We start from the raw sequence: 475,320 nt of genomic DNA on the forward strand, positions 1-475,320 counted from the left end.
CAGCCCAGTTCTGCACTCACACCTACCGGGAAGCCGAGGGCACCAGAACTGCCTCTGTCAGCACTGCGTCTCTCACCTGTCTTAACATTTTTTTATGAAAATGGGACAAAAGTGGCAATTGCCTGAGGCACCCCCTTCCCACGACGTTTTCCGAAGGGGCGAGAGGAAGGGCTTCCATGGCCCACAGTTCAGGGGAGCCGAGGGAGGAGGAGGAGGAATGTCATAACAGCCCAGCAGCAGATGCAGCTCGGTACGGGCCCAGTGGGAGAACACGAGGTCGAAGTACCCCCGGCAAGGGCTTGTACCAGTTGTAAGCACATCGTAAAGAGGTGGCACCGCAGTAAATGGCACTGAAAGCTGCTGCTTACCATAGTTTGGAAGATGAGAAGAACAACAAAAAATTTTAAAAAAATAAATCTTTGTTTTCATAATCTTAAAACCATTTTGCAGTCAATATTAATTGCATTGCTTGCGCTGGCAACAGCCTCCCACGGGAGGGACCCCGCTCCGGGCAGCCCCAGGGAGCCACCCATTGGGGCTCCTGGCCTGATTCTTCTGCGGGTCATCCCTTACTTACATCGATTGTCTTATTAAAGGAAGCAATTAGAGGACAGGTGAAGGAAATCCAGTTTCCCACGATATAAAGCGACGGTTCAATAAGCTGAAGATGGGAACAAGACAGGCATTTGAAGGGTGCAATGTTGCATCTAGAAATGGATATCAACTTTGAGGGAAAAAACATAAGTTAAGTTTTGCACTGGCCTGCTTACACTGCATTCATACGCTCCAGGCAAGACAGAATTTTGCCCCAAAGCACCCATTAAATCCTCAAGCCCTTGCTCAAACAGCTCACAATTAGCTTATGAAACCCCGCTGCAGGGTATCAAAATGACCACGGGGGTGGGGGGGGGGGATAAAGAAAATGAGAAAGCGCTATTTATAGAGAGAAAATCCAGTATGATAATATGATGTTTCAATCTTTTTTCAAAAGTCATAAATCCTTACATTTCAGGCTGCAGCCAGCCTCTACAGCTATTTCAGTTAGACCAAACTGTCCCCGCTGGCGCGCTGTGTCACAGCTCCTCGTGTCAGTATTTCTGTGAGAATTCATGGCATTGGGTATATATTACACCCGTTATGCAGTCGATACACAGTACACTTACAGGCTCATCTCCTGGATTGGTACATTATATATTTCTTTTTTCTCTTGTGGTTATCCTGGTCCAGAAATGGTGGGGGATTTGGTGTAGATGTCACACATGGAAGGTTCACCAAGCCAGCGCCAGCCGAGGCACGGCTGCTTTAAGGCAATGAGTGTTTTATGCAGAGTTTTATCCATTCTGTGGGCTCAGGGGATGTGGTGAGGTATGATGAGAGTAGCTTCATAAATACAGCACTTTTTTAGTGTGCCAACTCTTCAGTAATTTTAAGAATCACTTTCAAAACTGTTTTTAGAAATCCAGTCGACTAATACAAAGATAGAAGCATTTTAACAGTATTTGCGCTAGAAGCAATTAGCTAAAACAGAGCTGAAAATGTTTTTATGTCCCTCCCCTTGCAGACCTCTCTTGTCTACATCCTTCTACCATTTGCCTAGGAAAACACTTCTGTGGTAAATACTCAAGATTAATTAAAAAGAGAAAGCTTAAATAAATTGCGGAAATTTTCTATATCACATTGAAGGATCTAAATCACGATGAAGGAAATCCCGATCTGCATGTCTGAAGTCCCCTTTTGTTGTACACATTGATTAGAAACGGGTGATTTGACAAGCGTAATCCTTCAGAGATATACTACTATAATTTATTGATTGCTTTTCCAGGTTCATTGGGAAATCAGTCAGAGAAGGTCGATACTTACTTCCTTGGTCTGACCTTACCAGAAGCTGCCTGACATTGCTCAGGACTGGGGCAGACGGCCCACCTCTGAGCCATGAGCTCTTTCACATCAGGGGGCAGATTTTTGTCTTCTTCCAGCAAATTATAGAATCATGGAATATCTCAAGTTGGAAGGGACCCAAATGGGTCATCAAGTCCAACTCTGCTCCTCACAGGACTACCTAAAACTAAACCATGAACCACGTGGTTTATGACTAAAGAAAGACACTCCTTGACTCTGACAGGCCTGGTGCCATGACCACTTCACTGGGGAGGTGTTCCAGTGACCAACCACCCTCTCGGTGAAGAACCTTTTCATAATGTCCAATTTGAACTTCCCCTGATGCAGCTTCATATCATTTCCTTGTGTCCTATCACTGGTCACCAGGAGAGGAGATCAGCACCTCCTCCTCTGCTTCTCCCCTTGAGGAAGTTGCAGACCCTTCAGCCTTCGCTTCTCCAAGCTGGACAAACCAAGTGACCAGCTGCTCCTCATAAGTCTTGTCCTCAAGACCTTTCACCATCTTGGTCACCCTCCTCTGGACACACTCGAATAGTTTGATGTCTTTCTTGCGTTGAGGCACCCAAAGAAATCGGTGCTTGCAAAGGAAGGCCAACTTCCAGAGTTCATTCTCTTGCCAGTTAACATTCTGTGGAATTTTATTACACTGAAAATTCAGGCCAATTCTTTTTTAACTGAGCAGTAACAGTTCTACCCTATGTTGCAATGTGTCTTCATGACTTGCCAAACATCACAGGCATATTCTGTATGACTATCTGAACCACAGTTGCCGAAAAATGAAGCCTGAAAAACATATGCCAATATTTCAAAGGATCAGGAGAAAGAAAGTGAGGAAAAAATGTGATTTATAAGTAGGTATTCAGCTTTTGATTTACCATAGGCGTTCCGAAGATTATTTTTGAACCATAATTAATTACCAGGCATAATTTAACACTTAAATTTAACATCTAAATGTTACTTTTCTCCTTTCCACAGAAAATAAGACACATGGACAGAATAGCCCCATTGACACTGTACTTCTAATTTATTTGGGATCTTCTTGAAAACTCCCTCCCAGTTGTACAACCGAAGCTTTGCTGTAATCACTACGGTAAGTAGTAATGACTGCAATCATGATTTACGGTTTTAAACTCTAAAGCTCTGAATTAATTAGCCTACTTTAAAATGCTGAAAGAGTTTTTGAACACATTTTTAAATGCTAAGAAAACTACAGGAATTGCTTTGTATTTTTATAATTTTGATAAAATCTAAATTTTCTGCTTTGAGGAATACACAATGGAGCCTTGTGTATGCACAGACACGATGGAAAAATAACACCGACTCCCATTATGGAACATTACAGCGACTTAATACTATGGAAAGTATAACTTTTCTCCCCACACAGAGCAACTTTTGTTTTCTCAAATATAATAGATTGTAACTGAAATCTAGGGCACTTTTTTAACAAACACATTCACGGTGGTCAATATTCAGTCATGATTTATTAAGTCTGTAAAAAACGTATTAAGACTTTTTCCCAATAAATGGCAGATTATGATATTTTGTAGTTGTCTCTATTCATCTGGCCACCTATGACCATCAGCGTACTGCCCTAAACGTTTCCATGTGAAAAAAGCACATTTACATTCTGAATGCATGGTAATTACGTTTCCTTGTATCAGTAGCAGTTACGTGTCCGATTACAGACAACTGTGCGCTTTGCCTGCACGATTGTGCATTCAGAGCAGTGACTTTTTGACTGATGTATATAAAAACATTTGGCTTTGCAGGTTGTTGAGTCCAGAGCACAAATATTACCTCGAAACTGGAAGCACGTGCAACTGTAATCTAAACACAGAGCACATCACGCAGAATCCGTTTTGACGTTAAACGGGTGGCACAGCCTGATCTGGAGCGCTGCAGCGGCCATTCCCAGCGAGGACATTGCAAAGTTCAGAGAAAGACAGTGACAGAAACCAGAAAGATCAGGATCATTCAGGATGGCGACGAACAGACAGGAACGAAATAAAGTGACACGCACATGGGGTGTGAATAAGAGGACATTCCATTGAAAACCTAGTAAATTTAAAGCTGATAAGAAGGAATATGCTTTCATTCAACAAGTAATTAGACTGCTGAATGCTTTACTTAGGCTGCTGATGAAATCTCTCAAAATTTTCGGTGTTAAGAGGGACAGGATGCTCTCGTGGACTGAGAGAACATCCAGATCTGCAGTGACAAAGAGCCAGTTTTGGACAAAAGTTCATCAGCTTTGCCCATTTTTTTTTATTCCAAATAGGATTTTTTTTTGTTGGAAATTTTACCCCACATCATTGCACAGGATCCTTTTTGCACTTGCCATTACCGCTGCTCGCCACTCTCGTAGTTAGGACATTGCGCTGGCTACCTATATATCTGGAATCATAGAATGACCTTAACGATCATCTAGTTCCAACCCCCTGCCATGGGCAGGGACACCTCCCACTAGACCAGGCTGCTCAAAGCCCCGTCCAGCCTGGCCTTGAACAGCTCCAGAGATCCACGACTTCTCTGGGCAACCTGTTCCAGTGTCCCACCACCCTCCTAGTGAAAAATTTCTTCCTGATACCTATCCTAAACATGATTTAGTCTTGGCAGTTGCTCAGAAAATCTGGTGACATAAAGCAAGCTAAGGTTTTTATTTATCAAATAATAAAAAACCCCACATTTGGCTCAGCGGCAAGTGGTTTAGAAGGCAGGGCACCAGTAAAGTGGAAAGCATTCCGAGATCTCATGCATGTTTTACAACATACAAAACTTGCATTCATTTAGGAGCTTCCACATTAGATCTTCTGTAGTAACCCTTAAAACGTGTCAGGGAAGTTATTTGTTAAAAGTTATCCTCAGAAACAAGCAAAATAGCTACTGAGCTACCCAGCCTGAATGCAGGATCCAGAAGGAGATTCACGCATCTTTCTGTGGCCAGAAGACTCTTTCCTTTGCCAAGGGCCATGAACCTTCTGAGGCTCCATTCCCTGACCTTGTACCTGAAAGATGAAGCCCGTGTGACATCTGCTGGTGCGCCTGCACCTGAAATGTCTGAGACCCACATCCCAATTCCTACTCCACCTGGTGGTTTGAACCACAGAAGTGACTACCATCATTCGGCAAATTGACTTCCACTGCGCGGCTCCCAACCTCTGTTCCACTGGAGTACCATGTTGCGAAACCGTTCTAAAGGTCACAGAGAAAGCTTGTTTTTTGAAGCCCAGCTAGGTACTGAAAGAATATTGGAGACAGTGAGATCCCCCCTCAGCTCAAAAAAAAAATGATAAAAAAATTGTATTGAATCTGATAGTCACCTGAATCTACAGCTGCTTTATCCCAAATGAAACTGGACTCCAGGCAAACACGCGCTTTGCATCCCAAGTCTTTTTATGGTGCTATGCCTGGGATGCTCAGCATTTATTTTGGATAGCTGCATTCTCTGAAGCAAATAAACTGTTGAATATCAGAAGCCAGACACTAACGTTTAGAGAATGCATGGTAAAAACCCCAAAATATTCATATCACCTTCAGAGATGTTAATCTGGTTAAGAAACTCAGTTCACCGTTATGTTCACTTTGCTAAAGGTATCAGTGGTGACATTATTATTGGTTGGTATCGCCAGTGGTATTTACTTTTACTCACGCTGGCATTTGATAGCGTAAACAATCTCCTTACATAGTCCAGAGGACTAGTTATGCTAAGAAATAAATTTTGGCATTCAATTTCTAGTCTGCCTACGCATATTCTGTGTAAATAAGCTGTACAATTGCTCTGGATTGATTGGCTGCTAAAATTTCCCCTCATTTGTCTTCAAGAGGGAGGATTTGATGCATATAGAGGTTAAAGCTAACCTTAAATGGCAGTAAGCACTTGAAAGAAAATAGCTTATTTTTCAGAAAAAATATTTTCATGAGATGAAACACAAGTTTCTCTAACCACCACAAAAAGGAAGCAACAACTAGTACATTAACAATTGTTTTTTTGAATAGTATACAAAAAACCCCACCATACCAGCTTCGCAAATTCACAGAAATCCAATCAATCAAAAAATTAAGTGCAGTAGAAGAAATTAGTGTACCTATGAAGAGAGTTGAAATTGTAATTCTATAATATGCAATTATCACAAAGATGTACTTACAGACAAAATACACTTCTAATGCTAAACCTTTATTCTAGTGACCACAGAGGTACTTGTGGTAGCATTTGTCTGAAGTGTTTGGCATTTCTCAGAATTGCTGCCACGTATTTTGAAAATACTCATTCTCTTCTCTGGGAGGAAGTCGGAGATGCACAAATGTTCTAATAACTAGCCCTTCCACATCTAATTATTTTTTTAAATAGTAATATCATTCCTCTTAAGTGTTTGTAAATAATTTTAAAAAGAAGCTTGAAAGATAATAAATCCATGAAAATTACACCCAATGTGCTGAATAAACCTTGTTTAGAAATAGTTAATAGGCTTACTGTGGCTATCTGAACATACTACATACAAACGGGACTCTTGGCACGCGCTAATGTCAGCAATCACCTCTACACCAATAAAAGTACTTTTTGCAACCAGTAGCAGTGACTCTGTCTTGTTCTACACTACTAGTAGTCTTCATGTTTTAATGACAAGCCTCTGAATTTTTTTCCCCCTTAAGATTCTAAAGCCAGATTCCAACGTTTAAATCTCTCTGCAGTGCCCGTTCGAGCTAACGTGTTCCAATATTGCATCCAATCATAAAATATGCAAGACATACACGTAGGTTATCTGATGAGTAGGTTTACTAATGTTGACTACCTCTCCCCATAACATTCAACTATTGCAATAATCTTTATATATATAAATAACCATGCAGGCACATTCCAGTCGGACGGAGGCCACCACGCTGACTGAGAATATGCGTCTTGGGGACGTGAGGATGGAGACATCCACAGGAGATACCTACTGACAGATTGTTGCAATGTGTTAGGGGGAAAATGCAAGTTTTTCTTAGACTTCACTTCAGTACCGAACCAAAAGCTAAAGGAAACAACATAAAAAAAACCCCAAAACACAACAAAAAAAATTTCTCAAGAAAAACGGACACTTGTTCCTAAAATAGATTGCGTTCATCGAATCACAGAACAATCCTTTTATCATTTAAGCGTCACTCAAAATGAAGAACAAAGTAATTGCTTCAATATTCTACTTCAAAACTCAATTCCTAAAATGCTATGTATCAGTAAATTACATGCAAAATATATATGGGCATACGTAGTCAACTCCTTTTAAAAAGATGTTAATTTTGCTCATTTCTGTAATGGCTTTCCATACAATTTTCTTGATGTGAATCCAGACCAGAAGAAACTATAAATCACGCAAGTGACCAGTAAGATGAAGAGAACCAACAGCAGTTCGTACCAGACTGTACGGGCAATTACATGTATAGTGGAACAAGGAATGTCACCTTTAAGGTGACAGCAATGCCCTAAGCAGCTACTTGCATCATTAAGCTTCCAATTCACATGCTCTTTAAAGGAAAGTAATTTTATGTCATTTTCCTCACCCATTCCTGCACATCAAGACGCTTTACCTGCCCCTCATAGAAAATATCCTAGAAAGAACAAACAATACTATGCAACAACTGAAAGCACTTTAACCATAAGAACACTGACAGAGTAGGTTTGAGAATATTAAATGGGCAAAAGATAAAAATGCAAACAAGTAATTTTGGCAAAAAATTAATGAGAGCAATTTCTGCTGGTTTAGATCTCTTATATGACCTTAAGGCACTTACATTTATTAATAAAGCTTTGCAATTACCCCCACTGTAATTCTATACTTGTGCACCTGCACTGATCGACAGATATGACAATTTGGAAAGAGATCGGCTCTGATAAAGATTCAAAGCATTAGAAAGTCTTCCCAATTTTCACTTGTGTCTTTCACTCTGCCTCTGAGTAAGCTCGTCAGACAGGCTGGCTACTCTGAAAGAGAAACCAAACAAATTGCCTGAGTCAATCGGAAACCTATTGGCTGTTTTGTTGTGTTTGGGATTTTTTTTAAAGAAAAATTACAAGTATACATCTACTGCTCTCCTATTGGCCGAAATATACAATGCAGCTAGTTTTAGTCTAAAAATAAATTATGATGGAGCAGACAAAAAATATAATATATGCTTTCCTAATCCTATTTCTTTGTGATTACACAGGTTCCCCGAGACAATTTCAGCAGAAGAAATTTTAGGAAAGCGTGCATTTTTTGCATTCTCTAATAAAGCAACAGCAGAAGGAATAGGAAGGGAGGCAACCAAAGCTCCACAAAACATCAGTAGTCTGTAAGTAATGCACTGCCTTATTTACAACGGAACATCCAGTTAATTTATAATGTGGTTATTTAGAACATACCGTAATCAATGATTTTAGAAGATTATTCTATCCAAATGCAGCTACATCATGCTTATTGGTTGCCTAGCAATTAATTCAACCCCAAATCTGGGGTCAGAGTCTTTTACTAGCTGTGATAAAGCCGTACTTTTAGAAAAAAACAAACGCCACCTTAGTTTTATTTTTTATATTTACACATACAGAAGTTTTTGCATTAAAAAACTTGAAAACCCTCTGTACATATAATACAGCAATTAAAGTTTCCATGAATAAAATCTTAAATTTGCAAGTTTATTTGAAAATCATTACATTAAATAAAGCAGCATTAAAATCCAACAAATGGGGATGAGGATGAGGAGGAAAATAATGACCACATAACATTTGTGTTCTGCCCTTCCCATGTATCTTTTATGCTAGTCGAACCTTTGGTCTCAGTGTAACCTGAAAAACCTCCAAATTCTGAGTTTATTTCACTTGTCTGAAATAATTCCAGTAGGGCCTGCACTGGTGAGCTACAAGAACTTCTCTTCTCTTCGGGCACAGACAGTCCATCTGTACACTTTACGCATAACTCCATATTCTGTTTCCGGGTTTCTCTCTTATTTCTTCCCAAGTAAAGCTTCACTTTTCTGCGCAGCTTTCCAGATGGTGAACTATGTGCAGGGCTGGCAGCCGATTCATTAAGTTCTTTGTTTATAGCACTATCAGATACCTCAGCCTCCAGAACTACATTGTGCTGCATCTGTTGATGATTATCACATAAATCACCCTGTTTCTTGACAAATGTAGGATTGGCATCTGTTTTTTTCAAGCATTTCGCTGGTAGAACTACTGCATTATTTAATTTTCGTTTTGTCTGTGATAGGTGTTTGTCTTTTTCACTGAAATCTGTGACTTGTGTATGAGAATATAAAGTACACGTACCTTCCTGAAAACACTGTATGTTCTTTTTATTTACTTCTGGTTCCAGTATTTCTTTACTGAATGGCTCATAAGCTGGAGACAAGTTCTCCGTATATGCTTTGTCATCTTTCTGAGGGGGTGGTTGTACGAAATTTGATGATACAACAGTCTCTCTTAAGTTTGCAGCACAGGAGCAATCCGTTTTAGTATTTTCATCATTATTTCTGAATTTACTTTTTAGTTCTGAAGGTTGTGACTGGTGACAATAAAGAACTGAACAGACAGATCCAGGAACAGGGGTAGGTATTGGCACAGAATTTGGTTGTACTTCTGCAGGCTGGCGATCCAGTTTGAGTGCCCGCATTGCCGCATCCTTCCACGAATAACTTTTCAGTGAAACGCGTTGCTTTTTCAGTCTTTCTTTCAGCTCATCTGCTCTGGTTATCTTTCCAATCATAGGAGAAAAATATCCTGTACTACATTTTGTCCTACAATGAAATTGTTTAAAATTATTAACAAACACTTGAAAGAAACATGGGTAACATAACTCCATATGCAACTGTTTTAAAAATGCAATTGTTTTAAAAATACATGAAGTAATCAGTCTACTATTTCAGTACATGTCAGTTAACAGTGGTATTAAGAACAAAAGAAGCTAATGAATATAACCTAATGACTATAAATACTTCTAAATATTCTATGATATATACACACAAAATTAGCGTAATTATATATGCTTTTCTTGACATAGTATTTCAAGCCTAACCACTCAGTATTTTTAAACCACAAAAGGAATAGAGGCTTGCCTTCATTAGGATATCAGTTGTTTGACTATGCATTTCCTTTGATTTCACCAAGAATATCTATTTATTCAATACTTTTTTTTTTCTTTTAAAAGAAATAAGAAAGTTATTCCTTATCTCCTGACTCATTCGCAAACAAACCAGAACAACCTTGAACTGAATTACTGTTCAAGTAATGAAAACACTGGTGCCTACAGTCCAAGGCATGAAACAAGTCCTTCTCTCCCATTTAAGCTTTTGAGCTATGAAGAAGAAAGGAAAATCTGCTTTCTTTGTCACAGGCAGGACAGAAGCTAAAAGGTTTAGAGTATAGATAGGAAGATCTAGATCAGACTGGGAAAAGTTTTTCCACTGGTAAGGAGATTAGATTAACCAAGGAGGATATCATTTGCTGTTCTTAGGCTACTAAGAACATCAGAAAGCTTTTAGAGCAAGATGTCCAGAATTTCAAAACTAAGTATGTTTGATGTCTTAGCTCACAGAGACTTTAAAATTTAGGTAAAAAGGTTAACTTACCTTTTTATTTTTTTTGCATCATCTTTGTATTCAACAAACTCATAAACAAACTTTGAGATTATATCATCAACAATTTGATACTGTGTGCTTTGTGCAAAATTTCGGTGCTGTTCACTTTCGAGATGCTGGAATTAAAGAAAAAACATGAAACAAATTTAATGCTGCAGCCATGAATACATGAGTCAACAGTATGATATGGAGCAGTAAGTAAATATCATTAATTTATTACCAATGTCTCTCAGGCATGAGCTATTAGTGTCTTCAGCTACCACACAGAGGCAGAAATCAAGAATTAAAACCTTTAAGGGAAAAAAATAGCCACTTGCTGCTTTTTAGGAGATATATTCAGAAATCTTTTAAGGCAAAAAAATACATTACACTAGCAAGTAGAAACCATTGTTGATACCACACTTAAGACATATGACTGTATCAAAGCATATACTTGACATTTCACATACTGTTTGCAGATCTTCATATTTCTTCCCACAACATTCACAATATCCTCTCTTTTTTTTGTCCTTCTGAGGGAGCTGAACGGGAATTCCACAGTCCTTGTCACTATTTATTTTGTTTCTGTTAACATAAAAGATGTATTAATGAGTCTCAAATATGGAGCTGAGCTCTGTACTTTCCTCTCACAGCATGTTCGTTCTTATTCCCCTAACTGAAACAAAAAACAATCACCTCTGTATTTCCCCTCAAACTACTTACATTACATCAGTCAAGAGAAAAATTACACATTAATTAAAAAAAGATTTACTGCAACAAGACAGGCAGACCCAGTGGAACTACATATATGCATAAAGCATCCAGGTTAGTACAGATGTACTACTATCACTGACTCAGAATAAACAATGAAAAAAAAGAAATAAATCACTAAAAAAACCCAACCTCACTTCACAAATCGAAGGACATATTGCAATTCTCTGTACATAGCCAATAAAAGAAAAGTAGGCTTGATAAAATCAAAAATAGAAAAAAAAAAAAGTCTTTAACATCTCATCAACTGCCAGTATTTTTGATGCCAAGGAAACACGCAGCAAAAACACTTGGTCTAACAGATGAACTCTCACTCTTTGGTAAAAGTAAAGAACAGTCGTATTTGTTGGTTCTATGTATATTTTGACTATGCTGACCAAATGCCATTTTGTCCTGTTTTTCTATGTACAGTGGAAACAGTTTTTCTAGGTTTCTAGTGGAAACTTGAGGGAATGAACCCTAAGTTCTTCCTGGAGATTAAAATAAGCGGTTTTCAATAGCTGCTCCATGACCTTCAGAGTCCTCGTCTGGGGAGAGCTAGTTTGCTGCAATTCACTATTAAGCGACCCAAGGATGATATGCTAGCGGTAAAGCAAAACCATCGATCTCTACTTCCCTTTTACTTCAGAGTAAATAGTGCCATCTCCCTGTCTAGCCAAAAATCATTCTGACAGACTTTACCAAGTATCTGCACAGATGTACTCTCAGGACTTTACATCAAAAAATCTCTCCTGAAAAAATCTCTAACTTACAAAGCATAGCAATGTATTGCTCAGCGTAGTAAGTATACACAAGTCTAAATTGGTAGCACCTGCATTTGCTGAGTTCCACAGGATAGACTCCACCTAACTGTCTAGTTTTACTATTACACTCCTCTTTTCACCTTCCATCCTCAGAACTGTAAAAATCACAGAGAATCAGTAAAGCAGGATATTAGCAACAGCATTTATCATCTGAAAATTGAATAATGCCTCAGGTTTTGCCTGACACAGAAGCAAGTAGAATTGGCAACTTAGTTGCAACAAGTTTTTTCATAAATAAAGACAAAACAAGTGAACGCTCCCTTTTCTCTTTCCTGAAACTGACATTCTACACGTTTACCTGCTGAATATGAAATAATCTCCCACCTAAGTATCTCTTTGGCATGTGCCAACCTGAAACATTAAATAGGAATATTCAAACATAACTCCTGAAATTTTTAATATATCATCTTCTTTAATACCTATAAATTAAAGGAAAACTGTCGCCCTCTCTTTTTTTTTTTTTTTTAAGGCTTTAAAAAGAACGGGCCTTTCTAACCCGCTCTGAACAGACAGCATTAGAAATTGTCTTATTGTTTTAAGAGTTGCTGCTCTAGTATAGTTGCTTTGCTTTTTCTGCCACTACATTCATTGCAATTAAAAAATAAAAGAATAAAATTCATCACGGCAACCTCAGCTGAAAACCTCCAGTAATATAATAATGGTGAAGACTGGACAGAACCTGAAGAGGTGGACGCAGACCCTGGTGGAGAAGCTATTTTATAAAGAAAACAAGTATCAAACCTAAATAAGTCTTAGACCATGAGGACTGAAAAGCAGCAAAAGTTACTAGATACAGCAAGTTCCACATATAGCAAAGCTAGCTTTCACCTAATATCTTTCGTCTCCCAGGTGAATCAATTTTAGAAGTCAATGAAAGAATCATTAATACTCCAGATATGCTAGGTAGAAGAAATTCAAAACAATAGTTTGATTCATCAAAAAGACCCACAGATAATTAAGACTCCTAAGTAGCTTCAAATCACAAAATTGATTTACAAAAAGTCCTAACTACATCTGGAATGCTCGAACAGAGGCTAAATGCCAAAACGTATCATATAAACGCTTGCTGCAAGACCAATTTCAATTCTACTGGGCAGTGGCATCCACTGTTCATCTCTGAAGAGTTGAAGCAGTATTTGGAGAGTCTAATTTCTATAAATCAGACTTTATCAACAATGTGCGCTCTTTATTAACAAAGATTTTGCACTGTGACTGAATATCACTTTTAAAAATTTTTTAACTGCCTACTTTGGCATTATACTGACAAATATCAAAAGAAGTCTTAAGAAATCCATTTCCTGTAAAATACTTACTGGATGGCATCCAAGATGAGGACAAAGAAGAAACCAGTGGCAGAAAGGAAAAAAAAAAAAAAAAATCTTATGCTGAGCCACAGTGATAGGAGAAGGCTGCATTTTTTGAAGTATGCATCTGTATGTCCAAAAAAAGGACTAAAGACAGGAGAAAGAGGGTACAGAAAGACAGACAGACACCAACAGTTACAGTGCAGCAAATACATCAGCTAAGACATGGATATTAGTATTAAATATCATACAAAATTAGAAGCAGAGCAATTATTTTCGAAAACAATTACTTTAGAATTATTTTAGAGAACCACCCTCTCCTCTATCCACACATCAATAACAAGTTTTCAACAAACCTTTGCTTATACTGAGTTTGCTTTTGACCAGGAGGATGCTTCTTATCCACCTCAAACGGGCTATACGGTTTCGGAACACAGTAGTTCAGAACAGGAAAACTAGGTAACTGCAGATAAAACGGTCGGTAGTGGCTGTATTAGACAAAACAAGTGCATTAGAACCCTCAGAATGGAAAAAGGAGTTTATAGCACAAACTACAATCAGGTCAAAAATCTTGAAAAAGTGTTTTTCTTTTACATATAACGTACACAGAATGCTAAGTAGATAAACATCCTAGAGTAAGTCATTTCTTCCGTCATATAAACTTGATACTTTCTCAAAATAAGATTTGCCTTGAATTGCCACAGCTGTCTTACACATTCCCTGGAATATGGCTTTCATGCCTATTTATTGTTGAGAGTTGGGTAACCAATAAAACTAAGAAAAATCTGGATGATTGTGCATGTGTGTTCCTGAGAAGTAGTAACAGCAGTTCCTAACATACAATGCATTACATTTTTTTTTTCCATGTTACCATTTTCTTCCTTTTTGACAAGTTTTAAACAATTCACCATTCAAAATATAAAACCTGACCTTTTCATCTGCCAGAAAGACAGCTTTCCCATACAGCATTGAACTTAGAAAGATATCTGAACTAGTAACTGTACCATTGCTCTAATATATTAAAAATGTTTAAAATAGGGCATGCCAAAAGTTCACATACTGAATCATTTGACTGAAATGCCGATGCTAGAGTTCAGTCTCATTTTTTTTTTCCCCACATTGCTATTACAAGCTACACAGGCAGAAGAAAAAGAGCACATCTGGAAAACATAATAGGGACAGCTAAGCATCTTGTTCTGCTTCTGAACTGTTACTTATGTTGCATAAACATTTAAACATTAAAAAACACATGGTTTATGTTACATAAACATTTTAAAGTGTTTCGGGTGTTTGGTACACAGCTACATTCAGAAGTCAAATTCACACATATTTATATACAAATTTCTTGTACTTACAACTGTGTTTGTCCAAATTGTCCCACTACCCTCATGTCCCTCGTACCTATTACACCAACTCACAACGTAAGACCAGGTTTAAAGCTGTTTTCTTAATTCAGGAAAGTGTCAAAGAAATCAGGTCAAAGAATTTGGAGCTTATAAACATCATCATAAAGCAGAAGTTAAGAATATAAGGTGCAAAACATGCTGTGCAGAACTGCACTTTTTTATAATTCATTGTTCTCTCAACTTCTGGCAAACTGGTATTTCCTTACACAACCAGGTCAGATCAATTACAGGACCAGAAAGATGTGAAAATTTTAAAGCCTGAAAATAACAGATTTCATGTGACTGTGGATGTTGAAATCAGATTAATAGCTTTTTTTTTTTGTTCCTTTAAAAAGAAATGATTGAACAGGAAATTAAAACCTAATTTCAATGTATGATTTTAACTGTAACAAATTCCCTTTCCTTACATCTAAACAGTCTCTGCAGGAGATTAATATCATTGAGTTAGGACTACAGGACTGGAATTTAGTTACGAAGTTTTACTGGCCTTTGGGCTATAGAATTTGGATCAATGAAAAGATGTTCAAAGCTTCCAGATTTCCTTTTCATTCATACGGCCCTTATAACGTAACCCAAAGAACCCAATACAAACTGGAGCTATGCATTAACTTTCCACTTCCATAATCTATTACAAATATTCCCTTCTATACTACTACCTGCTCAGTCTCCTTCAGTGGCTAAACATAGATACCTACCCAGAGCATGCAGAGATGAAAATTTTGTCTCTTACTATAAGAGGTCAGTATGTCTGGCACCTAAAGTCAGGAAGTCGAAGGAAACTGACATCTCAAGGCTACTTCCTCAAGCCATACTAAATATTTCTGAATTATTCTGAGACCCACATTATTGAACGCATGAAGAGAACACTTACCGACTTCTATCTTCCACCTTGACAAATGGATTTTTCAGTCTACCTGCTCAAGGGGCAGAAAAGGAAATTACGAGAAATACTTTTCTTCATTCAGAAAGTTACTCCAGTAGCTGAATAAATAAGCAGACACTACTTTAGAACTCATTATGTACATGTTTGTGTCAAACTCTTGGTTTCCATTAAGTTTTTTTACATACAAGTTAGAATACAGCAGCTCACTTGACCAGATGAGAACTGTAGTACATTTTTAACCATTCAGAACATAAGGCAAAATAAAAAAATTTAAATACTTATTGAAAACAAATATTGAAATACTTACTTCTTGACTTTGAAGCAGTACCTTGTTTTCCCTGTTGAAAAAAGAGAGAAGGTATAAAATTCCTGTGAATATTATTCTGCATTTTAATAAAGATTTAGCTGTAGCTAATTTCAAGTTATGAGGGTCTCCCTGTGCTAATCATGACTTCGTACACAGTCACAATAAATTCTGCAGGAAAATAAGCTCATTAGTACTTCAGAAATACAGTGACATGTTTCACAAAGAAATATTTATTTCTACGCTACAAAAGTGTTCTCCTCGAGATGTTTCAATTTATTTTTCCTAAAACCAAAACTAAACAAAACCCCACACAGGTAAATTTATTCACTTACTCTCTTTTGCTCCCCCAAAATACCTTGCCCTGGTTGAAAGCTGATTCTTAAATACGGACAACATTTTTACAACACTTTATAAATGCTAATTAACTACAAGCTGTAAAAAGCCACCAAAACCTGCAGATAGCAACATTCTCCAATTAAAACAATTCTTCTCATTTGAATGGGTTTACACAGGTTGCCTTTATTATTTTTTTTTTTAGCAATGAAGATTAAAAGGAGTATTTTGTCTTCAGAAAAAAAGTAAGGTTTACATTCAAGCATTAACTGTTAGCTGTAATTGGCTCTGGTAAAGGTAGAAACTCCTATTTTATACTACTTGCAAAAAAAACCCGACCTTGCTATCCATGAACACTGATGACGTAGCAGAGGATTTCATGTGGCCTCAATAATTACGCAATACTGCATTCAAAACCAACATAACATACACTAGATGGTATGTTTCCGTTTACTTATCACAGCCCCCTGCCTAGACTAGACAATTGTACAACTTCACGTTTAATTTCAATTACAGAGCAACTGCAGAAGGAGCATACAAGCAGCTAAAATAGTTTCAGTGACTCGCTAGATCATACACTAAAATCTGGAGAAATCGTGATTTTCACATGCCAACTGCACATTATCAGCAGAACAGCTCAAAGATGCATTATACTAGTTCTTTAAAAGACTCGTAAGGAAAAGATGCAGAGTCAAGCAACTGACACAGATTCCTCAGAGATATTTCTTCAGGAAATTTAACTGTGATTCTTCAAAATAGTCCATCAAAAGAAAAGGGTTTCTAATCACTGTGTCATAGGGAAAAATTATACAAGGCAGCTTAACCACAGTCTACACTATATTAAAACCAAGCTACAATTTTCTTATTATTTATTATTTTTGAGGCAGGCAGAATGGAAATTTCAGATCGTTCAGTACTTCTGATTCTTAGATATCCTTTGCAAGAGCAAAGGTCAACACATTATTTAATCAATGCTACTGTGGAATTTATTTTTGAATAATGCTGAAATGTATAGCTAATACTTTCTATTTTCCAAAGATCATTTTTAAATCAATTCTAAAATATACTAGTCTGTGAAAAACTGAACATGAGCAAGACTTTATAAAAATAAAATCTGTAAGTTTCACGGTAGGTAGTATTTAGTACACCTGTGTTTTTTCAGTTAATGAAACATTTTCACAGTTAATGAAGCATTTTCACATATTGCAAAGAATCACTTACCACATCTTTAAAAGAACTCCCTGCTCTTTTGATTAGGTAAAGCTCCTTTTTCTTTTGTTCAATGTAGTTCTTAACATCTGGCAAAAAGAGAGAGAATTGCACTCAGCTGAGTTCATTTTTGTATGTGTGAAGCAATTTGTCATTTTTAATATTTTGAATTCATTAAACGAATAAGCAAATGTTATAAATGCAAGTTAGGCTTCATCAAACAAAAATACTTACCATCGATATGAAGTATCTTCACTCCCCAACTCAAAGCGTTGGATAGTATACTACCAGAGGGGATTAAGTCCTGCAAACAATAAATTATATTAATAATTTTAAGCAATATATGGTAGATTATGTAAAATACAAAGATATTACAACATGTAATATGAAAGCTGAGATTAAAGCACAGATACTTTGCTTCTTGCCAAAAGACTATCGCTCTCCTCAGCTTTTTCCATCTCCACATCACAGCACTTCACCACCAAAAGATTATATTTAACCTTTCATAAAGTCCAAACTGTTTTCTATTGTCACATTTTAGTTTACATATAGTACTACATATATAAAGAGAAAGTACTATATTGTACTATATATACTACATATAGTAACTAAGATTTGAAGACAGTGAATTTATACATTAACTTCATGAGTACCTCTCAAATGCTAGCTGTATCAGCAATCCTGATAAATTATAACACTGGCCACAAGACTCCAGACTTTCAATTTTTCAGGCAGAGAGCATGACCTGACAGTTTTACTTAGGAAAATCCCTCCACTTCTGCCTGAACGTTCCATGAGGGAATTCTCTTTTAGATCACTAAGACCACTCTTACTACTGCTTGTTTTCTAGAAGAGGAAAACCAGAGTTTCTCAAGCACAAATTCATTGATTACTTGGTTTACCTGCTCTTTGATTGCTTTTTCAACTAAGGATTTTCCTCTGCTCATACGTACCTACATTAAAACAGAAACACATTTGTAGCAAGTTAGAACTCACTTCAAAAAAACAGAACGTAAAACAATTTACACTGTTGGTAACAAATACGTATTTTAGCTATGACAGTCTTTTGTTTACTGTACTGCTATTTTTCATTAATTCAGATGTTCCCAACAAGGTTAGTGTTGATACGACTGGAGGGGGGCACAAAACAAACCGAAAAAAAACCCCAAACAACAAGTAGTCATTTTCAGCCAAAGTAGGTCACTGCGTGGCTGAAGTAATGTTGGTGCTGGAACAAAAAAACATGGTGGGAATAATTAGCCAGTGGCACACACCAAAAAATGAGGTTCCGTTAGCTGGACTTGTGCCAAATTAAGCTAACAGTCATCAATATAATAATAGCCGCCATCTTATCCCCATCTTTTCTATCACCAGTGCATCTCCTTTGCACTGCATGCTGTTTGTTGAGCAAGCCTTTACCTGTCCAGGTTATTTGCAAAATGAGGTGATCTCACCTATGCAACTCAAAGACCAGTCCACAGACCGGCCTATAGTCATGTTTTTAGGTAAGCACTCTGTATATAGTACAGCTAATTGTTTCCAGCTGTATTCTGAAAGAACGCAAGACTTGCCCATGTAAGAAACTTCACATAAACCTGCACAAATTCAGATACTAACTGTTCCAATTAATGTGATCTTCTAAAAAAGAGCTCAGAAAAACTTAATATTCATAATGTTTGTTTTTAATTATTTCCTTGAACTACTATCAAAGAGCGCTTCCGTAGATATCTACATTAACAATGTCACAGCAGCCAGATATTAATAGGCTGTGCTGCTAAAGAGACAAGAACCACTGGATGCCATCGCAAGCCTATCCATGTTGATCCAGCTGTCAAACATAACAATGTAAATGTTTAATTATAAATCAGGCATACAGTATTAGAACGGATTTTAGTATAGTCTGCTTATTTGCAGAAAAGGTTCCTTTTTTAATTGGTTTTTGAAACTTTGCTTCATTAGTTGAGTTAGTTAAGTTTAACAAGTTAGCCTGAACTAGTTTAAAAGTTTGACTTATTAAAAAATAAAATAAAATAAAAAAACCCCAAAACCTTATTCACACAAGGAACTGTTGCCATCTTTAGAAAACAAAATAGGAGAAAAATTGTAACAGCGTATCCCATGGGTTGTATCTGATATGCAGTATTATTACTAAGAAACTTACTGTATCTACTATCTTAAATGAACTTCCATCATGTCGATCTTTTCGGTTACTAGGATGAGGTGAACTATTTCCTCCATTACGTGCAGATTCTGGGCTCGGAACAGGAGAAATCTGACCAAGAGCTGGTGCAAATTTTGCCTCCTTTTTATTAGACACCAGATAGCTGATATCTTTACTAAGAAAACTCTCCACTCTCTAAATATAAAGATATAAAGCAAATATTTATTTCAGGACAATAAATCAGTACTCAATTTTACATTGCATACTTCAAAGAAAAGTGAGAAAAATTCTAGAATAATTAAGTTCAAAAACATCGAATTAACAAGAAGCTATTTTTTAAAGATATGGATGACAATTACAGTTGAGCTGTAGTAGCCTCTTACAAGTCACAAATTCTTATTCCAATTTCTTAATTTCATAATCTCTATCAAAAGAGCTTTGCTTTGTTTTGATTATTATAATTCTTGCAACTATCTAGCTGTAATACTTTCCAAATAGAAGAATTCAAATGCTGCATTGAGAATTAACAGAATAATTAAAGGAAAAATCACAGTTTAGATAATTTTATGTAACAAAAATTACATAGAAGTGTTCAGATAAACTGAAAGGCATGTGTACACTTTGCAAGAAGCTATACGTTCACTGAGTTTAGTGATGTATATCACTCAAAATATAGAAAAATTAAAAATTCAGGATAGTTACCATGTTTCACACCTACAGTGTGAACACTTCTCATAAACGTAGAAAACGTCATACAAATATTTTCATACTCAGCAAGACAAAATATATGGTTATCCTATACTTATTCTCTTCCATTTTCCTCCATTCGTTACCAACAGTTGTATGATTATCACCTCTATTTGCCTTGTTACTTATTGCCAGTTTATGTAGCTTAAAATGTTTTCCTCTCCTCCACTACTCAGTATGGGAAGCACAAATGGCACAAGCTTGAAACCATGCCTTCCAATTCTGCTCCAAGTACCATTTTCAGAAATGGCACACACAGAGACAGGCACTTTTGAGTGCACTCCATACAAGTAACAACGAAACACATACAGTAGTTGATCTTGAGGGTGCTGGGCACCTCAGATTTAGGCATTTCATCAGAATAAACCAGTAAAACTTCTTTTCAGTCTTTGATTTGCAACCTTATCTTTCACATATGAATTCCTAAAATTGTGTTATAGATAGAAAGACAAAAGATTGCACGTACTCATTTAATGCCAAATGTAAAGAGATGCATTTAACTTGAAACCTTGTTATTGCTATTCCTTGCCTCTACGATAATTTCAGAGAGCATCTTGATTTATGAGCATCAATTTCGTAAAACTGCTCAGTGCTTCTCTGAAGTCACAGAAGTTTTGCCAAAGCAACACTGAGAATAGCTAACAATTTAAGCTGATCCCCCTTGCTTCTGTGGTTAAAGGGGGTTTAATACTTTAACTGCCAAGATTCCCCTACACTAATTCAAAATATTCAACTTTAAAGTGGATTGAGCAATTGCATTGCTTGTGTGTTACTACGTTATCCTCTGCTTGCTTGTATCAAAGTGTTTCTTCCATACAGAATAGTGAATTAGGAAAAAAAAAACCCAAACTATTAAGATGCTTACAAAACTTATGATTTAAATAAGAGTATTTAAAAATAATACTCATTAACATACTCTGTGCAGAAAGTACTTAATGAAGCTACTGACGTTTAGGAAGCATATACAAAACACTTCCTCTAATCTCTTCCAGGTTCAGATGAACAACTTTAGTTGTAACACATAAATCTGTCAACATAGTCAGAAGCAGCAGAAAAAAACCCAAACACCTCTAACAATGAAACTTACTAAATTTGGATAAAATTTTAAGAAAATGAATAATCAACTGAAAACAAACCTTTATAATAAAACACTTTTGTTACAATTAGTAAAGCAGCTTCTAGCAAAACCACACAAAATAGTTTGTTGATAAGCTAATTGTACTAAACATTAAGACAAAAGTAAAAAAAATAAAATCCCATCGTACAAAATACAAACAACATTAAAACGCAGTCACAAAGAACATGGGAACGGCATTGCACATGCGCAGATTTTCTTCTAGTTTCATAAAGGTCTCTGTTCATTAACTTACCCCTCCCAGTTCTTTAAGGTCCTTTCCTATTTTTTCAGAGACCACATTTGATGGAATATCAAGGTAAAACACCTTCCCAGTGAGTGGCTTATATTTAAGTTTCTCTGGTTTTCCTGTATCTCTTTTCACATTCTTCAGAGAAGATCTTATCTTTTCTGTTTTTGCTCGCATTCCATCTGCTGCAAAAAGAAAAGAGAATTTAAATAGGACTGTGTTTTATGAACTGTGTTTATTTTTTTCTTTTCAAAAAGGAAAATTCCAAAATTACAGAAACGGACGAGGCAAGCTTCTATGCAATATAGGACTTTTAAAAAATAGCTGTATGTTAAACATGTCAAAACCAAGACATTAATAGTAATACCACATATAGCCCTTAACAGTTTCTTCTTAAAATTGTATCCTAAAATGGATTATTTATTTCAGTTGCTGTGCAATGCCACCAGTTTTCTCACCCAGTTTGGCAAGTATTTGCTATTTCTGTACCACTACTTGTACCGTCACAAGAACACCATTTTACAACAGAATCTGCCTCTCTCCCTTATTCATCTGAAACAAAAAGGATTCATATAGACTCATTAGAACAAGAAACCTTCAAAAGTAACTGAAACGACAAAAAATACAAGACCTAATCTGAATTTTGAGCACCCACCTGAGATGCAGGAAAACTAAGCTTAAAGTTCAGAACTATTCTAGTTACGGCTACTCTTTCTGTCCCAGTGAATTTTTACTCTAAAACTAAGAAACCGCATACAACTAAACTCTGCTGATGAACTTTCCTGATGCTCAACACAGAGCTATCTGCACAGGCCTAACTCTTAGACTAGATATCTAAATAAGCAAATACAAAAAGTTCAGTCTGGCTGAGAAATAAGCCTCATTTCTCAAGGGAAATCTTGGAGCGTGTCAGAGCTAAAAGAACATCAGCTCAATACTGGGTAGCAATCAAAAAGGAAAATAATTGCTAAAAACCAGAAAAGAAAATGGGTAATTTTATTATGCCGCTTCATAAATCCAGGACTCAGTTACATCTTAAATACAGCCTGCAAAAGAGTAACAAGGATGAAGAACGACCTTGTAGATTAAGACTTTGTCAGTCTGTAAAATAAATGATTTAGGGGGAAAAAGAATACAGATATACAAAATCAAGAAGAACATAAGAGAGAATGGGTAAACAGCCTGTTCTAGCAGAAGAGCTATGGGGCACCAAACAAAACCAGGAATCAAGTACAAAATGAAAAACAGGAACTGACTCTCTATGCAACAGGGCAGCCCCATGTAGCTTACCCCTAAGAATGCTGTCAATACTAAGATGTGATTTCTAGGGGAGGCTGTACAAGTACGAGGAAGAGGAATATTTTGAGGGGTCCTGAATGCACAGAAGTGCAACCCATGAAGTCCCTGTAGCTAAACATAGCTGGCAACTAGAATAATATTATTAGATGAAAGTAATTATACCTTCTCTGCTCTTAGATACTTCCACAGGAATCCATTTACAACCAATGACAGAGACAGAATCATCCAAGAATCACACATCATTAGTTTTACATTGTCTTTCCTTCCTCAGTGACTGACATGCTACTCCTGGTTGCTTCTCTTCTGGAGAAGCTCAAAACAGACAATGGGGGCTGCTGCAGGAAGTGAGCAGGCCTCTTCTGGAGACAAAAAGCCAACAGGCAAACCAGTCCCTCTGTTATGTATTCTCTGGAAGACCCTGAACCAGTCTTAGATGGGAGAGGGAGCAGAACCACCACTCACACTGCAAGCTTCTGTAAGCAATGGTTATGAACACACATAAACGAAGCAGGAAGAGCAATCAGCTTTGTAGAATCTAGGAGACCAAAAGAGAGAAATAAGAAAGCGAGGAGGCTTAGGACAGTGAAACTGATCCAGAATCTAAACAAAAAAATGGGGATGATACACAGGTGTGCATGTGAAATTCCGTAGCTGACCAGGGATCAAATATGGTGTTATACCCAGCACACACACGTGATGGTCAGGGCAGCTCAAAAATTGATATGCTAAATAGAGGAATTAATATTGGAAAATACACATTAAGCTTCTTAGGGATAATCAAAAGTTTGGAGTGAGTTAGCAGTACTGCAACAGCAGTAAAGGCTCTCTCTCTCTCCCTTGTAAAGAGACCGCATTTTAATACCCTGGGCCTAACGTGCCCGGGAGTTCCCTCTCCCAGCGCACCACCCTGGTTCCCGGTACCAGCACAGCCCGGCTGGGGCAGTTCACACGGCAGCGGCCTACCGAATTTCGGCGTCCCTACTGCCTCCTTTGCACCGCAAGCACCTTGTAAAACAGAACAAGTCAGCCAGCTACCTTGTTTTAGTTACGCACTTTTACGTTTGGCTCCCCAAACCCCGCAAAGGTTGTGCCGTCGGGTGCACAAAGCCAGCCCGAGCCGTGCTTACCCGCCGGCCTGAGAGAGGCAGGAGGCCCCGACCCGGCACCGGGCTGACGGCGGTGGCTCCCAACGAGAGCCACGGAGGCGGCACCGGCACGAGGCCGCGACTGGAAGCCACCCCACTGAAAGCACGGAACCCCCCCTACGCCGAGCCGGGACGCGGCAGCTCCCCCCCGGGCCGTCCCAGCCACCCGCCGCTTACGGGGACGAGCTCCTTTGTCGCCGGCCTCCGCAGCGCTCGGTTTCATCTTCCCGCGGAGTCACATCCTCCTCTCCACCCGCCGGCCGACCTGCGCCCGGGGTTCGGCAGGGCCGCTCAGCTCCCCTCCACCGGCGGCTCCAAGCCCTCCCTTCCCGCCGGGCTCCCGGCCCTCTCCGCCGCCGGGGCCGGCGCGGAGCTCCGAGCGGTGCCGCGCCTGACCTCCCCTCACCGGGCTTTCCCGCCTCCGCCGGCCCCGGCCCCGGCCCGCCGCGCGGGGCCTCACTCCTCCTTCTCCTCCTCCCGCAGCGCGGCGCCCGCCGCCGACAGCGTTCCACCAACGGCCAGGCCGAGGGGCGGTAGGGCGCGGGCAGGCGGGGGCCGAGCGCTGGGGGCGGAGGGAGGAGCGCGGCGGCGTGAGGGGCGCGGAGCTGCGAAGGGAAGGGGACGAGGGGGCGGAAGGAAAAGGGGTCCCTCGGTGTGGGGGGCCGTTGCTGTGGGAGGCGGGGAGAGGGGCGCCGCCTCCCTCCCTCACCTCAGGGGCCGGGCGGGCCGGTGGGTGCCCTCCTCAGCAGGAATCTAGGGGAAGAGCCTCTCCGCTCGGCTCCGGCAAGGTGGGGAAGGGCCTTCCGAGGAGCAACTACCCGGTTCGGCGAGCTGCCGGTCCGCAGGCTCCCTCCTCCCCGCCCCGGGCGATCCCCGGCTCAAGGGCAGGGCAGATGGCGGGCCCGGCTTCACCCCCCGCGGCCGCGCCGGGGCTGGGGGGGGGCCTGCCTGAGGAAGCTCCGCGCTGCCATTGCTTTGCCTCTGGAGATCACAGCCCGGTTGCTGCATATAAACGGATGATATATGCTGTTCTGGAAAGTGGTTTTGTTATAAAATAACTTAAAAATTATATTAAAAAATACTTCCCCCCCCCAAATCAGAAGTTGTTAGTATCTGAGAGGCGGATCTTGTTTGATGAAGCACAATCTTCCTTATCTTTTTTTTTGTAACTTAGTAAAAATAGCAAAACATGTTCCTGTAGATCAAATAAAAAGCTTAGATCAATGTAAACTAACAAAAATTACGACTGCACTTATGCACAATGTGCATTTTGAAAGATACACCTTTACTGAGGATTTTATGTCCTGGAATGTTTTTTTTTTTTTATTCTGTCCTGGCTAGTTGCAAATACTGGGAATATATCAGCTCCTTATTTTTAGATACTGTGAGTACATTCCTATGGTTTTGCAAGTTTGCCTGTGCAGCCATGCAGCAGGATTTGTTCAAGGCATTAATACTTAATAGTAGCATTAAAACTAGTCAGTTGCTGTTCATTGCGTGAAGAGCTTGCCAGGGGATATAGTCATCACTAGTTGGCCGTGACTGTTGGATCAAGCAGGAGACCTCTCTGGATTTTCTCACAGGAATGACAGAAGCGAGAGGAGGACTAGATGAATTATTCTGCTGTGCTACAGTTTATGGGCCGCAGGCTGGGAATTCATCTTTGTACGGATTATTTACATGCTCCTAAACCCTTTGTTTCAGAAAGAGGTAATACATGTTAAATATTTAATGTGGTTTACAAAAAAATATAAACATTGTAATTCATGTAAGAACAATTTGAATGATTTATTGTCATTTCAAAAACTTAGATTATTTACAAAACATGGCACAAATATTCTAATTTCAAAAAATTACAGAGATGCTTGTATGCCAATAGAAAACTAATATTTACATTTTTGCTCCTTATACATAACGTATTAATGAAAATTAAAGATATTTTTTCCTTTGATTTTTCTGCAAGTTTTGAGCATAGTCTTGAAAAATGTTTTTCTGTTCCCTAACAGGTTTTTCTTCTCCAGAGATAAAGCCATGGCTGAAATGAGTGACAGCAATTTAGATAAACCAACCATTATTCAGCAAGCAATAGCCTCTTGTTGTGGAGCTATAATTACATCATTATTTGGTAAGGCAAACTATCAAGCTTGCCACAGAGAGAATCTTTGCAAAGTCATTACTCTTCAGTTTGACTCAGCATGATGTCTGCATATATATGGGCTATAAATTTCCACTAATACGTTAAACAAGGATCTTTTTGGATAGTTTTCTCTTTTTTTTTTTTGTATTTTAACACTGTGGTTAGTTGAAATCTTTTCTGTCCCTGATAATCTTTAATCATTTTTGAAAATAAGAATAATTTTATTAACTTTTAATTTCTATGTCTTTTTTTCTCTTGGTGTAGTAATTCATTGCTTGCTTTCTGCAAGAAACAAAATTAATAACAAAAATTAATTTCCATACTTCCCGCTGCTTAAAAAATAGATTTTATATTAAAGTCTACTTTACAGTACAAGACACAAATCCCGAAAGGCTGGCCCCTGTGAGATATCCCCTTCATGTTACCACTTCAGTAGTAATATTAATTTATTCTGCTGTGATGTCTTACACTGTCAAAGCCATTTATTGTTTGGGTTTTTTTTCTCCCTGAACATTGCTTTTAAGGATAGCTTTTTGTTAGTCTTTTAAACTTCTGGATAGTCTGTGGAATTCATCTTCTGCTTCATATTCAGTCATCTCACTCAGGACCTCCTCCCCCATGCGTATCTAAGGAGGCATTGGTTGGTTAGATTCAGCACTTCATGTCCCTTGGAGTTCTCCAAGCTCATTAGCTTATACATCACATTTCAGTTGCTTTTTGGCTTAGCTAGCCGTTCTGACCTTTAACACAGATTATGCTGCACAATAATATGCAGTTTTCTAAACATTATTTTGCCCCCACAAAATTTCGAAATTTTTACAAAACAGGATCTTACCAGGAACCTGTCAAATTCATAGTCTTTTCGTTCTGCCTTTTTACCATGTGTTCTGTGATGTTAGATAAAGTAGCAAGCAAAGCTACATCAGACCTGTGGAATTACCAACATGGATTTCAACTGTGTGTACACAGGATTCTAGAACAGTGTAAGGTGTTGGTATTTGAGACCTCATGAGGTACAGGAGACTGGCACCTTTCTGAAGTGACAGCTGGGAGACGATGCAGAATATGTGCAAGTGGCTAAAATGCTGCTGGATGCCAAACTTTAAGCCACTGAATTGAGCTGCAGGAATCACAATTAGATCCCTGCATTTAGATATGGAAATGTGAGCTGAGTATTCAACCTCCTATTAGTCAGCTGAGAGGCACCAGTAGAGAGCTAAGGTGCAAGTCTGTTGCCTGTGCATAGGAATGTGTTCAGTGAGACGACGTAGATATTTGACTTAGCCTCTAGCTGCTGCTTAGTAAGTAAGGCTGTAGAGCCTGTATCATTTCTGTCAACTGTGTAGGTATTTTGGATACCTTAGAGATTCAGATGGCACTAGCTGCTTGTATGTAGGCAACTGAGTTGAGCCCTCAGTCAGTATAATCAGTAGAGGCTGGTCCAGCTGACCAGCCACTGCAGTGTTCAGCATGTCTAGGCCCGTAATAATTTTAAGGGCTGGAGGGGAAGCACTGAAATGTTCACTAAACCTTCACTTAACTTTTCAACAACTCTGAAGTTTTAGATCTTGTCTACATACAGCACAGAAGGAAAGTACGTCATGAGTTTAACATTTTTCTTTTGAACATCAGTATTGCGATCAGTTTATTGGAAAAGAATAAACACATGAAAAATGCTGTATATTTTATGTGCTTGAGACCAAAATCTGATATCGTATGCCTTGTGGTATACCATTTATAAAAGATTAGCAGCACAGCAAAACAGTACAAGTTTTAGCACTTTCAGAGAAGATGACACAATGGTTTTTGGATGAGCTTTGTGTATCTCTAATACTTGTTGTCTGTGCAACTGTTAGTAAATTAGAAAAGATACCTATGGTCACTTGCAAACCATATGGGATTTGTAATTCTCCTTTTTTACCTCTGTCTGATAACATTGTGAAACAGGTCTCTTTTTTTTCCTTCTGGAAAAAAAAAAGTCATAGAAATTCATGGTAAGGCATCTGTACACTTGTACCTTTTCGAGGCATGCAGGGTGCTTCTAAATGACTTCTGTTTCATTTTAGTAACTCCTCTTGATGTTATCAAAACTCGACTGCAAGCCCAAACCAATCCATTCTCCAAAGGTAAATAAATGTGTATTGTAATGGAGGATACAGTTTGCTTTTTGCTGTTGTACTTAGCTAATAGTTGTCATAATGCTGAGCTACAGAATGTTTTTTTTTTGTTTTGCAATAGTTATATTTGTTTCTTCAGCGTAAGTGGGGGGGAAAGAGCAACACAGCAGTATATATTGAAATTGCTAAAGACAGAATGTGCTAGTGAACAGACACAGGTGGAAAAAATAATCCCATAAATACATACTATTTTAAACAGGGTTTTTTTCTGTCTGTCTTAGTATTTTCATTGTGTCAGAAGGTACAACTATTACTGAGTTGAGTTTTTAAAAAAAGCTATTATAAATAACTGAATATTTCATCAGAGGGCTTATGGGATCAGGATGCTATATCAAAGTTCATCTCCTCCATAACCCAGAGACTTTTGAAAAAGAGTGGTAAGTCTTACCTAAGCCACTTGCCACTTGGGTTCTAAATAGATGAAGACATTGTGCACTCAAAGATATGCAAATGATTCCTACTATTAGTTGTAATTAATAAATGAGATTCAAAAGGAAAGGAGATGACTGGTGCTCTATGTCGTATGTGGAGATGAATATTTGCAGTCACGCTTGCTGTAAATCAGGAAACATACTTGTGCCTTCTATCCTTTTTTTTATAGTAAATTCTAAACCCTTCAGAAATCTGAAAATGTAAAGCTCAAAGTATGTTTTTGTAATGGCAATAATATTTTATCAAACAGGTTAAAAGTACATGATGTAGAAGAAATGAAAAACAAGTAGAGAGGATGATCTGGTATGAATACAGTCTGACCTAAGACATAATGCCTCCACTTGTAATGTGGATGCTGAGGATACTTAATAAAAGATTTAAAAGTCTGAAAGATGTTCACATATTTACATACAATAGTGACATTCAGGTCTTGTGTTCTTTTTAGCCTTGAGCAGATAGTAGTATAACATAAACATGTTCCCTGGAGCCTGTGAGGGCAGTTTCATTTAGTTTGGCACTCTGAGGAGTACATTTGTTCCCTTTTTCCTTTTACCTAATTTGTCATCATTGACTTTCCAAAATTATTTTGCCCCTCAGTGTCTCACCAGAAATAAATCTGTGTTGCCATTATATCCAATTTGAAACTGCTGCTGAGTAAAAACAATTTTACGCATTAACTATATTCTTATACACCATTTTATTAGGAAAGTGTTTTGTATACTCCAATGGCCTTATGGATCATATATGTGTTTGTGAGAATGGGGACAGCAAAGCATGGTATAAAAAACCTGGGCATTTCAAAGGGACGTTGGTAAGAACATTTTACATTTATATAAAACTGTATGTTAAAAACATTTTTAAGTGGCATACTGGAAATTTATTGTTTGTTTTCAAGTTTTGGTAGAATCTGTTACCATTTCAGAGGGTGTTTGTGTGGTTACACTGTAATTTATATGGTGATTAATGATACCTTCTACTTTTACTCATTGAGAGTTAATTGCTACATGCCTAGAACTTTTGTTATGTATTAAAAAAATATTTTAGTGGATTATTTTAAGAAAGTTTCCACAAGTCGCTGCTATGTTGTATTAGTTCTGAAAATAACTTATTCACAGGGCTGTCAGTTACTGATAAAAACTTGCTACTTTGGTCTTTTAAAGATGGAAGGAAATTCTTAATTTCAGTCATACAAATATTTCTCTTCAGGTCAGTGGAACTATTGGTGTCATTAAATATGATAGCTAGAGTTAGCAGTTTAAAAACTGGGATGTTGCAATGATAAGCCATTTTAGAAACATACGTTTTAATACATTAATTTTATGTTCTGACAGCTAAAATATATTACTGAGTACAAAAGTTTGTAGCTAATTATTGCTCTTTGCCTGGTTGTATTTTTAGGATGCATTTGTGAAAATTATTCAAATAGAGGGAATTAAGTCACTGTGGAGTGGACTTCCCCCAACACTGTAAGTTGAATATTTTTTTTTTTGGTAACATGTTACAAGTTATCATTAAAAGAAAAATTACTTCATTATTTAGACAAATTAGTGTGTTTATTTCTAAGTGATTTTAAAAATTTGGTAAATTCTGAAGTTACAGATAATGATGTAATCAGTTCAGTCAGAAACATCTAGTGACAGTGTAATTTTTGCTACATCTTGAGATTTCTCCTTGCAAGTTCTTTGATATATTCTCAGGAGTTAAGCAGAAAGACTTTTCATTCTGCCTTTTAGAGATGGCATCCTTACTGTACCTGTCCCCTTGATAGCATCATCGAATCATAGGATCGAACTTGATTGTTAGAGAGTGCTAGTGTTTGATAGATAAGTGCTATCTATTAGCTTGTTACTAATGACTTGCAATAAGCAACACAGCTGTTTCCACAGACACTCTAGCGTTACACCTCATTACCTTTACTTAATTTTTTTAAAATATCTAACTAGAATCTTCTTTATTCCAGAGAACTTTTTTGGTTTTTATCCTATCCAACATTGTCACGGGAAACAGATCATTCATTTTGTCTCTACAAGAACAATTTATGTATTTAAACACTGTCATCAGATCTCTTCCTGCTCTTCTCTTTAGGCTAAACACCACCCAAGTGTTTTATCTTTTTATTTATATTAACCTGATACAGGTAGTAATTAATACCTCTATCATTATGTCCTCCTCCATAAACAGTCCAAGAAAGTGATCAAATCTAACATGTATATTGAAGTTGTATTCTTGTAAGACACAAAGTATTGCCCAGTGGGACAGCACTGGTACATTTTTGATTTGCAGTGCTCAGTATATAGGCACAAAAAAAGGAAAGCATGGTGGAGCTCAGGCCTTGTTATTTATCCTGCAGCATGTGGCAATTTCAGTATGTAAATCTTTAGGCCTAACTGAACTAAGAGGTCTGTATTTCAGCCATGACAGAGAGGTTTTTCCTTCAACTCGTGTTCTGTACTCCAGCAGAGAAGAACCAGCTTCTTGACTGGAGAGAGGTATACAGTTTTTAAAAGAAAATCTATATTATGGCATGTTGGTTTTCCAAGCATGGGAGTCTTCACTGTTTTTTGGTAATGATGGTACATGCTGTATTGGCACAGACATAACGCAGAAATGTAATTGCCATTTTATAGTAAGGTGTGGTGTGTTACCCCTACGCTGAATGATTATAAGATCTAGCTGCTGTTAATTATAGTCTGTACTATGCTGGAATGGAAAAAGCTTATATTTACTCATCCCACATTGTCTTTCAAGTAGTGAGAATTTTAAGTGTTGATTAAGATAGAGAAAATACTCTCCAATTGTTAAATGAATAAAACATTAAGGTTAGTAGCTACTTCCATAATGCTTTGTTTGGTTGCATCATATTCAGATCTTTCAATTCCATTCCTTTATCAAAATAGTTCTGAAGCTGACATAAAATAGATTTTGACTGAGATAATCCACCAGCATTGCACTTATATTTTTTCCTAATGAAATGAAAAACTAGAAAACTGGGAAATCCATGAATTTGAAACTCTGAACTAGAGGCAGTGCTTTTTCTTCATCCGTAACACATAGCTGGAGATTTAACTTTTCCTTATTTAAGCAAAATATCCCTACAGGATGGTTGACTTTATGCTCCTGCTTTCCTCGTATTAATTTAGATTCCCTCTCTTATATTTTAGAATAATGGCACTTCCTACCACAGTAATCTATTTTACCTGCTATGACCAACTGAGTGAAGCTCTGAAATCTAGACTAGGAAAGGATGATGAACACATTCCAGTTCTTGCAGGTTCCTTAAGCAGATGTAAGTTGTCATCTGTTAAAGAGAAAACTGAAATAAAATACCTGAATACCTGTATGCTGTTTTCTTGTTTTGTTTTGTTTTTAAAGTAAATTTGCTGTGGCTTTAAATGGGGGATAATATTACGTGGAGCTGAGCATAGGAAGGAATACTGTAATTACGCAGTATTTCTTGGGCAACATAACCTTCTGACCCGGAATAATGTGCTGTTACACTTTCACTATGTTTGTAATTTGTTCAAAATTTTATATTTCTAGACTTCTACCAAGGACAGTTTAATTTAAGTCTGTTCTGTCGTGAATCTAATAATAAACATAATTCTTTTTATAATGGAAGCTACATAGGTAATTACAAGGAAAATGAAATTGAGCTTGTACTGGTTTTACTGCTGTATGATGTAAAGGGGACTGAATTTGGTTTTTTATTTTCTTACTTTTGTTTATCCTTTTCCTCATCTGTTTTTGTAGAAGTAGCTCAGGTCATATATTTCTGGGCTTTCTTAGAGGACTCAGAGGGTGTAGTTCCATATTCCACTTGTGACAACTAAGAGGGGGACTGAAAGACTAGCGGAAAAAGAATTGTTATTCTGTAGTGATGTGGCAAATCGTTCTTATTAGGCTGCTCCAGATTTTAAATTCACATGTCAAAGAAACCTTATCCCAGCAACAGGAGATAAGTTCTTGGATATAGTAAAATCGTTAAAGTCTGTTACATGTGTGATGGGAGCTCATTAGTGGTGGTGACTCACTGATCTTTCCACAAGGTGCAAGGGAGTTGCTTTATCAGATACAGATTGCCTGCTAAATATTCTTGAGAGATTAAAATAAGAATAGCAAAGAAATCAATAGAAATCAATAAAAGCTTAATCTGCAACCATCGTTTCTGTCCTTAATAAAAAAAACCCCAAGCTGATGTTCTTCAAGTTACACTTAAAAACTGCAATTATTGAAAATTAATCTTTATAAGTACTTGAAATTTTCAGCCTATTTATATAATAAATCTGGAAATGAGGATTCCTAACATGTTACATGGATTACAATGTGCCAGTATTGAAAAACAGCAGGTAGCTTGAGTGCCCAGAAAGTTTAGGTACTGTGAATAGATACGGTATTCTTATCTGTAAAGGAAACTTACTTTGGGAATTATTTCAAGGAAAATGGGAATGTTGAAAGGAATCAAGTATATAAAGCAAAGTGAGACCTGACTTTAATGTTCCGAAAATATTAATAGTAAATGTTGATTTTAAAAAAAGCCCATATTTTTCTCATTTGTAGTTGGTTCAGTTACTGTAGTGAGCCCCCTGGAGCTGATTAGAACTAGAATGCAGTATCGCAGTTTGTCCTACAATCAACTGTACACGTGCATCACCAGTAAAGTGGCTACAGACGGATGGTTTTCCCTGTGGAGGGGCTGGAGTTCTACTGTTCTGAGAGATGTTCCTTTCTCAGGTAGGATTTATTTTCCGTGCAAATTTGTGTTATATCAGAAGATCTGTTTATGCATAACTCTTTTAGACTTTTTCTCTGCTTTTAGGTAATTTTAATAGTTAGCTTTAAGAATAACTGAGTTTTACTTGTTCTTTTTTGAGTGCTTTTATTTATAAATTCTTTGAGGACCTGATTTCCCCCTTCCCCCGCATTTTGTTTGTGGATACCAGCTAGGATTCATTGTTGTGTTCCCTTTCTCTGTACTTAGGCTGTTTCTTCTCATCTTTAGCTTATGCAATGACTGTTTTTGAAGAGTTTGAGTAGGAAAATTTCTCTGTGATATGTATAATGGCTATTTCCTTATAGAGAAACATGCTGTATCTAAGTGTTCTGATACTTAATTTTGAAAATATGTATAGAGAGTGACACAGTAGTGCCTTCAGGAATTTTTGTTAGTAAGATGAATTAGTTTGTATAATTGCTCCAAAAACCATGAAGCTAGAGCACCATAGACTACCACTTGTTAGTGAAGCTCCAAAGCTGAAAGTCTAGAAGAAGAAAAGTCTGATACAGAGCATGGCTAGGGCTGTTCCTTAAGATAACTAGGACAGAGAAGATCATGTGTTTTCCCTTTTTGTCACAACTCTGCTATGTCGTGAGCTAGAGAGGAGACTGCTGAAGGACTTGTTAATGCCAGCGGTGAAAGCCCCTGCCTCTTTGAGGCCCATTTTTGTCAGGACGCTTGTGGATCATCAGGCATCAATTGTACTTGAAGCAGTTTCTGTCCTTTGGATAGTACCAGGAATAACACTTTTGAACACCTTGTGGTGGCTTAGAAGAATGCTTCAAACCCATTTTTGGAGGCAGAGAACCCTTGAAATATTTGATCTGCTACCTTTGTTCTCCTACTTCATTCTTAAAATAATCTGACATCTAATTTAATCTGTGGTTCCAAACAGTCTAGTGAACCAATCATTGGGTTGGACTCCTATGGGATTTGAGCACATTCTGGTGTGCACCTGGAGTACATTTTAAATTGGCTGTGAACCAAACCAATGCATGGCAGGTGGAGGTGATTAGGATATTTAGTTAAAAATTGCACTTAGCAGTTAAGTGAGTTAACAGAACTAAGTTATTTCAGCCATTTTCAGAATAAATAATACTCTGTTTTCTTTCACTTTGATACTGGTAGGTGTTTGAAGATTGTGGTTGGACTGTATTTCCTGCTTAAGGATCCTGTTACTTGAAGGAACTTAATTTAGCCTTCTGTGATAGGGAAGGCTTCTGAACCAATGGAAACATGCCTTCTCTAAGGCTAAAGATAACTGTCGGAATTCATCTGAACCTTTTTCTCCAAGTGCTTCCTGTTCAATATTTATTTTTTAATGTACTTATTTTTCTTCTCTGCCAAATGGCATCTTTCTCTTAGCCTGCTCTGCTAAGCTTTGTAAGGGAACTCTGAAGTTCTTCATCTAATTTCGGTTGTTTGACTTCAAGTAGAAACTCTTGTTCTCTTACTGCTTTTTGTCTGTTGCAACGTGGCAGAAGCTAGTCATCTTCCTCCCCTCCACTGGTTTTAACAGAGTGGGAAGATCAGAGGACTGTGAGAGAGTGTATAAGGCAGGGCACTGTGGTGATGAGTGTGTTCTTCTCAGCCCTTTTCAGATTCTTGCGGCCATGCCTGTGGTTCCTCTACCAGTCCAAAACATCCTCGCTTTTAAGTCCGTCTCCACACTGCTCTGACATCCACCTCACAGCCAGCGGGCACTTGTCTGTGCCCAGTACTTTGTAGACATCATGAGGTGCTGGAAAGGTAGAGACACGGGTTAACAGGCAGCTACTGCCTTGTAGGGTAAGGACTAAAGGACTATTGATAAAGAGCCAGAAGTGAGCAGGCAATTTGACGCCTGAGTAAAGGAAAATGTATTTAAAAATCCCACAAAATTAAATGCCACAAAACTGTGATAATATAAAGTTAAGGGTGTCTAATGCTGCCTAATGCCTTTTCCAAATGTGTTTTCTGATTATTTTTTCCTTATAAATACTTTATGCATTAAGATATGCTCCCTTATTACCTTCAATCTTAGCTCTTCTGTTTGAATGCCCAAGAGCATTGTGGTTTCTGGTATTCTTACAGCACAGTCTGCGCCTTTGCTGCAGTTAGCTCAAGTTCACTCTTTCAAGGAGAATTACAATTATTGTAACAATTTGTATTGAGAAAGCAGCTCTTCTGTGAAAACAGCACAGCGTGACTCAAGCAGCACAGCGTGATTAGAATCCTGCTGCGTTACTAGCCCAAGTATGAATGATAAGCTTCAAGCCGTGTACCTTGGGAGGCTAGCTAGACTGAATAAAAATTAAACTGAGCGTTTATAAGCATAAGAACTGGGTTAACAATAATACTCGAGTCATTCTTTAAGCAGAGTTGCAGAGAATATAAACGTAAAAGGAAAGGAAAGGAGTCCTGCAGGTGCTTAAGCAAAGTTTTGGATTTAGATAATATATATTAAATTAGGGTTATGTACATTTCAACAGCAGGTTTTCCTCAAACCCTGAGAATGCCTCTGAGATACTGCCTACATTTACTTTTGCAAAATGTCGGATGCCAGGCATATGTGCTGGCAGCCTTCATGCAAGAAAATACTTTGATATTTCTCTGCTGGCACAACTGGCAGAACTCAGTGCTGAATGAGGCACAGTTATCTTTCAGGATATGCAGCCGTCATTTGCAGTGTTTATTTGACCAACTGCCACAAGGAATCACTCTATAATTCATCCCTGTAGCACATAGTTTAAAGAGTTTTAGTTAGAATACAGAAAGAGTGCAGTTTAGTGCAGAAGGCAAAACCAGAAACAGATGTTTTTCCTAATAGTTGTTTGTCAGACTTGCCTTTGACAGTCCTCACAGAGGCATTCCCCCCTTGGTAATTTCAGAGAGGAAAATTGTATTTCTTGATTCTCTCAGAATTAAATTTGACACTCTGTCCCCCTGAAGAGTATGAGGCAATCTGGAGCAACCTTTCTTTTTGTGTGAAACACGTTTTTGTAGAATTAGTGAGATCTATGAAATGTGTGAAATATGCCTGAAAACATAGCAAATAATTAGAAGCCTACGTTTTGATTTATGTTAAATTGAATTTTAAAAAAATCAGTGTGTGAGTTTTGTAGTGCTTGGGTTAGGTTGTATTATCATAGGGGTTACTTCATGGGAATGACAAAATGGTTAGGCTAACTTGTATCATATGAAGAAATTTGGAATATGGGGATGAGGGGAACAATGCAGTCTGTCCATGGATCATCACAGAGAATACTTTTACTTTACTTTCAGCTCTTGTTTCTTGTGTTGCCGCAGTAGAATTCTTACATCTGTACTTGATAAAAGAATTTCTGTATTTGACATACAAATGTGTTGTAAAGCAAGTTTATTTTTTTTATAACCCTAGCAATATACTGGTATAATTATGAACGTTTCAAGAAGAAGATGTGTAAGGAAGTTGGTGCACATGAACCAACATTTCTTATTGCTTTTACTTCAGGAGCAGCATCTGGCTCTGTAAGTATATATTTTTGTTTCTAGTACTACTCCTTATTGCCACTACTGAACTATTTAAAAGAGGAATGATTTTATATTAATTTCTCAGAAATGGTGTATGTATTCGGGTGCACCTACTTCAAATATACATGGCCTGGCATTCAAGCTGATTAGGTATATCTCAATAAATTACAGTGTTCTGAAATACAAGACTTTTAATAATATCAGGTGCATGGAATATCAAATCTAGTTTTAAATTGAATGCACTTTAATTTAAAAATGTTAATTAAATTTTAATTGTTTGTGCTCTAACTTTAAAACTGATTTCTTTTCTTGATAGATTGCAGCTGTCATAACTCTGCCATTTGATGTAGTGAAAACGCATAGGCAGACTCAACTTTGGGAGAGTGAGACCTTAAAAAGTAAGTTGCTGGTAAGGAGGAAAAAAGCGTATAACATTTGGAAAAATAAAACCTAGTGTTTGAATATATAGACTTTTGGTAAGAATTTTAAATATTTGTCTTGTCTTTTAAAGTTTATCTAAAAATTCTATCACTGAGGCCTTTTTTCTTCTCCAAGTTGTAATATCTCGTAGGATGTTTTTTATCTCCTGGGATAAATACAATATTTTTCATTAATGGCATGGAGGAGGGAAAAGGTGGGAGTTCAGTACCATTTAGGTTAATAAGATTGTTTAAAATATAAACTGCAAAATCCATAGCTATTACATTTAGGCAGACCAACTGCAAATTTGTATACATTTAAGCAAGCTATATTTAAATAGGAAAAATTTAATTTCTTAGAAAATATTCAGGTGAACAGTGATCTATTGAAAAAGACTTTTGAGTTGATAAAAATAACATGATAAAATGTTTGCACATTCACTACCACTTGGTCCTTCATAACGATACTCTTTTGTTAAATATTAGGTTAGAGGAGAAAGGACTGTGCTCAGGTTGTGTATTTTTACCTCCTTTTTGTGTGATTTCAAATAAATTATTTTTGAGAGCATATTAGTGAATATCCTAACAGCTTTAAAGGATGAAAGAGCAATGAAGTGTCTTTTTTGTTCTGTGTTCAGTAGAGCACCACTGTGTTTTATGCAAATTCAAGTTGTATCTAAAAACTTTTTCTTCCGTTGCTTGGGGCCTGGACCAGTGAGGGGCTTTCATTAATGTTAGATCATGGCTTTAAGATTACAGACGAGTAAAACGGCTGAGTACCCAAACAGTTTCTGCTTAGAAACTAATTTGAAGGCCCTAGTTCACAAAGATGTTATGAAAACTTAGTGCTCAGTTTTTGGCATGAGCTTTCATTCTCTCAGGTAAATGATTTTTTTCTGGTATAGTTCTTGAAAAAACTTATTTATATTTCATTGCAGAACAGACAAAGATCAAAAAAGCTTTAAATAGAAATAGTTACTGTGTTTCAGTTCTTTCCTTGTGCTGATGAACGTAAGAATTCATTGCTAATACCACTTTGAATCACAAGCTGCCCTATATTTATTAGGCTGATATTAACTAGATTAATATATATTTAAAATTTCATTATGGTTATCTATAACTTGTACTAGTTTAATTCTTTCCAAACCCAGTTACTGTTAGAGTTGGACACTGACTATGCATCTACATATTGTCTCTCTGTGGCTGCAAAAATATTTTGCAGCTTCCAGATGCTGTGGGATGTTCCTGCTGAGTGGATCCTATGAAACTGTTTTAAATTTCATCTAGGAAAAAATTTCTTAACCACTTTCATGTTATGGATCAATGAAAACAGTACGTGCAGAGTGAAGTAGCACAAAAAAATTCCTCCATTTACAACAGTTGTGTACGTCTGCAATGCAGATTGCTTCTTGATGCTGCTGCATTTAGGTTGCTTATAGTATCTGATTTAGCTCTACAAGGGACTGTGATCCACACCTCATACTTTCTTAAACTAATTTATAAATTTAGGGGGGATTTGATTTTTGTAAACTCAGGCATAAGGTGCAGTGTCCTAGCTTAATTATTATATTCATTCTTATGATTTATTCTTATGATATCAATTCTCAAAACCTACCTTTAGATTTACCTTTAGTTTACCATAAAGGCAAGTTCTTGATTAAAAATCTGAATTTTGATGGTCTTCCAGCTGCATGTGTAAAGTGACATAGAGAGGGACCGGCTCATTTGAAAGCTAGGTGACTTTTTTCAACTCTATCAGTTACTCTAGTAAGGAATATTTTCTCTGTTCATACCTCTTACTCCAGACGTTACTACAGGTTCTTCCATGTCATGCTGTTTTAACTTGAGTCTTGTATGAATTTGCATACTGTATGAATTTAACATCCTGTATGAATAGTATGGATAAGATTAACATAAAATTAATTAAACCTAATAATTACATCTGAAGTGACTGTCTCTGATTTTTAAAAATATTTTTCTGTGGCATTGTATATATTGCTTAATTCACTGTTTTCTTGTACTGTATTGAGTTCCACAGAGGGACTGTACATCAACCTGGGCAGCTATGAGGAAAATTGTCGCTAAAAATGGGATTACTGGATTATTTGCTGGTAAATCTTTTTATATCTTTCTAAAAAAACTCTGACTAGAGAGAAAGTTTTTTAATCGCTAACAAGTGATTATAGATGTTAACATGCATAAATTATGTAGTATTTCCATCTCTGTGAACACTCTTAGTTACGGACTAGTTTGTATATATAAAGCAACAGACATGCATACATACAGAGAGAATTTTGGTAATCTCTTCACAAATTACTAAAATACAGCTGTCAAAGATGGACATGATATCTTAAAAAATAGAGGTATTGGGCTTGACAAATATGGCTGTATTGGCAATTAAAAATGGTAGGAAAAGGTTCAGGAAATAGGTCTTTTCAAATTGAAATAATTTGTTGATTTCATAAACTATAACACTTGGGTTTTTCAGAAAGAATTTGTACAAAGGAAGTTTAATGGATTGTAGGTTTGGAAGCTACAGTATGGACGTGTTTCTAGGCTGAGAAAGCTTCTTAGATGCAGTTTTTAGTCCAGTGCTAAAAATTTCCAAACGGTCACTATTGTTGCAGCACCTATATTTAGGAATAGCCATGCCAATTTTTGTTCTTCATCTCATACTAGTTTCTACGCTCAATGTTTTTGGTTCTTTCTGTCTTAGAAACAGAGTTTAAGCTTCAGTGGTATTTTTCTGTCTCCCCTTCCTAGTCTTCAAAGAAGATGCATTATTGAGAAACCAAGAAATCTGAGTACGGAATAGATATTTTGAAGTAGAATTCACATAATAAAATACTATAATTGGCCTGTGAATACTAGGCCCAGGATAGATCCCATCTATCCTATGATGCACTCATTTTAAGTTGGACTTCGATGCAGTTTTTTACAGAGGACTCTAAGATATGGCAGTTACATTAGTATTTGTTTGCTAGGTGGGAGTAATTATGTCAAATAAACATCACAGCAGATATCCTGAGTTCTTGAGACACAAAGAACTCTACATCATATAATTTATCCCTTTTCGATCTCTCAGTTTTTTCTTTCTGAGAGTCTACTTCAAGTGGAAATGCTTGTGTTCTGAATGGAGGGCATTTTTACAGTAGATTTGTCTATGCCTTGTTATTTCATAGAGGAATGGGGGTGTTGAGGCCTAATTTGAATGGGGGAGGCTGAAAGTTTTCATCCCTGGCTTCAAGAGTAGTAGTATGGTGACTACGGAGCCATTCGAGAAAAGCTGATATGGTCCTCTGGCTCTTCTAGATGGTTTTTTTGTACCTTACAGAAAGTCATATTTTGTATCATACCTTCCAAAATACTTGTGCTTCACTGTCGTTCATCACCATTATCAAATTTGTCTTAATAAACATCAGAGTGTTTAGCAAGAGGTCTGCAGTCATTTCAGCCCATATCAAATGAAATAGAGTATTTTTTCCTGGATGACGGCTTGATACGAGGTTCCAAGTTCCTCCAACCTACCTATTCCTAAACATTCTTCCACCATTCAAAGAAATGCATTTCATGGTGAATGCTTATAAGTTTTGCTCCATACTGCTCAGTCCACGATTCATATCCAAGTAAATATGAATATGGAGGTTACTGTGTTCCAGTTTGGGAGTGTGCAGGTATGCTGTGCTGTGATTATCAGTTAACGGAGGTCTTTGAGACCTGCCCTCCACAAGTGCCCTCGCTATCTACCTTCTCTCCCGTTCCTGTATTGTGACTGAGCGAGAATTAAGAGGAAACGCAGGTGGTGCTCGGCATTTCCCACTCTGTGCACCTGAGTATGCACAAAGGCAGTCTGGGATTACCACAACGTTTGACAGGGACTGAGAGAATAAGAGTTTCCAGCCTCCTGTCACAGTGCAAAGGGATATTCACAGCGTGAATGTTCAAGCTGATTACACATCCTCAGGAATTCTAGTTACTGGTTCGTATCTTTTTGTGAAGAACTACTATCATTCATCAAACAAAAGCAAATCATTACCTGGGTGTGAAACTTTGCCTTGTTGAATATGTACATTCAGGTAGTTCTGTCAATAATTTACTAGTACAAGTATCACCAGACTAAAACCGTATCACTTCATAACTAAACTGTTTTTGAAGTGTTTTGCTTTCGAATAACCTCCTTTCTATGTATAGCAACCAGAGATTGAAAATTGAACATTGAATGTATGTAAAATGCTCATAGTCACAAAATGCTCTTGGCTTTCTGTGTGCCCACTTCAGGATGCTCAGCTCCCTAAGGTTCCTTATTTCCCAGTACCGCTCGTTCAGCTCCCCGCACACCCTTCTCCCAGGCTGTCAGGGAAGACATTCCCATACGTTTCTATCTTCAGCAAGTTCTACCTGATGGCCGAGGCTGCTGTTGTCCTGGTCTGTGGAATGGCTGAGGCAATACTCTGCTGTTGCCATGCACAGAAGTCCTCAGTGATGCACAGGTGTTGTCCTGTGTGCCTGGCAGCCTAAGGAGGAAATGACAAGATATTGAGATTAAAATGGTACTGAGATAAAAGCCTATAGCAGTTCATACTTAAACAACTGCAAGAGACGTTCCAAGCCCAAGACACTTACCAGTGTTGACAGCACTGCATTGCTTCATTGGGGTTCCTCGTGTGAATGGCCACATAGTTGAAGACTTGCAAGACTTGTTTATGTTTGCTGAAAGAGAATAAACGGCTTTACTTGCTGTACAGCGATGACATAGATGGGTAACAGGATTAGCGTGTTTCAGAGCACTGCTGCCAGCAGAATGCACGACATTACAAAATATCAATATTACTAGATATTTTGGGTGGAATGTAGTTCATAGATTTTTCGGATACCTACCTTTAGGTCTTGACATGTGAGTAACGGAGTGTAGAGACATTCTCTTGATCAGCCACCCCCTCAGTTCAGTCACCCACGTGTAGGTGAGATGACTTGAGGGTATTCTGCCCGCTTCCTTCCGAAGGGACACAAGTTTTCCGTAGGTTACGTGTCATCTGCACTAGCGCCATGCAAACGTCTTTGCATTTCAAATGGGAGTAGATGGCTGTGTGCAGACAAGTGGATTCAACCTGATTTTCCTACCTCTAAGTAAGCTGAATCACTTCCTACACTTTGCTGACAAGATCACAGACGATTGTAACGGGAGACATTTAACACTGAAATCCTGTTGTTTATACGCATGACCAGGATCCATCTATTTCAGTAAAGGTGCTGTAGGTCTCAGGAGCCGGTGGCAGGGGAATCCCTCTTTTTACTTAACAGTTGGCTTGAAGGGCTGGGGCACATACCTATGGCAGAGGGCCCAGCTCAGCATGGTACTTGAGCCCTTTTCTCCCTAACTTTAGCCATTTCAGGATTCGGGGCTTCCTGAACCTCTTGTCCCACCGAGAGGTCACATGCTCGTCCCACGTGAGACAAGTGCCACAAATCCCACAGTGCCCCCGCTGACAGGGCACACGGTCTGCGTCCAGGGCCACCTCTTCTGTGCTGGAGCAAAGGAACCCTGCAGGTCAAGGTGCTCCACCTCCGTGGAGAGGCAGAAGGGACAGAGGCACAATGGGCTTTAGCCAGGCAGGTCACGCAGCACGGCAGAGGTGAGCACGTAAGGTTATTACAGTGGTAATACCTACAGCCAGTCATTTCAGCATTTTACGGAGCGGTAGAATCCCAGTTCTACCCTGATCCACTATGGTATCAATATATCACGACCACTAAACAGTACTGCAGCACTTCAGTCTGAAAACAAATGACAGTGAAATGACAGTGAATGCTTTCCTTTCTCTTCTGGGCAGGTATTATTCCACGGCTGTTTAAAGTTGCTCCTGCTTGCGCCATAATGATCAGCACATATGAATATGGAAAGTCTTTCTTTTCTCATTTAAATGAAAAAATGAACCAACGTCCTTAATTCTCCTTCATCCGATTGTGTGAAGTCAAAATCTATGGTGAAACGTATTGTGCCAAATTTGAATCCGTCAAGGCATTTTCTAGAATTAACAGTAAATTTCTGCCATTACCATTTGGTAACTAAATACAACTTCATTTTTAACTGTTTCACAAAGGATAAATTTACTTTTTTCTTGAGACAAAGAAAATACACATGACCTTTAAACTATCTTCAAAGATTTGTAACTTCTCTTGCAGCTAGAGAGAAAAAAGAAAAAAAAAAAGAGAAAGAAAAATAATAAAAAAGGTGCTCTGACTGTTCTTCAGTGATGATTAACAGGTGAAAAAATTCAGGCTGGACACAGCAATGAAGAATAACTTCCACTGTATTAATTTTCAGTCTGACAAAAGATTTTTTCTTGGGTTTTTAAAATGATGTCTAGAAATGTTTTGGGCTTCCAATTATAGATGATTATTCCTCTGTAAGGAGGTTGATACACAATGAATTCAATAAATGCTTATTTATTCTTGCTTAATACATATTTAGTTCTGTGCACGTTTGTTATTTTCAGCTCTATGTTTTGTGTAAATGCATATTATAAAATAGGCTTTGGCATCTTCTCAGGTTTATTTAAAATGAAAAATGCTTTAAGGTCAAACTGGAAAAAATACATTGTGCTCATTAGAAACCCAGAGAGCCTGGTGAATACATTGATAGATGCTGCCGTGGCTTCTTCGTTTAAGGTAACACTCTAAGAAATTAAAGCACAGCCAGGCGCTGAGGACAAGTGCCTGTGCAGGTGTTCTGGAGAAACGCCACCTCGCACATTTTTGGGCAGCACAAGCTGTCGCTGCCACAAAGCTCCGAGGCAGGGCCAGGCTCCCTGCTGGGGAGCATCCCCATACACGGTTTGTGTGGGAGCACCTGGTTCTGAAGGCCAGGTCTGGTGGCATAAGCACAGGTGGTTCCAAGTGGTTGCATTTTATGTTTTGCATATTTTAACAAGGGGTGTGCTGATAGAAAAGCAACTCAGTAGTCAGGTCATTAAGACACCAACGTTTGGTTGTGCTTTACCCAAGAAATGGACTTTGGTCCTATTCTACTATGAAGAAGGCATCCCAGCCTGTGTCCAGCCTCGGTGAAGATTCATCACGTGCTGAAAAAAGCTCTAGTTGGAAAGATGTTCGGTACAAAGTTACAGCATAAGGTGCAGGACAGAAGTACTGCCACAGGAGATACTTGACACTGTTCCCCCATTGTGACTTTCAAAGTAATTTTACACTACGACTTCAAAATAAGGCCTAAGAGAAAGAAAGTAGTAACAGCAGATTTTTGGACCTCATTGAATGAAATGCAGCAATAAAACCAAAGTCTCCCTGTTTTGCATGAAAAGAATTTGCTATAAGCTCAGTAATACTGTAATTTGACGAATAGTCTTGTTTTATCCTGTATGATTAAAACAGAGACAAAAACTAGAAATTAGTGATGATACAAAACGTTTAATTTACATGCAACATTTATGGAACGTCAAGGCAACAAAACATACAGTTTTGGCATTTTTTCAATTTATTTTTGAAAAATGACTAATGTTTAAAACTGAGAAAGACACACACAACTGATTTCCCATGCACAAAATGACACCCCAAAACTCACAGTGGTGTCAGACCACATAAAAGACTTCAGTTAAATGACACATGAATTTCACACCAGTAGCTCCAAGAAAAGAGCCATCAGCGAACATGACTGAAGATCATGATTATACCCCCTCCAAAACTGATGTAGTGGGAGAAGTGTCCAACAGCAAACAAGACCTATTAAATCACTGTACCTTGATGTAGAATATTAAGTTGTGGAATCCATATTCCCTCATTGTATTTGTAGTAAAAATGCATCTCTATTTTACAAATTAGCATTTAATAATGTTCCTCAACTGCCAGGAGAGAACAGGTGCTTAATGTGATAACAAAAAACCCCAGTTACATGCAGTAATGGACATGCTGACAGTGTATGAAAGGATTTAATGGTCAGAGTTTATTACAGAGAAATTAACTGGGTGGGTACACGAGGGCTTGAAAGACAAGGTCTGGTGGATTTTGGTAAGCTGCTTTAAAAAATCTGCATTAAAATGGCATCAGGAGTTGTTTACCCTGCCATGGATGCAGTCACCTCCAGCACCGTGGACTGGAGAGTTGAGGAGATGCACCTTGAACCTCCTCCAGCTAAATCCAACAGTGCGTTGCGTTCCAGAGATGCGGAGCCTCATACTTACAAAGGCTGAACGTTTCCTGTAGTTGTCAGTAAAGGTAAGAATGAATCCTCTCTTTCTTTCAAGCCCACCCAAAGATGGCCAGATCATAGTAGTAGTGCCAAGGTACCATTGCAAGAGGCAAATCAACTAAAACCGTACAGAGCGTAGTGACATACTGTAAACATCTAAGAGTAAGCAAGAATTAAAAATCTGTCTTGTATTGCAGCTACTCATGTAAACAATTTATGAAACTTCTTTGGCACAAAAAAGCATTTTCCCTAGCACTTATAAATACAACGTACTTACATGCATTTAAGTTTTGTTTAAAAAGTTACTAATCATACTGATAAGCATTGCCTTGATTAGCAAAATTCATAGATAAAGGATCCATCGTATCTTACAAAGAATTAAGAATATAGTTTGCAATTCAAAAATTAATTTGCAAACTTTGAAACTGTAGGGTATTTTGGAAAGTTATTTCCATTTTAAAAAAGTCTCCTTTTATTTTTTGTATCAGTAATTTAAATCAATGGCAAGTAATTTGAGAAAACTGACTTAAATAAGTTCTGCCATATTACCTAATCAAGAAAAATACCTATTGCACTACTACAGGAATGAGAAAAATCTTTAACATGAGAATACTGTCATTACATTGTCTTTGTTTCCCCTTTTTCCTTGGGATCTTGCCACTAAACCCACAGTCCAAGCTTCCCAAGGCACTAACCCCACCATCCTTAGTCCCCATCTTTTCAGCAAGGCCAACAAACCAAGAAATTTCTCGTATAATGTTTGTTGTTGTTTTTATGATCTCGTATATCTGTAACTCAGGTGACTCAAAAGCATTCAGTGAGTTTCCTCAACATTTACAAATTGCTAAATATGCTCGATTGAGATGATCGACTTACATTTGTTATTCACATGCAACTTCAAGGATTAGTAAGAGTGTTTCAGTGTGACTCTTCAGTGCGATTCAGACATCTCCTAAGTGCCATGATGCTAACAGGAATGCAAAAATCTAACATTGAGTCAACTTGAGAAGAGCTGTTGATAGGTTAAATACGCTATTTGAGGTCCTACGCAACCTACACAGATGAAAAGCTGGATTTTTAGGTAAAATATTTGCCTACAAAGACTGGCGCTAAGGATTCCCTGCCTGTTCTGCAAGAGTTGACAGATATTGAAAGCACTGCAGAGAAGCACTGTGGCTAGAGTAGGGCCAGGCCATTGCAAGGAGAAACAAAGGTCATGGGCAGTTAAGTAGGGGACTGATTTCCAACTGTTTCATTTTAAAAATCAGTCACAGGCATCAGATTATATGTCCTGTACCTGACCAAGAGCTTTAAATAATTCAAGACTGAAATAGAAAATTTGAAGAGTCCTCTCGGGGAGAAAAAAAGTTTGAATGAAAACTGACAGAATTTGTGAATTAAACAGGTAACCATGAAAAGAAAAAAATAAACCAGCTTATTTTTAAACTCAGAACTAGCAGTCTTCATTGCAAGTCATTTTATGGAACATAAACCAAATGCATACAACACAAAGCTCTTCTTGCGTGTATCTCAAGATGGTGTTAAGCCTGGACTCGTCATCTCTGTTGTGGGACTTGCAAGATATTCACTTGATTTCAGACTTGTGAGAGATTTGTAGCTTGCTACAGATGTAAGTGAGCCACAAAGACCAAGCAACGATGGAGTGTCTTCCTTCCCTGTTAAGAAAGACAATAATTAAGCTAATAATTCTTACAGCACAAGATGACCTGACCACAAAAATAAAAAAGAGGGAATAGAAAAAACCGTTGCATCTATGCTATTATGAATTACGTATTACTGTGTTAGCACCTGCATACTTCATAAATGCAATTAGGAAGACATAATTTATGCCATACCTTCCCTGTCCAGGTGGTAAGGAGATCCCTACCCTGCATTAGAGGCTGGGCTGGAGTCAGTCTCCTGCAGAGGGAGACCCGGAGGTTCCACCGACTGCACGGTGGACTGAAGTTATTAATTCAAGCACTGGTTTTATGCCTGGACGCGTTCCTGTGCAACCTGCTCTAGGTGACCGTGCTCTGGCAGGTGGGTTGGACGGGACGATCTCCAGAGGTCCCTTCCAGCCCCGACCATTCTGTGATTCTGAGAGTGCATTATATATAAAGGGAAGTGACGTTCCTAATGCAACATTAGTACCCGAGATCTAATTTTACATCTCTCGGAAAGGAGTAGAATTAACTGGAATCAGGATATATTTCTTTAAAAATAAGCATGTTTTGTTTTTTAAACCTTGCTAATTTGAAATGCATTAGGCTCCGACCACTGGAAATAAGCCCTGCGTATCTGCCCTGGCATCCAAAGACACTTCACAGTTAATAGGAAACATACGTACAGGTACCAGACTGCATTGGACAATTTCTCTACTTATTTTATGTCTTCCCTTCTCAGAATACCTGTTCAAATCACTTTGTGCGAACTCCGCTAATAAATTACATTATAAAGAACCTGCTCTACCAGCATGTCCCTATTTCATCCTCCTGGCTCACCTGCAGAATAGAAAAGATGCCTTAAACTAGAGATTAAAATGAACTTAAAAAGGTCACACAGGCACAAGATTTTATCGATAAGCCAGTCTACCAGATTTTTTTTAAATCACATCTATAAAGTAGCATTTCTTAAAATTGTGTCTCCTGTTCCTGACAGAAAAGTTTTATTCTCATGAAAAGGATGTAATAAAAAAAACCCCAACCCCAAACTGCACCATGCACGACAATAATTATGGAAAAAAAAAAAAAGTGACACGTAGTTCTCTTGCGTCACTTATGGTTCTTATTAGCAGTTTCCAGTAGATTTTAGGTCTTACCTCTGTTGAGCTTTTTTTAAGTGACTGAATGGCCTTCCCTAAAGAACGAACTAGATTAGCTCTTCTAGAAAGTCCTCACTTTCAGAAAAGTCGTGATTCCCATAAAAAATACCCTTTAAAGCCTACATTCAATTTGAGGACACGAAGAGCAGTGTAACACCATTTAGGCACAGCCCTCGATTTCAACAAGTGTGAACTAAAAATCCGACCACATCAGATGAGCGGGCTTAATAGTAACGTGAAAGTTTACTACTTCCAATCTTTTAATTAAAACTGCCATGCTGAGAGTTAGACCAGAGGTATTTTAACAGCAGAATCACATGCCGTGTCTTACAAAATTATGTTATAGCTTAGGTACTGATGAACCTCACTAATTTAGAAGTGAAATGTTGTGTCACCTTTAAAGACAGAGTGTTGAAATCAAAACCTAAACTATTATTGTCAGCGGTTTTCCCACACTTTAATTTACAAAAGATAAAACAAAGCATAAATTCAAACGATTAATATTGCAAAAAAACAGTTGAAAGCACAAGAACTCTTGATAATATCCATGCTCATTCTATTTCACTTGCTCTAAGCTAACTTGACATAATTTAGATTTTAAGACTGGTTACAGTTTTAGAAGTTCTGAATTTTACCTCCTTAATATTTTAAAAACAAGAAATTTTACAGTTATAAACTACTAAGGCTCTGTATTGTCAAGTCTATTTAAAGTTAACATTTCATGAGATACAAAAAGGATTTTTTTAATAGCAATTTATGTTCTGTACCCCAAATACTTCTATTTCAGAAGTCTTCCAGCATTTTTCCGCTTTTCACACTTGCCCACAAGATGGAGCAGCTAAACTTTGCTAGGCGTACAGATTTTGAAAGGGGGGGGTGTCTATTACATGTCTATATTAGCACAGTTCATATCATCTTGCTCTCTCTCTCTAGTAATAGAAACACTGTCAGGCTGCATCTCCACACATAAACGTTGAACGCAAGATGTAAGAATGACAGTGGTCGTTGCAAATCCAGTCCCTTTAATCCTTCTTTTAAGAAACAAAAAAGGAAACTTAAGGAACTCAAAAGATTTCAGTTAATTATATCAGAAAGATGACAGAAGATCCTCCTTGTAGCTGAGCTGTCTCTGGTTCTATGATGGAGAAGGAAGATAAGCAACAAATTTTAAGCTTAGCTTTAAATACAGCACGAAGTCTTATAATTATTGGGGGGTGGGGTGGGCATCTTCATAAATCCAAACTTATTTGAAGTATAGTCCTTAGGGAAACTGAAACAATTTGCGTAACAATGAAAAAATATACTCTTCAACGCGTATTTTGTTCACACTGAAATTTCATCTCACACGGACTGAAGATCAGAGCTAGGAAGAATAAAATAAAATGAAGTCACTAGACTGGCTCTGTACCTTCGTTTAACAAGTTCATTCCATCCTGCTTCCCATCCTGCGAGTGACCTGGGTCCAGAGAGGACTGGGAAAGACTAACTTCTGCTGAAAGCTGGTCCAGACTTTGAAAACTTTTCCTGCAAAGCAAGCAACCCATTTAAAGATTTAACTCGATGCTTCAATTATCCTTAAAAAGTTTCTAAAAAAACTCCCAAATCTAGGCAGTTAATCTTTCTTCTCTTAAACGCTCTCTTTTTTTGTTTCTTTGTTTCCTAAAACAGTTTTTTCCTAAAGCAATGATTTCCTCCCCCCCCCTCACAAATTAATCCAAAGGAAGGAAACTTTTATGGTAAACGAAAGAAATTGATCTTTTTTCTGCCAGCTGATCCTTGTACATTGTAATAGGCAATTCCAATAGGACACATTTGAGAGTATGTTAAGGGAAATGTATAATTTTTAGTTTTACTGTTCCTCTAAAGGTGAAGAAAAATAAATATTCAACTTACTCATCCCATTGTTGATTGTGCTTTCTATAGAGCAGAGTGTCCAAGGCAACAGCATTGACATCCAGAGCTCCTGGGGAAGGCCACTGATTGGTGAGGTGAGTAGTTAATTCTTGTCTTGATCTCAAGTCATTATTCTTTAGCACAGTCCTGTGAATACAAAACGCAGTAAATCTCAGTCTATTAAATGCAATTCCTTAAGGTACAGAAAGAAAAACAGGACAAATAGTCCTGACCAAGTTGATACTTCGAGTGGTCAAGAGGTTGGAATTTTCATAAAACTGTTCATCGTAAACTGTTCATTTTTCCCCAGGGGAAGCAACTTAGAAACCTGTTGAGGTGTATTTAGGAACAGAAAAAAGTTGAAGTTAGAATCTTTCTGCAAAAGCAATAAAAAAGCAGCTGCACGCTAATGATTTTTTCTGCCAACATGATGGTAATTTACAGGCCGACTATGGGAATGTGATGTCCTTCCCTCACCAATTTTTTTTTTCCCAGTTTGAACACACCGCCCTTTCCTCAATACTTCTGCAGAATGAATTAAAAACCAGACATGTTAATTCCATTAACATGGAATAAAAATACAACACATAGTTATTCTGTTTTCTACCCCCTTACAGTTTCTACTAATTTATGTTTTTAAATTACAGAAAACGTGTTAACATGTTCAAAGTAGTTTTGCCTCATATTCCCATGAAACAGACCGGTTTTCTAAAATTCTGGAAACGAGGAAGCTAATATGCCGATATTGGAAATCATCTGCCAAAAGTCCTACAGAAATAAGGAAAGTACGTGGTTCTTCAGGCTCCAAGACAAGATCAGCCTTTTTCCAATGGTACAAGGCAACCTCCAACCGACCCTCATACTGCTGTAGAGTAACTCTAGAAACAGAAGCAATATTGCTTGCTAACCCCTAAATCCTCCAATCCACTAAATACTAGGCAATAGTAAAATGCTGCTTTACAACAAGTCTGACTACCTCTGGCTTGAAGCGAATAGCTAATGTCACGTATCTCCACGCTGAATGTACTCAGGAGTTCAAAGCCAAATGCCATGTTGTTAGCTGAAATGCCAAACTGCACAGCAAATTCAATACCTATTCATGGTACACATACATTTATGTGAATTCACAAATAACATTGTCAACGGGTCTATTTTTACAGTGCGGTTTTTATTCTGGTGGTAACTGAACTGTTTAGTCAAGTACCTCAGTACGGGCACATAACACCACCCAAAGGGCCCAAATTTCCCATAAAACAAGGTAAGACAATAGTGAGTTCAGTAAGGAATTTTTAGTAGCCGAGTTTCAGAGAGGAGACAGATGTACAGCAATTCTGCAAGAGAAGGTGATGAAGCACCACAGTGAACAAAACTTTTTGTTCAAGAAACTTTTCTCAAGATGACAAATTTCCCCAGTGTTCATGCAAGTAAAAAAAAAAAATCAAAAAAAAAATCAACTTTTCGCCCCCCTCACCCTCCTCAATAAGGGGTCTGTAAGAATAACCACTTTGATAACCCAAAGCTCTCAAGAATTTCAAATATCTTGTATGGCTTTCACTCCTCCATGCAATTCCCCTAATCCCAGGGGGTACGCGGGGCATTAAACAGGTCTGTGAAAGGCTTGTTGATTTGAGGAAACTGAAACACTGACCTGGCAAATTCTTGTGAGGTTTGCCAGCTACACTACATCACTGCCTTATTCAGAAGGACAAGTTTTGTAACTTCTACTAAGAAGTATTAACAACTACTAAGAAGTATCTAGCAACTACTTTCTACTAAGTAGTATTAGCAACTATGCACACGGTAACTAAGTGCAAATTCATACCCATCTGACCCGTACGTGTAAATGCCCATGTGGACAACTCCTGTACGTTATCGCCACACGACTCAGCAGCAGTGCTAAATAAACACGCTGAGCAAAGACGACAAAACCACACAGCTACAGGCAAGTTGCTAATAGTGGAATTTTGGCATTTTACGTAGGTTTCGATACTGAGGTTTTTCCCACAAATCTTTACACTATAGTAACCTGAAATTTCACCCTTTGTATGGATAAAGTAATTCTGAAACAAAGCCTAACCAAACTGCTGCAAGGATTTTAGCATAACAACATTTAAAGACAGTTCCAGTAGATCAGTACTTTAACCACTTCAGCATGCTCAGGAAGAAAAAAACAGGCATCAAGTAGGATACAAAAGTAACTATTCCCCTCTTAAAACTCTTCCGCTTTTATTTTGAATCTTTAAAAATATATAAAAATAATTTTGAATGTATGAAATCGGTCCAAACACAGTATTCAGTATATATAAAATAGTAGTATAGAGAACAGGAAATTAGACAAAATATTTATAGCAGGTACTGGTAGCTACCACCTGTTTTTTGACTTTGTAGATTATTTGGCTGTTTGCTCTCTTGCCGCCATTTCTGAAGTATCATGAGATTCCACTGCAGCAAAGACTTATTAAAAGCACTGCTTGCAAACAGCAATTCTTTCAAGGTATAAAAAAAGGCAGTATCAAATTATGCATATTTACCAGACTTATCTTAAGAGTCAAAGTATTAAACTTTTAAACTAAGAATCATGGAATCATTTAGGATGGAGAAGACCCTTAAAATCATTGAGTCCAACTGTGAACCTAACACTGCCAAGTCCACCGCTAAACCATGTGCCTAAGAGCCATGTCTACACACCATCCATCATCCCGAAACTCTTAATCACCATGGGGCAAAAGTGATCCTCATACAAATATTTAAAAACAGTGAGAGGAAAAGAAATGGAGACAAAAGCCTTTACTATAGAAAAGAGTTAAAAGGGAAGGAAACAGGATCAAGTTTTAATGACAAAAGCATACAAATTTCAAAACGCTCAATGTGAAAAAATACTGCACAAGATTATTGAATGCTGTCCTACTCTTGATAGACAAGAGGAGCTCTTTCTAGAAGTTAAGAGCTCTCAAAAGACAACAATTTATTTTATCCAAGGCAAACTGAATTTCTACAGTAGCACTTTTGTTCCTCAGAATGCAAACACTGTCACCAGTGCTGGCCAAATCCAGGCTGCGATACTGCACGGTCTGAAGTAGGACTTTTCTTAATGATCACAATGAGTGCAATGAAGATTATGAGCTTTCCTCTATACCTTTACTGTCAGGCTGTTTAACCAAAAGAAGAATATTGCTATTAAAACTTATTTATCTGCTGGTATAGCAAAATAAGTTTGGCATATAAAAGCTTTCATAGGAAAAATTAGAATAAAGTCTTCATAGAGCAAAAATAAGAAATGAAGAATTGGTAGATAGGTACAAATGGCAAATAGGGGTGTTTGTGACATTTACAAGTTTCACAAAATATTCAAGAATAAAATGTAAAATTAGTATTTTCTGTTATTTACACACACATAGAAAAAAGGAACTACTGAAGTCTTTGGGCCTTGACTAGGAAATATTTCAAAAGTGTTACCAAAAGTTCACATAAAAATAATGTAATGTCATATATAAGCTTCTGTATAAAATGCTGGTCTGTAGTAAAACATACTGAACTGGAATAGCCTACGTACAAACAGATTCTATTCTATTGCTTCCGTGCCCGAGAACAAAGTGCTGGTGAGAAAAACCAGTTAAAAACCAGAATGACCTGAATGCCTGCAGACCAAGACTCAAAGCCTAGACTTTATGAAGGATATGACCACACGACTTCTAAGCATAATACATCATAACACTGAAGATCACAAGTATGCAGTTCTATTTTTAATTAAAATTCAATAAAATATTGTTCTATTGGTTTTGTAGCGGTGAGGATTTAAGGATGATGCAAGATAAGGTTTGTAGACAACATGTTAAGTCACTTAATACAGGAGTAAAAGCAAGGACATTTCAAAAAGGGAAGAGAGAGACAAAAGGGTTTACTATAGAGAGAAGTTAAGAAAGAAGGGAATATGATCAAGTTTGAGTGAAAACAAGCAAACCAGTATATACAACAAGCTGTTAACTACTTTTCTTCACACTGGAAATATAAAACTTGAAAGCCAAAAAGAAGATAAAACCAATGGCTTCCAAAGGTAACAATCTCAGGAAGATAGTTGGTACACAGAGAATACAGTGGATCTTATTAAGAGATTGTATGATTATTTTTTGAATGAAAGAAAGGCAGCGTGTGAGATCTGGCTGAAGAGGGTATCCTGGACTAACACAGTGAGACTGCGGGGTGCAGGAAGTTTTGTGTAGAGTAGGGAGAATATGTAAGAATTTATTATGTGAGCAGAGGGGTTACACTGATTTATGGTACATCACTTAATCTAGGCACGAAAAAATTCTTCGTTGTCTGAAAGCCTGTGAACTTCTTCTGCCCATCCACAAACTGGTATGTTCTCTACGTACAATCATTTAAAGTTCTGAAAAACATTACAAAAAGCCAGAAATACTGAAGAGATGGCAGGCAGAGAGAGACTATTTCTAATTCCTTTGGAAGTAATTGTTGAATTGCTATTTCCATACTGATAAATGAGGCAAACCCAGCAAAACGCTTGTTGGGATTTATTACAGGAGATAGGCGTTTGTAATGCTGGAGACAGGATATATTTAAAAAAAAAAAAAACGCTTTTAAAATTATCGAATATATTTTGCATTACTTCACGGCATAGATTTTTCCATACACACATATGTAAGAGAAGTCTCATTATGTTGGCCCAGGATACCCTGTTTAAGTTATGACATTTAAATTGTGGTGCATTTTTTTTAACATCTAATGAAAGAAAAACTACGTACAGATTCAAAATACTACTGCAACTAGTAACTTGCTAGGGACAACAAGCAGCAAAGGAGAAGAGAACGTAATCTTAATACTAGAGCACCTCATTCTCATTAAAGCTAACAAATACTTGGCTTACATTTATATTTTTTTGTTCTCTACGTCAGAAACTGCTATTTAAATTAAGCTCCTCTTAGAACACGAAGAAAAGTATTCAGTAAAAACATCCTGCTAATGAATTCCTGCCCACTACAAAAAAATACTGATGATTCATTAACTAATCAATACTAACATACTCCCAAGACAGGAATAAGTGTCTGCCTGAAGTGCAGATACGCATATGCTCCCGCCAGGCCTGTAAATTTACTTACTTTTATTCAAGAATAACAGCAACAGAGTATTAACATCAGGTTTATACAGCTATTCCCAGAAACGCCTCTGCATGCTTTTGACTTTCAGTCCTTTAATTGTGTATTTAGAAAGTAGGGAAAAGTGAGATCAGTGAAGTCTTCCCATGAACATCCTTCTCCACTAGTGTTTACTGGCCCTGTCTTTGTCAGGTACTCTCAAGAATATTTACTTGCTGATTTCCTCAGCTTTTATTGTTTTATTTGAGATGTTTATTTCCTGATTTATTATTTTGAGATTATTTACTACGCACAAGCAGACTATCATAATGTATGGATCACATATAATAATAAAATGCAATTGACAAATTGCTGCTCATTCCCATCCCTGCTCCAGAGCACGCTGCCCTTTCAGTTGTTCTGGTACAATCACGTGAGAGCCCCTCAGAAAATGGATCATCGAAGTGGTCAATTTTTTATTTTTTTAAAGAAGCTTTCTTTAAAAATAAATAAATTAATTAATTCATAACTTAACCTGACAAACCTGTTTGGACTAGCATCACTTTTGGCAGCGCAGCTACCTCTCAAAAGGATAAGAAATTAGTCCTTTGAATTAACACATCTAAGAATTCTGCATCTTGAAACTGTGACCTGCCTCGATTCGCTCATTCATAGGGCAGAGGGGCACAAAAGACAGCACATATGTGAGGCTGCTGCACGCAAAATGGAAATTATATAGAAAGTTTAGTCCAAAGTAACATAGAAAAGCCTTATCTTTGTAACCACATAAAATTCCTGGTCTCACTTCAGCTAGACTGGATTTCCACTTTCCCCTGGATCAAATCCATATTCACGCCATTGGAAGCCTATTCTGAAAGACCCATTTACACAGATTTGTTTGTTTAATAGACAAAGAGTTAGTTTTGTTTCCAATTATACCTATGAAAAACCAGTAATTTCTTACCTGCAAGTTTAATTTCTCCAAATCCAGAAAATGCCAGTCCAGTTGGCAATTTGCCCTCCTACCAGCAGATGAAGACAGGAAATAAACCAAACAGACTAATTCCCTAAGAAAGGGAATTATATCAGATGAGTGCTCCAGTTCAAGAACTACCTGAGTAGTGAAAAGTAAAAGTGAAAATAAAAGCTTAAAAAAAAAATAAAAACATTTGAATAAGAAAGAACAAGCTTTAGAAACCTTTATTTAGGACAAGAAATATGGAATGCAAACTGAAATTGACAGCATACATGAATATAACTAAAATCTGTAAGAGCAACTCTAAAATAAAAGGGAACTCTCAAATTGTCAGTACTGTAGCAAGAGTGAGCTGTCTGGACTGGTATGTTATTGGACTTTGAGAAATTAGATCAGCAGGTACGAAAATGAGTTACTTACCAGTAGGTTTTGATGCTGCAATATATCACCTCTCTCAGGGTTGTGCACTGTGCACAGACACAGTATTCCCCAAATTAGATGCCAGAGCAGTTAGATCCCAGCAGACTTTCTAATGGCAGTGGCTGTAGCGAAAAAAAGCAGGCATGTCCTACCACACCACGTTTTCTTACTCTTTGTGGGCAACAGATCTTCATGTGTAACAGCAATGGTACTAGTGCCACAGAACAGATCCCCTTGAAGCTTCTTCAGCAAGCAATCTTTTCAGTCGTCCTTTATTATCTCCTGAAGATCTTGAAATGTATCCTCCAGTAATAAAATTACTGTCATCGATTTTATACAGCCTTTGATCTCCTTGACCTTTGGAGTAACTTGGAAAGCTTATATCGGCAGAAATACCGGCAGCTTGACTCTTGAGTTCTAGCCTAATTACAGTGGAGATTTTATTTCACAATACAGACATCCAGACTGCATCAAAACACACCACAATATGTTAACTTTGCGTGTGCTCATTAAAATGTTACTGCAGCACATGATGGACACTCCTCATGTCCTTGGACAAACAACCAGGCCCTGATTCCTTTGGAGGAAGACAGCAGGCAGAACACAACCAGTTTCCCCAGCTAGTGGGTCTTGACTGAAAATATGAAACATACTGAACTTGACTAGCAACCAAACTATTCTAAAAGTAAAGAGCAGCTTTTAATTCTGTTCTTCAAGTATCAGATCCTTTCTGCTGCAAAATGGAGAACTCTTAGCAAACAGCTTTTTTTGACACATTATCAAATTTGCCTTTAGTAAGTACGTTCTCAAACACAGCTTGTCATTCAAGGCATTTTTTTTCGATGTCAGTCATGTAAATACAAATTATCTGTCTACAGCTGAACTCCTTTTAAAAGAACATTTCTATGGGGGAGAGATGGGGGGGAAGATAAATCAAGATCTTCCTTCAGAACAGATCAGGAAAACTTCACCGAAACCAGTGGTCTTCTCCATAATTTTTTGCCATTTTACTATGCTTCCCTTGGATTCAGTAAAAACAGCAGTATGAACTGCAAAGTGGTTGGGTAAACTTTGGGTTGACAGAACAACCACTTTTTTAAACCTCCACTCACATATTAAACCAGCAAGAGTTTCAGCAGAGATATCCGACGTTATAACTGTAAGGTAACTGTAAGAGGGATCTTCTATATATGCTAGTTTTGGCAAATACTTGTCTATAAGCCTCCTTCAGAATGCCATGTTTCTAACTACAAAATAGCAAATATACGAATGTTGACTTACTTTGAAGGATAGCAGACCATGTTCATTAAAAAAAAAAAGGCAAGAAAGTAAAAAAAAAAAAAAAAAAAGCAGCAAGCCATGAGTAATGTAAGTTCTTCCTGGTAGTTGAATCAGAATTAATACAAGTACCAAACTATGCAAACAGTAAGACAGAGCTTCAAAGCCTAAGGCAATTGCAGAACAAAAAAAAAATGCAGGATGAAAATCTGATCCAAGGGGAGAGGTGGGGGAAAAGGGGGGGACGGGGGATAACACGACCCAAAAAACCCTCCACACACAGAAAAAAGAAGAGCAGAAATGGAGAACTGGGGAGGAAAAACAGGCAGCAAATAAAAATCTTTGCCAAGTGTAATTTGTAATAAGAAAATACTGAAAATTTTATCACGTTAAGTGGTTGCATAAGAATATCTCAATGACAAACAGAAAAAGCATCAATTCAAATCTCAACCACTTGCTATCCAAATAGAAAGGCAGCTAATAAAAGCTTCTTGCTCAAGAAATCAGGTAACACACTACACTGTATTTTCTTGGTTATAATTTCAGACATTTCACTTTTTCTATTTTAAGCCTTTCCAGAAATTATTTAAATTGTGTTTTATTTTAACAAAATATTGCAAAAACCCAAGACACAAAGTTCTAACCTTAAAAATGAATTTCAAAGAATGAAAAAATAAGCTGTATCATAAATTTACAAATGCCATCTTTTTTTTTTTTTTTTTAAATAAAACCATTTATGTGACTCTGCGTATGCACACTGACTTGCAACTCATCTTTCTTTTGGTCAAACTATTTGCATTTCAGAGAAACTTTTACTTTTGTTTTGAAAATATAAAGTGGATTTTTCTGTTCCTTTTTACTAGATGAAACTTAATTCTCTATCTGATTTACTTAAATCAATAAATATAGCCAAATGAAACTGAAATTTAGGATAATTTAAATATCAATTTCTTTTGTCTAAAGAATCTTAGAGATCACTACAATAGATCAACGATAACGCAATATCTCTGCAAATACAGAACTAGCCTCTCCTCACCATTCTAACCTGGCACTATTCTTCCACCCTCACAAAAATTGGTTCTATTTCCACTATTTGTCATTTAAATTCCATTTGGTTTGGTATTGAACTTCATGTAACTTGCATTAAATATATTAGAAGAATGTAAAAGTAACTTTTGTTCAACTCTTCTCATTTACGTATAAGCACTATCAAATACCAGCTTTTGCCATGAGTATCTTCCAGAACATAGAAGCAAATCTACAGTAAATGAATGTGAGGGTTAAGAAATGAAGCAAGAAAAACTGGGACTCTCAGAAGTAAATGGTAATGGAAGTTTGTTTATCTAAATGGGTAAAGAACAAAAAGATCAAATTCAGCCTCTATTATTGTACTCCAGGAGTTAATGATTATGCACCGTGATTGACTTACCCTGTTTTTTAGCTGATGTTCTCTATCCCCTCCATCGCAGTCAGTATGAAGTTATTCAAATTGTTTTATGAAAAATCAAAGCCTCAGGTTCACCTGTTCTAGACATGAGATAATTCTCTTTGTGGAATTGAAAGAGGAAAATATTGATGTTTGTTGCATAGGTCCTTTAGCATTACTATGTCAAAGCAAGTATACTTTTTCTGTCAGTTCAGGTAAGTTCAGGTAATATTAACAGATGAAGAAACTCCATGATCAGTACGATATGCTTTTCTACTGGGAACGCACATCATTTGCAACTGTGTTGCGTTGAGGCCTTCAAACATACAATACTTCTCATTATTATTTTGAAAGACCCCATATCCCCCTGCTCCCAACCTTCTAATTCTATGCTGGATAAAGATTCTGGAATTTGGAATGCGTGGACTGCTAATGTCCAAGTAACTTAAAGCCTTCTTGCGTGCTACTTGTATGCAATGCCTTTATCCATAGAAGTGTAGCTATGGGAGAAAAGAGAAAGGATGCCACTATAAAAACAGATTTTAGTATTACACATTAGAGACTCAGAGAAGGGGACACATTGCCATGCTAATGTCACTAAATATGCAAAATGGTCAAAAGGAAAGTCCCCGTGATTCTCTAACCCACTAAGGAAAAAAAAAACACCAACCCCCCCCCCCCCCAATAAAATGAAAAAAGAAAAATAAAAGAGAAAGTAAAGAGGAGATTCCTTACAAAACTGAGTATTTTTCACTTTGGAGTCAGCCAGCATTTTGCTGTAAACATACTAACACATCTTGTCCTTGAAGACCATCAATAATTCAAAAGCTGTTAAATTTTGAGGTTTATTTTAATATATATGTCCTTTTAAACCCCTTTTTTTAAAAGTTCAGAACAAGTTATTAGAATATGAGGGTTTAAAATAAATCCCTCCCTATCTAATGCATCTTGCAGAATAAGTCCTGTTCTTCAGGCTGCTATCAATACAGAAACTTTTGGCTTCCTGCTGCATAATAAACCCATGCAATCCCTCTGGATTCTAAGAATAGCGGGTCCTCCATCATGTTGGAGGCTTGTCTGCAATTTTGTTTAATTCTGCATATTTCTTTGCTGTGCCTCATTCTGTACATTCTGCTCTGAATTGCGGGAGTCCGGCTGTCCATGTGCTACGCCCAGCTGAACTTTTTCTAGACATACTTTCAAGCAAAAAGGAAACTCCCGTGTCTTCAGAGGCTTCCACCTCACTAAAAACAGAACTTTCCCTCTTGCTGTCTATCCACACCTTTGTAAAACAGAACAGGTGTACAATATTGCAGCAAACTTAAAATGAAAGAATTCCACAAAACAAAAATCCAAACCACTGCATAAACAAAACAGTTTTAACATCTGTCGATGTGTAATGTTTCTTCTACACTGTTTAAAAAAAAAAAAAAAAGAAAAAAGAAAAAAAGTACAGACAAGTTGAGCAAAGGAGCTGAAAGCAGACCAGACTCCAATACTAAGGATTTAAAACTCCTGCTGCAAACTTGAGGGAGACAGAGGACATACAGGAAGCATTACAAATAAAAGCACGGCTAATGTGAATTATGGTTTGATAGCAAGGATCCATGAAAGCTTTAAAAGGAAAGGATTATCGTTCTCAGTTTTGACATTCTAGGAAAGAAATTTGCCGAGATCAAACATTAAATTTTAATCTCCCGGTTCTTTTCAGTGAGAAAATAAAGCAGCTACAACAAATTGGATTTACTGTACTTATGCAGTTGAGGAATTCAGCTTCTTAAAGGAAAAAAAAAAATAAAAAAGGTCTTACAAGAGGACTATCTGAAAATGAAGGTAAGAGTGCCAAAGAAGTGATCCAGCCCATTGCTGCAGATTTAGTTTTTGAGGGAGGATTACACAGCCAGGCAAACCACATTTTAAGTTTTACTCACAAGGAGACACAAAACACGGGCTAAATTTCAAAGCCTTTGCTCAGACCCTTCTGCTTCTGTTTCTTTGGACAAGCTTTTCTCTGCTTTGTCTCTGACAGCACAGTTACAGCCTGCATCCTCCACAACTTTGTGCCACCTTCTGTGACCCTTGCCTGCCTGCTCTCAGGCAGAATATTTGTGGCAACACTCTGAAGGCTCCAGAGCATTTACAAACAGAATCTTGACAAAGCAAGGAAAAGCACAGATACTGTTTTCATAAGCAAGTTTTCTAACCAAATGTGTCATGATCAATCTTTGGAAAGGAATCATCTCTGCTACAGAGAATATAGTAAATCTTCCTTTAAGTACTTCATAATAAAAGTGATACGACACGGTTTATTTGAAACAGAGAAGCTCATTTTGCCTGGACTTAAAAATTGAATTTACTCTGGCATGCTGCTCTCACAGAACTATTGTGGCTATGTTCAGGGGCTGCTGAGAATGAGCTGATGGACTCCTCTGAAAGGCAGGATGCATTAACCTGAGCTCAATGCAGCGCTAGCATAGGGAAAAACAAGTGTGTGGACAGCCTACTCCAACAGTCAGTGCCTGGAAAATAGTGACGCATAAGTGACAGGCTGTGTACAACTCAGGAGTGGAAACAGACACAGAACATTTACTGTAATTAAAGAGTGTCACTGATGCAAACAGTCTCTCAGGGTTGCAACTAAACTGTCATTTCCTGTCTTTACAAAGACATTTGTATTATCCAGGTAGGAACTGCGGTATTGCTGGATTAAAATATTAAGAATGGAGTACAAACAGTGTTTGGGCCTTGAAAAGACCAACCAATTCTGAAGTAACAGCCAGACAAATTAAATAAATCTATCTTTAAGATTTCTTAAAACATACAAAAAAATTCTTAATTATACAGACAAGCTTAATACAATGTAAGACGTGAGCGTCCTTACAATTTAATTTGAGCCTTATTTGTGCCATAAGCAAAGACAGAATTTCAAACACAGAAGAGTTTTCTTGACTTCTCTTCCCTCCACAAAACACCAGAACGGGTGTTTTGGGACAAGGATATAGGAAGAAACAGCAGAGGGGGATAAAAAACAGAGCAGTATAAAATAAAGCATAGCTACTGAATCTAAGAAATATATTTTCAATACATGTGATAAATAAACAAAAATAAAAATTAAAATATTGCACCAGCTGGGACAATGGGGCTGTACCATCTTACACCAGGCACATCAGTCTGAACACCTGAGAAATACCTTATTGGTATACGGAAACCCGTATTGGTAAACATTATGCAAATCACTATTGTAATTTCAACAAAAATCACAGCAGAACAAAAAAAAAAATTTAAAACATTTTGAGGTTATCTCTGTAGACAATGCTTTCCTTTTTCCTTATAACTTTACTTAAAAATATATTTTTGTTAAAGTGATTAACTTTTATAATATCAGTGAGTCACTATGCAGGAGCTGAGTCACTATTCGGGAAATTGATGGAATCTCTCTTGTAATCATACATCAATACTTAACATACATAAATATCAATTTCAAATGCAGAATCTGAACTTTAAAGTGACAAAGGTCAGCAGTTTGCCTTAAGCACAGGTACAGTGTAAGCCAAAAGAAAGACTACAAATCACCCTAAGGTGGAAAAAAAGCCTGTTTAAGCTGAGAGTTTTAATGCACAGATGCTGTGGACAAACAGTTCCAGATTTTGCCCAGCCACTTCTTTGACTGAGCTAACTAGTCCTTCAAGGTGGTGGTCTCCAAAGTGGGGTGTGTAAGACAATCCTTTGGGGTATGGGAAAAAACACTTTTTGTACTGTTAATAAATGAAAAAAAAAGATAGTGTTTATTTCATTTTTATCTCATCCTTTTTAATTTATATTTTTGTGTATGTTTTATAATGTACATATTAGTAAAGTAGTACATGTATATAATTTGTAAATAATAAATAAATATACCTATATTAGGGTGGTGTGCTCATAATTTTTTTACTGATGGGACGCGCAATCAAATGTGTCTCTGCTCCAAAAGACATTCAACACTTCTTTGCAGGATCTTAGAGCAGGAAGAAATGGCTGCCTCTCAGTTTTGAATACTCCAGGATACAGTTCCTTGATGATTTGGGATCCCTCTCCCATCACATATTGAATGTTGTGGAATTCAAACTGTTTTCTTCAGTTACACACGTCATGGATTACAGGCTTCTCTTGGCTGTCCTCTTGTGAGCTGTTATTTTTAAGCACTTAAGAGCTGTTAATTTTAAGCACTTTAAGAACTGTCCCACCCTCACTGTAAAAATACACTATAGAAGAGTGGAGCCAAAAGCACTATTCTCTAATATTCAACTACAACACGTTCCAGGCAAAAATACATCCCAGTGACAGCAAACACTTCTGAAGAAAGCAAATGAAAGCCAGAATATGTCTCATCATTATTACAATTGACACATATCACTAGGCAACCCTTCATCTAGAGATGCTGAAAGTGCGGTAAAAGAGCAAGCTGTTCTTAGAAGAGAACAGAATAGTTCCAGTTGGAAGGAACTTGAAATGATCATCTAGTCCAACTGCCCGATCACTTCAGGGCTAATTAAAAGTTAAAGCGTAGTATTAAGGGCATTGTCCAAATGTCTCTTGAACACTGACAGGCTTGGGGCATCAGCCACCCCTCTAGAAAGCCTGTTCCAGTGTTTGACCACCCTCTTGGTACATAAGTGTTTCCTAATATCTAGTCTGAACCTTTTTCTTGATCAGCCGTGCATTAGTTTAAATGCATCTGACTGATGATCAGGTGGTGTATTGCAGTTTCCCTTTTCTAACTTGATTTGCCATCAGACACCTGCCAGCAGAGCAAGATGTCCAACCCCAAGATGGATGGGCATATTACTACAAAATCCAATTAAGCTGAGACACAAAAAAAATGTTACTCTTTTGTGAGTAACTAATTTGATGAATTTTCAGCTTCATTATTTTCCAGATATTGGTATTCATGAGATCCTTGAAATGGCTTTTAACTAAATAGGAAACTGTTTTGTTCATTGTAGTTTGGAGACTCAAGTGTGTGAGACAAAGTTAAGAATACTGAAAATTGTAGATCACTAAGTTTTGCATAGCAGCTGTAAAACAAATATTACTTCCAAGCTTCTCCAATCTCCTATCTCCATATTTATTTCATGCTTTATAGCAAACTGCCTTATAAAATATGAATATGGAAAAGTTTTTCTGTAGGTAATCAAATTTATAACCTGAAGGTCTTGTTGATCCCTAGTGTTGCCCGGTTTGCAGGTCAGCAGCAATAACACATCTCTATTCCCCACTCCCACTATTTTTTTTTTTTTTTGGGGGGGGGGGGGGGGGGGGGAGGCGGGGAAGAGGGAAGGGGTAGGAGGGAAGAATCTGTGTGTGTATATGTGTGTGGACAGGCCTAAACATAGGCTCAGATTCTGCCCAAATCTGAGAATTGAGAATATACATAAAACATTTTGACTTGCAGCCTGTGAAAGACCATTCTGGAAACAAGAACAAATACTTACTCAACAGAAATTTGAAGCAGTAGAACTTGCTACCTTAACAACAACCACCAGTGGAATAGAAAAGCATCATTAAAAAGAAAATATAGAATATTTATTTATAATAGTTTCCATTACACAGCAAATGATCCTAAATCAGATCTCAAAGTGTTTTATAAACAATAATGTAATATGCCTCAGGCAGAATTACAATCCCAAACTTGCTCTTAGCTGCTGGTAAAGAATTAAAAAAAGATTACAGTATACATTCACTACGTCAAATACTACTAATGGTAGGGGAGCAAAACACTAAGATCTGTAATTACAGGAACACCATTCTAAAACAGCTGGACTATAAAAAGCAATTGGCTAAAACTCATGCCTCATTACAGACACTTTAGTAATACAACATATTGTCCTGCCACATCAGCCTTGGTCAGAATAAAAAGGCGGGGGGGGGGGGGGAGAAAGAAAAAAAAAGGGAAAAAAAAGTATGGAGGAATGATTACAAGATGTTAATTATGATCGGTGTTCACCATCAGAGACCTGATAGGAATATTTCTTCCCTTCCCTCTCCCTAAAAAGGAACTCTAAGTTCCTAATACACTTTAAGAAGAGTTCATCTGAGAGGCACAGTACACCCACAGCAATAACAATGCAAAATTATACCTCTCTCCCCAGATATCTAGTGTAGTCCAGGCTCCTAAACGCAGTGTCTCATAAACAGCTATACAAGAAACACACTGTCAAGATACAACAGAAACTGCTCCACAACTTGAGCCTTACATAAGAACGCCAGCAAACAAAATCAAACCCCGAAGACCGAGATATTTAGAACAGTCTGATTGCATATATCTCAACTGAAAATTAACAGCAGGTCCGAACATTTAAAACTTGCAAGTATCAGAGTGGGTTTCAATGAGCTCACACCTCTCCCACCACCCCCCTGCTAAATAATCAGGGAGGCCAAAGAAGTATAACATGAATCATTAGCTATACTGGTAAATTCAGTAAAGAACTAAAGAACGGTTATCTCTCAGAAGCTTACAGGCAATCAGAAAAAGAAAAAGAAAGAAAAAAAAAGACTCAGAAAAACATCTTTTTTCTTCCTCAGCTCTGAAATTGGCATAAATAAAATGCAAATGCTGTATTCCTCAGGACTTTCATAAAATCCATTTCAAGCACTGTCAATAAAATGATCTACCACAAAACAGAGAGAGGAAGGAAAATAAAAAACAGCCACCAAAAGACAACCCAGTTCCCCTCCCTTCCCCAACCAAGCTTTGTTCACAAGCTAGAAGCACTTTTTAGTGCATAGAAAAGACCCTTCTGGATGGTGTCTCTGTGAGACATTAGGGAGAGGGAACCGAAGTACCCCAAAGCCATCTTTATATTAATTTCGTCCTGGATTGTTTCAAAGGCCATAGATGACTTCCATTTTATCTCGGGGTTCAGGCACATACAGATTACTCCAGATACAGGGTAAAATAATTTATCTTGTATTTGTTATGAACAGAAAGGAACACGCAATTACTTCACATGCATACTATAGCAGTCCTGTGGCAGTTTATCAGCACACAGCGAGTCTTCTATCTATCTGGGTCTTTAAACTGCAAAAGGACAGTACCTCTCTACCCAACAGACAGGGCTGGGAGGATAAACTACCTAAGGATCATAAGATACTTGAATATTTATCATATTAGGAGTCACATATTACATTAAAAAATTAAGTCTTTTCTGTGTTTTAGCGTTTTGCCTTGCATTGAAGAAAGGGCGAGTAGCAAACTATTTCATTGGTTTGAATATTTTTACGATTAACAGATGAAATTCTACTGTGTCTGAGCCCCACACAGATAAAACAGAATCTATGCAAAGAAAAGAAATATTTATTTATACTCTCTTGCCTAACATTTTAAAAACAGTGTTGAAAAGGAAGCTGCTTCCAATACACTTTTTTTTTTTAAAGGGTAGCCTTAAAGCTGGAAGTCATAAAATATAAAGAACATTTTATAAAAATGTGTTAAAAATTTAAGCAAGTTTACTGTAAGCCATTTCAGATCTAAAAAAAAAATTAATCTCAGAATTATTCTGTTGTACACTACTCCAGTTTTCGGGGGAGCCATTTCTGAATATAAGACTTGTCAGGGGGGAAAAAAAAAAGCTAACAATACATCTTTCTTTAAGAAGTTTGACCCATTTCCACAGGACCAGAAGTTCTTCATATTGTATAGTTAAATAAGTTAAATAAATTGATACTGCTCTGAAAACATTTTCCATTGTACTAACTTACAACTGGTCTTGCAGTTCCACAATGATATATTCCAGCTGTTCCTTCTCCATTTTATGGGCTAGATGCATATCTTCAATTTTTTGTAACAGCAGTTTATTCTGTGAGACAGATTCAGATAGCTGGTTTTCTCTGAGTCGTACCAATTCTTCAAGGTAACCCTGGAAATATAAGCGTTAGAAAGCCTTAAAGAACAAACTACCAAAAAAAATTTCATTATGTATGTTCACATTTTTCTGGTTTAAGATGTATACAGTTCTACTTTGGTTGTTGTAGGGATTTTTTTATTTTCTTTTTAAACAGACCGGTAAATTGACTTAAGATTAGTGTGATGTTTCCTAATAACTACCAAGAAAATGATGTACTTGTTTATATTCCTGTGGGGGAATAGAATAATGGATAAAACAATGAGACAGGAATGCCACCAGCATGAAACACTAATTCATTTTTCGAAAACAACATAGAACACTCACTAGTATAAGAAAAATATCTGAACTCTACAACTTGACTGATGCAGGATGTTAGATATTGCCTAAGAAGGACAAGAGTAGAATGAGTCTATATAGATCTGTATAGTAAATGAAAGGGATCCAGAATTATTACTAAAAAATATCCAACATTATTTTAAAGTTTCTTTGAAAACTGCAATACCACATCACACATTAAAATGACAAAGAAGAAAGTTATGGAAATAAATATTCATCTACAGTAAAGCATAAGGTAGAACAACTGTTGAAGGTCACTTATTTTCGTAACATTGGATGTGTACAGCTGGAACATGCACATGTATTTATGTCATTGTTTTCCAGCTGATACTATAAAACACATGGGACAGTCCTAATCACACTTCAACTACTTAGTCATTTACAAAAATCCACAATGTGAGTATTTAACAGCAGCTGTGACAGCAGGCTGGTCGTGAAGTATGTTCACAAATTACACATCTGGTTACAATACAAGGAGCTATTTCTTTTTCTTATTCAAGCAGAGCCCCGCATGTCAGATGCTAGTAACTTCTTATCAATTCTTAGTTAAAGCTGTATACAATAAGTCTATACTGCATAAAACTTCCTTAAAGCCTGTGGAATAATGTGTAACTCTTTCATAGGTGCCCATTCAAAAATAAATAAATTAAAAAGGTAGCTTTCATAGACACAGAACAGGCATAGTCCTGTTGAGTAAGAAAACAGGTTTCAAGTCAACGGGTGGAGGGAGGTGATTCCACCCCTCTACTCCACTCTGGTGAGACGCCACCTGGAGTACTGTGTCCAGCTCTGAAGCCCTCAGCACAGGAAAGACATGGACCTGTTGGAGTGGGTTCAGAGGAGGGCCACGAAGATGATCAGAGGGCTGGAGCACCTCCTGTGAAGACAGGCTGAGAGAGTTGGGGTTGTTCAACCTGGCGAAGAGAAGGCTCTGGAGAGACCTTATAGCAGCCTTCTTCTTTTCTCCCCACAGTGTCCTGCTGAGGAGGGGAGTGATAGGGTGGATTGGTGGACACCTGGCGTCCAGCCAAGGTCAACCCACCAGGTTTTGGGTTTTTTAATTATTTTTTTTTTTAAATTTTTAAATGGACACTAGACCAGGTTGTCCAGACAGGCTGAGGAGTCTGCATCCTTGAGATATTCACAGCCCAATTGAACAAGGCCCTGAGCAACCTGCTATCTAGTCTACCTTTTTTTGAGCAGGGGGAGTGGAACCAGACAATCTCCAGAGGTGCCATCCACACACAACTATTCTGTGATTCTATGATTACATACAGTTCTGTCCCATGAATATATTTATATTTGATAGGAATTTATTTTAGTCTCAGTACAAGTTCCAAGGAATTTTGAGAGCTTTTCAGTATGCCTAGTTCTGCCCCGTCAAATATTACTGTTATCTTGAATGTTAAGGTACTCCTTGGAGCTCTAAGTAGTGCTTTGAAAGTACTAAATGATGCATTAGGACATACACAAATTTTCTGCCTCCCAGAAACGTCAAACATTTTACAAAAAGATTTTCAATGTGAAACATCAGTATCAGAAACAGAATACTACAAACAGTAAATACCTCTACATTAATCACATGGAGATGCATCATCTCACGAGTGAAAGCATATAAAACTCCAGTATAAACAGTACACAAAGAATTTAGGAGGTTACTACACAAAAGTGAACAGTTTACACCATTCCAAAATAGGGAAGAGATAACTTCCACATAAGTAAAAAAAAAATGTGTAAACTATGACTCATTAATCTGGACAAGAGACAACTTGGAAAAGACAAATTCATCGTATTTCCAGAGAGGCCTGGAGAAGGCAGGAAGTAAGTGACTGTTCATCGTTTTTTTAAAACACAGGAGCTAGGCACCATGAAATGAAGCTGGTAGGAGCCAGATTCAAAAGACAGAAAAGGAGGTGGCTTTTCACACAACAGATGGTAGATATGCAGAATGCTTTGCCAAAAAAATGATTTGGATGCTAAAAATTTACATGGGGTCAACGGGATATTTGACAAGTATTTGGAAGAGAGATCAATCACAGGTTTATTAAACAGACAAACCTTATCAGCCTCAAGGAAGTCCTTGAGCTGATATGCGTTGGCCAAGAAAGTATTAGAAGAAAAACAGCGCATATACATTTGCTTTGGTTTTATTCTTCCTTCCACATCTGCTTCAGGCAAGTATCCAAGATAGGATAGGAGGATAACCAAGGATTCTTGGTCTAAACCAGCATAGCATTGTTGATCCAATAAAGCAACGCTATGATTTACCTTACTAAAATAATACCTGACCCTATCCTACCATTCAAACAACTCAGAAGATGCAGATACCTTTATCTTAGTTGAAATCCAATCACTTGTCATATTGTGACCCTGGTAAACTTCTTTCAGCTGTGCTATTAATGACTGCACATACTTACTTAGGAGGCACAAAAGGAATTTATCATTGTTTGCGCAAAGTGAATGACAACAGAGGAAAAGAAGGATCTGTCAGACTCACTCTATCAGTTACTAAAAAAACATTATTTTCCACTTGGTCTTCTTGTCACAAACATCCAGTTTTCCAGCACACAGAATGTCAGAAAGCCCCTTTGTTTGAAAGAAAACACTGTCTCTTATTAACTGGTACCTACTGCACTGTGTGCAACTTGATTGTTGCTGCAACTTACTGCCATGAAAAAGGTTCCAAAAAGGGAAGGAAAGACACAGTCAGGAAAGAAGCTCTAGTCCATAGTCGATCTAACCTCTTAATGGTCATTCATTCAAGTCATGTAGATGTACAGATGTGCAGAGTACAGAACAGATGTAGCGTAGTTGAAGTGAATTAAATAAAATTTTGGAAGGCACATGCCAAATGGAAATTTGACAATGGAAAATTTTCAGTCTGTGGGGAAAAAAAGTTATTCTGCTGCTGCAATTGTCAATTGGCATTTTAAAGGAGGACAACTAGGAAAGTGTCAAGGGCTGTCAGAGTAGCTATAATTTTGAAAATTGTATTAAATGCACCAAATTTTTCCAAAAGTTATCATAAAACTGTCTTGAATTCACCCCTACATTAGCTGACTATAGAAGTTGGCAGTTCATTAAAAGAATGCGAGAAGGAATAATGTGACTCACTAAAACAGTAATGCTCAAAAATTGGAAATACTCAGATCAGCGAATAACTTCCCATGGAACAGAAATGTTTCTGGATCATAGACTCGTGAATCAATGAAAGGCCTATTTTGTTGTGGATGGCAGAAGATCCATTCTAGATCCCACCCAACCCTCTTTTTTCTTTCCTTTTTTTTTTTTTTTAAAGTTTAAAAAAATATTTTTTCTTCTCAGTACAGTAAAAACTAGAAAGACACAGACATAATCTTGTGATTCCAATGCCCTAATCTAAGGGAAGTAATTACACCTCCAAGCACCCTTATGTAGTTCCAGCCCTTCATATGGTTTACTGTGTTCAGAGGTTCATCAAAATCAAATTCTGACATTAGGAAAAAAGAACAGTAAAATTACTAATAAGGCTCTTTAAAAATATTAACCATTTGTCTTTCATTTTTCTTCTCTTTTATTTTTGCAGACCCCTCCTTTCTTTTGCTATGCACTATTTCTTCAGTGTCTGTGAACAGTCTTCCCCTTCTCTCTGCCACTAGCTCATACACATTGTTGTCTCCATAGTCGTAATATGCCGTTATGAAAAACTGACAAACGCTTTGCTTTTAAAAATACTAAAAAGTTTGGACATATACTTCACTTCACCTTTAACTTACAGTATTTTGGGTTGAAGAGGGAGAACCTACCTTTGGTTTCTATAATAACATTCAATATGCCACCTAAATTATTAAAATCAATTACCCACACTCTTTTTTTTTTTCCCTTTCCCATTCTAGCTTGAAAGAGGTCTTAAAACTATGTATTTTCTAAAAACCTACCTCAGTATCACCAAGAAGGCAGTACTGCTTTTCATTCCTAGAGGGATTACTTTGCTGATCGTTTTTGTTTACTGTAAGACTACATGTCAAATATAAGATCACTATCAATATAAAAACCTTCAACTGTCAGTCTACCTACATCAATAAAATTATATGGCTTCTAAGAAAGAGGAAAACCATGGACAGTCGCGTTCACTTCAAGCTCACAAGCTAACAGCTTCAGAGATACACTGCCTGTAACTCTGAGATTGGAAAAAGGAGCCAAAGCTTCTACATTAGATTGTGAAATCTGATCTCTGAATTATTATTCTCTTCCCCCTCTCCCCAAACCTATTTTCCCACAAATCAATGCGCAAAGATACTTAAATGCTCCAAGGATCGTAACATTTAAGACCATTTACATGAAGTTAAATAACATTTAATATGTTTTTCTGCCTTTCCTTAAATGGATATGTCACTAGTTGGCTGGTGATCGGCTTTGGCTCCATCCACCCGCCCCCCCCTCCCCCAAACTAATCATTTACCTTCTGTTCCAATGCAAGCCGGTACTTCTGTTCTACCCTTTTGCATTTGTTGTACCAACTGTTTTCATCCGTGATGAAAGGAGGACCAATGTTCTCTGGAGTGCTGCCTTCACTGTTACTACTGCCCAGCGTTCTTAGCTCTTCTTCATCACTGCTGATGCTGTCAGAACTGGAGGATCATATTTATTAACCAAGTGAAAAGCTGTGTTTATTAAAATGCAAATTCCCCTTGAAATTAAAGCACCACAGTTCTTAAAGATATCTAAAGCTCTGTAAACCAAAAAGAATCAAAATGTTGGGATAGCTCACCAAATACAAGTTAGTTTTCAAGCTTCTATTTGTATAGCCACCTAAAGAATGGGCAAAGATTTGCTAGTGATCTTAGTCAAGTTGTCCTACGTAAGTCAGACAACTGCATATGGGATACTCTCCTGGAATACAAAGTGACAATTTATTACAATATACTATTTAAAGAAGTGGTGACTTAATCTTTCCTTCACAAATTCAGGGCAAAGAGTAGTATCTGAAAATAAATTATGTTTGTTTCCAGAAATGCAGAAAAATAAAAAAGTGATTCTTATTATATTAAATCATGATAAATTTAAGTAAGAATGTATCATTACGGTTATAGTGAAGACCACGTGCCTGTTATTTCGCAGAACGTAAGTATCTCCCTACACAGTATAGAGATTTATTTTTAAAATATCTCCATATCATCCAGAATCAATGTATGCCAAAGAATTCAGACCTAACGGGGGCCTACAGGAAAGATGGGGAGCGACTTTTTATCAGGGAGTGCAGTGATAGGACAAGGGGTAACAGCTTTAAACTGAAAGAGGGGAAATTTAGATTAGATATTACGAAGAAATTCTTTACTGTGGGGGTGGTGAGACACTGGAAAAGCTGTGGATGCCCCATCCCTGGAGGTGTTCAAGACCAGGTTGGATGGGGCTTTCAGCAATCTGGTCTAGTGGACAGTGTCCCTGCCTATGGCAGGGGGTTGGAGCTAGGTGATCTTTAAGGTTCCATACAACTCCAACCATTCTATGATTGTATGATTGGTCTCAAAGACAAGAATTTTCATTTATCCCAATACCCATTTGAAATCCTCCCTTACAACTATGCTTTGCACTATGTTAATAGCATTTCCTAGTTTTTTAAGTAGTGATTCCTGCGACCCCATGATCCTGCTGTGATACAAATTCTGCTTTAACTGAACTATGCAATTTGTCCTTAACTTGTAAGCTAGTAAGAACCTCAAGAGAATAACGAGGATGTTTCACATTCGGTTGTACATCTTCAAGACTACTCCTGACTTTCAACTACTTTCTTCATTTTGGCAAACCTAACAATAGAACACATCCCATTAATTTCCATGCTTTTTTGGAGATTCCAAATTGCTATCTGATCTGTTTGATAGTGATCATTCTTTTTATTATTAATCATATGGCTGATAAGAAGACCAAAATGTATCTGGAAGGTCAGATTATATACGCAGCTGGCCATGATTTTCTATTATGTGCTAATTGCTTGTACTGTATACTGTTTTTCTGTCATATCTCACCATTTACCAGGGCATATTTAATTTTTATTTACAAAATAACTATTTTTAAATTTATGGCCACACAGAAAAGGCCCGAGAGAGAGGACAACTTGGTCTGGTGATCTTCAAAGGATATAAAATATTTGTTTACCACTGAACCGTAGTTCTAATCCAAGTAAACAAAGTTAGCATGACTCACTCTGATGAGTCACGTAATAATTCCACCAGTCTGAAAGAGCAAGGCAGATGAGTGTACAGGTTTGTATTTAGCAATGGAGATTATTTTGAATATGAAATGAAAAGTAAGAGGCCCAGTATGAAATAAACTTTTGCCAATGAAATAAAAAAAGCAATGTAAAGATAAAAGTACCTTTCGGTGAACTTCAAGTACGGTGTATAATCTATGACAGCTGGAAAGCTGCCATCCAGTCCCTCACCCTTCAGACAAAAACTGATAAAAAAGAAAAACAGTAAGATTATAGCAAGAAAATTAAATGACAGTGACAGTTTAATTTTACCAATGTGAAATTTGATTTTTCTTCATTTTTTGGTAATAAGAAAGGCCTAAACACTGAAATAAAGTATTAAACACTGAAATCCTACTCAGCTGAGCTAGACTGTTTAATATTAAATGAGAGTCACTGAGGATATTATAGGATAATGAAAACCACAACAAATAAATTCCACATAATCAGGGAATAGATTAGGGCGAGTGGTACAAACCCTAATTTTTAAATATTCACTTTTATTCTGAAAATACAGATGGATTGCAAGGGAATAACAGGAAAAGGAAAGTAAGCTGAAGCAAGAGAAACAGAAGAGCTATGGACGAGCTTGGAATCTTCAGTATTTAAGCTCATTTAAAGTGTTTGCAGAGTGCTTATGTAACCATCCTACTAACTGTAAGTCAAAAATCAGTTCTCAAAAATATTTCAGAGTCTTTCTCCTTTCAGATACTTTCTGGCATTGGGCTGCAGGAAGATGAGGAACATTAATGAAACTAATTTTCAGAAAATGTTCTTAAATGGATTAGCTCTCATCTACACTGTATTCCTTTTGTACTAGGTATAAAAGACTGTATGTGAATAATGTTTAATTATCACAGAAGTGACAAAATTAAAGTCTTGCCTCCAACAAGGCTCATATTCCTTACTCCTTCTACCACTGTCGGCAAAAAAACAGATTCTATAAGACACAGCTTTTGCTACCTTAATTGCAAAGTGCCATTTTTGACAATGCAGTCACTTAAGTGGTATTTGGAAAGTACATCTGAAAGGTTTTTTTTTCCTGCTAAGAAAAGAAAAACAAAGAAAACAAAAAACCCACCCCTGCAAAACCACAATTATTTTAAGTAGATACACAATTCCACATTGCTGCAAGAGGGGAAAAAATATTTAGATTCTGTTTTCACCTGGGTTCCCTGTCTCCACCCCGAAGTCTTATTTACAGTTCCACATATATAAGTCAGTGAACATTCATAAGAGACTCCTTGAACTGAAAAAAAATATCTCAAATATAACACGCAAAGAATGGCTACAGCTTCTCAGCCATTAAAACCACAATACTATGAATTGTATGTGGCACAATAAAAGTGCTTTGGTAGCACTATGTTCCTATTTTGGCCAGAAAATTTCTAGGCTCTTAAAAGGTACATTAACAAAACCTTAAATGTCTCCAATGAGAATCAATCATTACTCTGAATACTATTAACAGATATCTATAAATATGGTTATATTAGAAATCAGAGGAGAAAGGAAGAACAAGCACGCTCATACAACTAAGCTCTCATACCGGTAGTATATATCACTGATGCTTATGCAAGACAAACACAGTAAATTGATGATTATTTATGGAAGGATTTACATACTGCAGACCTACTCTTGCTATGCTTCTTATTCATGTATAGCTATAGTCCTTCCAAGTATAATGCTAAACTGCTTCTGTATTAATTTCACATAGTGTAAAGCTTAAACTAATAAAATCTGGTAAGGTTTTAATTTGCTATACACAAGGCTAGCTCTCTTATCATCCTGCAGCACACTTACGTCCCCCCAGAACATATGTTGAGGATGCAGTTAAGCCAATCTAATGACTAAATGCTGGCAAAAGAAGGCATCCTGCATTTTCAACATCTCCCTCCCTGGTGTTTTTTTGTTTTTTGTTTTTTTTTTTTTTTTTTTTTTTTTTTTTTTTAAACCCCAACCAGACATTTCCTTTCCCCTCCTTGGCACTTATCTGACTCCATGATCTAGTTTAGGCATCGAGACATGAATTTTTAGGGCTTTTTCCCCTTTAGCATCCAAATGCAGTTCCACAGGCAGGGAGCTGAACTAAATGCTCACTGCCACCAGAAAGGGAAGACATTACTCAATCCTTTTTATTCTTTCTCTTCTATAAGCCTTATGGTCCCATCATCTCTGCCACTAATAGGATGCTTCCGTGAACCAAACTAGGTAACAACAAAAGAACTATCCTGTCTTCTTATTGAGTATGCTTTTTAACTCTAACAAGTTAAGCTGGTTCACAGAAGGGTCCAACAGGCCTCAAAACTGGTATAAGGGTACATAAGCAGGAGTAAATCTCCAAAGGCCTTTTGGCAACAGTCAATCAGTCAGTGCATCCAGTGAGACTTGGGTGCTGTTTTCTGCCAGTTTATCTCCTAAAATGGTTTGTGACAAGCATTAATGCTGCTGCAGGGTAAATTTAAACAGTGTACTGCCAGGAGACTAGAGAAAGGCATTATCGCTCTTCTTTTCCCCGTGCTGTGTAACAAACCCTTTCCCCAGTGGCTCTGCATGAGGCTAAGTGGGCCCAGCCAGGCATATGAACAGGGTCTTGCACCAGCCAGGTTTGATCTTTTCATAGACACTCTACTCTTTATACCTTGCTGATGTTTATACATCGTCAAGATGTTTTTCATGTTATTGAGGGCATGCTTGCACCTTCATTACCCCAAAACACAGAATTAATCACATAACAAAGTGCACAATAGAGATTGCAAAGGTAAATTCATGTAATCTGATGACACTTTGCAGTTTGGCTGCAGTTAATTATAACACTAATTTAAACGGTCATTTGTAGGTTAAGCTTTTAAAATCTAGAAGTGATAAAGTTAAAAATACCTACACCTTCTACACATGCAGTTACAATGCTGTCATTGAGACCAGGGCATAACCACGAGTGTAAGTCACACAGTTTTCCTTACAGTTTAAAAATAACTTTAAAAGATTCCGTTGTCTGTAAGCTTCACTTCATAGGTTTGATATACCTTCTGCAATTATACTTCTGATTGCTTTCAGGATTTTGATACTTGAAAGAAAGATAGTGTAATCATGCAACTACATAAACTATGGCATAACTTTGCTCTTATCTAGAAAAGCCATTCAAGATATCTCTCTCTCCATCCCCCTTTTCCCCCCACCCTCCTCCAAGTTTTGTCTCTCAAACTACCAGGGGAATCTAACAATGTTTTCCATAATGCATCAATTTATAAGTACTTTCCTTGAGCATTTTGTTATGAAGCATGCAAATATAATACCTGAAATCAATTGCATTCAGTCCCAACAGCATACCAGCAAGCATATTTGCTTCTTCACCAAGAACAATTGCTCCATCCTCATAAAATCTCCTTCAATAGAAAAGAAATTTGTTCAGTTAATATCGTTTTCTCTCAAATAATAATAATGTTTTTCATAGTTAACAGAAAACTGAAGAAGTCTAGTTTAAATGAAAATATCTCATTTGAACCCCAAGGCATTCATATTTCTTTTCAAATAAAGGAAACCAATAGACTGCACAGCACAAAACCCCCACAATCTTAGAGCACATAAAAGTTTAGACAGAAGCAAAAAGAATTCACAATATTAGCCCTAAGAAATAGTAGAACAGGATGGACAAAATGCAAAGGAAATGAAGATTCTTATGCTTTACTGCTGAAAAGAAGAATTTGTGTCAGGTACATACAAAAATAATTATTCCACAGTATGGAAAAAAAAAAAGTTCTCTCTCACAATTGTACTTGCAGGCTCTTTTAAAGTTCAACATTCAGTCTTCATTCTTAGTAGGCGATTATGTTAAAAAAAATATTTTCACAAATCAGCTATCTAGCAGGTAGCATAATTTTTCTTAAAATAATGAGATTATTTATTATTTATTCTAAGATTTAAGATTTTCATTATCTGAAGGAGTGTTTTCTTAACACCATTTTTAATTGTAAAACAACTATTGGCCAAAGTTTTAGAACTCCATAGCTTGATCTCAAAATACACTTCACATACCCTGGTATATGCAGACTTGTGAAGGCTGCTTGAGAACGGTGACCAATAAAGGAACAATTTTTAAATCTGTATTCCCTCACCACTTCCCCATTCTCTCCCATTTATTCTAATTTTCTCCTCCTAGCTACCACAGAAGTTACTTCCAGACAGAAATATTCCATGCACAGGGCAGGTGAATAAGACCCACAGTTGCTACGCATGGCCTTGTGTAAAAGGCATTTGCTCTGTTTAGCAAAGTAGCACATAACTTCAATTCCTGTGTAAAAGGAGTCTTGGTGGCAGCAGAGGCAGAAAGGTCCCTAGAATTCACCTGAGCATTATACGTGGAAAGAGGGAAACAAGAGCTGTTCAGTACCAAAGACAAGGTTGAAAGGTCGTTCACCAGAAACCGGGACGCACAGTCCACCTATCCATTCTAGCAATGTATGATTGCAAGAAGTTGCCAGGTTACTGAATGTAACCTCTCTCTCAGACAAATACCAGCAACACTGCCCTACAAAAGCTCCATCTGCTTTAAGAACTGCTCGAAATCATTGGGATGGCTCAGTGAGAGCTCAAGTTGGCTGCATGGCCAACATCCAGAAAAGACACATTTTGGGACACAGCTCCAAAGATTGAACTGTGTTATAATGCACACTGTCAGACGTCCCACTTCTGCAGTTTCATAACAGACGTCCATTTGCTGTGAGGAAACAAGTTGTCCAAGACCTTGCATGTTCTCAGTGGAAGCAAGAAATCTGGAAGACTTCCTCTGAGAAGACAGAGATTATATTTCTAACACTGAGGCTATGATGTACATACTCAGCTCTCTACCCTGGGATTTCAAGAAGGGCACCAGTAGGCGATACGGGCCACTGGTTGAGACAGAATACTGAGCTAGATGGACAGTCTGATTTACAGTCTAATTCAGTACAGTTACTCTTATTTGTGAACTAACAGCAATGCTCCCAGTACAAGCCAATTACAAACCATTTCTACTGGTTTGTAAATCACTGCTAGGTTCCAACCTGTACTGTGTTCAGTTTATCTTGTAAAATGATGCCTAGGAAGTAACCACACAAAAAAGACAGGGCGTACTTGTAATAGTGAGACACAGATATTAGTCTGACGGTGGCATTGTTTCTTACACCAGCTACGGTAATCCAGACAAAACACAGTCCCCTTGGAAAACTCACACATCTTCTTTCAGTGTTACACAGTTGATATCTCACAACAGAACAGTCTACTTTAACTTAACAGTCTGTGCTGACCAACTTGTCAGAAGAATAATTGTGTCCTCATGCTTTATCCAAACTCCTTCCAAATGTAATATGCAGATCCGATAATAATAATGTGCTGCTTCATTAAAAAACTAGCCCTAAGATCAGCACCTAAACACAACAGTGAGGTTTAAAAAGAGCTAGCAGTATGATAGATGAATCTTATATTCTACATACACACGTGTAACATATGATATTTGTAGTTTATAGAAATAATTATTAAATATACATATAGCACAATACATAATTTGAAGTGCTAAATAAAGGGTGCAAAGCATCACCAAAAAAATCAGGCCACTTATTAGGTATACAAAATCCCACACAGGAAAAGAGAGCGTGCCCATTATTGCCAGTGGATTTGAAATCCACACTACCAAGATCTGAAACATTACTTCAAAAAACACTTTGCACTTACTATGTTTGGAATGCAAGACAGGTTGTTTCCAAAAGCTATACCACTGAAAGAACATTCAAATATATGAAACATTAACATGTTCAAATAAATTAACTTGAAACTGCTAATAAAACAATACCACTGTTATCCACTAGCAAACAGACTGCACTACCAGACAGGGACAAGGAATGTACTACTTAACTACATAGTTTGTGAGCCTCCTCTTCCTTCTCATTTCCCCCTCAAAAAACCCAAGTGACTTTTCAGTTTGAGGCCAACACTAGTAAATGTTTTCCAGAAATCTTTGTTTTATAAGCTTCTTGTCTACTGTAAATGCAAGCAAATCTGGGTAAAATAAAGACAGTTTTTATTGGAGACCAATGAAATGGGACGTTAATTGTTGTGTTTCAAAGTCCCTTTAATATTGGCAAAATATATGGAGGTCTATGGACAAATAGAATTACAGAAGTCCAGAAGTCCTTACAGAGAAAATTCTTATTGTTTAAATAGTCCATTCAGTATGTCTAAAACTTTTAGAGTTCAACAGAAGGCACCACAATGTGTTACAGACTCACTCATATTTAAGATGACTTCATCATAAATCTACAAGATCCACTTGTTACAGGATAAAGCATCGTATAACAATCACATTATCTAGAACCAGTCTAAAATGGCCAGAGTATTTTTTATCACAAAGCATATTGTTGTCCATAACACCTCTTATCATTAGAGGATACATTTTTCATATTACATCAAGAATCCTAGCTATGCCTGATCACTAATTCTGTTCTTCTATATTTCTCAAAAGTTTCCTGGAATTCTTTTCCTTTCTTCTTCAAGAAAAGTTCCAATAAAAATTATTTTTTACGGAGTCTCTAGGGCTTTCTGTCAACCATAGCCAATTTTGAAAGGAACACTACATCTTCTGCCCTTATCATGCCACAGTTTCAGAATTATTTCCTTCTTTAGAGAGGTTTTCTTCTCTTTTGACCTTTTGAGAATTCCAGACTTATTTCTACATTTTTAAAATCAAAAAGGGCTTTTCAATTTTGCAGTTTTACCCATAAACTCCAGATACCCTTACCAACTCCAGATATCTTTTACTAGGTTACAACTCTTATTAGGGACATCCCCTCCTATACAAATCAAGTGGAACATTTCAAACCTAAGTCCCTCACTTAAGCAAAATTTGCTAAAATATTGCAAAAATAAAAATCTTAGAGACCTGGTTGTTTTGAAGTCTCTCAGAGCTGTGGAAATATATTCAGACAAATGCTTTTCCATAAGTGCTACTCTGATCCAGGCTCGACCCTGCAAGAAGAAACAGACATCAATTGTTTAAGTATTATAAAATGAAACATTTAATTTTACATCTGAAAATGAATACACTTGATTTACCTGGGTGAAATGAACTGATTAACAGAATTACCTCTAAACAGAAATTGTTGCTAGGATGTATTTCATTGTAATAATAATAATAAAAACAGAAAATGCATTCTTACAAATGTTCTTCAAAATTTGAAGGGAAAAAAAGGATTTGGCTTTAATTATATGCTCCAGCCTTTTGAAAATTTCATGTGCATAAGTGGCACCAGATCAGGGCAGAAAGCTTTTCATTTTAAAGATAATGGTGTTGGAAGCATACAATCAGTTTCACTGTAAAGCAGCAGTAACCTACTCTCAAGGTCATTTAAGTAAAAAACTAATTCTCTGCATTCATTCAAATATTTGTGGGATCAATAAGAAAAATTATAACTCAGTGACGTATTTTTATTTTGTAATTTGCATAAATTATTTCCACTCCTCAGTAAGGACATCATAATAGAAGGTGCACATAACATACTGATGAAATCAAATCTAAGAGGCCTAAAACTTATAGTCCAAAAGCAAAACTTCATTCAAACAGTTCTATAAACAATAGCAATAGCTTCAAAAATAACCTTTAGGTATGTATGTTGCACTATGTTTATAGATCTAGTTAGTGCACAGGATTGTAGTTCACACGAAAGAGACATTTCAAATGGCTGCATAGTTATGACTGTCGGTTTGAGAACACCAGGAACATTTCTTGTAACCCACATAAACTTACAAAAAAGTTATATAAGTAATAAGATGAATTCTTGCTTAATATATTTGGTGTTTATTGACATCTAGCTGAATATCACTACAGACATTCTACCAAAATCACCTGTCCTAGATTATAATTCTACTTTTAATTTATATAGACCAAGATCAAATTAAAATTATAAGACAGGCAGATGCTAAATAACAAAAAAAAATTTGTTTTCACAAATACCAACAACACAGCAAAAACTTCAACACAGAGTTCACTAAAATTAAAAAGATGTTTATCTGGATAGCTGCCTTTATGTTGCAGTTATTTACAACATGAGCAAAACAGTCAAACCCTGACGCTGCTGCTTAGGTAACAACTAAAGCCAATGCAGCTCCAGTGAAAGCAGGGGTAACCAGCACTGGCAAATCCTTACTAACAGCTACTGGGCTGAAGCAGACACCCATTTGGACCACCAGTAAAACTGATGAATACCACTAGTATTCGTGTCAACGTGCCTCCGACCTTCTCAGATATGGACATCCATAATATTCACACACACCCCTTTAAAAATTCAGCACTGCTCTCCACACTTGTTGCACAAATGAGTGTATTTTTTTATTATTTGGCATGGAGTTTTCCACAGAGTAAAAGAAAATTTTAATTTATTTACAAGAGTATTTCAGAAAACAGCTTTGCTTTTTACTATCTACTGAATTCAAACATTCATATCTATTAAAATCTTGGCATTCAGAAATACCTTTAAAATAAATCTTGAATATAAGCAATACAATCATCAGATTCAAGAACATGAGTCTCTCCAGAAAGTATTTGGAAGTATGTTCTCTGAATTATCTGAATTTCCGGATCTCAACATAAGCAAGCAGAAAAGCTGCATGACTTAAATTATCAGTTTGCCACTCCAGTACACCAAGAGCTAGGAAGAGCTATTCTGGATAGGAAAACCAATCGATAGCTTTTTGCCATAGCATCTCAAGTATTTCGAAGCTTTCACACAAATTACAGGTATGTTTATTATATAAAATTTAAAACTGAGTCCATAGAAAAGAAGAAAGGGGCAACAGCAGACATAGCAAATAAGCTGTTCTGCAATACGGTGGATCATGAGAATGGCTACTCAAAAATCTACTAGATCCATGGTGCTGCTTGATCTAAGCATCATCTTTTATTGAAGAAAACTGGTTGTGTAAATACCTATAATTTAAATTGTACTAACCACACAGTCATGCCCCTGAAAAAACCTAAGAAGTTTTTGTATATAATGAGCTAAATATTTGCACCTGACCAATGACACCAACTGTGAATAATCCAGAGTATAGTAAAAATCTGGAACTACAGGATTTTTAGAATAGCCATGGAACACACTTTGGATACTAGTTCAAACAAATTATTCCAGTTTGTTTAGGAATAAAAAGGATTAAGACTGTTATTTGAGTATCCTTTTATACTACTTATACTTTCAAGTCAGAATGTTCTCAGTTATCAATCAAGGCTGCTTTACACAGAAATACAAACTATTGAAAAGCATTCTAATCTAGTAAAAAGAATTCGTAAACTCTGTCCAACAGCATTTTTTATTTTTTTTCTTTTTAAGATGTTGGTCTATACTATCTCACATTATTAAGATTTAATGATAGGTCAGTTTAAAGCTTATTCTTATTCAATTCATAGGCATATAAACATATTAAATTGTTACTTCCTTAACATTTCCATCATACCTACAATCAGAAATTATGTTATTTCTATATAGATCCTTTAAAACTATGGATCTTTGTTAGCAAATAAATCTATTCAAGGCTTTCTGCACAATCACACCAACAAACTCAAGAGCTGATCACACCTTTTCTATTAGTGCATTAATTATTTACAAAATAAAATGAAACTTAGGTTAGGGAAAAAAAAAATAAATCACATTTCTACAATTTTAAAGTAGTATTTGTTAGGCATGCCCACGTGAACCTAATTTACAAAAATGTGAAGGCAATAATTTTATAATACAACATGCTCACCAAATAGAGAATTTGAGATTTATTTTACTGAATAACATAAATTTAAAAGGAAACATATTCAGATTTAAGAGTGGGGTTTTTTAAAGTAAATATTTACTAGGTACCTATAAAAAAAATAATTATTCAAACAATGAAAAATTTTGCGGGGCAAGCTTAGTAATACGTTTTTCTTCTGGGTACAGAAATGTCATCTATATTTTACACAGAACAATATAATAAAAAAAGTCAATTTAACCTTTCTCTTCCCTACCTTAGCTCTAGAAGAGCTGACATTCTCCATGTTCTCAATACTGCAGATGCAATTGTGAGAGACTTTTCGGCAAGCTACTCGGATGTAGTCCCAGAAACTACGAGGACTTTCATAGCCAAACCAGGTGATCTGACCTTAAATCAAAATACAAGATATGTAAAGATTTATGAACCTCCCTCTGTGCTTATTTGAGATAAACGTAACTAAAATACTCCCCTATAGGTTGCCTGCACTGACAGGATTTTACACTAGCAAGACCATAAATTCCTACTGAAAACTGGCTCACAAGTGTAAAAAAGTTTGCATTATGCAGCTCACCGGTGCACAAAGAAAAGTTTGGGGCTTTTGTGTACTTTGCCATTTTTTTTCCTTGTTAGTATGGTATAATAATACTCAAGAGTTCTTCACGGGACTCTTAAATCACAATAGAGCACACGCTGTTGTGACTAAAAAATATGATGCAAGAAGTATTTGTATTATTTGTTTTAGGTAGTACCATGTGTTTCACCAACACAGTCAAGTAAAGAGACTTTTGTTCTTTAAAAAAAATACTTTTTAAAAAAATACACACACACACATATATATATAAAAATAATAAGACCACTGTTTGCTATGGTAGTGTTGTCTTTATTTTAGGAGCAGATTGGAATTTTTCAAAATGGGCTTTCGTTGAAGGAGAAATTGATGCATGACCAAAATGTTTTGCAGTCACAATTTATTTTGAGTAGACACAGAACATTCCTTAGGATGCTGACCAAAATGAATTGAGCAAATCAATATCTCTTCTGGCACTTTAACCAAAATCTTTCAATTTTTTTTCCAGCTTGCAATGTATTGAAGTTAGAAAATGAAAGGCAAAATTACATACTACTTGCAACTGGTCCATACAAAATAAATTTCATCACAGACGGAACAGTTCAGCCCCATTTTTCAGACTGAACAGTTTACAACTGCAAACAGGTATGTAAAAAGTAAGATTAACATTGCCCTCTGGCGACTGCCATATTATGTATATGCAAAACCTTTTCTTCATATAACATGAGATCTTATTTTTAAGCTAATTTTATTTTATTTTGAGTCCTGAGTTGTAGTTCTGAAGCTTTACTAATTTATCAGAAAGACTTTAATTCTTTTCCTGTTAGAAAGCTCAGATTCCAAGAAAGAATATATTAGACCGATACTGCAAATCATAGAATTGTTTGAGTTGGCAGGGACCTTAAAGATCATCTAGTGTCCCTCATGGGCAGGGACACCTTTGACTAGACCAGGCTGATGAAAGCCCCATCCAGCCTGGTCTTGAACACTTCCAGGGAAGGGGCAGCCACAGCTTCTCTGGGCAACCTGTTCCAGTGCCTCACCACCCTCACAATAAAGAATTTCTTCCTGATATCTAATCTAAATCTATCCTCTTTCAGTTTAAAACTGTTACCCCTTGTCCTATCACTACACTCCTTGATAAAGAGTCCCTCCCCACTTTTCCTGTGGGCCCCCTTTAGGTACTGGAAGGCTGCTATAAGGTCTCCCTGGGGCCTTCTCTTCTCCAGGCTGAACAATCCCAGCTCTCTCAGCCTGTCCTCCAGCCTTCTGATCATCTTCATGGCCCTCCTCTGGACTCACTCCAACAGGTCCATGTCCTTCTTATGTTGGGGCTTCCAAAGCTGGATGCAGTACTCCAGGTGGAGTCTCACCAGAGCAGAGTAGAGGGGCAGAATCACTTCCCTCAACCTGCTGGCCACGCTTCTTTTGATGCGGACCAGGATGTGGTTGGCTTTCTGGGCTGCAAGTGCACATTGCCGGTTAAGTTAAGCTTCTCATCCACCAGCACCCCCAAGTCCTTCTCCTCAGGGCTGTTCTCAATCCATTCTCTGTCCAGCTTGTATTTGTGCTTGGGATTGCCACAATCCAGGTGCACTTGGCCTGGTTGAACTTAATGAGGGTTGCACAGGCACACCCCTCAAGCCTGTCATCCCTTCCCTTCAGCATGTCGACCGTACCACACAGCTCGGTGTCATCGGCAAACTTGCAGAGGGTGCACTCAATCCCACTGTCCATATCACCAACAAAGATGTTAAACAGCACCGGTCCCAATACCAACCCCTGAGGAATGCCACTCATCACTGGTTGCCACTTGGACATCAAGCCATTGACTGCAACTTTTTGAGTGTGACCATCCAAAGGAGAAAGGGGACCATATATACTGAAAATCATACATACTGAACATAAAATGCCAAAGTATGATGACAAGGATATTTTTATCTAGCATGACTTATCTTAGCTCCAAGCATACTTTGAGTAGTGTCAAAGATCTGTCTCCTCTGATCTTAAGAAATTGAAACGGTGGGGTTTATTCCCTAGCGGGTGCATGTAACTTCACTTTGTGGTCCATCTGCTTACTTTGCTACATGGATTTATTCATTAAATTCAAAGCTTGACAAAAGACTTGTAAAAAAAAAAAAAAAAAAAGGCAAGCAGGAAGAATTAATATATACTACTCAATATGCCAAAGGAAAAACAAAATCCCAAGGTGCTTCAGTTACTGCAGATTCAGATCTTCACAGCTCTAAGGACTAAAATAAAAGAATTTCCATGAGGTAAGCACTCTTACGAACTTACTATTTTTGTTGAAATACCAAGTGTAGCGGACAGCAAGAAAAATTCAACAGCGTTTTAACAACATGAGAAGCTATAGATATTTTTCATATGGTTTACCATTTCAGAAACATTTTTGCCCTGGGGATTATACCTGAAAAATTAAACGCAACTTAAGTGTGAAGATAACTTCATGTCACCAATTCCACTGCCAACTAATAAAGGCAAGCATATCACACAATAACTTTTGCAGCTTTTTCAAACTATCTTAAGGACAGAATTTATTCTGCAAAAAACAGATGGTTTCACTCTATAGTTTTCTGAAATCACCAATTCAAAGCAATTCCTTTTACTAATGAACACCTGAAAAATACACACCATTTAAAAATAAAAATACCTTTATAACAGAAATACATACCAGCGCATAGCGCTTATTTGGCTTACACTGATCAACACAGCAAGCTGTCCATAATTACAATATACTCTGACATAACAGCAGACTCATCTCGCAGCCAGCTCTGCGACAGGGTATGATGGGTTTCAGACTTCAGTAGGAATTGTCTTCACTTGAAAGTAACAGCCGGCTTAGGACCTTTTGTAAACCAAGAACTTCTATAGTTCACTATTTGCTCCCTACAACTTTAAACCTTGCCCACACTCTAGAAATTAATGCCATCCGAAGAAAAACTTCCTTAATCATACTACACACAGAAAAATGTTGGAAAAAACTGACCTAGAATAGTATGAATGTATTTTAATAACTACTAAATAAGATATTAAGCTGGATATTCCCTACAATTTTAAAAGCTTTCAGTGTATGAAAGTCTATTTGACCCTCAATGCACTCAATGTACCGAGCCAAAGGAACTCTCAAGAACGAGGAATGAAACAGCTCCCGCTACTCAGCACTCCTCCTGGAGTACTGGTCCCCACAATTCAAGAATGACATGGACAGATTGGAGAGGGTCCAAAGGAGGGCCATGAAGATGTTCAAAGGGCTGGAGAACCTGCCCCATGAGGAGAGACTGAAGGCGTCAGGTCTTCTCTCCCTATGGAAGAGAAGGCTCAGAGGGGAACTCATCACAGTATTCCGGTATTTAAAGAGCGCCTACAAAGACAATGGAGGCCCTCTCTTTACAAGAAGCCACACGGAGAAGACAAAGGGCAACAGGTAAAAATTGCACTGGGAGAGGCTTCATCTCAACTTAAGAAAGAAATTTTTTACAGTAAGAACAATCATTCACTGTAACAACCTCCCCAGGGATGTGGTAGAGTACCCATCGCTGGAGGTTTTCAAGATGCAATTGGACAGGGTGCTAGATAATCTCATCTAGGCTCCCTTTCCCGCAAATGATTGGAACAGATGATCTTTCGAGGTCCTGCCAACCTGGGCTGTTCTATGATTCTAAAATCATATCTAAATTTTAAAGGGTCCTAATAAACTTGAAAGCTAATTCTAGTGTACACACTGTCAACTCCTTATACTTATGGAAAGAGTAAGTTTCCTGGGAAGTCCAAAGGACAAAGAGTATGTCGTCTTTGCTGTGAAGTTTATATGTCATCAGAAGATACAAAACTGACAGCTATTCCAACAGGAATGGTATTATTGTTTTTGTCAGCCAAACAAAATTATTAGGTAACCATGAAAGCTGCAAGTTTAATATTAAACATTGTCAAATTATTTCAACTCCTGTCTATGGAACTGCAAAGCAAATAGAAATAATATTGTGAAAATTTTTTATTTCACCACATTTTTGAATACTGCCACACACCTATTTGTATCAACTCATTTCTGCTCCAGTCTGACAACTAGATAGGAACATCTGCAACACTAGTTGCTGCAGATCTTTTTTCACACCCAAGAAATTATTCACAAATAAGACATTAAACAGTTTGATGCCTACTCAATCACAGTCCAATTTCATATCTACAAAGTTCTACAGTTACAAAGTAATAACGATGAGGATGCTCTAAGGTATAGGCAGGTTTTCTCCAGACTTCCCTGTATTATTTAGTTCGCAGCAAAGTTTTCTATCCTGCTAAAAATAAGTCTTAATACAACTTGCTGGTAATAAACTGGCATGCTAGTCCTTTGAGGAATTTCTGTGATACCCAGTCTTTTATTTTGGGCCTACAGAAAGGGTCATTAAAAATTAAAAATTTAGAGTAGTTCATAAAGCCAGTCCTCCAAGACAATTATAAATTCATTTAAGATTCTTCTCCATACAGGAGAACAGAGAATGGGCTAAACCACAAATTACACAAGAGCCCTACTACTTCTTTTTAGCCAAAACCAGTAATAGGGTCACTATGCGTGTATAAATGTTTAATTTAGTAACAAAAGCTATTCTGCTAATAGCATTATTGCACCAAATGAAGGGCCACAGAAGCTATATGCTTAGACTTTCTTTTTCATGACAGCAGTGCCTTCAGCTCTTATTTCCTTAACCTACCTTTTTCACCCCCATTATATCTCCATTACCTTAACTATTTTATCCAGCAGACTTGTGTCTCTCAGGATGAGCAGCATTACAAGCTGCATCTTACTCACTCCAAGAACCAAGAACCCTGCTTCCTCACCTGTGACCTAGACCTACAAGTGCAAGTTGTCTTTTGCAGACATAATTCATACCCTTTCCCTTTGTAACCTGAATTATTAGAACTCAGGGAATTTTGATTAATAAAAATTATATTCATTGCTTAAAAAGAAAGAGACTACATGAAATAACAGGTAGTAATAAGTGCTCTTTTTTATTTTCTCCTTCCTAAAAATAAATAAGTAAAATAAAAACCATAAGGGAAGGGATAAATTGTGCACTGCAGATGAAGAAAAGTCAGTTCAAAAATGAATTATTTAATAATTTACGATACTGGTAAATGCAGCGACAGAGGTAAATGCAACTAAGTGTATAGATGATAAGTACGCTCACAGTAACCATGCAAAAATTAAAGAAGTCACAAGCAAGATGCACTATATACATTGTCGGTGACAGAACTTATTTTATATACCAAAACTATTTCTAAGCATGCATACTGGCTAGCAGTTTGGATATAAACACATTTTGCTGTAAGGGATATTATAATGAAAACATAGTAAGTCAACAAATACATACACATTACAATAGTTTTCAGAAATACATTTGAGATGATGGCCAGAAAAAAAATCTACAATAGTTATTAATGTTCTTCAGTACTAACTCAAAACCAATTTAAAGTGATAGAAAAAGACAGAAAACTATACACCACTGATCTAGTACAAACAATATATACATCACTTTGAATTGACTTCAGGTTTTAAATCAGCTAGGATATATCTGTGATCAAATCCCAAGTTCTGTTGCTGAACACTTTTTGATGCCCCTACCATTTCTGCACTAACTATACTTAGCTGATCTCATAAAAAGGACACTCACAGGAAATACACCTGAAAGATCCGTGGCCAGCAGTGAAAACATGAAACCACCAAGACAACTACAAGATACATCTTAATCTCCACAGTACAGAATGGTTAAGAAAGGAACAAATTCCAAACAACTCTCTGGGGGAAAAAATGCCTCCTGAAATTACCCAGCTTGCTTTAAATATTATCACACATGCATGTATTTGTATACAAATTTGTAAAATCCCTTTCAGGACTATAGATCTTATTTGGTTCAGAGACCTTCAAATACATTGTCTCTGCATCCACTCAGAATACCTCTTACTCTCTGCTGTATTATAGAATCATGCAAATTCTTATTCCTGAGAAGGAAGAAGAGAGTAATTAGTCACTCATATTTTTTCCTGTTACTCCTTCTCTCCTACCTTTTCAAGATCTTCAGTTGTCCTGTCCAATAGTATCAGATCTGGTCAGCAGGCATGCCGCAAAGCTTATTTTAATGACAGGAAGAGGACATGCTTTATATCCTCCTCATTACCATATTTGGTCTACTCTGCATTCATGATAAATCCAACACTTCTAGGAAGTACCAGGTATGCTACACATACAGTATTAGACAGTACCGGCATAAGTATCTCTCCACTTTCTAGAGCAGAAGGCAGTCAATGGCTTGCAATCCCTGGAAAGACAGTTAATACAGCTTACTCTCTCTTCTTTAGGGCAATTCAAAAATAGGCTGAGCGCCAGATTGCTTTTTCTAACACCACCAGCCTATTCCTGACTGCTACTTACTGGCATCGATGTTCATGTAACTGTAAGGTAGTACAGATATAGCCTTTTGGCCATGACATATTATGTTACCTTTTTTGGAACTATTTTGGTGCCGTATGCGCTAAGTCTTCTGTATCACATGGACAGATACCTGTGTTCAAGCAGCATTCGCAGATCTCTGTTGTGTGAACTGACATATTTATGCTGACCTCATTTTATTATTAAGCAAACACCCACTTCTAAATCACTCTTAAGAAAATGAGCAGCTGGGTTGAAGAAGTGCATCTATGGGGAAAGTCATTAGTTTTCTGCCTGTTTGACTTCATGGTCTGGCTCACCACAGGATCCAGTGAGGACCGTGGCCAGTATCAGGGAAAGGTAAGCACGAAGTGTGTGTGTGTGTGGGGGAAATAAGTCTGTAGGAAACTGCACTGAGTTTAAGAAATGTCATGGAAATTTTCAGCACTCAACTGGAAAATGCTGTGAGCAATCTGAGACAGCCGTGCTTTGAGCAACAGGTTGGACTAGATGACTTCCTAAGGTACTTTCCAAACTAAATTCTTCAATGATTCTGAAAAGAAAAAAAAAAAAAAAGAAAAAAAAAATCAAACTAACAAGACCACCCAAACTACTATAAATGTTGTTTCATGACCCTTTTGCTATTCGGAGCTGGCAACATCAGATCAGTTACCTACCAAAAATCAATTTAAAAATGGTGTTCATAATGCTATAACTGACATTTTTAGCAGAACAGCTAGGGGGATGAGGAATGGAAAACTATTATTTCAGAATTATTAATTGCAATGGTTTCAGGAAAAAGCATAAAATTCTAATTCTGGAGTTCAATGTTTTTTCCCCTTAAAACGCCTATCCTTCTTCCTTGCCTTTTCTTTTGTCTGGATCCTATCTGAACACAAAACCAATAAGCAGCAACAGTCAATGTATTCCATCAAGACTATGCTTTGCTCCTTAAAAACATTACATTTAGTGTCAGAAAAGACAGTTGCCACTAAAAGCATTCTAATAAAAGTAAACTTAGTCCTTTACAATGCAAATTAAATACTTTTTTTTTTTTTAATTCTTCCTTCCTCACCCAGTACTTCTGAAGGAAGTTAAAGATTAAGAAATGTTATTTGCCATGGCATTAAGAAAGTAAAGGTCTATATACTCAAACTTTCAAATCTGTACCATCCATTTAACTACACTGCCATGGGATTACCCTGACAACTTTAATACAATGAAGCCATTTATCTTACCATAGACAAGCAGATCATGTATGTTCTGCCTGCTTTAAAACATTTTATACAACCCGCTGCAATCACCAGTCTGCTTCTAGTGTGTCTGTACTGACACGAAGTATGCATTCAGAATATATTAGTCATTTCCATCAATAAAATGCAATTTCTTTCAAGCCCTGTGTTGTATAATATGTACCCTTTTAAAATTTGAATTGTCACGGTACATTTATTATCTCAATTTCCCTTTCAAGTTTTAAAGAATAGATAGTGATCTAGCTTATTACCAAAGTGTTCCCGTTTGCAATACAACGCACAAGTTGCTGTGTTTTCTGTATTTTTATTTAACTCTGCAAACTTAGAAAATCATACTGGAAATTACAAGAGGAAGATTGAAACAACAATTTAGCTTTTTGATTTTTGCTATTTCTTATTTGAAATGATTTTTTACTTGCAAATTCCATTTGCCTGCAACCCATTTGCCAACCTATCAAGGCTTCTCTGTACTGCCTGTCCTCAATAATAGACTGTGAAGCGAAAGAATGTTGGGGGGGAATAAAAAAATTTGATAATGATTTTTGCTCAAATATCACTGAAGCTGGGTGAGATGAAAACAGAGCAATTTCTCTGCAGTGTCAAGTTGCTAAATACCCATAATCACTTCAATAATCTTTGTCACAATGTGACAAACACTATGTTCCTAACCCCACTGCGTGATTTTTCCCCCCACCCTTCTCTGACAGAACGACAGCAGGTAGTAATTGTGCTACTCAAACGTCAGCCTACACACAATATTGTTCACAAAGCTTATTTACGAATATTAAAAAGCAAAAGTATGAAAAGGAGTAGGTTGTCATTTTACACATCTATATTAGATGATTATGATGTCCTTCATATTCCTCAATTTCAGAAACCGTACACAGAACTGGGAAACGAGGAGAAGCCCATAGTCCTTTTCTAGCGACTGTTACTGCTAAGGAACAGTTTGTTCTTTTAGCAAGGAAGCTTCCTCTAGAACAATCAGAAAAAGCAAACAGACATTTTCTTGAATTAGAACAACATCTGACTGATACAAGAGGAAAATCAACAACTGACCTTTCTCAAAAGCAACTTAATCCAGATCCATTACATTCCAGTAGCAAAAACCAGCTTCACTAAGGGGGTGGGGGGATGGTCATGAAAGGACCTAAACACAGTTATCTGGAAAAGAAGGCAATGAAAGCAGGGAAGGGAGAAAGAAAAGGGAGCAGCACCACACATACGCTCTCTATAGCTTCTGTTAAAGCAGAAAACACTACAATTGTCTTTCAGACTCATAAGACAAAGCCTTATCATAAAGCAGAAAAGCAGACAGAGCTCAGCACCATGGCAACATCCACTTGCTTAATTACCAGCCAAGAAGGCTTCCAACAGGAACATTGGAAACATTTCACAAAAACTGTTTCTTTGACTTTTCCACAGTAATACAAACAATAGAAAGGCAACAGCAAAGGGACAGACACACAAAGCAAGCCAAACCTTTATTCAGCACCAAGGAGTTTCTACAGATGTACACTGGTTTCATATAAACAAATTCTTATGGCAAAAACATCACCAGTAAGGAAGCTAATTAACATACCTTTCAGTCGATGACTTAGAATCTGTTCCAGAATGGCTGCGAAATTATTAAATTCAGGGGAAGTATCATCTATAGTCTCAAAACAGGAACGGTCGATCAGAGTCTTGACTGAAAACCTAGAGCAAAAGTACAGGACAATCATAAATTATATGGATAGCTATGGGTCCTCTATAGCAGGACAGTAGTTTGTATAAAACAAACAAGCAAAGAACCAGAAAAGCACCTTGATGATTTCAAGTTCAGTCAGAGCAATGCAAACACATACCACATTGAGAAATGGCCTGGAAATGCAATCATCATTGTTGGTCTTAAGCACAAAGTCTTAAAAACAAAACCAAAGCAAAAATCCCCATGCTTTCTATGTAGAAGTGAGCTAGTTATTTTCTAATTATTTTCCTTTTCTCTAAATTATTGTTATAAAGCTGTAGAAAAACAAGCATTCAAAAGCATCCAACATTAGTTTCTCTTTGTAATCCTAAAGATCATGATTTTCGCTTGACACTTCACTCAATGCTCCTTTTATTCTCAAAATCCATGCCCACGAATCAGAAGTATAAACTCTATCCTATTACGAGAACACTGTAACTTCATCCTAATGCAAGAATAATCCAAATGTATTACAAAACAGTGAATTTTTATGCACTGTTAACTCTGTGCATTAACTTGGACAGGCTGATTTCCCTGTGAATGGGGGTAATCCCTATTCAGCATCATATTATTTCATTATTATGCCAGAAAAGCTATCAATTTAAATGATCTAACATTTGAAATTGGAAAGGCTGAATCAAGCCACTGTAAAAAGCAGACAAGATGTCAATTAGACAATGTTAACTGTGTTTAGTTACACCTGAACTTACACAATTTCATTCTCATTCAGAAGAAGAATTTAAATCTCAAGAAACATGACAAAAATTGATTTTTCTCTTGCCTTCTCATTTTAATCACAATCCATTTTTATTTTACTTTCTTCTCCTTGTTCTTCAGTTTTCAGATTCAAGGCAAGTTTCATATGTCCTCAACTTTGAAAATAATGTTTATTTTATTTATTGTGTTTTTTGCAACAATCCTTACTTGTATTAATGGAGCCATACTAGAGCCTGAGGCGATGGTTTTCACAACACCCAAACTTCAACAGTACCAGTTTAGGAAGTTGTCACTCTGCCGGCTCATCCCAGGCTTTATACCTGGGCACACTGTCCCCTCAGTTGTGCCAGTCCTATTTTAATGGGGCTCACTATGAACTGATCTAGATTTTTAGTACTCAACACAAACAGTTCTATGGCACAGCTGCAGAAGCAGCACACTATGTAGGCATGGGCAGAAATGAGACTCCTTAAACCAACAGTACTATTTTCAAATGTTTGTATTTTAAAAGTAACTAAACCACATCCTTAGTGGAGTCAGCACAGCCTCCTGATGCTCATTTACTAAATGAAACTAATTATGCTCCAACTAAATTGTCATGTAAATTTCAAGAGTTTCAATTCAATTATGCTATACTAAGTAAACTTCTGAATAAAGACTCCCTGTCCTACCTTTCCTGCAGCTTCTGTTGATGTAGTGGTTTTGGCAGGACAGGAATTAGGAGTGAGAAGGGTGGGGGAGGAAGCTGCTTCTGCAGTGCCAAGTTATGACTCAGTTTTGAACTCCTCCACATTTTTAACCAATTTTGAGTAAGTGAGAGACATGCATGCCCACCAGTAAATTTCTACCTGCTCAGTATTATTGTTATTGTCTACTCTAATGGCAGTAATGACTGCTGCCTCAATGCTATACGAGAGCAGTGAAATTATCTATAAAAAAACTTCTTAATTAAAAAAAAAAAGCATATAGCAAGGCTATACAGTATTAACTGTAACAAGAAGACTCCTCCCACATCGTGCAGATCTGAAAAAGAGAAGGTGCAGCATATCACTCACTCACTGGTGATATACACAAGAGAGACAAGTGAGTTAGCAGTGTAATGTACTGGACTATATATAGGAATATCATCTTAAAACTCAAGAGACACGATCATCCATAAACTGCAAAACAAAGTAGTGTATAATATGTAGTATGCCTATTTTTTCTCTATTCAGTGCCCTACTTACAAGTTCAGAGGTTAATACTGTATGGGACACATATTCATAAATGGAGATATATTCAAGAAAAAACAAGTAATTCACATACATTTCTAAAAATCACATATAAGTAATTTCTTTTTTTTTTTTTTTTTTTAGTTTTAAAGCATTCTGCAATTCTATTGAAGATAAAGATACCTAGTTTTTAAGGATACAATTGTTAAATACGTAGGGTCTTATTAGAAAAGCCAGTCTAACAGCTCATCATCATTAATGGTAGTCTTTTAAGTGCTCATGTTACTGCCACCACGCCCTCCATAGAAAGATTTATTTCCATCTCTCTACTCTACACTTTCACCAAAAAACTGAACAACTTTTATAGCTATGTCAAGTTTGGGTGAAATTGGCTTTTAAGAAAACAGACAGGGAGTGCAAGTATGTACACTTAATTTCCATAGACCAGGAAGATAACAGTGCTACCATACAAAATTTGATTTACAGGAAATATTTTTGGGGATATTTAAAAAAATTCTTAGGCAAATACTCCTGTGGTTTTCTTTTTTTCTCCAGTACTACAGAGAGACAAACATATCTATAAGTCTAAATTAAAAGTCACAAACACATTTTGCATAATAGTCACGCTTCACCGTGCTTACCACACAGATTGGAAGAAGGATTTAAGGTATGTAGAAGCGATGCCTTTGAAAAAAGGTTACACAGTAAGCACTGGGTAAGCCATTTTACTCAGTCATGAAAGATGCCTCTTATGTTCTTTCCAGTGTATGGCCCCCCAGAAAAGAAGACCTATGCTTTTACACAGTTATGTGGAATGACATGGGAACTGAAAGTCAAGAGAGAAAAGGTCAGGTCTAAAGAACACAAGGGCTACAAAGAAAAGATGTCCAAGTAGAGTTAGAGCAGCTTTCTTGTTTCCCTTTGTTGCTGCCACCTTCATCTTCTCTCCACCGGGCTGCTACAGCAGCACCGCCCTCCAGAGCGACAGTATACCTACACACCAGAGGTTAACAGAGAAATGGTAACAAAAAGGCATGAGAAAATGAAGCGGCTCAAAAACAAACTTAAAATTTTCTAAGATGAACTTTCTGGTGGACTGTAGGAGCAGAGGAGTAATATAGCTCCAATACCTGTTGCTTCAAGACTCTTTAAAAAATGTCTTTTATCCAATCATTTCCCATTGTGTCATGGCAACAACAGGGTTGTTTTTTGGTTTTTGGGTTTTTTTTTCCATATGGTAACAGCCGTTGAAGAGATTCCAATATCATCTAAACAACCTTTGTGAACGCTGATATTTTCAGTTTTTTAAATATTCTTCTGTCATGAATCTAGTCTTCCTTGAGACAAAAAAAAAAAAAAAAAAATGAAGAAACAGTAGCATTTTCCAACCTTAAAAAGACCACCTGAATTATGTAAGAGGAAAACACTCTTGAATAAGAAAGACTTATAGCAATCTTTTTGGGGTAGGTTCTTCCACTGTGTTGCAAAATGCACAAGAAGATCTCCCAAATTTCTTGAATAACTCCAAACCAAAGCCAAGCCTTTTGTGGATATATTCCAGGTCCATAGGCTTATTTTCAAAACAACAACAAGCCTCTATAATCAAAAAGCAAATAGGTAGAAAATTTGACTGTTATATGAATTTGTCACTTTTCATTGTCAGGTTCTGCTCCTCTCAGTTTTCAAATGAATGGAAGGATTCTGTCAAATTTATTTAGCTTTCAATTTGGGAAATGTCATAAAATGCCATTTTAAAGAACATAAACTATTAATATAGAATAATCCCCAAGATTATAAACTAATATCTCTTATGCTGGAAGACATGGCTTGGACATGAAATCAGACAGTTTAGATAAGGGTCAATGTCACTGCAACAGCTCTTCTGCATATTAGCAAAATCACTATTTTAAAAATATATTTCCTGACAATTGTTCAATTCTGCGTTCACATTCTGTATTTGAGCTATGACCCTCACTTCCAAGGCCTGTCTCTATTTTTTTGGTGGTTCTGTAGCTATATGGATCTTTGATCTATGAATCTTAGGGAAGACTAGATTAAAACAAGGTGAACAACCTAGTACAACCTCAAAATCCCAGCACTTACTAGAAAATGGCATCAAACTTTAGGGAAAAAAGGTAGGGAGAGAGACAGAGCTTAGGACATCTATTACTTATTCAAACAAAAAAATCCTAAGAATTACTGCAATTTAAATCACAGCTGTGCAGTAACACAAACATAACCGTGTATTTTCACATGCAATTGGTTTATGGAATTTAAGTTAACTACGTTACTTCCCATGGCTACAGTGCCACTCAGAATTTTAGTGGAAACAACCTGTTCCTTCCAAAGCTGTGAAAATAAGAAACTATCCACATCCACATGAGGAGTTAGATATCATCACTGTAAGAAAATTAATATATTTATTTATCTATTTATAATAACTTAATATATTAAGTTAAAATCTGCTAAATCGAAGCTTTGACAAAAATAGTTCATTATTTGACACTGTAAACAGATGGTAATTCAGAAGAATATCTTCCTTGTGATCTCACCTTCACTGGGTAGCAAGCCATACCATCCAAATTTAATTGAATCAATTAATTGGAGAAATTTTTACCAGAAATACTGCACCTTCTCATAGGATTTTGATTGGAAAGGTCTATTATCTTACTGGTTTTTATACTAATTTGGCTATTCCTAACAAATAACACTTTTCAATAATAGAAAATGTGTGATAACTACAGTAAAGAACAGAAATATTTTAAACATTTACTCTTATACTGGCAGAATAAGAATACAAACACATGTATGGAAAGTATAATAACACAAATCTTCTTTCTTCATCATCCCTTCCAAATTTTAAGGTGTATCCACACACTAGGAACTTCAGGTTTTGTGAAGACACAGAAAAATGAAATTGTTTTACCGAAAATAATTAAAATATGACAATTTCAAGTAGTTTCTGCAGTAGCTCTTTGTTTCATATGTGTTTGACTGAATTCCCTCAGATTTCTAAGCATCTTTGAATATGTTACAACATCATTTCAACTGCAGGACAAGGACATGAAATAAAGAAACTAAAAAATAAAATGTAACAGCACAGACTACAGAAGAGTTCTTCTCAAATGAGGAGGCAGAAAAAAATAGCCAGCTCTGCAGAATACAACATACTCCTTTTAAAAGAACTGTTTATATCCTGTACAATGATGTCATTACATGATAAAGCTGGTATGTTCAAAAGCCTGTACATTAGCAATATCTATATCTCTGTAACAACAGTGAAACTGAAAACTTTTGTTTCTTCTATTTGTTCTGCTTCAGCAAGTTTGATAAAAGCCTTCTTTTTCTATGTTTTTATTGCATGCATTTTCCACAATTAAAAGTAGAGGTATGTATAAAAGCCTGGGAAAAGACAGAACAGTATCGATGCTACTCTGAAACCCAGATACTAGGACTTGAAGCAGTATTGATGCAAATTTCTTTCAGTAGCCAGAGAGACAGTCACACTTCTAAAAACCCATTAACAATAGAAGAAAAAAAAAAAAAAGAAGAATATGGGGTCCCAAACTGTTTTTTAAAATACTGCTACAGCATGAAGTGGTGAGGGTACAAAATTATCTAACAGTTGTCCTGGTATATTACTAAAACTTTTGAGACCAAAAATTATATCATAGCTCCTATGAAGCTGTTGAAGACCTTCTCCAGATAATAGTCTAGTTTGATAACTTAAGAATTTAGTAGTTGAAACACATGAACTAACAAAGTCATTGCTACCAGCATATTCATGTATTTAAAAGTTTGCCATGATGTAATGGGTCAGTACTGCACGCTTGGAAATGCTACATGAATTCAACAATGACAGGAGTGGAAATGCTTAGAAGTACAGCCACAGGAAGTATTATTATTATGCTTCTATAAGCTCAGCGCTAAGATGCTAAAAAAAATTTGAATTCACTAGCTCCAGCCTGTACTGCAGATCTCCTGAACTAGATTTTGGAGATAAAAATATCCCCTGAACGCAGCCTCCTTGGGACCGCTCTTGCGGCACCAGTGCGATAACAAGAGCAGAGGGTGAGACACTTCCACAGCTGCCTGGAAGAACAGTTTTAGGTTTCGCTTCACGTCCAATACGTGCCAGCTCTAAATTTTAAAAGCGTCCGTACCGCATCGATTTAAGAGAAATCGACGAAACCCCAAATTCTATTTGCGCGAAGATGAAAAACCTCAGCCCAACGCTGCCGAGAGTTCAGTCTGCCATGCCTTGCCCGCCACACGCCTTTGGCCCAGAAATGCCATCGAGGTGCCGAAACCACACACACACACCACCACCCTCCACCCCCCAAAAAACCATTTAAGGCCCCGATGCCAGGTGTGCTCCGGCACCGCGGCAACACCCCTCAGGCAAACACTCCCCAAGAAGCTGAGTCAGGACGGAGGAGACTGTCCTCTCCCGCCCCTACGTGCCCCCAGAGGCCGGCAACAACCTCCCCGGAGGCCGGCGCCCCGCTGACAGGGCGGCCGCGGGCTGCGGCGGGGCTGCCGCCCGCGCTCCCGCCCCCGAGCGGCCGCCACGAGAAGGGGCCGCCCGTCACCTGCACGGGGAGGAGGCGGAACGGCCCCCTCAGGCGGGGCTGCCAGCGCCCAGAGCGGGGAGAGCGAGAGGAATGGTCCCCTCAGGCAGGGCAGGGCCGGGCCGGGCCCGGCGGCTCACCTGCAGACTGTCATCAAGTTCCGCCTCTCCACCGCGGCGTTGCGAGCCGGGACGCTCTTCCTGCGGGCGGAGACGTTGAGCCCCCCTAAGCCGAGGGATGCCATCTCCGCCGGGGGCAGGTGGAGCCGCCGGGGCTGGCGCCGAGCCTTTGTTCCCGGCCTCCCGCTCTCGGGGATGCTGCGCCCGCCGCCGCACGCAGAGGAGGAGACCCCCGTGTTTTCCCCGCTCCTCCTCCTTCCCCCCGTCCGATCCGAGGCAGTCGGCCGAGGAGGCGCCAAGGTCCCCACGGCGGGGGCGGCTCGGCCACCCCCCTCCCCGCTCCGCTCCGCTGCCGGCAGCCGGGCGGCCAGAGCGCCTCGGAATCACAGCGCCGCAGAGCGCCGGCGCCGCCAGCCAATCAGCGCGCGGGAGGGGCGCGGCGCGGCGCCGCCGACGGCCGACGCTCCGGAGGGGCGCGCGCCGCTAACGGACGCGGGCGGGAGGGTAGCGCGCTGGCGGCACCTGAGGCGATGGCGATGGCGATGGCGGGGTCGCCTTCCCGGCTGAGGAAGGGGAAGCGCTCCGCCAGGTGCAGAGGAGGGGCGTCTGTGGGAGGCTTCTTGCCCTCCCCTTCTGCCAAACGTCCCGGTCCCCTCACTCGCTACCTGTCAGCGGAGTTCAGGACCACCCGAGTGAGTCTTGTAGCCCACTAAGCGTCTGTGAAGTTGTGGGCTTCTTTTAATTGTTATCAGTTATCTCTCTTCTTAGCAAGTTGCTGGCTAGGATGTGAGAACTTACCTGGTTGTAGCCTGTGGTGGTGTTAGGCTTAGATTTAAAACTGCTCTGAAACACTAGACACTGCTTTATGGCATATGTAACCTTTTGAGGCCATACTTGTGGGAATATGTGAATCATGGAATTGTCTAGGTTGGAAGGGACCTTTAAGATCATTGAGTCCAATCGTTAACTGAGCACTGCCAAGTCTGCCACTGAACCACGTCCCTAAGTGCCACATCTACACATCTTTTAAACGCCTCCAGGAATGGCAATTCCACCACTTCCCTGGGCAGCCTGTTCCGATGCTTGATAGCTCTTTTGGTGATGAAATTTCTCCTAATATCGAATCTAAACCTCCTCTGGCACAACTTGAGGCTGTTTCCTCTCATCCTGTCACCTGTTATTTGGGAAAAGAGACTGACCCCCACCTCACTACAACCTCCTTTCAGGTAGTTGTAGAGAGCCATAAGGTCTCCCCTCAGCCTCCTTTTCTCCAGGCTAAACAACCCCAGCTCCCTCAGCCGCTCCTCATAAGACTTGTGCTCCAGACCCCTCACCAGCCTTACTGCCCTTTTCTGGACTCACTCCAGAATCTCACTGTCTTTCTTGTAGCGAGGGGCCCAAAACTGAATGAAATGGAAATCCACCCTGCAAACAAAGTACAGGTGTCTGTCCTCTCTCTGAACAAAGATGTGATTTCTGGGTGTGCTTTGAACAGCTCTGCGTGTGGGGCTTGGCCTTGGTGTCAAGTTGTGCAAGAGGCAGAATGAAATGAAGGACAAGTCACTGGAAGGTGGGATGATTCAGCACTTCTGAAGAAAACCTAGCAGTAAATTAATTGTGTTTTGTAGGGTCTGAAGGAGTAGATTTGTCCGGATAGTGGGGGAGATGTGAAGTTGTATGGATTGTTTTCCTGTCTGGGAGGAAGTTCCCTTTCTGCTTAAGAAAATAGCTATTTGTGTGCAACAAGGATGAATGGTGACATAAATTGTGGCATGACTCTTTATTCTACTGAGTTCTGCATATGATATTCCTAATGGTGTCTGTTAAAGTCTAAGCTATGCATTCCTATTCTCTAAGCTATGCATTCCTATTCATGAAATACAAAAATTTCTACTTATTGACATGCAAGTCCCCATTGGACTGTGGTTTCCTCAGCGAATATTACCTGTAGATATGAAGCTATTTCTTCGAGATGCTATCAAACAGGAAACTATGTCCAGTTATTGACTGCCAATTACATTTCTCAAAGAGGAATTGTGTTGATGGAGGAGCTTTAAAAAGTAGTTTTCCATATAGATGGCCATGTTTTTATATGTAGTAATATACAAATGTCTCTCTTTTTTCATCACAAGATCTTTCATAAGTTGTTTCAAGTGTTGTTGCCACTTACCAAAACTGCCAAGATTATCATATATTACTTGATATGCTGTATTCTCACCCCACTCAGCATGTAGCTAAATAAGTTTGAATTAATCTTTATCTTCATTGAACTTTATATCAAATGGTAGGTAAAATGTTCTGCCTTCGCTAAGGTAAAGCTTCATCTTTCTTGGGTGGTTTTTTTCCCAAAGGCATTTTAATTCAAATTCACTATGTGGTAGTTCACCATTCTGCCTCTTCCTCCCCTCTCCAGAAACAGCATAAAAGAAGTGGGGGCACAGGTAAACCTGGAGGAGGGTATACTTTCTACTCTGAAAGCAAGAGTAACAATTTTTTTTGGATGAAATGGCTCTACTAGAACAGGATTGAAACAAGCTAATGTTCTTTACTCGTTCTTTCAGATGATCAAAGGAAAATGCTGACCGTGTTACTTGGTGACTTTCAGAAATGAAGAGCCTACCTTCAGGTTTCTTTCTGCTTCTCAGAGTCCTTGTTGAGACCCATTGTCTCTATGGCTTCTATTAAGAAATTCGTGCAGCTTGAGTAATCTTTCGATTAAATTCAAGCTGAGACTGACGTAGATTTAATCTCTGCAGATGAGTGATTTCAGCTGCAAGGTCTATTGTTCTTGAACTTAGGATAAACGTACTGGATAATTAACAATACCTTACAAAAACCAATCAACCAACCAAAAAAAACCCAACCAAACAGGAGAACTTTTCTACGTATATCAAAAGCAAAAGTATCTTCTCTGTTCATCTCCTCCGCCTTGTTTCCAGAAACTGCAACTTTTTATTTTTATACTTGAAAGAGATTTAAGATGAAATCAGACTTATCTGTTGGATGAAGCTTTAGGTTCAATATTGATAGGTTTTAGTCCTCAAGTAAATGAATTTCCTCAGAGATCGTTGCTTTCTTTTAGATATAATTTACTGTCTTATCAGAGAAAGAACTGTAAAACGTTCCAGAAGACTTCAAAGGATTTTAAAAAATCATAAATTTGAATATCATCAGCTGCCTGAGACTTAAGAAAGTTCAATAAATTTATCAGGAAATTTACTGTGGTAACTCTTGCATTTTTAATGCCTCTTTGTAAGAAAATAGGCTGAGCAAAAATCTTACTGTCTTCAACTATCTAATGGGAGGATTGAGGGAACAGTCAGCTCTTCTGAGGAACTGCATATCAAATGGACAAGGGGCAACTGTCATAAACTGCAACAAGGGATCAATATTAGGAAAAAATCTTGACAGCAAACACTGGAACAGATTGCTCAGAGCAGCTGTAGAATGTTTGTCCCAGAGACATTAAAAACTTAACTGGATGAAGAATCAGAATGCCCTGATCTAACTTCAAAGTTGGCCCTGCTTTGAGCAGGTAGAAAAATTACTTCTCTCTGTCACTTCCAGCCTAAACTGTTTTGATTCACAGCTGACAGTTGTATAATAGAATTATTCCCAGAATTAATTTAATAAGAAAAAGTACGTTCTGCTCTAAAGTTTCTGAATACAGAATGTATAATATAGGTGCACCGTATTAATGACAACACTGCATCTGTTTGAGTTGATGCATGGACTTCAAGTGGTTCCCTTCAACAATGTTGTTAGCTTTAAAACATTAATAAGATACCAGCAGCTGTGTGTGTCAGAGTATATAGCTTCACTTAGAAGTCAGTATCTATAAAGCATGGGCATGAGTAATGAGCAATTCTAAAAAAAAGTGTACAAAAAAACCCACCCAATCAAAACCAAACCTACTGGGAAGTCACTCCTGTTTGATTTCAACCATGTGAAGCTGGAATGCATTACGTACAGTATTCAGAAACAGTATTACTGAAGTAGGAATTTGAAGTGTCACTGTATGAATAAGTACAGCAGCTATGACTGTTATAGCAGCAATGAGGAATATTAATTGGTTAAAATTAGTTTGGATTTATGGATAGCAATGTATTTATGAAAATCACTACATCTCAAAGGAAAAAAGACTCAGAAGTGTTTCTCCAGATTCACTGGCTTTCAGTCAATAAGAACATGCCTTTTAAACAGATTGTTTGCCTAACTGAAGTGGCAAAAACTCCATTAAGGATATTCTTAATTAAAAAAGCTGTGACATGCTCCTCTTTCAAATTTGACCGAAAAGTGTCAAAGCTTCTCTCTGTTTCTCATACCACCCTGCCAGCAAGTACGCTAAGGGTGTACGAGAAGTTGGGAGGGGTCAGAGCCGGGACATCTGATCTGAACTGACCAAAGGGATATTCCACACAATATGATGTCATGCTCAGTGGTAAAAGCTCAGGGAGAGCAGGAAGCAGAGACTTCTGAGGTTACAGCGTTTGTCTTCCAAAGTAACTGTTACGAATGATGAAGCTCTGCTTCCCTGGAACTGGCTAAACATCTGCCTGTCGATGTGAAGTAGTGATTCCTTATTCCTTATCTTGCTTTGTTTGCATGCGCTACTTTGCTTCACTTATTAAACTGTCTTTAACTAAATCCACAATTGGTCTCACTTTTACCCTTCCAATTCTCTCTCCCATCCAATTGGAAGAAGTGAGTGAGTGGTAGTGTGGGGGTTAACCCAGAACAAGTTGACACTGTGTTGTGATTTGCAGTAGGAGAAAATGAACTTGATTTCAAGACTTCACGTAAGACTTCCTCAGTCAGGAGCAAACCACAAAGCAGTTATGTCATGTTTGGTATTAGGTGTGATATATTTTACTATTGCACTTTTGGATAGTTTTTAGTGTATTAATAGTTTGGAGCACATCTCATGGATTTCAGTCAGCTGCTTAGCTTTGTGTTTATGTAGGAGGCATACATGCTTGCTGTTTTAAAAGTTTGTGGTTTTAAGCATTTTCATTTTGTTGTGCCTTTTGGGGTTTTCTGCGTGTTGTTTTGGTTTGGTTTGGTTTTGTCAGCATTATCTGCATATCTGTGTATATTTGATTTACCAATATCTTTGTACTGTAACCTGCTAGGTACCATTTGGAGTTCAAGTTGCACTTTTGCAAATCACTGCTTCCTACATGAATTCTCAGAATCAGTAAATTTTTCAGATTATTTGCAGATCTTGCACTTTGGTGTTATTGCTTATGCTTACATTTTACAAGAAATGTGTACAGAATCCTTTAAAATAAAGGTTTGAGGATGTTTGAGAAGATGCAATTCCACCCACCTTCTTTTTTGACATCCTGATTATACTTAATTCTGTGGAAGGAGTGAAAGGAATTGAGAAAAGCATAGTACCATATGCCTTTTTAGAGCATACTTGGGTGACAGTCATGAACAGAAGGAGAATAAGAACAAGACCTGAATTCTACAAAATGACATCATCATAGTAGAATTGTCCAAGAAGAAGTAGACACTGAAATATGAAGCATGTTTGTGATTTAGGACAGGAAGGATGTAAAATTCAGTCTATGAATTTTAAAACGTGTTGCAAGCCATTTTAAGGTTGCTTGCCTGAAATGAGTAGGAAAGTAATATTTGAAGGCATTGTGACTTAAACGATGGAAGACAGCTTTTGAAAGATATGTTTGCGAACCATAAATGAGATTAGTGCTTTATGTCAAGGCGCATAAAATAAAGTTTAATCTGTGTTCATTTCTCTTGATTATTCTTTTTGCATATTGTTATGTTATTAAAAGGTATTACACTTTTCCTTTGTGACTAAATATTTACATTGCCACTTGGTGGCCTCATTTGATCAGGTAATAGATGATAAAAATATAAGTTAAGATCATTTTTCTTTGCAGGTGTGCGATTCAAACCTTGATATATAATCTTCCTATACATTCAGGAACAATATATCCCGTTTTGCAATTGAGTTTGTGTATGCTGTGTTGATTGCTGTGGGCCTCAATTGCTGATGTTGAGATGGTCAGACTGGAGAGCTCTTCAGTAAGGATAGAAATGAAATGGATGACTTTTCTCCCCATTCTTCCTTGCTCATCCTTGATGTTTTAGTGTTCCTTGCCATTTCCCAATCAAAACAAGCAGAGAATCTCATCTGCTACCAACATAGTTTAACTTTTTTTTAGGACTAGAACTTGTTTTGATTTTACCAGGCTTCTTTCTTGCTTATTCTCCATATTTTATTACTTGCAGATGGTTTTCTGTATCCCTTTTGTGAAACTATATCCCATGTCTATTTCCCTTTGTGGTTCCATATTATTAGTATAATTAGCTGTGTTACAAAACACTTGTGTGTTATTGCTGGGTTTGCTGTTTTAGTGTGTTTATGGCTGGGTTCAAGGCAAGCAAATATTGATTATATCGTGCTTAGCATACTTCTGCTTGTAAAAGTGTTCTGCCTTGGTATGCTTCCTGTCAATGATGGAATGCAAACTCAGTTCCCTATGCCTTGATTCTGAACCCACAGTGTCAAGCTCTGCTGGCTCAAGGCTAGCTACTGCCTCAGAGCAAGAAGCTGGAGTGCCACCCTGCTCCAGTCTTGTCTCATGGTTTTCTTGCAAAATCCATGTAGGTCTTTTGCAGTCGTATAGCTCCAGATAGCTCCAGGATCTTCTGTCACACACTAGAAGACATACTGCAAGCTGTAACAAAGACCACTAGTTAATACACAGGTTATTGATGGTTAAAATAACACATAATTCTTGTACAGTACTTGACTGTCCTCTAAGAATATCATGGTAGAATCAGAGTTTCTGCATCCATTCCTGATCTTAGTGGCTGTTTATTTTCTAAAGTGATATGTCCTTTCGCTGGTGCCTATTCATTATTTTTTTAGCTACTTGCTCTATTTGCTGTTATTCCTTAACGTTTTTTTAATAAAGATTCCAAATTAGCCCTAGGTTGGTGGTGTTCTAGGTACTGTAATTCTGGTGATGTGGGTGAACATTGCAAATAATTACCCTAAATTAGATAGATGAGAAAAGTTGCACACTTATTTCTCTACACAGAGCACAATTTTCTGGCAATTCCTACTGAAATAGATGCAGAGAAACAATAACATGTTTCCATGTCTGGTGTTGTAGATCCTAAAATCATTAACTGCTAATTAGCTCCACATGCAAGTAGTTACTGCTATTCTAGGAGAAATATTCTGTTTACATCGTGGGGCTTCTTCAGACTCCATTGCAGTAGGACAGGCTCCAGTGTCTATAACCTCATTTCTTAAAGTGCCTTTCCAAACCTGTTAATGCACCATCAGCAATGCTACTTAGCTTCTGTGCAGTGACTAATAGGCCTCTTCAGGAAATAGCAATGCAGGTTGTGCATGTGCCATTTTACAGTCATCTCCATGCCTCCTAGGTAATATCTTGGCCGTTATTTCTCCTAAAATCACAGTTCTGCCCCATTTCAATGGTTGGAACTTAGGCCATCCTACACAATGACTGATCACAGAATCTGCTATGCTATTAGTAGTTTAACAATGTTAATACCACTTTCCAGTTCCAGTACTTTTCTTTCTATAAAACTGATATTTTTGCTACTTCTATCCACATTTTGATTCCCATATGAAATTGTTAAATCTTAGGTAAATAACATTCAAAGGTGTATTTTTATATATATTTACTTCATGGCTTTTGAATGTTACATATAATCTGCCCCAATTTTGATAATTTACTAGTCAAAGTTTCTACATCAGTGGCGTCCAAAATTCCAGTTGCAACTTCTGCTCCCTCTAAAATGGTATCCCCAGACTATCTTGGTATGTTGTACTCAATCATATAGAATCCATTTCTGGGTCAATGCTACAAATGTCTCTTTAGTAAAAGCAGTATATCTGTTCTGTCTTGGAAAAGCCAAAGTAAATACTTTGTTCACAGTAATATGCACTCTATTAATTTGCTGCCACTGAGCAGTATCTTATATTCCCAAAATTATGAATTATCTCTGAACTGGAATCTTTGGTTTAAAAAGCAGCAACAACAAAACTCTGTGAACTAAACATGTTTGACCTTTTATTTGTTTGTTTCAGTTTCTACTTCGCTTCTGGCTTTCATACTTGGTTTAACCACTTCTGGTGTTTTCCGCTCGTATCTCAGTTGGTGTGGTTGTTCAGGTTCCATCACAATTGTAGGTTATTTCGATTTTTAGCCAAGTAAGTAGAAATAAAATATCGGCGTTAAATTCGTATGCTGCTTCAAGGCCCCATGATACATTCCCTTATAAATCAGAGACATTTGTTAAAATCATAAGATTATTTTTGACATCCTGGAACATAGATGTCAAAAATACACTTTACACTTGTCTCCCATAATTTTAAAGTAGTGGAGACATGTATCCAATGTTCTCATGATCTTTGGTACAAAAGAGCTTTCCATTGCCACTACAGGTAGGGTCTATTATCAACAAAAAGCAGGGAGTTTGCTAGTCCCTTTTAACATAAACAAATATTCACAATTTTGAACCTAACATAATTATTAATATACAATTATTAATAAAAATAAAAACATGTGAACTTCACACAGGCAAAGCCTAACAATTCATGCTTCTTCTTTTTATAGCCTTCCCACTAGTGACGATTCTGGTGAGACTTCCCATATGCCTTACTGTTAAATTTTAATAGCAACATTAATAACATAACATCCTTGCTTTTTGCTAACTTATTTACCTTCCCATAATCAAAAATGAAACTGGAACTACTTGAGCATTTTTCCATTCTAGAGTTTTCCTTGATATGTGTAAGGTCATGCTTTGTTTATAATTGGAGCTAGTCCATCCCATTTACAGTTTAGACTGTATATTTGCATGGAAAATATGGAACGTTACTTTCCATCCTCTTTGCCATTCTGCAGAGTAGTGGTTTGTTTTCGTTTGTTTATCCTTACATTGAGCATTCCTTCCCAGTTGAATTGCTAAAACAACATTAATCTCTTTCCAGTGTTTAGATAGATTCTGTATCCATTCTTCAGTTAAAACATTAGTCAGTCTTTTTTCTCCCAGGCATAGCTCTAAATCATGTGAACTTGTGAGAAGCTGTTGTGGCTCATAGGTCATTAAAATGATAAGATGATGCGATATCCCAAACTTCTTTGTAATTTTTCACTGTTTTGCCTAGTGTTATTTTTATAGCCCCATTGAACTAGTTCAGTTGACCTAGAACTAAGTGTGAGTTCCCAGCAATGTGGAACCTTTCTTTTCTTCCCAGGGCTCCACATAATTCCTTGATGATTTGCTCTGAAAATATGTTCCTTGCTCCAAATCCTTGACCTGCTACACTGCTTGGATGCACACAAGTCTATGGGACCGGATGGGTTACATCCAAGAGTGCTGAAAGAGTTGGCAGACATGCTTGCCAAGCCACTTTGTGTTATTTACCTGAAGTCATGGCTAACTGGGGAGGTCCCAATGGACTGGAAGGTAGCAAATGTAGCACCCATCTACAAGAAAGGCAGAAAGGAGGATCCGGGAAACTATAGACCTGTCAGTCTGACCTCGGTACCAGGGAAGGTCATGGAGCAGATCATCTTGAGTGCCATTACAGGTCATATAATGGACAACCAGGGGATCAGGCCTAGTCAGCATGGGTTTATGAAAGGCAGGTCCTGCCTGATGAACCTGATCCCCTTATATGACAAGATGACCCAATTACTGGACGAGGGAAAGGCTGTGGGTATTATCTACCTAGACTTTCGAAAAGCATTTGACACTGTTGCCCACAGAATTCTCATGGAAAAACTGGCTGCTCATGGCCTGGATGAGCATACGATCTGCTGGATCAAGCACTGGCTGGATGAATGGTCCCAAAGAGTGGTGGTCAACGGAGTTAAATCCAGCTGGCGGCCGGTCACAAGTGGTGTTCCTCAGGGCTCAGTGTTGGGACCATTTCTGTTTAATGTCTTTATTGATGATCTTGATAAGGACATAGAGTGTATCATCAGCAAGTTTGCAGCTGACACCAAGTTAAGCGGGAGCGTTGATGTGCATGAGGATAGGGAGGCACTACAGAGAGACTTGGATAGATTGGATCGATGGGCCAACGCTAATGGAATGAGCTTCAACAAGGCCAAGTGCCAGGTCGTCCTGCACTTAGGCCACAACAACCCCATGCATCGCTACAGGCTTGGGGAAGTGTGGCTGGAGAGCTGCCTGGCAGAAAAGGACCTGGGGGTTCTAATTGACAAGCGGCTGAATATGAGCCAGCAGTGTGCCCAGGTGGCCAAGAAAGCCAATGGCATCCTGGCTTGTATTAGAAATAGTGTGACCAGCAGAAGGAGGGAGGTGATTGTCCCCCTGTACTCAGCACTGGTGAGGCCACACCTTGAGTATTGTGTCCAGTTCTGGGCACCTCAATACGAGAGAGATATCGAGGTGCTGGAGCAAGTGCAGAGGAGGGCCACGAAGCTGGCGAAGGGCCTGGAGAATAAATCTTCTGAGGAGAGATTGAAGGAGCTGTGACTGTTTAGTTTGAGGAAGAGAAGGCTGAGGGGAGACCTCATCACTCTCTACAACTACTTGAAAGGACATTATAGAGAGGTTGGTGCTGGTCTCTTCTCACAGGTAATTAGCGACAGAACAAGAGGGAATGGGTTCAAGCTGCAGCAGGGTAGGTTTAGGCTGGACATTAGGAAAAAATTCTTCACAGAAAGAGTGGTCAGACACTGGAATAGGCTGCCCAGGGAGGTGGTGGAGTCACCATCCCTGAATGTGCTTAAGACTCGTTTAGATGTGGTGTTAGGGGATATGGTGTAGGGGAGACCTTTGCAGAGTGGGGTTGATGGTTGGACTCGATGATCCCAAGGGTCTTTTCCAACCTAAATGATTCTGTTCTATTCTATTCTATTCTATTCTATTCTATTCTATAAATCAATTTATTGGTTTAAATCCCATCTGGAAAACACAACATTAAATGCCTTCACTGTGGTAGACTTGGCTGTAGCTTTCTTTACTGTAATTACCTCAACCCATTTTGTCAGTGGGTCTAGTATTAGCAAACAATCCCACTTTGTATGGTAGGCGGGATTAAGGTGAAAGTACAGGTCACCTAGTGTAGTCTGTTTGTATCCTAGCCTGTGGTTTGTGAACTCTCTAATGTTTTGTTATTTCTCTCTTAGTGGGGATATTCACCACAGCATAAGTTAAGCAATTGTGTACCCATCTGTCTTCACATTTGGCCAACCAGCTATCTTCTAATACTCCCTTTTGCATTCAAGCAACCCCTACATGGTCTTGTTTGTGTAGCTATTGAAACAACTCTACTTGAAGGGTATATAGTACTCTCCATCTGCAAGTGTTTGTTATCTGGCCACATCACATTCTCTATGCTTCATCTGTCTACTAGCTTCTATAGCAATCACCCCTCAATTTTCTCATTTCCATGTTGTAAAGTGGCTAGGTCTTTAATACCTTCTTTGTATGATTTTCTTTGTTTTGTTTTCAAAATGGGTGCTTCTTCAAATGTTAAGTCTACTGAGACCACCACAACCTTGGCAAGGGCATCTGCTTGACTATTCCGATACTGCTACTTCTGTATTTTTCCTTTTTGTATGCTTTTACATGACCTGCGTATTTTTTCCCGCTCCGCTTTTTTTAAACTATGTTCAGGATTTCCTTTCTGTGATTGATAGGCTACCAGATTTCCATTCTGTGTTTTTAGGTCATCTTTATTCTGTGTTGGTTGCCAAATAGTTAAAAGCCAGATACATCCGGTCTGAAACTATGTACAAAGCCAGATCATTTCCTACAGGTTCCTCTTTTAACATTGTTAGCAGATCTTGTAGCTCTGCTGCTTGTGCAGAGTGAAAGCAGGCAGCTCTCTAATTTTCACAGGGGTTACAGCATATCTAATAGAGGACTTTCCATCCTTTTGGTGAAAAGTGGACCCATCTGTGAACCACACTGAAAATCCTGTGGCACAAAGTCAGCAACGGAGCTTTCATCTGGTAAGAGACACATAAACAGGTAAAGGGCACTTACGTTCTGTTCCAGTGGTTAAAAGCCATATAGGGCTGGTGATAAAATCTTGTCATCTTCTACAGAAAGCTCTTAGTTTATAAAAGCCAATGTCTGTCCAGCTAACCTAGGGTTTGATACGTATCCAGTTTGTACTTTTCCACTGATTAGGTACTTCAGTGGAGTACGTGTGGTATGTACTACTGCAAAACAGCCTCTAGTGATGTATTCCCAAAGCTCGTTGCCTATGTCAATGCTAAACCTGGTTTTTAATATGGAATACAGTTCTTTCCCAATGATCTTAAGACTCTCAAAACAAAGGCTGTAACTTGCATCTTGTTTCTGTGTTCTTGAAATAGCACAGTCCCAAGGTCTAGATTGGTTGTGGCCAGCTGAACATGAAACAGCTTACAAGAATCTAATCTAATGGCCGGGGTTTGAACTAGTGCAGTTTTGCTTCTTTCTGGTCTTTTTGTTCTTGTTTGTGAGATTTCTTCACTAATTTGATTAGAGGCTTACTGATTTCTGCAAATGTAAGGATATTCTTAGAAAAAATATAAGCAATTCCAAAAGCAAATCTAATACAATTATTACTGTGAGGTCACAGGCTCTCATTGTCAGTTCTACCCTTTGATGATCCCAGCATCCCTCTCCCTTCCTGACCTCAAACTATTTCTGAATATTTAGCTTCAGATTGTACCAACTGAGTTTCATCATGATTAGCTTTAGAGCCTGTGTTTTGAGTAATGCTGATTATTTCTTGGGTATATTCCTGGACTTTCAGTTCCATTTTTCCGTGTACCAACACATCATCCACATATGATATGACATAACCCATTTCATGTAATTTCATCCACATTTGATACATTTGATCTAAAAGTCTTGAGGTACATGGATAAAACTATTACTTTCCCTCACAGGTAAATGCTGTTTTTACCATCTTTGCTCTCCTAGTGGAATCTCAAAGAAAGCATTACCTAAGTCAATAACAAAAGATCAGTGAGATATTCTTAGTGCTAAAAGAATTTCAGGCATCCTTCCACCACAAACAACCTGAGACGTGGCTACCTTATTTAAGTGTAAAAAATCCACTTTTAGGCATCTTTCTTTGCTTTTAACCCTGGACAAAATGGGATGTTAAAATTATAGGTCTCTGTAGTAGGATCTTGCTTTCCAGTAAACTTGTTGATGGTGGGTTGACGTCCATCCTCTGCTTCTTGTGGGTGTTGATACTGGTTTTTTGGGAAGGAAGATCTGGACCTTCAATTAATACACAACTTCTATTTTTTCACATTGTAACTTACAGACACAAAAAATTTGAGGAAATTCTGTTACCCAAATATCCACTGTTTTGCTTCCTCCGGATTCTTAGTAACAAAGCATCAATGACTTGCAGGAATCACTCCACCCTCACCTCCTACTGGTTAGCCCCAATTCCACAAACATCCGTAGCAAAATCTGCAGCTAATCCATTTTGTTTCAGCAAGGCTGTGCCAATAATTCCCTGGTGTTTATAAGAGGGATCCTCCCATTCCTACATTTAGAAGGAACTCCTGAACTTGGCAGCTATTAAACTGCAGGCAGAGATCTTAGTACAGGCGCTTGAACATCCTTTCATACATATAATACAAGTTTTATAATTTTTCCACTTTCTTGACTTCCAACTGTAGCAAATACTCATTGAAGAGTATTTATTGACTCTGTGTTATCAATTAACATCATAGCACTCGTGGTAGTTAATGTTCTTTCCCTGACCACCCAGCAATAATACTGTTACTGGCCATTTGCATTGGTTATATTGTAATTTTGCCACTAGATCAGGGGCAGGTAGACAGCAGAGTGTCCCTAGTCTTAGTTATTGAGAGGGAGGGATGATGCCTGAGGACTTCACTGAGAGGCACCTGGTAGGTTCTCTAGTTTTCGTTCCTCCTCATCATCTTTTTTCATTAACTTAACAAAAGAAGCCAGTAGGGAACGTATGGATTCTATTCTATTTTCTCATGTCTTTGCCTCTTTTTCTCAAATTTTACCATGTTGCTTTCCTGCAGTCCCACTGGTGTTCCCTAAAGGGAGTTTTTATCACGTTCTCCAAGGATCTTTTGCAGTTACTGTTACCACCTCTTTTTACACAATGAGATAAACCCACACTAGGGACTGTTTTCCTTTTTCTGTTCCTTTTGATCTTTATTTTTAAATGAAGGCTGTGGGTCCTTTATGACCATATTTCTGAAAATTACAGTGTGTACAGACCTTCTCTCAGATCCACAGGACTGAAATTTCCCTGCGTTCCTTCTTACCATCATAACCTTGACCATTGGTTGAAGTTGAATTTGTAGTTCCTCACATTGTATTTCTGCTTGATTCATAGGTTCCAAAAATTACTCTTGCTAACTTAACCTTTGTACCACTGCTACTTTAAAGGCACTCTGGTCTATTAACTCAAGCAGATACTTCTTTGGATGTCAATCCCAACAATTTTTCCAAGATGCATATGATCTCACATTTTTCTCATAGCGTTGTTCTGGTGGAGTAACCTGCTAGCCAAATCTCCTTTCAGTGCTCAGATAACTGTTCTGAGACATCTATCTACTAAATTTCTAAGAGGACATTCTTTCTGCAATGTAGCTGATAGTCATACTCCACTCTAAAGCTGTGTTTAAGGGCTGTGCAATCTTTACTGGTTGAGGAAAGATAATCCTCAGTGCCTGCAAGCCCCATTTTACAAATTTCTGAATTCAGTGGCCTCAGGGTTTAAGGAATTATTCTTGCTTGCTCTGCAGTCAGGTCAGTTCCTTTTCTTATAATTTCCCAAGTTTTAGGAGCAACACAACAAAGCAGGAGTAGCCAGAGCTGTGAGTTCTGTTTTTACCACTGTTTTGGTTGTAACTGTGTAACTGGATCATAGAAGCCTATTTTGCTCTCACATTAATGTGAATTTTCAGGATAATTGAGGACTGAGTTTCTCATATATCCCTGTTTTATTCTGGATAGAGAAATGTTAACAAATTCATTGTGTATAGTTGACAGTTGTGTGCTGGGTGACTACTATTGAAGTAAAAGGGCTCTATGAGTGTGCAAAAATCCATCTACAGAATAGTTTTCAGGATCAGTCTTCAAGTTAGTAAACAGTTCACTGCAAAAATTATAAGGTAGACCTATCAACAAGAAAATGAGGACCTACTCTTAAACACCATTAGACTAGTATTGTATACCCAGATCAAGAGAGAGACAAAATTCTGACTTTTTATCATCATCTAGATCAAAGTTGATGCATAACAGAGGGTTTTGATAACATTTGACATTATTTCTATTCATATTTTACTGGTATTGAAGATATATATATACACACACATATATATACATATTTCTTTTTTCTGTTGTTCATCCCTTTCTTTTTCCAGATATATTCATATAAATACACATGAAAAAGAAAGGTGATTTTTATAGGTGAACAATGTCATTATTGTTTTCCTCTATTTCATATCATGGTTTAACACTAATATAAAACTCATCTGATATGGCATGACAATCAAATCCTTATCTGTATCCATGTGATCTGTTGGGAGGGGATCAGTTTACTCAGTTTACTATTAACAGAATAAGCCACTACTATGCCAAGATGAATAACCTAGGCAGATATGTTCTCTTCCCTCATGGGCGCTATACTGTGGAATCAGTTTTGGGTTTAGAACTTGGCCTTGTTCTGGTAACACCTGCTTGTAACTGCCGACTCAATGGACCTCTTCATGAACTGATTGGCAGCCATAAGTGATCACTGGAGAAATCATCTGTCTTCTTTAGGATGTAGGATAACCCAGCAATGTATCTGTCCCCGGTCACCATGGAAAATGCTATAACGTTTTCTGCAAATGGCCTATGACATGGAATCACTACCAGGTCATTTCCTCTAGTAGTTAGATAAAAAGCTTTTCTTGCATGCCACCAACTCCCAAGATACTCACCAGAGGTAGTTTAAAACAGATGCATTTTCTAAATTCAGGTCTGCGTCGTAGTATTGACTACAGAAGGAACCACAGAGGTTGCTCTCATTGAGGAATCCCTGTAGTATTTAGTAAGCATACCTTGCCCACAGGGGCAGCCTGTGGATCCTTAGGATCTCTAGTTTCTACTGGAACAACATTCCTAGTGTGCCAGGTGCAGACACTGAATACAAGGGATAGAAGCCTTTTCTTACAGTAGTGGGTATCTCAGTTTGACTAAGTCCTCAAATGAGCTTATGGGAGTTGCTTCCTTGAACGTTGTTCCATGCTGACAAATTCACGTGCTGTCAGTGAACATGGACTGCTCTGAATACTTTGTTCAGTCAGGATGGCTGTTAATCATTTATTATTTGTTGCTGACTGTAAGATGAAATTAAGGAACTACATTTAGTGTCATGACCTTCACACAAGTTCATGTGTTGTGTGCAAGCAGAATGTAAACTGGGCAGAGGTAGTGACTCAGGGTTGAGTCAGAAAGGTGGAAATTCAGAGTGCAAAGGGTGAGGAAATTGGAATATGAGCAGAGATCACTGTGTTTCTTCAATTAGCTCTGATGGTGCTGGAGCACTTGTGGTTCAGGGGTCCCTTTGAACATCAACTTTTTGTGGAGCCACCCCCTAGTCCTTCTGGCTCTGACTTACAGCTTTTAACTCCATTCTGTCTGGGAAGTAGACAAGAAATCATGTTGCGATTTCACAGTCCACACAGGGAAGGGGAGAAAGCATTGGGGAAGACCCCTGAGGCTTGGTGATTAGTTAAATACTTTTTATTGGTTCTTTCTGCTGTTTATTGGGCAGGAAGGGCTTTGTTTACTAACATTACTCCATGAGTTTGGCTGTTCTTAGCACTTCTTAAATTTCATTGATCATGTTGCTGTTTAATATGGTATGTCACTTTTATACAAAGTTTATGCTTAGAAATGAGTAAGAAATAATCAAGAAAAAAAAGGGCATTTGGATTTGCAAGGCAGAAGTCTAATAAGTTCAAGTTTCAGTGGGAAATGTATGGGAAAAGGTTGTTTTGCCCTTGATACAAATAATATGTGGAAGTACAGCAATTAACCTTGTTTGAATCAGAATACATTTTAATGATCTTATGATGTGCTAGCCTGTCAGAACTGGAGTGAGTTTCGACTGAAAAGAAAGAACAGAGAAAAATGGTATTTTGAATAGGTGAAAAATTATTTTTAGTCTAGAATACTGGTATAAGTTTAAGTAAAATAATAATATTATTTTAGTATACATATTAATGAAGTTTTATCAAACACTATAATACAGTACCCTATGGTGGCTGCTTAATAAATATATGAGGTAGTTGCTGTGAAGATAAAACAGTTAAGAAATGTATTTTAGGAGTTTTTATAGAACTGGCACTCATTTAGATTTTTACATAGCAGAGTTGTGAATGAGAGAGAATGTTTCACTGATTTGGGAAGACAACTTTTCTATCCTTTAAAGAGCCTGAAACGTATAGGATAAAGCAGATCAGCTATCAAAAGTTGACAACTAAAGGCTATGCAGCTGTCCCCCTTTGAGTGATGTTTGGCCAATGATGAGGCAACTTGAGTTGTGCTCACTAGTGACTTGAGAGCCTGTGGCTTGTAAAAGACTCAATCTGTTTGGTAGTGTGAGAACAGATTTATGATAATTCCTGGAGACTAGAAACCAGAATAAGTTACGCGTCTTGGGCATTTCTGTGTCTCTGTAAAGAAAACTTTTTTCTGTATCAAATATAAGCCACACTTTTTTTTTTTTCCCCTAAAAGAAATCAAACAAATTATTCTAACAGAGGGAAAATCTTGATATTGTAACTGGAATCTTCCTGGTGGATCTACCTGGATTGTTGTCAGTGATGCGTTGGCATTGTGGCATGTAAAGCAGACAGAGCTGTGGCACGTGGCAGTATGTTTGTGGAAGCAGAAGTGGTTGGTAAGAGGAAACATTATGTCTAGTGTCTATCGATATGGCTATTTAAAAGGTTTGGAGCTTCTGAACAAGTGTATCTGCACTGAATCAAATTGCCTGTGGAACCACATTTACCTTACAGTACACAAACATTTGTTTTACAGTAAACCTCAAAAAGAAACAAAGCAATGTGACGCTGGTCAAAGACTTACATGCAGAAGAACACGGTCATAGTGCCATAACCAATCTCTTATGAGATGAACTGAATGAAGTCATTATTTTTAGTCATTTCACTACAGTGACAAAATCCAATACACAAGATTAAGTAAAAAAGTAACTATACTTCCATCCTGCTACAGCACAAAGAAGTCAAGTTAGTTAAAGAAATTAAAAATATTTGCCCATTTTTGAAATAAACCCCAGTTTCGGGCTACTTTCCTCAAAAAAAACCCCAAAAGAACCAAAAACCCCGTTGAAACAGTTTGAGCCCAGAGGACAGCAATGTCAAAGATCAGTAGCACAAACTCTGTCCAGAGGGGTTATAGGAAGTGGGTTTTTTTTGTTTAGAGAGGACAGACAACACTTGTGAAAGCAGTATTAAAATTTCAAAAGTACTGCAAAGGGGAATGGAAGAAGTCGTTCTTCATATTTGCTCTGTATAGGAAAGGGGTAACAGGTCTAACTTGTATCAAGGGCAATTCAGGTTAGACATCAGAAAAACTTCCTAACAGTTCAGATAATCTGAAAATCTCCATCTTTGATTTTGGAAACTACCCATGGAGTAACAGAACTCAAACATCTGTCAAGAACAGACAGATGGAATAGCCTATCTGATCTGGAGGAAGGAAAATGGATGGGATGATCTTCTGAGGTCTCTTCCACTCCTCATTTTTGTGATTTGTAAGGGATATGATGAACTGTAACTGTAGAATAGAGAAATAAATAAAACTTTGACATTTAGTATTAGTAGGCAGAAGCTGAATAACATGTTTTTATTCTCAGAATTTCCTGGATAATCTAGACATTTCACAAATTGTATGGAACAGAATGCAAGTATTTATAAAATACATTTTTGAATAGTACTGTAGAAGGGAAAAAGTCTATATGAATCGCTTTGCTTTCTATATAGGATATAATAGTAATACTTTTCTATATTTAGTATGTAGTTACTTGAGTTTGTAAATTCCTTCCCTTCCTCCTCAGGAGTTCAGCTGCCTCTGATCTAAGGCACAACTGCATAACTCTCTCTGAGACTTGTGAGGAAATTGCTAAATTCTGAGCAAGAATTCCAAAAAAGTTGATAGAGTGGAGTTAAGAGAGTTAAAATTGGAAGGAAAGAGAGTTAAAATTGCAGACAGAGGTAAGGGCCTTGAGATGGAGCTAGGCAGCAATTCAAGGGTTCAAGAGGAAAAACTTCATCATGAAAAGGAATAAAATCCTAAGGAAAAAGCAGGGATTTGGAAGATGGCAATTCAGTCACACCGAGGATCCATTCCAGGGACATTACAAACCAGCCCTATCCCACCTCACTGAGAACTTCCTGGCCAGCAAAGACTTTTTCTGTTTCTTATTTAGGGCACTGAGCGTACTCAAGCTCAGTTTAGTATTTCATTAATTCAAGTTATCTTTTTTCTGTAGTAACTAATCAGTAACTGCTGAATACTTTTAAGTTGTGTATATTCAGCTTACAAAGGCTCTTTGTGCATGGCAAAAGCTGTCCAATCAAAGTGAGGGAAGGATTAAAATTCATTTAAGTTCCTTGGTTACTTGTATTGTTGCAATGTTACAAGGTGTATCACTGGCTAAAAAAATTATCAGGGAAAAAAAATTGGATGTGTCTGGAATAATACATGCTTTATTCAACTTCAATAGAGAAAAATGTTTTCCACCTGCACAAAAAATTACTTGATTGTTTTTCCATCATTTTTCATATAGCATATTAAATGCAGTAAACTGTGAAGTAAAGTCCTGACCACTTTTAAATCCCTAATGTTCTATACTATATTTATTTGAATTAATATATCTTATTTTTCCAGATTCAAAAGGCATCTGTTTTTCTAGATGTGCTGAGGGTGAAAACATCTGCTCATGCTCTAGAAAGATGGAACTTTTTAATCCTGCTTTAAATAGTTCAAGAAATCTTACTAAATCTAAGACAACTGTAAATACCACTCCGATTAAATACATTTTTCTGTTATAACTGTAGTAAGAATCCCATTTAAAATGCAACTATACTACAAGCAGCGATTATGAAAAATATTATCTCCCCACACATCATCAAGTCACTTCAGTGATAAATAAACACCAAGAAGGCCGTTTTCCATATAGAAGAAATATCTCCCAAAGTGAGCTGTAGGTTTGTCTGAATTTTCTGTTGTTGGTTAATTATAATCCAAAAAAATTTGAATCTTTCAGAAATAAGACTAAGTTTGTGAAGCTGAAAACTGACACTAATAGGAAGATAGTGACATTTCTTCAGTTTGTGACGGTCCTCCTTACTAGAATAAATAAATTAACTCCAAATCAAATCACCGGACAATAAAAGTGGACCTTTATAATACCATTAAAACATTCTTTTCAGAGTAGACTTTCTTTTTAAACACAAACAGAAGCTTGATGCTTGTAATAACTTGGCCTCATGCTTAGTTCAGCTCAAATAAGTTGTCTAGCAATTCCTGTAGATAGTATCATGAGGCTGAGCATACAGCACAGTTCAAGGAACACAAAACTGTCATTTTCTGACTGTATGATAATTCTTTTCATATAGGACAATTCTTGTTGATAGAATGGTGGCCAAGTTGGCAAATTTCCTGCACAAAGTAGTATTCTTTTCCAGCACTGATTAACAGGAAAGAGGCTGCTAAAATGGAGCAGGAGTTCCCAGACTACCACAAATCAGACCTTGTTCACAGTTGTTCTAACTTATGTTAGGGCTTAATGTAATTGAGGAATCACTACAGGGTTCCTGGGACCCTCTCCACCATTTTGCCTACCTGGAGTTTACTGGAAGATTCAACTGTCCATCTTCAAACTAAATAAAAGAAAAAAACAGTTTGTGTCCTTTTCTCTGGTTATAATATATAAAGTCTTTGAAGTATTTGCATGAGTTTCTTGTCTTATTTGCTATTTTCATTGATAAGCTTAAAAAAAAAGGTTGTTTTTTATTGATATTGTTAAAAAATTTTTGAAGGTATCATGCCATCATTTCACAATGTTTTGAGTCTGATGTCAAAGTTATATTAAACTTTCCGTGTAGCTGTTTATCCTCAAACCAGGACAGATATCATGTGTCAATTGGTCATCCGCTTTGCTGGCCTGTATCAGATAAAAAAAAATAATACATGGAACCAGCGTGTGATTTAGGGGTGAGATTGTCTCAACATGAGTTGGTTAAATCAGTATCTTACCCCCAGCTTTAACCAATCTTTATCTGATGTCATCATTTCTTTTTAATTCTATAGGCTGAAGCCCTGAGGCATGAAGTTTCATCTAGACATTGTGTGTATCAAATGGATGTTGACTTAATGCAAAGTAAAGATATTCTGAACATCTTGAAAGTGGAGTGTCCTCTGCTCAAAAGTCCAATAAGAAATAAAACCTTTCTTTTCCTCCTTCTACTTGTCACAAAATTTCCCACAGCAGATGGATTTATACAGAGATGACCAGTCTATGACCTTTGAGTTATTTAAGGCTCATAAACTATTCAAAATTCTCTCCCAAACCAGTTTGTTATCTTATGATCAGAAGCAGGAGGGATCTGCTGATACGGGAGCGGCTGGACAATTCAAATCCCTTGTTGTACAAGCAAGTAAAAAATGGCTGATAAGGTTCATAGGTTCATAGAATCATGGAATCATAGAATCATGTACCTGAATTGTCCAAAAATCTGCTGCACATCCATCTCAGCCCTATCCCACAGTGGATCTGGGGGACTCTATGAACACAATGATAAATAGCTACCTCTATTGAGTTGTATGTTTTAAGAGATTTTAGCCAGTTGAAAATTCTGGAAAGTGGCTCATAGGATCAGGAGAGTTGACCTTGTCTAAATTAAAGCCTATACATGAGGAAAACATCTAGTTTCACTTAAAAAATTGCAATTGCTCACAAGTTCATTGCACCTGTTGGCTATCTGCTTCTATGGTCCATTTCCCTTCATGGAAATTGTTTAATTCAAGACAGAAAATACCTCCTGGATATCATTACTTCTATGAGGACGTTTGTTGTCAGATATCTTTTCTATGTGAAAATATAAATATTCATAAGGCTTACTCAGCCCTCTCTTTATTAAGGTAGTAGCCAGTTGCCTTTTACCTGACATTGTTTCACAGCTACTGGATTATATTCACACATCTTTTTTTACAATTTTGAGCGTAAGAACTCCCTGCATTTTTGAAGGATGACCATTAGGTCCCTTGAAATATTCTGGAGAGACAGTAATGCTGTAGACTAAGGCACAATTAATTCCTTTCTCCTACTTGATGCATGGTCTGAATCCTCTCTCTTGGGTGCTCTGCTGCAATGAGAGATTGTACTGTAACAATCTATGACAAATCTTAAATTGTTCTCTAAGACATTGCTCTTAAAGACCATTCACTCATCAGTATAGCTCTGTTCTTCACAGAAGTGTTTAAGTTGTATTTTGCATGATTATAACATAATTTTTGGACTGCAGTTAAGTTAGGTAACACAGATCATTCTGTATTGTAACTCACTATTAATTATCCCAGACTGCTTCCATGCATTTATTTCTCTAAATTTACCCTCTCCTATATGTGCAAATATCTTAATATTTTATGAACTAACTGATCATAGCTCAGCTTCTGGAATGGCAGAAAAAGGCATTTGAAAAATAGGGCGCTCATCTTTTGTGGTGAAGTTTCAACTAGTTATGCTTCTAAAGCTGGGGAGAAGCTGTTGATATAACCAAATAACTGATCTAAGGGAAGACAGAAAGTATTTTTTAAACCCTGAGTTTATGACTTTTGTAGCTTACTAAGTAGATGTAAAATTCTGTACTGTCTCAATTTTCCCACTTTTTTAATATCAGTTTAGTTGGTTCAGCTGTAGTATGATAAGACCGGCTATAAAACAGCCTCGTTTTCTTTGCACTACTCTATGCAGGCAATAGAAACTCTAGTATAAATTGATATTCTGATTTATTTCTATTTCACTTTATTATCATGATTGTGCTGCAATAGCATTGAGACATTGCAGTGAACTAACAGAACATTGTGACAGATCTTGTAGTTTCATCCATTTTCCCTTTAAGGTGAAACAGTTACGAACAGTCTCATTCAGCTTTATTCATTTCCCACTGAAGTAAATTGATGAACAGACTTTACCTGAAATTATAGCAGTCCATTAAGATCTAGTCCAGCAAAACACTTAGGCACACAAGCTAAAACCCAGAAGTATTCCCATTAACTGCTGTGGATGGAAGTCTCTACAAACATCTCAGGATGACTTCTCATAAACAGATAATACTTATACTACTAATCCTTCTTATTTTGCTTGACTGAAAATGGTAAACTACCCTTTCTAAAGTAATCCTCACTCTGATAAGACTTCTTGTATTCTGAAACATCGTAAATGTACTCAGTTTTATCAAAATTTTGAGAATACAGGTAAGCATGACTAAAAGGAACAAAAATTATCTCTTCTGGTTAATTATCAGGTTAAGACATTTTTGTTTAAGTAAAGTGATAGAAGACCTACAGAGGAATTCATGTAAATCTACTTATCTTCTAGGACAAGGATTTTTATTTAACTTTTCATAAATTTTACCTCTGTAAAGGTGTTGAACTTATCTAGTTTATACATTGAAATGATAGTTAAGAAGTACAAATAATTTATTTTAAATGGTTTAAATATTTGTTATTATTTTCATTGAATTAATGCCTACAGATAATGATAAAACCAATACATTTCACAATAAAATAAATTCAAACAATTTAGAATCTGAACATACATTGGAAAAATCAGAAGGATACTAACTGAGCAGAGTTCTGCTGACTATAGCTATTTCCAAACCATTTCTGAAATGAGTCTGAAACTAATCTTGCTGTTCTGCAGTTACTCAAATGAGAAACGATATGCACTGTAGTAAAGTCCTGTTTTCTTTCAGGCTAGATGGGTCGTGTTTTTCTGGATTAGACTTAGAAGAAGGGAGAAGCAAAAGAGTAAAACACTCCTTTTGTGTTACTTGGTTTCATTCTCACTGTGTATTCAAGAATGGACTCATCCCTACGTGTAACAGTTACTACGAGCATTCAGCACGAGCTCTAATAAGGTAAAGAGGAATTACAGGGAGTTTTAAGGGGCGTAATTAAGCCAACAGTAGATAAAGGCAACTTTTCCTGGTGGAAAAATAGTCTATTCAGGCTTGGTTTCCCAAGTGACAATGAAATAAACATTTATTTTAGGACTTTTTTTGGTATATATTCCCTTTAGGAAAAGGGAGGCAGAGTCCAAAGTGCACACGCTTTACTCTCCAAAGTAGGCGAGGCAACGGGAGTGGGAAAAAAAAAACAAAACAAAGAGAAAGCTGCTCATCATCTCTGTTTTACATAAGAACAAAGTCCAATCATGCTGCCTGTCCTTAACCATATTAATTCTGCCGATTTTTGAATAACCTTTCAGAGAACTAGACGTAAACCAAGAACAACCTTCACGGTAAGTCAATACATTTTTTTAAAAATAGATATTTTATAAAATTCACTGATAACTAAAATCAGGAAAATTCAAAATAACTTCTTTTAAACAAACATCTGCTTTCTCATTTATTTTGTATATCTGTGCTGAATTAGAGAAAACATAGTGCGTGTATCATTCAAATGAAATTAAATGAAGGACCCACACTTATCAAACAGGTACAAATACAAAATGTAGGTGTTTGTAAGCAAACATCTGGACTTGTTTTAACATGATTATACTTGCCCATTATGAGGATTCACTTGCAGTATATGACACTAATAATGTTATCTATTTTAATACGTATCTATATTTTTCTTTCAAACAAATGGTCATTGAGATTACTGTCCTTGGCTTAATGGTTGTATATTTCTCAGTCAAATATTATTTTACAGGGAGCTATCTTAAATAAATTTAAAATGCGTTCTGAGGATGAAAACAAGCAAAAGCATGCTGCAGATGGAAATAGTCATGAGATCACTGCATCCAGCCAGGGTCATGAATCCAAAGAAAATCAGTAAGTGTTCTTAAATGTTGTCAACATGTTCTGTATTGAAGCCTAGAAGATTACATTATCTTATTTTAGATGTAATTTTATATTTTGTTTAATTTCATTTTTTATTTTACTTTATTTTATCAGGAAAGCCTAATAACCAAAAGTGTTGTATCAACTTGAATGTAGCATTGATTGACACATTTGTTTGGTGCAGAAGGACCTTTTATCTTTTTCTTTTAAGGACTAAGTGTCCACAGTATTGACTGCAGCTTATTGAAAACCAGTTCTAAAATACGATAGACGTGATGTTGGAATAGACATTTTGGATACAATTATGTCATCAGCTAAAAATTATCTTAAAATATTTAGTATGGCAAGGAATCAATATTTTACATACGTTGAACATTTTATTTATTCCCCATCCCCCATGTGCAAAAATTTGATTTTATAAGTTATCTTCCTCTTTGCCCTTTTGAAAGCTATATACTGCTTCAGTTCACAGCTTCCCTGATCAGATAGTGGAACCATCACCCCTTGCTGGTGTTGTTGCACCCTTGAGGGGGATGAACTGGGAAGAGCTTGACTTAAATTTCTAGCAATCAGGACCTGATGCTATTTATATACCTGAAGTTTTAAAGAAAAACATCCTAAGAAAGCTCAATAAATAATATTCATTTTACACAAAATTGTTTCCTGTAAAAATTATTTCATAATTATATTATAATTGAACTTCATTAATACATTGCATTACTATTTCTGTGAAATGTTGTCACTTTTTAAATGCATTAAAACTATCATACCTTTTAAGCAAGGAAAAGAAGAAGAAAGCAGAAAAGGCTAAGATGGTCAGCCCATTTACATTGGTAAGATTTATTCTCTATATATGTGTAAATATATATTCAGACACGCACATTTCAAAGCATATGCAAAAAATGGTTGAAATTATGTTACAGTACTGCATATATGGTCTTGTCTCTACCAAATAGTTTGATACTACAGAATATTGGATATAGTATAGCAATCAAGCAGTTCTTTTTGTGGATGTACTTTTATTAAAGAAGCTGTCTTATTACTGGATTCTTAGAAGTCTTCCTTTAGTAAATTACCATGCTAAAACCACCTATACTAGATTTTTGTTTGTGAAAGGTAGGGATTTCCATGTTCTGTCATTTCTTTTGTCACAATGAAAAGGGCATCCATATATCTAAGATTATATGTGGTCTTGTACTCTAATTTACCTGAGTCAGGTACTAATCACACTAGTTAGCCCCATTAATCATTATTCAGTTACCTGAGTCAGCAGTACAGGGCAATGCCATGGCACTGATGAAACTTATAATTAAAAAATGTGTACTAAAACATACTTTAAATTCCAGAAATTTTTAATTTACTGGGAATTTTAAAACAACACAATCTGTTAATATTTAATCAAAGTAAATCCTAGGTCCTCCTTTAGTAATACTGAAATGTTTTATATTTTGTAGGTTTAGTGTGCATAAAGTACAGCAATGATATGGCAAATAGCAGAAATAAAACTATACCCCATGATGCTGGCCAATGCCCAATTTTTCTGATTTGCTATATCAGCTTGCACTTTTATTGTTACCTCATACCACTACAATTTACAACAGTAAACTTGGTATTTTACAGTACAGAATAAAACCAATGATTTCGTAACAGATGAGCTCAAACTTTATTAAGTTCAATGGCAAGAGGTATTTAGAATTTCAGTACGTTTTGATAATTTCTATGGTACATTAGGAACAGATTTCTGATTGCATAATAGTGAATTTACAGTAAAAGTAACTATTGCTCTATTTATCACAATGTCATTAAAATTTTCATAATTTGAACTTTAAATAGAAAACTTTAAGAGGGAAAATTCCTTATGCCTTCTTTTCACATAGCCTGTCTTACACATGCGCAGATATTGATTCATTAAAATAGTACACTTCTCTGGTTTTGAGAGTTTATAGTATAGATGTGCTTATATTAGAATGATTTATTCATTATATGATTATACATTTAAATTGTTTCGTAAACGGAATTTCTAATCAAATAAAGTTGTAGTTTTGTGACACAAGTTGTACAGTTGATGATAGCTTTTTCTTGACTTTCTCTTTGTAGACATAGCGTGTTAGCATTCTAATATCACAGTTAGAATCAATTTCTCTTCTCACTCACAGTTTCGTTACTCCAATTGGTCGGATAAATTACTAATGATACTAGGCACTCTCCTGGCAATAGCCCATGGAAGCAGTCTACCAGTTGCGATGATAATTTTTGGTGATATGACTGATAGCTTTGTTAATTTTGGAGACAAAAATCATACAGGTAAGAATATATCTGCTATGAAGAGAACAATGGCTTGTATTTGCAAAACAGACAGAGAGATTCAAGAATCTTGACATGAGATATTGATGTCAGAAACCCCAACTACCTACTATACTGTTATGCAAATTAGCAGCTCTTGTGTTTGCTGTAATACAGATACACTATGGAATTTTTTTTGCTCCTAATTCTTAGTGTCTGCATGAGTAGACTTCTAATTTTTTCAAATTATCTGCTACAATGCACATTCAACAAGTCATGTTTAAATATGATAAATAGGGAAAGGCATCTCCCATCTCCTCAGCATGAGTTCCTGTTGATTCCCTTGCATCAAGTCTGGCAATTACAGTCCACAAGATGAATCAGATCAGTAGTAGATCAAACAGAAAATTTGCTACCGAAAATAAAAGTAATTATTTTCTCTTGGGTCAATTTGTTGAATAGCCTCATTTGCTAAATCAGAAGTATGAAATCAAACACAAAGGAGGGCAGGCATGCACTGCTGGATACAAGAGGGAGGAGTGATACTGTCACTTTGGTATCAACTCACAGTTAGACCATATTACATTGTCCTCTGGATTCATACATTCGATGTTAAACTTGTGAACAGGTTTTTTTGCCTGAAATATTATCTAATAAAATTTTATTAAACATTTTAATAAGTGTCTATAGTGATACAGAAAAAATAACAAATGTGACTGTGTTCTGTCCTGTATCCATTTTTTCTCTTATTATGCTGCTATAAGGCAGGATCATGGGCATGCTGCCTTTATGAGAACAAATAATTTATTATTTACTCCTTCGCAAGTACAATATATTGGTCAGATTTTTATGGTGCAAATGCAAAAAGCTGCAGCTGTAGTCTCAAAACATTTATCACTATGTTCGCATGTGGGGGAATAAAATTTTAAGTCCAATACCAACATTATAACCAATGTTTTCATAATATATTAAGCTATCTACAGTACTGATTTGATGTTAATGTCTAGGCCTGTACTATTTATAGGTTTTGACATTATACAAATGCCCTATGTTTTCAGAAAGAAAAAAACCAAACTGAGCATTTAATGAATGCTCAGGAAGACCTTTTAATCTCAAGTTACACTGATGTAGTTTTGTAGTTGGTGGAGTTATGACTACCCTTATATTAGTATAATAGTTGTTTTTGAATAGGTAGAAGCCTGAAATCATCACACTCCTCCTTTCATTAAAATCAACTTGATTCAAAAAGAGTTGTAGCAACTCAAAATTTGCTTAACAGCATGCAGGAAAACAAATTTGTTAAAACTTGCTCTGTTAAAAGTATTTACTCTTTTGTTCCTTTCTGCAGCAAATTTCACTTTTGATCTTGTCAAGCTGGAAGAAGATATGACAAGGTAATTAGAAACTGATATTTCTTCTTCTTTTATAATGTAGACACACATTTCTAGTCAAGCCATTTTTCTCCCACAGGTGTTTTGCGTACTTTAAACAACATAAAAGCAGTGGTTGTTTGAATAATGTATGTAACTAAAGATCTGCTTATGAGATTTTTGGAGGCATTGGGAGGATTCTTGAACATCCCCAGCCATTCCCAACAATTTCCCTGTAATCTCTTGCTCTCACAGATCCCACTCCCTTTTCAGGGGTGCTCTGTATCCAAATGCCATCTGCACTCCCTTCCTTCTTCCTCCTCTTCCTCTGAGTTTATAAAAAGTAGTTGTTATGTAAAAAATTATGTTAATTATTATCCATTGATTCCTTGAGCTATGATGATTCACTGATAAAAAGCAGAATTAAAATTGACGGATAGTACCTACTTTCCTGCCAAAGCATCAAGTTCAATCATATTATCTGGACTACAGAAAATACAGAGATAGATTTTATGCAACCTTAAATATAGCATTCTAGAGCTGGCAACAGCAGAAGATGATAGTCAGCAGGTGCTTCTGCTACAAAGCTTCATAAAGAAAAGGGCAAATTAGCTGTCAATAGATGTGTTTTGTTAAAGGGCTTTATTAACCACTGTCCATGGACTCAGCTTATGCAGGATTTCTAAAGTTCATGTGCATTTTCTTGTACCACTTCAGCTTCTTTTCTTCAGGTTGAAGTCTGTTCCCCGTTAGGTATTGAAAAACATATGAAATCTCAGGAATGCTGATGTGGTCTTCAAGGCAATTGTCTTTTCTGAAGAGAAGGAGGAAATCATAGAATCATAGAATGGTTTGGGTTGGAAGGGACCTTAAAGATCACCTAGTTCCAACTCTCCTGCCATGGGCAGGGACACCTTCCACTAGACCAGGTTGCTCAAAGCCCCATCCAACTGCACAGGCCCATCTCTCAAGCCTGTCCAGGTCCCTCTGGATGGCATCCCTTCCCTCCAGAGATAAGGCATTTGCTGTAGTAACTCTTGCTGTTTTATGCTGAAGTGCATTATGATTTCTGGTAACAGTGGACTTCAAACTTATAGATCATTTAGATTAAGTAGTTAAGTTTCTAATTAAAAAAATATCTGTTTACACCCAAAAAAAGTTCTTTACCCTAAAATAAATGAGCAAAGCTAGGTAGGAAAATGCTGTTACTTAGAAATTAAGAACTCATACGTAATGAGAATGAACTGGCAGGGAGTTGGCAATGATGTTTTGTAAGATATTATGGACGCACAGAGTGTCTTTCTTCTGCAGCGTTTCTGTCAGTTAGTCTCTGACACGAATGAAAGTAATGCATACACACCTTCAGTAGAATTTACTTGTGCCCAGTGATTTGAAAACAAAATTGAAGGCAAAATTGCAGAACAAAATAGTTTGTGCATGGGTGAAGTTACACAGCTTTTAAATCAACATATTTTCTTTTTTTTTCCCCTACTCAAGCATATCTAGCCTGTATTTTAAGAGCAGGACGTACTAGAATTACACAAGGTATTACTGACGCTTATAGCATGAGTAGTGTGTAAATCAGTGTGTCATTTATAAGTCTTTTAGAGCAACACCCAACCAGAACTACTTTTAATTAATGGTTTGGGATTCTTTTAATCTCTAAACTCATATCATATCATCTCAACTAAAAACAATAGGAATCCTCCCATTGTCCTCAGTGGGCTATTGTCTAGAAGTCACTGCTGCTTACAGTGTACAGGAAAACAGACAAACTGACACAAAGCAAGTGTAAATGTGAATATAGATCTACATCAACATCTGAATGTTGAGAACTGCCTGTTCTCCAGACCCTAAGAGACAGTCTGTTTGAGGGAGATCTTTTATTAACATCATGTATGCTACCTTGTCTTTTAGACATTAACTCTGAAAGTACGAGTATGAGTAAAAAGCAGCCTGAGTTTCTCTTCAGAAACAAATTGCTGAATGAGGAATATAGTACTTATTAGCAGCACAGGAATAGATTCTCTTTTCCCACACCCTGTTTCTCTAAGAACATCTGCCAGCAGGTCACATAATAATAAAAACTGTTTACAAGGGCAAAGTTCTCACACAGGTATGTTCAAATACTGAACTATACATGTGAACTTGGTTGTGTTTGTTACTCAGACAACAGTTTGCCTAAAAACCAACTGTTTCTCAAGACAAAAAGAGTCGTTATTTTGCAGTGCAATGAGCATTCACTCTGTTAAGTTTCAGCAGTGTATTTACAGAATATATTTCATCAGCATGGAATCGGGCAGAGAGACCAATCCGTTTTGATACAATTAGTCATGAAACAAAGTCTAAGCATAAAATATTCTTTGAAGTGATGTAACATCATAAAGTAAATGTCTAAAGTAATTACTGCTGAGTTTTGAAGCAGTGCCCTTGGTTTTAGTTTGGTAGTTTCTCTGTAGAGTTTTAATGGAGCTGAAGATGGTCAATGTCAATATTCAACTAACCAGCGATAAAAACCATCGTTTTTATTAAACAGTTTAGATAAAGTTAATTTCATAACGAGTATAGTTCCAAAGTCTACCATACTAAACTGTATGGTATCTTAGCCACAAAAAAAGACTGGATTAAAATTTGAAAAGTTTCATCTATAAAGCCATTCTCTTCTTTTTTTGAGCGGAGCATTTGCACACAGATTTCTGCAATTTGCTCTTGACAAGTTTCATGCTACAGTTCTAAAGAATCAGTATGTATAACTTACTGCATGTGAGTGAAAGTCCTAAGAGGTTTAAAGCTTTTTTCTAATTATTTACTTTTATATAGATGAAGTAGTCTTACAATTACATGAAATATACACTACAAATATTTAGCCACTATTTTTGGTCATGTTCATGGTCACGAATGGAATCAGTTCAGTAACATTTTTCTGGTTTAGTTCTGGTTTAAGCTCACCTGTAACTGGTTCTCATGTCAATTCTCAATCAAATCAAATCTGATTTGATTCTGTTTGAATAGTTTAAAACTGTGACTCTAATTCTGTTCCAGTTTGAGAAATATACTGGTTCACACACTTATTGGTTTTGATTTGACACCCTGCTTGTGGCACAAAGCTGAATTAATTTAAAAGTAAAATATCAGTTATGAGTAAAAGAGAGAGCAGAAGAATTTTTGATCTAATGGCATTTATATATTTATATATTTATATAGACAAGCGTGTTGTGTGATGTGTTTGTGAATATAGGTGTATATGGTTAGGTCTGTCTATATGTGTTAAAACAAAAATGTTGTAAAGTTTTTCGAAATTACACATTTAAGTGAAAATCTAAAATATAGTTCTAAAATATTCTTATGAGAAAATATATACTATATTGACAAAAAGAAAAAGTAATTCCTGTCTAACAATAGCTCTGTTTAATTTATCGCATATCTTAAAACTGATAATAAATAGTACTTATAGGAAACTTGGCAAGTTGTACAGAGAAGTATAAACTGTAGTATAAACATATAAACTCTGTTTTAGTTCTGAAACTGAAGAAGTAGACATCAAGCTAAATACAGGCTAGTGAGGCAATTAAAACTAATGTCAGAGATTCCTGCTTTTTTTTCTTTCAGATATGCATACTACTATTCTGGAATAGCAGCTGGTGTTCTTCTTGCTGCTTATATCCAAACTTCATTTTGGACGCTAGCAGCAGGCCGTCAAATAAAAAAAATTAGAGAAAAATTTTTTCATGCAATTATGAGACAGGAAATTGGATGGTTTGATGTAAATGATGTGGGAGAACTAAACACTCGTCTTCTAGAGTAAGTATACCATGCCTTTCCCAATGTTATTTTATCTTATTAAACAAGTATGACTTCCAAATTTCTTTTTTTTATTTTTAAATATAATTATTTCATTGTGAAATGAAATTTCACTGTGAAATGAAATTGAATTATTTCATTGTGAAATGAAGTTTTCAGGTTTTCTAATGGAGAGTCTCAGAGACTGAACTTCTGATACTTCTGATACTGGACTGTCCCAAGGATATGAGAAAAGCATTTCGATAAGTTCCCTTGAACTCTGAAGATGACTAAAGCCCAGCCTATGAGATTACCCCCATGAAGAGAAAACAGTTCATTTCTGTGCACACTGGGGATTGAACAAAAGTGCCAACTGACCCTAGCGGTGTGAACAGCTTTAACTGCGTGACAAGCTATTCCTTTCGCTTTGCCTACGTGAAAGGCTTTAGCTTTTCTTTCCAGATATCCCATAGTTTCCAAACAGATCAAAAATTTGGAATTAAGAAAATGAGAGTAACTTTGCACTGTAAGCAGAATTTCAATCTTTTCAGACAAAAACGGGTTTATAGCATTACATTTTCACAAGAAATACAAAAATTTCCTTGACCGCACTATATAGCACTCTATCCTGAAGCAAACTGTTGTTTGGAAGTAATTGAATGGCAAAGATTGTCTTCTACACAGATGCATATGTAATGAACCTGAAAAGTTTTCTTGTGTTTTTTACATTTTCCTACCTGTCTGTATATAATTTGTTTTTCAGTGATGTCTCCAAGATTAATGAAGGAATAGGTGACAAAATTGGATTGCTCGTTCAAGCAGTAACAACATTTGTAACAGGATTTATTGTTGGTCTCATAAGAGGATGGAAATTAACCCTTGTAATACTAGCAGTCAGTCCTGTACTGGGACTTTCAGCAGCCATCTGGGCAAAGGTAGGTTAACATACAGTCAGTGTCAGATTTTATATTAATGAGAGATAATGAAATAAATCTATATATCTGAAATTCTTACTGTTAGAATGTATTGCTTAGAATTGCTTTAGACAACATCTATGTATATGAGCTCTTAGATGAACTGTAAGTATCCTCATGTAATTTGAATACTGTAATTCCCATAAATTGGACAGGATCGTTTGATGTGAAGCTATTTCTGCCAATATAACATATTTTTATATAGAAAAAGAAACAAGATATGTGAGTAGAATCCACGTCTGTAACTTTTAAACTTCATCCGAGTACTTGCTCTGTTGAAAGAAATGATTGCACCTCCTGAAAAACAAGTGAACAAATTAGACCAAGCCTTGGTCTCAAACACAGAGTTTCTTTTCGGAGTTGTTAACAGGTTTGATAAGACATTTTAGACAGACATAGGTGAGAGAAGTACTCTATTACCATGGGACTGGAGTCACTCACATTTGTAGTTTGGAAGCCTTCAGACTTTTATAGTATTTTACCTCCCTTACATTTCAAATATTATGTAAGCCTTCTCTTTCTTCAATGAGTATGTTGCAGAAGAAGTAGTAGTAGAGAAGCATGTGCTACATATGTCTAGTGGTTAAGAGTCTTCATGGACTGTGGCCAGTTAATGTAAGCTATAGAGCCTTCTGGCTAAGGTAGCTAGAGATGAGAATAAGCTGAGGAGATCTGCCTGAGGAGAACCACACCAGCCCAGTATAAGTAGTCATCTCCTGCACTGGGTGAAAGCAGAGTGGAAAACCCAGCCCTTAGTTGTTGAGAATGGGTAATGTTGAATTATTTGATTGAATTGATGATGTACTTAAGGATTTTGATATTGAACAGTCTGCACTCACACATAATATAATCAAAAGGAAGAAAGTAACTGATAAAAGCCATTATGTAGCGCTTGAGCTCATTCTGGTTTTTTTCAAGTCAAAATATTTAATCCTGTATTAGGTTCTCTCTGCTTTCACTGACAAAGAACAAGCTGCATATGCAAAAGCAGGTGCTGTTGCAGAGGAAGTTCTGGCAGCAGTCCGTACTGTAATAGCTTTTGGAGGACAGGAAAAAGAAATTAAAAGGTAAGAAAAATGTTTGCTTCTGTCAGCTGATTTTAAAGTACTCGCTTCAGATGGCTTGAAATTTTCTTGCATCTTTGCTGTTGAAAGTCTGTCAAAACAAGTAAGTTTTGTGCTTCCTGTGTTTTTAGGTAATGGGAAATTGTCTGTTACAGGCTATTATGTTTCACTACATGTTGAAAAACAATTAGTTATTCTTCTAGAAAATGACAAAATAAGTTAATATATTGTCAAGACAATATATCAACTCTAGAAAGTGTACAAACTACTTTAAACATCACATGGTGAGAGCTTCAGACAAAAAAAAGGCCCTAGCGTGAGAAGAGATGATGGTATCCTTGGTAATCTGATTACTCAGTAGTTGTTGTGGAGGTACTAATAAACAATATCTCTATTTCCACTATACTGTACAACATCATTCTTGTGACATATTTTAACCTAACCTTTTATCTTAAACTAACAATTATAATCTCAAAACTTGTCATGAATGGTTCACGATCAAAGTTCACTGGCCTGTGGGTTATTTAAAGGACCTTGAATACCAGTCCCTGACCTGCAATGCCCTTTTTTTTCTATATACCGGGTTGACTAATGTTGACCTTTTTAGAGTTACCTTGAAATCTCCATGCGTGACTGCCAGGCTTACCTTTGTACAGTCTTAGGATTATATATTTTATATATCTTGTACTTTGTGAGTGTTCTTTTTCTGATTAATTCACTGAGGTTTTGGTGCTGTAGGCCATGGTACAAGTCTGAGTCTGCTTTAAACTTCTATCTTTCTTCCAGATACTATAAAAATTTAGAAGATGCTAAAAAGATTGGAATAAAAAAGGCTATTACATCTAATATTTCTATGGGTGCTGCTTTCTTACTGATCTATGCATCATATGCACTGGCCTTCTGGTATGGAACAACCTTGGTCATCGCTGATGATTACACTATTGGCAATGTTCTTACGGTAAGTATTAATGAGTAAATTCCCATCAATAGAGAGAAATACTAAAGGAAATACATCAAAGTGTATATTGGGAACTTATTTGAGTTTAGTAAGAATTATGTGCCAAAATTGGCAAAATAGCATCCCTTCTTCTTAACCAAAAGATTCTCACCACAAAAGTCTACACATTGTTTCTATATTATCTCAAAGTCTACATCAAGCCAAATAAAACATATATTATTTTCAACTGTTTCTACATCTTTTCTGACTTCCATAAGATCAGACTGATATAAAAACAGTTCAATCAAAAACTGAAGTACAGTATCCTTCCTAGTTGATATTTGTTTTCAGATTTGTGGGGCTGAATATATTTTCAGGATGCGGAGGCAAATGCTTTTTTTTTAGCTGTTGTGTGGTCTAAGTAGATCATATTATTGATACTTTTCTTATATTTTGCTCCATGAGAGCTTGGAATCACTTCTCAGTATTTTTAGAAATCAAGGGGGAGAAAAATGTACTTGTGACTAGGAAATATGTCACCAACTAACCAAAGAAAGAAAACCATAACTCATAAATCATAATTTAAATACTTATCTCGATGTGGCAACCATTCTAATTTCATATGAGATATCAAACACATATGGTAAGAAGAATAACTTTGTTAACTGTGATGAAACCCAGACAGGAAACCCTATATATATATTTATATCTTTTTTAAACTATGTTTTATTTATGAATCACTGAAGTTTGCGAAAAATGCCTCTGATGTGTGTTATTGGCTCCTTTGAACCTACCTAATTTTTTTTAAAGGCAGGCTGGCAGATAGAACATCTCAGTGAGGTTCGTGCCCTTGTGTGTAATTTTTTCAGTTCAAAGTATTTGCAGTTTCTGTTGTCTATGTTGTAGTTCATTTGAATGGTCTTTTTGTAACATGAATGGGAGGGTGTTGCCTTATTAGGTATCATGTCTGTGAATAGCCACTGTTGGAGAAAAGGTGATGGACCTTTGCTCTGATGTACTATGGCTCTTATTATGATCTCTGAACAGTGTGTTTTTATTACTTTTGTTTTGATACTAGCTGAAAGCAACAAACTATGCCTCCCTGAGAAAATAATATATTTTGTCTTTTTCTGTTTTTTTCTTGCTTGCTTGCACTCACTCTCTTTCATTCCAGCAGAGGGACCCTTTATTACTTTGTGAGGGAGAAGTTGGATTTGTATACTTTTATTTCATTGTCACTTTGAAAGCAGAATGATAGTGCTTTGCGTATCTGTCTTTGTTCTACTGGAAGACATGCAATATACTTTCTGGTCTTGGGAACATCTTTTGCCAAACAATGAATTAGTACAATAAATCCTCAGACATCAAGTCTAACTATATATTTTCTGGCATAGATTTCGCAGGTCTTGATCACTTTTTCACTTCTTAACAATATGTTTGCAACATTCACATTGTGCAGGAACTCAGTTCTCAGCTGAACCTTAAAAAGCCCTTTTCTTAATGTTATTCTCTGTTTAAGAGAGACTCTTTCATTTTTTCTTTAATTCCAGATTCCTTAAACGTCTGTTAACAGGCGTGGAGACTCCTGACCCGAAGATATCTAACGTAAACAAATAAATGTAATTCTCTGCTTATATAAGAATTTATATAAGTCACCACAAACATTTCTTTCAGGTCTTTTTCTCTGTATTGATTGGAGCTTTCAGCATTGGACAGACTGCTCCAAGCATAGAGGCATTTGCTAGTGCAAGAGGAGCTGCCTACACAGTCTTTAATATCATAGACAACGTGAGTATCTTTGCCCTCACGCTCATTTCAAAATTGAGAGACCCTTCTTTTTAAAGTACAGGCACTATTTATGCATATGAAATTAGTAAGAGTAAATAATGGTGTAAAATAAGCAGAATTATAAACATAAAAGCTGGTAGAGTGTGTAATTATTGGTCAGTTCCTCTTTGTCTTCTAGAGTTATCAGTTCTTTCTTCAAGGGTGTAAGTACTGGATCTCTAAATCACTTGGTGTTGGAGGTATCCTCTAATGTTTGTATCATGAAGGGCACATCTATAGTGCTATATAGATATGTGATTACAGCCGATGTAGGTATATGAGCATAGGTTTCAAGGTATCAGTGGCACCCCCAGTAGCGTGAGTGTTGGCAAATCAATAAAACACAACCTGGTAATCTGGATATGTACTTCAATTGCCAAGAGAGTCTGAAATTAGGGAAGCTGGGATTTTACTCACTAATGAAGCTCTATGAAATACAATTTCATGGTTTGGATTATGGTTAAGACATGCTTCAAGTTCTTGACTGGATAGAAACAAAACCAGTGATAATTAAGAACTCTGTTTCTGCTTAATGGTCACTGGATTAGTTCTTTCTTACACAAATTGTTTCAGCAGAAAGGGCAAAGCTATAAATGAACAAAGTATGAACAGCTTATTGGAGATGATCTGCTCAGGTTAATCAGCAGGCAGTGAAATTGATCTTGAATTATGTCTAGCTGTGGGTACAGTTTTAAAGTCAATGTAATAAATTCACACAAAAGCTTAAATGGAGAAATTATTACAGTATTCTTGCATGAGCAGATCATCAGTGTAGTAATGAAACTGCAAAGCATCATGCAATTTACATGTTTCAGAAATCTCACCTAAATTACTTTAAAATTACATTTAATATCTCCGCAGAATAATGGTGTACTTTAGGACTTCTTTGTGAAAAAAATAATTAGGAAATAAGTTGTGGGGGGTTATTTATTTATTTATTTATTTTATTTGCACAGGAGCCTCAAATTGATAGTTATTCAGACACAGGTTATAAACCAGACCACATTAAAGGGAACTTGGAATTCCAAAATGTTTACTTCAATTATCCATCCAGACCAGATGTTGAGGTACTGTAAATGAAGCTTTATGCATATTACAGTTAAACATGTGGATCATTTGTTAGGAAAAAAAAGTCAAAAGTTGAAAAGTGCGAATATAACAATTCTAAGTTGTTTGTCTAATTTATATGAATCTACCTTCCCATCACGGTGATTTTAGCTAGAATTATTTACACGTTAGCTAAGCATGTTAAATTTTCTGAATATTTTATGGTCTAAAGCTATAGTCAGTGTGGCTATGCAATAAAACTTAAAGATTTATTGCTATCAGAATCTTAATTTATGCATCTAACCCATGTTTGTGTATAGTAATAATAACTAGATAGTAGGTTTCAAAAGTACCTAATTTATTTGCTGTCCTTACTCTCTCTTCTCTGTTTGATTTAAGTTGTTAGAAGCAGCCTAAATGGATTTAATTATGGATTTTATTTTGGTATAGGAAAAAGGTTCTGATCAACAGTCCACTGAAATCAGTGGTAATCCACAAGTTTTCGATCAACTTCCATTTTCTCCTTTATTTACATTAGATTTGTTTATTATATATAAGGTCGATAGACTAAATGATCTATATAGCATTATGACCAGAAGATTAAATAAGGCTGCTTCATAATTTTTCAATTGTTATTACTTACATTGGTCTTCTTGCTTTGATCTAAAAATATTATAGCAAAATAAGACATACTAAAAGTTATGATTTTTCTGTGCCTCTTGTTCCTAAACAGTTAGATATATTTCACTTGTAAAGCACACAAATACTGGTACTAAGGGTGAAGAGGCAGCAGTCGTGCTGAGGGTAGAAATTTAGGAAGAAAGAGACAGTGACAAGGACACAGGGCTACAAGGTATTGGGAAGTACATTGGGAGAGTATTGGAACATACCAGTGCAACGCTGTACATTTAAAATGGAAAAATGCACTTAGCCATGATACAGGTGCTGGCATTCAGGTATGCATAGTTCATTGTAGTCTAGTCCTTCTAGAAGACTAATTAGCAAAAAATATGCTTTTCTCATTTCAATATACATTTCCAACCACAGAAGTTTTACAGAGTAGCGAAAGCTGTACAGACTCCTGTACACCTTTTGTCAGTGTAAAGCAGAAACAAAACCACTTTATTCCTTTTTTCCTGTATCTTTTTACTAGGTGGGCTAAATTAAGTATACATGGCATGGACACGATAACTGTGCATCTGTTCTCAAGCCTTACTACACAGTCTAATACAGGTTATATTCTTAAAAATAAAATGAAAGAGCAATTACATGGCACCAAAGAGCTACATTTACCCTTTATAAGAGTCACAAGAAAGGCAAAACTTTGTATCTTCAATGGCTATGAAATGTTGTATTTTATGGTAACTAGTACAAAAAGGTCATATATTGTGCAATGAAATGTCACTGTTGTAAAGAAGTCCCACCAGCAATTCCAATCAAAAGGGGAAAAATTAAGGGTACTTCAAGGTTACTGAAATGGCATTTCCTCCAAAACAATGTAGAGTATATTCTGTCACTTTTAACTGTGACTTTTACTGCACAATAGTTTTTCTGTAGTTAGCATGGTGCATTAAAGAAAAAAAGTGAGGCAACATAATACAGAAATATTGCATCATATTTTTTCTATACTATATTTTTGTTATGGGTAGTAATCATGTTATTGTTATTTTGTCATATGAATTGGTTCATGATATGGGTAATTGTGAAGTATGTTGTATAGTACATTGATATTGGATCAATTGTGATGTAAATATTAAGAAAATTAAGGTGAAGTAATTAGTTAGCCAAAATTTAATCTCACATGTTTATAAATTTTATTTTTTACCAGATTCTGCTGTAAATACAAAGGACATTTTATTGTAGTCTTTAGGGTGTCTTCAAATCTACACTGACATTTTTACATACTGTTACGTTTTTCACCACCTTTCTTACATGCACAGATACTGAAGGGCTTGAATCTCAAGATTAGCTGTGGCCAGACAGTGGCCCTGGTTGGTGGCAGTGGCTGTGGGAAAAGTACGACTGTTCAGCTCATCCAGAGATTTTATGATCCCAAGGAAGGCACGGTAAGATACCTCAAGCGAGAGGACTGCTCAGTGCGTCACAGTTGTTGCAAGTCTAGTTCCGGTCTCACTGCCCTTGTTCCAATGACATGGTAAAGTCTCCCCTCAAAAGGCTTGGAGAAACCTGGGGAGAGAGGTTCCTTGACCAGAACACTTAACAAACAGTTTTTGTCTGCTTCCTTTTGTTTAGGTGACCATTGACGGGCAGGATATTAAGACCTTAAATGTAAGATATCTGCGGGAGATTATTGGTGTGGTGAATCAGGAGCCTGTGCTCTTTGCTACTACCATTGCAGAAAACATTCGTTATGGCCGTGAGGATGTGACCATGGAAGAGATTGAAAAAGCTACCAAGGAAGCGAACGCTTATGACTTCATCATGAAGCTACCCAAAGTAAGCAAACCAGTCATCCTGCTGAAATAATTTCTCCTAAAGCTGCTTGTGCCAAATAGTTCCTTAAAAGGGATTCTTGTAAACAGAGGAAGCTGTTTTCCAGAGCTATGAATATGCAGAACTTCCTCATAACTTTTGAGAATAATGTTAATTTTAAGTCTTTAGTTCATGGCTTGATGAGCATTTGAAGAACTATTAGAATTCCAGGGCCACAAACAATTAGGTAGGTATATCCAAGTGGGTGTTTATCCCGTAGTGTTTTAGAAGAAGAAGATGCTGTCAGGGTTCCTAACATTGATGTGCATTTTCTTTACACTGCCTTTCTTTGGTGAAAGGACTGTGCCACAGAACGTTTTGGAAACATGTGTGTTTGTCTTGCAGAAGTTTGAAACCGTGGTTGGAGAAAGAGGGGCACAGCTGAGTGGAGGCCAGAAGCAAAGAATAGCAATTGCCCGAGCTCTGGTTCGCAATCCTAAAATTCTTCTTCTTGATGAGGCAACATCAGCTTTGGATACTGAGAGTGAATCAGTTGTGCAGGCAGCACTGGACAAGGTCAGTAGTATTTTGAAATGCAGCAGGTAAGCAGGAGCCTAACATTTACCTTTTTTTCAGACATTTGTTGAAAGACCTCCAAGAAATAGACACCCTTAAAACACAAAAGGTAAACTTGGATTTGCCAAGTGTTCTCTGTGCAGAGGATTTTTGAGATCCTGCAGGAATCTTGTTTCAAGTGAGAAGATCAAATTATATTTTCTGCATTATTAAGCTTCAATCAACATTTTCTTGGTGTAAATACCATCCCCTGAAATTATCTGTCTTACAGATATGCATATTGTTGTCAGGCACCTACTTAGTTAACTTGTGTTGAAGCCTGACAGACAAGGTGAGTGCTATCAGCATGTCATAAGTGATTGTTGCAGTAATTTGGCAGGAAACACTCCAAGGAAGCATTTGCTTCAGTTAACATGAATACCTCTAGGTGCTTGCTTTGTTCTTAGTGTAGAGCTGCATCACTAAGGGACAGCTGATCGCTGGTGCAACTCAGGAGTCTGTAAATTCGTGGTGGGGCTCTACCCACAAATGGTATTCTGAATTTACTCAGTTGGATTCTGCTGGAGTACTGTAATGCTGCCTGCTGCTGTTGGATAGAGAAAGGCAGTTTGAGGACAATTATTAATGGAAACACATTTAATAGAGGAGTTGTTTGTCTAGCTTTTCTTGGTCACGTTACCTTATAAATTTGGATCCCCATAAACTTTTGGAGAAGAACTAGGGAATCATAGTATCATAGAGTGGTTTGGGTTGGAAGAGACCTTTAAAGATCATCTGGCCAAACCCCTTTGCCATGGACAGGGACATCTTTCACAAGATCAGGTTGCTCAAAGCCCTGTCCAACCTAATTTTGAACACTTCCTATGATGGAGACCCACAACTTCTCTGGGCAACCTGTTCCAATGTCTCACCACCTTCATTGTAAAAAATATCTTCCTTGTATCCAATGGAAATCTACTCTCTTTCAGTTTAAAACCATCATCCATTCTCCTGTCTCTACAGGCCCTGGTAAAAAGTCTCCCTCCACCCATCTTATAAGCCCCCTTCATATACTGAAAGGCCACAATAAGGTCTCCTCAGAGCTTTCACTATTCCAGACTGAACAACCCCAATTCTCTCAGCCTGTCTTCATAGGAGAGGTCTTTTAGCCCTCTGATCATTTTTGTGGCCCTCCTCTGGACGCACTCTAGCAAGTTCATGTCTTTCTTGTACTGGGGACTCCACAGCTGGAGGCAGTACTCCAGGTGGGGTGTCACCAGAGCAAAGCAGAGGGGCGGAATCACCTCCCTCAACTTGCTAGCCATGCTTCTTTTGATGCAGCCCAGGATACGATTGGCTTTCTGGGCTGCAAGTGGAAATAGTTGGCTAACATCCAATTTTTCTTCCACCAGTAGTCCCAAATCCTTCTCTGGAGGGCAGCTCTCAATCCCTTCATGCGTCAGTCTGTATTGATATTGAGGATTACCCTGGCTGAGAGGCACGGCCTTGCACTTGACCTTGTTGAACTTTGTGAGGCTCACATGTGCCCACTCCTCAAGCCTGTCAAGGTCCCTCTGGATGCCATCCCTTCCCTCAAGCGAATCAACTGCACCACTCAGCTTGGTGTCATCTGCAGACATGCTGAGTGTGCACTCAATCCCATTTATCTATATCAATGATGAAGATATTAAATAGAATAGATCCCAGTATGGACCCTTGAAGCACATCACTGACGATGAAGTCCATCCAGGTTCCAACAAAATTCCAGTACTTGGGATCATTACTTTGATTACTTAAACTAAAAGTTGTTTGATCATTTTAATACAGCCTGGTAATTACAACAGCAAGCTGTGACATTTGATATATTATGTGGGATAGGCTTGTAAGAATCCAAAGATAGATAGTTAGTTGACATGTATTTCACATGAAATTATAGACAATTTTCTTTTCACTGAAGCTACTTGAGTCAGCAATGACTTAAAGCTTAAAACACTGAAATTTTTGAAACATCGGTGTGAAATATTTTCTTACAAATATAAGCTTCCAAATATAAGCTATCCTTCACAGATTTTAAGGCTTAAATGAACAAATATGGACTTAAATATAAAAACTTTTAGCATTGTTAAAATTTTAAGGTTTGTAATATCATTACATTCTAAAATTTTGAATATTGACAATTTTTTTAAATGTCTGTGATCAAAATTTGATGTTTTTATGTGCCACAGTAAAAGATTGTCTCTAATGTTAATTTTCATGCTAAAGATTATATTTCTGCTTTAAGGTACCCATTGAAATATCTTTTTTAATTTTTTTTTTGAAAGTTATATTTTTCTGTGAACAATGTTAATGTTTCCCTTAGGTCTTACTCAACTCTAAGATGAAAATGAACAATTTTTGAATATACTTAGAAATACTCATATTAAATATTGTTTTTTCTAGGCAAGGGAAGGACGCACCACGGTTGTAGTAGCTCACCGACTGTCAACAGTCAGAAATGCAGACCATATAGCTGTATTTGAAGGTGGAGTGATAACAGAACAAGGGAATCATTTTAAATTGCTCGAGAGAAAGGGAATCTACTACAAACTCGTAAACATGCAGGTACTTTTTTCTTGCTAGCTTTTGCCTAGTTTTCTTTTTTGTATTCCATGTCCAAGGTTATTGTATACTCTCAGAAGTATGGGGAATTCTACGGCCTATTTTGTCAACACCAAAAAAACTGAAATGTATTTTGAAAGCAGAGCAGTAATTTGAGAGAGACCACTAGTTTTGACGCCAGACCTATTTAAACTCAGGACAGTACATTTTTAATCCTCTAGGGATTTAAGCTTAAAAGATTATTCTATATTTTCCTTTCATGCAGTTAATGTAGAGCAGCTGACTACAGTAGTTTGCTATTCCATTGCTTGTTCTTAGCCTATGATAAAAGGTAAAACACAGTAGCTGGTATAGGAGGAATACAGCATGCATATTTTAAACTGTTTAATTATAGTCCTTCATACTGAACTTCTTTCTAAATAAAAAAATATGGAAGAATAGGAGAAAAAGTAAAATACTCCAGCTATACTGAGTGCAAAAATATGTACACTTTTAAAGTTATGTAGCCAGAAACAAAGTGATTAGAAATTAATATAAATATCAGAAATCTATTAATTACAAAGTGAAGAACAGAATACTTTGGTACAGTCCCATGTTCTGTGCAATAGTTAGGTTAGAGCTTCACTTCACTGTAGAATTCTGTGTCACTAGTGTTCTACTGCATAACCACTACGCCCATTAAAGGAAGTGAAACTGCTATGTCAGTATGTCAGACTGAAAAGAGTAAACTAGGCTGATTAAAACATTTCTTCAGAAAATAACTATGAGGATTCGTTTGGTCACCTTAGATTCAAAGTAACTTTGTATTCAAGCAAACGTGATAATGGGAAAAATTAGGAAATGGAAAGAAAATTTAAAAAAATGGAAAATAACAAGAAAATGAAAAGAAAGCGAAAAGAAAGCAAAAAGAAGTTCTTTTTATTAGAGGTACAAAAAGCAGTAAGAAATAAAAACTTTCTGGGAAAATAAAAAGAAATACAAGTCGAAGGCAACTTGGAATCTGTTGGTATTAAATATCTTAGTGGTGGGTAGACATTTATTTATTCTGTCAAAGAGACTGGCAAAACTACCCCCAAAAGTAGGGCTCTTTTCCAGAGCATTCAAATTTTTCAGTTAAAATCTCTTTTTGACCTGTTCTATCCTGAACTTCCTTATTACTTTTTAAGTCGTTTTTAAACTGTTTTGTAGTAAGGAAGGGTAATTTTTTCTCACTTCGTGAATAAACAGTGTATCCACTGAGAACTCATTCAAAAAGATCACAAGATGGTTGCAAATGGTTTACGTTCAATTTAAAAGTCTGTTAGGAGTTAATTCATAAAAAAAAGAGCAGCTACTTCCACTCCCCTGCCTGCCACTTTAAGTATTTTCTTGTGAGTGGGATGCTCTTATATATTAATCAAGCTGTGAAGATAGAGATCTACTCAAATATAATACAGATTTCATATCCGCTTTATAGCATTATATATTGTTTCCCCCATATCTCTTTCCACTGAAACAATACAAAGTTAGTTTTACTTTGATTACCTCACAATTTTGAAAGTTCAAAGTAATATATGTGTAATTAATTTTAGCATCATGTTCTTTCCTCTATTAGGCAATAGAAGCTGAAGCTCCATCATCAGGAGTATATGAGAATGTACTTAGTGTCAAAAAAAGTGAATCTGAAACAGAATTTGAAGAATCCTTTACAAAGGGATTGAGAAGACGATCAACACGGAGAAGCATGAAAAAGCCAGGAGCAGAAAATGATGATTCTGATGAGAAAACTACTTCACCTGTAAGTGTCTTTGCAAAGGCGTTAGTGAACTTTTATTCCTTTCAATAAACTATGTTAAAATTAAATTCATTATCCTGCTCTACAAAGGTACAAGAAGAAGGAGGCATTTGGTAGGGGTGAATAAAATATGAGAATTTTCTAATTCTAAATAGCCTTTTACTGGTAATATTCATAACTTGGTTTGTTATTCTCACCATGAATGATTATACAAATAAAAACTCTATAACAGGAAGGAGTTTATTCTTGAAAACCAATTTGCTATAAAAGAAATATACTTACATTTATTTGCATAATACAGACATAGTCTATACAGATTAAACATTCATTTTTGGATCAGAAACAGAACATTTGGCCCAACAAAAAGCTCTTAGAGGGAACCTTACCAAAAAAATCATACAACGAATATAATTGCATTCAAATTTGCAGCAAATACTTTGCCATTATAAATTGCTTAACAAACAATTACTTTAATTAATCTAGTCATGGATTACACACATCAATATGCCCAGAATCAATAATTCGGTCACCATTGACCAATACCAAGAGTATTAATCAATGAAAATGATATAGATAAACTAAAATATGATTACAAGATCTGTAGATATATTCTAACAGCTCTTTTTTCTTTGTATTAAAATAATAAAAAGACATGTAGAATCAGTTAATTATTGGTGTTATTAAAAAGTATACATTTTTTAATTCCCCTGAGTAGATTCTGGGAGTAGGAAATTGACTATTAATCTCTCTTTTTCTCCGTATTTCTCCAAATACATGCATGTTTGTCCTAACAGAATTCTTATTTTTTAGGGTGAAGAATTACCTCCAGCTTCATTTCTGAAAATTATGAAGTTGAACAAAACTGAATGGCCATACTTTGTAGCTGGAACTTTGTGTGCAATTATCAATGGAGCTTTACAACCTGCATTTGCAATCATATTTTCAGAAATTATAGGGGTAAGTTTGAATAAAATATGCAAAAAACTATAAAGCCCACAAAATGCATCTTTAATTAAACCAATTCTTAAAAAATCATGGCATAATGAAGCTGAGGAGTGGATGAAGCACTATTACAAAAAATCTGAAGAATTATATGAGATTTACAAAATCCTAGAAATCTTGGTACAACCTGAAATTTACTTGTTATACCTATAATCACATGTAACATATGCTCAATTTTATGTGAATACAAATGACTACCAGACATAGTTATTGAGAAATAAGGGAGTATTTTAGATTATTAGTTGATTTTAAAAAATGTTGGTTTAAATATTACTTTATAGATTTTTTCAGAAACCGATGACAACATTTTAAGAGAAAAGAGCAACTTATATTCCCTGCTGTTTTTAGTACTTGGGATCATTTCCTTTTTTACTTTCTTTTTTCAGGTATGTTTTGTTATTTTAGCTTTATTATAATTGTTCATCACGTTTTACAAACCAGATCTGAAATTTACTAAAAATTTGTATCTTCTTAATACATTTCTCCAACTTAAACCAGAACCTGCATTTATGGTTCTAGATGTGCCTTGTGCTAAACTGAATCTTTTTTGGCCTAGAGTTTCTCATGTCTTAGAGACCTTCCGACCTATTCTGACTTCTTAACTTCAGAATTTCCCTTCTTCTTCAGCAGTCAAACACATCTCAGCATGAAACTCTGGATTCTCTCACTCTTTTTTCTGTCGCCACCTAACAGCCAACCCCTCCAGCCTTTACATTATACCTTTTCACCCTCAAGCCCTCCTATTTAAATCTGTTAATAATGGCAAATTTACCAATCCCCTGCCTTTTCTCTCCAATTTCTCACTCCCCTAACCCCTTCCCATTCAAGTCCTATCTTATGTGAACCCCTCCAAAGATTCTCAGGCCCCATTCCTCAAGTAACATCTATCATGCTGATACTCAGCTCCTCCTGCTTAAATACTAATGGTTGAACAGTATACCCCATCCCCTGCTCTCACTGATCTCTATAGCCATCTCAACTTATACAAAAAAAGTATTTCAACTTTACCCTAATTCTTATATGTATCTGGCTGCTACAACAGTGCCACAGTAAAGAAAAAAGGTAGTAATCATACAGGTGCAAACTTTGGCATTTAAATATTTTCATGTGTAGACTGATTTATAATTTCTGGATATGTTTATATATTTTTATCCATTAAATGAGCCTACACAGTGAAATAATAAAGTCCACTTGGGACAGCAGCATAAACAATCTCAAACAAAAACTTTCTGGTTTATTTACGGATTTGTCTTGTTGCACATGCATGCAAGAAATCCTTGAGTATAGAAGACTGAGTTGTAGATGGCTATGACAGGTTTGCTCAATTTATCAATGTTTACATAACATTTTAAATATGAGTGGGAAGAGTTTGTTGAGATATAACACCACCAAATTTGTGAAAATGAAAAAAAATTAAAATATTCCTATAGTCTCTTTATATAGTGCCCATTCCCTGGTGTTCTTTTCTGATTTTTTCTGTCACATATTTGTGCAAATTTACTGACAGTATAGGAGTACAGCAAAGATAATGATCCAAGTTAACTGAGAAATATTTGCTGATTGGAATATGCCATAATCATTTTTCTTAGTATCACATAGTCCAGTTGCATCTGTGGCTTGTATTTTAAGAGTATTCAATTTCACAAATGTAAATTCCAAACAATTAATATTTTTAATTACATAAAGGTGGTAGTGAGCTAAACAAAGCTAATTATGAACACTGAAGTCATACTAAATTGTAGGAAGAGTGTATCTTCCCAAAATTTTAACCAGCTTTTTGTATCTTGTTAAATTGATTCATATATCTGGCTAAAAATATGTTCAATTCATTATAAAATGTCACTTATGTGTTACTGCTGATAGCTGTTTCAGTTCATGTTAGGATGCCAGGAAAGAAATCTTAATTCTGTCGAAGTCAATGGGGAATTAGCATTTGGCTTCCATGAACCCAGATTGCCTTATGAAGTCTTTAACCTAAAACAAGTGGCCTAAAAAACACTTGTTTAAATCTGACTTATGTCAACTCAGATAAAAATGAAGTCAAATGGTTGATTAGTGATCTTTTCCTTGAAGCATGCAAGTGAAACAATGTTAGGAAATATTTTATGCTCTACATAATTTTTTAAAGAAATAATATTTGAATGTCTGTACTGTGAACCTGCTATAATTTATGATTATTAAACCTGGTTTTATATTTGCTTTGTGCAATCAGGACTGCAATATTTTGTACTTTGACATTGTAGAGACAATGTATCTAAAATATTTATTGAATAACCACAAAAAATGTCATAGTATTCTAAGCATTGTACCTTTTCTCAAATAGGGTTTCACATTTGGCAAAGCTGGAGAAATTCTTACAATGAGGCTTCGATTCATGGCATTTAAAGCAATGCTTAGACAGGTAAAGATAACAAATATTTTGATTTCCAGGGTTTTAAAAATAATTAATTGTATAGATATCATAAAATAACTATATTCTACATTATATATTCTTATGACTTGTCTACAGAGGAGATTCTTTAAATCAGTCTAGAAACCAATTTGGTTAGTTACATGTGGTTAAGCAAAGTACCTTAGAGGGAGAGTCTTAAATCAATGCAAATACAATTGCTTTCTATGTACCCCTTGCAAGGACTCAGATTTACAGCCAAGTTACTATGGCCTGACAAGTTGATGTGCACCAGCAGAATCCTAATATTTGTTCATTTGTCTGCTTTGCTTTCTTGGTGCCCTTTCTCCTCTCAAGAAATGCAATGCAATTCAGCTTACATTGTAACTCTTACTTCACATACCTGATTTAAATTGTAATATGTACAGATACATTTTTATTTATTTATTGAAGGTCTCTCAAAGAGTTCCCAAATCTATAATTGTTGCCAGTTAATACAATAGTGAAATTGTATACTTAAATCTAAAGCTACTTTCAGCGAATTAAAATATGAATATTTCATAGTGTTTCTAAGTAATTCATGTAGTTTTCTAAATTGGCCTTAATCTTGCATGATTTCAGGATCAATATTTTTAGATTTTCAAACATACAGTATAATATTTCTGGGGTTTTATGTCTTGCACATAAAGCTACAAGTAGACACAGAATTTGCTTCATGTGAACATGCCTATTTGTGATGCGGACAGAAAGCTGTTGTGGTCTGAAAAACTATGATTTATAGATCAGCCTCACTGAAAACCTAATGAAAGAGCAATCTTACAATCGAATCTTGAGGTCACAAATGCCTGTACTACATCACCAGTTCTTCATTCAATGCATGTTACACATGAAAGTTTAAATCACATATTTGGTCACATGGTGAATAAATTATAAACTATGCACCTGACCTCAACAATTGAATTTGATCAGGTAGACCAGTTTGTTTTGGTTTTTTTTTTGTCTCATAGCTTCCAAATAACCCTCTTCAATATGGGGAGAAACAAAGCAATGAATTGGGAGTATTTACCTTGAAAATGCTTTACACTTAATTCATCCCCAAACAGCTTCGCAATTGTGAGAGTGTGACTAAAGAGTCAACTTCTCCAAGGAGATGCAGATTCACCAGCAGTGGGGGAGGGGAGATTTTAGTTTTGGGAAGCCCCCAGGTTGCTCTCCTTCCTTCTCAGCAGTGACAGCATATGCATCATATCATCCACAAGCACACGCTTTTTTTTCTAAAAATATTCCTTGTGCAATGAAGGAATTACACTTAATTAAATATGCAGAACTGATTCACTGCCACAAACACAGTCTTCTGACACTGAACTCAGTTATTTTAGGTAGACATCGGTTTTACTTTGTGATTTATATGAAATGTCCAAAAACTGGTCCTAAGAAAAATGTTTCCTATTGTAGGACATGGGCTGGTTTGATAATCCTAAAAATAGCACTGGAGCATTAACTACAAGACTTGCTAATGATGCCTCACAAGTGAAAGGAGTAAGTAAAATTTTGTTTTGGAATTTTTCATATTTGGTTTAGTATGTAATAAAGTTGCAGCTTGGGTTTGACTGGTTGTATAAGTCTTGGCTTTGACAACTAATACTTACTATAAAATGATAGCTGGTATAGAATGGACTGATGTGTTTTATAACAATTATGGTAATATACGTTAAATTAATTTCCAAACAAACCTTTTTTTTTACATTTACTACTGTGCTGTATTGTGATCTTCATTATTAAACAAATTCATTGGGAATTTCTTTATCTAAGTAGTCTGTTTAGAACTATCTTATTTACCTAAAAATATGCATCTAAATTTGTTCAGTTTATGACCTCTTATTTTGTTTTTGATTGTAGAGATTCCTTATATGAAAAAAAAAAGACATATAGCAATAGACTTCCTTTTCCTTGTTACTTTCAGGAGATTCTTTATGAGTAATTTGTGGACTTTCAGGGGTCTAACATTAGGCTAAAGAGCACTTAATGTAATTATTCGTGTATGCTTAAGTAAATTTTTACTGCCACATAAAGTTATGTGCTTTTTTTCTGAAATGAGGAAATTCGTAGTATCTTTGGCTTTATAAGTTAAACATTTAATTTTCTTCTCATTGGGCTGCAAGTGACAACTTATAAAGCTAGCTGCATAGAATCATAGAATCATTTAGGTTGGAAAAGACCCTTGGGATCATCGAGTCCAACCATCAACCCCACTCTACAAAGGTCTCCCCTACACCATATCCCCTAACACCACATCTAAACGAGTCTTAAACACATTCAGGGATGGTGACTCCACCACCTCCCTGGGCAGCCTATTCCAGTGTCTGACCACTCTTTCTGTGAATAATTTTTCCCTAATGTCCAGCCTACACCTACCCTGCTGCAGCTTGAACCCATTCCCTCTTGTTCTGTCGCTAATTACCTGTGAGAAGAGACCAGCACCAACCTCTCTATAATGTCCTTTCAAGTAGTTGTAGAGAGTGATGAGGTCTCCCCTCAGCCTTCTCTTCCTCAAACTAAAGAGTTGCAGCTCCTTTAATCTCTCCTCATAAGATTTATTCTCCAGGCCCTTCGCCAGCTTCGTTGCCCTCCTCTGCACTTGCTCCAGCACCTCGATATCTCTCTCGTATTGAGGTGCCCAGAACTGGACACAATACTCCAGGTGTGGCCTCACCAGTGCTGAGTACAGGGGGACAATCACCTCCCTCCTTCTGCTGGTCACACTATTTCTAATACAAGCCAGGATGCCATTGGCTTTCTTGGCCACCTGGGCACACTGCTGGCTCATATTCAGCCGCTTGTCAATTAGAACCCCCAGGTCCTTTTCTGCCAGGCAGCTCTCCAGCCACACTTCCCCAAGCCTGTAGCAATGCATGGGGTTGTTGTGGCCTAAGTGCAGGACGACCTGGCACTTGGCCTTGTTGAAGCTCATTCCATTAGCATTGGCCCATCGATCAAATCTATCCAAGTCTCTCTGTAGTGCCTCCCTATCCTCATGCACATCAACGCTCCCGCTTAACTTGGTGTCAGCTGCAAACTTGCTGATGATACACTCTATGTCCTTATCAAGATCATCAATAAAGACATTAAACAGAAATGGTCCCAACACTGAGCCCTGAGGAACACCACTTGTGACCGGCCGCCAGCTGGATTTAACTCCGTTGACCACCACTCTTTGGGACCATCCAGCCAGCCAGTGCTTGATCCAGCAGATTGTATGCTCATCCAGGCCATGAGCAGCCAGTTTTTCCATGAGAATTCTGTGGGCAACGGTGTCAAATGCTTTTCGAAAGTCTAGGTAGATAATACCCACAGCCTTTCCCTCGTCCAGTAATTGGGTCATCTTGTCATAGAAGGGGATCAGGTTCATCAGGCAGGACCTGCCTTTCATAAACCCATGCTGACTAGGCCTGATCCCCTGGTTGTCCATTATATGACCTGTAATGGCACTCAAGATGATCTGCTCCATGACCTTCCCTGGTACCGAGGTCAGACTGACAGGTCTATAGTTTCCCGGATCCTCCTTTCTGCCTTTCTTGTAGATGGGTGCTACATTTGCTACCTTCCAGTCCATTGGGACCTCCCCAGTTAGCCATGACTTCAGGTAAATAACACAAAGTGGCTTGGCGAGCATGTCTGCCAACTCTTTCAGCACTCTTGGTCCCATCCGGTCCCATAGACCTGTGTGCATCCAAGCGGTGTACCAGGTCACTGATCACTTCCTCTTTAATTGTGATGATCTCGTCCAGCTTCCCCTCCCTGTCTCCTAGCTCATGAGGCTGGGTGCCCAGGGAACAGCTCGCTCCACTGTTAAAGACTGAGGCACGATCTACAAAATGTGACAGATGTTAATGTTTAGCTGTAAATGTAAATATGTGATATGCTTGAAGTCTGTTCATCTTCAAGAGCAGAATTTAGAAATTGCAGTGCAAATTTAAGGAATCAGAATATGGGGAGAGAAGAATTAAATGTGATCTAGATAATGTTTTACAAAATCGTTTAAGAAACTCACATTTTGAAAAATAGCAAAACTGAGTTTAGACTTTCTAAATAGCGCTTTGAGAATCAGGAATATTATAGGTGAAAATGCTTGCCATATTGAGGATGCAGTTACTTCAGCAAGAAATGTCTTTTTTCTTCCTCCAGGCAACTGGTGTCAGACTGGCATTAACTGCCCAAAATATAGCTAACCTGGGGACTGGAATTATTATATCATTAATTTATGGCTGGCAGCTGACCCTGCTACTTTTAGCTGTTGTGCCAATCATTGCAGTGGCAGGAATGATTGAAATGAAGATGTTGGCTGGGCATGCTAAAAAAGATAAAAAAGAGCTGGAAGCTGCAGGAAAGGTGAGTCTAGAGAAGTGTATCTATTTCTGTTTAATGCATAAAGTCACGTTTACCAACACATTGTTGATGGATGTATTACTTCCAAACACAGAACATATCATACTTAAGTTCCAGAGACAGCCAGACTCTATGTAGTTACACTAGTGGACCTGCAGAGCATAACTGAAGACTTACGTTATTCACCGATATTTTATAATCGATAAACCGCAGAATGTGCTAAGCACTATTCAGGCACATTCTTTTCTCCTTCCTGTTCTGATCTTCTCTGTTTTCCTTATTTTGCAGCCCTCTTCATTTTGGCATTCTCCTTTTTCTTTTGTCATCCCTTTTTGGCATGTCATCTATCTTATATGTATTATACTGCTTTTTTTTTTCTCTCTTTCATCTTATTAATGTTTGCAGGGGTAATATGTATATATCTACTGGTTTCTGTTTGCCATTCCTTTATTTCTTGAGTGGAAGAGAAAGATGAGAACTGAAAAGCGAGAAGGCTAGACTCTTGTTTAAGAAATTAAATGAAGGCATTTAATGTCACTTCATTCCAAAAATCCTTTTGGAACAGAACAGCTATTCCATCACTTCCCAGATATTGCTTTCTTCAAGGGAAAACTTTTCTAAAATCCCTTCATATGTCCTACTGTTTTTAAAAGTTATTGAGAAGAGAATCGTTTACCTAAGGCCATGCATATAAGGAATGGTATTAATCTTCAGATTTGATGTTCAAATGTATGGGTCTGTGTATGTGCTAGCAGTCTAATGTCCCCTTATAGTTACTGGAGATGCCATAGTGTCTGGGTGGCCTCCAGCTGACATTTCAGAAGGGTATGGGTCTACTTTATGTTCTATGTTGTATCTGCCATGCCTTACCCAAATGTTTTGAGTATCCTAGAGCATCTCCAATGGCACAAGCCACCTGCATGTGGGCATCTGAGTTAGAGTCCTTCCCATGTCAGTTGACAATCATGGAGAAAGAGACTAGGTAGGCACATAGTGCCTAGGCAGCTGAATTGCTTTCTAAGTTCTGTTGAATAGGTATTCATTGACTACACTGGTAGTTGAGACACCTAAATTCGGGTGTCTTAGCCTGAATCTGAACCCCCAACCGGTAACTCCTATTTACTAGATGGGTTTTATTTCCTTTATTTCCTTAAAGAACCTTTATTTTCTGGTTTCCTTATTTCCTTTATTTCCTTTCCTTATTTCCTTTATTCCTTCCTTATTTCCTTCCTATTATGGGTCTGTAGATAAAGTTGCTGAAAAATGTTTTTGTCCCTCCAAGTCCACAATGAATTCTGTGTAATGATCTTTCCATGAGTTTTTTCATAAAAGCCAAAGGATACATTTCCTTTCCTTTTAACTGACTACCTTTCTTCTGCTTCTTCTTTCTGATGGTTACACATTTATTTCATATTGTTTTGTTGTAAGATGTGACAGAAAAAAGTTGACAATTCTTGGAATAGGCACTAGAGACTTTCTTAACGCAGCAGATTGTGAAGAATTCCCAAAAATGTTACAAAAATTCATCATTTTTTTGCAAAGCTTGAGAAAAACCTTTTCTTTTCTTAGCAATGTGTGAGTTTCCCCTGAGGCCACCTGAGCAAGCGCTACAGTGCGGGCATTTTATTCAATTACCAAGTTTTTTAAAATCAATTTTCTTCAATGAAAAGGGGGTTCTACCTGGAAAATTTGCTTTCTGCAAAGGGTTGCTGAACTTACGTTACTAACGAAAAAGAAAGACTATTCCTTTGAGTATTGGTGAGATAATATAACTAAGAATAAAATCTATTTAATTTCTTTGTTATCATTAACATTGTGTATTACATTCAAGTCAATAAGTTAGTCAATTATGTGCAAATTTTCAAACAGTGGCACAAGCATTACTGAGGCTATGAGATAAATATATCCCTATATTTTAGAACAAAGATAACAGTACCACAGTGGTACATTATGGACTTGTCTAGCTGTATGCTAGACATTTCGTCCAGAAAGATAGCGTGAGGGACAGTATCAAAAGCTTTGCTAAAATTAAAAAACCCCACATCTACTCACTTCCCTTGGTCAACTAGATGGGTTACCTTGTCATAAAAGGAAATTAAGTCAGTTGAACAGGACTTTCACCTTGTGAACCTATGTTAGCTATGACCAATGACCAGACTTATTACTGTACATTTGTACAGTATCTATGCTCATAAGTGAGCTTTCCTGCTAAATACCTATCCTTAGAAACGAGACTGGTTGGCAACTGAATAGAGCCTAGATATACGTGTTTAATCTATCTGAGATAGATACACTAGGAAATTGAAAACATCCATCCCTATGGGACTGTCAGGTATAATACAGTGCATGTGGGAATCCCTGCCCTCCCAGAGGAGCAGCTGAGGCCAACTGGAATAGCCAATATATCACATATTGAACCAGAGGCAATTTGTAGGTCACAAACTCAAGCCCAGTGTTTCAGCCAGAGGTGAACAGAGGGATGTGGCACTAGTTCTGGTGTCTAAAGTGATGTGATTGTTCCAGGTGTTTTCTGTTGGCCATTTCTAAGCCTCATCCTCTTCTACATGCATATGGTCTGAATTGACCATACAGCCTCCTAGCCTCACTGTGTGGTCATTGAGGAAGACTTTATGAGCACTTACATAGACTTAACAGTCTATGTAAAAGCCTTGAATCAGTTGCTCTCACGTAGGAATGCATCTACTGCCTTCAAATGTTACTAGATACCTTTCTGCATGCAAATGACTCAAGTCTAAAGAATCTGCAAGCTTAAAGAAGGTATTATTGATCAGATCAAATATTTGCTGCTGAGATCTAAGTTAGGGTCTCGGCACAAAAGTAACCTGGACATACTGATTATAGTCCAAACTCAGTGGGCTGGAAGCTAAATTGCTCTTTTTCTTATAGAGTATCTTCGCCATAATTGTTATTGCTGTCTAATGTTTTTTCACTACTTATTTGGAGGACGTTAAAGAGGCCTTATCAGAAAACTCTGAGCATCGTCAGAAAATCTCGCTGTCATAAAAAGAAAAATGTAAAATGCTTCATTTTCATATCAATCAATATTAATAGCAATTATAAAAAATATAAAATTATATTCCAGCAGACTATTTTTATTAGTTTAGAATAAGAAATTGCAACATAACCTTAACTTTTGGTTAAAACATTTGTGTTTCTATTGCAGATTGCCACAGAAGCCATAGAAAATATTAGAACTGTTGTTGGTTTGACCCGAGAAGCAAAATTTGAGTCCATGTATGGAGAACATTTGCACGTACCATACAGGTATAATAAAAATAACTAAGCCAAAAAAAATCTGTATTTAAACTATAGAATAAATTAAAAACATTTACTTGGACTAACATTGATTTTTTTTGGTGAGTGTGTATGATTTAACATATAGTTTAATTACCTCAGAATTAATGTAAACATTTTGCATATTTTTTTATTAACAAATGCAACAACCAGTCAACATTTTTGTCCTTTGATTTAATTAATTTTCTGTGATAATATTGGTATCTTCTATTGCAATGTCACTTGATTTGGAAAAATGTTAGTTTTAAGTGAGCTTTGGAAGTCACCTAATCTAACCTCCCACCTGAAGTGTTTCAGATATTTAATTTAAAACTTTTTAATGTAAATTGAATATTGCATTAAGCCATTTTTGAAAGTATGAATAGGATTGAAAACATTTCAATAATTACTTATTGGCTTGTGACTGAAAAAAAAAAGGAACATAAATCTGCCTGGACTAAATCAAAATTAAAAAGTCTTAAAATAAAAACCTGAAAAGATACCGTCAATTAAAGTTTTATTTGTTCTAGAATGAAATGTTTAATTTTCAGACATCCATGAGAAAAGTAAAGGAAACAACAGCATACGTACACAGATGATTGGAGGCAAGTAGGGGTGCTGCTAATACATCCACCATAATAATTGAGGGGTGAGAGCACAATGCAGGATGTAAAAGATACTACGTTAGCTTTTTTCTCAGGCTGTTAGGTTTTGAGTGCATATCTAACTTGTAGAACAGTGCCTAACCATTCTCAGGATTGACACTGATGGGATTGCTCCAAGGCTTTAATCTGAATATTGTTCTAGTATAAATAAGAATTTATTGCCCTGCGGGTCAGTTTGTCTGGAAGAGAAACAACATGCATTTTTCAGTTAATGTTTCAGTGCATGTTAAACCATTGATTAGACAAAGACTTTCTATTTTATAAAAATTGAGTTTAGTCAGTCTGTTATACTGGATTATATATACTGGATATACTTCTTATACACTGGATTAGTACACAAATCAGCTATGTAAAAAAGAAGTCACAACAGCTTCTTAATCAAAAAAAAAGCACACTTGTGAATCTGGCTCTCTTTGTTTTGGTTTGGGATTTTTTTCCAGAATGAACCATACAGTTGTGACTTAGTAATAGCATCGGTAACATTAAAATATTTTCTGTCTTTTTTTCTTGTAGAATTCATAGTTACAGAAATTTTTTTCTCGCCTTGCTTTTAGTTATAGGTATAGTTTTACCATCCAAAATGTAGTTTCTGCATCATACATGCGGCTTAATTTTATTTGAAAGAGGATTTTTCACTGATAAAATTGAAAAGAAACAGATCATCAAGTGTATAATATTGAACTGTTTAATATCTTTGTTATTTGGTTAACACGAAATTGCAAGTAAAGAAAAAATGACAGAAAAAATTGGCTTTGGCTGAAGGTGAGCTAACAGTTCTGCTCTTTTTTTTTCTCCTCCTATGTGATGCAGTAGTAAAATTTACATCTTCAAAGTGGTACTCATGGACTGAACTGTAAAGCGTTTTAACGCTCAAACTATGAGATGGTAAGACAATAATTATATATAGCAGCTAAGGTGTCACCCATTTCTGCACCCATATTCCAAGCTGTTCCTGGAAGTAAATGAAATTCTGGAAACAAAACTAACTTTTCTCTTGGACACAGTCTAATAGGAGACAAGGGATTGTGTTGTTTAGGCATGACTACACTTCCCATTCATAACAGTAACATCTGAAGTCAATTTATTGGTTTTTGCATACTAGGACTTAAGTATGATTGCATATTTTCATGAAAATGTGCATTCTTTCTTACAGAAATTCTGTGAAGAAGGCACATATATTTGGATTTTGTTTTGCCCTTTCACAAGCAATGATGTTCTTTACCTATGCTGGCTGTTTCCGATTTGGTGCCTATCTAGTGGTAAATGGACACATGAAGTATAAAAGTGTGTTTTTGTAAGTATTTCTTTTGCAATCTTTTTATATGACTGTCCAGAGAAAGCTCTTTGTCTACTGCTAGAGATACCATGAATCCATTGGCTAAGCTATGAGAAAACAGGCAAGTCCTCCTGTACTTAAATATAACGAAAGCATATTACAAAGTGGATTCTCTAGGTGACTACAGAGTCTGAGCTGTTCAAGTGGGTCTGATTTTGGATTTCCTTTTCTCTATTTCTCTGTTTTCCAGAGGTTGACACAGTATCCCACTTACATCATTTTGTTTATTCTCACCAATCTTTTTGTTCATGTAGCTGTGAGGTCCTCTGCACATTCTACAAAAACCATAGTTGTACCTGTTTATTGACACATAATAATATTGTAAAAATCTTTTTAAGAATAGGTCATCGTTGTCTTTGTTTTTTCTGTGTCAGGTTTATTCATTGAAATTTGAAATCTTCTCTGAAATACACATTAATTAATTGGAGAACAGGATTCCATAGGGTAGATGCTGTTCACTCTAAGAGAAGGATGACTAAATTATTTCAGATTACATTATGATAAGAAGCTTGTTTACTTCAATGAACCAATTTTGTGTGTGAAATGAAAGCATGAACCCTGAATGTAAGAACAGCGTGTAGAGTACTGTACATACCCATAGTCAGGTGGAGCATTTTATTTTTGATTTAGACAGGTACTGCAAATAAAATATGATTCTAATTTGCAGTATTCTTAGAAGGTGTATCCATTGCAATCTGAAATTATACAAGGAATAGTACAATTATGTACTATTATGCCCTCTAAGGGCAGTTTGTAGGCTTTTAAGGACAGAAACTCTACAAAATTTAAAGTAGCTTATGCTTAGCTTTTTACCCTTATATTTTGGGGTTATAATCACTGTTTATCCAATCATTTGCCATAATACCTAAGACCCCCTATCATAACCAAAGTCCTATTCTTCTAGGTCATATATAAACTCGGAAGAAACACAATTTCTAATTTAAGAGGCAATAGCCCAATAAAGGTCTATGGAAACAAGTATGAAAAGAATGAGATTCTACCGGTATGGATATCACTGACCTCAATGCCTCAATCATATCATTTTTTTGTTGGCAACCTGATTAAAGTTAGTTAACACAGCAACACAGCTCTTCTTGACTGGAAGATGTTGGAAAGTGTCTGCATCCCATCTGCTAGCTGAACATCTCTAGCCAGCTGGGGGAGTGAACTTTCAGTGGTTCAGTTAGATTTGGAAGGGTTTGTCTGACCTAAAACTGTGTCAGCCCTTCTAGGCTGTTCAAATGCAGAATAAAACAGATTAGTTTATATAGCTCTGAAGACAAAAGATAAAAAAATCATATAAATTAATTAATTTTACTTTGCCTTAAAACAGGCTAAGAGGTCTCATATGTCAATTACCAATTCTCAGTAAATAATAACTCTACGTTGTGCGGCAGTAATTAATAGCTGAGGACAGCAGGCATTCTAATGTAGCCTGTAAAGATATATCTACATTCACCATAAAACAATAATAACACAATTTTAAACCTTTTGTTGGTGTTGTGAACCTTTCAAATTTTTCCAGCAGAATTGTGATACCAAATTAAATCTGTATTGTTACCTTGTTATAGGCTTGATTTCTTATTTTCATTGATGCCTTAAAACTGAGTCACCAACTCCCAGAGGTCATTGAACCGTAGAGACGAAACCACAGCAACAGTAGAACAGGATTAGAGTAATGATTTTACCATCCATTGACCACTTTCCTCCTAGCCCCAGTTGAGACTTCATCTAGTTAACCAGTATTAATAATTAAAGAAATTAGTGCTGATGATTAACAAAAACATTGTATTTGGGATGGAGGCTTGTTTATCTCACTTCATTAAAAGAAGATAAAAGCAAATTTCTGAAGTTAAATGAGTAATTAAAGCAATAATAGTTGGTTACTGCTTTATTCTTTTTAAATTGTCCCCTTTTTTCTCCAAGTAAAAGAAAAAGCTGACTGCAGCCCCATTTCCATTTTCCTTGTCTTCATTGTCTATTTATTGATCTATATTTTTTCGTGATTTCTTTTATAGGGTGTTTTCAGCTGTTGTATTTGGTGCAATGGCATTAGGACAAAGCAGTTCTTTTGCTCCAGACTATGCCAAAGCCAAGATATCAGCTGCCCACTTGTTCATGCTGTTTGAAAGAGTACCCTCCATAGATAGCTACAGCGAGGAAGGAGAGAAGCCTGTAAGTAAGCCATGTGTAATGGGTGGTATTATTGATTGACAATATGGGCAGTATTCTTCTCACTTCCTTCAAACTGATTTTTCCTCTACTACTGATTACGTTCTTGTCTCAATGTATCCTTGAAACTTTATCCAAACACAACATGGACCAAGCTTTCGCCCACACTATCTAAAGGTTATTTGTTTTGAAAATCTGGTTAAGGTACAACTTGTGTAGAATTCAACCAGCAGAATTATGAGCATTTTCAAAACAGTTCAGTGCTGTACTTTGATTTTATAGCATCACAAAGATTCAGACCACGGAGTTAAAGTCAGCTTTCCAGCAAATGCAAAACTGTTGATTTCAGTGGGGAAGAAAAAGAAAGACTTCTGCAATTCTATTTGAATCATCTGTCAAATTGTCTTAAAGATGTAACAGTGATACTATTTCAATTACAGAAAACATTTGGGGGAAACGTAATGATCAAAGATGTGGCGTTTAACTACCCAAACCGACCAGAGGTCAAAATCCTCCAAGGTTTGAATCTGAAAGTAGAAAAGGGACAAACTTTGGCTCTTGTTGGTAGCAGTGGCTGTGGAAAGAGCACCGTTGTTCAGCTGCTTGAGAGATTTTATGATCCACTTGATGGAGAAATGGTAAGTATTTTCATAAAAACATGTCAACATGTTAAGTCAGATGGTGCTCATTTGGTTTTATGTGATGTGATAAAGTATAATATATATTTCTAGTTTAATTTTTTTAACATTTTTAATGTTAATGACAAGCAGTGTCTCATCAGAGTTCCTTATTTAAATGCAATTAAACAATATAATGGAAAAAGCCCTGGTTTCCCACATTATAATGAATTAGTGAAACAACATCTTTGTAGTAAAAATATACCTGATCTACAGCCTAGTGATGGCTTTGAATTCAGAGCAAATTTCCTGAGGTTTTTATGTTAAGAACACTTTAAAAGTCATTAAATATACGTATCTACCTCTGTAAAATGTAGTAAGAGAATTTGCCATCTATGTTCTTTCCTAGAACAGTGAACATTGACAAAAATAATTTTTATCATGATTTTTGCTTGTCAGAAACATTTTCCAGAGTATGCCCACTTACCAAGCGATAGATTGTAAATAATTTTACTAATTTTGGTTTAAAATACATCTAGGGTTTCCCACACTACTTATTCAGCAACTTTACATATTTTTTTTTCACATAATGATATCGTTTATTGCCATTTTCTCTTTGATGTGAATGTGCTCAGAGATTTTGTTTGGAAAGGAACCCACACATTTTGCGTTGGATGAGGTGAGAATAAGAAGGATTTCAGAACTTGTCTGTGTAGAGATACTCATAAAAGATGAAACAATACTTAAATAAGGCCTAGACGCAATGGGCAAGATTTTTTTGACGTTGGAAATGCCCATACAGTGTAGCAAACTGATGTGTAGAAAGAAACAGCATAGGTTCCCCAAAAGTATGCGTAACCAAGTGCAACTTCATCACCCATGTTTTTGACCTTGTGTCCATAAATAACCAACAATGCTTTACTGAAGGGAAAAGCACAGACCTCTATGAAAAGACTTGGGGGAAAAGCACATAGAAACCACAAAAACAGTCGACTACTTTACAAGCTCCATTGCACTGTGAACTAAGTGAAAGGAGTGTATGCTTAAAAGCACTGTCAGAAGAACAGCTGTTCACAGCAGTGAGTCCTACGTTAGTCTGGTAAAGAGAGAAACTGTGCCTAAAAGTTGTGCTATTTGGTATGGTGGATCCAAAATGTGTAATGCTAGATTCTCTAGCTTCATGAGTGATTTTTCACATCAAATAAGGAACAGGAAGCAGACTTTAGCAGCCTGCAAATCCATTGGAATTCTAAGGAAAAAAGATGGCAAATACCTATGTAGTTGAAAGTAATTTCTCCTTTCATGCTTTTTTTTTTTTTCCCTTTACACCTGCTGGAGGAGCATAGAAGAGAAGGAGGGGAAGGGATTATGTGAGCTTTCAATATGGTATCTCTAAGGAAAGAGCTGCAATTGCACAACTTCTGTCTATGTATTTACAGTAAGTCTCAAATACATATATAGCCATGTGACTGACATTTAAAATGTTTGGTTTCTCAGCTTTTTGATGGCAAAAGTTCAAAGACACTAAATATCCAGTGGCTGAGAGCTCAGATTGGTATTGTCTCACAAGAACCAATGCTGTTTGACTGCACTATTGCTGAAAACATCGCATATGGGGATAACACTCGGCAGGTGTCACATGAGGAAATTGTTAAGGCAGCAAAAGAAGCCAACATTCATTCCTTCATTGACTCTCTGCCAGATGTAAGTTATTTCTTTTTTCTCCTTCTCAGAACTGGAGATGACCTACTGTGGCAGGAGAAAATTGTGTCCATTTCTGATTCCCTGGGGTACAATAACTCCCTGAGATGGAAATAGATCTGAAACTGATTTTTAAATCTTATCCATTCTTAATAATGTTTACTATACTTATTTTCACTCTGGGAGACTCTATTGTCAGGTGGGGAGCTGAAAATTTAAGATACCAGGGAAGAAAATCCACAATTCTATCTAGAGAGCTGTAAGTGTGGGGTGTGTGTTTTTAAATGAGTTAAACATTTCTTTTTAAGGACCTGTTTATCTCAAGCATACATAAAAGACTCTGCTAGACTGACAAGTTTCTTCTTCGAGTTATACTTAATCAGAATTTAAATTTCTAGTATTCCTACAAATTGCTAAGGAAGTCTTTTGTGTATATATATATATGACCAACACATAATAATGTAAGAATCAACATCTTGAGTGAGATGAAAGCCCTGTGATGCATGAAATCATGCAAGACGTATTTACAATTAGGTATTCAAAAAGGCTAAACATCTAATCACATTTCCCTTGAATTCTTGTTTAACTTCACGTAATTTGTGACTCGGGAACTTCCTAAGGTAGAAATCATGTTTTATTATTTAATAGTTCTGGATGGATTTTTCTTCTGTGGGTTTTACAAATCAAAACTTCCTGAAGCAAGGAGATTGCCAGCTTAGTTGTATGTTGTATATATTCAGCTTAATTTCAGGCTATTAAGCTGCCTTATGCAGTTCTTGAAAAAATACGAAGGCCAAAGCCCATGATTTTTGCAGATCATGTTCAGTTTCTAATGACTTCTCGAGATCTGCTCTTTCCAAAACTCTGTAGAGAAATCTTGTGATATATAATGATGTCTCATAAAACTTTGGTACTTTTTGCAACCGAATATATAATAACTCAAAGACTATTGTGACCTACACATGAGTTTGTCCGGAGACCTGACCGGTCTGCCTTAACTGACATATAACTAAATTAAAAGCAAAACTGTCCAAAACTGTAGTACAGCTATAGATAAATATATGTATATATGTCTATGTCTAGATATAGTATACAATTTGGCCTGAAACTGATACATCTTATACACGGCTATTTTTTTCTTCAGGATGAATAAATGTGGGTTAGAATAACTGCTTGGTTAGAATGCTAGCTTGGAGTGCTTAAGGTCAGGGTTTGATCCCCAGTATTGTCATAGACTCTCACTGAGCTTTGGTTTTCTGTCTCCTGATTAAGAATAATATTTCCTTCCAATCTTAGAGGGGTTGTTGCTTTGAATTTCTGAAATGCTTCGTGCTACAAAGAAGTCTCCTAGTTGAAATCTATAGATCTAAGGCAGATAGCAATTCTGGTCATCTGTTTTCAGAGAGCTATTGGCATGGAATGTGCAGTTTACGGATGGCTGGTGTCACGGTCAATATGCTTAAATATACTTCAGAATCGATTTGCATTCATAATCTGAACATAATATATTGTTTCTAGAAATACAATACCCGTGTAGGAGACAAGGGAACTCAGCTTTCTGGTGGTCAGAAACAACGTATTGCTATTGCCCGAGCTCTTGTACGTCAGCCCCAAATTCTGCTACTGGATGAAGCTACGTCTGCCTTAGATACAGAAAGTGAAAAGGTAACTTGATTGTGAGCCAGAAGTCCAGAATCTATATCCATGTTTCTTTGTATAATGATTATTGTTTTCACTTCCACAGATTAAAGCACAAAGATGGAAATATGGTGTTTTATGCAAATTACATATTTACGATAGTAATAAATACTAAGGTCTTACTCTTCCTTACCAAAAAAAAATAATTTTTTTGCACCTTTATGGCAGTAGGCAGATTGAAGTAGCAATGAAGAAGGCATTTTTTTGCCTGGAATTGTTTATGCTTCCATTGGAAAAGTGCTATCAAATTTGAATCATGAGGCACAAACTTCAGAACCTGAAAAGTTTGAGGATGCTGCCAGAGAACATTTTTTCTGGGACATGACCAAATCTTGTTTTCTTGCTTCTCCCATTGCTCTGCATTCCTTGATGTATGTTCATGGCTAACGTGCAAACTTCCGGTGAACAAATTGCTAGAACACTTACTTCTTTTTTAAGTCCAAAGCTGCAGTCTTGCTATAACAGAAGTACAAACTAGTTGTAGAAAATCAACACAGATTCTACAAAAGTACTTAGTCAAATAGGCAAATACTATAAAAAAGTACTATAATCTGAAAAGCTCAAACCCTATGGACCAAGTTTTGATCAATTCTAGGCATACATAAGGTTTGACAGGAAAATGCCATTAAATAATTCCAGGATTCTTTGTTTTCTTAATTATGTGCCAGTTAGGTACAGAAATTTAATCTCTTATTTTATTCTGTATTAATAAGAATACATCACAAAGAAAAGAAAGCAGAGATTCATATTAGTATTCTTCTGCCAGTGCTAGCTTTAAAAAAAACATGATTCATGAGACTTCCTGCGAAATCATGAGAACTAGTATGATAGTAATTGACCCAAGATTACTGACTTAACTCCCGTATATAATTAATCACTCATGGAAGGGACCACTGGAGGTCTATAATGAAACCTCCTCTTCAAACAAGGGCCAATACTGAATTCAAACTAGGTTGCTTAGTGCTGTGTAGGGTCCTTGAAGTAGAGTCCTTGAAAATCTCCAAGGAGATTCAACAAGCTCTCTTTTGTCCCTATTCCAGTGATTAATTACCTTTGCAGTAAATATTTCTTATATCCAGTCAGAACTCCCCTGTTACAATTTATGAACATTTTCTCTTGTTCTCCTGCCATGCATCTCAGTAATGAGCCTGGTTCCATCTCATCCTTTTAGCTATCATGGCATCATCTGCTCTGACAGTTTTGACTCCTTGCCAACACAAGCTAATTCTAAAACAGGAAGCTAAAGCCACAGATATTCCCTTTCCCTCACTGTCATATTACAGTTTACCTCACAGATGGCAATTGAGGTATATCTCACAACAGCTGCCAGAATAGTTCACCTTTTGGTTTGTTCATTGCACAGATTGTCCAGGAAGCTCTGGATAAAGCCAGAGAAGGTCGCACCTGCATCGTGATAGCTCACCGCCTCTCCACCATCCAAAATGCTGACAAGATTGCCGTGATCCAGAATGGAAAGGTCGTAGAGCAAGGGACCCATCAGCAGCTCCTGGCTGAAAAAGGCATCTACTATTCTCTGGTCAATGTTCAAAGTGGGTCATGCAACATGTAAATTAAAGGCCATACTTATCTCTGAACTGTCACTGTAATTATTTCAATACTGCTATTTTTGTCACTGTAATTATTTCAATATCAATAGCCAGTTTTGTTACTTTTGGTTTTCCTCCTTCCTTTCATAAGTCCTACAAAATCAAAAAATACTAAGCAAATATGTACCGGTTTCTCACTACTAGTTTTCATTATTTGAACCACTCTACTATGTGGTCAAAGCACGTGCACTCATAAAAGTAGAAGCATACAAAGCCAAATGTAATTAATATTAGCTTGCTTTGAATTCTGTCAAAATCACACTCATCAAGCATGTTTGGTAAACAACCTGTGAATGTTTTCATGCTCAGTAAAAATATTTTTTATTTTGCTATTGCCAGAAACAAACTTCAAGCCTGATCCTTACCGTGCCTGTGTCAGGCACAGTCAGTCCTGGCCTATTAGGCTTGTTGTCAACTTGTTATGAAAACTTGCAGGCTATCTGGAGCTTGATGCTAGATGTCTCTTGTTATGGTGTGGAGTTTTAGCCTGGAATGACAGCAAAGGTCTTGGAAATATGGGAGCAGGCTGAAAATAAAGGTCCCAGAACTGTAAGTACCTCACTGGTGGTCAGTTACTGATCACTGAAGAGGTGCAACCTTGAGACCTGTGAAAAGATAGCTTTAAGTATAATGCAGAAAAGAAGCAGCAAATAAGAAAAACTCCACAATTGATGGGCAAGGCAAGGCAAGGCACCTGCTGCAGCCTGGGAAAGTAGTATCTGCATGTCTCCCAAACTCCTAGGAGTCAGAGGCTAAGAACTCTCTAAAGACTGCAATATTTTATAAAAGGTGAAAATCTTGAATTTGGGCTTGGAGGAGGGGGAAGGAAGGACACCTTTTTTAGTGTTAGCTTCCTTCATTTAAGAGCTTTTGAACCTGGTCACCCTGATGACTGAGACTCTCAAGGACTGTAACCAACAGTGCTAATTACATGGCATTGGCTCTGTGATATTGTATATTAGTTGCTAATTTAGGGTGACTGTTAAGGACTAACTGCTGTAAGAGTGATTAATAATTATTAAGAACTAACCATTAGCAATGTATATTGTTGATGAATGCAGTAAAGTTTATTTTTAAGTTTAAAACTGGCCTCATTAATCAGTCTTCCACACTTCCATGACAGCAATTTCTGATTCCCTGAGATTTATACATATGATCTGTCATATCTACATCTAGATATTTATACACACACAACCTAACTGATAGGCAATTAGGCTCATCGATGTAATAATAACACTCTCCAGATTGTTGATTGATGCAGTCTTCCTTTTGAATCACTTACCTGTTTTCTTCTGTTCCTGTTTTCAATGGAAAACCAATTTGACTAGCAAATTTGTTTGTTTCTTATTTATGTATTACTTGATGCAATAAGGTTTTTGTCCGTAAGTAAGGCTATTAGTCTGCATCATAATATAAATAAGTTATACTTGCAGTTGCAAGAACTGAATTGATATTATTTCACATTATAGTCTGAAGATTCAAGTGAGAACCTATTTATGTTGATTTTTAAAGTAAATTCTGGATTTTAGTCTTTTATTTTTAAAACTAGGTTTTTTAATTTTTGATGATACAATTTCTAATGATTGGATTAGTAATGATTGGATTGTTTCCCCAGCTTTTATCATTTCAAAGATGCTTGATTTACCAGACAAATTTAGCTCTTTCTGAAAATCAGGCAAGCACTGTAAATGTTTTGCCAAAGACATCTGAAAATCAATTTTGAAATTTTTGACCATGTAGTTTAAAATTTGTTTCAGAAGTTCATGTCAAACGTAGAAACTTTCCAAAACAATCTATTTTTCTCTTTACTTTTCTTCCACATTTCTAAAGAAGTATTTCCCCTTTGTTGAGATTTATGCAAAATTTTGCATAATAATTGCCGAACACTTCACGTTTGGTTGAAAGGCCCTATAAGGAAAGTAAGGACTTTCCTTGAAGGATAGTGGATCTGTGTTTCAAAATCCACCATAAATGCTTAAATAACTGTCCTGCTGCTCACAATTGCTTTCCTTTCAGAATTTCCTTTTGGAAGACCACAACAACCATATTACTGCTATTGTGCTACCACCAGGTGCCTCATCATGTAATTTTTAGTCACAAAGACAAAAGGACAGACAGAGACACCTCCAAAAATGTGTACTTGTCCATATTCTATTCATACACTTTTACATTATAATGCTTGACCCAAAGGAAGGGTTGACTGACCTAGGACAATTCTGCTTTAAGGACTATTATTTTACTGCGTCTTTCTACAGCACATAAGAGATCTTACTTCCTAGCTCTGCTTTTTCAGTTAGGCTCTGAGACATTTTGGTTCACCTTGATATCATAAGATACTTATCTGAGCTCTGAGTCCTCCTTGTTGGAATAGTCAGCAATCATCTTTGACCACGAGCACTCTAAGCGCTTGATGATATATAAGTGGTGTTATTCTGAAGTAATAGGCCTTTTTTCCTCTGTCTTGTTCTTGTTATGAGAATAGAATCATAGAATCATAGAATTGCTGAGGTTGGAAGGGACCTTTAAGATCATCGAGTCCAACCTTTAACCTACCCTGACAAAAGCCACTTCTAAACCATGTCCCTAAGTGCCCCATCTACCCTTTTTTTAAACACCTCCAGGGATGGTGAATCCACCACCTCCCTGGGCAGCCTATACCAATGTTTAATAACCCTTTCAGTGAAAAAATGTTTCCTAATATCCAATCTAAACCTCCCCTGACATAACTTGAACCCGTTTTCTCTCGTCCTATCACTTGTCACCAGGGAGAAGAGGTCAGCCCCCATCTCTCTACAGCCTCCTTTCAGGTAGTTGTAGAGGGTGATAAGGTCTCCCCTCAGCCTCCTCTTCTCCAGGCTAAACAACCCCAGCTCCGTCAGTCGATCTTCATAAGGTTTGTCCTCCAGACCCCTCACCAGCTTTGTAGCCCTTCTCTGGACACGCTCCAACACCTCAATGTCTCTCTTGTAGCGAGGGGCCCAAAACTGAACGCAGTACTGCGAAAGCCTGCACCAGTTTCAAGCTGAGTTTACCGTTCTGGAAGAAGGTAATACAGCAGTGTTTTTCACACATTTCTTGTGCCTCTTGCTTCATTACCTTTGGAACAAGTCTTTAGAGGGATGTCAGCATCGACATGACCTTGTCAATCCGAACCACTTTCCAAGCATAGGCCACCAACCGTGGGAATAAGGAAACAAGAAGCACTTAAGCTCAACAGTCTGATAGCGCTCCTGCTGAAACAACTAATCAAAACAGAAGTCTCAGAAGAAAATCAGGGTTTAAGTCTAGAAAGCCTTTCTTACTGCAGATTCTTTTCAGGGTGTTGAATACGACAGTGTCCTATAGCCCAACATTCTCCAACATACTTACCCCTACAAGGGCGTTTTGCTGTTCCTTATGCAACAAATACCTCACTACTATGCCCTTCTATAATTTCTGACATAGAGGAAGAGCATAAATAAACTCCAGCATTCTCCCTCCCCTCAAAAGATTCTGAAGGACTATTTCTCACCAATACCATAGACCATGTGCCATCTCCAAATGAAGACTGTAAATCAGTTCTGGATCTCCACTAGTCTTTTCTTCAGGCATTCCCTCAAAGTTCTTCCGGAACTACCCCATATGTCGGGAGATGTTCAACAATATTCTACCCTGACATTGACTCCCCATCAATCTAGCTTTAATGGAACCAGTTCTCCTTCCTTATGAGTAAGTCAGTCCTTTGAACCTGCTTTCTTGCTGCTGTACTTGTGTAGGAAAATGACCTTCCTGGTAGCATTCATTTCTGCAATAGACTAAAGATCTCCTTGAAATATTTGTTAATGAGTAATTCCTGTAATCATAGTACGAATAGAGATACAGTTAATCTCTTCCTCAAGATGTATTGTTTATTTGTACATTTATAACTCTTTCTCCTATTCGTCTCCCTCAAAATTCAATCTACTTTGTAGGCCTGGTCATTGAAAGGGAAGAAGATGACAACTTGGAGGAGAGGAAAAACATGGCACGTGGCCTATGAATACAGGGTAAAAACACTCAACTAGCAATTTTTATGCAGAAAGTGCCACATTATAAATGTATCTATAAACAGTCTCAATAACTGTTACTGTCAAGTACCCAGTCTTGTAGATAGATTATTTCGAACAATGTAGTTTAGCCATACATTCAGTCTGTATTTCTAAGACAGGATGGTATCTTTTTTCTAGTTATTTTAATGCAGTAAACTGAAAACAGAAAGTAAGAAACAGGACCAGCGGCCACTTCAAATCCTTTACTGTGAATTGCATGGAGTGTAGAGATGTAGAGATTCTCAAAAGTAGAGAACAGGAAGGAAAAGAGCAGAACACACAAGGACAACTATCTTTAGCAATCCCTGTTATTGTGAGTACATTTGCTTTTGTCTTTGTATGCCTATTCCTGCGTACATTTCATTACAGCTGTACTCTGTTAACTAAGGAGATCAGTATACTAACGCTGTTGCTGTAGAGGTCTAGGACAGGACTGCAACTAACAGAAAGTGAACATTCATGCCTAAGCTCATTTCCCTAAGCAAGCCCATCTCCTGCAGGGTTAACAAAGGTCTGGCCAATGAAGTCTAGGGCACAGTTCATCCCATTCTAGAGTTGCTGTCACTAGCTGACCCCATTAACAACAACCTCGTATTGTATCTCTTCACAAAAGGATATGAGCATGATTATCATAAATACCTACATTGTCAATGCCTTAGTGTAGTGAAAATGAGTCTTAGAACCAGCGCTACAAAATGTTTCAAAAAAGTAGATGTATAAACACTAGCTGCAGCTTTGTATTCACCAAGACAGAGACATTTTTTATGGAAATACTACAAATTGTATGGGGATGTTTTAAAATGCCCAAATATTTAAATTTATCGATAGTCTAGATAACCTAAAAGACTGTGTCTGCATATATAATGTCTGTATAATCTGTGTTTTAATAGATTCACTTGAAGTGTCCGTGGGTAGAAATGATACCATTCATTTGCTTAGTAAAGTAGACAAACATGTTAACAATTTTTTTGAATACAACAGTTGTTCTAATATAAAATAGCATGGTCCTTACATCATCTACCAAACAGGAATAGTTTTATGTCCATGTTACTTCTGATTTGGTTCTCAAATCACATGAAAATAGAGTAAGTGAATAATGTGATTAATGTGGAATCTAAGAAAAAAATTAAGTTCAGGATATGTAAGATGTTAAAATGATGTTGAGGGAGAAGGAATGCATACCTATCTGACATAGTAACTCCTAGTTCCTACCTATTTTTCAAGTGTCCTTAATTAGGTCAGCTTTGTTTACAGCAATATATACAGAGTCAGGGCAGAACGCAGAAAGAATTAAGTTACTGTGGGTGTAAGGTGACTAGCAAGTCAGAATTATCTATTCTCCATTTACCACTGAGGCTCTGACAAGCTGTTTGGTTAACATTGGCCTCACACTTTTTTCTTCCTAGGCATTCTTGACTTTCCCCAATATTAATTTATTCTTACCTTCACTTGTATGTATACCACATTTTGTACAGCTTTTGTTTGGGATTAATCAATGTGTTTGTTGTACAAACTCTTCAGTCATTCCTTGACATGCACATAGTTCATAGTGATATAAATGAGGTTGATGGAATATGGCATTTCCATGTTGTTCAAAAGATAAACAAACAAAATTTATGCACACATTCCAAGGGATGGGTTGAAGAAGTCACTATGGAATTATGATGTTTCCCATCCACAAAGTGAATTCAGCATAGAAACTCCTAATTTAATTTAAGGTTTCCTAAGATTTTCTGTTGGGTAGCTCTATAGAAGATTTATCTCCATGTACCTGTCTATTCTTCAGTGTAAAAGAAGATGAGAAATTAAAGATGGGAGTTATTTACATATCTGCTAAACCAGAAACAACTCAGACATTACTCTTCTTGCATGCTACAGTTGAGAATTACAGTTCAACATGCTAATGTTTCAAGGTTCAGCTCGTTAACAGTACATTCAATGAAGCATACATCAATCTAGTTTTGCAGATCTTTATAATTTAATTTCCTGCAGTTTCCTGAGGAGCTCAATAAATCATCACAAACTTAGTTGCTCATTTGGCTCTCATTTGAAATTTTTCTTTTGAAGACGTGGTTATTCCTTCTAACTCCCATTCTCTCATTATTACCTATGAGACTTTAAAGATAGAAAACATGTATGTGCTTTCCACCTAAGAATCTTTCATTGATAAAGTATTTCTAAACTATCCTTCAGAATTTCTCTAGAATTCCTCATGAAAAAATGAAAAGCTAGGAGAAATTTCTGTGTCTGAACTTTCACACCGGTTTTCTCTGCGTTCATGATGGAAGGTGTATATTTTCTTCATTATCACCAAAAGCTATTAATGGATCATTTTTTTTTCTGTGGCCATGTCTTTAATTTGCCACATGATGGCCTCATTTGTTCAGACAATAGTAAAGTTAATGTGCATTTTCTTTGAGAAATTTCTTTTTCTTTTCTTCTTCATGTATATCTTGTTCAGCTCGATATATACAGTGTTCTGTCTAATCCAAAAAGCAATATTCTTATGAGCTTTTGGTCACTGTCCAGGGTCCCCACTCTCTTTTGTGCCCAAGGGAATAGTATTAATGCACAGTCCTGACAGCATTGCTACCGTGTCTTCTGAAGTCAGAGGTCTTAAGACCTAGAAAAGGGCAGTAGACATTAACTGCTCTTCCCAGCTTGCACTACATTAAGCAGTCCTACTGGAGGCAATCAGTGATGGTAGATAATGTTTATCTTAGCATTTAAATCAAAGGCCTTTCATTTATTTCTTCCTAATTCAACCTTATTTGTCACAAAATATATTAAGATAAAGGCGAAAGTTAAAGAAAAGTCTTCCCATGTATTAAAAATATTTCTGTGTATTACAGGAGCGAAGAGGTTTTCATTTAGTCTGGATAATTTGATTCCAGATAGAGAGTTTGAAGGCCATTTTCCTGAGTGAATTACTTCTTTAAGAGATATTACATTCAACACCACTATCATTCTACATTGAATTTCAGGTGTCCTATAATTTTTAAAGAACACATATAGAAATTTACAAAATAGGGTATTAAAATGCTACAGTTATGTTAAAGTGAAACTTTTCACTTGCAAGTCGACAAGCGTTTTACCACCAACATCAGTATTTTTTACTAGGTGAATTTAGTATTTCCTGCTAATAGAAGATAAAAGCATTCCATAATTGCTTGATTTTGCAGCTGTGGACAGGAAATTCGATGTTTGGTTCAATTTAATACACCACAGACTTTAAAACAGATGTACAATGCACTTTTATGTCACCTAAATTAAAATATTAATCTTAAAATAAGTTAATTATATAATTGGAAAAACTGGCTGCCATGGGGATACAGAGATGATTTATCACTCTACACTGAGGAAAAATCTTTTTCTAGGATGAGATTGCTTCACAAGAAGAGATGTCTGGTGAGTATATTCACGAGTATCATAAAGGAAAACTGTTCTGAGAATGTGATCTCTACACAGTTTAAAACTTTCAGCTCCCAGCTGTAGAGGGAACGTACATCCATCCAATCAGATGTTAAGAGTTCAGTGCTTGAGACACAAAACCAATGTTGACATTTCTGAGAAGCCTCATGGAACGTTAACCCAACCTTCTCTGGCTGCTGCTGCTCATCCAGCTTTAGGAGTTTATGTGTGTGCAGCTGTTAGTGCAGTTGAGCAATGGCCAGGACTACAATTTTTGTGCTATCACCTCAAGTACTGCCATGGTTGTCTCTCTCCTCTCCTGCCTCTCCTGATGAGGGAGGGGGCTGCAGCAGCTCTCCCCTTCCCCTCTGCCACCTCTGCCTGCCACTGCATTGCTGTATGGCCCTCGAAGGCCACCCTGAGAACTCATAATGAAAGGAAAACACTTGAGTTCCTCTCACATCACCAAACCTCATTCTGACTGTCCAAACATTTTTTGATTTTATTTTGTTTTTTCAAATGGTTCCTTCTCAACCAACACTACCAAGCTATCAAAAGACAGCACTGGTTTTCCAGATATAAACACAACTATCCATAAAACTTTGAGGTGAGTTAATTCAAGAGATAAAATATGGCATAGTTTAAATCCTATTATAAAACTTTGAGGTGAGTTAATTCAAGAGATAAAATATGGCGTAGTTTAAATCCTATTATAAAACTTATGTGTGTTATCTGTTACCTATTATAAGAGTAGGGCTAAAGAATCTTTATGATCATTTGTCATTAAGTATATGATTTTCTGCAAATGACCTCCATCTTCTGGGCACAAGATGTACAAAAGGGACCACACTGACTCCCATTCAGCTTGATCATGGATGGCCGAACAGTGATAACAAGAGCACTTTCCCTTGAACAGTTTGTGGTGGGTTCACAGGCCAGTGTAAAGGTCTGCTCCAGGAAATGGTGCTTTTTCAGTCATCCTGATTACTTGTGAACCTGTTCACTGTTTTCCATATTATGCAGTAAAAGATACCTAATCCCCATGTACCTTTACGGGAGAGGGTTTAGGATGGTTTGAATGGGATTTCCAGGCACCAAAAACTGCCCCATGTGCATAGTAGAAGTGGAAACAGTGACTCATCCCAGTTAGGATTAATTAAGAGTTTATGAAGCTGTTGACTGGCGCAGTGCTTTGTGTCCTTTAAAATGACTTGCGCTGGTGACAGCAGGAGAAATACTAGTATTTAATCTGACACTGAACTTCTTAGAGCTGAGAGAAGCTCCATTGCAAAACCATGGAAAGAGTTTGACATTTTACCTACATCTTTAAAATGTGCTAGATGTGTTTAATTTTAACTGGAGAGCACGGGCTGGTCAGAGGGAGAGCTCAGTTTATTCAGATAACAGCCTTCTCATGCCTCCTTTCTGATGGTTTATAGGTCAAGGGACCTTGTTAAAGCTCATGTTTCCTCCTTTTTCATGCCAAAAAGGAGATATTGAATTCTGATTTAGACAAAAAGTTTTAGAACATTAACAAATTATCCTGAATTTGTCCATGGAGGGAAGTATAGTAATTTATCGGTTTAGTGTTCGTCAACTTACAGTCTCTGGCATGTCAGAATAAAGCTTACTGTTACCACTGCTAGTTATACCATACCAAAAAGCTGTGAAAATGTCAGGTAAAAATAAAACATCTCATGTTTTCTCTTTGAGTTCGTTAAAAAAAAAACACCTACAACCAAAACCTTTATTTCTCTCTGCAAACAAGACAGACTTTAACAACATTCTCAGAGCCTGGCATATTTCAGAAGAAGGCAAATGAATACAAAACTGTGTCATATTTTAGAGTGAACAGTGAAAGTCTGGTGCAGTACTAATTGAATAAGATGCCTATTTTCATTGAAGATTGCACTGCTCATTTTACTGAGCGTGTTGCCTTCCAGTCATTGCTGGGAGTACCCAAGCTAGAGAAATACAGTTAAATCCCAAAGTGGCAACTATGAATAGAACAGTTTATTTTATCTCTGTGTAGGCAAAGACTGACTATTGTCACTTTTTAATCTAAACCCAGTACTGCTTATAATGGCAATGCGATGAATAGCACCAAAAAACCCCAATCCCCAAACCCCCAGCTTTTCCCTACAATAGAGTCAGATAAAGAGCAGTGGTTTAACTAACCTTTTTTCAAGAGGAAACCTTCAGTATGAACCTTCAAATTTCCCAAGCAGAAGCAAAACTCCTAAATCATTTTAGCACTGTCTGTTTGACATAGATCATCTTCCAGCCCCTTAAGCCACGTTAATAACTCACAGGGTATCGCGTGACAGGACAGGACACTGCCCTGCAAACTCACAGTAATTTTTCTGAAATTCCACCTGTTCATTTTTTCTTTCTAGTACAAGCCTTCTGACCATCACAAAGCATTGCATTCTTTCTGCCACCACATCCACCTTCTCCAAGTTTGTTTCATTTTCCCCTCTTTGCAGTCCACTTCTCATTTTAATAGCCTAGTTTCTTCCAAGTTCAGTTCTGTAGGTTGAATCTTATGATTAAGAGGGACCAGCCTGCCCGACTGCAGTCTAATCATCCAAAATCAAAGTACTCAGCTATGAGAGGTCTTTGACAGACAATTGGCAGTAATGTCAGATTAGCCCACCCACCTAATTTTCCAAAGCTACTTATAAATTTGGTCAACAGCTACCACTAGGCAAAGTTTGCAAGACGACTTCTGCTGCATTATTAAAATCCCACAGTAGATTTAGCTATAGCCATTCTTAATACTTTTTCATAGGAGCTGCAATTTTAAATAAGTCTTACATAGGTAGCTTGTAACCTACAGCAAGACTGTACGGTTGGTTTTTTTCTAAATAGGCTCTGAATTAACACAATACCAAACCAGAAGGCTTCTTGGAAGTATTTTTGACAGTGTTCAGAGAAATGCACTCAGATTACATTAAAAGTTCTTATTTTACATTCCTGTATCTCCTTCTTGCATTTGAACACAATTAAGAGACAGTAGGTGTATTCATAATGCATTAAGCTTGCTTTGATGTTTTAAGTGCTCTTCCTACTTTAAATACAATCATAATTTTTTATCAGTAGGGACGAGAAGAAACCTGAGAAACTGAATATGCTCAGCCTGTTTACAGTGGTATGTTTCATGCTATTTGTGTGTTTAGCAATCACAGTCTATCATAATGTTTAAAATCTATTATTTTTATATATGTATCTCTACTCACGTTGCAAAGCTATACGAGAGGCACTTGGCTGTTTACGGTATAGAGTACTCAGAGATCTGCAATGGGAAGGGAAAATGGAGGGGAAAGGAAAGAAAAGGCAGACACAGGAGATAGAGTAAGGTAGCTTAAAACGTTGGAGGTTTTTACTGCACCAACTATGTCCAACAGATGCTGACATAGATCTATTAACAGATGGGTGGAAAGGGGGATATAACATGGACCTGAAATGTATTTGCAGACACAGAAAGAAAGAAAAGGGAAAGAAAATCCCCAGCGTAAGGGTAGCGTAGGGCAGAAAATTTATCTCCTACACTAGCTATACTTTCATAAGCACCTGGCATCACTGCCTAATGGAATACTCTTTAAAAGGCATTGTCAGAAACAAGGGAATCTTAGCTTCCATTTTCAAGTTATTCGTTTGCAATTGATTCTATCTTATCAGTATTATACTAATTGCTAACTAGTCTCTTCTCAGCCACTCTCCCACTCAAATCCATATCCAGGAAACAATAGGGAAGAGTCACAACAGATTTTACAATACAATTGCATTCATTTTTCAACAGGTGATTTGGAAGCACACAGTTTTAATTTTCTTCTTTCATGTGTAGGCCACAATATTTTTACCTTTTACATAGAGCAATCATCAATAACGGGGACCTCAGGAGGTCATCTGGCCCAATGTCCTTCTCAAAGTCAGGCTAAACAACAAAGTTAGAGCAGGTTGCCCAGGCAAGTTTGGAAAATCTGCAGCAGCTGCAGTTCTACAGCCTCTCTAGGCACCTGCTTGACCACAACCATCTGAAGAAGTTTTCATAACATACCATAAGAATTTCTCTCTTTACATCTTTAGTTACCTGCCCCTCTTGAGGACTTCAAATGAAACTGCATATGAGATATTTGAGTTATCCTGGAAAGGAAATGACACGGCAACTTCTGTACTATTTCACTCCCATTGCTAAATGTATGACGATTTAACAGATTAATTCAATTTCATGCTCAACTAGTAGCAGACTTGGGATTTATTCAGGTTTAAGTCTTCATCTAACAGAATCTGAGGTAGCTTTAGGAAAAAAGTTTTCTTTTGTAAATGAAAAGATTTTCCAAGTCTCCCAAATACCTACAGAAAACTAATGCCCATTTACCTCCTGACAGATAATTCCAGCATTTAAAACAAACCTTCTTCCTGCAGAAGATGGAAACGAAAACCACTGCTGCACAATATAGGAGTGATGACAGCAAACATCACACTCTCCACATTCCCAGTGCTTGCACTGCATTCAGCAGAGCTCCCATCTTTCTTCCCATTTTCTGAAAACCTGCAGGAAACTAGTGGCAAGAATTCACACATAGGAGAAAACAACAATGCACATAGGTCCTGGGCTGCATAGGGAAGAGTGTGGCCAGTAGGTCGAGGGAGGTCATTCTCCCCCTCTACTCTGCACTGGTGAGGCCACAACTGGAATACCGCGTCCAGTTTTGGGCTCCCCAATTCAAGAGGGACAGGGAACTACTGGAGCAGGTCCAGCGTACGACAACTAAGATGATTGAGGGACTGGAGCATCTCCCTTATGAGGAAAGGCTGAGAGAGCTGGGACTCTTTAGCCTGGAGAAGAGAAGGTTGAGGGGGGACCTTATTATGGCATACAAGTATCTAAAGGGTGGGTTGAAGGAGGATGGTGCCAGACTCTTTTCATTGGTTCCCAGTGACAGGACGAGGGGCAAAGGGCACAAGTTAGAACATAGGAAGTTCCATTCAAGTACACGGAAAAACTTCTTTACGGTGAGGGTGACAGAGCACTGGCACAGGCTGCCCAGGGAGGGTGTGGAGTCCCCTTCTCTGGAGGTTTTCAAGACCCGCCTGGATGCAGTCCTGAGTAATGTACTCTAAGCAATCCTGCTTTAGCAGGGGAGTTGGACTAGATGATCTCTAGAGGACCCTTCCAACTCAGAAGTTTCTGTGATTCTGTGATTCTGTAATTGCTGCTTCCCCGCACAGAGGACAAGAAACACTAACTGCTTTGATTCACCAGAAAGACCAGGGCAACTCCATTCAGTTAACAGCCACAGAAAGACCCAAAGGTGCCGAAGGTGTACCCTGTGGCCCCTACCTACGTGCCAAAAAAGCCAGCTTCCTTCACTGAAGGGATTATTTCACAGCCATGGGTTTCAGACCATCACTACGGACTAGGGGAGGAAAACCTGCTGATCTTTTATCCTTGGTTTGAGTGCCTCTGGAAATCACGTCCCCAGACTGGTTTGAGCACTCACACCTATTTTCTGGCAGTGGGGCCAGACATGTCACGCTCAGACTGGTGTCTCCAAGGAGTACCCCAGGCTGGCACAGTGACACGGGTGCCTTGTAAGAGCCAGAGGATGCTGAACGCAATCACTCCATTACACATCCACAGATACAATTTTAATCAAGGATTCATACTTGTTATTATGGAACAAGAAAGAGGTTTTTGCCCACTTTTCTCTTTCTGTTCTTCCTCATTTGGAGCATAGGTAGAGGGTCAAGCTGCTCCGAGCTAACCGTTCCTCGGCACTACCCTTCCAGGGCCTGAGAGGTGATTTAGCACCCCCGTACAAGGAGGATAAGGTATCCCACAGTTAGTATGAACTGAGAGCCTGTTTAGAGGTCACTGTGGTGATGTGGCAGCACATGGCACCTGCCTCCATGCATGTCCAGTAACTGAATTTAAGAATTTTTTTGGCTTCAGCAAGATGATGAAACCCCAGGGTGATTATTTTCCCTGTATTTGTATACTTGTGTACAATAAAATGTATGACGAAACTCTTACTCCCCTTAGTACGTAATCATATTTCATTTCTTTATGACCATTGTTTCATGAGAAGTATTAATAAAGTAAAGCTAGAAAGAGTAGACATCATTTTTATACAGCTTTAAATACATTGGTCTTGAAACTGCTTACTGTGGTAAAGACCCACCAGCCCCAAGTGTAGACCTATCTAAGATACTGTAAAAGTAAAGGAATTGTTTAGATATTCTTAGATTTTATTTTTTAAATTTCAGTTATAAATTTAAATTCCAATTGCACACAGTTAAATTAAATGCAAAATTTGTTTTAAAATATTTTTTTAACATTTAATATTTCTACATATTTTATGAAAACCATTATTTTATTCTTAAAACAATTATTAAGAAGTTACTGGTTTATGTTGCGATTTTACAATTTTATGTATTAAAATTGTCTTGATTTACTTTTTACTGCCTCCTCCTGCACTGTTAACACTATGTTGCCACTCAAATGCATTCGCTGTAATTAGAGAAGTTTTCAGCACAGTTCTGTTTCCACTTTCAGTTTCGAGACTCCAACTGGCAGGATAAAATTCTGATGGTGGTGGGCACTGCCATGGCAATACTCCATGGAGCACGTCTCCCCCTTGTGATGATCATCTTTGGTGTCATGACAGATAGCTTTATTACTTCAGAAAGCATGACTTACCCAGGTAAGAACTGTTGTAGCTCCTAGTTGATGTCATTGACATATGGCTTTCATGCAATAAAAAATTATTATTATTTGGAAAAAATAAAGAGCAAAATAGCAGCTCACTTCAAGCTATTTATTCCCAGGGAAGTAGTTTGCTCCTATGCTGTGGGCCAGATGTGTCACTGGTCCACTCACTACCATAAGAAGCGACAGGGTTTTAATTTGACCATTTCTGTATTTACTCCAACCAGTCTCCTGTGCTGTTACAAGTAGTTCTCTAATTAACTGAAATGCTAGTCTTGAAGGAAACTCTTTAAGGAATTATAAGTGGGATTAAGGAATTAGATAAACGGATGAATGAGAAATGGTAGAAGAAACAGACAAAGGTAAAATGTGTCATGCTATGCCTTGAAATCGGAAGCTGTTTTTAAACAAAACTATATAGGTAATAAAGTTCGAGTTATAAAAAAAATAAAGTAAAAAATCAGGTGCAATAAATATATAACCCAGCACAAAAGTTATTAGATATTTCAATATATCAATATCTAGATTTCAATAATAAAGAGGCTCCTAGTACAAACCTACTTCTGCCATTTGAACAACAAATCTTATCATTTAAACATGAGTTTTCTTTCCTTAAACAAAGCTTTCTCTTCTTCCCCCTAGATTTGAGAAAGTTCTTCCAAGTTTATTCCACTTGTGCGACTTAAATGTAAAATTCTAACCTCAAATTATAAAAAAAGAGTTGGTTTTAGAGTTCAGGGTTTCTACAGAGATTCCCCTTTTCCTGCTCTTTGGCTTTCTCATTTTCATCGAAATCAGAAACATTTTGACTGATGCCTAACAAATTTCCTAAAGTGTTAGAACTGATCACACGCAAAGCCCCAAAACTACTTTTTGTTCTCCATAATTAAATGGCACCAAATCATTTAGCAAAGTCAACTAATTACTTACAATCTCTGAACCACATTTTTTTCTATTAGTTTACAAACTTTTTAACGGACAGTACCTAGGAGACCCTAGTAGCTGTACGAAAACTATGGAAACAGATTTTACATAACTCCATCCGCTAGTGAAGTTTGGATCCAGTGTTATGAATGTGAAATGAAGTTTCTTGTAACTCAGACCATCTACTGCCTTTCTTCTCCCCTATGCAAAACCCTCAACATCAAAAGCTCATGATAACTTCTTAGGCAAGCCATTTATTCACTCCATGTTCTTACTGCACAGGATCACACGTTAAAAATTTGTGGATAATAAGTGAAATTCTGAAAGACATCCCTTAAAGACAAACACCTTGTACTCTACCAGAAATAAAAGAAAATGAGATGATTATTAAGTCATGCATGATGGAGTTTCCATTAGATTTCCAGGTTTTCAGTTTTCATTTAGTCTTTGCCACTACAAACACAGAGGATCAACAACCTAAAGGTCGCCCAATTAGTAATTGCCATTGGGAAGGTAAATCAAGTACACTTTAGTATCCTTCTCTTCTGTAAGAACAGACAGTGAAGCTGAGAGACACCAAATTTAAAGCTAATAAAAGAAATACTTCTTGTATGCCCAACAAATCTGCAGGGGTCATAATTAAAAATATATAAATTAGGCCAAGAATTTACTATAGTCGTATATTTTTAACATTTTCTGACTGGACAAAATTGAAATAGGGACTGAGATGCAACAATTGGTCTGATTACACTGTATCTCTGATAAGCTGTTTCACATTCGTTTAATAATGTTTTTTCACAGACTTCTAAAGTGTTAAGCACCAGTAATTTCCAGAGACAGGCTGTGGGGACATGTGGTGTCATTGTCTGAGCAGTTTGCAGGTTTACGGCTGGAGGGGGGTTGTTCCTTTTTCTCTCTCTGTCTGCCTATACCCTACCTCTTCTTTTGTCATCCTTTGCCTTTGTCAGGTTTTCTTTCTGTTTCCACTTTTTTTTTTTTTTAAGTCCAAGCTCCTCTTTCTTCATGCCCCTTTCTAAAATGGAAAGAAAACCCTAGTCTTTTTGTTCAACCTCAGAGAAGGGCATTTGTTTTGTAAGCAAGCAGGGATGGCCTGCTCCTTGGAGGGAGTATGAAATCACAGATGGCAAATTCTACACTTGTTGCACAAAACCCGCGGCATAAGATAAAAATTAAGAATTATTGATATACAAATTATATGTCTCAATTTTGGAACTGGAATCTAAACATAAACTTTGGGTATATTTTTCATGCAAAAAATCTGGCAAAATCAGAGCTATACTTTTCTTAACAGTTGTCATCGAACAAATATTCACTTTGTCATATATTTTTATTTTCCAATTAATTTTTACTAATCATATTATAAAATAGCTATAATTAGTAGGGATTTTGAACCAAAATTAAATTTGTTCCACTGTGTTTTAGCATAAACTATATGTTTGTAAAATGCATAAATTCTGTTTTTTCCCAGGTTTTGGTGCTTTTTATAGATTTTCTATTATGCAGACAATGATTAAGAACACATTCAGCTACTCATTTAATTTTAAATTATTCATTAATGTACTAATATTTTTTTCAATTTAAATATGATATATTTTGTTTATGACATGAGTAAGACATCTTTGGCATTCATTTGTAACAAAAGTACTTAGAATAACTTTCCTTATTGCTTTTTCTTTTTTTTGTATGTGTTGAGCTTTGTTTTGTTGCAATTATACGAACAGTACCTAAACATTATTTTTTTTATTTTTCCCTAGGAAAATTTTTAAAAATAAAACTAACATTTCTCAAAGACAGCTATACAAAACAATTAGTATGATAGCATGAGAACAACTAAAATTCAATGTCTCTATCTTTATTAAACTAAAGTGAATATCCTGAAATATAACTTAGTTTTGTTTTTACATCATTTAGGTATTTTTAAAATTCCTGTCTTAAATTTTGTTCACCGTATAAAGTATTTCTAAGAGTAAATGTGTCATTATAAGCCTGTCTTTTTTGATCTCTGTCTTCATGGATTTTGAGCCATTACTTTCTAAATTAAAAATGTTGTATTACTTTGTGGAACTTTTATAGTAAATTAGCAAAAGACAACAACTGAAATTTGACTCTGGAAGAACTTTAAAAATATTCATTGGACACTGAAGAAAGAGAAATGGCAGCTAGCCCTGTTTGGAGTAGAATTAATTCAGTTTCCAATTGTTTTGTTTCCTTCAAGAATATATTATTACACTGGAATAGGAGCTGGTGTTCTTTTTGCTGCCTACATTCAAGTTTCATTTTGAACACTGGCTTCTTGTTGGCAAATAAAAAGAATCAGACAATAATTTTTTTCATGCCGTAATGAGACAGGAGATTAGGCGATTTGATGTAAATGCTGTGGGCGAAGTCCACACTAGGCTGGTGGAGTAAGCATTAAATATTAGTTAATTGCCAACTGAGTATTAATTCTAATGATTGAAAATAAGTTGTAATACTTCCCTCAGAGCAATGTTATTTTATGTTATTAAACCCCTCTGTAAGTTATGCTGTTGTTTATCCGGATCCTGAGATGTGTGTGCATCACTGAAATGGAGCCTGAGGAACAGAGATGTGGGGGAATGTAGCCCCCACATGGCTGCAAACTTGTAGCTGTGTTGAATTGCAGGTGTTAGAAACATGATGGAGCACTGACAAAGTGTACTGTATCCAAAGAGTTAATTTCTGTCTTTTCCATACTTTCTTATTTGTTTGGATACAACTTGGGGTTTTTTTTCAGTGATATCTCCAAGATTAATGAAGGAATAGGTGAAAAAATGGCAATGTTCTTTCAGGCAGTGGCTGCCTTTTTCACTGGATTTATAGTTGATTTTACAAAAGGTTGGAACTTAACACTTGCGATCCTGGCACTCAATCCTGTTCTGGGATTCTCATCAGCTCTCCAGGCAAAGGTAGGCAAAAAGCACGAGTTTTCAGTATCCTGGTAATCCATATCTTCTTCTAATCCCGTTTACTGTTTGTAAAACTTGAAAATTCAACCTGGCTATTAGTGAATTTAGACCTCGCTCGCTTGCAGACAGGTGAGAATAGGTGCATGATGACACTGGTACAGCTGACGAAGTGCAGTGCCCCCCCTCCATACCCAGCTATCCTGCTGCAAAGTTTATGTAAGTAGAACATGCCGTCAAACGAAAGGGTAAATAAGTGGTACCTTTGTCTTCTTTGCTGGACTCCATGACAAATACACCAAAATTAGGGAGTACTGTCAATAAAAATAAATAAATACAGAAATGAAGTAAAATGGCACAGCTGAGCTCGTGGCAGTAGCTGGCAGTAAGTTCTGGCATGAACCTGCAGTGAATCTGGTTTCCTGTGATAACGCCCGTCTGTGTGCCCTGACCCCAAGGGCAGGGGGCCATTACCCCCGGGGACAGCACAAGGACACGGACAGCCGCAGCCAGCACACCATGAACTCTGCTCCAGATCCTCCCTTTGCCATTTGATCAGCTCCCAATAACTTACTGAAAACAGCACGTGAGAAGTGGATTGCAGACCTCTCTGAGAGAGAAGAAGACTTCATCTGTAGAAATATAATCTCTTTTGTCTAGGACTTGCAAAGGGGCATCAGGGTGTCAAGTACCAACTGGCTACTGAATTTCAGAGACACCGGCCAGCCTTGCCCTTTCGGCGAAGATGAAAATCCCAGCCCTATTTAACACATGCAGTCCCTAATACTTCACAGCACGAGTGCTCTGCTATAGCTTCATCTGCAGTGTGTCGGGAGCATGAACGTTCCCGTGCTTCTTGGGCAATGGATTGTCCTGACACAAACCAGAACTGTCTGACGGTGGTGGTACAAGTATTTCTAAGTGTAAGGGATCTTAGTCAGCTCCTCCAACTTTCTGTAATGATGAAAGTATAGAAGAACTGAAAATCCGACCTCATTTTTTGGCAGCAGATAACATGCATGTTTCTAGTTTTATCATTTTACGTGATCCAGGCATTGTCATGATGCCCTTCATCTAATTTCTGCCTTGTCAGTTAAATGTGGAGTCTTTTATAAGACTTTTTAAATAAAACAAAGCAGATAGATGGGAAATTCAGTACAATAAATTAAGAATTCGTAGGCATCAGAACAAAGCTCATTCAGGTATTGATTGAATGGTAGTGTTAAAACATTTTTCTTCTACACAGATAATTTCTGCATTCACTAACAAAGAGTTACTGCATATCCAAGAGCAGGAGCTGTTGCAGAGGAAGTTCCAGCAGCAGTTTGAACTGTGGTAGCATTTGGAGGACAGAGAAATGGAAAGGTGAGAATAAAGCTTCCATATGCTGGCTGTTTTTATAGTAGTGACTAAAGAGGTTTTAAGTTTTTTTATGTCTTTGCTACTGATTTTTTTCTTTTCTCTTCTTTTTTATTCATGTCAAAAAGCATCACAAAACATGCAGCGATGCAGCCCCTTTTGAAAAGAGTATATGGTTTTACAGGCCTCGTAAATCCAGTGAGAGCTGTAAGCAAAAAAAGCAGGCACATGAAAAAAAAAGACAAGTATAGCATTAAGGTCACAAACCAAGGTCATGCACATGTATTTATTTGTATTCTGCTATGGAACATCATTCTTGCTATCTTTTTGATCTTTTGTCTGAAGATAACCAGCATGACACAGTTTATTTACCCATAGTCTTTATCTACGCTGATAGCAGGTTGAACATTTTGTTGGAGAGCTTGGAGTATGACAGTGTGATTGAAGGTTTGATTCCCTTGTTAGCCTGTCTGCTTATGAGTTCACACCTGTGATAGGTCAGCAGCTCCTGAAGCCATCCCCTCCGTTACTCTCAGGTGCCGGGGTCTCAAGCTAATACCTAAGGGTCTTTGAGGAGCAGGCCATTCAATCGGTCCCACTTGTGACGAAGTGTGTAAATCCATTTTATCCGCTCCAGGGCAAAGCCAGGCAGGTGAGTTTATATTACCAACACACTGCAGAAAGCAGCTGAGAAGGAGCTTTGCTCTCATCTGCTCAGTGAAAGCAACTGGTGGAGCAGGGACAGCAGGAGCACCTGCAGCCAGGCTTCTGCAGCACATGAGTGCAGAGCAAGGGTTATCGCTGGTCCCTGCAGCAGTCCACATTCACTGTCACAGCCTCTGGGACACTAGCAATTTACACTGTAATGTAAGCTTGGTTTAATACTTAAGTATGATTAGGATAAAATGCAAACAAGCCTTCATTTCCAACACCTGAAATGAGTGGCAGAGTTGCATATGTTCAGAAAAAACACCCCCACACACAAATAGTCAGACCCAAGGCTGAAAAAATCAATCAGGAATTAGAGTCTTCTTCTGGTGTGACAAATTTAGTTTCACACAAAAAAATTTCCTGTTTCCTTAAACATTTCGTTCTGTTCTACTATCCAATCTAAACCTCCCCTGGTGCAACTTGAGGCCATTTTCTCTTGTCCTAAAGGAAGGGGCGTAATCATGAACACAAATTTCTGTTAGTATGCAGTAGCTGGATGTGAATGTGTAGGTTACTCCTTCCTTTTGCGGATGTTTTAGATTATTTCCTCTATTCCTTAATGTACGCCAGTGAAGACTTAAGGCCCTGAGCATTTGCATTGGTTACCCACCCCTAACAGCAGGTCTCCCACTGGCCTGGACTGGCATCTTCATGCATCTATGAGTAGTTGCAGCTACTTTGCAATGAGACCTGTTATGCCTCTTTATATGGTAACATTAATGTCTAAGATTTCTTAGCCCTGTATCATGTTAAAATTTCATTAGAAATCTAAACAATGCGATTTTTCCCCTTTTCTTGACATGTTGTTCTGCACAGGAACCTCAAATTGACAGTGCGTCCAATGCTGGCTATAAACCAAACCATGTTAAGGGTAATTTGGAATTCCAAAATGTTTAATTCAGTAATACTGCTAGGCCAGATATGGAGGTGATACAAATTCCTTTTAAGATAACTTGATTGCCTTAGAGAAAAACAGTTGCTATAATTAAAAAAAAAAAAAAGTAGTCCTAGAAATAATGGAAACCTTTGCTTTTATCTAGAACTGATAACATGTTTTAGCCAGAACTGGTTATTTAACTAAATTAAGAGTCTGCCTTCGAAAATAAAATGTAACTATAAGAAATCTTCACTGAAAGCTAAAAGATTGGAGGTCCTTATAAGTGAATCTCTAATTGTCGTAATATTCATTTTAACCCAGTAAAATGTTATAGCAGTATACTGAGCTCCCAAACTGTCCACACTGTAAATCTGGTAAAGTATTTCTCTGAGAAACTGGCAGCAGATCCAACATCCACTTTATTGCATTTACAATGGAAAACTTGCCCTTCGAAGGAAGAGATTGTTTTGTTGGAGGGCTCTCACTAAGGTAAGTCTAACTGGGGAAGAAGTCTCAATGCTTTCTGAAAAGACGTTTATTAAGAATGTCTTGCAAAATCTTCTTTTCCAGTGTGAAGGAAGTCTGCTTTCACTTACCTATAAAAGGGGATCAGTTCCCATTTTGTTCAGGTAGAATATGAAGACAGAGAAGGGCAGGGCTTTCTTAAGCAACTTTTAAAGAAATAGACAAAGAACATATTCCAGTTTACCAGTTTCTAAAGAGATCAGTTGAAATCATTTGGCACTTATTATCAGTAGCCACTGGAATCAATACAAAGACTACGAAGACTACTATTCTCAGTGAATTCAGCATCAGGTTTCTAAAATGTTTATCAGATTATCTAGTATTAGAGAAGAGTTTTGGTTTTTACTTCTTCCTCTAGCTATTACAGGAGTTGCCTTTTTGGCACTTAATCCAGTTGAGTGGAGGCCAGAAGCAAAGAATAGCAATTGCCCAAGCTCTGGTTTGCAATCCTAAAATTCTTCTGCTTGATGAGGCAACGTCAGCTTTGGATACCAAGAGTGAATCAGTTGTGCAGGCAGCACTGGACAAAGTCAGTATTGATCAATGGTGAAGCGTTTTTGTAAGTGCCTCTGAAATTAATTTAGTGGCATTATGGATAGGACTGAATTGTAGCAGGCTTTCCTAAACCAGTTTTAGTCCTCAGAGCAGTGGAGAGCTCAACATGGGCTAAGAGCTAAATATTCCCAAGCAGTTTTGGGATATGTTCTTATTAACACCCAGCAAATTAATTCAAAACCAAGTTGTGGGTGTCTTCAAGAGCAGCTGCTACATGTTGACTGCTGTCTAGGCCTAACTTATAAACCACATAGACAATTGAAAAAAAAACAGCCAATCCTGTATTTCTTGTTGTGTGCCCTAAGCAAGTGTATGAACCTTTCACAAAATAGTTACACCTGTTCCTCAGGCTGAATCAATCACATTCGTTGGTTATTTCCCTCCCTCTGTTTCTCTCTCCCACTGTGCATTATGCTTATGCTCTGGGCGAACACAAATTCCCACCATTGCATAAACATTTTCAGCAATGATCACAGTTTATCTATGGACAATATCTTTAGAAAACATTTTTCCACCATACGCTATTCTGCCTCAGGAGAAGTACCTTACTCTACCCACTGTGCTGCAAGACTCAGACAACAGAATCTACTTTCTCATCCTCAAAGATATTTTAGTCCCTAATGCTTAATTGGACACCTAATTGCTGCTAATTTCAGCAAGAGTTAGACTCTTAATTCCTGATAATTTACACTACTCTCTGAAACTACTGAGCCGGCACTCAGGGATCTTTCTCCCAACCCATGCCCTGTAAAGTGAATCCCAGGGACAGGAGGGCAGGGAACTGCTGACTGAGACGTATTTGGTGAGATGCCAACTCACTGCTGCAATATAAAACTTATACAGCTAGTTTAAACAAGTTACTTAGCCTCTCACCTCCCCCACCTATCTTTGAAATATGTCGTATGGTGAGATGAATCTCCCTGTTGATGTTTCTGGCAGAGCGCGCCAGAACGACTTGCTCAGACTGGACTAGCTCTGTTGATCTTAAGCAAGACAAAGCTAAGCTGTTGTGTGCCAGGCATTCATTTGTCCTCCTCTTGCCTACTTTTTCTCTTCCTCACTGTGCTGAGCGTGTACCTCTATAGAAGGTTTACATCAGATGTAGAGTAGACCCCTTTTCCCTGCAGGCTTTACCAAACCTCTGCTGAATCTCTGTTTGCTCTTTCTGTGGATGGGGCGTTAAGAAAACGCATGCCCTTTTTTATAGGATGGCTTGAATGGCTGTTAAAATTCTTAAAATCTTAAAGTTCTTAAAATCACGTGACAATATTAGGCTATCAGATTTAGCTGGAAATTCATTGAGAATATCCCACATGTTACAGCTTTGTCTTTTATTTTTTAATTGTAAAACACTTATTAAGCCATTATTCTAGCAGTTCAAAATGTTAAGATTTTTAAACTGAATTATATAAAGCTTGGATTCACTTTTTGGGTCATTGGATATTAATACCGATTTATCCCAGTGCACACTCACAACGTGCCTGTAAAAATAACTTTGTCATGTCAGACTACATACTTCTAGGATTTATTTTATTATTCACAAGTAATTAAAAAGATGGAAAAACAATGTAACAGAAGTATGACATTAAATACAATTTCAGATAAATATTTTCAGCTAAGTTAAATGAGTTATTTAGAGCAAGTAAAATTGCTAAGTGATTAATTTTTAATATTTGTGAAATCCTCTGAAATAGAATTGTCACTGACATGCTTAATGGTAGATAGTATTTTTTCAGTGGAAACTGGATACATAAACTGGGAAGATATTGAAGGGGCATTTTCAAAAAAAGAACCTTTAGATTTTTGTGTTTAGAAAGTACTAGTCTGACATGAAAAAAACAGAGTACCTTAATTTATATTTTCAAATAAAGTATGTTTTGCAGTATTAGATTTAAGCTACATTTTTGCTTTAGTTTACCTCGGAGGAACTGAGAAATATTGTCAAATTCAAAATTTCTTGGTTGAGAATTCTGATCTTTACTAGAACATCATTTACAAAGAAAATTTTTCAGTTAAAATATTTTGTTCAACTCTAATATGAAGACGGGAAATATTATCTCTACCTGACAATACTAATGTGAAGTCATTGTTACTCTGTTTCCAGGTCAGGAAAGGCTGCACTACGCTTGTTATCGCTCATCGTTTCTCAATGGTTCAAAATGCGGATCTTATAGCTGCACTTGAAAATGGTGTTATCACATAACGAGGGACTCATAATGAATTAATAGAACAGAATGGAATTTACTACAAGTTTGTTAATATGTAGGTAGCTTTTTCACAAAAAGTTTTTCATAACTTTTATCATATTGTGTGCTATTGACCTAACTGGATTGAGTTGCTCCCAAAGGTACCTCCAGTTCTGCAGTGTATTCTCAGTAGAGAAACTCTGGGGGAAAAAAAATCTTCCCTGAAGAGTGCTAAACTTCATATTAAGAAAACTTCAAATTAAGTAAAATATGCAAGTTTAATTTAAAGTTGTGACTTACAGGAATTCTAAGCAAGAAAGTTTCTTTATAAGTACGACATTAAAAACAAAGTGTGTGAGAAGGTAAAAATTAAGATTGTGGGGAAAAAATCAAGTTCTGGAGCTGATTGCTTCTCAGACTACTTTTCCAAATCATAGAATTATAAAACAGCTGAGGTTGGAGGGGGCCTCGGTGGCTCATCTAGTCCAACCCCCGCTGAACATGGGGCAGACTCTGAGGTCCGAGTGGGTTGCTTAAGGCCATGTCCTGTTAGGTTTGGAATACCTCCAAGGATGGAGACTCCACACCCTCCTCAAGTCATCTGCTCCAGTGCCTCCCACCTCATTGTGAAAACTCAAACTCTTTTATGCAAGTACTTTTGCAAATCACCAGCACCTTATTGACTCAGGCTCCTGAAGTTTTGTCATTCAGACATAGTCTATCTTGAATATTTTTATTATCTCTTGAGCTGTCTCCTGAACTTCTCAAGCAGTTTCTCTCAGGCCTTAACTTTGAAGCGACTGGAAGTCTTGTTTCTATTCTTCAAGGCTCCCTCATGTTGAAAGTCCCTTTTACTGACTTTCTGATTCATTTTACAGAGGGTTTCTGGTGGATCTCTTCAGTTACCTTAGTTAACTCCCATGTATGTTTTCAGAACAGTTTAATGTGACAAAAAATTAGAAAAAAAATCTCTGTGTCTAAAAGGGTGTCATCCCTTCCCTTCTAAGTATTACGTATTGGCAAGTTTTTCACTGAGTATAGAGTGGACTTAATGAAACTTCAATACTTGATCGGGCTTTGTAAAATTACTCAATATTTATCAATCTTTCATATACTTAACAAGAATTGTTGTTGTTTTTCTTTTTAAGTCATCATCATTTGAAAATACAGGACAATATGGAATCATAGAATTGCTTGGGTTGGAAGGGACCTTAAAGGTAATCTAGTTCCAACCCCCCTGCCATGGGCAGGGACACCTCCCACTAGACCACGTTGCTCAAAGCCCCATCCAGCCTGGCCTTGAACACTTCCAGGGATGGGGCATCCACAACGTCCCTGGGCAACCTGTTCCAGTGCCTCACCACCCTCACAGTAAAGAATTTCTTCCTAATATCTCATCTAAATTCACCCTCTTTCAGTTTAAAACCATTACCCCTCGTCCCATCACTGCAGTCCCTGATAAAGAGTCCCTCCCAATCTCTCCTCTAGGCCCCCTTTAGGTACTGGAAGGCCGCAATAAGGTCTCCCTGGAGACTTCTCTTCTTCAGGCTGAACAGCCCCAGCTCTCTCGGCCTGTCGTCACAGGGGAGGTGCTCCAGCCCCCTGATCATCTTTGTGGCCCTCCTTTTGTCCTGCTCAAGCAGGTCCATGTCTTTCTTGTGCTGGGGGCCCCAGAGCTGGACACAGTACTCCAGGTGGGGTCTCATGAGGGTGGAGTAGAGGGGCAGAATCACCTTCCTTGATCTGCTGGCCATGCTTCTTTTGATGCAGCCCAGGATCCAATGTCTCCCTCATGTCATTTCTGTGTAGTCTGACCCTACATGGCCCTGGCCCAGGACTGACAGATTCACTAGTACATCTTTGCGCACACTGAATTGTGTTGTAGTCAGTGAGCATCTGTGCAGGTTCAGAGGCCTCCTCTAGAAAATAACCATTAGCACTACAGCTTTTTGATTGAAAGCTCTTAGAGAAAGAGGGAAATCCCTGGTATTTCTACAATGCCTAAAACGAGCATAGGATCTTACTTGTGAGTACTTGAGGCACCCAGCGTCTTACTTTGAAGTGACTGGTTTCCGTTTGAGATCAGATGTGATTAAAGATGTGATTAAAAAAATAAAAATCCCACAATTAAAATGTTGTTTGGTGGACCCTAAAGACTAGATCTGCTGGCCATGCTTCTTTTGATGCAGCATGGTATACACTTGTTTCTTAAAAAACAATATCTCATTCTTTGCTCTACCCTTACACGTGCTGAATTTAGCTTTTAAAAACTTATATTACCTCAGTTACAGCTAGAATATTTTTTATTTAGTAATTTGCTTTTTAATATTATATGCAGACAGTCACTTAAGTATTTATCTGAAAAAGACAAAAACTGTGATTAGGTAATAAAAAAGATATTTATTTTTTTTTCTCAAACAGGGTTTCACATTTGTCAAAGCTGGAGAAATCCTTACAATGAGGCTTCAATCCATGGATTTTAGAGCAATTCTGAGTCAGGTAAAAGCATTATATATTTAGCTTTCTGGAGCTTTAGAAATGCTTGCTTGTTTACATGCCATAAATTGTCTTTGTATTTATTTAAGTGCTCATGCTGGGATCATATCCATAAAGATACCATACTGATTTCATTAGCTCAGTTTAGAAACTGACTGGACTAAATCTTCATAACAGGTTCAGATAGATATTTTAAATGGTTTTAAAACCTTTTTATTGATATAACTGTAGGTCAAGTGTAAGAAAGCTCAAAGGTAATGGTAGTGTTTATTTAGCTTATTTAATAAAATCAAAGCACCTTTGGACTGAGGACCAGAGAAAGTAGGCTGTACTCTAAGAGACAATATCTGAAATTCAGGTCTGCCTTCATGGTCAGGTAACTGCATGTACAGGCAATGATCCACAAATATTTACTGATGAAGGTTATAGGACCTGGCTATCTGACCAGCTGCACTCACTGAACAGGAGGCTGCTCTTACATAGCAGGCACAGAGCCAAAGGCAGCCACAGGAGGGGCCAGCAGTAGGAGAGCATTGAGCAGCAGAGTGAAAACCTGCTGAAATAATCAGTCTGGGATCCAAGCACAGCAGTCTCCAGTTGCTAAGCAGTGCGTAGGACGGCAAGGATCCTAGCTGCATGTGTAACCAGCCTTATCGCCATCGTTTGATGGTTGGCATTAGCTGCTTCCTGGAGCTGGGGCAGTGGCGAGCTGCTCAGCATCCCTACTGCGCTGCACTGTGTGTAATGTACCAGTGCAAACTGGTAAGCCCTACCTGGGTGGCACAGCCTGTGCTGGTACCTGCCCTGCAGGCTTGCCAGCACTTCCAGTTCATATTTCAGCACAGCTAGAACTAAGGTATTTTTGCCCCTCTTTTGCTGCCATTCCTACCAGTTGATTTCCTACCCAGTATTTTTTTTTCAATTCATCAAGGATTTCAAGGAAGTGTTAGTATTCAGCATTTTATTATCAATCCACAGCCTAAATGCATTCCTTCCCTGAATTTCTATCAAATTTTACTCCCAGCTGACCCAGCTGTAGCTATGTGCGTGATCCCTGAGGTAGTAGAAAGCAGCGCGGTGTGAGACTAGACACATCGCTCCCTTGCCTTTCACTCACTACAGACAGTGGTCAATCCCAACCATTCTAGTCTGATACATCAGCAAGTCTGGGACCAAAGAGGAGGTTTCCAAGCAGGCAGAAGCCCACCACTTCTTCAGCCCATACAACTGAGTGAAGTTTACCCGGTGTCCACAGAGGGGTCTTCCATCCTAGACAAGTTCCCAAAACCAACCTGACTTGCATCAGCTTCCCTTCTGCTAACCCCTTTCACTGGGCACCCAGATGCCCCTTCTTTCTGGTTTATTATGGGGATGGATTATAGGTCACCTCCTTGGAAGTTATGTCCCATGAGACTTTTTTGACTAGCCCAGGAGGAAAGTGAAGTCTCTGGCGTGAAAAGAGTGCCCACCTGGCATCATGTTCAAGTATCAGGCACTACAGCAGTGGGACTTGGGAGGGTTTTGTGTATTAGCACTGACACATGTAGTGTGTTCTCCATATCATGGAAGGCCAAAGCAGCCATCTGGCTATGTAAGCCTACAGCCAGATTGAAACTCTTTGTTTTCCATCTTTTTTTCTTACTGTATTTATAAATACAATACTTTACTGCACTTTAAAATAATCCCTCACCCTCAGTAAACTCCCAAGAAATCAAACTATAACATGTTTGTTGATTTATACACTAATGGTAGGAAATATAAAAGCTCTTACAGTAATCTTATGAACAGTTATTACACAAAAATACCATACTGCTGCTAATAATTATGTATTCATAAAGTAATACAAATACTTAGATTGTTTCATGGTAATGACCTTTTGGGTTTGATATTTGGCAAATCTGGAGGAAAGATAGAGTGAAAAATTTATTTTTATTTCCTGGGTTTGAATAATACAAATATTTTGCGTTGCATTTGGATGTATTTTTTTTCAAATAAGGGCTTCAGAGTCACTGATCCCTCTGACCAATTTATCTGAATTGATAATGAGATACAAAAGTATATGACTGACAAGATTTTCTTCCCTGATAATAGTGTCTTCCAGATGAGGAAGAGGTAGTCTTGAGTAACGTCCCAGCACTACATATCATTTTACATATGTCTTCTCAGAAATTTTGCAGCAACACTCAGACTTTTGGAACACTTCACAGCAGACTTACAGATTTCACAGTACTTGTAACTGACAGAGAACGAAGATGTATTTTTAGTTTTATAACAGGAGAAAGTATATTGTTTAGTTAGTAGTCTTTGCAGATGCATGTTATACGTCCAAGTAATTGTCCCTAAATGGGAGATTTCTTGATGTTGTTATTTAGTGAGTGTCCGATCATCAAAACCACATCAAATTCACAAGCAAAATTTCTTGTAAAGCTACACAGGATAAGAAATAATGTGGTGGTGTCTGTGCTTTTGCGAAAAGGATATACAGATTGTTAACACAACTTAGGTTTGAGGTTTGTTTTCCCATATCTTCATTAAACTTCTAGGTCTATTGTATTTATGGTTACATGTAAAGATCACCATATCGTGTGTGTCATCCCATTGTGATCTGAAGTGATTAAGTTCTCTTATGTACGTAGCCTAACTAGGTGAAGTGCAAATTAAAGTTTTTAAGATTGCAATAACTCTATTTCATGTTGTAGGAGATCAGCTGGTTTGATGATCCTAAAATTAGCACTGGAGCATTAATTACAAGATTTGCTAATGATGCCTCACAAGTGAAAGGAGTGAGTAATAAGCACTGGCATTTTTCACATCTGGTTTAGCATGGAGTAAGTTACAGACTGGATTTAATAGGTAGAAATCCTGTACACAGTCATCTGGAAGCTGTTATTTATTGAATACTATAATATAAAATTATTTATTAAATAACTATTTATTAAGTAATATTTATTTTGGTGTCACACAAAATTTTAATGCCATAATAGTAGGTAAGATATGTATTTACATATATATATATATATGTTTGCTTTTAGTTCATTCTAATATTCAGTCCTCTTACACTAGTATAAATGAGTCATCCAAGGAGTCCATTTATTTATTTATCCAACTTGCTTAGATGTCTAAATAGCATTGTGTTTCTATGCTAAACATTACAAATATTAACAAACTGTGAGGCGTGTGCCTCAAAATGAGGATTGCTCTCATTGCAGCACTGTGTTTGTTCACATTCTTAAAGTTAAAAGTGGTCAGAGAGAAAAAATAGTTATCTCAGATTCCAAGTTAGGAAATGTCATGTTTCAGGAGACCTGGCAAGTTTGAAGTCACAGTTCTATGTATAAAAAATACGAGATTTATGAAATGTCATTGTGTTTTCTTGTGCAAAACCTGAAAACAAGGACTGTAAGTCCTTGGACTTACACAGAATCACAAAATTACAGTTCGGGTTGGAAGGGACCTTAAAGATCATCTAGTTCCAAGCCCCCTGCCCTGGGCAGGGACACCTCCCACTAGGCCAGGCTGCTCAAAGCCTCACTTTTAAGGACTATTAGCACTTTCAGATATCCTCTGGTGAATAAATCTCAATTGTCTAGGTAACAAGTATTTCCCGTCTACTTGTGAAATAAAACAGTCATTTGCATTAGTTTCATTCTTTTCCAGGCTGCAGGTTCCAGACTGGCACTAATCGCCCAAAACGTAGCTAATCTTGGGACTGTGATTGTTTTGTCATTGCTCTGTGGCTGGCAGCTGACTCCTCTGTTTTTAACTGTTGTGACAATTATTGCTGCAACGGGAATGATTCTAATGAAGATTCTAATGAAGATTATGAAGATACATAATGACATGCAAAAAAAAGATAAGAAGGAACTGGAAATCGCAGGAAAGGTGGGTTCAGTGACATTTTTGTTGTACTACATCTAATGTTGTACTACACAGTGTTGCTTAATAGACAGGGACATTGGTGATGTATAAATAATATACTCCTCAAAGAAGTAAAAGTCTGCCTTACTGTATTGTTCTGGCAAAATGATGATATAGTAAATATGAAGCTGAAAATTAAAAAGGTGAGTTGTTAATTTATATTCTCAAATAGTTTGTAGCATTCAGAGCATACGCCTGTTCTGAGTCTGCATTTGTGGTCCCTATCCTTTCCCAGCACTCTGCCTTTTTGCCTTTTCTTCATTTCTTTCCAGCTCTTTCCTTTCAGAGCCCCTCTCTTCTACCTCTCACCTACCGTCTCTTTCTCTCACTTTGCAGTTTTCTGAGGGTTTAGTATAAAAAGGCACAGTCTAGAAACCAGCAGTAACAAAGATGCATGAAAAAATCACGGTGACAGTGTAGCTGACCATGCCCTACAATCTCTTGCTCTGATTTTCATTCCCTCCCCTCTCAGCATGGAAGGAAAGCAGGAGCCTGGGAATCTGTGTCAAAGGAAAATGTGAGTGTGGGAGCAAAGAGGGAGGGTGTTACTTCATTTCATAACTCTGAGAACTGTTTCCCCACCTGCCAAGACGTCCTGTCTCAGGACAGACTGACGTTTGTGGGGACTGGGTTTTGACACACTCCGAGCAACACAGCACCTGTGTGATCTTCTCTTCTGCCCTTTCCTTCCCTCCCATTGCACCGCAGTCAGTTGTGCAGAGGAGTCTGGGCACAGCAAATCTTATTCTCTCTTTCCATGATCTGTATTAGGAAAGTTTGTCGGAGGCATTTCTATACCTCCAGACTGATTAGAAAATAGTTTGGAGTGTTTGCTCCTAGTCCTTTTCATACTAAAACAAAACTTTACTTATTGTGCAGAAGTAATGATGTAGAAGGAAAGGTCTGCTAAGTACATGCATACAGTTAAGTTTTTGGAGGTTAGCTCTCATGTTCCGAGCTGCTAGGCTTTTCCTTTTTCTTACTGACTTGAAGGCTGAAAGTGAAGTTTGCTTCCAAGTACCATTCCAGTACAGGCTGATGTTTCACAAGCTTAGAGCTGTTTTGTTATACCTTAATACACATTAATATAAGAACCTAAAAGAGGTTTATTTTTAAATAAAGAGCTAAAGCTAAAAGAGGTTTATTTTTAAAAGAATATATGCATTGAGAAAAAGAAACCTGTTTGTCTTTACATAGAATCATAGAATCATTTAGGTTGGAAAAGACCCTTGGGATCATCGAGTCCAACCATCAACCCCACTCTACAAAGTTCTCCCCTACACCATATCCCCTAACACCACACCTAAACAAGTCTTAAACACATTCAGGGATGGTGACTCCACCACCTCCCTGGGCAGCCTATTCCAGTGTCTGACCACTCTTTCTGTGAATAATTTTTCCCTAATGTCCAGCCTACACCTACCCTGCTGCAGCTTGAACCCATTCCCTCTTGTTCTGTCGCTAATTACCTGTGAGAAGAGACCAGCACCAACCTCTCTACAATGTCCTTTCAAGTAGTTGTAGAGAGTGATGAGGTCTCCCCTCAGCCTCCTCTTCCTCAAACTAAACAGTCCCAGCTCCTTCAATCTCTCCTCATAAGATTTATTCTGCAGGCCCTTCACCAGCTTCGTGGCCCTCCTCTGCACTTGCTCCAGCACCTCGATATCTCTCTCGTATTGAGGTGCCCAGAACTGGACACAATACTCAAGGTGTGGCCTCACCAGTGCTGAGTACAGGGGGACAATCACCTCCCTCCTTCTGCTGGTCACACTATTTCTAATACAAGCCAGGATGCCATTGGCTTTCTTGGCCACCTGGGCACACTGCTGGCTCATGTTCAGCCGCTTGTCAATTAGAACCCCCAGTAATCAAGAAAAAATTCAAAATACTGTCACTGATTATTCATAAAGTTTTGCCAAAAAAGTAACCTTGTTGAGTGCATTCTTATGCACTGAACTAGTTTAAAGTTATCTCATAGTTAAGTTGTTTACAGCTGATTATCATTATCTCATGCCAACTTCCTTGGAGACTATTTGTAAGAACAGTTACATGATTGTTAGGCGATGACCTGAATGTCTGTTTTTGGCAGACTATATTAATCAAAACAATTTTTTGCAGATCCCCCAGTTTTTGGCAAAATTTAAAACATATTTATTTCCATAGCAATTCAGCAAAATGTTTCATTATCAACATATAAAGTAAACCTGAAGGAAAACAAGTCCCAACCATCTGTTTTAGCTCTATGTAAAAAATCTACAGTTCTCTTTAAAAGAGGGGTTCTTCCTGGAAAACCACCTATGGAGAAATGCCATCTTCACACACCAAAGATAAAAATAAACTATTCTCAGTGAAAGGTAGTACAGAAACAACATAGCTAAAAGAGAGTAAGTGTATTTCTCGCCTTCCTTACGAGCAGCAGAATCGGTCATACACTTATCTAATGGAGTCAATTGGCTCCTGGTACAATCTACAAGCATATGATTTGGAGTGGTACAGACACTACGGGGGGCTTCAGTGAAAGTAGTGGGATTCCACTGTGTATGCATCTTACATGAGTGACAATATGTGGGAAAGAATTGGGCTTCAGTCTCAGGTCCTAGGTGACTTTCTAGACAGTGGATAATTTTTAGTTATCTTTTCACATAAAATCATAGAATTATAGAATTGCCTAGCTTGGACAGGACCTTTCAGAGCATCTAGTCCAACCATCAACTGAGAAAAAAAACATCACTAAACCATATCTTTAAGCACTATGTCTACCTGTCTTTTAAATACGTCCAGGGATGGTGCCTCAATCACTTCCCTGGGCAGCCTGTTCCAATGCTTAATAACCCTTTCAGTGTAAAATTTTTTCCTAATATCCAATCCTTCCCTGGCACATCTTGAGGCTGTTTCCTCTTGTCCTATCACTTGTTACCTGGGAGAAGAGACCAACCCCCACGTTGCTACAACCTCCTTTCAGGTAGTTGTAGAGAGCGATAAGGTCTCCCCTCATCCTCCTTTTCTCCAGGCTAAACAATCCCAGCTCCCTCAGCCGCTCCTCATAAGACTTGTGCTCCAGACCCCTCACCAGCTTTGTTGCCCTTCTCTGGACCCACTCCAGCACCCCAGTGTCTTTCTTGTAGTGAGGGGCCCAAAACTGGACACAGTACTCAAGGTGGGGCCTTACCAGTGTTGAGTACAGCTCTCCAGCCACTCTTCCCCAAGCCTGTAGCTGCATGGGGTTGTTGTGACCCAAGTGCAGGACCCGGCACTTGGCCTTGTTGAACCTCATGCTGTTGGCCTTGACCCATTGATGCAGCCTGTCCAGATCCCTCTGTAGAGCCTTCCTACCCTCAGGCAGATCAACACTCCTGCCCAACTTGGTGTCATCTGCAAACTTACTGAGGTTGCTCTCAATCCCCTCGTCCAGATCAATGAGTACATTGAACTAAATTATGAGCTAGAATGAGTATAGTGCTCCATGGATATAATTTACAAAATCACTTTCCAAGATGCTTTACAGTTTGAGTTTTGATTTGCTGCTTTCTTGACCAAGGCGAAATCAATTGTTGTTATTAGAAGATTTGCTGATTATATTAATTAACTACAAACAAATCCCCTTAATATTTGGGGAGCATTAAGAAAATTAAGGCGTGAGCTTCGATCATTAATCATTTTTGGAAACTACTTCCTGCTGTTTCTTCTGTGGCAAAACAGGAAGATTTTCAAAGGCATAAAATTAATAGGAATTAGATGAGAAGCTGCCATATGGGCCAGGAAAACCTGTCTCCACATTTTTAAGAATGGCCAGTAGTTTCGAGTTTCTCCTTGAGTTTCTCTGGACTTCCGAAAGACTCCTGATTTTCCAAAAATGCTGAGAATGCACCCTGGGAAAGATCGTTCCTTTAAGGGTGAGCTCAAAATCACTAGTTGCTTTTGAAAATGTGGACATATGTTTACCCTGCAGTCCCAAATGCGTTTGCAGGTGATGTAGGCTTGTTCAGTTTATCCTGACTGGGCTCCCGCAGCGATGACAGCTGCATGGCATCATCCTTGTGACAGGTTTCACAAGCCCGCTGGAAAATAAACTCCTATTGCTAGCCTGTGCTAAAATGTATGCTGCCTCAACTTCACTGCTATAATCCACGCTAATTGGATAAATTTAACAGCAGCATAACTACAAATGTTGCAATCACTCTTTCAACACTATTGTAGGTACACTTCTATTGCAGTTATTCTATTTATCGGATTATGTTAAAAAATGTCCATATAATCTTGTTCTTCTGATGATGACTATCTGTTCTGTGATACCGATTGCTTCTAAAGCCATAGAAAATACTCAAACTGTTGTTACTTCGACTCAGGAAAGAAATTTTGAGCTTATGTATGGACAAAGTTTGCAATCATCAAACAGGTAAAAAAATGCTTCTCAAAAAAACCTTATTGAAATATTCCTTTTTAAAATGAACATAAATTAACACCAATAAGCTGAATCAAAATTTATCTGTCAGTGAATAATAAAATCTTTCATTCCAAACTCAGCTTTGATATAAAAAATATAGATTATCTTTTCCTTCAAGCTGATATTCTTGACATTTTAGGTAATGTTCTAAATGTAGTGTTCTAAAAGACTTTTTTTTTTTCCAAAGTGTCCATGATATTGTTATTGGCTGTTGTAATTCTGCAAATGGAAGCCTTTATTAATTCTTAAATCATGAGTCCTTTCTTCTGAGGGAACCTATTGTTTAACAAACCAAAAGTCAGTCTTTACCTGTATGTTTAGGTAAGATTCCTATCAAAATCAGTGGGATTTTCCTGAGGAAGGAACCAGAAGGGTGGACCTGCACAGCAGCTTCTTTATTTGTTGACTCTGCTATTCCATCAAAGTGCTATTGCAGGTCATGTGAAACTTCATGAATTGTCACTTGCTTTGGTTCAATGTAAGACAAAGCACAAAGATTTGTTCCGTTGAAGTTATTTCTGCTTTATACAAATTCTGAAGGTCTCAATGATTTTCCTCATGTGTCAGTTGAAAGTTTGAATTGCAAGCGTGTTATAATTTTTAAAATAGTTTTAATGAATGTATGAGGTAAAGACAGTGCAAATTGTATGTGCTCAAAATATTTAGCGTTAGAGCAATTTCTTCTTCTGTCCCAACAGTTTCATCAGTTTTTGCAGACAGAGGAACCTGAAGCATACAGGAATGAAGATATTTTAGTTAGGATCTTACAAAGAGCTTTAAAATACTAAGGACTTGTGGATTCTTTTGAATTACAGGATACTTTTCACATTCTTGATTGCTACAAGTGAATGTACAATATGATCGTGATTATATGTTTTTTCTGTTACAGAAATTCTGTAAAGAAGGCACATATCTTTGGATTTACTTTTGCCTTTACACAAGCTATTATGTACTTACGCTGGCTGTTTAAGGTTTGGTGCCTATCTAGTGAGAAAAGGACATGGTTTTGTAAGTATCTCTTAGGTTCTTCTTTGTTTATGTTGCAGAGTATGTTTGATTTTTCTATAGGTATTATGAAATCGTGGCATATAGAACTGAAAAAAATCAATAAATACTTCTGTCTTCCACTCTTCACCCTTATATTCCCCTTCCTTCCACTATTACAAATCCAAAATAAATGATGTTTTTAGCTACCTGCATACAATTTCCCTTGTTGTCAGGTTGCCCAGGGTAAAAGGAAGGCAACGTGAAAACAGGCAAAGCCAAGCCATTCCTTGCTTTCATGGCCTACAAGGTTTCTTTAACAACAGCAGAATCACATGGCTTAGCTGTAGGGAGCGTAGGTGGACAGGATTAAAAGGTAGGCAGAGCAAGTAACAAGTGAAACTGAGGTGAGGAAATTATAAACCCTGGGACAAGAGAGGTGGAGAGCAGGAGAAAGGCTCAGCAAACACCCGATCTGGAAAATGCCCAGCCAGAGCTGAAAAAGCTTCTCCGAGTGTTTCCAGTGAGTTGTTGCCATTGTCCCCACCAACTGGCACCTTTTCAACCTTCTCTTTCCTCCCTCCCTGTCTCTAGCATCTAACCAAGTCTTCTGCATGTCTCCCTGCAGCTGGAATCCCTGTCCATATTTGTCGATAGACACCTTGTCTCCCATGCACATCCCATGCTTGCTTTCAGCACTTGCCGCACTCTTGTCTGGCAAAAAAAATGATGCTGAAGCTATAACGGCTTCTTATCCTGATTACACCAACCCCATCTCAAAAAAATAACATTACTCTCCCTTTCCCTACGCATTCAAGTGAATCCCTTCTCCTCGTATGTCTCCTCTCCTACTGCCCCCGGATTTCATGACTCTCTCTCATCTCCTATTTGTCTTTTGCCTTTTTCTCCTTAACTCCAGCATCTGATTGTGCCTGGAAGACTGGGCCGTTCAAAGGGAATGTGGAATGGCAAATTTCTCCATAATCTTCAGGCTGCTCTGCAGCTAATACCATCAATTTTATAGATGAAGAAACTGAGCTGCAAGGAACGACACATCCTACCACATCTCATGCATTGAGAACAGAAACAGAAATCAACACATCCATTTCTAATGAATCCGGAGAGGTGGGCAGGGAAGGGAAGCTTAGAGTGCTGCTCTCCTCCCTACAAATTACGGATTTTCTCAGCAAGGAAAAAAGTCACAGAGTTTGCAGTAGACGGCTCTTACCCTACCTCATCTCTATGAATGAGTATTTATCTGAAGTCCCTAATCTACCCATAAAAGATTTTCTTGCCTTTGCCAGATCAATGTCAGTATATTTTTCTCCTTTTAATCTTTACAGAGTTTTTTCAGCTGTTGTATTTGGTGCAATGGCACTAGGACAAAGCGCTTCTTTCACTCCAGACTATGCCAAAGCCAAGATATCCACTGCCCACTTGTTCATGCTGTTTGAAAGAGTACCACCTGTAGAAAGATACAGCAAGGAAGGAGAGAAGCCTGTAAGTAAGCACGGTGTTATACACAGCATAGCATAGTCCTCTAATTTATTCCAAGCCTGGTTTTCTTTTTTTTTTTTTTTCCTCCCACCCACACGACAGCTACTGAGAACAAGTGCTGTGCAAACCCATTCACATCTGACTCATCCAACTAAATTGGGGTTAAGCTATGCTTTGTGTCTTCTCTTGCCAAAACCTCACCTGTCTCTTGGCGAAAGATCTTTAAAGAGCCAGTGGAAAGAGGGTTAATGCAGCAGAGACCATTTTTCAAGACTTTCTTGCATGAAGCTACCTTAGCATAGATCTTGAACATATAAGTAGGTCTCTAGTATTTAACCAGAAATTTTTGAGGCATAACTTATGTGCAAGTTGTCCACAATAGATGGTCAAATACTTTAGTAACCAACAACGTATATGAACATATGGGTGCACGTGGCCTCTCTTATAACAAAGAGGACAGAACATTCCAGACAGCTGTCACGTATATATTATAAACCTGGTGTTTATTATGTGTACATACACATATGTATACACACACACATAATAATAAAGGAAAATACCTGTGAAGTCATCTGAAGTATCACATATTTGAGCTGTTCTGTTGATTGGTCATTTGCATATGTCTATATTTAAATTTTATATGTACTCATTCATATGAACTATACTTCTTCTGTAGGCATATATCCCTATTACATATATCATATTACATTTAATAGAAATTAATTAGAAAAGATCTTTAAGGAAAAGGATTGATTCTGTGCGCAGATCAAAAATGGTAGATTATTTTCAGTATCTTTAAGGACAAAAATTTAAAAAATCAGCAAAGAACATGCCAAGAATCTGAACAAGGTCCTCACAAAGCAGACAGAAGTCAGCCACCTAGAGTTATTATTACTTTTGAAAATGTAATTTTGTTTAACAGATGGTGTAAGAGAAGCTGTCAGAATTTGTGTTTATGGAACGGAATTTTAATTAAAATATGCCTGCAGAGTTGAATATTTAGGAGCAAGTTTGTGTTTTCACAATAGCTTCTCACTACCTACTAATTCCTGGGAAAAAAAGAAGTCTAATCCTTTGGAAAAACTCCCACTGATCTCTATCATCAGTGCTCTTCATAGTCTTTTATGATCTATTACATTAGCCTAAAAACTTGACCTAACTCGGCTGTTTCAATCAGCAAATATTTGGTGGAAACATAACATTCAACGATGCGGTGTTTAACTACCCAACCTGACCAGAGGCCAAAGTGCTCTGAGGCTTGAACATGAAAGTAGAAAAAGGACAAATTCTGGCTCTTGTTGGTAGCAGTGGCTGTGGAAAAAGCACTGTTGTTCAGCCGCTTGAGAGATTTTACGACCCACTTTATGTAGAAATGGTAAGTGTTCCACATCAAAGTGTAAGTTGCAGGTACATGACATATGCTTACTCTATTTTATTAATATAATTTATTTTCTTTTTTTTTTTTCCTTTTAAATAATCTCACTACATGTTTGCTAGTGTAACTACTCACTTTTTTCAATGTTTCTAGTATAATTTTTTTGGTAATATTTTTGAAAATTAAGGCCAGGAACATGTGGATTTTCAATATTCTCTACGTAATCATGGGGAAAGTAGAAGGAAAGTAAAATTTCTGAATTTCCCATGCCATTTCAAGTTACTAGAACAAGATCTAATGGAGAGAAGTTGTTACATTGGCCTGACCGGAGCCTACTGGTATCACTGAGGTTTAGTTTAACTACAGTAAGGATGAACTGTTGGAAATTTATCAGCAGCACTGCTTAGGGTAGCCACTGGACTTCATCGCATCACCACCTAGTATGTACAAACTGAGTAAAGGGAAGATCAAAAAAACCTGACAAGCTCTTCTTGTATCTTGAAGCATCTGGAAGCTGCAGATAGATGTCTCTGCATTCACAGGAAATTTTGTACTTGCCAAATAAAGTGATCTCATATTTCATCTGTTTCTTCACTTACATCCGTATTTCATCCATAGTCAGCGCTTCAGTTCAGAGGATTTTTCTTCCTCTAAAAGTCAGAGGAACATGTGACCACTGGACTTCCCAAACCCTCCCCACCACTGGACGTCTGCCTCCCACCATAGTCCTGACTCTCTGTGAAAGGAAAAACTGTCATCTGTAGCTCAAACCAAACTGCAGCCTGAAGTACACGTACCCTCCTTGACAGATGGAGATGCTGGAGTGACCTTTTGGCTTCTCCCTGGAGTTTGTATTTAGTTCCTGATGCTTCTCAATGAAAGAGTGGCCTTGAACTGAGAGATATCTTTTTCTGAAACAGCAAAAAAAAAATACTTGTTCAGTGCTTAATCATTTAAATGCTTCTAGTACATTCTGAGAATAAGAAGATAGATTCATCTCATCAACCCACCCAGAAAACAGCTGGCAAGTCAAATTATTCCTTACATAGGCGTACCTAGTCTCATGTGTACACAAATAGAGTTTTTCTGGTAAAGACAGAAACATTTAGCCTATTATATTTTAGTTGATCATTGTCCTGAGGAATCCAAGCCTTGGGGTCGGGCTCTCTGCCATGCCAGGCTGTGTATAAACAGAACAAAAAGATGATCTGCTCTCCAAGAGTCCAATGTCCAGGTGCACCCACAGGCACAGGATGATGAGGTAGTCCACAGCGCATTAGTTCTGCTTTAGATAGGAGTCATCAGGATAAAGCAGAAATAAGGACTGATGTTTTATTTTAGACAAAATAAGTCTCTGCATAACAGAGACAGTTAAACTTCTAATTGTGGATGCTAATGTCCAGACAAGGTACAGCGGGAGGAGTTCAAGTGCCAATATATAGAGTTTTACACACAAATCTCATCTTATATGAGCAACTGGTAGTAGATTAATTTTTCTCACTGATGTACAAGGACGATACTCAGTTATGGGATTAGGGACTACTGTCCATTACTGTCGCCCTTTACTGTCATTTGAGAGGCGAGGACATCCGACTCCCAGATCAGCATAATGGAGATGGGATATAGCCGCTAATAAAGGAAGTAGCTGTGGAAACACTTTGTCGTGTAGGTTTTCTACCGGTTTCTGAAATAGATCTTAGTGTCATCAGCATAGTGCCAGATGTCTCTAGGACTGACAGCAAGATGGCAGAGAAAGTAGATCTGTATTGGCTCTTGTAGTTAGGGTGATAAACAAGAGGGGTGCAACACAGTGGCTGCATATAGCTGGAGTATTCAAAGGTTCATAAAGATGTCTGATATTGTATTGATTGCAAATATAACTAGGCTTTCACACTCATCTCCCTACCTCTGCTGCCATGCACAAGTGCCTAAGATAACAGACTTCAGGGCATGAAATGACCTGTGTGCCCCATTTGCTAAAGGCCTTAATTTCACTAAATTTAAGAAAAAAAAACCAACCAAAAAACAACACAAACAAAATCCAGCCATCTATAAAGTACCGTATATTATTCCTCACTTTTTAGCTCCTGGATCGCCAAAATGCAAAGACACTAAATATCCAGTGGCTGAGAGCTCAGGTTGGTATTGTCTCACAAGAACCAATGCTGTTTGACTGCACTATTGCTGAAAACATCGCATATGGGGATAACACTCGGCAGGTGTCACATGAGGAAATTGTTAAGGCAGCAAAAGAAGCCAATATTCTTTACTTCATTGAATCACTACAAAAGGTAATTAAGCCCTCATTTCCAACTTGCAGCTAGGGGACAAAAACCATAGTGCCTATTCATGCTTTCCTAAGTAAGTACAGGTTAAAAGCATTGCTGTGACTTACTGAATTGGACATTGAAATGTGGTTTTGGTTTTTTATTCCCCCAGAAGACCCGAAGGACAAGCAGAGCACTAGGTGGTGACAGTGGCCGCAGGCATTTGCTCAAGCCTGTTGCTGCAGATGCCTGAATGGGAGGGGTCTTCATCCCTGCGGGAGAAGTCTCTGCTAATAAAATAACCTGGGTGATATTGGTACAAGGGCGAGTCATTCTAGATGCAAGAGCATGGAGCAACAGATATGCAGAAAGTACTGAAAAAAAGGTACTTTCTTTCAGTTAAGTGAAAGCGACAGGAAGGTGCTAAGGCAGCCTGAGGAGCGCTGGTCTCACCCTCCTTTTTTCAACATTTCGTTAGCCGGGTGAGTAAAAGTAAAGTCACACACAGAGTTGGCTTGAAAAAACAGGCAGAAACCCACCACCTTGTTCCCGCTTTCTTCTCTCCCTTTCCCTATTTATACCTGTCGTTACCTCCTGGTTCCACCTGATGTGACAAGCTGAATCTCCGGTATGGTGGATCTTTTTGCTGCAAAATAAAAAGCACCTTGGAGGGAAAAGCAGATTCAGGATTTCTACACTGGTTGTGAATGATTATGCTAGGAAAAAAAAAAATAAATCCCAGAAGTTGATCTGCTCATGTCCCGCTGAGCAGCCGCTGGCAGGTGAATGCAAACAAGGGCTCGTCCTACCTGCTGTCTGAACTGATGGGCCGAAGATAACACCTGCCTGTCAGCTCGCTCTCGTGGAGAATATGGGCGAGGACAAATATTTCTCAGTCAATAAATTCCCACATGCTTAGGAGATTGGTGGGGTTTCCCTGCAAAGCCTCATCCCTTTGATGAGAGATGTACGTTCCTTCACGTAGCAGGTAACAAAGGGGGGAAGCACAGAGCTGGAATCAAATTCCTTCAGTAAAATTGTGTCAGCTTTAAAATATGGTGTGAGGGAGATGAGATTTCTATTTGACCGGCTTCTCATTCATCCTAAATCACTCACGATGTCTCTCAGGCTGAGTTTTCTTTCAGAGAACCAGGGTGGTGAAAGAAGAACTGAATTCTCAGGCTGAGTTTTCTTTCAGAGAACCAGGGTGGTGAAAGAAGAACTGAATGCTCGGGCTGCTTGCTGCTAGGCTGAGCCTTGGGTTTGCTCCCTGCAATGTCACAGCCTTCCTCTCGCTCCCTGCTCTCACCTTCTCTGCACCTTGGTCCCCTGCTCGAAAACAAATGACACTGCTCGTGCTCAGCATCACGGGGTTTGCTCTGCAGTGAAATACACTCAGAAACGTGTTTCTCAGCTCGGCCACTGTGCGTGGGCTCCTCACCCACACTTGCCCCTGTGACTCGGAAAGGGGCTGCCCCAGACTGGTCACTCGGCGGAAACGCAGCTCAAATGTCACGCTCTGCAGAAGTAGGTACAAATGTAGGTTTACACTTCTGCTTATTTCCCATATCTAGAAATACAGTACACACGGGAGACAGAGGAAACCATCTCTCTGGTGGCCAGAAGCAACACATTGCTAATGCCCCAGCTCTTGTACAGCAGCCCAAATTCCTCCCAGTATCTCCGCACTGGATACAGAAAGTGAAACGAGACCCTGGCTTTGCAAACGGGAACAGGGATTTGCAAGTTGGCTGCTCATGCCAACAGGAGGCTCTTTGTAAAAAACAAACAAACAAATTTACCCACCCTCAATCCCCAAACCAATTCGGTATTATCAATTTTCAAAATAATTTTATTGCAATATTTGGCATCTTTGTGGCCACAGAGCCCAGAACATGAGGTGACATTAAAGAATTCATAACCTTCACAGACTTCAAAAAAAAAAAAAAAAGGGGGTGGGGGGATTAAAAATGTGTGTACTAACTACACCGTACTTAATGTTTACAAACTAGAATACAAAATTATCCGTGAAACTATTTGGGGGATCAAGTTGTAATTACTTAATGAGTGGGACTGAAACTCGGAGCAGTTTTCCTCGTTGCTGAGAGTGTGAAAGTGCCTGGCTTGTCAGAGGAGCCAGACCAATTTGTTGGGGACAGTTTCTAAAACTGACCAACTAAGAGCTGCCTGTGGCAGTAGGGAAGGGCCAGGCTGTGACCCTGGAGAAGTCTGCTTGTCCTGACTTGTGGGGCAAATGAAAATAGGAACGCATGCACACCAGCGAGCACTGTCTGTCCCCTGTCCCCGACCCAAGGTGCACAGACAGGGATCTGAACTAGTCATCAGAAGTAACAGCTTTTCACCTCTGAGGCCACAGAAACATCACCTCTGTCATTGCTCTATCACAGATAACAGACTAGGGCACCACAGGTGGAAACAGCTGCTGTACTTGGTTTTAATTCACCCTTTGGTTTGTTCATTGCACAGATTGTCCAGAAGCTCTGGATAAAGCCAGAGAAGGTCGCACCTGCATCGTGATACCTCACCACCCTTCCACCATCCAAAACGCTGACAAGGTTGCCACGATCCTGAACAGCAAGGTCATAAAGCACATGATCCATCAGCAGCTCCTGCCTGAAAAAGGCATCTGCTATTCTCTGGTCAATGGTCAATGTGGGTCACACAACATGCGATAGTGGGTGGTACCTGTTGCTGAAGTGCAACTGTAGAGCTGGTTCTGTTTTGTATGAAACTAAGGATGTTTCAATACTTCTGGTTCTGGTAAAATTCTCTAAGTAGTTTCCTTAAACCCCATAGCTAATAAATATCTGACATACATTTGCTTTAAGAACACAACCCTCTTCCACCAGCACAAAAATTCATAGATGCTAAAATTAAAGATTACACAGAAAAAGCCCTGCTGACTTGCCAAACTGCAAAGCACAGGACTCCAGGCGCAGAGGACCCCTTCTGTCCTCCAGGTGCTGAGAAGATCAGCTCTGGAGCACCTAGAATGGGTGCTGCCAGCAAACAGATGCATGTACAAGAACAGGGAGCGGGTTTGAGGGCAGAAGCACTGGAGTTAGAATTGGCTGGTCTTTTCACGGTAAGGAAAAGCAGTGCCCAGCCTAGGGCCAGCAGCAAGCTGTTGCATAGAGCGTTAGTGAAAAAGGGATGAGGGCTCGTTCATCTCTTCAGGTTTTGGGGGTTGTGTTTTTACAGGTTGGTTGTAACTACAAGTTCTAACTTCGCGTTCTCTCTGAACTCCAGTGAGCGATGAGAATCATGGCAGCGACATGTGCACCAGCAAGAGACCAAGAAGGTTTTCAGGAAAGAAGTTTCTGGAAAGAGAGTGGCTATTGCTTACGCACAAACAGGCCAGCATTCAAAGCCCAAAGGAGGGTAGCAATGCGCTCCTCAACACCGATGGGCCCGAAGCACCATTCCAGGTATGACCGTTTCTAAATAGATGCACGTGCAACCTGGAGCAGGGGTAAAAGGAAACCTGTCGGGATCAGCAACTGGCTCAGCCCCACTGATGCAGAAACCGGGCTCCTGTTCTCAGCTTGCCAGTGCAATAATGGGTGCAGCCAATTTCTGCAACCCCCTGCGTTAAGCCTCAGTGTCTTCAAAGCAAACGGTGCTTGTCCGATGAGGATGGGACTCCACAGCCTGACCTGAAGTGAGAGCCCCCGCTGCACTACGCTCCTTCTTCATTGATTATATGTTTTTCCAAACCCACACGCAGATAAAAAAGAACAAAATTTTAAAAATTTAACACTTTATGCTTTAGTTGCAGGTGGTCCATAGAACATAAACTTAGTAGAATAACTTTGAATCAAAAATGCTTTACTCCTAACAAGAAAATTAACACCACGTTTACGAATTCATGCATCCACAGCACTTAACAAGTAGCTCTAACAGCTCACAGAATTTAATTTCGTTTTCTCATTTCTCTGGATTTTCTCATTTCCTCTAGGCAAGGCACAGACTGTCCCATCTGAACAGGACATTCTGCTTATGCTGGTGACTGAATCACATTTTCTCAATGACACACTTGCTGAAATAAGTTCTCCTTTTCCCATATTTCTGCCAGGATTTCTATGCTCCCAGAAATCCCCAGAGGCAGGGGTAGGTGTGTGAAAAATAAATGCAAATAAATGCAAAATTACACCCTTCATCAGATTTCAGGCTGTTTCAAATTAGTGTCCTTGTCAGTGTTGCAACCAGGTTTACTAACCCAATTGAAGGGTGAAAGGTTGTGACTATCAGACAGAATTTATATTTAAAAAAAAAAAAGAATAAAAATCATGAGGCACAGCTTGATCCAAAATCCTGATCTGTCTCACAGCATGATAAGGACACGTGCTTCACTAACTGACATATTTCAGAAAGCCATTTACCTCTGAGAAAGAAAGGGGGTTCTTATCTCTCTCAAAACTCCAAAGAATAAAGATACTTTAGAATCTCTATTTCAAGTTCATCTGCCCTCAACATCATCTCTCTTCCACAAACTTTACTTGCTACACCTTAAACAGTCCACCCGTAAATCAATCAATACAAAGCTGATTTTTAGAAGAATTTTATTTCTATGACAGGAAAATACAAAGCTGCTCAAACAGAAGAATTAAGTCTTAAAATCCTGAGAATTGTATCAAACTGCATTCAGTGCTTACTTTTATAGTGTGATTATTGGTGTAAAGCAGCAGATATTCACAGTTCACTAGAAGATGAAAACTCTGAGGAATCTGGAACTCATATACTGCTTTCTGTCTTTATTTTTGAGAGCTCCTTTACGAAAATACTTCAGATTGTAGTGCTCTCATACAACAAGCGCAGTGGAAACATCCCCATTCACGGATACAACATTCATTTGGTATAATCCCAATGCCAAAAGTGAAAGATAACTTACAAAGTAACATACAGCCTGATGGAGGCAGCCCTTCTACTTCATAAACCACTATGGATAGGAAGCATAATCACCTAAGAGGATAGTGTGGTAACTCTTAAGTATGCAGTTAAGTGCTCCGCTGGCATAAACAGTATCAGTAAACTACAAAGTATTCTACATATTACCACTAAGATCATAAATACAAATTTCCCATAAATTCTCCACTTCTAACACCCCATCTCTCAAGTACGTTTGCATTGTTGAGGCATATTTTAATATTGCATAGTTCTACACAGATAAGGTACTACTGCTTGCATTGTTGTTGCAAATGGCTACATTACTCTTAAATGGGTACCGTTACCACAGTAAATCCCATAGAAACAGGCAGACTTCACATAGATCACTAAATGTCATAACTTGAAGATAAGAGTACTCTTGAGTAGCATTTCATTTATAAGTACTACATAGAACTTGTGAACTTCCAACGGCTTTGACGTCATTATCAACCCTACAGCTGAGCTGCAACTGTTAACTGTAGCATGTCCTGAAAACACTGGAACACAGTTCTACACAGCACTTCTGCGTCCGTCTCTGGACACGATTTCCAAGAAGAACAGGCAACAAGGATCCTATCAATACAGAAAACAATGAAGTTACCACTCTTAATTGTAAAGGTCTAGGATAAAAGTCACAGAAATTGCCCTGAAATATGAAATTATTGACATAAGTTCTGAAGCAAAAGTTGCCACATGCTGTCTCAACGTTCAAAAAGGACTCAGATCCCTAGCGCCTCCAGTAAGCAATAATATTAACACATCTTGAAACTAGATATTTTATTTAAATACCCATTTCTACATGCACAGTGACATAACTTTTCACTTGTATTCGAAAATCCTGTGAATTGTATGTCTTCTCTGCAATTAAAGTTTAAAGTACTTTTTTTATTATTTACCTAATAAATCTTTACCTAGTTCTATTTATCTTAACAGAGACACAGATCGAAGTATAAATGGTTTGTATTCTCAAATTGGAACAAACATGCACACAATCCATATTTAGCTTTAGAAAGAAGTCATCCAAATTACACCTAAATCATAAACCAGGAAGTTATCTCAACACATTATAATCAAAGTAGTTGATTAAATTTGATAAAGAAGGAGTAATTTTTGTCCATAAGACCAATAAGCCAAAACTGGATAGTTTCAAATCCTACCATCTCATGAGGAATGAAGCCAAATGTTTTAGCTTCTCCTCGTTACTCAAGGAGGTCTGGCTCGAGTCAAGAGATGTGCATGTCACTGCCAAAAAATGATGGATGGTGTGTGCTCCTGTACCCTATCCAGTCTCAGTCAATCGCTACTTTTTAAAAAACATCTTTCCAAGCTACATTTAATGATCTCTAAAACAAAAGCTTATTTTAAAGTAAGTTACCCTCTTTTATTCCTCCTTCCCCACTCTTTTCTTTCTGCTTATTGCCAGTATCGTGGTGCCCATTTCACCTCCACTGTTCGTCCTTCTTCCACACACGCTTTCCCAGAATGCCAATGCCTCTATTCTCATGTACCTCACTACTTAACCTTTTCTGTCACGTTCAGCCATGTTTCTTCTGTCTTTTCCTTTCTGCATTCTAGTTGTTAACCACCTTTCCCCCTTCGTGACAGAGACAGAGCCATGCCCAAAATGAAATTATATCCTTACCTGTCATCTCTGATTGAATAAAAAAAGCCATAGCCATGTTGTACCATAGGGAGTGCAGATCCACTAAGTCTGGTGTAGCCAGTCAGACTAGTTGAAAGAACAAAATTCCCACCTCCTCCACTGTAAAACAACACAAAACTAACCCAGTGAGTTTCACAAAAGTGATTTTATCCTAGAGATCAAGAAATCAGCATGCATAAGGCCAATGTAACAAAGTCCTCGGTATCAAGGGATACAATCTCCCCACAGGACAAGAATACGAAATACCTAGCTGTGAAGGCATTATCCACATAAAGTTCTGGCACTGGCAGTCCTTGCTCCTGTGCTATGAGTAGGAGACCCAGAAGATGACGATCAAATCCTGTCAAATAAATGCAAATACTGCATCATTAACAGCAGCATTTCCTGTTTTTCTGCTTCTTCTGGTCTGGATAGCTTGAAGCTCTAATAGCAGCCGAAGGACAGATAAATAACAGTCTACTAAAAACCAAGATTCATATTGTAGCATACAAAAGCATTTCCCAAATATTTGATCTAAGAGTCCTTCATCGCTTTCATCTTGCGACAGTGAGTCCAAATGCAAAAGAACTAAGTAATAGAAACCCAGCACAATTCCTGTGGAAAACAAAAGCCAAGAAAACTTTCATTTCAGCCAAGGAGGATAAGTTCCACAGAGTGAAACTGGCCCACTTGGCATTCGGTAGACAAGGTTCAGGGCCACAACTGCCTAGATACTCTCTCCATCCTACTTGGTGACTTACAAAGGTTCATCAGGTGATTATTTCCCAGCTACTCTCTCTCATTCACAGAATAGTTTACCATGCTAACACAGGTGGGTGAGAATTTCACCCAAATCTCTTTTCTGCCTTAAAAGACTGCATTTCCCACTTTCCAGACAAGCATGTATTTGATCAGAAGGTATTCTGAAATAATGTTTAGCTGGGCAGAAAAAGTGAATTAATATTCAAAGTGCACGTGTCTTCGGGGCACAAGGAAGGGTGCAAGAACTAGGTTTTAGTTCCTCTCCCCAAAATTTAAGTATAAGATGTTAAGGGGTAGTTTTTACTCAGGTTGAAAACAAGGAGACAGAGAAAATGTATTAGCAAACAGCAACATTCCCTTTTTACCTACAGGAAAAAGCTAAACAAGAAAACTTTTGATTTCAGAGTACCTTTGCCATTCTCACAGTCTTTCCTCATTTTATTGTGCTTTGCAAATGCCTTATGCATCAGCTGTAGTCGTTCATAAGTCTGTGTAAAGTAGAGGACACAGGATTAAAAAAAACCAACAGAAATGAAAAAACAATGCAGATGAGCAACACATCAGAAACCCCAGATCAACAAGTTTTTCCCTTTCACAGTCTCTAGCAATTTTAGATAGAAGAAAGTGGAGGAACTTGAAAGGTACATTAGAACCTTCCTCAAAGTTTCTCCCAAATCCAAATTCCTTTTTCTGCAGAACTTGCTCATTTGTTTCCTTTATTTCGGGTTCTGTTACTTCGATCACTTTTGCACTGAACAATATTCTAAACCTCACGCTCTTTCTCAAACAAGCGGAAACAACGGAAAGCAGGCACTGTGAAACAGAGTAATCAAAACCAAAAACTTCCCACAGTACCACTTATTTAGAAACACACTGCCTTTTAGCAGGTGCAGTTGCATTTACATGATCACCATGCCCTGAATTGGTCGGGCAGCTGGACTAGATGATCACTGTAGATCCCTCCAGCTGAAGTATTCTATTCTATCATTTTCCATGGGTGAAAAAAAGAAAAAAAAAAAAAGAAAAAAGTCTGTGAAGCAAAAGCAGAAAGTGAAATAAAAAGAGACCCTTATTAAAACATACACAGTGACAACTGCATTCTCAAATTTTCCTGCTGATTGAAATACTACTTCCATGACAGTACGTTTTTTTTCAATTTTACATTGAAACTTAAATATTAAAACCAGAGAGAACAGAATACAAATACACGTTTTGGTAAAGGAAGCCTAGAGAAAGAGCTCTAGACACCCAACATCTTGGCTTCTAAGATCTTAGATCTTACTATCTCTTTAGTTATAACTACTTAAGAAGCACCCTTTATCCTTTTTATTCATTACACAAGAGGCTGCAGCAGAGAATGTGAAACAAGGGCAGCAGCCACTCAATTTGGATAAAAATCAAGCTAAAAAAATAGCAATAGGAAGATAGTTGGAGATGCTATTTAAAATTAGAAAGAGAAGAAGGCTACAGTTAGTGTTAGAAGTAACGAATCTCTGTGTGTACTACCTATAGAAGCCTGCTAAATGGTTAGAAGATAACTGAAGAGCAGAGAAATAGCAGGAATCCATATTTGCAATAGGAAAGCAGACTTGAATAACAGCCGGGAAATTGAGTTTTAAAGCCGCAGCACATGCCAAGAGAAGCCAGTGACACATACTTCCTGATAGCCATATATATTCCTGTACGTTTCTCAGATGCACTAATAATATAGAACCTTTGAATTTCCTAAAGATATGGAGCCTTTTGTCTCAGAAACCTTCTCCTTGCTTCGTGTCTCAGGCTCTGAGAAACGCACAGTGAAGACGACAAAGAGAGCTTTAGTACAGCTCACGCTTGGCAAGAAAGGCATGAAATGCTCCGCCAGCCAAGCACCAGAGGGTAGCTGCTGGGAAAAGAAAAAGGTCACCAGTTCAGCTATTCAGAGGCAAACTCTGGAATACGTCCCTGCTGCCACTAGGACGCAAACAGATTTCAATCTTGCTCTCAGACTCAGTGATAATCGATTAACATTTCCTGATTTCACTTAAAAATTAGAACAACAACAGAACCACGCCACAGCAGAATACATTGGTTCCAACCCAGTTATTTTTGGAGGTGTGAAAAAAACCAAATAAAAATCAGCGTGAATGTAACCCAAGACACTTACATTCTTGAAACCAAAAGGTAAATAGGGTAGAAAACCAAACAAGCCCACACATGACAGCTCACCTCAGTCACAATGACCAGAGCCAGACTTCAAGCAACCCAACATGTGAAATTTGTCTCACTGGAAACAGGCCAATTCCCATTAATGACACAATAGAAAAATGAGTTTTAAGCGGTTCAAGTGACAGGCCTTCTAAATACATTATGATTAAAGCAGGATTTCAGTATTTACACTGCTAGAAGGATCCAGCATGGACTTGCACCACTCCACTGCTTCCATAGTACACGATCTTACGGTCTCTGTGCGGCCATGATAGAAACGCCTCGTCATGGCAGTTTCGTAACAGCAGCCTGGGCTAAGAAAAATTATGGAAGAGTATCTCATTAACTTCATAAAACTATATGCTACCCCAAGGAAAAAACAAAACAAAACGAGTCCTGCCAAGTATCTCATACATCTAGTTCAGTAAGTCACTAATTTTCTTGAAATTTTGTGTCTGAAAAAGAGCCACAAAGGAACTCCACAAGCTTTTATGAGACAGATGACTGAAAAAGTACTAGTACTATAATCATACCTTGAAAAGACTGGGGTGTCATGGCTATTTTCTGCAGACTACAGATCTATCTAATTAAGCTGAAAATATGCAAGCTTCAGTTTCACTATATATTTCCATTAAAGAAACTATCTACACCATCCAAAACCTCAAAAATTAAGAGACGCACTTGAAACAAGCAGCGCGTCCCGCTGCATTTATAAAGAAAAGGCTCAAACCCTTCTCTATTGCATACTAACCCATCCAGCTTTTACCTGGAGCATCCCCAGCCCTACAACAGCCTACCATTTAACACACAATTTACATGAAACATACTCATGTGTTTAGAACAGACTTAACAGGCTATTTTAATCAGACAATTAATGTATTCCAGTGTTCAGCAAACTGAGATCTACCAACCTTTCTTATGACAAGACAGGCATCTCCAGTGACTAAGCATCATGCTTATATGATGAAACCCTCGTTTTTCTGAAGTAAGCAATACTCGCCAGCTCAGTAATGACTTAAACAAGCCATGATCAGTGCTAGTTAGCAAACAGAAGTTTGAGAAGACCAATACCAGGAAGGATGCTGCCTTTTACCAATAATACAAAATAAAGTTACACAACCAAAAACGCCAAGTCAGACATTTGGAGGGTCACCATCTATATCTCTATTATTCTGTCCAAACCTTCACATCTAATGTTGCTAAAGGAAGTGAGACACTGAGGTTTGTGAGGCTTTTTACAGGCTTGGAAGACTTAACTATTTTACTGATGGCTGTTGCTTGCTACAGATAAAACTTTCTTCTCCATATGAGCAACTATTTGACATTAAAGAATCACGCATTCAGTGTTTGCTCGAATATTTACTTTGTACAGCCCAAATTCATGTTTTCATGGATTGTCTTGTGCATTATATTTCCTGATCCACGACTTTACTCAAGAAACTAGTTTTTAATTCCTAAACTGGGTAATGAGATTTTCTTACCGTCCATGGCATTTGTAATAACCCAGCTGAAGGGCAAGCTGCACAAATGTATCAGGATGAAGTTTCTTCTTTCTAATCAATGCTTTGCCAAAGGATGTGAAGGCATAATTCACTAGCTGCAAGTCAGATACCTGTCAAACCACAGAAGGAAAAAAAACAAAACACGTCATCAAGAAACTTCAAATATCACAACTTGGTTCACTTCAAATAAAACACATTCAACATAAACCAACAATGTAACAAATTAAACCATGGTGTTGAGTCCCTCGATACACCAATTCATCAATAACACACATCCCTGTTCTCCAGCATGGAGAAAGGCCTGCTAAAAACACGCAAATAGAATGGGCTGGGGGTGGGGTGGGTGGGGAGTGACAACTAAGAGAAGCAGAAAGAAATTCCACCTTTTCGTAATACAGTTCTTTAGTACGTCCAATTTCACTTATAATTTTTTGATCCACTGTGAATACAAGTTCCTCTGGCCAAGGAATATCCCTCACTTTATCTGATCCCTGGGAGGATGCAGACAGAAAGAAAGAGAAAAAACAGAGAACGTTATCCATAAGAAAAGACACTAACTAATAAATTTGAAAATTTAAAGTATAGATACCTTCCACTTTCCTTCATTTTCAAGAATCTTCTTTTCGGCATAAGCTAACATGCTAATTAAAGCCATGGCATCAAAAGGAGAATGCTAGAATCATAAGACAAGATATCACATTATTTGCATAACTGCAAGAGGATCAAATTGCTTTTTCCATACTCCACTCTTTTTCCTGCAGACCAACAGCTTTACTGCACAGTGTTGGACTTGTTTTTCTAGTTCTATAATACACAGAAGTCCACCCACTGTTTTGAATGCTCTGAAGCCAGATAGGGAGGCACAATATACCACTGCTGTGGAAAAGCAGATTTCAGGCAAGATGTAGGCCCTTCTGGCCATTCAATAACAAGTTTAAAAAAAAAAAAATCTGAGTTTAAAAAAACCACAGCTGTTCAAATAGCTACGTAATATAAAAAGTTAGTTTTAAGCCTTCTTGTGCAATGTATTTTTTGTCTTTGGAACTCCCTCTTTAAATACTTCTAGAAGTAAGATTATGATTTCAGATTTCGTGTTCCTAATTCAAGTATGGTGTAATATCAAACACTGTGAAAGCAGACTGCTTTTGGAAGCTTGCCAGACAAGGTGCCTGGTAAACAAGGCTACACTAAAGAGGGACGCATTAAACACTTAAAATAATACCCTAAAAGGGAAAACTTAGTAAATAAATACTTGAAATGTTTATAAGGGGGAAAAAATTTTCAACTTACATCACAGAACGCGCTACAGGTTCCATTGGAAAAGAATATGCTATTGTAGGATTTATCTCCCCAGCGTACAGTCGGATCACCTGTTAGCCCCAGCCTTGTAACCTAAAGCAAAATTTACACACTGTGGGTTTTAAAAAAAACAGCGAGCACACTGCCAACCTCTGCCAGCTAAATCAAGCCTACATTAAGATGGTGAGACCTCCCCAAGAGATAAGATGTTTTCATCCAGTTGAAGATGAAACATGATTATAAGCCTAAGTTTTTAATTTAAAGAGTGATAAGTTCATTACTGTATTTTTGAGGACCCTAAAGGAAAGCGCCAAAATATTAGGAAGGTAGATTTCAGCAATTCCCATTTCCAATGTTCTAACAATTCAAATATTTAAGTATTCCTATGGATCAAGAAGAAGCAATATCTGCATATTTATCTGCTCTGTTCTGAAAGAGCAAGAAGGTGCTACTCCTGCATATACGCAGCAGAAATTTTTATACGAAGACGACCAGATATGAATCATCAGAAATCCTTAGCTACCTCAGTGTAGTCCTCAGGAGTCGCATGGGGACTCGAATCATCAAGGCAGACCACAAACAAACTTCTCTGAATTTTTTCCAGGAGAGTTAAGTTCTTTGGATCGAGATCAATCAAGTATTCACGTAACTAGAAAGCATGAAAAGACAAAGCTAAGTGAAATGATGTATTTCCAGTGATCACAATGCTTTTCTCAGGAATCAGCTGTTGAAGTATTCCCACCTCGGCCCATTTTGTCCTTTCGTTGCTTGTTAAGGCTGCCAGTCCTGGTCCATCTGGTTCACTATGGCATCTTTTCTGTATATAAGTAAGTTGCCTTTAAGAAGATTTCAAAAACTGAGGTTAACAAAGAACATACAGAGAGAAGGTAAAAGTCACCCTTTTTATCTCTCTCTCTTTTGCCAAGCTGAAATTCTGGTTCCCCATTCACAAGCTAATGTGAATATTCAGGAAGCACGAATCAGCTCCCTCAGACTCTAAGGGCAACTGAAGACCTGCTCTGTTTTCTGTCACTAATGGTCAATTCAGAATGCGGCTGCATGTACAAACTGACATGTAAACAACTATGATCCCAAAGTGTTATTATACACTTAATTTACAAATAGATTTAAGACTTCGGCAGTGCAGATCAAACTTCCCCACGCAGCAGACATCTACAATACTGCAGCTTTTATAGCAACTAATGAGATACAAGGGCAAAACTTCCACTCAAGATAAACCATGAAATTTAAAGCAGAACAGTAGCTACAGTACATCCTAAACGTAGAGGCTGAACTACACAAGAATACTTCTCTTCCTGTCTTCTCCTTGCATTTCCCCTTTCCTTTTCCCTTCATTAACAGAGAGCTAATTTTTAGTTTGCGAGTTCAGTTTTTCACATGCTGTTCTACATGTTAAAGAAACTCCACAAATTACAGGCATTTAATCTGGCTCGTCCTTTGTTCCAGCACTCTTGCCCATTAAACTGCACTACTGATCTTTAGTTACACAGTTATCAAAAGCGTAAGAAACCCATGAGGAAGTTACAAAAAAAAAAAAACCAAACCAAAACCAAACAAACATACAAACAAAAAAAACCAACCCCAAACCATCACCAAACCAGACCCAACCTGCCCTTTCTATAGACAAGAGGAAGCTTTAGGGTTTTTTGTCTGTATTCCAGGCATTCATTTCTTTGTTACTTGCTTGATCTAATAGGTACAACTACAGAAATAAGAAGTACACGTGTTGAAGTATCATCAGTATGAAAGTATCAGATTGTCAAGAAAAAGTGATTTTTGAGCTTCTCTAACTACATTTTGTCTTGCCTAAGGCATTTCCTACTGAAACATCTTCATTCAACCCTTTCGTGTTACGTTCTATAGGTGTATTACAACAGTACGTGATCATCATGCTTCATGGCAAGAAGATGTCATCCACTAAACAAGAATTTAATCTGAACCCTCAGCTAGAGGAGAAGCTGTAGCCTCTCTAACACCTAATTCTTTGGGGTAAAGGGGACAGAGACTCTGGTGTGTAGCTTAAATAGGACAGCTCATTTGAAACAAGGCAGTACAAAAACCTGAAAATCTCTGGAGGAGTCACCATATTGCCTTCATGTATAGTATCAAACGCAAACACTCGACCTCGACACAGGACTATTAGGTGAGATGGGCATTCACCTTCGGTCTCTGAAATGAAACAAAAAACAAAACATGAAAAATCCAACCATGGGGATAAAGTAACAGATACAGAAAAAACACTCAGGAAGTCCTGCAGACCTATTTTTTGGTTCCAAATGAGGCAGACTTTATACAGTTAAAAACAGGAAAAAAGAAAAAACAGTAACTTTTGAAATCCAATTGCATGATCTTGTTGCAAATTTGAAGACATTTTTAAAACTGTCAGAGAAAACAGAGAGGTACGTAACTTTCACTGTTATTAACTACTTCAAGTCATTGTCATTACGGAGTAGCAAATGTTATTTATTTGTGTATCTTGTAGGCACAAACACCCTCTGCCAAAAGGAGTGTTGCTTGCTGAAAGCTGATCTACCAACTTTTGCTCTTGCTTGTTTGGTTTGTGTGGCTTTTTTTTTGTTGGTTTTTTTTTTTTTAAAGGGATGAATATAACACAGCACGTCTGCTGCTAAGACACTTTGCAAATGATTGAGCCCTTCAGCTGTCAGAGCGTTTACGTGACCAGTTTCAGTTATGCACTCAAGATCCTAGCTCCACTACCACGTCAATCAGACCTGATCTGTAATCTGCAAATCTGTAAAAAGGGAGCACTGACACACCACTTTGGCCACTATACCAAAACATGGATGGTACTGGGCCACACTAGGCCAGGTACACTTGCATAGCATTGCCTTATTGAATCCATCTATCTGGAAAGAAGAGTAAATAAAGTCGGAAAAGATTCTGACAAATAAACAGATGTTAAAACCCCAAGAAATGTGGCCACTGTGCTAAATCTCTTCCAGTCCAGTACTGGAAGAAATGTATACTACTTTACCCACAAGTATTTAACTGAGTGGGTATCCACACAAGCCTTAATTTTAAGTATAAGCCTTTTACACCTATCTTTATGGTCCTATTTTCTAAATTAGATAATACAATTCAACGTATACCTGATTAAAGACATTCTAGAGTGAGGAATTTGTCATTTTACATAAACCTCACCTTCATAGATCACAAAATTAATTTCTAACATAAGAAAAATCAGAAGGGATGACATCAAATTCAATTACTATAGACAGCATCCTCCTAACCTTAGCTGTCTAAAGCAAGGGCTAGAATTAAGTTTGGAAGTTAACATACCCAGCATTAAGCATCTGAGATCTCACTACAGTTGGCAGAGATCTACCCAATACACTTAATGACATCTAATAAGCTTTTCACCTGTTCTCGTTAAGGTGTCTACTGCAGGCTGAAACAAATAGCTCTCCAGGTTCCACTGATCAGGCTCTTAGCTTTTACTGTGGTCTTTGATTCCAAGCTGACATTACCTGTCAAATTTTAGGTGCCCTACTCTGCAATCTGAATACTACTTCCAAGTGTTCAGACCACATCAGTTCCCTCTCCAGCCAAAGGAGAAAAACAGATCCCTCTCCAGATGGGAGTTCCTTCTACCTACCTTAGATACCTGCATATTTTGGCAGCCCAAATGCTTCTCTAGAGGTATTCATATTGCTCCATGAATCACAGAGAGCCAAGACAACTAACTGAACTAAATATTTCATCTGGAGGTAGACAAGCTACATGGAAGTGGATATCACCTGCTGTGTATGACATTAAAAATGATATAAACAAGATTATTAAAGTTCTTACAATATTTCAGGGCAGAAAAGAGACATGAGTGACATAAATTGCATCTCCACAGGATAATAGCTTTGTTTATTAAGAATGATCAAAACAGAACACTGAATTTCCACCATTTGAATGTTTCTTCTACATTTTGGTATTTAAACTGACTCTTCAACTGTCATGTTAAAATCAAACCCTTGAAACTTGCCTTCAACTTCGCATTTTCTCGTCATATCCTGTGGTATGGAGATTTCCCTATATATTTTCTACAGAGCAAGACAATACCTCCTTTTTCTTGAATTCCCAAGTCTTACAGGAATTCACATCTAGACTATCTAGAGTGACACTGCTGAACAACTCTGCATGCATCAGAATGTGTGTGGGAGAGGTGTTATGATTTCAGTTAGCTGATTACTAATACTACAGTATTTGTTAGTGGAGGATGAGTAAGAACATTATACTTCTACCCTAGCTCTTTATCCTGTACCTTAGAAAACTGTTGGGAGTTTAAGAGAATGGCTTCAAGAAGCACTATGGAGTAATTTCAAGACTGAATATACAAAAAGCTGACCAAGCCAAGAAACACCACAATGATAGAAAATAAGTATGAATTATCTCAACCGAATGTATGGGAGCAGACTCGAGAAACACATTCCATGGAAAAAGAAGCAATTAGTAATGATGCTGAAATTCTGTCCCTGTAACAAATGCGGATGGATTCCATGTATAACACATGGATTTTGTCTTTTTTTTTTTTCTTCAATTCTTAACACTGGCACACTTCTAGGCATCAGACTGGTAACATACAATTTAAAGCAGAGCTTTCTTTCAATCTTATTTAGAAAGGACTAAATATTGGAGCAAAAAGGGCATCTGTAGATTAGAAATCTTCTTTGCCTCGTTATATAAGCACTCAACAACCAGCATCTGATCTAGCACTTGAGGAAGCAAGTATTTTATGGTTAAAACGACCCTCCATTAGTACAAAGTCATGTGCTTTTGTTAACCCACAATTTACGTTTGTTTACCGGTTTTAAAATAACTGCTGATCGAGTCTCTGGTAACTCCAGGAATTTTGCAAGTGCAGAAGAGCATTCGAAATTGGTTCATGTCCAGAACATCATCCCTAGATCTCTCTATAGCCACCTTCTCTCTGTAGTAAACCAATACACCAAAATTAAACAAGAGAGATGATAATTATGCAAGTAGATCAAGGTAAAACAAACACATCTTTTACTGCAAAGAATGCATACCAATGAACATAAGTATATCTTTGTGACTAAAGTACACATAGATCATTAATATTTAGAATCAACTATTTTTTCTTGAAGTCTTACGCTCGTAATAGATCCCAGAATTTCAGGGTGTGCCATAAATTTATAGATGCTCTTTCTATCTGAGTCCCCTCTTTTGCTGGCCAGCAGTGTTCAATAAAGGGACCAGGGCCTCCCATATTGCAGTGTATTTGCGTTGCTATGCGAAGATCAAGATAAGCCACATTCAGCCACCAGTCCTCCAGCTGAAAGTGAAAAGTGTTTAGCGTCAGAATTCAGTTTCAGTCATTAATTCTTTAAGAATCACCTGATTGTTCAACCGCCTGCTTTTTTAGCTTTTTCTTTTTTTTAAATATTTTGAGTAGTAGTTCCTATATAACAGAAGGCAGGACAGTGATTCAAAACTAACTGCTGAGGATAATGACACATCTAGCTCTTCTATTTTCAAGCTTGAAATAAAACTGAGTACTGCTTAAGACTATTAAACTGTAAATTATGATGAAGATTTCTTCCCCAATATTCATCATCTTAAACTCTTGCATATGTCACCTGTGGCTGCTGCAAATATCAGATTAATCCATGAAGAATGGAAGGAAAGGAGATTTGTGAGAAAGGATCTGTGTCCTGTTAAGATTTGCAAAGTTCTCATGAATTCCACTTGGTAACAACCTCCCTTGTATCCCTTTCTCCATTGAAAGGCAACTGTAAAATGCTACCTCATAGCTTTCTTCAGGAAGAAAAAGAGATAGAGACCAAGTTCTAAATTCCATTTTATCTATTTTTTTTGGGGGGGGGTGGGGGGGGGTGGGTTACGCGGTCGGGGTGGGGAGAGAGGAGACGGAGGTGATAGAAGACTGACAGAAAAAGCATTCAAAAGCTGGTTGGTAACATTTCAGTTAGTGAACTCTCTTAGCCACCCAACTTTGAAAAAAACAAATCACACATATATAAGTGAATGTGATCACATCCATAGGCCAAGCGGCAGATATAAAAAGAGATCCTAAGATAGTAAAAAAAACCAACCCTAAATGATTCTCTAAATTATATTCTGAGCAACCAACTTTCCATAAGTTGAATTACGATTTCTTACATGTCTAAAAACATACCCAGTTCCTTCTCGTCTTAGCTCTTTCCAGTAATTTCTGATGCAACTCTTTCCCAATCCCATTTTCAAATTTTTTAACTATATCTTCAGTTCTTTGATACTCTTCTTGATTTAGAAATGGCTTCACTGTAAAAAGGAAATGTTTTTATTTTAAAAACAACTGCATACTGAGATTTATTCCAAGACTTATATTTATAGGCAAGTGAGTGGATGAAAATACTCAAAATCTGTTTTTCTAAAACAAATATTTGAAGGGAAAACACCTTTTAAATATCTGTAAATAAATGACAGTGTGTTCTAATAAAACATAAATACATACTTTTAAATAAATACAGACATTGGCAGATGAAAGCAATTGCTGAAAACGTGAAATACCTAACAGACAACTAAATCCAATATATTTAAAACTCTGTAGCTGGAATACTATGGAGTTCTGTAACTCCATCAGCTGCCACACAATTCACTGAATAATTAATTTCACAGGAACTTCATTTGTAAATTAATGCATTGAGCGGTACTTGTCTGCCACCCTACCATGTCTGCACCAACCATAAGCTACTTGCCTTTATTTTCAGAATTGGCCTACAAGCACCTTGCCCATCAATTCTCATTCACTGTCCCCACATTAAACATACCTTTGAATGAAACTGATGGCAGTTACTACTACCCAATTTTTATATTTTAAAACGTTTCTGGATTCCTCTCCATCAATTATTTACACGCATTGCAAAGACCCCCCCTAGAGCCTTTTCTTCCCCAGGCTGAACAGTCCCAGCTCTCTCAGTCTCCTCTCGCATGTCAGATAATCCATGCCCTTATTCGCCCCCATGGGCCTTCGCTGGGCTCATGCCAGTATGTCCAGATCTTGCTTGTACTGGGGAGCCCGGAAATGGACACAGCACTTCAGATGTGGCCACCCAGTGCTGAACAGAGGGGAAGGATCACCTGTCTCTACCTGCTGGCAACGCTCTTTCTAATGGAGCCCTGAAGGCTGCTGGCCTGCCTTGCTTTAAAGGCACCTTGCTGGCTCACGTTCAACCTCATGTCCACCAGGACCCCAACAGCTTTTCTGCAAAGCTGCTTTTCAGCCAGTTGTCCCCAGCTTGTGCTGGTGTGGTGGGTTATTCCTCCCTGGCTGCATGACTTAGCACTTCTTTTTTCTTGATGAACTTCATGAGGCTCCTGTCAGCCTGTTCCTCCAGCCTGTCAAGCTCCCTCTGGTAATAGTACAACCATCTGGAACATCAGCCACTCCTTCCAGCTTTGTATTGTTTTCAAACTCAGACTGCACTCTGTCCCATCATCCAGGTCATTAATGAAGATGTTCAACAACACTGGATGCCTGGGGTACACCATCAGAGAATGGCCTACATCTGGAATTCGTGCTGCTGACCATAAACCTTTGAGCCCTGCAGCCGAGACAGTTTTCAGTCCACCTGACTGTCCACTACCTAGTCCACGCTTCATCAGTTTGTCTATAAGGAAGTTTATTTACAAAAAAAAAAAAAAAGCACTTTTGATGTGACAAAAGCCTTGGTAAAGTCAACATAAACAATATCTAGACACAGCTTGAATCGCACCACCATCAGTTGTAAACACAGATGAAAGAAAGAAAGAATAAGAGACAGAGCCATCCACCTATACTATTTATCAGTCTACAGTATTCACCCAGGAAAGCTGGAGTTGAAAGTCTCCTCAGACCGACAGTAGTCCAACACTCAGGTTTCACAGAGAGTGACCTTATTACCACACGATATTGTAAAAGACAGCGATTACCCTCTGTTACTCAGGTTACAAAGTCGTTACAGAGCATTATGTGCATATACACAAGAAAGAAAATAAGCAAAATTACCAGCTTCTGGTCCCTATTTGAGGGGTGACCAAGATTGCTAGGGGACTGGAGCACATGATGACGAGACAAGGCTGAGAATTGAGTTTGTTCAGCTAAGAAGAGAATACCTTGCTGCACTCTGTAATAACTGCATGGAAAGGCATAGTGAAGGTAAAGCACAGCTCCTCTCAGAGATGCACAAGAATAGTACAAGAGAAAATGGACTCAAGTTGGAACACAGAAAATTTCTGGCAAGGAAAACGTGAGTTGTTTTTTGGGTGGGTTTTTTTTTTTTTTTGTTATTGATAGTTTGTTTTTTAGTTCCCCCTCCCACAACCATGAGGGTGACCAAACACCAGAACAGGTCACCCAGAGAGGCTGTGGAATCTCCATCCTTGCAGACATACAAAACCCAGCTAAGCAACCCTGAGCAACCTGCTGTAGTTGGATCAGCCTTGAGGGGAGCTCTGTTCTAGATGAACCCTTCCCAACCTGCACAGGCCCTGATGACAGGGCCTCTTTCCATTTAAAAACTATTTGATCAGATGTAGAAGCAGCACTATGAGGAAGGAGCAGAACTCATCCCCTTTCTCACTAGAGCAGTGAATCTTCTCTCTTGCCGCTTTCTCCAGGCCCACAGAACTTGTCTTTCTTTCTGCGTAGATCAGCTCCACCCATGAAAGACATCTTCAGTTGCATAGTTAAGGAACCCTCTGGAAAGCTGGAACTTCGGGTTTTCACATTCCCAGGCTGAGTCCAAGCTTCCGAGTCTCAACCTCTGGGGTGAGCTGAAAGGCTAAATAAATAACATGGCTACAACGACCTTCTCTGCTCAAGGCCTACCTTTAAAACAAGGTTAGTCATCCTGAATCCAAAGCAGAGGCAGCTACTATGAAGTCCAAAACAAGGCACCTTCTGAGACATACTCTGCCCAGCTTTAAACAGACAAGTGCTTCATTAACAGGTGCAGTAACTAATGCTAAGTGCCTGGGGTCCCCCTCCAACCAAAAAAAGACAGGAGTTTCCAAGGAATGATTCACAGCATCTATGAAGGGTCATCTGGAGCGTCTGAACTGTTCTTCAGAAGCACCTCCCTTCCTTCACTCACATTCACAGTCTAAACAAATGAAGAACTTAAGCAATGAGAATCACCGAGCTAGCGTCTGGAGTTGTGCACTGCACGTTCTGCCTTTAAGTGATTTGAACAAGGGAAGACACTGGCAGAACAAAAAAATACTGGACTAACTTTCCTCCAACCTCCAGTGAGACTAAAGACGACCAACAATGACCATCAAAGTTATAGAATGACTTATGTACAAGGAACAGTACGTAGGAAGTAACTTTAGCATGAAAAAAGGGGACATGTGATAAGGTATTTATGAAAACACAGATCAGAATCAGAAAACAAGAGCAAAGAAATTCACTGTTAGATTTTATCACTCCGTGACAGAGTTATTTATTAGCTTGGAAATCCAGCCGGGTGTACAAAACTAGGTTCCAAAGGGCAATTCTGTTATTGCACATGCATTACTATTGCAGCACATTCTGCATTACAACAAAAAGAAAACATTTTTTTGACACACGTACACACAGGGCATTTTTTCCTTAAAACCACCATTTCAGCGTTCTGTATCAAAACGTGGTGATGTAAGGAACAATAAAGAAAACCTATTGCCATCTACTGGGCCATTTCCACTATACTCAGAATAAAAGGGAACTCAGAGTGAACTTCAGGATTTCTATTTTGGGAAAGGGAGGTTTTTGTGTAATATGGTTCTGTGAAGGACAGAACTCTAGGTCTTACTCTGTTAGCATTCCTGTATTACAGGTAAGATGGCGAGACACAAAGCAGATGTTCCACAAAAAAAGCTCAATGTCTCCGAGTTCTGAAAATTATTAAAGAAACATAGGAAAGTAGCCTCAAGATACTAGGTAATGTATCTTTGTCATCCCTTATGTATCAAAGCCTGATATGATAATAAAGAACTAATCAGTCATCTCTGCTTTATAAACAAAGCTAGACACCTGTACACTGATTTTGTTTTCAAAACTTTTCTCGTATGGGATCTTCTTTGAGAGCACCATTTCAGGACAAAAATTGTCCAAAAATGCCCACTATTGCCTCTTCCTACTACTGTATAGTTAACAGTATTAGTGAGAAAGACGAACATTTAAGTATGAAAAAGTTTGAATTAACCTTTTTTTTAAACAAAGATGCCGAGCAAACACAGTCATAAACTAACAAAGTAGGCATTATGCAAAACAAAGTTTGTAGATAGAGAAATATCTTTCATCAGACCAGCTGACATAGCTGAAAAACAAAAACCAAAACCTTAGGAGTAAAAAACCTCAAAGCAAAGAGTTAACCTTCCTACATGTCCAATTCCCTTCCATGCTGAAGAAAGGTAAACACCGATAAAATGAGAAGTTTTACTCAGGTTGCTCTGGGCACTTAGTCTCCCACTTCGAACCTGAAAAAGGCCTTTCACACTCTAAACTTGTCTCAATCCCCCAACCCAATTGTATCAGATGATACAACCTCTCTACAATCACTCTGCAAACATCTTCTGACTAGCCTGGTTACAACAGCACACACCACGCTACTATTACAATATTAAGCCATTACCTGCATCAAGGTATTTACTTAAAGATTCCTCAAGGGGAGGCACGGGCAGGGAAGGCAGAGAATCCTGGTACTGAAACGTTCGCTCCTCAGAGGATTCAAGCACTTGCTTTTCCATGATGCAGATCTGCAGCACAACATCGACAACCCGTTAACGAGGGAGAAGTTTGAGTGAGGTGCTGTATCTCCCCACACTCTTTTCTTTTCCTCCCCAGCCATCTACTCGGTGGAAGACACCTATGGTGGAAGCGCCCGCTGACAAAGCCGGGACCGAGGGTTTCTCTCCGGCCTGCAGCCGCAGGAGGCACACGCACAACAGGGGGAAGCCAGGACCAGGCGGCTGCTGGTGCTGTCCCCGCACATACCCACACTAACAGGCCCGAGGCCTGCTGATTTTCTGTCCCGAGGCACAGCCCGGGGACACCCCCCAAACTGACACCGGAGAATTGGGAAAGGAGGGGGGGGGGAAAAAATCACACACACAACTCCCGGCGGCCCCCGCCCGGCCCGGCTCGGCTGGCGGCCGCCATCACGCAGCCCCTCGACCGGGCCCCCGGAGCCGCAGGAACGCCGAAGAGGAGCCGCCCCTGACCGAGCCCCGGCCGTGCCCCCCTACCCCAGCGCTCCCCGCCCGAGCCCCTCTACCCCAGCGCTCCCCGCCCGAGCCCCGGCCGTGCCCGTCTACCCCAGCGCTCCCCGCCCGGCAGAACAGCGGCCCGGGGCCCAGCAGGGGGGGGGCACCACGGCAGCGCTTACGGCAGCTCCAGGCCCGCAGCGGGGCACTGCCCCGGAGAGGCGTGGGTGAACGGGGCTGGGGAGTGAGGAGACAGCCGAGCTGAGCCGTCCGCACGACCCTCTGCCCCGCCGCCGCCCACAACCCGGCCGAGGAAAGAGGCGGGCGCGGGGCGCCGCTTACCCTGGTCGGGACGGGCCCGCCGCCGCCTCAGCCGGCTCGCTGCCTGCCTTCACCTCTGCCCCACTTCTAGGCGAGCCCCGGAAGCCGGGCGGGGCGGCGGCGGCCGTGTCTTTGCGGGGCTTCGGGGGCGGGAGCAGAGAGAGGCCTCGCACGGCCTGGGCGGGCCCCGGAGGGAGGTGTGAGTAAACGGTCATGGGGCGGGGGGAAGCGCAGCCGGGGCGGTGCGGAGGGCTGTCCCGGTGTGTGCCCTACCACGGTAGGGCCCCTCGCCAGCTGATGTGCCCCGCGGGCTGTGCTTGTAGCCCCGGCGGCATCCGCAGTGAGCCTGAGCCCATCTACGAGCCCTGGGGGGCTCCTGGCCCGGGGGTAAGTGGCCCTACTGCTTTGCAGGTGGGGAGGAGCTCAGGGGTCTGCAAGGACGTTTCCGTGGCCAGACCGGTAGGTTTCTGTGCTAAAACGGTGTGTGGCAGGGAGGCTTGTGGAGTGTGCTTGCAGCCCCACACGAGTCGGGGAAGCACAACCCACCCACAATCCAGTGAGACCAGGGCTTGGAGCAGTCCTCACCTCCTGGAGCAAACGCTTCACCACACGGGGAAACACCACTTGCAGTAGGAAAGACACCTGAAGCCGACCCAGCCCCACTTGCCATGGTTAATGAGGTCTCTGCTAACAGAGACACCTGCCAGTACTGCCCTTGTGCACGCCGAAGGGGTCTCTGCCACCTGCCTGTATACCTGGGTGATGTGTGATGGAGAGCTATGGCTCAGCCCAGAGATTTCCCCCTCTACCACTGTCGCTGGGGGATCTGGCTGCACTGAAGAGCTCCCAAGCCCCGAGGAGTTCCTGACGAAAGTCTGGCAGCTCAGGTAGGCCTTGAAGTAGTACTACGAGCAGTTTGATGTGACGTAAGTCTAGCTTTGAATGAGTGTAGCATCAGGGCAGGAGAATGAGGTGTGTGTCAGGCTGTCTGCATTATGCAAGAGTCTACATGAGGTAGAAGGTTTGGATCAGGCTAAGGATGTAGCTCGATGCCTGCCATCACTGCCTCCAGGCAGAGACTCTGGACCTCTACAGAAACGCTGTATAACTCTGACCAAATTCCAGACCCTACTACTCGCTTCCATCCCTATGGGGCTCCAGTTGTCTTTGCTACTATAGGCTGTATGAGGACCACAACCTCCTGTGGCTCCCTCTTCCCTTGTGGGGACTGTAGACTTCAGCTCCCTGTGGCCCTCGCTTTCATCCAAGGTTCCTGTCACATGTTGGTTTTTAATACTAAACATTTGCTTGATCCTTCTCACTGTTCCCAGGTAGGTCCAAAGGTAGCTCAGAGATTAAAATCAAGGGCAATCACGTCTTCATCCAAAAATCTAATTAGTAGCCTGTGCAAAGGAACAAAGTTATAATATGATTCTTCAAAAAAAAAATAATGCTGTTTAACAAGGGCTTTGTAGTAATAGTTGCTACTTCTAAGTGATTTTAAGGTTTTGTTCAGCTTTCAGTTCAGAGCTGTAAGTCTAGCTTTGAATGAGTGTAGCAAATTCAGCATGTGGTAGAAAACACTATCAAACTTGCAATCCTACAATCTTTCTATTATTCTTGCCGCTGAAACATTGATAACTGGGAAATCAGAAAGACTACTATTTCATATTCTGTATCACAAATGGCATTTTTTTTAAATGTTGCTTCAAAGTCTTTAGTTGTAGCTATGGGAATTGCTCTGGCTAAGTTGGGCTTAGCCAAAAATTTTCTATCCACACATTTTAGATAACACCAAGATATTCTAATGCCCTGTTCAGACTGTAGAGATGGAACTAGGAAGTTTTGGGGGGTTTTTTTGCATTGTTCTTCACCATTGTACTTGCACAGGAGCACACCTAGCATAGGCACTGTGAAAGCAAAGTAGATAAAATAAACTGTTCACCTGATGAATTAATCCTACTCTTCTGCTGTTCCAAAAAAGAAAGATTATTATCTACCTCTGTACATTATTAGAGCAGGAAGATTAAGGATGGAAGATGGCATAATAGGGATCCCCTCGTCTCCTTTCTTCACTTTCTTCCTGGCCTTGGCATCAATTTTAAAATATTTTCTGTGACGTGCTCAGAGCAAAATGTCAGCATCGCTATACTGCATTATCGCTCCTGGTTTATGTGTAAGGGTTTTGTTCCTTGACTTATTTGCTCTTTCCACCAGCAGCAGTGGCGCCTTCTCGTTGCTTCCCTGATGCTACATACCTTTGCTGCCGAAATGGCTTCTCGTTACCTATCTCACTATCTCTCCTTCTCTGGGCCACTTTGTTTAGCCAGTTTTTGCTATACGCAGTTATATGTAAAGCAGTTACTTTTTGGTTAACATGCACAAAAGATAGCTGGGATTAATGACCTACTAAATTAGTATTAGTATGTTAACCACCTATAGAGGCTTTGCTAGTCAGATGGAAAAGGTTCAGTTTTCACTCATCCCTGTAGCAGGTGCTTGATGATGCAATCTTCCTCCTCATTGTTGCCCTTGAGATGTTATCATCTTTCCAGTTTGATGCCCTTCCTCTTGATCCTTGAGCTGCTGCCTGGCCCCATCTCAGCAGTCTTTACCTTTATCTTTGATTTTACCCTTCTTACATTTCACGGCTCTATGCTATGCGGACTTCCTCATAGCTCTTTCTCTCAGCTTACCAATTTCCTCAAAAATCTGAGCAAAGGTTATGCATCTGTGCCATAGCAGAACTAGGCCGACAGCAGAAACAGTAGGAAAGGAAGAGAGGTTATCTTGCTCCTTGTCATGTTCACCTTTGAAGCATCCACGTGGCCTTTATATTTGCAGTTTCAACACCCTGGAAGGTCCAGGTAGTAAAACTGGGAATGTGTGTTGTGTGACTTTAATATTTATTTCAGTAATTTTGCATTACTGATGCTGTGAGCACATCAGCTGCAAGACTTCCACAAATAAGTTTCTCTGTAATTTCCTACATTTTTTTTTTCAAGTCTATGCGAAGGGATGGGTAGACAGCCTTCTGGAGAACAGAATTTTACTTGGTAAAGACACACACACACACATATATATATTTTCAATTTTTTTTTTCAGCAGCAGCTTTTAGATGTTAGCAGTGATATTAACCTATTTGGAGCATAGTCTGCTAACAATGTAGCCATGAGTGATACATTGCTGGGAAAAATATGACCAATGGAGAAAAAAGTTGAGTAGACTCCATATTTTCTCCATTACTTTATAGTGTCCAGGTATAATGACCTTTGTCATTATACCTTAGTCTTTATTTTTCAAGAAGCAAAGACCAGTATTTTCCTGAACTCGGGAGCTACTGAGACATGGTTTCCTGCAGAGTTTTTTCCTGTGGTTTATTCATTTTGCTGTCTCCTAAATGCAAGATCACACCATTGCTTTTCCCTGAGTAGGAAAACTTTCATGGATATGAGTCCATAGTCCTAAAAAAACTGTAATGAATATTATGATGCATGTTACAGATGTACTTTCTCTCTAACTGGACACCTCTTTATGACCCTATTATTTTCCAAAAAGCCTAAGTACCCATCCTTGAAAATATACTTTTTTGCATTTATGAATGATGATGTGAATGATGAATGTGAACAATTGTGTGTGATGCAGTGTGATGCAGTAATGTGTAAGGTACTGATACAGCTGCAGAAAGACAAAATTCCAAGTGGATCACAATGTTGAGGTTGCTGAGACGTGCTGGTGTCCATAGGCTGCACAAACTGCATTTTTGTTGTGAAGATAAAATTGGTAGAGAATGACATTGCCTGTCTTACAGCCTGCCAGCTCTGTTATTGCAGGTTTGCAGATATCAAGTTGTCGATACCCTGACTTGTTAAGGCTTCCATGTTCCCAGCCAGGTGTCTCATATGCCTGCCTGGCTGCAAGCAATCCAGCGGCTTTAATAGCAGACTCCATACCTACCCGAGAAGTGGATCGTTTGACTCCCAGGCTCCCTAGTTCACTTCTGCGCATATTGGGCTGGTGAGTGGACTACCTTAAACCTAAATTCAGTGAGTAGACAGCTGTCTAGGGATAGGGTTGCTTTTTGCCTGGCTTCCAGAACCTGTAGGCAAGTTAAGCCATGGAAGCGTGAATGGGATGTGTCTAGTATGTTAGATTTACAAGTGCCCAGATATCTGAGAAGCCTCTCTGGTCCTGGACTGCCCAGCTGGCAAAGACCACACTCCTGCAGTTCACAAAGACTCATTGCTCTATAGAATATGTGTTCATTTGGGAAATATCAAAACAGCTGCAAGCACTCAGTGTTTCTTTACACAAAACTCAATGAGGCAGGGCTTTGACTATATGATCTCTAGAGGTCCCTTTCAACCTAAATTACTCTGTCATTTATCTGATTGTCCTTTTAATGTTTTATACAGCTCTTTATAAAACTAGCGTTTTATTTTCAGCTTATTCTAAATGTGAAGAGAGTAAAAGAATGTGCTCTCCCCCAGGGAATATTTCAGTGGTTGTTTTTTTCTCACACAGAGCCATATCTTTGCCAACAGTTCAACAAAGAAACATTCTTTTTGACTCTGAACACTCTCAAGCAGATTTTCTCTGCCATTAATTAATCAGATCACATATCTAATTTAAAATTTATAGGTAATAAAATAAAAACTTGTTTCTCCTGAAAACTTTACAAAAATCTTAATTATGCGGAGGAATTCTTATATATCCTTACTTCATTTTAATAGGGTCTAAGTCAGATATTAGGTATAAGGCAAATAGATGGAAGTAGTGGAAAGATAAAGGCACTTAAGAAATAATCTATTTTTTTTAACTGCTGTCTTGTAAAAAAGAAAAGACAAAGAAAAAAAATGACATTTCTCTAACCAGATATGCTTAGATTTGAAATAAATCCAGATTCTGCTGAATGTATGCAGACGATTATTTATGCAATAATTATTTCTTGTGTGTGGCTTATATTTTTTTTTTCCTGTATGAAAATTAGATCAGCTGAATCATAGAATCATAGAATGGTTTGTGTTGGAAGGGACCTTAAAGGTAATCTAGTTCCAACCCCCCTGCCATGGGCAGGGACACCTCCCACTAGACCAGGCTGCTCAAAGCCCCATCCAGCCTGGCCTTGAACACTTCCAGGGATGGGGCATCCACAGCTTCTCTGGGCAACCTGTTCCAGTGCCTCACCACCCTCAGAGTAAATTTCTTCCTAATATCTAATCTAAATCTACCCTCTTTCAGTTTAAACCTGTTACCCCTCATCCTATCACTCCACTCCCTGATACAGAGTCCCTCCCCATCCTTCCTGTAGGCCCCATTTAGGTACTGGAAGGCTGCTATAAGGTGTCCCCAGAACCTTCTCTTCTCCAGGCTGAACAATCCCAACTCTCAGTCTGTTTTCATAGGAGAGGTGCTCCAGCCCTGTGATCATCTTCATGGCCCTCCTCTGGACCCACTCCAACAGGTCCATGTCCTTCTTATGTTGGGACCCCCAGAGCTGGACGCAGTTGTCTTTCAATGTGTCTTTCAAACCAGTAAGACAGACTCTACAGGTTTTTTGTTTAAGTAAGATTTGTAAAATAATTCTTAAGGGCAAATTACTTCATTATGTTAGCACAGATGAGTCCCCATAAACAGCACAGAGAAAGAGGGGAGAGTCCCCACATAAACAACCCCAAGGTTTGAATGTAAATCTCAGCATGAACCTTTCCAACTGGTTTAAGTGGGTCAAAGCTTGCAAAAAAGTCATGAAAGGACCCTTTCGTTATCAACAGGATGATGGTGAGACTGTATGGGATCAGCTGACTGATGTAGGTGAAAACTAGCCTTCAGCATAAGTATTAGTTTTCAGCTTAATAAACAATGTGCTCCTACCACATAGCTATGTAGTTGCTAGTGTTGACAAAAAGACTGGGATAGAATTTTATGCTCCAAGAAGCTGGGAAGGGCAGGATTGTCTCTTTCATCATCAGCAAGATCAAACAAAGCTGACAACAAATACGCATCTCAATTACAGCTTTGTCCTAGGTTACTCTCTGAACCTTGCAGTTAATCTGCTCCCCATACTTGCCTTCCCCACACATTTTGCAACAGAGTTAGATTAGATTTGTGACAACTATTGCAGCAATATCTGCCTTACTACTTCTATTAGCTTTGGACTTCATAAGCATCCTACCCACTGTGATTGCCAGCTGGAAGTCCCTCTGGACACTGTGTGCTGAGCCTTGATACCCTTTCCTGTTCCTTTTTCTGTAAATTATCCTCTATTCAGCAAAATAAAGTTGTATCAGACTCCCTATCTCTGTAGGAGGAAATACAGACTTCTTTACCTTTATTCATACAAATCATAGAACCATAGAATAGTTTGAGTTGGAAGGGACCTTTAAAGGTCATCTAGTCCACCCCCATCCTGCAATGAGCAGGGACATCTTCAACTAGACCAGATTGCTCAGAGCCCCGTCCAACCTGACCTTGAATGTTTCCAGGGATGGGGCATCTACCGCCTCTCTGGGCAACCTGTTCCAGTGTTTCACCACCCTCATTGCAAAAAGTTTCTTCCTTCTATCTAATCTAAATCCTCCCCTCTTTTAGTTTAAAACTACTACCCCTTATTCTTTCACAACAGTATATTGATAATTTATGCGCTTACAGGTCCACAGTGAGTAGATAGTGAGGTGTTGCTATTTGCGATGTATTAGCTTGTATGTTTTGGATGGTTGGAGTTGGGTTATTTGTTTTATTATGTATCAAACCTTTATATATAATATGATTATAAGCAATAGACACATTAATGTTAGAGTTAGTAAAATCACAATTGGGTGAAGCATGAGATTAAAAATTCCTGGTGCTGTCAGTGACCATCCAAGAAGAGTTTTCCACCAATGGTGTTCTCCATCTTTCTTCACTCTTTCCAAGGCACAGTGTATCTCTTCTGTATCATGCTGAATGGTGATTAGAGTTTTGTGTCCATTGTTTTGGACTCATTCTAGCAGCTGATACAGGTTATTGTGTTGTAGTAGTTTCTTCACCAATGTAAGATTCGTGCCGATGGGGATAGACAATAAATCTTGACTCAGTGTATAATTAGATTGTAGCAATTGGTAAGACGTACTAGGCGCTGAATAATGGAAGTCACATCCCATAACTTTACTAAAGTTACAAACACAAATATTTGAGTGATTACTTGTATCTCCAGTAATGTTATCTATGAATGCAAAATCACAAAGTGTTCTCATACAAACATGTCCTTTTCCAATATATACAAGTACAGTTTCAGGGGTTTCATTGGGATGTATTTCAAAATGAGAAACATTTTGTTCAGTGTCAAGGCAAACGTCTTGGACTTTGACGGTGTTACTCTCACAAATAAATCCTCGTTGTTCCTGTACAACGCATACATTAGCATAACTATTCTGCCATTTGTTTCTGTTTCGTTGGGCCCACACTCTGTGTTCTAACAGATACAGTATAAGTCCATTGTGATTTAACCCTAGCGCAATGATTGGGTACATGGCGTATACTGAAGCATTGTGTATTGTTAGCACAAAAGCTGTAGCCTTATTGTTGATGAGGTCATAAGTAAAATTTCCTAAATACCACAGGATTGGAATTCCCTTTCAAATTCAGTTACATTATCCTAGATTACATTTCAGATTTCAGTGGGTAAGGTGCCCTCTTCACTTTCTCGTATAATTGCCACTACTGTATATTGCATCCACAGCTGAGCTTGGATACAACTAAGAGCTAGAGAAACATTATTTTGGGCTGCACCAAGTGCATCCACAATCAACTGGTGGTCCCTTTCATTAATTCTTTCCCACTAAGGCAGGGTATCTGATAAGAGCCATTGGTTAGTTCCCAATGCTAATAGAGAAGACCGCAGTGGGTGTAAGCAGCATTGTTAGGGCTTGGGAGAGTAACGTGAACACATTTCTGTTTGCCATCCTGCGGGATGCTGCAAGAGAAAATAGAGACTTGTTTCAGCAGGGAAAATTTGAACAGCTTACCCTGTTACAAAGAAAGAAAAATCCATTGTACACTTATTTCTATTACTTGTTTGCTGGTGGTAATATCTAACGCAATGGCCTTATATTGCCATTTACTGTTTATCATTTTTGCTGATGCATACATAAACTAAATGTTTTCTGTTGGTCCACCCTCAGTGAGGGGCAGTGCATCCAGAATGGGTGAAGGTTGTTGTAACGCTAAAGGGTCTGTGTTTATGGGCATCTGCAATTTGGAGACCTTACTGTGTCCTTCAGTTAATTGCATATTTTCTGCAACTCCTGTTAGGTAGGCATACCCTTTTCTGATAGTGGGGTTTTGTGCAACTCCTTGTAGAGAAGCAGTCCCCTTAAGGATTGCTTCTAGTAAATTAAATGGTCCTCTAGTTTGTACAGGTTGTCCCTGATGTATTTTCTCTACATTTTTTAACTGCTTGAACTAAAGATAAATGTCCCTTTTCCCATTCACAGTGTCGTTGTTCTGTTTCTTTAAATGCAGTTGACCTAAGCAGTAAAGGGCTTTTTGGCCTCATCTGAGCCAGTTTGGAACAGGTTACAGTAAGCAGTATGTTCTGCTAAACCCCATTTGGCTATAATTGGGTTGTGGGGGTGCACTGGTCCCATGACTGATACGTTTTTAGTTCTTCTATTAGAGTTTTTACTGTCTTGTTAGGTTCTAATTTCCACTCACAGGATTTGCCTTTTCTGCAAGACTGAGTATAATGGACGGGAAATGATAGAAAATCCAGGCATGTGCTTCTTCCAATATACTAAAGTTCCCATTAGTTTCTTCCTTGATTGGGGCATTCACAGCTCTTGCATTTTTCTTAAGGTATCTGGAGGAATCACAGCACTGCCCACTATCCAACAAGTACCTAAACATTTTACTTCTTTACTTGGTCCCTGATATTTTCCATGTGGAATTTCAATTTCTGCTTTATTTAGTGTTTGCCACGCTGCTGCTGCCACTTGCCCCACTATCTCAGGTGAAGTTCCTCCAATCAGAGTATCATCTGTATATTGGTACAGTTGCACATTTTGGGGGATTGAGACTGTCTGTAAAAGTTCAGCAAGTGCAGCATGAGCAATAGTGGGTAAATGTTTGTATCCCTGTGGGAGTCTGTTAAAGGTACATTGTATTCCCTCCCAAGTGAAAGCAAACTTCTCTTTATCCTCCTCCTTCAAGGGAACCATAAAGAACCTACATCTAGCGCCGCCATCCATATATTAGCATTTAGGTGCCAATCATCAACTGTTAAATGCCACCTTCCACCTGGTTTCTGAATGGGACAGACAGATGAGTTATATGGGGAGTGGGTTCTGGAGATAATTTGTAATTTCTCCAAATCAGCTATGACTTCAGAAATTCCATTTCGTGATGCAGCAGAAATCGGACATTGCAGTACGTTGATGGTCTTTGAATCAGGGAGTGTGGGGCTGCGTGGAACACCCGCACTGCAGCCACCCGCTGTCTGTTGGGGCTGGGGTCAATGTTTGAGCTGAAGGAACACACACTGCCATTCGGCAGGCACCAGGTTCAGCTGTTTAAAACATCAAAACCTAAAATATTTTCATGATGATCTTTAATTGCAAAGCAAGTATGTGATAAGCGTTTCTTGCCCAGGAGCCATAAATTGACCTTGGCAGTTCCGCACACAACAGTCGCTCTGTTCACACTGGTAGTTTTAACTCTTTGCTGTCTGGACCACATGCTCAGCTTCTTGGCATCTTATTGAAATTTGCGCTCCCGTATCTCTTAAAAACCTCACCAATTATTCCCGAGGACAAACTGGAATCAAAATGCATGAGCCATTATCACTTATCTACCAATAAGCCTTTACTTTCTGGACAGGCAGGCCCAAATGCCCCATCCTTGGAAACATTCAAGGTCAGGTTGGACAGGGCTCTGAGCAACATGATCTAGTTGAAGATGTCCCTGCTCATTGCAGGGGGGCTGGACTAGATGACCTTTAAAGGTCCCTTCCAACCTAAACTGTTCTATGATTCTATGATCCCCCACCCCCTTCAAGTCTAGTTTCAAGCCCTGTCAATGAGCCCCACTAGCTCGTGAGCAGACCCTTTTCTCCTTTTGAGAAAGGTGAATCCCATCAGGTGCCAGCAAGCCTGTTGGCATCTAGGCCATCCCATTATCGAAAAATCCAAAATTGTGGTGGTGACACCACCCATGGAGACATGTATTAATAGACTGTGTCCGTCTGTTTCGTCCATTGTTGCTGCCTTCAACTGGAAGGAGAGAGGAAAAAATAACCTTTGCTCCAGATTCCCTTATCAACCATCTTCCAATGCCCTGAAGTTCTCTTTTGGTCACCCTTGGACTATGTGTTGAGGCTTCATCACCGCCCATAGGGAAGAACATTAATGGGTAATAGTCCGAGGGCCATACTAGGCTAGGAAGTGATGTCATTAATGTGGGCCCCAGGGAGGCAGCAGACTTCCCTAAGAGGAGAGTCTGTTCAGAGTACTGGACCCTCTGTTCCCCTTAGAAGGGAGTCACCTAGAACTATAACCTGTCTTTTCTTCCTCATGGAGGTGGTCATGATATGGTGTGTAGGACTTTCTAACCCTGGCAACACCTCTGGTGTAGATGTACCATCATCCACATCATCCATTGACTGGCATTCCACATCCAGAGCCTCATACATGTTGTACAGAGGGACCTGGGAAGGTGAGGTGGGCAAAGAGGGGGTTCGCCTACACCCCTGAGCGTGGACTTGCCTCCATTGACTCCTTTCCTTTAAGCCACTGCCTTCAGCCTAGTGGCAGGAGGGTACAGGATCCATTTGATCTTGGTTTGTTTCTGGTGGCTGTTCCCGTTTCTGTCTCAGGGAGGGCAGAGCATGGTTCCACCAGTCTATCTCTTTCTCAGACTCCCCAGTGCTCCTTAACCTTTCTACGTCTTCTCATAGATCTGCCACCAGGCTGAGCAGATCGTCCACCTGGTCACACCTCACACTGCTGTTCTCACTACTGCCATCTGGTACCAGCGAAAGACTCTGGCACTCCCTGGAGGCTGAGACCTGGAGAGCTGCATGTTTTCATGGGAGCACTGTCTGGGTTGCCACATCCATTCTGGCAAGGATTTGATAGGTGGACTGTTTGGTGGATAAGGAGCTGGCTGGATGGTCGCATCCAGAGGGTAGTGGTCAATGACTTGATGTCCAGATGGAGAGGGGTGACAAGTGGTGTACCTCAGGGATCTGTACTGGGACCGGTGCTGTTCAATATCTTCATCAATGATACAGACAGTGGGATCGGGAGCACCCTCAGCAAGTTTGCCGATGACACCAAGCTGAGTGGTGCGGTCGATGTGCCAGAGGGACAGGATATCATCCAGAGGGACCTGGACGAGCTAGACAGGTGGGCCCATGCAAACCTCATGAAGTTCAACAAGGCCAAGTGGAAGGTCTTGAACTTGGGTCGGGACAATCCTCATTATCAATACAGGCTGGGGGGTGACGTGACAGAGAGCAGCCCTGCGGAAAAGGACTTGGGGATACTGGTGGATGAAAAGCTGGACATGAGCCAGCAATGTGCACTTGCAGCCCAGAACGCCAATTGCATCCTGGGCTGCATCAAAAGAACCGTGGCCAGCAGATCCAGAGAGGTGATTCTCCCCCTCTACTCTGCTCTTGTGAGACTCCGCCTGGAGTACTGTGTCCAGCTCTGGAGTCCTCAGCACAAGAAAGACATGGACCTGTTGGAGCGAGTCCAGAGGAGGGCCATGAAGATGATCCGAGTGCTGGAGCACCTCTGCTATGAGGACAGGCTGAGAGAGTTGGGGTTGTTCAGCCTGGAGAAGAGAAGTCTCCAGGAAGACCTTATTGCAGCCTTCCAGTACCTGAAGGGGGCCTCTAAGAAAGCTGGGGAGGGGCTGTTTGCAAGGGCATGTAGCGATAGGACGAGGGGCAGTGGTTTTAAACTAGAGCAGGGTAAGTTTAGATTAGACATTAGGAAGAAGTTCTTTACAGTGAGGGTGATGAGACACTGGAACAGGTTGCCCAGAGAGGTGGTGGATGCCCCATCCCTGGAGACGTTCAAGGCCAGGCTTGATGAGGCTCTGAGCAATCTGATCTAGTTGAAGATGTCCCTGCTTACTGCAGGGGGGTTGGACTAGATAACCTTTAAAGGTCCCTTCCAACCCAACACATTCTGTGATTCTATGATTCTAAGTGCAGAGGACATGGATTTCCACCAGGTGGATACCAACGCTAAGCTCCTTCTGAGATGGTGATAACCACCAGTTGAACTCACCCCTTGAGCTGGTAGGGTGATGACACCCTTCCTGCATGTTCTTCCACGTGAACTGACGTGCAAACTGCTGCTCCACGCCCTGGCTATGTGCCATGCTCTGGTTGCTCGTGCTTCTGGTCTCTTGCGCTCCCCAGGCTGCTTTTTATAGGTATGTGGATAGTCACTGTTGCTCTTACAACACCCTGGCCTCCTCAGCATCTCCCGTGGGAGCTGCTGGCTCCTGGTGGGTCTCTCCACCGCCCTGGCGTTTCCCTGCCTCAGGAACCCCTCCTGTGTGCCAAGACCTCCTGTTCTGCTGCGGATCATGCTGGCTCTGGAGCAGCTCCCCTCGGTGAGTGCATTAAACATTTTGATGAGAACTTCACAGCAAAGACAACATCGTTTTTGAATACTGTTACACTACTGTTGTCATCAAATACTACTTAGGTCATCCTTTGACTGACAAATCTGGCCCCATTGTATTTGTTTCCATACCTCATTAGCATATTTCTGCTTGTGTGAGTTACCAGTGTTGGTCACAGTTTGAGGCCTGCTTTAGCAAATGCTTGAGCAAAGGGCCTGTATGAACAATTTATGGACCTATCAATACATCGGCAAAGTTTACAGTCCCTCCATTTTTGCTTTTTTAAGCAGGGGCTGTCTAGCCATCGTTCCAAGACAGTATCAAGTATGGGCCAAAGATGAAGGATCAGACTCTGCTGTATGGCTGTCTTGTTACATCCATCCGTCAGGGAGTACATGTCTATAGCATGAGCTACTCGTTAACTTGTGTAAATATGTGTTACCAGATGCTCCTTTGGTGCCATGGGTTTGCTCTAGGAGTGTGAGAGCTGGAAGGCAAGTGGGAAGATGAGGCCTCTTAGTGATGCTGGGAAAGCTGTAGGTGGTGCCATGGAGCAATAACTACTAACGACAACTGTTAATGATGGTAACACCTGAATGAACTCAAACCTTTTACAAAGAGAAATGTATCGGATACCAAAGAAAAATATCCAGAGGTCTTAGCACAAGGCCCCTCAGCGTATTTGCTCTCACGTCATCTAGTCACAGGTGACAACCAACTCGATCCTCCTGATTACAGCCTCACAAGGAAAAGCCTCTGTGTTAAGGATGCTGGTACTAAACTACATCCACACTGAATTATCTCATCAGTACATTGTCAAGACTGTTCCTAGCATTTCTTTCTGTTTTGCAAAATGACTGTTCTAGAGAATAAACTTTGTTCCTCATTTCGTCATATACCTATCAAAATTTCAGTGCTGTGACCTGATTGTCCAATATGTAATAAACAGCAGTGTATAATCAGTTAATACTTATGCAAGTGCGCTCATTTAGCTGTTTGCATAATTGTTTGTGCCTTGCTTGGTCAGAGACCTAGTAGAGGTGAGACACGTTGTCTGCTTCCTGGCAACAGCAGGGACTAAAGGTTCACACATCCTCATTAACATCATTGCCTATAAACCAAAAATATTTTCTCTTCAAATATTCTATATACTTACACGTATACATGTTACCTAATACGCTAGAGATTTAAACTCTTGCTGGGGAAGTAAAGCAGCATCCACAGTTACAGGCTCTTTTTCCTATTCTGTTTTTCTTGGATTCCTGCTATTTCCACACGTAAGCCCCTGCACTACTTCTGTCCCACGTTTCACTTCACTTCTGTTTTGGTGGGCTCTTGTTACTAGTCTGCCATTCCTTCCTTGAGCTCTTCTTTCCCATTATAAACCTTGACGTCTATCGCCCTGGGCCCTTTGTTGTCCATACAATGTTCCTAGCTTACTGAGAAGAGTTTCTTCATGCTTTTCAGTAGCTATTTCTATCTTTCCTGTGATTCAGTCTCTGGCAATTTTTTACTTGTCTCACATCAAATAGTCATGATTTCTGAAAGATTAACCAGAAGCTGATAATGCAGGTTTTTTTCAGCAATTTCTGGTCAATATCATTTGTTTCAACTGTTGCACAGAAATCACGCACTTTTCAGCCAACAGTGCTAGGAGTTTCTCCCTAGAAGGTCTAGCAATTGTCCATAGGGTACTTGCGTGTGATGATGGCATAAAATATTCTGGGATACCCACTTAATCACTTGTGAAACACTGTCATCAAATCCCATGGGCATGGGTCTATTCAGAAGAGTAATTGCTTCTCAGCAGTAATACTCGCTGCTTTCAGCAGGCATGCATGGTTTTATATCCCGGCCAAAAAAACCCATTAAAGTTATTTAGTGTTTCACTTGATAAATTTTGGTACATCAAGGCTGGGTGCAAGGGAGCTCAATGTATCCTTGTGAGATTTTTTCCTGTTCCTCAGAACGGTTGTGAACTAATGAAGATGGATATATATATATATTTTTATAATTAATATATGCTCATATTCATTTCAGCTTATGCATCTGAGTATCTGGATCACCTGTTTCTCTGAGGCATCTCACTGTATCATATATGTTGTATCTACATTGACAAATACTTTTGCAAAGTAAGATCAGGTTAGTTTGTTGAAGGAGCATGTTCTGAGGCTACTTACATCTCCAGTATATCCAAGTGAGATTTTTATTTTGGGGGTTTTTTTGACTAGTTTAGTCTGGCTTCCTGGGTTGGACACCCCCTCTATACATGTAGTTCAAAGTTGTGCAAAAGAAAGCCATCTCACAAATCTTTCCTTCTTTGACTGCAGGTCAAGCGTGGCACTGTCTTACATATTTTTATCCCATCCCACACTATCCGCTCCAAGAGGCTGTAATGGTGGGAATAGTAGACTTAAGCTTGCACCTGCAACTGGAGAGACTATTCTCAAAGAGAGACTATCCTTCCATGAAGAGATGCCCACCTTCCTGATCCAACTGTTTTGGGAGAAAAAAAGCACTCGGAATGGTTTTTCTACTGAATCTGCTCTTTCCATGAGAAGCCAATAGTTATGGACGCAGGAGTTGAGGTCAAACTGATGGGACAGCATCACCTGTAAGATGCTGGATGGCCAGTAACGAATGCAGAACTTTCAGATTGAAAGAGACAGAGTTGAGGCTCTTGGTTGTGAGCAGGCATGGGGATTTCTCTATCATCACACAAAAATACTCATGTTTAAAAGAGTGGACACAGCCTTGTGAAGTCTTGCACCTACTGCTTCTCACTGGGTAATCAGTTTGGAATGGACAAGTCCACTGAGGGAGAGCAGTGACTGAGGTCTGCAAGACCATCTTCCAAACCATCTTTCTTTGAATAGCTCAGATTGGAGTTATTGGCAGAATCTTCCAGGCCTTTGCTCTCTATGAGATTCTGAGCTGTCCCAAGACTTCTAATGGGATCCACATTCCAATCCAGTGACAAATACAGCTATTATAAACTGCAAGGACTATGAGGCCCTTTGTATGGAGGTCTTGAGGAACAATAAGGTAGAATTTTTAACAACTTGGTAGACTTCAATGTATGGTCATGAAAGATGCCTGTGTCTTCTACAAGCTTTAGAAAGAGGAAGGTGATTTTTTTTTTTCCTTACAGGGAGAAGCTCATTCATGGCATTTGGGTAACTCTCTGCTTTGTGGAGTATACCGAATACTTTCTGTACCACCAAGGCCAAACCTTGACAGTGGTAAACCCCATGCCTATTTTAACCACGTCCTTATTTCTTGTAGGGTGGAAGTGGAGTGTGCAAGTGGTCATCCCACTGCAAGATCTGGATTGCCTCATGATCTGGTTTCCTCATGATGTTTCCTGATGATTTGTCATCAGATTGCATGTTTGCTCCCCGCACTGATGGAATTAACCTTCTGGGGAGTAAAGTCAGATCCTTTTCTGTATGAGCTCAGCTTTTTATGTCTAGAAGGGCTGTCTTAGCCAAGGCTTTGTATGGTGCTGCTCCTGGGCATCTTTTGAATCTCTCTCTGTAACCTTAGTTGCTTCATGTGTTTATTGTATGTTACACCTAATGCTTTGCTCAGATCAGGTCTGCATTCTTTTTCTCTGGCAGGCACTGTACTTCATTCATATGCTCTGTTCTTTGTTTTTCAGGGTCAAGTTGTAATTCCTCGGTGCTCAGTACATGCCTGGCATAGATGTTGATAGGCTGCTTCTGCTTTATCTTCATTATGTCCATCCTGAAATTTTGTCTTTGACGCGTTTTAGGAGTTTCTGAATTGCTGGATTCATGGTTGTTGATTGCCTTTATCTGTCAATCTCCTTCTGCTGCTGTAAACTTCGACTTTAAGCCTGAAAGTCTCTCTAAAATGTGATTCAGTTTACTGTGGAGCACTTCAGTCCCCAAAACGATGTGCAGATCATTCAAACCCAGTGGTATCTACTGAAGGATTTCAAAGAGATTTTCAGGAGTGTCACAGGTTGTATCTAAAGAAAATACGAAAGATGTATTCATTTCTGAGTTCAGGTTGGTGTCTGATTCTTGAAATATGTCCTCATCTTCTCTTAGGAGCTGGATGGGGTCCACAGTGTCAATTCTGCCTCTCTTTTGTGCTGAGAATACCTGTGGTGGTTGTTGAACTGAAAAAATCTCTATGGTTTCCTTTTACTTATGGGGAGAAGAGCACCTAAGGACCAACAAGTTCATTTTCTTATGCTGTAGCTTTCTTACTGACAGTTTGCATCGTCTCACTAGCTTATTATAGCACCTGATAACTTCTCTCTCATCTAGTATTGGTACCTCAAAGTGTTGCAGTCTGGTGTTGCCTCTTGTTCTTCAGTAGTAGGTATTGACGTTCGGAGCCCTGCCTCGAACCTTTTAGGTGTCTTTGCTGATTGAAAGCATTTCTGTAGAGTGAGCTATGTCCCAAAGATGTTAATGAGTCTCCAGAATTAGAGGCCAAAATTGGGTTTCTAAGCTATGTGATGTATTGGAAACAATAGCATATGCGATTTTTTTGTTGTTTATCATTTCATATGCCTCACTGTTCCTGTAGGAGGTTGTCGTTGGCCAGCAGTTTGCACTGCTAAGGCTGCTGCACTCTAGACCAGATGGAGACTCCTGTAGAGTGCCACAAGGCTGTGCCGAGGCAGGCAGCATCCAAGCAGCTGTGACTGCAATGCGGGCTAAGAGGGTGAAAGTATGAGAGAGTTTGTTTTCTTTCCAGATTTCCTTATTTGAAGGTTCATTGTTCTAATTCTGGTTCTTATAAAACCTGGCATTTGGAACTCAGACACCATTGCCCTGGTTTCGGTGTTTGCTGCAAGGAGAAAGTGCAGGCAGTGTACCAGGCATCCTGCCATGGTACATTTCTGTGTCTGCAACTGACCACAGGGCAGGGACAAGGGGAAAATGGTATTGGTGAAGTTCTGTCCTTTCTCAGAAGCACTTTTTTTGGTTGTACCAGTGAAGCAGTTGTATCAGTTATTATGATGCTTCAGATAATGATAGGTCAACACATGTTCAGCTCCTCCTGAGATACCCTCCATTTCATTTTCTTTTATTTCCCGTGGCCAGCCCTGTATACAGACTGACCATTTTTATGTAACTTCCATGTTTTATTTCTCTTTGCAAGACTGGAAAGTCAGCTTTTATACTAGATCCTAGTCCCTCCAGGCTTCCTGCTTTCTCTGAGTACTTTTTAATTTTGTTTTCTTTCTTGCTCAGCAGACTTTAGCAGACTGACCTCAGTGCATGTACTATGTATTAAGTACAACAATAAAAAGGATTCTGTATTTGTTAAGCCAAACTGGGTCCCTGTGAGCAGAACTATCTTACAGCATTGCAACTAGCCGGCTTTCTTCACACACGTATGGATTCATTCCTGCATCAAGCTAATAGGAGTGTGGTGCTGAAAGTGTTCATGAAGCCATCATCACATACATGCTCTGTAACCGCTTTAAGAACCTGAATTTCCATCTTAAAGCAGGTAGGTTTTCTGGAAAGTTTTCCCAGAATCTGGTTGGTCCAGTGGTTAAAAATCTTATTTCTAGCCGTGGACAATCTGTAACCATTATTTGGAATGTCCTCGCTTCCCTCACCCTCGTCTTCCAGTGTATTTGTAGAAAGTAATGTATTCCCTTTCATAAGCTCTCCGTTGTAGCTATGCCCTGCATCAGATCCAGTTTGAACTCACCTTTCTTGAAGAGGCTGACCAGCGCTATAGGCAGAATTCCAGGTGAGATCTCTTCAATATTCGGTCTGGTGTCGCTTGTCTTTCCAAATCTCTCCAGGAGATCCTGCTAAGGCATCTCTGAAGCCTTCCCTTCTGCAAATTCTGCTTTTCTCTCCCATGTTTCATCTACATGACTCCTATTTTATTACTTGTGTATAATTCTCTGAGGCCATACTTCAGAGCAGTAACAAGTTGGAATGCATGCTGGGTTTGATTGATTTAAGACTGTCTCTGTCCTAGAGAGGTGGCTTACTACTGCTTTCCTTTGGGTGTCATGATATCTGCTTAATTGCATGCCTTCCCATATAAGCAGATAACCATGATTTTTAAGAGAAAGATTTAAGTGTTTCCTTACTTTTATCCTTTGAAGTTGAGTGACTAGGAAATGAAGTATAGTTGCAGTACAGTTGCTAAGAATGGTGCAGATTTGTTAAAATAATAAATAGACAATAAATAATGACTGACAGAGGAGAAATCAAATTAAACTGCTCACAGTACATATAATCCAATGTATTTCACAACTGTCAATATTAAAAGTCAACCTTTATTAAGCAACAGACACAACTTAGTCTTTAAATCTTATGTGTGCAACTGAGAAACACATGCTGTTTTGTTCCATTACTTCAGGGACCTGTATGTGCTCATTTTACTGCTCAAAATGAGTCACTTTAAATTACTACTAGTGAATTGCAACTGTCCCAGCAATGTTTCTTGTCTTAAACAAGAATTACATTGGTGGGGTTCCAGTGTTAATAACTACTGGAACAAAAAATTACTCTTGCACTACTTCATTATAATTTCTGAAAGAATGATACTTACTAGTCATCCTGTAAGTGTTTCGCCCACTTTTGATTTTGCAAATCGCTAGAAGTCAGAGTTTACTTCATGCATTTCAGTTGCTATGATCTGCAGAGCGCTCACTGCTTATATAGTGTAGCAGATGTCATTTACCACCAATAGATAGTAAATAAGTTTCAGTTTTTAGAGAATGAGGACATTTCCTGATTTACTATTAGGTCCATTTGTATCAGTGTTGTGGTCCAAAAGAGACGGAAAGTTGCCATAAAGCAGCAGATAAGAAATCTTTAAGGATGAGTAACTTATGAAGAGTATTCAAGAGTCCGAGGGAGAGATAGATCAGTGAAGCCATATTCTGCCATCTGTGATGCATGGAGGCCAACTCAGCATGGCCACTATGGAGGCAGGTGTAGGATCTGTTTTGTGACAGGATCACAAGGGATAAGGAGGGGTGGAAGAGGGTTACAGCACAGAGCAGTAAGAGAAGCCCCTCCTTACCCTCTAGAGTGCCCTCTAGGATACCCTTACAGAACAGGTACGAGGCCGTGGGTCCGGTAGGTGAAGCGCATAATGAGATAGAAGAGGAACCTGTGCGGGCAGTCTTGCCAAGGTCAGAGGGACCAACCCCTTGCAAAAAAACCTGCATTAGGACCAGTGCCGAGAAGAAACAACCACGAATTATGGTCATTGGTGATTCCTTCCTGTGCGGAACAGAAGCATCCATTTGCAGACCAGACCCTCTTTTTGGGGAAGTTCGCTGCTTCCCTGGGGCCCAAATTAGAAATGTCACCACAAGACTGAAGAGCCTAGTACAATCTTCAGCCTACTATCCATTCCTGCTCTTTCACATGGGTACGAATGATGTCACAACAAAAAGTCTCAAGTCAATCAAAAGATATTTCAGAGCCCTGGGAAGAATGCTAAAAAGTTCAGGAGCACAGGTACTGTTTTCTTCCATCTTCCCAATAATGGGGGGAGACTTTGGAAGAAACAGGTGAGCCCAGGATATCAACACCTGGCTTCGGGACTGGTGCCTCCACCAAAACTTTGGGTTTTTAAACTATGGAAGAGCCTTTTAGAGACAAGGTGTGCCGGGGCCTAATGGGATCCACTTGTCCCAGCGGGGAAACCCATCTTTGTGTGTAAGCTGGCGGGACTGATCAAGAGAGCTTTAAGCTAGAATTGATGGGGGGGAAGTGGATACCAGCAGGATTGCAGCAGGTAAGCCAAGGGTTGGTATGGCATCGCCTGAGGGTGGCAATGCTAGTGGGAATGGAGGGCTCAGGAGCATATCTGAAATGCTTGTGCACCAATGCACGCAGTAGGAAAAACAAACAGGATGAAGTGGAAGTGTTGGTTGGTTCCCAGAGCTATGGTGTCATTGGTATTAGTGAGACTTGGTGGAAGGAGTCCCATGATTGGAGTGCTGGCATGAGGCCTACAGGCTGTTCAGAAGGGATAGGCAGGGCAGGTGTTGCTCTATACATAAGGGAGAGGTTTGATTGTACATCCCTTACAGGTAGTGATGTTGTGGTTGAGAGTCTCTGGGTGAGGATTAGGGGGATGGAAAACAAAGGAGATGTTGTAGTGGGTGTCTACTACCAGTCACCCAGACAGGATGTAAGCACTGATGGGTTATTCTATAGGCAGTTAGGAGAACTTTCAGGATCGGTAGCCCTTGTCCTTATGGGACATTTCAACTTCCCAGACATCAACTAGGAAAGATGCCCTCCTAGACTTACTATTTGTGAATAGAGGGGGATGTGATGGTAGGTGGCTGTCTTAGCCACAGTGATCATGAAATGGTTGAGTTTAAAATTTTCAGTGTAATGAGAAAGAAGGACAGCAGACTTGCTACCCTGGGCTTCAGGAGAGCAAACTCTAAGTTATCCAGGGAGCTATTTAGCAGAGTACCCTGGGAATGTGCTGCTGAGGGTTTAGGAGTCCACGAATGATAGTCAGTCTTTAAGAACCACCTTTTAGAAGCATAGGAGCAGGCAGTTCCACTGTGTCATAAGTCAAGCCAGTAGGGCAGAAGATCACCTTGGCTGAACAGGGAACTCCTCGAGGAGCTCAAGAGGAAAAGAAATTGTATGATCTTTGGAAGTGAGATCAGGCTTTGCAGGAAGATTACAGGGCTGTGGTTCATACGTGCAGGGGGAAGACATGAAAGGCCAAAGCTCAATTAGAGTTGAAACTGGCCTGTGTTATTTCAGATGACAAGGGCTTTTTTCAGTACATTAATAGCAAGAGGAGGTCTACAGAAAACATTGGACTGGTATTTTTTGAATATGGTCATCTGACTGATAGGAATAAAGAAAAAGTGGAGGCATTCGATGTGTTTTTTGCCTCAGTCTTTAATAATACTGATAGGCCTTGGGCTGCCCGGTCCCCTGAGTTGGAGGACCACAAATGTGGGAACAGTGACTTTCCATTTGTGGACACTGAAATTGTAAGGGACCAGCTGTATCAGCTGAATGTTCACAAGTCCATGGGGCCTGAAGGATTCGTCCCAGAGTACTGAAGGAGCTAGCAGATTTTATGGCAGGACCCCTCTCAATCATTTACCAAAGGTGTTGGGAGTCTGAGGAGGTCCCTGCTGACTGGAAGCTATCCAATGTTATTCCAATCTACAAAGGCATGAAGGAAGACCCAGGGACTACAGACTTGTTAGTCTAACTTCAGTTCCTGGAATAAATATGGAGAAGATTGTATTGAGTACTATTGAAAGGCATTTAAAGAATAATGCAATCATCAGGCACAGTCAACATGGGTTCACAAAGGGAAAGTCCCATTTAACTAATTTGATATCCTTCTGTGATAAGGTCACCAACCTAGTGGACAAAGGGAAGGTGGTGGATATAGTTTTTCTGGATTTGTAAGGCTTTTGATACTGTCTCTGACAGCATCCTTCTGGACAAGTTGTCCAACTGTGGGCTGAGCGGGTTCACGGTGTGCTGGGTGAAGAACTGGCTGAAGGGCAGAGCTCAAAGGGTTGTGGTGAATGGGGCTACATCTGGCTATTGACTGGTCACCAGCAGTGTTCCTCAGGGCCCAATTTTAGGGCCAGTTCTGTTCAATATATTTATCGATGATCTGGATGCAGGAGTTGAATGCATCATTAGCAAGTTTGCTGATTATATCAAACTGGGAGGTGCTGTTGACTCTCTTGAGGGACAAGAGGCCTTGCAGAGGCCTCTTGGAGCATTGGGCTACAATTAATGGCATGAAATTGAACAAGAACAAATGCCAGATTGCTTCTGGGTTGGAGTAACACTAGGCACAAGTATAAACAGGGAGAGAAGTGGCTGGAGAGCAAAGGATCTGGGGGTGCTGGTTGGCAGCAGGCTCAATATTGCCAGCAGTGTGTCCTGGCAGCCAACAGGGCAAACCACATCCTGGGGTGCATCAAACACAGTAGAACCAGCTGGTCAAGAGAGGTGATTGTCCCCCTGTATTCAGGAGTGATGTGGCCTCACCTTGAGTACTGTGTGCAGTTCTGGGCCCCGTCATTTAAGAAGGTTGTGAAGGTCCTTGAATGTGTCCAGAGGAGGGCAACAAAGCTACGGGGTGAAAGGGCTGGAAGGAATGTCCTGAGGACTGGCTAAGGACTTTGGGCTTATCTAGTTTGGAGAAAAGGAGGCTGAGGGGCAATCTCATTGCTCTCTACAGCTTCCTGAGGAGGGGAAGCAGAGAGGGGGGTGCTGAGCTCTTCTCCCTGGTATCTAGTGACAGGATGCATGGGAATGGTTGAAGGCTGCACCACAGGAGATTTACACTGGACATTAGGAGGCATTTCTTTACCAAGAGGGTGGTCAAACACTGGAACGGGCTTCCTAGAGAGGTGGACGATGCCCCGAGCCTGTCAGTGTTTAAGAGGCATTTGGACAATGTCCTTAATAACATGCTTTAAGTTTTGGTCAGCCCTGAACTGGTCAGGCAGTTGGACTAGATGATCGTTGTAGGTCCCTTCCAACTGAAATAGTCTAGTCTATTCTGTACTAGTACTGAGTTGGCAGTTATTTCTGTAAAGCCCTCTTTTACCTTCAGCTCTGGAAATGGCAAACAATTTTGGTTGACAGTGGCATCTCCTGGAACTTCTTAACTTGTGAAAATATAATTTTTCATATGAAAAGCAATAAATTTCAAGTCCTTTGATACTGAGAAAAAAATTAGAAGGCAAACAAAATACCCAACATACACAATTTATAATTTCATTATTTTTAAGGGAATGTCGTGCTATTTAACTAATGCTGTACTTTCAAAATCTTATTCTTAACCTATTTTATTTTCAGCCTTAGTTAGGAAATACTTGGTTTTGGTAGTATTTTGTTACTTTTAGGAATATTATTAGACGGCCTGATGTTAATAACAGCTGCCTTTCATAACATTAACACTGGGTGTCAGATTTTACAGTTGGCAAAATTTGAGGTAGGAATAAGTAAAGCATATTAGGTGCTTTAATATAAATTGTACCTTATAATCAAATATCTCTGGTAGCAGATCCATCGCGTGGAGAAGCAGCATTGGGCATAACAGTACAGGTCAGGACTAGCCAATATAAGCTGCTTTAAATTGTGTACCTTCCAAACATAGGTGTGCCTCATCTTACTTCATAGCAATTACAACATAAATGTACTGTGAAAGAAGCCTTAGCAACAGTTTCCACTTTTGCTGCCATTTGGAAGTGGCAGCTGCCTCCATCCCGGCGCCCGCGCCTTCCCACGGAAGCCGCTGCAGGCAGAAGCCCTGATTTTGGGTTCTCCAGGAAAGTGAGCGCTCGGAAGTGAGTAGAAGACTGCAGTGCTTGCTGACTGGCTGGGTCAACAGGCAGGCTTTTCTCTTAACACCCCAGATTTTTCAGTTTCCTAGAAATGATGAAGAGAGAAATGTAGAAGAAAGAAGAGTAATGTGAAAACCACGAAGTAGGCCAGCTTATGTGCCTCAAGTTAAGCATCAGAACCCATTTTGGCACTTGGGTTCCTTAGTTTTGGTCACTGCTTTTGAATATTTTTACTTTATTATTATTGATACTGATGTTTTTGGTAGAGTAACACACCAAAAAAAAGCCAATTTTCCTGGTACTACAAATGCAGTTACAAAATACACTGGTGTTTTTAGGTTGCCGATAGCTTCTCGTCCCCAGGAGCACAACACAGGAGATAATAAAAAATCATCGTATGTAACCACAGTGTGTTGTTCATGCACTGCTATATCTTCCAGCTTGTAAAAATTATAACTGTCCTAATATACAACCAAATGCAGTGTTTTATTCAAATCAAGTGATGGTCTTCTACGTGAACATTTTCAGGTCCCTCCAAAACTGTCTAGCAGAGGTGTGAGCGCTGTACTTTTGAATATATTTCTTACAAAAGGCTGGCTTTTCTTGGTTGCTTTATACAGGCTTTTTCTTCATGTATTAAAACTGCTACAACTTCTATACTGTCACAGGCATGTTAACCTGTGCTTTTTAAATCGCTGGGATTGATGCCGGCACGTCTTCCTTAAGTTGCTGCCAAATGCCGTGTGTCACGCCTAACACATGATGCTTCAGTCTCCCCTTTGGGATGCTCTGTGCCTCAGTCCCTGCCTTTTTTCCAGGATGTGGGCTCCTCCCCTTAAACTCAGAAAAGACTTAAAGCAGGCAGCTGTGCCACCTGGATGACCATCCCCTCCTCTCCTGCAAGGCTGGCTTTGCGCCCCTATCTGCCGATACGTACAAATTCTGATTCCTGCTTCTTGCTGTGCCGCGCGGAGAAGTGGATCCACCCTCGGGCTGTCATTTCCTGGCACTGGTGGTCTTCCCGACTGCTCAGGTATTTGCATCTAAAGTAAACTGGATGGTGACGGAATAAACCTGTATGAGTTGAAAGCGTGAAAGATTCTCAGTGACTGGTAATGTATCTGTAAATAGTTTAAGGACTTTGACTAAATCTGTTTCTTCACCATGCTTGAAATGCTTTTATCACCTTTGGAATAGGTTTGAGAAGAGATTTTTCTTTTCTTACTTGACTGTTAAGTTAAAACACCGGCGTCGGAAATGTTTATTTTGTGTCCTTTCATGGAAGAAGTGACTGTGTAAATGGGACGAATGGTACTGATGCTAAACGAATCTACCAGAGGAATTACGTCTTCTGCAACACTTCTTCCACTATCCTCAGCTATTTTTAAGCTCACATCCTCTGCCCACTGATTTTTGATACGAATTTGTTTGGCTTGCTGTTCTTACAGTTTCTTTGAACTGATTCTTAACAAATGTTGACAAACTTTCTAGTTTAAACATACATAAAAATCAAGACAATTTTAGCCGCAGCAACATTTAGGTAGATTATCTTCTGTCTTGCTTGCACTACATAGTTTTAAAATAGGTATGAATTGCTGCCTGTTCTGATCTGGCTGCATTTCTCAAGCTTTTTGTGCAGATAAAAAAGACTGCATGTAGGCATAAAGGTATATTTTATGATGAATCAGCCCTTGCATAGACTGAGCTATATTCACACCGAGAAATAATACCTGCAACAATTTTCAGCATTTTGGAAATGGAATTTTGCTGCTTTTTATCTCTTAATTACTAGTTTTTCAGTCTTTTTAACAAGAACATGTGGGCTTATTCTGATGGTTGCAGAAAACATTTTTAAAAATTCTGTATCACTATTGCTTTTAATTAATTTCACCCAATATTTGTGTGTTCTCAGGTTCTTTTGACAGAAGAGCGCCTGGTATACTATAAGTCATAGGATGTCACTTCAGTGTTTATATCTAAACAGCAAGAATAAAGGACAAGAAAACTGGGAAAGAATAAAAATGGTTGAGAATTGCTTTTTTCTTCAGAAAAAACCACCACTCTATCTGGTGCTAGAGACAATGCAGTTGGCATATTTGATGCTGTATTTCCTTCTCAGCAAGAAGGAAGGAGTAGTTATAAATCTTGCTTCAACTGTTACTTCTCTTAATCAGTAAACAAAAATAATAAAGCTCCTGTGATAAAGCTGAATGTGGCTCTGGTTACTCCACCATCTCAAAAAGTATATAACAAAATTAGAAGAAAATCCAGAGATGGGCAAGGATGGTGGTCACGACTATGGAAACACTGCCATATGGGGGATACCTAAGCAAACCAGGCCTTTTTGTTCAGGAAAAAGAGCTGGCCGAGGGCAGAGAGAATATGAGAGAAGATCTCAGAAATGCCCAATGGCAAAAATGAGAGACGCACCATTCACTTTCGTTACCCTGTGGCCATCAAATGATGATGTAGGAGTTGGATTAAAAACAAAAAAGGAGAGCATTCTTTATGCAACAGGTAGTAGAGCTGCGCAACTCACTGCAAGAGGCTGTCGTAGATGCTGACTGTTATAAGGGAATTTAAGGGGACACTGGATAAATACATGAAAGAGAAATTCATAGATGTTTCCTATATATAAAGAAACTGCATCCCTAGACATGCATTTTTCCACTGTAGTAGAGAGATTATTGAAGCAGGTGATCCTTATGTTTTCTAGGTCTTTAGATGGACCTTATATTGTGTATGTTCTAAAAGCCTGTGGTTTTAAATGGTCACGCTGAAATCCCATATCAATTTATTTTGCTGCTTGTTATGTTCTTTGTGATCAGTGATTCAATTAGGAGAATATATTAACCAAGGGTGTTGCCCAATACTATTCCATCACCATTTATAAAAGCAGGTTTGCACTGTTGCATGAAGATTATATCATATCTAACAGATTGTTGTCGTAGCATAAGCTGTTCTGATGACAGAAAATATTGCGGCCCATTGTTTCAAATTAGACTTAACTCACTAATTTTCCTATACCTGAAGAGTCTTGTTCTAGAATAATGTGTTGTTTTCTTGTGTTTTTTCTTAGGAATGGAGAAGGTGGTTGTTTGTCCATACAAAAGGCCCAATGCTCTCTATAGGCTGATTTGCTTTCCGTGGGCTGGAGGTGGAACTTCTCAACTTGCTCAATGGGGCAAACTCTTCAGCAGCTCAGTTGAAGGTTAGTCATTTGTGTAGTTAAAATAGAAGTTAAGCAAGTCTGAAAGGCATGGTGGCCAAGTTTTTTGAATGGCATAGGATGTTCTTGAAAGCACTGCAGTCTTACTCCAATGAGTCTAATCCAGAAAGGAATTCCATTAGGAATTAGCATTTCCATTAGGGTGCTGAGCTTACCAAGTTTCTGTACCACCTTGGATCAAATTATGTTGAAACTATTGGTATGACGCAGAAACAGCAATACACTGACATACTGTTAATATGTTAAAAAAAGGCATCAGCAAGCTTAACAGTGAAGATCTGAGAACTACTTTTGATGTCGAGAGTCTGCACTGAATGAATTCCCGTTATCCAGAGTGTTTGCATGGGTTTGCACTCCTTGTATCAAAACTGAAGTTTAAACTATGGATTTATAACAGTGAAATTACATTTAGTTACAGTGTGAAATAAGTCTCATTGCTATCAAGCTAGATCAGCACTAAAAAGATCCATTGCTCAACTATTTGAAGAGGAACAAATGCTGTTTTCCAGACATTCCACGAAGAAAAAAAAAATATTTAGCATTTACTGAGGGCATTGCCATTGCAATTGTACCAGGCCTCTAAATGCTTGAATGCTTTCTGTAAACAGTTGCACGAGTCACATCAAATTTTCCTTGAAATTTATAAAAGAATTTTAAAAAAAGCTTGGAATGACTTCTGACAAAGCTACTAAGGAGATGGCCTAGGAGCAACTGCAGACACGGATGAATAAAATCGGGCTCTTTCAGAGAGGTTTTGTGCACAAAGGAAGTACAGAAGATGCAGACTTTTCTGTACTGCTCTCTTTGGCATTAGGTAGTGGTTTATTCTATCTCTTCTAAAAGACTTTGCATCTGACCCATTACTTCCATATGAGTTTGGCAGTACGCGTGATGTCAAGGAGATTTTTCGAAAATCAACATTTTTTTCTGATCGATTCATTCCTTACTTTCTCTGAACAGTGAGAGGAAAATCCCCGACTTTGAAAGGAATATAATAAAAGCCTGTAATATGCCCTTCCATACAAATAGAAATTGTCATCAATTTATACTGTGATTCCACATTTTACTCCGTGCCGTGCTGAAGAGCCTGCAAAGAAGAAAACAGGGTCTTTATGATTCTAATATAGTTTAACTTTCTAATGCTGCCCTTGAAGGGATATATTTTACACAACCCTCAGATTTACTATTACTGAAATTAATTTTTTTATTACTAAATAGTAATAGTAATAAAGTTGCTTTGAAACCTCTGCCGAGATCAGGACCTTGAGGATTCCTGACACAAATCTGATTTATCAATCAGATCAATTGGAGAGGCAACATTTGTGAGTAAAGGAAAGGATGGAAACCTAATCTCTCACAGGATTAAAAGACAGTAGTAGCAATAGCAAATACACTGTATCAACTGGAAGAAGGATTAATTTAAAAAAATCTCTATATTCTGCAGAATGGATTTTAAAAACCTAAGTAAAATTATTTTACTGTTTCTATTTGGAATAACTGTTATTCTTTTCCCTCCCTTGCTCCACCTCTTCTGCAGTGTCCTCTGTAAGGCTTCCTGGAAGAGAATCTCGTCATAAGGAGCCTTTTGCGAAAGACATGGCAACCGTAGTTAATGAAATTACAAGTGCTTTGTTAAAAGAACTGCAAGAAAAACCATTTGCGTTTTTTGGTCACAGGTAAAAATATATACATTTTGTATACCCTGGTGAAGGAGCTTTATCTTTGAACTCTCGGAGTAGATAGTTTCTTCCCTTTATTTGCAAAAACTTTAGGAAAATACACTTCTGTGAAGTTCTTTTGCCAAGTCATCCTAAACCACGCTGTTGATCTCAAAGACTCTGGTTATTTACTTACTGCTTCAGGCACAGTGTCTTCTAAAATGGCAGCGTTGTGTTTCTTTTATTTTTTTACACTGAAAAATTATAATTGTGTTTACTGTTAATAATTGTGTCCGTGCTTGCTCTATATGAATGCAGGGGGTGAACCCTTCATAAAATACATACATAGATTTTGAAGGTCTCTTACTCCCGAGTATTCAAAATAACTGTTCTTACTGCAAATTAAGGAGACTACTAAAAGAGAGAGATATTAAAAAAAGGTCTGATTTGTAAAACTAGGCTGTATAGGAATACACTTCATGTCAGTTAGCCAATATCACTATAATTTACATGTCATATATGGTTTTGGTTACTGTCAAGATGATTGCCAGTTAGCATGGAAATTCACATTATGTTTAAATTTTCCAATTTTTACATCTGTTTTTGCTTACTTTGCTTTAATTTCTCTTTTTGCTGCAGTTTTGGATCTTACATTAGTTTTGCAGTTGCACTGCACTTGAAAGAGAAGTATGGACTAGAGCCGTTCCATCTTTTTCTGTCAGGGGCGCATGCCCCACACGTAAGTTACAGAATCATTAATAGTATGAAACAGAACAGTATATAAGCTACCAAGAGTAAAAAATAGCATTTTTACAGTATGGCATGCAGAGTGGCTTTAATACAAAACAAGCACCTCATCTTTCATAAACCTCTTGCACCAGCCCTCAGTACATTTGTCTGGTTCTTTCTTTCCCTCTTCATTCTTTGTTGGCTTTTTAATCTATACTCAGCTCTTTCTGAGGTTCTGGTGGTTCTGCTAATCTTCCTCAGGAGAACAACACTGAAGTGGCTTTTTCCCAGCCCTCCGGTCCTCAGTCCTCATTTGCTGTTTCCGTTCTTCTGTTTCTGGAGCTTCTCAGAAATCCCGAGTACAAGCTAGTACTTCATGGAAGCAGTTATTATTCCTGCAAATTTCCGTAATCAGTTGGTCTCTCCAATCCTACATTAGTCAGATTTGTGTCCACTGCTAGGCTTTTCTTTCTCTTAAACAGATTATTTAATTAGTTGTATTTCAATAGTGAGAGTCAAACTTCGAACAAAATTAAACAAATGGTTATTTGTCTGTGGAAGTTGCAGACCTTGAGGATACTTGGCTTACTCATAATCTGTAGTTTCAGCAAACAGAGTCTACTAACCCTTTCCAAGAAGTAGGATGTTAAACTAATTGGCCATTGTATTTTGGAGACAGAGAATCATTGTACTTTTTTACTGCAATGATTCTTAATGAAAATACTATTTAAAGTGTATTACATACAACACCTGATCTTTTTTTGTCTGGTGTGACAGTCTGAAGCATTTCTTCCCATCAAAACGGTATCCATCTCTGATACAAAAGATGAGGACGTTCTTAAGTATATAGAAATTTTAGGAGGAACTCCTTCAGAGCTTCTGCAAAATGAAGACATTAAGGAACATCTGATACTTACTTTCAGAGAAGACCTTAGAGTTCTTCAGACATTGTCGTAAGTTTTATAATTTTTTATTACATTTATATTTGTATTTTACAGTTTTACTTCTGTCCGATCGTTTCAGGTTTTCTTATTTCTTTCTCTGTGATTTGTTCTCATTTCTATTATAAAAAGAATATGAAACAGTAATCACCATTTTCTCCTTATATTGTGGGATTTAAGCCCTAGATGAAAACACTGCTTACTGTAGCAACCACTACAGTTATTACAGTAGTGAACATGTCGGGGTAGAATGACAGTTCTACTTAGGATCCAAAGTTTAGCAGCCGCTAGAAGGAATATTCTCACATCTTTTATTGTTTTCTGAGGCTAATACGTTCAACGGTCATGCTTCAGGATCACTGCATTCAGCCTCCTGATCCAGGGCCCCGTAGCCTAACCGGCAGCAAAGAATCCCAGTGTTCTAGGCATCTGGAGAGCAACCGTCTTCTTCTGTCCTAACTGCTGTCCCCGCCGGATGTTACGCATCATCTCATGTAGCCAAGTGCTTAAAGTTTCATACCCTGGCAAAGACAAGGACACTCTTGGATGTGGGACCCATTTTGGCCATAGGAACTTGACGCTGATAAGGCCCTGAAACATTAGAACTTGAATAGAAGCAGACAACATAATCGTTTATTGTCGGTGAAAATTTTCATTGCAGGTTGAAGGTCTTTTTTTCCTAATTATTGGGTCATTCTTTCTTTAAAATTTTAGACCTAATTGCAGTAGGGTAAGGAGCTAAGAATCTTACATCCACAGTAATTCCTCCTCCTGATGTTCTGCACAACCTAATTCCTGAAGTTATGTTTTGGAGGAGAAAGAAAAAGCTATTTTGTATGTGGAAGCAAACCCCAAATATAGGCACCGTACGGAAAGGCTTATTACTACTTCTTATGTTCACAGTTTTGAGAAGGCAGAAAGGAATATCCCCTTCTCTTGCGATATCACCTGCTTTAATGGGTCTGAAGATAAATCACATGATGTAGAAGGTACTTTGCTTAAATGGTTTTCCTCTTATACTTACACATTTTCCTGTTGTATCAAATCAACTAATGAAGAGCTTTCTAGAGTCTTTTATCTCCTTCTTAAATGAAACAAATCAACAGAGCAGACTCAATGTATGAGCCAAACCAGTTGATATGGGATTTAAAATAATTATTTAGTAATAACTTTGAAATAGTTACGTAAAATGACCACAATAGTCGACATTTCTCTGACACTTTAAATATCTTTTTCAGCCTGGCACGATCTAACAAGTGGAGATATTTCCTTTTACGAGCTTCCTGGAGGTCACTTTTATCTGCTGGAACCCTCTAATGAAATTTTCTTGACAAAGCACATAACAAAATGTATAGAAAATGCTGGTCTATGAGTATTTCCCTCTATTTTAATGGCAGAAGGTGTAAGATTAGTCCAAAGCACTTCATAGTAAGTCATTCTTTCTGTACAACTGCAGGCAGTTATGCCTAAGAGTTGCTCTGTTCCTCCAGATCTTTGTAATCATTTAAAAGGGAGAGTTTTTCTGATTATTTTTTTTTAAATAAACATTGGCTTTGGTTCTTAAAAAAGTTTTCGTCTTTTCCCTCTTCTCATCTTGGATGTGCACAAACTACATTCCATAACCTCATTTGCAAAACATGACAGGTATATTATTTTACTTTTTAGAGTTTCTCTGTTTATGTGCTCCTGTAAAAATGCTAAATACAATTTAATACCCACAGAAATCCACAATTCTTAGAGAAAGCTTAATTTATTAGGTTCAAATTTATTTAGAATAAGATACAATCTAAAAATAGAGTATATATGTAAATACCCTTTACAGTCAAACAGCTTATGCTTAAAAGATTTTACTGTCAGACTACACAATAAGAAGTTAGTATTGCATTTTTCTCCACAGAGTTAGTGCATTAGCTACTGAAGAGTTAGTTGTTAGTGGGAATTATTTTGAATATTCTAGATCCCATATTTTTCTACCATTGCTTTTGCTTTAGAGATATAGGCATTCATGGCGTCCTCCTTTGATAAACCTGCAAAGGAAAGTAGGAGTCATTATCTTTCCTCATTTGTCGTCCTATAAACATGACTACATCATGTAAATTTAATTGGTGTAACACCTTTTTTCAGGTTCCAAGCTTCCCATTTGGCTTTGCCTTTCAAATCTAGCATTCCTGGACATTCTGCAAAAATAAATGCATACCTTTGATTATCATGCAGATTTACACAACATTTGCTTAATTTCATCAAGACAGGGGAGTAAATGCAAAGTATATATAGGAATAGGGATACCTATATTAATATCTCCAACAGTAGCCTGTTTGTAGAATCCATATAGTTCCTTCAGTTCTTCATCAGTTGGTCTTGTTTTTAATTTTTTTACATCTTCTGCAGCACCGTCAAAGTCATCCTGATGAAAGAACAGAAAGCGTTACTTTTCCTCTCAAGGGGTAGGCTTGAAATATTAAGTGTAGCACACACTAGTATCATTAGATACTCTCAGTTACTACTTATTTGGGTTTATGGTAAGTCTAGGCATATTCCCATGAAAGAAGCTTAATAAAACCCTAAGTTATTAGAAAAGGAACTAGGCCTACTTAGCTGATAGGTCAGTACTGCTAAAATAAGTAAACCTCTTTTTTTTCCAACAATTTTACATCTAAACACATGGAACCATTACAGTCTGTCTAGTGTCAGGATATTTACAGATATATCCGTGCAAGCAGCCTATACAATGAATGTAGTGTATATGTCTTTCAGTCGCACTGGGGGTACAAGGGCGTTCATTGAAGTTTACACCCCAGCAGTAATCTCCGAAACCTTTTGGCCCTGACTGCACGGCAGAGCTCGAACACCCTCTGGGGGGTGCTGCCCACTTCCCCCCTCATTTCCACTTCTCTGCTGACAGTGCAGTAGGTGACCAAGAGTTGGCACGGAGGTACCTCACAGAGATGAGCAGTGCTACTGCCAGGACCACCTTCAACACCCAACTCTCAAACACAGTGGAGCACAAAAGTGAAATATAAATTTACTCCTTTCATCATTATGCATCCCGCAATCACATCAACCCAAGGCTACAGCTGTTGTTAGCCGCAATCACTGCTCAGGTTGGGCTGGGCAACCAATTCACTGGGCTCAGGTTGGGCTGGGCAACCAATTCACTGGGTGGGGTGGTGAGAGTGACTTGTGTTATATTACTTTACCTTGTACATTCTTTTACCATTATTACGGTAAATACCATTATTATGGTAAAAGGGATGGTATTAAGGTAAAAGGGAAGGGATGCCATCCAGAGGGACCTTGACAGGCTTGAGAAGTGGGCCTGTGCGAACCTCATGAAGTTCAACAAGACCAAGTGCAAGGTCCTGCACCTGGCTTGGGGCAATCCCAAACACAAGTACAGGCTGGGCGGAGAATGGGTTGAGAGCAGCCCTGCCGAGAAGGACTTGGGGGTGCTGGTGGATGAGATGCTGGACATGAGCTGGCAATGTGTGCTCACAGCCCAGAAAGCCAACCACATCCTGGGCTGCATCAAAAGAAGCACGGCCAGCCAGTCGAGGGAGGTGATTCTATCCCTCTGCTCTGCTCTCGTGAGACCTCACCTGGAGTACTGCATCCAGCTCTGGAGCACTGCATCCAGCTCTGGAGCACTGCATCCAGCTCTGGAGCCCCCAACATAAGAAAGACATGGACCTGTTGGAGCAGTTTCAGAGGAGGGCCACGAAGATGACGATCAGAGAGCCAGAACACCTTCTCTATGAATAAAGGCCGAGAGAGTCATAGCTGTTCATTCTGGAGAATAGAAGGCTCTGGGGAGACCTTATTGTGGCCTTACAGTACCTAAAGGGGGCCTACAAGAAAGCTGGGGAGGGACTCCTTATCAGGGAGCGTAGTGATGGGACAAGGAGTAATGGTTTTTAACTGAAAGAGGGTAGATTTAGATTAAATATTAGGAAGAAATTCTTTACTGTGAGGGTGGTGAGACACTGGAACAGGTTGCCCAGGGAAGTTGTGGATGCCCCATCCCTGAAAGTGTTCAAGACCCAGTTGGGTGGGGATTTCAGCAATGTGGTCTAGTGGGAGGTGTCCCTGCCCACGGCCAGGGGGCTTGGAACTAGATGATCTTTAAGGTCCCTTCCAACCCAAACCATTCGATGATGATGATAATGATGATGATGATTGTTATTTTCCTTTTTCTGTTACTGTTCTATTAAACTGTCTTTACCTCAACCCAGGTTTTTTTCCTTTTCCGTTCCCTCTCCTCTCTCCTCTCTTTTCTCCTCTTCTTTCCCCTTTTCTTTCCTCTCCTCTCCAAAACTCAAAACGCCCAGAATATGTTGTACATAATTTAGATAAACCAAAGTATGTGCTCCAGACTACATATAAAAGCTGAATCAATAATGTTGAAATGACTTTACAGCATCTCTTCTCAGCTTTTTTTTTTTTGTTTCCATGTACTCTATTGTTTACTTTAAAAAAATAATCAGCATTCTAGCAGGAATTAAACTGATCATGAAAACTATTTTAATTGAAGTAACTGGATTTACTTAGCTTGGAATAGAATTAAAAATGGATTGTATGTCAACAAAAGCTCTTTTGTTTCTTTGTTCTGGATAATGAAAATATAAATATTTTCTTCTACAAATTTCAATATCAGAAATATTAAATCTGTTTATTCCTGAAAGGCTAGAAAACTGGAGTACAAGCTTTCTCACCTCAGTTAAAGAGTAAATTGTTAAACATTTCATAAAGTGTCTTCTGTCGTCAATTCATCGAAGAGTTTAAGTAACATCTGAATGGGCTGATTGGCTCTGTTTGAAACACAAACTGAAATCTTCACTCTGACTTGCAGCTAAACTGTTCCCCTTAGAAGCCTGACAAAATACAAATTTCACAGATGGTACCCTACAAATAGTGACACTGCTTTAAGTAAATCTTGGAAAGTACATGGAGGGCCCCATTTAAAAAGTAGCCATATTAGCAGTTTAAGGATTTAAACTGAATAATAAAAGCAAAAATTTCCCAAAACCCACTTCAAGCATCATTAAAGCATCTAGCTGTTACCAACTAACTAAGCCTAAGGATTTCCTCTGTTCTTTCCATAACTCTACCTTACGTCTGATCATCTTTTGCTTATTAATGGGAGGGGTCCCACCACAGGAAAGAAACTCAAGAACAGAACACGACACTTAATAGCAAACACTTTTCAGGACTGTATGAGGGTTAAGGGGTATTCAATAGCATGCACGGGGTCCTCAACCTTCACAATATATAGTGACCTTTTCATAAAGTTATGTCAATATTGTGAGGCCTTTTCTAACCTGTACAGGGTGGCGTTTTGTAGTCTGAAAGCAAGGGTGTATCTTCTCACAGCCATAAAACAAACATTTTGAAATTATCTTAAAGTAATAAGCTCTGTGGAGCAGGAGCTTATGCAATTTAAAAAAGAGGAAAGTGCTCTGGCAAGTTAGCAAAACAAAATAATATCAGTTTGATTTAATGTTCTAGATTAGCAATAGTGACATTAATAACGATGTAGATTCCGTACTTATTCATAAGAACTCCAGATATGTATCTTCATGAATGGATGGTTTTGCTGTCTTGATGGTGCTAAAGTATCTCCAGGTACAGGTCAGGACACACAGTTCTAGTATTTGCCACAAAGTTCAAGTCAATTAGTTTTTGTTCTTCTAAAACCCCTTTAAATTGCAGGTGTTAACAGGAAATAATTAAATATAGAAACACGTTGTGAATGTAATTTTACAAGAATGAAAATCCTTATATTTCAGGTCAAATCAGTAAATGATAAAACTTTAGAAATCTGTCAGCTGGCCAGTTTTCATGATGCACGCAGTACTACAATCTGATCCCTAAGGAATTCCTGCTGCGAAATCCTTGTACCAAGGCTGAACTGCCACGGTTGCAATAGCTGTGGCTACAAACAGGTATTTCAGATATTTTAATTTTTTATTTAAATACTAAATCTGCTGAACAGCAGTTAAGTAAAGAACGGGACAAGGAAACTCTGCTAATTACTCTGTAAGCTTTGACATTAGAACTTCGCTGGACTTTATGAAGTTTACAGCTCAAGTTGTAACAGTATTTCCCTTAGGATCAGTTGTTAGGCTACTGTGAAAACACTGTATTCTCTACATCTACTTGTTCTGGATGCCATAGAAGAAAAATTCATCCAAAAAAGAAAATCCTAATCTCAGATTTGATTGGAGAAATCAATTCTTTCTCCAGAAATGATGGCTTTGGTACCTTCTAGCTTAGGTGCAAACAAAAACATTTTGCATCATGCATCATTCAATCCTTGGTTTATCCGAGATGTTCAAAAGAGAAGTATCTTTGGCCATAACAGAAAAGAACAGTGCTTTAGTTACTAATCACAGTCCATGGTTCATATGTTCTTCTTGCAAGCAATACAATAAAGTCCTCACTATGAGGTATTCCTAATAGTTGTAATATTAATATTTGCTTTCATGAAAGACTTGCAATTTTTATTTTTCTTATTATGCAGAACTTTCTTTTGTTCTCCTTCTGTAGTATAACTGTACTTAATTTCCTCCAACCACCTGAAACGCTTCAGCAACTTCAGATGTTAAACTCATTTTTAATTTTTCACCAAAAATTGCCAAGGGCCATAGAAAGTAAGTAAATATCACTTTGCTTTCAGAAGCAAAACCAGAAAGGTGAACACAGACATTTGAGGCCAGCAAGCCGCCAACAGCACAGGGAGAGAATTGAGGGCCTTGGGGCACGAGTGCGCTGCCCTGTGCCTTAGGCACAGCGTGGGCACCGTCTGCCTGGGAGCACGGGCGCAGACAGACACCTTGCTATAAGCTAAACAGGACTCTGAACTCACAGCACTTGTGAGACTGTTCATATGACTTTTTATCTCACTATATACCTTGACAGATAGGCAGCTTACCCCTCCATGAAAGTACACCTGGTCCACTTCGTGCTTACCTCAGGGCAGGAGCAAGGACATCGGCACGTACTGCAGAGGAATTCACATGCTCTGAATTTCCGTCCCGTCTTACCCCAGAATCACTCCAGACATGCCATGCTGCTGCGCAGTGCTTCAGGCACCGCAGCATTAGGACACGAAGGAGTTTTATACTTGGGTACCAAAACTATAGTCTAATTCCGCAAAACCACATGTCCACATATGCACTAAGAACAGTATTTTTAATAGATGTGTAGCATTTATTATGGAGAAGCGCTCAATGAGGGGAAACAAAATCAGCAATGCAACTAACTTATCACTGAATTAAAAATAGTGTGCAAAAGAAACTGGAATTGTACGTCTTTGACGTCCTAAAAGCAATGTGACATTCTTGACTACACCTAGCACTGACTCACAGACATCTCTCAATATTATCTATACACATAAAAACAAAAGCAGCATTCATGCTCTGTTAACAGTAAGATTAAGAAGTGGTATCAATAATAAAACAAAACTGAGTTGTCACAATCAGTTAAAAGTTTAAATAAGTTTTATCTTCATCTTTATACTGGGGCCACTACTGCATGTGAGCCTCTGCCAGCATTGATGTACAAGGACCATTCAAGTCAGTGGAAATCTTCCACATGCCTTAAATTGTATTCTGATCTAAACTTCACAGTAAGAATGAATTAGAAGCATTGTTAGGCTTGTACAAGACAAAAGATAACTCAAAAAAATAAATTAAGAAAGGAAACCATTAAGTTAATAAGCTGCTTATCTTCATATACTTTTATTCTATTTGGTTCTATAGGCAAGTATCACAAGATAACTGTTTTAAAAATATGCAAATGCATATCTTACACAGCAAGAAATACACAGAAATGAAATTTAAATACTCAACATTTCTTTCCTCATCTCCCTCTTGCCAACCATTGTGCACAGACTGTTGCTTAGGATTTGCTTGCTTACACAACATGCTTAGGAGTGGCCTATAAAAATATTATTTCCTTTTAATCATATGCCAATAAAATTCCCTTTAACTCCTCAAATTAGAAGCATAAGTATATATACAGACATTAACATACACATATACACATGCATTAAAGATAAATACACAAATCATCAGACTATTATCATATACTCCCTTTTTTGAAAGAAAAAAGCTTGAATGAATTCGTCATTTACAGCAGAATATTCTACCAGTTTGCAAAACTTATACATCTTTTCCAGCCTCCCTGATGAAAACATTATTGTATTCATTTTGTTCTCATTCCCATACAGCTTGATTCAATTAATTTTTATGGGTATGGATGGTAGCTGTCAACCAAAGCGACAGTGGATAGAAAACCTATATAGTGTCTAACGCAGAATGTGTAGGATATTGTCATATTTCAACCACTGATTTTTGTGTGAAAGTATAACTGTGTACAGCAATGGCATATCATGCTGCACTCACCTCTTTCTGCTTAATCATCAGGCTAATAAACTTATTTTCTAGAGTGAATTCAAGGCAGAATAAAACAAACTATAATTTCAGTGATCACTAATTAAACAAAGGTGGTGTTATGTTTGGGATTTGGCAATTCTGACCCACTGAAGAAATAGGATTCTTCCTCTTAGCTGTAAAACACCACAATGAAACCCCTGTGCTGTTGGACATAATTGCAGCTCAGAAGAAAATTGCTGAGCTACTGGCAATACACTCCCTGCATCTAGGTCAGAGCATTATGTTGCTCACTCTTTGCAAAACACGCACACTAACCAAGCTGCAACAGACATTATAATGAGACCAGGATAAAAGGGCTTGCAAATCTTGAAGTGAAACGGATAATAGAAAGCCTAATGAAGAAAAACAGCCTAATCCATCAGGGCATGGGAAAGACAAGGGACGTATTCATAGTTTGCTACAAAGGTAGGAGGCTAAAAGCCAGCAATGAAGATAATTTCCTCAGTAACTATTTAAATCTATAGTCAGAGAGAAGGTAGAAGGAAGCCCTCTCTAGCCAGAAGGTAGAAAGTATAAACTTTCCTACCAAAACACTAGTCCACCAAAATGTACCACTCCAAAGACGCACGCACCTTAAAAAAATACACACAACTCCCTTAAAAATTACTCATGCTTCCCAAACACACATATACCACTGCTTCAGTGTTAGAAGATTCCCTTGTCCTTTTATAGTTCCAAGTAACTAGCTAGATCATAAAAAAATAAATATGTGTCTACCTTTCAATACATAATCCAGTCCTAGCAAACTCAGATGCACACATAAAAAAATAATAATTCAGGCATGCTGAAACATGTAAGGCTCCAAAAAATTACATGACCCATGAATCGTTCAAAATAAGCAGCATGTCTCTCTCCACTTGCAAGAAGTAATGCATTATTTAACCTCCAGAGGCTTAGGGAAATTTCCCGTGCCGCAAGGTAACCTTGATTTTGCAGTAATAATCCTTATGCTGAAGAAATACTGCTGTCTCCGACACGGCATTGCGCAGACGGACAGTGCATCAGTGCATCCCTCCCTCTCTTCTCCTCGCCTCTCTGTCTCACCAGACGCAGAACCGCTTACCTGGAGAGTCATGATGCTGCGAGGATGCCCAGGGAACGGTCTCGCTCCTTCTCTGGCGGGGAAAGCGGCTCTTCTGCCTCTCGGCTCCTGTGGCGCGAGCGTGGCGGCGGGGGACGTGCTCCACGGAGGGCGATGGGCTGGCTACGAGTGACCTCAGCTCGCCCGCCGCAGCAAAGCCACGCCGTGGCAGGACGCGGGGGCTCACTCCCCCTGCACCTCTCAGGACCTGCGGGGACAAACGAGCCACTGTGAATGGTGGGGAAGGGATGGAGGGGCCATTAAGCCCACACTAGTTTCTTCAGGAAGCCTGAGCTCATTTCCATACCCTTGAGGATTAGGCCGCCAGCCTGAGAGCAGAAATACAGCAAGATTTCCAAGCCGTTTGTTTGAAAAAGGAATTTCTGGAGTGATCTGAACCGCAGTCAGCCCACTTACTGCTACTGTTCCTTCCGCTACAGCCCCTGCCCCTGCCCAGCCCTGCCCGGGACCTCGCACCCTCCAGCTGCAGCTCTGAAAAACATGCGAGTCACCCTGAGGAGACCACACACAAGCAGTTACATACACAAAATACCTTGAGAATGCTGATTTTTAATTTGGTCTACTAAATACAGAATAAAAAACCCCAGTATTAAATGAATGGATAAACTAACCTAAAACTGTAACCATTAAAGGAAAAAAAAATATCCTTACTTATCTATCAATTCATAAATTATTTATACTCATGCCTCCATACATTTATATTCATCATTCCTTGAGCGTGATTTAATGACAATACTATATGCTTCAGCATTTTTAAATCCACTAACATCCATAAACCCACGGAAAAAGAGTGTTTCCCCTCAGCTTAAATCCAGGTTAAATTAAGCCAGGAGTTAACGAGAAAACAAACCAAGTAAATTTCGGTAAATAAAAGGATATTTTTTAAAAAAGTGAAACCAAGTCCATCAGCTTGTCTCCAAAACCACGAAGCGTCGATGCAGAGTTTTTGGCGGGGGAAGTCCTGCTCTGTCAGGGTACAGGCGGCCATGCACGACCACATTGTGCACTAAGGCGAACATAGAAACTGAGCGTGTTTGTGAAGATTTGTTAATGGTTCACAGCAGACTGTGGGAAACACTGGCCATAACCAGTTCTCACCTGTCATCTTGTCAGCCATGGAATACGATGTATGTGCCCAGTATGTCACCTATAAAACAGCAGTGAGAGACGCCCCTATTGCTGGGAAGTCCCTATAGAGCACCCGTTGACCTGACTTGGCCATGATTTCATCAGTACAACGAAGTGGATCCGCTACCACCTACAGAACAACTTATGGCACCATTCAAAGTGAGGAAACACCAGCCCTAAATCTGCGGCGGGACCCGCCAGCTACGGGCTTCTACCGTCGGCGTTTCACGCCGCCTCCCACCAGAGGCCATCGCGCCCTTTCTCCGCCCGGCGCCGCCCGCAGCCAGGGACACGGGTGTTGGTGGCTCCGCTCCACACCGTGACCGGCCGGGCACTCCTCTGGCTGCCCTCCCTCCCTCGCCGCCCTCCGCCGGGCCAGCTCCGTAGCGGGAGGACCGGCTGAGGGCGGCCGGAGGGGGGCGGCCGTGCCGGCGCAGAGGCGGGCCCCGGGCAGCGCTGAGGGGCGGAGCGGGGCCGGGCCACGCTGGGCGCCGACGCGCTGCGGCCGACTGCGTGTGCCCGGGGTCCGGCGGAGGCCTTGGCGGAGGTAGGGCTCGCCGACGGCGGGAGTGGGGCGGTTGTGGCCAGGGCTCTGCAGTCGGGCGGGGGAGACCGGTCCGCTCCCGCGGCGGCGGCAGCCTGGGCCCGGCCCGGCCCGGCCCGGCCCGCAGCGGCTCCGCGGGCGCGTATGGGCCCGGCGGCCGCGGGAGGCGGCGGGGCCCTGGCCCTCAGCGACCCGCCGGTGCCTTTTCCGTGTGTTCTGCTGGAGCCGCCGTTCATCGGGCCGTTCATCCCGCGGCCCTTCGCCGCTTCCCGGAGCCGGCGCGGGGCGGGCGCGGAGGGAAGCGCTTGGCGGGACTCCCGAGGGGGGGGCGGCGTCTCCCGCTTTTCCTTCCGCAGGAAGCGGCTTGGGGAGGGGGGGGGGTCGTGACGGTGGTGCCAGGTGGAAGAGTCGAGTCCGTCCTTTTTTTTGTCCTCGTTGCTGTGTTTCCTCCTATTCCTGCATGCTCGTTCTCCTCAGTAGTGCCCATTTTAAAAAGAGAAATTCAGTCTTTCAACTGTGAAATCTCTCTTGTTTTGTCTCCTTTTTTCATACACAAGTCTGTTGCTTACTTTGCTCGATACCCACTGTAAAAGGTCATCAGAGCAACCCTAATTGAAAGCTTTTAAAAATTATAGCCAAAAAATTTTATTTTTTTTTTAGCCTGTCATAAGCTCCCATTTCTAACTCAGTCACACATAAGATTTCATAGAATCATAGAATCTTCATGGTTGGAAAGGACCTTTGAGATCAAGTCCAACCATACACACACCAAAAAAAACCAACGACCCCCCCCCCCCAGACAACCAACCTACAATCTGCCCTTCAGAGCATGCCCTGAAGTGCCACATCTAGACGTTTCTTAAACACCTCTAGGGATGGTGACTCAACCACCTCCCTGGGCAGGCTGTTCCAGGGCCTGACCACTCTTTCAGTAAAGTAGTTCTTCCTAATATCTAACCTAAACCTCCCCTGCCGCAACTTCAGACCATTTCCTCTGGTCCTGTCCTTATTCACCTGGGAGAAGAGGCCAACACCCACCTCTCTCCAACCTCCTTTCAGGTAGTTGTAGAGGGCAATGAGGTCTCCCCTCAGCCTCCTCTTCTCCAAGCTAAACATGCCCAGCTCCCTCAGCCTCTCCTCATATGACTGGGTCTCCAGAGCCCTCACCAGCCTGGTAGCTCTCCTCTGGACATGCTCCAGCACCTCAATGTCCCTCCTGTACAGAGGGGCCCAGAATTTCTAGCGGTCGTTTCCATTCTTTGCTTGTTTCCACTTTTTTGGTTGTTGCCACTGTGCTGGTAAGCCAAAGGGATTGGATACCTGCGTGGACGATAGCTCCATAAAGGGCTAATCAAACCAGTCGGCAGATCTCGGTCCATCTCGCATCCCTGAAGCACCCGCTCCAGGTGTCGGGAGCAGAGGGGAACAGGGGACCCTGCCCTCCCCAAACCGCTTCTCTGCTTCCCTGGCCTGGGTGGACCATCGCCTGGGTGGACCATCGCCTGGGTGGCCCTGCAGGGCATTTCACAGGTTCTTCTGGGAGAAGGACACAGTGCTTTTTTGTTGTATTTTGAAATTTAGTCAGTTTTACTGCCCTCTGGAAACAACTTCCATGGTTTTGACTCTCATTGTGGATGACAGGTTCACAGTTCGCGTTGCATTGATACAGCTCCCTTCAATGGGTTTCTCTTGCTGGCTCCCAGATGAGGGTTTAACTGAGGGAAAATCCCTCTGGATCGATGTTGCTTTATGGCAGTACATATTCTTGGGGGAATTTCAGTGAAGATGGAGTTCGTCTTTTTTTTTTTCTTTTTATATCAAGGTAGCTTGCTGCCAGTACACAGAGATCTGACTGGACTAGCAAAATGTTATTTTGCGAATGTCTAAAGGCTACTGCTCCAGAGACGTACATAAACGCTATCCATATGCCTGCTTGGGCAGCTAGGAAACAGGAGGGAGTCATGTCATATATTTCTCCTGATTTGAGCTCCTCTTAATCTGTAAGGTGGGCTGTGCAGCAATGAAGGTATTACTAGCTGGGCAAGGAGATGGTGAATAGTGACCCAAGCCAGGACTAGGGGGACTGACTGGGTTACCAGGACTCGTAATCGGGCCTGCCGTCATGTCTTCACTGTTCCTCTGGACTAGATCAATCAGAGATAGAACAATTATCCTTTCTCTGCTCCTGTTTCATTTTTCTCATCCCTAAAGGCATGGTCTAGGTGCCACATGAGTAAAAGACCCCTTCTGGACTTCCTGGAGGCCTGTAGAGGATTGCCTTCCTTCACTGAAAGCATGCATTATAGAGTCTGTGGATTTCTATCATACCTTCTAAATGCAGACAAACACAAGACATGGATTAAAGAAGTAAAAGGCAAACTTAAAGTTTAAAAAATGCTAAATAAATTCAGGAACTTGGAGCTTGTTTCAAGTTGTGATTCTGGGGCGGGTGGGGGTGTCACACTTTAGGAATACTGCTACAATGCAGCTGCACAACAGTTAAAATTGAGTGGTCCTACAAGTTGTGGTTCTTTTTTGTTTTTAAATCTGTAATACCACCAGCTGCTTTTGTTCAGTTTTAGAAGGGTCTCTGGTCAGTGGTGTTACCTTGCTGTCCAGTCTGCTGGGTTTTTTTTTATTTATTTAGGAAGAAAAAAAAAGGCAGCACAGCCTGTGGCTTGTGGGAGATTTGTTAAGGATTAGCACTGAGCAAATGGGAGGAGGGTGATAGTTGCCAGTATCCTTTTGAGATGTGATGTTTCTCTTCTGCATTCCCAAGAGAAGCTTCTGGTAATGATGTCCACAGCAAACAGTACAGTATTTCAACCAATGTTTACTTCACCTCTTTCTTCTCTTCACGGCTAGGGTGGCAAAACGCAAAGGAACCTCAGGATGTCTGTAATTCCACAAGGGACAGCAACACTTCGTAAAGCAAAGAAAATCACTGTAAAAACGAGTCTAGATAACCCCTTTGTTTTTCAGTGGAAAACTATAGATGGAGAAGATATGCATTTTATACTACAGACTTTAGAAGAAAGGATTAAGCATATTGGACTTAAAAAGATTGAGACTCCAAGAAAGAAAAAACGTTCCCTTACAAAAAACCAAATGGAAATAAAGTGTGATGCTAGCACCAATGAACTCCCGAAAGAAGAGGAAACAGAAGGCCATCGACAAAAAACAGGATGGACTGACATAAGTATCAGAAGACAGCTTGCTATTGGAGTTAATGAAGTTACAAAAGCATTGGAAAAAAATGAACTACTTCTCTTGCTGGTGTGCAAGTCTGTGAAACCTGCCATGATCACATCGCATCTTATTCAGCTGAGCGCAAGTCGAGCCACACCGGCAGGCCAAGTTCCCCGTCTCAGTGAAACAGTTGCGCCACTTCTTGGCTTAACATCCACTTTAGCGCTAGGCTTTAAAAAGCAGTCTGACAAATTCACTGAAGCAGTAGAAGCAATAATTCCGAAGATACCAGCCTTGGAAGTGCCATGGTTTCAGTATAGAACTGAAGAATCTGTGGCTCATGCACATGCAGATTCTTCAGAAAGTCAGGAACCTGAGCAGCTTGCAGAGGCGCTGGGGGATGAGCTCACAAGCCAGAAGCGGAAGTGTAGGGAAAGCAGTCAGTTTGATCTTTCAAATGTAATTTTGCAGCCTTTGAAAATCAAGAAACTTGTTCCAAATCCAAATAAGATAAAGAAACCACCTCGCAAAAAGAAAAAAGCTTTTTCTGCATAACTGATTTTAGTTTGGTTTTTCATGCTAAACTGACTTTTTAAATGCAGTATGGAGTATAGCTCGAACTGAGCTATTTTGTTAGGCTTTACAGTGTACAAGGTGAACTTTATGTTGCATTCAGTTGAGGTACTTTCTCCTTTAATAAAAGAATATTGCTCAAACTTGGATGTGAGTCTTTACCTGGGATAGAAATTTCATTTGCAGTTGGAGATCACAGAGTTATAGTTGGTAACGAATATGCTGAAATCATTTAAGACACAGTAAGTACATCTTGGGAATTAACACAAAGCATTAAACAAACTTTGTATTTCTATACAGATGAACATGCTTCAAGCAAAATAGCTTTGAATTAAGTATAATTATTCAAACAAATCAATAGCAAAAGTGAAAGTTTATTTAAACAGAGGTCCATGCCAGCATAACTCTCTTTAAAGCTGGTTCAAGGCTTCTTTCAAGTAAACAGTGGTAACAGAACAGGCGCTTCCCTTTTAAACTTTCATGGTTTGCTTTGCTGAACAATAAACTTGTTTTGGTCAAGAATACGCAGACTTGGGCTCCACCTAATACCTTGACGGCTGCTATGCTGAAGGAAAAACTATTTAGATACAAAACAAACCAAATTTCTACTGCTACATTTTGGAAAAAAGACTTCTGTGTGGAAACTATTAATGCGCATCCCATGAGAAGACGTAAACGAACCTAAACTCAATTTGATTTCTAAATGGGGTCTGAAATTATTTCCTAGGTAACTGAGATAAGCCATGTACTGTAGTATATAAAGTAGATGACAGTAGATGACCATTACAAGACTGAAAACATACCATGTAACTTTTGAGTTTCTTTTAGTTTTACTGAGGACTACAAGTAGTTTCCTAATGAGAGTTGCGTTGTAGGAAGGAAAGGGAATAGTGCTGCAATTCAGACAACCAAATCCAACAGCCTAGGAATTTACTTCGTGCTCTATATTTTAAGCAAAAGTCAGTACAGTACTGTAGAAGAAAGCGTAAAATACTTTAAGGAACAACAGAGTAACTCAGTTAAAGATGGAATTTACACATTGTAGTTTTTAGAAATTTGCTAATCCAGACTTCCAGTGCCATGAGATGGCTAATCTGTATTTTCAGTTTATTTAGAAGTGACCTTAGTTCATGATACCAACTATGAAGCGAGGCAGTAGCAATGATTCTGTAGTTATGATGCTCCCTGAAGTTTAAAAAACACTTAAGACATTTAATGCCAAAAATTCTGCCCTCCCTGACTGAGGGTGGCAAGAAGAGGTGAGGGTTTTTTTGCCTTGCTTTGTAGTCCTTCATGCATATCCTTTGCTTTGGCTTTTTGGATGCATAAAGCTTTGAAGGCATGCTAGAACTAGTGTATTTAATTCCCATGCTGGCTATCTGTAACATTTAAATCTTAGCCTTTAAACAGAGCATGAGGATTAGCTTTCGGTAAAGAACACAAGCACAGCAATCACCTTTCAAGCACCTTCCTGCCTGCCCAGGTCTATAGCTGTCTTCGGGGATTTGTGTCCCCTCCACAGATAAGCAGTTACTCTGGGAAAGAATTTACAGCAGATGTTTCAAAAGACTGGTGGGAAAGGTGGTGGCGTAAGCCTGAAGTTTGCCGATCTTCGTGAAGCCATTTATTAGGTTTACGAGGAGTCTTACCTGGTAGCTGCTCATAGCTCAAACCACAACAAAGCCTATTGCACAGACAGGTTCAACTCAGGAAACAACAGAAGAGCCTCTCCTGTTAAGCTGCTGACAGTGGCACACACAGAGATAATACCCTTTTGTTAAGTACCTGTTTAGGAAGCGACAAACTGTCCTATTGCATGGGTGGAGGCTGGGACACCTTCGAGATTCACATCTTCTTGAAGCTGTAATACTTCAGCGAAGTACTTGAGGTGAAAAGCACAGCTAGCCAGAAGGTTTCAGCACTCAAGAGAAGAGACTGTGTTGGATTACACGGCTGTTAGGCAACACACATGGGCTCAAGAACAGAACTTTACAGGAACTGCCCCAACACTCGGGCTCAGATGCCCGCTTCCCTCATGCTCTCTGTCCTGGTAAGTTTTCTGTCTCAGGTACAGTGTGCACAGCTTCTACAGGAAGCCACTCTGCCCTTTTTCCCCTCAGTTAACATGCAGCATGATCCAGAAAACAAGACAGAGATGTTTACCCCTCAGATTCAGAAGCAAATGGCACTGTTTCCCCAGTACGAGAGTGGCCACACTTGTCCCTTCATGCGCAATTACCCCAAGATTAGAGCAGAAAGCCAGGCTGCAGGAAATCCACGTTCAAGTCTGTCTTCTGCCTAGTCTATTTGGTCCCATTGTGGCCTCAACTGGAGGATTTGCCTTCTGATTTTGGAGAAGGGAGGAGAAAAGAAAATGCCTGCCCACCATTTCTTCCACTTGCATTTTTGTGAGGGGAGGGAAGGCAGAGAACATGAGCCCATCATTCACCTAGCATTCAAGGCCACCCATCTGGATTACGGAGAGCTGGGCCGTGATCATTTCTTAGCAAAGAGGTACCTTAGCCATGAGGACAGAGCTAGGTCCTGCTGTCCCACCTCATGTTAGGCAGCAGCTGGGTAAGGACTGATGACGCTCTGCCTTTAGAGCCAAAGCAGAACACAATGAGCCCCTTGGTCAACTTCCTCATCCCAGGGGGCTCCAACACAAATGCCCAGCCATGAAGGCAGCTTTCTGCCTTTTGGGAGTTAAGAATTTAAGTCTTTGATGGAATTGAAATTAAATCCTTCTTGTTATCTCAGGTTATCACTACCATCGATTACATTTTTAGGCCTCGCACAGGGAGTGAAAGGTCCCTTGGCATCATCTCCGATGACCGCAATGAGCAGACAGGTCTCAGAGTGGCCAAAGTTGTAAAGCCCAACTCCACCATTAGATGTCTGCAAGATCTCCTTTGAAGCCTTTTTAAATTCATGAGGTCCCAAGCTGGTGCAGACCCAAGGGTCAGACAAACCACATTCAATCCCTTCCTTTGTCTGAAGGAGGTCGATCGAATGCTTTAATCACAGAGCTATAAGGCAATAAAGGAAAGTATTTACCACTGTCTCTCGGGCAGAATCCCCTCACCACAATTCAAAGGAAAAAGAAACCAAACCACAAACCCTTCACACACTGGAGGAGGAGTGGGAAAAAAGAAAAACCCCGCTGCTATAAGGAGGTGGGTAGGGCTATCAGTTATGAAGAACAGACAAATTTATCTTCATCTAAATTGATGTTTTCAGGTACAGAATTCAACTTTCAGCAAAATCTGCTGTCAAAATTACAGGCATGTTTAGAAGGAAAGTTTAGACATTTGCATTTCATGAGATATTCAAGTCACATTCAAAAGATGCTCACAGCACAGAGGCTTCACTACCACAATTTGGCACTTTCAGCTGTAACAGTTTCTTACTGCAGATTTTCTCGGTGCTCACGTTACTGCAGCATCCGTGAGCTGAAAGAACTGCTATCACATCTAGCTACAACGCTATGCTGGAATGCATATAAAGTGCTTCAGAAGCCGCTCTGGTTGCCGAGCATTCAGGAGGGAATTAAAACAGCTCCCCCCAATAACAAAGATCAGCCCTCTTACATTTCAGGAAGCGCAGTACAGAGACTTCCAAGGACTGAGGGTAGAGCATTTCTCTTTTGCTTACCAGCCACATATATAGCAAAACCTCTTGTTCCAAAGTCAGGATAAAAACACTACCAGGAACAATTTATGAATACGTATTTACACAAGATACTTTTCATTAGAATTACAGACTTCATAGGAAATCAAAGTAGACAAAGGAATATGTGCAATTTCGCAGAAGCGTTGAAAACATTCAAACTATAAATATCCTGATAGCACTACTAAAATTCTTAGTTTTACACACAGGCTGATGTTATTCTACTGAGGAAAAACTAAGGTTTTGTGCCACAACTGTAAATTAAGTACAGTAATGTATTATCATTCCGGCAACATAGATAACACCTGCACTGAACAGTGCGATACTGTTAAATCAATCCACTGATCTATTGAAGATCAAAGTACAAATCCGTATTTTTATTGATTTGGCAGCGTTGCTTATGGAGAAACAAATGCACTAGTTAAACCAGTACATTGTCATACTGCTCCAGTTACAAAAACATCCAGGACTTTCATAGAGCTACAAAGGTATCATACTTCATGATTTTCCCCCAAATGATGATATCCATGTGAAGTAAATAAGCAAAGATACTCAAGTTTGTATCCTTCATTCTGTTACATTGACAAACATACACCACCACTTAATAAATAGAAATGCAGCAGTTCATCCACATAATAGCAAATATTTTTGTACCCTAATCCACCACTGAAGTTCAGTTTGTACAAAACAGTCTTTTCTACAGAGTGGAAAAAAAATACCTTCTTCTCATCAAGGTGCAAGCTAAGCTTTGAAACTTAAATGAATGTGCTTTTATTCTTTTCATGGACAATAAAAGAGTTTCACGGACCTTCTGAGCTATCTGAAAATTTGGTCACGTATGGATGTCTTCATTGTTCAGGTTTAATGGACTATTTCAGTATCACTGACGTTGTGCTTTTACTCCTCTTGAACAATACCGTTCCAAGAGTTATGGAGATCAAATTAACTCAAACGATGACTTCAGAGTTCTAGAAACATAAATGTCCTCATTGTAATACAAGACCAACCTAAAGGAAGGATAAAAACATAATATTTTAGTTCAAGTATGGCAATAAATCTTGGCATCATTAGTTTTCTGCACCTCAATTATGGATCTTAAATATGACTAATTAAAAAAGGTATTCTAAAAGTTCTGCCCATTTTGGCCAGTGTAGATTAACGAAGCATTACAGCTAACAGAATTCAGAAGATCTTTTTTTTCTCCCTTACCTTTTCGGATTCCATGCCAGGACACCTCCAGTTGTACAAATAATACTGCAAATTTCCATCTCCAATCCCAAACTTGAGTTTTTCCAGGAATGTTTTGTTTTCCATTAAGTCTAGTGCATTGAACACATCAAATCCTTTCTGGCAACAGCAAAACATTTTTTTAAATTTTACTTTTTAAAGTTTCAAATGACGCACAAATGATACTTTACACAGTGGCATACAATATCCAAGAGTCCAGGCTAATTAAGAGGAAAAAAAGACAAGGGAATAAATCTTGCCTTTTAATTAGGTACACACACAAAGAAATTTTCCCAATACAAAGTGAAGTATAAAGCACAACTTTGCTTGAAGATTACCTCTAAAAATGTAGGAATTTCAAAGCCACTTTCAGGGCTAAAGGTCTGAGGAGTCCCTAAAGCATTATCCATTATTTTATCCTTATAGAGATGCATTTTTTACAGTCACATACAGTGTTTTGACACACATCACCTATTCCAGCTAAAGCTGCATAAATACAGCCTATGGTGTTTTTCAGCTCGTTATCATTCTGTTAATGATAAACACTGTATTTTTGTGATTTAGTCCTTTTCTGAAATGCCATTGTCTATAGAACTCCACACTCTCACGTGTTACCTTCCCTCCCATGTTCACGCGCCCTCTACCAACTCCATCAGCCTCCCAAATTCACCACTCAAAGAGCCATTCTGCTCTCAGAAGAGCCACATAGCTGAATTAGCCTCAGGGTTTTGTGCAGCAACACAAACATACTCATCAAATCCCAACTCACTTAACAAGCAACATAAAACCAAGGTCAGTTAAGTCGGCGCAGTGACAATCGTCATGTATGAATAGCTGACTTTGCTTGGGGGTCTGGATATAGAAGTCCATTTATTTGCAATTAACCGCAAAGGCAGTCTTGACCTAAGATCGTGAAGTCTTAACAGCACAAAGGCAGTGTGCTAGCAGGACTTTCTAGACTCTAAGATAAAAATAAGTTACAAAACAATAATGTTGTTACTTAAGCTCAAGAAGATGGTAAGGAATGTTCTTTACTCAGTATAAAAACTGGATGTATTTTTTTTTTCTTTTAAATAAGCATGCCATATTAGGCAAAAAGGGGGCTGAAGAAAAAGAGCTTTTTAAGGTCTCCATCAGTTTAGGACTACTTAAAAGAAAGTGAAAAAGCACAGACAGCGAGTTTCATAAGGTTCCCTACTACCTTACACAAAGACCATTCTGTGTGCAGATGAAGCTATGCTAAGTTAAATTTGCTGTGAAAAACACACAGAAACAAGACAAATAAGGTGGCAATGATTTGGCACCTGGCATCTAAAGAAGTACATTTTTAAATACTCCAAGTTAGTGATAGACAATAACAGAAGTTTCAGAGGGCAGGAAGGGAAGCAGGGGAGAATAGAGACACACACTGTAGGTACAGACACACTAATGAAGTCCTGTAATTAAGCACTCAAAATTCAAGTAAATGATAAAGTCTACAGATGTAGTTTTAATTCAGAATCTAAACATCAGCAGATTAGGTTCAGGTTAATATCTTCTGAGAGGTAAAAAAAAGTTCCTCGTCAAAGATAGCTGCTCCACAGCTCTGCCAGACCATTAAAGCAGACTCAGAAGTGAGCTTCTTCCCTGTTCATAAGCTCTCTCCTGTTCTAGATCTAGAAACTTAGTGTCAGCTCCAACAATAAAATATGCAGCGTTTGGGGGAGATTGTCCTGCTGCAAAATCTCACTCTCTCCATGCAGAATGTATGGAACCTAAGTGTGTAACTCCAAATTTTGGGTTTTGCTTTCAAGGTCAGCCATTTTGTCCTATAATTGCCAAGATTTTACTAGACTTAGTTCTACCCTAATTTTATATACTGTGGTATGAAGATAAAACTTAAACTGACAACATTAAACTGACATGCAAACCCTGAAAGCAATTGGCTGAGTTGAAGTCGTACCTCCAAAACGCATTTTTTGGGAGTAAAAGTACAGAAGGGACTGTGGTGGGTTGTCCCCAGCCAAGAGCCAAACACCCGCCCAGCCTTTTGCTCACTCCTCTCCCATGGGATGGGGAGAAAATAGAAAGAAGGCAAGATGACTTGTGAATTGAAATAATGACCGTTTAATAGAGAGAGGAATAGCTGCATGCACAAGCAAATTGCAGAGCACGTCATCATATGGTATAGAATGTCCCTTTGGTCAGATGGGGTCAGCTGTCCTGGCTGTGTCCCCTCCCAACTCCTTGCTCGCCCTCAGCCTACTCACTGGGACTGAGAGAGAAAGCCCTGAGGCTGTGCAAGCACCTTTCAGCAACTGCAAAAGCATTGGTGTGTTTTCATCCCTGGTTTAGTCACAAATACAAAGCACAGCACCATATCGGCTGCTAGGAAGAAAGTTAACTCCATCCCAGCCAGATCCAGTACGTTTGTAAACAAAAAGCGGTGAACAGGAGTGCACTTATCATTACTCTTCCCTTGACTCACCTCTCCCCATCTACAAGGCCAAGTGCCAGATCTGCAAATGTAATTAGGCATCTAATGATGCAGACAGGCCCATCAGTTACTTTAGAAATCCACAAACATGTAAAACCCAGTATTCTAATTATATGATGATCCATTTAAAATAAAAGAATCGCATGTCACATTCAGAGAGAAATGCAGACAGGGGAAGGTGCAAAGCCTTGCAGTTAGACACGTAACTGCTTTCTTTCCTGCTCCATCCATGGCCTGGTGAATGGCCAGCCACTCAGCTCCCTATGCCACCCTTCAAACAGAGGCTGATGTTTATTCCTTTTTTCACTTTGACTTTTAAGAATAAGTAGTACCACTTCTGAGGGTGGTAACCACTTCTGAAAATTATACTAGCTACCTTCCTGTATCTTCATTTATCTTAATACCTTTCAAAGGCTGTCTCTGAACTTCCTTTGGTATTATTTTGGAGCCTGAATAACGGGGTTCTATATTCCCCATCACTATCCGGGAGTTTTCCTTGCCAAATAGTTCTTCAACTCAATACTGCTTATAGCTCAAGAAGCCTCAGCAAGCAGTTCCAGTCACAGGTATCAGCCCAGCTGCAGTGCTGCAGGAACACGGGTGAGACACACAAGTTGAAAACTACGTGGCTGCTTTCATGTAGCCTGAAGTCTCAACAGATACAGCCTTTGCAGACCATCACTGGCTTCATACAGGATCAACACAGAAATCCCTGTGCCACATGCAGCGTAGATGGCTCCGAACACGGTGGCTGGAGCACAGCTAACATTTGCTTGCACTGAGCACTCATCTAGTAGGTGTAATACCACAAGCAGTGCGGCAGCAACAGTTCTGCTGGGAAGGGCAAGCTTCAAGCATGAGCAGCAGAAAACATGCCTGTGCTCTGCAGTATGTTGGGAATGGTTGCTAGAATGGATACCATGGACTGGATGACCCTGAAGGGCTAAACAGGTCTCTGAGAATTCATTCAGAGTGGTGGGATGTGCATCACCTGCACATCTCCGTACCACAGACTACATTGCCATGGGTGTTTGCACTGCACTCCCACAAAACCCCGATGATTAAGGGCTGAGCATTGGTTTTTCATCAGACAGCACTAAACTCTTACAATTCTTATGTTTAAAAACTTCATTTATAGTCTCTTCCCTTCCATTCACCTAAACCATCTATCAGTGTAATTCCATGCGTGAAGGTGCTTAAAAGCTACAACAGGACAACATCTACAGAGCTTTACAGGCAGCAATTAGTAACAAGATAAAACGATAAAGCTTCCACAAATAAACTTCCACATTTTATAGAAATCAAAAATAGTTTAAACAAACAAACAAAATTTATTTAATAGAACTTATTCACTCATCCCCAAGGGAAACTATTTTAGTGATACTTTCCATCCTGCTAGTACTTAGTGAATATGGTCATCGGTCTGCTCTTGGATGTTTACACAGCTCAAGCTATTGCAAACACTTGATCTTCATGAATTTGTAATTCCCTAGCATCACTCCAAGTAAAAAAGGAAAAACAAGCATAGTGTTTTACATTTATAGATAGACAGACAGACAGATAGATAGTATATATCATCAACTGTAGTCTGTGCTCCAGACAGTAAAAGAAAACAGAATGCAACAGCATGGATAGATTGCTGCCAGTTCTTACCTTGTCACCACTCCAAGAATCCTTTTTTGAAAGAGGCAGAAAAAAAAAAACAACCCACACAACTTACCAATTTAGCTATAATGAGCGCATCATTCATTAAGTCCAAGAGGGGGGTCTCTGTATGAATATTGTAAAAGGAATAGGCAGCTTTGAGACTTTTATGAACAGGATGGTGCATCACTGTTGAAGGTAATGTGTAGAAACTCAGGAAGTCTGTTAAAATACCATTTGAGCCCTAAAAAAAAAAAGTCAATTAATTAAGAAGTGACTGCTCAGTTATTATTTAGGCTAACATGGCAGTTCTATAGAGACTAAATAATAAATGCAGCACTGTTTTGCACACCGCAAGTATTGCAGTATAACAGGTAACCTTGGCTAAGATTTCAAGAAACTGAATTCTTGCCAAGGATGTATCTATACATCAAAGCGACACTGAAGCCCAAAATGGTCACTTCAGAAAAGGAAACAAACATTTAGGTTTTTTTAGTCTATTACACCAATAACATTTTGACAATCAATTGCCAAAGCATTTCAATTTGTTTCTTAAACTTAGCCTGCTATAAACAAAGCTAACAGAGTACACTTCCAAAAAAAGCATAGAAGTTTTTTCCCAATTGAACGTTTTTTTTAAAAGAGTATTTTTAAATCTGACAAAGCTCACATTGAGGAATAATTTTTTCAACTTTCTAAAACCAGAAAAAAACACAAAACTGCTGGTACACAAAGCATATTCAAATCAGCTATAGTGATTATTAAGCAAGAAGCACAATCCATTTGCTACACAACAGCGCTAAATCACATTTAAGTTCTGCTAAGACCAGTAGTCATCAACAAAGGTACTTGTACAGAAATCTAAAGTATCCTACATAAACTTTCTCAGTATTTCACGCACCTAATGAAGTTTAACCATCTTCAAGAGTGTAGATCAGTAGGAAATGGGAAATAATTATTACATGGGTTATGACTGACATGCTGAGCACAAAAAACTACCCAGATTTTCACCCCTCCTATTCCGATTGGGTCTCCTGATATCCCAAAGAAGATAAGGCAAAGGAGACACATAAAGGCTTCTTCTTGCTTGTTTGCTTTAATTTTGAATGACTGGTGCCCACTATTTTGAGCTCAATGAAAGACATCACAATGATCCTTAAATTGATAGTACTTCTACAGTAAAAAGTAAAAGAGTTGAACCCATCACATGTAAAAAAGCTATTGTCTTAGAGCAGGTACAGATTCTGTAGTAAACTAACAACAAATAACAGAAAAGCTATCAAGTCACTCACTACATTCAGTAAGGCTGATGAAAATATTAATTCAGGAATTATGCAGAGTATTTTAAGGTTTTAGCTCTGCACATTACAAAGATGACTTAAAAATCTGACACTAACTTCTCCAGGTCACACAGGTCTTAAAAGATTTTAAGCACTAACAAACCTGCGTTTTGTATAGTGAAAAACTAGTTCAAGAGACAGTGTAAAACAAGCTAGTAAAGACCGTGCTGTTCAGGTAAAATGGCACTGTCGGTGGCACTCTCATGCTGATCCTGGTGCTTCTGGACTCTTTTGTAGGCTTCAACTCACCAGCAAAGCTAAACACCAACGCAGGGGGGAGAAAGAAGGAGGGACAATAAACCACAGAAGAGCCCAATGAGCACTAGACCCACTGCAAAGTAAGTAGGAAGCTAAGCTTGGACAATGACAACCGATGAGCCAGACCTCTCATCTCCAGCAGCACTAATTCAGCTGAGACTCCTGCACACATTCAGGTTGCAGTGTGGGAACACTGTGATATTTTGATATTTCAAAATTCTTCTTTAAAATATCCTGTTATAAGAGCACTGCAGTTTATCACAACCAAACATTTTCTTACTAACACAATGCTATACCAAGAACAAAGCTTGGAATCATGATGTCAAATTCCACCTATAGCACACATTTTCATACTATCCGCATTTCAAAAATTTGAAGCTGATGTGATCTTTTGTAAGTAGCATTCACATAGACATTCATGAAGTAATTAGGACATGTTTTACCTCTACTACGTAAGTGTCAATAATGTGATCCCGAGGCAGGAACCAGTGGGCTACCTCTTCTTCATCCATCACAGGAGCAAGATTAAACTGTTTCAAGTAAGTGTTGATTAATTCTTGTACTGCTTTAGTATCCTTTTGTTCCATTGGTCTCAAACCTGAAGTCTTTGTGGCCTTATTGTAACAAAAGAAAAATAAATGTTAAGATATGAAAGGAAAACTGCATACGCAGCAAAGGCTGAAAGTAGGTTGCAGAGTCACTCCACTTGCTATAAAGCATTCATTATTAGCCTACTTTACCCAGCCACCTAATTCATTATGCTATTTCACAAACAGGTCTCAATCAGAATTCCCTCTCTTCTAATTACTGAGACTGTCTGGGGCACTTCAATCTTTATATTTCATTATTGAAACAACTTCATTTCTCCAGAGAAAGAGATACCATTGCCAACAGCCTAAACTTCACGCATTTTGTATTATTGTTTGGGGTTTTTTTAGGTCAGTATTTCTGATCTTCTTTGAAACTACCTAGGGCCCAGACACAGAAACAAAAAATAAAGCAACTTGCATATCAGAAGTTAATCTGAAGACAAGAACACTTGCAATTCAAACTTAAGAAAATTACAGTCAAGTTATAAACCAAAGTCAGCTGATAAAGTTTAATTAGAAATATTTAAAAAATAAATTCCACCTGTTCTTAACACTTGCAAACTCCCTTGCTAACTCAACTTTCTATACAGGCACAACTGTTGTTCTGTTAACAAGAAAGCTTCTCATAACTTACAGCTGCCTGAAATTAAACCACTACAGTACTATAACAAAAAGTTAGTTATTTGACTTTAAACATCAGAAGAGGAAAAAATTGCTTTCTAGTACTATGCAACTAATGTTTAAACAAGTAAAGGTGATTAAAGTTTTCTCTCCAGCTTTTGTTAGCTTTCCTGAGTATTTCCTTTTAAGAAGGCTAAGGCTTGTTCTCTTCAGAGCTCATTTATCCCGCTTCATCTGTCTGAGATACATATTTGGGCACATATCACATTAATCATAGCAAAGTCAATTGCAAGAGCAGCCAGGTAGAGACTTGATTACTGGAAGCCTGAAATTAGTGTAGCTGATTATGCTCTGCTCAAAAGGAGTTATTCTGGGGGAGGTATTTATTCCCATACTCTAGGAGTCAGCAGGCAGATGAAAAATGGAGGCACATTTTGCCACAGCTGTGGCGTGTATTACATTTCAGTCTTCCTGCTTTCCTGAGCAGCCTGGGACTACAGTTTGCCTACACAACAGCACGTCATCTAGATTTTTAAATGCCCTGGTTTCACAGGGTTATTCACCTGACTCATCAACACGATGCTTCCTATGCCGTATTTCATTCATAACCTCCTTATGAAGTACAACATGAAAAGTTAATTTCAGCTCCCTCCAAACCTTCGGTCCCTCTTCGAAAGCCATACACTGGAGCAGGATGGGAGGAAAAGCAGCTGGGCTGGAACATCTTTATCCCCCAGCAGCGCTCAGAATGGCCACCAGTAAATTATTATTTGCATCCCCACAAGTAAGGGAAAGTGTACAGAATGGGGCTAAAATTTGTTTCTCTGTTCCATACATCGAGCTGCACTGGGCATATATTCATGTGAGTATCCTGGCTCAGAATCTCAATCAGTCAGGGAAAAACATACAGAGATACAAGTGTTCTGTCCTTATTCTAAACACAGCAAAAATTTACCTCTTTCAGAAAACTCCTTGCTCAAGAGATTGAACACTTAGGAAAAAAAAAAAAAACTGCCCTCTATTTTTTATATCTACAGGTACATGCACAAGCACAGCCTTCAGTGAGGGTGGTATTTATTAATTACAGTATTTATTATTTCTGAAAACCTTTTTAATTCAGACTGTTCAAGTGATTAAGAATGATTAATACCTCTTAAAGGGAGATGAGCTCCCAGTGGCAATGTCATTCCAAGGACTCTAAGAAAAGAGGTTAGAATGCAAGAAACAATGTTTGGTGCTGAGGGACAGGACGGCGTGGCTTGAATGAACCAATCTGTGTGACAGTACTGTTTGTGATAACAACCTGAAACTGAGGATCCTCAACAGCATTTAAACCCTTTATTAGGAAAAACAACCCCTCCAATAAAACCCAAAGCACAATATCTAAAGAGAAAACATTAGCATAAAGATTAAATCTTAATTTTCCATAGGAGAAGGTCCCAAGTCTAATCTAAAAATAAACCAACAGCTGAGGCATATGGACTTCTACATCACTTAGTTTTAAAAGCCCCTATTTTCTGTCTGCACACCTCTGTACAGTATGTTTGCCTTAGCTATATTTTATGAGCGAGATATGATGTATGCTCTGTTTTCTATAATTTATTTTTCTGTTGAAACTCGGGTTTTACAACAAAGGAAGATGATCAAGGTACAACTGCTGTTGTTTCTAATGATTCTCTGTACTGTACTGTAAGTAAGATCCTTATTCTTTAAACTATTCTTTTCCTGTGTTGTTTCCATGAGAAACAGCACTAGAGTTGCCACCAAAACCTATATTTGAAATTGTCTACTGCACTTTTTTAGACTATAAAAAAATATCTTCAAGATTTGATGAAAGCTATATTTAGCTCATCAAGATTAAAACCTAATTAATTTGGTTATTAATTCTTAAGCTCTGAAAACTGCTGCCCTGCACGCAAGGGAGAACCTGCATGTGCAGGCACGGGTAGCATGCAGGCAGCACAGGAAACGAGTCTCTCCGACAGCAGCAGGAGTTCGGATCACGCCATGGCACATGCTTTATACTAAGGAGTGCTTAGTGTTTACTCAAATATATAAGTAGCAAGAGAGCCCACAGCATCAAGCTAAATAAAACCAACAGACACAATTCTCTCAAGTCAGATAAATCATTACGAAGTACTACGGGTAAGGTAAAAAAAGGATTTTTTTAACCAAAAGGGAGGGTTTGTGTAAATAAAAAAAGGTTTACTGATACGGTACAGGTAAAGGATATTCTGCAGTCCCTCCAAATTGAAAGGTAGCTTTTACAAGCAAAGAAATTGTTTTAAATCATAAAGCTTAGACTGGCTTCTATAGGCTGTTAATTACAGCAATGAGATTTTTTTAATAGTACATCTCAGATAGTAGTAGACTTGCCCTGTCACGAAAATGCATCTTAAGGCTTTTTACCAGCCTATTAGCTGCAAATGTAAGAAAAAATATTTTTAACTAACCGAGCTATTCAACAACATTCTCTGACAGAACAGAAAAAGCTGTGAATTAGAGTGGGATCAACAATCCCACTGTGATCAAACAACTTTCTGATGGACGTCCCTGAGAATTTTAAGACATGAACAGTTAATTTTCTGTTCCAGTAATCCTTTATCAGATTAATCATACCAAGAATATATCATACCTTATGCATCTTCAACTCAATCCCCCATGTTTATGAAGTCAACATTTCTGTTTTGGTTTTGTTTGTTGATGTTGTTGGGTTTTTTGTTTTGTTTAAGGCTTTTAGGTCAAAATTTATATTTTCTCCATATACAGATCTACATTTCAACAAATAGTCTCTTCTGTTTAGTATAGCCCTTAAGGTCTTTTTCATCAACCAGATTTTTTTTTTTTTTAACGTCCTGCACGCACTGCCTTTCCAAACAAAAGCCTGTGTTGTCAGAGACAGATGGAAGGTTATTTTGGGCCTCACAGTAACTGTGGGGATTCTCTAGAAGTCATATTGCTTACATCAGGAAGTCTGTAGAGCTTCATTGTTCTTTGTAGAGTCATGTTTCTACTCAAATGTGAAAATTTCACCTCCACCAATTTTCTGGGATTCAGTGATCGATGCCAATACCTGGAAACAGAATTAATAATGACAACTAATAGTATTTTAAATGTCAGCTTTACTTGCATCCATTTCCCTATTTTCTTGCATTGCTCATTCTCCTCTCCAAATTTGTTTCTAAGTAAGCCCATACTATGTCTGCAAGAAGCCTGAGCAACAAAAGATAAGGAAAAGCTAGATCCAAGCAATAGCTTTTAAACAGGCCTGCTATCACCACATTTTGAATCTAAGCAAATGCTTTTTATTAGAGAATGAGTAATAACAAGGGTTAAACATTTTAATCCTTGCCACAGCCCTGACAATCTCACCATATTTACATGGTAACGCTTATTTTCTTGTCTAAGCAGTGTGTTGAAGGAGATCTCCTCTTCCTAGGACATCATTGTGCAACAGAACCGGTTACTCTAACAAAGCATGGATTATTTTTTTCCCCCCCATCCTTCCTTACAGAAATTTACAGGATCTTTGGTGTTGATGCATACAGACACAATTTCAAATCAAGAAGTGCCCTGTCCTCCAGAAGGATAGACAACTGAACTAATACTGCTGGAACTGAACTTTTCCCAGTAGAAATAAAATCCATTCCAATCAAATAAAATTATACTTGATTACATACAACTCTTCTCACATGATAGTTTTCCCCATTTTTATCAAATGGCAATCGAGACCTTTCTCCAGGAAAGATGAAAGTATTTCAAAAAAGCAAATCATACAATTCCCAGAAATGTTCTGCCATTTTTGGCAAATGGCCAGGTCAACAGGGAAGCGTCCCAGCAAGGGAACAGGCCACTTGAAAAACACAGGTATACAATGTTGTCATTGCTAGTATGGCTTCCACCAGAAGGTCAACAGAAACACCTATTAGTCTATTTGGGGTACAATAAACAAACCCAAACTTAGATCTTAGTCTGAGAAGCTGTTTTATCCAAGGCACTGGCAGGGAAGGAGGAAAAAAAAATAAAAATAAAGAAAATAGAACCAAAAAAACCCACCCTGACAAACCCTCAGGCCTTCAGGTTAGTCAAGGCCACAACATTTAATTTCTTTGAATATTATGCTTTTGTTGTTTCTCGGAAATTACATAAAATGTTCTTTAAAGTGACTGCTATAGGAACCGATATTATTATGAACATCACCTAGGTTACCTGCAAGTGGCCACAGGTTTGGGGAGTACCACTCCAGCAGTGTAAACAGCCTGAAAAATTCCTTCCAGGTTTACTCTTCTGGTTATTTCCCGAATCAGTACAGGTGCTACCCGTTTAGATCTCAGTTTCTTATGAACACACAAAAAATTGATTTCTACCATTTTCTTCACACTAAAAGGACATTAAATAGTGGAAAATTAAAAAGAATTGCACATTGCATATTTTCATTTGCATTACAGTAGTTTTCCACGTTGTGACAGAAGAATTTGAGGAAAAAATAAATTCGCCTGTGACAAGTACATCTGCAACAAATACTCATCTATCATATTGCGACTGCAATGGCAAATTGTGCAATACGCAAGCTTTGTCTAAGGTGCTTGCAACACTCCTTTGTCAGAGCTCTATCGAGACTTAACCAATTGCCTTACTGTAAGATGCAGAACGGCATCCAAGCGCATGCCACACGCTATCGTAATACTTCATGATTGACAGCGTATGAAGATGTGGCTGAGAAAGTCCATCTGACCGACTATCCTTTAAATACTTTCCAGTAGGGGCAGAAAATGCTATGTCATTGTCTGTATTGTCCATCAGTAAGAAAATTCCTTAAACATGTATTACTGGTCTTCATTGTAAGGAGCCCACAAGCTTTTTTTTTTGGGGGGGGGGGGGGGGGGGGAGGAAGGAGGGAAGGGGGAGAGGGAAAGGAGTGAAAAAAAAAAAAGTCTCTGCTACATACACAGGATTCTTCTGGCTCTTTATGGTCAGTAAGCCTCCTTCTCTCTTTTTAAGTTCTCTACAGCAATGGATACCAGTTTACGATTTGTTTTACGGTGTTATTCTTTTACAAATACAAAAGTAATGGTGCATTTTACCTGTCATAAATACGAATATTTGCAGGAATGGCACTTATGAATCCTACCAGTTTTTTGTTTGAAGACACTCTAACCCCACAGTGCCATTGGGGTAACCAGCCCGGAGGACGTAGTGCCCTAGAATTGATGACAGAAATAATTACAAATTACTGCCTAAGAAGATGTAATAAAAACACCCTTCTTTGCACTCCAGCCAGAGCAGAATGTGGAACTTGCTACTCACCACAGAAGAAATTCAGGTGAATAATCAAACCTAAACATATTATCATCATCTTCTACGTAATTCTCATTTAACAGTGTGTATAACTCCTTCAGCTGAAAACACACAAAAAAATCCACAATTTATCCACACATATCAATCAGAATAAACTTCAATGATTTTAGGTACATATAAAAATTGTTTTACTTACAACTTCAGCATTGCTAAGATCCAATGTGTCCCACATAAAACCCTGTGGCAAAGAATATGGCTCTAAGCGGACATTGTCCTTATCTGGTTCAATTGCACCATGTGAAGTTATAACTTCATCTTTTAAAGGAAGGGGAAAAAAAAAAAAAAAAAGAACAGTTACATTGCTAGCTTCCTGATAGTTCTCAAAACTGCATCATAATTATGTGATAGGAATGTGAAGCTTTTAAAAAATGCTGAAAAAAATTAATATTATTAGCTTATACTACTTCTCATTCTCACAGATTGCATTCAGACTAACAACTACCTCATCAGAATATCTAAAGATATGCACAGAACTCTCTATCTTGACTGATATCCACAGAACAGCAATTTATCAGCACATGCACAGCATTTAGCCAGCCATGAGATCAACGGTCTCATCATGAGAAACACGTTGTACTCACAGCTAACAAGCTATGGCTCGGATCCTGTTCACCACTGACTTGAACAGACCTGAACTCAACAGGATTACTCAGGAGCAGTGCCATGGCAAAGCTACCGCATTTAAGGCATGCTGGTGAAATGTGAAACTTGTTCCCAAAATCCTACATGAAAGCGGGCTTTATTCTACTCCCTTACTTTACAACTCTGGTCACTCAGTATATAGCTACAAACAGAAGCTGTTGCTCTTCTATGGAGCAGCATCTGCCAAATCATAGAATCATTTAGGTTGGAAAAGACCATTAAGATCATCGAGTCCAACCATTAACCTAGCACTGCCAAGTCCACCACTAAAACACATCCCTAAGTGCCACATCTACACGTCTTCTAAATACATCCAGGGATGGTGACTCAACCACTTCCCTGGGCAGCCTGTTCCAATGCTTGATAACCCTTTCAATGAAGAAATTTTTCCTAATAGCCAATCTAAACCTCCCCTGATCCAACTTAAGGCCATTTTGTCTCATCCTATCATTTGTTACTTGGGAGAAGAGACCAACCCGCACCTCGCTACAACCTCCTTTCAGGTAGTTGTAGAGGGCAATAAGGCCTCCCCTCAGCCTCCTTTTCTCCAGACTGAATAACCCCAGCTCCCTCAGCCACTCCTCTTAAGACTCGTTCTCCAGATCCCTCACCAGCTTCTTGCTCTTCTCTGGACCTGCTCCAGCACCTCAATGTCTTTCTTGTAGTGAGGGGCCCAAAACTGAACAGAGTATTCAAGGTGTAGTCTCACCAGTTCCGAGTACAGAGGGACAATCACCTCCCTAGTCCTGATGGCCACACTATTCCTGATATAGGCCAGGATGCTGTTGGCCGCCTTGGCCACCTGGGCACACTGTTGGCTCATATTCAGCCAGTTGTTGACCAACACCCCCAGGTCCTTTTCCACCAGACAGCTCTCCAGCCACTCTTCCCCAAGCCTGTAGCACTGCACGGGGTTGTTGTGACCCAAATGCAGGACCCGGCACTTGGCCTTGTTGAACCTCAAACCACCGGCCTCAGCCCATCAATGCAGCCTGTCCAGATCCCTCTGTAGAGCCTTCCTACCCTCAGGCAGATCAACACTCCTGCCCAACTTGGTGTCATCTGCAAATTTACTGAGGGTGCTCTTGATCCCCTCGTCCAGATCATTGATAAAGAACCGTCCCCAGTGCTGAGCCCTGGGGAACACCACTTGTGACCAGCCACCAATTGGATTTAACTTCATTCGCCACCACTCTTTGGGCCCAGCCATCCAGCCAGTTTTTCACCCAGTGAAGAGTACATCCATCCAAGCCATGAGCAGCCAGTTTCTCCAGGAAAATGCTGGAGAAAGTGGTGTCAAAGGGTTTAGTAAAAGTCTAGGCAGACAACATCCACAGCCTTTCCCTCATTCACTAAGCTGGTCACCTTGTCACAGAAGGAGATCAGGTTAGTTAAGCAGGACCTCAAGATGATCTGCTCTATAACCTTCCCCAGCACCAAGGCCAGATTGACAGGCCTGCAGTTCCCTGGATCCTCCTTCCAGCCCTTCTTGTAGATGAGCATCACATTCGCTAGCCTGTGATCAACTGGGACCTCCCTGGTTTGCCAGAACTGCTGACAAATGATGGGAAGTGGATTGGTGAGCACTTCCACCAGCTCCCTCAGTACCTTTGGGTGTATCCCATCTGGCCCCATAGACTTGTGTGTGTCTAAGTGGTGTAGCAGGTCGCTAACCATTTCCTCTTGCATTATGTGGGCTTCATTCTGCTCCCCATTCCCTGTCTTCCAGCTCAGGGGACTGGGTAGCTGGAGAACAAGTGGTCCTAATGCCAAAGAAGGCATTAAGTACTTCAGCCTTTTCCTCATCCTTGGTCACTATGTTTCCCCCTGCATCAAATAAAGGATGGAGATTCTCCTTAGCCCTCTTTTTGTTGCTAATGTATTTAAAGAAACATTTTTTTATTGTCTTTTACGGCTATAGCTCGCTTAAGTTCTGATTGGGCTTTGGCCCTTCTAATTTTCTCCGATAACCTCATGTCATTCTTGTAGTTGCCTGCCCCTTCTTCCAAAGTCCATAAACTCTCTTTTTTCTGAGTTCTAGACAAAGCTCTCTGTTCAACCAGGCTGGTCTTCCTCCCCGCCAGCTCATCTTTTGGCACATGAGGTGGCCAGCCTGCTCCTGAGCCTTTAAGACTTCCTTCTTGAAGAATGTCCAGCCTTCCTGGACTCCTTTGGCCTTCAGGACTGCCTCCCAAGGGACTCTGTCAAACAGCTCCTAAACAGGGAAAGTCTGTCCTCCAGAAGTCCAAGGTAGCAGGTCTGCCAACCCTGCTATGTAGTTCTCTGAGAATCGAAAACTCTATCATTTCATGATCACTATGCCCAAGACGGCCTCCAGCCATCACATCACCCATGAGTCCTTCTCTGTTCACAAACAACCGGTCTAGCAGGGCACCCTCCCTAGTTGTCTCACTCACCAGGTGTGTCAGGAAGTTATCTTCCACACACTCCAGCAATCTCCTGGACTGTTTCCTCTCTGCTGTATTGTATTTCCAGCAGGCTCTCATGTCTATAGAAGTGCTGTAACCTGACTAACCTGAGCTGAACTCCCAGAATGAACTGCTGCACAGACACCTGAATTAGCCTGTAAAAGCTTCGTTATGGCCAGAGTATTTTTTTAATTTACACAACTTTTTTCAGCTAGGCTCTTCCTCCACCTAGGCAGGATTACTGTGACAATTACTACCATTAGTTTACAGAGGTATCTGGATAGAGTTTGTATGGAGAGGAGCCAGGGCAGGTCAATTCAATCCAGTGAAAACTATCGCACACCGGGACTTTCTCTGGACTTCTCTATGCAGGGAAGTCAGGGAGAAATGAGATCACTGTGGATTAAGCTGTAGAAATGGATCAATGTGAAACACTGCCCTGTGGAGAGAGAGGAGAGTGCTCCTGTGCTTTAGACTCTACCTTATTTCTGCTTATTCTACACCTGTCTCCAATGCCATGGAGAGAAACCTGCAGAACAGAACAATGACAGCTATTGCACTGAGACTGCTTTACTTGTGGACTCCCCAAGTTTTGCTGGCACTGAAAAGCCACAACTGCTTAACTTGAAGATAACGAAGGGGGAAGAAGGAGGTTCAGAAAGCAATTCAGAGAAAGCAAGAGAGCCAGCAACTACCTTCTCTGACAAAGACTAAGATTTACCAACTGTGTTATCAGGGATCAGATCAGTATAAAAAGTAATCTGACGAATTCCTTACAAAATTAAAGGCAAGGAGAAGTCGCCTCACCATCTCACTTGGTACCAAGAACAGAGAACGGTCTCTGAGAAAGCATGTCTTCAAAGTAGTGTACTTTGTGGAGGATGCACATGAACAGCAGTAAAAGTGTTCATGCATGAGAGAAGCACCATTATCCACTTAAAGCTGCATGAAAACAGTGTAAGCTACAGCAGAAAAGTCATTATCTCTGAGATACCAAATCTATTATTGAAAAACAAATATTAAGGGAAAATAAATAAATTTTAAAATAAATAATCAAAGTTTACTCTTTGTCACCACTTCAGAGTTCTTATTTTCTCTGAAGTGGAAAAGACTTCTACATTCTGTTGTTCAAGAGTTCAGACCTAAAATATACAAGGGAATGCTATTTCAGTAGCATTTCCCATTTTTATAGAGAATATCAGAATGAGATTTATTAATACCATATTTTGTTGCATATCATGGAGGGGGGGGAAGGCCAGCAACTTTCTTAGAAAACATCAAGAATTCCACATAAACTACACAAAAGATTAAGGATCTCTACCACACACAGTCCAACTTCATACCCACGTCAGAAAACATGCCAGACAGCTGGCACACTTTTTTTACTGGTCAGTTACACAGATTTTACGATGAGGTACAGTTAAACTTACTAAGTTTAGGTACAGGTTGCGTATCCCAAAACTGGTATTTACGTTTGGTAGCCTCATCAATATTCTTTGCTGGGCCTTGGCATGCAGAGAGCAGCTCCATCGCTCTCTGGATGTCTTGAAGCTTCTGCATTGGAATGGCTGGATTCTGCACACAAACAAACAGAAGAGGAAGCTTGTTGAGTATGTTTACTTTCAACTAGTTGTACAAACATGTTCATTTATTTTACTGTTATGTATTCTTTCATATACTCTTCTCATCATGGTTACTTTAGGTATAACCTTCAGAGGCAGGAGCGTGGAAAGTCAGGTGGGCAACAGACAAGCAGCTTCACAAAATACTTAGTAGTTTTGACTTAGTGCTTGCATTTAACCATGAAACTTCAGAGTTTTTAACACAAATACTGCAGCATTAAGGCAGGGTACCAGTATCACAATAAAAAGTTTTGTGTATTGTCTGCCCCACACACCTGGTAAAATACAATAAAACAGCAAAAAACAGATCAGCTTAGATATCTAACAATCTAAAGATAACCACTGGTATGCACAGAGATGTTTGAAGTTGTACTTAACACATACAGTATAAAATAATATTTAAATTCAGGATGGTTCAGTATTTCAGGTACACTGTATTGCTACAAATATCCACTTTTCAACCTTAGTTATATTGTGTCTGCCTTGTAGCAGATTAGCTTGCAACTATTATAGTAGGTACCTTTCTGCATTGCATCGTGTGTTAACCATCTTGCCACTAATGCCAACTGTGCCAACACTCACAGCTAAGGATAATTTTAACTGATAAAAGCAGACAGACATAAAAAACCCAAACTTTCCACTAAAAAGCTGAAAAATCTTTATAGAAAATTTATTTGAAAAGCATAAAACCTAAGGCTAAGTTTCTAAACTGAGCTCTTAAAACGCTCACCTTTGATCTTTCTGAGTAAGTGTAACTGGAATAAGATTTTTTTACTTGCATAGCAAAGTGCAGAGGAATAATGGTAACAGACTTCTAAATCCAGAGGGATTTTTCGCTCTCTCTTTTTAAATCTATTTACTTGGGTTTTTTATCTCCCAAGTGGTAAGTCCTGTTCTGAGCATTACTAAAAGCATGCTTGTGCTCAGGTATTTATTGCACTGCAATCCTGGAAAACATTTGAAGGAATAGTCTCAAATGGATGGGAAAATTTTAAGCAATTCTGCATAGAGATTTCAAGCCAGACGTTTGTTTTGCTGTTTGTTTTTTTTTTTTACTGACTATCAATGGATCACTATTTCTATATTTCATTTTCTTTCTAGGATTCATGTGTTGAAAAACCGCCATACATGTAATAATGATGTAAAGCTTCATTTGGATGGGCACCTGCCTCTAGTATCCCCAGTCACAAAAGGAATAAAACTCCTTGCCTGTAGCTTAAGCAGGCTATCATTTTCTATTTATAATAAAAACTTGTACTCTCCAAACAATATGCAATTTCTTTCATTATTTTAAGTATTGCAAAATTTTACCTGTGAGCATGCTTTAAACACATGTCATCTGAGTAGTTGTGAATTAACATATTTACACATTTTAGAGCAACACTATTGTGGCATAAAGAAACTGCCCTATTTCTAGATCCATGATTAGTGACATAACTTACTTTTCTCAACTAAAAAAATCAATTTGTCTATTACACACTGGCCTGATACAAATACTTCTAATGCCACTAGATAAATTCTGAAATCTTATCAGTAGATTATGAAATCATACATAAATATTGACATACTGTACTTTACTTTGTATGTTTATTTTAAGTCTCTAATGTTTTTTCTACATTAAGAAGAAGAGAATAGAAAATCTAAAAGAAGATACTAGGTTCTAAAAAGATCTTACTAGCATATGTAAAGTAAAAAGTTCATGTTCTGATAATAAACACAACATGGCTAGTGACATCAGGAGAAATCTTCTCTCCTTTCAGCACGTTCAGAGATCAGCCTGGCTAAGAGGTTTACTTTCAACCCCTTTTGTTTTCCTGTAATGGAAAGCAAGAAAAACCTACACAGAATTTCACATGAATTAGAAAGAGTGATTTTGTTTCATTACAGTTTAGGGGAAATATCTCCCCACAGCAAAAGACAGCACTGTTGTGCAACAGGGCTGAGGCAAACAATGCTTTTTTTGCCTCGGTTTTGGTGACAAGATGTGACCTCAGACCTTTGATGTCCCTCAGCCTTGCAGCCAAGTCTCTGGGACTCCCAGTACCCACAGCGGGAGAGAAAGTTAGGGACCACTTAGCAAACTAATCATGCACATGTCCATAAGAACAGACTGGATGCACCTGAGGGTGCTGAGGGAGCTGGCTAATGTTACTGCAACTAGCATCTATCAAGTCTAAAAGGTTATGGCAATTGGTGGAGTTTTCTTATGACTAGAAAAAGGGAAATGTCACACCCATCTTCAAGAAGGCAAGGGGGAGGATTTTGAGAACTTGGGAATCGATAGTGTTTAAGGATCTGGACGTGACAAGAGTGCTTTCTCTGTAAGTTCATAGATGATGCCTAGTTGCGAAGAATGGTTGATACACTGGACCAGAGTTGCCATTCAAAGCTACTTTGACAGGTTGCAAAGAGAAACTTTAAGACTTTTGACAAAGGCAAATGTAAAGTCCTGCATCTGGGATAGAAAAAGCCCATGCAATGGCAGAGGCCAGCATCAAGTGGCTAGAAAGCAGCTTTGCAGAAAAGAACTTGGAGCTCGTGGTGGGCAGAGAGCTGAACATGAGCCAACAGTTCACTGGCCAGCAAAGGACAGCTGCATACTGGGTTGTACCAGTAGGACTGGCCAGCAAGCCTTCCCCTTTATATGGCACCCCTGAGATCACATGTCACAGTTTTGGGTTCCCTGTTACAGGGAAAACATTGACATAGTGGAGTGAGTCCGATGACCGGGGGGCTGAAACACGTGACATACAACGAGAAGATGAGAGACCTTGGTTTGTTCACCCTTAAGAAGAGAAGTTTAAGGGAGCAGGAGAAATCTTATTGCTGCCTAATGGGAGGATGTAACAAAAACTGAGCCAAGTCTTTTCAGAGGAACGCAATGATAGGACAAGAAACAATGCACACAAGTTGCAAACCAGCAAAATCCATTTAGATATACGGAATTACTATTTTTTTAACCACAAGTGTAGTCAACCACTGGAATAGGTTGCCCACAGAGGTTGTGAAGTCTCCATCCTTGGAGACCGAACCACCTGATCTAGCTGGATATGCTCTAAGCAGGAGGTCGGTCAAAAGACCTCCAGAGGTCCCTTCCAATCAAAGTTATTCTATGAATATGTTGTGTAGACCATTGGTGATTACAATAATGACTGGTAATATTGCAAATCTGGCAAGCTTCATTTGTGTCAATGTGGCCAGTCTACATCAGCGGGACTTTTAATGGGGAGAGACCAAAATCTGGTGAGATGGGCAGTGAAGTGCCCTAAAGATCATTGTAAGCATACAATGCTAACAGGCATTTATTGCTGTGGCTACACTCATGCCAGTGTTCAAAAAGACCAGTATCACAAATAAGGGAGGGAGAAGCCAAGGAGACTCACTGTTCTGCTTCTCTCATCTTCAGATCTTTTTTCAAAACCATTTTCAATGAGTTCAGAAGCCCCACTGAGTATTACCTGATGATCTTGCATATATTCTCTTAAAGGTAAGCTGCACAATGTCACTTTCCTCTAAAATATTTTTTAAACCCCTTTTCAACCAAGAGCAAGAAAATGCTAAAAGTCTTTTTTCTCTCATGTACCTCACATAGCCCAAGGAATACAAAAATCTAAGTATCAATTGAGGAACAGAGAAAATAAATATATCGCTCCACACTGAGCCAGATCAGTCTAAGATGCTTTCAAAAAATCTAGAACAGGAAAGTTGTCCAAGACAGAGAAACTTGCCTAGTTATCAGTGTGTACACCTGGAAACAGCAGAGAAAGTGAAAAAGAATGAGCCCACACTGATGCGTTTGCAACTAGAGAAAAGTGGAAGCCATATAAGAACAGTAAAATGGTTTAGCTGCCTAGAGCTCAAGAGAAAGACTTAAATAAGAGCTTTTCCTTCATGCCAATAAAAGAGAAAATTTTGTAACCTTACTAACAAACTGGCTAAACTTCTTATGACAGTAAAATAATCACAAAGAGTGCCACCCCAAGTACACAGCTTAGACCAAGGACAGGCTTCCACATTTGCAAAACGCATCATGCCAGAGAGATGGTGCGCAAGGTTGCAAGGTGCTGAGGACTAGAATCTTGCATGCGAAAACAAAAAAAAGCGAAGTAGCTTCCTTTTAATGCAAATAGAGGCAAGATATGGAACAATAAGTTTAGTCACCAGAGAACCGAGGAAGTCCCAGGATACCGCAGCAGTGAACTATGTCTTTATGTTAACATTAAAATTGACCTCACTCCAATTGTAAAGAGTTTGAGGTTACTTGGTTATCGCTTGCAAATAGTCGTCTTGTATTAGCAATTCATGCCATGTGCTTTATAGAAACACAGTATCAAAACACATGGTGAGATGAGAAAGTACTTATGATCTCTTTACATATTGTAAAGTGTCCCCTGTGCCAAATGTGCCCATTCAAAGCAACAGGGGTGACACAGAGAAGATCTAAAGGGACAACACAAAATCTATCAGTATGTTAACGAGCCAAAACACAACTTTTTTCCCTAATATTAGTTGGTAGCCCCAATGTACTTGACAAATCTTACAGGATGAATAGTACTACTGGTACAACGGTGTAACAGTCTCCATGTTAATCTGATAAAGCAAATATACCTACTTCAACATGCTCAATGGCCCATAAATTTTCTTATCATCATGTTATAAACTTCAGTTCTCAGGCTCGGATTCCTCTTAAGATAAAAGCTGTATGTTAGAAAAGCCACCATGTCATACTATTCACTGTTCATTCAGAACACAGTAATCAAAAAAAAAAGCACATAGACAATGCTATTTTATCACAAAGACCACAAAGATTGCAAAATTATTTGAGAGGATGTACATTCTTATTTACAGCGGAGACCTTTCAGATGGCAAAAAGTTTCTTCAGTCTGTTATCTCCATGTTAGAGATCACCACATTTTACGTAAGACAACATGCTGCTCGTTTGCCCAAATGAGACACTGGTTAGCACAGCAGTTACACCTTCCCCCTACTGCTGATGCTCACTATCAGATAACATTAAGCTGTACAAGTTACTGAAACTGCACTAAGCCAAGTTAGACAGTGACTAAACTAAAGGCAATTCATCAAATACAAAATCTATTTAAAAGCCTTATCACTGCAGATTCAGATTCTCTGCAACTAAGCTGTCACTAGCCTGATTTCTAACTGCTGGAAAAGAAAGACAAAACACCTCCTCCTCTGCTTTTCTCACAGTACATCACTGGGGTGGTGACGACGACTCTCCAGCTAACTTCACACAGTCTGCAAACACCAGGTCTTACCTTGCTTCTGTCTCTATTCAGGACAGTAACCATTTACTTAATTCCGATGTGTTAAGGCAAAACTACCAACACACTTTTACAAAAAGCAACACACAAATTAAATTAAATTAGAAGGCAAGCACAAATTAAAACAGAACCAGGCTCTCACTTTTGAAGGCTGTTGAATTTTAATCTCCTGGGAGTCAGACGCAGAGTCTGATTTGGTGCCTCCAGAATTTGGTTTCTCCTTTTTTCTCTTCTGCTTCTTTTTCTTTTTCTTCGCTCCCAAATCTCCTCCAGGACTTCTGCCAGAGATTCAGAGAACGTGCAATGAGAAAAATCAATACCACTGAGCTTAAAATTCAGAAAAAGTTAAATATGGAAAAAACAGCATTTTAATACGAAAAACAGCAGTTTGAATGTGAAGAAAAGGCAAGGCAAAGGAAGGAAGAGGGGAACTGACAGCACTGGTGAAAAACTTCCTGCAAGTGCTTTCTAATTTGTGTTACACTCACACCCCAGCACAACCAGGCATTTTGACACACTAGTGTCAAATTGTGACACTATATAACAGCCAGTGCTCTTGCTCTTCTCCAGGCCATTACCCAGCACAAACATGAAACGACCAAATTCAGCAGAGTTTGGAGGAACTCAGGAAAGTGCAGGAACTGAGGAAAGTAACCTCACTGGAAATTCAGTAACTATTAGTGGCCCAATATTTTTTCCCCTTCATGTTCAACCATCAGGCACATCTGAATTTGATAAGAATCCAAACAAAATCTTGAACACAGGAAGTTCCACCTAAACATGAGGAGGAACTTCTTTACTTTGAGGGTGGCAGAGCACTGGAACAGGCTGCCCAGAGAGGTGGTGGTGTCTCCATCTCTGGAGACATTCAAACCCGCCTGGACGCGTTCCTGTGCAACCTGCTCTAAGGTGACCATGCTCTGGCAGGGGGGTTGGACTGGATGATCTCCAGAGGTCCCTTCCAACCCCGACCATTCTGTGATTCTGTGAAAAACATTCTGTTTTCAGGAATTTTGTTTCTAACTTAAGTAGTGATTAAAGTCTTGCTGAAAACTCAGTAAGGAACAACACCAAATATTTGTGCTCTAAAGCAATAAGTACAACGGGGTCAACTTTAATTAAAAAAAAAAAACACAAACAAAAACCCCATCATATTATATATTGCACTTGCAGATTCTGACATATTTTGATTATTGATAATACGTCTTTCTTCTTTAAGGAGATTCTAATTTGACCAATAATCGAGACACAGAATTAAGATTAGAATAAAATTTGCGAAGTGTGGGAGGTGTTGGCAACTCCCAGACGGAAGGCAAATAAGCAGGCAATGAGTCAGTTAACACTGAATCCTCTTCAACAGGTTAATCTCCCAGCAAAACCATACATACATAATGGAGCTCAAGACAGATACTGGGGTTTGGGGGGCTTGGGTATTTTTCACTGGAAAAAAGTTAATGCAACAAACAATTGTTTAATTCTGGAAGGAAAAAAAAAATCAAATATGATACTGTCAAACCAAAAGAAAAAAAAAATCAGAAGAACAATACTAAAGTTATTAAGATCAATATATTTGCAAGGGCCATGTTATTCACTGTAACATGCTCACTTTCAAGATTATGCTGCCCAGTCTTAGCATCTATACTCTGTCCGAGCTGAAGTCGGCAAGAAAACACCCAAATGTCTGACTGGGAGGCCAAAAGCCTGCAATTAATCAAACATGCAACTAAACAGAGACTCATTTTTGTGAGATCGTTACTGTTCTCTAGAACAGCCTGTAGTGAAAGATCAACCCCAAGAAGTCCTTAACTTTCCACAGTTACACTGGGTTAAGTTATGCTCCCAGAAAGAGGGGAGAGAGTTACAAAAGCAGCACCCTCTGGGCTACTCAAAGGACAACAGTGTAGCAGACCAAACACTCACACAGCACAGAGACAAGAATTTGTAGGACTTACTAGAAGTCTGCAGCAACAAAAGGCAGAGTTATGTTAAGCAAGGCAGGGAAAAAACTTTCTGCTGCAGAATGAAGATACTGCCTGATCACCTAGGTGATTCTGTTAACAATTTCTATATTCTCAGTTTAATATAATCAAATTTAAATCTATTCAAAGGCCTGTATACCAAGCTGACACTCTGTACAGAATTTAAGCACAGAACGGACCCAGAGGCCTGGTGAGAAGTTATAAATACAAGAGAGTAAAAAAAACAAAACAAAACAAAACAAACCAAACAAACCAAAAACCAAACAGGTACAACCCTAGGACTTCATCACCAAAACAGATACAAATACTAGGGAAAGCGATTTCACCTTTGATGAGATTCATTTAATGAGGTGAACTCCACAAGCTTTCACCTTTACCTCTAACATCTCACATACAGCAAACAAATGATGCCACCGTGTCCTTGAGCCGACTCCCAAAGGCTTTTCTGTTAACATTAAATCTACGAGTAGTTTCAGCAAATGCCGGTCTCGACAGGCACCTTCAGCAGGCACCGAGCCCCGAGTCGCAGTGGTGCAGCTCGCTCCTCTTCTTGCCTTTCAACAGTAGCTGGCCCCAGTTACACCACAGAGAAATTCTGCTCACTGGGATTACCTGAGGGTCAATGTTTTATTTAGTTTGGTGAAATAATGAACAACTGTGCTCAAAAAAAAAAAAGTTTGGCAGCTATGGAGAAAAAGTAGTTTTGCCAAGCTTTACTAATCTTATCCCCAGTTAAACTGTACTTTTAGCAGGATAATCTTAGTTTGTTCTTTGACCAGCTCAAGGTCTTTTTCATATATAAATGCTTATTTTTTTAGCTGTGAAAGAGGAAAGATGGGACTAAATTCCTGTAAAAGATAGATGGTGTTTAAAACTACTTCTTTTTTAAAATCTTCCAAAATCTCAGTCCCTGGTTTATGACCTTCAGGTTTAGAGTTTTCACACTGCCTCTTGAAAAAGAAATACTGGTATCTTTGTCTGACAAGTTATCCAGGGACCGTTCCAGAGCAGTTATAAATGTACAGTCTCCTGCCTGGGTCAGTCTTTTTTTACTGTTACAGTCCACAGAATGTAAAAAGAGGATTTAAAGAGAGATCTACTTGTCCTTCAACTCTTTAGGCATGCCTGCAACCCAGAGATTTGGCAGCATGCAGAAATTTCTACTGAGTAAACAGGTTTGTCCAACACAAGTTACAACCAGAGATACCATGCAAATTAGGGCAAAAGCTAAACCAAAACATCTCAGGATTTCTTCTCCTTCCCATACTCTGCTTTGAAAAGAACCGAAAGGTTCTAGAAGTGGGATTGAGAATGACTAGGAAGGGAGGAACTCTGTTGTTCAACTTGTAGTAATTATGCTGGACACGACAGCACAAAGGATTTGCAAAAGTAATGAGATTAAAAGCAAAAACTCCCATTAAAAGCTTTTCTCTTAATTAAACAGTCTTGTGTGCTGACTAAGATCTGAGTTCTCCTTTGTCTGGTCAGATACATTGTGTGCTGTCATCACACAGGTGCATCTCAGTCTTAGAAGTTTGGAGGAAGAAAAAAAGTTTCCCACTTCTGTGAAAGCTGACCTTTAAGTGTGAAATCTCTTTTGCTGAACTACCCTGCTACCATTGAAGCGATACAACTCGGAGTGCAGGTCCCACACGGAAAGCAGGAAAAGGATATGCAACTCAGATTGATGCTACGTCTAGCTGTCAGGTCAGGAAACATAACTTTTTCACACATCAGATCAACGCATCTGCCCCAGTCCAGCCCACCGCACAGACCACAGATGGTTATACTAAGAAAAATATTCAACGTTAGACTCACGGAAGATTTTGACTGTGTCAGTCTAGTAGAGACAGGCTTATACCAGGAGCACTTCACCGACAGGAGGGCAAGCCTACACACTGAGGCTGAGGTATACCTAAGTGCAGGCATGGTCCAAGATATTTTTAACTGCATCCACGATGATGGTTTTGTCAGTCTGATAAGTAAGAAAGGAGTGAGGCCAGCACAAAAGTGACATGCAAATCAAAATTCAGCTGAGACAAAAGAAGAGTCAAAAGACCTTGTTCTGCCCCTGAAAAGACAACCTTGCCACAGAAACAAGCTGTGGCTATGACTCTGAGACAGTCACTTAGGCCCACAGTTTTATGATTTTGTCTGCAAGATACAAATGTGAGCCCATGATCCCACCCACATACCTTTCCACTTATGTACACACATCTGGTGTTTTGCATAAATGTGAAAAAAGACTTTTGCTTCTCCCTGCATGTGTTGCCTTTTTTTTTCTTTTTAACTGAAAAATGGGGATACTTACTGCATTTGGGGAGGAGTGTGGCAAAGGCAGAGAAACTTAGTTTGTGGAGCTCTGAGCAAAACCATGAAAAGCTGAGATGGAATAATCAAGAGGAGCATGACAGTTACCCTACTCAGGTGGTCAAACTGTTTTGGCTCTCTTGATTTTGATTTCTCTTTCCCACTGAATATTCGTGTTATTTTAATTGCCTTTTTGGACCCTAAATTCTGCTTTAGCAGAAACAGCTTTTTGTAATATCAACATCTGTTTCAAATTACATGGAATGGTAATTTTAAGTTAGCAATTTCTCAAATTTAAAACCAAACATGTACTTCAGATGTTTATTTTTAAGCTGCAAAGGCCCAGGCCTATGGGGAGGTTTTGCCTTCACAGTATTTTTTCTCTCTCTGCGAGTAAGTGAAGTTGCAAAACTACATTTCTGAAGATGTTATATAGATCTTTTTGATCACAAAAATCAGATCTCATGTATATGGGCAAGACTCCAAAAAAAATTTCAAGGTAGTATTATTTATACTAGGACTGTCCTTGGTTCATAAAGAAAATGGAGGCTTAGATGCAAAGGGCCTCCCCTTGCTGTAACAGACCACCACCACTTCAAGAGAATAAGAAGGTCCTGACCAGAAGGGTTTATGTCCTTCGAATTCCACTTACTAAGAAACTACCATTACTAACAGCCTCTCTGGACGAAGATTTCATTTGCATACATTTCAGTACTTGGAAATGCAAGTTTTTTGAGCATAAATACCTGATAGCAACGCCTGAAAACCTAACCCAACAGATATTCCTAAACGCTCTGTGCATTTCCTCTGCCTCCCCCTTCAAGTCCGTAAGGCTGTACTTCAAGATGTAAATCTCACCTGCTAAAAATAAACACTGCCTCCTGTACCTTAAAAATATTTATTTTTTTTTTTTAATCTAAAAGTAGTGCTGGTTATAAAGTTGCCATTTAACAGTAATCAAAGAGGTATACTACTAAAACACGCAAAGTAAATAATTTGTGAGGGTTGGGGGGAGTTGTTTAAAGGTCATACTTTTTCCTCATCTGTTTACTAAACGTTCTGTGGCCAAAGCCTTTCTGCCATTGAGCATAAGGAGCTATTTAGGATGAACTGAGACCTTACAAAGCTAGGCTCATCAGGGTAGATTCAGGTGCAATAAATACATTTTTTCTACATACACACTAACAAAGCTGTTTTGTAAACAACACTTTATTATGAAACAGAACAAGTACAAGCATAATGCATCTAGCAGGAGCAAGCTGCAGACAGAATAGAACAGCAATGAGTCACACAACATACATAATCCTGCATCTAAAAAACAGGAGCAGAAACAGAGGACAAAGACATTTGCACAGTTGAGAGCTATAAAATGGTATTTTCTGCTGCAGTCATTCAGTGCTCAAGCACATAAAAAATAGCAAATTTAAAATAAATAAATAAATTCAAATTCATACATGTATATACAAACCATGGGGTTTTGTGGTCAGTATTACAAGGACCTATTTTCAAATGCCTAGAAACAGCTTGAAAGTAACTCCATTTACAGAGCAATCCTACTAGACACTGACACACAACACATATTCTACCTCCCTATAAAAAACTTAAGGTTAAAATAGCATGAGATTAAATACGGATCGGCAGCAATGGAGTCCATTCAGAATTTAGCAAGTCAGTTGACACAGTCATAGTCTCAGTAACACTGCTCATAAATTGCTTAGGTATAGAAAACCTAACCTAAAAGCTCAAAGCAAACTTTAAAGCTACCTCAAAAATTAAAATACTATGATAGGGAGAAAACAGGGAATAATTAGGGTCCTATTACCAGGGGTTAATCTCCCAGATCAAGAGTAGACCTTTGTGTCTGCTGTAATGTAAGATTTTTCTTTTCATTTGATGGAATTTGTTTGAATACTTCAGCCTGCAGACAAATAGTAGCAAACAAGATTCTCAAAGATTACAGGAAAATAATTCAAAGTCAATATTAGATTTCATGCATCAGAAACATGACACAAAACTGACACTAATATTTAGAGGCTTTTTTTACTGGAATGATCTACCACTAATTTAATTAAACTTCATATTACTTGGAAGCATTCGTTTTCTTACTCAAAGATGAATGAAGCAGCTTCTTTGAAATACTCATTAAAATACATTTGGGATAGTCAACAAAAACAAGCTTTGGGGAGAATAGCATACAGCTCACAGCTGCAGTAGTTGTCCCTCAGAGCTCAGCAAGATCCAAGTCGGAGCAGAGCAGCAAGCCGCGATTCAGAACACACCGAAATGCAATTCTTTGTTCCCCGGCTGCTTCTTACACACTGCTTCTGCACTCGCTGTCACAGCAGCCCGAGCACATAGCCACAAGCCCACCTACACCGCAGAGGGCAGCTACAGCTCGGTCGCGCACACAAACAGAAGAGGAAACTGAAGTAGAAATAAGGTACAAATGAATTCTAGACAGGCATCACCCAGCTATCAAACAATCTGGCCTGGCACGTCAGGTTGGCTCCTACGAAGAACAATAAATAATAATTCGCTCCTCTTAGTAGTGTTACTTTTACATATTTGGGAATCTTCGACTGTGGCATATCCATGCAAACATAACAAAACACCCATGATAATTAAAAGCTATTTCATTCCTTTATAATATCCCAGGTTTATATTACTACAATTATTTTTGACACAACTATTTTAGCATGCATGCCATGAATTCACTGACAGAGCAGCAAGCATCGAAGTTTTCCCCCTTTCCTGCCTTTTAGACAAGTCAGTCACCTAAGTCTCTCAGATTTCTCTTGCCACATTTAAGATGCAGAGCTGCTTGTTGCCAAGCAAATCCTAGGGGCAGGAGATGACAAACAGCATACATCCTCAAACATCAATCACCTACAGAAACGCTCTCAACCAGATGAATCAGAAATTCATGAGGAAGGTATTTGTGTAGCAGTGTATAGATTAATCTATTTCTATTTTAGGTTACTCCAGCCACTCCTAGTTGCGACAACAAAGCATTTTCTCCACAATCACATTTTCTAACCACGCCGAAAAAAGCCAAAAAAGTAAATTTAAACGAAGTTGTTTTTTAAAACGTGTTCCTCCCACTTCCCTACCCCCAAAGCCTCTAACTGCAGAGCAAGCCAGACCCTTGGCACCTTGTGCCTGGCCGGAGCCACACTGCATGCCGCGCAACGCCGGACGGGTGCGAGGGGCCGCGTCCACCCGGCTGTCTCTCCTGTCACCTCCCCGAGCTACTAGGGACTGTTCCGCAGCGTGGCAAGATTTAAGACACAAGATTAGCGGAGAAGGAACTACAACCAGAACCACAGCGTCTGCTCCGGCCGATGCTTTTTGGTAAAACACGCGCTCCACTCTCCATGGCGCGGCGCGTGGATCGAGCGTTAATGTTTCTTTTTGGACAATAGGTGACGTTGGGAGGAGTGTCCGCAGGACAGAGGGACACCAGCGATGCCGGAGCGGTCCCCGGGCCAGGGAGGGGGCGCAGGGGTGGGGGGCGCCCGCCGCGGGGGGTGACCCCGGGGACCCGCCGGGCTGCAACCAACCGAAACAAGTACGGGAGCAGCGGGGCATTTCCCCAGAGCGCCGGGACCCAGCACGGGAGGCTTCCCAACGGCCAGAAGAAACAAGAAAAGGCCTCAAATCCTGGGAAAGCACAGACAACGAACCTCCCTTAAGGCCCGCTTTTAAGGCCGGTGTCCGGCGGGGAAGCGCCGGCCCGGCCGCCCCCCTCACCTCAGGCCGGGGGCCCGGCCCGCCGCCTCTCCCTCCCGCGGAGGCCGCCCCCGGAGTGGCGAGGGGAGCCGAGCCGTGCAGCGCGGCGGGGCGGCAGGGTCCTCCCCCGTCCGCACGCTGCCGACTGCGGCGGGAAGGCGGCCCGGGAGGAGGGCGCGGGGTTCCGCCGGCGGGGCCCCCTCGGCTGCGGGCGGCGCAGGCGCCGTGGAGGAGCGCCGGGCCGGGCCGGGCCGGGCCGGGCCGTGCAGGCCGCCCACGGGCTGACAGGAGCGCCCCTCGCACGCCCCCGCTCCGCTACCCACCCTGCCGCGGGGGCGAGAGGAGCCCGGCGCGGCGCGGCCCGGCCCGCAAGGCGGCCTCCGCAGCACCTCCAGCCCCACTGCTGCCGCGGCGGGAGAGGCGGGGGCTGCCTTCCCGGGGCTGTGCCCGCCCGCCCGGCTCGCAGCGCGCCCCTACCCCTTGGCGTGCTCGGCTTCCTCCTCATTGTCGCCGTCTATGCCGCAGGTATCCTGGTCATCCAGCTCCAAGCTCTGCTGGCTGGCCGCAGACTCGCTGTCCTCCGCCATCACGGGGGAAGGAGGGAGGGGAGGGGGCGGGGGCGCCTATGAAAGGAACCGGGGCGCACGGGCAGATGCAGTCCGGAGGAGCTCCCTCTAGCTGCTGTCCTCCCCCGTGCTGGCAGCGGCAGAAGAAGAGGCCGCCGGGGCTCTTCGGCCGCTCCCCGCCGCCCCGCGGGGGACCGAACCGAGCCGGGCCGCGGGGATCTCGGCGCCATGCCCCGCCCCGCCCCTCACACCCGGGCGGTGCCACCCCCGCGCCCGGCCGCCGCCTGACCCCTGGTAGGCGACAACCAAGCCGCCTCCCCTATCTTGGGCTTCAGGGCCCCGCACCGGGCCGGCGAGGCCCCGCCGCCCAGGGGGCTGCCTCCCGCCGCCGGGGGAGGCCCGAGGCCAGGCCCGGCGGGGGCTTCCCCGGGCCGCGGAGTCGGGGCCTGCAGGGCCGCCGAAGGCCCGGTCGGTGGGGCGGCGGCTGCCGGGCCTCAGCAGCCTGGGAGCCCGTTTTGCCATCTCCCTCTGTGCCCTTCTCGCACCAGAAATACTTCGACACCCAAGTTGCCGCTGGCAGACGCTGCCGAGCCCGCCGTGGCCATCCCTCCCCACGCAGGGCAATGGCCACCGGCTCTGGCAGCACTTGGTGTTTTCCAGAAGCCTTTTTTGTTTCTACAAGGTCTAGATCTAGAAAAACGGGAGTGGTAATCATCATGATTCAAAACCAGTAAAAAAAAAAAAAAATTAGTAAAGAGAAACTCGCATTAAATGTTTGAACTCTTGTGATTTCCAGGGTTGTATCAAGATTTCTGGATGAGATTCAGAATTTCTGAGTGCTTGCTTTAGCAGTGCTGCCAAACATCACATTAAGATGTAAGAATAGCATGCATCAGTTGTAATTTCTTTTTATGCCCACCACCCTCTTGAAAGTAATTTAATCTGAGGAAGATCTTGCTTCCTCCCATTTCGATTTAAGGTGGTGATTTGGATCACTTTTTCCTATTTTTGATTTAAGGTGGTGTGATGTTTATCAGGTAGTGCAGGTCACATGTCAAGTAAAAGATCTCACTGGCCAAGGAGAAGACAGCTAGATGTTCCTCCAGCCGTGCCCTCAGTCAAACTCTGAACCTCTGTGTATTGAGCACCAGCTCTGGGCCACTCTGTCCCACACTGCTTGGTCCTTTACAACATGCAACTTGCCACAGGAACTTGTAATTCAAGTGCATCAGATTCTCAACAAGTCCACGGCAGACAATGTAATAGTAAAAAAATCAAAGACCCAGGTCACCCTGTCAGCTGTACTTCATCCTATAATGGTTCTCCTAAACTGCCTCTCAGCTTCTTTTGGTTGAACCAAGTCGGCAGTTGTATCACACAGGAAGTGCCACCCTCATGCTACCAAATAATCACTGAGTATTTGTTTTCTGCCGCAGGTGGGCTTGTGGGAGCTCCTCTTGCTTTGTTGTGAAAGGACAGAGGCAAAGACGACTCTGAATGGGTAATGGAGGATGGGTTTATCAGATGTATGGTCTACCATGGTACACACTCATGTCTCACGACTACATTTAAATCTTCAGTGGCTGCACTCTGTGCTGGACTTCCATCGTCCGACAGGTATTTTCTCCCTGCACAGTTTTGAAATACTAGCTGCAGTGACTGGAAAATTCAAGGGTATTAAATCAATAAAGCTAGAAAATATTTCAATAAAAATATTCCAAATAAAACACACTGTGACATAGCATATGTATCTTTAAAAACAGGAGTTGTTCCTGAATATGGCTAAATTATTAAGGTGGTGTTGATCTTCCAAAAATGAGCAAAGGGAGACAAAATAAAATCTAGACAGGTGGCGTACCTGCCCTCAACTATTGCAAAACTGACGGAGTCTGTAATTAACACTTGACCAAGTCTGACCTCCCAATGTCAAGCTGTTGCTGTAGTTCAGAGGGGAAATGTGCCTGCCATGTTACCACAGTCTGAAATGACCTTTAGAAGCAAAGCTTCCATCAGCTGTACTATATATGTGCATGTATATGTACATGTGTATGTATAATCTGCAGTCAGTTGTGCTGTATATGAGAGAAGGGAAATCTCAAAACAAAGGCACAATACCCAGTAGTTTTCAATAACAAAAAACAATTGTTGTGAACAGCTGCCCCCACAGCCTGGAGAGCAGTTAATCCAGTGATTACTAATGATTTTTTTTCCCCTCATAATAATGTGTAGGAGAAAGTGAAGAACAGTATATCAATGACTAAACAGCTATATTGAATCATTGTGTTGGAGAAAATGGGTTTAACCATCTTCTGTTCTTTACCACAATTTTCTTCACTTCATTCAGAGGAATGGAGTATAAGAAGCCTGGATCCTAACTCTTCTTGCAGTTCACAGTGACGGTAAAAGGGGCGATATGAATCTTTCCCAGCAAGCTCCCACTTGCTCTCCCCTGCTAGAAGGTCTCCCTGGAATGGGGATCAGGAGGAGTATAGCTGCAGAACAGCAGCTATCCTAGACTTCACAGCATGCGTGAAGAATATCCTTATAGATATGTTTATCTCCTGAGAGGCACAACTGAGATTATACTCCAAGATCTGACTATTACACGGCCAAATGACAACACTGAATTGTGCTTTGCGTTTTATGAATGTGCGACTTTTGCTTATACCACAAGCAGAGAAGTTGACCAGAAGCGAGAGAGTATGCATCTGTCCTGCCCTGAGGATTCCTGATGTAGCTTCTCATTTCTCAAGTTACCAGACAGGTTCCCGGAGTGTTTAAATTCACTCTACAGACCCTGCTCAGCAGGGTTTACTTGATAGGTGTTGGCTATCACATGTATAAGTATCTTCCCAAAACAGAGCAGCAAGGTGAAAAAGCATACCTCTGAATATCAGGACCCCACATGCTCGAGTGCGGTGAGTTAGTGGAGTGTGTGCCATTAGGACACGAAGCAGCATGGATGGCACCTGATGTGCCCGAACAGCCTGCCTTGGGCATCTGTACTTACAAGACCTCTGTTGTTGCAGGGGGGTAAGTCTGGGAACTCCCCAAACTGCTGCATTTGAGTGATGCAGATACAACCCCCACACTCGCGCCAGTCTAAACAGACCGTCAAAAACTACCAGAAATGTTCATTTTAAACCTAACCAGGTAAAGAGCCTGTGTTTGTGAAGGTGTGAATTTACTGTTTTTAACTGATTAAAAAGACCTTTTCCTAGCTGTAGTGGGAAGATAAAAGCCTTCTATTTTATGAAGATTAAAAAGAAGAAAGCACAGTCATTTTACACAAAAGCTAAAAAATGAATCATAAAGGAAAATAGACTTCCTAATCAGGAGATACACTTCACTTAATACTAAACAGCATATCATGAAATTAATTAAAATAATTCCAGCATTTGCTGAATTACCTATTTGTTGGTTGCTTATTTTCACAGGTCTCCTTAGAGCTTTAGTAGTGCGTCTAGGTTTGCTGCTGGATGTACTGCTGCTGGCAGCCACCAAGGAACAGACCAGCATGTAGCGGACCCTCTACACCACCACAAATCCCAGCTTTCTGTATCTTTCCCCATCCCACTTCTTTTTCCAGGTTTTGTCTCTCTGCTTTCCATAACAGATGTAGTCATGGGCCTGTAGTGGCTACACAAAATGAACCTATGCCTACAACTCTGAGAGGCTTTGAGCCAGCTTGAATATAAACATGTGAGTATAGGCCCAGATCCACAAATACACTTTGCTGTTGCCACATTTAACTTTTTCCTAGTTAACTCCCACAGCAAAACCCAGGACTCAAAACGAAGCCCTACAAACACTCAAATACTTTGGGCATTTCAGTGGCTGATATGAGTTCAGAAGAAGCCTAGGCTACTTCTGAAGAGGGAGGAGCCGTCTAACCTTGGTGGTAAGAAATACTGAGGACTGGGAAGGAAGGGATCTTTGGATTTTTGGAGATCTTTGTCAGATCTCGCCTGTTGGATTAACCATCAAGTCAAACTGTCTAGTACGTGGTCGGGGTCGTAACCTTCTCTTTGCTCTTCTGCGACTGAATAAAGCCAGCCAGTCACAGATACAATTGCCCTCAAGTAGCCAGCCATAATCCAGACTTGTTTACCTGCCTAGTGATATGTATTAATTACATTCCGCTGAGCTAGTGGTATATAATACAGCATTCATGCTATTGGCATCATCTGATTAGTCTGTGTGTTCTGAGTATTAAACACTGCAGAAGAAAAGTGCCTGCAATATTCATGCAGTCGTAGGACTGCTCCTACCTTTACACATCACATCATTGAAATATTCATGGCATTTATAATTTAAAATGGATTTGATATTGCAAGTAATAATAATAAACAACTTGCTGTGAGCTTTTTGTAACCTTGTAAATTGGAAGCCAAACCGATCCAATTTCAAAATTAGCTAATTGTTTAGTGTTTTCTCCATTTTCCTAATAAATATTAAAAAAAACCGTTATGGAGCAAATGAACATGTTTAGACTTTGTTTCATACAAGTGCCTACTAGTACTAACTCACAATGATTTTTTTTTTTTACTGACTGCTCTTTATGCTGAGAACTTGCATACTGCCTTCTTCAGTCCCGAATGGGATACAACGGTAAGAGAACACAGATTCAAAATACTCTGAAATGCACCAAAACACATCTATGTAGTTGTCACAGCAAACACCAGAAGAGGGAGAAATGGTGAGGGAATGAAATGAGATTGTGATCCCGTACGTTGCACATTTGTGTCCGTGTGAGATCCCGTCCCTGATCTTTACTGTTTGTCTCACCCACTTTCCATCCTTTCAGCCTCCCGCTGCACAGCGCGCGTGGTGAGCCGCAGCCTTGCGCGTCTCCCACAGCCCAGGCGCTGCCGGCCTGTGCTGGCTGCAGCATGCAAACTGCGGGACACGCACTCTCAAAACAGCCCACTCTTTTCTGCTGACCTCTGACATTCAACTTGGTTTTTTTTTGTTGAATTCTGTTTTAAAATGCACCTCACACCATACCTCTTCTGTTTTACATCTTACCTTTTGCACTGAAGCATCTCCTTCTCCATGCTGGTGCCTGCATTGGCAAGGGCCCTGGGCTAAACAGCATTAAAAAGGGGTTAGACATTTACATGCATAGTGAAAACATTTTGTAGCCTTAAAAAATGTGTATGATAAATACAAACACTCATGCTTAAGGGTATAAGTGATACGAATAAGAAGACTTTTCTCCTGTAGGGTTATTATCACTCATAGAGATTTCTTCTCCGTTTTTCTGAAGCATCTGTTCCTGATGATTGTTGGAAGCAGGATACAGGACTTAGATCAAACAGAGGTTCAAACTGGTTCCATCATTGCAATTCCTCTGTTCCTAGGGTCCCTAGCCCCAAAAGGTAAACAATAAATAAATGATGTTTTACATTAAAAGGTATTTAATAATCAGGACTCTTAAATAATGATTATTACAAATACATACATATTTTGCATTTCTATGTCTATTTTTTCCTAACTCTTTCAGACCCCTTCTCAAACTATATATGTGAATGAGAATTAGTGGTGACATTTATTGACAAAGATGGTGTTGACAATGGTGCTGCAGAAGCTTTGACCAATACTCAGGAATTACTTCTGCACATCCAATCTTCAAATCAATCCAGTTTACTCCTGTCAGCTCCTAAATCAGTTCTCCCATCAGCCTTCTACAGTCCCAGGGAGGCTGCAGGTACAGCCAAGATGTTTTCTTTCCCTGATTCTGGACTGAGGGAGTGGTAGATACATGAATTGGTCTTAAACTCTTGACCATTTCAATATTTTTCTAAAAATGAAACTTTTTTGATTTTTCTTTTTGTCTGTTTCTGATAGTACTTTATCCCCAAACAGAAAGGGACTCTTTCCTGGGATAGATGTAGGTCTTTTCGTGCTAGAGTGAAGAGGCTACAGCCTGACCGTAAGTCTCAGCTCAGAGCATTTGTAACTCCTACCTCTCTGGTTTGCCCTGAGGTATTTAACACCGTTAGGCACCCTGAAATGGAGACTAGAGCCTGGAAACCTTGAGAAAATTGACTAGGATAGTTCTCAAAGTTCAGGTCCAGAGAAGGAAACCTGAAACCGTGGCTATCCCCAACCCCCAAACAAATGGTGTGTCTATCAAATACTTTGGTATTCAGTTACCTATTTCCATTAGCATAAACCAGTTTTATTTGGCAAGGTGCTCCTCCAGTCTTGGGAGACTGCAGGCTGAAGACAAGCAGACCTTGGATGAGAATAGTATTTTATGACAAACAGTGGTGACAACCACTGCCACCACTCCTTGTGGTGACAACCTGCTCAGGGACAGTCTGTTGTTACTTCTGGGTAGATGCCGTATTTCCCACATTTCCATGACAGCTGACAGAAAAGAAGTTCCAATGTTCTTGAGGTTACTCCAACTATAAGTATCCAATTAACATACAAATCAGATAAATGGATGCTAATAAAGGTTCTGCAGACCTTCTGGGTGGTTAGAAGCAGTGTTGTTCAGGAGGCTCACCTGCACGGAGAATTACTTTGAATTAAGAAGTGTCTCATGGATGCAATGTCTTCCCTATGAAGAAAATGGGAAATCGGATTCTTATTATAACTTCTCCATTTCTATACAAAATTTTTTGAGATTTTACCCGTCAGAATTTTACAACTTTCTGCAAAAGAAAAGCCTCTGTCAAATATTACAACACTTACAGAATAAATTACTTAAAATGTAGACATCATAAAAGCTTTAATCACAGAATTTAGACATCAGGTCTAGGCTAGTAGAGTGTGAATAAATCTCATGGAAGTCAGGGGTACAGGCACAGCAGAAACTCAGCATCAAACATGGCTTTGACCCTGCAATGCCAGACCACAAGGACAATTAAGTTAATTAATACAAGCCTTTTATGAGCTCTTATGCCGGTTCTTCCAGTCAGCCTAGGTGAGTGACCTTTACTTTGGCATTGTTTGATGTTGAAATGCTTAAATCGGTGTTTAAGCCCGCTTTTATATTAAATGCATTTATATACATACATGTGGATGTGCATGCATGCACACATACGCATACAAACACATCCATTTATGTAGGTATACTTTGCTGATTTCAAGGAATAAAAGACCCATACAACTCTCAAAAGAAAAACACTCCTCGTGTGGGGGAACATGGCTGTCTCGTTCTGCTTCCTTCATTGTTATTGTGTATTTGATATAGGATTACAAGGTGTTAAATTCAAGGTAGAGCTAATGGCATAGGCACAAAGAGGCAGATAGCTTGAAAAAGATCACCCTCACCAACACCTAAAAATAGCTTTACTGAAATGTCATTGGCATGTCACCTTGTATGTCCCATTGATGTTGGCCTCATAGCATGGCACAAAACTGAAGATGGGATCAGGAGGTCGGGTTTATAGAAGGGACATTCCCTGAAGACAGGGGAGAGGGAAGCCAGGACCCATAGCCTCTCTCATCCTCATCTCCAGGGACAGAGGACACTGGGAGAAAGGCCCAGCCCTTAGTGTGCAGGTAAGGGTAAGATGTGGGCAAGTCTTCTGCTGTGTTACTTTCTTTTCATAAACATCTTCCAGAGTTTGAGATGGGGTTCCAGACTCTTCCTCTATTGATGGAAGACTTCCAGAAGAAATGTGCAGGGAACAGAACCTCCCTGCACTGCATTGTGGTGCCTCTGCCCCAGCCAGCGCTGCAAGCTCCAGCGTAAGAGTAGGACAATAATGGGTTTCTACCCAGGGAGAGGAGAAGCTCAGGGGCCAGCACTGCTGGGAGTCTGCTCGTGAATATCTGGTGAGGGCTGGGGAGAAGACAGTCCTGAGGCAGCAACACTAAGGCTTTTTAAAACTCCCTACAACCACTAAATCACCAAAACCCTTTCAAACCCAATGCTTAAAACAGGAGCCCTTCAAAATAATTTCTTCCAGCTTTGATGCCCAACAGCTCTTGCAGCAGGACCGGCCATTCCCTTGAAAGTGGGATTTCCCATCCCACGGCAGGATCTCAAGCACCATTTCCTGCCTCTGTAATATAAATATAAAACTGGCAGGGCCATTCCGCAGTTGGGTGTATTTAGGAGTCCGTATCTCCAGTCATGTGAACACAAAGTCCTTCTCTTCACAATTACAAAAATGAACTGTAAACAAGTGTTTCGTTTGTACCTCCCCGTTGTCATCACATTTTCCTTCCCTGTGTCTGTCCGCTTCCAAGGCCAAAGAGCTCATCCCAGCCCATGGAACAGGCAAATGAGCGTGTACTCCCTCCATACAGGGCCCCCAAGGAGAATTCGTCTGAAGATTGAAGCTTGTTATAGCACAGTACCACTTTAAATTATCACTAGGCTGTAACCTGGGGCATGGGGCATGGTAGCATCCATCCACTACATCCCTGGGCTTGGTCAAACGAGAGGAATGTCAGTTTGCTTTTCTAAAATATGTGGGCAGCAGGTGTTTTTTGAATCGGTGCTGACCTTTGGGTCTCTTAACATTTGAAATTTTTGAAGTTGGAATATCTGCCACCTGGTGGTGAACTGTTTCTCTGTACATACTGCATATAAAACACGTTATAATTTCAATACAAGCACAGTTTATAACTCCAATAACACCAGTAGGCAGCTGGCACAAGCTCATCACGTGCTTCCTGGACCAGCTGTGAGTCCAAGTGCAGAGGTCCCCGTCAGCTTGGGGAGACCTTGCCCAGCACCTCAGCTGGGGCTGTATTCAGCTCCTAACATCTCCATCCACATCAAAAGGCACCATCTCTGGTGGTAGCATAGTCCGTTCAAGTGTAAATGTGCCTGTTTTCTCTCAGCTCGTGAATGACACCTTGGTTTTAGATTAAAATAAAGTTAAAACAATATTAACTACTAATTATTTTAAAAGTTGAGAAAAATAAGAGTATCTCAATTATTATTCTTTTCCTGTTCCTCTGCTTACAGACATATGTAAGCTGGCTGGTTCAGTGCTAACCTTACTCGTATTATATATATATATATGGTATATGAGATATACCCACATTATATAAATATGGTATATACGATATATATAATATGATGATATATCCTATAGCATGATAGATATTTTCATGATACCATGGTATTTTCAAGATATGTCTGATATTTTCATTTCCAGGCTACAGTCCATTTGGAATTGGAGCTTTGGGTAGATGAGTAAGCAGCAGCAAAGTGCCATTTTCAGATTAGAGGAGCATTTTTTTACGTTACTTGTGTAATTCCAACTGGTAAACCGACACCAGGTACTGTCTTCTATTTGACAGTAATAACAGAAAGGGTAGCTAGTTCTTTCTAGCACTAACCCTCTGGTATCCACAGGTTATTAGCTTGCAAAATGCGGCACCTGGTCTCTTATCACTTAACTAAAGTACTTGTTTTATTGATGTGCTTTTCTTTTAGGAAGAAACAGTGGCAGTTAGTATGTTTGATCATAAAATATTGCTGCTCCTTTGGAAACGGACAGCCACAGGGAAGGAAAATGTGATGACAACGGGGAGGTACAAACGAAACACTTGTTTACAGTTCATTTTTGTAATTGTGGCGAGAAGGACTTTGTGTTCACATGACTGGAGATACGGACTCCTGAATACACCCAACTGCGGAATGGCCCTGCCAGTTTTATATTTATATTACAGAGGCAGGAAATGGTGCTTGAGATCCTGCCGTGGGATGGGAAATCCCACTTTCAAGGGAATGGCCGGTCCTGCTGCAAGAGCTGTTGGGCATCAAAGCTGGAAGAAATTATTTTGAAGGGCTCCTGTTTTAAGCATTGGGTTTAAAAGGGTTTTGGTGATTTAGTGGTTGTAGGGAGTTTTAAAAAGCCTTAGTGTTGCTGCCTCAGGACTGTCTTCTCCCCAGCCCTCACCAGATATTCACGAGCAGACTCCCAGCAGTGCTGGCCCCTGAGCTTCTCCTCTCCCTGGGTAGAAACCCATTATTGTCCTACTCTTACGCTGGAGCTTGCAGCGCTGGCTGGGGCAGAGGCACCACAATGCAGTGCAGGGAGGTTCTGTTCCCTGCACATTTCTTCTGGAAGTCTTCTGTCAATAGAGTCTGGAACCCCATCTCAAACTCTGGAAGATGTTTACGAAAAGAAAGTAACACAGCAGAAGACTTGCCCACATCTTACCCTTACCTGCACACTAAGGGCTGGGCCTTTCTTCCAGTGTCTCCTGCCCCTGGAGATGAGAGGCTACGGGTCCTGACTTCCCTGTCCCCTATCTGGAACACATGTGATGACTAAAACATAACTTACTGCTGATACGGCAATTTCAATATTCAGTGCACTCCACAAATATTATTTTAGGTTTCTTTTATGACTTACACCACTTCCAAACATGAATTAAAGCAAAACAGAGGTGATGTGGCTTTTGGATGGAGAGTAGCACTGGACTGGGAACTAGAAAATCTGGATTCAGTTCCTGGCTTGAGCCAAGACTCCCAGTAAGACATTCAGTAAGACGGAAATTACAACACTGTCCTCCTAAGAAAACTCTGAAATCTACTGAAAAAAAGAGCAATGAACCTGAGTCAGGGCTTATTATTATAAATTAAATAGGAACCATATAACACTTCCTCTTGTCACTTTAGAGATTACATAATAATTAACTTTATTAAGCATGACTTGTGCTAATATTGCGTAAAAATAATTGAATGAAAGGTGATAAACTGAATGTATATGAGGGGTTCCACAAGAGTGGAAGTCACATTCTTTCCCTTCTTTGAACCCAATTAATGAAGAAGTGAGAAGTGTGCAATAAGTGTAAGCACCCACAGAAATCTCAGAAATAAAACTGGTCCCACAGGAAGCGTGACTCCACAGAGAATTTTGGTGATACCAGGATTTCATTTCCAAAGTCTTCAGTGATGCCCAAGCAAATAGTTACGTATCTATCAAGACAGGGAGGACGCTTTTCTGAAAAGGGGTCTAAGTTTCAGCATTTGAAGTTCATGAGACCTGCGTAAGAAAGTGTGTTAGTAAGTCACACAAGCATAAATATACACAGCAAAAGTGAAACCAAAGTATTTTTCTTATTAAATAATATAAAATAATGTGATGACCACCAACAGAGGAAAAAATCCACAAAGATATTTTTTGCAATTTATTTTCAATTATAATTTTTGGATAACCAAGCAGCTCTGTATGGAGAAAGCACAGAAGAGTAATTCTGGCACTTTTGGATAGTACATTATTAATTTTTTTTTTCAAAATTTTTCTAGACACATTCAGTCCACTTGCTCGGTCTATAGTCCATTTTATATGAGCGTGATTAGCTCATATGATTCCAGAGGAAACTAACAATATATACAGTCAATGAAACTATCTTCTTGGCTACTCTGGGCCCTTTAAAATGTCTTCTAAGTCTATCCTGGCTAAACAGAATCCACAATATACATGATAGCTACAGAATACACTGTATTGAAATGAGAAATGCTCAGCACAAAATGGGACTCTTGGCATGCAGCTTAAAATAAAAGGTAGAAGTTCAGAAGTTTATAAAATCCCAAATGGGGTCAATTAAAAGGAGTTAGCAAAAGAAGGGACTGTTCATTGTTACTGTAAAAAAGGCACTTTGAGTAAATGGGACCAGAATTGGAGGAATCTTAGTCGACACAAAGTTCAGTTTGGTTTCATAAAAAGGCTTCAATGCTAAGGGATGCTACTCAAGTTTCCTGCAGTTTTACATTAAAATAAATTGCTGAGTAGTTTATAATAAAGGACATAAAATGTTTACAACCAACTTGTAAAATTAAGAAAAGCATAGTATAAGCAAAATATTACTAAAAGCAGCAATGCATAGCCTTTCATTGAGATAATGCACAATTTTGGACACCACGTGTCAAACTCTTGTTTTTAAGATACTTTCAGTAGCATTATCAACATAAAATTGGCCTACAAAACAAAAGCTTTACCAGCTCCCATTCATAAGGAGATTGAGGTCATAAACCAACCAAAACAATTTGTCAGTATTTTCAACATCCTGGATGACCAATATCAAGTATATGGAATAACAACCACACTCTTTGTTCAGCTATCTCACTTGAGGCAGCTGTTAAATCAGAGGAATGATTTTAATTCTTTTCTAACATTTACACAGTAATGCATTTAAGTTCTTTCAAATGTTGCTCACCACAGTTTGTTTTTCTCTTTTCTCTCCACAACAAAAAAAAAAGAAAAAAAAAAAAATCAAGCACTTCCACAGAAAGAATATTTGGCAATTTTATACTCCACTGAATGGTGGATTTTCACAATAGCTCACTTTAGATTGAAAGTCATTAGTGGTCTTTCCTCTCGTTTCTGCCAAGGACTCTTCTTATCTTCACCTTGGTCATCTTCCTCGTCCTCCTCATCCTCCTCATCATCTTGAACTGATGTTCCGTGTTCAGGACTAGTTAATGGCTCTGGTTTGGTATCCACAGTTCTTGTTTCCTCCTGCAGGCTGGGCAGCTGCACACCACTTCTCTTACTAGTGCCTTCTAGTAGGCATCGTATAGCATTGTCCTCAGGGCTACAAACTGCTGTTCCACACTCGCTGCCACTTTGGTCCATATCATCCAAGTACACAAGCTGTGTGTAAGCTGTGCTATCTGAAACCTTCCGCTCTCTCTGCTGGTGCTCCTGCACTGGTGGGTGACTCTGTGGCGCAGACAGATGATCTCCTCTTCCCTTTCGGGCAGATTTTGGTTCATTCATGTCAACACCAGAGTCCAAACTGGCATCGTTACTCCCATTCCTACCAGCTCTTTGGAGATCAATGTATGAATGTCTAACGTGAGCATTTGAACGTCCATCTAGAGAAACAAACCAAGCTCGAGGGTGAGGCAGTGGCTTTCCACCTCCTAATTCCATCAAAGCCTTTTCTGTAAGAAGCTGCACTTCGCTATTCATTTGAGCCAGGGATGCATCATTAAGTGAGGCAGGAATGGAAATAGATTCAGACATGGAAGCGTTTTGTTGACTCCACTCAGCTGCACCTGCATCTTGCAAATGTTGCTGAGATATTGCTTGGGATGCTAACTGTTGGGGCTGCAGCTGTTGGGGGGGGTGTGGGAAAAGCCGTGCATGAGGGTTAGGAAGCTCAGCCTGCAGTCTTTCTATATCAATCTGCTGGTCAGCTGGGACAACCAGTGGCTGGCTAACGAAAGGGTGTTCTCCCGGCAATTTCATGTAATGACCTGGGATGACCAATGCGGGCAAAACTTTTCTGTAAACACTGTCATTGACTTGGTCAACAGAATTGCAGCAGATTAACTGACCTGGTCGAGGGAAAGACGTAGGTCTTTCAAGGTGATCAACTGAACGAGACATCATACAATCAGTAGGTCTGCAGTCCAGCAGCTCTTTTTCAGGGGCTGAAGGTGTGGGGTATATTTGTTCCTGAATATTGTATTTACTTCCAGTAGCAATATGGTTCATAGATACTTGAATTTCTCTCTCTTGCTTTTCAAATAAAGGCTGAGACAACATAGCATTGTAACTTCTCCTATACTCATCTTTGATAGGGGACTCATAGCCTTCAGCTGTTTCTGTAGATTTTCTTGGCTTTAAAGGAAAACTATCTGCTGATTTGTGGTAGTCTTTTCTTAGAGACCCGCTGGGAGTCAGGTCATCCAAGGAAATTCTGCTCTTGTCTTTCTCCTTGTCAGAGAGCAGTTCCTCTCGGGAGCTGAACTCCTGGGAAGTACTGAATGAGTGTTTGAGCATAGGTGTATGCATATCTGCTTCTCCACTAGGTGATACCATCTCCATGTGGACAGCACTGATCAATTCCTTTGCACCTGAGTTTTCAGTGTGTCCATTGCTAGCAACAGACAGCCCGCCAGGAAATTCTGACTCGCGACGTGAAAATATTAAATTTATATGGGACATAGAGGTTGCTTGATCCTTCTTAGAAGTGTCCAGTGCTGTGGAAAGTTGCAGTTTCTTATGATGCTGACGTGGTCTTAAACATTTTCTTCTATAAAAGCCGGTAACAAAAGAAGTTACACATTTATGACTGTTGTACACAGAAACAAGAACAGCAAGTGTGTCTTAATGGGAGATTTTTAAGCAGTGATTAATATTAGGGGAATTGAGCTTTTATTACATAACCTAACAATTAAAAGCTTATCCCAGCAGTGAAGATAAAATTAAAGAATAACTCATGTCAATTGGGAAATGTCTCAACCACCAATTACAAATCAGAGCAAATGTCTGCAGGAGGCAAATACAAAATCACTCATTAATATACACTTGCTGATATAAGTTTAACATTCATTTTAATGTGACTAATAGAGAGATCCCTTCAAATGTGTGACCGGTACAAGGACAGAGGTCTTGGACCTATGCCTATATTTGTTCTAGAACATCTTACAAGGAAAACACAGGTACAGGTGCATGTGATTCATTCAACTACCATCCCACCAAAGGCAGGAATTGTATCTGCTGCATATAACCATCAACACAGGACATTTGATCTCACTGTTTCTTTCTTCTTCAAGTGCTTGCTTGTTTTTTTCTACCCCCCGAAGTAAAAATGTTTCAATACAAAAACTTCTAATTCCGTGAGCACAAAAAAGCTTCTATTTCCAACATGAGCTAAGTAACCAGGATGGTGAATCTTACCTGCAATAATACAAAAGCAGACACAGCAAGACTAGAAGTATGAGAGCCATCCCTCCTAAAATTGCCAAAAGAAACATTGTGTGATAGCTGGTAATGTCGTGTGTTACAACGGGACCTGGAAGGCCAGAAAAGAGAATTTAGACCTGTAACAACCTGCAAATAGGAAGAGGAACAACATTTAAACAAAGAGAGGGACATCTTCCCTTGTTATGAGGATGCTAAGTGAGCAACACTGCCGCACGTAGCCCTGGTGCCTATTGAGTAGACCATCTCTGGAGAAGGGAGCAAGTTGTGGAGAAAGCATGGGCTGGTTTTCATGACTGCAAGTCCAACTAGATCATTCTGTGGAAAAGCAGTTAGTTTCAATGGGATCATGCATCAGGGAATGCTGCCTTCCAGGTCCTGATGCCGACACAGTGCGCCAAAGCTCTCATCCCTGGAGAAAGGCTATCACAGCATCTTCCAGCACTATAATGCATGTAGCAGCATTGTGGCCAACAACTTCTCTTTAACAACATTTGTGTTGCTTTGCACTAAACAGTACATACAGTGCAGTACAGGATTCATTGGAAGATGTGCTGGTGCTCTTTAGTCTAGACCAAGCCAAGCCAAGCCAAGCAGATCTTCAGTAGCTTTAAAAAACACGCCACTAGTGAAACAGTGTTGTAACTCCAGGTTTCAGTAATGCTTAGTAAATATTCTAACATACAGAGGAATGCACACATGTGCACAGCATCTGTTCACAATTATGCACGTGTAACCCTCTTGGTTTGTAAAATCCATACCAGGATTTTGAAATAAAAGCGCAAATTTTCATCTGCAGGCAAGGAGGTACAGCACGAGCTGACAGAGTAACATGCATGTACTGTGAAGGACAGCAAACTTGGCCAACATTAAGGTTCTAGACCATGAGGTCTGTAAAACCTCGCCTGTGGATCTTGAGTGGTCTGTAGAGCCACTGCTAGGAATACGAAGCCAATTTTTGACCATTTTTTGAGATAAGGAATCAAATAGATTCAATGAGGAGATAAAATAGGCAAAAAGACATTAACTTGATTAAAAATAACATCCAGTATATTGCATTTGGGAAATCTAAATATTTATACATTCTATCCCGCTACTACCTTTACATAATTGATTGATACTGTTGCTTCAAGACATTAAGCAAAAAGGAGAAGAGATAAATCACTCGAATTTTTCATGAAAATGTTGTTCCCACTGCAACGCAGTTTTAGGAACCTAGATCTAGCCCTCAGAAAGAAAGAAAAGTAGAAAACAAGCAGAGATTCTGCCACACAAGTTGAACTGCAAGGACAAATCAGCCTTCTGTTAAGAGTTACAGGCCCAATTTCGTGACTGGTGTAACTTGCAGTCTGGGACAGAGCTCTACTGGGAAACACTTGGCTCAGTCACTTAAAGTACATTTTGTAAAATTCTATTAAATTCAATATGATAGTCTATTCAGATCTGCACCTGCATCTAAACTGTGTTCAACCACGGATCAGCTGAATATTTCAGCAGTTTCATTTAATATAACCTTAAATAAAAAGCTTGCGTAAGGTATAACACAGCAAAAAAACCAAATGCTCTGCATATCACGGAACACCTTCACAGCATATATAAGCAGACTTTTAAAAACAGTCCTCCCGTTAAGAATTTGTTTTGTTGGTTAGATATAGTTTATTTAGCTTGCACTGCCAAGGCAAGAATGTTTTCATTCCTACTGTATTTGCTTTTCATCCAGAAAACCTAATAAAGAAAATCTGTAAGAGAAGGAGTTTTTTGTTTGATCGATTGGATCTTTTATACACAGAGGTATCTCTGATTATTGGTGGCTGAAAAACTAATACTAAGAAATCTGAGGCAGCCACAGACAGAAAAAAGTAAAGGCAAGCTGCAACATTAATAATCTCCACAGGCACAGAAGTGCGTATAATGCCTAGTTCAAAGTGATTTTCTACAATGATGCCAAGAGGCTTGCAGATGGCAACCAGTCCGCTCATCTACCAATGCCACTCTGCTAATACACTTCCCAGGGCGTCTACGCTAAGTTATTCGTGGTGTGAATTAATCAGTCACCAAGGCGATGCAAAGCATAAGTCGGAGCGCAATGGGCATCTTCAGTTTAAAAGAAAAAAACGTTACAGTCAATCAATCCGTTAGTAAATGTCTAACCCAGGATGATGTTGGTCTTAGGTGAATCCATTTCTTTGGGAGTTTCTGTACAGAAACTTCACAGCACATATTTTTCTACCTGCCGGAACACCAATAGATTGATGTTAAAACTCCCCTCAGTTTCTAGCAATGGCTCTACCAGGCAGTGGTGACATAAATGCATCAAAGCAGGAACACTTTAAGAAGTTTCTCATTGAAATGGCTCAGGAGATTTTGAGCACAAGGGTTGCCCCCCCCCACCAATCCCCAAAAGATTTTAGCCCTTTACTTTCAGATTTCTGTTTTCTAATAATCCATTATTGATCAAGCTGTGGCATCTCAGATGAGGTCATTCTGAAAAATATAAATGTTATATATGAATAAATAATTACTCAATGCTGGGAATATCAATAAAATTCAATTCCATCGTACCTGGGATAGTAGGTGACATAGCTGCAACCCAGTAGCCCAGCTGAGGTGCGATATAAGTCCAAGTCAACTGATTTCCTTCTTGTTGTACAAGGCCCAAACTACTCTTCAGCCATGTCCCTGTAAATAAAAAGGTTGTAGGAAGGTGTTACAGATAAACCCACACCTTCCTCTGCAAAGAAGTGGAAAAGCAAAAAGTATCGAAACCCATGGATGTGCTGTAGGGGTTGTGTGCATTGCTGTGGAAGTGGGAGGTAGTGCCTTTTGGTTACTCGCATCTGAGGGCTCCCACAAGCAATCATCCCCATGGCGTTCTCAGAAGCTTTGTACACAAACCCATTTAAGATTAAATACAACTCATAAAGCTTCAAAAAGCATTAAAGAAAATAATTAGAATGATTAAATAATAGATTCCTCTTTTTTGAAGGACTCTCCTGAAGCTGATTATATGTAGACAGCCCACTTCAAAACTGTATTTGAAGAGATATCTTATCTCCCGGACCACACTTGAGTTCTGCACACCACCCTTCTATCAGCTCTGTCTGTCAACTTCTGGAAGACTGAAGAAAATAATTCCTCAAAATCTTCGTTTTCCTATAGAAGGTTATGAATGCTACTGCCTATAAGTGTATAATTAAGTTGCACCATCACTTTGATTCATCAACGTTAGTCATTCAGAATATGTATACATCTGGGAATACTGTTTGGTAATGGATGATGAGGTTTTTAAAGCATGTTTCTCAAAGGAAATATAATAGATTTTTCAGAATTATCAAATGATCACTTCAAAATAAGTAAGACCGACAATTTTAAAGCCCTGTGTTTAAATTAACAAAACTCTTTTAAATTGTCCAGATTGACAATCTGTTGAGAGCTGTTCTATTTGCAGATACATTTTGTTGCAAGAATTGGGCTATGACAAACCTTTACAACTGAACCAGCTGTTTGCCTTTTTGTAATTCATTAAGACCTCAGGTTCTGGGCCTGTACGAGAGAAAATTCACCTTAGTTTCTGATATATTAAATGTCCAGTCTTGGATGTTTAATATCTACAGATTGTAGACGGCTTCCATTTTCTTCTCTTCGAAAGAAACACAGGATTGCTCTACTATGCGCTGCTGAGAATTAAATAATCAGATTACAGGTAACAGATCCCGCTCGTGGGTCTATGTGAGTGGTTAGCCCGGCAGAGAAGAGGAGCTTCGCTGGCCTGGATACTGAGAGCAGTCGCTGGGAAGCCCCCCATGGCACCAAGTGGTGTTTCCCAAAGCTGCAGTCCTGGCTTGGCATCACCAGTGGGTGCTGTGACAGAGGGCATTAACTCACTAGGGAGGTTCTTCACAGGCTTTGGTGGCCACTAGGTATGGCTGATGGTCGTACAGAAAAGGCACAAACCCCTCTGCACTGCTGTATTCTGTGCAAAAAAGGGGGGTCAGAATGCTGCATTTACCTTACTCAGCCTCAAATGCTTGCTTTAAAGGCAAGTTGCATCTCGTACTTGCGACTCCCTTTCCTTTAAAAAGGCTCCCGCATGTAATTCCCCAAACGATGCTTTTCATCAGATGTCGCTCAGGACTAAGCACGAGCATTTGTGGATGAGAGTCGTCTGCACACTTAGCAGCGAGGGCAGAACACAGAGAAGAGATGCTGCTGCTGTTTCCATTTTTTAATACCACTGAGATCCTGACGATTGTCCATCTGTGCAAACCCTGTACATATGAGAATGGCTTTTCTGAGTATTTATTTCCTCTCTACTACTGATTTTTCACCCTTAAAGTCCACCACCTTTGGCTAATAATAAACCCATCAGAATATAGTGAAAGGTTTAGAAAAATACATGTTTGAGAGGATTTCTAGATCTAGGTGACTATTATTGCCAGATAGTGACTCTGTATTTGCAACCAAACTGAATTTGTGGGAAACAGCCGAAAGGAATTACTGACATAATTTTCAGTTTTCCAAGTATCATTTCCAGTCCGTACAGAGTAGCAATAACCTGTTATTTCATAAATAAAGTCACACAAGACAAGTAATTTTGATTCATAGTACCAAAAGGACTAAAATCTGTGTACACGGATTTGCACATATGGCATCCTTAACTGTCATATCAGAACACCCTGGTGTAGTCATTAGTTTACTTCTTTTAGGGAAACATTATCAGGAAGAATAGAATTGAATTGTCCACAGCTATGTGTGAAGTTTCTGGAAAAACTTGGAAAAAGTAGATTCATTTTCTCCACCAAGACACCACTATCCCTTCAGATTTTCTACCTGTCTGCTTTTGGGGAAGATATCATACTAATAACCCTGAACCACAAGGTGAAAGATAGCCCATAGGGTCAAAAACTGCTTCTATCTTGTGCCTAAAATGCCATTTGGTAAGAAAACTCCTGTAAGCTTTTCTGTAAGGTTTGGACAATGAAAATATGCACCAACTATTCAAATACACAACTACGTGAAACAAAACGTTAAGACTAAAAGAGATATAAAAGTGCTGATTAAAAAAAGAGAATGGAATGATCCCAGTGATCAATTCATTGTGCTTCCCGTACTTCTCTTACTGTCTCCAATTCCTTTAAATTCAAACGCAAGCAGAAGACATACGTATGTAATTTATAGAAGTTCATTATCTTCGTAGTCTATTTTTACAGCTACCTCCTCGAGCAGGAGCTATTATTGATTCCCTCACTAGGGGGAACTTGTGTCCAGCTTGCCTTATTCACGTTACACTGCATTCTAATGAACACAATCCTCCTAATGCCTCTTTAAAAGCCTTTTGCTCCCTAATACTCTGCTTGCATAATGCCGCGATCAAGAAGCTAACAGAGGCTGCACTCTTATCGCTGCAAGCAGAGCTCAGCTGCCATCCCGCCAAACAAACAGCAGCTCGGATTGCTCATATTTTAGCAACGAAAGGAATCCCCTGTATTTGCAATGGAAGCAAACAATAGAGTCTGCCGCACAAGGCCACTCAGCTTTCACGCTTGTCTTCTGCTCATTTAGGGCACCCGTTTTTGCTAACCACTGGATACAGTCGAGGAAATGTACTGGTCTGTATAACACCAGGGGAAATGTAATTTCCTCTCTCTGTCAAGGACAGTTAATACTTTCAAAAGTGCAACAGATACGTCTGATATTGGTCATCTTTAAACAAGAGTGATGAAGCTTTTGTTGACCATACCGTACACATTAGTATGCGCTGACAGCCAGAAAAGAACTACTTTTTAGTGGTACTGTCCAAGTTCCTTCATCAGGACAACACCAAGTGTGGGTTCCTGGGAACCACGGGTACACAATCTCGTCAGCTGCCTTTTTTCATACTTTCCTGGTCCAACACTTCAGTGATAAACTCGCCTCTTATGCTTCCACCATCTCTTACCAATAGTCCACTAATAAAACAGAGCATCCTCCTGCATAGTGGGATGAAAAGAATACAGAACTCCATCCTTCACAACAGCAGGCAACAGCAGCGGCAAAACAGGTTTGAGTGGAAATAGTTGAAACACAAAGTCCTGTATTGTTTCTTGTGTAATCAAATAGCTGAAAGTCAACACAGTATTACTGGAGGGAACTGACGTGCCTTCATGTATGGATTTGCGTGGCAAGGTTTTGGTAGCGGGGGGGCCTACAGGGGTGACTTCTGTGAGAAGCTGCTAGAAGCCTCCCCTGTGTCCAACAGAGCCAATGGCTACAAGAAGGACCCGCTGCTGGCCAAGGCTGAGCCCATCAGTGATGGTGGTAGCACATCTAGGATAACATAGTTAAGAAGTGGGGAGAAACACTGCGCGGCAGCAGCCAGAAGGGAAGTGTGAGAATGTGTGAGAGCAACAACCCTGCAGACACCAAGGTCACAGAAGAAGGAGGGGGAGGAGGTGCTCCAGGTGCCAGAGCAGAGATTCCCCTGCAGCCCCTGGTGAAGACCATGGAGAGGCAGGCTGTCCCCCTGCAGCCCATGGAGGTTAATGGTATCCTGTAGATATCCACCTGTAGCCCATGGAGGACCCCGCGCCGGAGCAGATGGATGTCCGAAGGAGGCTGTGACCCTGTGGGAAGCCCATGCTGGAGCAGACTCCTGGCAGGACCTGTGGAGAGAGGAGCCCACACCGGAGCAGGTTTGCTGTCAGGACTTGTGACCCCACTGGGGACCCATGCTGGAGCAGTTCATGAAGAACGGTCTCCCATGGGAGGGACCCCACACTGCAGCAGGAGAAGAGTGTGAGGAGTCCTCCCCCTCAGGAGGAAGGAGCAGCAGAGACAACACATGATGAACTGACCACAACCTCCATACCCTGTCCCCTTGCGCTGCTCGGGGGGAAGAGGTAGAGAAAATCAGGAGTGAAGTTGTGCCTGGGAAGAAGGAAGAGATGGTGGGAAGGCGTTTTAAGATTTAGTTTTTACTTCTCATTATCATCCTGTGATTTGATTGGTAATAAATTAAATTAATTTGCCCCGAGTCGAGTCTGTTCTGCCTGTGATGATAACTGCTGTGTGATCTCCCTGTCCTTATCTCAACCTATGAGCCTTTTGTTATATTTCCTCTCCTCCTGTCCAGCTGAGGAAGAGGAGGGATGGAGCAGCTTTGCTGCGTACCTGGTGTCCAGCAGGGGTCAACCCACCATACTTCAGTATTCTGCAAATCCATCGGGGCATTTCCACGTCTCTCTCATATTTCATCCTTTATAGGTTCTAATATCCTGGTCGCTTTTCAACTATGGTTAAACACCAAATAGTGTTCTTGTAGCTCCCTACATGCAATGCCTTGATGTAATGACTAATGCTGGACCTTCTACCCAGCAAAACCCAATTGCACTGTACTTACTGGCTAAGCTCCTAGGGTTTCAAACCACCTTGAGGAAGCAAGAGTTCATTGCTGTGCAGCATTGAAAATGAATTCCCTATCCCATCCCAGATTCTTCCTTGCAGCAGGAAACGAGATGCTCTCCCATTCTAAAAATGCAGCTAATTACCCTCTGTGTCCTCACCTTTTTGCTCTTGGAAGCAAGGGAGGAGACTGAGGGGCAGTGAGTAAAGAACGTCTTGTGTTTTTCTGTCCTTTCCTACCCACTGGCCTGCAAATGGAGCAAGGGCAAGCAGAATTCATTTATTTCTGTGCAGGCAGGATTACAACTGCAGAAGAACTAAGCAGAAGGATTTAGGAGGGAAGAGAGGTCTTACCTCCCTGCATGGCTAAGTGTTGTGATAATTTATAACTGGTTATTCTCCAAACATCCTGTAACATTTACTTCCTACCCCCACCAAAGTCAGCACAATCAGCTAGCTTCATTGCGTATGAAGTTTTATACATGATGTGCAATAATTGTGAAGTAACAAGCAATACAGGATTATAAATAAAAAGCAGTGCAAATAACTGCATGTAAAGGAACTGACCATTTTTGTTCAAGACTGGTTGTGTAGTTACAAAGAAAATGCATTAATTCATCTTTGGAGCAGAAACGGCAAATTCAGTATAGTTGTAAGCATTGCATGATTTGGGCCAATTTGCCATTAATTCTTAAAGAGTGTCTGGTACTTCATGGAAAACTTCTATATATAGAGACATTCTTGCTTATAGATCATTTTTACATTTCTCTTCCTCTTTTTCCTCTATTACTGCTCAGTGGAGCCAACATGCTGATCCAGGATTCAAGTCAGGGGAGCTGTCTCCTGGCTCAAACTAATGGCAGGGGGAGAACCAAGAAGTTTCTTAACTCTTTCCTCACTAAAAGGATATTTAGTGTTACTGACTTTTTGTAATAAGTACTGTCATTTAACAAATTTCTTCTTAAAGAGCTTATAAAGCAGCTACCCAGAACTCCTTCGTATATGTAACTTAAAAGCAAGGTAAAATCATTAACGCTACAAAGAATATAAAAATGACAGTACTTTAAAAGAAATACAAATCAAAAAACAATCAGATAAAGAAAGCTGAGCTCCATCTGGCTGCAAAAATACCCAAATATCAGAGAAAAGTTGAAGCTTTCAGCAGAGCAGGAGAAATGAATTCTGCTAGAGAAGCATGTTAATACTTCGCAGCAACTTTGATTCTGATGAACGTGCTTGTTTACCTCAGCCAGCTTTTATGACTTGCCAGTGGGAGCAAGGGGAGGTTATCACCCGTAAATTAACAGCAAAAGGTTCGCACATTAAATCTCCGTTTCAATACACATTCTGCACTAAAAATGTCTTTTTGTATTTTAATTTGGTTTCCTTCTAAATCAGATTGAAAAATAGCACTTTCAGCAAGGAGAGCGTCCAGATGGGCAGCTCTTGCAGAAAAGCCATTACAGAACAGCTACTCTAGACTATTTCCCTGCACAATCAGGTCACTGCACGTACGGCCAGTCTGCCCAGAAAAGAGACGTCCTCTTGTCTTCAAAGACACTAACTATTCACTGTGACAGGCTGCTGGATCCAAGCAGCACGAACGGATCTGCTTTTGTAGTCTAGATGCACGATGCCTCTGAATAAGACATTACTTCCAGATTTTAAAGCTAGGCCTTATTATTATTTTAAAGTAATCTGTAGTGAAATCCAGGGAATCATACGCCTCTCTGGCTTCCATGTGTGTGACCGTGCATGCCGACAATCCCTCTCTGCTCCAGCGCCAGCAAATGGCAAACTTCCTACCAGGCTACGTGAGGCAGGACCGCGCTCCGATCAGGCAGGACCGCGCTCCGATCAGGCAGGACCGCCACACCAGGCCATCTGCTCTGGAGAGACGCATGGGACTCCTATTAAAGTCAAGCACAGAGCCCGGCTCTCTGGGAGGATGTCGACAGCCGCTCACTTCAGGTTTAACTTTCCTGGCTCCCAGACCATCACTGCTGCAGTGACTTCTGCTGACTTGGATTGTGTATTCTTCCTGTCACTGATCAAAACACTTCTGGTAAATGACTGTCGGAGGAGCGTGCTGCAGTCAGCGGCTTCCCCTAAGGACAGTCATAAAGTCTAAATATTGCTAGTCTTTAAATATATAGTAGCTATGATGGGTTTTTTTCCATAAATTACTTTTACACGTGAGCTTTTGGTAGGAAACTCTTCCATTGATCAAATACTGTTTGCTTTTTGCTTCTTGTTTCTTTTTATTTCTTTTAACTGGCAATAGGATCATCCAATCCCACTCAAGCAGGGAACCAAATTGTGCTATTTACAGCATGAATTATTTCCACCAATAGGTTTGACAAATAAGAGGATTTAATTAGCCAGAGCGCAAATTAAGCATAATCCCATTATATGAATTTATTTTTATTCACAAGATTATCTTCCCCAGACAAAAGAGTTTTGGAAACAAAAGAAAGATACTTTGAACTGTATTACTTAATAGCATAGATGTTTTAAATAAGTATTTGTTAATGAGAAGTGCTTTTCTTTCAGCATGGATCTCTTCTGTGATGTCTAAGATGTCTTGTAAGATTGCCCTGCTCGGGCAGAGATTCACAGGTAAATGGAGATACACGTGTCAAAAGGAATGAGGCAGGTTGTTATCCGACAGAGTGTGGGACAGCAAAGTATATTCAAAACCTACTAACAGTGTTTTTAGAAGTAATTGATTTAGACACTTCAAACGGCAATGTTATTATGGAGAGTGAATCAAGGGCAAGTTTGTGAAAATAACTTCCTAAAGCATGTTCTGACATATATAAATTGTAGCTTTTCATTCTACCAGCTGAAAGCTGCTTATCAGATTTCTTCTTCCAAATGAAAATCACCTCTAATCTGCATCAGCACAGAAAGTTTTACTACAAAAAGGATGGGTTTTTTTGGTTTGACTTGTGTTAGTTTTCTAAAAAGCTAAAAGCCACTGAAATTGGAAGTTGAAAAATTCCTTCTTGAATATCGGGAGGACTACTCTTCTTCTCCCCCCTCCCCCCAGTACACACGGGTTTAAAAATTCATAGTATTTAAGTTAATATTACAATTTTGTTTTTGGAGTTGCTAGGCAACATGAAAAAATAAACGTCCCTGCTCTGAGCTCATAGCTTCATTATTCTTCCACTCTTAGAGAATTTGTTACACAAGCCTTCCAGGGCTAAATCCTCCTCCTGCTCTAGCAGCACCAGCATTATTTGGTGTACTGTAAGGGAAATCCTTTTAACATCATACCTTGAAGATTTTTGCAAGGAAGTCTAGTGGTTCAATTTATCACTAGTGTCCGAGAAGCTTTGTAGTTTTTGCTACAAAAGTGTTCAATGAAAGAAAATGCCAGTTTTCATTATTTAATAATTTTAATTACATCTGGGCAGAAGGCAGGGCACATTGTCCAGAGAAATGCTCGCATTGCTTTGGTCCCCTCAGCATTTCCTTCCAGAATGTCAGAACAGAAGAGACTTATTAAAGAAAATTACTTCCATATGTAATTACTGGTTAATAATTATATTTCAAAAGGGAAAGCTCAGTTATGCTTTTTGGGACCACCATCCTTAGTTACTGGTGTACGTGAAAGATATTGCCCTTAATATTCACTTTATCGCATTACTAATCACATTGTCAGTTATTGACAAAATTAATAGAACAAGTAATAAATAAAAGCAAAGGCAATTCAGAACACTGCATGCCTTTTCCGTCATTCAGCCTCACATCATGCTCACCTTTAGTTTCTATTTTTCAAGCTGGAAGTGGAAGCAGCCGCACACTGGGATTTGATCTGCCATCCCAAGGCCGCAGAGGAAGGTTGTCCCAGGTCCTCCTCAGCCTCTTCCAGCCCCACCCAGACACTTCACACTCCTGCTCTATGCATTCCTGCCTGTATTTCCACCAATCTCCAAGTCCTCTCCAACTCAAGCAGCCGCACAGGCACAACAGTCTCTTCACTTCTGAAATTTTGATGTCCCCCTCTTCCCACCTACTGCATGGCTTCTGTAGGTGGAGCTACAGGGCCATCTACATGATACAACGCATAGTCTGGTATTAAAACCTGTTCCCAGAAGCTGTACTATTTGTTTCCAATTTTATTTCCTTGACTACATAATAGTAGATTATTTGCATATATCACTACACTTTGGCAGCAACCTGATTCCTTCAACGTGCTCTTAAGCTCCACCATCACGCCATACCATGTCTGCTTTGCCACAAATGCAACTCAGACGGTGTATGAGGTGGGGAGTGGATCAAACAATCCATTCACACAACTTTCATACGTGTAAGACACCACAAGCATTTTAAAAACAACATATATATTGATAAACAATCACAACTGCCTCCTCTGTTCCACTGCACCTCCCCAGAGGAATGATGATAGCGAGAACATACCTCAGTGAGTTACACCGCGAAGCATCAGAGGAAGAGCTGCTTTTCCTTTCAATGCTGAAGCCTGTCTACTACTCGGCAATTATATCTGCACCTATTATGTAGACACCGTACGTGGTAAAAAGCTGGGTTTGGTAGCTGCCATTTCTATGGCAACTCACAAAATATGAAATTCTTTGAGAGCAGTTAGTTAAAAATCTGTATTCCTCAGTGTATTTAGTCTTTAAGAATAATTTAACCTTCACAGCCGAGATAAAAAAGGAAGTGAAAATCAAATTGTCAAGGAACTTGTAAACTACAGAAACAGTGTAACTATGAACTTTGTGGAGGCTTGGTTTTCTCCTTCCAATTTGCAACTAAATCTCCATATTACCAGTGAATCTGATCTAGAACCAAATGTTTTGGATATATGAAATTCAAACTTTTGGAGGTAGGGAACGTGTTTTCCTGAACATGTCAATTTCTGACACATAGGAAACCCTAGAAAACCCCTGGAGAAGCGCATGAAGTCCCAGGCCACGTGCGCAGCTGCATGTAGTCCAAAAGCAGCCCATCTATCCGAGTTCAGAGGCATGTACTCATACCCAGTGTCAGATCAAGCAACAAACTGCAAAAGTTTTTGTTAAATGATTGTTTTCTGTCTGTCATGCAGCGTATGAATGAGGTGGCAATCAGAAGTTAAACAAATTCACAACACAAAGTAACACGTTTTATTTTTAAGCTATGAAAATATAAGTCAATCTTTTCTTTGGGTGGATTATCGTTGTTACCACATGGGAAGCTTAAATCGGAGACTTCTACAAGTCATCTTATTTACAAGTAATGTGCAGTGAACTAGACAGGTAGACGTACAGTAACAGGCTTACGTTTTCTGCCTGACAGTAGCTGTCGCTCTTTCCCTATAAAGAATATGAACAAAAACCAAGCATCATTTCACCTCCATGAAAGCCAACAAAACCACACTGCAGTCAAGTTTAAGTAGGTGCTGATACTGTTTATACATAAGTATATCCTCACGACTTCTTTCGAGCACAGAAAACATTATCTTCATTTTGCTGAGGAAGGAACATCAGGAAATTCTGACTCTACAAAAATCAATGGCAATTTTACCACTGAAGGCAGGACGTCACCCAGAAAAAGTAAGTACCAGACTTATCAAATGTATTTAGAAATCTATTATAGCATTAAATGCAGCCAGAAAGCACTGACCAAGCACAGCAGAGTACATAAAGTATTGTGCTTTGTGAAGCCATAAAAAGAGTTCCCCAAGATACTCTTCTCCATATTCTGCCATCTCTTTACGTTAATACACGGTTGAGATTTCAGGCACTGGGGAAACATCCTCCTCTGCGAAGAAGCTAGTAATTTAAAGACAACAAGGTCACGTCAAAGATGTACACCAAGTGTTCGGGGAGGAGGAAGAACAGAGAAACAGTACTCTGAACTTCATTTACACATAGTGGACAAGAAATCACAATTTTAAGGAGGAGAAGCATAAGGGTGGAGGTTTAACCCCTTCACTCCAGAGTCCTTTGCCACACAAAATTGAAAGCAGCGTTGAAAATATTTTCCTGGTTCTTGGTGGGATTAATAAACTAGCAGATGCATCGATATTATCTCTGAAGAATTAATCCCATTTCCATATTACGCCCTCTGGAATGTTTGGTAATATTTTAAAGTCCTTCATACAGCTCTAGACGTGGATCTAGAGGCGTAGGTGCAACATAATGTCTCCATACCACATGGGATAAAAAATGAGGACTTAAAATGGAGAATGCAGGTCTTACTGTTCTGCTCACTGAATCCAAGGAAAAGCAGACACCTTAACATAAAGCATAAACCATTTAAATGGGGGCTGAGGAGAATACAGCTGAGCAAGTGCTGTGTTATTCAGGCCAGCTGGCGGGAGCTGGAAATGATACCGGAGGTACAAAGTTTCATTTCTACCGGGATCTGTAATATTCGTTTCTGACTGAAGAGGACAAGGCTAGAAAGAAGTCTTGGACAGAAATTTGGTGTCCAAGAATAGAGAGATTAATTATATTGCTGTAAATCCTACTGACATCAAGGCAAATATACAGGGAGGAAGTCATGATCCCAAACATCTGTTTACGGATAAAGAAAAAAGTTCTTCAGCCCCTTCAGATTTTGAGAAAAACAAGACAGCGCTTGGGGAAAAAAAAGGCAACAACTCAGAAAACCCAAATGAGCAATCCTGACTATAAAAATGAGAACCCATATCTCTTTATGTTCAAACCTTGAAGTGTGTACTATGAAATAAAACCAGTCTCCCACGGTAGTGTCAAACACAAGAGATATGGGTATGTCAACAGCATGGATTGATTAAGTTGTGGTTTAGTGTATACGTCTCCATAACATTAATGCATCTGTGCTTATTATTACCAACACTAAGAAATGCTGCAGAGAAGGGCGGTGGATGTGTGCATCTCCAACACAAGAACAAGTTGGACTTACTCGCTTACCCTGTACAGAGTTGCTCTTCATTTAATTAATTATTCAAAAAGGTATTGCTGCTTTAATTTGCTTGCTGTGCACGCAAGGCAGTGAGTTTTGTTTTGTGATGAAAAGTCTAATTTGGAACAGTATAAAATAGATGCAGCAGATTGTCTAATTTTGATGTCAGCCTGCTTTTTCTGGCTGCGTGTTTCATCAGAGTCAAGGGAGTCACCCTCAGCCTCAAGCAGACTATGCTGCTTCTCCCCCTTCTCTCCCCAGTTCTTTCTCAAGGACAGAAACTGTGGTCATGAAAATACAGATTGTTTATGGTAAACATCCTAAAAAACCATTATTATTTTTGGCTGCTGTAATATGCAAATATGCCTATTTTCTGTAGAAACTATGAAAATCTCTGCACTTCCAATCAGATGCCACTGGGTTTATATCAGTACATCATGAGCTCAGCAAAATGTAGGAGATTCTAAGGACTAAACCATATTTGTAGTATTTCTTGTCCCTTCTTCACTCCCTCCTCTAAAAGTGAAAAGTATTTCTGCTTTTTAGAGCAGAAATTATACTTCATGCAGTAATGATGACAACCACATGGATTCTAAACAAAAACAATGGCTTGCACGAACAAGCGCCCACTGTACTGCTAATACGCTAGAGAGAAGCGCTGCATTATTGCCTGGTAATACAGTCATAGTTTTCCCTCTCTGGCACTTACACAATTTTCAGATACAAGCGTGAAAATTTAAGCCACTGAAAATCTATTAAGGAGAGACCGCAAGATAACTAGCACCAAAAGCATCAGCTCCTGAAATGAAAGACAAAATCAGAATAATGAGGTTAGAGGTCCTACCCTGACAAGGCACAGATCTGGCAGTGCAAATGGGTTACAACAACTTATTTGCCAGTTAAGGATTTCTCCAGCATGGAGCCATCCCAGTCATCATCCATCATCCTCCCTTCACAGTCCAAGCCCAACAGGGATGTGGAATGACAGGGTACCACCATGTTCACGCTACATATGGCTAGTTTGACAGCCCTTAGGATGCTAATGTAGCCCGCACAAGATAGAGTGGCTGCTCTACTTATTAAATTAGGCTGCTCTAATTTAAATTGGCTGGGATGCGGCCAAAATTCTGCTAGAACTGGCGTGCTGCAGTCAAGGGCTTAAATGCATCTTTGTTGAAAATCCTTGGTTGCACAGAAAGATGCTTACTTCAGCTGAAGTGTGAGCTGGAGCCTAAGCATGACGCCTTCAATACCTTCATCTCCACGGCTTTGTGAAGACAAGCGGCCTGACAAAGATGCATTTTGTCTAGTGGTCCTCATGCCTTCCCCTCCCAGTAACACAAGTGCTCCAGCAGTTTGTCATGAAGCAAACAAGACTGGACTTGTCTCAACACTGATTAACTAACCCGTATTGATCTATACTAATAGATACACACAACAGGGTAACTAGCTCTTTATATACAAGATTAAAAACCATATTCCATAGTAAGAGAGAACTTTTGTGGCCTCACGGCAGGGGCATGGAAATTTGGCCATAAATGAGAAAGCTCCATAATCAAAATCAGAACCATTTTACTAACAGTAAGTAACGAGCAATGACGCAGGCCGCAGCCATAACACAGCTGACAGGAAGGACTGGGGATGGACTGCTTCTTGTGGAGAAAGTAAACGTGAGTCAGTCTTCCCTGTCTTTTTTTGAACGAGGGAAAACAAAATAGTTTCTAGAATCACAAATCAAAATCAGTTTCAGGAAGAATGTAGTAAAACCTACGGCCAGGACACCACAGGAAAAGTGCCGTTTCCACAGTTAAGCGAAACCCCAAATCCATTCTTTGCACTCTTTTTCTACTATTCAATTTTATATCATATTCAAATTTATTCTTCATTAAATCCTACTGCTTTACTCTCTAATACAGCCAACCTCTGACAAAAGATTTACAGGCATGCTGTTTGAAAATACATCACCTGTTTCAGCAAACAGAGGCAGGAAGGAAACAAAAATGTTATTTCCCCCTTCGTGTTTCTCTTCCCCCCTCCCCTCCCTTCCTCCAACACGCTGGTTTCATGCTCCTCGCTCTGCTTCTGGATGTGATCATAAACTGGCTCAAAACATTTCCCTTGCAGGGACAAAACCCCACCAATTGTCCGTACACATCCACATTCCTGGCTCCTTTTTCTTCCTCTCTTCCTCACAGTGTCTACCTTTCTCACCCTCCATTCTTCTTTTTTTCACTTCTTTTTCTTAACAACCAGCTGGTACGTACTTCAGAAGGCACAGTGCAATAACTGAAGGGGAATCACTAGGACAAGACTTATGCACCCCTTAATCCTTTATATTTTAAAGGTGTGAAAAAGGCCAGCATAGTACAACAGCTAGCAATGAAAAAAAAAACCAAAACAAAAATACAAAAATAGAGAGCCTAAACCACGTATTTCTGGAAAAATTCTTTTTCATAATAGCAAACGTTACCCTGCAATGTAAAAACCTGAGTGCATTTTACTGCTTATATTGATTAGTCATTCTGTCCTTTCAAAATATTTCATGAATTTTGCTTGCTTTTTTTTTTTTTTTTTTTTTTAAAATCATGTACATGTACTTTCCTTCTTGATAGTATTAGTCAATCTCGAAGCGCTTTACAAAAGAAGCCAGTATTATGTTTCCTATCTGACAGGCAGGAAACTGAGCGAGAGACAAGAGACAGACCAAAGGTCAGATAGCTGGCTGGTGGCAGAGATAAGGCTAGTTTCCACTGCTCCAGACTCTCTGCTTCTGCTTCTGGCTGAAATCAAGTTCTCTCAAGATGGTTTTATGTAAAATATTTAACAATTGCGAATGGTACATTTACAAAAAAATTTTGTCCGGCAGCGGCACACAACGTTACTCAAGTACACTTGCATATCTGCTATATAATGCTTGATTAATAAAACTCAGTCTTCTCTCCTTTTAGAGAGAAAACAGATTTCTGTGTGCTCCAGTGAAGGCCTTGCTATATTAACACAACAAATGCAGTGAGGTATTAGTTTCAGGCAAATGAAGCTATGTAGGGAATCACCATTAGATGTTACCTACCAAATTTTTGGTCAAACCTCCAGGCTGGAACGTGCGCATTGTGCTTCAAGTTGCTGTTTGTTGGCAGAGGCACTGTGACGTAGATGGGGCCATTCACGGGGACGGGAGTCCCATCGCTGCTGAGGAGATGGACGCTGACTGCAGTGACAGGGGTGAGGTCATACCTAGTGCTGTTTCCTGGTAAGAGAATGGAGGAACGTTGTGACTACGGAATTTCCTGGAACCTAAGATACACCCATGTGGTTCAACACCGCAGTACTAGACCGACATATTCCTCCAGGGATGGTAGCAGTAATCTTCCATACCTTACAAAATTCACAACCACCAAGACGTACATGCTTCTGGATTTTTCACTTAATTTTGGAAAATCCTGCAGACAAGAAAACTACGACGCAAAAATCTCCTGCATATATTTTCTCATCTTCATTCATCTTAAACTAAACTTGTGAATATCACAGCCATAATCACAGCCAAAAAAATACCTCACAAGCCTTTATTTGTATTAGCCCGTATCATAACTAACAAACACCCCAACAGGCAGTGACACTGCAAGGTTGATCAGTCGTATGTTTAAGAATGTCGGGATGTATTTCCTCTGGCCTTTCTCTGAAATAAACCAAGCTAAATGGATTATTAGGATACACACTTGTTACCTTCCTGTCTACCTATGTAAGACAATAATTATTCTTTATTGCATGCCAATGGACGTTAATTCATGACAACACAATTTTAAAAAAATGTTATAACGCTTCAACCATTTAACGAAATGAATCAATGACAGGGAAAAATAACGAAGACATATGTACGTATTCGGGGGGGGTGAAAGCTATAGGTTTAAAACAAAGGAGATGTGGAGCTCAAAGCAATAGCTGTAGTAGTTTAAATCAAAGAGATGAAGTTTCCAGTTTCCCAAGGGGCTTGAGGCCACCTGGGCCCACACTGCTGCCAAGAGCAGCAGCCCTGTCACCTCCATCGCGCTGGCTCCAGGGCTTGTGCGGCCACTCATCCTGCCGTGGGGCTCATCTGGGAGGAGGGTGCCTGGCCGGCAGGGCGCGAGGTGCTGCCCCTCCTGCACTCCTGGTGCCTTCCACCAGCATCAACTGCCTGCAAAAGCACACTCGCACCCAACAGTGGTTTGCCACCTGCGCCACCACAGCACGCCAAGGGGTCCCCAGGAACACGTTCATCAGGATGAGTACATTCCAGGCGGCAATGGGAAAGCAGTAAGACCTTCAGGATTTCTCTTACCACTGAGTAAGTCTCAAGGAATGGCCTTTATTAAATTTGATGTCTCTGAGTAACGGCTCACCAAAGTTCAGGCATCACCAGGATGCGGGGGTGGGGAGCGGCAAAGGGAAGGAAAAAAAAGACAGAATTCCTCAGAATTTTAAATTCTTTGGATTCTGCAAGAGGTGCCAAATGGAAGACACGGAAAATAACCAGAAGTAACTTTGCCTGTGGCTGATTTACTATTGCATCTACTCGGACGCACACTTTCCCCAGATTTCAAGGTGCGTGTCACTGTTGCACAGCTGAGAGGCCAAGGATGGATGGAAGCACGCGGAGGGGTCACACACTCTGCTCTGACGTACTGTGAACTGAGAGGCAAAAGCGTATCTTCCAGGGGGATTCAAGTGCTGAGAAAACATGCACCCTGAAGATGGCCATATAAAAGAGCAACAGAGGTAACTGAGAGAAAAAAGACAGAAAAATAAGGTTTGGGAACTCAACTAGGGTGTAGGGAAGGCTGCCAGCCTACCCAAGCGTCTATATTACAGGCTCCAACGGTGCACAGTATCATTACAGCCTTAGAATACAAAGCAAAGAGATAGAGGAGGGAATTGGTGGGGAAAAAGTTGTTCCCTTATTCCTGATCGTTCAATCCACTGCCTCTGTCGTGCATCTGTAACGTCTGTCAGATTGATGCTTGTCCCCAAGTCACCGGACCGGGGTCACTGATTTTCTCAGGCTGGTATCAGAGAAATAAATTCCTGTTGCTAAGTATCATAACCTGACCACGTTCTGGCGTATACAAATTCCTACAGACAAAAGGTATAACTTCAGATTTTAGAAACGTTTAGATTAGTATCTAAAATTAAATTATGTTTTGTATTTTACTTATTTTTAGATATTGAAAGTTTTGAATTTTTCTTTCATTACTGTCTTGATAAAGCTTATCTGCCTAATATCTGTAAAAATGAGTTTTCAGACCCAGAAAAAGCACTCCGATGGCAAAACACTGGCTGCATCTTTTCTACTTAAGATGCACTGAGGCTTTGCTCAGTACTGGGCTGAATAAGTTATATTAGAAGATGAAGAAATTTCTGAAATCCACTGACCACTGGCAAGAAAAAATAATCCTTCAGTTTGCCATCTTGCACAGTATGTAAATGCTCAAGAAAAAGATAATTTTTTCTCTTTTCTGTTGTAAAGGTAAATTAAAATCAATGCTTATGAAACTCTCACATGCTATAAAACTGATAAGTGCATGCAGAGATTACATGGGAATGGACTTCAATAAACATCAGCTTTCAATTATTTCTTATCATTTTTGACATCTGGTGACCCGTAAAGAGCTCTAAAAATAGTCGGAGGAAAATCCACTGTGACTTAGACTTGACTCTTCATAAAGAAACAAACAGCCTACAAAACCAGCAGGAGTAATGGTTATTAGCCAGCTTGGTCCATTACTGCAGACGATGGAAAGTTTTGCTTCATTTGGTTAGAAGGACAAGATTTTGTGAAACCATAGAGGCTTGTCACTACTTGCAGCTAAATTCTTTGAATTTTTATGTTTGGGACATGCTGATTTTCATGCAATGAATTTTCCCTGCTCCATATTACCACTTCAACACCCAGTTGCAATTTTGTGAGAACTGTTGAACTCATAGAGAATCGGTTTTAGCTGAAACAATGGTAAAGTCACACTGGATAAATACTAGCCAGAGAACTGAGCTGATTGAAACAAATGGGAGGACCTCTCCAAAACTCTACAGACATGTAAATAAATTGTGAAGGAACAGAAGAGTAATTGGGAGAGGGTGGGAGGGAAGAGGTGGGAGAGAGGAGAGACAGGGCAGTGTTCAGGATCATTCCAAAATTTCCCATGCAAATTAACGCTAAGTTTTTTCAGAATTCTAAAATTTGTACATATTTTTCTTTTTATCTTGATTACAGAAATATTCGAAAATCCCCATCAGCTGGTGATCTCATTTTTTATTCCTGCAAAAGTTTTTCAGGTGAAATGTTCACTAAGTTGCTTGGAGATGAAAAAAAGGAAGTCAATCCAAGTTTAGGGTTTTGAAGTTTCCAGAGCAGGAGAAACTTCTAAAAATAGAGGACATTTCACTTATACTATAGTGCATATACAAATGTTTTGTATTTGTAGTCTGTATTATACCATACTGAATACTGAAGTATTCAAAAAACAAGGCTCTTCTCAGTCTCTTAAACACCATTTCTTTGCTGGTCGTTTTGGTATTTTGTCATATACTTTTACTCCATGCTTAAGTAGAAAAGTTCCTGTCATGCAAGCATACAGAAGACTAAAAAACCAAGGGTGCGTTCATCTGTTTTGTAGGAGGCTAGGAGGTGAAACAGGAGAAAGATGATGTCCTGGTTGTGTAGTTCCCGTGACAGGTGATCATCTGAAATCTTGGCAAGACCTGTTTTCACTAAATAAATGCAAGGGTGGGAAGATGAATTGTGGAGTAGTAAGGAAAGATTTGGGAGAGGAATCCCACACACGTTGTCAACAGTTTGTTCAGTGGGTTTAGAGATAAAAAGAAAGGAGATGAGGAAGTAGACACAGGAGTGAGATCAAGTGCATTCCTTCGTTTTGAAAAAGATAAGAGATGTCTGAGTATGAAGAGCCAGAGAAAACTGAAGGTTGAAGATGAGAATAGGGAAATGACAGAGAGATAGAACGAGATAGAGTGAGATGTAGTCACCGGAGCAGACAGAAGCATTGAAGTAAGGTAGCAGACACGTTCTTAATTGTAATAGAAAAGGAGATATACAGATCTGTACAAAGAGAAGGGAAAGTTTATTTTGCCTTTGATTTTTTTTATATGGAAAAGCTAGCAAGCTCAGTACGTACCATTTACACATATGACCTAGCATTCAAAGTCACCTAGATCAACACATCACAAGTAAACGCATCCTGAGAAACAGCAGGGAGGGACCTCGAGGGGTTATTTATCTTCAAAGCAGGCTCAGCTACGCCTATGCCATCCTCACAGGAGATTGTCTAACTCTGTCCAACACCCTCAAGCAATTGATTCTACATCTTAAACTATCCTCACTGCAGCAAGGTTTTCGTAATCACTAGTCTGAATCTCTAGCTGCACTGCCAAGTCCACAGAGAAAACATAATTCTCTTTTTCACAGCAGCACTTTAAGAATTTGAAGACTTTTGTGCCCAATTCTTCTATTTTTTTATAGCCTACACAACACCAGTTATTTCAATCAAGACAAATGAAAAGTGGAAGAAGAGTAACAGTCAGTTGCAGTCATAAAAATGTATTACAGCTTTGAATTTAATAGTGGTTGTGTTTCTACTATGAATTTTCATTGTTTTCCCTTGTACATTTTTGGCTGAAGCTAGATTCAAAAGTATTAACAAAGCCACTGAAACAACTCTTAGCTGAAACAACAGAGTATTAAATCCTCGATATACAGGCATTTCATTCATTTTTAGAAAAAAATTGAACACGCATCCTCAAGTTACATTTTCTTTTGTCTTGTCACATTAATCTCCATTTTTGTCTGTGCACATGCAACACATTTGGAGACTTAACTCTAAACTCCAAGTCTAACAAACTTTTCTGATATCCCAAGGGCAAGGAGGCTTCGTCTTTGCTGTTCAGTGGCCCCATTTAAAGGATAGCGGACCTTGGTCTCTTGCTTATTGGAACAGCATTTTGGTCGGGCAGTTGAACCTATCACGTCATCCGAATTTTAAAGAATGTTTGGTGGAACAAGGAATGAAAAAAATGATACGGTCAAAAGTTGACCCCTAGACAAAAGTGAAATCAGAGCAAAACCAAAGTAGTGGGTTACCTGTTCCATTTCCGTCTAATCCCTGCAAATAAGGAAAACTGTCCACTTCCCAAGGTGAACTGGCTGCAGTTAGATATGCTGTCAAATCGCTGTAGCTAGTGTTCTCTGGTAATTTCACAGATCTTCGCTGAAAGTGAACTTGTGGCTGAGTCCGTGCACCTAAAAAAATTAAAAGTGAATTTGTATCCAAGGCGGGCAGAATATTTAGTTGTTCATATTTATGGAAGCACATTTACATTTTTTTCCTTGTAAATTGAAACAGCTTGAGAAAGACAGACACATCAGAAGGCTATTACAAAAGAGGAGGAAAACCAGTATTTTTATGTTTATTTTGCAGTTGCCATTATTTTTCCAGAAGTACCACTGGGAAAAATTGGAAAAGCATCTTTTAGAAGTTTTTCTGACCACAGTATTTCCTAGGATCACCTCAAACTTCATCACACACTTCTTAGAGTGAATACAACTGAAACTAAAACTGAGTTTAGAGGCAGGGCATGTGAAAGCTTAGAAAACCATCCATTTTACCATTTTTGTTTAAATTTTGTTTTTGTTGAAATAGCAAGATAAATTCAGCTTACACTCTTTAAAGTGATTTTCTAAGAGACTATAATTCTACCCGTAGTGCCAGTTAACTTGTGTAATTTCCATATTTAATTTTTATAAAGCTTTGGCCACATTAACCATCTCTAGTACTGAGGTAATAGTCACTTTTTATTTAAAACACTGGATAAAAAGATTCACTTGACAGAGCCTGGGTGAGAAGAGTTTCCATATTTTCCCACGCAAAGAACACATCTAAACAGAAACAGATCACTTGGCATGTAAGATTTCTCTTTTTTTCCTGTCTTGCACAGTTTTAGTGTTTTTTTAAAGATCACTAGGTGTTAATTGAAGGGTCTTTGCTGCAACATGATTTAAGACTGTGTCATGTACTATTGCATTTCATGTCTCATTTATAACCCCAGTTTATAAAGTCAATAGTCTTTTTCAATGGATGCTCACCATTAATACTGTTTAGCAACACCCAGCAAGACTCCATCTGCAAGTTTGTGTGTGCAACATGCAAATTAATTTTTAAATCAAAAGCTATTGTGTTCTCCAGAGCTCATTTTGAATACTCGCAGAACGTTCCCCACGCAGCACAAAATCAAGAAGCAAGCAGTTTTTTTCTTAATTCACATTTGATGATGCGGTTCAAAGATGTCAACTCAAAACAATTTTGCTTCTTTTCCCCCATTAGTCTCTGGCAGCACTTTTAGGTTACACGTTCACTGCGAGAAAGATTAAAGAGCTTGGCTCACAACTCCTAAGCTTTTTAACTGCCAATGTCATTAACCAGGAGACTGGAATCTTTTCTGGCATTATTTTCTAGCAGGAGCTCTAGCTATGTGAAAACATAAAATTGCACAGAAGAAACTTTGTATTGGCCAACAAAAATTGCTACGTAGGCGGGCAAGTATCTCCAAAGAGCTGATCATTGTTTAGCTGTCATTTCTTTGGTAATTCTGCAAGAAAAAGCTATAAATCCATTTTCTTTTTTAATTTCTGAAACATTTAAGGATTTACAGCAGTCTCTCAAGACTGGCAGTATCCTTAAATGTTTAAGATAGTCATTAAAAAACACCTGTGTGAAACCCTTACCCAACTTCTAGGTTTAAAGGGAAAAGGACATAAAAGACTAAATAAATTGACTGCAATGAATTTGGGGAAGCCTCATCTGAGTGCTCCGCAATACCGCAGTAGTTTGCTGTACCTCAGGGACAGATTTGCTCAAGCACTCGGGAACCTCTGACTGCGCTGCTGAGCGGGCTCCATGGCCCACAGGGATAAGCATCCGCAGTAACAAAACAGGGGAAAAAAACCACCACAACCAAGAAACGGGCATTAGGATTATCACTAATAGTTCAATGTAAAATTGTAGGATTTTCTGCTGTGTAAATATTTGGTTAAGATTAATTATTCGAGTTGCCAAGAAGCGGCATTATATTTCCAGAGCCGAACTGCTGTTGAGTCTGTAATACAGTGGTTTAGGCGGAGGCTCTAGGGTTTTCCATAAAAAAATGGTTGCTTCGTAGCACCGGGAGAGCCATGGCCTGCCAAATTTTAACTAGATAGGGAGGACTCAGAAAGCCAAGTTCAGTTTCTTGAATCCTACAGGCAACGCAAAGCGTTCCTACGGCTGAGCCCCAAACCTGGCAGGAACCTGTGCAGCAATCAACTTGGATGCAAGTTTTAAGGTGGAAGAAACAACTTCCTCTGCAGATAGTGCACATACATCAGGGCAGAGTAGTTAATTCCCACCCTAGATTAACAAACTCCTTGATCCTGATATTCACCTGAAGCCTGATGCTCACCCTGACTCTCCCCTCGGCTCCTCAGCTGGGTCTCCCCAAGCCCAGCAAGAGACTTCAAAGGGGCAGAAGACTGGGAGCTACCAGTGAAAGGCTTGTGAGGGAAGCAGCTACCAAGGCTTTCGCCTTCGCTCACCACCTTGCTAGAAGATAATCCAAGTACCCTTCAGCAGAGGTCATAGATGATTTTGGGGCACATGTTTGGGAATAGACTTACTGAGGGAATTGGAAGTGGTAAAAGTGGAGAGAAAGACTTGTGCTGACCAGACTCAAGAGTATTTTTCAACAAGTCAACAGATCACTGGGAGGGGATTATTACTATTGCTTCTATTACTGAAGATATCTAGTTTTGATTTATATAACCCAAACAAAACCCAAACGCATTCAAGTATGAATTTGGCATGTGAGCTCCCTCCACTTGGCGAGTGCCATGAGGTAAAGGACTGCTGAGCACTGATCTTCTTTGAACGTCCTCTTGTCAACACACTGGCCGTGATTCAAATGCTGTCAGTTCCGGTTTGCCAGTGCACAACTGAAGACGTAACCATCTCAAGGAGTCCCCGTAAGGCACTTCTTGTCATGCTGGATGCACCACACCAGCATTTGAGCTTCAGTCTCTGTGAAGTAACACCTGAAGTATCCTCAATTCATGCTCTGGTTGCTGATATGTCAGAGGCAGACAGAGGGTACCCACACAGCTCCCATTCACTGAATGCTGAAGTTCAGCTCATCACTGCACTGGTATTAAGTAGTTTAAATAACCCAGTGGCTGGCAAGCTCCATCCCTCACAATTACTGACAGAGCACAGCAGCGGACTGTAATGCCATCATGAAAATGAAGCTGGCTGCATCGACTCAGACAAACTTCTCAATTGCATAATAAGTTTCTTGCTTGATTAATTATTCAAAAGCAACCGGTAACTTATTGGACTAGATGGGCCTGCCTTTCCTTTTGACTGGTGCTTCAAACACCAGTGTTCCCAGTCTGTCCCTGGTATAGTAAGTTCTGTTTTGCTCTTGTTTTTGCACTAAGGTAACTCCTGATCAGCTCTTCTGAAGCATGGGAAGTTACTGGGAGATAAAATGGAGAAGTAACAGAGAAAAAGTAGGTCACGAGGATTTTGGATCAAGACTAGAGAGGCTCCATCCAAACGCCAGTACAACATCTAGGCTGTCTTTCATTTAGGTTTCACCACAAGAGAATTCCCAAGAAAAGGAGTGTGGGCTGGTCGCACAAGATAGTTTTTACTGGGTAAGACTAAGAGTTCAAATCCCAGCCCTTAGAATACGCTGGGGGCCACTTTATCCTCTTTCTCTGCTATACCAGCAGAACCAGTTATATTGTTCTAATTTAAATACATTGGAAACACCCTGGGTCAATTCACGGAAGGGAGCAAGATTATGGGGGAAATACTTATGAGTGTCACTCGGCTGTTAAATGTCTCTCTAGCCCTTTAAGATCCCCCTTTTTTGAAGAAAGGAACCTGTAAACATGAAAAGATTGTTCTTTTTAAGGTAATTGCATAATATTAGCACATTTGCATAAGAATAAGAATATTTAATACACCATGCTATTAGAATACTGTTGGTAAACAATGTTTCACGTTTTGTCTAACGGAATCCCTTGTGGTTTAACACAGTTCACTGTCCATCTAATTTACCCCATTAGATAATGTCAGCTCTCAAACTGCAGAATACACGTACGGCAGCTGTGCTGTTCTCCAGCTCCTTCTGAGTGTTCCATCAGCTACCTAATTTGTTTAGTGCTTTTTCAGCTCCAGTCGTATCTAGTACTATCATTAATGAAAAGCCTATTGTGTCTGGATGGTTTCTAACCATAAAAAAAGATATCAGGAAGGCATAATTGTATTATATTCTCTCAGATAAAACAAAGTTATCTTGGAATGTTATTGAAGGTAGTATTCCCCTGTTTATTAACTACCTACTGGTAGAGTTTAAAATGATGGTAATCATAATATAGGTGAATAAGACACAGTTTATTCTGGCTTGTATCAGGAACAGCGTGGCCAGCAGGAGCAGGGAAGTGATCGTGCCTCTGTACTCGGCCCCGGTGAGGCCCCACCTCGAGTGCTGTGTTCAGTTCTGGGCCCCTCTGTACAAGAGGGACATTGAGGTGCTGGAGCGTGTCCAGAGGAGAGCTACCAGGCTGGTGAGGGCTCTGGAGACCAGGTCATATGAGGAGAGGCTGAGGGAGCTGGGCATGTTTAGCTTGGAGAAGAGGAGGCTGAGGGGAGACCTCATTGCCCTCTACAACTACCTGAAAGGAGGTTGGAGAGAGGTGGGTGTTGGCCTCTTCTCCCAGGTGAATAAGGACAGGACCAGAGGAAATGGTCTGAAGTTGCAGCAGGGGAGGTTTAGATTAGATATTAGGAAGAATTACTTTACTGAAAGAGTGGTCGGGCACTGGAACAGCCTGCCCAGGAAGGTGGTTGAGTCACCATCCCTAGAGGTATTTAAGAAAGGTCTAGATGTGGCACTTCAGGGCATGCTCTAGTGGCAGAGATTGTAGGTTGTTTGGTTGGACTCGATGATCTTAAGGGTCCTTTCCAACCATGAAGATTCTGTGATTCTGTGGTAAGAGTGCTCACAGGAAGGGTGCCTCTGTGTTTTGGCTTATCAAGGTATCTTTAAAAATTTCTGTTCTTTTGTTAACAGACTTACCTCGGCTATCACGTCAATTGGGCTAAGTCAGGTCAGATGAACATTTTATTCTTTACTGTGCAATTCAGAAAACACAGTGTTCATCTGACTGATACTACAGTTGCTTTACCTTCTGTGTTTGGCCTTACAAAAAGGTGACTTGAACTTTATTCTTCTAATGCAGTGGTTTTCATCCTGTAGTATGTGCGTTTGCAGGCAGTTTGATTTAGGAGACCACAGGAAATACTTTAAAAAAGCAAGTTTATATAGGGTATACAACAATGCAGATATGAGAAGTTTTCAATTTTCTATACCCTAAATGTCTAAGGCATTCACAGTAGGAAGCAAGAAACAAAGCAAAAAAAGAGAAAATTCTTGGACAATAAGAACATCGGAAAATGTTTACTGCAAAGGTGGTTACATGAGGCTACTTGAAAAACCATCCAACAGAGAGTGAAAGAAATTTAATCTCTAGCTCTCAAATGGCACACTGAAGTCCAAACTTGTTTATTACCAAGTAACTTGAATTCCCTAGTCACAGCAGTTAGGGGTGAATTTAGCTATTAATCAATTTGGTAAAACCATTCCACAGAGGAGCATTCCTCAGGGAACTCAGAACTCCCCAAGAAATATCAGTCTCGCTCACAGGATAGAGTTCAGGAAGTACCAGGCTGTCAGGCTTTTTGTCCAGTGTCACTCAAATTTCAATTCTGACTTCCAAAAAGCAGCATACCTTGAAATCCTGAGACTATCTGGACTACATCATCATAGACCATTAGAGTAGCAGAGCGTTCAGGAAGAAGGCCGAGGCTCAGTGAAGAGAACACTGTGGGAAAGAAGTGGTTTAAGTGGGATATATTTGAATTCTTATAAACATTACCCAACAACAGCAGCACTTACTTTCTTATACATGGTTTCAAAAAACAGGCCACCCAAACTATTAAAATCATATTGTATACATGGCAAAAAACATGTGCATTTTCTAAACCAAATAATTAAATTGCCAGGGTAATTATTATCAAACCAAATAACGTGTTCCGCGCTTTGACTCCTGCAAGTCATGCACAGTAGCTCCAAGTACAGAAGAATGTGGTGTAAAGCAGGGGTTTGAGTTATAATTCCCAGCTCCACAGAAAGACTTGTCATTACATAAAGAGGAATGAAAAACTCCGTGCTATACTTCTTACCTCAGGAAGACTTTAATGAAACTTAACTTTTAAATACTTTGAGATGCTTACATAAAAAAGTCATTCAGAAAGGCAAAGTATGATGAATAAGCCTGAATAATTTGCTTTAAAATACAGCATGTCTTTACTGAGTCACCACCTACACTACAAAAGTGCTATATATAGCAGAACTACTGTCATTCTACCAGTGGTGCAAAAGGGGACAGATAAATGGTATTTGCTGCAAGAAATCTGCCTGCAAGGACCTCCTTTGCCACCGGGTACTGACATTCCTTCCAGGTGGCTGTGTCTGTACGCACACACCTCTTTGGAGACTGAAGAAGATGATATAATTTCATGCCAAGTTCTTCAGACCCAGAAGACCAGAAATATGTCTGGAATTGGCCACCAAGCACACCTGACTCCTGCTTCCATGAAAACACTAAGAAGTAGACCTGCCTGCAGTCCGTGCATGGCTTTCAAAGACAGAAGGATAGGAGGAGATTAATGCAGACTAGTAATTTTTGGTAACTGGGCAGCACCCCACATTTGCACCTGGGAAGTACTCATGCCATTCTGAAGTGACCACAAGCTGAGGAAGATATTTCCAGAACCAACTGAAAAAAGAACAGCGTGAGCTCTTCTGATTTTCTGGAGCTTCATAAATTTCCTCTAAATTAAGCTGTATTACTTAATCCAAAAGACCATATAGATGTTAGCTACAAACAGGGAGCCTGTACACTACTTCTGTTTTAAGAAATATATTCTCTTTTTAAAAGAAATTTAGCGTTTGGGAGGAATACAGGAGAAAGGAGAAGAAACTAGGAGAAACACACTGATAAGAACCATCATCTAAAAGACGATCTTAACAAGATACATGAACTTTAAAAAAAAAAAAAATCACGTTACTGCAAGTACAGCTGAGAATTTTCTTTCCAGTGCTCTACATGTGAAACAGATCTACACATCAGGCAACAAAAGAAAGCCTACCGTAAGTAGCACTAAGGCCACACAATTACACAATTTGTTTGTCTTTATTCCAATAACTTAATTTGTATGAAGAAAGCTAATATAATTTAGACACCCCGGGGAGCTCCAAACAATAAACCATGCCAACATCTTCTTCCATATATGCCAGACTATAATGCATATATAACCTCTAAACTTCCCTTGGGATTTTCTGCACAATCTTTTCTCAGCATGACAAAGGCAGAAAGTCATAGTTTTTAAGGCCAGAAGGATGACTGTGATGATCCCGTATTACTCCTGTACAACTACAGCATTCCCTGAATTAATTACTGCTTCAGATCCAATAGCTGTGCTTAAACTAGAAAACACGTTGTAGAAAAACTATCCAATTTTCTTTTAAAGGTGTCCAGTGGTGAAGAACACACCACCATATCAATGTTCTAGTAAATAATTATGAGGGCAGTTAAACTATGTGCCTTTTTACCCATCAAAATTTATCGAGGTTAGACTTCCAGCCATTTGATCTTCTTTTTATACAAGCCTGCTAGACAGAAGAATTCTCTCTTACCCGTTTCCTGTTCTCTACACGGATACTGATGGACTACGATCACATTACCCCATGAACTTTCTTTTTGGTGAACAAAATAAATTAACCACTTCCAAGTCTTTCCCTGTAAGCTGTATTTTCCAATCTTTTAACCACTCCTGATATAACCCTGCAGTTTTTAAACATTTTTCTTGAAGCGCGGATCCAGAATTGGACACCTATTTCCCTGAGTGGCCGCACTAAGGACAAATTCTGAAATACTATACTCCACCTTCTCAGTCTTTATTTTACAGCTGAGGATCAGATTATTCTGCTTTCTCGCAGTGCTGCATTGGGAGGTTATTTTCAACCGTTCATCTGCCATGACTCACACGTCTTCTGCAGAGTCACTGCTTTCCAGATGAGCCCTCCTCTCCAAGAAACACCACAAGCATCCTCTGCTCCTAGAAGTACCTCTCACCACAGTGAATACCATGGTTTGCTTTGACTGACCCTCCCAGCTCCTCTGAACCGCGCTGCCTCAGCCACTTCCCTCTCTCCATTGCACACACTGCTCCAAAAACACCCTCTTAAATATGGACTACCAGCCGCAAATTTTTTTCATCCAAATTATTTACAAAGAAAAACCTGTGCATAGCTAAGAGCAGATAGACGAGCACATCTTCCATCACGAACACTTCAACAACTCAAGTGATGTTAAATTAATGAACTGTTAATAAGTGGAGCCATGGCTCTGCTGATAAATAGTTTAATGGAAAAAGAGATCTTAATCTTTTCCTCCTACCACTTATCACTATGTAAATAAATAATCCTCCTGCTTAAGTGGTAAAGAGCTAGTAATTATTTTGGTTAATACAAGAAAAGTTAATTTCTGCCAAATTATGAGAACAAAATACTCCTTGATCCTTACTCCTTAAAGCTATTACAATAATACCATGAGTTCAGTGGCTGCACAGTTTTTCAGGGTAAAACTATAACTAATGCTTATTGACTGTCATGGAAAAATCCTGATCCTTCGGCAAAGTCCTTTTACAGCACTTTAAACATTACTACCTTATAGTTCTCAAAGCTACTCGCTGCTCGTGGTTATCATTTCCACATTTGAAGTAAATGTGTCCATAGTTCCTTTACTGCATCACACAGGACAGCACCTCAGCTTCCACCACTACCGTGGGTGGAACGCTGCTCGGAATGGCGTACCTGCTCTGTGGGGGGAGACTACTAGTACTGTTAAAAGGCATTTTTGGGAAATGAGGATCCCGCTGTACACATGTGCCCAGACTGCACGCTGCAGAATCAAGATTTAAATATGCTGCCTGTTCCCCATCATTCAAACCAGATTAAAAATAACAACAACAACAAAACTTCCATGGTTTTCAAAACTTCTATACTGTGCTGGTTATAAGTATGAGGGGCATTTAAATACAAACGGTTCTTGGAAAGTTTTTTAAAGACTACAGGCATCTTAGTCAATATAAAAAATAACAGCTTAAGTGTCTTGGGCCTGAACTTTTATGTCACGTCCCTTTTAAGGAGGAATTCAAAGAACAACCCTACTAAATCTACATGGGGCGTATCAAGTTGTAACTTGTTGTTTCTTTAATCAAAGAAAGGATTAACTTCAAGGTACAGAAAGCAAAAGAAAGGATTCTTCTCCCAATTAAATCAACGGCAAACTATCTACCAGTTTCAATGGGGGAAGATCAGAGGTGAAAGGAATCTATTTTCTGCATTAAGCTCACATTTCAGACGTGGAAAAAAGATTTTGTGGCAACTGTATACAATTACTGCTCTTTAAACCTCAATGACTTACCAAAACAATAATGCCATGTTCAGTTCCCTTCCCTGAAAATCAATATTTAAGAAAAGGCAACAAGCAAAAAACCTAACCAAACAAACTCCAGGCCATGGAAGAGTAGGTTGCATTCAAAAGGTCTAGGGTATGAGTCAGAAAGATACGAGACACAAGGCAAGAAAAGGTTCAGGCAAGAAAAGGTTATTGCATGCTTTAATCATATATGATTGTGTCTTAAGAAAGTACACGAAGTATGCTGAGGAAGCTGCACTTCATCTTATTTAAACATAAAAAAAAAATCAGGGGAATTTCTAAACAAGAGTCACAGAACAATTATGGTTGGAAGGGACCTCTGGAGGTCACCAGCTTCAACCAAGCAGGGAGGCGTGCAATTGAGTTTTGAATATCTTCAAGATGAAGATTTCACAACCTTTCTGGGCAACCTGTTCCAGTCTTTGACTACTGCTGCGGTAAACAATTGTTCCCTTTTATTTATTTGAAACTCTTCTTGCTGCATCTCATTTCAGTTGCTTCTTATTCTTTCGCTGTGCAGCTAAGAGCCTGGCTTAGTCTTCGCTACGGCTCCATTAAGTAGCTGGAAAATGTGGCAGAATACAGTAGAGGAAATGTGGAAGAAGTCAGCCTATCTTATCTTAAGCAAGCGAATGCAGATAAGTAAACAGCATGTTGAAATGCCTAAAGCATAATTCTGGGTTTGAAGAGATTCAAGTTCCTTCCCCCATCTGAAAATACATTTGCTGCTTGACCTTGTGGCAAGTCACGCAGTCCTTCTGGCTACGTTTATATTAATAAATAAAATGGAGCCAAGGCATGGGACTGAACATTGCCCTGTGATCATTTATACTATTTAAATATTAGTGCACTTAAAACCTGGCATGGCTTTGGCCTAGACGAATTATCAAATCTGAGGTGATATTTTAGGTGTGATTTGGGTATAATACAAGCCTGGGACCATTCCCAAACTATTTGGACCCTAATTGTGACTCGGGATTAGAGGGAAGGCAGCACCCCACATGTGACCATCATCTAGATGTTATATCTCAAGGTTGAAAGCCACCCTCAATCTGTTCTATTTAGCAATGCAGAAATCGTCTTTGTGACTCAGTTTCCCCTCCTTTGCAACTAATGTAAAGTCTCCCACTTCCCATAAATTTTGAGGCATTCCGATAAAAAAACCAACATGCAAGTATTATTGCTATATTTGTTTGCCTGCAGAAGAAACAAACCACGCTAATCAAGTTAGAAAAAATCCTCACATCTGGATAACATAACTGTAGATTAAAACTGTCCTATGGACACAGCCAAGAAACTGTAAGGCCAGGACTTTTTTTGTACACAAAAGCCTACAGTGCAACAGTTGCTGCTACACCTTGGGAGAGAAACGAATAAGTACATCACAGCTGCTGAAACAAAGCACTTGGAAACAGAGTTCCCATAAAGGAAGAAGATCTGGAAGAGATTTGTATTTTCTGTGGAGCTGTAAGAGCACCAACAGTTGTTTGGAAACTGATGTAGCACTGTATCAAGGACAGCCAGGAGAAGAGTGAATCTCTGCACAGCCCTGATGCCACAGTTTAACTGGGGAAGAAACCTTGCTTTTTTTGAAACGCACAGATGTTCTTCCTCCCACCCAGGATTGCAATCATTAAGACACATCATACAAAATTGTGTAACTTCCTTTAGATGCAAAATCTTACCTCAGAACAAAAATAAAGATCTCTTACCAGGCAATCTTACAGGTTTCCATGGTGCAGAATTTGGCACATATGCATGTTTACTAGCAGTCACTATCAGCTGATTGCCCAACTTATACTGAAACTTGAGGAAGGCAGTGCCATCTGCTCCTGAGGTTCCAGATGCAATGGAGATCTGGTTGGTAAAGATCTCAATGAAGGCTTCAGTTACTGGCTGATGTGTGCTGGCATCGCTTACATGGACCTTCAGCGTTACTTCTGCAATGACAAACAACCACAGCAATTATCGTCCAAAAATCTTCTGCAGGAGGCAGCAGTTAGAACATGCTAGCACACCAATGACCAAAAAGACACAGGGCTCAGTGCTAACCTCTGACACTTTGGTGACAAGTACGACCTCTTGTCCTGGCCTGCAGTTCTCCATTTTGGGCAGTCACTCTTTAGAGACGCTGCAGATTCTGCCACAAACCAGACCAGGTCCTGGATTATTGCCCTACTGCTAACTTCAGCCGTGGAGGCATCTATATTCCACCTATGGCTGGCTCCAGTCAGACTTGTCCACCAGCAGTGAGGAGAGGGAAAGGCTGGAAGTGGGCTGCGTTCCCTCACCCCTTCCCCAAAACCTTTCCCTCTCTGTGTAGCAAAGGAACAGAGGAAATCTGCTGTAATGGAAGCCCAGGAAGAAAGTGGGCAACGGAGCAGGCTGTGTTATAGAGATTTTGAACCCCAATGTGAGAGACTGCCCCAGCTGGCACAGGACTCCCCTGATGATGTCTAACCAAGACAGTGAAATCCCACCGGGTCAGGTCCTTGTCCTCAAAGCACTGGACGATCAGGTGGGATGCAGAGTGCTAGCAGTGAGGAGGAGAGGAACACTTCCCCCCCTGCCTCCCTGTTCACTGGTCCTTTTTCCAAAGGGGCAAAAATGTCACAGCCTCTCGTGATATCTGCTTGCCAGCCCTGGCACCACCGTATTACCCCTTCCCACATACAACCGGTGGGTATGAGAAGCAAAGAAGTGACAGTTAGGGCAGTCAAGAGAATCATACATCCAGTAGACATATAGTCAGGAGCTAACACAATGGACTACATTTTCCTTGAGTAACTTGCCGTTTTTCCAGAAACTAATTACTTGTTTAAATGTTTCCAGATGTACAATATTTGTCCACTCCGGGGCACTCCTATGACTAAACCATGCATTGTGTCACCAGGCTTTTGTTACATAAAGTGGAGTGGCTTGTGCAAGACAGTCCCTCAGGAAAGCATTCCTCTATATCTATGATTATTTTTCTGCCCCTCCAATAGTTCCTCTGCCTCATGGTCTAAAGTAGCAGCTGTTGCCTTTCTTCAGTAACTATGACTTAAATGCAAACCTGTGTTGACAAGACCCAGTGACGGTCCAATGCCTTGACCAAGCAACTCCTTGGATTTTTTTCATTTACAGTCCCCTCATTCTCCGAAATGAATACCTACCTCCCTCTTCTCTCCCACTCTACCCTTTCTCTCGTTCTTACCCTCATCTTTGGAAATTCTGTTGTTCTTGCTTGAAGTCCCCTCCCTCAGCTTACTCCATCCCCCAAGGTAGTAGAGGATATTTTGCAAACTCCCTTTTTGTGTCAGGGGAATTTAGCCGCTAATAAGCAAGATGCTCACACTCCATGTGCAACTCATTTCTCCATGCGCTGCCCAGAAAAAAGCATGATCTCCTCTTCATGTTTATGTAAAAACAATACACTAGTTTCTGCAGAACAGCATCGGCAAGACAGTTCTGTTATACTTCTACTGTGTGTTAGGATTTTAAGAACATATCTTGGTGTAATTCCTGAGCCAGCAACACAAAACACAAAGAAGAACAACAAGGAACTTAACAAAATCTCTGTTGTGAATTGCAATAGTGAAATGACACAACGGAGTATGCTGAGAAACATACTGTAACAATATAAAATTTTAAAAGGATGTCAGGATGTAATACAAAAATATCAGCACCTCTGTCCTAAGGGCATTTCAGCCAGAAAGATCGCGGGCCTTTTTATAAGCGGAGACCTTCTGTCTGAATCCTACAGTACGGAAAATATAAATATCAGGCAGCCCTGAACTAAAACCCCATTAAAGAAATTCATCATCATCGCAGCCCTCACTTTAGAACTTGGCAATGGAGGATGCCAATTTAGAGGGGATCAGCATGAAACACATTCTAGCTATTAAAGATTCTGGACTTGTTCCCAGTTTTGCATTTAGTAGTCAAAGAAAACAACGTATATTGAAAAAACAGTGTCCACACACACTGCTGTGTGCATACAGAATGCGTCTTTAGAAACTTTGCCTTGACCAAAGCAACTTGTGAAATCTTGTGCATGTGAAAGGCAGCCACATTAATCACAGGAGGAACGCATATGTATTCATCTATTTACAAACTGTACATGTATTTACAAACGTGAGGGCAAAAAGCAATGTAAGTTTTTATTTTCAAAATATGCAGGAACAATACGCTCAGATCCAAAGCCAGATAGCTGTGCTGTTAATGTTTCCCACTTTGAATTGCCTAGCAAAGAATGCTGAAGAACAGATGCGGTTAAGAATAATGGGTCATGCATTAAAGAAAAAGCAAGGAAACAGGACAAGCTGAACATTGTGGTTAGCAATTTCAGTAACTTGAAAGTTTAGCCTTTTCTAAAACAACCACATATAAAGAGGAACCGAGGAGCTCTGGAATATTAAATACTAATCAAGGAAGAGCATAAGAAAACCACAGAAGTATCAAATCTACTAATTCCTTATAGACACCCAAAATTCTAGAATAGATATTACTACTAAAATTGATCAAGAGACAAAGAAAATAACGAAAAATTAAAGAAGATAAAGAAAATTTTTCCTGTACATCCAAATCCAGCTCTCTCTTCCCAAACAAGAGAGCTAGCCATCGGTATCTCCTGTAAGAAATTCCTTTATCCTTCACTCTATAGCTATATAAGGGCTTCTGTCTGCATCCTTCTCTCTTTCTGATAAGGAAGGATAAGGGTTTCCAAAATCCTGTTTCCAAACGGAAATGACAAAGGTTATCACCCAAGATGGAAGACTGATGTCCTGAAAGGCAACAGACTGGAACTGCTGTTCCAAACCACAGTCCCTAGATGGGACACTGGGCTTTTTTTTCCCTCCTCCTTTTTAATATTTAGACTTGCTTTTTTTCCTGAGAGGATAGAGAAAATCCTAGCAGCCTGAACAACCCTAATTCCTTCTTATGTGTTATCTTCCCTGACATACGTGCGAAATGTATACAACTTGCTTAATTCAGGGCTTTCTCCCACGCAACAGCTCCTTTCTCCTCTTATCTAATGCAGCAGTGATGTCATGAACACTAAACCTGCATTATAACAGTAATTTCCACAGCAACAGAATTATTACAAGCTTTAAACCGGAGAGAAACTGTTGAAGAAAACTTCCTCTCAAACAGTGAGAGTGATGAGTACGATCTATAAAGAGAGACTACTATGAAAACTTAAAGCTACACAGTAAGTTTCAGCATTGTTAGGAGATATTCAGGCATTTCTTGAAGAACACGACTGAAGAAGGGAAAGAAGAGAGCAGAATAAGGACAGCAAGCGATCCAAGATTAGTCTGACCTCAAATTAATAGGGAGGTCTTAGACCAAAGCATTAGGTATACTAAAAGAAGTATTTAATTAGAAAAAGCTGCTTAGAAGACTCATTATTAGCTAAGGAATAGAGTCTTTAAAATATCTGGCAAACTTTTTAGTTGGTACTCTCAGCAAAACAGCGGGGATAAAGCAGAAACATTATTCTTGAGTTTCACAGCCTCCCACAGCAAGGAGCTCACACAGAATTAAAGACACATGGACTCAGAGAAGGAAGGACATCTGCAGTAAGTGGGGAACATGATGGAGGCAGGGAACCAAAAGCACTGCAGAAGATGAACTCCGAGAACATGAACTGCTAAAGAGAAGCATGCTTCATTCTTCCACAGATTTCTGATACTGTTGTGCTTTGTATTATTCACTACAGTGGGAATATTCAGTTACTAAGTTCTGAAAGAGCTTTGCCTGGTGCTACTGGTGAGGTCCTGGAGGAAGGAAGGGGACGTAAAGGTGCACAGTGCTGATGTTTTCTCGCTGCAGAGCAAAGTGGAGATGGCTGAGGGGACAGACCCCGGGCTGATGAACCCACCCAGGGCACCTGTGACCTCTCTCGCCTCCCCAGACAGGCCAGCCACATTCAAGACAGGCTACGCCTGAGCCGATAGCCCTGTCTAACATACCTGGCTCCTGACCAGTGTGGTGCCAGTGTGACTCTTTCAGACCTGGGCTGTCTGGCACGTGCTTCCCTGTTGGCTCGCAGCACCACGCAGGTGGGCACAGGTAGAGCCACAGTAATTTACCTGCACCACTAGCACATGCCCTGCCATTATATTCCTGTTTCGTGTCCAAAATAAACCACAGGCAAAGATATCCTGTCTGGGTGGGCAAAAAGACTGCGTGTCCTTCTCTAAAAGTGTGGCCAGGAATGGGCCACTTGCAAATGTTAAATAGCGCAAGCCACCTGGGAAACCCTGCAACTCTGCTTCAAGAATCCCAAAGCAAAGGGAAAAGGATGTTAGTGGGAAAACAGCAAATATGGGGTCACAATCCACAAAGAGATCAAGGATGCTGTATGTGTATGCTCAAGCAAGTCAGTCTAGCCTAAGTCTGCTTTCCTATAGTTAGAGTCCTTTGTCTTCTTTCAGCAATCACATCTTACTTGTTTTTCAAACGGGCAGAAACCAAAACTACTAGCTACAGAGAAAACAACTGCTTACGTGTAACTCCCTCACAGTTTTCTAGTGCTAAACTTATTGTCAGCTGTATAAAAACCCCAGCACCTCCAAGGTTATAATTTGAGAAAGTGAAATAAAAAAAGACAACCCCCCCACCCCTTACATGTTAGGATTCCAATCCAGAATCCCATCTGTCTTCTTAATCTGATTGTTGAGATTTTACTAAGTCTAAACTTTCTCTGAGCAATCCTTCCTGTGCCATCTGCTTTATGAACCATACTGCCTCCTCTGAAATACAAGTAACCTGGCAGTTGCAACCCCTCTTAGACTCAAAACTGCTCTTTATGTTGCTGTGAACTCACAGTTTGGGAATGGTTTCCTTCAGAACTGGTATCACCACTGCTATCTTCTATAACAAAACTCCTGAAAAGTGAAAAGCACTGGTTTTGGGGTTTTGTTCTCTGGGTTGTTTTTTTGTTTTTGTGTTGTTTTTGTTTTGTTTTAAAAAAAAGCCAGTAATGTTACATAGAAAGAAAACTCCTGAGAGATCTGAGTGATGGCACAGTGTCAGATCTCAAATACTGAAATAAACAGAGAAAAGTTATGACACAGACTGAAAGTCAAAGATCACAATCTTATTTAGATCCCAATCCTGCAATTTCATTTCTGTGCACACACCCCTCTGTCAGGCAGACTCCCACTGACGTCTGCTGGACAGATGATCTCTTTTGGGAACAGGGTGACACAGGCAGCCGTTATCACTTATCTTTTCCGCTGGGGGTCCCCTATCCATGCACAATGTCAGGATATTACCAAAGAAAGAGATATTTAAATTATCTAGGTTTTGATTAGAGAAAGAAAACTTCCTGCTCATTTTAAAAAATGCCATTATGACCTTTATTTAAAATTGTATCCTCCGCACTGATTGAGCTTGCTGGCAACATGCCTGGCTTTGAATCCTACATGCCAAATGAATAAGCCTTTCTGCCTCTCAACCTTTTGCCCATGTGCAAGGTCACTCCTCAGCCAAACAATAGGATTTTCATTTATCTAGCAGAAAACACTTTCCTAGAAAAAGGAGTGTTCCCCATCCCCTAGCCACAGATGCCAACTCAAGCGTTTATGTATTGTCATATCTTTCTAACGTACTTCATCAAGAAGGCTCTACTGACAACCAGGCTTCAAAATAGTAGCACAGCATGTTTGTATGAAGAAAAAGGAAACGTGTATGTAAAATCCCTCCCAAAACACACAGACTCTGATCTCCATTGATGTTGTCCCCTGAAAAGTAAGTTCACAAGTACCACCTCAAATGGCAAACTAGGCACCATTTGTAGAAGAGTCCCAGCAAAAACGATGACATCCTCTTTTCAGAACAGGCTCTGGTCCACATGACAGGAGAACCAGTGGTGCTACACAGCCTTGCCTTCCACCACAGGTGACCACGGTTTCAACTGGGGTGAGGGTCTGCCACTGATTTGCAGGGCACCCAACAACACAGAGGGTGGGGTGCGGGAGGTCTGCTTCTGCTCGGTGCCTGTTCAGTGACTCTCGATATTATATCAGGGCTGCTTCAGTCCCTGGCATCAAGCAGAAAGATCCTCCCTTCTGCCCACAGCACTGGCCAGAACTCTAGTAAGGACCACACAACAGGGCTTGGCTCTCAGGCGCAGACTTCAAGGGGATAGAAGAGCAGCCTTGGGAGCGGCCGTCTGAAGAACTCCACCTCTTCAGTTACTGAAAGAGAAGGCTGGAGCAACAAGAGAACCGCTCACTAGATGAACAATCTTACAAGAGAACAGCTTACGAGATGGCAGATTCACTCATGCTGACAGACTACGGGAAGGTTTTTTTTTTTTTTTTTTTTGAAAATAGCTTTAATCTTAGTTCCGGGTGTTTAATTAAGGTTTACAATTAATGTTTAATTCTGGAGTTCAGAGAATTAATGTTTGATTCTAGAACATTCATGAAGCCAGCCCAAATGTTTGTCTGCAATGCTTCTTTTAGCACTGCAATCTGAATTTGTTAAACACTTCTCTGCTTTGCAGGTCATGGGGAAGACTATCAGTACAGTCCTCTGCACACTCTGAGCACTTGCAGTGTGATGACTATAATTAACTCTCACACCTCAGAAGTCAAGAAGGAACTTTCTTCCCCAAATGCACAACTGACTGTGATTTCTGAGTTTTTCTTTTATTCCCCTCCCTTGCTCTTTCTCAGAAACAGCAGAGATTTGATACAAGGGGAGTTGCTGGCAGAGAGAAGCCCCTCTGTGATGCCCGATCAATGCATCTTGCTCATCTCTTCTCAGTGGACAAGCAGGGTCTGGGGCTGCGGAGGAGGCTGCTCTCAGGTGGCACTTGAGGCTTTTTTGGCCTTCTCTGCAGGACAGTTTGATTCATCTGCGTTTCTCATCTAACATTCCTTGCCACTGCAAAGAGCCTCAGGCATTGCTGGCACTATGGCTGGTTCCTCTAGTGAACAAAAATTTAATTTCCATGGGTCTGAAATGGCTTATCTTAACTAGATAGTTAGACTCAATCCTCAATATTCAAATAAACACAGTGGTCTGTGATACAAAGGTCAGACAGGTGCCCTACTTGCCTCTTCAGGTTTAAAAATCTATTAAACAAAGCACTTGGAAACAAAAACAATAAATACATTAGTTTATCTCAAAATATATTATTTCATAGTGATAAAGCGCACAAATTTTAATAGAATGTCACAAAAGGAACTCTAGTATAAGAACTAGAGCAATTTATGCCATCTCCAATGACAACCAGGCTACTACACAACCACGTACTCAAGGCGGAGGGAGGGGCAGTTGAAGAATAATAAAATAAAGACATTCATCACACAACTGTCCAACATTTAAAAGAGGATTTGCATATTCGGACCTGCTAGAGCCTAGAGCATTATCACCAAAATTAATTTCTTGGAAAAAAAGGTAGGAATGTGCTTTAATTAAAAAAGTGAGAGCTATATGCATAATGCCCAGATGAGACTCCGATACCCTATTGTTAAGTGATTAAACAAGCATTTATAATTAACTTGAAACTCACACGGCTATGAAATTCATGAATAGCAATAGTTGCATTAACAGGTCTGCCTTTGATCTCTACAGGAACTGTGCATAACACAAACTAATTTCATTTCCAAACCTTGTCTTTTAGACATGGAATTATATAAAGATACTGTCATGGAGCGCAGATGGAAGTTGAGTTTCAAAGCTTTAGCTTGCCACACGCATAATGCATTCTTTACAAGACATGAAAAAGTAATCCCTGCTTTAAACCCTCTTTTTTTCCTAATAGAGTCCTTTGAAACTCTGTTTGGAGATCAATATGGAATGAAAAGTTAATGCACTGATATTTTTCAGTTGCTGAGCATTAGAGTTCTCCTCTGACTCAGACAAGACCACAGCTGATTTTGCAACATCAGCTGTGAGGATAACACCCCATCAAGCTCAGCCGCGGCGCAGCTTGCTGGGATTTTAAGCCAACTTTATACCTACTGTATCACCGGCCTAGTCTGGGGGAGGGCAGAAAGGGAAAGCTTGGATTTGCTTAGCTGTGAATGGATGTGTTACATTTTCTTTTTCCTAACTCTATTAATAACAGTATGCATCTGATGAAAAAAATTTAAAGCAGATGTATTCTACATTTAAGTGAACCAGTGTATGTGCAATGGGGCACGGAGGAGATGAGCACTCTTTTTTTTTTTTCTTATTTCCGAGTAGTTTTAATCTTAGGTTTAATCTCTACTTATTTCCAAAACCTGTCCTGAAAGCAAACCTAGATGTCACTTTGGAAGAGTGTATTTTTACTTGTTTGTCTTTTTTTTTTTAAACAAACCACTGTAACAATTCAAACAAATGCCAACTCAAGTGACTCTTTACATTCCCATTGCAGTCTGCACTGCAGACTTCCACTTTCATCTCAGTTCTTCACTGATGTAAGCTAATACAGGTACAGAGGCAAATTCTTGCATTAAAATTTTATCTAGGCACTTGCAAGTTCTCTTTTTTCCAAATAACTAAGTAGTTGATTTATATTCACTTCATTCCTTGAAGAGGTTATCCCCAGCTGGCAGACAGGAAAATTAAGCATAGTTGAAGCTACACACGGCAATGAGCTCACTCCTCCATGCCAGCCAGCCCGAACAGAGAGCTCTGCAGCGTGATGGGGAGCTCAGCACTGCTCCTCAGCTCCTCCAGGGCAAAACCAGGAGCATCCCTTCCTCTCCCGACTCTGTGGCCTGGCTGTGGACTCCTGCTCCTTCTCTCGGGCTGCTCCTTGGACCCATCACTGTGGCGGTTCCGTTTACTAACCCAGCACAGCACCAGCCTAACAAAACGAATGGCTTGTTGCCCGGTTATCAGGCTGAACTGCTGAAGCAAGACAGCCCCAGGTGCCAAAATCAGCGGAACAGGCAGGTGCGGGGGTGGAGAGGCATGAAGTCTTCTGGCCAAGTGCAACAGTGGCGGAGGAAAAGAAGGGAATCAGGACCACCCCTGCTGGTCCACGGGCAATTAGGTCAGCTCAGCTGCACCACCCAACCATAGCCCGAGAGTCCTCCTCAGGTAACTGCATCCCTAATGTCACTTTGGAAGGCTGCTTGTCCCTCTCCTGACTTAGACAAGCTTTAGGTCAGTATTTGACAAGAACAGTTGTGGCAGACCTTTCTTCTGCCTTAGTCCTGAATCCCAAACTGAATCACAAATAACTTCCCGACTAGGGTACCTCTTACCTCTGCATACCAGCACCGCAGCAGTAAAATCTCCCAGCTCCATAAGGATAGGATGCTTGTGACAATGACAGGGAAGGGTTTGATTGGGAGCAGTGAGAGCTTTCACACGGGCACTATGCAGGAGTCACAACTGCTCTTGAACACCCAAAAGCCTCTACAGCCACAGGTGGCATTTCTGTCTGGGTGGAGGTAGGAGGTTGATGTTGATTCCTCCTGACCCTAAAAAGCATGCTTTCATTAGCATCTCTACATCCCAGCTGCCGTGACTTCTGTTTTCTCCTCACTACAGAACTAGGATTAACCACCCCCCAACGTGCCTATATTGAAACTTTTTATCCTCCAAAAATATTTACTATAGTTGCAATTTTTTGAGATTTTTCTCTTCAAAACGACGTTTATACTTCCTCACTTGGAATAACTAAAATAATTAACTAACCCATGATCCGGGTCGTCTTCTAGATAACAAATGAAGACTTTAAATAAAATAGGACCCACTACAGTTCCCTTCGACCTAACACTGTAAAGCATCCCCAGCTTGACACGTGGCCGTTTGTCATTACCCTTTGTTTAGTCCTTCATCTAATACCACTCACTCAGAAGAAGCCTTTTCATCCAAGTCAATTAATTTTTCAATTAGTTTTTTTGAACCAGGCTGCTGTACTGTCTATATTTCAGCTGTGATGACTGCATATATATGCAGAGCAGAACAACTGAGTCAGCAACCAAAACTTGCCTCAGTGTAAATTATCATAACAACCGTGGTGATCTTAATTCTTGGCAGGGGATTAATTTTAGGGCTGTTAAGATTGCATGAGAAATCAAATTTCTCATCAGACTAAAATTGTGAATTTTAAAAAATTACTTTCTATTCCCCTACACTGGAAGTCAGTTAAGTAAATCAGAAGTTATTGGCTGTTCCACAAATTCACAATCGTAACTGGAAAGTACAGTTATAGTTACACTTGCGATGTTCATCTTTCTTACAGACTCATTTTATATGAAAACACAAAGCGCCAACAACCAGGGTTTTGATGTGCTGCTCATTCAGCTTTTACGGCTTCCCATGACTGGGAAGGGCACTGGAGCACAGCTGTGTATTTCTTGGCCACCTTGCAGCTCCGATTCCCTGTGGTGCCTGTCAGTCCCATGACTACTGCTGTAGCTAGGACACAAAGATTTTCAACCTGGGGGTGCGTGGTCCAGGCTTTGGGAATGTGTGGAAGTGACTTGGAGAAGCGTGTTCGTTTAGGTTGTGTAATTGCCTGCCTAGGGGGGACCTGGGGGGTGGGCACTCTGCTGAAGGACTCTTGGGGTTCACAAATCAGAATGTGAAAACCAAGGAACCACAGCAGAAATGGCTGATCAAACAAACCGGTGAATCATCTGTTCTCTCTAGAGATAAATCTCCACCTAAAATGCTGTGACTGGCCAATAAAGGATGGAAGAAGGCCGAAAGGAGATGGGCAAGGGCAACAGGGACTAATGCAGGGAGTGACTGATACAGCTGCTGCGAATAGCGCTGACTTTATCTCAACACAGATGGGTGGCCTTTGTTTTAGATGAACGGCTATGTCAGTTGAGTGGATCAACTGACTACTGTGAATGGATCACATCTTTCGAGTTCATTAAGAGTGAGAATGTCTCCCAGACCAGCATGGGGAGGGTGTGTATACATTACTCAGCCCAGCATAGAGTAGAAAAAATGAACAACTAACAACAGAAATAAACAAATGTGAAGAAAGCCATGGGCTTGAGCTGGTTTCAACCCATGTATTCCTTCTCAGCGGCTGGTGAGCATGTTATAGAGAGCAACAAGAGCTATCACACATTGGCGTTGTGACTGAACTGTTATTGCCATTGCTCTATTTGCTAAGTGCAAATTACATTGGTATTGTGATTTCAGTGTATTTTGTAGCACTGTGGTAAATCAAAAATCCCCTGTAACGTTAAATATCTTCAAATAAGTACATTGCATATTAAACATCATACCTTCCACGTGTGGCCTACCTAGAAGAGCCTGGTCAGAGAGTACGGGACTCTGACAAAGGCTCATATTATTTACTAGTTTGTCTGTTTGACACCCGAAAGGGGTTATTTGCTTACACTCTGGCATAAACCCATTTTAGATATTTATAGCTGTAAATACCACTCTGCTTAGGCTCTCTCCCACGGAACAAGAATCCCTCAGAGTCTTTCGTTTTTTCTCTCCTGTTTCTTAAGACTTGTGCTGCAAAACACACATCTTTAAAAAGTAACGCTATCACGAAGGGCTGCTGGCATTCTTAGTTTGACAAATACATCCACTTTCCCATTAGCAAGCAGATACGTAGAAGTGAAAACATTCCAGCAGCGCGCTGCTTCCTTGGCACAGGCAGCAACATGAATATTTTGTAGGCGATTTAGTCTATGCATTAAGCAGGCATTTTAAAGTATTATAGTGGTTTAAACAAACAGCTGTATGTTTGGAAAGTGATGTTCTGCGTACAAGCAATGTTTATGGGGGAAGCAGGAGGAAGGAATTTCTAAATAACCAAATCACACAGACGCTAAACTTATATATAGAAGCTGCATTAGCGGGATGTGCTGGGGAAATCTGCTGGGAAGCAAATGAAAAAGTACATATATAAGAGCAATAATCAACTTCTGAAAGGACAAAATATGCTCTATTATGTTGCGCCTAAGATGAAGATACAGATGAAGTTAGCAGATGAAGGGTTCCTGTATGTTACAAATACATGCACACATGTATGTATGCTACATTAAACCGAGAATGCAAGGTACACTAAAAATGACAGCATTTACTTAAAAGTTTCCAAAGTTTCCTCGACACTATCCATCCGTATCACTGCCCTGAAACTCATTCTAAAAAGAAGTTTACAGATACTTTCTTAAAGTTAAGAAAACATGTATTTAAAGTTAATAAATATGTATTTCACGCAGGGCTATATTTTTTTGTTTTTGCAATTAATTCTGTTCTCACACTTACGAAGGAACTGCTAAGGAAAATACCAATATAGAACAGCTAACCAATATTTTAAAGGACCCAGCCCAGTAAATTTAAAACCTGTTCTACCATATTTAGTCATAAATACAAATCCAGTGAGTACTACAGGAATGCTAACAACCTTGTAAATATATAAAATAGAGAAACCAGAATCCTCATCTTTCCTTCTGAAATGTAACAGCTTTAGGAAATCTAAAAATACCAATTTTTAGCAGTATCATTGACATCCACTTCTCTGAACTACTATATACTTAATTTTAAAGTTCAGATAATTTCAACATGTCTCGGCATTTGGAAAATTAACATTCCACAACTCAAAAAATGAGGTATTCTTCCTGCCTTACTGAGCATATGTTCTAAATCAAAATTACTCTTCGCTTTTCTTTCCCCTCTTCACATCAGGCCCTGGGGGAAAAAAAACCCCTAAACACATACCCCACTGTATGTGTGTGTGTACGCACACTCACAACCCACAGCAAGCAGTTTTACTGTTTTTCAACAACTGGTCTAATAACCCAAGTGGCCAGTTGTTCTCTTGAGGCTACAAAATTACTTATGAGAACAGCGAAAGGACACGAGATTGCTATTATCGCTCAAAGCCAGCCCGAATTCCCAGGCAGCCTCGTGCTACCCTCCTAGCACTACAGGGACTTCTAGCCATCAGCTGGCAGAGCACAATATGCATCATTTTAAAGAGCTTTCAAAGCAGAGAGGCTAGAAAAGCTAGCAGCACTCGGCCAGTAGGAACTGTATGTCTAGTCCAAGGATGCTGACGATCAGCTGAGTTGCCTTAGATGTCTACGAAGAGAAAAGGACTTCAGGTCCACTGCCCTAGTACCGTACCAGCCAACACAGCGCAGCAAAACAGTGACAGTTCTGATTCTACATAGTTACAACAAAATTATAGAGGTACATTAACATCCTCTACCCGCATACACGTGGGATGCAGTATAGGAAAGGCCAAATAATTAAAAATCAATTTCAAATTGCCTTAAATGGCAATGTAAAACAGCATATCTGAGACTCAAGTTTCTCCCAGAAATAGCTAAGTTACGCTAATGCCAAAATGTTCAATGTGACCAAGAAGGATTTTAACTTTGGCTTTGGACCATTCAATCAGATACTTCCATCTGAGTGAGCCGTTAAAGAATAATGGCGGCAAGTGACAATCATTAATAGCTATTCTGAATGAAACAACCTTTAATATTTGAACTTTAAGTTCATCTTTCTGGCCACTAAATGCATATTAAAATTGAGCTGAAATTATTTTGTGGTTATATTCGCATGGACCACAAAATCCTTGCGATCATAAGTAGCACGTAATATGCGAGATAATCAGTCACCTAAGCATAGACACTCATAGTGTATTTAAAACATGTGGTGATTCTTATGTTACCTGCAGTACCAAAGCCAAGCAAAATACATTTTGTATTCTTTTAAATGGGTACGCTTCTATATAAAACATTGCTGTCTACTTTGCAGGCTGTTTTTGAAATTCATATTTGTTACTGCCATGTTAAGACTGCAGAAAGGAGGGTGGAGTTTCTTAAAATCTCTTTTCAACTAGGAACCTCAGCAAATGTGTTTTCTAGAGCCAGCTCCGATTCCCTCTGGTAGAAAGGACTTTTAGAATCATAGAATGGTTCGGGCTGGAAGGGACCTTAAAGATCATCTAGTTCCAACCCCCCTGCCATGGGCAGGGACATCCCCCACTAGCCCAGGCTGCTCAAAGCCCCATCCAGCCTGGCCTTGAACACTTCCAGGGCTGGGGCATCCACAGCTTCCCTGGGCAACCTGTTCCAGTGCCTCACCACCCTCACAGTAAAGAATTTCTTTCTAATATCCAATCTAAATCTACCTTCCTTCAGTTTGAAACCGTTACCCTCCGTGAAGCATAATGGGTGAGATTTCATGATTCACTTCTTAGGGATGCAGTGCTAAACTTGCCATCAACACAGACAGCGGTAGGACCAGATGGCTTTGCGGGCCATAAGCTACTTTTGCACTGTGCCTATCCTTTTTGGCAAATTAAGAGGGGTTTCCTGGAAAAACACCCTGGGGACTGCCTGTTACATCAGCCATAACAGAGCCTGGACTCTGAAGTTGTGGCCTTGGCCTAATAGTTCTCTCATTTCTGCTAGCCAGGCTATGACAGAGGGCGTGGGGAAAGGGCCTGTGAGAGGCAGCCGTACTCGGGGAAGCCTCTCCAGGAAGCAGAGCAGTGGCAGAGCATCTTCCCCAGCCCAGGTTCCAGCTGCAGTGTAAGAAGGTGCTCAAGGTGCAGAATTCCAGCCTGGGTTGTTTTCCATTCTTGTACTGAAGTCTTAAAACAACCTCGGCTTAAAACAACCACCTCTTTGGCCTGATGAGTTACTGCTGAAATAATCTGGGCAAGACGACAAGCATGTTTAGTACCTCAGCTCTGAATTTTTAGAGCTGTTTGTCAAACACCTTGCTTCATACTTAGGCACCTTTGCCCTGCTGTCCTCCTACTCCGAAACTCCATTGCTTACTGATACACACCTTTTTAAAAAGAAAAAGAGAAAGATTTTCTAGAGATGAATTAAATCAAGTCTTTAAAATTAAAAACCTGAAATAACTGCATTTACACTAGAGCAATATGTCTTGTTAACCTTAACTTTATTTAAATAGCAGCTATAGCCAATTATAGCAAATATGTTTAAATAGCAGTCCTGCCACAGTTAAAAAAAACAGACCAAAACACATATACTTTACTTCTGGCTCTCTTTGCAAAAGTTTGAGACAAGCCATTTGAAGTTTCACATGAAATTGTACCAACCTGCTGAGAAAAACAGGTTTCAGAAGTTCATCCTATAAAGTGCACAGAAATTTGAAATTGCTTTTTAAATTAAGGCTACTCACTTTTTCAACAGCTTAACTGTTGCTTTGCTCCCAAAAAGAGTCCCCTTGAAAATATCCACCCTTTCTAGATTGCTTACTTCAGTGACCGCAGGCACGCTGATTCCAGCAAGTGTGGCAGCTCAGTTCTGAAGTTACCAAATGTTTTTCCCAAGGCAATGAAATCCAAAGTTAAAAGAAGCTCACAAAATCATGTAGCACAATATTTTGAATATTGGAATGTGGCAAGACCACGAAGTTCAGAGCAGCGGGAAGGCCTGTTGGTACACCAGATTCCTGGAGCTCCCACATCTAGGGTGACGTATTTGGCTTATGTGGCAAGGTTTTGGTAGCGGGGGGCCTACAGGGGTGGCTTCTGTGAGAAGCTGCTAGAAGCTTCCCCCGTGTCTGATAGAGACAGTGCCAGCCGGCTACAAGACGGACCTGCTGCTGGCCAAGGCCAAACCCATCAGTGATGGTGGCGGTGGCTCTGTGATAACATAGGTAAGATGAGTGAAAAAAACACTGTGCGGCGGCAGCAGCCAGAAGGGAAGCGTGAGAATGTGTGAGAGCAACAACCCTGCAGACACCAAGGTCACGGAAGAAGGAGGGGGAGGAGGTGCTCCAGGTGCCAGAGCAGAGATTCCCCTACAGCCCCTGGTGAAGACCATGGAGAGGCAGGCTGTGCAGCCCAGGGAGGTTAACGGTGGAGCAGATATCCACCTGCAGCCCGTGGAGGACCCCACACCAGAGCAGGTGGATGCCCGAAGGAGGCTGTGACCCTGTGAGAAACCCACGCTGGAGCAGACTCCTGGCAGGAGCTGTGGCCCTGTGGAGAGAGCAGCCCATGCTGGAGCAGGTTTGCTGGCAGGACTTGTGACCCTACAAGAGACCCATGGTCGAGCAGTTTGTGGAGGACTCTCTCCCATGGGAGGGACCCCACACTGGAGCAGGGGAAGAGTGTGAGGAGTCCTCCCCCTCAGGAGGAAGGAGCAGCAGAGACAACACATGATGAACTGACCACAACCCCCATTCCCTGCCCCCTGCAATGCTCGGGGGAGGAGGTAGAGAAAATCAGGAGTGAGTTGAGCCCAGGAAGAAGGGAGAGGTGGGCCGAAAGTGTTTTAAAATTTAGTTTTTATTTTTCATTATAATCCTGTGGTTTGATTGGTAATAAATTAAATTAATTTGCTCCATGTCGAGCCTGTTTTGCCCATGACGGTAAATGCTGAATGATCTCTCCCTGTCCTTATCCTGACTTAACAAGCCTTTCATTATATTTTCTCTCCCCTGTCCAGCTGAGGAGGGGGAGTGATGGAGCTGCTTTGGTGGGCACCTGGCATCCACCCAGGCGCAACCCACCACAGGTGAGGAAACACAGGCTCCAGCAGACTCACAACAAGAGCAGCATCTTCCTCTCATTTTGTGTGGGCAGCCCCAATTACTCTTGCAATATCACTCATCTGCAACATTTAACAGATGGGTACTTGACCTACTCCCTTTCGAGGAAAGCAGTCACCTACCAGTGTATTCTGTTTTTCACAGCAGTGTTTTTCAGGCTCTGTACAAGGCCCTTGAACATACAGATTATATCAACAGATTCAGGAATGCCACCTGAAAAAGAACAAGTCTTTAAAAAGCAAGCTATGAGGCTTACCAGTGGTGTACTGGCGTTTTTACTGTTACTGGAATGTCTTATATTTTTATAGGATCCATAAAAGCAAAAAGGCTAAAAACTACTGCAGAATTACGAAGGAAGTCTATTAAGATGGCAGTAGGGCTGCTTCTTGGTTTGGTGTTCTTAAGAAACAGATACTCACAGATTCTTTTTAGGAAAAGGAACTCCAAACTATGATAAAGAAAAATAGTGCAATGACAGAAGGTGAAAATGTAATGAAGATAGGGCAGCATCTAGCTTCCACATGAATTAAATTAAAGCCTATGAATAAATTTATACTAACAATTTGTTAGCTTGCAGAGGATCTACACAATGTTTCATGTTCACTAGGACTTTCACCTCATATTAGATAAAAAAAGGTGAGTGAATGAATCCTTGTGAAGGGAAAGGCCTTTGGGCCAAGTTGGGGTGGGGGGACCGGGAAACGAGCTTCAACACCACAAGCAGAGCTGGGAGCCCGCTCGGTTACTTGCCACGTCTGTCAGCTTGTGTAGGATGGGAGGGGACAGGAAGACATGGGAAGAGGTGGACGTTCTCCATCCACTGCAACAAGGAATTGAGAACGAGAAGAAATACTCATGGGAAAATCACAGATCTGCAGATGCTGTCCTGTGTCTTGCTGGAGTATTTAAAAAAATAAGGGGTTTTCTCCCTGAATACTGGTCTCTCCTTCCTTTATAAGTCCTTATCATATTCCAGTAACTCCCATCAGCTCTGGACTGACCGTTGCAATTTGCTCTTACTTCGACTTGCCTTAAATTGATCCAGAAGCATCAAGAGAAACAAGATGCAGAGAAAACTTTTCCTTGATGCAGTAGTGAGAGGATAACACTTACACCGTGCCACAGGCCCTCATCGCTGATTAACCCATTGCTTCGCTTTCCTTACCAGACAGGTTCTTCAGGACGGAGGTGTAAGGCAGCAGAGGCAGCGCACAGCTACGTTCCCCACAGAGAGCAAAGCCCAGCTGGGCTTCCTCAGTGCTCTGCTGGGCCGGGGTGGGGGGGGGGGGTTGCCCCATCCCCCATCACTGCACCTACACATTTCATTGACATCATCCAAGATTCACTCCTCTTCCAGCACGTCCACCCCAGATACTGCCAACATCTGCTTTGGGACAGAACACCGTGGCCTTTTGACTCCCATTTCCCCTTTCTCTTTGGGATCATTTGCTACGTTTTATTTATTGCAGCAGCTGGCTGTTCAAGTTTAAGATCCTCCTACGCATGTGGGTTTTGTATATGCAAAGTATCATCTCCCCCTGGATGTGGGAGTGTTGGGACAAAAAAAAAAGTCAGTTGAGTATTTCAGGCTGCTCCCTCCTTTGATTTGCAGAGGACTACATTACTGCTGTGTCCCAAGACACTGGTCCAAGGGCCATACGCGGCCGTGCTGTTGTGGAGCCAGGCAGCAGAACAGGGCAGCTCTGCTCACAAGCCAGCACACTCTCCTTCAGGCCCACCGGGTCCTTTTGGCCTCCTACCTCCCACAGATACCTCCCTCACCACACCATCTCAGGGCTGAGGTGGAGAGGGGAGAAAAAATAACCCAAAGCTCTGCCTCCTCCCTTCACAGCAGTCAAGACAGGCTCTAAGAGGTAGAAACACTTCTCTACCCACACTTGTGCTCTGATGCTGCTCAAGGACTGCAGGAATATTACACCCTTCTCCCCATCCCTCCCTCCTTCCCCCCAGGGGCACAGAGTGACTCATACGAGCACTGACATCACATCATGCAAGCACCAAAACCAGCCGGAGGGTATCAGGGGCTGGGGGAGGCATATCAAACAGCATGCCCTGAAACCACCAGAGTTGTGCAAAACCACCAAATCCAGCCTTCTGCTACGGGAAATTTCTTGGCTTTCGGGTCTGTGTGCACTGCTTCAGCTGATCCCAGTCCTGTGCTGGGAGGAGACCTAGGAGTACTGCCCTCCCCTCTGACTCCTGCAACTTCATTTCCACAAGATGAAATTTTGGAATAGCTGCAAACCATCTGGGTCCCACCCTGGCCAGAACTGCAAGGCACATGATGGACCCCCTCTCCCCCCCCGAAGCTTTGGCATAGCTTGCATGACAGCACTCGGCATCTGGGACACTTGCTGAAGTTTGCAAGATAAAACCAGAGCAAGTTGCAAATGAGAAAGGCATCTAACATGACTCTTGCAAACACTTAAATAAACCATAGGTAAAACAGCTAAGTAAGTGCTAGAAGATGATCTGCACACTGCTTTATGGGCAGGGGCGGGGGGGGGGGGGGGGACAGGGAAGTCAAATGGAACAGATTTGTCATTTGCAGTGATGAACGGTGGTGGAGGACATCTATACATCTTAGAAACACACCAGAACTCAGATATGAAGCAATACCTAAAGTGAAAACTAGTAAAAACAGTATGCTTACATTCAAAATGTGTGTCATTGCTGCTTTTTCTATCCTGCCTTAACTCCAAAAGTCATCATGGTTTTTTGGATGTTAAATGACTACACGTGAGGATTATTTTTTTTTTTAAATTAGTTTAATTATGTTCCTCATGGCCAATAAGATTTTTGCTACCCTTTACACCAAAATTTTCCGCTACAGTTTTATTTGAAATGCTCACTGGTGCTGCAAAGGATAACTGCAGGACTCTCTCACTTCCAGGCTAAACTACTTCAGAAACTGCAAGCTTTAGCAAGTCTGGAAAATGAAGTTTTCCCAGTAGTCTGTATACACCTCCAGGATTAGAGAGGCTGTCGGGATTCACGCTCCTATGTCACCAGCACACCTTTGGGAAAAAAAAAAAAAAAATCAAGCAACATTTGGAGTGTAAGGTTAGGCTCCTATTTTTGAATGCCCTGGCCTATATACATCTAACAAACTAGTTCTGAATTGCTCAGCTGGTTAGTACATGAAGAAAATCGCTAGTTCTTAATACTAATCCAATTTTACTTTGAAGTGGCAGAGATCATATAGAATACAGAAAGTGTTTACCAGGCAGTTGTTCGGTTCTACACCCTACTCACATCCAGCTGCCAGACCGCCGTAAATGAGCACTCGGGAAAGCAAGCTTTTAAGGTGCACGCACATGGACACCACCACCAAGGTCAAACGCATTGGAAGTCTGAGTAGCATTGCCTATCATACCTCCGTTCTACAGACTCAGAGGCTTCATTTGCAGTATTTTGGCTTTTGCTATATACTGGGATTTTTGAGAGATTCAAAAGCACCATTAGTGAGGAGAGCTTATTAATAAACAGATGTAACTCAAGCCTTATACACTGCAATATGAAGATTTAATCAAGTTGTGTTTTTAAATAGAACACACACAATGAATTCATAGTTTACAAAAGAGCTTAAGAAAAACCAGGCAAAATAGTGTATTTAAAATTGTTCTTCCTTACAGCTGGTCTGCAAAATCATAAATTCATATTTAAAATTCCCATTGAGTAAAAAGAAAAGTCCTTTCTTCACAGAACTTTATTTTTTAAAAAAATAATAAAAAACCTAAGTCATCTGATGTGTAAGAAACTTAATTCCAAGAATACCACTTTAGGAAAACCAGCTGTGAAGTTCACCAAGTGACCAGACCCCTCCAGTTTCCAGCCTGGGTTCTGCCCAGGCTTGGAGACAGAGTCAGGTAGGAAGGTGACTGGCTAAAGTTTTATAAGGAAGAAAGGATCACAAGCACCCCTGGGGTTTGAGGGAATAGACCAGGGGCAGCCATGGGAGAAGTTTCTCAGCTCTAGACATTCCTCATGCCAAGGAGCCTGGCTGTATTGCACGTCTAGCCAACATGCTCTTTCCCATATTGCTCCTCCAGGGAAGTGTGACAGAGATGCTACAGTATGACACACAGGACCAACAGAGAACCAGGTGACTGCAGAGGCACACATGTTTCTATTAATCTTCCCCCCCCCCCCTTTTTTTTTTTTTTTTTTAGTTTTTTATAAAGAAAGATTGATATGGGCTTGGTATTTTGTGAACTGCGTGGTGACCACATGGAAGTATTTCTTCATTGTGCTGAAGGAGAGACTGCCTCCCTAGCAAGTACATTCACAATGTCTCTTTTATTCAAAGTTAGTTCAAGAGGGCTCGCAATGGGGTGAGTGGGCTGAGGATGACAACCTCCTTGTGGGAACAAGCAGGAATCTGGTGACGCACTAATCGCTGCCCTCATTTTTCACTGCAGAACCCCTTGTGTGCCTGTTTCAGAAGCCAACTCTCACCCTGCCTTGCTGCCACAGCAACACAGAAATCATCATGTGGGAGTGCTGAAAACGGATTTCCTCGCGTTACTGAAACCAAGAGAGCCAGCAGCAGGCAGGGAACCAAGAACCGCTCTTCTACCACCTCATGGGCTCACCACACTCAAGTCCCAAAGACACAGTTTGAGGCCCTTCTTACTCAGCCTTAAAACCAGCACACGTACACACACTCCTGACACACACCCCTCCCCGTGTGAAAAATCTACCAAGTTGATTTCTACATAGTAATGTTTTAGACTGGGTTCATTTTGATCAGTGATTATTGTCTGATTTGTGGGAAAGGATGAGTTGCCATCTCTTTTTTTTTTTTAATTGGGCAAAGATATCAAGAGAGTAATAAAGGGATTATTATGGGTTTATCATAAACAGAAACAAACAGTTATTTATGCAAATCTTTTCAATGAATCAGCTTCAGTAGCACATGGAGCCTCAGGTTACAATGCAGAACCAGGTAAAAGGAAAAGAGCCATTCTGAAGCCAAGGCCATACCAGACAAGAAAAATACTCTTTTTCTTCTCCTTTGAGGAGATCACTGCTTTGTCATTAGGACCTTAAGCTGACTGGAAGACCTATAAACTTCCATGGCACCTCAATGGAAAACAAAAGTTGCTATTGGGGTTTGGGGTAACTTTGCACAGAGATGCTGCTGCCTCTTTTTGCTTTAAAAAAAAAAAAAAAAAAAGAGAAAGAAATGGTAGAGGGAAAAGAAAGGCTGTACAGATCACTGAGACATCTAATTATGCTTTGCTTTTTCAACTTGTAATAGATTTGCAGCTTTCTGACAAGTCTAGAAGGATACAGAGTTTTCAATTTTGCATTATAAACTTTCACAGTCAATACCTTGACAGGTAGCGAAACAGATAATACGTTGCTGAGATTTTGCAACGTAGAAAATTCAATCTGTGGGTGGTGTTTTAAAAGTAGCAGTTTCCCTTCTGAGAAGGTTACTATGGCATCTGTGGTTATAGGGAGGAGAAGGCAACAGCTCACCACAGCAGGACAGGCGCTCGCAGCCCACCGCTGCACACCAAGTGCTTTTGGTCACGCTCTATGCCAGAGGCAGAGTGAAACTTGGCCGCCACAGGAATTCAACCTATTTTCTTAGTATACACCCTCGTACAGCCTATCTTAAAATTGTATTTTCATGCAGGAGAAGGAAAAAATGTTTAAGATGAGTCATTTAATAAAAAGGAAACAAATGGGAAGCTTATATTCTCCTTCAGCCTAGACAAGGTAGAATTAAAACACCTGAAAAATCAGAATATCATAATTTCACTGCCTCAGTGTATTGTCTTAATTAGGAGATTTTTTTTCCTACAAAACTTTGTGGGTTTTATACATTACACTCCTTATATATTACATTTTTAATAGAAGTATTGGCTCAGATGCATAAAGGAGAGTGAGGACTAACTTCCTTGCAGTTAAATCAAGAAACCACAGTTTCCACTTCACGTGGACTTTGTTTCAGGGCTAGAACACTTCATCATATGGTATTAATAGAAAGCTAAGAAACCCAACCAGAAAGGCCTTAATCATACTATGATTTTAGGCAAGCTTTAGTTCAGCACCATTCAGTCTGGTGGTCGTTTAATTGTAAGTGGCAAGCCAAAACTTACTGTATCAGAGATTCTGGGGACTGGAAGGCTCTCAGTATTGTAGCTCAAACCCAGGAATATTTATTCCATACCATATGAACACAATATGTTTAAGAATTGAAATACGTCACACCTCAGGATGGATCCAGCAATGTGGTGTGGCTGCTTGAATCACACCATCCACGCACAGCATGCCTACTGACAAAAAATGACCTTGATGTAAAATCCTACAGCAACACAGCCAGAAGCAGAACTGTGAAGATCCACCTTTCCCCCTTGTCAACTAGATACCGTGTACTGGCAGGTGACAGACAGTGCTGTGAGCAGGATGATTGTACCACAATGGTCTTCGGCTACCCTCCGTGTTTACTGAGGTTGTTCCCCTAAAACCTTTTTAGCTCTCAGGCGCTCTGGAGGTTTCATCACCAGAAGAAAGCAACAGGGCTATTCAGTGCACGACTGCTACTCCCTGGCATTTTACTTGCCTTTCAGACCTTCTATCTTATTCTGACTTCTTTTCTTTGCAGATCAAAAGTGCAGAAATTATCAGATAAAGCTCTAAGAGTGTAAAAATCCTGCACTGTAGATATAACGAGGGGTTTTTAGTCTGCCAGAAGCATTCAAATCCAACACCTTCAGGGAAGGTCAACATTTCTCCAGCGACAATGCGAAGAATACCATATGCTTATTTTAGTACTTTGATTTGCAAGGAGGTTAAATGCCCATACTAGCCCAAAACTGATATGGAAAAATATTCCATGTACCTATATGAAGATTTATGCAGCAAAACCATGTGGCAATTGGAAAAGAAAAAGTGTTTGTAGTCAAACTGTCTCTCCAAGAAGTACTTGATGAGCAGAGGGAGACTGATTAACAGAGCAACGTTCCCTTTAGTTGACTTAAATTCAGCTGTATTCATTTATTTAACAGATGTCAAAGACAGCAAACCATTATTTGTCAGTTTAAAGCAATTTCACTAAGCAATCTTTAACCCTCAGTGGTATTATCTCCTTCTGCTTTCTGACCGCTACAAAGTTGTCAAAAATGTAGTTAACCAGCCTGTTATCAATACTGATACCACTATGGGGGTGAAAGCAATGCATAAAAGGAACATAGTTTTCTATGAAAGTCATCTCCTAATTAAGGGAATACACTGAGGCAATGAAATTAAATGATATTCTAGTTTTCAGAGGGTCCAATTCCAGCTTTCCTAGAATCTTCATTAAGTCAACCCACGAACACAGTGACAATAAACAAGTCTGCCTACAAAATTAGGACTCCTGCACTTGATGTGCTCCCCTCTCCTTTGAGTTACACCTAGTAAAGAACAGCATTGACATTTTAGTTGATATGTCCCATATCTTGCAACCACATGTTTTTTGCCTGCTGTCCACTGTGTTTAAGAGAGCAAGCAAAGTGGATGCTGAATGATTTTATACAGCAAGAAACACTCCTCGCTCAAATTGTGCTGCAGTAAATTATCTTATTCTAAACCATCTTGAAAGCAATCTTGATGAAAGATGTCCTTTGAGAAAATACAATGAAAGAGTAGTATGGAAAAGACATAACACTAAAGCAGCCTGGAAACCGGTTTAAAAAGCAATCTGTTTTTCCTCCATGCTTAACAGAGAACATTATCGTCATCAAGCCACTTTTTAAAATCAATTGGATTCCATTTCTCCTTGGAGTGCTTTCATTCCTGATGCCTCCCCAAGACCTTTTCAATAATGAAAGCATTTGCACCTCAATTTCATTTGACATTTGAGTTAACATACACATTAAATGTTAGCTGAAGGTAGAAGTACCTTACTTAACAGTTCCTATATGTGAATATAATGGATATATCACCTGAATTACAGCCAATCCCTCCCGAACAAACAAACAAAAAAACAAAAAAAAAAGAGAGCCCAACCACAAGCAGAAGCCAGAGCCGTAACACTGCATTAGTTTACCATAGTGTCGGAAACAAAGGATAGTAGTGGGCAAGCTTTCAAAATACAAATTTTTCTACTGTGAGAGTACTCCAGTTTTCAATCTGTTACAGTTAAATGCACGTGCTCATTAAAAGCATGTTTTGCACAAACATGGCTTAAAGAGCAATGAAATGTTCACTTTCAAGTAAAGTTAATATGGTTGCTCACAAGTCAACATGATACAAGCATGCGAAAACGCAATATGGTGATGTGAAAGCAACACCACTTACCTGCCACGAATAACATAGAATCATAGAATTGTTGAGGTTGGAAGGGACCTTTAAGATCATCAAGTCCAACCTTTAGCCTACCCTGACAAGAGCCACTTCTAAACCATGTCCCTAAGTGCCCCATCTACCCTTTTTTTAAACACCTCCAGGGATGGTGAATCCACCACCTCCCTGGGCAGCCTATTCCAATGTTTAATAACCCTTTCAGTGAAAAAATGTTTCCTAATATCCAATCTAAACCTCCCCTGACATAACTTGAACCCGTTTCCCCTCGTCCTATCACTTGTCACCAGGGAGAAGAGGTCAGCCCCCATCTCTCTACAACCTCCTTTCAGGTAGTTGTAGAGGGTGATAAGGTCTCCCCTCAGTCTCCTCTTCTCCAGGCTAAACAACCCCAGCTCCGTCAGTCGTTCTTCATAAGGTTTGTCCTCCAGACCCCTCACCAGCTTTGTAGCCCTTCTCTGGACACGCTCCAACACCTCAATGTCCCTCTTGTAGCGAGGGGCCCAAAACTGAACGCAGTACTCGAGGTGGGGCCTCACGAGTGCCGAGTACAGGGGGATGATCACTTCCCTAGTCCGGCTCACCACACTATTTCTGATATAGGCCAGGATGCTGTTGGCCTTCTTGGCCACCTGGGCACACTGCTGGCTCATATTCAGCCAGCTGTCAACCAACACTCCCAAGTCCTTTTCTGTCGGGCTGCTTTCGAGCCACTCTGCCCCAATCCTGTAGCGCTGCATGGGGTTGTTGTGACCCAAGTGCAGGACCCGGCATTTGGCCTTGTTGAACCTCATACCATTGGTCTCAGCCCATCGGTCCAGCCTGTCCAGATCCCTCTGCAGAGCCAACCTACCCTCAAGCAGATCAACACGCCCGCCCAGTTTAGTGTCATCTGCGAACTTACTGAGGGTGCATTCGATCCCTTCATCCAGATCATTGATAAAGATATTAAAGAGAACCGGCCCCAGCACCGAGCCCTGAGGGACACCACTTGTGACCGGACACCAACTGGATTTAACTCCATTTACCACCACTCTCTGGGCACGGCCATCCAGCCAGTTTTTTACCCAGCGAAGAGTACACCTGTCCAGGCCATGAGCAGCCAGTTTCTCCAGGAGAATGCTGTGGGAAACAGTGTCAAAAGCTTTGCAAAAATCCAAGTAGATAACATCCACAGCTTTTCCCTCATCCACTAAGTGGGTCACCTTATCATAGAAGGATATTAGGTTTGATAGGCATGACCTGCCCTTCACAAACCCATGCTGACTGGGCCTGATCACCCTGTTCTCCTGCATGTGCCATGTAATGGCACTGAGGAGGATCTGTTCCATGACCTTCCCAGGCACCGAGGTCAGACTGACTGGCCTGTAGTTCCCCGGATCCTCCTTCTGGCCCTTCTTGTGGATGGGTGTCACATTTGTTAACCTCCAGTCAGCTGGGACCTCCCCGGTTGTCCAGGACTGCTCATAAATGATACCAAGTGGCCTGGCGAGCACCTCCGCCAGCTCTTTCAATACCCTTGGGTGGATCCCATCCGGCCCCATAGATTTGTGCACCTCCAGGTGCCGAAGCAGGTCCCTCACCATTTCCCTTTGGATTACGGGGGCTTCATTCTGCTCCCCATCCCTGTCTTCTAGTTCAGGGGTCTGGGTGCTCAGGGAACAACTGGTCCTACTGCTGAAGACTGAGGTAAAGACTTCATTAAGTACCTCAGCCTTTTCCTCATCCTTGGTCACTATGTTGCCGGCCCCATCTACTAGAGGACAGAGATAATCCTTAGTCCTCTTCTTATTGCTAATATATTTATAGAAACTTTCTTTGTTGTCCTTGACAACAGAAGCCAGGTTTAGCTCTAGCTGGGCTTTGGCCCTCCTGATTTTTTCCCTACACAGCTTCACTACCTCTTTGTAGTCCTCTTGAGTGGCCTGCCCTTCCTTCCAGAGGCCATAGATCCTCTTTTTTTCCCTAAGTTGCAACACTAGGTCCCTGTTTAGCCAGGCCGGCCTTCTTCCCCGACGGCTTGTCTTCTGGCACATGGGGACAGCCTGCTCCTGCGCCTTTAAGACTTCCTTCTTGAAAATCATCCAGGCTTCCTGGGCTCCTTTGCCCTGGAGGACTGCCTCCCAGGGGACTTTGTCAACCAGGCTCCTGAAAAGCCCAAAGTCCGCCCTCCGGAAGTCCAAGGTAGCAGTTCTGATGACCCCTCTCCTTGCTTCTCGCAGAATCAAAAACTCTATCATTTCATGGTCACTGTTCCCAAGACAGCCTCCAACCTTCACGTCCCCCACAAGACCTTCCCTATTTACAAACAAGAGATCCAGCAGGGCACCTTCCCTAGTTGGCTCTCTCACTAGCTGTGTCAGGAAGTTATCCCCAGCACGTTCCAGGAACCTTCTAGACTGTTCCCTCCCTGCTGTATTGTATTCCCAGCAGATGTCCGGCAAATTGAAGTCCCCCACGAGGACAAGAGCTCGCGATCTTGAGACTTCTCCCAGCCGTTTATAGAATATTTCATCTGCCTCCTCATCCTGATTGGGCGGTCTATAACAGACTCCTACTACGATATCCGCCTTGTTAGCCCTGCCCCTGATTCTTACCCATAAACACTCAGTCTCATTATCACCATCATTTAGTTCAAAGCATTCATAACACTCCTTAACATACAGGGCCACCCCCCCGCCTCTCCTTGCTTGCCTATCCTTCCTGAAGAGCCTATAGGCATCCATGGCAGCACTATAGCTATGTGAGTCATCCCACCACGTTTCTGTGATGGCGACTACATCATAATTATCCTGCTGCACAATGGCTTCCAGCTCCTCCTGTTTGTTGCCCATGCTACGTGCATTAGTGTATAAGCACTTCAGCTGGGCTATAGGTCCTTTCTCCTTTTTACTGGCGGGAGCCGAAATTCTGCCACCCCCAGACTTATTCCTAAGGAGCCTGGTTACGCCCCCTATCTTTTCCAAGTCTAGTGCCAGCATGCCACCTTCAGGCTTTTTGCTAGCAAGCTTGGATCTATCCCCATCCCCCTTCAAATCTAGTTTAAAGCCCTGTCAATGAGCGCCGCCAACTCTTGCCCTAAAACCCTTTTCCCCCTCTGAGACAGGCTTTTGCCGTCTGTTGCCAGCAGGCCTGGCGTCCTGAAAAGCAGCCCATAATCAAAGAACCCCAAGTCCTGCCGATGACACCAGTCTCTGAGCCAGGCATTGAACAGCTGGCATTTCCTATTAATCTTCTCATCAATCCTTGCAACTGTTGGGATAGAAGCAAACACTATTTGTGCTCCTGATCCCCTAACCATCCGTCCCAGGGCCCTGAAGTCTTTCTTCATTGCCCTCAGGCTTCTTCCTGAAATTTCATCATTGCCTAACTGAAAAATCAATAAAGGGTAGTAGTCAGCAGGCTTAACTAGGGTAGGGAGTTTCTTCTGGACATCCTTAACTTTGGCCCCAGGGAGACAGCAGACCTCCCTACAGATTGGGTCTGGTCTACATATGGGACCTTCTACTCCCTTCAGAATCGACTCCCCTACTACAAGGACCCGTCTTTCTTTCCTAACCGAAGATGTTGTTATACGAGGCTTAATCCATCTCGGCCTCAGTGACAACTCCAAGTTCAGTAAGCTGTTGTCCTTCTCATCCTCCGGTTCCCTTTGCAGAACATCATATCCGTTCATAAATCAAACCCACGTTGCTTAATTGTATTTTTTCAAAATACTGCCTATAATCTTTCACGTTTAGCCAACTTAAATTGGCTTAGATCACAACCTTGGTTTTTTGTGGGCTTTTTAAAAAAGTTTCTTTTCTAAGGCTATTAGCTGATTTAAGCATTATGGTAAATGACCAAAACTTCCACAATTTTGGTAAATATTTAGGAAAGTTATTGGATGGATGCTTTCAATTCAACTTTCTCGCTGAATGTAGAAAAGGTTCACTAACCACATTCGCCTGCGTTTATAAACTACAAAGTACATGTGACTTCAGACAACCTACTTTTGACGGGGGGGGGGGGGGGGGGGGAAGCAGCTACATGAATGAAGAAAGAGCAAATTTAAACCTTCAGAAAACATCTTCGATGATCTGCATGAACATTTGACCGAAAGGATGTTTTTTCCCGGGTATACAACATACAAAAATACTGCCGCTCTCAAACCCTTATCCCTCATCTGCTTTTGTGTGTTGGGTTGGGGAAAGGGACAAAAGGAGAGAATGTGCAGAGTTTCCTCCTCCTGAGGTCAGAAACCTCCTCTGGGCATGCACTACTGGAAAACGGCATTGATGCCATTATCACATAGAAGCAAAGCACACAGGATTTTGAGGTATGATGCGATTACTTTCCCATTTTTTAAACTGGTCACATTTTTCTCCCCAAGATACGGATGACAGGTAAATCCAATAAGTATTTTAGGCAAATTAACTTGTAAAGGACAGAACCCCATATCTGGCAGTATCAGAATTATTCTGAGTTCCTTCTAAAAAGAGCACACAGATGCCATCCAGTTTGGGACTCCAGATCAGGCAATGCACACCACAAAAAGGATGAACATCAAGGAAATGATGTTCTTTTCTCTAAAGGAAGTTTGGATAGAAAGATCTAGAGGGTCTGCAGGTCCATCCATTCAGCACCTGTCTTGCTCTGTAACTTTATCAATGCTCTCTGAATATGGCTACACTGTCTGGATAGGAGGAAAATTCCGTTAAGAATGTTAATACTCACGGGTACTTTAAGTCAAGACATTTATCCTTTTAGTAGCCTCGTGATCCTGTGAAGTGATTCTCCAACTTTACAGGAAGTAATGCTACGGGGACAGCTCTACATCTTGGATTCAGGAATGCCGGTTATTACTTTTTCCAAGCCCTGGCTTGTTACTAAAAAGAGCGAGTGAGAGCGTGTGTAAGAGTGGAAAGAGGGAGGGAGACCTGCTATGAATACTGATGCATGACAACCTTCGCGAGGTTCCACATGAGATTCTGACTCAGTCTAAAGATCCTTTTTTCCAGATAGAAAGATCTGTTTCCTCTCTTCTTATGTCCAACTATAAGCTATTTTTCTTCTATTTCTTAGCAATATCATTTACATAAAAAAGCAGCAAAGAGTCAAGCTCTTCCTTGGTTTTACTCAAATTGCAGCTTCCCTTGTGTTAATTCTACAAAATCTAATTTCTGTACTTTAGGCACATACATATTACCAAGAGACAAGATGGGGCTCAGTATTACTTCAATATCTATAGTGTATCCACCAGAGCTACAAAGAGCTGAATAGCTGCAAGGACGAGCAGATGAACTGTCAGCGCAATTAATTTCAGTAACTTTCACCTTGCATCTTTGTCTGGTTATCAGACAGAGAAGAGTCTCAAAAAGTATCTGATGGATTGCACCTTTGCTGAGTTACACAGGAAAAAAAAGTGTATCAATAGTTCTTACGTATCTACTCCATATTCATGTCCCTGTTATGAGTCACGACATCTAATTTAGTGACTTTAAATATCAACTTTTCCATATTCCACATGTCCTTATCTTGCCTGGGAACATATTTTCAGCAGGTTAGAAAGAACATAAAATTAACACATTTGCTGGTATAAGGAGATAAGTGGACATCCCAGTTCCAGTCACTCAACCAGAAGGTTGTAGCCTCTTTATCCAGAAGATGTTTGAAAAGGGCTTTTTCTCAAGATGAGAAAACCATCTAATAAGAAAACTATCCCCCAGGCAGTTCTAGCAGTGTATGAAGTCAAATTTGATGTAAGTCATTGTCAAGCATCGTAAGTTATATCTTGACAGCAAAAGCAACATCTACAATGGAGCACAAACATCAACTTCCACAACTAACTACTTAAAATCAGATATCCTCTTAACTGGCAAGTTATTTTATATTTGTCAAGGTATTAACAAAAATTATGCAAAATATTAAAAGTAAACCAACTCTACCGTTGAATGAACTTTTTGAAAAATGGGACTGTTGTCCTGCTTTTGGCTAGGATAGAGTTAATTTTCTTTCTAGTAGCTGGTATAGTTCTGTGTTTTGGATTTAGCATGAGAATAATGTTGATAACACACTGATGTCTTAGTTGTTGCTAAGCAGTGCTCATTCTAAGCCAAGGACTTTTCAGCTTCCCATGCTCTGCCAGTGAGGAGGCGCTCAAGAAGCTGGGAGAGAGCATAGCCAGGACAGCCGATCCGAACTGGCCAGAGATATTCCATACCATATAATGTCACGCTCAGTATATAAACTGGGGGGAACTGACTGTGGGGGCAATTGCTGCTTGGGGATGAGCTGGGCATTAGTCAGCAGGTGGTGAGCAACTGTATTGTGCTTCGCTTCTTTTACATATTCTTTTACTATTATTATCTCTTCCTTTGCTGTCCTATTAAACCATCTCTATCTCAACCCATGACTTTCACTTTTTTCCCCCATTCTCCTCCCCACCCCACTGGGGATGGGGGTGTGAGTGAGCAGCTGTGTGGTGCTTAGTTGCTGGCTGGGGTTAAACCACAACTGTATGGTCCTCAACAAAACAAACATTTGCCAATTATTCCCCTACTACAACTCAGCATACAGTGTCCTTTAGCTGACAACAAGCAAGGCAGAGAATTGACTAATCCATTGATTTCTGTTTGTGTGTTTGAGATGGGTTGTAGCCACACAAATTCAGGGTTATCCAGAGCCAGAGGGTAGGTGCAGCCCACCTGATGGATACTCTGTGACAGAACTCAGTCACTGCTTTGACTAAAACCAAGTATCAAAGCTGGGAAATGAGGCTGACCCACTAGAACCTGCCATCAGGCAGTCTGGGGGGTTGTTGTTTTTAGGTTTTTTTTTGTTTTGTTTTTTTTTTGTTTGTTTGTTTGCTTGTTTTTTAAATGATAGCAACACATATTACTTTACAGATCAGGCACTCCCGAATGATGTATACGGGCTGAACTCAAACCACTGATCCTATAAACTGCGTTATCTTTTGTTGGGTTTTGCAATTTACTGGTGTGACTACTGAAATAATTAAACCTATTCACCTGATTAAACCATTATATTGACACTCCCAAAGGCCATACACCCCTTTATGCTTTTAGACACTGCTTAATCTACACTCAGCCTCAAAATAACACAATTATTACAAAGTAATTAGCAATATTTCACTGTGGTTTGGATTTAGGTAAATAAGACTTTACGCTAACAGATACACTTTAAAAAAAAAACAATCATTAAAGAATGGAAATAGGATTTGCCACACCAGATCAGGCCACTACTGTATCTAACATGGTATTTGCCTTTGGCATTGGCTCGATACCACAGATTGGCAAGAAAGCGACAAAGTCAGACTAATTAAAAAAAAGAGTTGCATAACATACACATACAAAAATGAAAGAGAAAGGGATAGGGGAAAGTGTATTGTCTTACATAAAATCATGTAATAAATTATGTGTTTTCCCAAGACTTAACTCACTGTTCAGGGTTATAACTCTGCAAGTAGCCCAAGGAACAACTAAGAACAATGCCAAAGTATTCTCACAAGCGCTGCAAGTGAGAGCAAATTTAGAAATACAACATATAATGGTAGCACGACAGATGGGGCTGTGTGTGCCAAGCACTTATATTTCATAAAGGAATTTTAAAAAAACTGACAGGGGAAAAAATTTTGCAACGGGTGCAAGAAAAGACCTTCTTCAGATATGGTTCCAGAAGGGACTTACCAGGGTACAGTGCACTTAAAGAGTTTTGCAGGGGAGAAACTCTGTAGGTCTTCAATTCCCTACACTCCCCACATATATGGGATGGTTAACAGAACCTAGTTAAAAACCTTAACTAACAAGGAGAGGATTTGTTTTTAACCCAGATCAAGTCACTGATTTGGTGTAGTGGGTGGTGGCGGTGCCAGTACAGCAGAAAGGTGGTAGAAAAGAACAGGTGAGTGACTGGGGTCAAGAACAGTGGAGTTATACCCTGATTTTCACATATGCAGGAATATCAGTATATTCATTTTTCTTACTCGGTTTTACATTTTGGGAGATGAGAAGAGTTGCTCACAACATATATCCTTTAAGATGTTTCATAGTTATCAAGAAACTCCCCATGAGAGTGTTATCTGCATAATCAGGAAATAATTCCCACATCCATTTTATTAGGGTTTAAAAAAAAAATAAAAAAATCTTTCCCAGACAAAGTACTGCTCAGTTCAGACTCATCTCAGTTAAAAAAAAATTGACCTTTCTTGCTTTCTTGTAAAAACAGTGGCCATGGGATGGCATTGTATGGTCTGTTGAGGTCCAACAAAATTCCTAAGCAAAGGAAAAAGACAGAAGTAAAAGAAACCAGAAAAAAGCAATCCAACCTGTCCCCCCACAAAAAGAAAAAACTAGGAAACTGCTTGAGAGAACTACCCAGGAAAAGATGAATTTGCATGCAAGCCATAGTGGAGTATATGTAAGTTAGGCACCAGAGAAGGACACACAGCAGAAAAAGGACTCGTTCCTGGTATCTACTTTTATTGCAATTTCACTTGGTATTGGTTTTCAACTAACAACCAATTTTGTCAAACAGAACATTCTTTGGCTGAAAAATAGTTAAAACTTTAAACATTATTGAAAATAGTTAAATAGCTATTTGCAGTAAACTTGGCCAGACTTAGCTGCGTGGGAGACTTCATGAAGAAGGGTATTCCATAACCCAAAGCATTCTTATAAAATACCAGAAGCACAATTCCCACCAAGAACCATGCAGAAAAGTTGTGCTAAAATAAAACATGATTAAATTGTAAACGCGGATGTGAAGTAAAGGCAAAAGAGCACACAGAGTAGACTGAATTTCCCAGGACAAAGTACAGCATTTCAGAGGGAAAGATTGACACTAGTTATTTCTGAGATCATGGTTTTCCATAAACAGAAACTAGAAACTTCTGTTGCCTTTCCACACACTGTCACTGTAACACACTGTTCCCAAGTCAATACCTGTCTCAGGGTCCCATCTTTGGCACTATGAATGGCAAAGAACAAATTACCATCAAAAGCTTCTCGAAACAAATCAGACCGCTTCCTCTCAAAAGCGATTTGATTTGTATAATAAATGAGCTGAGCTTTATTAAAACTTTATACATTTTGCGTTTAAAAAAATCTAATGTTTCTAAGATTCTGAATTATCTTGGTTGCCAATGGTAACATCAAACTATAGCTAAATACCACAACAATTAGCTCTTTAAACTTAGAGTAGCTCTCTGTTCTTATCCAAGTGTTGAGAATACTTGGATAGTCTATTTAAAGCTTCAACCTTAGCCTCTTTATCACCCAAGTCTTTCACACCACAAATCAGCACATGAAGAAGCTCACAGATTGATGTTCTGCAAGCGGGTTTGCTGAAGAACACCTCGACCATTATATAAATTTAATTCCATCAACTCATTAAGACAACATCTGCAGTAGTCACACCTTTGTGTGACCATAGAATAGGCATTTAACAGCCATTTAACTTTTCCCAAAATTAGGAGCTGCATTTACAAGTTCTGTTTGTTTCTCCTATTCCTTGTGCTATCCAGTGGTAGTTTTTGTATTCGTGATTAACAACAACCAAACCCACCACAAACAAGAAAGCAAATTCTTCCATATTCAATAGTCATTCAAATCCGCACTGAAATGCGGTTACAATATTTTTCCTTTTAGTCTCTTATCCACAAACTAATGACTTTCCATGGGCACTGAGAATAAAACTAATTATTTTCAGAGTACGAGTTCTCTCACAGTAAAAGGGACAAAATGACTTACACTTTCAAAAAAAAAGTAATCTGTACAGAAGTTATCAAGAAATAGTAACATACAATCTCTAATAAACCACAATACAAGTACAAAAGGAAGTGTAAATCTCAAGAAATTAGCGAGTTGCTTTTTCAACTTCTTGTGTTGGTTTTAGTTTTTTATTTAAATATTGAGTCACCTCAGGCCATTTTTAGGAAAGGAATTTTTTTGGTATTCCACTGAAAGACAAAAATGAAAAACAAAGGAAAAATATTTTAGCCGGGTCTTCACTGTACTATTACATCTTTTCTGTGTTTCTATTCTTTTCACTTGTTCTTAGCAGGAATGTTTTAAATTAGAATGAAGGACATAAAGGAATCTTGTGGGTAGTCAAATCCAGGCCTGCAGCACCACAAGAAACATACGTACATAAAAAAGGCTCAAGCTTTTCTAGTTCCATCTTAAAAAGGCAATTACACATCTTCCACCCCTACACAGTTTGCTGCTTTGCCAGAATCCCATTCCTCAATGGCTTCTTCTTTTACCTGCATACTTTTCTCATGGCCAAACTGCCAGGTGTTACTCTTTCCTTAAACGAGTCCTTTCTATACCTGCCGAGAGCAATCACATTTCACTCTTCATTTTACTAAGACCCTTTTTTGCATTAATATCACCTTTTCTGTTGAGAAGAACTCACTCAACACGATCTGCAATCACATCTGCTTTTCCATAGCAAAATAACTTTGGTGGCTCATGAAACACTCTGTGATTGACCAATACTCTTGTATCTGTTTCTTCCTCTGGTACTAACAACTGATGAGCGTCCAACTTTGAAATTCTTGTTATCGGTCCCAAAGTACACAAATGCATACTTTAATGTAGTTGCTTCATGTTGTAAAGACTGTTATAAAATTAAAGCCTTATAAATGTTATTATTAGAAGTGTGAATAAAAAACCACTAGCAAAAATATTCAGTATGTATTCACAGGCTGGTGCGTTTGATCTCAAAAGAACACTTTTGCAATGCCAAACGGAAAGCAAAATCCTTATGAAACATCACTAACAGCTTTGTCACCGCAGGTATGCTCCATAAGCTTAAGAGGAACAGCACTATGATCCCATTCAATAGTAACAGAAGCTTATGTGCAATGTTAACATGTTAGAGAGAAAGATCTAAAAAATAGCTTTTACAAGAGGCTATCTATCAAAATTTCAGCTTTGTAGAAAACAACTGTAGAACAGCCATGAATGTTCTTTGTCACAGTTGTTTTCCGACTCCTACAAATAAGAGATCAAAAGTAGTATAAAGTGGCAGACAATTTCCTTAAAAAAAAATTAAGAAACCCACCAAAAATACAAAAACAAAAACCAAACAACAACAAAAAACCCACACCAAAACCCAAGGCACCAGTTCTGGAAGTCTAAATACAAGCACCATCTGAAGACATGCTAAAGCCTTTATCAATTCAAAAGTTAGATAGAAGATTACAAGTAACAATTTAAGATTCAAACTTTGCTAAAAAGTTATCCTGATAAATACCATGGTTTCCTATGTTAGTGGGTTACTGCATGCACCATGAAATCATTTATTTCAAGACCATTAATGTATATGCTAAGTGGAGGGTAGGGATATAATTGGATGTATTTATGCTGTTTAATATTAATATTATAAGGGTAGTTTTGTGACTGCCATTAACAAAACAACAGCATAAAACAAGCATGTACTTTTCTGGTAATCAACTTTAAAAGGAGCATTCAATAAGAAAAGCAGAACCATGTAACTAAGACCACAGAAAATGAAAGAAAGTAAGGTAAGCAAAAGAATAAAAAGGTCTTGCGATAAAAGGGTTTAGGAAAGTTTATATGAGAATTAGCTTCCTACTTGTAACTGAAAGTACAGCATTACAGAAATAAATGCTGTAAATAGGTTGAACTGTGATGTTTCCATGAATACCATGGAATTGGTAAAGTGGTAATGTAAATCACATTAGGGATTTACAACTGATAACAAAAAGAAACAAGCGCTATTAAAGTGTGGTCTGGTCTCAAGAACCGCAAAGGCAGTGTGTAACCCTGAGAGAAGCTCCCCATGCAAGGCCATCAGCGGCTGGGACACCAACTGCAGAAGTCCCCGGCTCCATCCCCAGCACCCGAGATGGGAATTTCCAGCTACAACACCTACACTTGGGTGGAGGCAGTAACAACAATTCCTACTACGCTCAGGAGCTCAAGCACCTGCTATTATTTAAAATTTTTTCCAAAAGTCTTGAAGAAAGGCAGCAGGTCATACGGATTAACCTAAGGATGGCAGGATCTGGCCTTCAGATGACTAGCTTGATTAAGAAATCTTAAGAAACCTTCCCCTGTCATCCGAGTATCCCCCTGCTTTTTATTTTTTGACGGATTTTGCAAGTACTGGGATGCAGCGTTATGTCACAGAAAGCTAAAAGTCAAAAGTGAAGGCAATGATATACTCTGAAATGCTGATACTATCTATGATTTATGTGAGCAATCTGTACTAAAAGAGAACTAAGTTAATTATACCATGAGAAAAAAAAAGCGTGATTGAGCAAGTTCATCTGTAGTTCAAAAGGTAGGTAGCAACGAACGTTATACAAAGAAGAAAAAAGTTTAATAATTCATTTATTATCTCCGATCATCACATACTGATGTTTACATGATTATTCAGGGCCTGAAGCGCCTGTTTCCTCCTTTCTGGGAAAGGAGAAAAAATTGAATGCAATGGAGCTGTGCCAGGTGGCACAAACTGACATCAAGAGAATAAACACAGTCCCACATGGCTTCACAAAGCCATGAGCTCAGGCTAGCAACAGCAACCTTTTCTAAATAGGTAAATAACATCTACTTTTGATTAGCCAAAAGAAAAAGACTGCTTTTGGAACGGGATCAAACACTGTTATAACAGCTGCTCACCATGGATACTAAAGGTGTATGAAACGGCATAATCACAAATATCAGCAGCAGATGAAGATGCTCATATCCAAGCTGCCTAGCACCATTCCTCATCTGCATATTACCACTCCAACAGCTGAAGGATTGCAGAGCATTACCTGAGCACACCCCATCCACATCAGTGCAAAAGCAGCCACGCCAATGACTCCATCCACCAATACCGCTGGGCAGTTTTTTGGTGAAAATCAACTGAAGTTATTTGGACTGCAGAATAGCAATCTCTCACTAACAGCTGCAACATCCAAAGCTGATTCTACTTGATCTGGAAGGCTACAGTGATCACATCTTAGCTATAAGGAGAAAACAGTAAAAGGAGTATGTTATAAAACTGCTTATCAAATAAGATACAGATGCCATCACATATGGCACTAAACAACATACAAGCAGGGTACTACCACAACTCCCTGTATATTAAATTCTACATAGCCAGAGCTCTGGATAGACAGATGCAGTGTGAAAACACTGTCCTTGAGATATTTTAGATCACAAGCAATTGCTAAATATCCAAAATTTCTGGCAGCCCACCTTGTACTGTTACTGTTCATGTTTTAACAACAAATGCTATGAAAGCAATAGAACTCCACTGAAAATAACCTGGCATAGGCATACTGGCAACTTCTTGGCTCTGGAATGGAATTAATAATTTTGAGGGAACACGCAAGGCTTGATTTCCAAGACAGATATCTTCTACTGAATGAATAAGTAGTAAAAGTTTGATAATCTTTCAAACACAAAAGCCTTTCCACCCTTTCTGGTCTTATCAGTAGCAGCACCTTCCAGCCAAGTTCAACTTGGAAACAACAGCTTTGAATGTGGCATAATTATGCTAATACAGTATGTCACAGTTTTTCCTCACTTCCTACTTTATTGTAAAGATGACAGAGCCAGGCTCTTCTCAGTGGTGCCCAGTGATAGGAATAGCGTGTATCAGGAATGGCGTGTATCAGGAATGGCATGGCCAGCAGGAGCAGGGAAGTGATCGTGCCTCTGTACTCGGCCCCGGTGAGGCCCCACCTCGAGTACTGTGTTCAGTTCTGGGCCCCTCTGTACAAGAGGCACATTGAGGTGCTGGAGCGTGTCCAGAGGAGAGCTACCAGGCTGGTGAGGGGTCTGGAGACCAAGTCACATGAGGAGAGGCTGAGGGAGTTGGGCACGTTTAGCTTGGAGAAGAGGAGGCTGAGGGGAGACCTCATTGCCCTCTACAGCTACCTGAAAGGAGGTTGGAGAGAGGGGGGTGTTGGCCTCTTCTCCCAGGTGAATAAGGACAGGACCAGAGGAAATGGTCTGAAGTTGCAGCAGGGGAGGTTTAGATTAGATATTAGGAAGAATTACTTTACTGAAAGAGTGGTCAGGCCCTGGAACAGCCTGCCCAGGGAGGTGGTTGAGTCACCGTCCCTAGAGGTATTTAAGAAAGGTCTAGATGTGGCACTTCAGGGCATGCTGTAGTGGCAGAGATTGTAGGTTGTTTGGTTGGACTCGATGATCTTAAGGGTCCTTTCCAGCCACGAAGATTCTGTGACAGGACCAGAAGCAATGGCCACAAACACAGGAGGTTCCCTCTGAACATCAGGAAACACTTTTTCACTGTGAGGGTAACTGAGCCCTGGCACAGGTTACCCAAAGATGTTGTGGAGTCTCCATGCATGGAGATACTCAAAAGCCATCTGGACGCAATCCTGAGCCACTGGCTCTAGGTGGCCCTGCTTGAGCAGAGGGGTTGGACCAGATGATCTCCAGAGGTTCCTGCCAACCTCAACCCTTCTGTGATTCTAGCCCCGCACTATTTCAATGCCTGCCTTTCCCCAACTTGATGGACGTTAACCATCCTTTTTCCCCCTCCTTCAACATGTCTCAATATTAACTTAATCAAATTAAAGTCAGAGAAATTGTATTGAGGTATGTACAATTTGGAAAACCAACTTTGTCTGAGACATGGATAAAATCTTTATGCCTTCAAGCTTGTCTGCTGTTTTTCTATTTCACAACCCAGTCTAAAAGAAACAAGACCATGTGCAAGCTACATTCATTTGGATAAGACTGGAGAAGGAAAGTATACGGGATTATCTGGTTCACACTAGCTTACCACCACAGTTCAGTTATCTAAATTCTCGTGAATACCAACTGGATAGGAATTAATTGCTTTCTTTTCTGAACACTTGTGGCTCTGTGCTGCTAAGGGTTTTCAGCACCTCTGTTGGCAGTGACCTCACGGGCCCAATCTTTAGCTTGTAAAAGTTTTCTTTTTTTTTTTTTTAAAAACCTTTTTAAAACAAAAGAAAAAACAAATTAGAAAACCCAAACAAAAAACTACCATGAGGGCATGTGTACAACTGCGACTTTCACTGAACTCAGCCAGATGGATCAAGCTGTTTGGTCACTCATGAGCTATGACTTAACTATTTTGGTTGCTGTTGCAGATAAAAAGTATTGAAAATTTTGCACTGGATAGTACAATATTACTAGTAACAGTGAAATGCTTTGAAACATCCTCTTATTCACAAATGGTAGAATCAAGCAGAACTCAGTTTTAGGATGAGGTCAGATTTAAGAAGAGCTCACGTGGTACCTTCTAATAGAGACGACAACCCAGTCTGTTCCAGTCCCATACTCCTACACTTTCATTGGGCTCACAATTCATATTCAAAACTGCATTCTAAACATATTTAGGTCAAACACGGAAGTTAACATATTGCTGCACTTCATTACCTCTCCCCATCTACAATGAGAGTTGTGGTCACATCTTGCACGCCACCTGTAATTTCTGCAGTAATACGTTTACAGATCAGATGGCAGAAGGGCCATTTGGTACGATCCACAATATAACACTAAGGAATTTCACCTAGTCCCCACTTCTGCTCTGCAAAACTAGCACCAACTGCAACCATGCAGACCAAGCTACTCTGAAAAATCATTTTGCACACCAAAAAGGAGAGATGAGACAGCCTCCCTCTACTTTCAGCTAGCAAATATTCGCTTTCCATGTTCTGCAGTTAACAAACATCCTGCTCTAGGTTGAAAGCAAAGGAGACAAAAGAAGTTGAGGAAAAAAGTTAAAAAATAATAATAATAAAGAAATAAGTAATCCAAAAATCAAGTACAGCCTATTGCTGGTGCCTATAATAGCGTTCAGAAAGTCAAATAAACACAGATTACTAGCAAGGAAATCTGAAGTTTATGTAATACACAAAATCTTGAGACTATTAGTGAAAGTTATAAAGTGTTCCAAAGACTACAAATGGCCCCCGAGGAAATAATTCTAAAATAATAATAATAAAAAATTAACCAGAAATCACAAATTGCATTTATTCTGGCATAAGACCTGTATATTTCTTGGAATTAAATATCTGTCTTTTTATTAAAAACATCCATGTGTTTTCATTCTGGGTTTAAAACATGAACAGAAGACATTTGCTAGATTAACACCCTTGCTATCATGTTTTAACTCTTCAAAGAATCACACAATAAAAAGTTAGCATCTGATTCTCATCAGCTCACTATACAGTCCAAATTTTTTTTTCATAAAAAAAATATTAACTTTATTCCTCACTCATAATATAAACCAAGACAGAAAGTAAAGAGTTAAAGCTGTTTGGCAGCTGTTACTTTAAACTCCTTTGGGTTTTATTATTTGCAGAGCATGTCAGTTCCTCCACCCTGGAACTTTTTTAAAACACTCAAGCAGAGGAATGTCACAGCACGATCATCTGCCATCAGTACAATAGTCAGAGATATGACACAGCAGAGGACCTCCTCCTCCAAATCTGTCACTTGTAATAAATTACGATGTAGCCAGGAGCTGACTGAGAACAGACAGACAGAGAAATCAACATTAAAAGAGTATGTAGAGTGGAACATGACCTATATAGAAGCGATGGGTAAGGCTGAAGAGAGCAGTGTGATTTCTTAGAGGGAGAAGATATGCAGAGAGGAGAGACAAGGACAGAGCCAAACGGCACTCTACAGTGAAAGGGACAAACAAGAGCATAAAACCTTGAGCACTTACTAAAAAGGAGCAGTTTGAGGCAGTATTCAAGCACACACCACGCCGGTTTCTTGTTAATGGTGCTGAGAAAGTAAAGACCAACGTATAGCACTAAAACCCAGCCATAGTGAAATCAGATGAGAGACGAGGTCAGCATGCAAGACCTGAACAGCAAGCACCACATAGCAATCACGGACTGTCTTTGAAGAGACTACCTAGGACAGAAGCTTTTGCACAATTGAGTGAGAAAAAGAAGTGCTTGTTTATAAATCTTCAAATAAATGCCCTTTTTCCCATAAGCTCCTCTTTTCTGCACCTATGGAGAAAGGCTGTTCCATCACACAAACATCACGCATCACTACATCAAGCCCCTATATCTGGGCAATAACAACTCCCTTAAAGCAGAGAAACCCAACACGGATAGAGAAGCTAACTTCTAAAGATAAACTGCTACCCCATCATTTCACAACCTTGCACTAAATTTACTTCTTCCAGAAGTATCCACTTCCATCAAGCCCAAGCTGTCAGCAAGAACTAATGAACAGTAAACTACCCTCCAGCTCCTCCTCAGCATTGCAGGATAGTAGCTCTGAAGCAGCCCTGGGCATGTCAGCCTTTGGCAAATAAGGGTGGACACATTCTTCTCTCACCCATTTAGAACAAGCAGCCAAAGACAGTAAGTCACAGATGAGTACCTTTCATGTACCCTCTTCTATTTTGTTTACCTCTTCCAACTACTTGCATTTTCACATGAACTTTTTTCCGCTGTTTCTACCCTATTTGCCTTTCCCTACTGCACAGCTTACAGAACTAGAAGGGGTCACAAAGCAGAACTTCTGCAATTTAGCTCCCTGGCAATGGAAAAAGGAGAAAAATGCAACAACTTGACAGGTTACAGCGCACCAGAACCCCAGCAGCAAGCTGGGGCCCTCATGCACTACTGCTACTTACAGATATAACAGCCAAGCAAGAAGTTACAGCAGTGGTAGGCAGTGGACGCCCAGCATATGCCTCCTGCAAGTACTGAGAGCAAAACAATGAGATATTTGTTCCAAGCTCACACAGCAAGGCAAAAACAACTGCTCAGCAGCCACCATTCTTCTGAACAGAAGACAGTAAGATGATTTTGTTTTGGGTTTTTTTTGTTTGGTTTTTTTTTCCCCCATTTTCCCCAATGAGCTCACAAAATGTTCATAAGAATCATCTTTTAATTTCAATTATTGCACAGATACATGCGATTTGGATGCAGTTACTAAAAAAGCAGCAGCAGTGGGGATGGGATGAGAGTGAAGAGCAGGAGCACAGCCTGCTCGTGGCTCGATGTTCTGCCACATCAGCCCACGCCAAAGAAGCCGCAATTTAGGATCCTTGGTTGGCAAAAAGCCAACATGACAGACCTTCTAAGTCTGGATGCAATGTGTCAAAAAGAATACAAAGGACTGGCCAACGCCACAACAGTTAGTAGCCATGAGATACTGCCATGGCTATCAAGCTAACCAAGCTTCCCTCAAGAAGGAAAAACGCACACAGAAACACAGCATACTAGGTACAGCCCCGTCTATGCACATCCCTGCATGGTAGAAAAGGCCAGCAAAATGCCTTATTCCACCCACACATTCAGCATCTCTCTCCAGGAACCAGTGAGCAATCAAATCTTTCTCAATCACTTCTGATGGGGATTAACAATCTGGGAGAAGACGACGACACATGGATGAGAGTATTTCAGAAGCTGAAATGCAGCTGTATTTAAAGCAAGTGGAAGGACAGGTTGAAACTTTGCCAAGCAGGGACAACTAACTCATGAGTAAACACACAGGTAATACAAATTTTATAGCGCACAGTTGGAAACACTCATCAAGAGACAACTTCAAGTGAATCTGACAAAGCATAAAATGTCTCCAGAACCACCACGAGGATGGACAGCCTCCAGAACCAAGAATCAGGAAACAACCAAGTCTTAGCACAACTCCCTGATGAACTATTCATCTCCTTCATACTTTGGCCTGAGCATGCTCCTTGCTCTAAGGGAACCATAGGAGCACGCTGAGGAGGACACATGTTCATCTCCTCTGAAAGTTAAAGTGGTCTTGACCGCATGAAGAAGTTACTGGCCACTCCACCAAGGCCAATTTCTACATGACATGTTCTGGCAACAGAAGCCCTCTTGTCAAAAACGAGAAGTGTGGCAGAAGATTCAGCCACCAGACATATTCTGAAGAGATGGATCAGCGTTTACAAACTGTACAAAAAGATCAATGTAGAAGACACATTATGTCATCTAAATATGCATAATTTTACTTGATACTTTATATTTCTGATAAAGAAAAATGACAGCACATCAGTTCCAAACAGGTATGCTGAGAGTACAGGAATAGTTAGAAGCCAAGGACCTACTAGTATTGATTTTCACTCATGTAACTTGCAGAATAAGACATTATTCTGTCCCTTTTACCTGTATTAAGAAAATCCACATCCCATTCTCTTGTTACAAGGTATTGTGGCTTTAATTGAATGCCTTACCTTACATTGGGATAATATAATCTCGGGAGTACAATGTGGGTTTTTTTTCCCCTTTGGTCACACAGAGTCACATAGGCTTTAGCACAAAGCACCACTGAGCAGGGAAAAATAAAGAGAAATACATGGAACTCACTAGTTCTGAGTAAATACATCTGATTCAATATCTGGTCAGTTTTTAGGGTATCCTACCTACCTCTGGAACCCTGCTAATCTTAATACAGATAAAAGATATAAAGTAGGTCAGCTCTCCATTTTAATGCTAAGCATATTTGTGGTTTTTTGAAGGGATAATTTTTAATAGTATTGAAGGCACTATCACAGACTAACAGCTGAATTGTCTTGAGCTACTAATATGAGAGAAAAAAACTTCTAAGTGATATAGGTTTACATAAAAGATTTAGAAGTCTAGTATTAAAATCCATTTCTTCTGAGAAAGTTGGAAATTTGTAGGAACTCCTGGTAACAGTATGCAAATACCATGAAAACCGCAGGAAAAAAAAAGATCTGAAGCCAGTGGTGCTTAATTAGAGGTCTCAACAGATTGTTTAAAAATCTTGAACGAGAAAGTACACATACTTAATACACTCAATTAATTCACATGCCTTCTATCTGCTAGCAAGAGTTTATTTCAAATCTATTTCCATGAACAAAAAAGAACAAACGTATCTGTATACGTTCGCAAGCCAAAGCTGCTTTGAACAATGCAAGAGAGCAGAAAAGACGACGCAACTTCTGGTGTTATTGAAATAGCCACAGCAATCCAAGGACAAAACTGAAGCCAAGGATCCTGGATAACACATTAATTTCATAGAATAATGAGCATTTACAAAGGACAATCGCTGTAAGTTGTTCAAAGTACAGAATATCATGCCATGAATGCATAACTGAAAATGGTGGAAAATGCATTACAGTTTTACTACTGTGAGGTAAGCTTTGATTCATACCATATGGCTTTACAAGACAAGCATGCGTGCACATCTGCACATGTGTGCACAAATGCTGAGGTCTCCAACCCCCAACTGTATCCATCCCAGTTTTCTAGCAGAAGTCAGAAGACAGGAGGATTCCAGTGAACACTAAATTCATAGTTTTTCAGAGCCATTCAGGAAAGCTAAACACAGCGACTCACTATTTTTGCCTCAGGAACGTGGTAATCAACACAAACTGAGATAAATTAAGGTGTGAAGATAATACCTAGTTACGTTTGCATTTGTTCTCTTTACAAGGCTTAAATAAACCCCTAAAACCTAACAAAACCAATCATACTACTATCTGAATAATTCATGACAAGGAAAGGGATCAATGGACTTATTGTTCTTTTCTTCTCCCCTATTCTGTTTAGTGTGGTATAAAACATACAATATTTGTATTTCCCAATAAGACAAAGAGATCCACTGAATGCAATACATGGCTACCTCATAAAATCATGGGTCACCAGTCTGGGTTTAAAATAATAAAAAAAGCTAAACCAAGCATTAGACCACACAAAACATTATTTACAAGTTCAATTAGTTATCAGAAACCTTCTCCAAAATCAACATTCATCTGCGTTTCTTCACTTTTGAATTAAAATAATTGCTTCCTATGGTATTTCCTGCATTGGAACTACAGACAAGTACTGATTTTTTAACAGCACCTTGGATTTGAAGTGTTTTATCCTCCTGCTGCTTAAGAACATGAAATGAGATTTCTGATGTTACTAGCAACATCAAGCTTGCTAGTACGTTTGAAATACTGATTTGTTTACATGACTACTTTTGAAAATGTAGGTTGTCTTCTGGTAGACTGAAACAAAGTTAAAAATCAAGCTCATCTCAATAGGGAAGGGAAGGTGAGGGAAAGAGAAAAAGGGGAAAAGGAAGAAGCTTCTTAGTAACTTGTAGCTGCAACCCATTCAAACTTCATTTCCTGTATAGGAACTTTAACATGCCATTCCGTCATCTTTATGCCTTTTTTTTTTTTTCCCCTTTTTTCCCCCCTCTCCTTCCTTTCATTACATATATATTAATAATACATATATATTATAATCCATGTATATATATCTTTTCAGAAACCAAGCCTGCCATCCATTTTGGGGACAAGTGGCTTTGTACCTACTTCCAAAACAATATCGGGTCAGGGCTGTCTGCCTTCCTCGAAGGCGGAAAGCCAGCCTAGGCTGCTGATGCCCCACCGTGCATCCCACTACCAGGCAGCTTTCTGGCTTCACATTTCACACTCATACAAGTGTGACACTGAAATCATGGCATGGCAAGAAAAGGGCAAATCTGAAATCTAAATCTAAATCTGAAAAATATTCCACAAGGGTCCAAGAAGAAACTGTCATCACCAAGTATCAGTAAACTTGTTAAAAGCTCCCTAATCATTGAAGTAAAAATGGCATGAATTAAGACCTGATTGTTGTGTGGTCTTGGTTTACTTCCCAGCCCTGACCTTGCCAACTGTGCCATCTTGGTCACCGCACTTTCTCTTTAGTCCTGACCTTACCTTCTGCACAGTAGAAGTATCTTCATCCTGCAACTAGAGAGTAAGCCACGAGTGTTTCTTCTCCAAGGGAGACACACCATTTTATTAATGCTAACTTTTATTACACATTCAAGATGCTATAAGAATAACTTAGAGATGCAACTCAGCAAGAGAAAGAGTGATTCCTTTTGGCAAACAAATGCATCTTATTCAAAGCCTTTGGGCCGTTAAAGGCTTTTCTGAATTTTAACAAGATTTGGAGTAATGAAGGCTGCACTTTACTACCTCCACAAAGACACACCAGAAAGTAAGCAATGATCAGCCCTGCAACCCAATACTGTCAGATACTATTTGTTTATAGCCAGCCCCCAGATGTACTGAAGCTCTTTCATGATGGACTACTTAAGAGTATATCCTTACCAGCTGTTACTCTGTATAGCAGTAGACAGAATGGCATAAAATAACAGTGAGGCAATGAAATTTCTGCACCACATCAGCATCACGGTCAGGAAACATGTCTGTGCATTTGCTCTTCCTCCAATTCAATATATACCTTTCTGGATATGCTAAAATCACCACAGTGCTGTAAGGCACATGCACGCAGATTAAATAATACCTGGCTGAAGAAACACCTGAGAGACTTTGGCCATAAGAATTTGAGCTTTAGTATCTTTCACCATGCAAACAGACTAGGGATAAGGGAAGATGACACTTAATCATTCCGAGCAGCTAACTGATGCAAGACTTGCTACTTGGACGCATCAGATATTAAAAAGCATCCTTGTTTCGGTGCAATCATCCACTGGAAACAAAGATTCTCTACTGCTGTGAAGGGCTCTACAGGGCTACCACTTATTTATAAGAGTTTTATCTTGAGAGCTTATATACACTCTTTTTTAATTTTTCTTCACCACAAAAGAATTTATGAAAGTATGGAGTATTCACTTAAAAGCATGCATTAACTTGCACATGGGAATAACCATTACCTTTCTAGGACACCACCACGAAAACTGCTCAACTGTGTGTTACCTAGCCCCTCACCCCTCAAAACACAAGGATTTTTTCTGTGCAGAAAGTTAGCTTGTGACGTGACACTGCTTCGATCCCCCTTCTAATGACAACATCTGCTGAGAGGGCTCACTCAGCTCTTTCAGCAGCAATAGTAAACCATGCTTAAAAAAAAAAAAAAAAAAAAGAGACTGTTACTGAAAGATTAACTACCTACTCACAGGTAAAATTACTAATTAAAACAAGATCTCCAGCAAGATTTTGAACATAGCTAAAGAGTGCCAAGTGGTTTTCACTGAGGTAAAGCTTCACAGAGCAGATAGCTATTCATATCTGATCTAAAGAAGGAAGTCCTTATCTAATCAAATGTCTGGAAAAATGACTAGTTTTCAACATGAATTTTAGTACAGCAGGTTCTCTTCCTTCAACAACTGATTTTTTTTAAAATACTTTTACTAGTTTAATATTCCAAAGCCTGCTGCATTTATAACTCAATTGCTTGCAGCAATAAGACAACTTGAAATTCATCCCATTAGAAGCTCTTGCTCCTACTGCTTCAGGCTGCTTGAAGCAAGTGTATTTTTAATTTTCAGGTAGACTGCTAACAACAATATTTACATCAAGTAAGTTTAATGCAACAGTTCCCTCTAAAAAGTTTTAACTAGCAGTATACTAAAGAATGAAATAACTATCCTGTAAGAACAAAGGAAATTTTAGCTTTTTAAGAAAACGAGCTTCTTCATATTAAAGTTTTAATAGTAAGGGAAAAAGTAACAGTCCTCCCACACAGGCACCCTGCAAAACAATGAAAAAACAGCTCTCATTTCAAACATCTGTGTTCCTGGCTCCTGTAAATCATACATCATGAACCTAGAGACTGGCTCAAAGTTAAGTTATTTGCCAGGACCTCAACTGCAGCACCACACGCTGAAATAAGCTGAGTTGCAAGAATACCCTGGGTACCAGCAGTAAAGCTAAAAGAGCAAGTATATTGCTGTGCTTCACTGTGTCTGTCAACATTATTACCACAAGTAGCTTTTTAAACTACTGTAATATTTGTCCAGGTCAGCATGCTACTCAGCAGGTTTCAGAACTTGCCAGGAGCACAATTCAGAGGGAAGCAGAGGGAGCAACTGTTGCTCCCATCTTGAGCTGATGCCACCCATTCTGCAAACACAATGCGGCGCCTGGACAAGTTTATCACCCTGCTGCCCAGCGGCGTGTTCCCGTCCTCGTCCGCCTCACCCCCCGCAGAACATCAGTCCTCTCCAGAGCTCCTGGACCCATTTATTTCCCTAGCAATGCTTGCCCGACTCAAACAGAAATAAGAAACAGCCATGAACACTCCCTAGCAGGCTTTCCTGCCAGTCTGCAGCAAAAGCACTCCAAGCCTTTCAAGATACGAGAGGGCCAACACAGGGACAGAAGGAGGAAGGGTAGGATAAGGAGCGAAAACTTCTTATCTCTCAGCAGACAGCCTAATCTAGGAGACATCAATGTAGAAGTGCAGTAACTAAGGAAAGCAAGGCAATTATCTGGAGGGAAGTGGGAATCGCTCTGGCTGACAGACAGTTCAGAGAGGAGTGACCAGACACTATCAGATGTCATGTGGTAATTATGCTAAATAGTACATTCACAGCTAGCCGACAAAAGTTACTCTACCAGAATGCTATGCTAAGTGCCCAGTACTGCCCTCCACTTTTCTTCAGCATTTAAACCAGCCAAAGCGCATCATTTCCTCTGGAGCCATTTGGGACACCCAAAGAGCAGAGGAAAGACAACTCAAGTACTAATCCGCCCATGATCCTACAACTGGGAGAGACACTCATAAGCAGTACATCTCACAGTTCACTTGAGCTGAAACTGCGCATGAAGGTCTGTTTAAACTACCATGCAGGGTACAAACTGGAGTATCTGTGACAAAAACCTGTCCTGATCGAGACAGAGACAGCCACAGCTGAAAGCGTCTCAAATTGTCCGCCAGTACCTAGGTCCAGGTCTGCCAGTATTCACTGCTCTAATGCAGTTTTTCCATTTACTGTAGGCAAATTAGTTTTCAAGAAATTCTTTATGCTTTTTCTTTGAGCAATGGGATGGTATCACATTTTTCAGACAACAGCTGTCTCCTTTGAGCAGTAACTTCTACAACAGTTAACTTGCTAGATGTTGTGTCCTACATCTTATATTGTAGTTCTACAAACAATTTAATCCTGCATCAACAGGCACTGCTGCTGTGAAGCCCCTGCTTTCCCTTATCGGCTCCTCTCCACCCTTTCCTCTGCACCAGCAACAGCATTTGTGTAATTCCCAATGAATCCAACTGGGGAAGTGATCCAGGTGAACACTGAACTGGTGCACACAGGAGTTTTCAGTTGGATAACTTCCTTGATCTGGTTTACCACATTGCTACACAAACACCAGTAAGAGAAAACAAAGGTGAGAGTAACAATGCAGCTTAATCCAAAATAAATCAACTCTTGGGAATACAAAGCTAATTAAAAACATGGAAAAAAAACCATGCAGACAAGCCCAAACAACTCTGCAAGCCTCCTAACTTGTTTCCAAACTTTTCTTTTTATTTATTTACTTTTGGGAGTGAGACACTTAGGCTCATAAGCATAATGCTACAAAGACAAATGGTTTAGAAATGTAAATAGACAATAACTCTTAGTTTGAGTCTCGATAAATGCAAGATAACCCACCAGCCAGGTAATCCAAGAGTGTGTGTTCCTTCACATAGTATATATTGTACATGGTATATATTCAGTAGCTCTAAGGCCGAGACAGAGGGCAACAACTGCACTGATGACAATTCCAGTTACATTATTTAAGGGAGGATTCATCTGACTAAATGGCAGTACAAACAGCGTTGTCTAGGCTGCCATGCTCGTCAGTGGAGATCCACACAGCACGATTCATCTGACCAAAAGTGCTTACTCCAGGTGACGGGAATGGCACTCAGCTCCACCAGCTGAAAAGATTAGATCTTAATGTCTGTAAAAGGACCATGCACAACTAGCTAAGATCTAGACACCTGCAGACTGCAGACATTTGCGTCAGGCAAGATGCCTCCTACCCTGGGTGACAACTGCATATCCCTTGCATTCTTACATCTTACATTCACATATCAAGCACAAACTGAGAGCTGAGATGTTTGGATCTTAATCTTTCACTTTGCACAACTGTTCACAGTATGGCAGAGCACGAGGGGGCTGGACAAAACTGTCGATACATTAATTTCCAGCCAGCAGCAGTCCAGATACAGGATTTAGCTTAATTTGTTTTTGCTTTATTATCAAGCAAGTCTCACAACATCATTTGAGAAATACTTGTTGCTGTATCAGTATACGCCCTTACTTATAAAGGATGAAAGACACTGTTTTTTCCAGTGATGACAATCACAAAGGTGGGATGAAACAAGAGGGGGCTCCCAAGACTGATATCGCCTGTGTTACTTACTGCACGAAGAAGGCGGCCTCTCTGGTTTTTTGTTTGTTTGTTTTTAACAAAGGAGGAGGACCTTATGCCTCTACCTCTTACTTATCTCAGCATTCACTGACTGTCAAGGAAAGCTCCCCTTTACTGTTAAGCATTGCTATTCCATCACTCACACCTACCACACAGTAGTGTGGTTCTCAGCACTTCTGCAGCTAGAACTTGGGAAAACTGGAAGCATTTTACACCTTATTGGATTCAGCTCCTTTGCTGCCCTCAAGCCAAAAGGATGCTGCTACTTCCTTCCCCTTGGCTTCCCCTTGCACCCCGCTTCCTCCCTGCTAACTGCAGTTGCTGCCGTGTCTCCTCGAAGCCTGGTTCACGCAGGGCAGAGAGGCTGAGGATGGCCCCTACAAGGGTCACCCCAAATCCAGCAAGGCTTATGTGGGGTCCCCTCTACTGTTACGTGCTCTTGCCTTCCCCATCTGAAAACCAACCATTCCAGCAGCATAACAAGGTTTTCCACAGTGCAGGTTCCTACTCACAGTGACAGGGAGGCTTCACCTCCTGGTGCAGGAGGTGTACAGATAATGGATAAAGACAGGATTTCACTCCCTAGCATGTCTCCATGGAACGGCACAGGCAGTGACAGCTCGCAGAACTGCAAAAGCTAAGAGCAGGAACAATTAAAAAGATAGCTTCGGTGCTGGATTTCCAGGGACTTTTATGCCCTGCCTGCAGAGACAGTTTCTATTCAAAACATTCTTTATATCCACAGCAGTTCTGTTTAAATATACCCAAATCCCCCAAGCAGCTAGTGACGGAGCCAAATGTACAGACTATACTGTACATAAATGCTTTTTTTCCTTCAGACCGTCTCCAGATCTGTTGCTCTTTAAGCTAGCAAAAAAGAGGCATGTGTATACCTGAACCAGAACACTGGCATTTTACATGAAATAAAAATGTTGCTCTATGTTGAAATATACTTAAATATTACTTTCAAGGGCTCAGACTCGCCATTATGTCAAATATGATTGTGTCTTAATATTTTAAAGATTCAATGCATTTATTAAAGGCAACAAGAAATTACAGTATGTTCACATTCTTACGGCTCTGTATTAACAAATGTATACATATCTTTCTGGTTTCAAATAAAACTAAAGATGGTGTTTGTAAAAAGCATACGTGTAATGCTTATTACCCATGCACAACAAGCCAGATATTACATTAACTGAAAACTTAATGTAAACCAGCTTACAGGAAAATGTTTCTGTAATTCCTGAAGGGAAGGAAAAAAAAAAAAAAAAAGAAAAAAGCACTCTGGTATTTCCCAAACAAAGTGTTTTAGTGTATGTTATTAGCACATACTATATTTATTATAATTAAACTTATTTGTTCTAGTAAATACAACCCTTTACACAGGCTTCTTGCCTCCCTTACTTGTGCTTCCTGACAGGTAAAACCACTGAGACCTGTGGGAGAGGCAGAATACCAACACTGCAGTTCTCTCAGAAGCTACCTTTCTTCATATCTAAAGGCAGAACTGATATACACTGGAGCAAAGGGAAATTAATCCTACAAAAAATGCAGCTTGCATAAGGTGATCAGCGTATAAGGTAACAGACATACTGAAAGTGCACGCCCTGATTTCAAGTTTCAGATATTTTGGAGAGATTATTTAGTTTGCCTTTGGCTGACTGGAAAAATAGCTATCCCCCTAAATTTTAAGCTCCAGGTACATGATGCAATTGTATTGATCAAACGTACTAGAAAAGAAGCGTTATGCCTAACCATGCTGCTATCCAACAGCCAAACTTCAAGCAGGGTTGTTAAGAAATGCCATTAAAGCTTAAACTACCAAGCTAGCAGGTACTGCGCATACCTATGCTGGTACAACCTATACATCAAGTTTCCTTGACACACATTTTCCTCTCCGTTTTCTTCACACACCAAGACCGTGGCTAGTCATTGTCCACAGAAAGCACAAGTGAAAAACTGATTTGAAGCTTGTACTAACAAAAGGCAGTGACATTTCTGCTCCTCCATGAACCAAAACCATTGGAGATTTCTGAAGTTTTCCAACAAACCTAAAAGTACAGTCCTCCTTCCTCCCCAGCATGCAAATACATGTACCCAGGCTTCTGTTAAATTAACAAGCATATGGTAAAACTGCATTTCATTGCTACCAGAAACCTCTCCTGTAGAGAGGGGACTGCTATTTGAAACCATTCACTTGGCCAGAAGTTGGCACAGAAAGCAGCCGTCCCTAAAAATTTCATGAACCAGGTTCTAGTCTCAAGCAGTGAGAGGTGTCAGTGTGAGGTTTAAAGAAAAAAAAAAAAAAAAAAAGAGAGACAAAAGAGAGGGGGGAGGGAGAAGGTCGTTTTAACCTTTGTGTTAGGTAACACACGGCAATCAACACTGTCTCAAGACAGAACCGGACAAATGACCACAAGGAAAGACAGCATGTGAATTTGCTGTCACTTGACAAGTGCGCACACATATCATTTAAGGTAAGTTGAATCACTTACTGCAAGGTATCACAAGCAAAAAGGCAAATGCAAATGTTTAGCAGAAAAAGACCGCTGTTTTAAACCCTCAGCTCACCTAGATAACTTGTTTGTCTGCCTGAGAGAAATCTGTTACTAGGTATTTACAGGCATTAGTAGTTCAAGGTAAACATGAAAGAAAAAGAAATCTAGTGCTTACCTGGATCTGATAACCGATAAAACCAACAAATACCTCATCCTCATTAAGATTTTACAATACCATCTAGTACTAAGTAAACAACTTGCTCCTCCACTAAAACAAAACAACATCTTTTGTATTGCTTTAGAGCAATTTAGCTTCTACTCTTATGAGTACATTTGTGGTCTCAATGAAATAAAAGTTTGCATTTGAAGGTCTTTAGTAATTTGCAGCTGGCTGAGAAGAGACAGTATGGCAGCACAAGATGAGAGAAAGACTTTATTTCTGCATCATCTAAACTTTATCATCATGGCTAAAACTGCAAGCTTGGGATAACTAGCTTTAAAAAAAAAAAGCCAAGAACTTGAGGGTCTCCTCACAGCTGTTACTGTGCTGTCCAGAAAGGAAGCCTTTACAAAATGTCCAGCTGAAATGGTTGTGAAATGAGGTTTCACAACATCAAGTAATGTAATAGCTGTTCGCAGGCAGGCAATTCCAAACAGCAGCACTCAAGCATCAACCCTCCTGTCCTCCATGCGCACAGAGGGAGAAGATACCACGGATTCTGATTAAGCAGCAACAGCTGAACTTCTCTTCACCATCACACTAGGGAAAAAATATCTGTCTGATCTCATTCTGGGATTACAAAGGTGGGATATCCTGAGTAGATTCACCTACTAATAGACTAATCCTTGAACTGGGTACCATTTATTACTCATATTATTTTATTATTCATAACTTCTTCGCTTTGAACTAATGAAACATGGAGACCAACTAAAACCCATACCCACTGTAGCAGACAAAAGTCATACTGGACTTCTGCAATACAACACAATATTCTAGGATTTCTCTTAAAAAGAGCCTCCCTAGCACCTATGAATGAGTCACCCTCATCATCTACTGTGAAGCGAAATTTACAGGCGACAATGAAATTTACCCCCTTCTCAAATTACACCGATTTTGCTTACATTCTCCCTGGGCTAGCGTTACCTCTTCACATAACTCTTAAATTCCTCTTTGCCAAGGCTCCCTAACTTTAAGGGATCCGTCCACATGAAGGAAACTCATTGTGTATTTTGTCTCATCAGACAAATCATCAATTCCCAACAGGAATGCAGCTTAAGGGGTAGCTTGGTTTTTTTGTTTTAATTAAAGTTTTTACACGTTCATTTCAGCATTCAAACCGATTTAAGTTCTGGAATACCTGATAGAACAATTAAAAAAAAAAACAAAACACAAACAAACCACCAAAAAATCTCAAAACCCTAATTTAGTCCTCATCCAAAACAACTGTCAGGTTTTAAGTTGAAGAGAAGTTGAAGAGCCTTACCAGTTCTAAAGTGTACCTTCATGCACTTCTAACAACTTCACTGCTACAGCTCTAAGCGTCAACACTGACAAAAACAAACAACTCATCCTTTTGGATTTTACCATATTAAAGAAAACAAGTTAACTGAAACTTAGAGGGTACCTCTGTGACCTTCAGAGGCCCCAACAGATCTGCATAATGAATCAAGTAATGTAACAGAGTGCCAAAGTCATCCAATTTTCTAAATAGTGTGCTAAATGGAGAGCTTAATTACCAGCACCGTATTCAGAACTTACGTAATCAGTCTGGCCGAGCAGAATTTGAAGCCGGGACTGTCTGAACACACGGCTGAGAGCAGCAGAAGAGAGAAACGCTCAATGCAAAGCATCGTTCCTCATCCCTTCCTTAACCAGAACACTGACTACAAATCCCAGCTTCAAACAGCTCCAAATCCAAGAACTATTTGGACCAAGGCATGGAACATCTTAACTGAGTCTCATCTAATCTGTCCCACCACAAGGAGGGCTCTCTGCCCTAGTCTCTTGTAACCTGTCCAATAATAAATAGTGCAGCTGAAGCAATTACTCCCTGATGGCATCCTCCAGCTTTCTCACCAGTTGCCCGGATTTTCACTAGTCTCTTCCCAGGCACAAGGGGAAAGTCAGTCATCTGCAAACATCCCATAACTTCGGCAATGGTCCTTCACCTGTAGCTACAACTATCACCATGGTGCTAAAAGGGCAGGAGGGAAAAACAGTTGGTTTAGGTTTTACAACCTTTTAGGCACTTACTGTGCTCAGTATACAAACCAGGAACGTGCCTGGTACTAAAACTCTTTTCCCCAGAAGATATGACACCTGATGATTAGGAACTTATTCAAGGCTACAAACTGGCATCGCAAATACTTTCAAAAAAAGACTTGTGGCAAGTAGCTGGTAACTAGTCAGCAGAATACGCTTCTATACGAGATTAGCTCTACATATCCACTTACCAATGTACATGCTCAAAGAGTAAAGACTGGGCTCGTAATTAGACTTTAGAAAATGATGTTATCCATGAAAACTCAGATGTTCTTACACGGAAGATAAAATTAGACCATTCCATTTAGATAGAAATGTTCTCTACTCACTGACATAGCTGCTATTACTTAAATAATCAGCTATCGGGCTTGATGTGGATGTAGCAGCTATAGAGACAAGTCTTTTCACATACCATGAACTGAGCTTGACAATAGAAGATGAAACTGACAGGGCAACTAAAAGGCACTAATTTTGCCAATACCCCACCACTTGGATCACATATATGAAAGAGATTTTCCCTATGGTACAGAAATTAAAATAGATTTTGATATTACCTTGGTATCTGAAGTGCTAGCTTCAAGGGATTAACACAGTTCTGGTTTTTTGGCACGCTTATCGTAGAATCATAGAATGGTTTGGGTTGGAAGGAACCTTAAAGATCATCTAGTTCCAATGCCCCTGCCATGGGCGAGGACACCTCCCACTAGACCAGGCTGCTCAAAGTCCCATCCAACCTGAGTTTATCAATAAACTCAGTACAGTCCCAAGTTTACTGGCCTCTGAGCTACAGTTTAGTACTTCTTATTGCAGAACTGCTATTGTTTTGTCCTTAAAAAGGCAGAATCTGACATTACATTTGATGTCAGATTACCTAGCATGGTAGGTTTTGCTACAAGATGCCAATACCTTTTGAACGCTCCGTATGAGAACACAGGCCCACCTAGATCTTACTTAGCATACCACAAATACAACCACGAAGAGAGGCCAAAAAGGCTACTTTTAACGTTTTCCTTCTTGCAGCAAGCATCGCTTACTGATTCTTACTGACATGCAAGACAGGAAAGCTTAGAGGAAACAGGACATAGCACACTCTTTGCATGTCGTACTTCCACCCCACAGCAGTGGGAAGGACACTGCTGACCCACAGCCAGGTACTACCTCTCACCCCAGATGACACATGTAGCCGCTTGACAACACACGCCACGACGCTAACGCTGGCCACGGGGGAGGACACAACACCTCCTCACAGATTTCGTACCCTTTGAGAGACAAGTTTTTTGCTTCCTAACATAGCCACGATGCCGGCAGGAGCGATGCTGCCACAGGGTCCCTGTCAGAGCCTGGCGGGAAGAGGCCGATGGAACAGGGTACCCTCCTGCCACCAAACCCAAGGCCGAGGGCAAGCGGGGCACGGGGGGATCGTCTCCCCCGCCGCATTTCCACCCGGTGTGAGGCGGGAGGGCAGGTGCACCTCGCCGCCGAGGGGAGGCCTCGCAACGGCACCTGTGAGGATGAAGGAAGGGACCCCGGCCCGGCCCGGCCCAGGAGCTGCCCCAGGTGCCGGGGGCGCCGCCGCGGCCTCCCGGGGGGCTCGGGCACTGCCCCGCTGCGGCTTCTGCTCCCGCCCGGGTGAGGGCGGAGGGGGAGGGCGACCCAGCCCGCCCGGGGAAGTGTCTCCCCCCCGGCACCCGAGGGGCGCAGCGGCCGCCCGGCGCCGTGACAGGCCCCCGCCCGGCCGGCGGGCAGCCCACCGCTCCGAACAAAAGGCCTGGCCGAGGCCCGGAAACGTCCCGGGGCGGCGGGCCGAGCCGCGCCGCCAGCCCGGGGGGCGAACCCGCAGCCCCCCACGGCCGGGGGCAGGGCCTGCGGTGCCCCTCAGCCCGCCTCTCACCGCCGCGTCGGGCCCTGCAGCGGGAGAACCGGGGGAGAAGGACGCAATGCAACAGCTCTGGCGGCGCGGAGGGAGGCGGGGGTGGGGGGCTGCACAATGAGGCCGGCGGCAGCCCCTGCCCCTTCCGTTAACAAAAGCTCCCCAGCAGCAGGGCTCGCACCCGCCTCCGCCGCGGGGCTGTCTTCACCTCCCCAGGCCTGGGGGGGCTGCAGCGGGCGGCGCCCCGCAGCCGGCGGGCGGTGGGAGCCGAGAGAGGTCTCCCATCGCCGCCCTCCTCCAACAAACCCCCGTCCCGACCCCCCCAAGTTTGCCGCCGCTCGCACAATGCAGCCACCCCCCCCCGCCCCGCCGACCCGGGGGCCGCCGCACAAAGCGAGCCGGTCCCGCCGCCCTTCCCGCACCGACCTTGAGCCGCCTCGGGCGCCCCTAAGGTTTTGGTCACCGCCTTCCACACGTTGCAGCCCAGCAGGCAGAGGAGAAGCGCCGCCGACCTGCTCATTTCCACCCGCCGCCGCCAGCCGCCGCCAGGGAGGGAATCGCCGCCGGAGCCGCTGCCCGGAGGAGGAGGAGGAGAAAGAGCCGCATCAGGGGCTGGCCCGCTCCGCGCCTCCCTCCATGTTGCCGTGCGCTGCCCCTCCTGCTTTCTCCGCCTGCTGCATTGTCGTCCCGCCGCTGCGCCCCGGCCGCCGCGGCCCGCGCTGTCCCCCCGGGCGGGCGGCGGAAGGAGAGGCGGGAGCGCTCCGCGGCCCCGGATGCCTGTCTGGCTTTATTTTTTAATTTCCACTCCCCCGCTACATTTATTTTCCTTCCCCACTCTCCCGGCGGGGGCAGCCGGGCTCCGCCGCCCGCTCCTTAACCCTTGCCGGCAGCCCCTGCCCCGCGCGGCGGGCCCGGCGGGACAGCGCCCCCTGCCGGCCGCGCCCCGCCCCGCCCTCCCGCCCCGCCGCGGGGCGAGGGGCCGCGGCTGCTGGGCGAGCAGCGGGAGCTGCCGGGCGGCCTCGCCGAGCCTCGTCGCCCCATGAGACCGGCTGCCCGCCCGGGGGCAGCTCACCTTCTGCCCCACCCCCCCCCGCCAGGTGCTGCCGCGCTCACCTGCCGCGGGGGGCCGGGTCCCGCCCGGCCGCGCCCGCCGGCCGCTCGGTCTCTCCCTCAACGGCTCCAAAATGGCCTCCTCGGTGGTACTGTCCCCTCGCCGCCGCGGCGGCTCGCTCGCCTTCAGCCGCAGCCCAGCGGGAGGGACGAGGGGGAAGACGGACGTGGTGGCTTATAATGGCACGGCTGAGACGTGTCGAGTCACAGGGTCCCCCCGCGGCCCAGCCGCCGCTGCTGCGCTCGGCCCCCCGGCCCGGTCCCCTGCTGCTGATCTCCTATTTAAAGCGTTTGTTTTGTTTGTTTTTTTTTTTAAAAAAAAAGACAGCCGAAGAAGAACAGAAAATGCACCCGTCTACTGGTTTTTATACAAAATTGTTTAAAAAATGCTATTGCAAACTGCACAAGACAGGCAAACTTTGTGGCTGAAATGGTGGCGTTGAAGGCTGAGGTCAGCCGGGGCTCGCAGCACCCCCGGGGAGGTGGCAGCCTGGCGGCCTCCCACCGCTGTGTCCCGCAAGGGAGGTGGCAGCCTGGCGGCCTCCCACCGCTGTGTCCCGCAGGGGAGGTGGCAGCCTGGTGGCCTCCCACCGCCGGGCATGGCAGTGGCAGCGCTGTGGAAACCGTATCAAGGGCAGGGACAGTTTCCCTGGGGCCTTTCTCACCCGTCTGTTTTGCACCATCTGTAAGAGCATCTCTCGGAGCGCCTTCCTCCGGAGTAGCGGAGACAGAACCCGAGGCCGCGGCACTCCCTCCGCCCTCCCCGGGCCCTGCTGAGCATTGTGCCTCCTCGGGGAGGGAGAACAGGCGCTCCTCGTGTTTCCTCCGACGCAGGGATTGCTGCCGCAGACAGCTATTATGGCAACTCTTTGCACAGCTGTGCAAAGCAAAGCCTCTGCCCCACCGGCTCACGGGTTTCCCACGATCTGCTCCCAAACGCTGCCAATGCTTCAGTTTGCCTGCAAGCCTGAGGTTGGTACGCCTGCAAGTTTAATCTCTCACTGAGGTATCTTAAAGCTTCAGGGTTTATTTGTAATGCCTATTTTTAAGTAAAATCTGCCATAAAAATGCAATGCATTATACATTTATTTTTAGAAAGCAGGACTGTTGTTGACTTTGTCACTTCAGTATTTGACTAGAGTAGCTGTACCACAAGGTACAGGTCGTTCCTTTTATGAACTTTATGAAATTCTTGTGCCCCAGCAGTGTTAAAACTGATTTTTCCACTTCCTTTTTAGAGACACTCCAGTTGATTACAATACATTTCACTCTGGTTTTACTGTTCAGTTTTTCAAATACATTTCTTAAGGGTTGATAAATACACTGTGGACACTGCAATCTTTTATCCTGAGAATTTGGAGGGTTTATTTGTAAAGCTCAGTCCTAGAAGGTACAAAAAGGCTATTCAGTTCACAGAGGAGACCAAATAAGCAAATACAGATCATCTGATCTTATTCCTGCTTATCATAAAACAAAGATTTCAATATTGTAAACTCATGTCATATCTAAACAGTTATCATGTACCAAGCACGGTCGGAAGAGCCCAGTGGATTCATAACAAAACAGATCAAAGTTTAGGGGCTGTTAGTGACTGTGAGGCAACCTCTTCCTAAAGAAAGAAGGTTGGCCACGTGGTAAATAATCACACATGATACAGCGTCTTTTTTGAGATCCCATTTCCGTTCCTCTGGATGTCCATGGATTTAAATTAGCATATATAAGATGAGCTCACAGCTAGAAACTTAGGTAAAACCTATTTCTGTCCATAAGGAAAGCTAGAGCAATTTCTTACAAACAGAATATGCATTTTCCTGAATATGGTTGTATTATTTTCACAGAAAACAGATACCACGGTCCTTGCAACATCACTGGATAACACAAAATGATTTGGGCTGGAAAAGAAATGAGAAATTGCACGGAGCAATACAATATTGCACTGAATTTTGTCTCGAATTTACATTTAAGAAAGCAGAAAACCATTTACATAGCAGAAAGCCTAATCATCTTTTACAGAAATAGAAAATTTTGCTTTATCACTAGTAAACAAATGGTCTTTTCCAAGTCTCGGTTTTGGCTGCATTTGCTTACTTGACCATTTATGCAACGGATTTACAGTTCAAGCAAAGGATGTTTCCTAACTCATACAAGAAGCTACAGGTATACGAACGTTTAACTTTTCATCATTGCCTTCTTCCTTCAAAGATGAAAGAATGCCACTTGGAGCCACTCACCGTAGCACTTTTGTGTCTCCTGTGGCTTTACATTGGGAACTGCCACAACTCATTGGAATTACTGACTGCTTTGGCCTTCCTATGTTGTTTTGCTACCTAACTTGAGTAAGCTGCCTTAAAGTTATGAAAATCAACTTTATTACGTTGGTGATCTCAAAGCTCTTGGGTTTTATTTAGCCTGGGAAGTATAGCTCACCTGTATGACTATAGCTCTCTTCCATGACTAAGAGGTGTCATCATAATGACACCTACCACTTCACAAAAGCTGAGGAAAGGATAAAAGCTTTTCTGGAAGCGGTCATTCACAAATCTCTTATTTTCAGATTATGTATAAGTTAATATCTAGATCCTGATATTACATTATCCCATCTAACAATAACATGGCAGAGGATGGAAAGAAAACCCATATTTTTTCATCATATTCCCATAAATATCTTGACCTACCGGAGTGAGATGTGAATACCTAATCCTAAATAGGCTATGCAGATTTTGAAAGTACAAGCTATATATAATACCACACAGTCCCTGCATTAGCCCTCCTTATTGCAGCTCAGATATACTTATAGACTGTGCTGGGCACGCAGGGCTTGTCTCCTTCCTGAATAAGCTAAATTAATATGTATAATTATATGGTAGCATTCTCATAAATGCACCCATTCATGTCATGAACTGAGCTATTCCTCCAAATAGCTTCTCTTGAAATGATCTCTTCTCCCTTGCTTCAATGAGCACTGAAGTATCTAACACTGACATATTGGTAATGCCATTGATTCCTGGGTGAACACTCCCTGTGACACATGGGATGGTTCAAGTCTTAGAGCTTGATTCAAATCCTCTTCAAACTTAAGCAAATATCAGTTATACTCCAGTCGCTTTTTCATGCCTTGTTTGCTGATACTGTTGGCTACACACATTTAAGGAAAAAAAAAAGAGCTAATTTACTGCAGCCTGAGTAAACACCGCAAGAAAGATTTCAGCAAATAATATTAATAAAATGATATAGAATCATAGAATAGTCTAGGTAGGAAAAGACCTTTAAGATCATTGAGTCCAACCATCAACCTAACACTGCCAAAACCACCACTAAACCACGACTTCAGTCAGGCTCTGGTGAGAGCTCAGCTCTAACTCTGGTCATACACGAGCCAGCAGTGTGCCCTTGCAGCAAAGGCAGCGAATGGTGTCCTGGGCTGCATTAGCCAAAGTATTGCCAGCAGGTCGAGGGAGGTGATCCTTCCCCTCCACTTGGCACTGGTGAGGCCAGACCCGGAGTGCTGGGTTCTGGGTTCCCCAGTACAAAAGTGAGAAGGACATGCCAGAGAGAGTCCAACAAAGGGTCATGAAGATGATGAAGAGACTGGAGGATCTCTCCTATGAGGAAGGGCTGAGAGAGCTGGGACTGTTCAGCCTGGAGAAGAGAAGGCTTGGGGGAATCTTATTAATGTATATGAACACCTGAAGGGCGAGTGCAAAGAAGATGGATCCAGGCTCTTTTCAGTGGTGCCTAATGACAGGACCAGAGGCAATAGACATAAAGAGAAACACAGGAGGTTCTTCTTGAACATCAGGAAACACTTTTTTACTGTGAGGGTGAATGAGCATTGGCACAGGTTACCTAAAGATGTTGTGGAGTCTCCATCCATGGAGATACTCAAAAGCCATCTGGACATGGTCCTGGGTCACTGGCTCTATGTGGCCCTGCTTGAGCTGGGGCATTGGACCAGATGATCTCCAGAGGTTCCTGCCAACCTCAACCCTTCTGTGATTCTGTGATTTCTATTTAGAAAGAATACTTTCTTTTTGAATACCCTAGCACTCGAGGTGCAGTGGAAACTAGATGGCTGGACCTATTCCTACCCCAAGGTGGGAAAGGGAATTTTTACTTTATACGGCATTTCCCATTTGTCCAGTACACAGTGAGGCTACACATTGTACATTTTTACATTGTACAAACAATGTAAATTACATTTTAAATTGTACAAATTTCCAAATACTTGACCATTCAAGTCATGTATACTAGTATACTTACAACATGATTAATGAGGCTCTCTGTACCAATCATCAGTAGACAGACATGTTCAAAGAGTGCCTTGAAGAGTATATGCTTTACTTCAAAGTTACGCTTATAGTTAAAATTTTAAATTTTCTATGATGAGTGATTTTCACAGACACTTTTGAATGGTATGCTGAATATGCTGAAGCAAAAATTTGGGCTTATTAGTTCTTTTCTGTTCTCTCTCACAACTTCTAGTACAGTTTTTCTTGTGGCATTATATTCATGTACACAAGTGTAAATTATTAAAACAGTGCTCAGCCAGCCAGTGACAAATCTATAAAGGGTTAACAGTTAAATATTTTGTATATAGCAAGTGAATTCAGTGAACCAAGAGGTGCAAATATTTGTAATAAAGACATAACTCTAGCAAGATGTTATCTAGCCTCTCCGGTTGGTAGTACCGGTCTGTGCATTTGAGAACGGCTTTGAAGTACTTTTATCATTTCCAGCACAGTCCTTGTTTACCAGTGCACAAGTTACTTTACATATGGAAGATCACACAAAACTAAATCTAAAAAAAAATAAATATGTGAACGTCAGAGTACAAAGCCCTGAAGATTATTTTGCAATGCTCCTGGTAAGCTGAGCCAGCTACTGATTATGTTGTATTCAACATTTCACATGAAAACTATCAAAGCTATTCAGTCCTGGATCTTTCAAAGAGAAAAGAAAAGTTTAATAGTCAGGACAACAATAACTTCCTATCCTTACCAGAAATCTAGCAGTGTTTGAGTATGACTGTTGTTTTAGTTGTAGTCATGCTGAGTGTGGATACCAAAACATAATGCTATCTTTGGCATAAATGTCTTTTACCCTGAAGATCTCAGATCATTTCAATATTGACATACACATGCTGTGCTATTAATATGAAAGTCAACTAGTGCCTATACGTGCTTGTAAGGTAAAGAAATGTTTGCCTAAGCAAGACCTAAGGACTTGTTTACATAGGGAAGTCAGTGTGGAACAGTTACGTGTGAAATACATCCCCGTAACTGACTGCACACTGAATCCCTTGGTAGACAGATGGATGTGGATCAGCTCAAGGCTTCAATAAATATTAGAGCCAAAAGTAGGTTTCACTGCCCTATTTCTATATTAAATAAAATAATGTTTATTTTGTAGGAGCTACCACAATAGGACTAGGCTGAGATAAAAAAAATAGAAAAGATCTATAAGCATTGCCTAAAGGTTGCAGAGAAGAGGCTGTCAGGGAATCTTGAACTCAGGATGCGGGTTTTAGGAGGCTGGGCTCCAGCAGCTGAGAAAGGACTGGGAGACAGTGGTAGATCTGAAGCAGGGATGAAAGGATGACCAAGGAGTCAGTGGGCATTGGGTCAGGGGAAGGGAGGAAGGATGAAGGAAGGGCTGTATGGGGACTGTGGGGCTTTTGGGAGCTATGGGAGATATCAGCATCTGTGAGCTTGTGCCTCACCCTCCAGCATGATCTGCACAGATGATGAACAGATCCCTGCTGTCTTCCTTCCCAGATACCTTCTCCCTCTTAGCAGAAAGAGCAGCCTCTTCTGCTGAGGGAGACAGCACATGAAGGTGAAAAGCAGGCTCAGGGCTGAGAGGAATGGAAGGGGAGAGCGACACCAGGGAATAAGTGAGAGTAGTGACTGCTCTTACCAGCGGATCTCAGAAAAGTGGCCACTGTCCCTCCCACCCCGGCCCTTCCCTTAGCAGAAACAGCAGCAATTCTGTCCCTGTGTGTAGCTACAAAAACTAAAGCCCACTTCTGGGAGCTCTGCTTAACCCCCTTGTCAGGTGAGCTGTGAGGAAACATCTGTCCCTTACTGTGGTGAATGGCAGCTCCTGTAGATTGCTGCCCTGGGCAGCTGCCTACATCAAAAACTAGTTTTCTCTGTTGACACTCTTTGTGCAAAGCCTCCCTAGAATAGCCAAGGCACAGTGTTTGTATTTCCCTGAAGACTGAAACAACTAGCTGAATGATACTCAATCTGTCTTGGAAGAAGAAAAGGTCTGGACTGACGGATCCACGGATTCTAGGGCAGAGGGTTTTGTTTTGGTTTGTTGTGTTTTTTTTTTTTATTTTTTTTGTCTTTTAAAAAAGCTTCATATACTGCTGTTCAGCATTACCCAGAGGGGAGAATGCAAGTTCAGAAATACTGTTCAATAACCTATCACTTTTTTGAAGCAACCCATACTTCTGCTGGAAAAACATTCGGTGGAAGCATACGATGAAAAAGGCTTCTAGACACTAGTCTGCCAGTCCAATGCAGAAATGCCAGTCCTAGTACCTAGACATTTCCCAGTGATAATTTGTCTCGGCAAGCCAGGCACGGATACTTCAGTTTGCAGCCTCTGAGTTAGGGCATAACTAACTAATGCAGGGTACAGCTGCTGGAAGTCTCTTTCTAAAACATGGGGAGATGCTAAAATCCATACATGGGGACATGATCAAATCATTATTTTATAAACGAAGAAGTTTTATAAGAGCAGAGGACAGGGCAGAGAGGGCATATAGCCTTGTGGACAGCTTACTAGCAAACAAGCGAGAACCCACTCACGAGCACTAGGCTGAAGGGATTTAATTTAATTGAAAGACGAAACTTTAAGGTAATCCAAAATGAGAACACTGACAAGCAAATCAAGGTCTCAGTATCTGGCCACAGATGCTCTAAAACAGAACTGTAGTTATGGTTCTTTTTAACCTCTGCCAGTTCTCATAAAAACATACAAAACTTTAGTCTTGCTGAATGCTGAGAGGCTAAGCACATCCTGGTCTTAAGATTCAGTTCTTAAGATTCGGTATACCCAAGAACGTAGCACCATGTACAATCCATCAAGTACACACACAGAGTTGTTTTCCTTACCCTTTACTGCGTTAATTTCAGATCTTCAGTATCAGTAATCCTAAATGTCCAATTAAAAACCAGACACCTCACCTCCTCCCATCCCCACATGGAATTATTTAGCACATTTTGTGGCTGGCAAGGTTTTTTATAACCTGTAAGGTAGTTGTGTTTTCCATCTTTTTCCTGCATTTCTGAAAGCTGAATTTAAAACAAACAACAAATATCTGTGAGCCTCAGATGAGCCCCTGACTCTGAGAGCTAAGGATTTAGTAAGAACACCAACACAACAAAATTTTCAATAAAATAAGAAAAGGGGACAACATTCATACTAAGGATTGGTATTACGTTAACACAGTCTATAATTAAGAGGAAGCTCTTACTCAGCTCAAAAATCCTTTTCCCTTTTCTGTTATTTGCAGCTCCATTTAGCCAAAGGATTGGCTCTAGCATTCTGACATGAGCTAGGAGAACTTAAAACTTTTTCTGGAGAAGGTTTGATTTAAACTCTGCTGGACGCTACTTACATGATTGTCTGAACTGCCACAAAGCTCTTATGGTACAACAAAAAATATGTCAAATTTAAACAAACCAAACTCTCGTCATGGTACAGCAAAGGACAACAAAAGCATACCAGCAAAACAGAAGCATTTGGTGTAATGCCTTACTAAAAACCCTCTCTTCCCTGAAGCTCTTAATGACTAAATTTAAGAGCCACCACTCTCTATTTAATTGCCTGGAGGAAATACACTCAAAGTAGTTTAGATCTGAGCTCCTCACCACTGAGTCACACCGTTGCTCTCAGTCGTCTCCCCCCGTGCCACCGCAGCGGTTCAGCTCTTCTGGAAGCTGACGGAGACACACACACCCGTCCAGGCACAGCTCTGCTCGGGGGGGTTGTGAGTGCCTGTGCTTCCTGGTGACAGTTCCTTCTGTTCCTTAGAGTCAGCAAAAATAAAATGCAAGAGAGTCTTGCTTAATGGCCTTGAGCTGTCATTAAGAAGTTCTGTACAGATTTTAGTCTTTTGGAAAAAAAAAAAAAACAAACCACTTTATAAATCAATACAAAACCGGCATTGTTCTCAGAAGCCATAATCTTAGCAAGATTTTAGAACTGAATTTCACCAAAGTTCTCCAGTCAATTGTGTCTTTCTGTGGCTGCCCTTCCTCCCATCTGCCTGTCACCTCTGCTGTCAGACATCTTCTCACTCAGAACACTTCACTTATTCTCACGGTTTCAGCTATTGCCTATGTTACCAAAATCTCATTTATCTTTCTGCTCCAATTTTTTCCTTACTTCAACCTTTTAGTTTCAAACTAATAGTTTTACAATTGGAAATCATAACCTCCTCAAAAACTGTGTCCTTTTCATTTAAAACCTGCTTACTGTTCCCTCTCAGCCATACTTCTAAACAGCACTTCCATTTTTTGTTCTTTCTCTTTCTTCCCATGTTTTACCTCACACATTTATCACAGTTTATCTTTTTAAACTTTACTTCATTCTAAACGTGTACTGACACAGTCTTGTTCAAGCAGTTTTACCTAATCTCTATTACTCCAGGTCGCTCCCCATCCACTCCCACCTTCCTACTTCAACTTTTTTCCTTCTTTAATATAAATTGAGGAACTGTTGGTTTAGACTGATCAGAATTTACCCCCTATTTTTGTTTGGTGTCAATACACCTGCTGACTCAGACAGACAATGCTGCATTGGTTTGATTCATTGTTTCTTCATAAGAACTGCAGACTTACCGTTTTTAAAGCCAAAGCTCTTTTTTTTTTTTTCAAATGCAATTATGCAGCAGCTTAAAAATAATTCTCAGTTATTCACAGTAATTTGCAAAGACAAAGAATTATATTGTAATCCTGGAACCTCTGTAAAGTGTAACTTTCCAGGCTCTATCTAAACTTGATTTTTAAAATATTTCAAGTATTAACTTCATCGTATTATGCCAGCAGTCCTTACTTGGAAATAATTTTTGGAATATTTTAATTTATCTACCTAGTTAAAAACAAAATATTGAGGCAATTATTGACACAATTTTTCTGAAATGACTGGTCTGCTGCAGCTGATTGCCACACACATCCCATCACGGCTTAGTAATCTCTTAGACAGCTACAGCTGTGCCAGCAAATGCAACTAGTTTCTTAGCTCCCAAGGGCCCAGCTTTGAATTAGCCAGTGCTAAACAGTGTCCCTCCCACCACAATTAACGTGATGCACATTGCAACATTATTTTTTTTCCTTCTCTCACTAAACTGAAGCTCATTATCAATGTCTTCAAGCTCACAGAGTTTGCTACCAAGTTGTTTCATGTGACACATAAGTATTAAATTCTAGAATATTAGTATGTGGAAACTGCTTAGTTTTTCACATGTATTTATGCTTATAAATGGTTCTGATGCTTTACTTGCTGTCCCGAGTCTCATGATTTCTAGAACTCATTGTCTCAGGAAGCATCTTGGTGTACTTCTGCCTTTTCCTTGTCCTGCCATCTCCCATTATGTTGGAAATAACCAGAAGCCAAACCCATCGACCTTAAGATTTTGACATTCCCCACAACCTTTATGCATGGAAGTCAAGATAGCCACAGTCCTGCTGTTTTCAGGTTGCCCCTGAAGCCCCCGAGTGCACCTGTTCCCTGTGCGTGGCACAGAGGGAGGACGTGATGGAAATGAGAGAACACATGAAGCAAAGTGTCAAAGGTGCATCTGGCGGGGAAGGCAGGCAGGCAATGCCAGAAACCTGTTGGAGGATGGTGACCAAATGACTGATGAACAATATAAGTGTTTTTGTCAGCTAGGGGGAGAAGAGATGACAGTGTTCTCTGTGCCAGAGTTTAGGAGAGAATTAACTTAGTCCCTGCATTAGTGAAAAGGAGATAGCAGCTCTTTCACCATGCATTTAAAATACAAATGATAGAATTGAAAATGAAGGGGGTTCACCTGAAGGCTAGAAAATGAAAAGGCAATTCATTATTATATTTAAATACTCTTCCTTTTTTGTGGTCCGCTGCTTTTCTTTTCCGAGTGCACTGAGACTGAACGTTTTATGTAATCTAGATTCAGCCAAGAAGTTAATTACCATACTGGCAAATATTTATACACTTGTGCCAGGAGTTCTCCAGGTCAGATTTTGCATATCTTCCCCTGTATTCCCTGTATACTTATTAGAAATGCACAGAAGTCTGTCTGCACTGTTCTCCCTATATTTGCCCAGAGCACGTAGATATGGCTGAATAGTCTGTTCATTTGAACTGCAGTACTTTTCACTCTAAGTTTGCATTATACTTGATATACAGTAGATCATATTGACTGAAGCACAAACACAGAACCCGTCACTGACTGCTAATTAAACCTGTCATCTGTGCTGTTGATTACAAATGTACCAGAACTGAACATTTGCTGAAATTTTTATTAAATGACATTAAAAAGATAGGAGAGTGGGTATTGTCTCAGTTGTTATCTGAAAATCATCTCTTCCCATTCTTTTGGAGAACTGTCTGTCTGAACAGATGCCGCCACAGATTTCCAAGGGAGGGGAGCATGAATGAGAAAAGGAGCATCTGCAGGTGGTTTTGCCTGAATTACTCATCATCTGGAAAAGACAGAGCTTAAGTAGCATGCAAGATAAACACAGTGAAGTGTCAAATACTGACATGATGGGCAGGACTGTATTATTTGTCTCATGAGTGAATAGGACCAGGCGTCGTAATAAATATAACTGGCTGGGAGGGACTGGTTTCATGATTACCCAGAAAAACATTGAGGCTTCTCAAGAGGCACAAGTCTCAGGAGATGGGGGCTGAAGCATTGTGAAATTGCTTTTATGTCTGGCACTCCGAACCCTTTGAAGGCAGATGTGGGCAGGACTAGCTCTGAGAAAGGCAAAGTGGATAGTTGCCTGTCGGAGCAGTCTTCTGGGAGCAACAAACCACTGCTGTCACTGAAGCAGGGATCAGCTGCTTCTAGGAAAGGCAGCAAACTTCTGGCTTTCCCAGGCCCTTCCCCTTAGCTCTGCTCACAGCCTCTGCCTGGTCTGTTGGTGTTTCCCACCACACTGACACACCATATGCCTGCTCTGGTTATGGATTACCCAGTTTAATCTTACACCAAACCCTGTGCTGCTTCCTGAGGAATATTCACAGCCCCTCACTGAGCACTCCTACACCTCATGCTGCTCCAGGAACAGTTCTCCATCTGAACGTATGCCTTCTGTAATGCAAAAAAAGAAAAAAGAAGTGTTATTATCAGCCCCTGTGTCCAACACAGAGAAAACTACCGAAGGCAAGGCAGTTTGTGGCCATATGTCGGGAAGACAGGGTAGAGACTCATAAGAAATCTAAAAATATATAAATATATTTTTTTTTCCCCCAGGAGGGAAGAAACTTATGGGTCTGATGAGTGTGGGATTGTGGAATAATGCCCTTAGTTAAAAGCCAGGCTATCCCCATAGTGCAGGGCTCAAGCACACAGGACTACTCAGCTTCTCATACAACCCCTGTAGACTGCAAAAGAACAATATAGGAGACAGGAACTGGGAAAATATATTGAGCTCACTCATTGCCAGAGATGGCATGGCCACCAAACACAGTAGAGCACCAGCGTGCCACAAAAACTGAGATGCAGTCTCTTTCTGCTTTCAACTGAAAACATGCCAACTAAAAGACATCCATTGCAATGTGTTTTCCTGAGCACAATGAATGTAACTTTTCTGGGCAAACCCAGAAAATGAGATGTGAATTCATTACATGTATCTTATGATGCTGTGATTTTATCTAGCTTGAGAAAATTAAGATAAAAATGAGTGGGTTTGGACCAACAATAGTAGACAGGCCCAAAATCTGGATCACATACTTGCAGAGAATGAGAGGTGCTCCGGAAGCCCTGTATTTGTCCTGGTTGCGGGGACATTATTTCAGCATGAGAGTGACTCAGACTAGTCCCAAAAGCTATGCTGTCCAAACGTGCTCTGAATTTGTCAGCCTCTCTTTTGGACTGGCTTAGTGCACACCAGCCTGCTTTCGGGATGTGCTGGCTTTGGGTTGAAGGGCTTCAGTACCTCTGACTGTCAGGCACAGTGTTCTCAGGAATGTTTAGACACACAATTCCCATTACATTTAAGGACTCAGGGTAGTCATAACCTACATAAACACGACTGAAATGTTGACTGTAGGAAACTGGAACTCTTCAAATGTTAGGCTTAACCATGTATGGATGCACATGCATGTGGATAACACACAAACTACTGAAAATGGAAATCCAGTCATACCAACATGGAAGTTGTACAAGTCAAGCATGCTTTTCTTGTATTTGCCTTCCAAGAAAAGCATTTTTTTATGTGATTGCAATGTCACTGTGGAATACTGTCCTGTCTCAATCTTTATGTATATATTCCTAATGTATACATAGATATATATCAAGACACATAAATACACATATCCCTGCATACAACTGTATCTGTGCATACCGCTGGTAGGCCTATATATATAGGAGAAGTATTAATTGAGTAAAAGGTTTCCACTCCTTGTTCACTTTAAACTCTGTGGAGTTAGTATAATTCTTTAAAAATTACTGTACTGTGTAAAGGCACACCAACTTTACGCATTCAGCAAAAACATCTTGACAAAACAAAAGCACATGGGTAAAATCTTACAGCTCACGTTCTTACTTTCCAGTCACTAAGGTGTGCTTCAGAATAGAGTCAGGACATTAGAGGCAAAGTATGGCAGTGACTGGAGTCTGGACAAATAAACCCTGCTGGGATAATTAGCATGACCTCTCTGCTATCGCCGTTAAGAGACATTAAACCGAGGGAAAGCATAAGAAGGAAAACAGAATTGCAAAGGACCAGACAGACAAAGATGAAGTCTAGGGACTGGGAAAGTGGAGAAGGTGACTGCAGGGAGTTCTGGCTACAAAAATATTGGGAACAACGGATTCATATTCTGTAACATGACCTAATGGTCCCAGCTGGCCTTAACCCTGATGGAAAGGCTTTGTTTAAGAACTATAAAAAACTTCATTTTTCATGAACTGTGAGTGTAATCTAGGAAGAGAGAGAATTTGTCTGATCTGAATTATGTGGTCTTTGTTCACATTGTATTCCTTACTGAATCTAGGGAACCATATGAGAGCCCTCCTGTGGCCAGCTGACCACCTGTAAATTCCCTTGGTTGCAGTCAAACCAAGACAACCCACTAGGTAATGTGTCTACTTTCTTGTTCAATGGGAGTAAGTTGTTCTTATCACACTATTTATTGTGTCCGCAGTGACAGAGGTGTGCATGGCACTCTCAACAGTAAATCAAAGGTGACTGGTCTCAAACACCTGTCATCTAAGTTAGTGCACAGACACAGAAAGTGAAACGCAGAGGCAACACTTGTTCAGAACATAACGCCGTATTACCTATTGCTGTAAGTTGGCACAACTCCACCAACGCAGGCAGAAGGTGGTAAGTGGATTGAAGAGGTACACATATGGAGCACTTTAACAACAGGCAGTGGAAATGACGGCTCTGAGCACCAGTCTGTGTCTTCATACGCAATACACAGACATTTACACCAACATGGAATAAATGTGAAATTCTGTGCTCTGACTGGGTATTTTTGATAGATCCCTTTGGAGAGGTGTAGATACTGCACAAACTACCCAGCTGGATTCTTGCTAATAGTCTCCCACTTCTACACAACTTTGACTCCACCAAGCTAATCCTCATTCACATCGACTTGGTTTACAGCAGTATCAGACCAAAAGGATTCAAGAAGAGAAGAAAAGCTGAGAGACCACACTTTCAATATCAGTAACCTTTCCAGTAAAAATCTTCCACTTGCTACAGAGGCAGGCAAAGATTCTACGCAGTCTCTTAAAAAGGGGAATAGCTGGTCTAAGTACGTAGAGACCTTGAAAGGTTAGAAAAAGAACAAATGATATTATAAAGAATATGAACCAAACTAATCCTTTTTAAGCTAAGAAATTTGATATCAATTTAGCCCTTTCATAGCTATGAAAATGCCTTGCCATGAAATAATTTTAAATTTATATAGTCAAATTCAAGAAGACATCCTGAGAAGCAACAGCTCAGCTCCTCCTAACAAACATGCTCTGAGCTTTACCATGAAGAACCAGGTGTGTGTCCTATGCAACGTAATGCATTACATTAGTGAGCTCTTTAACTGGGCGTACATAGCCAAATACCTTGGAAGAGTTGTCAAAGATCATTTACACAATATTTCTGATGATTTTCATTAGCATGAGTAAAAGTGCAGGAAGAGAAAGCAGTTTTTAATCCTTTCAGTGCAACACGAATCAGTGTTGCCTACACAACTCTCATCAGTTTTTCCATGATTTGTAACTCAAAGGAAAACGCTGTTCAAATAACCTGTATCTGTAGTTTTTCCAGTAGTAGCTCAGCATTATCCAAAAACCCCTCAACAGTTGCTCCCTGAAATTTTTCAGTTTCATGATTCTTCTAGACTCTTGCTGTCTTTGCTAACCTTTTCAGGCATATGCGACATGTGACAAACTGGAACTCAGTACAAGAAGTTTAATGTGTGAATTAAAATCTCTGCAAATCCAAATTGGACTGAGTGCAGGCCTCTGTTGGTAGTACAGCCAGTTGATCAGTAGATGGTGGTGGTGCACTGTCACCTGATGCTGTTGGCCAGGGACAGTACCTAGCTTTAAACCAATTTTATTTAAGAGCAGGCCACTAACAGTCTTGGAGACGACTGGGTTTTTAATATATCAGAACATTAAGAAATGAGAAATGGTAAATATCTGCCTCTTTTGGATGATGGAAAAGTTGTATTTTCTTTTTGGTTTTTTTTTCCCCCCCCCCTAAAGTTTCAGGAAACTTCTAAACTTCCTTTTCCAGCATCCTGTATTTTTATTCTGTGGGAAGAGAGTCCTTTAGCTTTTGCTGTTTTCATATATTAATCAAAATGAAAGAAGCAAGGTGAAATATTATAAAGAGTGGGAAGATACCTAATGCAATTGTCAAACTGCAGAAATCCTGCTAACGTGGTTATTTGTCACTTCCCTTCCCACACTGACTTGGTCACAGTGGCATCTGTCTGGAGGTGAAGAATGGAGTGAAGGAGCAGGTTTCAGTCTGCTCCTCCCAGGCAGGTAGGATAGAGAGGAGGAGCACGGGGGACATCCTTCACCTGTTTTATAGCAGCTGGTTCACGTATGGGATTCTGGCGTGCCTTTATCTCAGAGGCTTGATCAGTTTTCACTGCTGTGGGTACTTTAGAACTTCCTCCTAGGGATATATATGGCATTATGCACCTGGAGCCAGTGTGTCTGTCATGATGATGGACTGTATTGACCTTGGGGTCTCTATGAGAGTGGAAGAAGACAGGTCTTGGACCAGGACCACAAATGAGTGGATTAGAGCTGCCTTTATGAGCAGTACAGGCACTGAAGCTTTATAGCAGGAGCTCTGATGGGAGTGATATGCTGAAAGCGATACTTGAATATTGTAGAGTAGAGGCCACATAGCAGGGGCAGATCGGATTTCCAGTTAAACATGTTTGCCACCCACTGGCCAGGCTGCAGATTTGTCTGCTGCTGCAATGGGAATCTGCAGCTTGTAGCTACAAGTGTTTACATATGACAGATGATTAGGATGTAGAGAGCATAGTTTAACAGCAGAGTATATTTGAATATTTCTAGGCTTTTGTTCACAATTTTAAATGTAATGACTCCAGAACTGGGCAGTGATGGGACCATACTAATACCTTTAATTCGGGGTTCACAGATGCCATCAAAAGCAATACTTTTTCAGTTCCTAGGTCACACTGACTAAGAAGAGGGAAAGAGAGAGAGGCTGCCTAAATGACAGATTATGCGCATGAACAATCAAAGCTAAAAGAGCGATTTCATTTGGGCTGTGCATAAAACCTATTATGGAGGTAAATCCAAGCGTAAGTCAAAGCTGAACTAGTAGTTGAGAACAGGGTGAGGAAGCTGATCCAAACTGCTCCTCAAGCATCTGGTGTCAGAAGAAGAATCTGGTGTCAGAAAAGAGAACTGAAGGGGAAAGTCCTGGGACTTGGCTGAAAGCATCTTCCCACAGTATTTGTTCCTATTCAGTTTTGTTTTCGGTCCTATCTTCACCCAGAAACACAATTGCGTCATGAAGGTGGAAGAGTCTTTGCCTCATCTCAAAAGCACTAGTAAAAGTTGGGCAGTGAAACAGAAAAAAATATGCCCCAAGGCTAGCAGGCCAGAAACAAGAAACGACCTTTTCAAATTTTTCCCACCATGAGTCAGATTATTGTTTTTTCCCCTTTCCTCCCTCCCTACTTCACTGTAATTTTTCTATCACCTAGAAAATATAAGAAATGCTTGTTTAAAGATGTAATATAAAGAGTAATTCCCATGCTGCCCCTTTTGGATTTGAGAGTTGGTAAGAATTTATTGCTCCGAAAGTTGGACTTGATAACATGACATTTCTGAGGGCAATGGCTATGTAAATGCATCCTTATACTGTCTCTAGGGTACCACTGCAAACAAAACCCACAATCCCCACAGGGTAATGATATCACCTTTGTATGACTGAATACAGAAAATGGAAAACCATAAAAATAATCTTTTATGAACAGTTTCTCCATTATTAGGTCCTGGGAAAATGTGTATCGCTTCAAAAGGAAACAAAGCAGTGAAAGAGTGAGAAATTTAAATAATTTTTCACGGTACTTTCAAATATTAAAAAAGGAATACAATAAAATACAAAGGAATTCAGAAACTCATCTCTGCCCAAACGTAATTAATTTTGCACTATGAAGATGTCAGTGCAGAAACATTATCCATGTCAGAAAAAAATCAAGTCTTAAGGTAAAACTAATATCTTAAAAAAAATCGTACCACAGCTTGTACTGCAAGGCTTAGTCATTAGTGGAATTATTTAATATCGCTGCTTCATCATGCAGTGTAATTAAAATGATAAGTTAACCACAGTCATGACAGTTCTTCCTTGATTAATGTATATTATTCTTATGGTCTGGTGGTTTTCAATCTTAGAGTCATGAACTCTTGGTAAATTGGGCTCAGAACCTCCGCATGGAGTCACGAGGTTTTTCATACAAATGGAAGTTCTAATTTCACAAAGACTGAAGAAAATTTACCTGTCTAAATTTAAATATCTCCAGTAACTGGATGAAGCAAATAGTCCTCTAAGGAATATGAAAGTTATGAATATTGCAGAGGGAGAGTAAATATATATATGATATCTATATATCTATTTGATGTCGTCTGAATGTTAGTTATCACACCTTTCCATTTAACACAAAATCTTATTTTTCTTGAGCAGACGCATGACAAAGGATTCAGGGACAAGGCACTACCTAAAGAAAAATATCATTACCAACATTCCAATAAAAAATACCAAGCTCCCTCTGTTCTTTACCATGTTATAAAGCACAGTAATGCACACCCTGTTCCTGTAGATGATGCCTATCTGTAAAGAAAGACGGACAATAAAAGCCAAAATTTGGTCTTTAACTTTGACCTGAATTTAGTAATTTATTTTGTGCGGACTATTCCCTGAGAAAGTTTCAAGGAAAGCAACGTAGAGTATTAAAGGTAAGTTTTGTACTTTCCAAGACATGCTATGAGAACTTCCCTGTTGCCTGAAGAGCAAATGAATTTTTCCAGATAATACTTTAAAATGGACACTCAGCTGATTAACTCTTTCTGCTACTGTTGATAGATTTACAAACAGTACTGGGAAGACTTCCAGTACTGGGAAGGACTGTGAGGCTGCTCTCGCCATTCTGCTGCTTTAGGCTACGTTCAGTCTCTGCAGCCCATTCCCGGCCATCGCTGGTGATCTGAACTGTTATGTCCCAATTCACTCCCCAGGCAATCTGATTTCATTGCTTCCCTGCCCTGCCTGTTCAGAAACACTTCCTAACATCTAACCTAAATCCCCCTCGGTGACATATAAGCCTCTTATTTTTTGTCCTATCCAACATGAACATGGCAAACAGATTACTTATTTCCTCTTTGCAGCAGCGACTTTTTACATGTTTGAAGCTTATTGCTGTCCCCCTCCTCAGTCTTCTCTTCTTTTGCCTGTCAATCTTTCCAGACAGCTAATCATTCTTACTGCCCTCCTTTGGACACCTTCCAGGTCATCCACATTTTTCTCAAAGTAACTGGAGTTTCCAGACATCCCTTATAATGTGGGATTTCCCATGTTCAAGCCTCAAATCTCACATGCCTGATTAAAAACATGTAATATATTGCCTGCTCTTGTATTTCCTCTTTATTTTAATAGGGGACATGGGTTTTGAGGTTGAAACATAGAAAAACCTGCAGCTGCTTTCCTGGCCCATTCTTCAGAGCTGCCTTTGGCAGCAGAGCCATGATTTGGATATGGCTGTGACAGAAGTGAAAGCCAGAGCAGGCCTAAAGGAGCTGGGGAGGTCTGAAGGGCAATGCACACCCTGAAGCACGAGGAAGCTTTATCGGTGTTTTAAAATCCAAGAACTCTCATATGCTGTCCCCCACCAGATGCAATCCTCCTGCCAAGGACTCACCAACATAATAAGAGAAGAAATATTCTTATGTTTTGTAGACAATGTTTTTGTTTATGCAGCTCAGGAGGTGACATTTTAGGTCCATGACTTTGGTTCAATTTGGGATTCTCTATGCTCTCTCCTCTGCAAAATACTGTCTGGCCAGTCATGCTCTGTCCTGCATTTGTTCAGTTGTTTATACCTGATTACCTAAGTACCTTGTCTTTATTGAACTTCATCTTTTTCTTATCAGAAGATTTTTTTAATTTGTCAAGATCATTCTGACTTCTAGTCCTCTCCTCCATTACTCTTGCTGTTTCAGCTTAGTGTCATCTGTGAATTTAATAAGCCTACTCTGCTTTTGCGCATAGAAATTATTAAAAAAAATACTAGAACCAAACCTTGGACAGACCTTTGAACTGCATCTGATGTATCTTTAATTTCAGCTGAGAATCATGTTATTTGGAGCAAGTCAGGAGCAGAACAGACTCTCCTCCACAAACGCCATCTCCATGGATACGATGCGACATAGAGGTATGAGTTTGCTTCTTCCACTTCCAGATGTATGGAATTACTGCATTGCTCATAAAAGCCAGTATCAGCTCGTGTCTCTGGAAGGAAAGACTGGAGAGGCAGCCTGAGTGTCCTCAGCCCTCTCCGCCACAGCAGAAGCACTGTTTCACAGACATGAGCACAGATCTGGCTGGAGCAGAAGATAAGACCAACCCAAAGGAAGAACTGTCTCCTCTCAGACCTGATAATGCCCTAGAACCAAGACTGTCCTCTGATAAATATCTACTACAGCAAATAGGAATGGTTTGTCTGGGGGTCCCTAGGCACCTTGATAACACAAGAGAGAAATTATAATTGCCTTTTGCAGCCCATGAGATCTGTGACATTCAGTTGCAGCACTGTCCATCACTTCTGAAAATTTAAAACTTTTTTTGCTCTTACTGGCAGACCCCAACTGCATGAGAAGTATTTCCTTCAACATCATCAAAAGGCCTGGGATCTCTCCCTTTATGAACAGTTTTAGAGGATCCTTTACACAATTTTGTATGAATATGTATGAATCTTTCCAACCTAGGGCCTGTCAGAGGAGTGGGACTTGGCATTTGGGAAAGACTTGAGCCTAACTTAACTTGATTTTTTTCCCCAGTAGTCAGGCTGATGACATTTCAGTGTAAAAGGAGACTTTGCAGCTGTCCTTTCTATTCTTGTCAAGGAGACCTTGCAGGCAGCAGCAAACTCTGTCATTCCACAAGGTGAAAAAGATACTGGTCATCCTTATCCAGTCTGGACATCTTGGCAGGACCAGGAATGTACTTCTAGGTAATTCAGTCCCAATGCAAAGCTTCCGATGACCAAAGTGGGTGGAAGGGAGAGAAGCAAACCAAAGTAAGTGTTAATTTCACTCATTTATGCTATTTCCGACTTAATTTCTAACTTTTAAACCAAGTGCCATTATTTGCCAGACCTTAAAAAAAAATAAATTCCTGTTGAAAATGGAGAGGGTGGTTTATACTGTCTACCAGCCAATAGTGAGAACAGAGGTGGCTGGAAAGAGATGATATGTATAGCCTGTGCGGATAGAACATGGGCTCACAGGATTGATACGCACTCAGAGACCACTTACAGGACTGTTTTGTGCTTGTGTGGCCAGACATGTGAACGTCATGGGGTGGTTTTTCTTTGCAATGATGCAAGGAGGTAATAATTCCCACATTTTTTTCTCAGTGTCAGAGGGAAGGTAGCTTGAAGAGCAGGAAGGCTGAGGATTGGGACCTCTAGTTTCTCTAAGGTGATATTAAAAGATTCTTTAACTCCAGACACTTTGTATTAGTAAGCTCCTTAAAGATTTATGACTATTATGACAATCATTTTCCCCTGTGAAATTTCCCTTCTGCTTAAGTATTTACAGGAAGAAAAAGTTTTCCTTTTTTTTCCCCCTCAAGTCAGCAAAGCTTATCCTGGGAGGATTTCTGAATGAAAGGGGGAGATTACTGTTTCAGGAACATACCTTGACTCGCTTTAGAAGCATTTATTGGACTTCCTGCCGTGCCTCCTGTCCCGCTGGCTGGGCAGCCACTGTCCTGCCTGCCTCTGTGCATGGATACTCAGCTTTATTTTGTAGGAAGGGATTGGGAAGAAAATCCACAAACAAGCTTTGAGATGCTTTTCATCACAAAATCCCACTTGGGATGTGATTGTTTTTGACTGAAGGCGGGAGTTTCACTTAATGGGATTAAGGAAATTTCCAGCTGTTTAGAGTCTCCTTTTCTCTGCCTCTCATTGACAGGGAAAAAAAGTTTAATTACTGTAATTGTACTGCGGGAGAATGTATCCAGTGGCTATTGACTCGATGCCCAAGGGTAGCCTTATGGCTACCACTGCCTGAACTGCACAGAAGGGTGTCAGCTGCCCTCAGGGGGCTTTACTAAGACCTACTTCTCACTAAAACAGAGATTATTTCTTTTGGTCCGTAGATGTACCTTGACATTTGCCTGAAATTAACAGCTCCTTTGTATGAAATACTGTTCTGCCGGGGACATTTGGAAAAATTGCAAATCATCTTCTTTTGTTGAATGTTAGCTTTTCACAGAAAACCACTTCAAACTAATTTCCTACTTTTCATTTTGGAGTGCATTTCACTGTGATAGTGATGGATCTGCATAATGGGATCACGAAACTATTTTGTTAGTACAAAGTAAGGGGTAGAAAGAGGGGGAAACACAGCAATCCAGTTCAAAATAACAAAAAATACCCACAGCACCACACAAACTACTTACATTATGTTTTTGAGATTAGTACAGTATGTTTCAGAGAGTCGGGCACCTTTGCCCTTTCACCCCACCCTCCAAGTTTATCTGCCTTCATAGCTTTGTTTCCCTGAAATATTTAGAGTGTGTATTAAAGTGGGGCTATTAAGCTATTTTGAGATTGAGAACTACATGATCACTATGCTGTTATTGGGCTTTTTCAACGTAAGTAATCTGTAGGTGTACTTCTGGCATGTATGTTTTGTTAGTGTGATTGTATCTTGCAGTAAGCTCATTGTTAGAAAAATAGCCCTATCCATAATGGTTTCTGAAATAGAACAGGTCATAGAGAAATGACGTACTATTTTAAAAAGCAGATCAGTACTTAATTATCTGCCGATGGGTGTGTAGTTCTTTAAGGTTATTTGCTGTTTAACAATATCATTGAAGTTTTGTGGGGGAAAATCAATGACATTCTGTGCCCTAAGGAGCTTGTGAAAGGTTGCACCAAAAGAAAAGATGCAAGTGTTCATTCATATGCCTTATTCCAGTTCAAGGCAGAGAAAATACGTACGATGCTCTACGTACTTAGAGCTTTTCTACTTTATATTCTACTGTCCAAAACCTGTTTTACCTTTTCATTTCTCTATCAGAGTCCATTACACAGGTCTATCTAAATGACAGTCTGTCCTCACGGAGGAGCAGGAGCAGTAATGCAGATCATCCACCAGGATGCTAGACACACCTGGTGCATGGCGTGGGTGGGCACTGGGTCCTCACCGGAACAGCTCTCCCTGCGTTTGAACCCTCTCCACCATGGAATCCTCTGTGCCCTTTCCCATCTCCACCATGGAATCCTCTGTGCCTTTTCACCTCTCCTTCATTTACGTATCTCCATATAAACACTCATGATTTCTGTGTATGTGTGTTTAATCTTTGATGTTTAATTCAACCTAAGAAAAAAGAAATACAGTGGTTTTACTGAATACGTCAGATTCTTTTTCTAGATGGACTTGCAGAAAACTGGATAAATTGCGCTTTTACTTTACACACTTTTAATGGAAGCTTTTATATTTTTAAAGGAAACATAAAACTTTCACAGAAACTGTTTTCATTGAAGTGAGGTATTTTCTTCTAAACAAGTTTTCAATTTTTCCTGAAGAGTCCAAATGTTTGCCTTAGAAAGATCAGGAAATTTGAAATTAATATTCTTTGATATTGCTGCAAGACTTGCAGGAAGCCTCAGGGATTTTTATTAGGAGCTCTGGCACCTCAATTGCATCATTTTTACGTAAATGAAGCTCTTGTTAAATGTTAAGTAAGGTTAAATCATGCTCTGCAGAGACTGATAAGCAGCTTGACTTAAAATTACTCTCTCCTCTTGATTACCTGATTTTTTAATGAATTCATCATTTCACTACCTCTCCAGTTGCCATAGAGCTTCAACAGCTTATTGAAATGAGTCAAAATTCCCAAATAAAACAAAAACTGGGGAAAAAAAAACCTGAAAAAAATAGAATAGTAACATGAGGAGAAACGGTACCGACAGGGTAGTTTGAAACAAAGATTTCCTAGTGTATTCTTCAGAGTGTGTCCCCCTTACACATCATTCTTTGAGTTAATCAATGCCACATGAATACCAAGAAAAATTAGCCAACCTCCGTTCTTCTTAAAAAAGAAATACATAATTGTTACATTTCATTAATTTCATTAATATGTTACATTTCACTGCTGTCTCTTCACTGTTTTTTCACCATTTTCTCTGGCTTTCACCTATAAGCCTGCTAGAGGGGCCGCAGGGCTCCAAAGTACAGCTTGAATGCTGCATGAATCACCGTTGGAGACTTAAGAGACTTCATCTTCATGCTGGCCTGGTTCCTCGGTGCCTACATCACTTAAGCACATTTTTAATACAAGTATTTCCCAAGTGTTTTGATACGAGACTTGGAAAAATCCCATTTTTGATCTCTCTGAAGCCCTCCACAGATTTTATGCTTCCCAAAGGAGAAGTTTTGTGATTTACTTCTTGCTAATGACTCTTGGCCAACAGGAAAATGTATATCCGAACAACTTAGGTTATGTCCATACGGAACAGGTTGAAAATTTCATTAGATGTTGGCCAATACCATATAAAAAATGTTCCATTTCCGTACTGTAGCAGGCTCAGGCCCAGTCCCCCCAGGACACAAGGAGAGAAAAGATGCAACAGTAGCCTCTCACGTAGAAAAGCATTTGGCAAATATACAAGCCTGCTGCAGCGTCCCTTGAGAGGCTAAACAAATTTAAACTTGTAAGTCTCACACAGAGCTCCTTTAAGATGTTATTTTCTCCCCTGAATCCCATGTTGAAATTCTACTTTTAGCAAGTTTAAAAATGTAAGTTACATTACATTTTTGAAACTGAAAATCTCTGAATAAATAAATCTTGAGAAGTATAGCTACAGGGCAACAGACACAGGCATTGTGCTACTCAAAACTTTCAGAAAATACACTGGTTGAGCTTAATAAACCCAGCATCACCTGCAAGCCAGATCAGTAAGAGGGTACGGTCTCCTGCCAAACTTGAGGGAAAGCTCATATTTTCAAGAGTTCATAACTCAGTTGTAAAATGTTAACAACTGTTTTCCAGACTTCTCTTTGGTGTACAAGATTCAGTCCAGAAATACCTCCATTTCATCAAGTATGGTTCAGGTTAAGGGGAAAAAAAACCCTTGAAATATATTTGCAGTGCTTTTTTAATAACACTAAAGTTCCACCAGGGTGGGAACCATTGTAAGCCATAGAATACAAATAGTTATTTTTATTTGTATGAATTGAATAAACAATTTTAATTATATGAGCACCCAGTTTTGTGTAATGCTTTTCACTGGTAGATTTCAAAAAGTCAGATGTCATACCCCATGTTAATTAGATTAACACCTAGTACTGTGTAGTACTTTTTAACAGCAGTTGCCAAGAAGTCAGGTTTGAGGCCCCTGATCTATAATCAAAGAAATGAAGAAAGAACTTAAGTGACATATAAGCTGATCTACTAGATTAGCAACCAAACTAGGAAAAAGACCAAGGGATCTTCAGTCCTAATGGGACCTGCTCACCAGAAAGCAAGTTACATGTGCTGTAAAACGTATGATGCGCAGTATACACACGTCAACAGTGTATTGCAGAGTCAGGTCTGTAACACAGCCTGCTCACTTACACAGGTCCAGTTGTGGACGCAGCCATGCCTTGCTCTGGCAGAGTCTGATCAACAGCCCTGCATGGCTCCAGGGAGGGTTTAACCTGCCGATCAGGGGACCAAGCGCCTGTCATCCATGTGCTTTGGAGCATGCTATGCTGATATTTTTCTTTAACAGTAACAGGAGACAATTGTTATACAGTTATGGTATCCTAAGAAACATGTTTAGATACAGCTTTTGCAATTGTCCTAAATATCTAAATATCTGGATATTAAACCTACAGGTTTTAGTGGTACAGAAATTCAGTTCCTGCTCGTCCCCCTGAAAACAAAGCAGGGAACAAAATCAACCAGTCTTATCCCCTGAACACCTCTAATGGTAACTGCTTCGGAAAAAAATCTTGTAGAATATCTACTGAGTGTAAGCATCCTGTACTTCATACAGCAACGTGTCATGTGTGAAATGAATTCTTTTGTGTAAATCCGTGTTTCTTAGCCTATGAAAAACTTACAGAAAAGAGTTAAGTTCCTAAAAAAGAAATAAATAGTAGTGGTCCAATTCCTTGCTACAATATAAAGCTGAAGCTTTAGTCTTCAGTCACCTCTATGAGCTTATTCATATCCCAGCCCAGGCACGCCTGTGACAGTACCATAGGAACATCGATCTGTACAGAGCATACAATTATTACCCATTATGAAGACAGCACTGGAACAGAGATATAATTAATTACAGTAAATTTAGCACCATGAATTGAAGAACTTGACTCCCATTAGCAGACAGGGGAGGGACGCTCAGCAGGCAGATAACATCTTTTATAGAAAGGGATCATATAAATGCCTATTTCACAGTTACTTAATCTTGCAAAAGCACTATTAGGAAAAAAGAACCACCACCTTTTTCCTGAAAAGCAACTATTCGAAGGCATTCACACACCCCCATACAGAGTCTGTGTTCAAGAGAGCCCTGAGCAGTCGGGCCAGCCCGTGATCCAAGCTGGCAGACCTGCTGGGACAGGCTGCAGCCCCGAGCGTCCCCACGGAGAGATGCGCAGCAGCGCTGCCGAGGGCACCCGCCTCACCCCTCTGGCTGTGCATTGAGGTAAAGATGCATCGGCATCCACGCTCTGCACCACGACAGGCATGCCTGGGGTGAAGGGTGCCAGCTGGGGCAAGGAAAGGGGTGCAGGGCCATGCAGGCACCCTGCCCAGGGTTTAAAACCTTCAATAAGGCTCTGTAGAGAAAAACACTCCACTGTGTGATTATTGGCATGTTGCTGTCCTCTGGAGATACCAGCAGCCACCAAAGTGGGTACGTACTTGTGAAGATAGCTGAAAACAAGACTACTGTATTTGGGGCCAACAGTGTTACAACATCTTCCTCTTAATTTCCCAAGTATGCAGCAAGACTAAGCAGAAAACAAGTTACTGGGAAACAGCAATGGCTTCGAGATGGAAGTGTAATTAATACACATAAATTGGAAGAAAGTCCACCCTACCATAACTAAAAATCCAACCATATGAAACTTCATCTGTGAAAAGATCTAAGCATTGATATATGGACTGACCATCAACTGCTCCAGCTAGTTTGGAGGGTAGATGTTGAAGTTTAAACACTGTGAATACAGCTAGAAAATATTACAAATGCAGTCTTTACCCAGGACTCTCTCTGAACTGCAGGCTCTATCAGAGAAAGCAGAGCAGGAATACTCCTGTGGATGGAAAGGTCTGTTACATTCTTTAAAATATTGGCATCTAGTGCTGCAGCCTTTTTCCTCTAATAAGGTACAGGTGACGAGAACAGCACAGCCGTGAGGCAGGTCCCCTGCACTCTCTCTGCAACGCTATTGTCAGGGAAGAACCAAGAAATGTGTAGCTGCTGAGCCTTTGGTCCAAGACTGAATAATTGCTACTGAGGGTACTGGTAGTGTCTGGAGTAGGCAGCAGTACTCTAGTTTTATAAAGTCAAAGGTGGGAAAATTTTAGTTTAAATCTCATAAAATACAAAAAAGCTATTGACTTTATTGATTTTTTAGCATGCAAGGTATTTTTACAAATGATTTGGAACCTCTCCTTTACCTGCACAGATAGCCATATTTCTATTTGGCTTGTTAAAGAATATATTTTAGGTGCAAAAGTTTCAGTTAATTCCTCTCTGATACTATTAACTTTTTCTTACTTAAATCTGTACTGTAAATTGATGACAAGCACCATCAGTTGTGGAATTCTGCAATGTACTCTTTAGTTACTGGAAATACACCAACAGTTCTCAAAATTATTGCAAGTCATGTAAGTGTCCAGGTTAGCTGCTAACCCTGCGTGGAAATGAAACTTGGGCACTGGGGATTTTGTCACAGGGTCTAAGTGCTTATTAAAAATGACAGAAGGAAACAAGACTTGGAAAAAAGATACGAATTCAGAAAACTAAAATCTAAATCCAACACTTGATATTAGTCCCCTGAGACTTTGAAGCCATTACTTCATTTGGTAGTTTTCCCAGGATATCAGTTAAAAGTCAGTATGAGCGTGGACTAACAAAGCACACTTGTTGAAATACCGCTATGTCAGAGCCTCAGCTCTTACCCCAGGCAGTGCCAGGGTAAGCATGGTTGTGGCTTTAGAGATGACACTGTCCTCCTCATCTTTTAGCCGTGACTCCCTTGCACAACCAGAAGGACCACCAGCAATACCAGTTCCTGGCCTGGGAAGTGTATTGTCCAAACCAAAACTTCTAAAAATCGATGCTGGCGATTAGACGGAAACAGCTCCCCCACGGTGGCGTCCGTGGAACCAGCTTTCATGCTCTTCTGCATCTTCAGAGGACTAAACAATGATCACTGTCTGACTCTGCAACTATTTTATAGGACATTTTATAATTCAGACATGGTACCCCCAAGAACCTGTCATGGTGGTCATGGAAATGAGAAGATGTATCTAAAAGCCTGTTTCTTTATGAAGCACTTAAAATCATGTCCTGTGCCCTATAGCTGCTTTCAAATACTTCCAGGTCAACTAAAACACACATAGGAAAACCAAACAGGGTACGTACAGTCACCTGTAGTTTCTTCAGGCAAGGCCAACTAAGAGAAGCAAGAATAGTAGTCTAGGAAAAGTTTAAGGGACTTTTTTTCCAGCCAACATACATAAATCTACAGTTACTTTGTTCCCAGGGGCCAATTTTCCTGTACCACATAATAAACATTATTGACCTGAATTTTGGCATATGTTTACCACTGCTTCCCTACTGTCACTGTTCATCTGAGGCAATCATAAAACATCACTTCTAGCTTGTTTCATCCCCTGATTACATTCACATATTCTTCATAGCACAGTTTTCTACAACAGTTCAGAAGCCACCATCCAGGTAAACTAGACTGACAATCCAGCACAATGCTCCCCATCCTAATGTTCTGAATTTCTTTCTGTAGGGTTTCACCATCAGTTGTAGCCTTTGCAAACCTTACCTAGCACTGTCTCATCTAGGGAGTGCTCTAAAATCAGATTCATGCACATATAATCTATGTTTTTTGCTTGGCTTTGCTGCAATTTCTGTCCCATAGCAGAGATAGCATTTATACCTCTGACAGCTCTCAGGAGTCTGTGCCTTGTTTGAAAGCCATGCATTTGCAGATGGATAAAAAGTATCTCTGTGTTTTAATTACAGTGTTTGCAATGCCTCTTGTGGCAATGGCAAGTCAGTTTCATCTAATGATACCTTCCTATAAATACATGAAATTTTTAATACCCATAGACCAACCTCTACTACTTTGAGTTAATTTCTGATAGCACCTCTGGCATACATACTGTTAATGTCCGGATTTTACCCTACTGCTGTACAAGCTCTGCGTTAACGCGGTTTATTGGAGGCTACTTCAGACAATCTGGGTTTGCCTTTACCGTTGCTGGTGAATCTCAACAATTTTGTCAAGCACCAGTCCCAGATTTTCCACAGTTACTGTCATTTTGCCACTTCATATCATCTTGCTTGTTTTAAGGGATCTACTTTGAGTTTAAATCTCAAATTCATGGGGAAAGTTCTTACTACCTTCAGGAGCTCTGTATTAAGACCTGAAGGGTTCAATTAATCAGGCAGGTAATACCAAGCAAGTCTCAAGGTAAGGATGGATAGATGGGACCTCAGGGGGACAGCAGAGGCCACAGTGGGTTGGAGAAAGAACTCCTGGTTGCAGGCTGTCTGCAGCTCCCAGAGCCCCGGCTTTTCGTGCTTGTTGGAGAACTGCAGCTGCTGGTACTGTCAATAGGCCAGTAAAAGGAGCAGCTGCAAGAGAGGGAGGGAGGGAGAAGGGCTGTGTAGGACCTCCTGACTTGACCCCACACTTCTGTAGTGTAAATTTTTCTTCCCTCTCCCTTGCCATATTTCACCCATAAAAAACTTGATTACTATGATTTCATGCAGGTGAAGTGAATTTCACTTTTAAGGTTTGAGAGTTGTTTCATTTTCAAACCCTAAGGGTTTACAGTGAGGGAGTGGGAAATGAGCTCTGAGAGATCATGAGTGTGAGTTTCCATGTGTGGGTTTTTTGGGCACTCAGGCTCAGGAGCTGGGTTTTTAACATTGCTGAAAGAAGTCCAAACTGAGGATTGCAAACTATCAGGTGAATGCCATAAAATGAAATGCAATCATTGCAGGAGGTGGTTTGTCTGTGTTAAATTTCACATCTGCCAGTCGTAACAGCATCCCTGTAAATCTAAAAAATTCAGTGTTCATGTTATTTTGTGTTTAAATACAAAACATTAATTAAAAACCTATTTTAAAGCCTGTCATTTATTGATCCATGTCTTACAGAATAAGCTATGAATCCTCAGCATATACAGTGACTATAAAAGAGAAACTGTAATTTCCTATGCAGTTAAAATTTTTCCTGAGACCTTATTGTTTATCTAATATAGTTTGGTCATCTAATTATTACACTTCTAAAAGAATGTGTTGTTTCAATAACCGAGCTCTTTATTGGATATTTCTCTTGCACAGCAATTCAGAGCTTTCTGTTCTGTTTTTTTCCCTACAACATACAAGTGCATAGATTGGGCATATAATTGGACATATTCCTGTTTTAGCAGATAAAAAATTTCAATTTCAGTTTTTTCCTCAAGAAATGAGTGATTATTTTTATTATATAAAATACGTTAAACATATTTTGTAGACAATTTTACAGCTGATTTAGAAAGGCCTGTAAAAAGACCTGTAGCCCTTCATGACAGAATTATGCTTTGGGGACCCTGTGGGAGGCTGGGGAACAAGTAGACCCAGTTGGGCTCAAGACTATGAGCTACTGGGACCACAGAGCTGCTCGGACAGACCTTGCTCACAGCTGGGCCAAAGCACTGCCAAGGCTCCAAGTGACTCTTTGACATAGGAAGCCTACCGACAGTATGGGAAGAGCTTGGTTTTGGTAGCTATTGTATGATCCAAGGCTAGACCAGGATAGATGGATATGTGTGTGATATTGATCCCTGACTGTGGAATTGGCTGGCATGCTCTAAAATGGGCTTCCGTTTTCCTTGCAAAAAACATGGTGTGTGGCAGGAAAAAGAGGACTGGTAGGACATACCTCCACAGCTCACACTGGTAAGAGACTTACCAGTTTCAATGCAGGAACTTTTTCAAGTCCGATTGTTCAGATGTTGCTTAAGGACTATAGGGCCCTGCCGTTTCTTCCAAATTCCTCATTTTCCCCTGCATCAACCAGTTTCAATCAGTCCTTGAAACTACATGCTGGAGTCTTTCACCCCAAGCCCTCCCGGTTGCAGCTCGCAAAGGACGTCTGCTGCTCCCTGGCTTACCAATTCCTTATCTAGAGGGAAGCTGTCCTGAAAGCTCTCTGCTTAATAAAAACATGCCATCTATCACACATCATAAAAATGAAATAGAAGCATGTCAGACAGCAAATACAAACACTCCCACAGACCTCCTGCCACTGTAAAATAATTTATGGGGTTGGAGCTACAGAGGCATACTGTCCCTAATAATGTTCCCACTGGCTTACCAGGACCTATAGTTTCCTTGGCTGTTTGCAGAACAATCCCAGTTCTAGTTCCAGTTCAATAAGAGACTTTATTTGGGCCCTGCACTTAAGAAAGTCTCAGATGTGTCCAGCTCTCCCTCACCGAGTGGAAAACTGTGTTCAGTTGTATCAGAATAGCCATAATTAATCTCTCTTTAAGCATTATGTCTTTTTATAGAATAGTGCCAAAAGAAAAAGTCTAACTGCCACCACCTCTTTTTTTCCCTCCTCAAATGTCTTACACAAATTACTGCGAAAGGTTTAGGCCACAAAAATCTTTCTTAGATTTTTGAGCAAAATAGAGCAAATAAAAATAGGCTATGCATTTAACATAAAATTTAACATAAATTTAACATAAAAATTTAACATAAAACCCAATACTCTTAAACCCCTAAGCCTGTAATTTTGTGAGATCATGTGTGAAACTATGAAAATTTCCATCTTTTCTCCTACAGATGGCATGTAATAGTATAGTTTTCAGTGGGAGCCATGTTTTTCTTGAGTTATGGAATCTTAATAAAATCCTTATGGATCTCCCATTCATAAGAATTTTTGTGTTAAGTGTGCCAACATTAGGACCCTAAGAAAGTCAAGTCTATAGGATAAAACCTGAATGGAAAGAGCAAAGAAGCGGGTCTTTCATTAACGTAAAAACCTCTAAGTCCAAATGAGAAAGCCTCAGGCAATAAGTAGAGGAGTGAGTTTGCATATACTGAGTCCTATGAAATATACAGCTAGATGCGGTGCCAAAGAAATGTCTACTATTTCCTACCAGACATGGAAAAATTGAGGACAAAGAATAAAAGGGACAAGAATGGTACAGAAAGAAGGTGCTGGTGGCAGACTGGGCCACCAGGAGAACACTGGTATTGCAATTGAGGATTCAAAGTCACGCAGCAGGATAACCACAATGTATATCAAATGTTTATGTTGATTTCCTCTCTGCTGGTTTTTGAGACATCATTGCAAGAGCCTTATTAGTCCCATAGGGATGCAAAAGCCATCAAAGGATGTGAGAGCAAAAGGCCAACAGAAAGCACTTTCATACTTGAGTGGTAAGTGCTCTACGCTACAACACAACTGAAAGGTAGTTCTTATATACAGCTTAACAGTGGGCTTTCTTGAACATAAATCTGATGGATACACAATGCAATGTTCATTACAAAATCTACATCACATCAGTGGGCTGCGTTTATTTGAATGCTCTTTCCTAGCTGTGCATTTCTCTATTTCACTATTAAAACAAAGTGTGTGGCTGCTCTGAGAAGCCGTACTGCTGAAATGAATTGCAGCGTGTGTAACACCCACTGCTGTATCATTGCACATTCTTCCAGCAGTAGCAAGAGAACACTAAAATAAGAGCCCAAAAGGAATTTTGCTTCATTGTATTCATTATTATTGTTCATAAACTTAGAAGCTCAATTAGCTCTTCACTCATTGAACTCCATTGCAAGAATAGGGGTGGATCTACTGTGCCTTGGGTAGAGGGGGAAATGCACTGGAAACACGGCACTGCAGAGATTGTTTGCTGCACCAGAACAGCCTGAGGTGGGAGGTGAACACAACATTACGTAAAGGATCTAGGGAGAGGGAAGTATTTTATAGAAGTCATGGAAATTACAATTAGCAATCTGGATCCATATCATGAAGGAGCTATCTTCTCAGTAAAACCTTCTGTAATTAAAATCACCTAAATTAAACTCAAAAAAAGAATTACTTACTACATTCTTAATGAAAGCCAGGATGTCTGAGTGCAGTTACCTGAAAAAAGCAGGCTGAAATTTTGAAAGTCTCTGGTGTTAAATATAAAAGTCAGCTTGCAGCGAGCCAAGACCAGACTTTGTTGCTGATAATACAGTTAAACAAAGTAATACTTATTTGATTAAGTGTGGCCTGGAATTTTTTTCTGTTTGCATCTCTCGAGTCACATAAAAATACACTGTAAGTTAAAAATCAGAATAATTACAGTAATGGCTTTATTTATAAAAGCTGCCACTTCTTTTGCCAGGTCATTTGGAGTGTTTTGTAGAAAAATAAACATATGTTGAACATATAAACACACTAATATGAAAACGGCCTCTTAACATTTAAACAAGGGCCATTTGAGAAAAATGCAAAAAATAAAATAAAATAAACCATCAGAAAAAGGAAGAAGACAGAGGATAGAGGCAAAAAATGATAAATTATGGATCAAATGTGACATAACTAAAACACCTGTGATGCAGAATGCGAGGACAGCCAGAAATGCCACCAAATATGCTGTCTTAAGACAATGTGTAGGAGAGGGGGAAAGCAGTTACTGAGGCCAATGCAGATGCCATCTGGTGCTAAAAGTCATGAGAAAGAAACACCATGAACACCTCCTTGGGGTGTTCCACCTCTGTTGTTCTGAAAAGAAAGAAATATGAAAAGATGAAGGTTTTCTCCCTTGCAAAGTAAGCCCTGGCACCCGCTCCGCCTGCAGCCCACTAGCCTGATCTCTAGGGATGTGTCGCTGCCACAGCACACGGAGAAGCAATCTTCATGGGATGAACCAGTCCCATCCATGCCCCATCTCCAAAGGAAAGAGATACGTCAAGAAAGGTGTCACCACCTGAAGGGGACTGTCGCATACCTTAGCCCCATCTACTGTCTCTTCCCTTCCCTGACTTAACCTGTAAACTGCAAAGCTGGAAGAGAGCTAGTCTGATCCAGTAAGTAGCTGATAAGAATTCCAGACTACAAGGGATTGGGACGTAGTACCCTCAGCAGGTAGGAAGTCTGCACAGCTCCTAAGGCTGCTGAGGCATCTAAGACACGAGTGAGCTACAAACCTGCTTAGCATTGTAAACTGCATGTGGAAAACCTCCTATGACAGAGAGCTCCTGGCATCATGGGTCTACCACCAGTCATGATGGTGCACAGGAGCTACCTCTGAACTACTCAAGAAACTGTCTGAAATTTCCAGCTTCAGATGTCGAACTTAAAACGAGAACAGAAAAAAATATAATCCCCAAACACGTATTTTCTCCTCTTACATAATTCTTTGGTGTTAACTCCATAACTTTAAGTCTTCAAAATTAACCACAGAAAGTTCCTGTCCAGGAGTAAGCTCTAAGCATCACACTAAGCACCTTCAGCATCACTTACTCACCTTTCTTTAAAAGAGAATCAACCCTCATATGTCTCTTCACTACTCTGTGAGGCCTGAGGCTCCCACCTCACAAAATATTTAAGCACTTGCTTAAATTTAAGCATTTAAACTCAGACAGGGCCCTAAGTAATAACACAAAAATGAGAGTGCAGAGTGAAATGCAACCTTTTGTGCAAAAGGTAAAACCAATGTATTGTTTAGTAAAAACTCTGGCAAAGAACAATTTTTTAAAAGGAAAGGAAAGAAAGGCTAACATTTTGAAACGAAATTAAATCCAAATCTGAGCTTCATTCTGTGTTCAGATATGCACACAAAACTCTAATGAAGTGAATAAATGTCATTAATGTGAGTGTAACACTGAAATTAAAAGACTGTGAGGAAATCATTTAACTGCCTCAGAAGAGAAATGGGCGAGTGCTTTCTGGCTTTGCTTGTTAATGTGGGCATTGGCTAAACACAGGTATAAAGTTATCCTCATCCCTGGTAATACCAAAGCACAACAGGGTGTTGAAAGACATGTCTGAGATGTCTGATAGAAAGACATGCCTTTTCTATCTACAGATAGAAAAGCCTGATCAATGATATTTTTATAGAAGCCCTTCGAGCTCTCATTAGAAGGAATGCAGTGTACTGAGTATAGAGGCCTGTGCTGAGTGCAGAGTTTCTAGCTTCAGAAATTTAACTCTACATAAAAAGTTAACAGCACCCTTTTCATTGGCAAGTACCTGAATGAAACCTTGGGTAGCCTGAGGATACTCTGAATAGAGTGCAGCGTTAGACACATCATTGTACTTTTTAAAAAAGTCTTCCTTGTCTGAACACACAAATTAGGGTTTTTTTCCATTTACACTATGCCTGAGAGATATGCTATTTAAATTTAACATAGTAAACTATCAGTAAGGAGAATTCTGACAATGCTTGGTGCTCCATAGTCTTGACTGCCCTCATGACAGTTCTGCTTCAAAATCATTTTTACATTTTAATCCCTCTCTCCCTCTTAGGATCACCTGTTTTTTTCTACCCATTCTAGATAACTACAGTTATCACTTATAAAGTTGAGAAATAGTGGATTTATCGCACAATCTGAGTGGGTTTTAGCCATGCATTAGTCTTGAGGGAGGGATGGGGATATACAGTTATGGGGCTGTACAGTCTCCTCCCAGCTACGTGCCAGCTTCACGCGTCTCGCACTGTACCAGGAAAAGCGCTCTTGGCTGTGGAGCTCCTGGTCATGGAGAGGTACCTGACCTTGAGCTGTTTGGTTTTAAATAAAATCGCTGCTGAAGAACAGTTAGAAGACTCCAAGAGATTGTCCCTTCCATGGTTTGGCACAAATAGTGACATGGACTGTAGAAGAGTCCTCGCACGCAGAGATCCTAAAATCATGGGGCCAAATTTATTCTCAGTATAGCTGTATTGGCACTAATGGAGTTACATCTGGGATGAATTGGCCCTTAGCCTGTGAAAATGGGAACCTTATGAAAATCTATTGCTGAGTTAATGACAATGCTGAGCAGTAAGTAATTTTCCAGTAGGTTCCAATACACAGTCGTAATAAATTTCAATGAGGAAATTGTTTTCCTTCTTTATTGGCAGCTAGCCCTGTTTAATCAGACTGCGAGAAGGTGGGAGGTGTCCAGAAATCCTATACTTGCTCCTTGAACACAGTATCTTTTAGGGCTAGAAAATCTGACTGTGTGTGCACCTGTGATGCACCAGCGGAGCAGCCTCCCCGGACAGGCCTGCTTTGCACAGCAGCATCCTGCCTCTCCCTCTGCTGTTTCCAAAGGGCTGAGGTTGGTGGAGGAAGTAAAACTGATGTCCTGACAGAAGAGTGGAGAGGGATAGCTCCCTAATGCCGTCAGTATTACTTGAATGAGATATGGCTGGAGAACAATGCTCAGGAGAGAAGGGGAAAAGCGTGTAAGAAGAGAGTCCCGCTGAAACCTCGCCTCTGCCTGAGATGGCAAAGCCTGGCAGAAAACCTCACCTCAGCAAGCAGGACAGGTGGGGAAATGCCAATTTCTGGTGCAGCTCTATTTTACCCTGCACTCTTGAGAGCAACAACAAACGCAGAACTGGCTTTGCAGGAGGTCTGCGTGCGGCACAGATGTGTTCACTACGAATTCACCTCCCTGCCCCAAATTCTTAGTTCTGGTTGGAAGGGAACGCGTTGCCATGTCAGCGGACTTTGCCACTTGAAATTAACCTTGCTCTGATTGCAAGATAATAGGATTCACTGTGTGCTGTAAAAAATACCAAGGGAAGAATAAAATACTTATTTTAAAAGTGATTTAATATTATGTTCCCAAATGTTCATGAAAAACAGAATTTAGAAAAAGAGAATGAAAACAAAAATCCATAGGGGAAAAAAGTATTCTAATAGCCTTTGTTTTTTAACCTCTTTCCTACCACTGAAAACAGCAGCCTCTATCTAGCATTTAACTTTTCTTGCACCTCCACAGAAACTTCAGCTGGAGCATTGAGAAGCTGTAGTATGTGCTGTTCCTTCACACTAACCATGCTCACGTTATTATGATACAAATGAATGTACCTGATTCACAGCAGTCATCATATCTATAAAGAACTTCAATGGCAGTAATATCTCTAAAGACCTCAAACAATATAATGAATTATAAACCATTCTAGCTTTCCCTAATCTGAGTGAACCTTTCCAGGTGTTCTTTAGCCAAATCACTTAAGCAGTGTCCAGGTTTCTCTACAAACAATGTTCCATTTGCTAGTTTATAGCTTCCTGTCCCTTGCCCTCTTTAAAACGTGGCATTCAAATCTGCTTCTTCTTAATCTTCAGGAATCTCTTCCTGACCCTTGTGAACTTCTAGAAAATGTCAGTGAAAGGATTGCAGATGTGCCTCTCCTAAAAACTTACAGATATACATTATCTGGACTTCAGGCTCTGTCTGCTTTTAGCGCATCTAGAATTTTTATAGCTGATACTGCTGTTATCTCTAACACGTGGGCAGAGTCTCACCCTCCCTTTCCTTTCTGCAGACAGCTACAAATGAGCTGTTTAACAAATGTGCTGTTTCCTATCACCCAATATCTATTCCTCGCTATCATTTTTCATTGACCCTATGATTATCCTTTGTCTGTTGTGTATATATATGTAAGATCATTTAACATTTATCACACTAACCACATATAAATTCCAGAACTGGACAGTTGTAAGAGATTATTTTATGTGGAACCAAAGTCACTTATCTGAATGATTTGCAGATGTGATTTCAGAGCTGCTTCCTAGTGCAGCAGGAGGAATGGTTACTATGACCAACAGCCTTCCACTGCACGCTGCAGTGACCACTGTTTGCCTTGGCCTCAGCTCCTAAGTAGTACAATAATCAAGTTATGCAAAGTGGGAAAAAGGATCTTTGGATGAAGTAAACAGGAACATCTATTTTAAATTCCTTTAGGAAAAACAAATCAACTAATGCTTATTCTTGGACGACTATACTCAGAAATACATGGTGGGTTTGAGAAGCTTCCGTTGATGACTCCTCTGTCACTTCACATCGTGCTTCTCCACGTGATTTCTGGAGCACTTTGGAAGAGCTGACACTGCCCTGATTGCTCAACAGATGAGTCCAGTGATGTCAGTGGCAATGGGGTTATTGTTTTTTTGCTTTTTAAAAGGCCTGACGTATTTTACTTTCCTCAAGAGCTTCCTGGAATTCTACAGCCTGGATTTCTACAGAAAATACAGTGTATTTTGTATTTACTAGCACCTTTTCTTGCTTATTCTCCACATTTTGCCTATTCCATAACTATAATAGCCTGTGATGTACAATGAGAATGGAGAATGCAAAAAGTGATCAATAAGCCACTTAAGGTATTCCTTATGTTGCTTAACAATTCACATATGCAGAAAGCTCCCCAAAATTTTATCTGTTTTTTTAAAGGTATCTTGAGATATGGTAGATATATCTAGTACACACTATAGGAATTAATTTAAAAATCATGACCGACAAGCAAAATCATTTCAACTCATTGTGACATCCTCCTTTGTAACAACCAGCCCCAAAACATCTCCTGTAGTAGAACTACAATTCATTATTTTCAGATATGAGTGAGCACCAAAAGCCAACACGCCACCTTTGATTTAAATAACTGTAATGAATATGTATTTATCATTATACTTTTAGCAATGGATGTTAATTTGTTCAGAAACAAAGCAGAGATTGCCAGTATGAAATGGACCAATGCAGCTTGTGTACAGCTGAGCAGCAGACACTAAGTAAATCACAGGAGTGATGCTACTCTCCTGAAATGGCTGACATTAACACGGAGAAGCTAGCCTTTAAACGTTCAGTAGGTGTAAGGTGGGATGTGATCAAGTCTTTTCGTTTTCCCAGTTTTTTTTTCTGCGTGGTTCTCGTTTGAGCTGCCCATATATTGGGTTTGCATAATAATTACAGAAATGTTACCATCTCCTAAGTGACCTGGTTTACAGATAAAGGGAAAGTTTATTTTACAGAGATTAAAATGTAGTCAAGTCAACAGATTTTAAAATAAATTGTCCCCCGTTCTTGTTATTTAATTGTCTGCAGCTCATCAAATTTTATATTCATGAAGTAAGCCATGACTTTTTCCATAGTAAAACAGAGGTGAAACTGGCCATAGCCTATCAGATAAATGGATTCTCCACCAGGAACGCACACTGGTGACTTCACTTCAGGATCACTGTTTGTCCCTGACAAACATTAAGTTTTCAACATCTCAGAAACCCTCAGTTTATTCATACTGAAAAATACGAACTGTGTTTTATAGCAAATATTTAAGCAACAATATTTGATGTTACTTCTCTGGATCAACTGGATACCCGCTAGTTGCGCTGCAGGGTCAGTGCACTATTATTTTTGTTATTTAGAATTACTGAGGTACTTATCGCCTCCAGAGACAGCACGACGGCGTTGAGAGCCCCTGTCCCTTGTGTCCCCTCAGGCCCGGCGCTGAAGAATCTTGTGGGACCAGAGAGGCCCCAACCAGCAGCAGCTCTGGTCGGTGCGGTGGCCCTAGTGCAGGCAGAGTGGGGCACCTCAGGGCTGCTGGAGAGGCAGTCCTGAGGGTGATGTGAGCCAGAAAATCGCAGAGGTTTATTAAGTACCTCTACAGAATGACTACATTACAAAATTTACAGCTCAACGCAACTTACTCCCACTAAAGCACCCCCCGCGCAAGCGGCCTGTGCGCGCAGGCCGGGGGGCGGCGGAGGGTGGCCGTTACTCTCCACAGGGGAAGCGCCGAAGCGCGACCTCCGCCCAGGGCTCTCCGCCCCGCTGAAGGCGATACCTGGCCGGGGCATCGCGGCCTCGCCCCGCGGCCGCCGGGGGCCGCTACGCCACAGGCCACGGAGCCGCCGCCGCCGCCTGGAGCGCCGGAGGGCGGGGAGGGCGCGGCGCCCGGCCCAGGCGGCGGGAGGGGGAGTCCGTTGTGGCTGGGGACAGTGCCCGAGGGCAGCGCGGCTCCAACCTCTCCCTTTCCACTCGGCGGAGACAGTCGTGTGCCCGCGGAGCTTCCCCGGGTGCAGGCCTGGCTCTGCGGGCTCAGGGCCCCCGTGAAGGCCCGGGGCAGCCCCGGCCTTCCCCATCCCCTGTGAATACCCGGCCTTTCCCCTGAAGCCCCCGGCCGCAGGCACCCCCGTGGCCCCCACAGGGTGGCGGCTGCGTGTGGCCTTGGCCATGTCGCCAACGGCAGAGGGGCCACCAGACGTGGAAGGGCCTGGGCACCTCAGGCTCCCCCGCTAACCCTGGGCCCACCATGCCCTTAGCCCGGACACCCCGTGGGTGTCTGATGGCAAAATTCGGACAAGGGCAGGGGCGCTGGAGGATGCGAAGGACAGCTCTCGGCCTCGGGGCAGGCATCTGTTTTGTTAGTTCTGGTTTAAGGAAAAAAGAAAATTCTTTGGTCTCACCTAATCCATTTGAAAATTATTTTTGCTTCTGCGTTGTTTTTTTCCCCCCTCTGTGTTTTTATATCTTACTCCAAGCTTTTTGCATTTTTATTTCTACTCTCAAAGCAAACAGAAAAAAGTGCTTTGTTCTGGTTCATAAGCATAAGTACCCTCTAGATAGAGTTCTAAATATTTTTTTTAACTTTTTTTAACTTTTTTTTTTTTTTTACTTTAGCATATTTCATCTGTGTCTTATTCATAGTGAAAACAAATACTTGACTATTATGGCAGCTCTTCTCAGCTCTGCTGCTTGACCGTGATTACACAGCACCACCCGAGACATCCTTGAGCCAGTGAAGTGGCTCCGAAGTGCTGTTTACAGCCCCTAACTGAGGCCCTCTGCCTCTTCCAGCTGTGTCTCCACAGCTGATGAAAGCAGCTGCGGTATAAAATGGAGGTTGGGATTGTTTGTGCTAGCATCTCTCATTCATCCCGTTCAAACTATATTTGGTCCAGAATTAGGGAATTCTGACTGTCTGGATACTGTAGAGAGTGAGAGTGCGTTGAGAGACTCATCAGCCATGGGCGGCTGGCAACAGCTGCCAGCCTGGCTTTTGGCCAAAGCTGCTGTGTAGCTTTGTATAAACAGTTAATGATTTTTTTTCTTGAGATTTCTGGAAATATCATAAGCAGGTAGAAGTGAGACTATGCATTGCTTGTTATTTCTAATCTTTAGGCAGTTCTTCTGTGCCAAGGAAAGTCTTTACTTTCAGCTAGCACATCGTACCTGAGGCTGCGCTAACCTTAGCAGAAGACAGTGTCACCTAAAGGAGAGAGCTGTAAACTTTCTGTAACTTAGATGACCTTTCTCTGTGTGAAATAAAACATCTTTAGTCATATTATCTGTCTGCCTTGAATTACACTGTCAAGTGAGGACATACTAAATCAGAGAAAACACTTCAAAATATCAGGTTCTGGGGTTCAATTCTCATTTTTTTTTATTCTTCCACAACAGTCATAGCATAAAATAGGGAATCGTGAGAGCTGTCCTTTGAAAGAAATATGAAATGTCCTACAGCCAGAGAAAGTTCTGTTTCCTACTTTTGTTTCACATCAGAACACCAAGTTATATTTTCTCTCTTTTTATGGGAAGACTGTACAGGTGACTGGAGAGTGAGTAGGACTAAGCCTTGAGAGGCAAATCGAGAGAAGGTGAGTCAAAAGAATAACCTAGAAGAGAAAAAATTTTTGTTAAAAAATATTAAGACCTTTTTTTCTTTTCCTAACCTAATATTGGCATACAATGAACCCTGCGATGCATGATGCTCATTTATCTGATGGCCTCTCAAAGAAATTGTATCCATTTGCCGCATTTGGCTGGAGTCATGGGGCCTTATGGTGAACAGTACGTTGAATAATGGGCCGATAACAAGGACCAAGTGCTGAGAGGCGGTGTACGTTAGGTTTGGCACAGTGTCACACTAAATGCGATGGTACAGCTTCCAGATGGGAGCTGGCTCCTCTCCTGCCAACTCAGAGTGCAGGCAGAGCGACCACGTATCTGCCTGCGCACATCTGTCCCAAGTCCCCCCACTTTCCCGGAAGGTAAGAAAATCTGTTATCGTGCAGAACATACAGACTGCCCTGTGCCCCCTGGTTCACGTTTGTGCAAATGGTACTGATTTCCATATATTCCTGATTTGTCTTTAAAACAACAAATCTTCTTCAGAGTTTACTAGCTGAAACTAACTTTCTAAAGTCAACTGTCTTGCTGCTGCTATGCTAGAGCTCACCTGCAAATTCCCTTCTCCCTGTAGAGTCTGGGCAACTGGGACATAAGCTGATTTGAAGAGGCTATTCAGGAGCTGAGCAACAGCGCTACGATAATACGAAGCCATTTGTTTCTCTCATGCTGGGTGCTTGGGCAATGCGGCATATGGGTTATGCCGTCTTGTGCAATGCACGACCACATATTAATTTACACAGAAACAATCTGAGCTGGAATTCCAGTTCCCCACACTCCCATCTGAGGAACACAAACGAAGCCCAACAGAACAGGATTTTGCCCTCCTGACTATACCAATAACCATCCCACATCCTCTGGAGTGTTCTTTCATAGTGCGTTTATGGGATAAAGTTTTCCCACTGAAAACTGCTGCAAGAACATTCTCTGTTCATCAAAACATGAAACCAAGTGGCTGCTGCCTCTTGAAAAACATGAAGGAGCTGATGTGAATCTTGCTCTAGTATTAACAGGGGAACGGAAAAAATAGCAGCTTTTTAGAGAGATTTAACTCAAATCCCCATGTGCAGCAGTGCTGCCTCCGGCCTAAAGCCAGTACAGTTTTTGATCCTAAGCCTTGCAATCTGAAGCTGCCCTGTGGTTCCGCAGTTGTGTTTGTTTTGGAAGATGCACAACAAATAACGAGAGGAAGGATATACGAGATATCACAGAGAGCTATAGGGAAAGGGGTTGCAACTCCAAGGAGGGGGGAGCTTTGTATATGTGGCCTCTGAAAACCAAAAAAATGTCTGTAGATAATATTTGCTTTTTCTACACTCCCTTGGGCAAACAAAAATAAAGGGCGGAGGGAAATTATGCTTTTTTTTTAAGCTATAGCCTTTGGTTACTAAGGATCAGATACTGTTTTAATCAGTTGATCTACTGAGGAGCGAAGCAGAAAGTTTTAGCCTCAAACTCCTGGAGAAGGTTGTAGAGCAGACAGGAAATCCGCACTGTAAATGGGAATCTGCTGTGAGCTGGTTGAAATGCTGAAGTTCTGCTCTGGGAAAAAAAAATATATATAATTAGCCATCTGAATTTGCTTTCGTCTCCAGATGGAATGAAAAATCAAAATTCATACTCCTTTGTATACCAAGTATTCCCCAAAGTTGAATTTTGGGAATACCAAAGTGGACTTATCAGAACATTTCATTTGAGTGAAGTCAGAGCATTTTGTCTTGATAAAGTCAAAGGACTTTGTTTCAGCTTTTGATTTGGAAGCTCTTTGACGCAGAAAATGATGGAAGCCCATTCTCTGGAGGATGTGTTGTTCCCTGAAGAATCTCATGGATTGTTTTTTCAAGCGAGCTGGGGCAGAAGTTCATTGGAATCTAACTCTGCAATGGTGGCCAGCTTCACAGTAATTCAAAAGCCACTAAAGCATTCTGGTAAGGGGCAACTTAAAAATCCTCAGTACTGGAATGCATCTTTGCTCTGAAGTTCAGCGAAAAAGATAATCTTAGATACTTTTAACAGAGGTAGAGGAGGACAGCCCCTCCATCTTACATGCATCTGGCACGATGCGCAGCCTGCCCAGTCTTCATTAGCTTAAGAGAGTGCCATATTCAAAACATTTCGGCCAAGCCGAAATAAATGTCCTCAGTATATTCTAGTTTTCTTTTGTCCTTGGGAAATTGAAAATGCAGCTAAAGGCACTGCGAAATACTGAGGGCTCCTTGGCTTTTACACATAGTGGTGATTCAGACTCATGTTTTTACATGGCTCTTTGAACAGCCGGCTTATAAAGGTGAGAAAATGACTTGCCTTTACTATCGTTTCTCCTGCTTCAGGATCTAGAATACTTGCAAGGTTACCTTGACAGTTAATTGTAACTTGACAATTACACATTAGAGTGTGAATGGTGCTGGTAATGGAATTTTTTTCCTATTTTTTCTGCTACAGTATTGTGAAATCTATTGAAAAACTGCTATAATTTTCAGTATCCTTTTAAATGAGCATAACTAAGAAGACAAGGTCAATGAAAAGAGCTGTTAGTAACCAGGCAGTTAATTGTGACTGGTTGTTAGTTATTAGTTCTAAGTAGCAGTTGTTATTCTGAGCTCAACTTCCTTTAGAAAGTGTCAGGACAGCCTTGCCAAGCAGCCAGCAACCCTGGCTTTGAGGTGAAAAGTGTTACAAGAAATAATGATGGAAGCATTACAAATAGATTAAATGTTTACCAGGGGGAACAAGGAAAAAAGAAGCAAGAGAAAACATTGTTGGCCTCAAGAGAATTATAAAGGAAGCAAGCTAACAAACCTGCAATCAAGGAAGAGCAGGATTCGGGCTCAGAACATATGAAAACAGATATACTATCTTGGCCCAAGAAGTCCATCACTGCTGGCTTTCATGAAAATAAAATCAGATGCAGATCCTAATATTCGCTAATCATTAAAGAGAGGATTAAAAAAAGTTATGTGACTAAATGCAAGAGAAAGTTCACAGGTGAGTGGGTGAGGGAGAGAGGGAGTATTGGCCACAGCTGTCGAAAAGGAAAAGTGCACAGAACAAGCACAAATGAAGAGATGGGGACAATAGTGATTAACTGCAATTGAGCTCTTAATGGAAACAGATTAATTTCAGGTTCTACAAGAGAAAGACACGAAATGTGTACTCTATTATCTGATCTGATACTGAGGAGGAGGGCAGTTATTTTAAAGGAGATTCATATGGTTGATAAGGAGGAAGGAAATAAGGAGAAGTTTAAATTAAGACATGGGAAACCAGGGAGGAACAAAACAACAAACACTGTCAAGTAGATGAACTAGATGACCTTGCAGGTCTTCTCTATCTCATGCTTCTTTGACTCTTTATGAAGACAGCAGGATCTCAAGTAGCGGATATTTAGGATATCATGTTAATGGCCAACTTCAGCAGACTTGTCCAGCTATAGAGAGTCTGCTTTTCTGCAACTTCTTTGCAATTTTAGAATAATGAAATTACTAAAATGCAGCTCTGAGTTTCATCAAATTGTATCTTTAGGACACTGGCAATGAGCAGAGGTGCAGCTTTTCTCCTCCTACAGTGCAAGTGTGGTGGTATCTGCATTGGGGATTATTTTGGAGTTTTTCCAGCTGCTTTGTACTCTGCTGAGAATAACCAGGATATTTGGCTGTGCTGATCTGCAGTCACTTCATGTAGAAACCACCCTGTTAACATGCTGGCATGCATCCAGTTTGTACTGGGTCACGCTCCAGTAGTTTACTGTAGCCTTGAACCGGGCCATATAATTGCACACCATTTCATAGAATCATAGAATGGTTTGGGTTGGAAGGGACCTTAAAGATCATCTAGTTCCAACCCCCCTGCCATGGGCCACTAGACCAGGCTGCTCAAAGCCCCATCCAGCCTGGCCTTGAACACTTCCAGGGATGGGGCAGCCACAACTTCTCTGGGCAACCTGTTCCAGTGTCTCACCACACTCACAGTAAAGAATTTCTTCCTAATATCTAATCTAAATCTATCCTCTTTCAGTTTAAAACCATTATCCCTCATCCTATCACTACACTCCCTGATAAAGAGTCCCTCCCCACTTTTCCTCTAGGCCCCCTTTAAGTACTGGAAGGCTGCTATAAGGTCTCCCTGGAGCCTTCTTTTCTCCAGGCTGAACAACCCCAACTCTCTCAGCCTGCCCTTATAGGGGAGGTGCTCCAGCCCTCTGGTCATCATCTTTGTGACCCTCCTCTTGACTTGCTCCAACAGGTCTGTGTATTATGCTTGGGGCCCCAGAGCTGGAGACCAGGTGGGGTCTCACGAGAGTGGAGTAGAGAGGAAGAATCTGCTGGAGGAGATCTGCTGGCCACGCTTCTTTTGATGCAGCCCAGAATGTGGTTGGCTTTCTGGGCTACGAATGCACATTGCTGGCTCCTATTCAGTTTTTCATCCACTGATATCCCCAAGTCCTTCTCCTCAGGGCTGCTCTCAATCCATTCATTGCCCAGCCTGTATCCATGTTTGGGATTGCCTCGACCCAGGTGCCGGACCTTGCACTTGGCTTTGTTGAACTTTATGAGGTTCACACAAGCCCACTTCTCTAGCCTGTTCAGGTCCCTCTGGATGTCATCCCTTCCCTCTGCACCACTCAGCTTGGTGTCATCCGCAAACTTGCTGAGGGTGCGCTCAATCTCACTATCCATATCCCCATCAAAGATGTTAAATAATACTGGTCCCAGTTTGGACCCCTGAGGAAGACCACTCATCCCTGGTCTCCACCCAGATATTGAGCCGTCCTACATTGTGGTTAGGCCATTTCAGAGTCCAAGAGTTAATGTGGTAGCAAACGATTTGTGTGAGCAGAACTAGATGTCAAAAGCTTTTCCACTGGAACATCCCATGTCATTTCTTCCAAGTCTGCTCTGCTGAAAGAACATCTCTGCATTCTAGGAAAGTCACAGTACCTTTTCTTCAGGCTTTTTTGTCTTTCACGCAAAGGCCAAGGTGCTTCTTGACAGTGGGAAATCATAGAATCATAGAATGTGTTGGGTTGGAAGGGACCTTTAAAGGTCATCTAGTCCAACCCCCCTGCAGTGAGCAGGGACATCTTCAACTAGATCAGATTGCTCAGGGCCTCATCAAGCCTGGCCTTGAATGTCTCCAGGGATGGGGCCTCCACCACCTCTCTGGGCAACCTGTTCCAGTGTCTCACCACCCTCATTGTAAAGGACTTCTTCCTAATGCCTAATCTAACCCTGCCCTGCTCTAGTTTAAAACCACTGCCCCTCGTCTATCGCTACATGCCCTTGCAAACAGCCCCTCCCCAGCTTTCTTAGAGGCCCCCTTCAGGTACTGGAAGGCTGCTATAAGGTCTCCCTGGAGCCTTCTCTTCTCCGGGCTGAACAACCCCAGCTCTCTCAGCCTGTCACAGTCTTATTAAAATTCATGTCCAGCTCTGCACATGTGTGGATTCATCAATAGTAAAGAAAACATTTGTTCTCTCTCATCTGCATTAGCACCAGCCAGAGCAACGGGTGATTCCATCTCACGGGAGGTTGTCTCCCTCCATTCCGAGGGGAGATCAGCTGTTACAAATAGATAGATTGTGTCAAGGGCTTTCAATAGCCCATATAGCCCAAGGGAGAGCACAACTCCCAGACTGACTGAAATTCACTGAGGCGTAGAAGTATGCAAAGCGAACCCTGCACTTCTAGGACTACGTGCTCAGAAAACCATGCTCTTAGTGGTATAAGATCAATGCTAGCACCAAGATGTCTTGCACAGTGAAAGCATATGTATCACATCAGTTGACATCAGCGCTGCTGCGTGTTATTAATCATAATGGCACCTGTAGTTACTGAAACCATCCACAGCAATTTTCTCTAGTTCTACTAGCATCAACATCATCATCAGGTAATCAAATACTGTAGGTGTTTTTTAATGAAGGAGATCCAGGGAGTGGTTGACCACTGAAGGCCACCAGATCTGTAATGGCAGTTTCCCATAGGACCCTGTCCCTATTTTGGTTTGAACATCAGACCTTGATGATTTGAAAGTCATTTTTTCTGAATCCTTTAGAGAGGGAAGTTCTGTACTAACAAATTCCAGACACTGACTCCAGACAATGTTTACTAGTCCTGAGAAAACTGAGCTTTCGTTAATGTTAGTGGTTCCTTTGTGGTGCATGGACTTGCTGCTCAGTGTTTGTAAACTTCTCCGTGGGTTCCTCCCAGGTCTCTGAAAAGCGTGGAGCTTCCCCAGGCCAGCGGTGCAGTTGACACCCAGCTCCTCCAGCCTGTCCCTTGGTTGGACAAATCTCAGGAGCAAAAACTAATGGGAAATCCCAGGATCAGCTATCAGAGAACTTGGAAAAAGCTTGGAGGCTCAGGGTAATCAGGCTATCCGTTGCAGATAGTTTGTCCAGCTTTAGCTTTATAAACAGCATGTGCTCTGCTTCCTACCTCTGCGTGAGGGTGTGGGACACAGTGTGTACAAACACAACTGGAAGAGCCCCCGATATATACTGTCTTTTAATTGAGGATGTCCTAGAGAGGGAAAGAATAAACATTAGCAAACAGTTCTGACTTTCCCCTAACCTTTGCAATGAAATCATCCTATAATTTATGGTTTGATTTTTTAAAACGACTTTTTATTGGATGAACAAGCTCATGTGTGCATAAAAGAGTTCATCAGTCAAGAACATATATATACAACTCCTAAAGACTAGGAAGACTAGGCTCCTTTTTTTTTCTTTTTTCACAAAAAAAAGGAGAGAGTCATGAAGAATGTCTTGAGTATGAATTGGAATCCAGACAAAAGTGGGAAAAAACCTGCCCTTTTTGTGTTTTATGGCACTCTACTATATTTTTAAAGTTATGTTTTTTGTGTCAGCACTCAGCAGATTTAAGGTGAGATAAAGTGTCCATTCTTTTCTCTTTACCCCCTTTTTTCCACCATAGCATCTGGGATCTTAAAACCAAAAAAAACCCACTTATGATTTATCAGCCCTAATTGTCTCGCAGTGGGGTTTCAGAGAGGAGATCATTAGCACATCCAGACATAACGCAGATGTTCCTGTGATGACATGTCAGCAGAAGGAGTGTATTTCTCTTTTGCCTCCTCCCTCTTTCTTATTCCTTATCTCATCTCATTCCCCTCAACACATTTGTCATTTATATCGGTGTGATGTTTGTTAGGGGGAGTGAAGGGGAAGGAGCAGCTCCCGCAGCGTGGCAGGGCTGTGCTGCTGGTGGTGGCCGGTGGGGTGGGCTGGAGTTTCAGCTGCCAGGGCTGGGAGGTCTCACAGGGGAGGTGGCCCATGAACCCCTGTGCAGATTGTTTACTGCAAGTTGTCCTCTGCTGCACATGGCCATGGCATATCAGCACATGGAGTAGCGTGTATTGGGGAATTAGTAGGATTAGCAGGGATTAGGATACGCAGGCAGCCAAGCGGCTGTGTTTGTGTGTCACAGCTGAGAAAACCATCCCACCAATATTAGTGGTGTCCTGTCCATCTCAACTGCTGTCCTGGCTTCATGCCCCAGTGATGAGGACCTTTCCATGAGGCTGCTCATTTGCAGGCCTCCTGGGTGAAAAGGGCTCACAACAATTCAGCTTCTTCAGCATGCTTATTCAAGCAAAGTATTATTTATGAAGATTTTCCTTTAAAAAATAAGCGTCCTCTGGCCTTAGGGAAAGCAATAAACGCTCTAAATTATGTTCTTAATCCAGAATTAATCTGGATGACTGGGCAAAGGAGTAAAGAAGGGATGAAACAAGAGCTTCAATTTATAAAGAAGCATTTTTCCCTCCAGCTGCCTGGCAGTCTCTGTTGGGGAGCAGAGAACATAGGGTACCTCTGAGTCTGAAAAGGTAAAGAGTAAAAATTGCAATTATATTTAGAATTTTAAGACATTTTCTTTAAAAAAGAAAAACCCTAAGGAACAGAAAAGACGAGAAGGATCCCAGATAGCCATCTTGGTAAGAAACATTTCCCAAAGAAAAACCAATGGAAGCCCTGCCAGTGCATGGTTATATATAAAGTCCTTCTCCTTTTCCCCTCAAACTTATGCTGCATGCAAGATTTATTTTATTATTGTCATGGCAAATAATTCCATGGCTGCTTTCCATTTTAGCAGTAAAGGCCAAGCTGTTTCAGTACAATTGCACCCATTTTTAGTTTCAGTATATCTGCACGCATAGTTACAATGCTTAACACATTTACAACAGAAATGTCATGCAGAGGCATCATATCTCCTGCTGTATTTTGTGTGTTTCTGCCATGAGGAAGCCAGAAATGGGGCAAGCTAGAATGCTCATCAACTTCCAGCTTCCGATTTCCCTTTCCTCTTTCATTAAGAAAGCTGTGAAAGACCTTGAGAAGAGGTGAAGAGCTCACAACTGCTGCTGTCCCACCCCAGCCAAGATATCCACAAAGACACAATCCCCCATCCTTCCCACCCCCATTGCTCTCCATCTGGAGAGAAAAAGGGAGGTTTTGGTAGCAGCTCTGACTTAGTGATGGCAAAAGGATGCAACTGGGGCTTCAGTGCTCCTGAGCCTTTTATAGCTGAGAATTTCCATTAAAATCAGTGCCACCAAACAGGAATTCACTTCTACCATTGACAAGCAAGTCCAGAATTAACTTCTTGTGGCACAGATGCTCACATGCTTTTCCCGCTTTGTCTGCACAGCACACCACTTCCCTGAACCATGCTCCTCATAATGCACTCAGCATTGCTTTCAGAACAATGCATTTCACATCTAAGCACATTTATTTAAAGCTGAGAAGATACCTACAAACCCAGGGCCCAGAGATGACTGACTTGGGCTCAGGAGCCTGTCTTCTACCAGAGAAGGAAACAGGGCTATCTTTGTCACTGGGACCGACTAAAACCATCACTGGCAGTGATATACATTTTCTTAGTCGGGGTAAAATGTTAATAATTTGTCCATTCCTTGCTGGTTGTCAGCTCAGTAGGTCAAGAATCGATCCTGTATTAACTGTTAGGGTTAAATTAGTCCCTCAAAAAGAGTTTGCCATGAAACACTTCCATCTGGAGTAAGTCCTGTATTTTCCTGAGTAACCTTCTGTTCTACGCGGCTAGTGGCTCTGCCTTCTAAGCTTGCTGCTAAAGACCTCATTAGTGTGTTAATAGTGCAGTGGGGGTAACAGATTTTTTGCCAGTTAACAGGCATTGATGGCAAATCTGTTCTTGTCTATCTATATCTTAAAAATGAGACTATAAATTTATTTGATAAAAGCTGCAGCACTGATGGAAGGCAGACTTGTTTAAAACATTTGATATTGTAGGATACCTTGTTTTCAAAGTAGCTTCAATCAGAATCAGCATGGTCTACATCGAGTGGATTACCCATTAAATGGACAATACGTGTCAAAAGAGAATTTGGAAGCGGGAGAACATTGGCAATGGAATGTTGTCACTGAGCAGGTGTATTTCTAGGAGGAATCCAGTTTTTATCCCATGATATTGAATGTTTTTATCAATAATCCCATAGGAAACATAAGCATTATGATAATATTAACGTATATAAAATATTGATATTGATATAACATATTGATAACAAATTCCCCATCCAAAGGAGAAGTGTAAGAAGATGTAGCAACTGTGTGCTAAAGTAAAAAAAATTTGGACACGTTTTTTCAACAGTGAGGACAGATAAATAGCTGGCAAATTACCTAATCAAAATATCTGTCAGATGAATTTAACATAGTGTGTAATTAATTCCCACGAAACTGGATGTTCAGGAGATGCAGATAAGCACTCAAGCATGAAGAATGGCAAAATCTGAGGCACAGTATAGTCTTTAGTTTCATGATGATGGACTGTCAGGCCAGTGGTTCCATAGCCGTCATGTTGGAACCAGTGGATTTGTTTCAAGAGTGAACAAGGACATCTCCATGTCCCCGTCCTAGCTTTTCCACCCTGTTTTTCACCATTTTTAAACACAATTGCTCCTCCACATCCATTCTGGTGACACATATAAGTACCAGGAATAGTTACTGGAGATGGTGCCGGAACAAATCAAGCACACATGGGAATATTTGAAAAGCCAGTTGCTGGATGCACTGCAGATGTTGCTTATTTGGAATACTGGTAGCTGTTCTGCTCACAATTATTTCCAAAAATACACTAAACACTGACGTGAACAGCAAATTCTTTTCTTAATCAATACTTTCACTTTGGAATAGATTTGCACTATGTTAGATGATTTAGAAAGGAAAGAAAAAGTGACTGCAAATGGAAGCTAGAAGATCTCAGACAAAAAAGATGATCCACAACGGGGAAGGGCGGTTTCCATTCTCCACTGAACGGCATTTTTAAAAACAAGCAGAGTTCAATATTTCTTCACAGAACCTTGTCCTGAGTCTGGCATGCTTGTGGGAAAAGCAAAACAAGAACAGCACGCAGAATGTTGTATATTACCAATACTCCAGGCATTATGAATGGAAAAAAATATATCTATCACTGTAGATATTGCCCCGTAGATTGTTTTTGTCTCTTTTCTGACTTTCATTATTCCAAAATTAGTTTGTTTATAAACTATCAAACTTATAAACTGTGTTTAAAAAAATTCAGAGATAATGGTTTTAATATGCCACATTAATTTAAAATAACTTTGTGACTTTTGCTTAAATAAATATTAAGGGCTTCAAACATCGACCCATCTCTTCAGAAATGGAGTTGCTTTTAAAGTGGTTAAGTATCTGGGCAAGTTTCTTCTTTTTAAAGAGGGATTTAAAAGAAATAAAAAAACAGATGCAGATAAACACTTGAATTTCAGGATCAGAAATCAAGCTTTTGTTTAAAAAATATTTAATGACAAACTACATCAGCTTGAGAAGCAAGTGGTTTTGAGCTGCTTATCATTGACCTTCATGAAACAAAACCAACTAACCCCAACCCTTGAGAACTGTGGTCAGACGGATATTGTAGACACGCAAGAGATGCAGGCTGGATCCTCTATATGTATATTTCCCCAGCCTTCACGTCACTAATTCATACCAAAGAAAAGTATTTTCCTTTTCTGTCTCTTCATCCCATATGCTCCTCAAAATTCAGAGTTGAGCCCGAAGGTGGAAGATGTCATCCTCCAACATAATATCTATAACCGGCGAAGGAAGCTGCGAGGCTGTGGCAGACTCGGTACTGCTCATCTCCAAGTCACCATCTACACAAAGGGTTTTTTTCTCTGCCAAACACCCCTGATGCCAGCTGACTTCAGAGGGGTCTGCAAGCACTCAGCCTGTCAGAAATACATACCAAAACCTATCAGAATTATCCAATTATAAAATTTGCTGCTTCTATTATGACAGGCTTCTTATATTAGCTTCAAGACAGGTAAAGTTTCTGATGCTGAGACACTCCTGATAATATGCGTGAGGCTGAGTGGGTAGCACCACTGAAAATCACCACCCGAGCTCTCAGCAGGGATGCTGTCGCAGTCCCTCACTGGAATTTGCACTGGGGCTGCGCCCTGTGAACGGCAGCAGCATGTCTCTGTACTTCCCAAGAAGAGGAGAAAAATGGCTGCATGGAAGAAACTTCCGCATTACAGACATTCCAGTTGTTCCTTTGAGCCACAGCCATAACTCTCTCCAGATGTAACCCTTCACTTCTCCCTCTTTACAAGTTTATTTTCCTTGTAAGGAAGAAAAACATGGAAAAGATTTTTGGTGGGTGTAAACCAAACTGAGTAGTACTGAATGCAAAGAATGAAGAAGGCTTTATTCAACATCCGAGTATGGCCAGTGAGCTGTCACACACACAAAGCCGTGGAAGTGCTAAACCCCATAGCATGCCTCTGTCTAGGTGAAATTCATCTTCTTGCCTAACATTGCATGTGAGAGGAGTGTGCGTATGTGCTGGTGCATACACAGGAAGGAAAATCTCTGCCTCAATTTATGGCTCAAGCAAGGGGCTCTGTGGCCTCTGTAGCTCCTGCTGCAAACTCTGGGCCAGATCGAAGTGTGAAGGTGCTGCACACATGCTGCCTGGGAGGTTCTGATCATAGCAAACATGTACGTACAAGGCTGTGGCAGCTCCACAGCTCTCATGCTTCTGTGTAGATGCTGTCTGGAGCAGGAGGAAGGTACATAGTGAAAGCACTCCATTTTGTATTTCAGTTTAAGTTTTGGGGATAGGCACATGCTCTTCCAGTCCTTGTGTCAAGAAGAACACTTCCCACTTTTCATGGCTGGAGGGTCACTGCAGCTAAAGGTTCTGCCTAGGCCCGACAAAACAGTAAAACACTTTAGTTCCTCAGCCTGGGAGCCTTATCTGACACTACGACTACGGGCAATGGTGAGGAGACCACAATCGGGTGTGCTGTTTTGGCCTTGTGGCAAGTAACAGCATTGTGGTAGAAGCTGAAGTGCTGATTCAGCTATGTTGTCTTTTAACCAAAATCACCAGCCTCTGCTCTCCAGCTGGAGGAGCTGTGGATGGACCTGCCCAAGCGCTCTCACAACTGTGCTGTTCACCAGAGAACCAATTTAGCAGAGAGAGGAGTTGCAAGAAGGAACCCCAGAAGAACTTTGGGGGTTTTTTGGGCTTTAGTCTACTGGATGGAGAAATCACAGCATTGTATTGACCCTGCTGATGTATTGTTGTGCTCTGTGCCCCCATTAATGAAAGAAAAAACATGGGTTTATTTTCTCTCAGCAAAGGGGTAAAGCACAGCTTGTCAAGGGACCTTCAGGCAGATATCTAGCTTTTCCTGAGGTTGCTGCTAAGTCGATGAGCCTATCATATTTGTAAATTTAAAAACAAACCCCATTGAAATGAAATAGCCAAACCAAGTCATTTCTGCTACCATCAACATTGGGCATCTCCTAGGTGTTGCCAAATAGGGCATCATATCATTAACTTTTTCTTCACCCAGAAGCTCTCCTGAGGCTGTCAGTTTGCAGAGTGGGCCTGATGCCCAGAGCTGACCTCTGCCCTCAGGGTCCTTCACCCTTTTGGTAAAATGTGCCCTGAGAGGAAGCTTTAGAAGATGTGGACAGATTAAGTTTAATTCTCTTGTCCAGGAATAGTTACCACTAAGACAATAGCGTAAGAACAGAAACAGGAAAACCTTTGCTCATCAGTGACACCAAACTTCATTTTTGAGAAGGCCCAGGAATAGAAGTGAAGACCTTCTGCTCAGGCGTGATGGGTGTTTGAATCGCCACTGCAAAACATCTCCGTGTGGAGGCTGCTGTTTGGGTAGGTGTGAGATACAGTAGTTCTCTTCCATGGACAGTCTGAACTACTGATTCAATAATTCACATTTGAAAGAAAAATCTGCATACACAGATGGAATAGACAGGGGTTACTCCATATTTTATGTCAACACATAGATATCCTACAGAGTATTGTTTTTCTTTCTTTTTTCCCCCCTCTTCTCTTTTTCTTTGGTCTGGTTTATGTTTAGATTCTTATTAAAAACATGTGAAAGTATCACAAACATGAATTTGGCTGCCAAAAGTTAGGTCCCTAAAACCATATGTAGGTATCTACAGTGGCTGATTTTCAGAGATGGGGGGGCTCAGTGTGGCAAAGCAAGGTATTCACTTAGGTGCCTACATACAAATGCAGGTGCTTTTTTTGAGCAATGAAATTGGAAAAGTTTTGGCCAGTATGTTCAGGCAAGAACCAT

The 475,320-nt window shown here is 39.9% G+C and overlaps 10 protein-coding genes and 1 pseudogene across 31 annotated transcripts; 5 read left to right on the plus strand and 6 right to left on the minus strand.

Moving 5' to 3' along the window:
* Nucleotides 1-8,405: 8,405 nt before the first annotated feature.
* On the minus strand, nucleotides 8,406-25,031 carry DBF4 (DBF4 zinc finger). 4 transcript variants are annotated; one of them, XM_054192124.1, is made up of 12 exons: nucleotides 24,909-25,031; nucleotides 21,762-21,940; nucleotides 19,645-19,839; nucleotides 18,386-18,436; nucleotides 17,718-17,787; nucleotides 17,496-17,572; nucleotides 15,942-15,972; nucleotides 15,623-15,668; nucleotides 13,702-13,833; nucleotides 10,938-11,052; nucleotides 10,480-10,604; nucleotides 8,406-9,648 (listed from the first exon to the last, which is right to left on the minus strand). In XM_054192124.1, the coding sequence occupies exons 2-12, from the start codon at nucleotides 21,930-21,932 to the stop codon at nucleotides 8,583-8,585; spliced, it is 2,079 nt and encodes a 692-aa protein (XP_054048099.1). In that variant the 5' UTR covers nucleotides 21,933-21,940; nucleotides 24,909-25,031; the 3' UTR covers nucleotides 8,406-8,582. The 4 variants fall into 4 exon arrangements, with proteins under 4 accessions (XP_054048099.1, XP_054048098.1, XP_054048097.1 ...); XM_054192123.1 differs by lacking the exon at nucleotides 24,909-25,031 and adding an exon at nucleotides 24,377-24,513 and having other exon boundaries at nucleotides 21,762-21,937; XM_054192122.1 differs by lacking the exon at nucleotides 24,909-25,031 and adding an exon at nucleotides 24,377-24,512 and having other exon boundaries at nucleotides 15,623-15,665.
* Nucleotides 24,606-44,216, plus strand: SLC25A40 (solute carrier family 25 member 40). 4 transcript variants are annotated; one of them, XM_054192128.1, is made up of 12 exons: nucleotides 24,606-24,732; nucleotides 25,783-25,909; nucleotides 26,206-26,324; nucleotides 28,403-28,462; nucleotides 29,650-29,756; nucleotides 30,344-30,411; nucleotides 32,107-32,231; nucleotides 33,503-33,676; nucleotides 37,099-37,208; nucleotides 37,528-37,609; nucleotides 39,669-39,741; nucleotides 43,462-44,216. In XM_054192128.1, the coding sequence occupies exons 3-11, from the start codon at nucleotides 26,231-26,233 to the stop codon at nucleotides 39,713-39,715; spliced, it is 867 nt and encodes a 288-aa protein (XP_054048103.1). In that variant the 5' UTR covers nucleotides 24,606-24,732; nucleotides 25,783-25,909; nucleotides 26,206-26,230; the 3' UTR covers nucleotides 39,716-39,741; nucleotides 43,462-44,216. The 4 variants fall into 4 exon arrangements, with proteins under 4 accessions (XP_054048103.1, XP_054048100.1, XP_054048101.1 ...); XM_054192125.1 differs by having other exon boundaries at nucleotides 39,661-39,741; nucleotides 43,462-44,213; XM_054192126.1 differs by lacking the exon at nucleotides 24,606-24,732 and adding an exon at nucleotides 25,054-25,197 and having other exon boundaries at nucleotides 39,661-39,741; nucleotides 43,462-44,213.
* Nucleotides 44,217-45,136: 920 nt separating this feature from the next.
* Nucleotides 45,137-100,882, minus strand: RUNDC3B (RUN domain containing 3B). Its single transcript, XM_054193094.1, has 11 exons — nucleotides 100,585-100,882; nucleotides 93,799-93,914; nucleotides 84,207-84,340; nucleotides 81,099-81,184; nucleotides 77,482-77,571; nucleotides 74,314-74,394; nucleotides 72,401-72,569; nucleotides 67,478-67,635; nucleotides 50,551-50,697; nucleotides 50,066-50,181; nucleotides 45,137-47,509 (listed from the first exon to the last, which is right to left on the minus strand). Exons 1-11 carry the CDS (start codon nucleotides 100,686-100,688, stop codon nucleotides 47,364-47,366), a joined length of 1,347 nt encoding a protein of 448 aa, XP_054049069.1. The 5' UTR covers nucleotides 100,689-100,882; the 3' UTR covers nucleotides 45,137-47,363.
* Nucleotides 100,883-105,017: 4,135 nt separating this feature from the next.
* ABCB1 (ATP binding cassette subfamily B member 1) lies at nucleotides 105,018-168,541 on the plus strand. Of its 13 annotated transcripts, XM_054191538.1 has the most exons (31): nucleotides 112,357-112,568; nucleotides 118,344-118,507; nucleotides 124,611-124,775; nucleotides 124,937-125,158; nucleotides 125,572-125,693; nucleotides 126,481-126,535; nucleotides 127,859-128,006; nucleotides 129,334-129,379; nucleotides 132,965-133,156; nucleotides 133,899-134,070; nucleotides 135,052-135,176; nucleotides 135,960-136,131; nucleotides 137,785-137,898; nucleotides 138,894-139,004; nucleotides 140,925-141,050; nucleotides 141,238-141,441; nucleotides 141,823-141,993; nucleotides 144,412-144,573; nucleotides 146,165-146,347; nucleotides 147,155-147,301; nucleotides 147,628-147,732; nucleotides 149,670-149,747; nucleotides 151,191-151,274; nucleotides 153,921-154,124; nucleotides 157,306-157,406; nucleotides 159,234-159,374; nucleotides 161,435-161,591; nucleotides 162,029-162,226; nucleotides 163,703-163,909; nucleotides 165,425-165,571; nucleotides 166,968-168,539. In XM_054191538.1, exons 5-31 carry the CDS (start codon nucleotides 125,596-125,598, stop codon nucleotides 167,172-167,174), a joined length of 3,855 nt encoding a protein of 1,284 aa, XP_054047513.1. In that variant the 5' UTR covers nucleotides 112,357-112,568; nucleotides 118,344-118,507; nucleotides 124,611-124,775; nucleotides 124,937-125,158; nucleotides 125,572-125,595; the 3' UTR covers nucleotides 167,175-168,539. The 13 variants fall into 13 exon arrangements, with proteins under 13 accessions (XP_054047511.1, XP_054047514.1, XP_054047513.1 ...); XM_054191536.1 differs by lacking the exons at nucleotides 112,357-112,568; nucleotides 118,344-118,507 and adding an exon at nucleotides 105,018-105,132; XM_054191539.1 differs by lacking the exons at nucleotides 112,357-112,568; nucleotides 118,344-118,507 and adding an exon at nucleotides 105,109-105,127.
* A 13,196-nt stretch (nucleotides 168,542-181,737) lies between these two features.
* On the plus strand, nucleotides 181,738-213,349 carry LOC128905113 (ATP-dependent translocase ABCB1-like; annotated as a pseudogene).
* On the minus strand, nucleotides 213,034-232,521 carry CROT (carnitine O-octanoyltransferase). Its single transcript, XM_054192392.1, has 17 exons — nucleotides 232,363-232,521; nucleotides 231,450-231,573; nucleotides 226,994-227,118; nucleotides 225,951-226,132; nucleotides 225,642-225,766; nucleotides 222,888-222,996; nucleotides 221,549-221,642; nucleotides 221,330-221,455; nucleotides 220,798-220,899; nucleotides 220,097-220,180; nucleotides 219,891-219,998; nucleotides 219,487-219,617; nucleotides 218,196-218,319; nucleotides 216,228-216,306; nucleotides 215,324-215,417; nucleotides 215,057-215,176; nucleotides 213,034-213,987 (listed from the first exon to the last, which is right to left on the minus strand). The coding sequence occupies exons 2-17, from the start codon at nucleotides 231,562-231,564 to the stop codon at nucleotides 213,867-213,869; spliced, it is 1,839 nt and encodes a 612-aa protein (XP_054048367.1). The 5' UTR covers nucleotides 231,565-231,573; nucleotides 232,363-232,521; the 3' UTR covers nucleotides 213,034-213,866.
* A 14,556-nt stretch (nucleotides 232,522-247,077) lies between these two features.
* Nucleotides 247,078-264,348, plus strand: OLAH (oleoyl-ACP hydrolase). 2 transcript variants are annotated; one of them, XM_054191870.1, is made up of 9 exons: nucleotides 247,078-248,004; nucleotides 250,197-250,704; nucleotides 257,101-257,315; nucleotides 259,362-259,493; nucleotides 261,049-261,187; nucleotides 261,809-261,908; nucleotides 262,676-262,851; nucleotides 263,743-263,828; nucleotides 264,078-264,348. In XM_054191870.1, exons 4-9 carry the CDS (start codon nucleotides 259,364-259,366, stop codon nucleotides 264,209-264,211), a joined length of 765 nt encoding a protein of 254 aa, XP_054047845.1. In that variant the 5' UTR covers nucleotides 247,078-248,004; nucleotides 250,197-250,704; nucleotides 257,101-257,315; nucleotides 259,362-259,363; the 3' UTR covers nucleotides 264,212-264,348. The 2 variants fall into 2 exon arrangements, with proteins under 2 accessions (XP_054047845.1, XP_054047846.1); XM_054191871.1 differs by lacking the exons at nucleotides 247,078-248,004; nucleotides 257,101-257,315 and having other exon boundaries at nucleotides 250,629-250,704.
* A 357-nt stretch (nucleotides 264,349-264,705) lies between these two features.
* On the minus strand, nucleotides 264,706-272,736 carry ACBD7 (acyl-CoA binding domain containing 7). The gene is made up of 5 exons (XM_054192180.1): nucleotides 272,681-272,736; nucleotides 272,356-272,581; nucleotides 265,126-265,243; nucleotides 264,954-265,016; nucleotides 264,706-264,866 (listed from the first exon to the last, which is right to left on the minus strand). The coding sequence occupies exons 2-5, from the start codon at nucleotides 272,365-272,367 to the stop codon at nucleotides 264,793-264,795; spliced, it is 267 nt and encodes an 88-aa protein (XP_054048155.1). The 5' UTR covers nucleotides 272,368-272,581; nucleotides 272,681-272,736; the 3' UTR covers nucleotides 264,706-264,792.
* Nucleotides 272,737-276,705: 3,969 nt separating this feature from the next.
* Nucleotides 276,706-277,971, plus strand: RPP38 (ribonuclease P/MRP subunit p38). The gene has a single exon (XM_054191694.1). It carries the CDS (start codon nucleotides 276,959-276,961, stop codon nucleotides 277,808-277,810), a length of 852 nt encoding a protein of 283 aa, XP_054047669.1. The 5' UTR covers nucleotides 276,706-276,958; the 3' UTR covers nucleotides 277,811-277,971.
* A 3,068-nt stretch (nucleotides 277,972-281,039) lies between these two features.
* Nucleotides 281,040-313,778, minus strand: NMT2 (N-myristoyltransferase 2). The gene is made up of 12 exons (XM_054191693.1): nucleotides 313,485-313,778; nucleotides 305,132-305,267; nucleotides 299,513-299,657; nucleotides 295,148-295,266; nucleotides 294,961-295,052; nucleotides 294,738-294,854; nucleotides 293,863-294,033; nucleotides 292,618-292,726; nucleotides 288,886-289,056; nucleotides 286,921-287,088; nucleotides 282,707-282,844; nucleotides 281,040-282,504 (listed from the first exon to the last, which is right to left on the minus strand). Exons 1-12 carry the CDS (start codon nucleotides 313,592-313,594, stop codon nucleotides 282,484-282,486), a joined length of 1,497 nt encoding a protein of 498 aa, XP_054047668.1. The 5' UTR covers nucleotides 313,595-313,778; the 3' UTR covers nucleotides 281,040-282,483.
* Nucleotides 313,779-325,665: 11,887 nt separating this feature from the next.
* FAM171A1 (family with sequence similarity 171 member A1) lies at nucleotides 325,666-420,589 on the minus strand. 3 transcript variants are annotated; one of them, XM_054191654.1, is made up of 8 exons: nucleotides 420,129-420,589; nucleotides 361,861-362,088; nucleotides 356,372-356,464; nucleotides 350,627-350,785; nucleotides 345,566-345,742; nucleotides 330,778-330,894; nucleotides 328,192-328,306; nucleotides 325,666-327,544 (listed from the first exon to the last, which is right to left on the minus strand). In XM_054191654.1, the coding sequence occupies exons 1-8, from the start codon at nucleotides 420,220-420,222 to the stop codon at nucleotides 325,843-325,845; spliced, it is 2,685 nt and encodes an 894-aa protein (XP_054047629.1). In that variant the 5' UTR covers nucleotides 420,223-420,589; the 3' UTR covers nucleotides 325,666-325,842. The 3 variants fall into 3 exon arrangements, with proteins under 3 accessions (XP_054047629.1, XP_054047630.1, XP_054047631.1); XM_054191655.1 differs by lacking the exon at nucleotides 361,861-362,088; XM_054191656.1 differs by lacking the exon at nucleotides 420,129-420,589 and having other exon boundaries at nucleotides 361,834-361,966.
* Between the last annotated feature and the right edge of the window lie 54,731 nt (nucleotides 420,590-475,320).

The sequence above is a fragment of the Rissa tridactyla genome, chromosome 2 (assembly GCF_028500815.1).
Source record: "Rissa tridactyla isolate bRisTri1 chromosome 2, bRisTri1.patW.cur.20221130, whole genome shotgun sequence".
Taxonomy (NCBI): Eukaryota; Metazoa; Chordata; class Aves; order Charadriiformes; family Laridae; genus Rissa; species Rissa tridactyla.

Coding starts and splice junctions, on each gene's coding strand:
- DBF4 (XM_054192121.1), bottom strand. CDS start 24,422: ATGAAACCGAGCGCTGCGGAGGCCGGCGACAAAGGAGCTCGTCCCC. Junction 18,437..19,644: donor CATTTAAGATAGTAGATACA/GTAAGTTTCTTA, acceptor GTTTTAATGTAG/GTACGTATGAGCAGAGGAAA. Junction 13,834..15,622: donor AAGGTGGAAGATAGAAGTCG/GTAAGTGTTCTC, acceptor TGTCTAATACAG/CCACTACCGACCGTTTTATC.
- SLC25A40 (XM_054192125.1), top strand. CDS start 26,231: ATGGCTGAAATGAGTGACAGCAATTTAGATAAACCAACCATTATTCAG. Junction 32,232..33,502: donor TGCAGGTTCCTTAAGCAGAT/GTAAGTTGTCAT, acceptor TCTCATTTGTAG/TTGGTTCAGTTACTGTAGTG. Junction 37,209..37,527: donor CAGGAGCAGCATCTGGCTCT/GTAAGTATATAT, acceptor TTTTCTTGATAG/ATTGCAGCTGTCATAACTCT.
- RUNDC3B (XM_054193094.1), bottom strand. CDS start 100,688: ATGGCATCCCTCGGCTTAGGGGGGCTCAACGTCTCCGCCCGCAGGAAG. Junction 84,341..93,798: donor TCTAAGTCATCGACTGAAAG/GTATGTTAATTA, acceptor TTTTGATTTAAG/GTCAGATCACCTGGTTTGGC. Junction 77,572..81,098: donor AGAGACTTCAAAACAACCAG/GTCTCTAAGATT, acceptor TTTCTATTGAAG/GAGATTTTATGAGGATGGAG.
- ABCB1 (XM_054191536.1), top strand. CDS start 125,596: ATGCGTTCTGAGGATGAAAACAAGCAAAAGCATGCTGCAGATGGAAAT. Junction 135,177..135,959: donor CAGGAAAAAGAAATTAAAAG/GTAAGAAAAATG, acceptor TCTTTCTTCCAG/ATACTATAAAAATTTAGAAG. Junction 147,733..149,669: donor TTTTTACTTTCTTTTTTCAG/GTATGTTTTGTT, acceptor TTTCTCAAATAG/GGTTTCACATTTGGCAAAGC.
- CROT (XM_054192392.1), bottom strand. CDS start 231,564: ATGGAAAAGCAAGTGCTTGAATCCTCTGAGGAGCGAACGTTTCAGTAC. Junction 221,456..221,548: donor AAAGGACAAAATGGGCCGAG/GTGGGAATACTT, acceptor CATGCTTTCTAG/TTACGTGAATACTTGATTGA. Junction 213,988..215,056: donor TATTCAATCAGAGATGACAG/GTAAGGATATAA, acceptor CTGTATTGATAG/GATCCTTGTTGCCTGTTCTT.
- OLAH (XM_054191871.1), top strand. CDS start 250,632: ATGCCCTGCATCAGATCCAGTTTGAACTCACCTTTCTTGAAGAGGCTG. Junction 250,705..259,361: donor CGCTATAGGCAGAATTCCAG/GTGAGATCTCTT, acceptor GTTTTTTCTTAG/GAATGGAGAAGGTGGTTGTT. Junction 261,909..262,675: donor CAGGGGCGCATGCCCCACAC/GTAAGTTACAGA, acceptor CTGGTGTGACAG/TCTGAAGCATTTCTTCCCAT.
- ACBD7 (XM_054192180.1), bottom strand. Junction 265,017..265,125: donor TGTTGGAGATATTAATATAG/GTATCCCTATTC, acceptor TTATTTTTGCAG/AATGTCCAGGAATGCTAGAT. Junction 264,867..264,953: donor AGCTTGGAACCTGAAAAAAG/GTGTTACACCAA, acceptor TTTCCTTTGCAG/GTTTATCAAAGGAGGACGCC.
- RPP38 (XM_054191694.1), top strand. CDS start 276,959: ATGTCTGTAATTCCACAAGGGACAGCAACACTTCGTAAAGCAAAGAAA.
- NMT2 (XM_054191693.1), bottom strand. CDS start 313,594: ATGGCGGAGGACAGCGAGTCTGCGGCCAGCCAGCAGAGCTTGGAGCTG. Junction 295,053..295,147: donor ATCTTAGCAATGCTGAAGTT/GTAAGTAAAACA, acceptor GTGTGTTTTCAG/CTGAAGGAGTTATACACACT. Junction 282,505..282,706: donor CTGGCATGGAATCCGAAAAG/GTAAGGGAGAAA, acceptor TCCTTCCTTTAG/GTTGGTCTTGTATTACAATG.
- FAM171A1 (XM_054191654.1), bottom strand. CDS start 420,222: ATGAGCAGGTCGGCGGCGCTTCTCCTCTGCCTGCTGGGCTGCAACGTG. Junction 350,786..356,371: donor GATAGTCTCAGGATTTCAAG/GTATGCTGCTTT, acceptor TAATTTTTTTAG/GTGCACGGACTCAGCCACAA. Junction 328,307..330,777: donor TATGTCACCTACTATCCCAG/GTACGATGGAAT, acceptor CTGGCCTTCCAG/GTCCCGTTGTAACACACGAC.